The 576,716-nt window shown below is 44.3% G+C and overlaps 3 protein-coding genes and 1 long non-coding RNA gene across 6 annotated transcripts; 2 read left to right on the forward strand and 2 right to left on the reverse strand.

The window, feature by feature from the left end:
- The first annotated feature begins 31,024 nt into the window (after positions 1–31,024).
- nr2e1 (nuclear receptor subfamily 2, group E, member 1) lies at positions 31,025–63,143 on the forward strand. The gene is made up of 9 exons (XM_070884546.1): positions 31,025–31,049; positions 36,494–36,639; positions 38,125–38,212; positions 44,058–44,284; positions 51,094–51,240; positions 52,597–52,693; positions 54,079–54,228; positions 57,200–57,305; positions 62,981–63,143. The coding sequence occupies exons 1-9, from the start codon at positions 31,025–31,027 to the stop codon at positions 63,141–63,143; spliced, it is 1,149 nt and encodes a 382-aa protein (XP_070740647.1).
- A 79,045-nt stretch (positions 63,144–142,188) lies between these two features.
- Positions 142,189–193,784, reverse strand: snx3 (sorting nexin 3). Its single transcript, XM_070885648.1, has 4 exons — positions 193,539–193,784; positions 152,839–152,934; positions 146,789–146,913; positions 142,189–143,182 (listed from the first exon to the last, which is right to left on the reverse strand). Exons 1-4 carry the CDS (start codon positions 193,698–193,700, stop codon positions 143,068–143,070), a joined length of 498 nt encoding a protein of 165 aa, XP_070741749.1. The 5' UTR covers positions 193,701–193,784; the 3' UTR covers positions 142,189–143,067.
- Positions 193,762–400,328, forward strand: afg1lb (AFG1 like ATPase b). Of its 3 annotated transcripts, none has more exons than XM_070885646.1 (13): positions 193,762–194,008; positions 244,109–244,335; positions 258,158–258,209; positions 264,381–264,482; positions 279,827–279,957; positions 302,171–302,270; positions 309,772–309,830; positions 328,066–328,148; positions 365,924–365,994; positions 366,251–366,351; positions 392,446–392,586; positions 396,514–396,627; positions 398,073–400,328. In XM_070885646.1, exons 1-13 carry the CDS (start codon positions 193,945–193,947, stop codon positions 398,199–398,201), a joined length of 1,374 nt encoding a protein of 457 aa, XP_070741747.1. In that variant the 5' UTR covers positions 193,762–193,944; the 3' UTR covers positions 398,202–400,328. The 3 variants fall into 3 exon arrangements, with proteins under 3 accessions (XP_070741747.1, XP_070741748.1, XP_070741746.1); XM_070885647.1 differs by lacking the exon at positions 193,762–194,008 and adding an exon at positions 199,081–199,121; XM_070885645.1 differs by lacking the exon at positions 193,762–194,008 and adding an exon at positions 221,160–221,274.
- On the reverse strand, positions 367,763–446,529 carry LOC139267391 (uncharacterized). The gene is made up of 3 exons (XR_011593892.1): positions 446,441–446,529; positions 377,924–378,054; positions 367,763–368,011 (listed from the first exon to the last, which is right to left on the reverse strand). It is a non-coding gene; the product is annotated as an uncharacterized lncRNA (long non-coding RNA).
- Positions 446,530–576,716: the final 130,187 nt, after the last annotated feature.

Consider the following 576,716-nt stretch of genomic DNA (forward strand, 5'->3'; position numbering starts at 1 on the left):
GAAATGGAGAGATAGCATCCTGAAAATCATGGGTAAAGACTTTGTGCCCCATTCCCACTGTGGCTGTGGCAATTGGTCCCCGGGCCTACTGCTGGGTAATATGCATAGGACCCCAATTGCCATTTTAGGAGGGTGCTGGGTGGAGCTTGCATTTCTGATGCTCTGTCCAATATCAGCTGGCAGTCCAATCGGAGGATCCCACGGGTAAGTCTGTGTTTATTTTTGTAGGGCGGGGTGCAGCAGGACTGCTCCTCCTCCCTTGGCTTCTCCTCACTTTCCCCTATGATCTACCTGAAGCTACCAAATGGACAATGTGCCACTAAATAGCAATTGAATTTTGCCAGGAAACTTTGTTGCAACAAACTCTCATTAAGACATTCAGACGAGCTTAAACTTCCCACCCCTGTAAATAAGAACTACTTTGTGGACCCCACGAATTGTAATAGCAGCGTTTGATCATACTATACCCATGGAGATGACGACCTATTGGTCTTGGCACACGGCGACTTCTACTTCAGATTTACATGTAGATTATTATAATTGACTCATGTAAAATATTCCAGTACAACTAAGTATTTATTATTGAAGTGCTTCTGTCATCCTTGGAGTTAGAAGTGCTTTAAACCACTTACACATCACAAGAAGCCTCGGTTATATTCAGGAGACCAACCGATGCTCTTAAGGCCAAATATGATTGGGAGCTGCTGGAATCAAGAGGAGGTATTAACTTTCTGTGACCAGCAGGAGTCGCCTTTGTTTTACACATAAGGGGCAGAGACATGCCCAGAGACACACAGATAGCTACTACATTCTGACATACTTTTATAAAGACATACAGCAACACACACAACTATACATGCACATTTATATGTACACATACACATGCACACACACAAGACAGACAACTACATAAATACTGATATGTACATAATATAAAGACACACATAACACATACAAATAGGCATATACATATACAAGACACATACAAACACACACACACAAACCACTAATTTAAGATGAACATGTCGATAGAGAATTGTCATAATGATCAATATTTTCATCAATGGCGATGTAAGAAAAAACTATTTTACGCATTGAGTGGTTGGGTTCTGGAATACACTGCCTGAAAGGTTGGTGGAGGCAGACTCAATTTTATTTTCAAAAGGGAGTTGAATAAGTATCTGAAGGGTGGGGGGAAAGCAGGGCTATGGGGAAAGGGCAGGGGAGTGGACTAGCTGAGAGTCGGCACGGGCTGGATGGGCCGAATGGTCTTCTTCCGTGCTGCAACCATTCTATGTATATCCAAAAGGTACAGACCAGAAATAAATTGAAGGCAGATGTGAAAGTACAAGCAATTACCCAGAGAAAATAAGTGACTGCTTCTTAATTGTAAAGCAGATTACTGGGATAGATGCTTCAGATTTATTACTGAGCAGCCTACCAGATTTGATGAGAAATCTGGAGCAGGATAAAGCCTTGAGCTTTAGTAATTTAATAATTTGACGTTATAATAAAAATAACAATACATGTTATTGTGTTCCTAACACAGATGAAACTGCACACAGGGAGGTTAAAGTAACAGTGACCTCAGTCTTTATTAAGACACTCCAGAGTGAGGAATGGGCCTTAGGGGCCGGCTTAAATACAGTGCTTCCAAGGGATGCTGGGATCCCTTGGGACTTCAGGGGATGCACTCCGTGGTGGCGGAACATGGGAGTGCATGCTTTACAGATACACAACATCACTCCCCCCGCCAAGGTCAAAATGAAAACTATTGACAAGGTGAGGCAGTCGGGAGCCTTTCTTTCCCTGGTGGACCGCCTCGTTACAAATGTGTGTTGGCTGTGCCCTCGCTGGGCTGGCGTGTTGTTGGCCCTGCAGGGCTGCTGGGTGAGCCTGGCCTTGCTGGGCTGTTGGGTGTGATTTCCTGGTCTGGGGTGGAGTCGTTGATCCTTTGGGTGTGTGTTGTGGGCTTGAAAAAGGTGGTGTCTGCTGTGGGTTGTTCAGGGCAGTCTGTGAACTGCAGCCTCGTTTGGTCCAGGTGCTTTCTGCAAATTTGTCCATTGTCTAGTTTGACTACAAACACCCTACTCCCTTCTTTAGCTATCACCGTGCCCACGATCCACTTGGGACCATGTCCATAGTTTAGCACATACACAGGGTCATTCAGATCAATTTCCTGCGACACAGTGGTGCGACCATCGTTTACATTTTGTTGCTGCCACATTCTCTCTACCTGATCATGCAGGTTGGGGTGAACCAGCGAGGGTCTGGTTTGAAGTGTCCTTTTCATGAATAGCTCAGCCGGGGACACCCCTGTGAGCAAGTGGGGTCTCGTGAGATAGCTGAGCAGTACTCGGGACAGGCAGGTTTGGAGTCAGCCTTCCGTGACTCGTTTGAGGCTCTGTTTGATTGTTTGTACTGCCCGCTCTGCCTGCCCATTGGAGGCTGGTTTAAACGGGGCCGAGGTGAAATGTTTGATTCCATTGCGGGTCATGAATTCTTTAAGTTCAGCACTGGTGAAACATGGCCCGTTGTCACTGACCAGTATGTCAGGCAGGCCGTGGGTGGCAAACATGGCCCTCAGGCTTTCAATGGTGGCAGTGGCAGTGCTTCCCGACATTATTTCACATTCAATCCATTTTGAAAAAGCATCCACCATCACCAGGAACATTTTACCGAGAAACGGGCCCGCATAGTCGACATGGATCCTTGACCATGGTCTGGAGGGCCAGGACCACAAACTTAGTGGTGCCTCTCTGGGCGCGTTGCTCAACTGAGCACACACGCTACATTGCCGTACACAGGACTCTAAGTCAGAGTTGATACCGGGCCACCACACGTGGGATCTGGCTATCACTGTCATCATTACTATACCCGGGTATGTGCTGTAGAGATCCGAGATGAGCGTCTCCCTGCCCTTTTTGGGCAGCACTACGCGGTTACCCCACAACAGGCAGTCTGCCTGAATGGACAGCTCATCCTTACGCCGCTGGAACGACTTGATTAGCTCTTGCATTTCAACGGGGATGCTGGCCCAGCTCCCATGCAGTACACAGTTTTTTACTAGGGACAGCAGAGGATCTTGGCTGGTCCAAGTCCTAATCTGGTGGGCTGTGACAGGTGATTTATCATTTTCAAATGCTTCCATGACCATCAACAAGTCTGCGGGCTGCACCACCGTCAACAAGTTTGCAGGCTGTGCCGTTTCCACCCCCGTGGTGGGCAATGGTAGCCGACTGAGAGCATCCGCATAGTTCTCGGTGTCTGGCCTGTGGCAGATGGTATAGTGATATGGTGATATCGCGAGTGCCCACCTTTGTATGTGGGCTGAGGCATTAGTATTTATCCCCTTGCTTTCAGCGAACAGGGATATGAGGGGCTTGTAATCGGTTTCCAGCTCAAATTTGAGGCCAAACAGGTACTGATGTATTTTCTTTACCCCGACCACACATGCCTCTTTCTCAATCATGCTGTTGGCCCTCTCGGCCTCAGACAAGCTCCTGGAGGCATAAGCGACAGGTTGCAACTTCCCCGCAACGTTAGCTTGTTGTAATACACAGCCGACTCCGTACGACGATGCATCACATGCTAGCACAAGTCTTTTACACGGGTTATACAATACAAGCAGCTTGTTGGAGTATAAAATGTTTCTGGCTTTCTCAAAAGCAATTGCTTGTTTTTTTCCCCCATTCCCAGTTCTCACCTTTACGCAATAACACATGAAGGGGCTCTACGAGGGTGCTTAACCCCTGTAGGAAGGTATCAAAATAGTTGAGGAGTCCCAGAAACGACCGTAGCTCCGTGACATTCTGTGGCCTGGGCGCATTCCTGATAGCCTCTGTCTTGGTGTCTGTGGACCGAATGCCATCCGCCGCGATCTTTCTCCCCAAAATCTCCACTTCTGTTGCCATGAAGACGCATTTCAACCTCTTCAGCTGCAGCCCTACGCAATCCAGTCACTGGTCAATATGTCGTCCTGAAAAACCACTGTGCGTGGTAATGACTTGAGTAGGCTCTCCATGTTTCTCTGGAGGATCGCTGCAGCCGACCGAATTCCAAACGGGCATCTGTTGTAGAAGAACAGTCCCTTGTGCATGTTGATGCAGGTGAGGCCCTTCGAAGACTCTTCCAGCTCCTGCGTCATGTAGGCCGAAGTCAGGTCGAGCTTGGTGAATGTCTTGCCTCCTGCCAGTGTCGCAAATAGGTCATCTGCCTTAGGGAGCGCGTATTGATCCTGTAGCGAGAAACGATTAATCGTCGCAAATCCTGACCGTGCCATCACTTTTGAGTACTGGAACAATTGGGCTGGCCCACTCACTGAATTCCACTGGGGAGATGATGCCCTTGCGTTGCAACCTGTCCAGCTCGATTTCCACTCTCTCCCTCATCATGTGAGGTACCGCTCGCGCCTTGTGGTGAATGGGTTGTGCCTCTGGGACCAAGTGAATCCACACCTTCGCCCCGGAAAAGTTTCCAATGCCTGGCTTAAAAAGGGAAGGAAATTTGTTAAGAACTTGGGTACATGAGGCCTCATCAACATGTGATAGCGCTCGGATGTCAACCCAGTTCCAGTGGATTTTGCCCAGCCAGCTCCTTCCAAGCAGTGTGGGGCCATCGCCCGGGACAATCCAGAGTGGCAGTTCATGCACCGTGCCCTCATAGGTGACCTTGACCAGGACAGTGATAAGCTCTTTGGTGTTTGTTCTCAGTTTTGTGTGGGTGGGGCTCAGGGCTGGTCTGAGTGCCTTGTTGCACCACAGTCTCTCAAACATCTTTTTACTCATGATGGATTGGCTAGCGCCAGTGTCCAGTTCCATGGCTACAGGTAAGCCATTCAATTTTACATTTAGCATTATAGATGGACATTTTGTCGTAAAAGTGTGCACCCCATGTACTTCAGCATCTGCTTCCTCTCTCTGAGGCTTGAAATTGCTTTGATCCACCATGGAGCGATCTTCCTCTGCCATGTGGTGGTTAGCAGGTTTTGCAGAGCTTGCAGCTTGTTTGCAAGCTCGTTGGTGGTGCCCCATTGTTCCACAGCTCTTGCAAACATCCCCTTTGAAACGGCATGAATAGGCTGAATGGAAGCCTCCACAACGCCAACAAGGTGTGAATTGCCTTGCATTCATCCTTTGTTGAGGACTCTGAGTCTTCTGGGTCACCTAAGGCCTGCTGGCAGTTGCAGACTCGTGGGTTCTGCCCTGTACATTTCTGCTCACAAACACAGTTCCAGTTAATTTATGAACATTGCTAGCACTTGTGTGCTGAGAAATTTGTTTGGTGTTATCATAGGTGGACATAAACGCCTGTGCTATCGCAATGGCCTTACTGAGGGTCGGTGTCTCTACAGTCAAAAGCTTTCATAGGATGGTGTTATGGCCAATGCCCAGTTCAAAAAGGTCTCTGAGCATTTGCTCCAGGTAGCCATCAAACTCGCATTGTCCTGCAAGTCGCCTTAGCTCAGCGACGTAGCTCGCCACTTCCTGACCTTCAGATCGCTGGCACAGGTAGAACCGATACCTCGCCATCAGCATGCTCTCCCTCGGGCTAACATGCTCCCAAACCAGCATACGCAGCTCCTCATATGACGTATGTGTGGGTTTCACCGGAGCCAGAAGATTCTTCATGAGGCTGTAGGTCGGTGCCCCGCAGACTGTGAGAAGGACTGCTCTCCTTTTTGCAGCGCTTCCTTCTCCGTGCAGCTCATTGGTTACAAAGTCTAGCCGTTCGACATAGGCCTCCCAGTCCTCACCCTCCGAGAACTTCTCCAGGATGTCCACAGTTTGCTGCATCTTTGCGTTGGATTCGTATACTCGTCGCCAGTTATTGTGTTCCTAACACAGGTGAGACTACACACAGGGAGGTTAAAGTAACAGTGATCTCAGTCTTTATTAAAACACTCCAGAGTGAGGAACAGGCATTAGGGGCCGGCTTATATACAGTGCTCCCAAGGGATGCTGGGATCCCTTGGGACTTCAGGGAATGCACTCCCTGGTGGCGGAACATGGGAGTGCATGCTTTACAGATACACAACACATGTGAAAGAGTTTAGAAGAGAAAACTTTGGAGTTATGAGAAGAGCTACATTACAACAGTGACTTTCATTGGCTGTAAAGCGCTTTGAGATGTCCGGTGGTCATGAAAGGCACTATATAAATCCAAGTTTTTCTTTTCTTTTAAAGAAGATTAAGTGGAATGTTGCATTGGAGAAAATAACACAGCCATTTTAAGGAATGTAGAAAGTAATACGTATCAAAGAAAGATAGGCAAAACAAAAATCATAAAATCAGGGAATTTGAAACAAAATCCTGTTTGTTGGTCACAGAACAAAATAATTTGTTTCTATTTTAAGTCAGCAAGTGGAGTTGTGGGGCCAGGCAAATCTAATCCCACTGGGATATGGTCAAATCTCTCCCCTTAAAGAGGGGGCACCACTAGATTTCCAGGCAGAATCTGACTCACCCAAACTAATTTTTTTTAAGCAAAACTAACTGAGAGGAACAAAACCAAATTCATTAAAATCAGGGGAGTTTGGAACAAAAAATCCATGAGGTGCCTACTTGTCCCAGAAGACAATAAATGGGTCTTATTTTGTGCTAGTTCTGTTTACATGCAGGGCCAGGCAATCTTAGCTCCACATGGACACAACTAACTGCTTCTCCTTGAAGAAAGAACACCACTAAAGTTTCTAGGGTCCACCTGAACGGATTTTTAAACCAAAGTGAATTGAAATAACAAATTGAATCAAAATATTAGGTCAGGAAAATCCATGCAGTGCCTGATAATCACTGAAGATGATCAATGGGTTATATCTTGAAATAAGCGAGTGGAACTATGGGATTGGACAATGTCCAATGCTATGGGGATGCTTCCGGAGATGGGGTGCTACTAGAATTTCAGGGAGGGTTGGGTCACCCACACTGATTTTTGAACAGATGAAACCAAACCAGTAAACGCAATTAAAAGAATAATATTACATTAAAATGGTAAGATCAAGAAATAAAAACAAAGATAACAGGCAGTGCCCACTGCCCACAGAACATAAGTGGGTATCCATTAGAAAAGGTTACTGCACAAGATAAAAGCTCACGGGGGTTGGGGGTAATATATTAGCATGGATAGAGGATTGGCTAACTAACAGAGTCAGGATAAATGGTTCATTCTCTGGTTGGCAACCAGTAACTAGTGGGGTGCCGCAGGGATCAGTGCTGGTACGCCAACTATTTACAATCTATATTAATGACTTCGAAGAAGGGACCGAGTGTAACGTAGCCAAGTTTGCTGACAATACAAAGATGGGAGGAAAAGCAATGTGTGAGGAGGACACAAAAAATCTGCAAAAGGACATAGACAGGTTATATGGGCCCAAATTTCCCCAGCCGCCGAGAGCGGCGTAGTTAGCCATGGTACGCCGACTTGGTGGGGCAAAAAAGCGCTGAAAATGTACCTTTTAATTTGGCCGCTCCTTCATCAGTCTGGTCCCTTGGCATGGCGCTGCAGAGACTGCGGGGGGCAGAGCTTCGGCCGCGCTTGCTCAGCGCAGCCGGCAGGGGTGCAGGGCTTGGGCCCAGTGTCTCCTCGAGTGCTGGCAGGGGGCGCATGACCTTTTCAGCATGCGCCCATGTGCAATGGAGCAGGAAGCTTGGCAATCGGCCAATTAAAGGGGAGTGTCCTCAGTGCCTCAGCAGCATTGGCAATGAACCATATATAAAGGTACGATGTGAATAGTGATGTTTGGATGGCTGAGGGAGTGGAAAGGAATGCTGTATAGGTGGAAGAAAGGTGAGAATTGTGATTTTTCAAGATAACCTAAGTGTTAGTCCAATACACCAATGACGCAAGAGCGTGCAACAAGAACAAAGAATTTCCTCCATGAGGAAGTGGAGAAACTAGTCACTGTCATTGAGGGAAAATGGTTGGGGCTGGATATCAGTAAGAGTGGTCCCACAAAAGTTCCACCCAAAGAAATGAGAAGAAGATGGAACCTAGTTGCAGAAAAATACTCCACAGGGGTGAATACCGCAAGATCTGAAAGTCAGTGCAAAAAGAAATGGCAGGACATTGGTCAACTAGTGAGTGTAAGTAATATCTTCATCTTTAAATGGAATTGCAATTGTAAAGGTGACCATCTGTATATGTCCCACCCATCAGAAGCGCACCATGTGTGAAAAGTTATATTTTCATCTTTGCAGAAGAAATTGGCCCACAACAAAAGGGAAAGACTTAGAACAAGAGGACGGCCGCCAAATCTGCACGAACTATCAACCCTGGAACAGAGGGTTGCTGCCTTGCTGAGTCGCACCTGCAGAAAAATAATCAGCTTGACACAAGCTGGACCCACACGCGAGGGTGAGGGTGAGTGCATTGTCGACTTCAAATCAACCTGTTGACTGGCCTGCTACGTGTGAGACTACTCATGCCACCCATCCTGCCCCCTCCTGTGCTGCTAACCATTTGACTGTTCTTTTTAATTTTGCAGAAGAAGAAGACACTCCTGCACATCCTGAAGATCCACCAGAAGATCCAGATGCATGCGCTCCAGACCAAGGTGGGTGGGGGGAGGAGGGGTGCATGAATATGTTCACGGGAGAATGCTGATCATGATATGGATCAGTGCATGGTACAGGACATCACACTGCCAGAAACCTCCATGAGCTCCGTGGTGACACTGCATGGTTTCACACCTTCCGAGGTTGCGGGTCCCAGTGGCGGTGGTGAAATGCATATTGGAACACCCAGTGCCCCACCATCCCAGCCTGCACCTCGCACTGGAGGGGTGCCACTAGGCAGACCCACGATGAGGGGAAGAAGAAGCTGAGCAGTCTCTCCTGAGATGCAGCCTCCATCAGATGTTAATCAAGTTATATCATTGGGTGAGGAGACCAATGCCCTTACAAGATCACTCGTGACTGTCAGTGGGGTACGTGATGAGGTAGCGACACCGTCAGGAGAAATATCAGCACTGAGACGGGAACTGAGGGCGGGCATTTCAGAGGGTGTGCAAATGATGACAGATGCCATGAGGGAGCTAGCTGCTGCAATAAGGGCACAAAGGCCGGATACTCAAATGCCACTCCCACTTCAATCCACACACCAACCACTGGTGAGACCCAAGCCAGGTCCCCAACCGCAGCCCACCGCCCCCCCCTCCCCCGCTCCACCACCATCACCGACTCTATGAGGAAGTGCACTTTCCCTGAGATGTGGGTGAGGGATGGGTGCAGCCTTTCTTTGCTGTCGTTGCTGCTGTTGTTGTTGTTGTTGAAGTGCATTGTAAACGTTCCAATAAAAGATATTTTGCATTAAGATTGAATCATGTTGCAATATCACCACACAACATTTAGGAACAACTGTAAAAAAAACATCCCTCACCCCTACAGTCGTGCGTGCCTGCCGCCCCTAGCCCTAGCTGAAAGGCTAGCCGGTGCATTCTGCAGTCGGCAAGGCAGGACTACTCTATTTTCAGTAGCTGATTTATCTTTCCTTTATTTTTGATGATGTTGTGAAGGTGTTGGGCTGAGGATATTGTGATGTTGTGCTGATGCTGTGAAAATGTTTGGTGCTTTACAATCCTCCTAACTCACCTTCCCCGCACCCCCCCCCCCCACCCCCCCACACTCTATCTCTGGCTACCTGCGCTGATTTCTTAAATGTAGGTACGGTTTTTCTGTGCATACAAAAGTTACCACTTATACTGGCCTAAGTTAGTTTGGAGTAACCTTTAGCTGGCCAAATTTGCTTTTATGGCCAAAACTGGCTGGTCATGTCCTCTTTTAGAGAAAAAAAACTAAACTAAAAAAAAAACCTAACTAACTGACTTACACTGGAGCAAGTTAAATGGGGAAATTTGCGATGTTTAAATTACTCAAAAAAAAGCTACTTCCTCCAAAAAAAGCGGGGCAACTCCTGGGGAAATTTGAGCCCAGTGAGTGGCAAAAATTTGGCAGATGGAGTATAATGTTGGAAAGTGTGAGGTCATGCACTTTAGCAGAAAAAAAATCAAAGAGCAAGTTATTATTTAAATGGAGAAAGATTGCAAAGTGCCACAGTACAGCGGGACCTGGGGATACTTGTGCATAAAACACAAAAGGAAAGTACGCAGGTACAGCAAGTGATCAGGAAGGCCAATGGCATCTTGGCCTTTATTTGAAAGGGGATGGAGTATAAAAGCATGGAAGTCTTGCTACGGCTATATAAGGTATTGATGAGGTCACACCTGGAATACTGCGTGCAATTTTGGTTTCCATATTTACGAAAGGATATACTTGATTTGGAGGCAGTTCAAAGAAGGTTCACTAGGTTGATTCTGGGGATGAGGGGGTTGACTTATGAGAAAAGGTTGAGTAGGTTGGGCCTCTACTCATTGGAATTCAGAAGAATGAGAGGTGATCTTATCGAAACATATAAGATTATGAGGGGGCTTGACAAGGTGGATGCAGAGAGGATGTTTTCACTGATGGGGGAGACTAGAACTAGAGGGCATGATCTTAGAATAAGGGGCCGCCCATTTAAAACAGAGATGAGGAGAAATTTCTTCTCTCAGAGGGTTGTAAATCTGTGGAATGCATTGCCTCAGAGAGCTGTGGAAGCTGGGACATTGAATACATTTAAGACAGAAATAGATAGTTTCTTAAATGATAAGGGGATAAGGGGTTGTGGGGAGCGGGTGGGGAAGTGGAGCTGAGTCCATGATCAGATCAGCCATGATTGTATTGAATGGCGGAGCAGGCTCGAGGGGCTCTATGGTCTACTCCTATTCCTATTTCTTATGTTCTTATGTTCTTAAAAGGAAAATAAGAGAGAGCGACTATTAATCCCTCACTGATGGTGTTCAGTGTGAAGCTATTATTAATAAGCCTAATCACACACTGAGTTGCATGTCAAAGAGATTTGACTGTGTTAAAGCAAGTTATTCTAACCTTGCGTAGCTTATTGGTGAGATCACATTTAGAATATTGTGCACAAATTTGGGTACCTGCTTTTCAAAAGGGACACATGTGCTGGGGAGAATTCAGGAACGAGCAAAAACAGTGATTCTGTGATTTATTCTCAGGTTATGAAAAGGATTCCGAGAAAAGGAGATTAAGAGGGAAGGTGATTCAGGTTTCCAAAGTACTCAAAGGACTGGATTACATGGATGCAAACTTAGCTTGGACTACAGGATAAGGCCATAAGAATAACAAATTAACAAACCTCAAGCAAGACTTGAATTAGGATTATTTTTGTCCACCGTGGATGTGTAGAATTGACTCCCAGTAAGAATGGTTAGTGTTGTACGGATTATCATATTTTTCAAAGCATTATAAGCACAGATAAAGATGCTGGAATTCTTTGTGGAATATAAAGAAATAAAAAAAAACTTGCATTTATATAGCACCTTTCACAACCCCAGGGCATCCCAAATGTTTTACAACCAATAAAGTACTTTTGAAGTGTAATCACACTCAATGTAGGAAATGCAGCAGTCAATATGCACACAGCAAAGTTCCAAAAACAGCAATGAGATAATGACCAGATAATTTCTTTTTTTAGTGATATTGATTGAAGGATAAATATTGACCAGGACACTGGGGAGAACTCTCCTGCTTTTCTTCGAAATAGTGCCTCGGGATCTTTTACGTACACCTAAGAGGGTAGACTGTGCCTCAGTATAACATCTCATCCGAAAGTCGGCACCTCCAACAGTGCAGCACTCCCTCAGTATTGCACTGGAGTGTCAGTCTAAATTTGGAGCTCGAATCTCTGGAGTGGGGCTTGAACCCACAGCTTTCTGACTTAGAGTACTACCATTGAGCCAAGGACCTGAGCTCTGGAGTCATGCAAAGGAAAACAGACAGTGAAATATCAATGTAAGGTGTAAGGTCAGATAGACAGTCTGGTATTTTCTAGATTTATATTTGGGGACAGGGAGGAACTTTTCAAAGACTTTCCTCTGGAGAGCAAATGAATTGGGTGTCCTTGACACAGGGGTTTGTGAAAAGAATCAACTCAACAGGCAGTGATAGATAGTTATTAATAACATTGTACACTTTAAATTAATAAAGCCAAACAAAATAAGAAACAAGATTAGGAAGGAGACATTTAAAAATCAAAATGCTGAACGGACTAAAGGGATTGCTTGTGTGCAGAGTTCATTTTGCTGTTGTTTCTAACATGCCTTGAAACCATTTGATGGAATACACGAACTAGGTGCTAAAATAAAACAAAGATACAATCTTATCAGTGCAGGTGATATTCTCAGTCCTATCCTAATCTGTCACTAACTCAGAATTGTGAAACTACTTGGACTTTATATAAATGTACAGTTTACATGTAGTTACTCCGATATTATTTATAGGTAGGCGTTTACTAATGTTGTTGGGAGTCAAGGTACCAGTAACACCGCTTTGCGATTTCATGCCATAAAGCAGCATTACTGCTCAAACTTGAAAGGAACTACAAACTAAATACAAAGTTTAAATAAAACCAGGAGTACTGGAAATCTGAAATGAAGTAAGTTCCAGTATCGGTAACTTGAAGAAGTTCTGCTCTTCTCTCTGACGGGATTTCCGTGGGTCTCTTTTACCTTGTTAAAACTCTGTTACATCAGTAACATTTTCCAGTTCCGATGAAAAGTCATCGACCTGAAACGTTAACTCTGTTTCTCTCTCCACAGATGCTGCCAGTGTTTCCAATATTTTCTGTCCCTATACACAGGTCTTGCAGAGGCACTGGCACTCCCCAAGTAAAGTTACTGGATGCGCTGAGCCCAGTGAAGATTCCTGGCTGCTCGCTGAGCGAATCAATTCGAAGTCAGCGTCCCTAACATCCCACTAAACCCAGTTATTAGAACGCCTATTAATTGTCTTTCAACCTCTAGCGACCTGCTGTATATTTCTTTTAAAAATCTCGTTTTATTTTTTATAAATACATATTCAAACTTAATTTAATATTATCCAAGAATCAAAGATAGACAATTTATATGGACAACTCCACAACCTGAGGCAGCTGGAAACTGTTCAACACAAACTGAACTCTCCAGAGACAAGGCTTGAATCTGCTTTGATTGTTGACGATTGTTTGAAAGTTCTCGGCCAGTTATCAGCCCACCCTGATTTATTACATGAAATCACAAGTGGACTGATACATCATAGTCTGTCTGCACTGATCAAAACTTTTCCAAGATACTTGAGAAATGTAACTTCAAACAACTTTTCTTTTTAATGGATCCATTTCTCGAATAACCGCGATGGGTTCTCTCCTCAATCGTTTCTGTGCTGAAAAAATTAAACTGTTTCAAAATATAATTAACAGAATTAAGGGAAGTGAGCCAAATGGTGTATCTGTGTGATCATTCCCTCAAGTCCAACCACCTGTAAATACCTTTACTGTAGAATGAGAGGAATTCACTGCTGGGCATTGGCAGACCCTACAAGGGCAGAATAAAACACAAAAGACATGTACCTGAGGAGAGGTGACAAATGAAAGTAAGACTCAGGTGAGCGCGCCTTATTCGAGCACACACGCTCGATTTAAAGTTACAGCTTCCTGTACTTCAGCTACGCAAATAAAGCGTTTCTTTTGAACTGATCGTGCATTAATATTCTAATGATACTCTGCTCGAACAGAGAAATGACCTGTTTGAGCTAACCCACCTGAACGTCTTTTTACTGAGGTTGTAACTAATGGACTTGTTGTATTGCGCATGTTAACGTTGCGACAACCGCCGGCCCGCAATGGGCGCTGGCTGTTCGGTTACTCCTGACTTTCGAGGGCAGCATCGATTCTCTACGTGCGATTTGTGTTTTGCTGCGTGCTTGATGGAAGCACCAGTCTAAAACGCATCGTTTATCGCGGGGAAGGGGAAATGCAACAGAACCATTAATTTCTCCCCCTCCCCCCGCCCCCAAAAAAAGAAAAGGCGTTATTGATGTTTTTTTTATAGCACTTGCATTTTATTATAGCTCATAACTTTTTATTGAAGATGCAGTGTGCTGTTAGAAACGACAGCTGCCAAATGATCTAAAGGACGTTGGGTCTCTATGAGATATTACTAACCACCAATATTTATTGCCAGTCTTTCATTTTTTTGTGTATTGATTAAAGTAATCAGGATTTTTTTTAAAAGAAGGAAGCCGAGATAAGAGAATTTCAGCATATCATTAAGGGTAACATGCAGTTAATTTAACATGAATGTAATCGTGGCTGCAATGAAGTGTTAATTTGCATGAGATAGCGAGCCCAGTACAAGAGGACAAAAATCACTAATTAGGATTGCAGAGTGTCTTCTAAGCTTCAAGCACTGTTTCAAGTGCTTGGGTGATGCAGAAACGCTTTTATGCAAATCTGTGGCAGGACATAACAATTTGATTTTTTAAATAAAATAACTGATTATGTTAATACATTTAATATATATAGAAAAATGATCATTCAGATATAAGGGGGGGGTCTCCTTTAATTAAAATAGGGAGCTCACTAAATTCAAATCGATCTCTGGTTTAAATTAAAATGTTAAAAAGAGAAACATGAGGCCGAAGCGCGATTGGGATGGAAAGGTCTTTCAATGATGAGGGTAAATACTCTGCTAAATCCGTTCTCCTATATCAAGATGAGCACCGGGGCGGAGGTGCGTGTGTTAAGGTGCAATGTGACACAGTCAGAATGGGTTTTAGTTACTTATCTGCACTTAAATGCGTCCTTATGAAGCCAACCCCGCGAAAAGAAACTGCGGTAACCTATAAAATATAAATTAATGCATGGAAGTGTTAAGCACTGTAGCAAAAATGGCGGGGGGGGGGTGGGGGGGGTTGGGGGTGGGGGATCATTTAAAAAACTGCGCTTATTGCAGAATTTTAACAAAAAAGATGTTGAATTTGTCAGAAGTCAATAAAACCACTCGACTATCTTGAATTCTGTTGTGTGCAACTAATTTTAACATCAAATGTAACAATCAGAGACTAAAGATTAGACGGTAGAGGAGAAGTATTGGGACACGTTCCGGGATGAGGGAGCGGAGATCTCTTATATTGTTCCTGATATCACAAATCGAGATCAAAAATCATCAATTATATAAGGCTTCGATGATTCATTTTAAAATAGGCAATTATATAACTGTAGCTATTTATAAGGCCGGTGCGAGCCGAGTATAACTCTGAATTGCAAGTTGCCTAGTGTCCGTAAAATTGTACGGTAGAAGGCTGTGTGACTATTCCTAATCCTCCAGACTTAGCTCTGTTTATTATGTACAAAGGCTCCGTATACCGTGTTAATATGAAATAAAGGCGCTCTATATGTAATGGCAATAGTGGATGGGAGATGGGAGATTTGTGCCAAATGTGAGATCTTTTAGTCTAAAATATTACTCTATACGTCGTGTGAGTCTCCCAACCCACCACGACCTCATATTCTTCTCTAGGTGTCTGACTCGAATGACAAAATAGCTTATTTTTCACTACATAGCTGGGAAATGTAGTGACTGATAATAGAGATTTCTCTTTCATTTTTTACGCTTGACTTAGTTATTGTTGCTTTTCTCTTCCCGTGATTCCTTCAGAGGATTAGCTCTGACTTCACCACTATTCGCGGTCAAAGTGCCCCAACTCTAGATGACAATTGACGTGGATCAAGGGATTGCTAAGAACTGATTTGTGCCAGCCAACTCATCAAGTAGGCTGTTTGAGGTGCATAATAAAGGCGTTTTTGGTGAAACGTATTCAGTGAAAAAAAGGATCCGCGCAAATTGCCTCTAACGTTTTAAAAAGTAACGCTCAGTTATCAATAGCTTTTTTTTCTGACGGATTACAATTCTGGGAGTTGGGAACTGGAGCAAAAGTGCCAGTGTTTTCAGTACACAGAGACTACAGTCATATACTTAATCTGCTGGGAAATTCGATAGATAGATAATTGATACATGATATTTAGTGATAGAAATAGTTACAGATGGGGATATTGCTAAACAGAAAGAAAGGAATAAGTAGGTATAAGAGGAATCGACAGTGATATGGTGACTTTCACGGTTCGACGGGCTTTTATTCTGCTAAATATAATGAGTGCAGATTTAAAAAAACAATCATCGATCATTTTTATTGGCAACTTATTTGCGGACACACGTAGGGGCCTCGAGTGAAAAGTTGTTGAGGGATGAAGTTTTTTTTATTACCTAATCAAAGTTAATCTTTCCTAAGTGCGTGCTGTCTGCCCGCTCAGTAAACTGGGTGGTTCTCTGGGGGTTCAGACAGGGGGATAATTAACAAACACGCAGCCGAGAGAAGCGCACAAAGGCGGCTTTGACTTCCTCGCTGCTGGTCGCCTCAAAGATGGTAGCACATCTACGGCTCGCCCAGCTTGTGTCGGTCATTCCCCCCCTTGAAAAAAGACACAGAGGAATGAGTGGGAGACGTCATGTTTCATAACAAGACACGAAACTGACTTATTTCAACTCTGCTAAACTGAGAATCAAACCTTGCTGACAAACTCTGCTAGTCCACAGCAACGCAGCCTTCAGCAGCTTGCGGATCAAACTAATCAAACTTGTCAGCACAGCGCTGAACGTTATTACTGCAGTTCAACCCCCACTCTCTAACCACCCCCCGCCCTTCTCTTGCATACACAAGTCATTCGCAGTTCGTTCTGCAGACTCCCGGAGGTAGCCCTTTCTAATTAGTACTTGCCTAAGCAGCTAGCGCAGTTTGTGAGAGCGCCTTCGAGGTGGCGCATCGGTTTGCACTTTCGTGAAATTGCTCTTTAAATAACTGTTTACCTCCTTGTTAGTGGCCAAGTCTCAACCTTTGAAGAACAACGAGCTCGCATTTTTTTGCGTCAGGGCTCATTCACTCGGGTTCTTTGGTAGGACTTTCTTCTTTTCAATTCTCAGTGTGTTACACCAATTAAAGGACGACGTGCTGTAAATGTAATGGGCTGAGGGGTGATTGTTTTTGACAAGCAACAAAACACATAGATCCACCCATCAGATTAGGCGATTCAAGGGAGGTTCATGCTGGTCAATTGCTTGAATGGTTCATGAACTGTAATTCTGGGACTCGTGTGAAAAGGTCTCTTTGAAAAGGGAACGCGCAGCATCTGCAGGGAATGAGTCGAGCAATGGTCTTGGCTTGTCATTAGGAAAATAGATACCATCCACCTCATTTCATGATACTAAACACACAACTGCTAGAGATGATTTTCTGAAGAAAAAACATGTACCTGGATTTAAGTCACGTTAATCTTCAAATAGTAATCGTTGAGTCGCATTTCAACACAAGCGCCTTTTAAATATCTTAAAGTTGCAGTAATATGACTTTTCCTGAAAACTCACGGCCGAGGTCTGAGACCTTCAACAAAAGACTGGCCTTTAAATATCCGCTTAGCATTTATTAACTTCCCTACCGTTTCCTTCCAGTTGTTTTGAATCATGTATTTGAGTGTATTTTTGTCTTGGAACGGGATGGGGGATATGGCGGCTATAAATTCTGGACTGCTCATATGTGGAGTTGTCACTTAAGGGGTTTCAAGTGCAAGATGTCCGAGAGAGAGAGACTGCATGAGGTTTCAAAGTGAGTTTTATACGCTTGTGTCCCTCATACTTTTAATCACACTACAGTATATTGGACTTTAATCAACCATATCAGTCTCATAGTCAGCCAGCGTAAATCATACCGAAACATATGTATGAGTCATAGAAAGACAACATTACAATTATCCCATTTCCTTTGCTTCATTGTAATTATTCCAGAATCTCTTACGCATATGTTAGAAACATAGTCATACACTGCAAACGATGAATAAATAGAGACAAGTTACTAGCAAGTCAATCAGGTAGACACAGTCATTCACTCGTCGAGAACTGGAATGACATTTTAAACAATGTGTAGTGTGATTCAGCATCACAATATAGTTTAGGAACAATAAAAGGCTGGCGAGCCAAAATGACTTAATATTTGTTTATATGTGCCTACGCTGGTGTATGTATATAACCCTACACACACATGCTTCTGAGTAACATTGACAGATTATTTAATTCGTTTTAAAGGTAATTTGTACCGTTGAAATTGGTGCATTTGATGCATGGTGACGGAATTCATATCTGTTTGCATACTATAGATCTATAGGTGTGATGCTCATCATTCCGTTTATATTCAGTTTTGTCTTTTATGTCTTTCTATGCAACCTGAATACTATCTGTTCCTATATTACTAAAAAAGTAATCTCAAAACTGCTCGTCTCCTTCAATTTTTCCCTCCTGGCACAACGTTCTAAACTTAGCGTGGTCTTCCCAACTCTTGTCACCATAGGTAGCATTCTGCACCATGGGCCTTGTCTTTTCACCACGGATTCTCAATTTGAAAGATATTAATCTAAATTTAAGTTAACTGAATCTTGCTGCTGGTCAGTGTGACATTAATGCCCGTAGATCACATGTCATTTGCTTGAGATGTACAGAATATTTATTCACGTAGGTTGTAAATGAGTGATTATGACGCCTGATAATATTGATGTACAAAATCTGATGTTTACTAGTCCACATCTATTGTTGCATTTGGAGGTACTTTCGATGTAATAATAATTCTTTTAAATGTTTTAATTGAGTGTCGACAGACACTAATGAGAATTCAACAAACGCAGCATAGGTAACAACTGTGTTTGGTGCGATTGCTGAATGTGTCCTATCAAGGGAAGGGGAGGGAAAATGGGCAGAAGACAGTTCACAATGTGCAGAGCATTTCCTCAAAATAAATAAATAACGGAGAGTACGCGCGTGTCAACAATGCGCCAAGGGAGGCAACCTTCCACTTGGAGCAATTAAAAATCAGTTCTTACAATTTCCAATCTGAACCAAGCCTCTTAGAAACGCTTCATGCCCTCTGTTTCTATGATTCAATGGTTGCCACAAGTGTACAAGCTGAAACTGCAGAAGTGGAGAAGCGGGTCACCTCCCCGGTGTGAAATCTGGGAACTACAATATTAATACTTCACTTTATCAATTTGTATATGGAGTAAATGGATATTGCACCAACCTATGAACTGCTGCCTATGAATGCTCCTGTAGTTACTTTAGGTGCAATGCCAGATTCAATGGCCATAACATAAATGTTGGTGTTTGTCATATAATGAGTTTTAATTGGCGTGCGGATGCTTTTATGATTTAACAAATCAGGAAGTGGTATAATACGATGAATTGATATAAATATAAATGTAGCGCCCCATCAGTACGAGAACATAAAATAATCGGTAAGTTAATTAGACACAAGCAATTAAACTATCTCTTTCCGTTGGTTTTCAGTACTGAAAGAATGTTCTCCTGCCTGTTCGCATTAAAAACTATTGAGAAGGAAAGAGTCAAACAGACTGCCTGAGAACTGTAATGTTAACTTTCAATGGTCTGCCAGTTTACCGGGCTGCGTCTCTCCCCACAGGTTTAGTCGATTACATCATGGGCAAAGTATGCTTGGGTGCCATGAGAATCAAAGCCGTGACAATTGTCGGCTATTTAATTCGACTGTATTCCTTGCAACTCATACTCACCGATTTTAAACAGGGGGAAACTCTCCCCTCCTCAGTTTAACTAGACGACATTATTGTTGAGACGGGCTGATCAAACCGTTGACCGCCAACCGCAGGTTTTCTACACTACAATAAAGCCACCTTAACGATTTTCCTAATTAATAGATAACATCTTCCACTAGATGAGAGCTGATGTATTCTGCTCCAGCTTATTCTTTGTTAACCTCCTAATTAACTTTCGTAGGTCACTCGGGTCTCCCCAACCTAAAAGTGAAGGGAGGCTTTGTGCTACGAGTTGTAAACTTACTCTTTTTTTTGGCTCGAACGAGAGATTAAGCACAAAAAGACTCAATTTAGGCCTGATTGTGTCTGCACACAGCATATACATTTCTGCCAGGTTCATAAACCCATTTTATGTTCACTATTCTTCGTGAGTAATTGCGATTTTGGAGAGGAGTGAGTTGCCTTACCACTCTGCATTTTTTTTAAATGACCACAAACACATATAGAACGCTTTATTTTAATAGTAGTAAAGGTCAGGCAATAGATTTGCTAAATGAGCTGGGTAAGTAAGGCTACAAGCCGCCATACTCCGTTACTGGATTCTTGAAATTGTTCTGTGCATAACCCAAAAATTGTACAAGTAACAAGTAACAGAGGATTCTGAATATAAAGAAAGGTACCAGGTCCAGGTTCAAACTGACATTACAGTCAGTAAAATACAAACTGCAGTTTAGGAGCGTCCCTCCTCTAGTGACGAATGAAATCTAGCATTTGGCTGTACAGTACACCGCTTTTCATGTGACTCTCTGCATCGACGCAAATCAGCATTTGCAGCAAATCCTTTGCACTTTCCGTGTGCCAGTGCATTCCTGCACTTGTGTCTGTAAGAAAAGGCGATTTTCTCACACTCATTAGAGACGTACCTAGACGCAAGGGAGAGTCAAGCTCCGAGCCTGTCCGCCACTCCGACAAGTCACCTCATAGAGCAAAAACACGGGGATGATTTTGAAAAGAAATTGACTTTTGTTTCGAGTTTGTGAAAACTCGGAATCAGGCCGGGGACAATGGGACTCCCCGTGGTGCTGAATGACTGGAGCCATCTCGAATCAGTCAGCCAAGGCACCAATTAATCCGCTCTTTGTGAGCTCCGAGCCAGCTCGGCCACAGCCACCACATTGCATTCGGCCATTGTTCAGACCTTCATGTGGCGGGATTTATCCATTTCAACAGGAAAGTTTTGTCTAAAATAGTTCGAGCGGAAGTTTCTCACTGACAATTTGCCCCAAATAGATAGATTTGCCGTGGCCCGACCTGCAGCAGGTTCGGCAACAGTGTTGTGCCACATCGCAGAAGTAAACTTGAGTTTTGTTTTTAATTTATTTTAAATTTACCGTACCGACACCTTTAAGGTGTTAGTGCTGATGGCAATGTATTATTAAAGGGGAGTGGTCCTTGTAGCTGGTTTATCAAACTGAACGGCCCTCTCGGACAGTCACCTGTAACCTTATGGTAACCCTATTATACCGTCTCCATTTAGTTACAATGCCAAAAACATATAAAGCTATAAAAGTCTGCAGGCATAATACTGTAATTAATTTTATTAAATATTATTTATTATTAGCGCCGTTCATTGTTAAACACAAACTAGTAACTTTCACAGAGAGTTGGTATGAAATGTCTCTTCGGGGTCAAGTTGGTTCCAAGATATAACACAACAACTTATATTTATATAGCGCCTTTAACGTAGTAAAACATCCCAAGGCGCTTCACAGGGGTGTTATAAGACAAAAACAAATTGACACCGAGCCACATAAGGAGAAATGAGGGCAGGTAACCAAAAGCTTGGTTAAAGAGGTAGGCCTGCCAATGGGAGAACATTCCAATGCGGGCACGAAAATCCAATGCTTGAGCTAAGCAAAGCCATCCTACTACAGGGCGCCCTCGATTATCGATCCGCTCGACTGGACCTGCCGTTGTGACTGGGATCCTTCGTACTTCGTGCCTTGTTGACACCGCAAATCAATATTCTAACGCAATGGGTGATCCTGGCGAGAAATGTTGCGGTGCTCAATGTCTCTAAAGTGCATGCTTGGAGCTTGTTAAACTCCAGCAGTGCCCTGCCGACACTTGCGGCCCCGAAGGCTTTCCTTTTGCCAATTTGTTCTTGCATTCTTTAGCTTTAAGTAAGTACAACATGGAGAAAATGTTTATTCCATATTGGGCAAACAGAAACTAACTGTGTGGATTCCTCAGTAGTTGGGTTTGGAGATCCTTAAGCATGTTAACTGTTTCAGGTATTTTACAAATATTGTGTAAATGACCCAGGGCCAGTTACTTGACTTTTACATGAAAACTAAAGAAACACTGGCACTATCTCCTTAAGTGTAACCATGAACAATGCCACTGTCACTTTAAGAACTCATTGAATTTGTCTCCTTGCACTAAGTTTAAATTGGTTGTAGGTAAATGTAAATCAATCACGTAATACAACTCGGAGCAAAACCCCCGAGACTGAGCGATATTACTCCCTGTAAAAAGGCTATAAAAGAAATATTTGTATTTACAAAGTGGCTTTCACAATCCAGAAAGTCCCAAAACGATTTACTGCCAATGAAGTACTTTTTAAAGTGGAGTCACGGTTATAATGGCTGAAGAGCTCCTCCCAGAGAATCCGTCCATTACGGGGTACAACGGACATGATCTGCATGGCGTGACAACTGCAAGAGAAATGCAGGGAACCGCACCAACCCTTGTACAGGCCTTCTTTGACCTCACAAAGGCCTTTGACACTGTTAGCCATGAGGGACTATGGAGCATCCTCCTCCCTTTCGGCTGTCCCCAAAAGTTTTTCGCCATCCTCTGCCTGCTCCACGACGACACGCAAGCCATGATCTTGACCAACAGAGCCACCACAAACCCAATGCACGTCGGGACTGGGGCCAAGCCAGGCTGCGTCATTGCACCAACCCTCTTCTCAATGCTCCATCTCACGTTCAACAAGCTCCTCGCTGGAGTGGAACTAAACTATAGAACCAGTGGGAGCCTGTTCAACCTTCATTGCCTCCAGGCTAGATTCAAGGTCGTCCCATCCTCTGTCATCAAACTACAGTACGCGGATGATGCTTGCATCTGCGCACATTCAGAGGCTGAACTCTAAGCCTTCATCAACATCTTCACCGAGGCATACGAAAGCATGGGCCTTACACTAAACATCCATAAGACAAAGGTCCTCCACCAACCTGACCCTGCCACATAGCACTGCCCCCCGATCATCAAAATCCAAGTGCGGCCTTGGACAAAGTGGGCTAGCTACTTTCCATATCTCGGAAGCCTACTATCAGCAAGGACAGACATTGACTACAAAGTCCAACACCGCCGCCAGTGCGCCAGTGCAGCCTTCGGTCCCCTGAGGAAGAGGGTGTTCAAAGACCAGAACCACAAATCTGGCACCAAGCATATGGTCTACAGGGCTGTAGTGATACCCGCCCTCCTTTATGGCTCAGAGATGTAGACCATATACAGTAGACACATCAAATTGCTGGAGAAATACCACCAACGCTGTCTCCGCAAGATCCTGTAAATCCCCTGGGAGGATAGATGCACCAACATCAGTGTTCTCGATCAGGCCAACATAGAAACATAGAAACATAGAAAATAGGTGCAGGAGCAGGCCATTCGGCCCTTCGAGCCTGCACCACCATTCAATATGATCATGGATGATCATGCAACTTCAGTACCCCATTCCTGCCTTCTCTCCATACCCCCTAATCCCTTTAGCCATAAGGGCCACATCTAACTCCATTTTGAATATATCCAATTAACTGGACTCAACAACTTTCTGTGGTAGAGAATTCAATAGGTTCACAATTCTCTGGGTGAAAAAGTTTCTCCTCATCTTGGTCCCAGATGGCTTACCCCTATCCTTAGACTGTGACCCCTGGTTCTGGACTTCCCCAACATCAGGAACATTCTTCCTGCATCTAACCTGTCCAATCCCATCAGAATTTTATATGCTTCTATGAGATTCCCACTCATTCTTCTAAATTCCAGTGAATATAAGCCGAGCCAATCCTATCTTTCTTCATATGTCAGTCCTGCCATCCCGGGAATCAGTCTGGTGAACCTTCGCTGCATTCCCTCAATAGCAAGAATGTCCTTCCTCAGATTAGGAGACCAAAACTACACACAATACTCAAGGTGTGGTCTCACCAAGGCCCTGTACAACTGCAGTAAGACCTCCCTGCTCCTATACTCAAATCCTTTCACTATGAAGGCCAACATGCCATTTGCTTTCTTTACTGCCTGCTGTACCTGCATGCCTACTTTCAATAACTGATGTACCATGACACCCAGGTCTCGTTGCACCTCCCCTTTTACTAATCTGGCACCATTCAGATAATAATCTGCCTTCCTGTTTTTGCCACTAAAGTGGATAACCTCACATTTATCCACATTATAGTGCATCTGCCATGCATTTGCCCACTCACCTAACCTGTCCAAGTCACCCTGCAGCCTCTTAGCATCCTCCTCACAGCTCACACTGCCACCCACCTTAGTGTCATCTGAAAACTTGGAGATATTACATTCAATTCTTTTGTCTAAATCATTAATATATATTATAAATAGCTGGGGTCCCAGCACTGAACCTTGCGGTAACCCACTAGTCACTGCCTGCCATTTTGAAAAGGACCCATTTATTCCCACTCTTTCCTTCCTGTCTGCCAACCAGTTCTCTATCCACGTCAATACATTACCCCCAATACCATGTGCTTTAATTTTGCACACTAATCTCTTGTGTGGGACCTTGTCAAAAGCCTTTTGAAAGTCCAAATACACCACATCCACTGGTTCTCCCTTATCCCCTCTACTAGTTACATCCTCAAAAAATTCTAGAAGATTTGTCAAGCATGATTGCCCTTTCATAAATCCATGCTGACTTGGACCGATCCCATCACTGCTTTCCAAATGCGCTGCTATTATATCTTTAATAATTGATTCCAGCAGTTTCCCACTACCGATGACAGGCTAACCGGTCTATAATTCCCTGTTTTCTCTCTCCTTCCTTTTTTTTAAAGTGGGGTTACATTAGCTGCTCTCCAATCCATAGGAACCAATCCAGAGTCCATGAAATGTTGGAAAATGATCACCAATGCATCCACTATTTCTAGGGCCACTTCCTTAAGTACTCTAGGATGCAGACCATCAGGCCCTGGGGATTTATCGGCCTTCAATCCCATCAATTTCCCGAACATCATTTCCTGACTAATAAGGATTTCCCTCGGTTCCCTCAGTTCGTCCTTCTCGCTAGACCCTCAGTCCCCTAGTATTTTCGGGAGGTTAGTGAAGACAGAACCAAAGTATTTGTTCAATTGGTCTGCCATTTCCTTGTTACCCATTATGAATTCACCTGATTCTGACTGCAAGGGACCAACATTAGTCTTCACTAATCTTTTTCTCTTCACATATCTATAGAAGCTTTTGCAGTCAGTTTTTATGTTCCCTGCAAGCTTACTCTCATACTCTATTTTCCCCCTCTTAATTAAACCTTTAGTTCTCCTCTGCTGAATTCTAAATTTCTCCCAGTCCTCAGGTTTGCTGCTTTTTTTGCCCAATTTATATGCCTCTTCCTTGGATTTAAAACTATCCCTAATTTCCCTTGTTAGCCACGGTTGAGCCACCTTCCCTGTTTTATTCTTATGCCAGACAGGGATGTACAATTGTTGTAGTTCATCTATGTGCTCTTTAAATGTCTGCCATTGCCTATCTACCGTCAACCCTTTAAGTATCATTCACCAGTCCAGCTTAGCCAATTCACGTCTCATACCAGCAAAGTTACCTTTCTTTAAGTTCAGGACCCTAGTCTCTGAATTAACTGTGTCACTCTCCATCTTAATGAAGAATTCTACCATATTATGGTCACTCTTCCCCAAGGGGCCTCGCATGACAAGATTGCTAATTAATCCTCTCTCATTACACAACACCCAGTCTAGGATGGCCTTAGCTCTAGTTGGTTTCTCGACATATTGGTCTAGAAAACTATCCCTTATACACTCCAGGAAATCCTCCTCCACAGTATTGCTACTGGTTTGGTTAGCCCAATCTATATGTAGATTAAAGTCACCCATGATAACGACTGTACCTTTATGGCACGCATCCCTAATTTCCTGTTTGATGCCATCCCCAACCTCACTACTACTGTTTGGTGGTCTGTACACAACTCCCACTAACATTTTCTGCCCTTTGGTGTTTTGCAGCTCCAACCATATAGATTCTACATCATCCAAGCTAATGTCCTTCCTTACTATTGCGTTCATCTCCTCTTTAACCAGTAACTCTACCCAACCTCCTTTTCCTTTCTGTCTATCCTTCCTGAATATTGAGTTCCCCTGGATGTTGAGTTCCTAGCCTTGGTTACCCTGGAGCCATGTCCCCGTAATCCCAATTACATCATATCCGTTAACAGCTATCTGCGCACTTAATTCATCCACCTTATTTTGGAACATTCCCAACATCGAAGCACTGACCACACTCAACCAGCTCCGTTGGGGGCCACCTCGTCTGCATGCCTGATACAAGACTCCCAAAGCAAGCACTCTACTTGGAACTCCTACATGGCAAGCGAGCTCCAGGTGGGCAGAGGAAACGTTTCAAGGACACCCTCAAAGCCTCCTTATAATGTGCAACATTCCCACCGAGACCTGGGAATCCCTGGCCAAAGACCGCCCTAAGTGGAGGAAGAGCATCTGGGGGGGGCGGGTGCTGAGCACCTCGAGTCTCGTTGCCGAGAGCATGCAGAAAACAAGCGCAGGCAGCGAAGGAGCGTTCGGCAAACCAGGCTCCCCACCCACCCTTTCCTTCAACGACTGTCTGTCACACCTGTGACAGTGACATTGGGGCAGAGATCCCGGTCGAGGTCTTCTTGTGGGGCAACCACTGAAAAAAGAAAAAAAAATGCGCCCACTCGAGATCCCGATCCTGAGGCCTTCACTCCCTGCGCGTCGCAGTGTGTGCTCGTAGAGACGTCCGTAAGCTGGAGCTGGAGTCACATGGCTCTGGGCAGCCAATCAAGGTACAGTATTTTCTCATTCACAATGATGGGAACTCTGTAAGTTGGAGTTCCCATTATGATGAATGAGAAACCTCCCAAACACCCAAAACACTAACAAATAGAAAATATACACTACATATTTAAGATCAACTTAAATTAAAGTTATTAATGTCTTATAAAAAATTTTTTATCCGATTTTTAAAAAAGTTTTGAAAATTATGCTTTAAAATAAACTTACCATAGTGGGGAGGGTTTTTAACAATAACATGTGTTTTCATAACTTTATTTTAAAATGTTTTTGTGTATTTTTAAACATTTGTACCTGTAAAAGTAGGCTATATGTCTGCTTTTATTAGGCGCAAGAATTTTGAGGACATTTGCTGGGCAAGATATGTGTAAATCCTGCAATTTTGCCCAAGCAAATGTCCTCGCTCCCGATCTGCGGAGGATCTGTTAAGCTCCAGCTTGACAGATCGGAAAAGCCGGTTTTCAGCGCATGCGCATTGCGCGCAGAAAACCGGCTTTTCTGATGCCTTCCCGGGTCTGTAGAAACTTTGTACGGGCCCGCGATGCCAGAATTTCTACCCCCATAAATCCCGTATTGGACTGTACAGTCACCTGAGAACTCACTTTTAGAGTGGAAGCAAATCTTCCTCGATTTCAAGGGACTGCCTATGATGATGATGGAGGAAATGCGGCAAAGTGCCCACAGCAAGATCACACAAACAGCAATGTGATAATGACCAGATAATCTGTTTTGTTAGTGGTGCTGGTTGGGGGATAAATATTGGCCAGGATACTGGGGACAACTCCCCTGCTCTTCTTCGAAATAGTACCATGGGATATTTTACATCCAACTGAGATAGCAGACAGGGCCTCGGTTTAACGTCTCATCCGAAAGACGGCACCTCCGACAGTGCAGCGCTCTCTCAGTACTGCATTGAAGTGTCAGCCGAGATTTTGTGCTCAATATTGCGGGGGGGGGGGGGGCGGGGGGAAGCTACCGGGGCAAATGTATTAAGGAGGGAGGTGTATGTGTTACAACAATCGATGTAAAATTAATTGATTACAACGTAAAAGGGGATTTTTCTTCGAGATAGATTGAATTGAGATATAATTTGAAAATAAAACTGAAAATGCTTTTCAATCGAACTGGATTGATGTTTAAAGTAGGATAAAAACTTGTCACCAGGACTATACATTTCAGATATGTGATATTTTGAAGATCTAATATATTTTCATTTACAGCAATAAAACCCAGTATTTCTTGCTCTATTTTTTTCAAGACAAACCTTGGATTCGGCTAATTTATTGATATAAATTATTGCGCTTTAGACGCTGTTTACCTGGACGAGGACGTGTAAGATGGGTGTGGGTGGGTACTAGCCTCTGCAAATTGCAGCAGCTTGCTGTCCATGCCAAGATGCTAGGAGTGTCACTGGAAATGCAATAGTTGGAACTGACGCAACGAATACACTGTAGAGAGCATATTTCACATTAAATTCGCATAATTTGCATTACAGGTAGGCCAGTTTTTTTTAAATCAATGAGACACAACAATGAAACCTCTTAGATTTGATCAAGGTACATAGACAGAGAGATAGCTTAACAGATGACCAGTCAAATACATACTGATGTTCTGCAATAACTTTTAAAATAAGCTATAATGTAACATCCCAGCTCTTTCTGTCGATCTAAATCGGCATTCTGCTTTGTCAATTAAGTCCGCGCCAATACTTGCTTAAAATTTCTTTGTGACGAGATTGAGTTTCACTTATTGATTTTACAACAGATTCTATAGGTTCAAGTGTATGATTGATCTTGCATTCAGTATAGTACCGTGCTGTAAGACTTCCAGTTTCTGTTACAGATTTGTTCTAAGAACCTCCAACTATTCGATAGATTTCGTCCCAAAATCAGCGTGTGCATGTTTGTTAAGGGACTGGAGGCACCATTTCAAATTTTCAGTTATATATTAAAAATGTACTTTAAATATCTTCGTCGCCCAATAAGAATTACTTTCTGGTTCCTTCAGCAAATCATCTCAATAGTTTGAAAGTGATGGAAAGTTTGGAGGTTAAAAACTTTTTGTTCTGCACAGTTACAGTTTATGATCAAACGCGTTCACCTGGTGAAGACTACCATTCCCTAACTGCAAACACCAGCACGTTTTGTCGAATTACCTAATTGATCGTTTAATGCGGAATATTCTGGAGAGCAGTGAAAAATTGAAGTGCCCAAGGAAAAATAAGTTCAGAATAAATTATTTAGTGACAATGAAAATTCACAGAATTATTTCAGAAGTGTTGCTTTAAAGATTTAAGATTTCGCAAGGGGTACTTTGCAAAATTAAATAAAAGTCTGCACTTGGTAATGTTTTACATGTGTTTATAATTTTGGTGTCATTTCAGCCTGATTTGTTGCTACTTTAAAGCGCAATGAACAATTGGAGTGATCGCCTAATTTGATGCCCGGGATTACAGAGGAACCTAATGATGCCATAACCTCACTGATCTGCACTCAAGTTTCCAAAATGGCATTAAACTATCTTCATAATGCGGGATTTTCGCGGGTCACGTGACCGGTGATGCTCGTTGGAGGAGCAGTGGGGACTGGCTGCCACTGCATTACTCGAGGGAGATTTATGTCACTAATAGAGCAAGAGAGATAACCGGCATCACCTAGAGGGGATCATAGTCAAACTCCTCGATAGATTTGGACAAGAGGATTTGCGCCAAAGCCAAACACATCAGTCCACCGTGACCGATTTTACAGCACTGTCCACTCCAGCAAAGCCGCGGATCCTGCTCGTTATGTCGTTAGTAACTGTAGCAGATTAAAGGTGATGAAACTTTAGTAAGATTTGCGGCGCCCCGGGCCAAAACATTCCCAAGAACGAGCAAGAACAATGCCCTGAGCCTTTAATCACGAGTAGCCGATCGAGTGATAGCTCCGAAAACGTATCGAACCACACATCACCCATCAGAGAGGTTAGCAACCTCTTGCTTCACAGGTTATCACCACTCGGAGGGGTCGATTTGACTTTAATTTCAACATGAAGAGCTAAGGAAACTCTGGCAGGGGGTCTTGCCTCCACAGCAGTTTCTGCATCATTTGAAATCGGCAGTACATCATTCACAGGGGATTGACGACCTTTTCATATTGCATTAAATTAATGAACAGTTTAGAATAGCTGCATATTGTTATGTTCGTTGCGACCACACTATACAAAAAGTCGATGTTTAGATATTAGTAGCACATTACAAAGTCACAGCACTGGCTCTATGATGCTATGGAGACCATCCAAGACTTGACTTCCTGCATTGCACAGCGTCCGGTAAAATATTCAGAAGTTAGTGCTTCAGTTTTGTTATTGTATTTGTCAGTATTGTATTTGTCAGTCAGTCTCTAGCTGCAGAACCCCCCTCAATAGTACACGTTAAAATCGCGGGAGGGGAGTACTTTCTGCTAAGGTTGCCCACAGGTAACAACAAGTAAATATAATTTTACACATCGATATGCATTTCTACTCACCGGGTTGTGGTCTATAGCCAAGAACTGTCGCTTTAAATGACATTTTATTGAAATGAAATCATTCTACCAGTTTTATTGCCGAGGACGGTGTAGGGAGCAGTGCATGTGCCTGCTCCTGTTCTCACTCCAGTTTTAAGGACATGACCAGTGAGCCTGATGCAAAAGAGAAGCATTTCACTAAGGAGATTCTTTTCTATTTCGAGCAGGTGACAAAGCAGCGGCTTCCCCCCTCCCACTCCCTTCTCCCACCCCCACCACCTTCTTTTGTTTTTGCAACAAAAAAAGTCTTCTTATAACTTTAAAGCCTCGGGAAAGCTCGGAAATGCCATTGGCATCTTACAAGCTGAAGGGCGCTGACGTAACAGTCTAATAGGGGTGAAAGAAAAAGCAATGAGATGCACCATGGAGACTGGGCAAGCAAGTTTGTACCCGCTCAAACCCCGTGTCTGTGTGAAAGCGCTGGAGTTCTAGCCCTGAGCCAGCAGCACAGTCACTGTACATCACCCGAATGCTCGAAAAAAACAAATCATAATCATTTAGTTCACGTTACCGGAAGCTGCTTGCAACTTGTTCCTTTCTGTACCAGTCAAATCGAAAGTTAGGACTCTATTTTTTTTATCCGCTGACAGCTCTGAGGATCGGAACTTCCAAAGGTTTGATGTATGACGGATGGTCCTTGTGAATCAACCGATCAAACCCTTCCTACTTTACAAGAAAGAGAGCGCGAGCTGGCCACTTATGGACGTCACCAGCTGAAGACTGACTGGTGGGAAAGCGCCTGATATTATTAGAAGTTACCGTTCGGCTTGTTGCGAGCAGAGAACCGTCGGTGATCAGCGGAAAGAGAGTTATCGGATTCACTGTTGGACCAGCTATCGCCTCATGATATAGCCTGATTTATATATAGAGAGAGACATAAACGACATCCCAGCCATTCTCAGATCAAGGACCGCAAGAATGAGCAAGCCCGCCGGATCAACAAGTGGGTGATGTGTATAAATATGGATTTGTTTGGTGATTTCAGCCTCTGGCGAAAGAAACATCTCAATAATATATGTTAAAATTTGCGGGTACGGGAAAGGGTGTGTGTGTGCTAGATTTAATGATGGTGCTTTCTGCTAAGGCTATCCATTAGTCACAAGCAAATATAATCATATTTGGTGCTGTATTTTGCGATTGAAGTGCAGATTGAGAATTTTGTTCTCGCTGGGTCTGAAAGCAAAATTATTCACTTCTCGACCAGTTTTAACTGAGACAATTGAGACCGACAACGCAGGGCGCAGTGAGATGAAATACAGGTCGGCTCAATACCTAAAGGTTTTATTTGGCGGTTGGGGGCGATCGGTTTCAAGTTTAAGGATCCCAGTTTTTGGCCGCTAATATTGTATATCTTTTAACAATTCTATTCGCAGCTAGGCCGTTGCTACAAGCCGACCTGTTTTATACACGGGTACGCGATTAACAGATAGAAGTTCTGATTCCAGTTAGCGAGGCCCAGGATCCGGGTAGTGTTATAGAAGTTTTCTCTCTCTCTCTCTCTCTCTCTTTAAGCTCTGATAACACTTTTTAAAGAGAGTGAGCGTGTTTAGAACCTGTTGGATTTCTTACTTCACAACAGCAAAGTTAAGTTGGGAGACTCGCGGTCTAAAATAAGCCTGGGGGTTCTACCAGTCATCGGTTGTTGTCTTCTGTTACATTACAAACACATGCATCGATGTTTACCGTTCGAGCCTTGTCCAGTATGTTTTCACCATTTCAGAATGATTCAATATTCCCACAGTTTAACGTCTAGATTCTCCAGATGTATATCCAGAGCAATCAATACATAGGTATTTATGCGTATATAGAATATGTCGAGATTTATTATTGAAACCGCACATACTTTATTGAGGATAATACATACACACTTCTCCATTCGCTTGTCATGGTAATGAAGCATTGTTTAGTGGAATTTCTCATTTCTTAAACTAGAATGCAGTGACCTGATTAGGAGATTCTACCATTGTACAATACTGATTCCCTTTATTTAATGCATTTTCCCCTAAATTCAGACTTTACAGGCCATATCAGTCTGTTAATATTGTTGAAGGGAATGAGTAACAATTTCACATTTTCCCTAATCCTAAATATGCTCTCAGTCCGGAATGATTGGAAGTGGGGGTAAAATGTAATCCAAAATTCGCGGTCAACAACAAACCGCAGGCAAAGGCCACTATAAGGAAATGTTTATTAAGCTTAACTCCACTTCGATGAGATTAATCAAAATGCCATATAGAGAAACGCTGAAATAATTCGAGGTATTACTGAGGGGTTTACAATGAATCACATCGAGTATCCCATCGAGTAAAGTATTTTATCCTCTGTACATAATGCACAAAAACTCAAAAAGTTAAAGGTTTAAAGAGCAGACCCGTTGTTAATAATGAGAGATGTGACATTGCAAGCAGATTATAAAAGACACATTCATAAATCAACATCAGCACGGAGATTGAGATGGAAATCAACACATTTACAAAAGTCAATGGTAAATAAGCAAACTGTCCCCCTATACGGTGTATATCTGGGTACGGTGGGTTTGAAAACAGTGGTAACCCAAACAGATTCCAATATATTAAATATAGGGAATGTAAATAAAGAAGAAATAGTTATTCGTGATTAGAAGAGAGAGTTAGATAGATGAATGGATCGCCTTGTATTAGAAACCGATGAAAAACTAACAGATAACGAAACTACCTTATTTTCTCCAATTCCCGTATATAATCCCATTGTTGGAACAATTTTATCTTCAAACACAGCTACTGATATATACTAAGAGAAACATACCACAATAAAACGGCGGTCTAATTGAGGCTTCAGAATGGTTTTTATTTCAACAAATGTAAGTTAGTCTAACAAGATGATTAATTTGAAATGTTAACTTTAGAACTGGACAATACAGCAAGAGACCACACTCTGGCCAAACTGAGGTGTATTCGGAAAAGTTATTGTTGCCGTAGAGTCCATTATTGTGTGATGTAATGTAATTTGTTTTTTATGTGTAGGGATTTTCCACTTCTCACTTTCTATGAATTGATAGAATTCTTTCCACTGGTTTTCCCCCCTTAGCTATGATTTCCTAAGTGCTCCTATCCACATTCACTGAGTTTGTTTTTTTTTGTCTGATGGACTGTGGCGACACAGTGAGCTTTTTCTAACTCTGCCGGTTAGTTTATGTGAAGCACAAACAAGGGCGCTGTATGGGTGGCAATAGGAACCGACTCGTCCCTCCAACAATCACTTTCCTCGAATCAAAGATAACTTCTTTCAACGGCTTATAACGTTGATGGTAATTACAGTAATAGAATATGCCATATACTTTTAAGTAATTATTACACACAATAAGTGTCAAATGACCCCCTACTGACAGAAGTTAAAGGCATGTTTCCTAGTGAATAAAATCCTGTTTCTTTTTAGTTTACACATGTCAAGACTAAAGCAGTCGAGCACCTGATTAGACATTTGCTTTGCTAATAATGTTTCTAGGTGAGTCTGCAAATTTCCATTTTCTTTCAAAATCGCTCTCCTTGTCTGGAATTGATTTAAGTAATATTCCTAACGCCTGCGCATGTGATATTATAGAACTGAGAAGTTCAGAAAGGAAAAGGCTATTGCTATGGAGTGCTGGAAATGATGCGTTATGAGTTGGAATGGAATTGAAAAACTATATTGGTTCCACCAGACGCAATATTACATAGTACTGAAAGAAGGAGATTCATAAATAATTTACATTGCTTGAAGTTTTACGTCGAGCTTTTCTGTAGTGAGAATTCTTAAAAGGCTTTTTAATAGTTTAATTTTAGCACAGATGCATGGTTACTTAAAGTTATTGCTATTCGCAAAAGAGAACCTGAATAGTGAGCAATAACTTAAAATGCTTGGAATTGTTTAAATAAAAAATCCAATATCGAATTTCTATCTGATCTTCATAACATTGTTCGCAGGGTTCCACCCAGCTTTGAGCACAAAATAAGCAAATTCTTTTGCAGATTAATGTTTTTCCCCCTAGAAAGCATTTACATATATCTAAAGATAAGAAAGTATATCAACTTGGTGAAGTTACGAACAAACGAGCAATAACGTTGATAAATTATGGCAACGAATGCATCTAGTATCAATCAGATCTTTTATTTTCAACATTCAAAAGTTAATGTGTGGGCTGGGCTTTTCAATGTAAACTGAAATTGACGCCACACGATTGGACCTTTTCCCTATATATCGATTGCTTTTCCCTGGAAGCATGCTGGCATTTCCGAATTCCCATGCTACCGTTTTTGACGGGTCACTGGTAAATTAATGGGCAGGTGGGAATATGTTCACATAATTACACATTTACCAAATTATTTCATTTCCACTAGACACTGACGTTTATACAGATATCCGACAGAATAACTGTTTAAATATGGCTTGATGTTCTATACCTTTCCTGTCCTGGCTCATTGTGCTACTTTTGAATTCCCATCTTTGGAGAAGGTTTTAATCCCCCACACTATAGTCCTGTTTTTCTTCAGCTCTTGTATAAAGCAGCTGTCGGGACTCATTTAAAAAAAGTCATGACAGCTTGTCCTCATTGGGAGCAGTCAACGAGTTCAATGGGACATCATTAACTCAACACTTTCTCCCCAATGTCCCCGTCTCGCAGTTTGGCCATCCCAGACATTGTTGTAGCTTCTGCTCTCTGTACAGATCCAGTCTCCCAAAGTCTCAACCTTTACATTCCCATGGTCTGCGAACGCAACCTGCGAGAGAAAAGTTCACACAGTCGCACCGTGCTGAGCAACAACCCCGAAAGGTGCTATAAGGACCCAATGCAATGATGCACATCACAAAACTGCAGACAGTTCGACTAATGAGGCTTTTCCAGCATTATAGACGATAGACCGCAATCATTTTTAATATTAACTGACTACTTTGGTAAAGGACCAAATTATTGCTAACTTAAAGATTCTCGGTGCAAAATTCAAGTTACAATGCAAATTTGTTTTTAGCGTCAAGATATATGCATTTTATATCCGTTGTTTTTCCCACGTCCTTTATGTCACCTTTTTCCTACCAGAAAATAATCTGTTATTTTTTTAATGTTTTCTCGGTATGTGGCAGAGCCATATATATTGCCCATCCCTATTTTCCCTGAGAAGCTGCTGGCGAACCTTCTCCGTGAAACTCTACTGTCCTTGTGGCGACGGTGCTCCCACCCATGTAGTTCGACCATTAAAGACCCTTCACCTTCAGCCAAAGTCAGTATATTCGCCTCCACTTTCACTTTTTTTGTCTGCATTTCCCAATCAATACACGATACCCCCGAAGTAACATCTTGACACATTGAAGTGACATGGTTGGCGAATTGTGTCAGTTTTTCAAATGAATGAAAACATGCGAGAGTGTTAAAGCAAACCTTCTAAAATAGGCGCATGCTTCCCATCGACCAGTTTAAAATGTGCTTTTCTTTTTATGTTTTCAAGCTTTTTAGGAGTTAAAGCTGGGAGTCGTTTTTTGACTGTTTAAAAGTGACATAATAGTATAACCTTACTTTTCAGCACTAGCTGCAAGCTTATTTTCAACAACTTGTTTTTAAAGGTCACAAGTTGATGGATAGAACACAAGGAACTGCTGTCAAACTCAATATGAATTTCCAGTCACTGAACGGTTGTTGTTTTTGGTCAGAAAGTAAATCGATTCCATTAAAAAAATGAAAATCATTTCATTTTTCTAGAAGATGATTTAACCCTCGGCCCGCTTCAGATGTTGACATTTACACTCGTGTCTGCACACTGCTTCGAGTTATGCTGGTTTACCCCACTTGCAGCCATGTTTATACAATCTCCTCCAAGTACAATGTCTGAAGGAATCTCATTGCCGCAAATCTCCCGGTTTGATACTAATTAATCCTGATTGATTACTAATGTTACATGCAATGTGGCTGAAAGTACCTCTTTGTTGTTACAGGTCCCGACCTATTGCATATAAAATGATTTCGATGGGTTTAAAATGATAAGATGTCAGGAACCAATGCTTCAGCAGACAAAGTAGACCTGGTGTTATTTATCTCATGTCTTTCTTAGTCCGAGAGGCTTGCTTGTGTATTTCACTTCTTTCCTGCGAAAAGACAAGTTTGTGGCTATTGAAATCCGAATATTATACTGCTATTTTATTACGAAACATCACAAAGTGCTTCGATATTCTATTTAGAGGGCCATCGCCCTCTTGATTTGTAAAAGTTTATTTTCAGATTCCGCGGTTTTGATATTTATTTCCAGTTATTCCCAATGGGACCCTGAAACCCGTGCTAAATGGTGTGACTGATTGTAACTTTGTTTAGAGATACTTGCGAGGCCGATCGGCGAGAACGTTATATTAAAAACTTAAACCGATCAATTTGGCTTTTAAAAGGTCGCATTTTGGATATTCCATGCAAGGTGTGTGGGGACCGCAGTTCTGGTAAACATTATGGAGTTTACGCTTGTGACGGCTGCTCGGGATTTTTCAAGCGCAGTATTCGCCGGAACAGAACCTACGTCTGCAAATCGGGCAACCAGGTACCAACCAACCCCTGCGATCAGACTCCGCGTTGCCCTCCGCACCCTGTGCCCGGGGGGCAGCCAAGCACGGGGAATAATCACTATCTATGTTTTTAAGTGTTTTGTTTCTCTTCAAACACACGCGATGGCACGGAGTCACGCCTTCGAAAGGAGATCACATAACGTCGCTTCAAGAAGTAAAGGGACATATATTCCTACCTATTTGTGTGTTTGTTAGGCTTTATTCATGTTCACCAAGCACCTTGTAGAAAGCGCGCCTGAGCCCAGTTATTACCTGGTTCAGGTGACTGTCGGATCCAGAAACTCTGATTTGGAATGAGTATTAATTCGGATTCTAGCAGCGATAAAACAAATTGTCCTAAATTATTTCAATTACTATTTTTGAAAGATTGTTGAGTTGATCTCCTGTTAAAAGAAGACGGGACGGTGGCTCCACTTACTTTTGGGTACCAAGCGGGGTGGTAGACGCCAACTCCCATCGGTGATCTTCCTTGCTCTATTGCCTGGCCTTTATGTAAATCGTGCGTGAGACTGGCGGGGAGTGTGGGTTCGATCTCCGCCTCCCCCTAAGCAGGAGCAGCGCTGCAAAATTCTCAAAGGTTTGAACAAGTTTGATAGGACTCACTTCCCTTTGAGACTATTGCAGCACTTGACTATGGTCAGACCATAAACCGCATTCATAAGTTATGTGTTTATAATGTGTACCTGTGTATATTTTATATGTATATATATAAGAATCATAGACATTTACGGCACAGAAGGAGGCCATTTGGCCCATCGTGTCTGTGCCAACCGAAAAAGAGCTATCCAGCCCAATCCCACTTTCCAGCTCTTGGTCAGTAGCCCTGTAGGTCATATCCAAATAGTTTTAAAATGTGGTGATGGTTTCTGTCTCTGCCACCCTTTTAGGCAGTGAGTTCTAGACCCTCATCACCCTCTGGGTGAAAGGTTCTCTTCAACTCCCCTCTATGGCTTCGGGTGGGGTGGAGTGTAAAATGTTGCGATACATGGAGTATTGCAGTTGTGGGGAGTGGACTGGTTGGGCCGGATGCTCTTTACCTGTCCGCCATTGTTCATTGTTCATAGCTTTACATCTAACCTTCAGGGCTGCTGACCGAGGGTTGTGCGGCTCTTTGTCGGCCTGGGCGGACACGATGGGCCAAAATGGCCCCCTTCTGCGCTGTGAATTGCTATGTTTCTATGTAATCCTATATATATATCTTACATATGTAACTATTCATGTTTCAAGGGAATTACAGGCAGTTTGCTTCTAGTTGGCCTGTCAGTCATAAATATAATATTTACACTTTCATCTTCCTCAAAATTATTATCTGTAATAGTACTTTGAAATTGTAAAATATCTTTGTAACTAGCGAAGTGTTTGCATCGAAACAATGAATATAAACATGTGATTTAAAATGAAATATGGTTGATCTGTGTGAGGTATATGGTTCATTATTTTATTGTTAATATCTTTTAAAGGGCGGTTGTCCTGTAGACAAGACTCACAGAAATCAATGCAGAGCCTGCCGGCTGAAAAAGTGTCTTGAAGTTAATATGAACAAAGACGGTAAGATTTTTGATGTCAAGTTCCAGTCCCGTCACTCGCCCCACCTGCCTGAGTTTTTTTGAAGTGTGTGTGTGTGTGTGAAATGAAACAGATTAAAAGACAGTCATCCTTTTAAATATAGTACTCCTCGCCAGACATATCTCACATCCAGAAAATGCATTTTTTTAATTTTGTACCAAATCGAAAACACGCCCTTTAGAATCTTATTTCGAACAGAAAAGATCAATTTCCCTTTAGTGCATCAGAGGCACGGCGGTGCCACGGAACACCACACGAAATAACGTGATCCCTCCCCAACTCTGCTATCACTGGCTAACTCTGTCTTCATTTTCTTCCTAGGAGCCCTGCATTGCACACTTTCATTTACAATAACGGAAATTCTATCATTGCTCGATTAGTTTTTAAATAATTGCAATTTCCAACTTTTATCTGAAAACAACAGGTATCTCATAGGAACAGAAAAGTCCTCACAAAAACAGCCCTCAGATTAAACAGATTATCCTGACATTTGTTACATTGCTATTTGTGGGAGTTTGCTGAGCGCAAATTAGCTGCTGATTTTCCCTACATTACAACAGTGATTACACTTCATAAGTACTTCACTGGTTGTGAGGCGCTCTGGGGCGTCCTGAGGTCCTGAAAGGGGCTACAGAAATGCAAGTCATTCCTCTCGTACACGCAGACAGACACGCACACGCAACGCAATCTATACAAAAGCAAAATACTGTGGATGCTGGAATCTGAAATAAAAATAGAAAATGCTGGGATCTCAGCAGCCTTCTGATACAGCCCTCGTGTAATCCAGTACTTATGAATTTAGAATTGCGACATGGCACATCAATTAAGTCTCCTTAAGGTCAAGTTTACATTGATTTTAATGGTTTTCTTTCACAAGTAAGCAATCTTGTTGCGATTCAGGTTGAACGTCATTCCTGTGAGTTTCAATCTGTTAGTTCATCTGGACAAGGTGGAAATCATTTTAAAAATCGGCACACATCATTTCTTCTCAGATTGTTTTGTGTGGAACACCGTAATGTGCTGTTGCACTATTTGAAAAAAAAACATCGTGTTGGAATGGATTATAAATATATAAGAAACTATAAAAAATGTTTCGAACTGCTCTGCCCCCAACCCTCTCTCGATACTTCTAAAGTTAAGAGGGAGAAGCTGAAGTACATTCAGATTCTGTGTTAACGTTAAAAAATTGAAAAGTTAATTTCAATAGGTTAAACTTGGCTTGGGACCAAGCTGGAGCTATACTGCGTCCCTTGCCAAGCACGGACACTTTCTGCTTTCGTTTATATCTCGGCTGTCTTCAGCTCTCTTTCTCTCTCTGTCTCTCTCTCTCTCCCCCACACACATGATGAAGGTACCCTCAATTCCTTTGGTTTTGGTGCCCGATGTCAGACCTAATTCCTAAGTTATACTGTGCCGCCGTTCTCTGCTCGCTGTTCACCTGAAGCTGCTTTGCATGACCATTAAGTGGATAGTATACACCGAGGAAGTATACGATAGAGGTGTGGAATATATTTATGTATCTATTCCATCCACCACCTATTTCGTTTGCTACAAGCACTCCAGATGAAGCCGAAGATGAGTCACATCCAGACCCATGCTTATTGGTTTGGGACTGCTCCCTCAGCTGACGAGTCCACGATTCAACCTCTCAGCTACAAGGATTGAAATTGTTAACTGTATATTTACCGGCTGTTTCTCTTCAAAAAAATATTTACGGGATGTGGACATCGTCGGCCAGCATTTACTGTCCATCCCTAATTGCCCTTGAGAAGGTGAGCCGCCTTGTTGAACCATTGCAGTCCATCGTAGCAGTTTTCTCTCCCAATTTTGGCACAGTCCCCAGATGTTAGTGAGGAGGGCTTTGCAGGGTAGACTGGGTTGGGCGTGCTGTTGTCGTATCCAAAGCCTGTGCCAAGGTCGATGGGTTTTATTCTTATTATTGTTTCTTGTAGCGGTTTGTTACAACTGAGTGATTTGCTAGGCCATTTCAGCGTGCAGTTAAGAGTCAACCACATTGCTGTGGGTCTGGGGTTACCTATCGGCCAGCCCAGGTAAGGACGGCAGATTTCCTCCCCTAAAGGACATTAGTGAACCAGATGGGTTTTTGCGACAGTCTGGTAGTTTGATGGTCACCATTACTGATACTAGCTTTTTATTCTAGATTTATTTAATTATCTGAATTTAAATTCCCCGGCTGCCGTGCTGGGATTTGAACTCACTCTCCGGATTATTAGTCCAGGCCTCTGGATTACTAGTTCAGTAACATAACCACTTTGCTACCATACAGTAATTAACACCAAATGAGCAGTTTCCTAAGATTTACTTGGACGAGTACATGGTGACTCTTGCAAACATCTCAAGTTAAAATAAGGATGGGTGTCATTTAATTGACGTTTCGTTTTTATGATTAAGACAACTGGGTATCCCGTTTGATATATGCTGCAGCAAGCGGATGACATTTACTGCTTAGAATATAAGCACAATGGTGTGGGAGACTCGGCTGTTTTGGTGCTGGAGATGTTTCGAAACGTCTCACCGGCTTCTCGTATCAACGAATGTTCATTCAATTCGACCTTAAAAATAATCTGCGCTTTCATTGCACTCGGTTTAACAGTTAATCGTGGCTGCTTCTTGAATGTTTAGTTAGACGATTATTGTCGGAGTAGAGTTTGTCATTGTAGTTTGTTTTCTTCTAACATCTGCTGCATGGCAGAGGAACCACGAAAGCCCACAACTATTGTGCCCAAATTTAAACTGAGCGATATATCTGAATGGTAACTGCAAGGGGCATATGAATATTTAGCCAAGTACAAGGAACCCCCTATATCCATAAATCGCAAATAACGATTGGATTTCACATCTAGTTTTAAACTTGTGCCTGGCTTTAATGCTGCAACAATTAAGTGTCTAGTTCTGGTCCAATGTATTTTTATTACCTAGTGTTGTTTGTCATACAAAATGAGGAGACAACAAGCCACGAGGTCTTAATGTTCAGTGCGGGAAACAAAAATAAATGGTATAGTGAATAGAACTAAGTGGCAGCTCATTCAATAAATCCAGCACAAACCTGATGGGCTGAATAGTCTCCTTCCATGCTGCAAAATCTAGGATTCTGTGGTGAAATATCACGTTGTTTCTGCCATGGTAACATTCCCTTTTAATTTCACCTAATCACTAAGGACGTACAGCCTGCAGATAGCAAAGGTTACATTAAAAAGGGAGAATCACCTCCCTTCAATACTTTCTTTAAAAAAAAAATCAGATTTGATTCGTGCAATTTGTGCCAGACTTGAATTGGGAGTTGAGTTTATGTACACTCATTAACCAAGGATATTTCCTTGACCTTGGCACAGCCCTGAAAACTGGGAGGTTTGCTCTAATGATAAGAGGGTGTCTTCATAAACTCACGTCCATTTTCAACTTTTTTGGTTTATTCCAACTTCATTTTTCACAAAACCACCAAGACCAGGTTTAGACTAAAGAACTTAAGCTTTGATCGTTTTCCTCATAGCTCATTCCCTTTACAGTTGGGATCATTCTTATGGGTGTTTTTTGCATCCTTTCCAAAGCATGTATGCACATTTCAAAGTGCGCTGAGCAAAACTATACACAGTACACCAAAGGTCGTGTGATCAGTGCATTATAGTCCTTATATACGTACAATGCCAACATTGTACATGTTTCTTCACAGTAGCTTAATATTAAAAGTGATGAGTTTACTGTTACTCCCAGACCCATTTAAAAATCTCAGTCTAATAATTCTACTTCCTTCACTGTATACTTTTTCACCGTATTTTACCATTCTCCTTTTTGGTGCCCAAATTAGCAATTGATCTAAGTTTTACTATAAATCATCAACTGCATCCCACATCCCTACAGCCCCCACTATTTTATCAAATTCATAATTAGTTTCTGCATCCAGACATTTATGCAGATAAGAATCAACAAGGCTCAAAGCACTGACCCAATTGACACTCCAATCAGCATCTCTCCCCCAGTCCAAGACTATGGCAGTCACAAGAAGTCCCTGTTTCCTATTTATTATCCAATGTTTCATCTAGTGCCATTTTTCTACTCTGGAATCCCTTGCTTTTAGTTTTATTTGAAGCTTTTCAGCTAGAACTTGGTCAAAGGCATTCTGAAAATCCAAGTGAACATAAGAACATAAGAAATAGGAGCAGAAATAGGCCATTCAACTCCTCGAGCCTGCTCTGTCATTCAATAAGATCATGGCTGAACCTTTACATCAACTCTGCTTTCCCGCCCTATCTTCAAATCTCTTTATTACCTTAGTGCCCAAAAATCTATCGATCTCAGCCTTGAATCATCTGAGCATCCACAGCCCTCTGGGGTAGAAAATTCCAAAGATTCACAACCCTCCGAGTGAAGGAATTTCTCCTTATCTCAGTCTCAAATGGCTGACCCCTTATCTTAAGACTTTGTCCACTAATTCTAGATGCTCCAGCCAGGGAAAACAGCCTCTCACCATCTACTTTCTCAAGCCCTCTAAGAATTTTATACATTTTATGAGTTCACATCTCATTCTTCTAAACTCAAGAGAATATAGGCCCCTTCTACTCAATCTCACCTCATAGGAATGCATATGATATGTTAACCTTTATTGCAAGGGTATAGCGATTTACTTTAAAGAAAGAACTTTCATTTACATAGTGCCTTTCAAAACATTGGTCATCCCAAAGTGCTTTAAAGCCAATTAAGTACTTTTGAAATGTAGTCACTGTTGTAATGTAGGAAACATGGCAGCTAATTTGCAACCTGCAAGGTCCCATAAACAGCAATGTGATAATGACCGGATAATTGTTTTAATTATGTTGGTTGAGGGATAATTATTGGTCAGAACTCAGGGGAGAACTCATCTTCTTGTCATTTATCTCATTGCTGTTTTTGAGAGCTTGCTGTGGGCAAATTGGCTGGTCCACTTCCTACATTACAACAGTGACTGCACTTCAAAAAGTACTTCATTGGCTGTGAAGCACTTTGAGACAAGCTGGGGTCATGAAAGGCAATATAGAAATGGAAGTTCTATCTCTCTGAACTCCCCTGATCTTTACAAATAGTTCTATCAGATATTTTATGTCCAATGGAGAGGGTTTATGGTAGACAAGGCCTCAGTTTAACATTTCATCTGAAAAATAGCACTTCGGACACTGCAATAGGCTCTTAGTACTGCATCAGGCTAGATTTTGTGCCCAAGTCTTTGGAGTGGGACTTGAACCCATAACCTTCTGACTCATAGATGAGAGCACTACCATGGCGTCAAGGCAGACACATTTGTAAAACCCTCAATGAAATGGAAAAGATTTGACTTGTCGCTTCTTAAACCTTTTAAATAGATGGTGACATTCTTTTTATAATTCCTATCTAGCACAAGCATGATGGGCTAACTGGCCTCCTTCAGTGCTTATATTTCTATGATTAGGTATCCTTCTATACTAATCTTTAGAATGCTTTCTATTATCCTACCCTTTACTTATCTTGGGCTAATGGTACTGTAATTGCCTAGACCAGATATGTCCTTATTTTAAATATAGGTATTACCATAGTTTCCTTCTAGTCCTGTGGAACTTCTCCTGTACCTAATGATTCATTCATGATGGCAGCTAGTGCCCCACAAATTTCTCTCCTCTTCTTCAGCAACCTAGGATATACGTTATCTGACCAAGAGGATCTGTTATTCTTAAATTCCCTTAAACTATGTGTAGCAAACTATTCGGAGGGTGAAAAATCAGATCGCTAAATAAAAGTACACCTGATTTACTTTATTTTGCATCCTCCCATGCCTTGTTGTTATGTGTTTTCCTCATAGCTGTGCAACATGAAAGGGGTCCAAGGACATCGACGATAAGGAAGCAGGTAGCCCTGTATTTCCGGGGCCACAAAGAAGTAAATGGAGGTGTCACCCCTTATCCAGCAGCCGCTTTACCTGGACCAGCTTTTTTCACTGCTGTCACCCAATTAGAAACGCACAACATCGATCTGACTGCTGGGTCTGATCGTCAGGCTTTGGTGGGTTTACCACAGCCAACTCCAAAGGTAAATGATCACTTCCACCTTCAGACACCAAATGGCTGCAAAGAAAATCAGTGAACAAGTGAGGGAATTGATGTAATTAGTCATTTCTGCACGTTTGAGTCACTACGACCAGATTCCTGAGACAAGAAGTGTCGGTAGTGCCCATACAGAATAGTTCTCCAGCTATTTGGGCAAAAAATATTGGTGCCAGTCAAAAGGGACTCCAGTTTTAACTTAAATATTAATAGCTGCAGAACTCAAAATATTTGTTCAACCCAAGTTACAGCTTGCATTCTGATCAGATCTTTTCAATGAGATTATGATGTAATTAGCAACACACATGATATCCACACACATATATATATAAATATACAGAGACATACACAATACCCACACACAAATCTAGTACACAGATATGTAAACACACACATGTACGTGCAATGCATACGCACACACAGAAATACGCACGCACATGCTTTACTGTAAGAAAGACTTGGATTTATATAGCACCTTTATGGCCACCAGATTCCTCAAACCACTTTATAGCCAATTAAGTACTTTTGGAGTGTAGTCACTGTTGTAATGTCGGAAACGCGGCAGCCAATTTGCACACAAGCAAGCTCCCACAAATAGCAATGTGATAATGACCAGATAATCTGTTTTTGTTATGTTGATTGAGGGATAAATATTGGTCAGAGCACCAGGGATAACTCCCCTGCTCTTCTTCAAAATAGTCTCAGAGGATCTTTTATGTCCACTTGAGAGAGCAGACAGTACCTCAGTTTAACGTCCCATCCAAAAGGCAGCACTCCCTCAGCATTGCCAGTCTGGATTTTTTTAAATGTGTTCAAGTGGGACCTGAACCCACAACCTTCGGACGCAGAGGCACATGTGCTACCAACTGAGCCACAGCTGACACACACAAACTGAACTGGCCATTCGTTAGACTTGTCCTTGCCCATTTAATTTCCATGAGCTTTTGCACAACAAATTGTGTTAGTGGGAGAGTGATACAGCGTGGTGCCCTGTGCAGAGCTCTTGGGACCTGTGTGAACAGGAAAGCACCTGTGTGTCTCCTTAACCAATCAGATTGAAGAATTTTTAATGCGCTGTGCAGACTCTAAACCAGGAAGTGTCAGTTTGAATATTGAATTCAATGTCAAATCAGATACAATGAGCAAAATAAAGAGAGGGAAAGAAATATTGGATTAAGAGAGAAAATAGAGAAAGTTTTTAAATCTCCAACAATTAAATGCTGAAGGAATGAGACTCCACACTTTTAAAAGTTAATTTTCAATGACAAATGATTATTTAGTAGTAATTAAGACCTACCACACCATTAAAAAGACTGAAATGGACAAGCCCAAACAAATGTTCCCTCTAATTTTATTTCCTGCACGGGCCCTTTAAATTTGCTGCATGGTATCTCTTCTTGCAACAACGCTGGTGAGCAGCCTGCGCAGGACCTTGAAATTGCTGGCCACACGCCTTAGGGGGAACATTACCCATAACTACCTGTGGCCAGTTTAGTTAGTACTGGAAGTTCACGCCATTCAATACATTTGAATGGGCATCATTATAGGCAATCCCTTGAAATTGAGGAAGACTTGCTTCCACTCTAAAAGTGAGTTCTCAGGTGATTGTACAGTCCAATATGGGAATTAAAGTCTCTGTCACAGGTGGGACAGACAGTGGTTGAAGTAAAGGGTGGGTGGGGAGTCTGGTTTGCCACATGCTCCTTCTGCTGTCTGTGCTTGGTTTCTGCATACTCTCGGCAATGAGACTCGAGGTGCTCAGCGCCCTCCCTTTGCTCTTCCTCCACTTAGGGTGGTCTTAGGCCAGGGATTCCGAGGTGCTAGTGGGGATGTTGCACTTAATCAAGGAGGCTTTGAGGGTGTCCTTGAAATGTTTCCTCTGCCCACCTGGGGTTTGCTTGCCGTGTAGTAGTTCCGAGTAGAATGCTTGCTTTGGGAGTCTCGTGTTGGGCATACGGACAATGTGGCCTGCCCAATGGAGCTAGTCGAGTGTGGTCAGTGCTTCAATATTGGCCTGATCAAGAACACTGACGTTGGTGCATCTATCTTCCCAGTGGATTTGCAAGATCTTGCGGAGGCAGCGTTGGTGGTATTTCTCCAGTGCTTTGAGGTGTCTACTGTATATGGTCCATGTCTCTGAGCCATATAGGAGGGCGGGTATCACTACAGCCCTGTAGACCATAAGCTTGGTGCCAGATTTGAGGTCATGGTCTTCAAACACTCTCTTCCTTTTGAATGGGCAGCCAGACAGCAAGATGCCGTTTTCATGCAGTTAGTATCTCGGACAACAACTTCCGGATTTTCACGTTTAACTATGCGTCTGCACTCACCTGAAGTTGCTGTCCAATTTGCGCATCTATAACAGCGAGCGCTGTAATCCTCACTGTTATTTTTACAGTACATTTTGGCCCATAATCGCACACACACATCACAAGCACACATATAGTCGCACACACATATATTGTCACATACATATATATAATCACACACACACACACATATTTATATATATATATATAGTCACACGTAGATATATAGTCACACACCACACACATACAGTCACACACACAGATCATTTGACATAATTATATTTGTGGGCATTTTCTGTAATACAAGAAGGACGATGGCAATAGTTTATACCAGCAAATGTCTATTGTTGCTTGCTATACCCCGAGGGTGAACCCACGCTAACCCCATGTGAAAAGATTATCAGTTGACTAATCCGTCATCGGAATATGGAAGCGCGGCAGTTTTCTTTTCCCTTTGTGGCGTTGTGTTGCAAACCAGCTCCCATTGATTCGAGCACAATATATCTGACTACAGTAAAATGCTGATTGACTCCAGTGCAACACGATCCCATCAGCTGAAAACAATCCCAGTTAGCGGGGCCAAAAACTAGCCACCACCTTTAACTCCAACAATCTAATGAGGACAATGATATCAAAACTCCGTTCTCATTTGTAGTTTAAAAAGAAGGCGAAGCATTTTGCCTTATATAAATATATAATTGTTATCTTATTTTTGAAGAATCAGGTCGCGTTCTGCAAGCACAGGCATGTTGCTTGCTTGCAAAGACCCATTACGGTACTGGTATCAATTTACTTCAAACAGTTTTTAGTACAGCTATTGCACATTGTCTGACGACAAGCCATTAATTTCGCTCTTCTTGCCTGTGTCAAGATTTGGGAGAAATGACCACATGGTCTCAACCCCGATGAGGAGTGGGCTGATACTCTGTTTCCGTTCTGCGAACGCACCTCCCTCAGCAAATTCACCACAACCCTACAAACCAAAATTCCCTTTCAAAGCTCAAAAGCGCTCTGTACGTCAGTGGCTTCCTGCAGCTTCAGGGAATCCACAGATTGCTGAGCAATCCAGCAGCGTTCATCGAGAATAGAATTTGACTAAAGATGGGCATGCGGTGTGTGCTATGAATTGGTTTGGAGAGGGCTCGGTTAACTGCTGTTGCAGTAGTTCTTGTGTGTTTTAGAATTATCTTTTTAAAACTTCGTTCCTGGTTTTGGGCGTCGCAAGGCCAGCATTTATTGCCCATCCATAATTGCCCTTGAGAAGGTGGTGGTGAGTCCGCTGCAGTCTGTGTGGTGAAGGAACTGCCACGGTGCTGTTAGGGAGGGAGTATAGTGTTCCCATGCCCCTGCTGCCCTTGTCCTTCTAGGTGGTAGAGGTTGCGGGTTTGGGAGGTGCTACCAAAGAAGCCTTGGCGAGTTGCTGCAGTGCATCTTATACATGGTACACACTGCAGCCACAGTGCTCCGGTGGTGGAGGGAGTGAATGTTTAAGGTGGTGGATAAGGTGTCAATTAAGCTGGCTGCTTTGTCCTGGATGGTGTTGAGCTTGTTGAGTGATGTTGGAGCTGCACTCATCCAGGCAAATAGATCACACTCCTGACTTGTGCCTTGTAAATGGTGGAAAGGCTTTGGGTAGCCAGGAGATGAGACATTTGTTGCAGAATACCCAGCCTCTGGCCTGCTCTCATTGCCACGTTATTTATGCGGCTGGTCTAGTTAAGTTTTCGGTCAATGGTGACCCCCCAGGATGTTAATGGTGGGGGTCACCATCTATTTCATATCTTGCAAATTGTTACTTGACTAAACATATAAGGCACTTGGGTGAACGTGGTCTTTAGCGGTACTGCAAAACGGACGATAGCGAATCGGTTGGCAGTTTTACACTGGGCTAGATTTTCATTTGATTGAAGTTAATGGGCTATTGCCTGTCTTACGCTGCCAATGAAGACCAAATTCACCCTCTAAATTAGTTTCAAGCTGCCCTCTTGACAATCTTACTCCACTGCAACACCAACTTGCAATAGGACTCATATGACAAATGTAAGGTTCATTATACAGTAGAGAACCAAGCTGAATATAGAAAGTACAGAGGAAAATTAAAAAAGGGGAATAAGAGGGGCAAAGTGAGAGTATTAAAATAGATTAGAAGCTAGCGTAAAAGAGAACCCAAAAGTTTTTTAAAAGCATATAAATAGTAAAAAGGTAGACAAAGGAAGGGTGAGGCTGATTAGGGACACAAATGAGATCTTCTTGTGGAGGCAGAGAGCATGGCTGAGGTACAAAATGAGTACATTGCATCTTAGAATCAGAGAGGAGCCAGTTTCGACATTGGATGGGTTAAAAATAGATAAAGAGGAAGTAGCAAATCAGTTCACAGTCCTCAAAGTAGAAAAGTCACCCGGTCTGGAGTGGATGCATCCTAGGGTGGAAATTGCAGAGGCTCTGGCCACAATCCTCCTTCGATATGGGGGATGGTACCAGAGGACTGGAGGATTCAAAATTTTACACCCATGTTCAAAAAAGGGAAGAGAGATAAACAGGGCAACTACAGGTCAGTCAGCCTAATGTCAGTGGTAGGGAAACTTATAATAATCCAAGACAAAATGAATTGTCATTTGGAAAAGAATGGACTAATAAATGATAGTCAGCACAGATTTGTTAAAGGCAAATCATGTTTCATTAACTTGATCAAGTTCTTTGATGATGTAACAGAGAGGGTTGATGCGGGTAATTCAATTCATGTTGTGTATATGGACTTTCAAAAGTTGTTTGATTAAGTACTACATAATAGACTTGTTAGCAAAATTAAAGGGCACGGGATTAAAGGGACAGTGGCAGCATGGATACATAGGAAATTGGCTAAGGGATACAAAGCAGAGAGTAGTGGCAAACAATTGTTTTTCAGACTGGAGGGAAATATACTGGGGCGTTTCCAGGTGTCAGTGTACTTTTTGCTATATATTACTGACCTGGACTTGGGTATAGAGGGCAGAATTTCAAAGTGTTAAAAGATCCTTGATACGAAACTCAGAATGTAGTGAACAATAAGGAAGATAGTAACAGATTTCAGGAGAACATAGACAGACTGGTAAAATGGGCAGACACATGGCGGGTGACAATTAATGCAGAGAAGTGACACATTTTAGTAGGAAGAATGACTAGAGGCAATATGAACTAAATGGTACAATTTAAAAGGGGGTGCTAGAACAGAGAGGCCTGGGTTGCATGTACACAAATCTTTGAAGGTGGTAGGGCAGGTTGAGAAAGTTGTTTAAAAAAGCATATGGGATCGATCCTTGGCTCGATCGATTAATAGACGTATAGAATACAAAAGCAAGGAAGTTAAGTTAAACCATTATAAAGCATTGGTTAGGCCTCAACTGGAGTATTGTGTCCAATTCTGGGCACCACATTGCAGGGAGACCTTGGAGAGGGGACAGAAGAGATTTACCAGGATGGTACCAGGGATAAGGGACTTAATTTATGTCGAGAGACTGGAGAAGCTGGGGTTATTCTTTCGAGATGCTCAAAATCATGAATGGTTTTGATAGAGTAAATAAGAAGAAATTGTTTCCAGTGGTAGAAGGATCAGTGAGCAGAGGACACAGATTTAAGGTGATTGGCAAAGAACCAGAGGCGACTTGAGGAAAAAAATTTTTACATAGCAAGTTATGATCATCTGGAATGCCTTGTCTGTAGGGGTGATGGGAACAGATTCAATAGTAACATTCAAAAGAAAATTAGATAAATACTTGAAGGGAAAAATAATTACAGGGCTACAGAGCAAGGGACGGGGATTGATTAGATAGCTCGTCTAAAGAGCCAACACAGGCACGATGGGCCGAATGGCTGTATCATTCCATGATCCTATGATTGATATAACACCTTTAACGTAATCAAACGTCCTAAGGTGCTCAGACAAAAATTCCCACTGAGCCAAAAAAAGGAGACATTAGGACATGTGACCAAAAGTTTGGACAATGAGTTGGTTGAGGGTCTTAAAGGAGGAGAGAGAGGTGGAGAGATTCAGGGAGGGAATTCCAGAGTTTAGGGCCTAGACAGCTGAAGGCACACCGCCAATGATGGGGTGAAGGAAGCGGGGGATGCACAAGAGGTCAGAATTGGAGGAACACAAAGTTCTCAGGGGGTTGTAGGGCTGGAGGATATTACGGAGATAGGGAGGGGCGAGGCCATGTAAGGAATTGAACAGGAGAATGAGATTCTTAAAATCGAGGAGCTCTGGACGGGGAACCAATGTAGACCAGCAAGCACAGGAGTGATGGGTGAACGGGACTTTCTGTGAATTAGAATACGGGCAGCTTTAATATAATATCTAATTCATAAATAAAGACTTCAGTAGGTAAGTGGCGCAAAATCAGTTTATATTGGTACAATCCTTTCAATGAATACCTTGCACCAGAAATATGCTGCACTGCTCTGCCAATTCCCTTCTGAACAGTAGATGACACTGTGACCTTTTTCGCAGTACCCTCACGAGGTCAACGGCGCACCCATGTACCTCTACGAAGTGGCGACTGAATCGGTCTGTGAATCTGCCGCGAGGCTTCTCTTCATGAGCATCAAATGGGCCAAGAGTGTGCCCGCGTTTTCCACACTCCCATTCCAGGATCAGGTTAGTGAAGTCAATTATCGTCCAATCACACTTCCCTCTTCCAAACGCAAACATCAGACTAGCTTGAAGAAGCCATAACCGATTACACCGCAGAACTGCTCCACGTGAAGATAGATACATGCAGCTGTGACAATGAACGGTGGAGGGCAGCTGAGCAAGTTACTATTCAAATGAAAATCTAAATGAAGATGCTTTCATATATTCACGAAGCAGGTTACTCTTACGGGAGGAGGACATCTGTGTCTTTTCTTCAGTAAATATACAACTACAAAGGAACCAGTCTGGGAGTCATAGAGTTCAAGTACACTGAATAATAGAAAGGAACTGCAACTTTTAATATCGACATAATTTTCATCGAGGTTGAGATGAGAAGCCTGATATATAGTCCCCTGTCACCAAGGGAAGGGCGAAAATGAACAGTTCATAGAAAAAGATTCCAATTATTTTAATTTCCGGCATTTATTGAAGAAGTACATTCCAATTGAAATAAAATATATTTGTAAACGAACACAGGATTCCTTGTATTGGTTTCCCCTGACTATATATATATATATATAGTTGTGTCTGAGACCGATGCCGATAAGCTACCTGCTCCCAGATCTTTGCGAATGTTGTTCCCTTCGATTTTCCCTGCACCGCTAAGGATGTATCTAGCCCGTGTCCAGTGCTTCCCCCACAGCAGTGGGTTGGGCTCAGTAGATCACAGAGAGGGCTTGTTCCTGTATACCACCACCCCGCCGCCACATTTTACCACACCCACCATGCAATTCCCATGTGGAAACGGGAAGGGATGGACCTGCGAAAGTTAAGTGCTACAAAACCCCCTCAACAATGACTTCTGCACACTAATTTCAGCTTAACGCTGATTATCGGAGAATAGACTTTAAGATAATCATATTTTGCTAACAAGTATTTTAGTAATCCTTTATTTAGGATTAAGACTGCATATTAAGTGGTTTACTTGTTTAAAAAAGAGAGGCGGGAGAAGCCAGCACAGGGGTTCTGGGGCACTAGTGTTGAATTACACGTAGCTCCCCGAGACATGCCGGAGAAAGCAGCAGGAGGCCAGAGCGGATTGGATGTGAACCGGTGAGAGATGATGGAAAGACCGAGAAAAAACGGAGATATCCGGTGAGCCGGCTGGAGAAACAGGCAGCTGTTCACTACACAGGGAACGGAGATTTGGGTGGAGGTGGGAATCAGATACCCGTTTATAAAACAGGATTCACTTCAGAGAGAACCGTTTAAAATCACTTTCCAGTTTGCGCGTTTAACTCAGTATTCCAACAAGCAGCAACATTGAACCGGGAATTACCGAAAATAATCCAGACCTTCATGGTTTTTGTTTCACTCTAGCTAATTCTTTTGGAAGACGCCTGGAGGGAACTCTTTGTTTTGGGTATAGCGCAGTGGGCCATTCCAATCGATTCCAGTACTTTGCTAGCTGTATCTGGTGAGTTGCTGCACGTTTTTTTTAATAAGATAATAATTAAGATTCAGAGATGGCATCTATCTATCATTCTAGTTAAATGGCATTTAAGTTCGTGAAATCGTCCGATATCCCAATACATTTGTTTCAAACTAATTTAAAATTCTACAAGTTAAAAGGAGGTATAGTACATCAAAGGAATCTTCTATTGCACAATTTGACACTCGGTTCGAGTTTGTGTAGACATTCCCCGTGCAGGGAGATTCCTTGGATGCTCATTCGTCCCAGTTTTTAAATCAACTGTTACGGACTTTAGACTTTTTCCAATGAGAACGATATAAGCAACCTGGCTAAATGAATTTCTAGATGGGCGTCCCGATCTATACGCTTTGACCATATAGTTTCTGTGTGACTGTGAAACCCGTCGCACACTGTATAATGGGATGGACTGTCAGCATGATCCCAAACTGTGCTTCAGTTCCTATCAGAAAACAAGTCCCAGCCGCCCGATGACCGATCCGAGCCTTATCTGCTGGGTATAAGTCGCTGTCTCGAATAGTGGGGTGACAGTTCTGAGTTTTAGACAACTCTCCGTCAACAGCGCAAGAAATACATTAATTGCACAGGTGTATATATTTTTTCGCAATGTCTCCACCCTTTCGGTTACATATGGTGTAAAGATGCACCCAGGCACACCGACCTGATGACGGCAGATATCAGCCCCAACCGCTGAAGGGGGAGCCTTTTTCGACCCCGTTAATTCCACTTGTAGAAATTACCTAGTTGTACAATGTGTGCGGGGTAAATAGCTGTCTCGATGAATTACAATATTCACTACAAGCATATATCAGTTGTGCCCACCCGGACAGTGTCAGGTGCCTGATAATCCATCTGGGATTGTTCTCAGATCAGTTACTACCTCCGGTGTGGGCTTGTAAAGGCGAAGCTAATGAGAGAGGTGCAACGCTTTACCCCCGAGAACGATTAGCCTCCTACTTAAATCTCACCAACTGGTTAGTTACATCACCGACATTATGCAAATACATTCGGTGCTGTTTAGTTCTTTCAGGACTTTATCATGGCCACCGAATTTAGAAATAGGATATTGGAGTTATTGTTAAAAATCGCAGGCGACACAAGGGAATGTTTATTTTGAAGCTTTTTTTTACAACCCTGGAGTGGTTGTAGATCGAGGAACTCGAGTTTGAGGCCGTTGATTTGATAACATCAGGCTGGAGATGGCCGTGTGTCGTCGCGGGTTATCTCCAATCTGTGAAATCCGACATTCTACAAACACATCCAGACTTCCCCCTCCCCACTACCTGATTTCAAGAATTCAGAAGGAATACTTGAATAGTAAACTTGCAGATTTAGTGACTTGTTGCATTTCTCTCGTTTTTTTCCCCAAGGGATGAACAGTGACAACACCGACTCCCAGAAGTTGAATAAAATCATTGCGGAAATCCACGCTTTGCAGGAGGTGGTCGCGCGGTTCCGGCAGCTCCGTGTGGACGCCACGGAATTCGCCTGCTTGAAATGCATCGTGACTTTTAAAGCCGGTCAGTCAGCAGCCTGGTTATCCTTCAGGCAGAGGTCGTATTCATAAGATAGCATCGAGGGTGGATTCTCATTTTAAACTTGCGAGCAACATTGTAGCATTGCAGTAGTGGTCCAGTGTGCGGGATCTTTACGATCGGAACCAGTATTGTTCACATTAGGGCTTATTTTGGGACGAGAACTGGTTTTTTTTTGGACTGAGCGTACGCTGGGACTCGATTTCGGGGCTGGTATTGCAACTGGATTCGGATTTGGACCTTTAAAACTGGGACTGCGTTGTGACAATGGAGTCTTTGCACATATAATGGGATACTTGTCACTGGAACTTGTTTTGGAATTGGTGTCTGTGGTACTGGGACTCGGTTTTAGTAAGGGATTGGGGTCTTTGGGTTGAGGTTGGGATCTTAGGGGCAGAAATGGTTTTGAAATTGGGATTTATTCGTGGGACTCACATTGGGATAAAAACACTCCCTGAGCGTCAGATCCACGAGCTGGATGAACAGCGAAAGCACAAACTGTAAAACTGCTGGTGCTCATACTGAGATTAGAATGGTTAAAGTCAGGTGTGGTCCTCAGTAAACGTGTGGGGCTTCAAGGCTTCGGTTAATGGGCCGCTACTGAATTACGAGGCTCATTCGCTCCATTTTTAACCCAGTCCTACTACTTTGTATGGCTGATGTAGATTAGAGGAACAGCTATAATTTTACATTTAGGTGGTTACGGCAGATAATTGTGTCAGGAGTAGCGGAGTGCATCGCTGTGATGCCTCCTTCGTGTTTGTGAATCGGGGATTGAGTCGCTCTATGTTCCATGGTCTGTTCTGGGAGACCACAGTCACACACTAGAGAGTTAATGTACCTGGGATCAAGCTGCCCACGGGCGCGTACGAGTGTGCACGCACCTGTGGGGTCCCCGCAAGTTCCGGGTTTAGGTATGGCGAAGCCCATGCACCTAAACCCGGCACTTGCGAGCTGTTGACAGATCCACCGCATCCGAAAGTAAAGGGCCTCCGTGGGCGGAGAGTTGGGCTATTTGCGCACCTCCTGCCCAGCGAAACTCCTTCAAATTCTTATCAATGAAAAAGCAGGCGTACGGCCTGCTTTTTAAGACTTTTAAAGTACAGAAAAATACATTAAAAAATAATTTCAACTTTTAAAATCCTGTTAAATAAGGTAAGTTTATTCTTAAACTCTTCAAAATATATAAATTTATTTTCAAAAAATTACATTTTTGTTTTAAATAATTAAATTCCGTTTTTATTAATTTGAAATGTGATTTTTAAAAATTATTTTCAGTGTTTCCGTGTTTTGGGGTGTATTCCCATTCATACTCATGGAAGCTTCGTATATACGGAATTTCCATGAGTTTGAATGGGGATCTCCCTACTCTGATAGGTTGGGCCAGCCCACGTGATCCCATTGATGGGCATGAAACCCATATGCTGCTGGGATACGTGTGTGCCTACGAAGGCCTTGGCGTAGAGGGCCAGGACCGCAAGTCTCCGAACCTCCGCGACTACCAGGTAGATTCATAGAAACTTTTCAGGTTGGAAGCCTCCGACTGCAATTTCTGGGCCTTTATTTCCCCATTTGTGCATCAAGTATACGCATCTGCCATGGTTTGTGCCGATGGGATTTAGGGTTGCCCATAAGCTTCGCAGAAAATCAAAGCCAGGGATCTTCCGCGTGGGGTCTTTCACAAGGTGTTGGTTTGTGACTTCTTGTAAAATCCATTCGGCTTTCCCAGCATCATCAGAATTGAAGTCCCATTGTGGGAGGTTAAACGCGTGAATCCAAAAGAGCTTGTGCGACTTCAAGCGGTGCTGGTGAGTCGTTCATTTTCCACGACTGGTTGGACTTACCGGAGGGTTGAGGCATCGCGGCGAATGGATGAGGGAGCGATGTGCGACAGCACGGGCAACCAGGGTGTTTGGGGTGGACTTCACGGTTCCAATGATGAACTGCACTGTAGTGTTCAGTTGGACATCAACAAGTCGAGTGTGGCTACTTCTGGCCTATACTGGTGTACAATACTCGGCTACAGAGTACAAAAGGGCCTTGATGTCCGTGAACCCAGTGCAATACTTAGAGCACAAAAAAGCTCTTATTTACACAGTAAAACACCCTCAAACTGTAAAAGCCAATTACAGAAAATGAATTAACAAGGGCCTTGTGGGGTACATTTATTATCAGGTTCACATATTTGAGCTTAGTATCAAAAGTCTTGGTGCAGCCTTTACACACTGAAAACAGCTTGTCTTGTATCTCTCCAATATTAGCAGGTTCATGGGTTCCATTTGTCATGGTGTAGGTAAACTACACGTTTTTCTCGGTTGAAATCAGTTTTCGCATACTACTGATGCAGAACAGCGCTCTATAACTTCCAAAAATAAAAGATACTGCAAATGCATTGCAAACATTTCGCACATGCACAGCCTTTTAAAATATCAAATCTTGGAAAACCGATTTTTTTTTCCTGGTCGGGTTCAATCCTGAAAACGAGATGTCTCTCCTCCCCGTCAAAACAAAAATAGACTGGTTGAAATTAGATGGGCGGCCAGTCTGGTCAAACTTTGATAACTTCAGCTTAATTTTGCAGTTACAATGTCTGGTTCACGGTTATCACGTTTTACATCTGTTTTTCAATCAGAATAAGCAATGTGGTAGTGTCAGCTTCCGTTTTGTTTTCGAAAGTTTATATTGGTTATTAATGGTTGTAACGAGGTTTACAATTTCTTCACTGAGAAGATTTACATGTGAATTATTTCCAATGTTTCTTTAACGACACATTTTTATCCCGCTATAAGTTCACGAAGCCTTTAGACAGAACACTTCACTGCAGAGATAAGATCGCAGATTACAGTTTTATTGAGATTTATACCAATTCGGTTTTCACATGAAATTTAGAGCACATATGTAAGAGTGTGCCTTAACTTACTCTGACAAAAGATCTGTTTTCCCCCTTTGATCCTAGTTCCTACTCAGAGTGGCTCAGAGCTGAGAAATTTCCGCAATGCTTCAGCAATCGCAGCTCTGCAGGACGAGGCACAGCTCACTCTCAATAGCTACATACACACCAGGTAAAGGAGAGCGGGCTCTCGCACGATTTGCACCCACGCTGGAAGTAAATGTTTAACGCATCTGGGGCAGGATGTTGCAATATGTTCATTAAAAGGTTGATTCACTGCAGATGACCTTCAAATTTGCGTATCCTCACAAGCTAATCATACCATAAAATCCCTAATCTGTGCCAAAATAATTGAAATAACTTTACACTGTGCTCAAAAACCATCGACCCACTACCCTGCTAAGTGTGTTTACATTCGAATACTTGTTTCTGCTAAGTCTCATTACTCTTAAAGGGCTATCCATAAACAATCACGAAGTATATAAATCACTAAAGGGCTATCTATAAAGAATCACTAAGTACAGCAATCTCTAAAGGTGACAGGACAACTTGGTAAAGCTGCAAAAAAAATGTGTACCGGAGCCATGGATTTATAAATAGAGGCATAGAGTACATAAGATTACATAGGATATACTGCACAGAAACAGGCCATTCGACTCAACCAGTCAATGTCGGTCTTTATGCTCCACTCGAGCCTCCTCCCGTCTTTCCTCATCTAAATCTATCCAAATAATCCTCTGTTCCCTTCTCCCTCATAAGCTTGTCTAGCCTCCCCTTAAATGTATCTAGACTATTCACTTCAACCACTCCCTGTGGTAGCGAGTTCCACATTCTCACCACTCTTTGGGTAAATAATTTTCTTCTGAATTACCTATTTGATTTGGTACAAAAGCAATGAAATGGTAAACCTTCGTAAATCACTAATTAGATCTCCAATTCTAGGCACCACATTTTCCAAAGGATACCAAGGCTTTGGAGAGGGTGCAGAGGAGATTTACCAGAATGGTACCAGGGATGAGGGAATTCCGTTATATGGAGAGATGAGAGAAGCTGGGATTGTTCTCGCTAGGACATAGAAAGTGAAGAGGAGTTTTCAAGAGGTGTTCAAAATTATGAAGGGATTTAATAGAGTAAATAGGAGAAACTGTTCCCACTACCAGGAGGGTTGGTAACCAGAGGACACAGATGTAAGATAATTGTCAAAAAAGCCAGGGGCGAGAGTTAGTGAGTTGTTATGATCTGTAATATATTGCCTGAAATGGTGGTGGAAGCAGGTTCAATAGTAACTTTCAAAAAGGAAGTGGATAAATACTTCAACAACTACAACAACTTGCTTTTATGTAGTGCCTTTAAAATAGTAAAATGTCCCAAGGTGCTTCACAGGAGTGTTATCAAAGAAAATTTGACACCAAGCGTATAAGGGGTAATTAGGGAAGATGGCTTAAATAGAAAAAAAATGCAAGTCTACCGGGAAAGAGCAAGAGAGTGAGGCTAATTGGATAATTCTTTCAAAGAACTAGCACTGGCACAATGGGTCAAATGGCTTCCTGCTGTGCTATGATTCCTTGTATGATTCTATATAGTGATGTTGTGCTTGCAGCGATTTCATCACTACCATTTAAATTTCCAGAATGGATACTACCACAGATACACTGCATTGACTGTTAATGTCCATCATAGAATATCTAGCTCTACCCCCTTAAAATATACATTATAACTAATAGTGAGCAGTGACTTCAAACTTTGGCCATAATTTTTCAATCCTCCTTAAATAAATCCTTGGAATGGATATATTGGCTTTGGTGGGGGCGCAGATTCACCAAAATATTGTTGGGGCTTAAAGGGTTAAATTATGAGGACAGGTTGTATAAAGATCTAATTGGGATCTTTAAAATGATAAAGCAATTCAATAGAGTGGATATTATTTTCTCTGATGGGAGATTCGAGAAGAAGGGGTCATAACCTTAAAGTTAGAGCTGGCTATTGTGGAGTAAAACCAGGAATATAAGAACATAAGAAATAGGAGCAGGAGTAGACCACCTGGTCCTTCGAGCCTACTCCACCATTTAATAAGATCATGGCTGATCTGATCACGGACTCAACTCCACTTCCCTGCCCGCTCCCCATAACCCTTTATTCCCTTATCGCTGTCTATCTCCGCTTTAAATATATTCAGTGATCCATCCTCCACAGCTCTCTGGGGCAGAGAATTCCATAGATTTACAACCCTCTGAAAGAAGAAATTCCTCCTCATCTCAGTTTTAAATGGGCGGTCCCTTATTCTGAGACTAGGTCCCCTAGTTTTAGTTTCCCCTATGAGTGGAAATATCCTCTCTGCATCCACCTTGTCAAGCCCCCTCATTATCTTATATGTTTCAATAAGATCACCTCTCATTCTTCTGAACTCCAATGAGTATAGGCCCAACCTACTCAACCTATGTTCATAAGTCAGCCCCCTCATCTCCGGAATCAACCTAGTGAACCTTCTCTGAACAGCCTCCAATGCAAGTATATCCTTCCTTAAATACCGAGACCAAAACTGTATGCAGTACTCCAGGTGTGGCCTCATCAACACCCTGTACAGTTGCAGCAGGACATCTATGTTTTTAAACTCTATCCCCCTTTCAATAAAGGCCAAGATTCCATTTGCCTTCCTGAAGCACTTTTTCACTCAACGAATAGTGAAAATATGGAACTCTCTCTCCCAAAAAGCTATGGATGCTTGATCAATTGAAATTTTCAGGGCTGGGATTGTTAGATATTTGTGAGGTAAGGGTATCAAGCGATATAGAGCAAAGGAAGGTAACTGGTGTTGAGGTACAGCCCAGTGATGTAATTGAATGGGGAAACAGGCTCGAAGGGTTGAATGGCTTATTCCTGTTCCTATGAAATAATTATCCACTTCCATTTTAAAAGCTATTGTGGATTCTACTTCCAGCACTGTTTCTGGTCGCGCATTCCATGTAACAATCCTCTGTGTAAAACATTTTCCTAAAACCTCTCCATTTGTTCTTTTGGTGATGATTTTAAATGTATCCACTTTAGTTACTAACTCATCGAGAAAGTTTTTCACAATTTACCTTATCGAAACCTCTCAGGATCTTGAACATCTCTATCAGATCTTTTCTTGACCTCCTTTGTTCTAATGTAAAAAGCTATAGTTTCTCAAGTCGCGCATCATATCTAACATCTCTCATTCCTGGTATCATTTTAATGAATTTGCATCCTTTCTATATAGCATTGGCATCCTTCCTAAAGTAAGGCACTCAAAGCTGGCAAATATATCTTAACCGCAGCCTAATCAATAATTGCTGTAGACTTAGCATTACCTATTTGCCTTTGATCTCATTGTCCCTATTTATAAATCCTAGGATCCCATATACTTTTTAAAAGCTTTATCAACTTACCATTTTTAGGTATTTCTGTATCTGAAATGCTAAGTCTCTCCAGTCCTTAGATTTTACAGTTTTACAATTTAGTGTATACATCCTCTCCTTATCCATCCACCCAAAATATGTCACATTAAATTTAATCCAATGTTTTTCTGTCAAATCTACTAACCTGCCAGTGTTCTCCTGAAGAACCATACAGTGCTCTTTACCATGCTACCTATTTTTGTGGCATCAGCAAGTTTCAATGTTGTGCTAACTATACTCAAATCAAGATCATTTATATATATTGAGAAGTGCAATAGGTCCAATATTGCCCCTGTGGGGTACACAAACTTACATCCCCCTAGTCTAAAAACATCTGTTAAGCCTACTCTCCACGTTTCTGTCCTCTAGGCTACTTCATGTCCATGCTGCTGCATCTCTTTAATACTAGTGCTGCAATTTTATCAACAGGTCTCCTATGGGACACCTTATCAAATGCCATTTGAAAATCTATATACACATTGTATTTCGTTTATCAATATTTTTTAATTTCCTCAAAGGATTCTTAAATTTGTCAGACATGACTTGCCTCTTACAAATTCATGATGATTGTGATTAATTAACCCATGCCTTTCTATGTGCATATTAATTTTAGCATATTTTATAGCCTCTAGAGATTTAGTTACCTGGTTTATCTAAATACTCCATGATTTCTTTCAACTTTCCTCTTGGCAAGGTCCAGACCACTCAGAGTACATATGCACCCTAGTCTTATGTATGTACATACAGTGTATTTATCAGTATTAAGTTTCATTTGCCACTGGTCATCCCAGGTACAGACCATAGTACAAAAGCAAAATACTGCTGATGCTGGAGATCTGAAATAAAAACATAAAATGCTGGAAATACTCAGCAGGTCAGGCAGCACATGTGGAAAGTGAAGCAGAGTTAACTTTTCAGGTCAATGACCTATCATCAGAACTGGAAAAAGTTAGAGATGTAACAGGTTTTAAGCAAGTACCAAGGCAGTGAAAGGGGGAGTGGATGAAAGAACAAAAAGGAAGGTCTGTGATAAGGTAGAAGGCAGGAGAAATTAAATGACAAAGGCATGATTGTACAAGGCAAAAGTGGATTGTAATGGGACAAGTAAAGAAAGAAAAGATGGGTGTAGACGACGTGTAACTGGGAATAGCAGAATCATTACCAACTGCTGCTGTCTGAAAAAATGGGAGCAGAGGTTATGATCTGACATTGTTGTACTCAATGGTGAGTCGGAAGGCTGTTGAGTTTTCTTTGTAGATTTTGGCTGCCTCTCCTGAGTCTATGGTCCATCATTAGTTAAATGTTATCAATGAGTTAACATTGAGTTGAGACTACAATTCTAAGTACCAACAATAGAAGGAATCCTAACATGGATTGCTGGGCATCCTGCTGAATACATCCCATCTACAACACCCCCACCCCACCCCTCCATTGTGACCTATCTTCCTTTATGACCGCTCTCTGATTCATTCTCTTTAGCAAGTTACCAATCCAGATATATATCTTACTCTTGATATCTACTGACCTTAATTTGTAAACGAGCTTTACTTTACCAAAGGTTTTGGGGAGGTTCAGCTACATTTCATAGTATGGCTGCTCTCATCAACTTCAGCAGCTAAATAATCTGTGTATCCAAGAGCAGATTTAAAGGTTGTGCTATCAGCAAACAGATACAGCATTTAAATAAATTGTTTTTCTTCAATTTATACCTCTGAGTCCGGATTTTAATTCAGACCAGAACAATGGAATGACCATCTTCTTTCTTTATAGGCAGTAAAAAGGTTTTACATGAAATGTTTAGGTTATCTCAATCCAGTTCTTACTGATTTGGCAGTTTCCACCACAAAAGTGCCACAAATCATCATACATTGTCAGTCTCGCTGCAGTAAGGTGGAAAATGGAAATGTCACATTGATGGAGTAGGATTTAAGATTTCCAGTAAGCAGGATTGTTCGGGATAAAGTATAGGAATTTGGCCTTCAATCTAAGCTGCCCAATACAACCTGAGAGTGATTGAGGCTGATAATTGCTGAAAGAGGGGAAAGGAAGTGCTTTATTTCCGAATCTGTATTCTCACCGTGGAGAAAATAATTTGAACATTGCAAGCTCCCTTTTCTCTAGTTTAAAAAAAGTTGTTTTCTGCTAGTTTAGGTCGTTCCAAACCGCCCGTGTCTAGTGTTACTCTGTAACGAGGTATCCAACGGTATACATGAGTTGGCTCCCTACAACTATCTCTGACAAAGCTCCTTCAGCTGGTACCTATTCTGGTTAGTCTCCGTAAGGTTTGCCACTCCCCAAGGCCAGGACACCAAACCTCCTCCACCCTGCCGCACCATCATTCTTGTCACATGCTTCTTTCTACAACACATAATGCGGACAGTATTCACCGCGTTCAAATTGCTAACAGGTCTCTTTCTTCTGTGCATCCCAGATACCCAACACAGCCGTGTCGTTTTGGAAAGTTACTTTTACTTCTGCCAGCTTTGCGCTCGGTGAATCCCTCCACTATTGAAGAAGTGTTCTTCAAGAAAACTATTGGAAATGTTCCTATCACAAGACTATTGTCAGACATGTACAAATCCAGCGATATTTAACTCGAAAACTTTTCAAACAGATAACCAACTTTACCGGTATTATACGTGAAACTTTCTTACGCTTGTGCATTGTACTTGAGCTGGACTAACGGAATTCGTGGCTATTACTGTCAAAAGATGTTTCCTTTACCTATATAAAATGTGGCCAGGGGGTTGTCGATATTTGTGTAGCATTCCATTCGCACCTGAACCTTACCTGTCATTTAAAATGATTTCTATTTGCGGTTCACCCTGATTAGTGAGTTCAGTCATGAATGATTCTTTTATTTTATTTTTTTTAAACTAGAAGGTTGGCGCAGCCGACATTTCTCTGTGAGCACGTAAGGGAGTGAGATTTTCCTACAGCCAGCGGTGCAGGAATTGTTAAAATCGGTATCAGTTCCTCAGGTGATCGGTGACTTGTTTGATCGGCACTGCCCATTTGATCTGCGCTTTGGTCGCAACGGAATCACAAAGGCGGCCGTGGGTACTTTCAATATGGCAAAACCTAACACGTTCCACACGGCGCCTTTCCAAAGCAGTACATGCCAAATCACAAAGTGGCCTTCAGAACAGATGTTGCAGTTCTATAATGGCGAGCTTCCTGCTGTAAGAAAGCAACAGCTTAATCTATACGTGAAAAGATCCCTGCATGGTTGTATGGTCGTGCTATTCCCCAGTGTACTTACTCTTGCAGTTATTAGTAGGTCATTTTAATTTTCCTTTCTTTTTAACATCTCAAAGATGCTTTGCAGAAGTGGGTGTTTGCTCAACACGTGTAAATTAGACAAACCAAATGTGAAGTGTGAAATAAAGGATCCAGCCGGCTGGTTGCTGTTCAGTGGCGTAGTGCTGAAACCAAAGGGGGATGACAGCTCGACTCTCGATGGGCAAACCGCGAGTACAAATGTCGCAGCCAGACCCGGCAACCTTGAGGTCAATCCTTCAGCTCTCAGACAAGATGGAAGACTTTCAATCTGGACAGAGGTCCCATTGGAGGACGATCGGCTAATCACAGACTCCTTTAGAAGTGCCTTTAAAAAAAATTCTTGAGGTATTTGGCTAAACTACCAGAACAGTTGGAACTCGGTAGGGAAGGAGATCCCACCTTTAGCGAGGGACTCTGAGGCGCCGTTTATCGGGCAAGTTCATGCCATCTTTCAGCGAGGAGCCTGCAGCAAATGAATTACTTCTCAAAATAGCACTGAGGAAATCAGCACTTGAACTTTTTTTTGTTAACAGAACGTTTGTTGAGTCGTTCTGCTGTATAAAGATCAAATGTAACCGAGTTGTCAACGCCAGGACTCTTGTAATTCATTTGGAATAGAGTTTAATTATACAATTAAATATCAATGTTCAGAAGTCGTAATGGATGCCGCGGTAAATTACTGAAACTACCAATAACTCGGAGTCAGAAGACTGCTTTCTATTTCACTTTTGTGTAGGGATATTTTTGACATACGTTTAATATGTTTTTTCTGTACACTATGAGAACGTTTTAGCGAAATAATTTGGTGTGAATCCTAAAGTTGCAACAATGAAAACCGTGTACTGAGTGTACAATTGGCCGTCATGAATTAGTGATTCTCTACACAGGTTCTGGTTTCATGTCTGACGACTGATTCGGTACAAATACTGCTCAGAATTACTTCTTCTGCATCACAGCCGGAGCCGGCACTTTCCACGTAAGCCAATGACGTACAATATGAACAAATGTTCTATACCTTTACTATTTGCTCGACTACACTCCAAAAGTACTTCGCTGGCTGTAAAGCGCTTTGAGACGTCCGGTGGTCGTGAAAGGCGCTATAGAAATGCAATTCTTTTATTTCATGGTGTCCTTAACTTAAGGTTCGACTTCTGCAATATTTTCCTCGCGGGCCTCCCGAAATTTTCCCTATAGAGAGTTCTCCGTCTCCAAAACATAACCTTATCCTGCTCGCACTTAGTCTCACTCACTCATCATCCCTGTCCTAATTAATCTTCACTGGCTTCTTGGCCCCATAACACACCAACATCTAAACCCTTGTCCTAATTTGCAAATTCTTCAACAGCCTCACATATCCTGTCTCTGAAACCTCCTCCTGCCCTAAGTTCCAGCCCAGATCCGAAGGACCTTTGACTCTGGCCTTTATACCTCCTTCCGGTGTTCTTTGCTCGGCGGCAGAGTTCTTAGCTATCGACCCATCTTCTGGAACTCACTCCGCAAGCTTCCTTGCTGCTTCTCTATTGAGGTGTCAGGCTTCAGTGGTAGCACTCTCTCTGAATTAAAAGATTGTGGATTCAAATCCCACTCCAGAGACTTGGGCATAAGATCTAGACTGATTTAGTGCAGTATTACATATATTACATAGTATTTTCAGCACCGGTCCATGCTGATGTTTATATCGCACACGAGCCTCCTATCCTTTTTCTAACCATATCAATATATCCTTCCATTCCTTTCTCCCTCCCCTTAAATTCCCTCGTGGTAGCGAGCTCCACATTCTAACCATTCTCTGGGTAAAGAAGTTTCTCCTGAACTCCCTATTGGATTTATTAGTGACTATCTATTCGTGACCCTAGTTCTGGTCTCTCCCGCAAGTGGAAACATCTTTCCACCTACCCCATCTAACCCTTATATAATCTTCAAGACCTCTATCGGGTCACCCCTCAGTCTTTTTTCTAGAGAAAAGAGCCCCAGCCTGTTCAATCTTTCTTGATAGGTATAACCTCTCAGTTCTTGTGTCATTCAAGTAAAACGTTTTTGCATCTTCTCCAGGGCCTCTATGTCCCTTTTATAATATAGATTCAAGAACGGTTCACAGGACTCCAAGTGCACGGTCTAATCAAGGTTCTATATAAGTTTAATATAATTTCACCACATTTCAATTCTATCCCTCTGGAATTGAATCCCAGTGCTTTATTTGCTTGTTTAAATGTCCTTATTAACCATTTGTCACCACTTTTAATGATTTGTGCATCTGTACCCCCAGATCCCTGGGCCCCAATTAGACACTTATTTTCCAAGGAGTATGTGGCCTAATTATTCTTCCTACCAAAATGTACCACCTCCCACTTGTCTATATTGAAGTTAATTTGCCAATTACATGCCTATTCTGAAAATTTATTAATGTCTTCCTGTATTTTATCACAGTCCTCCTCTTTACTAACTATACCCCCCAATTTGATGTTGTCTGCAAATTTTGAAATTGTACTTCTGATTCCCTAGTCCAAATCGTTTATGCACATAGTGAACAGTGGTCCCAGCACTAATCCTTGTGGAACATCACTCCCCAACTTTTGCCAGATTGAGTAACTACCTTTAACCGCTACTCTCTGTTTTGTAGCCAACTTGCTAACTATTTTGCTACTTGTCTCCCGACCCCACATGTTCTGACCTTAGTCATGAGTCTACTGTGCGGTACCTTATGAAAGCCTTTTATCTAAGCACTGAGAGAGCACTGCTTTCATCATCATAGGCAGTCCCTCGAAATCGAGGAAGACTTGCTTCCACTCTAAAAGTGAGTTCTCAGGTGACTGTACAGTCCAATACGGGAATTATAGTCTCTATCACAGGTGGGACAGACAGTATTTACAATGAGATGTTAAACGAGACAAATATCCCATGGCATTATTTCAAAGAAAAGCAGGGGAGTGCTCTCCCGTATCCTGTACCATATTTATCCCTCACCCATCATCGCTAAAAACAGGTTATCTGGTTATCGTTGCATTACTGTTTGTGGAATCTGGCTGTGCACAAATTGGCTGCCGTGTTTCCTACATTACAACAGTGAAAACATTTCAAATGTACTTCATTGGCTGCAAAGTGCTTCCGAATGTCTTGAGGCGTGAAATGCGCTATGTAAATCGCTTGTTTGACACTCACTGAAAACAAGAGGGTCTAGTTGTGACGAGGAATCAGATCATTAAGATACAATACAAACTCCTCTCGATCCAGTAAGATTGAAAACATCTTGAAGAGCGGACGGGAGTTGAAAAGCTGACGCTTTTTTAGTCTTTAAGAACCTCCCTCAAACCGTCTCTTTTTCAGTGTGCCTTGGGCTAACACTCCCAAATCCGCTACCACTCTTAGTCGGTGTCTTTTCTGTGTGAACTGCCTTAAGACGATTTATGATGTTAAAAGAAACCATACGAATGCAAATTGTTGTTAAACATCACGATAAGAAGGCCAGAACATGTTTTGAGTGATCTTTTATTTCTTTTGATCGATATTTAAATTGTAAAAGCAATTATACACTTCACTAATTACCCACATCGTCACCTTGACATATTAAGATAGTTATTTCTATTAGAAACAGAGTCGTCTTTAAAACCAAGAGTTGACCCAATTACTATTTTGCTATCTTAAAGTGATTCGTCATCGCTTGTTGGACACTCACTGAAAACAAGATGGTCTAGTTGTGACGAGGAATCAGATCATTAAGATACAATACAAACTCCTCTCCATCCAATAAGATTGAAAACATCTTGAAGAGCGGACGGGAGTTGAAAAGCTGACGCTGTCACCAAATGCACAATACACAGCAAAGAAAGGTTGGATTCAAGTGTTGTAATTACGTGGAATCCATGTGACTATTGCATGCCATATTTGGAAAATCAGTAGGGCCCGCTATATTGCAAACATTGCACGTGATTAAATGTTTATGATAAATACACAAACTCGTCAAACATGTCTCTCAATTCGGACCATCAGAATCCATTATGTCTTGTAATAACGAGCTTAAAATATACAAAATATACCCAAATCTTTACTTTTTCCCGTACTCCAGAGGCACAAAAATAATTCTTAAAAAATACAATATAAATTATATATACAGCTAGCAGATAACTGTAACAGTCAGATAAGTCAGTCTCTCTCCTCCCCAGGTTCATTCCCATTTTAAGACGTTACCTGCACCGCTTCTTACTGTCTTAATATCATGAAACCCACTTCAAAGACATATAGAACAAGGTGAAGAAAAGTCATCAACATGTTCAAACAAAGATTGAAACCAAATTCTGGATAATAAAATGAAAACCCGTTGTTTGAAAACATAATAATTATGCAGAATCCTCGATACTTTGTTCTTAACAACAATTAATTTGTTATTTCATCCACACAGCAATGTTGGGAAGTAACTTTCTCTATAAATGTTTCAGACAGATTCGTTACGGCCGATTTTTATAAAGTGTATAATCAGAGGCAGCTGTAAGATGAAGGCAAGTACTTCTCAACGCGAAAGGAAGAAGGTAGATGGGAGGATCATCCCACATCGCTCGAACTGTCTAGCACACCTATCAAATTACTCAAGAGCATATGTATCAGTAAAGTGTTTGTTCTTAACCAGCGGGAAGATTGGTGGAAGATGAAAAATGGATTAAATTACTAATTAGTTAACATGTTTATGGTATCTGTCATTTTTTGATCGAATTAACCCCCAAATATAATTTGGAAATGACCTAGAGTTCCTGTCCCTTCAGAAAATCGCGCCTCTAGCATAGAATCATAGAATGGTTACAGCACAGAAAGAGGCCATTCGGCCATCGAGTCCGTGCTGGCTCTCTGCAAGAGCAGTTCAGCTAACCCCATATCCCCGCCCTTTTCCCGTGGCCCTGAATTTCCCCCCCCCCCCCCCCCGCAACAATTTGTGCATATAGCCCTAGGTCTCTCTCTGTTCATGCACCCACTTTAGGATTGTACCCTTTAGTTTATATTGCCTCGTTCTTTTTACCAAAATGCATCACTTCTCACACTTTTCTGCATTGAATTTCATCTGCCACGTTTCTGCCCATTCCACCAGCATGTCTGTGTGCTCTTGAAGTCTATCCCTATCCTCCTCACTGTTCACTATACTTCTAAGTGTTGTGTCATCGGCAAACTTTGAAATTGTGCCCTGTACACCCATATCTGAGTTTTTAATATATAAGAAAAGCAGTCATCCTCGTACCAACCCTGGGGAACACCACTGTATAACTTCCTCCAGTTCGAAAAGCAACTGTTCACCACTACTCTGTTTCCTGTCACTTAGTCAATTGCCACTGTCCCTTTTCTTCCATGGGCAACTTTGCTGGCAAGCCTATTATGTAGCATGAGGTGATGTCCAATGCCACCCATCCCCTATACTCTTCTCATCTTAGGTAGTCCCTTGGAGTCGAGGATGACTTGCTTCCACACTAAAATGAGTTCTCAGGTGACTGATGAGTCCAATGAGGGAGTTACAGACTCTGTCATAGGTGGGGCAGACAGTGGTTGAAGGCACAGGTGGGTAGTGTGCTTGGGTTGTCGTGCGCTCTCGGTGAAGAGACTCAAGGTGTTCAGTACCCTCTCAGATGCTTTTCATCCACTTCGAGTAGTCTTGGTCCAGGGTTTCCCAGGTGTCGGTGGGGATGACGCACTTTTTCAAGGAGGCTTTGAGGATGTCCTTGAAGTGTTTCCTTTGCCTACCTGGGGCTCGCTTGCCATGTTGGATGTCCAAGTAGTGTGCTTGTTTTGGGAATCTCGTATCGGGCATGCGGATGACATGGCTCACCCAATGGAGCTGATGGAGCATGGTCAATGCTTCGATGCTGGGGATGTTGGCCTGAGTGGTGTATCTATCCTGCCAATGGATTTGCAGGATCTTGCAGAGGCAGCATTGGTGAACATAAGAACATAAGAACATAAGAACATAAGAATTAGGAACAGGAGTAGGCCATCTAGCCCCTCGAGCCTGCTCCGCCATTCAATAAGATCATGGCTGATCTGGTCGTGGACTCAGCTCCACTTACCCGCCCGCTCCCCGTAACCCTTAATTCCCTTATTGGTTAAAAATCTATCTATCTGTGACTTGAATACATTCAATGAGCTAGCCTCAACTGCTTCCTTGGGCAGAGAATTCCACAGATTCACAACCCTCTGGGAGAAGAAATTCCTTCTCAACTCGGTTTTAAATTGGCTCCCCCATATTTTGAGGCTGTGCCCCCTAGTTCTAGTCTCCCCGACCAGTGGAAACAACCTCTCCGCTCTATCTTGTCTATCCCTTTCATTATTTTAAATGTTTCTATAAGATCACCCCTCATTCTTCTGAACTCCAACGAGTAAAGACCCAGTCTACTCAATCTGTCATCATAAGGTAACCCCCCCCCCCATCTCTGGAATCAGCCTAGTGAATCATCTCTGTACCCCCTCCAAAGCCAGTATATCCTTCCTTAAGTAAGGTGACCAAAACTGCATGCAGTACTCCAGGTGCGGCCTTACCAATACCCTATACAGTTGCAGCAGGACCTCCCTGCTTTTGTACTCCATCCCTCTCGCAATGAAGGCCAACATTCCATTTGCCTTCCTGATTACCTGCTGCACCTGCAAACTAACTTTTTGGGATTCATGCACAAGGACCCCCAGGTCCCTCTGCACCTCAGCATGTTGTAATTTCTCCCCATTCAAATAATATTCCCTTTTACTGTTTTTTTCCCAAGGTGGATGACCTCACACTTCTGACATTGTATTCCATCCGCCAAACCTTAGCCCATTCACTTAACCTATCTAAATCTCTTTGCAGCCTCTCTGTGTCCTCTACACAACCCGCTTTCCCACTAATCTTTGTGTCATCTGCAAATTTTGTTACACTACACTCTGTCCCCTCTTCCAGGTCATCTATGTATATTATAAACAGTTGTGGTCCCAGCACCGATCCCTGTGGCACACCACTAACCACCGATTTCCAACCCAAAAAGGACCCATTTATCCCGACTCTCTGCTTTCTGTTCGCCAGCCAATTCTCTATCCATGCTAATACATTTCCTCTGACTCCACATACCTCTATCTTCTGCAGTAACCTTTTGTGTGGCAACTTATCGAATGCCTTTTGGAAATCTAAATACACCACATCCATCGGTACACATCTATCCACCATGCTCGTTATATTCTCAAAGAATTCCAGTAAATTAGTTAAACATGATTTCCCCTTCATGAATCCATGCTGCGTCTGCTTGATTGCACTATTCCTATCTAGATATCTCGCTATTTCTTCCTTAATGATAGTTTCAAGCATTTTCCCCACTACAGATGTTAAACTAACCAGCCTATAGTTACCTGCCTTTTGTCTGCCCCCTTTTTTAAACAGAGGCGTTACATTAGCTGCTTTCCAATCCGCTGGTACCTCCCCAGAGTCCAGAGAATTTTGGTAGATTATAACAAATGCATCTGCTATAACTTCTGCCATCTCTTTTAATACCATGGGATGCATTTCATCAGGACCCGGGGACTTGTCTACCATTAGCCTGTCCAGCACTACCCCCCTAGTGATAGTGATTGTCTCAAGGTCCTCCATTCCCACATTCATGTGACCAGCAATTTTTGGCATGGTTTTTGTGACTTCCACTGTGAAGACCGAAGCAAAATAATTGTTTAAGGTCTCAGCCATTTCCACGTTTCCCATTATTAAATCCCCCTTCTCATTTTCTAAGGGACGAACATTTACTTTAGTCACTCTTTTCCGTTTTATATATCTGTAAAAGCTTTTACTATCTGTTTTTATGTTTTGCGCAAGTTTACTTTCGTAATCTATCTTTCCTTTCTTTATTGCTTTATTAGTCATTCTTTGCTGTTGTTTAAAATTTTCCCAATCTTCTAGTTTCCCACTAACCTTGGCCACCTTATACGCATTGGTCTTTGATTTGATACTCTCCTTTATTTCTTTGGTTATCCACGGCTGGTTATCCTTTCTCTTACCACCCTTCTTTTTCACTGGAATATATTTTTGTTGCACACTATAAAAGAGCTCCTTAAAAGTCCTCCACTGTTCCTCAATTGTGCCACCATTTAGTCTGTGTTCCCAGTCTACTTTAGCCAACTCTGCCCTCATCCCACCGTAGTCCCCTTTGTTTAAGCATAGTACGCTCGTTTCTGACACAACTTGCTCACCCTCAATCTGTATTACAAATTCAACCATACTGTGATCACTCATTCCGAGAGGATCTTTTACTAGAAGATCGTTTATTTTTCCTGTCTCATTACACAGGACCAGATCTAAGATAGCTTGCTCCCTTGTAGGTTCTGTAACATACTGTTCTAAGAAACAATCCCGTATGCATTCTATGAATTCCTCCTCAAGGCTACCCCATGCGATTTGAGTTGACCAATCAATATGTAGGTTAAAAGCCCCCATGACTACTGTCGTTCCTTTTTCACATGCCTCCATTATTCCCTTGATTATTGCCCGCCCCACCAGGAAGTTATTATTTGGGGGCCTATAAACTATGCCCACCAGTGACTTTTTCCCCTTACTCTCTCTAATTTCCACCCACAATGATTCAACATTTTGTTCATTAGAGCCAATATCGTCTCTCACAACTGCCCTGATATCATCCTTTATTAACAGAGCTACCCCACCGCCTTTCCCTTCTTGTCTATCTTTCTGAATCGTCAGATACCCCTGTATGTTTAATTCCCAGTCTTGGCCACCCTGCAACTATGTTTCTGTAATGGTCACCAAATCATACCCATTTGTAATGATTTGTGCCGTCAACTCATTTACTTTATTTCGAATGCTGCGTGCGTTTAGGTAGAGTGTTTTAATCCTAGTTTTTATAACCATGATTTTTAGTTTTGCCCCCTCCTGCAGCCTCTTTATATTCTGCCTTGGGTTTCTCTGCCATCCACTTTTACTCATCTCCTTTCTGTCTTTTGCTTTTGTCTCCTTTTTGTTTCCCTCTGTCTCCCTGCATTGGTTCCCATCCCCCTGCCATATTAGTTTAACTCCTCCCCAACAGCACTAGCAAACACTCCCCCTAGGACATTGGTTCCGGTCCTGCCCAGGTGCAGACCATCTGATTTGTACTGGTCCCACCTCCCCCAGAACCTGTTCCAATGCCCCAGGAATTTGAATCCCTCCCTGCTGCACCACTGCTCAAGCCACGTATTCATCTGCACTATCCTGCGATTCCTACTCTGACTAGTACGTGGCACTGGTAGCAATCCCGAGATTACTACTTTTGAGGTCCTACTTTTTAATTTAGCTCCTAGCTCCTTAAATTCGTCTCGTAGGACCTCATCCCTTTTTTTACCTATGTCGTTGGTACCAATGTGCACCATGACAACTGGCTGTTCTCCCTCCCTTTTTAGAATATCCTGCACCCACTCCGAGACATCCTTGACCCTTGCACCAGGGAGGCAACATACCATCCTGGAGTTCGGTTGTGGCCGCAGAAACGCCTATCTATTCCCTTTACAATAGAATCCCCTATCACTATCGCTCTCCCACTATTTTTGCTGCCCTCCTATGCAGCAGAGCCAGCCACGGTGCCATGAACTTGACTGCTGCTGCCCTCCCCTGATGAGTCATCCTCCTCAACAGTACTCAAAGCAGTGTATCTGTTTTGCAGGGGGATGACCGCAGGGGACCCCTGCACTACCTTCCTTGCACTGCTCTTCCTGCTGGTCTTCCATTCCCTAGCTGGGTGTGGACCCTTCACCTGTGGTAAGACCAGCTCGCTACACGTGCTACTCACGTCATTATCAGCATCATGGATGCTCCAGAGTGAATCCACCCTCAGCTCCAATTCCGCAATGTGGACCGTCAGGAGCTGGAGGCGGACACACTTCCCACACACGTAGTCATCAGGGACACCGGAAGTGTCCCTGAGTTCCCACATGCTACAGGAGGAGCATATCACGTGACCGAGCTCTCCTGCCATGACTTAACCCTTAGATACACTTAAATTGGCAACAACAATGTTAACAAGTTATAGAAGAGAAAAAAGAAAAACTACTCACCAATCCAGCCAATCACTTACCCCCTTGGCTGTGACATCACCTTTCTGTTTCTTTCTAGTTCTTTTTTGCCTTCTCCCTGTAGCTGCACAAGCCACGCCTTTATAGGCCTCACCAATGGACCTCCTCGACGCTGCTCCCGACTGCCGCCGACGCTGGGCCCCGGACTCCCTGCTCCGCCTTTATAGGCCTCACCAATGGACCTCCTCGACGCTGCTCCCGACTGCCGCCGACGCTGGGCCCCGGACTCCCTGCTCCGCCTTTATAGGCCTCACCAACGGACCTCCTCGACGCTGCTCCCGATTGGTAGTACTTCTCCAGTGTTTTGAGGTGCTTCCTGTATGTAGTCCATGTCTCTGAGCCATATAGGAGAGCGGGTATCACTACTGCTCTGTAGACCATGAGCTTGGTGCTGAGTTTGAGGTCCTGGTCTTCAAACACTCTCTTCCTCAGGCAACCGAAGGCTGCACTGGCACACTGAAGGTGGTGCTGGACTTCGTGATCGACATCTGCCCTTGTTGACAGTCGGCTCCCCCGATGTATGGCAAATGGTTCACATTGTCCAAGGCCTCATCGTGGATTTTGATAATCGGGGAGCAGTGCCATGTGGCGGAGACAGGTTGGTAGAGGACCTTTGAATTACAGATGTTTAGTGTAAGGCCCAGTGACGGTGTTGATGATGGCTTGGAATTCGGCCTCTGGGCGTCTGTTTACCGTAATTCAATGTCAGAGGATGGGATGACCTTGGATCTGGACTGGAGGCGGCAGAGTTTAAACAGTTTCCCATTTGTTCTGTAGATGAGTTCCACTCCAGCGGGGAGCTTACTGAGGTTGAGATGGAGCACTGCAGCAAGGAAGATTGAGAGGAGCGTTGGTGCAATGACACAGCCTTGCTTGACCCTGCTCCGAATGTGAATTGGGTCTGTGGTGGATCTGTAGGTTAGGATCATGGCTTGCATGTCATCGTGAAGCAGACGAAGGATGGTGACAAATTTTTGAGGGCAGCCGAATTTGAGTAGAACGCTCCATAATCCCTCATGGTTGACAGTGTCGATGGCCTTTGTGAGATCAAAGAAGGCCATGTTCAGGGGCTGGTGCTGTTCCCTGCATTTCTCTTGGATTTGCCACGTGGTGAAGATCCTGTCCATTGCGCCCCTTAGTGGGCGGAATTCGCATTGCGACTCTGGGAGGAGCTCTTCAGCCACAGGGAGAAGGCGATTGAGGAGGATTCTTGCAATGAATTTCCCTATGGCAGACAGCAGGGAAACTCCTCTATAATTACCACAATCAGATTTGTCATCTTTCTTGAAAATGGTCATGATTATCGTGTATCTGAGATTGCCTGGCATGCTCTCCTCCTTCCAAATGAGAGAAATTCGATCATGTTTTCGTGCCAACAGTGCTTCTCCGCCATGTTTTAGTGCTTCAGCGGGGATTCCATCTGCTCCTGAGGTCTTGTTGTTCTTCAGTTGTTGGATGGCCTTTTCTACCCCATGCCGGGCTGGGGTTGGGCTGAGATGGTGGTGGGTAGCATGCTGCGGGTTGGAGTCGAGGACACTCACGTCGAAGACAGAGTCTCGGTTAAGGAGATCTTTGAAGTGCTCCTTCCAGCAGGCACTGACTGCTTCTCTGTCCTTCATGAGTACCTCTCCATTCTTGGCCAGCAGTAGGGTAGGGCCTTGGGTGCTTAGGCCATAGGTGGTCTTGACTGCGCTGATGAATCCATGCACGTCGTGGTTGTTGGCTAGTTGCTGGATCTCCTGCGCTTTGTCTACATACCATCGGTTCTTTTAAATTGTTGGGTTTTTTGTTGGACCTTGGCCTTCAGACGTCTGTAGAGCTGCTTTCTTGCTCTCGAGTTGTGTTGCTGTTTCCAGTTCAAGAATGCCTTGCGCTTGCGGCTTATTAGCTCCTGGATCTCCTGGTCATTCTCATCAAATTGGTCTTGGTACTTCCTGGTCGAGTGACCAAGCGTCTCTTCACGGGTGCTAATTATTGAGGCCTTGAGGGCAGACTAGGCGCTGTGGACATTCTGCATCTCTGGGTCACTGGGAGTCGTCAGGTTGGCAGTGAAGCACTGGCTGAATAGGGCTTTCTTAGCAGGGTCTTGGAGTGCTCCAGCGTTGATTTTCCTGCAGCATTGTTTCTATTGCTTTCACTGTTTTGAGGCTACGTTGAAGGTGATGACAGAGCAAATTGGTTGGTGTTGCATCCAGCAGTCGTTAGCTCCTGTCACGGTGCAGGTGTATGTCCTTGCAGTCCCTCACTCGGATGATGACGTAGTCTAACAGATGCAATGCTTGGAGCAAGGTTGCTGCCATGAACCCTTATACTTGTCTTTCTGACGGAACAGGGTGTTGGTTATGACAAGGCCATGTTCTAAGCATTTCGTCAGCAGGAGGGTACCGTTGGAGTTGGTTTTCCCTACCCCCTCTCTGCTGATCACACCTCCCCAAAGGTGTGTGTCCTTTCCAACTCTGGCATTGAATTCGCCCAGGAGAATCAGCTTGTCGCCCATTGGTACTTGGGACAGGGATTGTTCGAGGCTGGAGTAGAATTCCTCTTTGGTCTTGTCTGTAGCTCCCAGTGTCGAAGTGTACGCACTGAAGAATGTAGTGCACTAATTCAGGGCTAGGGTGAGCCAAAGAGTCATGATGCATTCGTTTATCCCACAAGGGGAGTCTTTGAGATGGCCCACTAGTTCATTTTTTATGGCGAAGCCAACCTTATGGAGGCGGCAATCTGCTTCTGGTTTACCTTTCCAGAAGATGTAACCACCACCTTGTTTCTTGAATTGGCCTTCTGCTGCCTGCTGGGTCTCGCTTAGGGTGGCAATGTCAATGTTGAAACGTCTGAGCTCCCCGGCAACGATAGCAGTACAGCATTCCGGTCTGTTGCTGTTGGGGTTGTCCATGAGGGTCCTGACATTCCAGGACCCGAACTTCATTTTGAAGGGTGGAAGATGCCTGTGTGTGAATTCTTTTAATGTGGTGTGGCCGTTGCACACCACTTACCACACAGGCTTGGCAGAGTAAGGTCTTGGTCCAGTGGCAAAGGGGTCCATGAGGACTGGAGACCAGGCTCCGTGGCATGGGTCTAGTGCAGACACACACCTACTCCTACTATCCTCCTTTCTCCTTCCCGCAGGTCCTCTCTCCCTGGGTTTCATAGGCCTCATGACCTCGTTGTTGGCCTGTGCTGCTCCTTCCCTAGGCCACGACCCCTCTGCTGGTCCATGCTGTGTTGCTACTGGGCCTCAACCTCCGTTCCTTGCTGCTTCCCACCTCCAGGCCTCACCGATCCCACCACCGCTCCTCACCGACCACCAGACCTCCCGCAGTTTGCTGACCCCCCGCTGCTCGCTGTCCTCTGGGGCTCCCGCTGATGGCTGATCTCCAGACCTCCCGCTGGTCACCATCCTCCGGGGCTCCCACTGCTCGCCGACATCTGGACCTCCCGTGGCTCGCCGACCTCCGAATATTGCCGCTGCTCGCCGACCTCTTCTGGGCCCAGACCCCGCTGCTAGGCTCGACCTCGCTCCAAGATATGTCAGCAATCAGCTACCTGGTTCCTGTGGTGTGAGTTTCGTCGCCCACTTTGATTTTGTTGCCCTCTCAGGACAGTTCACACTGCTCCTTGCAGTAGCTAGCTCCTCTTTATGTCCCCACTGATGGTGGTGTTGTTCCCTCACAGGTCAGCATGCTATACTGGCTGGGTAGAACTACGAGTGGAGTTCTGACTTTCTTTGGTGATTTCTGCAACGTAAGAACATAAGAAATAGGAACAGGAGTAGGCCATACGGCCCCTCGAGCCTGCTCCACCATTCAATAAGATCATGGCTGATCAGTGACCTCAACTCCACTTTCCCGCCCAATCTCCACATCCCTTAATTACCCTAGAGTCTAAAAATCTATCTATCTCAGTCTTGAATATATTCAGAGACTCAGAATCCACAGCCCTCTGGGGCAGAGGAATCTAAAGATTCACAACCCTCTGAAAAAAATTCTTGGCGAGTAAAATTAAGGAAAACCCTAAGATGTTCTATCAATACATTAAGAGTAAGAGGGTAACTAAAGAAAAGGTAGGGCTTATTAGAGACCATGAGGGTAATCTTTGTGTGGAGGCGGAAGATGTTGGGAAGGTTCTTAATGAATACTTTGCATCTGCTTTCACAAAGGAAAGGGGCAATGCAGATACTGCAATCGAGGAGGAGTGTGATATTCTGGATGAAATAACTAGAGTGAGAGAGGAAGAATTAAGGGGTTTAGCAGCTTTGAAAGTAGATAAGTCCCCAGGCACAGATGAAATGCATCCCAGACTGTTGAGCGAAGTAAAAGCAGAAATAGCAGAGGCCTTGACCATCATTTTCCAGTCCTCTTTGGATTTGGGCATGGTGCCAGAGGATTGGAGGACTGCTAATGTAGTACCTTTATTTAAGAAGGGAAAAAGGGATAGGCCGAGTAATTACAGGCCTGTCAGCCTAACCTCACTGATGGGAAAATTATTAGAAAAAATCCTGAAAGACAGGATAAATCTACATTTGGAAAGGCAAGGATTAATTAGGGACAGTCAGCAGGGATTTGTTAAGGGAAGATTGTGTTTGACTAACCTGATTGAATTTTTTTAACCAAGAGGGTCGATGAGGGTAGTGCGTACGGTTATGTCTCAAATAAAGCAATGTGACGGAGTACTGCAGACGTAAGTGTGACCTTAGTGTCTTTATTCTAACTCCAGAGTGTCGTTACAGCATGGTGTATACATCCTGCTTATATACAGTGCTCCCAAGGGGTGCTGGGATCCCTTGGGACTCATCAGATACGCCCTCTGGTGGTGGTAGAATGCTGGTTACATAGTGTTGCACACATAACATCACTCCCTCCCAAAGTCAATAGTACACTTGCTTACAGGGTGAGACGATCTGGGGCTTTCTGCTCCCTAGTCAATCGTCTCAGTACAGGTGCAGGTGAGTTGGTTGGGCCTTCGCTGCTGCACTGCTGGCCTTGCTGGGCTGCTGGGGATGATGAGTTCAGCTTCGTGGTCAAACCGTGATGTCGGTTGCCACTCATGTGTGTGTCGGAGGGTCGAAGTTGGTGGTGTCCTCTTCAGGTTGTTTGTGGCAATCTATGAATCGCAGTTTGGTTTGGTCCAAATGCTTTCTGCAAGTTAGTCCATTTATGAGTTTGACCTGAAACACTCTGCTTCCTTCTTTGGCTATGACAGTGCCAGCAAGCCATTTGGGACCATGTCCATAGTTGAGTACAAATACAGGGTCATTGACTTCAATACCGCGTGACAAATTTGCGCAATCATGGTACATGCTTTGTTGATGCCACCTGCCCTCGACATGATCCTGGAGATCTGGGTGGACTAGAGAGAGCGTTGTTTTGAGCGCCCTTTTCATGAGCAGCTCGGCTGGGGGAATCCTGGTGAGCGAGTGGGGTCTGGTGCGGTAGCTGAGCAGGTCTCGGGACAGGCGGGTCTGCAGGGAGCCTTCCGACATGCATTTCAAGCTTTGCTTGATGGTTTGGACTGCCCGTTCAGCCTGGCCGTTGGATCTGGGCTTGAACGGGGCAGATGTGACGTGCTTGATCCCATTGCGGGTCACGAATTCCTTGAATTCAGCGCTGGTGAAACACGGCTGTTGTCGCTGACAAGGACATTAGGCAGGCCGTGTGTGGCAAACATGGCTCATAGGTTTTCGATGGTGGCAGTGGACATGCTTACAGACATTATCACACACTCAATCCATTTTGAATAAGCATCAACAACAACCAAGAACATTTTGCCTAGGAACGGGACAGCGAAGTCAACATGGATTCTAGACCACGGTTTGGAGGGCCATGACCACAAACTTAGCGGTGCCTCCCTGGGTGCATTGCTCAGTTGCGAGCAATTGTTGCATTGGAGCACGCAAAACTCCAAATCTGAGTCGATGCCGGGCCACCACACATGGGATCTGGCCATAGCTTTATTCATTACTATGCCTGGGTGGGTGCTGTGTAAGTTGTGTATGAACATTTCCCTGCCTTTCTTGGGCAATACTACACGATTGCCCCACAAAAGACAGTCTGCCTGCAAGGACAGCTCATCTTTGCGTCTGTGGAACGGCTTAATCGCTTCCTGCATCTCCGCTGGGACGCTGGACCAGCTCCCATGGAGGACACAGTTTTTTACAAGGGACAGTAAAGGATCCTGGCTGGTCCAGGTCCTGATCTGGCGGGCCGTAATAGGTGCCTCCATCACTAAGAGCAAGTCTGCAGGCTGTGCCATTTCCACGCCGGTGGTGGGCAATGGTAGCCGACTGAGGGCATCAGCGCAGTTCTCTGTGCCTGGCCTGTGGCGAATTACATAGTTATATGCAGACAGCGTGAGCGCCCATCTTTGGATGCGAGCAGAGGCATTGGTATCTCTGAGAATGGCGATATGAGCGGCTTGTGGTCAGTTTCTAATTCGAACTTAAGCCCAAATAGATACTGATGCATTTTTTTCCCCCCATATACGCATGCCAGAGCTTCTTTTTCAATCATGCTGTAGAACCTTACGGCCTTGGACAAGCTCCTAGACGCATAAGCGACCGGTTGTAATGTTCCCGATGCATTAGCTTGTTGTAACACACACCCGACCCCATACGAAGACGCATCGCAAGCTAGCACTAAACGTTTATATGGATCATATAAGACAAGTAGTTTGTTGGAACTTAGCAGATTTCGGGCTTTCTAAAAAGCTGTCTCTTGTGATTTCCCCAATACCCAGTCATCTCCCTTGTGTAGCAACATGTGTAGAGGTTCGAGCGAGGTTCTTAATCCGTGTAAGAAATTACCAAAATAATTGAGGAGTCCCAGGAATGACCGCAGCTCCGTCACGTTCTGTGGTCTCGGCGCGTTCTTGATGGCCTCCGTCTTGGTGTCAGTGGGTCTGATGCCGTCTGCCATGATTTTTCTCCCTAAGAACTCAACCTCTGGCGCCAGAAAAACACACTTCGAGCATTTCAACCTGAGTCCCACAAGATCTAGCCGACTTAGAACCTCTTCCAGGTTCTTCAAGTGTTCGATCGTGTTCCAACCTGTGATCAATATGTCATCCTGGAAAACTACGGTGCGCGGAAACGACTTTAGCAGACTCTCCATGTTCCTTTGAAAAATAGCCATGGCCGATTGAATCCCAAATGAGCATTTATTGTAGATGAACAGACCTTTGTGCATGTTGATGCAGGAGAGGCCTTTCGAAGATTCCGCCAGCTCCTGAGTCATGTAGGCCAAGGTCCAATTTGGTGAACGTCTTTCCTCCTGCCAGCGTCGCAAATAGGTCGACTGCCTAGGATAGCGGGTACTGGTCCTGCAGCGAAAAATGGTTAATCGTTACTTTATAGTCCCCACAAATTCTGACCATGCCATGGCCCTTGAGAACCAGAACAATCGGACTGGCCCACTCATTGAACTCCACCGGTGCAATGATGCCCTCTCATTGCAGCTTGTCCAGCTCGATTTCCACTTTCTCTCGCATCATGTATGGCACCGCTCGTGCCTTGTGATGGATGGGTCATGTACCGGGAACCAAGTGGATCTGCACCTTCGCCCCTGAGAAACTTCCGATGCCTGGCTCAAACAACGTCGGAAACTTGCTGAGAACCTGGGCACATGAGGCATCGCCGACGGATGAAAGCCCTCGGATGTCATCCCAGTTCCAGCAGATTCTTCCCAGCAAGCTACTGCTGAACAGTGTGGGGCCATCTCCTGGTACAATCCATAGTGGGAGTTCGTGCACTGCTCCATCATAGGAGACGTTTACTGCTGCGCTGCCAATTACAGGGATTAGCTCTTTAGTGTAAGTTCTCAACTTGGCATGAATAGGGCTCAGCTTGGGCCTGTGTGCCTTTTTGCACCACAGCCTGTCGAAGGCCTTCTTGCTCATGATGGACTGACTCGCACCCGTGTCCAATTCCATGGATACTGGAATTCTGTTCAGTTCGACTTTTAACATGATCAGTGGACATTTCGTGGCGAAGATGTGTATTCCATACACTTCTGTCTCCTCTGTTTGAGTCTCTAGTTCAGTTTGATCCACCATGGATTGGTCTTCCCCTGCAACGTAGTGGTTTGCAGGGTTTGCAGCTCGTCTGCACATTCGCTGGAGGTGTCCCATTGTTCCACAGCCTTTGCACACAGAGTGTTTGAAGCGGCATTGATGGGCTCGATGATCACCTCCACAGCACCAACAAGGTGTTAATTGCCTCACATTAACGCTTGATGGCAGACTCTGGGTCATCTGAGGTTGTGCAGCTGCAGGCGTGTATGTTCTGCCATGTGCATTCCTGCCTGAAAACGATGTTACTTTGTCTACAGTACTTGCCGAAACATCTTTATTCTGCAAAATTTGTTTGGTGTTATCGTTGGTGGACACAAATGCCTGGGCTATCGTTATGGCTTTGCTCATGGTCGGTGCTTCAACAGTCAATAGTTTGTGAAGGATAACCTCATGGCCAATGCCAAGCACAAAGAAGTCTCTTAGCATTTGCTCCAGGAATCCATCGAATTCGCAATGTCCTGCAAGGTGCCTTAGTTCAACGACATAGCTTGCCACTTCCTGGCCTTCAGACTGTTGACATGTGTAAAATCGATACCTAGCCATCAGAACGCTCTCCTTCGGAGTTAGAAGCTCCCAGACCAGCGTACACATTTCTTCATACGAATTGGCTGTTGGTTTCACCGGAGCAAGAAGATTCTTCGTGAGGCCATAGGTTGTTCCCCCACAGACGGTGAGGAGGATCGCCCTTTGTTTGGCAGTGTTCACACTCCCTTCCAGCTTGTTGGCCATGAAGTATTTGTCGAGTCACTCCATGAAGGCCTCCCATTCATCCCTTCTGAGAATTTCTCCAGGATGCCAACAGTTCTCTGCATTTTCGCGTGATGGTTCGTTATCTCATCGCCAGTTGTTATGTCTCAAATAAAGCAACGTAACTGAGTACTGCAGAAATGAGGAAGCGTGACCTTAGTCTCTTTATTCTAACTCCAGAGTGTTGGTACAGCATGGGAAGCCTGCTTATATACAGTGCTCCCAAGGGATGCTGGGATCCCTTGGGACTCCAACAGATGCACCCTCTGCTGGCAGTAGAATGCTGGTTACATAGTGTTGCATACATAACATGTACGATGTAATGTATATGGACTTTAGCAAAGCTTTTGATAATGTCCCACATGATAGACTGGTCACGAACTTGAAAGCCCATAGGATCCAGGGCAAAGTGGCAAGTTGGATCCAAAATTGGCTTGGAGGTAGGAAACAAACAGTAATGGTTGAAGGATGTTTTTGTGACTGGAAGGATGTTTCCAGTGGGGTTCCACAGGGCTCACTACTGGTATATATCAATGATTTAGATTTGAATATAGGGAGTATGATTAAGAAGTTTGCAGACAACACTAAAATTGACAGTGTGGTTGATAATGAAGAGGAAAGTCATGGGCTGCAGGAGGATATCAATCTACTGGTCAGATGGGCAGAGCAGTGACAAATGGAATTTAATTCCGAGAAGTGTGAGGTGATGCACTTTGGGAGGGCTAATAAGGAAAGGGTATACACATTAAGCGGTAGGCCACTTAATAGTGTAGATGAACAAAGGGACCTTGGAGTGCTTGTCCACAGATTCCTGAAAGTTGCAGGCCAGGTGGATAAGGTGGTTAAGAAGGCATACGGAATGCTTGCCTTTATTGGCCGAGGCATAGAATATAAGAGCAGGGAGGTTATGCTTAAATTGTATAATACTTTGGTTAGGCCACAGCTGGAGTACTGCGTGTAGTTCTGATCGACGTATTATAGGAAGGACGTGATTGCACTAGAGAGGGTGCAGAGGAGATTTACTAGGATGCTGCCTGGAATGGAGAATCTTAGTTATGAGGACAGATTGGATAGGCTGGGTTTGTTCTCATTGGAACAAAGGAGGTTGAGAGGAGACCTCATTGAGGTGTACAAAATATTGAAGGGCCTGGACATAGTGGATAGTAAGGGCCTATTTCCATTGGTGATGGGGTCTATTATGAGGGGGCATAGTTTCAAGGTGGTTGGTGGAAGGTTTAGAGGGAATTTGAGGGGGGGGGCTTCTTTATGCAGAGGATTGTGGGGATCTCGAACTCGCTGCCTGGAAGAGTGGTGGATGCAGAAACCCTCACCACTTTTAAGAGATGGTTGGATGGGCACTTAAAGTGTCGTAACCTGCAGGGTTACGGACCTAGAACTGGTAATTGGGATTCGACTGGATAACCTTTTGTTGGCCAGCACAGATACAATGTTAAGTACCGCAGGGAATCGAATACAGCCAGGGTGATCTCCTGAACTAGTTTTGATTGCCTGGATGGGTCGGAGAGGAATGTTGCCAGAGTTTTTTGTTTTGTTTTGTTTTTCTCCCTAAATTGGCCTGGATTTTTATCTGGTGTCCCAGGAGATCGCATGGCTCCAGTTGGGGTGGAGTGTAGAAGGTTTCAGTATAAGGGGTGTTGCAGTTGTGTGAGGAGGACTGGGTTGGGCTGGGTGCTCTTTGCCTTTCCACCATTGTTCATTGTTTGTAGGTTTATATGTAACCTTCAGGGCTGCTGACCGAGAGCCGTGCAGCTTTGCCGGCCGGCGTGGACACAATGGGCCGAAATAGCCTCCTTCTGCGCTGTAAATTTCTATGTTTCTATGAAGAAATTCCTCCTCATCTCTGTCTTAAATGGCCTACACCTTCTCCTGAGACTGTGCCCCCTGGACATTCCAGCCAGGGGAAACAACCTCTCAGCATCGACTCTGTCAATTCCCTTCAGAATTTTGTATGTTTCAATGAGATCACCTCATTCTTCTAAACGCCAGAGAGTATAGGCCCATTCTACACAATCTCTCATCATAAGACGGCCCTCTCATCCCAGAAATCAATCTAGTGAACCTTTGTTACACTGCCTCCAAGGCAAATATATCCTTCCCACATTACAACAGTAACTATACTCCAAAAGTACTTCATTGGCTGTAAAGCCCTTTGAGATGTCGGGTGGTCATGAAAGGCACCATATAAAGTATTTATAAAGAGCATCCAAAGAGGAGTTATACAAAGTTGCCAGAAAAAGTAGCAAGCCTGAGGAATGGGAGCAGTTTAGAATTCAGCAAAAAAGGACCCAGAGATTGATCAAGAGGGCAAAAATTAAGTATGAAAGTAAACTTGCAAGGAACATAAATCCGACTGCAAAAGTTTCTACAAGTACGTAAAAAGAAAAAGATTAGTGAAGACAAATGTAGGTCCTTTACAGACAGAAACGGGAGAATTTGTAATGGGGAACAAGGAAATGGCAGAACAATTAAATCAATACTTCGGTTCTGACTTAACGGAAGAGGACACAAATAACGTCCCAGAAATGCTAGGGAACCAAGGGTCTAGTGAGCAAGAGGAATTAAAGGAAATGATAATTAGTAAGAAAATAGTGCTGGAGAAACTATGGGACTAAAGGCAGATAAATCCCCAGGGCCTGATGATCTGCATCCCGGAGTACTAAAAGAGGTAGCCATGGAAATAGTAGATGCATTGGTTGTCATCTTCCAAAATTCTATAGATTATGGAACAGTTCCTGCAGATTGGAGGGTGGCAAATGTAACCCCACGATTTAAAAAAGGAGGGAGAGCGAAAACAGGGAACTACAGACCGGTTAGCCTGACATCAGTAGTAGGGAAAATGCTGGAGTCTATTATAAAGGATATGATAACGGTACACTTAGATAATATCAACGGGATTAATCAAAGTCAACATGAATTTATGAAAGGAAAATCATGTTTGACAAACCTAGTCAGAGTAGAAATAGCAGGATAGTTAAGATGAATACGTGGCTTAAGGAATGGTGCAAGAGGGAGGGATTCAAATTCCTGGGATATTGCAACCGGTTCTGGGGGAGGTGGGACCAGTACAAACCGGACGGTCTGCACCTGGGCAGGACCGGAACCGCTGTCTTAGGGGGAGTGTTTCCTAGTGCTGTTGGGGAGGGTCTAAACTAATATGGCAGGGGGATGGGAATCTATGCAGGGAGACAGAGGGAAGTAAAATGGGGGCAGAAGCAAAAGGTAGAAAGGAGATAAAGAAAAGTGGAGGGCAGAGAAACCAAAGGCAAAAATCAAAAAAGGCCACATTACAATATAATTCTAAAAGGACAAAGAGTGTTAAAAAAACAAGCCTGAAGGCTCTGTGTCTCAATACGAGGAGCATTCGTAATAAGGTGGATGAATTAACTGTACAGATAGCTGTTAATGGATATGATGTAAATGAGATTAGGAAGATATGGCTCCAGGGTGACCAAGGCTGGGAACTCAACATCCAGGGGTATTCAATATTCAGGAAGGATAGACAGAAAGGAAAAAGAGGTAGTCACTGCCTGCCATTCTGAAAAGGACCCGTTTATCCCGACTCTCTGCTTCCTTTCTGCCAACCAGTTCTCTATCCGCGTCAGTACATTACACACAATACCATGTGCTTTAATTTTGCACATCAATCTCTTTTGTGGGACCTTGTCAAAAGCCTTTTGAAAGTCCAAATACACCACATCCACTGGTTCTCCCTTGTCCATTCTACTAGTTACATCCTCAAAATTCTAGGAGATTTGTCAAGCATGATTTCCCTTTCATAAATCCATGCTGACTTGGACCAATCCCATCACTGCTTTCCAAATGTGCTACTATTTCATCTTTAATAATTGGTTCCAACATTTTCCCCACTAATGATGTCAGGCTAACCGGTCTATAATTACTCGCCTTCTCTCTCCCTCCCTTCTTAAAAAGTGGTGTTACATTAGCTACCCTCCAGTCCATAGGAACCGATCCAGAGTCAATAGACTGTTGGTGAGGCCATACCTTGAATAATGTGTACAGTTTTGGTCTAATTTGAGGAAGGACATTCTTGCCATTGAGGGAGTGCAGCAAAGGTTCACCAGACTGATTCCCGGGATGGCAGGACTGACATATGAAGAAAGATTGGATCGATTAGGCTTATATTCACTGGAATTTAGAAGAATGAGAGAGGATCTCATAGAAACATATAAAATTCTGACGGGATTGGACAGGTTAGATGCAGGAAGAATGTTCCCGATGTTGGGGAAGTCCAGAACCAGGGGTCACAGTCTAAGGATAAGGGGTAAGCTATTTAGGATGATGAGAAACTTCTTCACTCAGAGAATTGTGAAACTGTGGAATTCTCTACCACAGAAAGTTGTTCAGACCAGTTCGTTAGATATATTCAAAAGGGAGTTAGATGTGGCCGTTACAGCTAAAGGGATCAAAGGGTATGGAGAGAAAGCAGGAATGGGGTACTGAAATTGCATGATCAGCCATGATCATATTGAATGGTGGTGCAGGCTCGAAGGGCCGAATGGCCTAGTGCTGCACCTATTTTCTATGTTTCTATGTTTCTACTGGAGTTTTTTGAGGATGTAACTGATAGAATAGATAAGGGAGAACCAGTGGATGTAGTGTATTTGGATTTTAAGAAGGCTTTCGACATGGTCCCACACAAGAGATTAATGTGCAAAGTTAAAGCACATGAGATTGGGGGTCATGTGCTGATGTGGATTGAGAACTGGTTGGCAGACAGGAAGCAAAGAGTAGGAGTAAATGGGTACTTTTCAGAATGGCAGGCAGTGACTAGTGTGGTACCGCAAGGTTCTGTGCTGGGGCCCCAGCTGTTTACATTGTTCATTAATGATTTAGACGAGGGGATTAAATATAGAATCTCCAAATCTGCGGATGACACTAAGTTGGGTGGCAGTGTGAGCTGTGAGGAGGATGCTATGAGGATTCAGAGTGACTTGGATATGTTAGGTGAGTGGGCAAATGCATGGCAGATGAAATATAATGTGGATAAATGTGAGGTTATCCACTTTGGTGGTAAAAACAGAGAGACAGACTATTATCTGAATGGTGACAGATTAGGAAAAGGGGAGGTGCAACGAGACCTAGGTGTCATGGTGCATCAGTCATTGAAGGTTGGCATGCAGGTACAGCAGGCGGTTAAGAAAGCAAATGGCATGTTGGCCTTCAAAGCGAGGGGATTTGAGTACAGGGGCAGGGAGGTGTTACTACAGTTGTACAGGGCCTTGGTGAGACCACACCTGGAGTATTGTGTACAGTTTTGGTCTCCTAACTTGAGGAAGGACGTTCTTGCTATTGAGGGAGTGCAGCGAAGGGTCACCAGACTGATTCCCAGGATGGCAGGACTGACATATCAAGAAAGACTGGGTCAACTGTATTAACTGGAGTTCAGAGGAATGAGAGGGGATCTCATAGAAACATTTAAAATTCTGACGGGTTTAGACAGGTTAGATGCAGGAAGAATGTTCCCAATGTTGGGGAAGTCCAGAACCAGGGGTCACAGTCTAAGGATAAGGAGTAAGCCATTTAGGACCGAGATGAGGAGAAACTTCTTCACCCAGAGAGTGGTGAACCTGTGGAATTCTCTACCACAGAAAGTTGTTGAGGCCAATTCACTAAATATATTCAAAAAGGAGTTAGATGTAGTCCTTACTACTAGGGGGATCGAGGGGTACGGCGAGAAAGCAGGAATGGGGTACTGAAGTTGCATGTTCAGCCATGAACTCATTGAATGGTGGTGCAGGCTTGAAGGGCCGAATGGCCTACTCCTGCATCTATTTTCTATGTTTCTATGTTTCTATGAAAGAGGTTAGTGTGTAATATTAAAGCACATAGGATTGGGGGTAATGTATTGGCATGGATTGAAAATTGGTTAACTGATAAAAAGAGAGAGTAGGAATAAACGCGTCTTTTTCGAGGTGGTGGGCAGTGACTATAGGGATACCACAGGGATCAGTGCTTGGCCCCAGCATTCACAATATAGATAAATGATTTGGATGAGGGAACCAAATGTAATATTTCCAAGTTTGCTGATGATACAAAACTAGGTGGGATTGTGAGTTGTGAAGAGGATGTAAAGACACTGCAAGGCGATTTAGATAGGTTGAGTGAGTGGGAAAACACATGGCAGATGCATTATAAAGTAGATAAATGTGAAGTTATCCACTTTGGTCGGAAAAACATAAGGACAAAGTATTATTTAAATGGCGATGGCTTGGGAAGTGTCAATGTACAGAGGGACCTGGGTGTCCTTGTACACCAGTCATTGAAAGCAAACATGCAGGTGCAGCAAGCAGTTAGGAAGGCAAATGGTATGTTGGCCTTCATTGCAAGAGGATTTGAGTACAGCAGCAAGGATGTCTTTCTCCAGTTATATAGGGCCTTGGTGAGAATTGTGTGCCGTTTTGGTCTCCGTACCTAAGAAAGGATATACTTGCCATAGAGAGAGTGCAGCGAAGGTTCACCAGACTGATTCCTGGGATGGCGGGACTGTCGTATGAGGAGAAATTGGGTCGACTAGGCCTGTATTCACTAGAGTTTAGAAGAATGAGAGGATCTCATTGAAACGTTTAAAATTCTGACTGGATTGGATAGACTGGATGTGGGGAGGATGTTTCCCCTGGCTGGGAAGTCTAGAACAAGGGGTCACAGTCTCAGGATACTGAATAGGAAATTTAGGACTGAGATGAGTCAAAATGTTTTCACTCAGAAGGTGGTGAACCTGTGGAATTCTCGACACAGAAGGCTGCGGAGGGCAAGTCACTGAATATATTTAAGAGCGAGATAGATAGATTTCTAGAAACAAAAGGCATCAAGGGGTATGGGGAGCAAGCGGGAATATGGTGTTGAGATGGAGGATCAGCCATGATCATATTGAATAGCGGTGCAGACTCGAAGGGCCGAATGGCCTACTACTGCTCCTATTTTCTATGTTTCTATGTTTCTATATTTCTTTCTTTCTTTTTTCCTTCAATAATGAGACCAAAACTGTAAACAGTACTCCAGGTGTGATCTCATCAATGCCCTAAACAACTGTAGCAAGACTTCCTTACTCTTATACTCCAACCCCCTTGCCATAAAGGACAACATGCCATTTGTTTTCCGTATTGCTTGCTGTACCTGCATGCTAGCTTTTTGTGATTCTTGCATGAGGACACCCAAATCTCTCAGCACACCAGCATTTAAAATTTTCTCACCATTTAAAAAATATTCTGTTTTTCTATTCTTCCTACCAATGTGAATAACCTCACATTTCCCCACATTATACTCCATCTGCCACCTTACTGCCCACTCACTTAGTCTATCTATATCTCTTTGCAGACTTTTTGTGTTCTCCTCACAGCTTACTGCCCCACCTAGCTTTGTATCATCAGCATAATTGGATACATTACCCTCGGTCCCTTCTTCTAGGTCATTAATATAGATTGTAAATAGCTGAGGTCCCAGCACTGATCCTTGCAGCACCCGACTAGTTACAGCTTGCCAATATGAAAAAGACCTGTTTAACCCTGTTCTCTGTTTTCTGTCCATTAACCAATCCTCTATCCATGCTAATACATTACCTCCAATCTCATGAGCCCTTATCGCACAAATATACACTGTCATAATCAATTCTCAGTTATGCATTTACCTTAAGTCTTCTTTGGTAAATGAACAAGTATTATTTGTTATGTCTACACAATATGAAAATTCATCGTGCACAGAAAAACAATATTTTCTTTCAATAGAAGAAATGTGAGGAGGTGAATAAATCTGCAGCAGGAGTAGGCCATACGGCCCCTTGAGCCTGCTCCGCCATTCAACACAATCATGGCTGATCCGATTATGGACTCAGGTCCACTTCCCTGCCTGCTCCCCATAACCCCTTAATCCCTTATCGGTTAAGAAACTGTCTATCTCTGTCTTAAATTTATTCAATGTCCCAGCTTCCACAGCTCTCTGAGGCAGTGAATTCCACAGATTTACAACCCTCTGAGAGAAGAAATTCCTCCTCATCTCAGTTTTAAATGGGCGGCCCCTTATTCTAAGATCATGCCCTCTAGTTCTAGTCTCCCCTAACAGTGGAAACATCCTCTCTGCATCCACCCTGTCAAGTCCCCTCATAATCTTATAAATTTCGATAAGATTCACCTCATTCTTCTGAATTCCAATGAGTTGAGGCCCAACCTACTCAGCCTTTCCTCATAAGTCAACCACCTCATCTCCAGAATCAACCTAGTGAACCTTCTCTGAACTGCCTCCAAAGCAAATATATCCTTTCGTAAATATAGAAACCAAAACTGTACGCAGTATTCCAGGTGTGGCCTCACCGATACCCTGTATAACCGTAGCAAGACATTCCTGCTTTTATCCTCCATCCCGTTTGCAATAAAGGCTAAGGTTCCATTGGCCTTCCTGATCACTTGCTGTACCTGCATATTAATCTTTTGTGTTTCATGCACAAGTACCCCCAGGTCCCGCTGTACTGCAGCACTTTGCAATTTTTCTCCATTTAAATAATAACTTGCACTTTGATTTTTTTCTGCCAAAGTGCATGACCTCATACTTTCCAACATTATACTCCATCTGCCAAATTTTTGCCCACTCACTTAGCCTGTCTATGTCCTTTTGCAGATTTTTTGTGACCTCCTCACACATTGCTTTTCCTCCCATCTTTGTATCGTCTGCAAACTTGGCTACATTATACTCAGTCCCTTCTTCTGAGTCGTTAATATAGATTGTAAATAGTTGGGGTGCCAGTACTGATCCATGCTGCACCCCACTAGTTACTGATTGCCAACCCGAGAATGAACCATTTATCCCAACTGTTTTCTGTTAGTTAGCCAATTCTCTATCCATGCTAATATAGTACCCCCAACCCCGTGAACTTTTATCTTGTGCAGTAACCTTTTATCTGGCACCGTGGTCATATGCCTTCTGGAAGTCCAAATACACCACATCCACTGGTTCTCCTTTATCCACCCTGTTTATTACATCCTCAAAGAATTCCAGCAAATTTGTCAAACATGACTTCTCCTAGATAAATCCAGGCTGACTCTGCCTGACCGTATTATGCTTTTCCAAAGGTCCTGCTACTGCTTCTTTAATAATGGACTCCAACATTTTCCCAACCATAGATGATAGGCTAACTGGTCTACAGTTTCCTGCTTCTTGTCTGCCTCCTTTTTAAATAGGGATGTTACATTTGCAGTTTTCCAATCTGCTGGGAACGCCCCAGAATCCAGGGAATTTTGGTAAATTACAACCAATGCATCCATTATCCCTGCCGCTACTTCTCTTAAGACTCTAGGATGCAAGCTATCAGGTCCCGGGGATTTATCCGCCTTTAGTCCCATTATCTTACTGAGTACCACCTCCTTAGTGATTGTGATTGTGTTAAGTTCCTCCCTGCCATAGTCCCTTGACTATCCACTATTGGAATATTGTTTGTGTCCTCTACCGTAAAGACTGATACAAAATATTTGAGAAAAATGATTTCATACAATCCTCGCTGAACAAGCTACAGTGGATCTACTATCAATGCGTGAAGTTCATTGCTCCTGTGTACTGACATGAGGGCCAGTAACCTTATGGTTTGTATTCAAAAAGATAAAGATCTGAAGAACCAAAGGGTTCAAAATATATTTGTCAGTTTGCTGAGATCCAAACTGAAGACGCACATTGGCATAATCTGAGGAACAAGTGTACATTCTGAGCATCTTTTAAAAGCAAACGTGGATATAAAGAGCAGCGGAGGCTTGAAAGCAGGGAGAGAGGGCAAAAAAAACAACAAAAAATCAAGGAGGGACGTAACAGGACAGCAGGTAGGTGATTGGTTGGTGAGTGTCACTGTTGTCTATTCTTCTCTCGAAGTTAGGGCAGAGGGGTTTACTAAAAACTTTAGTTAATAATCTAATAAATAGTACGGTAGCTCAGTCCCGTGGAATGCACATCCTGTGCCATGTGGGAAGTCCTGGATGCTTCTCATGTCCTGGACAACCACGTGTGGGGCAGTATCAAAAGCTGAAGCAGTTTGAGCTCCGGGTTTCGGATCTTGAGCAGCAGCTGGTGTCACTGCAGTGCATCTACGAGACTGACAACTTTGTGGACAACATGTTTCAGGAGGTGGTCACTGTTGTGTATTTGTAAAGTATGCACTCCCATGTTCCGCCACCAGGGAGCGCATCCCCTGAAGTCCCAAGGGATCCCAGCATCCCTTGGGAGCACTGTATATAAGCCGGCCGCTAAGGCCTGTTACTCACTCTGGAGTGTCTTTATAAAGACTGAGGTCACTGTTACTTTAACCTCCCTGTGTGCCGTCTCATCTGTGTTAGGAACACAATAACTGGCGACGAGTATACGAATCCAATGCAAAGATGCAGCAAACTGTGGGCATCCTGGAGAAGTTCTCGGAGGGTGAGGACTGTGAAGCCTATGCCGAAATGCTAGACCAGTACTTTGTAGCCAACAAGCTGGATGGAGAAGGAAGCGCTGCAAAAAGGAGAGCGGTCCTCCTCACAGTCTGCAGGGCACCGACCTACAGCCTCATGAAGAATCTTCTGGCTCTGGTGAAACGCACAGATAAGTCATATGAGGAGCTGTGTACACAGGTTCGGGAGCATCTTAACCCGAGGGAGAGCGTGTTGATGGCGAGGTATCGGTTCTACACGTGCCAGCGATCTGAAGGTCAGGAAGTGGCGAGCTATGTCGCCAAGCTAAGGTGACTTGCAGGACAATGTGAGTTTGATGGCTACCTGGAGCAGATGCTCAGAGACTTTTTTGTACTGGGCATTGGCCACGAGACCATCCTACGAAAACGTTTGACTGTGGAGACACCGACCCTCAGTAAGGCCATTGTGATAGCACAGGCGTTTAGGTCCACCAGTGATAGCACCAAACAAATCTCTCAGCACACAAGTGCTAGCAATGTTCATAAATTAACTGGAACTGTGTTTGCGAACAGAAATGTTCAGGGTAGAACCCACGAGTCTGCAACTGCCAGCAGGCCTCAGGTGATCCAGATGACTCAGAGTCCGCAACAAAGGATGAATGCAAGGCAATTCACACCTTGTTGGCGTTGTGGAGGCTTCCATTCAGCCTATTCATGCCGCTTCAAAGGGTATGTTTGCAAGAGCTGTGGAACAATGGGGCACCTCCAACGAGCTGCAAGCTCTGCAAAACCTGCTAACCACCACGTGGCAGAGGAAGGTCGGTCCATGGTGGATCAAAGCAATTTCAAGCCTCAGAGAGAGGAGACAGATGCTGAAGTACATGGGTTGCACACATTTTCGACGAAATGTGCACCTATAATGCTAAATGTAAAATTGAATGGCTTACCTGCAGCCATGGAACTGGACACTGGCGCTAGCCAATCCATCATGAGTAAAAAGATGTTTGAGAGACTGTGTGCAACAAGGCACTCAGACCAGCCCTGAGCCCCATCCACATGAAACTGAGAACGTACACCAAAGAGCTCATCACTGTCCTGGGCAGCGCCATGGTCAAGGTCACCTACGAGGGCACGGTGCATGAACTGCCACTCTGGATTGTCTCGGGCGATGGCCCCACATTGCTTGGAAGGAGCTGGCAGGGCAAAATCCGCTGGAACTGGGATGACATCCGAGCGCTATCACATGTCGATGAGGCCTCATGTACCCAGCTTCTTAACAAATTTCCTTCTCTTTTTGAGCCAGGCATTGGAAACTTTTCCGGGGTGAAGGTGCGGATCCACTTGGTCCCAGAGGCACGACCCATTCACCACAAGGCGCGAGCGGTACCTCACATGATGAGGGAGAGAGTGGAAATCGAGCTGGACAGGCTGCAATGCGAGGGCATCATCTCCCCAGTGGAATTCAGCGAGTGGGACAGCCCGATTGTTCCAGTACTCAAAAGTGATGGCACGGTCAGGATTTGCGGTGATTATAAAGTAGCTATTAATCATTTCTCGCTACAGGACCAATAGCCGCTACCTAAGGCAGACGATTTGCGACGCTGGCAGGAGGCAAGACGTTCACAAAGCTCGACCTGACCTCGGCCTACATAACGCAGGAGCTGGAGCAGTTTTCGAAGGGCCTCACCTGCATCAATGCGCAAAGGGACTGTTCATCTACAACAGCTGCCCGTTTGGAATTTGGTCGACTGCAGCGATCTTCCAGAGAAACATGGAGAGCCTACTCAAGTCGGAACCACGCACGGTGGTTTTTCAGGATGACATATTGGTCACGGGTTGGGACACCGTCGGTCACCTACAAAACCTGGAGGAGGTCCTCCAGCAACTGGATCGCGTAGGGCTGCGGCTGATGAGGTCGAAATGCGTCTTCATGGCAACAGAAGTGGAGTTTTTGGGGAGAAAGATCGCAGAGGGCGGCATTCGGCCCACAGACGCCAAGACAGAGGCTATCATGAATGCGCCCAGGCCACAGAACGTCACGGAGCTGCGGTCATTCCTGGGGCTCCTCAACTATTTTGGTAACTTCCTACCGGGGTTAAACACCCTCTTAGAGCCCCTACATGTGTTATTGCATAAAGGTGAGAACTGGGTATGAGGGAAAAAAACAAGTAATTGCTTTTGAGAAAGCCAGAAACATTTTATGCTCCAACAAGCTGCTTGTATTGTATAACCCGTGTAAAAGACTTGTGCTAGTATGTGATGCGTCGTCGTACGGTGTTGGGTGTGTATTACAACAAGCTAACGTTGCGGGGAAGTTGCAACCTGTCGCCTATGCCTCCAGGAGCTTGCCTAAGGCCGAGAGAGCCGACAGCATGATTGAGAAAGAGGCATTAGTGTGTGTGTTTGGGGTAAAGAAAATGCATCAGTACCTGTTTGGCCTCAAATTTGAGCTGGAAACCGATCACAAGCCCCTCATATCCCTTGCAAGAGCTAATCAAACTGTTCCAGTGGCGAAAGGACGAGCTGTCCATTCAGTCAGACTGCCTGTTGTGGGGTAACCGTGTAGTGCTACCCAAAAAGGGCAGGGACACATTCACCTCGGATCTCCACAGCACACACCCGGGTATAGTAATGATGAAAGCGATAGCCAGATCCCACGTGTGGTAGCCCGGTATCGAATCTGACTTAAGTCCTGTGTACGGCAATGCCGCATGTGTGCTCAGTTGAGCAACGCACCCAGAGAGGCACCACTAAATTTGTGGTCCTGGCCCTCCAGGCCATGTTCGAGTATCCATGTCGACTATGCGGGCCCGTTTCTCGGTAAAATGTTCCTGGTGGTGGTGGATGCTTTTTCAAAATGGATTGAATGTGAAATAATGTCAGGAAGCACCGCCACCATTGAAAGCCTGAGGGCCATGTTTGCCACCCACGGCCTGCCTGACATACTGGTCAGTGACAACGGGCCATGTTTCACCAGTGCCGAATTTAAAGAAGTCATGACCCGCAATGGGATCAAACATGTCACCTCGGCCCCGTTTAAACCAGCCTCCAATGGGCAGGCAGAGCTTGCAGTACAAACAATCAAATAGAGCCTTAAACGAGTCACAGAAGGCTCACTTCAAACCCACCTGTCCCGAGTACTGCTCAGCTACCGCACGAGACCCCACTCACTCACAGGGGTGCCCCCAGCTGAGCTACTCATGAAAAGGACGCTTAAAACCAGACTCTCACTGGTTCACCCCAACCTGCATGATCAGGTAGAGAGCAGGAGGCAGCAACAAAATGTAAACGATGGTCGTGCCACTATGTCACGGGAAATTGATCTGAATGACCCTGTGTATGTGCTAAACTATGGACATGGTCCCAAGTGGATCGCAGACATGGTGATAGCTAAAGAAGGGAATAGGGTGTTTGTAGTCAAACTAGACAATGGACAAATTTGCAGAAAGCACCTGGACCAAACGAGGCTGCGGTTCACAGACTGCCCTGAACAACCCACAGCAGACACCTCCTTTTTCGAGCCCACAACACACACCCAAAGGATCAACGACACCACGCCGGACCAGGAAATCGAACCCATCACGCTCAACAGCCCAGCAAGGCCAGACTCACCCAGCAGCCCTGCAGGGCCAACAACACGCCAGCCCAGCGAGGGCACAGCCAACACACCAGAACAGACATTTGTACCGAGGCGGTCCACCAGGGAAAGAAAGGCTCCCGACCGCCTCACCTTGTAAATAGTTTTCACTTTGACTTTGGCAGGGGGAGTGATGTTGTGTATCTGTAAAGCATGCACTCCCATGTTCCGCCACCAGGGAGCGCATCCCCTGAAGTCCCAAGGGATCTCAGCATCCCTTGGGAGCACTGTATATAAGCCGGCCCCTAAGGCCTGTTTCTCACTCTGGAGTGTCTTAATAAAGACTGAGGTCACTGTTACTTTAACCTCCCTGTGTGCAGTCTCACCTGTGTTAGGAACGCAATAATCACCCCGCAGCTTCAGAGTGTGCAGGTAGAGAGGGAGTGAGTGACTGCCAGACAGACAAGGAGGACCAGGCAGGTAGTGCAGGAGTCCCCTGAGTTCATCTTGCTCACTAACCAGTTTTCAGTTGTGGATACAAGTGAGGGTGATAGTTCCTCTGGAAAAGACAGCCAGAGCCATGGGTGGCTCAGCTGCACAGGGGTGGTTAGCAGGGGGGGGGGGGCGGGGTGGTGGGGGGATGCGGGGGAGGAAGTACAGCAATAATGGCAGGGGATTCGGTAGTTAAGGGAATGGACAGCTATTTCTTCGGCCGCAGACATGACTCCAGGATGATATGTTGCCTCCCTGGTGCAAGGGTCAAGGATGTCAGTGAATGGCTGCAGGACATTCTGAGGGGGGAGGGTGAACAGCCAGTGGTCGTGGTCCATAATGGCACCAATGACATGAGTAGATAAAGGGATGAGTCCTGCAGGCAGATTTTAGGGAGCAAGGAAAGAGATAAATAAGCAGGACCCAAAAGGTAGTAAGCTCCGGATTACTCCCAGTGCCATGTGCTAGTGAGTATCGAAATAGGAGGATAGAGCAGATGAATACGCAGGAGGGAGGGCTTCAGATTCCTAAGGAATTGGGACCGTTTCTGGGGGAGGTGGAACTGTACAAACCGGATAGGTTGCATCTCAACGGGGCTGGGACCAATATCCTTGCGGAGGACGGGGGTGGGGTAGGGTGTTTGCTAGTGCTGTTCAAGAGGGTTTAAACTAGAGTAGATTCAGATGGGAGAGAAGGAAAGCTGGAAATTAAAGGCAGAAAATTAGCAAGCAAGTTTAGAAGGCAGAGGAAACAAAAGCTAGAAAATAGACAACAAGGCAGTCTGGCAGTGCTAAATGCTATTTACTTCAATGAAATGAGTCTAGGGAATAAGGCAGATGAGCTGGGAGCACTGATAGACATGTGAGAGTATGATATTATAGCTGTTACTGAGACATGGCTGAAAGAGCAGGAATGGCAGCTCAACATTCCTGGTTAAAGGGTTTTCAGATGAGATAGAGAGGGGAATATAAAATTAGAGACCATAAAGGTAAGGAGGGTCGCAATATTGATCAAAGAAACAATTATAGCTGTGAGGAGGGATGATATGTTAAAAGGATCATCAAATGAGGTATTATATGGGTTGAACTGAACAATAAAAATGGGGCAATAATACAGCTGGGAGTGTACTATAGACCCCAAACAGTCAGAGGGAAATAGAAGAGCAAAAACAATAGGGCAGTAAAGTAGGGGATTTCAACTACCCTATTAACTATTAACTACAACTATTAACTGGGATAGAATTAGTGTGAAAGGTATAGAGGAACAGAATTCTTACAATGCATTCAGGAGAACTTGTTAGCCAGTATGTAGCAAAGCCAACAAGAGAGGGGATGGTCCTGGACTTAATTTTAGGGAATGAAGCTGGGCAGGTGGAAGGGGTATTAGAGAGAGAGCATTTTGGTGGCAGTGGTCATAATTCAGTCAGATTTAGGGTAGTTATGGAAAAGGACAAAGGTAGACCAGGAATAAAAGTTCTCAAATGGGGAAAAGCAAAGTTTACTAAGCTAGATGTAATTTAGGCGAACTGCACTGTGTAGTGTATGGAGAAAGAGTCAGGCTGAACACTGTGAGCTCAAAGTAAAGTGTGATCATAGTATTTTATTGCAGGTCTCCTGAGTGCCTCGCCAACCTGTGAAGCCTCCTTAAATACCTGTGCTCCAACGGGATTATGGGATCCCTTGGGACTCCAGGGGAAGAACCCTCTGATGGCTGTACAGAGTAAATACAAGTTTACATATATAACAACACTCCCCCCCCCCCCAAAGTCAATAGTGTAACTATTTACAATGTGAGTCGATCTGGGGACCTTCTTGCCCTGGTTGATATTCTCGGTGTGAAAACTGATGTTGTTGAATCATTTGTTGGGCCCTCGCTAGGCTGCTGTGCAGCTGGCCTTGCTGGGCTTCCTGGTGTGTTGGGCCCTGCTGGGCTGCTGTGGATGATGGGTTCTGCTTCATAGTCAACCGTGATGCCGGTTGCCACTGGTGTGTTTGTTGGGGGATCAAAAAAGGTAGGGTCCAAGGTGGGTTGCTCAGAATAGTCCGTGAATCTGAGTTTGATTGGTCCAAGTGTTTCCGGTGAATGGGTCCATTTGAAAGTTTGACCTGAAACACCCTGCTCCCCTCTTTGGCCACGACAGTGCCGGGAAGCCATTTGCGACCTTGTCCATAATTTAATACAAATACAGGATCATTGACTTCAATCTCGTGTGACACAGTTGCACTATCATAGTATGCACTTTGTTGAAGCCGCCTGCTCTCTATCTGTTCATGTAGATCAGGGTGGACTAACGAGAGCCTTGTCTTAAGTGTTCTTTTCATGAGCAGTTCAGCAGGTGGGATCCCAGTGAGTTAGTGGGGTCTCGTGCGGTAGCTAAGCAGGACTCGGGATAGGCAAGTCTGCAGTGAGCCTTCAGTTACCCTCTTCAAGCCTTGCTTGATGGTTTGCACTGCTCTCTCTGCCTGACCAATAGACGCTGGTTTAAACGGGACAGATGTGACATGTTTGATCCCGTTACGGATCATGAATTCTTTGAACTCAGCACTGGTAAAACATGGCCCGTTGTCGTTCACCAGGACATCGGGTAGGCCGTATGTGGCAAACATGTCCTGCAGGCTTTCAGTAATGGCAGCGGACGTGCTAGCCGACATTATCTCACATTCAATCCGCTTGGAGTACGCGTCCACAACCACAAGGAACATTTTACTCAAGAACAGGCCTGCATAATCAACGTGTACCCTAGATCACGGTTTGGAGGGCCAAGACCATAAACTTAGCGTAGCCTCCCTGGGTACATTGCTTAACTGCAAGCATGTATTACATCTGTAAACGCAGGACTCTAAGTCCGCATGGATACCGGGCCACCACACGTGGGATCTAGCTATCGCTTTCATCATTACGATGCCTGGGTGGGTACTGTGGAGGTCATTGATGAAGGTGCCTCTGCCCTTCTTGGGGACTTGATTGCCCCACAGAAGGCAGTCTGCCTGTTTAGACATTTCATCTTTGCGCCGCTGGAACGGCTTTATCTCTTCCTGCATTTCCACTGGGACAGTGGACCAGCTCCCGTGAAGCACACAGCTTTTGACTAGAGATAATAAGGGGTCCTGGCTTGTGCAGGTTTTGATCTGCCGGGCAGTGATGGGTGATTGCTCACTCTCAAATGCTTCCATAACCATGGCTAGATCTGTGGGCTGCGCCATTTCCACCCCCATGGTGGGCAATGGCAGCCTACTGAGAGCATCGGCGCAGTTTTCTGTGCCTGGCCTGTGGCGGATGGCGTAGTTGTATGTGGACAACGTGAGCGCCCATCACTGGATGCTGGCCGATGCATTGGTATTTATCCCTTTACTCTCGGAGAACAGGGATATAAGTTGCTTATGGTCAGTTTCTAATTCAAATTTTAGCTCAAACAAGTATTGTTGCATTTTCTTTACCCCATAGATACACGCTAACGCTTCTTTTTCAATCATGCTGTAGGCTCTCTCAGCCTTAGACAGGCTCCTGGATGCATAAGCAACCGGTTGCAGTTTCCCGAAATCATTAGCTTGTTGCAATACACACCCGACGCCATATGACGATGCATCACATGCTAGTTACATGGATCATACAACACAGGCAATTTGTTTGAGCATAACAATTTTCTCGCTTTTACGAAGGCATTTTCTTGGCTTTTGCCCCAAACCCATTCATCCCCTTTTCATAGTAAGACATGTAGTGGTTCTAACAGGGTGCTGAGACCAGGTAAGAAGTTACCAAAGTAATTCAGGAGTCCCAGAAACGACCACAGCTCCATCACGTTCTGTGGCCTCGGTGCGTTCTCGATTGCCTCGATGCCGTCCACCGCAATCCTCCTTCCCAGGAACTCCACTTCAGGCGCCAGGAAAACGCACTTCGAGCGTTTTGACCTGAGCCCCACGCGGTTAAGTCGACTAAGAACCTCCTCCAGGTCCTGCAGATGCTTGACTGTGTTCCGACCTGTGACCAAGATGTCATCCTGGAAGACTACGGTGTGCAGGACCGACTTCAGTAAGCTTTCCATGTTTCTCTGGAATATTGCCGACGCTGATCGGATTCCAAACGGGCACCTGTTATAAACAAAAAACCCTCTGTGCGTGTTGATGCAGGTGAGGGCCTTCGATGATTCCTGCAGTTCCTGCGTCATGTAGGCTGAAGTCAGATCCAGCTTTGTGAACGTTTTTCCTCCCGCCAGCGTTACAAAGAGGTCATCAGCTTTTGGTAGTGGGTATTGGTCCTGCAGAGAGAAATGATTGATAGTTACTTTGTAATCGCCACAGATTCTGACGGTGCCGTCTCCCTTGAGGACTGGGTCAATAGGACTGGTCCACTCGTTGAACTCGATTGGGAAAATGATGCCCTCTCTTTGCAGCCGGTCTAGCTCGATCTCTACCCTTTCTCTCATCATGTATGGTACTGCTCTCACCTTGTGATGGATGGGTCGCGCCCACGGAGTTAGGTGGATCTGCACTTTTGCTTCTTGAAATTTCCCAATGCCTGGTTCGAACAGCGAAGGAAATTTGTTTAAGACCTGGGCACACGAAGCGTTGTCAGCGGGCGATAGCACTCGGACATCGTCCCAGTTCCAGTGTATTTTTCCCAGCCAGTTCCTGCCGAGCAGCGTGGGACCATCGCCCAGTACCACCCAGAGTGGTATCTTGCGCACCGTTCCATCGTAGGAGACCTTTATGGTAGCACTGCCGATTACAGGAATCAGTTCTTTGGTGTAAGTTCTTAGTTTCGTGCGAACTGAAGTTAAGACCGGCTTTCAGGCCTTGTTGCACCACAACTTTCGAAAGTCTTTTTGCCCATGATGGACCGGCTCGTGCCCGTGTCCAGCTCCATTGACACCGGGAGTCCATTTAGTTCAACATTCAGCATTATCGGGGGGACAATTCGTGGTGAATGTCTGCACCCCATGTACCTCTGCCTCCTCGATCTGAGTCTCTGGTTCGTCGTGATCCTCCGTGGATGTGTCCTCCTCTGCAACATGGTGGTTTGCAGGTTTAACAGGCTTTGCAGCTCGCCTGCACACTCGTCGGAGGTGTCCCATTGTTCCACAGCCCTTGCAAATGTACTCTTTGAATCGGCATGAATGGAAACGATGATCACCCCCGCAGTGCCAACAAGGTGTTAATGGCCTTGCATTCATCACCCTTGATGGTGGACTCTGAGACATCTGTGGACATGTAGTTGCAGGTATGTGTGACCTGTCCTGTACGTTACGATTCGAAAACATCACTTTGTTCACAGTACTTGTAGCCGCACTTGTGTGCTGAGAGATTTGCTTCGTATTGTCACTGGTGGCAATGAATGCCTGGGCTATCACTATGGCCTTACTCAAGGTTGGGGTCTCTACAGTCAAAAAGTTTGCGAAGTTTGGTTTCGTGGCCAATGCCAAATATGAAAAAGTCTCTGAGCATGTGCTCCAAATGTCCTTCAAATTCGCAATGTCCTGCAGCAGGGAGAAAAGGCAAAAATGAAGTAGAAAGAAATCGAAAGGTGACGTCACAGCCAAGGGGGTAAGTGATTGGCTGGTGATTGGTAAGTAGTTTTTCCTTTTCTTTTCTTTACTAGTAAGTAACCTTTATCATTGTTGTTACCCAGTTAGGTTAATCTAAGGGTTAAGTCATGGCAGGACAGCTCGGACATGTGTTATGCTCCTCATGTTCTATGTGGGAAGTCAGGGACGCTTCCGGTGTCCTTGACGACTATATGTGCGGGAAGTGTATCCACCTCCAGCTCCTGACGCACCGCATTGTGGCACTGGAGCTGTGGATGGATTCACTCTGGAGCATCCACGATACTGAGAATGACGTGAATAGCTTGTTTAGCGAGTTGGTCTTACGGCAGGTAAAGGGTACACAGCCAGATAGGGAATGGAAGACCAACAGGAAGAGCAGTGCAAGGAAGGTAGTGCAGAGGTCCCCTGCGGTCATCCCCCTGCAAAACAGATACACCGCTTTGGGTACTATTGAACATAAGAACATAAGAATTAGGAACAGAGGAAGGCCATCTAGCCCCTCGAGCCTGCTCCGCCATTCAACAAGATCATGGCTGATCTGGCCGTGGACTCAGCTCCACTTACCTGCCCGCTCCCCGCAACCCTTAATTCCCTTATTGGTTAAAAATCTGTCTATCTGTGATTTCAATACATTCAATGAGCTAGCCTCAACTGCTTCCTTGGGCAGAGAATTCCACAGATTCGCAACTCTCTGGGAGAAGAAATTCCTTCTCAACTCGGTTTTAAATTGGCTCCCCCGTATTTTAAGGCTGTGCCCCTTAGTTCTAGTCTCCCCGACCAGTGGAAACAACCTCTCTGCCTCTATCTTGTCTATCCCTTTCATTATTTTAAATGTTTCGATAAGATCACCCCTCATCCTTCTGAACCCCAACGAGTAAAGACCCAGTCTACTCAATCTATCATCATAAGGTAACCCCCCCATCTCCGGAATCAGCCTAGTGAATCGTCTCTGTACCCCCTCCAAAGCTAGTATATCCTTCCTTAGGAAAGGTGACCAAACTGCACGCAGTACTCCAGGTGCGGCCTCACCAATACCCTATAAAGTTGCAGCAGGACCTCCCTGCTTTTGTACTCCATCCCTCTCGCAATGAAGGCCAACATTCCATTCGCCTTCCTGATTACCTGCTGCACCTGCAAACTAACTTTTGGGATTCATGCACAAGGACCCCCAGGTCCCTCTGCACCGCAGCATGTTGTAATTTCTCTCCATTCAAATAATATTCCCTTTTACTGTTTCTTTTCCAAGGTGGATGACCTCACATTTTCCGACAGGGGGCTGACTCTTCAGGGGAAAGCAGTAGCAGCCAATTTCATGGCACCGTGGCTGGCTCTGCTGCACAGGAGGGCAGGAAAAAGAGTGGGAGAGCGATAGTGATAGAGGATTCAATTGTAAGGGGAATAGATAGGCGATTCTGCAGCCGCAACTGAGACTCCAGGATGATATGTTGCCTCCCTGGTGCAAGGGTCAAGGATGTCTTGGAGTGGGTGCAGGACATTCTGAAAAAGGAGGGTGAACAGCCAGTTGTCATGGTGCATATAGGTACCAACGATATAGGTAAAAAATGGGTTGAGGCCCTACGAGACGAATTTAGGGAGCTAGGAGTTAAATTAAAAAGTAGGACCTCAAAAGTAGTAATCTCGGGATTGCTACCAGTGCCACGTGCAAGTCAGAGTAGGAATCGCAGGATAGCTCAGATGAATACGTGGCTTGAGCAGTGGTGCAGCAGGGAGGGATTCAAATTCCTGGGGCATTGGAACCGGTTCTGGGGGAGGTGGGACCAGTACAAACCGGGCGGTCTGCACCTAGGCAGGACAGGAACCAATGTCCTAGGGAGAGTGTTTGCTAGTGCTGTTGGGGAGGAGTTAAACTAAAATGGCAGGGGAATGGGAACCAATGCAGGGAGACAGAGGGAAATAAAATGGAGTCAGAAGCAAAAGATAGAAAGGAGAATAGTAAAAGTGGAGGGCAGAGAAACCCAAGGCAAAAAACAAAAAGGGCCACATTACAGCAAAGTTCTAAAGGGGCAAAGTGTGTTAAAAAGACAAGCCTGAAGGCTCTGTGCCTCAATGCGAGGAGTATTCGGAATAAGGTGGACGAATTAACTGCGCAGATAGCAGTTAATGGATGTGATGTGATTGGCATCACGGAGACATGGCTCCAGGGTGACCAAGGCTGGGAACTCAACATCCAGAGGTATTCAGCATTTAGGAAGGATAGACAGAAAGTAAAAGGAGGCGGTGTGGCGTTGCTGGTTAAAGAGGAAATTAATGCAATTGTAAGGAAGGACATTAGCTGGGATGATGTGGAATCAGTATGGGTGGAGCTACGGAATACCAAAGGGCAGAAGATGCTAGTGGGAGTTCTGTACAGGCTACCAAATAGTAGTAGTGAGGTTGGGGACAGCATCAAACAAGAAATAAGGGATGTGTGCAATAAAGGTACAGCAGTTATCATGGGCGACTTTAATCTACATATTGATTGGGCTAACCAAACTGATAGCAATGCGGTGGAGGAGGATTTCCTGGAGTGTATTAGGGATAGTTTTCTAGACCAATATGTCGAGGAACCAACCAAAGAGCTGGCCATCCTAGACTGGGTGATGTGTAATGAGAAGGGACTAATTAGCAATCTTATTGTGCGAGGCCCCTTGGGGAAGAGTGACCATAACATGGTAGAATTCTTTATTAGAATGGAGAGTGACAAAGTTAATTCAGAAACTAGGGTCCAGAACCTAAGGAAAGGTAACTTGGACGGTATGAGGTGTGAATTGGCTAGAATAGACTGGCAATGGATACTTAAAGGGTTGATGGTGGATAAGCAATGGCAAACCTTTAAAGATCATATGGATGAACTTCAACAATTGTACATCCCTGTCTGGAGTAAAAATAAAACAGGGAAGGTGGCTCAACCGTGGCTAACAAGGGAAAATAAGGATCATGTTAAATCCAAGGAAGAGGCATATAAAGTAACCAGAAAAAGCAGCAAACCTGATGACTGGCAGAAATTTAGAATTCAGCAGAGGAAGACAAAGGGTTTAATTAAGAGGGGGGAAATAGAGTACAAGAGGAAGCTTGCCGGGAACATAAAAACTGACTGCAAAAGCTTCTATAGATATTTGAAGAGAAAAAGATTAGTGAAGACAAATTCAGTCAGATTCAGGTGAATTTATAATGGGGAACAAAGAAATGGCACACCAATTGAACAAATACTTTGGTTCTGTCTTCACGAAGGAAGACACAAATAACTTTCTAGATATACTAGGGGACCGAGGGTCTCGTGAGAAGGAGGAACTGAAGGAAATCCTTATTAGGTGGGAAATTGTGTTCGGGAAATTGATGGGATTGAAGGCTGATAAATCCCCGGGGCCTGATAGTCTACATCTCAGAGTACTTAAAGAAGTGGCCCTAGAAATAGTGGATGCATTGGTGATCATTTTCCAACAGTCTATCGATTTTGGATCAGTTCCTATGGACTGGAGGGTAGCTAATGTAATACCACTTTTTAAAAAAGGAGGGAGAGAGAAAATGAGTAATTATAGACCGGTTAGCCTGACATCAGCAGTGGGGAAAATGTTGGAATCAATTATTAAGGATGAAATAGCAGAGCAAGTATGTTCCCTTAAAGAAAAAGGGTGGGCCTAACAAATCTAGAGTCCCTGGATGTCAAGGGGCATACAGGGTAGAATAAAGAAAAAAACGGAAGTTTATGACAGATACCAAGGGCTCAATACTGCAGAAATCATAGAGGAGTATAGAAAGTGCAGGGGTGAAATTAAAAAGATAATTAGGAAAGCAAAGGGAGAGCATGAAAACATGTTGACAAGTAAAATCAAGGAAAACCCAAAGATGTTTTATTAATACATTAAAAGCAAGAGGATAACTAAAGAAAGTGTAGGGCCTATTAGAGACCATACATGGGCTAGATTTTACACTTTTGTGCAGATCGTGGGTGGTAAAAATTGGGTTTTCAAATAGCCGGCTTGTCGCCTATTCTCAAAGCTCATTTTTGAAATTGGGCGTTACTGCGAGTGATATGAAATGGGCGATAGCATTAAATCTCTCTGACCTTCCACCGTAAAGTGTCGGCGTCCTTAGCAACGGCATGACAATGCTCGTTTCCCACGATTCAGGAGATCAAGGGTCATCAGAACATGCGCATAAGAGGAGACAGTGAGAAAGGGAGTTGAGAGGGAGTGAAGGCGTGTGTGGGTGTGGTATGGGAGGAAGGAGGGAGAGTTTAGAGCTTTAGAGAAAATTGTGAAAAAAAAATGAGCTGTTACCAGCTAGATATTTGCCCGAATTTGGTGCCTATAATGGAGAGAGAGGAGGCGGTGACACAGCACACTGTGGAGACTGAAGCTGGCGAGAGCAGTGAACTGGGAGAGGAACACATTGGAGGATGCAAAAGAGCGAGGAGGTTCTCGGACGAGGCAAATGCCTTCCTCCTGCAGCGATGATTTGACCCAGGCAGGGCATGGAAAGCCCACCCCAAAGGTCTACCAGAAGATATGGATCGAGATAGCAGAGGTGGTCTCATCGGCGACCAACAAGGAGTGTGAGGGAAACCAATGCTGCAAACGATGGAACGACCTTGTCGGATCTGCAAGAGTAAGTATTACATTTATTTACATGTACTTATATATTTATATAGTTTTATTTGTAAGAGTCATGAGTGACTATCATCCGATGTGAGGTCTTTCACTTTTACCGGGAATGTTGTACTCAAAGCCTGTGGTCATGGTGTACGTCTTTTAGGTAAAGAATTATAATTATCATAATAATCATGATTACATCTGCCACTTATGTGTTGTATCAGTCTCTGTGACAGTACCTAGCAATGATATTATGCAATGATCTCATGCTATGTCGTCCTGTTGCCTTTTACAGAAGAAGCTATCGACGATGAGGTCCGTGCAGAGGCGAACGGGTGGGGGGCCAGCAGTCACCAGCGACATTACTGACATGGAGGAGCGGGTGCTCGCACTCGTGGGGAGGCATCCCCGGACAGCCATGCAAGCAGCTGCAGACCCTGAAGTGATGCCATGTGAATAAAGTATACACCATTGCGTGAGGTAAAGTCCATAGATGACACACCCACTCATATCCGACCAATAATATATGATAGATGATTTCTAACATTGTCCTATAAATAATGCTGACCCAATGAGAATCATTGCAATGCGGTATGTGTTAATGGTCATGAAATGTGATGTCTGTGATGATTTTGATAGCGGTGGTGCTTGTGTCGTGCATATGCGGTGTGTAGCGCTGGACTCACCTTGTCACCCTAGCAACCCCTTCTCATCTAACAACCTCATTTGTGTTTTGCAGCTCAGCCAGCAGCACGTCCCAAGGCAAGACCACAGAGGCCAGAAGGTGGGGGCGCGGGGCAGGACTCGCTGGACGATCCTATATCTGGTGCTGAGGAGCTCTGATTCTCGCCCGTCAATCCGCTGGGTCTGTACTCTACAGATGAGAGCACGGACTTTGAGGAACCTGCATCACCAGGCTCCAGGAGGCATTCTACCCCAAGGTCATCTAGTGCTCCTCCGGCCATTCCTGCCTCCACTCTGGAGGTGCCAGGCCCAAGCACCTCGCCACAGGGCACCCCATTTGTCCCCAGGATGGCGTCGACCCCGCGGAGGTTTCATGGACGCGGCAGGTCTGGTTCACGTGAGAGCGGAGAGATGGTACAGTTGTCCAGAAGAACTGTAGGCATTGGTGACCAGACCCTTGATGCATTGGGAAGCATATCCTGACAGTGGCCATCATCTCCGGCACCATGACTGAGTACATTCCGTGGATGGCGGAAGCCCTGGAGCGATAGCCAGGAACACTACTGGCACAGGCCTCCCAGTGGTCCCGGAGCGCGGCACTCCATCCCTAGGTTCCGCACCACCAGAGCCAACGACAGATGAGAGGCAGGACCAAGATCCTGCTTCTGCATCCGAGAATGTTCCCACCTCGACACCCCTTGCTCCCGTACCCGTGCAACCACCGCATCTGCCTTCATCCCCCCCAATGAGGCACCGCCTGAGGAGCTCTTCGGCTAGCCGGCATGGAGCGAGGAGAGGATGGGGTAGAGGTGGGGAGAAGGGGAGGCAGGAAGGAAAGTGAGGTGCATGTCCGCAGGTGATGGCTGTGCTATATCTCCATCTGGGTCTATGCAATTTGTTGTAATGTATGGGGGGAGGGGACCACCCTCCTGCTTTGCCTTTGTATTCTGTGTTGCTGAACATGTTGAACATTTGATTGATGTCAATGGTCGAAAAAGTGGGGTGGGGGTGGGATGTTTTCACCCGTGATACTTATGATTTCAGACCAATGATCGTATAAAATGTTTTTTATTCAACATAACCTTGTTGCGGATTGTCTCAGATAGCTGGACCGTTACATACTGGTGATTCCTTAAAATGAAAGGGTTAAATAAAACTTTACTTGAATCAACTTAAACTTCAACTGGCACCAAGGTGATGCCCACCATTGATGTCTGAGCTGCACGCACACAGCAGGGTGTCAGCTTTGCCAGTCACAGCAACATTCTTTCAGGCAAATCGCTTATTTATGAGCTCCTGACATAAGAGTCTTACAGCTATGTAGCCACCACGGGCCCTTTCTTGCGGTCTAGAGGGAGCGTGGGCATAGTCAGCCTGATTGTTTGGCCCTAGCTCAGCATCCAGTCCCTCGTCCTCCTCTTCCTCTCTCTCCTGAAGTGGACCATCAGTCCCTTCTGGCAATTCTTGTCCCCTCCTGATAGCCAGGTTGTGCAGCATGAAGCACATGACATCAAATTGAGCTACCTGATCAGGGTTGTATTGTAGCTCCCCTCCTGAGTGGTCCAGGCATCTAAAGCGCTGCTTAAGCACAATTATTGTTTTCTGGACCACATTGCGTGTGTCTCTGTGGCTCTGGTTGTATCGCTTCTTGGTCTCGGTATGGGTATCACGCAGGGGGGTCATCAGCCAGGTGGCTAGGCCATATCGGTTGTCACCAAGCATCCAGCATTGTCCTTGTGGCTGACTCTTAAACATGTCAGAGACAGTGCTGTCACACAGGACGTGAGCCTCATCGAAGCTGCCCAGACATTTGACATTCACTGCCATTATTATCTGGTTGTGGTCGACAACTGCTACGAAAAAGCTCTGGTCCTGAGAAGGTGCCTGCATGGCGATGTGAGTGCACTGTACTGCTCCCTGCACCTGGGGAACATAGCAATGCGGTAGAATGCTCCAGCCCTGTCAGTCTGAGCCTCTGTGGTCATAAGGAAGCTGATAATGAAGCAGCCTTTTCAATGAAGCGACCTGCGATTTGAAAAATGGCGCCCACACCGCTGTCTAATGCAACGATGTGTGGCATGGTGCGACCGAGGGGAAAACTCGACCGATGAGGCCCAAAAGGAACCGGACGCATTGAAAGACAGTGCTGCAGTGACCTTGACCTCGACCGACACTGATGTCCTGATGGCAGGCTGCATATCTGGCCTGATGAGCTCACATATTTCAGTGATCACCACCTTGTGGAGGCGCAGTCTGCGAAGGCAGGTGTGCTCGGACACGTCGAGGTAAGACCTCTTCCCCCTGTAAGTGCAGGGTGTGTATGGTCTGGACCTCCTCCTCATTCTAGCATGCCTTAGATTGGGCACATAATAATGTGCATTAGACGTTGTGCCATTTGCACTCTGCAGCATCTGTGTATTAATCGATGCAGGCTGAGAGATGGCTGGCCCCATTGCAATGAAAGTGTAATAGTGATTGATCAGAAGCAATAACTTCCACACTAAAAGACAGATCTACAGTCAAACCCAATTGTCCAGAGTCTGAAAAGATGTCTGTTGAGATAATCACTTCACCTGAGAAGAACTCCAGAGTCAATCCAAACTCCCCCGAAGTTGAAGCAGCCTTTTCAATGAAGCGGCCTGCGATTTGAAAAATGGCGTCCACACCGCTGTGATTCGTTCAGAACAGTTCCACTTTTTCAGAGCGGTGTTTTGGGCGAGCGATATTGTGGGCAAGATGTGTGCGAGGTGCTGAAAGTGACGCTGGGCAATATACTGGGCGCTAGTTTCGGCAAATTTGATTTTTACGACAAAAAAAAGTGGACGGTCGGTATTATTGAATCTCGGCATTAATTACGTTCGGAAAGTAACGCTGGGCGATATTATGGGCGTTGGTTTCGCCCATTCTGAAGATTCCACCCAAAAAAAGTGGGCGGGCGGTATTATTTTTTCCTGGCGTTACGTACATGGCAAAAGTAACGCTCGGTGATAAGTGTCCGAAAAATGGGCGTCAATTCCCATTTTATGTTACACCTCATTTCAGCGATAAAATGGACATTAAGTGGGCATTATGCATGCAAAAATAATGAAAATCTAGCCCCATAAAAGTAACCTGGAGGCTCAAGACATGGGTAAGATTCTAAATGAATACTTTGCAACTGTTTTCACAAAAGAGAGGGATGATGCAGACACTGCAATCATCGCAGAGGAGTGTGAAATATTAGATGAAATAAATATAATGGGGGAGGAAGTATTAAAGGATTTAGCATCTTTGAAAGTAGATAAATCCCCAGGCCCAGATGAAATGTATCCCAGGCTGTTAAGAGAAGCAAATGAGGAAATAGCAGAGGCTGTGACCATTATTTTCCAATCTTCTCTGGCTACAGGTGTAGTGCCGGAGGACTGGAGGACTGCTAATGTTGTATCGTTGTTTAAAAAGGGAGAAAGGGATAGACAGAGTAATTACAGGCCAGTCAGCCTAACCTCGGTGGTGGGAAAATTATTGGAAAAAATTCTGAGGAACAGAATAAATCTTCATTTAGAAAGACATGGATTAATCAAGGACAGTCAACATGGATTTGTTTAGGGAAGGTCATGTCTGACTAACTTGATTGAATTTTTTGAGGAGGTAACAAGGAGGGTTGATAAGGGTAGTACATTTGATGTAGTCTATTTTTTGATAAGGTCCCACATGGCAGACTGGTCATGAAAGTAAAAGCCCATGGGAACCAATGCAAAGTGGCAAGTTGGATTCAAAATTGGCTCAGAGGGAGGAAGCGAAGGCTAATGGTCGATGGGTGTTTTTGTGATTGGAAGGCTGTTTCCAGTGGGGTTCCGCAGGACTCAGTACTGGGTCTCTTGCTTTTTGTGGTATATATCGCTTATTTGGATTTGAATGTATGGGTTATGACGAAGAAGTTTGCAGCTGATACAAAAATTGGCCGTGTAGTTGATAATGAAGAAAGCTGTAGACTGCAGGAAGATATCAATGGACTGGTCAGGTGGGTAGAACAGTGGCAAATGAATGTCAATCTGGAGAAGTGTGAGGGAATGCATTTGGGGAGGGTTAAAAAGGCAAGGGAACAGACAATAAATGGTAGGACACTGAGAAATGTAGAGGAACAGAGGGACCTTGTAGTGCATGTCCACAGATCCCTAAAGGTAGTAGGACAGGTGGTTAAGAAGGCATACAGAATACTTGCCTTTATTAGTCAAAGCATAGAATATAAGAAGGTTATGCTTGAACTGTATAAAATGCTTGTTAGGCCACAGCTAGAGTACTGCATGCAGTTCTGGTCACCACATTACAAGAAAGATGTGATTTCACCAGAGAGGGTACAGAGGAGATTTATGAGGATGTTGCCTGAACTGGAGAATTTTAGCTATGAAGAAAGATTGGATAGGCTGGGTTTGTTTTCTTTGGAACAGAGGAGGCTAAGGGGAGACTTAATTGAGGTGTATAAAATTATGAGGGGCCTAGATAGAGTGGATAGGAAGGACCTATTCCCCTTAGCAGAGGAATCAATAACCGGGGGGGCATAGATTTAAAGTAAGTGGTAAGAGGTTGAGAGAGGATTTGAGGATAAATTCTTTCACCCAGAGGATAGTGGGGGTCTGGAACTCACTGCCTGAAAGGGTGGTAGAGGCAGAAACCCTCAATGCATTTTAAAAGTACTTGGATGTGCACTTAAAGTGCCATAACCTACAAGGCTACTGACCAAGAGCTGGAAAGTGGGATTAGGCTGGATAGCCCTTTGTCAGCTGGCACGGACATGATGGGTCAATGGCCGCCTCCTATGCTGTAAATTTCTATGGTTCTATGATGCTATGAAGATGTTTCTCCATGGTGACACTTACCACCGGTGTTTAAGGATTGCAATATCTGAAACTTAGAGGAAGTGGGAGTTAGGCACTGCACGTTGGCATTTGTTAATATGAAAGGATTGCTGCTGCATCAAAACGTAGAGGACGCATGAGATTCTCCAGACACTAATGCATAGATCACTTCCATTTGACGCTGTAAACTTTGTGCATGAAACCTTCCTGGTGGCCAACAGGAATGTTATGACTAATTATCGAATCCCAGCTGCTCCAAGGCGGCCCTCTCTGAGAGACTGGCGATCAAGTGAAAGCCCTGTAAGTCGCTGTGTCAGATTTTATCATTCACTTGCAGTGTAATTCCCTTTTTTTTTTAAATGCAGTTCAACCCATATGGCCTCATTTGATGATCTAACATATTATCCCTCCTCACAGCTGTAATTGTTTCTTTTAATCAACATTGCACCCCCGCCCTCCTTTTTTATCCCCTTCGCCTGGAAACCCTGTAACCAGGAATGTTGAGCTGCTATCTATGCCCTTCTTTCAGCCGTCTCAGTTATAGCTATGATATCATACTTCCACATATCTATCTGTGCGCTCAGCTCATCTGGTTACAGGGTTTTCAGGCAAGAGAGAGAGGGGGTTAAAAAAGGAGGGAGGGGTCGCACTATTGATTAAAGAAACAATTACAGCTGTGAGGAGGAATGATATGTTAGAAGGATCATCAAATGAGGCTATATGGGTTGAACTAAAGTGCAATAGAGCTCCCTTCGTGGATTACTGCTCCACCTAGTGAACTACTGGGGTAGTGCAACTACTGATGTAAATAATAAAAAGTTTACGTGGCAAAGTCACATGATGACAGGTTTTCTGTATTGGAGCTATCTTGTAGAGTATGCTTGATGCGTTCACAATAAAGGATGAAACTGAGTACTGTGTACAATGAGCAAGTGTGACCTTAGCTCCTTTAATAAGATCCCAGAGTGCAAGTACCTCATGGGTGGCCTGCTTATATACCATGCTCCCAAGGGATGCTGGGATCCTTTGGGACTCCAACAGGTAGGCCCTCTGGTGGTAATGTAATACAGATTGCAAGGGGTTAAATACATAACATCACTCCCCCGTAAGGTCAATAGTTCACTTATTTACAAAGTGAGACGATCTGGGGCTTTTCGCTCTCTTGTCGATCGTCTCGACACAAATGTGGGCAATTCAAAGGTTGTGGGTGAGTTGGTTAGTTCTTCACTGGGCTGCTGGGCAGCCGGCCTTGTCGGGCTGCTGGGGATGATGAGTTCGGTTTCGTGGTCAACCATGATGTCAGTTGCCACTTGTGTGTGTGTTAGAGGGTCAAAGTTGGTGGTGTCCTCTTCGGGTTATTCGTAGCTGTTGGTGAACCGCAATTTGATTTGGACCAAATGATTTCTGCACGTTAGTCCATTGGCCAATTTGACCTGAAACACCCTACTCGCCTCTTTGGCTATGACTGTGCCAGCGAGCCATTTGGGACCATATCCATAGTTGAGTACAAACACAGGGTCCTTGACCTCAATATCGTGTGACAAATTTGCGCGGTCATGGTACACACTTTGTTGATGCCGCCTGCCCTCCACGTGATCATGGAGATCAGGGTGAACAAGAGAGAGCCTTGTTTTGAGCACCCTTTTCATGAGCAGCTCGGCTGGGGAACTGGTGCGGAGGAGTGGGGTCTGTTGCGGTAGCTGAGCAGCACACGGGATAGTCGAGTCTGCAGGGAGCCTTCCGACAGGCGTTTCAGGCTTTGCTTGACGGTCTGAATTGCCTGTTCTGCCTGGCCGTTGGATGAGAGCTTGAACGGGGAAGATGTGACGTGCTTGACCCCATTGCGGGTCATGAATTCCTTGAATTTAGCACTGGTGAAACACGGCCCGTTGTCGCTGACTAGGACATCAGGCAGGCCGCGCATGGCAAACATGGTTCGTAGGCTTTCAATAGTGGCTGTGGACGTGCTTACAGACATTATTGTACATTCAATCCATTTCGAGTAAGCGTCCACGACAACCAAAAACATTTTGCCTAGAACTGGGCCCGCATAGTCTACGTGGATCCTTGATGACAGTTTGGAGGGCCACGACCACAAACTTAGCAGTGCCTCTCTGGGTGCATTGCCCAGCTGAGAGCAAGTGTTGCACTGGTGCATGCATGACTCTAAATCTGAGTCGATGCCGGGCCATCACACATGGGATCTGGCTATGGCTATCATCATTACAATGCCTGGGTGGGCGCTATGTAGTTCACAAATGAATGTATCTCTGTCTTTCTTGGGCAAGACCATGTGATTGCCCAACAGACAGTCTGCCTGCAGGGACATTTCGTCATTGCGCCTGTGGAATGGCTTAATTGCCTCCTGCATCGCTGCTGGGACGCTGGACCAGCTCCCATAGAGGACACAGTTTTTTTTACCAAGGATATTAAAGGATCCCGTCTGGTCCAGGTCCTGATCTGGCAGGCCGTAACGGGGTCTTTTTGTTTTTGAATGCATCCATTACCATGAGCAAGTCCGCTGGTTGTGCCATTTCCACCCCGGTGGTGGGCAATGGCAGCTGACTGAGAGCATCTGCGCAGTTCTCTGTGCCCGGATTACATAGTTGTATGTCGACAGCGTGAGTGCCCATCTTTGGATGCGGGCAGAGGCATCGGTGTTAATCCCTTTGCTCTCAGAGAACAGCGATATGAACGGCTTGTGGTCAGTTTCAAGTTCAAACTGGAGACCAAATAAATACTGGTGCATTTTCTTTACCCTGTAAACGCACGCCAGAGCCTCTTTTTCAATCATGCTGTAGGCCCTTTTGGCCTTGAACAAACTCCTGGATGCATAAGTGACTGGTTGCAAAATGCCCGATTCGTTAGCCTGTTGTAACACACACCCAATCCCATATGACGATGCATCGCAAGCTAGCACTAATCGTTTACACGGGTTATACAAGCTAAGCAGTTTGTTTAAGAAAGCCAGGAATCTGTTGTGTTCAAAGGCAGTTTCTTGTGAATTTCCCCCATACCCAGTCGTCTCCTTTGTGAAGCAGCGCATGTAGGGGTTAACCCAGGTAGGAAATTACCGAATAGTTGAGGAGTCCCAGGAACGGTTGCAGCTCCGTCATGTTCTGTGGTCTTGGTGTGTTCTTGATGGCCTCCGTCTTGGTGTTGGTGGGTCTGATGCCGTCTGCCGCAATTCTTCTTCCCAAGAACTCGACCACCTGCACCAGGAAAACACATTTCAAGTGCTTCAACCTGAGTCCCACACGATCCAACCGACTAAGAACCTCTTCCAGATTCTTCAAGTGCTCAATGGTGTCCCAACCTGTAACTAGTCCGTCGTCCTGGAAAACCACGGTATGAAGATCCGACTTTTGCAGGCTCTCCATGTCCGTTGGAAGATTGCCACGGCCGATCAAATCCCGAACAGGTATCTGTTATAGATGAACAGACCTTTGTGCGTGTTGATGCAGGTGAGGCCTTTCGAAGACTCCTCCAGCTCCTGCGTCATGTAGGCCGAGGTCAGGTCCAGCTTGGTGAACGTCTTTCCTCCAGCCAGGGTCGCAAATAGGTCGTCTGCCTTGGTAGCGTGTACTGGTCCTGCAGCGAAAAACGGTTAATCGTTACTTTATAGTCCCCACAAATTCTGACCGTGCCGTCTCTTTAAATACCGGGACAACCGGACTGGCCCACTCGTTGAATTCGATGATGTCTTCTCACTGCAGCTTGTCCAGCTCAATTTCCACTTTCTCACGCACCATATACGGTACCTCCAGTGCCTTATGGTGGATGGGTCACATACCGGGAACCAAGTGGATCTGGACTTTCGCCCCCAAGAAGCTTCCAATGCCTGGCTCGAACAATGATGGAAACCTGCTCAGAACCTGGGCACATGATGATGTCGATGAACGAAAGCACTCGGATGTCGTCCTAGTTCCAGCGGATTTTTCCCAGCCAGCTTCTGCCTAATAATGTGGGGCCATCCCCTGGCACAATCCACAGCGGGAGGTCGTGTACTGCTCCATCATAGAAGACTTTGACTTCTGCACTGCCAATTACATGGGATTAGTTCCTTGGTGTGAGTCCTTAGTTTGGTGTGAATAGGTCTGAGCTTGGGCCTGTGTGCCTTGTTGCCCCACAGCCTGTCGAAGGCCTTTTTTACTCATTATGGACTGACTCACACCCATGTCCAGTTCCATAGATACTGGAATTCCGTTCAGTCCAACTTTCAACATTATTGGTGGACATTTCGTGGTGTACCCCATACACTTCTGCCTCCTCGGTACGAGACTCCATTTCAGCCTGACCCACAATGGATCGATCTTCCTCTGCAACGTGGTGGTTTGCAGGGTTTGCAGCTCGCCTGCACACTCACTGGAGGTGTCCCATTGTTCTGCAACCATTGCACGCATAGTGCTTGAAGCGACATTGATAGGGCCGATGATCACCTCCACAGCACCAAGATGTTAACTGCCTCGCATTAACGATTGATGGCAGACTCTGGGTTATCTGAGGTCGTGCAGCAGCAGCCGGCGTGTACGTTTTGCCATGTATATTCCTGCTCGAAAACAACGTTACTTTATGCACAGTACTGGCCGAAACTTCTTTACTTTGCGAAATCTGTTTGGTGTTGTCGCTGGTGGACATAAATGCCTGGGCTATCGTAATGGCTTTACTTAGATTCAGAGTTTCAACAGTCAACAGTTTGCGAAGGATTACCTCATGGCCAATGCCCAGTACAAAAAAGTCTCTAAGCATTTGTTCTAGGAATCCCTCAAATTCACAATGTTCTGCGCCTTAGTTCGGCGACATAGCTCTCCGACCGTTGACACGTGTAGAACCAATATCTCGCCATCAAAACGCTTTCCTTAGGATTTAGGTGCTCCTGGACCAGCGTACACAATTCTTCATAGGACATCACTGTTGGTTTTGCCGGAGCTAGGAGATTCTTCATGAAGCCATAGGTTGCTGCCCCACAGACTGTTAGGAGGATCGCCCTTCATTTGGCAGCGTTCTCATCTCCTTCCAGCTCGTTGGCCACAAAGTATTGGTCGAGTCTCGGCACAAAGGCCACCCAATCATTCCTTTTTGAGAACTTCTCCAGGATACCAACTGTTCTTTGCATTTTTGCGCGGTTGTGCCTTACCTTGTCGCCAATTGATGCTTTCACAATAAAGGATGAAACTGAGTACTGTGTACAATGAGTAAGTGTGACCTTGGCTCCTTTAATAAGATTCCAGAGTGCAGGTACGTGGTGGGTGGCCAGCTTATATACCATGCTCCCAAGGGATGCTGGGATGCCTTGGGACTCCAACAGGTAGGCTCTCTGGTGGTAGTGCAATACAGGTTGCAAGGGGTTAAATATATAACAATGTTTGTGATATCGTAAGGAAATATAGCACATTGGCACTAAGGATAGGATTTCTGGAATCCCTAGCTGAAATTTTTATTGGTGGATGTTCCAACCAACCACCAGAGAAACTGACAGGTTCTTTGCCTTGCATAACAGCTAAAAATCCAAGGTAAATTTCAAGCACACTTGACTGAACTGTTGACATTGCCAGAGTCCAGATGGCCACACCTATAGGAATAATAAGGTGCTTTGGCAAGTCCCATGATAACAATGAGTATTTGAGCATATGTGGCGTAGCTAGAAATGTTTTTTTTTAAACCGCGAATAGTATTGTCAAAGTCACTGATGATGGAAACCATAACCGGGTGAATTTAGAAAGGAAACTGACTTTTTTTTGACTGAAGCAGGCCCCGAGGTGTATGAAAATCAAAGGACATGCCCCTGCTGCTGATTCTAACCAAGTTGGAACAGCACTACAGTCCAGAGCTCCTGGAAATTGCTGAAAGTTATTGTTTTGGAATATGAAATTAGTTAATTGATGAGGGTATCTGCGTTCACTGTTTTAAAAATGCTATCTATTCACTGTCATTTCAGCAATTTTCAGAACCAAGCATTGCATGACTGCTTTGTTTGTGGGATGAAAAATAAAGAAATCAGAAGAAAGTTATTGACCGCCCCTGACTAATAGCAATTTGCAAAGTAGCATCATCAAAGTAGATGTTGGAGGACTGGTGCTTCTGAGAGTGTAGGACCAGAATCTCTATCACGACAAGTTATGTGATTTTCCACTGGAGAAATCGAAGATACAGCTGTGAGGCTACTCAGGAGAGCAAAGCCCTATTGTAGGATGTATCACCATAGTGATGAAATACAAGGATCAGTTTCAGAGCTTGCCTCTGTGTGGCAGGAGACAATCCAGCCTGGATAGGTAGAAATTGATTGGGATCCCTGAAATTGGATTGGAATGAGATTTTTCATGTGTAAATCTAAAGCCCTCCATCCTGCACCATCTCCCTAACCACACATTCATCTGCTCTATCCTCCTCTTTCTGTACTCACTAGCACGTGGCACCAGGTATAATCCAGTGATTACTGCCTTTGAGGTCTGTTCTTTCCTAGCTCCATAAAATCTGCCTGCAAGACCTCATCCCTCTTTTGACATGTCATTGGTATGGATATGAACCATGATCTCTGGATGTTCACCCTCCCCACTCAATGCTGTCTGGAAAAAATAAACTATTGCATTTAGTGCATTTTTGTAATTTAAACAACTATTATATTTTCAATCTAACAAAATTGGAAAGGGGATAATTTATCTGTATTTAACTGAAACTTCAGTTCCAACACTCATCACTCGCCCCTCCCCCTTGAGGTCCTTTCTCCCTGCAATGCTTCTTCCATTCCTTCAGAATGCAAAGGCATTCTGCCCTTGATCACCGCACTATCCATCCAACAGCTGGTCTTACATGGCCAAAGGAACAGACACTGTGCTGCAGGCAGGTATTCCTGATTTATCAGGTAGTCCACTGCCAACATGAGGCAGCAGCATCTGGCAAAAGCTGCAACCAGACGGAGAAAATCAGTGAGCAAAGAAGCAAAGATTTCCATCCACAGCCCTTGCAGCTGCCATTTGCAGGGCATAAAAAGTGCAGAGTTTCCTACAGAATCTATCTAAGCCTTGCTTTTGAAATTAAAAGCATTGTGTTTCTTTTTAAGAATAGGGGTGGCATCTTATGCAGATTGACAGCTGTAGTGAAATATGACAAAAAGGTGTGTGTCTATGTTGAATTTTTAAAAAACTTATATGCTCCATTGCTAGAAACAACCTACAAAGGGTTTAAGAACACAGGATCAAAAAGAACAGAAAAAAGCCAATAGTACACTTATAATGCAGTCACAAGCTGTAAAGCTGAGTGGTTTAACAGCACGTCAGCCTGACAAGCAAAATCAGGCTGGTCTGCGGTTACTAAGTTGACAGTGAGATTAGAGAAAGTGAGCTGTGTCTGTTATTTTACATAGACAAATGTAAATATATCTCACTGTGTACTATCCATATCTTGTGTAAATAAGCACTGTTGGTTCAAAGTCTTTGTCGCAACTCTGTCAAATGCTCAACCAGGTCATCGTATCTACGGAGTGAAAAATTCACATGGAGATATATTCCAGTAACTGGTCTTCAAATTAAGGGCTTTCTACTACAATCATACTATCTATCTATACATTGAATAGAAAAAGGTACACTCCATATTGCAGGGGATATGAGGCCTGCTTTCAAGAATGATGTTGAACTTGAGAAAATATCTAACATTAAAAACTCAAATGCTAATTCCAGCAGCATAGACACCAAGGAAGTTTAAAGAAGAAGCAGACCCTCAAAAGTAAGAGGGGCAGAAATGGAGTTAGCTACATGGGGGTTACCAAAATATATTGTCTGCAACGTTGAACAAATTTTGTTTTGAGTTTGGCAGAAAGTATTCTTTAAAGCTATAATTAGAACTAGAGCTTGTAGACAGCATGGGATACAATCCAGTAACAAAATTGCATTGATACAGCACCTGATCACTTCCTCAGAACATCCTAAAATGCTCAACAGATTGATTCTCAAGTGCAGTCACTGATATGAATTGAGGTCTGCCAATGTACATCTTCTTGAGTTGAGTGGCATCAGCTGCTTGTTAAATGGTTTGACCGTGTTCATTTTATGGAGCCAACTCATGCTGCCCGAAATCTACTTGTATGGCCACAAGACCCAGAGACTAACAGTAGAATCCCTTTATGATCTAGACCATATATCAGTGTATTGTGCACTTGCATTTCTTCAATCTCCTGAAAACATGACAGAGGTTTAACTAAATGAGGCGAAGCTTGGTTTGAATCATTAAGATATTTTATTCCACAGCAAGAGGAAACATCCAGACCAATAATTATCAGTCACATTTAAAATTGGTATAACATATTGATTGAAGAATACAAAAAGACGACGTGATGCAACCCCGGTGGGTCATTACATATAGAATATCCCTCCCTGCAGTCTCCTGGCTGTTTAAACTTTCCTGCAGCAGTTTGCTGACTGTGCGGTATCCTTCTTCCAAAATTCAGACTGATTTTAGTGTCTGGTTCTTAAAAGCCCAACTCCATTGTAAACTTTTAGGTAAACTGACCAACCCCCTCTGCCCCTCTCACCAGCCAATGTAACTTGGCAATAATCGCTGTTTGCTGAGCACAATTTTATGCCCTCAGTATTCACAAAAGTAAATCAGTAATTCATTATTTATTGTGCCAAAAATTGCTGGGATGTCATGATTAGAATGAGACATTAACGGTGCTCACCATTATTAATTTGTAAAAAAAAATTCCAAGAATTTGCAGAGATACACCATGAGGCATCAAATTAGATAGATTTTTCAGAAAAAAACATTGTACAGTATGATAAATTGGAGACGTGGCATGTAGTAACTGCAGCTTAAAGGGAAAAAGGTGACTCAAAGCTCTCTACCATTGGCGATTTCCTCATATCTGGGTCTGTTGTAGAATATTTGATAGAAATTGATTAGTCAATAACTCCATTATCATTGCATCTAGCGACTACCAGGATGGTGGAAGACAAACTAGGTGGCCCTTGGTGTTTTTTGCCCCCCATTTAATAATTCTTATGTTCCTATAAAAACAGTCCAATGACATACCCACTGGGTGATTCACTGTTCCCGATGGACAGGGCCACATGGGTTAAGAGGGTTTATACATATCACATTTAGCTGCCGTTCACTCATTAACTTATCAAGGATCAATACAATAATTCACAAACAACTAGATTACAAGATCATTTGCTTCTACATTTTATTTTCCTTATTTTTCCTCTATCGCTTTTCGCTCAATCCATCCCCTCTTTTCCTCTCTTCACTCCTGTCTTTAATTTGACTCTTATTCACCCCATTTCCTTTCCCGTTATTTTTTTTGGTGAAGGAAATAAGTCATTGGGAATGACGTTCACGATTGCCAGACCTATCGCCATTTCAACAGTTTGCGGTGCATCAAGTGTCAAATTAACGTCATATACCGTTGCACCAATTTTTGGCCCAAATACAGCGACTTGGAAGATCCCGGATTCATAGATCACACACAGCAGTGAAACACAAAAATCACGAAACTTCAAAAAGGACACTACCGCTTAAAATAATTGTAAGGTAAAAGTTTATTTAAGAAGGTACTATTTCACTCGCGAAAGTCCTCCCGTGGCTCCAGATGGTGAAGGTGCCGTTACTTCAGCTCCTGATTCGCGGTGGTGTATTCGAATTCGAAAACCAGCAAAGATTGGAGCAAGTTTACGACGGCGCATTAGACAGCGAGATTTACGGTGCACATCGCCACTCACCGTTGCCGGAGCGGGGGCGGCGAGAAATAATCGGGGCCAATGCGAAAAAAAAAAAGGCAGAAAGAAAGACGAATAAATTATTCAAAGCTACACCAACTGACAAACAATCAAAATTAACTCCCAAGGGGTGAGCAACTAGGCTTTAAATACTTGGCCACCCTCCTGTCAATATCTAAACAATAGAGTTTTGTTTGGTAACGCTGCTTTTAAAATGTACAACTTTGTGGTAGGCAGCACCTTGTCGCTCAGCCAACAACATAATGCCAGGTCTGAAAACCACCAGATCTTGTGAATACCAAGCACAGAATATCAATTACTCATTCAGCACCTTGTTAGCTACTAAAAAGGACTCGAGGATAAAAATGATTAATGCTGGAGAAAAAGAAACAGCATCATGAATTTCATTTCACATCGCAAGAAATCTGTAAATATCTCAACTATGCACTGCAGTATATTTAGATAAAAGGTAATATATTTACACAGCCCTGTTGTTCATTTAACTATATCCTTTTCCTGCATAAAGGTTTGCCTCAGGCCAATAAAAGGTTAATATTCAGCTAGTAACCCTCAACTATTTCAGTAGCTGCAGCTTCCATTGATTGCATACATAAACCTCCAATCCCATAGTGCGTGATTTTGAAGGCAGAAGCAAAAAATACACTTGACTAATGTTAAAACATTGAAAAGTTTATAAAATATCCAGCAGGTGCAATGAATCACTTCACTGTGCCAGAATTATACTCCATCATCATCATCATCGGCAGTCCCTCGAAACAAGGATGACTTGCTTCCACACGAAAAAAAAGCTTGCGTTTACAAGTGTTACAATGAAGTACCTAATATTCCAGGTCCTGAACTACATCCTGAAGGGTGGAAGATGCCTGTGCGTGGATTTTTTTAAACGTGGGGTGGCCGTTGCACACCAGCCAGAGGCTAGGTCTTGGTCCAGTGGCAAGGGCTATCCAAGACGACTAGAGACCTGCTCTTTTACACAGACCTAGTGCGCACACATATCGCAGTGGGCTAGCCCATGCTACCCCTGGGCCCTTGCCTCTTCTGGCCCCAAACGCACGCCTCTCAATGCATTTATCCTGCGAAGCACAATGATCCATCCCAATATTTTGCATACTTCACAACATAGCCAGAGAGGCCTGCATTTGGAGGAAGCAGAGCAACAGCAGCAGACCTCATCAGATGAGGAAGACCAAGGAGAAGGTGAGCAGTGTCTGGTGCTTGGGATGGATGGAGCACATGACAGTGCATCAAGAAGATTGCCCTCCTGACAAGGTGTATTCTTCAGGAAGCTCTTGCTGCTGAGAGGACCCAATCCGCCCTTCCTTGCGCGCAAGTTCTTCGACTCCACGGTCCCATGCTTGGCTGAAGCGTGCGAGATCCAGGTTAAAGTTGAAGTCCGTTGGGTTGGAGAAGCGAGGCTTCGCTCTGTCCTTATCCTCGATGGGTGGGCAAATGTGCCTTCACCTAGGATGCAATAGAACGAAGATCGAGCTTCCAAAATGCTCGACAGTTATGCTCCTGTTAATCCACAATTCTGGTTGGGTTTGGATGGGAGTGGGACAATGGGAATAGCAACTAGCAGACAGGTTGGCTACATTCCATGGGAGGTGCGAGTATCAGGGATTGATCAGAACAATGGAAGCTCCCAAGCAGTGTCACATTAACTGTCTGGGATTACAAAAGCAAAATACTGTGGATTCTGGAATCTGAAATAAAAACAAAAACTGTTGGAAATACACAACCGGTCAGGCAGCATCTGTGGAGAGAAACAGAATTAACCTCTCAGGTCGATGACCCTTCATCAGGCTGATGGCCGGCCTGAATCGTATTGGTGTCGAATCTATGTTGGAACATGACGGAGTCATGTGGAAGCAAGTGATGTGGCTTTTAACCAAATTAAATGACCAAAGCGGGGACCTAATCCATGAACAACCCAAGAGATAGTGGCAGCCATGCAGCCTATCTCGGATAAGGTCAATGCGATTATTGGGGAAAACAACCAGGAGGACTCGCAGCAGAACCTCTCCAAAGCAGTCACCTGCAGTATATATGGAAACTTTGTGCTTACCTTACTCCAAAAAAGGATTGTCAAACCTCAAAACGAATTGTATTGCTGCCTTAGTCAAGAATCACCACTTAGCCACCTGGCAAGGGACCAATAAGAACATAAGAATTAGAAGCAGGAGGAGGCCATTTGGCCCCTTGAGCCTGCTCCGCCATTCAATAAGATCATGGCCTCAACTCCACTTCTCTGCCCCGCTCCCCATAACCTTTGCCTCCTTTATCATTCAAAAATCTATCTATCCCCACCTTAAATATATTCAAAGACCCAGCCTTCGCAGCTCTCTGGGGTAGAGAATTCCAAAGATTCATGACCCTCAGAAGAAATTCCTCCTCATTTGTTTTAAATGGGTGACCCCTTATTCTAAAACTATGCCTTCGAGTTCTCGATTCCCCCATGAGGGGAAATATCTCCTCTGCATCTATCTTGTCAAGCCCCCTCAGTATCTTACATGTTTCAATAAAATCACAACTCATTCTTCTAAACTCCAGTGAGTATAGGCCCAACCAGCTCAACCTTTCTTCATATGACAATCCCTTCATCTCAGAAATCAACCTCGTGAACCTTCTCCGATGCAAGTATATCCTTCCTTAAATAAGGAGACCAAGACTGTATGCAGTACTCCAGGTGTGGTCTTACCAATGCCCTGTACAATTGAAGCAAAACTTCCCTACTTAGACTCCATCCCCCTTGAAATAAAGACCAACATTCCATTTGCCTTCCTGATTACTTGCTGTACCTGCATATTAACCTTTGAATACTCCAGACAATGTGAAACTACCCCTAGTGTGCGAGAGTCAGATCATTAATCTGTAGCAAGTTATATTGACACTTTGCATTGATATGCATCCAACATAAAAAAAATAGGTGCAGGAGTAGGCCTTTCAGTCCTTTGAGCCTGCACCACCATTCAATAAGATCATGGCTGATCATTTCCTCAGTACCCCTTTCCTGCTTTCTCTCCATACCCCTTGATCCCCTTAGCCAAAAGGGTTATATCTAACTCCCTCTTGAATATATCCAATGAACTGGCAGGGAATTGCACAGGTTAACAACTCTGAGTGAAGAAGTTTCTCCTCATCTCAGTCCTAAATGGCCTACCCCTTATCCTAAGACTGTCCCCCCTGGTTCTGGACTTCCAACATCGGGAACATTCTTCCCGCATCTAAACTGTCCAGTCCCATCAGAATCTTATACGTTTCTATGAGATCCCCTCTCATTCTTCTAAACTCCAGTGAATAAAAGCCCAGCTGATCCAGTCTCTCCTCCTATGGACAGTCCAACCATCCCTGGAATCAGTTTGGTGAACCTTCACTGCACTCCCTCAATAGCAAGAACGTCTGTCCTCAGATTAGACGACCAAAACTGAACACAATATTCCAGGTGAGGCCTCACTAAGGCCGTGTACAACTGCAGTAAGACCTCCCTGCTCCTATACTCAAATCCCCTAGCTATGAAGGCCAACATACCATTTGCCTTCTTCACCGCCTGCTGTACCTGCATGCCCACTTTCAATGACTGATGAACCATGACACCCAGGTCTCGTTGCACCTCCCCTTTTCCTAATCTGCCACCATCCAGATAATATTCTGCCTTCGTGTTTTTGCCCCCAAAATGGATAACCTCACATTTATCCACATTATACTGCATCTGCCATGCATTTGCCCACTCACCTAACGTGTCCAAGTCACCCTGCAGCCTCTTAGCATCCTCCTCACAGCTCAAACCACCACCCAGTTTGGTGTCATCCGCAACTTGGAGATATTACACTCAAGTCCTTCATCTAAATCATTGATGTATATTGTAAAGAGCTGGGGTCCCAGCACTGAGCCCTGCGGCACTCCACTAGTCACTGCCTGCCATTCTGAAAAGGCCCCGTTTATCCCAACTGTCTGCTTCCTTTCTGCCAACCAGTTCTCCATCCACGTCAGTACATTACCCCCAATACCATGTGCTTTAATTTTGCACACCAATCTCTTGTGCGGGACCTTATCAAAAGCCTTTTGAAAGTCCAAATACACCACATCCACTGGTTCTCCCTTGTCCACTCTGCTAGTTACATCCTCAAAAAATTCCAGAAGATTCATCAAGCATGATTTCCCTTTCATAAATCCATGCTGACTTGGTCCGATCCTCTCACTGCTTTCCAAATGCGCTGTATTTCATCCTTAATAATTGATTCCAACATTTTCCCCACTACTGATGTCAGGCTAACCAGTCTATAATTACCTGCTTTCTCTTCCTCCTTTTTTAAAAAGTGGTGTTACATTAGCTACCCTCCAGTCCATAGGAACTGATCCAGTCAATAGACGGTTGGAAAAATGATCACCAATGCATCCACTATTTCTAGGGCTACTTCCTTAAGTACTCTGGGATGCAGGCTATCAGGCCCCGGGGATTTAGCGGCCTTCAATCCCATCAATTTCCTGCCTAATAAGGATATCCTTCAGTACCTCCTTCTCACTAGACCTACTGTCCCCTAGTACAATCGGAAGGTTATTTGTGTCTTCCTTTGTGAAGACAGAACCAAAGTATTTATTTAATTGGTCTGCCATTTCTTTGTTTCCCATTATAAATTCACCTGAATCTGACTGCAAGGGACCTACGTTTGTCTTCACTAATCTTTTTCTCTTCATATATTTATAGAAGCTTTTGCAGTCAGTTTTTATGTTCCCTGCAAGCTTCCTCTCAGACTCTATTTTCCCCCTCTTAATTAAACCCTTAGTCTTCCTCTGTTGAATTCTAAATTTCTCCCAGTCCTCGGGTTTGTTGCTTTTTCTAGCCAAATTATATGCCTCTTCCTTGGCTTTAACACTATCTTTAATTTCCCTTGTTAGCCATGGTTGAGCCACCTTCCCCATTTTATTTTTACTCGAGACAGGGATGTATAATTGCTGAAGTTCATCCATGTGATCTTTAAATGTTTGCCATTGCTTATCCACCTTCAACCCTTTAAAGTATCCTTTGCCATTCTATTTTAGCCAATTCACACCTCATACCGTCGAAGTTACCTTTCCTTAAGTTCAGGACCCTAGTTTCAGAATTAACACTGTCACGCTCCATCTTAATAAAGAATTCTACCATATTATGGTCACTCTTCCCCAAGGGGGCTCGCACAACAAGATTGCTAATTAGTCCCTTTTCATTACACATCACCCAGTCTAGGATGGCCAGCTCCCTGGTTGGTTCCTCGACATATTGGTCTAGAAAACCATCCCTAATACACTCCAGAAATCCTCCTCCACCACATTGCTACCAGTTTGGTTCGCCCAATCAATATGTAGATTAAAGTCACCCATGATAATTGCTGTCCCTTTATTGCACACAACATGCTTTGCATAGATGTGAATATGCATTGTTAAAATATGAACCTAGTGATTGAAAAGACACTAGCTGTGATGGAGAGGTTTATTCTGTTGCTGGCTGATTCTGATCCAGCAGTTCCATGTGCATTCAAAAAAGTGCTACATTTCTTCACACCAACATCCCTCACTTGGGTGAGCAAAACAAGGCAGTTAGTGCAGCCTGTTAAGCAAATATCTGAGCATGGAATCAAAGTTTAAGATAAAAGTAGTCTCCTTTTTGCAGACTACAAAAGTAATTTGGCAAGTAGGCACTGGAGAGCACAGGAAAGGGAAGGATAGACATTGATGGCAAGGGAATAAAGAGTTATAGAACAGGAATCTAAAAAGATGGCGGAACATAAAGTGAGGAAATCTTATTAAAATGAGTTAGTGTTTGCACAGCAATGCAGCATTGGCAATAAATCAGGGGAGCTGATGACAATCATGCGTTGGGAGGAACCAGACATGGGATTACAGAGACATGGCTACAGAAAAATCAGGACTGGACTTTAAACATTGCAGGATACAACATATTTAGAAAAAATGAGGGAAAAAGGAGAGATGGAGTAGCTGTACCTATTAGGGCTAACAATGGCAGTAGAAAAATGACACAGCTACCAGCAAGACAAAAATAGAGTCCATGTGGATAGAGATAAAATATAATAAAGGATCAATCACATGAATAGGCATAGTCTACAGACCACCCAATAGTGGAATAGAGGTGGAGGAAGAAATATGCAGACAAATTAGGGAAATTAGTAAAAATACATAGAATAATCATGGGAGATTTCAACTACCCCGATATTAATTGGACAGAAGTGGTAGGTAAAGGGGATAAGGGAATGGAGATTGACAGTAGGTACAAGACTCCTTTCTAACCCAATATGTAAAAAGCACAAGGGAGGATTTGCTATTGGATCTAGTAATAGCAAATGAACCAGAGCAGATGAGAAGTAAGTAGGGGAACAAACTCCATTCCCTAGCCACTGACTCCATCTCTCCACAACTTCTGTCTGAGGCTGAACCAGGCTGTTCACAACCTTGGTGTCATATTTGACCCTGAAATTAGCTTTAGATCACATATCTGCAGCATAACTAAGACAGCCTATTTCCACCTCTAACTGTACCCATCTCTGCCCTTGCCTCAGCTCCTCTGCCGCTGAAGCCCTCATCCATGCCTTTGTTACCTCCAGACTGGACTATTCCAATGAACTGCTGGCATGCCTCCCACATTCTACTCTAACTAAAACTAGAGGTGATCCAAAACTCGGCTGCCTGTGTCCTAACTCGCAGCAAGTCCCATTCACCTGTCATCCGTGCTTGCTCCCGGTTAAGCAACACCTCAATTTCAAAATTCTCGTCCGAGTTTTCAAATCCCTCCATGGCTTCGTCCCTCCCCATCTCTAATCTTTCCCAGCCCCACAACCTCCCGCCGGAGATGTCCGCGCTCCTCTAATTCTGCCCTCGAGCATCCGATTATAAATCACTCAACCATTGATGGCCATGCATTGTTGCCTGGGCCCCAAAATCTGGAATTCCCTGCCCAAACCTCTCTACCTCTTTCCTCCTTCAAGACGCTCCTTAAAACCTACCTCATCCAAACTTTTGGTCACCTGCCCCAATTTCTCTGTATGTGGCTAGGTTTCAAATTGTGTGTCTCATAATACTCCTGTGAAGCATCTTGGGACGTTTCACTATGTTAAAGGCATTATACAAGTACAAGTTGTCAAACATCTGGGCAATATTGACCTAATATAATTTGCTTCATGATAATTGAGAAGGGCATAAGTATGACAAAAAAAACCCAGGTTAATAGATTGGAGAAAAGTTGATTGAGGGTCTGCAAATAGAACTTGGGAAAATAAAATAGGCAACAATATTGGCAAAAAATGTACAACAGCAATGGGAAACATTTAAAACTGTTCAGAGTGCAGGAACAATATATTGCACTAAAAGGAAAGAACAAACTAAACACTAATGAGACTCCATGGATGAATAAAGCCATAAGGGAACAATTGAGGGTAAGGAAGGAGGCATACATCAACATAGACAGCAGGGGAGTGCATGATCAGGGAGAATATGAAAAGGATAGGAGAGAAGTAAAAAAAAAAAAGGCAAAGAGGAACTATGAAATTAAATGATCAAGGAACAGTTAAATATTTTACAGGCACATCAATAAAAAAAGGTTGGGATGGGAATAGGGCCATTAAGGGATAGACAGGATAATACCACAGGTAAAAGATAGAGAGAGATGGAAGAAATATTCATTATTTTGCTTCAGTATTTACCAGGGAGATAGAATAGGTGGACAGGACATTGGATATTGTGATTAATATTCAGGGGAGTACATTTCAAATAAAAAGATGAATATATATATTTTTTTATATAGTACCTTTAACGTAGTAAAACGTCCCAAGGCGCTGCACAACAATTTTACAACACATTAGATATTGACCAGAGGGAGAGAGAGAAGAAGCACGAGAAGGAAGTGTAAAAAAGAGATTAAAGGCTCGGGTCCGAAGCAGCAGCCAAAATGCGCACGCAGATACACAGGCGAGAAAAAAAAAACTTTAAAAAAATCAAATTACCTTGTAAATAATACAATAAGGAGTATACAAATAAACAAATCAAACTCAGGATAAAACTCCTGGTCCGGATGGAATGCATCCACACATTTTAAGAGAATCTGGGGAAAAAAAAAAAAGATAGCCGGGGCATTACTACACATATCTAATTGTTAGAAAAAGGTATAGCGCCAGAGGATTGGCAGACAGCTAATGTAATACCTATATTTAAAAAAGGGGATAGAACATGTCCAGGGAATTATAGACCAGTCAGCTTAACATTGGTGGTAGGAAAAACAGAAACATAGAAATCTACAGCGCTTAAGAGGTTATTCAGTCTAATCCCACTTACCAGCTCTAGGTCCGTAACCCTGCAGGTTATGGCACAAGTGCCCATCCAAGCACCTTTTAAATGTGGTGAGCGTTTCTGCCTCTACCATCTTTCCAGGCAGTGAGTTCCTCACCCCCACAACCCTTTGCGTGAAGAAACATCCCCTCAAAAACTTCCACCAGCCACCTTGAAACTATGTCCCCTCGTAATTGAGCCTTCCACCAAGGGAAATAGGCCCTTGCTATCCACTATATCCAGGCCACTCAATTTTATATATCTCAATGAGGTCTCCTCTCAGCCTCCTCTGTTCCAATGAGAACAAAACCAGCCTATCCAATCTGTCCTCAGAGCCAAGATTCTTCATTCCAAGCAGCATTCTAGTAAATCTCCTCTGCACCCGCTCTAGCGCAATCATGTCCTCCCTATAATACGGTGACCAGAACTGCACACAGTATTCCAGCTGTGACCTAACCAGAGTATTCTACAATTTAAGTATAACCTCCCTGCTCTTATATTGTATGCCTCAGCCAATAAAGGCAAGCATTCTGTATGCCTTCTTAACCACCTGGCCAGCTACTTTCAGGGATCTATGGTCAAGCACTCCAAGGTTCATTTGTTCATCTACACTTCAGTGTATACCCTTTTCTTATTAGCCCTCCACAAGTGTATTACCTCATACTTCTCAGAATTAAATTCCGTTTGCCACTGTTCTGCCTATCTGACCAGTAGATTGATATCCTCCTGCAGTCCATGACTTTCCTCATCAACCACACAGCCAATTTTAGCATCATCTGCAAACTTCTTAATCATACCCCCTATATTTTAAATCTAGATCATTGATGTAGACCACAAGCAGCAAGGTACCAAGTACTGAGCCCTGCGGAACCACACTGGAAACATCCATCCAGTCACAAAAACATCCATTACCCTTTGCTTCCTAATTCTAAGCCAATTTTGGACCCAACTTGCCACTTTGCCCCGGATCCCATGGGCTTTAATCTTCGTGACCAGTCTATCATGTGGGACCTTATCAAAAGATTTGCTAAAGTCCATATACACTACATAGCACACATTACCCTCACCGACCCTCCTGGTTACCGCCTCAAAAAATTTCAATCAGGTTAGTTAAAACACGATTTTCCCTTAAATCCGTGCTGTCGTTAATTAATCCTTGCCTTTCTAAAAATGTAGATTTATGCTGTTTTTCAGGATTTTTTCCAATAATTTTCCCACCACTGAGGTTAGGATGACAGGCCTGCAATTACTTGGCCTATCCCTTTCTCCCTTCTAAACAAGGGTATCATATTAGCAGTCCTCCAGCACCATATCCAAATCCAAAGAGAACTGGAAAATGGTCAAGGCCTCTGCTATTTCCTCTTTTACTTCACTCAACAGCCTGGGATGCATTTCATCCAGGCCTGGGGACTTGCCCTCTTTCAAAGCTGTTAAACCCCTTAATACTACCTCTTTTTTTATTTCATCCAGAATATCACATTCCTCCTTGATAGCAGTATCTGCATTGCCCCTTTCCTTTGAGAACAGATGCAAAGTATTCATTAAGAACCATACCAACATCTTCTGCCTGCATCTTATGATTACCCTCAATCTCTAGGCCCTACCCTTTGTTATCCTCGTGCTCTTAATTTATAGAGCATCTTTGGGTTTTCCTTTATTTTACTTAGCAAGAATTTCTCGTGCTCTTAGCATTATCACTTTTCAATTTTACTTATTAACTTTCTATATTCCTCCAAAGATTCTACAGTACTTAGCTGTCGATTTATGACTTAAGCTTCCTTTTTTTTCTTTATCCTCCCCTGCAAGTCCCGAGACATCCAGGGGGCTCTAGAATTGTTATTCCCATCCTTTAAGGGCACATGTTTGGCCTGAGCTCTCGATCTCCTTGAATGCCTCCCACTGTTCAGACACTGATTTATCTACAAGTAGCTGTTTCCAGTCCACTGTGGCCAAATCACTTCAACTTATCAAAGTTGGTTTTTCCCCCAATTTAGAACTTTTATTCTATCCATAACTACCTTGAATCTGACTGAATTATGGTCACTGGCACTCAAGTGCTCTCCCACCAGCCCAGTTTCTAAACTAAATCCAAAACCACCCCCTCACATCTTGGCCTGGTTACATACTGACTAAAAAAGTTCTCAAATGCATTTTAAGAATTCTGCACCTTCTATACCCTTCACACTATATTTGTCCTAATCAATTAGAATAGTTTAAAATCCCCGACTATTACTGTCCTGTTTTTTTGGACCACAGAAATTTGCCTACATATTTGCTCTTCTAGCTCCCTCCCACTGTTTGGGGGTTTATAAATACACACCCAGCAGTGTGATCACCCCTTTTTTATTCTTCAATTTGACCCATAGGGCCGCATTTGATGATCCCTCTAACATATCGTCCCTCCTCACAGCTGTAATGGTTTCTTTAACCAATACTGTGACCCCCCCACCCCCCTGTCTCTTGTATATAAATCCTGTAACCAGAATATTGAGCTGCCAAACCTGCCTCTCTTTCAGCCATGTTCTGTAATAACTATAATGTCATACTCCCAAGTATCTACTTTGCTATATTCCTTGCATTAACGTATATACCATTTAGCACAGGAAGACTTCCTTAATTACTACTTATTAACCTTGGTATCTTCTGTCGGATTCACTTTTTACATTCTTGCTATCCAATTTCAGCTTTACATCCTTCCCTATTGAATGTGTTCTCTGGTTCTCAACCCCCTGCCAAGCTAGTTTAAACTCTCCCAACAGCACTAGCAAAACTCCCCACAAGGATATTGGTCTCAGCGCTGTTTAGGTGCAACCCATCCGGTTTGTACAGGTCCCATCTCCCGAGAAGCGGTCCCAATGACTCAGGAATTTAAAGCCCTCCCTCCTACACCAACTCTCCAGCCACGCGTTCTTCCCCTCTCCTACTCATTAGCATGTGGCACCAGTAGTAACCTGGAGATTACTACCTTTCAGGTCCTACCCTTTAATTTTCCTCAGAGCTCCATAAATTCTGCCTGCAGGACCTCATCCCTCTTTCTACCTAGGTCATTGGTCCAGATATGTACCACGATCTCTAGCTGTTTACCCTCTCCCCAGAATGCCTTGCATCTGCTCGGTGAGATCTTGGACCCTGGCACCAGGGAGGCACCATACCGTCCTGAAGTCACGTCTGCAGAAACGCCTCTCTTCCCCTAACTATTGAAACCCCTACCACTACAGCTCTTATTCTTTGTCCCTCCCCGTGCAGCTGAGCCACCCGTGGTGACAAGAATATTGGTTGGAAAGGGAGATGGACTCCCGGGGGGGGGGGGGGGGGGGGGGGGAAGGAGGAGAGAAGGAAGACAGGGGACTCTTGCACTACCTGCCTAGCTTTCTTCATCCGTCTGGTGGTCACCCACACTCCACAGGACTGAGCACCACTGCCATCCCTCTATTTAGACTTCTGATGAGACAGTCAGACTTACCAAACAGCTAATCACTTATCTGTCCAGCCAAGGAATGAGCTCCTGGCGGGCCCCCAGACCCGCCTAACTCCCAACCTGGAATCCGTAATAAGGAGAAAATAGAACGAATAGAAACAAAAAAATATAAGTCAGCATGGATTTCAAAAGGGAAAGTCTTACTTGACCATCTTCATTGAAATTTTAAAAGCGGTAACAAGAGTAGAGAATGGTAATGTAATAGACATAATTTATCTAGATTTTTGAAAGACCTTTGATAAGATAGCTCAATAGACTGATGAACAATGTCAGAGAATGCAGAATCAGGGGACAGGTAGCAGAATGGAAAGTTAAATGGTTTCAAGACAGAAAGCAGAGAGTAGGGGTAAAAAGGTGGCTATTCACTGTGGCAGTTGTAATGTTCCACAAGGAAGTACTGGAACCACTTGTTCAGAATTTAGATTAATAATTTAGTCTTTGGAATCAAACAATTTCTAAATTTGCAGACACCACCAAATTGGGGGCGATATTCAATACTGAGGAAGACTTCCACAAAATACAGGACATTAATAAACTTGAATAGACATTTAATTGGCAAATGAAGTTCAACATAGATAAATGGGATTACATTTTGGTAGGAAGAATAGAGGTGTCACAAGTCTAGGTGGGGTGGAGGAACAAAGGGATCTCCGAGTAAATACACAAATCACTAAAAGTTGTGACACAGGTTAGCAAGGCCAGAAAAAAGCAAACCAAGCTCTGGGGTTTATTTGTGTAGATACAGAATTGAAAAATAGAGGGAAGTTATGCTAAACCTGGTTAGACCACACATACTGCATACAGTCCTGGTTTCCATATTATAAAGAAGAGAGGGCATTGAAGAGGGTGCAGAGAAGATTTACAAGGATACCAGAAATATACAGATCAGGAAAGGATGAACAAGCTGTCTCTCCTCTAGAAAAAAAAAGGCTGCGGCATCACCTAATAGAAAAGTCTTTAAAATTAAGAGTGGATACAGAACGTTTCCACTTGTGGGGAAGAGCATAACTAGAGGCCAGCAATATAAGAGTCACCAAGAAAGCCAATAGGGAATTGAGAAGAAACTTCTTTACCCAAAGAGTGGTGAGAATGTGGAACTCACTTACCTGGCCAAAGACTGCCCTAAGTGGAGGAAGTGCATCCGGGAGGACGCTGAGCACCTAGAGTCACATCACCGAAAACATGCAGAAATCAAGCGCAGGCAGCAGAAAGAGCGTGCGGCAAACCAGTCCCACCCACCCCTTCCCTCAACGCCTACCTGTCCCACCTATGACAGACTGTGGTTCTCATATTGGGCTGTACAGCCACTCAAGAACTCACCAAGAGTGGAAGCAAGCCTTCCTCGATTCTGAGTGACTGCCTGTGACGACAACGAAACATAGAAAATAGGTGCAGGAGTAGGCCATTCGGTCCTTTGAGCCTGCACCACCATTCGATAAGATAATGGCTGATCATTCCCTCAGTATCCCTTTCCTGCTTTCTCTCCATGATCCCTTTAGCTATAAGGGCCATATCTAACTCCCTCTTGAATATATCCAATGAACTGGCATCAACAACTCTCTGCGGCAGGGAATTCCACAGGTTAACAACTCTGAGTGAAGAAGTTTCTCCTCATACCAGTCCTAAATGGCCTACCCCTTATCCTATGTCCCCTGGTTCTGGACTTCAACATTGGGAACAATCTACCCACATCTAACCTGTCCTGTCAGAATCTTATGTTTCTATGTAATCCCCTCTCATCCTTCTAAACTATAATGTATAAATGCCCAGTTGATCCAATCTCATCAGTCCAGTCATCCCAGGAATCAGTCTGGTGAACCTTTGCTGCACTCCCTCAATAGCAAGAATGTCCCTCAAGTTAGGAGACCAAAACAGAACACAATCCATATGAGGCCTCACCAAGGCTCTGTACAACAGCAGAAAGACCTCCCTGCTCATTTATTCAAATTCCCTAGCTTTGAAGGCCAACATAATATTTGCCTTCTTTACTGCCTGCTGTACCTGTATGTCAACTTTCAATGACTGATGAACCATGACACCCAGGTCTCGTTGCACCTCCCCTTTACCTAATTTATCCACATTATACTGCATCTGCCATGCATTTGCCCACTCCCCCTGCAGCTTCCTAGCATCCCCCTCAACTCACTGCCACCCAGTTTGTCATCTGCAAACTTGGAGATATTACACTCAATTCCTTCATCCAAATCATTGATGTATATTGTAAAGAGCTGGGGTCCCAGCACTGAGCCCTGCGGCACTCCACTAGTCACTGTCTGCCATTCTGAAAAGGACCAGTTTATCCCAACTCTCTGCTTCCTTTCTACCAACCAGTTCTCTATCGACGTCGGTATATTACCCCCAATACCATGGGCTTTGATCTTACACACTAATCTCGTGTGGGACCTTGTCAAAAGCCTTTTGAAAGTCCAAATACACCACATCCACTGGTGGGGAAGTCCAGAACCAGGGGTCACAGTCTAAGGATAAGGGGTAAGCCATTTAGGACCGAGATGCGGAGGAACTTCTTCACCCAGAGAGTGGTGAACCTGTGGAATTCTCTACCACAGAAAGTTGTTGAGGCCAATTCACTAAATATATTCAAAAAGGAGTTAGATGAGGTCCTTACTGCTAGGGGGATCAAGGGGTATGGCGAGAAAGCAGGAATGGGGTACTGAAGTTGAATGTTCAGCCATGAACTCATTGAATGGCGGTGCAGGCTAGAAGGGCCGAATGGCCTACTCCTGCACCTATTTTCTATGTTTCTATGTTTCTATGTTTCTCCCTTGTCCACTCTACTAGTTACATCCTCAAAAAATTCCAGAGAATTTGTCAAGCATGATTTTCCCTTCATAAATCCATGCTGACTTGGAACAATCCTATCACTACTTTGCAAATGCGCTATTTCATCTTTAATAATTGATTCCAACATTTTCCCCCACCACTGATGTCAGGCTAACCGGTCTACAATTACCCACTTTCTTTCTCCCTCCCTTTTTAAAGAGTGGTGTTACATTAGCTACCCTCCAGTCCAAAAGGAACTGATCCTGAGTCAATAAACTGTTGGAAAATGATCACCAATGAATCCACTATTTCTAGGGCCACTTCCTTAAATACTCTGGGATGCAGACCATCAGGCCCCAGGGATTTATCGGCCTTCAAATTTCCCACCTAATATCTTTCAGTTCCTCCTTCTCACTAGACCCTCAGTCCCCTAGTACTTCCAGGTTATTTGTGTCTTCCTTCGTGAAGACAGAACCGAAGTATTTGTTCAATTGGTCTGCCATTTTTTTGTTCCCCATTATAAATTCACCTGAATCTGACTGCAAGGGACATACGTTTGTCTTCACTAATCTCTCTTCACATATCTATAGAAGCTTTTGCAGTCAGTTTTTGTGTTCCCGGCAAGCTTCTTCTCGTACTCTATTTTTCCCCCCTCTTAATTAAACCCTTTGTCCTCCTCTGCTGAATTCTAAATTTCCGAGTCCAGGTTTGCTGCTTTTTCTGGCCAATTTATATGCCTCTTCCTTGGATTTAACACTATCCTTAATTTCCCTTGTTAGACACGGTTGAGCCACCTTCCCAGTTTTATTTTGACTCCAGACAGGGATGTACAATTGAAGTTCATCCATGTGATCTTTAAATGTTTGCCATTGCCTATCCACCATCAACCCTTTAAGTATCATTTGCCAGTCTATTCGAGCCAATTCACACCTCAAACCATCAAAGTTACCTTTCCTTAAGTTCAGGACTCTAGTTTCTGAATTAATTGTCACTCTCCATACTAAAAGAATTCTACCATGTTATGGTCACTCTTCCAAGGGGTCTCAAGATTGCTAATTAGTCCTTTCTCATTACACATCACTAGGATGGCCAGCTGCCTGGTTGGTTCCCTCAACATATTGGTCTAGAAAACCATCCCTAATACACTCCAGGAAATCCTCCTCCACTGCATTGCTAGCAGTTAGGTTAGCCCAATCAATATGTAGATACAAGTCACCCATGATAACTGCTGTACCTTTATTGCATACATCCCTAATTTCTTGTTTGATGCCATCTCCAACCTCACTACTACTGTTTGGTGGTCTGTACATAATTCCCACTAGCACTTTCTTACCCTTGGTATTCTGCAGCTCCATCCATACCGATTCCACATCATCTAAGCTAATGTCCTTTCTTGCTATTGCATTAATTTCCTCTTTAACCAGCAATGCCACCCCACTTCCTTTTCCTTTGTCTATCCTTCCTAAATGTTGAATACCCCTGGACAACAAGAGTGGTTGAAGCTAATCATATAGGCTCCACAACATGGCACTCTAAAAACCAATTGAGGATTAGTAATTGCAACAATCCAGGTTCATCAGGCAGCATTGCTTTTCAGTTAGAGAATTTGGCTTTGGTTAAAGCACTAGTTGTTGGGGCAGCATACACAACAGGAAGAGGACAAGTTATAGGTTACTGGATATTTAGTGATCAGGATTCTATTAAAAACTTTGATGCAGTGATTAATTTCAGCCACCTTAAAAAAAAAAGAGTCCGATGGGACCAAGGAAAAGATTATAGGGCTGATTCCCTGAATCAGCACTGGCATCAACTCACCAGAAGTACTCGTCAAGAAGCTAAACCCACAGCTCTCAATTTTTCATCCATTAATATTGGAGAATGGCACTAATCTCACAACAAGCTATAGTGCAGCTGTGGTTAGGTGGATTATGACAATACATTGACTATATCCATTGCAAATTAACAAAATTAGATCATGTTTCACACAAATGTCAAAATTAGGAGTTCCAAGCTAGAGCTTTTTTGGCGCTGTATATCTATGTTGAGCTATGAACACTGGCGTTCACTCATATCGGCATCCAAGTTCCCATTTGGAAGATTTTATCGAAAGGCAAACCAAGCTTTTAAGTCAAGATTACTTACTCAGCGTTCCAAATGTAGTTGCACATTTACAGACCAAGTTTCAAGTGGGGTGAAGAGGAAAGAGAAGGGAATATGGAGAACTTTGATCTTGACCCACATGACATGCTTGCAAATCAAAGTAATACTGATGTGATGTGGAGTCATATGGTCTCATTTGCTTAGAGTACACGTCTACTTAAAATAAAACTAAAAGTTCACCTTTAGCTAAAGGCACATTATTTACAATGCAGATCTGTGCTGCAGTTTTTAAAAACTGTGCCTGGAACTGATGAGCCAAGACTACCAGTGCATACATGAAAGTTTCTACCTACTAGGCATCAGTTAATGTGCAGAGCAGGCCAGTAGCTTTGCTGTGTGTCTGCTAGGCATTATACATACCACTTCTGTTCTGAACGACACTAGATCTGTTATAAAAGGAAGTTCATTTTGATTGTTTAAGAAAAAAGGTAGGGTAGATCCATAGGTTTATAGTAAAAGGAAGCCATTTGCCAATCATGCTAGTGTTGGCTCTTTGCTGGAGTAATTCAAAATAAACCTCACTGCCTTGCTCTGTTTACAAGTCATCATCATCGACAGTCCCTCCAAAATCGAGGAAGACTTGCTTCCACTCAAGGTGAGTCTTTGTGGCTGAACACTCCAATAAGAGAGCCACAGACCCCTTCACAGATGGGACAGACATTTGTCGGGGAAGGGTGGGACTGATTTGCGCACGCTCGTTTCGCTGCAATGCCTGACCTCTTCACACTCACGCCGTTGAGATTTGAAGAGCTCAACTCTCTCCCGGATGCACCTTCACCTAGGGTGGTATTCAGCCAGGGATTCGCAGGTGTCAGTGGTGATGTCGCACTTTACCAGGGAGGCTTTGTGGGTGTCCTTGTAAAGTTTTCACTGCCCACCTTTACCGTGAAGGAGCTTCGCATAGAGCAATTGCTTTGGGAGCCTCGTGTCTGGCATGCGAACTATGTAGCCTGCCCAGCAAAGCTGAAGTGCGGTCAGTGCTTCAATACTGGGGATGTTAGCCTGGGCGAGGACACTGATGGTGCGCCTATCTTCCCAGGATCTTTGAGACATCGTTGGTGATATATCTCCAGCGACTAGGTGTCTTCTATACCCCTGGTCCACCAACGAGGGCGGGTATTACTACAGCCCTGTAGACCGTGAGCTTGGTGATAGATTTGAGGACCTGGTCAGCGAACACTTTTCCGCAGGTGGCCAAAGGCTGCACTGCCAGCGATGTTGAATCTCCGCATCAATGTCTGCCTTTGATAAAAGGCTCCCGAGGTATGGGAAGTGGTCCACGTTGTCGAGGGCCGCGTCATGAATCTTGATGGCTGGGTGTTGTGCGGTGAGGATAGGCTCTTTGCTCGAGTAATTCAAAATAAATCTCACTGCCTTGCTCTCTGTTTATAACTATGATTAATGTGAATGTATGACAAGCTGTGTAAATGGACACCAAATCTATATTCATTAAGTAGCAAAAAAATTGAGACTTTTTGCTTGAAATCCCATATACACTGGCAGCAACTAGATGTTTTAAAGATTCAAGAGTAGAACAAATATGGAATGAGAACATACACAAGAGGAATATGACTAAAGTAAAATGGACTAAGGCAGCACAACAGAGTCCAAGTTTGCATCAGTATTGTAAAGTTTCACTTTTTGCACCCAAAAACCAATTCCTGAATCCAATTCTCAATTGCTAGAATGGCCAATTATAGCATCTTTTATCGTGCTTCAGCTGGATCAAGGATGGTGTTTGGCAAGGATAGTTTCCCTTCCATATTAATATCCCGATAGCCCCATTGCTCCTTAATTGGGAATGTGTGTCAATACATACAGGATATTCCTTTCCAAGCCAATGTACTATATGGTTCATGCTATGCACAAAATAAGTCAGTATGACACTAATCACCAGTGATCAGATATAATACAGGATTAACAGATTGATCCCATTATTAGTATAGTCAATACCAGGTTCAAAATAAAAATATCACATTACATCAAAAAGTTTCATTGTTATGGTTCCAAGTTTTTAAAAGCCCTCCCAACAAAAACCATCAATATCACCCATAATGCAAGACAACTTGATAGGCCTACTTTATAAACTAAATCCATTTAATTTTAGGGTACAAGTTACAAAATGGTACTTCTGGGCTTCAAAACATTACATCAAGCCACAGCTTCTTCACAGTTTGCTGCTGATAAACTGGTTGGAATACAGCACTGAAATCAAATAGAAAACCATGTGTACTCATCAGATTCAAGAATCCAAAATAAGCAATTTCAATGCTACTACACTCCAGGAGCAGTTGAATGGTTGACTAATTCAACATCTTCAAATAGGACACAAGTACTGTACAAATACTGAAGTCTGGTTATAAATACAAGTGCTTTAAAAATTGCCATTTACATTCTAAGGCCACCCTAAAGTACTTCTGAAATGCAGTTACTTGTGTTGACACAAACAGCAGCCAATTTGAACAGAATTTTGGTGGTGTTGGTTGAGAAACAATATTGGCCAGAGCACAAGAACTCCCCAGCTGCACTTCCATTAATTGTGATCTTCTGTCCACCTGAACAGGTGGCGAGAAGGCCTACATTTAACATCTGATCCCACAGAAGACACCACGGACAATGCAGTAATCATAGCACTGCACTAAAGTGCTAATCTAAATTATGCTTTAAAAAAAGTTTTCATTTTAGCTGCTTGACCACTAATCCACAATGCAAAAAAGGACCTTGGCAACTATTGTCAAAGTATTCTTAGTTTAGCTGACAAAGGGCTAGATTGAAAGCCAAGGCAATGTTTTGAAAAAAAAAAAAATCAGGATTTCTTCTTTGAACTGAACAGCAGAGCAAAAGGATTGTTAATACTGAAGATATTACAAAGCATTAGTAACATATCCACAAAGTTTGCACAAATCATCAACAATTTCTTATATGGACTTTATTTGAAAACATTCCAACTTCACAGGAAGATCAGTCTTAGTGTTTGATAAACTGAAAGTGTTTGATACTGAAAATGTATTGAGACTTGGCTGCTGGGAAGAGTTTAGTACAAAAACTTGTATTAAGGGAACAAATTTGAAGGAACTTCCTTAAACAGGCCCTACTTCTCAATTACTACAACAGCCATAGGTACAGATGCAATATATAATGTTGGTGGGCTTTATTAGTTTGGAGGGAGGAAAACACAAAATGGAAACTATACTGCAATGACTCAACTGAACTTTAACTCAGTCTGAAGGAATATTCCAGAAACTTACATAAAGGAAAATATGTTCAGTTTGGCCACTGATGGCCTCAATTGAGGTGTTGAGTCTTTCACCATCTCTATACCATGCACTTTTCAAAAACAAAAACATCTTGCCAGATAGTCAATCTTCAGCTAGATTTTCTTAATTTACAAAGCACATGCATTATAAAAATATTCTTTCACAACTGATGAAGCATCAGATAAAATTGTTAGAAATGCTGTACTCATACCACAGGTTCATCTGGCACTAATTTCTGCCAAGTGTAACACCTGAGCACAAAGAACAAAGATGATTACATCAGCATATTTCTTTACTCAAAATGTAAGGCTTCAGAATGAATGTTAAGCAAAAGTGTTATACAAAGCCAAATTACAGTAGCCAGCTCGAATCCCGAATGCAGATCTTTCTTGCTTGTGATCTGCACCTGAGATGAAGTTCTGTTTTCAGAAACATCAGTAAGCAGAAAGAGATGTACTGAGGATTAGCCAAAACCAGCAAATTCAATTGGTAATGGAAGGATTTCTTGGACAGATCAGTATTTTAGTCCATTCACACTGTCTGTGCATGTTTCACTTTTGCTGGTGTGTAGTTTTTATCTACGATTTCCTCTTGCAGGAACATATGAAGACAGCGTTCATTCTGTGCCAAAGGATGCCCAGCAACTCTGAAATATAAAAAAAAAATAAATAAATAAGTGACCCAACAGAACAAGCAATAGGACACCTTGTCCCTAGAGTCTACTCCGCCAGTTATCATGGCTGATCTGATGGACTCCGCTCCACTTCCCATAACCCTTTATTCCCTTATTGCTCAAAAATCTGTCCATCTCCACCTTAAATATATTCAATGACCCAGCCTCCACAGCTCTCTGGGGCAGAAAATTCCATAGATTTACAACCCTAAGAAATTCCAGTTTTAAATGGGCAGCCCCTTATTTGGAGACTATGTCTCCTAGTTTTAGTTTCCCCTACAAGTGGAAATATCCTCTGCATCCACCGTGAGCCCTCATTATCTTATGTTTTGATATCACACCTCATTCTTCTAAACTCGTGTATAGGCCCAACCTTTCATGTCAACCCCCTCATCTACAGAATCAACCTAGTGAACCTTTTGTTTTATCACTAATTTTCAACAATTCAAACATTTAGTGCTAGAAATGACACTAAATTTAAAAAATGCTCCTAGTGTGCCAAAACTGCAAGTAAATGTAGGTAGAAATTAAGGTTTCTCAACTCACAATAGAGTTTCGCACACACAAGAAAGCTTGAGTGAAGCCCAATGCCTAGGTTCCAAATGTAACCACAATTGTGGGACGATAGACATTTGTATTTTACTGGTTCCTTCCAACAGATGGCATGAACCACATGTGATGAGTATAACTTTTTTGAGCGATCCAGAGTGCACATCAATTTACTCAAAGCACATTAAAGTTGACACCCTGCAGATCCTTTGGTCTGCAAGAATGCTGGGTTATGTTATACCGATATGCATGTCAAGGAATTAGACCCCTCTAACGCTTCACTAAGGACTCGCCTGGGGTTTACTGCTCAGCTTATGCCTGGGGTGGGTGATGCCCCAATTTGGCTTGCCGAACAGCCTTGCATTCAATTCAAAAAAGAGATGCAAGTTTACCTCATCACCCTCAAGATATGCACAAGCTACTTAATGAATTCTTTCTTGCCAAATCAAATTCAAAAGTCAGACATCAAATTGTTTATGGACTTCAAAATCAATACTTAATCAAGTGTACAAATACAAGATAAAATAGTTGCAGATGGACATCTAGCAATTTGAACAGAAGTTAGAAGTGCAGTTCTGTGCATCATTGTAATTCAGCATTAGCTGGATTGCTGATTCTCAAATTACAGAGAGATCAATGTCTGAAGCTACTACCAACTGTCAAGATTAAATTAGGAACAACATTAGCTAGCCAGTCTATCTGTGGGTAGTTAGTGAATTTATATGGCCATATCCAGATTGTCAAGTGGTTGAGTTGACTGCTTGTATTTCCTTAGACAATGATGTTGGCTTTCAGGACATTGAGACATGAGATTGTTGGCAGAGGAGTTAACTGTTCTTGATTCCCTGTTGACTGTTTGGGCTAGCTGTCAAATCTCACCTGCCTGATCTCAGCAAACATACATTTAAGTTGCATCATTGCCTGCAGCTGGCTGGCATAGCTGTAAAATCTGACTTCTATACCCTTCTCTTGCCAGAGACATGCTTTGGCACTTGTAAAAATACCTACCCACATGCTTGGTAAGGATTACTACAGAACAAAAAAAGTTAGAAATAAAAACAGGAAACGCTGGAAATACTCAGGTCAGGCAGCATCTGGAGAGAAACAGTTGAACATTTCAGGTTGATGACCTTTTGGCAGAACTTGAAAAAGTTAGAGATGTAACAGATTTTAAGCAAGTCTATTACAGGTCTAACTTTTTCCAGTTCGGACAGAAGGTCATTGACCTGAAACATCAACTCTCTCTCTCTCCACAGATGCTACTTGACCATTTCCTGTTTTTATTAGATTCTCAGCGTTGGCAGTATTTTGCAAGGAAGCCTAACTATACCTGCCCGAGAAATTTTCTAAACACCCTCTTTTATACCTTAACAAAACAGAGATGCACCCTTCTGGACATGTCATTCAATCACTTCCAACAGCCATGCAAGTGCCCATGAATAAGTCCAAGTTCATGAGGCATGGATACCTCAGCAAGTACAACTACTTCTATTTCCCCAACTTCTCAACCTTTCTCCAACAAGTTCATGGTCAGGTCCAGATAGGACATGACAGACATTACACCAACAAGTTATCTCTGGGTATATGCTCTTGCAGCTGGTTCCATCACCAGTAAAGGAATTTGTTTAAATATACACATTTTCATGGTTTATATTTATTTTCAGTACCCAAGATGCCTCAACATTCATTTCAACAGATTCCATTTTCATGACCACAAGGACATCTTTCAGCCAATTTAAAACTGAACAAGGCATTTTCCCTACAGGTCTGCCAGTCCCCTGGAATGTGAAAGTGACATTTTCAGTCTGCTGTGTCAAGAGCCCTCAACTGGCCTAATTTCTCCCTCCTACTCAGGATGCATTTGCTTATCACCTTATAAAGTGCTCACATATCCCTCAATTTATAAAAAATAATTTAACCTTTATTTTAGAATGCTCATTCAGTTGTTTAATTCTAGTGTTTCACTAGCATTTTCCTTAACATTAATTGGAGGCCAAGCAGTGAAAATAAAAACAGTCAAGGCTCGAGACCCAAGAATGCTTCACATGCAATGGTTGGTACTCTCTCTTCAGCCAATACGGTTCAGGCACCAGAATTCTTGAAACATATGACTGCCCTCTCCCAACTAGTAGTGTGCATCTTTGAGGCGCAAAAGCATTTTGCTTTTTATCATTAAAGTGATTAAAGTAACTAAATTAATGCTGAAGTGTTAAGGAGCACTGAGCATCAACTTCCAGGAAGGTTTCAATTAAAATGGTTGTGAAAATCTGGTCTAAAATTTTAGGCCAATGTTTTGACATTTTGCCTGATGAACATAGCATGGAGATTCAATATGCATATTAGGAGGGACCCTATGTAAAACAGAAGTTAGAAAATCAGACCTACCCATTCCCAAAATTCTGCTTGTTCCCAATTTAGTAGTATGGCTTCTTAAAATTGTATTTTCTGTTACATACTCAAACATGGGAATTAATAAGCTTTCACTGTTCTCAATTTGCCTAGTTTTTATTATTCAGAACGATAGCCATGACACATTTACACATGAAACAGATGGCGACAACAGCAATCACAAATAATTGCAGGTATAACTTTTTATTGTTCACTTTAAACGAAGACCACCTTAGACCAAAAATAAGTACGTGAGTGGGAAAAAAAGCATAAGACTGATTTTTTTAAAAAAAGGAACACAATTTTAATGGCAATTTACATAAATTATGCATGGAAAACACAACAAAATTAAAACTCAGCTAGACCCCTTTGTGCCCTCAGCCTCGTACTGGAATCATTCTGAAAGTAATCATCATTAAAAATAAATTATCCTGCATGAGTAAAACGCTGCATGTCAGTTATTTTCCATTCTTAACTTGTACAACTTGTTTTTGGACTGCTGCTTTCCATTATTTTTGGATCTATTAAGACAAACTTATAAACCACAGTAGATTAAATTTGAAAAAGTAACAACTTTAAAACATTTGCCTTTGATGTTTTACTACTATATGAAATGCAAAGACAATGAGTAGCTTTACTCACTTATTAATAAACTGTTCAAGTCCTTGTCTTCTTTCTTCTATAAAACTGTCATCGAAGATTCCATCATCCCCTCGAAAAGGCAGTTGACGAAATAGTGCTTTGCCAGGCAACGGCGGCACCACAACCTAAGGGGAAAAGCACAAAGTACACACAAGTGCATTGCACAAACCATTCCCAGCCAAGGTAATTAATGAATGGAGATCCAAGTTTATTGTGTCATGAGAGTACCAACAGATTATGTAGCATTGCCTTCCCTAAAAACAGTTTAGTTGCTTTACTTTTGCTTCAGCCACAGGCAATTTTGTACAGCACATCTTTGCAACAAGCAAGTTTGATAAGAAATGGGAAATCAGATTTGAAAGCCATTTAGTTGCATTCCACATCATTGCAAAGTCCAGTCAGAACAGGGTGACAGATAGTCAAAGTATTGGGATTACGCTGCACAAGTCCAAATGATGGTAACGCTTAGTCACACTTAGCAAAGATAAAGCAGTTTCACTGTTCTCATTCTGGTTATCATAAAAAGTACCTAGAAGGGATATAGTTATGCCAGCATTTAGAAAAAGTTTGAACTGACTGATCATAGTGGTACCTGTAGTGAAATTTCACTGGATATTAATTCTTCCAAATTGTGATAATGGAAAATTTTGGGAATACATTGGTGATCTAGACTGGAATAGAAGTGACTAAAGTACTGATACCAGACAGCACAAAGCTCATGGAGAAAGTGTATTGCACCACAGCTGATCTACATACATGCTAACTAACTGAGGCAGTGTTGCACTTACCCAGAGTGGCACCCTGTAGCTGCATTGACAAATGCTGTTAAGCAAAATTTAAACTTGAATAGAAAGTTAAATATGAATCAAGGAATTAAATGAAGCAGAAGTCCAGTTCCACTGGAAACTAATTTGCAATAAGTTCACCCAAGAAGAGTTATTTGGCACAACTACCCACCTATGTAGAACTCTACACTATCCTTCCCATCACATCCAGTCTCTTGAAGGACTGTCTCCAATACCAAATCTGAATGGTCATTCCAGGTATTGGACATTAAAAATACCATCCTGAAAATGATCCAATTTAAATATTGAATATGTAGAAATCTATAGACATGGGTTTATAAGACCAGACTTATTGCCCCCTTTCATGTCTGTTGATGCCCCAAGTCTGAACTCAGCTTTCCTGTTATCCAATTCTCAGTTTATAAAAAAAAGCATTTCTTACCCCCAGTCTTAATTCTTCATTATATAGTTATCAATCTCATGAAATTTGCACCAATATGGATATTAAAAATGGACTAATCATTTTATCCAATATAACTTTGGATGTTAGCCAAATGATTAGCATCACCTGTGAAAAGATGCTAATCTAGATAGAGCAAAGCATGGCTGAACATATTTGGAAGTGCAAAATTTGACTAAGTATCTAATGGAGAAAAGAAAAGTTACAAGCTTGATGGCTCAAGAAGTTTATCCAGTGATCAGTCACACAGGCCAGAAGGTCCCAGGTTTGATCAGTCTGTTATGTTAGTTGATCAAAGGGCAGTGGTAAAATAGGTAGAAGTACACCAGGAGGGATTCCTACTCCAGCAACCTCTGGTCAGAAACCTGCATGTTGCACAAGGACAGGACCAGACTTACTGATGCAATTAACAGTTGATTACACTTTCAAAGTTCACATAAATGACCAGATACACCTGTAGAATGGTATCCCAGCAAGGAATCAGTAGCTGAGTGGGTAGAAGATAGAGAAAAGGTGCAGCTGAGTACAGCACTGAAGTTTATTGCATATGCTAATCTTAAATATCAATCCAAAACTAGCACTGTTTTTGGACTAAATCTGAACTGGAAAAAATGTTACATGCATTGAAATTGAATTCTAGGAACCAAGTCAAATTCAAAGCAAATTGTAAATTAACTTCTATTTGCAAGTTTAAAGACAGTAGTTTCATAGAAATAGAAAAAAGGTGGAGTAGGCCCTTCGGCCCTTCGAGCCTGCACCTCCATTCAATATCATGGCTGATTATTCCTTCAGTAGCCCTTTTGCTCCATACCCCTTGATCCCCTTAACCGTAAGGGCCATATCTAACTCCCTCTTGAATATATCCAGTGAACTGGCATCAACTCTTTGCGGCAGGGAATTCCACAGGTTAACAACTCTGAAGAAGTTACTCCCAATCAGTCCTAAATGGCCTACCCCTTATCCCAAGACTATGTCCCCTGGTTCCAGACCAACATCAGGAACATTCTTCCCACATCTAACCTGTCCAGTTCCATCAGAATCTTATACGTTTTTATGAGATCCCCTCTCATCCTTCTAAACTCCAGTGAATAAAGGCCCAGTTGATCCAGAGTCTCCTCACGACAGTCCAGCCATCCCTGGAATCAGTCTGGTGAACCTTCGCTGCACTCCCTCAATCGCAAGAACGTCCTTCCTCAGACTAGGAAACCAAAACTGAATATTCCAGGTGAGGCCTCACTAAGGCCCTGTACAACTGCATTAAAACCTCCCTACTTCTATATTCAAATCCCGTAGCTATGAAGGACAACATACCATTTGCCTTCTTTACCACCTGCTGTACCTGCATGCCCACTGTGACTGATGAACCACAACACCCAGATCTCATTGCACCTCTCCTTTTCCTAGTCTGCCGCCATTCAGATAATATTCTGCCTTTGTGTTTTTGCCCCCAAATGGATAACCTCACATTTATCCACATTATACTGCATCTGCCATGTATTTGCTCACTCACCTAACCTGTCCAAGTCACCCTGCAGCCTCTTAGCGTCTTCATAGCTTACACCGCCACCCAGTTTAGTGTCATCCGCAAACTTGGATATATTACACTATTCCTTCATATAAATCGTTAATGTATATTGTAAAGAGCTGGGGTCCCAGCACTGAGCCCTGTGGCACTCCACTAGTCATTGCCTGCCATTCTGAAAAGGACCCATTTATCCCTACTCTGCTTCCTGTCTGCCAACCAGTTCCCTATCCACGTCTGTATATTACCCCCAATACCACGTGCTTTGATTTTGCACACCAATCTCTTGTGCAGGACCTTGTCAAAAGCCTTTTGAAAGTCCAAATACACTACATCCACTGATTCTCCCTTGTCTACTCTACTAGTTACATCCTCAAAAAATTCCAGAAGATTCATCAAGCATGATTTCCCTTTCATAAATCCATGCTGACTTGGTCCAATCCTGTCACTGCTTTTCAAATGCGCTGCTATTTCATCCTTAATAATGGATTCCACCATTTTCCCCATTACTGATGTCAGGCTAACCGGTCTATAATTTCCTGTTTTCTCTCCCTCTTTTTTTAAAAAAAGTGTTGCATTAGCTACCCTTCAGTTCATAGGAACTGATCCAGAGTCAATAAACTGTTGGAAAATGATCAGCAATGCATCCACTATTTCTAGGGCCACTTCCTTGAGTACTCTGGGATGCAGACTCAGGCCCCAGGGATTTATCAGACTTCAATCCCATCAATTTCCCACCTAATAAGGATAGCCTTCAGTTCCTCCTCACTAGACCCACTGTCCTAGTACCTTCAGAAGGTTATTTGTATCTTCCTTCGTGAAGACAGAACCAAAGTATTGATTCAATTGGTCTGCCATCTTTGTTCCCCATTATAAATTCACCCGAATCCAACTGCAAGGGACCTACATTTGTCTTTAATCTTTTTCTCTTCACATTTATAGAAGCTTTTGCAGTCAGTTTTTATATTCCCTGCAAGCTTCCTCATACTCTATTTCCCCCCCGCCTAGTTAAACCCTTAGTCCTCCTCTGTTGAATTCCAAATTTCTCCCAGTCCTCAGGTTTGTTGCCTCTTCCTTGGCTTGAACACTATCCTTAATTTCCTTTGTTAGCCATGGTTGAGCCACCTTCCCAGTTTTATTTTTACTCCAGACAGGGATGAAAAATTGCTGAAGTTCATCCATGTGATATTTAAATGTTTGCCACTGCTTATCCACCGTCAACTTTTGGAATATCCTTTGCCAGTCTATTCTAGCCAATTCACACCTCATATCAAAAAGTTACTTTTCCTTAAGTTCAGGACCCTAGTTTCCAAATTAACTGTCACTCCATCTTAATAAGGAATTCTACCATATTATCGTCACTTTCTCCCCCCCCTCTCCCCCAAGGGCCTCGCACAAGATTCCTCAGCTTAAAAACAAATTGTTGAAAGTTGCTGCTCAGTATAATAGAGAAGCAGCTAACCACATTACTGGCCAGTATTCTGCCAGAAACAAATAAAACTAGTCAAAGCTCAGGCTTCTGAGACAGGCGGAGACTCAAGTAAAAACTTTAAATGAAGGTGCTAAAGAGTAAATTTAATCACGTGAAATGTAATTGAATTTTTCATTGCAAACCTGATTCAGTTCAAGGTGAAGTGAAGGGGAAAAAAAAGTGTAACATTGAAAAGTAGACATTCAACTGGTTCATGCAAACCATAACAATGAAAGTTGAATTTAGTGGGAATACTTGACAAAATGTAACAAAAAAAAAGTTTTTTTTTTTTTAAAGACAGGGAAATGTATAGATCACATACACAAACTTACAGGACATATTGCTAGATAAAACCATCTCCTACCACATTACTGTGACAATTATAAATTCAGTTTGCTATTACTGTACCAACACAAGGAGCATGTTCAATGCATGCAAACAAGAAGCAACTGCACTCATTAGAGTACATGGTTCAGTTTAAAGTGATGGTTCAACTTAATTTAGTTCTTCTCCCAATTTTGGAAGGGTCCAGTTAAGAACCTCCAGGAGGAATTAGTCTCACCACTTAGTTGTGAAAGAAAGACTTGCATTTATATAGCATCTTCCACAACCACAATATCCCAAAGCACTTTACAGCCATACAAGTACTTTGAGTGTAGTCAGTATTGTAATGTGGGAAACAAATCAGCCAAATTGCACATAGCAAGCTCCCACAAACAGCAATGTGATAATGACCAGATAATCTGTGAGATGTTCATTGAGGGATGAATATTGGCCAGGACACCTGGGATAACTTGTGTTCTTCAACTGCCATGGGATGTTTTATGCCCACCAGAGAGCAAACAGGGCAGAGCCTCAGTTTAACATCTCATCAAAAAGATGGCACCTCAGTGCAGCACTCCCTCAGCACTGGAGTAGTGACTGATTTTAATAGAGTTTTCAGATGTGGTGTGTGATCTGTTGGAATAAAATAAATAGTGCATGCACTCCAACCCCTTCCCACAAATATTTACCATGAGTAGAGTTGGGTATGCATATACATCTGTTGAATTTAAAAAATCCCAATTATAACCAGGCAGTATAAGAAAAATGAGCAGCTATAGTATATCTGCACCTTAATACTTATGAGCTGTGAAAATTAAGCACAACCCAAATACACAAACACTTCTCCCTTTCCTTAGTCACCACCTTGAAAATATGCACATGTCCAGCTAAACTTGTGGTTTTGCACTTCAAAACAGCACTTGTATTGGCACAGCAAACATCCACCCCAGTGGGTTTTCTTTAAAGCTGACAATAGTTACTAGATTCATTGGTTAAGTAGCAATTCTGTTACTGTTATAAGAGGAACAAAGGGAGACAGTTGGGTTTTAACCAAATATCAGCATTAAAATTAGGTTTAATTTAGCTAATAATTCAGAAATTTCCCCACAGCCCTTCATGGTTTTCTGCCAGGAATTCTCAATTAGGTTTGGAAGTTTTATTGTTGAATTAGACAAGCCCAAATCCAAAAAAACAACAAGTGGCAAATCCTGAATGGCCATTTGACAAAATGTACTCAATCTCAACAGTGGCAAATCAAAATAAAACCCAACACAGTACAAAGCAAATGTTACTCATATACTGGGGCTTTCAATTCTATTATCTGGGCACAAATGTACATTCCTCCTGAGGTAGGTGGCAGGGTTGCAAAACCAGGTCTGGCTGGAGAGCAATTGCATCTCAATACCTGCTAATTCAACTATCCACCCAAACAGCATAAAGTTTCTCTATCAAAAACTGTGGATATAACAAAAACTGGCCTTGCCTTACCTTACTTTCCCTTTCAAGTTCATTTCTCAGCCACTCAAAGTCACTATATCTTCTTCTGACAGAAGATTCCTTCAACTTGAATATTGGGAGATTAGTCTGAAAAATAAAGATTCAAAATTATTCTAAGTGCAATGAAAATGCCTTATTTTCTGTTACAGAAGCTTAAATGGTGTGGCCATTGCAAGACTGAAGGATCTCATTCAACAGCATTTCATAAGGCAGCTAACCATGTACATCTGAAAATAGTCAGTGCATTTTGGAAGATGCACATGCTGTTAAACAATTGCATGGACATAAAAGGTTTTCTAGTTTCAACAAAATTTAACACTTTCCCCTTCTCCCCATTCCATCCAAGATTTAGATGCAAGAACATATCCTTATCAAATATAAATATCCCTCAAGTGTTAGACAAGGCTTCCCAATTGGGAAAAATCTTGCTGGGGCAGGGCACCTTGCAGCATTCCCCTTTAGACATTTTCCTGCACCTTCAGCTTGAATATAATTCAGTCTAACTTGCTGGAAGTGCAGGCAGATAACAGCATGGCAAGGGAACTGGGACATCTGGAACTTTAGTGAATGGGGTCCAACAGACTATCTCCTTAAGGATTGAGAAAAGCAGGAATGATGGAAGAGGGTGAATTAAATCATGTACAGAAAAGGATTGAGTACTATATGCAGGAATGAGACTCATGTTTAAACTGTTCATTGTGTTGGAGATTGATGTGATAATTGTTAATACAATGCCAATTAAAAGGATACTTCCACTATTGGAGCCCCAACTTTTTGTGGTGGGTTTAATGGGCAATTAATCCACCTAGTTCTTCAAAATAAATGGTGAGGTCAAGGGAGAGATGCGGTTTGTGCGAGGCAAATGGCATAAATTGACCAGCAAGTTCTGGAGCTTCACATCTCAAAGCATATCGGTTCTTTGCCTAAACTATTATATTCCAGCTCCTTGCTGGCAGACTGCAAGAAGACAGGGACTGGACAATTCCAACTGCAAAAAACCCCATAGGAGGTGTAGAATGTTCAGATGGGCTACTCCAAATAACCTTGGACTGCTATGTAAAACTAGTCCTACAATGCAATCATACCTACCCATAGCTATTCAACCATCTTACTTCACCTAGATCAAGATGAGTAATTAAACAATGACAACTTTCCAGCACAACAACACTTTTGCCAAGTTGTCCACTTTAGCACCAATCCAGTTGACTGTATAAATATTGGAGCTTATTGCCTAAAGTCAGCCATTTAAGATTGTAAATATGTTCCCATCCCAATTTAAAACAAGGGTTTAAAACTGTAGACATACTATTGTGTGGGTATATGGTGGGCTGCCCCAACACCACAGGTTGGGGCTATAAAGAGCTGGAGCGCTAGGCCCTGGAACATCATGGCGGAGGTGCGGTGAATTAAAAGTACAGGGCCCAGTGGTAGCAGGGACCTGCCCACACTGCGATGTGTATGCACTAGGTCCGTGCAGTAGAGCAGGTCTCCAGTCGTCCTGGTTAATCCTTGCTACTGGATAAAGGCCTAGCTCTATCAAGCCTGTGTGGTGACTGATGCGCAACAGTCACCACACAAAAAAAATCCACACAGGCATCTTCCACCTCCTCAATTGGAGTTCAGGACTGGAACATCAGGTCCTTCATTGAAGGATCTGTGAACTCTCGTGGAAGCAAGTCATCCTCGTTCGAGGGACTGCCTATGAATGAAGTAGTTACAAAAGCGCAAAAATCCTGTAACAAAGTGCACACCTGACAACTAAAATCTTTCAGCTTAGAGTCATTGTTCCAAATTCTCTTAACTGAAACATATGACATTGATTATCTTTGACATGAGCAGTGTTACATAAACATGACTAGTTGGACAGAATGGCCTGTTTCCATGTTGCAATCTCTGAAAAAAATCATGTGCTTGGCCTTATACAAAATGTTTACTATTTGCAATACTGGAGATTTTGGGCCCAAGTTTCCACATGATTTGCGCCTGATTTTTTAGGAGCAACTGATGGAGAATGGACTATCTTAGAAATCGCAATTCTTCACTTTTTTTTCTGCAGTTCTAGTCAGGTAGAACAGTTCTACTTTGGAACAGAATTTTTTCTTCAAAAAGGGGGCATGTCCAGCCATTGACACCTGATTTGAAAGTTTCCAGTGAAAACGTACTCCAAACTAAAGTAAAATGGAGCAAGTGAAGGTTTTTGTAGAACTGAAAAAACCTGTTCTACACATTAAAAAAAAAATCAGGCACAGGTTACAAATTAGGCATCCAGAATGAGGTGGGGGGGGAAAAAAGAAAAGTCATTAAATTCTATAATAAATCCTTATTTATACTTATAAATGTTTATTCAGGTTGGATTTATGTATAAGCAAAGAAAAGATTAAATAAACCATCTTCCTACCTGTGAGAAAGTGCTTCAGGCAGGCCTTTCGGGACCGAAGGCTGAACGGGCCGGCCCGAGACTTCGGGCAGGGCCCGTCCCCAGCACCAGATTTACAGGTAGGTTGGGAAGGGTCGGGTGAGAGCGCGAGAGCAAGAAAAAAAAAAAGAGAGGAGAGAGAGAAGGAATCCAGTCCGGGAGCGGGGGTTGGGTCCAGTCGGGGGGCGGAGCGGGAACAGGAGCACGGGTCGGTCCAGTCCGAGGGGGGGGGGGAGGAGCGGGTGTCGGGTCTGGTCCAGAGGCCCGGGGAGGGGGGGGGGGGTGTGGAGGAGCAGGAGCTGGCCGTGGGAGGAGCCTTATTCATGCAGCACCAGTGAGGCCGTTCGGCCAGGGCTAGGGGCTGCATGCTTCAGGCCCCTCCCACAGTTCGGTGCCTGGAGCTACTGCACTTGCGTGCCTACTGTAGTGCGCATGTGCAGAGGTCCCGGCACTGTTTTCAGTGCCGGGACCTGGCTCCGCCCCCCTACAGCTCGTGCTGCCTGCGCCGAGAGCCAGAGGACCTGCAGGGAGGGAGAATACGGAGGATTTTTTTTAGGCGCACTTTGTGGCGCGAAAAACGGGCGTCCAGGTCGGGACTGCACCGTTCTAGACGCGTGTGGAAACTTGGGCCCTTTATGTCAAGAATTTAAAACCACACTTGTCATCCAGTTCTCTTCCCTAAAACCATACTTGAACCCACTAGAGTTAAGGCAGTGGGAGGGAAGGAGGAGAAAAGGAGGCAACACATCAATATGCCTATTTTGCAAAGGCTACAATTTCATGTGCAAAAAAAATTATAGAAGTTACATTAAAACAGGCCTTTTGACCTAACCAGCCCATGCTGTTGATTTTTAAAATGGCATCAAACCAGAGGTGCTGTCTTTCACATCCTACGTACCAGTAACCTCAAATTGCTCTGCGAGAATCAAGCCTACTTCATGTATAATTATTGCAGTTTTGAAAACATTACCTCCCATTTACTGAACTGAATTCCAACCACCACTTTAGTCCATTTCTCCATCTCAATATCCCATTGCAGCTTATTTTAGTATTCTTTTGGCATCCTCCGCAAATTTCAATACTCCTCCTAGGCCTATATCCAAATCATTGATAGTGAAAGTGTCCAGATATCAACCATCCGAGACACCACTCCCCACTTTCAACTGTCTTTAATGCATACTGCTCTCCCTTCTAATCATTTTTTTTTAAACCCCAATTCCAGGTCTCAATCTTCTCCAGTAAGCTCTCATGTAGCACCTAGTTAAAGGCTTTCCTGAAGTCCATGTGCATGGCATTTTCCAAATTTACCATATTTGTTGCCTCAAATATGATGCTTGCCAAGCATGATTGTTCCTTTTGAATCCCATGCTGGTTACTTATGATTTACTCTATAGATATATTCAAATATTCCCTACCAGAGTTTGGTTAACTGGCTTGTAATTACCTGCTTTCACTTTTGAAAAATGGGTACTTCATTAGTCACAGTCCTCTAGCACACATCCATACTGAATAGAGCCTTGTAATATAATTTCTAGGGTCTAGGCAATTTCCTCCCTCATCTCAGGATCCTAGGATGTTTCCCATTACACTTGGTCTTGCCTTAACCCAATAAGCTTATCTGAAATTCTTGTGGTGGATGAGTTTATTCAAAAAAGTCAATATCCAGGTATTCAACAATCTCAAATAAACAGGAATGGCCCAATAGGAAAGTCAACTTCCACACAGGAGCTGGTCCATAATTCTTAGGACTATTGGAGCCATCTACTTAACCCCATTGTTCATGTAATTTCTTCTTGACAGTCATGATTGTTTCAATAACCTAATGAATTCTGTATTCTATAAAACCCTTGGATGGAAATAAACTCCCTTTTATAGTTCTAGAATTAATCCCAAAATCAATTCAACTAGTGGAAATACTCAAGTCCCTTCAAAAGCAATACTACTGTTCCTTAAAATCAGATCAACTCCAGGTGAATAGTTTTTGCAAGTACTTGTACATCATATGCCCACTCCTTCCACCAAATCTATGCTGCATCTTTCCACAGCTCCAATATCCTTTTTGTAATTAGATACATAAAACTAAGATCTTGTAAACAGCAAAAAGTTATCCATTTTGTTAGGATTATTGTCCAAAACACATGGGTGGATGTCCTCCCAACAGGCATTAGTTTTAACATTTCATTCAAAGATAGGCAACATTCCCTCATTTTCCCCATAATTTTCTAAACTCCTTTTGAACTTCAAAGTAATGCTTTAACTTTTCTGAATGCTAATTCGGAAAGCAGGCCCATAGTACTTGGGTAAACAATGATAGATAATATCCCAAGCTGTAAAGACAAATCACTTATTAGCATTGACTGATTTATGGCATCAATATCTGATTTGTGAAATTCAAATCTCCTCAAGCTACAACACACAGAAAAGGTCTTGCAGATTATGCCAGACTTTGATTTAACTATAGCAAACTTTTCAAACAATGTTGTTAAGAATGTAAATCGGATTGTTAAATTACTGTACTAGTTTTAATGGTTGCTATAATTAATTGTCAGCGAGTTTGATTTGAAGGCTTCAACATAGCTTTCAGCATTAATTTTCTCCTGAAACTCAGAAGGAAGCTGTCCCAGATACCAACACAACAGTGAGCAAATTGAACACAGCTATTTTAACACATTTAACCAATTTACTGCCAATTGTCTGAAAGTCAGCTCTGACCAGAAGGGTCTGACGACATTCACTGCTTTCTTCATACAGTAATGAAACTCTCCCACTTAAGACAGCAAGCAGTTAATTTGCACCAATTGGACTCTGGATTAGAGCTATCCAATTTCAGCCACTAGCTTTTTACCTGAACTTGCCCTTCCTCACCTTATAAACACCATTGCGTCTTTGTGAATCTTAAATACATTGAACAAAACCTTTACAACACTGATTATGTAAAAATGAGACTGCAGTTTAAATACCCCCTCTCAAATTACAAAGAGATTAGCTTCTATTTTATTTGGTGTAAAGATCAACCTAGCAAAAAAGCCTACCGAGAGACTTTACTTGTGGGCACGGAAGTCTATAAAAGTTAATCCCTGGAACAGATCATGGTTACAGGTAATGTTTGACTGGAGAGGATAATCCATATTAATTTGCCTTTAAAATTTCCTTTTTGAACTTCTGACACCTCTCACTCATTCTTTGTTCACCCACCGACAGGGGAAAAAAAAGGCTGAAGATATGTAGACTATTGTAGAAGTGCAATAGCTTCACCTGTGCTCTAACTTTATGGCACTAATCTTTAGCTGACCAAGCTTTTAAAAAGTGCTGTTTAGAAATCTAACATTCAGGGCCCCTGATGGTTGAGCAACCAGCCAGTGAGCAACAAAGCACACATGTCTCAGGTTCAATCCCTAATATATGCTGAGCTGAACTAAAAATGATAATAGCCAACATGGTAATTATGGATGCTACAAGTGGTCTCAATGCCCCTTTGGTTAGAAAGAAAAACAATCCATTCCTACTACACCCAGAAAAATCTTGCTAGAAAAGGTGCATAGTGGAGGACAACCAGCTGTATTGTCTAGTTGACTAGCCCAATAATCACATGGGAGAGACAACCATGGAAACATATCAAGCATGGAGTTGAAGGATTTGCAAAAAAAATCTAATGTAATGGTTAGTATCCCCATACTACACTGCCCAATTAAAATTGAGATTTACTATTTAACATTTGCTATATGGGTTTACTTTTGTAGAAAATTGTTCAGGATTTGATGTTCCTTCCTTTTCCATTTGCTGGAATTTCATTTTCAACATATCCAAAATATAGAATTGAGAATTGATGAACATGGTCTTTACAACTGGCAAATGAAAGCATTTTGGACAAAGTGAAAGAGGAATATCAGCGTGGAGATAAAGTTTAAAACAGTGATCGGAAGACAAATAAATGCAAGACTTGGTGGCTTGACTGAGTGAACACCTACCATTTCAAAAAAACGGCGAGATTTTTTTTTAAAAGTTATTGGCCAACCAATTTTTAGTTCCGATACATTTTACTGAACATATGGCTATGCAACTTATCAAGAGTATAAAAGTTCTGATGTGGAGTTCCTGTTCTCCATACAATTCAGGTTAATAACTTCCACATACACATCTTTAAACCTCCCATAAACTGAACTGATGGGTTACAAATTTGTGATGCAAATGAAGAGCGTACACCATAGATTAAGTTAATATTTTGTACTGGTGGTGTATACTGCTCATCACTTTCCCGTGTCCATTTGAAATTGGAAACATTTTATGCTGAGCTCATTAGCCAAGAGCTTCCCCTTTGAGTGCAAATTATGCTCAAAATGAGCTAGGTTTGCAAAGGGCATTTTTTTTTTTTTAAACTCAAGTAGCCACTCGCTCATTTGCGCAGAATGCAAAATCTTCCACGAACCAGTAGAATTGGGTTCCACAAAAAAGCATTTTAACAAGTGCTGAGTGACCAGATTTTAGATAACTGACAATGACTACAGAACCATTTACAAGTTTATATTGATGTACAATAATCAGTGTTTGCAAATAAAGTATCTAAAATCTTAGAAATGTGCCCATTAGTGTCCCTCTGCCTGAAAAAAAGCTTAATTTTAAGAGCCTCTTCGAAGGCCTGCAAAAGAGCACAATTAGGAGCAACTTGCCATGGTGATGACTGATTTGGGGGTATGGCCTGTTTTCTGGCCACAGTTGGCTTCCAGTGCAATTTTTTCTCAAAACTAGCGCAAAAAGATCATGGGAACTCCATTTGCGCTGGAAGTAATGTGTGACTGAAACTCCTTGATCTTGTGCACTGCAGATTTTGGGCAAATTGCCTGGAAATGCCAGGCTATTGTGTTCCAGTTTAAGCAACTTAGACAAAAGTAGAAACACAAGAAACTAACACAATATTTAACTTAATACATAAAACTGAAATCAAGTGATGCATTTTTAAAAGCCCAGTTGAGTGTTAACTGTCAGATGAAACATTACACAAATAATTGATACTGCAGAGCCACTTTGATCACCAACATGGAGACAAACAGGGATGTGTCACGAAAGGAAGAGCTTTAAGCCCCAAAGAGATTGCCACCAAGACCAGCGTTTCATCTCTCCTCAATAATTAGACAGACAATCAAGATATTAAATTGTACTGCTCAAGTAGATCACAACCACCACTATTAATTTATTTCAGATACCTGGTCAAATAGATCACATTTTAAATGCAACAAGTGCCTGCAAATTTGTATAAATTTCAAAAACATGGACTAATCAAACAAATTTAACCAGATTAGCTCTAGACCATACTCCCAACACAATAGCTAGCTGTCTCTCCACAAAAATAGCCATCTTTACACAGCAGTGTCATATTTCCCAGTCTGAGGAAGCAACAACCAACCATTTTAACCAAGACAACATTTGAAATTGTGATCTTTATTCCAAGTCACTCAAAAACCATTAAACACAAATTCTGCTGAGGCATGACAAGAGCTCAGTCTCTCCATTATGTCAAAAACATTAAAACTTCGATTAACTTAGAGCACTTCAAGCATTTGCATTATCTTTCTAACCATATACCTAGCTTACTATGTTTAGATGAGGTCCAGATAAGTAGAAACAAGATCAGTCACTAGCATAGGAATTCTCTAGGTTGAAAGTACATTTAAAAAACCCAAGGTAAAATACTGGATACTGAGGAATTTTCAGTTAGCTCTTGAGGCATGTGCAGAGAAAAGCTGCCTCTATTCATGCTAAACCTTAAAACAGCACCTACTGCTAAAATGAAACTCAAGCAAGGTCCAAACCCAGGAACCAGAGCAATCCAACCCAATAGTGTTAACTCATAATTAAGAGAATGTGCTACAAATGCAAACCAGAACAAAAAAAAGACACAGGTTAGTATTTCATGTCAGCCCCCTCAGCAATATCCTTCAGGGTAGTTACCTCTTGACAAGAGCTCCCTAATGTCAAAGTCCAAATTTCTCCTTCCAAGAAAAATGGAGGGGGATTATTAAGAGGCACTTTATATATGGTGTCCCAGCAGCTAAAGTATTCTGGATAATTAGTCACCAAAATAGCCAGCACATAAACCCTCCCCACCACCAGTGGGATAGACTAGCAACATGTCCTGTTTCATACAAGCTACTGTATATAAGCACCAGGTGGAGGTGATCACTGGGAGTCATAGCCTCAAACCTGCACGTAGGTAGCCTGTGGGCAAGCAGTTGTTTGACTGTATCCAAGGCAGCAGAGGAACCCAGCAGCACCCCAGGCAACTGAGCAGCCCTCTTTAGTACAGCACTGCTCACCCTTTATAAGGGAGGTGAGAATGGATACAGAAGGATGGAAATAGGGACTCATGGGAAAATAGCTAAAGAAATGTCAAGATGCAGACAACTGCAGAATCGACAGAAAAAAAAGGGGTTAATAAGAGTTGAGGTGGAGGTTAAACATGGGTCATGAGAAAGACGCAAGGCAAAGAAAGAAAGCAATCCTAGATAGGAGAAAAGTAATGGCTTTTACTGATGAGGAAGGGAAACTAATTGGGTTCTTTACTGATAAGGGAAGAGAGTGTAGCGAAGCTATAACTAACCTGACCATGACACCAGCCCTAATTGGGAGACTTTCTTGTCTGCCATTGGATGTACTCGGAGAGGCAGAAAGGGATTGGATAGACCAAGTGCTAATCAAATGTGTTCTGTTTTGAAAATGTATAACTACTGTGCTTTTCGCACTGTAAAGGGGCTTGTCCAGGGGGAAGGTAAACAGGCTCTGTTTGAGTGTCCCTTTGTCTTGACAAGTCCCAGCCGGAGAATCTTCAATAAAGGTCCTTTACAGAAAAGGCAAGGTGTTCGTGTCAGTGTATTCGCTGAAACAGATTGAGGGAAAAATAATCCGTAACAGAGGGGCCAAGAAAAGGTGGCCCAAACATTGCCTGCCCTTCCATTAACTGGCCAGTATACCACAGCTGGCAGTTCAACCCATTCTGCGGTCGAAAATATAACAGTCGAAAACTACTTCTGACAATGGAACGTTCGCACACTCAGACAGAGCTGACACTACAAGACCAGAAAGAAGGACTGCCCTTATTGCAAGAGCTGCAGCGTTATAACATCGATATAGCGACTCAGACAAGACTTGCAGAGGAGGGCTGCGTGAGTGAACTAGGTAGCAGCTATACCTTCTATTGGAAAAGCAAGGCAGAGAATGAGAATAGGATCCATGGAGTTGGCAGAGCAGTGAAGACTTCTGTTATGCAACAGTTTCCGAATCTGCCTGAAGGGATTAACGAAGGACTGATGAAACTGTTTCCCCCTGAATGCCAAGTGCCATATCACCATTATAAGTGCTTATGCACCCAACCTTCCAAGCACCGATGAGATGAAAAAGAGAGGTCCTATGAAGATCTAGACAGACTGGTCAGGTCCACACCTGCTGGGAACAAGTTGATCAGCCTGGGTGATTTCAACACACGAGTTGGAAAGGACAGCAAGCACAAGAAAGGAGTCATTGGACAGCACGGCACAGGAAAATTAAACAGTAATGGCCTCCTCTTGAGGATGTGCACGGAGAACGACTCGACTATCACAAATACTCTATTCAGGCAGGCTGACAAGTACAAAACAACTTGGATGCACCACAGGTCTAAGCAATGGCACATGATAGACCGTGTCATTGTAAGGCGGCAAAACATCAAGGATGTAAAAATCACAAGCCATGCGGGGAGCAGAATGCTGGACAGATCACTGCCTAGTCAGATCCACCCTCCAGCTGTACATTGCTCTACTTCAGCACAAACATCCAAAATCGAGCAGAAGTGCTTTTAACATAGCTAGGCTGAAACATCAGTGCTACCATGAGCAGTTCCAGGATGACCGATAACAGGCTGATGTCTCAGACCGCTCATCAACAACACAAACACAAGTGGACAAAACTCAAACAAATGGTGACAGACTCAAAGACAACTCTTGGACTTAAAAAGAAGGTACACCAAGACTGGTTCGATGAAAATGTTGAGATCTGCAAGATGCTGGATGAAAAGAAAAAAAGCATACCTAGAATGGCAAAATGACCCTTCCTCAATTTCCAAGAGGGACCGCTACAGACACATGCAGAGCAAAGCACAGAGACCGTTGCTAGATGCAAGATAAATGGTGGCAGACAAAAGCAGAGGAAGTGGAACATTATGCTGAAACTCAATACCAAGATGTTCTTCAGCGCCATCAAGTCAGTCTATGGACCATTAAAACCCAGCACTACTCCACTCCTTTCAGCAGATGACAGCACTTTGATCAAAGACAGGACTAGCATAAATGAGGTGGAGAGAACACTTCAGTAATCATCTTAATTGACCTTCAACAGTGAACGAAGAAGCATTTGTCTACATACCCCAGCAACCAAAGAAGATCTTGATCTTCCTCCCAGCATGAACAAAGTAAAGGTGGCCATCAACCAGATGAGTACTGGAAAGGCTCCAGGAAAGGATGGAATCCCTGCCAAAATCTACATGGCAGTAGGCCCAGCAACTCGAGGCCTTTCATGACATAATAACTAGCATCTGGGAAGAAGACGACATGCCTCAGGACTTGTGATGCTAGGATTGTTACCCTTGTTCTTAGAGGGAAACTAAGCAGACTGTGGCAACATCGCTTCTGTCCATTGCTGGGGAAGATCGCCTGCATAGTATTGAACCGACTCATAGCTAGTGTCTCAGAAGTAAATCTTCCAGAAACACAATGTGACTTTCGACCTGGTCGGAGCACAGCAGACATGATCTTTGCACTCAGACAAGTGCAGGAGAACTGCATGGAGCAGAACATGGACCTGTACGCTGTATTTATTGACCTCACCAAGGCCTTTGATACTGTCAACAGAGCAGTGCTGTGGTCAATCTGGACAAAACTTGGGTGCCCAAGGAAGTTTGTCCACATCATTGAGCTGTTTCATGACAGGAAGTACTCAGACAGCACAAACACAGCCTCATTTGTCATCTTAAATGGAGTGAAACGAGGTTGCGTACTCACTCCAGTTCTGTTCAACCTATTCTTTACCAGAGTCTTGAACTATACCATAAAAGACTTGGAGTTTGAGGTCTACCTGAAATATCATTTAGATGACTCACCGTTTGGTCTTTGCAACAAGGTGGCAGAGGTCAAAGTACAGAAAACTCATCCTAGAGGCACTCTCTGCTGACGACTGCGCCCTTATAGCACACGAGAGTGACCTACAATTCATACTCAGCAAATTTGCTGAGGCAACAGAATTGTTTGGCTTAACTATCAGCCTTCGCAAAACAGAGGTTCTCTATCAGCCTGCCCCTGGCACCACAGAACCTGCTCCCACAATCTCCATCAGCAGTATACAACTAAAGTCAGTGGACAGCTTCAAGTACCTTAGCAGCACCATATCAAGTGATGGGTCCTTGGACAAGGAGATTGATGCAAGGATCTGTAAAGCCAGCCAGGCACATGGTCGCTTGCACACTAAGGTGTTGAGTCACAACCACATCCGACGGTCAACTAAACTGTCGGTGTATAGAGCAATCATTCTCTCATCTCTCCTTTATGGATGTGAGACCTGGACACCCTACAGGCATCACATCAAAAAGTTGGAAGTTTTTCATATGCGCAGTCTCAGATCTATACTTCATACACACTGGCAAGACTGTCAAACTTTGAGGTCCTGGAGAAAGCACAATCAACTAGCAGAGGTGATCATGTGAGCCCAGTTCCGGTGGGCTGGACATGTTATCCGCATGGATGAGTCAAGGATCCCTTGTCAGCTTCTTCACGCCAAGTTCTGTGAAGGTCAAAGACACCAGGGGCGCCCCCACAAGCACTACAAAGATTGCATCAAGGCCAACCTCCAGTACTGTGGCATCCGACCAAAGGACCTCAAGAATACAGCAGCTAATAAAATCCAGTGGCAAACCCTCAAGGACTGCCTGCCAGACCTTCGAAGAAAGTCGATGTCAACGCCTGCGGGACACTAGTGATAGATGACATCAGGTGGCAGTACTGTCAGCATCAGGCACATCGAACTTCTCTTGTCCGACATGCAAGAGACTATGTGCATCCAGAATTGGCCTATACAGCCACTTGAAGACATATGCCATTGATGAATAACACATCTTTGTTGGATATGACAGATTTATAAGGAATCTAGCTTTCTAGTATTGTAACAATTTGTGGTCTTGTGCTAGCAAACTATTTTATGTGGGCTTTGAAGGCAGGGATAGTGTTCAATACACAAGCAGTCAAACATATACAATAGGTACAGGAGGCAGCCATTTGAGCCTCCACCACCATTCAAGATCATGGCTGATTCTTCACCTCAGTACCCTTTTCCTGTTTTCTCTCCATACCCCTTTAGCCATATCCAATGAACTGGCATCAACAACCTTCTGCGGTAGGGAATTCCACAGGTTAACTGAGTGAAGAAGTTTCTCCTCCTCAGTCCTAAATGACTTACCCCTTATCCTTAAACTGTGTCCCCTGGTTCTGGATTTTCCCAACATCAGAAACATTCTTCCTGCATCCAACCTGTCCAGTCCCATCAGAATTATATGTTTCTATGAGATCCCCTCTCATCCTTCTAAATTCCAGTAAATACAGGCCCAGTTGATCCAGTCGCTCCTCATGTCAGTCCAGCCATCCAGGGAATCAGTCTGGTGAGCCTTCACTACACTCCCTCAATAGCAAGAACATCTTTCCTCAGATTAGAAGACCAAAACAGAACACAATATTCCAGGTGAGGCCTCACCAAGGCCTTGTGCAACTACAGCAAGACCTCCCATACTCAAATCCCCTAGCTATGAAGGCCAACATACCATTTGCCTTCACCACCTGCTGTACCTGTATGCCAACTTTCAATGACATGTACCATGACACCCAGGTCTCATTGCACCTCCCTTTTTCCTAATCTGCTGCCATTCAGATAACATTCTGCCTTTGTGTTTTTTGCCCCCAAAGTGGATAACCTCACATTTATCCACATTATACTGCATCTGCCCACTCACCTCGCAGCCTTTTAGCACCCTCCTCACAGCTCACACGGTCACCCAGTTTTGTGTAATCTGCAAACTTGGATATATTACTCAATTCCTCCATCTAAATTAATGTATATTGTAAATAAACATCTCCCAAATGAAAAGAAATCTAGTTACTTGCAAGCAGTCCTTGAAGAGGAAATGGTTTATTAGAAAAGGCATCTGCTTAAGCTAATGAGACACTGGGTTGTCCCAGTGTCAAACAGAAACCAAACAAGTGCCCCTTAAGGAGGGGCACAACTAACTAAAGGTTTAGGATGAAACTGATCATAATTCCCAAATAGTAGATTCTAAACCCACCCAAGTGGCTATACATCAACAGACTGACTGTTCATTGCCTGGCTGCAGATAAGTCAGCTGAGTGCGTGAGCCCGGACCTTTTGGGGGGGGGTGGGAAGAGAAGGGAAAAGAAAGGAGAAAGAGGAAAGAGTCGTGTCAATGACAAAGTACTCATTAAAAGCAAGAAACATGCCATAATACATAAATGCAGTCTCTATCATCGATAGAAAAAAAAAGAGTTCCTTGTATTTAAATATTTGTCCATGGTACCCCAGTGGTTGAAAAAAAAAATTATGGCAGTGTTGTCTTTACATCACAGAACCACATAGTAGCCTTCAAATGAGTGGAGTTCTAAAGGTACGGCAAGAGTGAAATAAAAATCTGGGACAGTCCTTGCTCAACAGTTCCTTTTTGTTTCAAGGTCTAATGGAGGTGACCAAGAATAGTGAAAAGCATCTCATGCAAAGCTCATCAAGGATGCATGGTCCAAATTATAAACGTTACAGCAGCTGGTAAAGTTTTAGTACAGCTTTTAAGTACTGAACAACTGCAGTCACTTACTTTGTGTCAAGAGTAAAATGCATTGGGAGTGTACCAATTGTGACAACTCTAGCCCCTATAAGTATTGTACTCTTAAAGGCAGCCCAATAGTAAACATTCAATTGCAACTCAAAATCCCATACCATGTAAGGATATGCAGACCTGGGCTGTTCAAACAGCAGAAACTATACAATGCTAGATTGACAGTCTTAAGTCCTTGGATAGTTTGTTCATCTACTGTTACTAAAAGCCAATATTCTTAACTGTACAAGTCAATGTAACTTTTTTTTTTTTTAAAAACGGTAACTTTTCAGCCAAGATTTGAGACACCTGGCCAACATATCCATGCCATCTGTGCTTCAAATTTTGAAATGCTTTATAAGCTGCTTTAAAACAGGCTAGTATCTACTGGCAATGGTACTGTGTGAAAATATTCAATGTAAAAAAACTGTACCCAAAATTTGCATGTGGAATAATCACTAGTTTTAAAAACTATACCACTGTATACTCAGAATAGCTTGACATCAAGCTCCACCATGCAATGCACTAGATGAGCAAATGCACAAGTGCTTCTTCCCTTTTATCCCAAACTTTCAAATGGAAGTGAATGCTATTATTTCTGCATTTTGTACAGCAGCTTGGTTTGACCTGCTTCAAAATATTCCACATCTGCACTTAAGTTTCAATTTTCAATAGACACTCCAAGTGCTACTTTCGTATTCCAAGACCGCACTATAAAACAAGTCTACAATCATCAAGTGGAACTCTTGCATCACAGTAGCACAAGTACACGCGCTCGTGTCACAGCAATACATTTTGTCCATTAAATTCAGTGCACACAAACAGCTTCATCTTACTGAATCAGATTGTTCATTACTTGGGTATGCAGGATCCCTAGGAAAAGGCATCGTTTGACTGCCAAAACAGCCATGTTATAAAAAAGGCATTGAGAACTAGGTTTGTGCCCCTGATCATAGTAATGGCATTTGCATATTCTACTGAAACAAAATAAAACCAAACATTACAAAATATATGTTTCCAATAAAACCTTTGCATTAAAAAAAGCCATTTTAAGGGCAATTATAATGTTGCTGAATCAGACGCACTGTTCAGCAACTAGGTAATTACTTGGCTGGGAGGTGCATTTCTGAAGAAATTATACTAGTGCAAATGTTTAATGCCAGTGAATGGAAATAATTTCAAATGTAATCATACAAGAGTTCTGCATTCAAAATATTTCATGTATAGTAACTCAATATCAAGTTAAAGGAAAATACTTGCATTTATATAGCACTGTTCACAATCTCCCAAAATGCTTTACTGCCAATTATGTACTTTTGAAATGTTTTAGTAATCTTGGAAACAGCAGCCAATCTGCACACAGCAAGGTCCAACAAGCAGCAATGTAATAACCAAAATCTGTTTGATATTGGTTGAATGATGAATATTAGCTAGTACAGCAGGACAAACACTCCTGCTCTTCAAAATAATAACACGGGATCTATGTCCACCCAAGGGGGCAGCCATGGCCTCAGTTTAATATCTCAGCAGAAGGACGGCACATCCAACACTTTGTACTGCACCACTACACAACTTGGGGGTGGAATCAAATTTAATAAGTTACTTAGTTACGAGTTGACCAGGACAACCAAATTGAGTAAAGCAGCAACAATTTTCAAATAGAGTACTCTTTCTTCTCTTTCCCTCCCCCTCCCCTCCCCCCCGCCCGAGTCAGGGCATTTTGCCACATTTTCAGCAGCTGTTCTTAATTGACTTGGCATGGTCAGTAGATTCATCACTAGGTCACATCTGTCCAGAGAGCAGTTCCACCAGTTTCTGCAAGTTCCCAATGTCCAAGTGGAATGGATCCTTCATGAACTGAAAGCTCAGACAAACTGTTGAAGATCTCCCCAAAGTTTTCCATCAAATCATGGACAGCTGCATTTTGGGAGGAGAGTTTTGCTCTAGTTCCTGAAAAAAACGACTAGTCAGCACATTAGATCAATTAAAACAGACTCAACAGTATCTATTCAACAGACCTTTCAACAAATCATCTGCCGCCATCTGAGTGCAAGGGTCTCTAAATAGAGACCAACAATGGCTGTGCACTTCCGATCAAGTATTTTTCCAGCATTGTAAGGAAGCCAGAGTTTCAACTAAACATGGCAGATGCACCAGTTGTGCTGAGGCTTAGCTCAAACTGATGACCAGTTTGTCAGCAGCCAAAATGACAATCACATGTTCCTGCTAGTGCCAACAGTGGAGTTCAATGTCCAGGATTCATTCAGTGAATTCTTGCAGCAATCTGTCCAATGACCCAACTGCAGCTCAAATTTTCCAAAAAGAGATGGTTTCAGAACAGTTTTCTGAGCTGATTAGTTGAGATTGCCTGCATTGTTTTCTGCTAACCAATTGGAAATTGTCAAATTCAGAATGACAATTATTAATTAATTTAATGTAAAAAAGCAAAATGGCTCATCACTTTCCACTAGGGCAAAATTAATTTCATATTTATTGTGAAATTTTTGTCCAATCTCATCCCTTTTTGACTAGAGCTTCAGTCAACTCAATGATCCAAAGAAATGCCATTGTTCCCAGCTTTCTTGTGGCAAATATGTCAATTATCTATTTTACTTCTATCAAACACCAGATCCACCCCTACTCCATTGAAAAAGCTGCTTGCCCTTTGCCAATAAATTTCCTGCTGGAACAGCTTGTTGGCTGTGATTACTTTCATCTGCCTGGAGCAGTTGTTCTGACTGGTCAAGCCAACCACCGACATGGGCCCTCTCCATATGCTGATGTTTCCACAGTACTAAGTGTAGCATTTCCACCAGTGTTGCACATTTTAGTGGACAACTAATACGCAGTAAACCAAGGAAGTAAACCATTCAGAGCACACTCTGGTTTTTGTCTTACCAACCAAACACAAAAAGTAAAGTTACATGAATACACTACAATGGATCAATCACATGCTTGGTGACTCAATTTTTATTGATCAGAAATGCAATTTTCCACATCTGGATTCCCAACTATTTATTGGGCAACACTTCCCTAGAAGTCTACAAAAGTGCAGACCATTACTGATTCAATTGATGCCTCATTATTAGTATGGCTAACTGGGATCTAATTTGTACACTTTTTGCCCACCCACCCCTTCCCTCGACATGTCTGTCCCACTTATGACGGGGTCTGTGGCTCTCGTATTGGACTGTTCAGCTACCAAAGAACTCACTTTAGGAGTGAAAGCAAGTCTTCCTCGATTCTGAGGGGCTGCCAATGATTTACACTACTGAAGCTAGGAGAAAATGGCACCAAATATATGTAACCCATTGCTGCATGTTAGCTGGTCAGGAACCAGCTGAGAAGTAGTTAGTCCATCTTTGAAACCCCATTACGCAGTGGCTTTGTAATATTTTAAAGTTACTTCCACTCCACTTTTATACACAGTATTAAATATACCAAATAAATGCATAAACAAAATTGCAGCCACTCTACATAGTCCTATTCCATTTTCTTTGTTCAAGTGGTATTGTAAATTGCAGAGTTGTTTAAAACAAATGCTTGTTTGCTCAACATCCCCCTCTCTAACAAATGTAAATATAATAGAGTACAAGTGTACAGTGGACAAAGACCACAAATTATTTACATTTGTCCAATTTCCAAAAGAGAGTCTTTTCCATTTGGGAAGGAATAGTTATCAGCACTACAAGCTTATTTTATAATCCTCTATCGATACAATTACATAATGTAACATTATGAAATCCTCCATTTTGCCAAATACTATCTTTTCAGCATAGGTTACAATTAGTGAATCAGTGGGTCACAGGCTTCAAATATATATATATATTACATACATGAGGCATGCATTTAATTTTTAAAAAACTCAGCCGCAGTACACATTACTCATGTAGATGACAATGATTGAGGTTTAAAAACAGTAATTCCTTAAGAGTTTAGTGTTCAAACTGCACAATCTGGTCACTCATAAAAACGGCTCAATATTTTGAAAAATTGTAAGCGACTACTGTCCTCTTCCCCTTGCCAAACATTTTAAATATTTTACATTAATTTTCACATCTTAGAATGCCTTACAGTTTTCAATTGAAGTCCTCAGTCAAAAACCTAGGGTTGGACTTGACTCTTTGCCCAGAACTGAGAGATTGAGTAGAGTTTAGATCATATAATTTGGTCATAAGCAATGTACTTAATTTCCCAGGATACACTTGTTAATTTTCAGCAAGGCCTTCAAAATAATTTAGAACATGCTGGACAAATTTCAAAAGTTCCCCAGAAACCTTAAGTAAAAAGGCTACATACAAAACAACTTCTGATTACACATCTGAACTTTTGTTCTATAACCCAAGGTGTATTAAGTTGGGATGAGGGAAAGAGGCAGAGGAAATTGTCTAAACAAAAAGCTGAATTTTTAAACCAACTAATTACTGTTAGCTATTTTCGTGACAAGGTAATCCTGATTTAAGGCCCTCTTGCTTTTTTTTTTAAATAAAACAAAAAAGGCAACAAAGCCTGAAGGGAACAGATAGGAAGGTAGAAAAAAAATAGTAAACTGGTTGAAGATAAGGTGGCCTCAACACATTAAGGAAAATTAAAAGGAAAAATAAGTGGGAAGAGGAGTATGGAAGGTTAAGGTGGGGTGATAAGACAGTGGAGCAAGGGGAATGAGGTCACTGATAGGAGCAAGAGTAAAGATAGAAAGGGGAATGGGAAGTGGGAAGGTGGAGTTATTGGTTTGCATGTGCTTGAATTGGCTGAAATGTCTCCATGAGAATAGAAAATATTGTATCATCTCAGGCTTCACTGCCAAGTAGACAGTATGGTCAGCTTGTAACTAACTAGTACCAATACATACATGCACATCTGACAAACAAGATGCAAATCCAGAAGATTTAGAATCTTAAGGTTGCAAAGTCAAGTATTCAGAGGTAGCAACAAGCCATTTTATACTAAGCAGTTTATATCAGCACTACCAGACCCACAGGTCTCCTCATGCAGTTGCTGCAACAAAGATCAATAAAGACCAGTTACCAGGAATGGCCTGCTTAAGTAATTTCCAGACTGTCAGCCTTACCAAATCCCAGCAGATTTATCACTGACTGCACATTGGGTACAGTAATTCAGGACTCAAATGGAAAACAGCTTTTGTTGACAATGATGCAGAGTAGAGAAGCTGGTTTTTCAGAAGGTATATTTAATATAATTCTGCATAAGACTTGCAGAATTGGCAAGTTTATCAGCAGCAAAATAGAATAGAAAGCAGGTGGTGATAAATCAAAAAAATGACAGCAGCTGCAACTAATGAATGTCAATTTTGGCACTGTTTTGAAAATCAACAGTGCACTTCCAAAAAATGTAGTTTGATGCAGATGTGACCAAGCTAAGGGACCAGATGCCAGTACAGAAAAATTGCATTCCAAGGGAGATAGACAATTCATGTCAGATGGACAATTGTGGATTAATGCAAAAAAATATTGAAATACAAGCACAATGTGCTCAGTCAGCCCTAGTTCAGTGGGTAGCACTCTCCCCTCAGTCAGAAGGTCCCACTCCAGAGACACAAGCACAAAAATCTAGGCTGACACTCCACTGCACTGTCAGAAGTACCATCTTTTGGATGAGATGTTAAACTGAGGCCTCGACTGCCCTCAGGAAAGATCCCATCGATTTTGAAGTAGAGTCATAGCCAATATTTATCCCTCAATCAACATCACAGAGGATTCTGGTCATTATGACATTGCTGTGTAGCAAATTGGCTGCCACATTTCCTACATTAACAGTGACTACACTTCAAAAAGTAGTTCAAAGGCTGTTAAGCGCTTTGGGATGTCTGGTGGTCATAAAAGTCACTTTATAAATGCAACACTTTCATTAGTATAGCTACAAAATTCAACGAAGCGGATGGCAAAAAATAAGTTACAAAATTTGTGTAGGAATTGTGGAACATTCTGGATGTAATTTCATACATCAACCTTCAAAAAAGGACAGCCCCACAAAAAAAGTCAAGGGGAAAAATATCAGGATTTGAAACCTAGAATTAAGGCAAAGCAGAACATTGAACATTTTTAAAGACTTAATCTATATCTTCAAAAATGTTTATACAATCAATGCAAAGAACACACCAAGACCAACGTCAATTCAATTACTAAGATCTGGAAGCAAGTTTAAGGGAAAAAACCTCTGGCTTCTCTCTTATCCAACAAGAGATTACAGAGCAGAGTTCCAGAAAAAAAAGTTAATTATGCACTAGTTTCTTTGAAGAGTAAATAATTTAAAATTAGAATTAAATATATTTGAGATTTATCATTGCTATCTTGTCACCATCTACAATGCTACTGCTGCTGGAATCTTGTAAGTGCAATCTGAAAAACAGACAGGTTGAAGGAATAATGTTAAGCTTGGATGTGCAATACAGGCACAGTGAGATGCAAACCCAAGCATTCCAGTTACAATTAAACTGCAGAACCTTACACAGTAGTGTGTTTAATAAAATTGGAATCCAACATTTAGTGCTTTTATTGTAGGAAAACATTCCACATGCTTCAGGAAGCATAACCAAATAAAAATGGATACCAAGCCAGGGAAGTACAAGAGTGGACAAAAATTTTGATCAAAGGTGGGTTTAAAAAGGAGTGTCGAAAGAAGTACAAGGAGGTAGAGGCAGAGGGGTTTAAGGGCAGGAATTCCAGAGTGGAGGGTCAAGGTGGCTGAAGGCATGACAAAGAGATAGAGGAAATGCACAACGCTAGAATCAGAGGAAAATTTCTTAAAGCGATGCAGTGCCACAATCTCCTCCAGTTAAACATTGGAAAGACCAAAGCCAGTCTTCAGCTCATGCCACCAACTCTACACACCATCAATTCCAGCCCCTTCCAGTCACTGTCTCAGGCTACACCTGACAGTTCACAAATATGGCAACCAATTTGACTTTGTTTGAGTTTCCAACACCATATCCTCCAGCAGAGGTGGCCTATTACAACCTCCATCACTTAAAACAAAATAAACACATTTGATTAGGTCGTGGCACCCCACCATGTAATAGTTCCTTTGGCTTGATCTCCATTTCCCCCAATATACAAATACAAGTGGTTTATATTCAAAACAAATCTTCATCCAATGTTTTTCAAGAAGCCATATACACTACATCACCTGGTGTTCAGTACCTCAACATCTGGTCAGTCACCAATATTTGGGCATGGCAGTGTTTAAGGTCACAATGTGAAGAGTCAAAATCATCTCACTAGAACCATAACATGGCTTAAAGTGTTAAATTATGTGGATTAAAAAGCTAGCATCAGTAATGATGAACATGAAACTATTAGATTGTTGTACAAACCCATCTGGTTCATTAATGTCCTTTTAGGGAAGGAAAACTGCCTTACCCAATCTGGCCTATGTGACTCCAGCCCCACAGCAATGTGGTTGACTCTTAACTACCCTCTGAAATGGCCTCAAGCTGCTCAGTTGTACTAAATTGCTACCAAAGTCAGCGCTGTGAGAGTAGCTTCACCACATGATCTGCAGGTCAAGCAGTTGGCTCACCACCACTGTCAAGGGCAATGCCAGCTGTGCCCATATGCCATGAATAACTTAGGTCAATGATTTTTGTTGTCCTTTTGTATGTGATGAGAGAATGCGCTAGATGTTTATTCTATAGGTTTCATGGTTGTTCAGGATACCCATGGCATGCAAGACCAACATCTGCATGTCAAAGTTAAACAACTTTGATACACCAGTCGACATTACAAAATGAGTCAACATTAAGCTTCTCGCTCAGACTTGCAAAACAAATTACTCCTAGTGGGTAGTGATAAAAACAGGAGTGGGCAACATTGGTCATCACCCAACATAGATACTACAATGCTTTACTAATGTATGATACACCGGCGAGACACATTTATGTTGCAGGAGAACCACATTTAAACTTTAGCCTAATTGTAGAAATACTTTCTAGGGGAAACGAGCCAAGCAAATAAGCTTCTTGTGCAATATTTTAATACTTGACATTGTTCCCACTTCTACCACCAGTGACAACTACTATGTTGGAGTTCAAAGTACTCTCTGGATACAACCCACATTTGCAAAGACAAATCTAATGTAGCTAGTGCTTAGTGTTTTAAAAACAGTTCAGTCAATAGTATAAAAGCTTCATGTCAACCAACAGTTTATGGAAGTATGTGACATCACAAGGGATAACCAAGTACTTCTCAATACCACTATGAACACAGGTTTAATTTGTTCATTCAACATAAAAAGGTAGTGGGAAACAAAATCCCCTCATGGCACTAACCATAGCTGCTTCAGCATCATGTCAAACTTTTTAAATGGGATCTGAAGCCATTTCCTGTAACTTAAACATTTGTGAAGGAGTTAGATTTTGTGACTTCTGTGCTACTCCCCTCCTTGAAGGCAAAAAATTAATTTAAGTTGAAAATTCAGAAACAATGATGGAGGCAGTCCAAAATACCACCAACCCAAAGTGCTGAGTTTGCTTTGAACTGGAGAAAAAGGAAATTTGGAAATGTATGGAAATAAAAAAATTAAATTTTTACCAAAGTTGAAGATTGAATAGATTAGCTATTATAATTTTCAACCCGTCGTCAGACAGTGCAAGTTTATAACTATAATCTTAATGGTCCCTTTAAAAACAGCAATACTGGTATAAGTTTTAGCATCATTTAGGTTGATTTAATGCTAACAGCATCAGGAAATTGAGCCCATTAACAAGGGAACACAAGTGGTTTCCCCCAATGGCAGTGACAAGTTTACTTGCCACATATTAGGATCACAGGTCAAATAGCAGAATGTTAGCCACCACAAAAATCAATACTCCATAGATATTAAAAATGTATCCAAGAAGGACTGCTTAAAAAAGTAGACTGAACAACCACCTTCAGCCATAATTACCAAGTGAATCATCTGTGAGCCTCCTTCTGAGGTTACCAACTAGATGCCAGTCTTCAGCCAATTAGATTTGTTCCACGAGTGCACTGGACATAGCAAAGACCACAGGTCCCGACAATATCACACCTTAAACAAACATTCTTCACCACGGCACACCTTGGCTGCAATGTGTACCATCGACAAGATGCACTGCAGCAGCTCGCCAAGGCTTCTTAGACAGCATCACCCAAACCTGCAACCTCGACCGCCAAGGGCAGCAGGTTCATGAAAACACAATCACCTGCAAGTTCTCCAAGTCACATGCCATCCTTACTTGGAAATAGATCGCCATTCCTTCATCGTTGCAGGGTCAAAATCCTGGGAAGTCCCAACAGCACAGTACAGGTTGAGCATCCCGAATCCGGCAACCTTGGGACCAAGGCCAAGCCAGTTTGTGTTTTCCCGGACTTCGGAATGTATTTTATGTCCGAAATTCAGAAAGTGGGGGGTGGAGGGGACGATGAAAGGGTGGCCAGTGCTCGCCGAGGAGCTGTTCAGGTCACCGGCCCCAATGAGGTAGTCAGGCACGGCCCCACCACCGAAGTGTTGGGCTGGGCCCCACTGAGGAGCTGATCAGGCAGAGCGACAAAGAGGCCCAGAGTCAAGGGCAGCAGCAGCAAGAGACCCGAGGTCAGGCAGCGGCGAGGCGAAGGGCAGTGAGGTGAGGCCAGAGGTAAGGCAGTGGCTTAGAGGAGCGGTGAGGCGAGGCCAGAGGTCAGGCAGTGGTGAGGTGAGGCCCAAGATTGGACAGCAGCAGGGCGAGGGGCTATGATGTGAGGCCCGAGGTTGGGTGGCAGCAAGGCCCAAGGTTGGGCAGTGGTGGGATCTAGAGGTCAGCAAGATCCAGATTCCAGAACATTACACGGATTCCAGACAACCCTGCCACCAATCAGTCTGGAGTTTGGACACTCAACCTGTACCTTCACCACAGACTACAGCAGTTCAAGGCAGCAGCTCATGACCACTTTCTCAATGACAATAAATGTCCAGTGAAAATGTGCACAACAGCTCTCGCTACTAGCCAAGCTTCTCTAGTACAGCTACAGCACTGGTATAGAAACATAGAAAATAGGTGCAGGAGTAGGCCATTCAGCCCTTCAAGCCTGCACTGCCATTCAATGAGTTCATGGCTGAACAAAAGTGTGGAAGATTGGCTAGGTATGACCCTGGCCACAAAAAGCAGGAAAAATCCAAATTGGCCAATTAACACCAACTCTCAATCATAGGAGTAGTCAGCAGTACTGTCAAGCAGCATTCATTCAACAATAATCTGCTTACTGATGCAGAGTTTGAGTTCTGCCAGGACCACTTGGCTTCAAACATCATTACAGTCTCTGTCCAAACATGGACACAGAAGCTGAAATCCAGGAGGCGGCAAAAGTGACTTCCCTCGACATTAAGACAGCAATCAATAGAGTGTGGTACCTAGTCAAACTTGAAGTAAATGGGGATTAGGGAGAAACCTCTCCAGTAGCTGGAGGCATACCTGACACAAAAGGAAGATAGTTAAGATTTTGGTGGCCAAATATCTCAGCCCCAGGGCATCCCTGCAGGAGTTCCAAGCAATGTGCAGCTCCAATCACAATTACTCATTGAAGCAATCCATGCCCTCATGCATCAAGATTTGGATAATGTGCCAGCTTGGGATGATAAGTGGTAACTAACATTTGTGCCATACAACTGTCATGCAATGAGTATCTCCAAGAGAGCCTGACCACTGACATTCAATGGTATTACCATCACTACTAGTGTATGGTCATGGCTGCATTGTGTACTATCTGCAACAACTAAGGCTTTTTCTGCAGCACATTCCATGCCAGTGACCTCCACCACTTAGAAGGATAAAGGCAGAAGATACATGGGAGCACCAGTGCCTCCAACTTACCCTTCAAGTCATACTCACCATTCCTTCCATAGTTGCCTAGTCAAAACACTGGAATCCCCACCAAAAAAAGTATCGTGGGAGTATCTTAACCACAGTGCAGCAATTCATTAAGTCTTGCCAGCAAATCCCACACAATGAACATGAAAAACAATTCAATCAAGTGACACATATTGCTGCTCAAGACTATTGGGAGAGTTGCTTACAGTTGGTGGGAATATTTTGTGTGTTGGTTTATTTTGGACCTGCAGTGACTTATGTAGACAAAAGAGCAGCCATTGCACACCAGTAGTTTCTCAAAACAGCCAAGAGTGCCAATCTCTGAAAATAAAAACCCATCTGAACAGACAAGACCTGGTTTATCATACCACTTCAAGGACAGTCCCCATCAAGGTTTCATTCCTTCTGTAACACTGGCATGTCAGTCCAAATTACACAAACCCCAATTTAGGCTGAAATTTCACTCAAATTAACCAATAGCAGAAGTGCATATTGGGCACATGGGAATGGAAAACTGTGATTGTCAGTACACCCAATTTGCACCAGCCCCAGGAAGCTTGTGCTGTTTCATGGTGCAAGTCTCAATTAAGCAATCATTTTGGGCATATCCTCATTTCCACCAAGTATTCTGCAAAGTTGTGCCTTTAGCACAAGACCAGCACCATGCACCCTTTAAAAATAGGGGTGCAGCAGACTCTTACCACCTGGAAATTTTAAGATTATGCAAACTGACATTGAGATTAGCCCAGGATTTGATAATGTTGACATTGTACCATTGTTTGTTTCTCTGGATTGGATAGAATATTTATTGGTTCCTTTTGTTTGATTCCAGCTTTACTGCTGGAACTCACTATTCAAAGCAAAACACTTTGTCCAGAGGCTGACCTGCCTGCTTCTAGACATACAAATATGCTACTGAGCAGAGTGCCCAATTTCAAGCTTCGCTACCAACAGGCAGGATAGATGCTACACTACAGATTCCTATAGGGAAGCAGGGTTAAGATACTGATGACAGGAGGAAAAATTGACAGGTCAGAGGCTATAATGCAAGACATTGACTCTTACATAAAAAACAGAAAATAGGTGGAGTAGGGCCAAATGGTGGTGCAGGCTCAAAGGGCCATTCAATAAGATCATGGTTGATCATTCCCACAGTACCCCTTTCCTGCTTTCTCTCCATACCCCTTTAGCCGTAAGGGCTATATCTAACTCCTTGAATATATCAAACGAACCAACAACTCTGCAGTAGGGAATTCCACAGGTTAACAACTCTGAAGTTTCTCCTCATCTCAGTCCAAAATGGCTTACCCCTTAGCCTTAGACTATGTCCTCTGGTTCTGGACTTCCCCCAACATCAGGAACATTTTTCCTGCATCTAACCTGTCCAGTCCCATCAATTTTATGTTTCTATGAGATCCACTCATCCTTCTAAACTCCAGTGAATACAGGCCCAGTCGATCCAGTCTCTCATGTCAGTCCTGCCATCCCGGAATCAGTCTGGTGAACCTTTGCTGCACTCCCTCAATAGCAAGAACATCCTTCCTCAAATTCGACCAAAACTGAATATTCCAGGTGAGGCCTCACCAAGGGCCTGTACAACTGCAGTAAGACCTCCCTGCTCCTATATTCAAATCTCCTAGCTATGAAGGCCAACATACCATTTGCCACCTTCAACTGCTGTACCTGCATGCCCACTTTCAATGACTGATGTACCATGACACCCAGGTCACATTGCACCTCCCCTTTTCCTAATCTGCTGCCATTCAGATAATATGCTGCCTTCATGTTTTTGCCAACAAAGTGGATAACCTCACATTTATCCACATTATTCTGCACCTGCCATGAGTTTGCCCACTCACCTAACCTGTCCAAATCACCCTGCAGCCTCTTAGTGTCCTCCTCAGCTTACACTGCCACTCAGCTTAGTGTCATCTGCAAACTTGGAGATATTACACAATTCCTTCATCTAAAATCAATATATATTGTAAATAGCTGGGGTCCCAGCACTGAGCCCTGCAGCACTCCACTAGTCACTGCCTGCCATTCTGAAAAGGACCTGTTTATCCTGACTCTGCTTCCTGTCTGCCAACCAGTTCTCTATCCACGTCAGTACATTACTCCCAATACCATGTGCTTTAATTTTGCACACCAATCACATGGGACCTGGTCAAAAGCCTTTTGAAAGTCAAAATACACTACATCCACTACCAGTTACATCCTCAAAAAAGTTCTAGAAGATTTGTCAAGAATGACAAATTTCCCCTTCATAAATCCATGTTGACTTGGACCAATCCTGTCGCTGCTTTCCAAATGCACTGCTATTGCATCTTTATTGATTCCAACATTTTCCCCACTACGGATGTCAGGCTAACCGGTCTATAATTACCTGCTTTCTCTCCCTCCTTTTTTAAAAAAGGAGGTACATTAGCTACCCTGCAGTCCATAGGAACTGATCCAGAATCGATCGACTGTTGGAAAATGATCACCAATGCATCCATTATTTCTGGGGTTACTTCCTTAAGTACTCTGGGATGCAGACTATCAGGTCCTGGGGAACGATTAGCCTTCAATACCATTAATTTCCCCAACACAATTTCACACCCAAAAAGGATTTCCTTCAGTTCCTCCTTCTCACTAGACCTCAGTCCCCTAGTATTTCCAGAAGGTTATTTGTGTCTTCCTTCGTGAAGACAGAACCAAAGTATTTGTTCAACTGGTCTGCCATTTCTTTGTTCCCCATTATAAATTCACCTGAATCTGACTGCAAGGGACCTACATTTGTTTTAACTAATCTTTTTCTCTTCACATATCTATAGAAGCTTTTGCAGTCAGTTTATGTTCCCAGCAAGCTTCCTCATACTCCATTTTTTCCCCTCCTAATTAAACCCTTTGTCTTTCTTGACTGAGAATTTTATAATTCAGCACTCAGGTTTGCTGCTTTTTCTGGCCAATTCATATACCTTCTCCTTGGATTTAATACCATCCCTAATTTCCCTTGTTAGCCACAGTTGAGCCATCTTCCCAGTTTAATTTTTTACTCCAGACAGGGATGTACAATTGTTGAAGTTCATCCATGTGATCTTTAAATGATAGCCTATCCACCATGGCTCCAGGATGATCAGGGCTGGGAACTCAACATCCAGGGGTATTCAACATTCAGGAAGGATAGAATAAAAGGAAAAGGAGGTGGGGTAGCATTGCTGGTTAAAGAGGAGATTAATGCAATAGTTAGGAAAGACATTAGCTTGGATGATGTGGAATCTATGGGTAGAGCTGCAGAACACTCAAGGGCAAAAATCATTAGTGGGAGTTGTGTACAGACCTCCAAACAGTAGTAGTGATGTTGGGGAGGGCATCAAACAGGAAATTAGGAGTGCATGCAATAAAGGTGCAGCAGTTATAATGGGTGACTTTAATATGCACATAGATTGGGCTAGCCAAACTGGAAGCAATACAGTAGGAGGATGATTTCCTGGAATGCATAAGGGATGGTTTTCTAGACCAATATGTCAAGGAACCAACTAGGGGGGAGGCCATCTTAGACTGGGTGTTGTGTAATGAGAGGGGATTAATTAGCAATCTCATTGTGCAAGGCCCCTTGGGGAAGAGTGACCATAATATGGTGGAATTCTGCATTAGGATAGAGAATGAAACAGTTAATTCAGAGACCATGGTCCAGAACTTAAAGAAGGGTAACTTTGAAGGTATGAGGCATGAATTGGCTAAGATAGATTGGCTAATGATACTTAAGGGGTTGACTGTGGATGGGCAATGGCAGACATTGAGACCGCATGGATGAATTACAACAATTGTACATTCCTGTCTGGCGTAAAAATAAAAAAGGGAAGGTGGCTCAACCGTGGCTATCTAGGGAAATCAGGGATAGTATTAAAGCCAAGGAAATGGCATACAAATTGGCCAGAAATAGCAGCGAACCTGGGGACTGGGAGAAATTTAGAACTCAGCAGAGGAGGACAAAGGGTTTGATTAGGGCAGGGAAAATAGAGTACGAGAAGAAGCTTGCAGGGAACATTAAGGCGGATTGCAAAAGTTTCTATAGGTATGTAAAGAGAAAAAGGTTAGTAAAGACAAACGTAGGTCCCCTGCAGTCAGAATCAGGGGAAGTCATAGCGGGGAACAAAGAAATGGCAGACCAATTGAACAAGTACTTTGGTTCAGTATTCACTAAGGAGGACACAAACAACCTTCCAGATATAAGTGGTCAGAGGGTCTATTAAGGAGGAGGAACTGAGGGAAATCTTTTAGTCGGGAAATTGTGTTGGGGAAATTGGTGGGATTGAAGGCCGATAAATCCCCAGATCCTGATGGACTGCATCCCAGAGTACTTAAGGAGGTGGCCTTGGAAATAGCAGATGCATCGACAGTCATTTTCCAACATTCCATTGACTCTGGATCAGTTCCTATCGAGTGGAGGGTAGCCAATGTAACCCCACTTTTTAAAAAAGGAGGAAGAGAGAAAGCAGGGAATTATAGACCGGTCAGCCTGACCTCAGTAGTGGGTAAAATGATGGAATCAATTATTAAGGATGTCATAGCAGCGCATTTGGAAAATGGTGACATGATAGGTCCAAGTCAGCATGGATTTGTGAAAGGGAGATCATGCTTGACAAATCTTCTGGAATTTTTTGAGGATGTTTCCAATAAAGTGGACAAAGGAGTACCAGTTGATGTGGTATATTTGGACTTTCAGAAGGCTTTCGACAAGGTCCCACACAGGAGATTAATGTGAAAAGTTAAAGCACATGGGATTGGGGGTAGTGTGCTGACGTGGATTGAGAACTGGTTGTCAGACAGGAAGCAAAGAGTAGGAGTAAATGGGTACTTTTCAGAATGGCAGGCAGTGACTAGTGGGGTACCCGCAGGGTTCTGTGCTGGGGCCCCAGCTGTTTACATTGTACATTAATGATTTAGACGAGGGGATTAAATGTATCTCCAAATTTGCAGATGACACTAAGTTGGGTGGCAGTGTGAGCTGCGAGGAGGATGCTATGAGGCTACAGAGTGACTTGGATAGGTTAGGTGAGTGGGCAAATGCATGGCAGATGAAGTATAATGTGGATAAATGTGAGGTTATCCACTTTGGTGGTAAAAACAGAGAGACAGACTATTATCTGAATGGTGACAGATTAGGAAAAGGGAAGGTGCAACAAGACTTGGGTGTCATGGTACATCAGTCATTGAAGGTTGGCATGCAGGTACAGCAGGCGGTTAAGAAAGCAAATGGCATGTTGGCCTTCATAGCGAGGGGATTTGAGTACAGGGGCAGGGAGGTGTTGCTACAGTTGTACAGGGCCTTGGTGAGGCCACACCTGGAGTATTGTGTACAGTTTTGGTCTCCTAACTTGAGGAAGGACATTCTTGCTATTGAGGGAGTGCAGCGAAGATTCACCAGACTGATTCCCGGGATGGTGGGACTGACCTATCAAGAAAGACTGGATCAACTGGGCTTGTATTCACTGGAGTTCAGAAGAGTGAGAGGGGACCTCATAGAAACGTTTAAAATTCTGACGGGTTTGGACAGGTTGGATGCAGGAAGAATGTTCCCAATGTTGGGGAAGTCCAGAACCAGGGGTCACAGTCTAAGGATAAGGGGTAAGCCATTTAGGACCGAGATAAGGAGAAACTTCTTCACCCAGAGTGGTGAACCTGTGGAATTCTCTACCACAGGAAGTAGTTGAGGCCAATTCACTAAATATATTCAAAAGGGAGTTAGATGAAGTCCTTACTACTCGGGGGATCAAGGGCTATGGCGTGAAAGCAGGAAGTGGGTACTGAAGTTTCATGTTCAGCCATGAACTCATTGAATGGCGGTGCAGGCTAGAAGGGCTGAATGGCCTGCTCCTGCACCTATTTTCTATGTTTCTATGTTTCTATCAACCCTTTGAGTATCATTTGCCAGTCTATTCTAGCCAATTCACAACTCATACCATCAAAGTTACCTTTCCTTAAGTTCAGGACCCTAGTCACTGAATTAACTATCACTCTCCATCTTAATAAAGAACTCTACCATATTATGGTCACTCTTCCAAGGGGCCTCACAACAAGATTTCCTTCAGTTCCTCCTTCTCACTAGATTAGGCCTTTATCATTACACATCACCCAGTCTAGGATGGCCTGCCCTCTAATTGGTTCCTCGACATATTGGTCAAGAAAACCATCCCAATACATTCCAGGACATCCTCCTCCACCATATTGCTACCAGTTTGGTTAGCCCAATCAATATGTAGATTAAAGTTGCCCATGATAACATAATAAGAACATAAGAATTAGGAATAGGAGTAGGCCATCGAGCCCGCTCCGCCATTCAAGATCATGGCTGATCTGGCCATGGACTCAGCTCCACTTACCCGCCCGCTCCCCGTAACCCTTAATTCCCTTATTGGTTAAAAAACTATCTGTGACTTGAATACATTCAATGAGCTAGCCTCAACTGCTTCCTTGGGCAGAGAATTCCACAGATTCACAACCCTCTGGGAGAAGAAATTCCTTCTCAACTCGGTTTTAAATTGGCTCCCCCGTATTTTGAGGCTGTGCTCCCTAGTTCGTCTCCCCGACCAGTGGGAGCAACCTCTCTGCTTCTATTTTGTCTATCCCTTTCATGATTTTAAATGTTTCTATAAGATCACCCCTCATCCTTCTGAACTCCAACGAGTAAAGACCCAGTCTACTCAATCTATTAGGTAACCCCCTCATCTCCAGAATCAGCCTAGTGAATCATCTCTGTACCCCCTCCAAAGCCAGTATATCCTTCCTTAAGTAAGGTGACCAAAACTGCACGCAGTACTTCAGGTGCGGCATTACCAATACCCTATATAGTTGCAGAAGGACCTTCCTGCTTTTGTACTCCATTCCTCTCGCAATGAAGGCCAACATTCCATTCGCCTTCCTGATTACCTGCTGCACCTGCAAACTAACTTTTTGGGGTCATGCACAAGGACACCCAGGTCCCTCTGCACTGCGGCATGTTGTGATTTCTCCCCATTCCAATCTCAAGGTGGATGACCTCACACTTTCCAACATTGCATTCCATCTGCCAAACCTTAGCCCATTCACTTAACCTATCCAAATCTCTGCAGCCTTTGTGTCCTCTACACAACCCGCTTTCCCACTAATCTTTGTGTCATCTGCAAATTTTGTTACACTACACTGTCCCCTCTTCCAGGTCATCTATGTATATTGTAAACAGTTGTGGTCCCAGCACCGATCCCTGTGGCACACCACTAACCACTGATTTCCAACCCGAAAAGGACCCATTTATCCCGACTCTCTGCTTTCTGTTCGCCAGCCAATTCTCTATCCATGCTAATACATTTCCTCTGACTCCACGTACCTCTATCTTCTGCAGTAACCTTTTGTGTGGCACCTTATCGAATGCCTTTTGGAAATCTAAATACACCACATCCATCAGTACACCTCTATCCACCATGCTCGTTATACCCTCAAACAATTCCAGTAAATTAGTTAAACATGATTTCCCCTTCATGAATCCATGCTGCATCTGCTTGATTGCACTATTCCTATCTAGATGTCCCGCTATTTCTTCCTTAATGATAGCTTCAAGCATTTTCCCCACTACAGATGTTAAACTAACCGGCCTATAGTTACCTGCCTTTTGCCTGCCCTCTTTTTTTAAAAAACAGAGGCGTTACATTAGCTGCTTTCCAATCCGCTGGTACCTCCCCAGAGTCCAGAGAATTTTGGTAGATTATAACAAATGCATCTGCTATAACTTCTGCCATCTCTTAATACCTTGGGATGCATTTCATCAGGACCAGGGGACTGGTCTACCTTGAGTCCCATTAGCCTGTCCAGCACTAACCCCCTAGTGATAGTCTCAAGGTCCTCCATTCCCACATTCCTGTGACCAGCAATTTCTGGCATGGTTTCTGTGTCTTCCACTGTGAAGACCAAAGCAAAATAATTGTTTAAGGTCTCAGCCATTTCCACATCTCCCATTATTAAATCCCCCTTATCTTCTAAGGGACCAACATTTACTTTAGTCACTTTCATTTTTATATATCTGTAAAAGCTTTTACTATCTGTTTTTATGTTTTGTGCAAGTTTACCTTCGTAATCTATCTTTCCTTTATTGCTTTTTTAGTCTGTACCTTTATTGTACACATCCCTAATTTTGTTTGATGCTGTCCCCAACCTCACTACTACTATTTGGTGGTCTGTACACACTCCCACTAGCATTTTCTGTCCTTGGGTATTCTGTAGCTCCACTCATACCAATTTCACATCATCCAAGCTAATGTCCTTCCTTACTATGGAAAAAGAATTTGAAGAGGGAGAGATGTACAAACACTAAAGAACGAACACTTAAGCATTTTGTTCAATAACAAGCATGATTCCTTAATGTGGCCAAGTCACATTGAACAGTATTGAGGAAGTCAGCTGACCTGAATACACATTGTTGTGACTCCTAAATATAAAAATGATTGCAATTTGTCCATTACAAAAGGAAGCAGGTTTCATTAAATTTAGTTTACTGCACAATGATCAATGCAATTTTCTACACTAGCCAATGACTTCATTTGGCAGCCAGATGACCCAGAAGCCTGAAATGTAGATAACTAATTACACTCTAAACAGCGGTTTAAGCCTTCATCTTTCTGATGGGACCTATTATACAAATTCAAATACTGATGAACTGTTGTGGAGCAACCCAAAAACATAAATTTATCTAATTTTACAGAAAGCTTAAGTCTCTAGGATCAAAACAAAATGGATTTCTCAAAGCCACAGAAAATAAAAGGAACATGTGTTTACGTTGCACCTTTCACATCTTCAGGATAATTCCAAAACACTTGACAGCTAAATTATTTTAGTAGGTGAATGCAACAGCCAATTTGCAACGTCCCATAAACAAGGTGATAAACTGTTAAATCTGTTTTCTGATTGCATTGAATGAGAATAGAAAATAGAAAGGACTCAGGTGCAATGGTAAACTGGTCACTTTCAATGTAGAGTAAAATGTGAAGAATGTTGGGAATATATAACTGAAAATCAATCTACAGCAGTCAAGCAGAGGTTTTATAATTTGTTGGATCAGGCTATATTTGCAGTGTGTTGTGTAATTTTGACCACCACCCTTCAAATTGGAACAAGAATCATCCAAAGTGTAAAGTGGGATGAACTGCAGGGAAAGATTAACCTCCACAATTAAGAGTGAGGGTTAAGGCAGACCATAATATATATACAAATCGATAGGGTAAACCTCACAGAAGTGAACATATCAGCTTGACAAGACAGAGGATATAGATTTAAAATACGAGTTAAAAGTAAAGGTTTGCTTAGAGTAATATTTAAAATAATCTGCCATTGTAAGCAGTAGTCAAAGATGGAATGTGTTTAAAATGTAGTTAAATGTTTAATTGGGCGAATTGGAGTAATGCAGGACAAGCTTTGATGAGCTCTTATCCTGGATTATGTTCTTAAACCCAGTTTGTAGTGGGTATACATTCACAGCATGAAACATGCCACTTTACAAATTGCCAATCTTATCACACAGAAGATAGGACCTCAGAGCACTGTGGCAAAAGTAGAAGTGTCTCTCTTTTGGCATATAGATAAAATTTAACAGTATATTTGTTTGCACAAGACATTTAAGATCCTCGCCTCTTATTCCATCTGCACCCACTCTGGCTAGAAGTAGGTCTGACTGCACTTCAACTTTTCAATATTTGCTCTTAATTTCAGCTTGCAGGGTGGGAGGAACAAGTACATGCAGTTAAGTAACAATTTCTTCATTAGGGAAATATGGTAAGTTTGTAGGGCAAGGCAGCTTCAGGAAATCTTGCTCACTATACTTTATTCAAATCGCATTGCCAGAAGGCCAAGAGCATGCAGTTTTTGTCATATGCTCCCCCAAAAAAAAAAAATCACACATCCAAGAGTCCTATCCTCAACAATCAAAAAAATGATCACTGCTAGAATTGTGTTGTATTAGCATACAGCAACAGAACATAGGCCCATGAAATACTGAAAAAAAATCTGGTGACTGAGGATCAGTTTGGAAATCAATGCTGTTAAAAAGAACTCAAAGAAATTGGTGAACATCAGTGGCAGTAGAAAGTTTGTAATATCTAACTTTCCATAGCTGAAAAAAAATCATGTTAGTAATCAACTTTGCAGCTCACTTCAATTAAAATATTGTGGCTTCAAACCTCTACTATACAAGCACAATAAAAGGTGACTTCTGCATAATACCTGTACTAGGTGCTGCATGGTCAGAAGTAGTTTTTTTTGTATGTGATGTTAAACCTAAAGTCTGCTGGCTCAGGTAGACAAAACAGGAAATTCTCCAAGCACTCTGGACAATATTATGGTCATGCCCATTTGCAACAGATTTCTGATTTGTCCTCCAATGTCCAATAGACCAGACACCAGTTTGTCTGGAATGTGCAATTTGATCCAGTCTTGCCAAACTATAGAATGTGGAAGTCCAGTTAGTTTCATGAAGATCTGCTGTTAATAGTGTTCTGCAATTGCAATTATAATTGTCCGTGGCTGGTAAAATAAAAATTAGTTAATTTGTTGGACTGTTTTTTTTTCCCCCTTTTGGAAGTGATACAAATTCTGAATGAACAGATTGTGTGCAGGCTGTGTGTGGTGTTCAGGTGTTTTGCTCATAAGTGCTGTTCCTGAGGTTTCCCCAGTTTGCAGCTCTGGATTGATGCAAATTGAACGGCAGGTTCAGGCCGGAACCTTGTGGGGGAGCAGAGTGTGGCACAGCCAGAGGGCTGAGTGGGTGCACTTAAACACATGGCTGGTAATGCCATCCTGGCTGCCAGGCCAGAGACCACCCCCCCCCCCCCCCCCCAGGACAATACCAAACCTGGGATCCTCACTCACCAAGGCCACAAGATGGGCAAGCTCGATCAGGTGAGCTTAAAAATCCAGGCCTGGGCCAGGTTTCCACCCTCGGCTGATTCTCGCTGGCTTTGGATTTAAATAAGTTTTCGTTAATCTCCTGAAACTGCCACCTGTTGCTGCAGAACCAACCACTTCCAGTTTCCCCCAACCAACTGACCATCCATCTCCTGACCTCCCAAACATGTGCAACACAGCAAGCTGAAACTTCAACCCAGCATCTTGCAGCCCCAGCCTGGTGGCTACAGAGCTAGAGCCTGGTCCACAAGACCAGACTCCGACCCTCCCCAGGCCACAGAATACTGCTCAGGCCTGCACCGGTCCCACCAGCCTGCCTCAGATCGCTAGCAATGGACTGACAAGGGCCCTCCAGTTCTGGTGGAGGAGGGATGTTGTTTAGACCCACCCCCATTCAGACACATGCACAAAAGGAGATATACCACCAACGATGTCTCCGCAAGACCGTGCAAATAATCACAATACAATATTATTCCCTTATTCAACATTATTGCAAAGGGGATGATAGAAGGCACCTCAAGTCGCTGGAGATATACCACCAACGATGTCTCCGCAAGATCCTGCAAATCCCCTGGGAGGACAGGTGTACCAACATCAGTGCCCTCGCCCAGGCTAACATACCCAGTATTGAAGCACTGACCACACTCGATCAGCTTCGCTGGGCATGCCAGATAAGAGACTCCCTAAGCAAATGCTTTATGCAAGGCTCCTTCATGGTAAACAAGCCCGAGGAGGACAGCGGAAACATTATAAAGGACACCCTCAAAGCAACATCATTACTGACACCTGGGAGACCCTGGCCGAAGACCGCCCGAGGTGGAGAAAGTACATCCGGGAGGGCATTGAGCTCTGAGTTTCAATGCAAAGAGCAAGAGGCCAAGCGCAGGCAGCAAAAGGAGCGCGCAGCAAACAAGCCCCACCGACCCCTTCCCTTGACGAAGGTCTGTCCCGCCTAACAGGGTCTGTGGCTCTCATATCGGACTGTTCAGCCATCAAAGAACTCACTTTGGGAGTGGAAGCAAGTTCCCCTCGATTCCAAAGGACTGCCTATGATGGAGAGTATAAAAGCAGAAGTCCTGCTACAACGGTGCAGGGTATTGGTGAGGCCACACCGAGTACTGCATAGAGTTTTGGTCTCCATATTTAAAAGGAAAGATATACTTGCATTGGGGGCTGTTCAGAGAAGGTTCACGAGGTGGATTCTGGAGATGAGGGGGCTTGACTTATGAAGATAGGTGGGGCCTGTACTCATTGGAGTTCAGAAGAATGAGGGGAGATCTTATTGAAACATAAGATAATGAGGGGGCTCAACAAGGTGATGCAGAAAGGATATTTCCACTCATAGGGGAAAGTAAAACTAGGACAGTCTCAGAATAAGGGGCCGCCCATTTAAAACTGCGATGGAGAAATTTCTTCTGAGGGTTATAAATCTATGGAATTCTCATTGAATATATTTAAGGTGGAGATACAGATTTTTAAGCGATAAGGGAGTAAAGGGTTATGGGGAGCAGGCAGGGAAGTGGAGCAGAGTCCATAATCAGATCAGCCATGATCTTATTGAATGGCAGAGCAGGCTCGAGGACAAATCCTGCTCTTATGTTCAAATTAAAAAAACTAGTCATTCATCTTACCTTATAATCATCATAGGCTGTCCTTCAAAATGACGATGACTTGCTTCCACGCCGAAAAGGATGAGTTCACAGGTGTTTCAATGAAGGACCCGAACTACATCCTCAAGAGTGGAAGATGCCTGTGCGTGGATTGTTAACATGTGGTGGTCGTTGCAGGCGCATGGCTGTGCAGTTGGCTGAAGCACCCAAGGATATAAGGCGCTATATTTATGCATTCCCACACCACCAATAACCTACTCCCCTCCCAAAGAATAACCATCATGTAGGTCAAGTGACAGACCACTTTAGGTCAATTATCTACACATGCCATCAAGTCTACAGCACAAAAACATGCCATTTGGCACAACTGGTCTATGCTGGCATTTAGGGTCCACACAAGCCTCCTCCCACCCCTCTAGCACATCCTTCTATTCCTTTCTCCTCATGTGCTTATCTAGCTTCCTCTTAATACATTTATGCTATTTGCCTCAACTACTCCTTGTAGTAGCATGTTGCACATTACTATTCTTTGGTTAAAGTAGTATCACCCAAGTTCCCTATTGGATTTATTAGCAACTATCTAATATTTATGACTGCTGGTTTTGGACTTGAGCTCCCCCACAAGTGGAAACATTTTCTCTGTCTATCTTAAACCCTTTCATTATTTTAAAGGCCTCCATTAAGTTACAGCTCAGTCTTCTCTTTTCTAGAAGAGAGCCTCAACCTGTTCAGCCTTTCCAGATAAGTAAATATATTCTCAGTTCTGATATCATCTGATGTGAATCTTTTTTGCACCTTCGCCAATGCTTCTCTATCCTTTTTATTATATGGATACCAGAACTGATCGCAGTACTCCAAGTGTGGCCCAACCAAGGTTCGATATAGTATAATGCAACTTCTCTGCTCATCAATTCTATCCCTATAGAAATAAACCCCAGTGCTTGGTTTGCTTTTCTATGGCCTTATTAACTTGTGTTGCTACTTTGGGATTTGTGCATCTGTACCCCTAGATCCCTTTGTCCTCTACCCCATTCAGATTATTGAAGCAGTATGTGGCCTTATTCTTGCTACCAAAATCCACCACCTCAGTTTGCCAATTACGTAACTATTTTGCAAGTTTATTAATGTCTTCCTGCATTATATAGATACATTTTCCAAATGCAGCAACTATTTCTAAGCATACTGCTACTATGAATCCACTGTCACATTGAGAAATGATTTCAAGAGTAGCTGTACACTGCTCAATAGATAACTAGTAAGCAAGCAGGAGCAAGGTAAAGGACATTAGAATAGAAATCCATGATTAAAAATATATATATCTGAAAGGCAACTTCAAATAAAAATATAATACTCTGGTCATACAGCATCTGTAACAGCATACAAGTTCATGTTTCACGTACAAATGGACCGATACCTGAACCTGTAACTGGTCCATTCTGTTCACAGATAGTGCCTGACCTAATATGCATTTCCAGCATTTTGTTTTTGCAGAAGACTTCATCTGCAATATATGTTGCTTTTTGAGCAGTTAAAAGTACAAAGGGTCACATTCAAATGTTAATCCATCATTTTGCTTTCAGATGCTGATCTACCTGTAGTGAATTCCAATATTGCTTTCCTTTTGTCTCTTCAAGCAACTGCACCACACATGCATTAATACTGTAATTGAGCTATATTTATATAAATCCTCATTTGAAAGTGTTTCACTGAATTATGAAATAGTGCAATTGCTCTTTAGGCAAACAACCAATCCACACACAGCAAGATCCCAGAGCACTACAATGAACAAGATGGTATGCTCAAGTAAAGGACACCAAGATAATGCTGATCTTCAAATAGTGATGTGGGGCCTTGACCTGCAAGAACATGGCTCAACCAAAGGGCAGCATCTTGGAAAATGCAACACTTACCCAGTACTGAACATAACCATCCACGTGTTCAACTCCTGGAGAAATGTAATTTAATAAATACAACAATGAAGCAGATCTTGTTACATGTAATGATGCAGATTTACAAGCAAGGATCCATAAAACTGGTCTCACCTCCATGCAGTCTTGGTCTCAAGTTTTAGAAAAGGTTTTCAACTAAGTTTTGTTAAAAATGCTTTGGATTAGAGTGTATCTCAACAGGATATGTAAATTTATACATGCAAGGTTTAACAAAAAAAGCACTGCAGCCAACCCAATGTGGAGTGGGTGGTTCAGAAAAGCCACAATTTAGTTTGATTTCTGAGCATCAAGAGTTCCTGTTTGAAGACAGGAAGTCAATCACTACCATCGATACAATTGACACGTTATAAAACTCCATGCTGTTCGGTGACCTGGTTCCCTCAAAAGTACCTTAGCATACCTAGTCGATGGCAGCAAAGCCACTTCTTGACTATATGCCAAGATAGCCCAACAGAGAGTTTGTAGGGCCTGAACAAAATGAAGCAATATTGGTTTTGATTGGGTGAGGTCTATTAATTCCGAAGTGCACATTTTATAACAAGTTCCAACAGACTGCCAATTCCTGACATCTCAAGCTCCAGGGTTTATTTAAAAAAAGCAAACCCAACGTGCACCGCATTTCAGTTCTGCCACGGGTTAACACGTTCCAGTGAAAGTTATTGCTTCCTCTTTTTTTGAAAAAGTTTTAGTACGGGTGGGCAGCAACAGGTCTAACCACGAGTTAACGGCGCTTTAGCTTAACTCAGGACATTGACGTTAGCACAAACTGCGGCCCTTCAACACGCTGCACTCGGGGAGGGGTTACCGGGGCTCGGGGGAGGAGGGAGAGAGAGAGAGAGAGAGAGACAGCGCGCGCGAGCGAGAGCCGCCCTGCTCCAGAAGCTTTGCCACAAGCCTACTCCTCTTCTCCCTCCCTCCCCGCAAATAGAAACCCAGGCTCTCAGTGCCACGGACATCCGCACAGGGAGGACCAGGCAGCAGACAGTGTGAAGGGAAAGCACAGCCATTTCCCCCTCGCACCGGAGCCCATCGCCACCACCACACCCACCCTCGTCCTCCTCGCACCAGGCGGCCTGTCGCTCCTCCTCACCTTGATCCGGACCTCGTACGTGGTGTAGCGCTGCCTGCCCACCCCCATCGTCTGCGGGGTGCCCACGTCGATCTCCAGGAAGTTGCTGGGGGGCCCGTAGGCGTCGTTAAGGTTCTGGGGCTTGGCCAACAGCCGCCGAGTGTCGGGCACAGCTTCAGCCATCTTGTTTTTTTGTCCTCCTCGCTGGGGCTCGCTGTCGGCGCCGCTGACGTTCCTTGTTATCCTCGATCAGCTGCTCGTCAACTGACAGCGAGGCGGGGTCTCCGCCGTCGCGGTGGGGCCTGGGACTTGTAGTTCCAGCCCGGAGGCGCTCTCAGGCTACGAGGTGCGCCGGAACAGATGGGCGGACTACAGTTCCCAGGGGGTCGCCCGGTCAGAGCAACGTCTGCGCTTCGCAAACCAGGTGATGGACATTAACGCCCCAGATCAACTTGTCGAGGAGCCAACGAGGCAGTTATTGTATTTTATATGTATGTATGGAGTTTGTGTTTAAGGTTTATTTGGATTAACTAAAACGCACATTTGCAATAGCATAATCAAGGCAAAATGAAAACTGACCTCAACTGACACCTTTAATCATAGTTCTGAAGAACATATAATAGATGTGATAAATGTCATTGATTACGAAATTGGTTTGCAAGCTATGTAACCTTTGCTGATCGTAAATGGCACTCCGATCCCTTCCCTATGTTGACAGCTCTGTAATACATGTAATATTCCTAAAACATAACAGTAGATTATATCACTAATTGACACCAAACACATATTCATGCAAATCCATGTGATTACCCGATCTGGAAACTTCTACCGACAAGGGAAGGAAAACGATAATAGAAAAACTTATTAAATGTTGCTAACACTTTGGGTCCAAGCAGTAAACCCTATAGTTGTTAGAGTCAGAGGAATTGCAGCACGAAAAGAAGGCCACTGGCCCATTGCTAGCTCTTCGACTGTGACGATGCACTGACATAGAAACATAGAAAATAGGTGCAGGAGTAGGCCATTCGGCCCTTCGAGCCTGCACCACCATTCAATAAGATCAAGACTGATCATTCACCTCAGTACCCCTTTCCTGCTTTCTCTCCATACTCCTTGATCCCTTTAGCCGTCAGGACAATATCTAACTCCCTTTTGAATATATCTAATGAACTGGCATCAACAACTCTCTGCGGTAGAGAATTCCAGAGGTTAACAACTCTGAGTGAAGACGTTTCTCCTCATCTCGGTCCTAAATGGCTTACCCCTTGTCCTTAGACTGTGAACCCCCGGTTCTGGACTTCCCCAACATTCTTCCTGCATCTAAATTGTCCAGTCCCCTCAGAATTTTATATGTTTCTATGGGATTCCCTCTCATTCTTCTAAACTCCAGTGAATAAAGGCCCAGTCGATCCAGTCTCTCCTCATTTGTCAGTCCTGCCATCCCGGGAATCAGTCTGGTGAACCTTCGCTGCACTCCCTCAATAGCAAGAACGTCCTTCCTCAGATTAGGAAACCAAAACTGAACACAATATTCCAGGTGAGGCCTCACCAAGGCCCTGTACAACTGTATTAAGACCTCCTTGCTCCTATACTCAAATCCCCTAGCTACGAAGGCCAACACTTTGGTGGTAAAAACAGAGAGACAGACTATTATCTGAATGGTGACAGATTAGGAAAAAGGGAGGTGCAACGAGACCTGGGTGTCATGGTACATCAGTCATTGAAGCTTGGCATGCAGGTACAGCAGGTGGTTAAGAAAGCAAATGGCATGTTGGCCTTCATAGCGAGGGGATTTGAGTACAGGGGCTGGGAGGTGTTACTACAGTTGTACAGGGCCTTGGTGAGGCCACACCTGGAGTATTGTGTACAGTTTTGGTCTCCTAACTTGAGGAAGGACATTCTTGCTATTGAGAGAGTGCAGCGAAGGTTCACCAGGCTGATTCCCGGGATGGCGGGACTGACATATCAAGAAAGACTGGATCAACTGGGCTTGTATTCACTGGAGTTCAGAAGAATGAGAGGGGATCTCATAGAAACGTTTAAAATTCTGACGGGTTTAGACAGGTTAGATGCAGGAAGAATGTTCCCAATGTTGGGGAAGTCCAGAACCAGGGGTCACAGTCTAAGGATAAGGGGTAAGCCATTTAGGACCGAGATGAGGAGAAACTTCTTCACCCAGAGAGTGGTGAACCTGTGGAATTCTTTACCACAGGAAGTTGTTGAGGCCAATTCACTAAATATATTCAAAAAGGAGTTAGATGTAGTCCTTACTACTAGGGGGATCAAGGGGTATGGCGAGAAAGCAGGAATGGGGTACTGAAGTTGCATGTTCAGCCATGAACTCATTGAATGGCGGTGCAGGCTCGAAAGACCGAATGGCCTACTCCTGCATCTATTTTCTATGTTTCTATGTTTGTGTCATTTGCCTTCTTCACCACCTGCTATACCTGCATGCCAACTTTCAATGACTGATATACCATGACACCCAGGTCTCATTGCACCTCTCCTTTTCCTAATCTGCCACCATTCAGATAATATTCTGCCTTCATTTTTTCCCCCAAAGTGGATAACCTCACATTTATTCACATTATACTGCATCTGCCATGCATTTGCCTAACCTGTCCAAGTCACCCTGCAGCCTCTTAGCATTCTCCTCACAGCTCACACCACCACCCAGCTTAGTGTCGTCTGCAAACTTGGAGCTATTACACTCAATTCCTTCATCTAAATCATTGATATATATTGTAAATAGCTGGGGTCCCAACACTGAGCCCTACGGCACCCCACTAGTCACTACCTGCCATTCTGAGAACGACCCGTTTATCCCTACTCTCTGCTTCCTGTCTGCCAACCAGTTCTCTGTCCACGTCAATATATTACCCCCAATACCATGTGCTTTAATTTTGTACACTAATCTCTTGTGTGGGACCTTGTCAAAAGCCTTTTGAAAGTGCAAATACACCACATCCACTGGTTCTCCCTTTTCCACTCTACCAGTTACATCCTCAAGACATTCTAGAAGATTTGTCAAGCATGATTTCCCTTTCATAAATCCATGCTGATTTGGACCGATCCTGTCACTGCTTTCTAAATGCGCTGCTATTTCATCTTTAATAATTGATTCCAACATTTTCCCCACCACTGATAACCAGTCTATAATTACCCGTTTTCTCTCTCCCTCCTTTTTTAAAAAGTGGTGTTACATTAGCTACCCTCCAGTCCATAGGAACTGATCCAGAGTCGATAGACTGTTGGAAAATTATCACCAATGCATCCACTATTTCGAGGGCCACTTCCTTAAGTACTCTGCGATGCAGGCTATCAGGCCCTGGGGATTTATCGGCTTTCAATCCCATCAATTTCCCGAACACAATTTCCTGACTAATAAGGATTTCCTTCCCAACACCGTTCTTCCTTCTCTCTAGACTCTCGGTCCCCTAGTATTTCCAGAAGGTATTTGTGTCTTCATGAAGACAGAACCAAAGTATTTATTCAATTGGTCTGCCATTTCTCTGTTCCCCATTATAAATTCACCTGATTCTGACTGCAAGGGACCTACTGTTGTGTATGAATAAAGAGTCTGACGAGATACTGTGACCTCTTTCCCAGCCAGCTTCTGCCGAGCAGCGTGGGACCATCGCCCGGTACCACCCAGAGTGGTAGCTTGTGCACCATTCCATCGTAGGAGACCTTTACGGTCGCACTGCCGATTACAGGAATCAGTTCTTTCGTGTAAGTTCTTAGTTTCGTCCGAACTGGAATTAAGACTGGCTTTGAGGCCTTGTTTCACCACAACCTTTTGAAAGTCTTTTTGCCCATGATGGACTGGCTCGCACCCGTATCCAGCTCCATTGACACCGGGAGTCCATTTAGTTCAACATTCAGCATTATCGGGGGACAATTCGTGGTGAATGTGTGCACCCCATGTACCTCTGCCTCCTCGATCTGAGGCTCTGGTCTGTTGTGATCTTCCGTAGATCTGTTCTCCTCTGCAATATGGTGGTTTTCAGGTTTAACAGACTTTGCAGCTTGCCTGCACGCTCGTGGAGGTGTCCCATTGTTCCACACCCCTTGCAAACGTACTCTTTGAATCGGCATGAATGGAAACAATGATCACCCCCGCAGCGCCAACAAGGTGTTAATGGCCTTGCATTCATCACCCTTGATGGTGGACTCTGAGACATCTGCGGACGTGTAGTTGCAGGCATGTGTGACCTGCCCTGTACGTTACGCTTCGAAAACAACATCACTTTGTTCACAGTACTTGTAGCAGCACTTGTGTGCTGAGAGATTGCTTTGTATTGTCACTGGTGGCAATGAACGTCTGGGCTATCGCTATGGCCTTACTCAAAGTTGGGCTCTCTGCAGTCAAAAGTTTGCGAAGGAGAGTTTCGTGGCCAATGCCAAGTGTGAAAAAGTCTCCGAGCATGTGCTCCAAATGTCCTTCAAATTCATAATGTCCTGCAAGGCGTCTTAGCTCGGCGACATAACTCGCCACTTCCTGGCCTTCAGACCTTTTGTAGGTGTAGAACCGATACCTCGCCATCAGAATGCTTTCCTTCAGGTTCAAATGCTTTCAGGCCAATGTGCACAAATCGTCGTATGATTTCTCCGTGGATTTCGCTGGAGTGAGCAGATTCTTCATGAGGCCATACGTTGGAGCCCCACAGACGGTGAAGAGGATCGCCCTTCATTTGGCAGTGCTCTCTTCCCCATCTAGCTCGTTGGCCATGAAGTATTGGTCGAGTTGCTCCACAAAAGTTTCCCAATCATCTCCCTCCGAGAATTTCTCCAGGATGCCCACTGTTCTCTGCATCTTTGGGTTCGCTATCTATCTCGTCGCCAGTTGTAGAGTATGGAGAAAGAATCTGACGAGATACTGCGAGCTCAAAATAAATTGTGACAGTCTTTTATTGCAGGTCTCCAGAGTGCCTCTCCAACCTGCGGAGCCTCCTTAAATACCTGTGCTCCCAAGGGATTATGGATCCCTTGCGACTCCAGGGGATGAGCCCTCTGGTGGCTGTACAGAGTAAATACAAGTTTACATATATAACACTCTCGCCCTGAGTTCCGTCTCATATTCTCTACTCCTTCAATTGTGGTTTGCTGAGCATCCCCTGCTATCGGCAGCATAGCCTTCAGTCACCTTCCACTCACTGCAATTCATTGCTTAAATCCCTCCTCCTTGCTACATCCTTTGCCACCTTCAAAAGCTCCCTTAAAATCTACTTCAAACACACACTTGACCATCTTTCTGAATGTCATCTGACTTGGGCCACACTCCCAACTGTCAAGTAACTTGAGTTGTTTTGCTATTTTAAAGGTGTTATATAAATGTAAATTGTTGTTATTCTTGTTCTCCACAGCAGAATAGTTGGCCAGCATTTACTGTCATGCTCACACACAATAATGGGCATTTGGGCAAGGTACAACTGATATGCATGGAAGCATGTCCCAGTGAGAAATTCAACACATTCAAGAGAATGGGAGAAATTGAGGGGTGAGAGGATCAGGTCAGAAAATGATGCAAAAAAATGAAGAAAAAAGACTGGAGGAAGAGGACATTATGCAATGTGAAAATCGTGATTGTACAGTGACTGGGAGGTGCAGTATGTTGGAATCTAATCTAAACTGATAAATGGAAGTCTCATTTGTCTGTTGTCTGTAAGAGTCCTACATTAAAGGAGCCTCATACACAACAACAACTTACATTTCTATAGCATCTTTAACACATTTTAATCGCATAATATTCCTGTGAAGCGCCTTGTGACGTTTCACTATGTTAAAGGTGCAATGTAAATACAAGTTGTTGTTGTTATAGTCGAAAACATCCTAAAGCTCTTCGTGGAGATAAGAGGAGAAATGGATGATGAGCCAAAGAATAGATTAGGAGGGATGACCAAAGGCTTGGTCAAAGGTAGGTTGAAAGGAGAGTCTTAAAGAAAGTGAGGGAGTTGGAATGGTCTAGGAAGGATTTCCAGGGAGTGCACCCTAGATAGCTGAAAGCACAGCCACAAACAGTGGGCAAAGGTAAGGCTGGGATTCACAAGAGGCTGGAGTCAGATGTACAGAGTGTTTGGGGAGTGTTCTTGGAATACAGAAGGTTGTTGAAATAGGGTGGAGTACGGCCATTTTAAAAATGGATGAGAATTTTTAATTTGAGGTGTTGAGGATCAGGTGCCAATATAGGTCAGTCAAGAAGGGAGTGATGGACGAGTCTGGAAGTTATAAAGATAGGTGTGACTGCTTCATCAGCAGATTTGTTGTGGCAAGGGTGGAGGCAGGCTGAGGAAGTGTCTGGGGAGTTGGAAGGAGCCACTTGCGGGGTACAGAGTTTCTGGTGGGAGCTAAAGACATTGGCATTGGTCTTCCCAATGTTTAGCTTGAGGAAGTTGTAGGTCATTCAGAACTGGATGTTGGACCAGTAATTTGACAGCACAGAGGCTGGGAAGTTTCAAGCTATGTAATGGAGAGGGAAAGATTTGAATGGTTTTATTTGCCAACTCCCCTGCTATCCTAACGGCATTTACTCATGCCAGGATATATTTCTACCGGTGACAGCAGCACCCCAGTACCAACGTGGGCCACTTCCTTTATCTCGGAAACCTCCTGTCAACAAGAGCAGGCATTGATGACGAGATCCAACACCGCCTCCATGTGCCAGTGCAGCCTTCTGCCGCCTGGGGAAAAGAGTGTTTGAAGACCAGGCCCTCAAAACTATCACCAAGCTCATGGTCTACAGGGCTTTAGTAATACCTGCCCTCCTGTATGGATCAGAAACATGGATCATGTACAACAGACACCTCAAGTCACTGGAGAAATACCACCAACAATGTCTCCGCAAGATTCTACATATCCCCTGGGAGGACAGACGTACCAACATTAGCGTCCTCGTCCAGGCCAACATCCTCAGCATTGAAGCACTGACCACACTTGATCTGCTCCGCTGGGCAGGCCACATCGTTTGCATGCCAGACACGAGACTCCCAAAGCAAGCGCTCTACTCGGAATTCCTTCACGGCAAACGAGCCAAAGGTGGGCAGCGGAAACATTACAAGGACACCCTCAAAGCCTCCCTGATAAAGTGTGACATCCCTACTGACACCTGGGAGTCTCTGGCCAAAGACCGCCCTAAGTGGAGGAAGTGCATCTGGGAGGGCACTGAGCTCCTCGAGTCTCGTCGCTGAGAGCATGCAGAAATCAAGTGCAGGCAGTGGAAAGAGCGTGCGGCAAACCAGTCCCACCCACCCCTTCCTTCAACGACTATTTTTCCCACCTGTGGCAGAGACTGTGGTTCTTGTATTGGACTGTACAGCCACATAAGAACTCATGTTAAGAGTGGAAGCAAGTCTTCCTCGATTCCGAGGGACTGACTATGATGATGAGTACCATATCCATACAAGTGGCCATTTTTCATGTGTAAACTCTGATAGTGAGTAATTAACATTGAGGAGGCATTATACGTGCCAATTCTGTTCCACTATCCACACACTTTCTAGCAGGGGTCATGGGAAGCTGGAACCCTGCATAGATTTTCATATCCTTTGTCCAGGACTCTGGTCAGTTGTAGCATTCCTCCTGCTGCCTGAGCTGAGATAAATTCAGTCGGCAGCAGGAACCGAACCAAGGATCTTCCTCGTCTGCGTGGCTCAATACTACATTTGGCAGTGTATTTACAAACTGAGTCACTGGGGGAGCTTCTGCATGTCATATTTTACACACATAGAATATACAGCACAAAAACAGGCTATTCAGCCCAACCAGTCCATGCCGGCGTTTAAGCTCCACTCGCGCCTCCTCCCATCCTTCCTCATCTAACTTTATCAGCATAACCATCTATTCCCTTCTCCTTCATATGCTTATCTAGCCGTACCTTAAATACATCTATACCATTCACTTCAAACAATCCCTGTGGTAGTGAGTTCCACATTCTCACTATTCTCTGGGTAAAGAAGTTTCTTCTGAATTCCCTATTTGATTTCTTGGTGACTATCCTATATTGATTGGCTCTAGTTATGCTCTTCCCCACAAATGGAAACATTCTCTCTGTGTCTATTGTATCAAACCCTTTCATAATTTTAAAGACCTCTATTAGGTCAACCCTCAGCCTTCTCTTTTCAAGAGAAAAGACACCCAGTCTGTTCATTCTTTCCTGATAGGTATCACCTCACATTTCTGGTATCATCGTTGTAAATCCTTTTTCCACCCTCTCCAGTGCCTCCATATTCTTTTTATAATATAGTGATCAGAATTGTATGCAGTACTTCCAAATTTTTATCAGAATTCAGAGTGTGTAACTTGTATTAGGCTCCCCGTCCCCCATATCATACATTGACTGAGAAGGTGATAAGAATGGACCCGTGGCTCTTCTTGTGGCACTTCTTGTGTGTACTGACCGTGTGGTAACCAGGTTCAAATACATGAGCTATCTCTCTTATTACAATTGCCTTCAGCTATACTTGTTATTGATATGAGACTCAATGCATAAAAAGACGATTAATTTATCCTCTAAACTTTTTCAGGAGTTGACATTTAGCGGCTGTCTTAGGGAAGGAAGGACTTGCACTCATAGTGCTTCATTACATCTCTCAGAAATATCCCAACGTGCTTGACATGAATTTCTTGAGCATAGTCACTGTTGTTTTGTGCACAGCGAGATCCTACAAATTGCAATTGAATAAATGACCAGTTAATCCGTTTCTTCTTAATTGTAAAAGGAATGTTGACTAGAACTCCCTACTCTTTTTACAAAAAGGGCCATGGGATCTTTAAAAGAGACAAATTTGGGTTTCGATTTAATATCTTATACAAACTACTTCAATTTTAACCGTGCAGCACTTGCCAACCAATGCTGTGACTTCTAATCTAAAATGCAACTAAGTGAGCTAAGGACGTAAATAACATGCTTTACCTATTGTCCAATTTCTGTTTTGCGGACCTACGCAATGTCTCATCCAAGGGACAGCACTTCCAACAATGCAGCGTTTCCTCAGTACTGAACTCACTGTATTATCAGTCCAGATCATGTGCTGAAGTGGGGCTTCAACCCATAACCTTCCAGTTCAGAGGCGAGAGTGTGACCAACTGAGCTAAAATAACACTACACCATTCAGAGGATGAAAATTGAGTCTTATACTCAATTAGTCTACCATAATGATGATTGATTTTTTTCTAGGACGGAAGCTAACTCTAATCCTATTGAATAAACTGGAACTATGTAAGGTCAGTACAGGAAATACTGTGACTAATTGCTTTAATGTTTAAGTAAAGAAAGGCTGTTTTCCGATCCGTAAGACTATGTGTATCACAACTGCGCCGTCAGGTTTTATTGGTCTGGTACAAAAGCAGTAACTGTGTGAATATTACTGGTCACATCTTACATCATTGAAATGTACAGTTCATATTGTTACTTCAGATAAGTACCAGCACAATCCCAGCAGCTTCATTCTACTTCTCCTTTCAGCTTGTTTCATGGATCTCTCTTTCATTGTTGTGATCCTTGGTCTTGTGTCCATGCGGCACTACTTGAACGGAAAATGACTGAGTAAGAATCTTACAGATAAATCTGCACCTTTTTATAAATCTGGCTTCTTGAGCATCCCTGATTTCAATCACTCCACCATTGGTGGCCATGCCTTCAGCTGCCAAGGCACTAAGCTCTGGAATTCCCTCCCTAAACCTCTCCACCTCTCTTTCCTCCTTTAAGACGCTCCTTAAAACCGACCTCTTTGACCTTTTGGTCATCAGCCCTAATATCTTCTTATGTTGCTCAGTGTCAAACTTTGTTTTATAACACTACTGTGAAGCGCCTTGGGACATTTTACTACATTAAAGGCACTATATAAATACAAGTTGTTGTTGGTGTCGATTCTCTGCATCTTTTCTAGCAGGAGATACAGAAGTTAATGTTCCAGAAACAAACTCAAGATCCTAAAGATAACTCACACAGTAAGACAAAACATGGGAAACATATGAGATAGAAAGTATCAAGTCTGCACAGCAGGGAACTTCTGTGTGGGGAATTAAAAAAATAACAAACATTGATCCAGTTGGTAATATTGACAAATCTATGGATAAAACATGTAAAAGGAGTATCTGAGATTCAGGTATTTGACCAACAATGTAGTAGGGATTTCTGGAATACAGTTTTTTTTTCTATTATCGGAAGGTACTGATCATCCTAGGAAACGGTTCCACGGTCACGGCAGTCCTCCAGTTCCCAAGTGGCCTTGTGCTCGTATTCACAGTGAATATCAACAGGATATATGACTAAGGGGCCATTAAAACTCAACTGGATCCTGTCCTGACCAGCAACAATACATACATACCTGACAGCAAAGGTCACCAGATAGTAATCAAGAGTGGGAACCCTGTTTAATTTTTCCCCACCCCTGCCTGGGTTATGTTGAGGCGAGCTATAATCCTCACTGCTGCTGCAGTTGAGATTCCAGCTCTGTAAGATCTCAGTGATTTTGGCTTGGAGTGGATAGACTTGGAGACTTTGAAGCAGGGGGTAAAGGAAAGCTCTGTAATCCAACACATAATAAAAACATTACATTTGTGGAAACAAGCCAGGCAGTGTGTGGTGCCTATTGAAATCAAGAGGCTCATGGATTACTCAGGCGATAGAAGACAGCTTTTGAAAGTACAGAATTAATAATGAATACTCTATAGAAACGAATGTCAGGAGCCCATAAACTGTTGCTAATGCTTGTTTTAATGCTGAGCTTTGAAAATGAACACCAATTTCACTACCTATCTGAATGAGGAAACAATATTTTTCAGAGGAATTTACATCCTTCAAATCTCCTTCAAACTGATAATGGATGTGAATCCAAAATGTCAGTAGTAACCTTACATTCCTCATTGAAAATATGTATAAAATGAACATGTGGGAAAAACTACTGCTGGACCTGAATAAGAAAGATGCTTTATGTTTAACGAGGGGCAGCACTAACTCCTCAGACAGTAATCCTCCTTCATTCTGAGCAATGACCACATACTGACCCTTTCTGTGTGAAATAACCTTCAACTATACTTTGAATAATCTAGCTGCATTGATTCTGTAAATTGTAAAGGCAGTAAAGCATTGTTTATTGGTTTCACTGTATATGGACATAGAAAATGTAAATCTGCCCTTTATTTCAACATAATGAAGAAAATTCCTTCATCGGGTCCCAACTTTCCTTTCCTGTGCATAAGCACAAAAAGAGGTGCAAAATTGGAAAGGGTTGAAAAAGCACTCCAACCTGTGTCTATCCAGACAAACATTATATAAAACAAAAATGCAAAAATGAAATGTAGACGCATTTAGAAGTTTGTAGAATTGTAGAACGTACAGCACTGAAAGCAGCCATTCAGCCCATCATGTCGGTGTCAGTGCTATCTCTTCAACTGGAGCTATCTACTCTATTCTCATTTCTCTGCCCTTTCTCTATATCGTTTTATATGATTGCTGTGGATAAAGGAGAACCAGAATGTGGTGTATTTGGACTTCCAGAAGGCATTTGACAAGGTGCCACATTAAAGGTTACTGTACAAGATAAAAGTTCACAGGGTTGGGAGTAATATATTAGCATGGATAGAGGATTGGCTAACTCACAGAGAACAGAGAGTCGGTATAAATGGTTCATTCTCTGGTTGGCAACCAGTAACCAGTGGGGTGCCTCAGGAATCAGTGCTGGGACCCCAACTATTTACAATTTATATTAATGACTTGGAAGAAGGGACTGAGTGTAACGTAGCCAAGTTTGCTGACGATACAAAGATGGGAGGAAAAGCAATGTGTGACGAGGACACAAAAAATCTGCAAAAGGACATAGACAGGCGAAGTGAGTGGGCAAAAATTTGGCAGATGGAGTATAATGTTGGAAAGTGTAAGGTCATGCAGTTTGGCAGAAAAAAAAAAGCAAGTTATTATTTAAATGGAGAAAGATTGCAAAGTGCCACAGTACAGTGGGACCTGGGGTACTTTTGCATGAAACACAAAAGGATAGTATGCAGGTACAGCAAGTGATCAGGTAGGCCAATGGTATCTTGGCCTTTATTGCAAAGGGGATGGAGTATAAAAGCAGGGAAGTTTTGCTACAATTATACAAGGTTTTGGTGAGGCCACACCTAGAGTACTGCATGCAGTTTTGGTTTCCATATTTATGAAAGGATATACTTGCTTTGGAGGCAGTTCAGAGAAGGTTCACTAGGTTGATTCCGGAGATGAGGGGGTTGACTTATGAGGAAAGGTTGAGTAGGTAGGGCCTCTACTCATTGGAGTTCAGAAGAATGAGAGGTGATCTTATCGAAACATATAAGATTATGAGGGGGCTTGACAAGGTGGATGCAGAGAGGATGTTTTCACTGATGGGGGAGACTAGAACTAGAGGTCATGATCTTAGAATAAGGGGCCGCCCATTTAAAACAGAGATGAGGAGAAATTTCTTCTCTCAGAGGGTTGTAAATCTGTGGAATTCGCTGCCTCAGAGAGCTGTGGAAGCTGGGACATTGAATAAATTAAGACAGAAATAGACAGTTTCTTAAACGACAAGGGGATAAGGGGAGAGGGCGGGGAAGTGGAGCTGAGTCCATGATCAGATCAGCCATGATCTTATTGAATGGCAGAGCAGGCTCGAGGGGCCGTATGGCCGCCTTCTGTTCCTATTTCTTATGTTCTTTTCAAATACTTATCCAATTCCCTTTCTAATCACGTGAGAGCTTGTGCCTTAACAGCCACTAATGTTCGAATAACAGTGTGAAATTATTCTAACATTGAAACATAGAAAATAGGTGCAGGAGCAGGCCATTAGGCCCTTCGAGCCTGCACCACCATTCAATATGATCATGGCTGATCATGCAACTTCAGTACCCCACTCCTGCCTTCGCTTCATATCCCCCGATCCCTTTAGCCGTAAGGGCCACAACTAACTCCCTTTTGAATGAACTGGACTCAACAACTTTCTGTGGTAGAGAATTCCGTAGGTTCACAATTCTCTGAGTGAAAAAGTTTCTCCTCATCTCGGTCCTGGATGGCTTACCACTTATCCTTAGACTGTGACCCCTGGTTCTGGACTTCCCCAACATCGGGAACATTTTTCCTGCATCTAACCTGTCCAATCCCGTCAGAATTTTATATGTTTCTATAAGATCCCCTCTCATGAATATAAGCCTAGTCGATCCAGTCTTTCTTCATATGTCAGTCCTGCCATCCCAGGAATCAGTCTGGTGAACCTTCGCTGCACTCCCTCAATAGCAAGAATGTCCTTCCTCAGATTAGGAGACCAAAACTGCACACAATATTCAAGGTGTGGTCTCACCTAGGCCCTGTACAACTGCAGGAAGACCTCCCTGCTCCTATACTCAAATCCTCTCGCTATGAAGGCTAACATGCCATTTACTTTCTTTATTGCCTGCTGTACCTGCATGCCTACTTTCAATGACTAATGTACCATGACACCCAGGTCTCGTTGCACCTCCACTTTTACTAATCTGTCACCATTCAGATAATAATCTGTGTTATATCTTTAGATGCTCTGATAATGACTCCACGAGGCAATGTGTTGTACTTGAACTGTAGTGACCTTGGTCCTTTATTGATAACTCCAGAGTGAGGATCACACGTGGTGGGCTGCCTTTTATACTAGGCCAGGCACACCTGTACAGGTAACCTGCAAGTCTCACACTGCGGTGCCCTCTGGTGGCACACCTTGTAATAGTACAAGCAGTAACCATGTAGGATACATGACATCACTCTCCCCCAAGCCTTTCGTGCAAATCGCCTCTGCATTGACTGTGCTCTGGGCTTAGCTCTATCTGGTTGACCCTTGGCGGGTCGTTTCTATCTTGGGTGAGTGGTTGGTGTTTTGTTGGCAGTAGAGTGCTGGTGGTTTCTGTTTGTGTGTCCATGACCACTCCATTCTCTTCCCCCCCCAACCCCTGCACATATAGATTATGCCGGAGGCTCATTACATTCATATACATTCAAGTCCAGAAAAAAAAGTTTGCACTAACAGCATTACATTTGTGGTTCAGTTGTGAGGCAAGTACATTTGACTAGTGAGATACATTCTTGATACGTAATGGGGATCGGTAACCAGTGTGTAAGGACAAGCTAGTTCCAGAACTGCTGGATGGTGTCCAGGTAGTCTGGTGGCGGCGCGGTGCCCACTGCTGGCAGTGGGAACCCGGTTGCCTCAAGTTGCTTGCTCTCGGGGCTTTTGCCGTTGCTCCTCGCGTCAGGCAGGATCACAGATGCTTGTGACCTCCCTGTCCTTTCTTTGCACCCTGGGTCACTGCTGCTCCCTGAGGAGCTGTCATCTAACAGTGCACAGGGAACTGCTGACTCACTAGCCTGGGCATTGTTTGGCTTGGGATCCTGGCTGGTCCCGGTCCCCTTTGGGAGAACTGTTGTGGGTGATCCTTCGTTCCCGGGTATGGCCTTGGTGGTGGTGGGGTCTGGGGGCTGCGCCTTAGCACAGTTTGCTCTTTCAGGCTCATGGCGGTTGGTGCCATCGGGTGCCTGAAAGGTAGAGCTAATCAGGGGCAGGGTATCGTTACCGGTTCCGTTGCCTTCCGAGATCGCTTGCTCTGCAGCTCGTATTTATTGGCTGCTTATGGCCACATTCCATGGTGCATAACACTGGTCGCAGGGATGTAGGCTACTACATTGGGTAGCTCGCTGGACCTGCGTGCTCCTGATGGGTGTCTGCCCGCTGCATTGACTGAGTGCAGTTGAAATCCTACATCGCACAACGTTTCGTTACTCATTGTAAATAACCTGTAGCTACGATCACGATCGCGAGCCTTTTCTTTGCTTATTGCATGTACACAACGCTGATCATCAATTTCACTTCTTACATCTAACTCACAGTTGCGCTTACATTGAGACTCGTCTTTGCTTATTGCATGTACACAATTCTGATCATCAGTTGCACATTTTACATCTAACTCACATTGCTCTTACGTTGTTTGAAAATATGGAACTGTCCCTTTAAGTGTGGTGGGTTGCAGGCCTCCTTTAACAGAGCCTTGACATCTTTACCCCAGTCTTCTTCTCCATTTGGTGCCATGTGTTGCTCAATCAGCGCTGCACCTCGTGATCTGGCCGCCGCCATCTTTTTCTTCAGCGTATCACCTCGTGATTTGGCCGACATCTTTCCTCCATCCACGATGTCGACTGGGGTGATCCTCTTCTCCCTCGGTTCTGCCACCGAAGCTGGGAAGTCGCCTTTGAATCCAATTTTCTTCCTCCGGAGTCCTGCCACTGGAGCCTGGAAGGTGCGTTCGGGTCGTCTCAGTTGGATCATCTCTACGCAGTCGTGCTGGGCGGTCTGTGCCTTGGGTGCTGTGCTGGTCTGCTCTCTGGTGCCGGGTCCACCCTCAGGTGAGGGCTTGCTTTGCATCCTAGTGCGGAAGACGTCAATCGCTGGAGGAGTGAAATCTTCCTAATTCCAATGGATCTTCTACATCCATCTTCTTCCGAGGAGCGTTGGTCCACCACCTGCAACAATCCACAGTGGTAACTTGTGCACCGCGCCATCATGGAGTACCTTTACATCCACACTACCAACGACTGGGATAAGTTCATCGGTGTAGGTGCGCAGCTTTGCCTGAACCGGGACCAACTTGGGTCCTTCAGCTTGACTGTCCCATAGCCTCTCAAAGGCTTCTTCATTCATTATTAACTGGCTCGCCCCCGTGTCCACTTCCATTTATCTCGACTTTCATCCTCAAAGGGGAACACTCGGTGGTGCAGGTAAACATGCTATATACCTCATCTTGGGGCTGAGCTGCCTCTCTGCCTATTGTTTCACAATTCGTGCTGGATTCATGGCCATCTGCAGACACTTCATCAACAGAGTGAGTCATATTTCTTTAAACATTTGCTGGAGGTGGCTCTTTGTGCTGCAGCCTTTACACACATAGTCTTTAAAACGGCACTGGTGAGCCCTGTGATTCCCTCCGCAATGCCAGCATGGAGCTACTCAATTCGCCCTCCTCGACGGACTCTGAGTTAAGGGACTCGGGGGACCTGTTCTCTCTTCCGTGAGAAGGTTTGCGTTCCACAGTCCAGCCTCTAAAAGGCGCCACTCTGTGCACAGTACTTGCCGGGTTTGAGTCCTGAGGATGAGTCATCTGACTAGAGCCACAGGTCGAGGTCACAGAAACATAGAAACATAGACATAGAAAATAGGTGCAGGAGTAGGCCATTCAGCCCTTCTAGCCTGCACCGCCATTCAATGAGTTCATGGCTGAACATGCAACTTCAGTACCCACTTCCTGCTTTCTCGCCATACCCCTTGATCCCCCTAGTAGTAAGGACTTCATCTAACTCCCTTTTGAATATATTTAGTGAATTGGCCTCAACTACTTTCTGTGGTAGAGAATTCCACAGGTTCACCACTCTCTGGGTGAAGAAGTTTCTCCTCATCTCGGTCCTAAATGGCTTACCCCTTATCCTTAGACTGTGACCCCTGGTTCTGGACTTCCCCAACATTGGGAACATTCTTCCTGCATCTAACCTGACTAAACGCGTCAGAATTTTAAACGTTTCTATGAGGTCCCCTCTCATTCTTCTGAACTCCAGTGAATACAAGCCCAGTTGATCCAGTCTTTCTTGATAGGTCAGTCCCACCATCCCGGGAATCAGTCTGGTGAATCTTCGCTGCACTCCCTCAATAGCAAGAATGTCCTTCCTCAAGTTAGGAGACCAAAACTGTACACAATACTCCAGGTGTGGCCTCACCAAGGCCCTGTACAACTGTAGCAACACCTCCCTGCCCCTGTACTCAAATCCCCTCGCTATGAAGGCCAACATGCCATTTGCTTTCTTAACCGCCTGCTGTACCTGCATGCCAGCCTTCAATGACTGATGTACCATGACACCCAGGTCTCGTTGCACCTCCCCTTTTCCTAATCTGTCACCATTCAGATAATAGTCTGTCTCTCTGTTTTTACCACCAAAGTGGATAACCTCACATTCATCCACATTATACTTCATCTGCCATGCATTTGCCCACTCACCTAACCTATCCAAGTCACTCTGCAGCCTCATAGCATCCTCCTCGCAGCTCACACTGCCACCCAACTTAGTGTCATCCGCAAATTTGGAGATACTACATTTAATCCCCTCGTCTAAATCATTAATGTACAGTGTAAACAGCTGGGGCCCCAGCACAGAACCTTGCGGTACCCCACTAGTCACTGCCTGCCATTCTGAAAAGTACCCATTTACTCCTACTCTTTGCTTCCTGTCTGCCAACCAGTTCGCAATCCACGTCAGCACACTACCCCCAATCCCATGTGCTTTAACTTTGCACATTAATCTCTTGTGTGGGACCTTGTCGAAAGCCTTCTGAAAGTCCAAATATACCACATCAACTGGTTCTCCCTTGTCCACTTTACTGGAAACATCCTCAAAAAATTCCAGAAAATTTGTCAAGCATGATTTCCCTTTCACAAATCCATGCTGACTTGGACCTATCATGTCACCTCTTTCCAAATGCGCTGCAATGACATCCTTAATAATTGATTCCATCATTTTACCCACTACTGATGTCAGGCTGACCGGTCTATAATTCCCTGTTTTCTCTCCCTCCTTTTTTAAAAAGTGGGGTTACATTGGCTACCCTCCACTCGATAGGAACTGATCCAGAATCAATGGAATGTTGGAAAATGACTGTCAATGCAGCCGCTATTTCCTAGGCCACCTCCTTAAGTACTCTGGGATGCAGTCCATCAGGCTCAGGGGATTTATCGGCCTTCAATCCCATCAATTTCCCCAACACAATTTCCCGACTAATAAAGATTTCCCTCAGTTCCTCCTCCTTACTAGACCCTCTGACCCCTTTTATATCCGGAAGGTTGTTTGTGTCCTCCTTAGTGAATACCGAACCAAAGTACTTGTTCAATTGGTCTGCCATTTCTTTGTTTCCCGTTATGACTTCCCCTGATTCTGACTGCAGGGGACCTACGTTTGTCTTTACTAACTTTTTTCTCTTTACATATCTATAGAAACTTTTGCAATCCGCCTTAATGTTCCCTGCAAGCTTCTTCTCGTACTCCATTTTCCCTGCCCTAATCAAACCCTTTGTCCTCCTCTGCTGAGTTCTAAATTTCTCCCAGTCCCCGGGTTCGCTGCTATTTCTGGCCAATTTGTATGCCACTTCCTTGGCTTTAATACTATCCCTGATTTCTCTTGATAGCCACGGTTGAGCCACCTTCCCTTTTTTATTTTTACGCCAGACAGGAATGTACAATTGTTGTAGTTCATCCATGCGGTCTCTAAATGTCTGCCATTGCCCATCCACAGTCAACCCCTTAAGTATACTTCGCCAATCTATCCTAGCCAATTCACGCCTCATACCTTCAAAGTAACCCTTCTTTAAGTTCTGGACCATGGTCTCTGAATTAACTGTTTCATTCTCCATCCTAATGCAGAATTCCACCATATTATGATCACTCTTCCCCAAGGGGCCTCGCACAACGAGATTGCTAATTAATCCTCTCTCATTACACAACACCCAGTCTAAGATGGCCTCCCCCCTAGTTGGTTCCTCGACATATTGGTCTAGAAAACCATCCCTTATGCATTCCAGGAAATCCTCCTCCACCGTATTGCTTCCAGTTTGGTTAGCCCAATCTATGTGCATATTAAAGTCACCCATTATAACTGCTGCACCTTTATTGCATGCACCCCTAATTTCCTGTTTGATGCCCTCCCCAACATCACTACTACTGTTTGGAGGTCTGTACACAACTCCCACTAACGTTTTTTGCCCTTTGGTGTTCTGCAGCTCTACCCATATAGATTCCACATCATCCAAGCTAATGTCTTTCCTAACTATTGCATTAATCTCCTCTTTAACCAGCAATGCTACCCCACCTCCTTTTCCTTTTATTCTATCCTTCCTGAATGTTGAATACCCCTGGATGTCGAGTTCCCAGTCCTGATCATCCTGGAGCCACGTCTCCGTAATCCCAATCACATCATATTTGTTAACATCTATTTGCACAGTTAATTCATCCATCTTATTGCATGAATGCCTGGCTCTCAGAAATGGCCTTCTGCAGTGTGACTGTGGAATCTGCAGATAGTAGCTTACGAAGAAGGCCCTCATGGCCGATTCCAATGACAAAAATGTTCCACAGCGCTTCGGTCAGGTGGTTGTCGAAATCACATGGTGCCGCCAGCCTCCTGAGATCTGCAGCATATTTCACGATTTCCTCGCCTTCCGGCCATTGGTGCGTGTAAAACCGGTGTCTGGCTGTGAGGATGCTCTCTTTGGGCTTGAGTTGCTCTTGGATCAGCGTTACAAGCTCCTCGAACGTCTTGTTTTTTTTTTATCGTAGCCAATCTTTCCAATTCTTTGTCAGATCACAAACGCCAGAGGTCACCTTGCACACATCAAGGATCACCCTGCGCTAATGCTCTTAGCCAAAAGGCCTAGAGCCCAAGCACCGTTCCTGGAAGTACTGCAATACCAGGTTCGTGCCATGGAGGTGGATGGGTCAGCAACCCCACACACCTCCGTAGAGGTGGATGGGTCAAGCCACCCCACCCACCTCCTATTTTTTGGTTGTTGTCTTCGCTGGTGCCAGCAAGTCTCTGACGAGGCCATAGACAGTGGGCCTGCAACTAGTTAGCAGGATAGCTCTGCGCTTATAGGCCAGTGTGGCCGGATTGTCGCCTGCCAGGTCGTTTGCTGTGAAGAAATGGTCGAGCCTCTCCACAAAGGTGTCCCGATCATCACCATCGGCGAACTGCTGCAATGTACCAGGGGTAGCCATTTTTGCGTGAAGGTCCATAATCTCGTCGCTAATTGTTATGTCTTCAGATGCTCTGATAATGACTCCACGAGGCAATGTGTTGTACTTGAACTGTAGTGACCTTAGTCCTTTATTGATAATTCCAGAGTGAGGATCACACATGGTGGCCTGCCTTTTATACTAGGCCAGGCAAACCTCTACAGGTAACCTGCAAGTTTCCCACTGCGGTGCCCTCTGGTGGCACACCTTGTAATAGTATAAGCAGTAACCATGTAGGATACATGACAATCTGCCTTCCTGTTTTTGCCACCGAAGTGGATAACCTCACACTTAGCCACATTATACTGCATCTGCATGCATTTGCCCACTCACTAACCTGTCCAAGTCACCCTGCAGCCTCTTAGCATCCTCCTCACAGCTCACACTGCCAACCAGCTTAGTGTCTTCTGCAAACTTGGAGATATAACATTCTATTCCTTTGTCTAAATCATTAATATCTATTGTAAATAGTTGGGGTCCCAGCACTGAACCTTGCGGTACCCCACTACTCACTGCCTGCCATTCTAAAAAGGACCCGTTTATTCCCACTCTTTGCTTCCTGTCTGCCAACCACTTCTCTATCCACGTCAATACATAACCACCCTCTATGTTTTTCTAGTGACAATCCTCAGACTATGTTCCTGTTTTACTTACTTGTCAATCAATAGAAATAATATTTCACCATTCACCCTGTAAAATGTTTTTATTATTTTGATGTCAGCCATGGCTCAGATGCTGGCACCCTCTGAGTCACAAGGTTGTGGGTTCACGTCCCACTCCAGAGACTTGAGCACAAAAATCTAGGGAGTACTGCACTGTCTTTTGGATGAGACGTTAAACCAAGACTCCGTCTGCTCTCTCAGGTGGACTTAAAAGATCCCATGGCAGTATTGTGAAGAAGAACAGAGGAGTTATTTCTGGTACAAAAGCAAAATACTGCGGATGCTGGAATCTGGAATAAAAAGAGTTATTTCTGGTGTCCTGGCCAATATTTATTTCTGCATCAACATCACTAAACCAGATTACCTGCTCATTTGCTGCTTGTGGGAGCTTGCTGTGCGCAAATTGGTTGCCGCGTTTCCTACATTACAACGGTGACTACACTCCAAAAGTACTTAATTGGTTGTAAAGCACTTTGGGATGTCTGGTGCTCGTGAAAGCTGCTATATAAATTCAAGTCTTTCATTCTAAGCCTTTATTAAGTCTCTCTTCACTGTTTCTGTTCTAATTAAAAAGGCCACAATTTTTGAGTCTTTTTAACTATAACCTCTCATTCCAGGTATAGGCCTGGTGAATATTTACTTTCCTGTACTTTCCATGATTGTAATATCTTGCTATAATGAGCTGCCAGCTCTGCATGCATCATCATTATCATCATAGGCAGTCCCTCGGAATCGAGGAAGACTTGCTTCCATTCCTGAAGTGAGTTCTTTGGTGGCTGAATAGTCCAATACGAGAGCCACAGACTCTGTCACAGGTGGGACAGATCGTCATTGAGGGAAGGGGTGGGTGGGACTGGATTACCGCACGCTCTTTCCGCTGCCTGCGCTTGATTTCTGTATGCTCTTGGCGATGAGACTTGAGGTGCTCAGCGCCCTCCCGGATGCACTTCCTCCACTTTGGCCAGGGACTCCCAGGTGTCAGTCGGGATGACGCACTTTATCAGGGAGGCTTTGAGGATGTCCCTGTAACGTTTCCACTGCCCACCTTTGGCTTGTTTGCCATGAAGGAGCTCCGAGTAAAGCATTTGTTTAGGGAGTCTCATGTCTGGCATGCGAACTACGTGGCTTGCCCAGCGGAGCTATTCAAGTGTGGTCAGTGCTTCAATGCTGGGGATGTTGGCATGGATGAGGACACTGATGTTGGTGTGCATGTCCTCCCAGGGGATTTGTAGGATCTTAAGGAGACATCGTTGGTATGCAATACTCTAACTAACCAATGTCAAGTTCAACATATGGCAATTTTTATGGTCATTTTGTCTGGTTATCTGATATAGTGAATTCAACTTGCCATGCTGGAATTTGAACTCACAATCTCTGGATTGGTAGTCGAATACAGTAACCACTAGGTAATGCTTTATAATGACTTATCAGATTGCGCTAATTTTGTCATTAAAAGAATGTTCTTATCTTGGGCGTGGAAATTGTTCTTTAAAATTTGCAATCTGGGCTGTGTGCTCAGATTTCATCTGCTTGCGTAATTTCCCAATTCTTGTGAAGAAAAGTCTTTAAAGGGGCCATAATATGACACTTAGCACTTGAAATGTTGCCATTGTTATTTGCTTTGTAATGTGATTTGACTGGTTGAATTGTTTGACTGGTTATTTGACTGGTTGAAAACATAGAGCAGAAAAAGGATTAACTTCGAGGTGGGAGCTCCTGGAAGGATTTATTATTAATGTATGGAGGTGCAGTTCTGCAATAAACGTTTGAATTTAGACACCGAATCTCTTTGACAGCCTACAGCCCCAATTTTAACTTGGGGTTAGGAGCAAATGTGAGTAGTCCCACTCAGTTGGACAATGGAGGAGAACCATTGGAGGAGATTGATGTGGTCAGCTGTGTTAAAGGCTGCAGACAGGTCGAGAAGGATGAGGAAGGATAGTGCACTATGGTCCCAGTCACAGAGGATGCAATTTGGGACTTTGAATAGGGCCGGTTCATTGTTGTGGTAGGGGCAGAAACCTGATTGGAGAGGTTCAAACATGGAGTTGCGGGAAAGATGAGCACAGGTTTGTGAGGCAGCAACATGTTCAAGGACATTGGAAAGCAAAGGGAGGTTAAAGATGAAGTGATAGTTTGCAAGGACAAAGAGCTCAAGGTTTTTTTTTGAGGAGTGAGTGATGATGGCAAATTTGAAAGGGAATGGGGCAGTATCTGAGGAGTGGGAGCCATTTACAATATCAGCCGGCATGGGGGCCAGGAGTGAAAGTTGGGTGGTCAGTTGTTTAGGGATAATAGGGTGGGGGGAGCAGGAGATGGGTCTCATGAACAAGATGAGCTTAGAGAGGGAATGAGAAGACATGGGAGAGAATGCAGCAAAAGGTATGAGCTCTGGGCTAGGGCAGAGGGACTCCTTGGGGAAGTTTGGCTTAGTGGGAAAAGCGAAGGGAGGGAGTTCAGAGACAGCTGATCAGATTATCTCAATCTTAGTGATAAATAAGTCTGTGAGCGCTTAGTGCTGGAGGTGAGGATGGAGGAAGCAGGGCAGAAGGGTTTAAGGAGATGGTTGCTGGTGCAGAAGACGCTGGTAATTATCTTTCCATTCCAGGATGATCTTGGAGTAGTGATCAGTTTTGGCAGAGGAAATCAAGGCCCTATTGTGCTTAATGTGGTCAAGCCAGAACTGGCAATGAATGGCTAAACCAGTTATGCATTATGCATGTCAAGTCCTCTTGTACTTAAGGGAGTGAAGATAGGGTCTGTACAGGGGGAACAACCTGGGTGTGAGAGAGTTAAGGGTTTTACTGGGGACAAGGGCATCAAAGGTGGAGATGAGAGCGTGATTGAACAGATCGATAGCTGCAGACAGACTGCTGCAGAGCTCTTTAGTGAAGAAGAAAAGATTCAAGTTAGTTTAATCTTTTATTAAATTTGTGATTTTTGGTCCTGAACATAAAGACCAACCCTCACCCAGTGGAACAGTCTGCTTATTTGACAACTGTTGTGTTGGCCTGGTCTCCATTTAATCACTTTTGTGGCAAATAAAAGTTACATTATGTAGAATTACATGGAATCTACAGCTCAGGCAACACAAAAATATTCATAATTTTAAAGTCTGGTCTCCTCTTCAATGTTGTTTTAATCACACTTGGTTAATTTTCATGCCTAATTGAGAGGGAGAGGCGCTGGTAAACCCAAAATAAAGATCATAAAACAACTGCAGAAACACAACAGAGAATATCCATGTGAAAAGTTGTTATGTAAGTAATAACTCGATAAACTGAATACTGTAAACTCACTCAGGTGAAAACCTGGCTCAACTTTATTCGGGCCCAAAGTGCCCACATTACATGGTGGCTTGCTTTATACACCTTGCCCGCACACACGTGCGTACAGCCCAATGACCTCCGACATGGGCGCCCCCTGCATACATACATGACAACATCCCCCTTTAAGATTTTAGTAACAGTCTTTTTACAAGTTAAGTCAGTCCGGGGCTTTCTGCTCACGAATTGATCATTTCAGTTCAACTCCAGTTCTGGGCGAGCATTTTGAGTCAGTTATGACTGGAGGCTGAGTAGCCAATCTGATGGGACTGGCAATGACCATGTCAGAGATTGAAAGTCCAGATTCATCGATGATGGCGGAGTCCTCTGATGAATGAATATAGTTTGGTTGGTCACTGATCGTATCTTCCTCAACTTGTTCCAGTTCATCTGTGTGCCGCAGCTTTATCTGATCAACATGTTTCCTGCATGTTTGCCCATTTTTGAGCATGACAATAAACACTCTGTTACCCTCCTTGACCATAACAATACCGGCGACCCACTTGGGACCTTGATCATAATTTAGCACGTACACAGAATCGTTAACAGAGGTGTCGCGTGACACAGCAGCATGATCATGATACCACTGCTGATTTTGACGTCTGTTTCCAACACGATCGTTCAAGTCAGGATGGACGAGAAAGAGCTTGATCTTGAGACCTCTCTTCATCAATTCAGCAGGGGGGACCCCGGTAAGCGTGTGGGGTCTTGTCTTGTAACTAAGCAATATGCATGCCAAGCGAGTCTGCAGTTACAGATTTCATACTCTGCTTGATTGTTTGGACAGCACGCTCTGCTTGACCATTAGAAGCAGGTTTGAATGGTGCTGACCTCACATGTTTAATACCATTGAGTTTCATGAGCTCTTGAAACTCCAGACTTGTGAAGCAAGATCCATTGTCGCTCACAACGATGTCAGGCAGACCATGAGTAGCAAACATGACATGAAGGCTCTCAATGGTAGCTGTGGATGTACTGGATGTACTCTATCCACTTGGAATATGCATCTATCACAACAAAAAACATCTTACTTAGGAAAGGACCCGCAAAGTCGATGTGGATCCTCGACTATGTTTTGGATGGCCATGACCACAGACTCAGCGGAGATTCCGCTGGTACTTTACTTAGCTGCATGCAAGTATTGCACTGATGCACACATGATTCCACATCAGAGTCAATTCCAGGCTACCATACGTGAGACCTGGCGATAGCTTTCATCATGACAATACTGGGATGAGTGCTGTGTAGATCACGTACAAACAGAGAGGGAAACTTGCTCAGCACTTGAGCACACGAAGTGTCATCCACCGATGACAATGCTATGATATCGTTCCAATTCCATTTGATTTTTTTCGAGCCAATTCCTGCCAAACAGCGTTGGACCATTTCCTGGAATGATTCATAAAGGTAGATCATGAACCACACCCTCATACGTCACCTTTATTACTGCACTGCTAAATCACAGGTATGAGTTCTTTGGTGTAAGTACGCAACTTGGCATTGACTTCACAGCCTTAGTGTCCCACAGCTTGTCGAATGTCCTTTGGCTCATTATAGACTGACTCGCACCCGTGTCCAATTCCATCGATACTGGCTCGCCATTTAGTTTCACATTAACCATTACCGGTTGGCTCTTTGTCAGGGATGAATACAGTCCATACACTTGCTTCTCGGGTTGCATATCCAGGTCCGCGCTGGACTGGTCATCATCCTCCACGTGGTGTGTCGAGGCACGCTTGCTCAGTTGTGGACTCATTCTCTGAAGATGCCCCACTTTCGAACAGCCTTTACAGATGTACTGTTTAAAACGACACTGATGATGCCGATGATTGCCCCCACAATGCCAACAGGGTGAAATCGAGTTGGCGGACTTTGAGCAGCTACAGATTTTACATACGCAGTCGAGTAGGCCCTGCCACAAGCAGCTCTGCCATACGACGACACAATCTTATTTACAGTACTTGCCGTGGAGCTCCGGCTCTTCGATGATATCTGCCTTAAATGATCATCCGTCGTCATGCATGCCTGGGCAATCGCCATGGCCTTGCTCAAATCCAGCATCTCCGCAGCCAATAACTTCCGGAGGATCACCTCGTGGTTGATTCCTATTGTGAAGAAATCTCGCAGAATGTCTCACAACGCGTCTTCGAACTTACATGGCCCAGCAAAACGTCTTAGGTCGGCGACGAATTCCGTCACATCCTGGTCCTCAGAATGAAGATGCGTGTAGAATTGATAGCGTGAGATGATGATGCCTTCTTTTAGTTTGAGATGTTCACGTACCAGAGCACACAATTCCTCATAGTCCTTGTGTGTTGGACGTGCAGGCGAGAGCAGATTCTTTATGAGGCCATAGATTTTCGGACTGCAAACAGTGAGGAAAACCATCCTGTGCCGAACTGCATCAGTAGCTTCCTCCATTTTGTTGGCCATGAAGTATTGGTCCAGGCGATCGATAAAATCCGACCAGTCCCCTCCCTCCATGAATCTCTCCAGAATTCCAATGGTGCTCATTTTGCATGCAAAAGTTTTTGAGTTACCTCGTCACCAAATGTTATATATGTAATAACTCGATTGACTGAATACTGTAAACTCACTCAGGTGCAAACCTGGCTCAACTTTATTCGGGCCGAAAGTGCCCACATTACATCATTACTTTATATACATGGCCTGCACACACGTGCGTACAGCCCAATGACCTCCGACAGTGGCGCTCCCTGGTGGCTAGTAACCCCAAGCATACATACGTGACAAAAGGGCCTTCTTCCTATTTTGAGTGTAAGCTCGGTGGGACTGCACTTGCCTGATTCCATTCTTATCTATCTAATCGTAGCCAGAAAATCTCTGCAACGGATTCTCTTCTCACTCCTGCATCGTTACCTCTGGTGTCCCCCAATGATCTATCCTTGGCCCCCTCCTATTTCTCATTTATATGCTGCCCCTTGGCGACATCATCCGAAAAAACGGCGTCAGTTTCCACATGTACGCTGACGCTATCCAGCTCTACCTCACCACCACTTCTCTCGACCCCTCCACGGTCTCTAACATGTCAGAATGCTTGTCCGGCCCCAAGCTCTGGAACTCCCTCCCTCAACCTCTCTGCCTCTCTACCCTCTCTTTCATCCTTTAAGATGCTCCTTAAAACCTACCTTTTTGACCAAGCTTTTGGACATCTGTCATAATTTCTTCTTATGAGGCTGGTGTCAAATTTAATTGTTTTGTCCTAAAACACTCCTGTGAAGCGCCTTGGGACGTTTTACTATGTTAAAGGCGCTATATAAATACAAGTTTTTGTTTGTGATCTCTTTTAAACGTCTTGACGCATGTGGTGCAATATGTGTTTATGGACAAAGTCAGTGTCCTAAAATCTTGCTCACTTTGCATAAGGAAATTTTCCCTGTATGCATAAACTGCAGCTGGTTGGAACAAACAGAAAGTATTGGTAGCAGGACAGTCAGCATCTGCCCTGACAACAATCAATGTCAATGAGAAAACAGGTAGCATATTTTATTAAAAATTGTAATTTTGTTCTCTTTTTTTTTGGACCCCGACCAGCACTCTTTAGCCATTCACCGAGAACTTAGGCTCTCAGATTTTTGCCATTAGCAGGTCGGGTCTAAAGAAAACGAGGATAAAATTACAATTTTTAATGAAATGTGCTGCCTGTTTTCTCATTGACATTGATTCTATAACTATATTCCATAAGTACAAGGTGCACAACTGGTTTAGCCATTTATCGAGAAGTTAGACACTTAGATTGTTGCCACTAGCTGTCTGTCAAGGGCAACAGACAACCTTTGAGTCAGAGCTTTCCATTCCAGCAGCAATAAAGTTACTTCTTGTTGACGGGTTAAAAGATGGCGGCCTCCAGGGCGCCCTTGGTTACAATCGGCCGCTTGACGAGCGTTTTAAATGGTGAAAACCGGCGGTTAAAACACAAGCTGTGGCTTACAACCCGGGGTTGTTTTAAAGGTAAGGCAGATCGCAGCAAACTGCAGAAAGGCGAATGGCGTTTATTAATCGGGCCGGGGGACAGGGCGCCCGGTTGAATGTCCCCACTCAGTTGGACCCGGACCCGGAGCCGGTGCAACAACACAGGGACAGACCATAATCCGCGGCTGTAATCCCTGGAGACCGAGACTGCTCCTGTTATAAAGAGTAAACTTTGTGTGGTGTCACCGGGCTGAGATTCACCGACCTACGGGGAGAGGTGTTGCATTATTCGGAGTGACTCATTCACCTTAACATAGAAACAAGGTGCAGGAGTAGGCCATTCGGCCCTTCGAGCCTGTACCACCATTCAATAAGATCATGGCTGATCATTCACCTCAGTACCCCTTTCCTGCTTTCTCTCCGTACCCCTTGATCCCTTTAGCCGTAAGGGCCATATCTAACTCCCTCTTGAATATATCCAATGAACTGACATCAACAACTTTCTGTGGTAGGGAATTCCATAGGTTAACAACGCTCTGAGTGAAGAAGTTTCTCCTCATCTCAGTCCTAAATGGCTTACCCCTTATCCTTCGACTGTGTCCCCTGGTTCGGGATTCCCCCAACATTGGGAACATTCTTCCTGCATCTAACCTGTCCAGTCCTGTCAGAATTATATGTTTCTATGAGATCCCCTCTCATTCTTCTAAACTCCAGTGAATACAGGCCCAGTCGATCAAGTCTCTCCTCACATGTTAGTCCTGCCATGAAGAACAATGTATTTTGATGAATGACATTCTCACGATTAAACAACTTCTTGTGCTTCAGTGGGTTTGCAATATGTGTCACAGTTGAGTGACAGACCACCATTCTGATTTTTGGGGTAGCTGTCTGGTAATTTTGGTATTTGAATAGTGGACAGTAAAGGTACAGATGTTGATCCAATTTCTTTAAAAAAAAACACTCAGAAAGTGGACTTATTCCTGTGTGTATTAATACTTTTACAAAGGAACCCGTTAAGAAAGGAGATTAACAGCTTAAGTTTAATAATCTCACTCTTGTGTTTAAATCCCTCCATGGCTTTGCCCCTCCCGATCGCTGTAATCTCCTCCAGCCCTATAACTCTCCGATCACTCGGTGTTCCTCCAATTCTGGCCTCTTGTGTATCCCCTATTTTCATTCGCCCACCATTGACACCTATGCCTTCAGCTGCGGAGGCCCCAGTACTGGAATTCCCTCCTTAAACCTCTTTGCCTCTCCTTCCTCCTTTTAAGACGTTCCTTCAAACTTGTCTCTTTGGCCAAGCTTTTGGTCACCTGTGCTAATATCTCCTTATGTGGCTTGGTGTCAAATTTTGTCTGATAAAATTTCTGTGAAGTGTCTTGGGACATTTTACTACTTTAAAGGTGCTACATAAATGCAAATTGTAGCAGAGATATTTACTGGACCTGTTTGATTCACAAAGGGGTTAGAAAGTATACAGGGATGACAGAGGGGCAGTCGAACTTGGAGGGCAGATGTGTCCAATATTGAGATTTGTGCAAGGAACTTGGGAGGAGTAGGCTTGATGGGCTGAATAATATTGTCTTCCTACATTACAACAATGACTACATTTCAACATTACTTCATTGGCTGTAAAGCAATTGGGGATGTCCTGAGGTTGTGAAAGGTACTATAAAAATGCAAGATCTTTTCTTTCTTGTTGTCATGTGTTAAATATAATTTCTATATGTAGATAAGTACATGAGGGAGAAAAAACTAGAATGGTATGCTGATAGGCGTTCAATGAATTAGGGTGGGCGGAGGCTTGTGTGGAGCATAAACATGCGCATAGATCAGTTGGGCCGATTGGCCTGTTTCTGTGCTGTAAATTCTATGTACTTTTATATATTAAAAATAAAGCTGTGAATGTGTCAGATCTGTGCAGCTATAAATCAGAAGAAAATGCATGTTTCTCTTTAGTCACCACTGATGTCTGCTTCATGTGCAGGTCTTTGAGATCAGGGATTGCAAGATTACTGTGTGCAATTTACCCATGTCAACGAGCCAATTTTGAGTTTGAGATCCAAGTCAATGTGGACAGTTGTTCCCACAGACTCAAGTGCCTGACTCTGTCAAAAGCCTTGGTTAATTCATTGCAGACCATGCAGCAATCTTTATAGTGGCTTCACACATTTCTCCAAAATCTACAAAACAATGAAAATCACATCATTCGTGCTTTGATTTGTTCTGAAACCACATGGTCCCGCTGGGAAGACTGAGTCAATGGCATTTCAGGAAAGCGATTGATCAATACTTTTTTCTGAGTATATTCCCAGGTATTGAATAGAAGCAATATTCCACAGTAATTGCTATCGTTGTTTTTCTGTAAATGGCAACAACGTCACATTCTTTAGATCTTGTGAAACGCTGTCATTTCCATAGCTGGTTTTGGAGTCTTGCTGGTCAGCTAGAGCCTTGCAGCTTCACTTGTAAGTCACTGCAGATATCCCATCTCGTTTGAAAGCTTTACCAATCTTAATGGATTCACTAACTTTGGGAATTCTGGGGTTCCCACCAATATTGTGGCTGCAGTGCGACTCTCTTGACCACTTACTGTAATGATAGACAGTCTAGTCAGTGGTTCATCAAAATGTTTGTGCCATCACTATGTGATCTTCAGCCTTGCCACTGACCATTTAAATATTTTAGAGGTATCATCGTCATAGGTGGTCCCTCGAACGAGGATGACTTGCTTCCACATGAGTTCACAGATATTTCAATGAAGGACCCGATGTTCCAGTCCTGAACTCCAATTAAAGGGGTGGAAGATGCCTGTGTTTGGATTTTTTTAATGTGTGGTGACTGTTGCACATCAGCCACCACATGGGGTTGACAGAGCGAGGCCTTTATCCAGTGGCAAGGGTTAACCAGGATGACTGGAGACCTACTCGGCTGCACGGACCTAGTGTACGCACATATCACAGCATGGGCTGGCCTGTATTGCCCTCGGCCCCATACCCTCATTTGCTGCACCTCTGCCATGATCTCTCGCCCATTTGCTGCTCCTCCGCCACGACCTCCCGCCGCTCCTCCGCCACGACCTTCCGCCGCTCCTCCGCCACGACCTTCCTCCGTCACGACATTTAAATCTATCAGCATAACCCTATATTCCCTTCTCCCTCATATGCTTGTCTAGCCTCCCCTTAAATAGATCTAGACTATTCGCTTCGACTGCTCCCTGTGGTAGCAAGTTCCGCATTCTCACCACTCTTTGGATAAAGAAGTTTCTTCTGAATTTCCTATTGGATTTCTTGGTGACTTATGTTAATGGCCTCTAGTCCTGCTCTTCCCCACAAGTGGAATCGTTCTCTCTCTACCCACTCTATCAAAACCTTTCATAATTTTAAAGACCTCTATTAGGTCACCCCTCAGATTTCTTTTTGATAAAAGAGATCCAGCTTGTTCATTCTTTCCTGATATACATTTCTGGTATCGTCCTTGTAAATCTTCTCTGCACCCTCTCCAGTGCCTCGATATCCTTTTTATAGTATGGCGACCAGAACTGTACGCCGTGTGGTCTAACCAAGGTTCGATACAGGTTTAGCATAACCCCTACTTTTCAATTCTATACCTCTTGTTTTGCTTTTTTTGTATGGCCTTGCTAACCTGTGTCGCAACTTTTAGTGATTTGTATATTTGTACTCTGGGATCCTTTTGTTCCTCTACTCCACCTAGCATCGCACCCTCCAAGTCATAAGTGACCACCCTATTCTTCCTACCAAATGTAATACCTCACATTTATCTGTATTGAACTTCATTTGCCAATTATATGCCCATTCTGCAAATTTATTAATGTCCTCCTGTAAGTTGTTGCAGTCTTCCTCAGTATTGATTATCACAACCCAATTTGGTGTCATCCGCAAATTTAGAAATTGTGTTTTTGATTCCAGAGTCTAAATCGTTAATGTAAATTATGAACAACCGTGGTCCCAGCACTGATTCTTGTGGAACACAATTACCCACCTTTACCCCTACTCTCTGCTTTCTGTCTTGAAGCCAGCTAGCTATCCATTCTGCGACTTGTCCTCTGACTCTGCATTCTCTGACCTTGTTCATCAGTCTATTATGGGGTACCTTATCGAAAGCTTTTTGAAAATATAGATAAATTACATCTATTGCATTACCATTGTCTACTCTCTATTACCTCTTCAAAAGTTCAATGACATTGATCAAGCAACACTTTCCCTTTTGAAATCCATGCTGACTATTCGTTATTATTTCTTGGTTTCTAGATGTTCTTCTATTTTTTCCTTTTAGTAGGGATTCCATTATTTTTCCTACCATTGATGTTAAGCTGACTGGTCGACAATTCCCTGGACATGTTCTATCCCCCTTCTTAAATAGAGGAATTACATTAGCTATCTGCCAGTCGTCTGGCACTACACCTTTTTCTAACAAATTATTAAATATGTGTAGTAATGCCTCTGCTGTCTCTTTCCTAGATTCTTTTAAAATGCATGAATACAATCCATCCAGACCAAGGGTTTCATCCTCTTTGAGTTTGATTAGTTTATTTAATATATCCCTTTTTTTATTTCAAATGCACTTATCTCATTACTAACCTCATCATCCAATGTCATGCCCACCTGTTCTATCTCCTTCGTAAATAATTATTTAACATTTCTCCCATCTTTCTATCGTTGCATGTGGTATTATCCTGTCTATCCTTTACCTTCCTTTTTTATTGATGTGCCTGTAAAATATTTTACTATTTTGTTTTATGTTCTTTGTAAATTTAATTTCATAGTTCCTCTATGCCTTTGTTAGATCTCTTAATTTCCAATGAAATACGAACTCTGGTTGTAGTTTTAATGTAACTTTATTTTGGCAGCAGCAACAAGCTTCTGGCTTTAAGCCAGGCCTTTGTCCTTCTGAGACCACATGGTCAAAATGGCTGTACTTCTACCTGGTGCAATTTACAGAAAAGAACTCGCCGCCTTTGACTTTATTGGCTCATTTGATAGTCTTTTAACCTTTAATTGGCTCGCTACCCAAAGGTCCTAAAATGTCAAGTTGATTGATGTGCTTAGTCGCACGTAGACCTGGGAGTCTGTGTTTTCTCAACCTGTCCAAATGCAGCCTGTTTGAATTCTCTATCAATCCCCCCTTTGATTCTTTCACAAACTGAATCATAAAACATCAGGTATCACTGGTTAAACATTCTACAAAATAATTTCATACATGTTAATAGAGTTTCCTTCTAAAATTTGTTGATGTGTTTCGCCACATGTCCGGACTAGTAGCTTCCACACAAATTTACACCAACCCGAGTTCCATCGTGGCCACAATGGAAGTCTGGTTTTAGTAGGTTAATTAACCTTATTCCAATTTAATTCAAATCAATATCTTAATTCAACCAGTAAACAACCTTCCCTTAAGCATAACATACTCCTGTGCCACGTACAGACGGTCTGCTGGGACCTGCAAGGTGTCTCACCTGCGGGACAGCAGCTACAGCCGCCTGGTTGCAACAACATTTAATCAACATAAACAAACAATATAAAAGTAAAATAATTACAACGAATAGAATTAAACCTTCCACCAATGAAGTTCCTATTGAACCAAGCCATTCAGTGGCTCCGCTGTGAATGATGGGGGTTGCTTAAGTTTTTCTACCTCCTTTTCGATATGCTCCGCTAAGTGGGTAATTTCTTCGGAGCTATCTGGAATATATGTGCAACACTCAGTTCCGAGTAGGGCGCAAGCACCTCCCTTTTCAGCCAGGATGTAATCAAGGGCCAGTCTATTCTGTAGGGCTACTGTGCGGATTGCTACCATTTCTGCATTGATTTTAACTAGGGCCTCTGAGGTATCATTGGCTACCCGTTCCACAACGGATGCCATGTTAATGGATTCCCTTGCCAGTCTGGCGGTCGCATACCTGGGGATCAGAATGGCAAAGAACCTCTCTGTTTCTGTGATAGCTCTCTTAGGATGGTGTAAATGTTCCGACAGTGACTTTATATGATACATACAAGGCACAATGTAGGCTAAATAACAGGATCCCGTCCAATTCTGGGGCAGCCAAGGGTAGGCCTTGTGGCCACACACCTAATAGGTGCCATTATAGGCAATGAAGGTTAGCTGTTTCTTTGTCAGCAACACTCCGGGGCTTGTCCCGGCTTTTCCATCGGTTTTATTCAGAATCCCCGTTACGTTAAGAATTCCCACATCGGCCCAGTTTGGACGGTTCCGTGCTTGATTATATTATAATTCCGGGAGCAGTTACTATACCCCATACTTTGGCCTCCTTTGATGGTTCTAATCAGACAGACCGATTCCCCCGGTCTTCCTATTCCCGTTGTATTAGTGATAACAAAAAATGGGGGCCATTTGGAATTATTGTAGCATGGTTAGTATCCCCCTTCAAAGGTAGTCAGATTGTAACCTGCTGACTTCCATTTACGTGCCCAGTTTTCTGTATCCTGAAACGCATTGCCTGTTTTGTTTTGATTAATTATCCACTCAGCCATTTCCGAGATATTCAAGGGAACTGGCCTCAAGGGAATCCCTCCCTTTGAGTGAATTGGAATATGCGCACATACCCAACAACCAGAAATGTTACCTTGTTTGGCATAAATGTATGACATAGAAAAAAGGTATTTACATGTAATTCCCTTGGTACTCTACTATTTCCCTTTGGTGCAGAGGGTCGGCTAGTAAGAAGTAGGCCTATGCCTAGAATACCTACAGTCAGTAATACAGTAAATTTATATATTTTGGCAAAAAGTAATTGTCCTTATTAGATTTCAGCTTCAGTTACGGGTGCTCGTTTAATGTGTGAAGCGTGGATCCAGGCTTTCTTTCCTTGGACTTTAACAGCTGTCTGGGTGGCCAATAACACTTGATAAGGTCCCTTCCACTTGGCACCCAAAGGTTCTTTATGCAACTTTTTCACATACACCCAGACTCCTGGGATGATGTCGTGTCCTCCTTCGGGTGGATTACCTCAAGCTGCCGATGCCTGTCGGGAAACAGAACTAATAGCATTGGTTAGGTTCTGACAGTATGATAACAAAGTGTCACTCATTAAATGAACATCAGCTTTCCTTAAATCAATAGTTCCTGGCAGCGACATGGGTCTTCCTGTTATAATTTCAAATGGGCTGAGACCTGTAGTTCTGTTCGGGGTTGCCCTAATGCTACATAGCATTGGTAGTGCCTGGGGCCATGGTGTTCCTTCTTGGTGATATTTGGCAAGCCGTTGTTTCAGAGCTTGATTCATTCGTTCTACTTGTCCTGATGATTGTGGATGATAAGGACAGTGTAAATCCCACGTAATGTTCAGTAACCTACAGACTTCTTGGCAGACAGCACCTGTGAAATGTGTTCCCTGATCTGAGTCAATGCTACTCGGGACTCCCCATTGGGGAATGTAATCCTTACACAAGTCCTTTGCAGTGTGATTGGCTGTGGCTCTTTTAGTTGGGACAGCTTCTACCCATCTAGAGAATCTGTCAACCATGACAAGAATGTTAGTGCATCATTGGCATGAAGAAAGAGATATATAATCAACCTGCATATGCTGGAATGGTCCGACAGGGGCAGGGGACCTCAGTTGGGGCATTACCGTGATGGGTCCAGAATTATTTTTCTGGCAGACCACACACAACGGTCTACTACCAGCTGGGCATGTTTTTTAAATCCCCGACCCCACCAGCTTTTCTGGAACCGTGCCGTCATCTGTTGTGAGGCCAAGTGTCCCCACGAGTGGATCTGTTGGGCTAAAAAAGGCATAAGCGCTTGTGGCACGATTGGCTTGTCGGTAACTCTTTGTCTCCAGACACCATCTTCACATAGCTTAATTCCTGCCTCAATCCATGTACATTTTTCCTCTCAGGAGCACTCGCCTTGCATTGTTTGAAGGTCTCGTGTCAGAGTTCTGAATGCTTTCAATCTGCACATCTGTGTTGGTTCTTCTGGGGGAGCGCCCTGTGAGGCGGCATCTTTAGCTGCCTGGTCGGCTAGGGTATTTCCCTGTGCTTCTGTGGTATTTTCCTTGGTATGGGCCTTACACTTCAGGATGGACACTTCTTGAGGTAATTGTATGGCCTCTAGTAAGTCTCGGACTTCTTTTCCATTTCGGATAGGTGTACCAGCAGCAGTGAGGAATCCTCTTTTCCGCCATAACAGATCAAAGTCGCGAGCGACTCCAAAAGCATAACGCGAATCTGTGTAGACATTAGCTGTCTGTCCTTCTGCTATTCGACATGCTCCTGACAGGGCCCATAACTCGGCCTGTTGTGCTGACGTTCCTGAGGGTAAACATCCTTTTGCCACTACCTCATATAAGGTTGTAACTGCCCATCCTGCTTTTCTGGTACCATTGTCAACAAAGGAGGAACCATCTGTAAACAGGATGAGGTCTGGGTTGTGCAGAGGCTCCTCTGCTGCTAAGGCTGCTTCTTCTGTTTCTTTTAAAATCTCCACGCAGTCATGCTCTTCACATTCTCCACCCCTCTTGCTCCCTCGATTCTGACATTGGGAGCATAGTTGCGGGATTAACTGGGCTGGCCCAGATGATATGGAGATTAGGAGCTTCCAAAACTGCTGTCCAGCGGGTCCATCTAGCTGCCGTCACCTGAGACATTCTATTCATAGACAGCAAAGCATGTACGGTGTGGGGACACTTGACAATCAGCTTTTGGTCGAGGACTAGACCCGCAGTGATCACTACCGCTCGACATGCAGCTTCCATGGCTCTTAGGCAACTTCCCCATCTGAGGGCTACCGCATCCAGTTTTGCCGAATAATAGCCAATAGGTCTTTGCCGATCCCCATGTTCTTGTGTCAGTATAGCTGTCATATATCCTTCTTTCTCATGGACAAACAGGGTAAATGGCTTACCACTGTCGGGGATTCCCAGAGCCGGTGCCAAACACAAAGCCTTTTTCAAACTCAGGAAGGCCTCTTGCTGTTCCTTAATGAGGGTGGTGGCTTCTTTAGAGGCACGTTTCCCCTTTAAAATATTATTCAATGGCTGAGCAAGCTGTGTGAAGGAGTCAATCCAATTTCTGTTAAAGTTACACAATCCCAAAAAAGACCTTAGTTCCTGAATAGTGGTGGGTTTTTTAGTAGCCTGAATGGCTGCAGTTCTATCCTGGGTAAGTTCTCTCTTTCCTTGTGAAATCTTTTGTCCCAGGTATACAACCTCTTCTTGGGATATTTGTGCTTTGTTGATGCTGGCTTTATGTCCTTTCAGGCAAAGGTGGTCCAGCAAAGCTCGTAAATCTTGTTCATGCTGTTCTTCCGTGTTTGAAGCTAGCAGGATATCGTCTACATATTGGATGACTGTGGATGACAGGGGAGGTAATTCTCGCAAATGGCTTTGTAAAGCCATGTGAAATACCGTAGGGCTGTTGTGGAAACCCTGCGGTAACCGGGTCCAAGTATACTGTTGTCCTTGGACAGTGAAAGCAAACCACTGTCGAACCTCCGGTGCCAGAGGCACCGACAAAAATCCGTTGGCCATATCTATAACCGAGAAATATTTATGTTCCGGTTTGAGGGCATTAAAAATGGTGGAGGGATCTGCGACCAAAGGAGCTTTTTGATCAATACACTGGTTAGCTTTCCTATAATCGACAGTCAAACACCAAGTCTCATTAGATTTCTGTATTGGCCACACTGGGCTATTGGAGGAGCTATGCGTTTTAATAAGCACCCCTTGTTTCTCCAATTGCTGAATAACCGGTAAGATTCCCGCGATGGCAGTTGGACTGATGGGATACTGTTTAGTGCATGGAGGCTTGGTCCCGGTAAATGACGCAGGCTCCATCTGGAGTAGGCCACAATCGTTCTTATCTTTAGCCCATATCGGGTGTTCCTTCAATTCTTCTTTCTTCAAAGTTCTAATTGACCATGTCACCCGACCATCCTCGAAATGCAACGATGAATCTACTTGGATTAGAACGTCCATTCCCAAAAGGGGTTGATCTACTGGGCCTATCCAGACCGGCGTGGTTCGTTCATGTGGACCCAGCCCTATAAGTACCGGTGTTGTCCTTTTAATTTCCATTTTATGGCCCCCAACTCCATAGGCTGTACGTGCCCTACCATCCAACGGCAAAAAGTCTCCATATTGTAGGGGTGAGCATATTAATTCTGCCCCTGTGTCTAAAAGACAGTCCACATCCTTATCGCCCACCCTCACAGTTATATATAGCCCATCTCCCCTTTGTTGTATTAGTGCGAGGAGGGGGGCCAGGATGGGCTCTAATAATTTTTTGCTATCCCAAGTAACTCCTTCTGTTGTTGTATTGTCAGTCGCTTAAATGCTTCTATGAGGTCGTTATCTTGTGACAAGCCTGGTTTGTTAGCTGAATTGTATCCCTGGCTGCGTCCTCTTCCCCGGCCGCGACCTTACTGTTTTGCCCTGCACGTCTTGGCCCAGTGACCTTCTTTCCCACAATAATGACATTTTCCGGGTAATTTTCCTAATAACTGTTAATTGGAATCCTGGGATTTCCATCCCACAGCCTGCACAGCTTGGACTTTAGCTCCCATATCCCGATCTAATTGGTTACATCAATCCACCAATGCTGCAAAGGTAGTTCCTCTACCTTCCCAGTCCGGTAACACTACCTTCAGCATTTTGGAAGTTCTGGCTTTGGATCTGCCACGAAAGCTGCTTTCAGGGGACCAAACACTTGTTCATCCATTTCCTCATCCGTATTATTCATACCCGAATGTTCTAGCCACGTGCATCTAAACCGCTTGTCATACTCCAGGATCTCCTCTGTTCCTTTCTGTTGGCAGGCTGCAATTTTTCCCCAGTCTGTCTTAGCTGGACTGAAGGCTTGCAGCCTGTGTTTAATCGCCTCCCACCCTGCGTTTAATTCTTGCTCATCCTGCCCCAAAGCTTCTTCTACCTTGTCGTGCAATTTTCTTCCCTGTGATTTTGGCACCATTATGGTCAAAATTTGCACTCCGTCCCAGGGATGAAGTTGATATATATTTCTTAAGCGGTCCAATTGGTCCCACATTTTTACTCCCCCTTTCTTTGGATTGGGCAACTCCTTGGACTATTTATCAATTTTCTCTGGGTCTGCCAGATCATGAAATAAGTATTTTTCATACAGCCTTTTCTTCGTTTTTTTGGTTCCGCCCTCATCCGCAGTCTCTTCTGATTTGACTACAACTCGTCTTTTTTTAAACGGGGCAAAGCGCACCCCTAATTCTTCATCCTCCTACCCTGCATCGTCAGAGGATTCAGAATCCGTATCTATTCCTCAGTCGTGTCTTCGGGTTTGCGCTTTTAATTTATCCAAACATGGGTACCCTGGGAATTGACTGATACATTTTCCTTTTCCTAGTACTGTCTCTTGACCTAATGATTTTTTCCATTCTTTAATTTCACCTTTAAGATCTTTAACTTCCGCTTCCGACTTTTCAAGTTCAAGTTTTTTCTGTCAGAGCTGTTCACAAACAGCTTGCAATTGGTCCTTTGTACTGGTCAGTTCTCGATCATGTTGGGAACGCATTATAATTTCATTCCGCTTTCGGATCTTTCCCATAATGGCTAGGGACCATCTAATTCGCTCTTTATTTTTCATACGGGTCGTTTTTCCCCAGATCCTTTTAATCTCATCCAAGGACCATTGTCCTTTGGAGGTTCCGTACTTTTGTTCGATCTTAATACAGGTTTTAGATAAGTTGAATTGTTGCTCTATGTATTCTTTCAACTGTTCGAGGATTTTATCTATCGAAACCTCAGGTGGTGCCTGCCCACCTTTAACAGTTGTAGGCAATTCTTTGCTCTTATCTCCTGCTGCCATAATACTGATTTCTTTACTGGGGTCTCGAGTCGTAGGCTTTCTAGCCGATCAGTAGGTCGGTGATTAATTAACTAACACACCGCCGAAGTTAGACGTCTATGGGACCTCGAGCCGACTACCAACTGGAGGGTTCGCAAACCGGAGGCTTTCGGAATCGCGTAGAAGGAGAGGCGAATTTAGACTTTTGACCGAGGACTTTTATAAAGAGGAGTCCTTACCTCAGTTTGTAGGTCCGATGTCCAAAATTCAGTTTCATCCCTCAGCGATCCTGTTCGTGACGCCAAAATTGTTAGATCTCTTAATTTTCAATGAAATACGAACTCCGGTTGTAGTTTTAATGTAACTTTATTTTGGCAGCAGCAACAAGCTTCTGGCTTTAAGCCTTTGTCCTTCTGAGACCACATGGTCAAAATGGCTGTACTGCTACCTGGTGCAATTTACAGAAAAGAACTCACCTTCTTTGACCTTATTGGCTCATTTGATAGTCTTTTAACCTTTAATTGGCTCGCTACGCAAAGGTCCTAAAATGTCAAGTTGATTGATGACTTAATGCAATGTGCTCAGTCGTACGTAGACCTGGGAGTCTGTGTTTTCTCAACCTGTCTAAATGCAGCCTGTTTGAATTCTCTATCAGCTTTCCTAATTGTTTTTATGACTTCTCTCCTAATCTTTTCATATTCTGCTTTATCATGCACTCCCCTGCTGTCAATGTGCTTAATGTATGCCTCTTTCATTAACCTTAATTGTTCCCTTGCGGCTTTATTAATCCATGAAGTTTCATTGGTGTTTAGCTTGTTCTTTCCATTTAGCGGAATATATTGTTCTTGCACTCTGTTGAACACTGATTTAAATGTTTTATTCAAATTCTTATTGCATAATACTCCTGTGAAGCGCCTTGGGACGTTTCACTATGTTAAAGGTGCTATATAAATACAAATTCTTGTTGTTTCCCATTGCGGTTCTACATCGTTGTTTGCCAATATTGTTGCCCATTTTATTTTCCCAAGTTCTATTCTCAGCCCCTCAAAATCAGCTTTTCTCCAATCTATTAACCTGGTTTTCGCCATACTTGTGTCCTTCTCAATTATCATCTTAAAGCGTTTTATGTTATGGTCACTATTGTCTAGATGTTCCCCTACTTTTACTTCTCTTATAAGAACATAAGAACATAAGAACATAAGAAATAGGAGCAGGAGTCGGCCATACGGCCCCTCGAGCCTGCTCTGCCATTTAATAAGATAATGGCTGGTCTGATCATGGACTCAGCTCCACTTCCCTGCCCGCTCCCCATTACCCCTTATCATTTAAGAAACTGTCTATTTCTGTGTTAAATTTATTCAATGTCCCAGCTTCTATAGTTCTCTGAGGCAGCGAATTCCACAGATATACAACCCTCTTAGAGAAGAAATTCCTCCTTATCTCTGTTTTAAATGGGCGGCCCCTTATTCTAAGATCATGCCCTCTAGTTCTAGTCTCCCCAATCAGTGGAAACATCCTCTCTGCATCCACCTTGTCAAATCCCCTCATAATCTTATACGTTTTGATAAGATCACCTCTCATTCTTCTGAATTCTAATGAGTAGAGGCCCAATCTACTCAACCTTTCCTCATAAGTCAACCCCCTCATCCCCGGAATCAACCTAGTGAACCTTCTCTGAACTGCCTCCAAAGCAAGTATATCCATTCATAAATACGGAAGCCAAAACTGCACGCAGTATTCCAGGCGTGGCCTCACCAATACCCTGTATAGCTGTAGCAAGACTTCCCTGCTTTTATACTCCATCCCCTTTGCAATAAAGGCCAAGATACCACTGGCCTTCCTGATCACTTGCTGTACCTGCATACTATCCTTTTGTGTGTCATGCACAAGTACCCCCAGGTCCCGCTGTACTGCAGCACTTTGCAATCTTTCTCCATTTAAATAATAACTTGCTCTTTGATTTATCTGCTCTGGTTCATTCTCCTTTACTCGATCCAATAGCAAATCCTCCCTTGTTGGGCTTTTTACATATTGGGTTAGAAAGGAGTCCTGTACACACTGTAGGAACTCCATTCCCTTATCCCCTTTACTTATCTTTTCTGTCCAATTAATATCGGAGTAGTTGAAATTCCCCCATGATTATTCTGGGTTTAAAAAAAAACTAATTTCCCTAATTTGTCTGTACATTTCTTCCTCCACCTCCCTTCCACTATTAGGTGGTCTATAGACTATGCCTATTAGTGTGATTGATTTATTATCTTTTATCTCTATCCATATGGATTCTATTTTTGTCTTGCTGATAGATGCGCCACTTTTTTCCACTGCCATTATGTTATCCCTGATATGTACAGCTAGTCCATCTCCCCTTCCCCCCCCTAAATCTTTTCTAAATATGTTATACCCTGCAATATTTAATTCCCAGTCCTGATTTTTCTGTAGCCACATCTCAGTAATCTCTACCATGTCTGGTTCCTCGTGGCAGCTCTGCAAAACTATAATTAGTCTTCCAGCAGGTTTGGAGCCTCTCTCATAATGGTCAGTCCAGAATTATACCATTGTAATTGAGCAACAAGAGGTGAGATTTAGTTGGCCTATAAATCTGGTATTTATTGGTTATCCATTATTTTATGTTGTGTATCCATTTGTTCAAATTGCCTTTTCCATTTTTGTTTGTAAGAGATGTATGAGAGCTAGCTTGAGCGAGTTGGGCCCACACTCATCCCTCAGTCAGAAGGCCTTGGGTTCAAGCTTCGCGACGGACTTGAGCACATAATCAAGGTTGACACTTCAGTGATGTATTGAAGGACGCGTTGTCCGAGAGGCCATCTTTCAGTTGAGATGTTAAACCAAGCTTGCTGTCTTTCTGCCGAGGTGAACGTACAAGAGTCAGTGGTACTATTTGTTCTTAGTGTGCCCTGGCTAATTTCCTCCCTCAATCAACATCATCAAAAACAGAAAGATCTGATTATTCATTTAATTATTCATTCATTTGCCATTTTGCAGGATTATGCTGTGAGCAAATTGGCTGCATTTCAAAAGTAATTAACTGCTTCTAAAGCACTTTGAGATGTCCTGAGGCTCTGATAAGGCCCTATATAAATTTAAGTTCTTTCTTTTTTTGTACTTCCTCATTGTATTTTTTTAGTAACCTATGTCTCAAGACAGTCAATTAAAAATCCTCCCAAAGCAATTGGTACAGACCTTTCGATACAATGGAAGCTTTACAGCTAGAAACCTCTGGAACTTTCTAATTCATTTTCAGAGAACCTGCAGTCTATTTGAGGAGTGTCTTAGTGTTATGATAGTTCAGTCATTGACCTGGTTGGAATTTTGCAAAGAATGTCATTTTCCTTTTCTTAGAGACTACATGTTTGTGCACATACACTTTTACAATTAACTACTGGAGTGCACTGTGCCTGAAACAAGTAATGGGATGTGCTGCTGCACAAAGGTATTTAAAAAAAGAATTCATGTTTGAATCTAAACTGCATTTAAAGCTGCATTCCCCACAACTACATTATGCTTTCTTCCCCTCCTCTCTTTGAAGCTTAATCAATCATGCACCCCATCCTGAACTCAGTTAGCACCTTCCTAGGTTCTGGAATTGCTGCTCTTGGGCTGATTGTTACGCAGTGTGAGAGAACTGATCTTTATTTTTATTTTCCCTTCCATCTTTTTGGGGAAGTGTATCTGTCCCCCCGCTCTTGTATGGCAGCCTTTTTATTTGTGCAAACAGGCAACATTTGGATTGATGCAACGGCATTTTCTATAGATCAACTTCAGTGTGGTGCTTTTTAAAATTGCTAAGTTGTAATTGAACACAGTTAAAATGTTACGACCGCTTTGTTTATTTGATTTTTTTTTTCAGCTAACTACAATTTTCTTTATTAGTCAGTCATTATCTGGAACTCTGCTCTTTGTATGTGGAGTTTCAAATGCAGGGTTTAACCATTGCTTGCTGAATTAGAACTGCTGACGCATGCAGTGAGTTATGAAAAAACTGTGACTGCCCATTGGCATCCCAGTACAGTTGTTTTAAGATTTTCACTGCTCCCACCAAGAAGTAGAAAAGAGGGCTAGAATTTCCATTGGCAATAGGGAAAACATAAGGACAAAGTATTATTTAAATGGTGATGGCTTGGAAATGTCGATGTATAGAGGGACCTTGGTGTACAAGGACACCCATCATTGAAAGCAAACATACAGGTGCAGCAAGTAGTTAGGAAGGCAAATGGTATGTTGGCCTTCATTGCAAGAGGATTTGAGTACAGGAGCAAGGATGTCTTACTACAGTTATACAGGGCCTTGGTGAGACCGCACCTGGAGTATTGTGTGCAGTTTTGGTCTCCTTACCTAAGAAAGGATATACTTGCCATAGAAGGAGTGCAGGACTGTTGTATGAGGAGAGATTGGGTCGACTAGGCCTGTATTCACTAGAGTTTAGAAGAATGAGAGGGGATCTCATTGAAACGTATAAAATTCTGACTGGGTTGGATAGACTGGATGTGGGGAGGATGTTTCCCTGGCTGGGAAGTCTAGAACAAGGGGTCACAGTCTCAGGATACGGAGTAGGAAATTTAGAACCGAGATGAGGAGAAATTTTTTCACTCAGGGTGGTGAACCTGTGGAATTCTCTACCACAGAAGGCTATGGAGGTCAAGTCACTGAATATATTTAAAAGGGAGATCGATAGATTTCTAAAAACAAAAGGCATCAAGGGGTATGGGGAAAAAGCAGGAATATGGTGTTGAGACAGAGGATCAGCCATGATCATATTGACTGGTGGTGCAGAATCGAAGGGCCGAATGGCCTACTACTGCTATTTTCTATGTTTCTACAAGGAAAAATATTTTGGTAGCCGGTATACGGGAAAGGGTTCACTATTATGATGCCTGTGTCACTATCATTTAACTAGGATTGAGCAAAACAGGTGCGCTTCAGATCGTAGGGGTGATGAAATTTGCTTACAGGTGTGACCCTGACCTGAAAGGATATCTATCGCAAAATTGTGACAGGCCCAGAAAAGCCATTGATAGCATAGAGTACGTTTTCAGTTGGTGAAATTTTTGGGCCCACTTTTACATGGTGGGTTCTTGATCCATGTGAAGTAATATCAGTAGAATGGCAATGCATTCCTTTGGATATATCTATCCGTTCCACAGTATTCAGAGGCTCATGGTCTCTTGCCATTAATATTTATACTGACGCTGAAAAAAGCTTGTTGCAGATAGATTGAGGGAGGGCATATGTGGACAATCATTTGTAAACAATGGTGCTGTGTGCAGATCATTTACAAGTTGGCTTCCCTCCTTCGCTCCTGTAGGTAGTGTACAGTTCCACAGGTATTTTTTTATCAAGTAGCCATTCTCCAAACTTGATCCTGTCCTCGTCTGTTATGCACACAGGCTTGCTTTCAAGCAGGGGTAACAGGATAGCCATTTAGAGAGACAATCCTAGCTGATTTCCGCCTCCCTCCCCTCTTCAACCCAACAATACCGAGGACAATTACTACAGCCCCAATATGATCCTGGCCTGAGGTCCACATGTCCTAGGATCAAATCTGAGGCCTTGTACTCTGTAAATACCAAAGCACACATTTACCTGCCATGGGGCAAGCTTTCAAGTGGCACTCTTTAACAGCTTCTAGTATTATTTCACCCAGCGATATAGATAGTTTCTTTCAAATTTGGATGTCAATTTTTACAAGAAAGGAATGTGGTTGATGCTTTTCTTCATCACTTTCATTCTTGAGCAGGATCATATGTATTAAGGTAATAGTGGCTCTTGAGCATAATTACCTCTTGAAGAGAGAACTCTTGAAATGCCAGCAGTGTGTTTTTACAGAACAAAATGGATATTAATAGTTGCAAGCTCTTGTCTCCTCCAAGAGATATCATCTTATGAATCCTGAATTTGTTAGTTTTACCACTATGCTTTTTGAAATGAATGGGCAACCTAATGGCTGAGCTCTGCCTCTCTATCTCTTTGTCCTGGCTTTTAGGACTTTTACCATTTGTTTAAAAAGGCCAAGTGATGAACTAGTACGTTCTGCAAAATTTCTCTTCACTTCATTGGCTGTAAAGCGTTTGAGACGTCTGGTGGTTGTGAAAGGCGCTATATAAATTAAAGTCTTTCTTTTCATCTTCCGGTTATTTCCTGTCTGCCGGTCTCTGTCTGCCTGTCTCTGTCTGCCTGTCTATCTGTATCGCTCTTGCAGATAGCTCACACATGAAAACTTGTGGCTAGTTCAACAAGTTACGATGGTGAAACGATAATCACAAGTTCTTGACAGCCTCTTCTCAATTTAATTCTGATCTTAAAGTTGGGCATGGTACAATTTGATTCAAAATAGCAGACAAGTTTGTAACAAATGCTCTGGGTGGTGGAAGAAGGGTGCTGAGCGGTGTGATTCTTTCTTTACCAAGTATTGGGAGTCTATATAGTTCTGACATTTGTTTTGTAGGCCCATCCAGATAAGGCAGTCCATCCAGATAAGGCAGTCCTTCACACCACTCCTTGTTACTTACAAAGGGGCCCTTGAAAGGAGCCTCTTTGAATATTTCCTTGAAGGAATTGGCAGTGGAAGGCATGTTATATTCGGAGACTTCTAAAAACAAATGAGGAGAAACAAGAAAAAAATATGCAAAAAGTAAATATGAAGCTAGGCAGATGTACTTTAAGCGAATAAGATAAAGAAATGGCGCTGTAGAAATGTTTCAAAATAGGTGAGAAGGGATTAAAGGATTAACTCAAAAGGTCAAGGCTATTCAGATGCTAATCTATTCATGGGGCTATAGGCTCGAAATAATTTTTTGACTTGATTAATGGTACTGCTGCAGCTACTTGAAAATTGATTAGCAGTTAATGGATTTTGATTAACAATTTTTTCCAGACTATAGTAGTTTCAGACAAATTGTGCAGTACATATTGTAAGTAGTTCAGACTTAAAATTGCATCAGAGTTCAACAATTTGGACAGCAAATTGCTATACTGCCAGATAAGATCAGAAAATGCCATTCAGCCCATTGTAGCTCATCCTTCCAGTACTCCAACTCACCCAGCCTAGCATAGAACTGCTTTTTCAATTCCCGCCAAAGTATTTAACACCAGCAGTTTACCTGCTGGATTGTTCTAAGTACTTATCTGATATAAACTCTACTCAAGAGTCATTTTCAACGCTAAAAAAAAATTAAAATTATCCAATGATTTGGATTAAACATTACAGACAACACAGCAATGTGGGAATTGTGTTTGGAAAAATTCAAATGATGAGATAATTTGAGTTAAGATTAGACTGTTTTTTTTATGTTTACTTCTGGTTAATTTAAATTTTATGTCCTCTGGTCCCACTGGCATGACCGGGCTTGAAGTAATGGGGGGAAAATTGCAGTTGGACACTTCCTGCGGGTGAACGCCTCCAACTGAAATTTTTTTTAACGCAAGTACCTGGTGGTCCCGGAGGTGAATCACGTGGACCTGGACCACCAATCACAATGTAATATTCTCATTCATAGTAAGTAATGGGAGCTCCGAGCAATGAGAACACTCCTAAAATCAAATAGAACACAAACATAAATTAAAAAAAAACACTTCACCTTTTAATTCATAGAAATTGCATTAAATTAAATGTTTTAGAGAAAAATGTATTTTTTTGAAATTAATTTTTTTTTTAATAGTGTTAAAAATAAACTTGCCTTCATAGACAGGGGTTTTAATATACAAATAAGTAATAACATTTAATTTAAAACTCTTATGCTGATAAAAGTAGGTTATATGCTTGCTCTTACCAGGCATAAGAGTGTGAAAGATTTTCGCTGGGTAAGAGTTGGACAAATAGCCCAAATCTCCACCCGCAAATGTCCTTCCTGCGTGCAAAAAACATTTTGACAGATCGTAAAAGCCGGTTCTCGGGGGTAGATGCGCATGCACCGAGAACCGGCTTTTACGATCTGTCAAGATTTCTTCGGACAGAACCTATGCATCCCTGGGAGAAGGACATCCGCGCTGCAGAGATTGGGCTATTCGCCCAACTCATGCCCAGCTAATGTCCTTCAAACTTTTACGCATGATAAAAGCAGGCATATAGGCTACTTTTACCAGCATAACACTTTTAAAACATATAAAAATGTAATAATTCATTTTTATATTAAAGACCCTGTTCATTAAGGTAAGTTTATTTTTAACCCTGTTAACCCTGTTTAACCCCAGAAATTGATGGGACTGAGGGTCGATAAATCCCCAGGGCCTGATGGTCTGCATCCCAGAGTACTTAAGGAGGTGGCCTTGGAAATAGCGGATGCATTGACAGTCATTTTCCAACATTCCATAGACTCTGGATCAGTTCCTATGGAGTGGAGGGTAGCCAATGTAACCCCACTTTTTAAAAAAGGAGGGAGCGAGAAAACAGGGAATTATAGACCGGTCAGCATGACATCAGTATTGGGTAAAATGATGGAACCAATTATTAAGGATGTCATAGCAGCGCATTTCGAAAGAGGTGACATGATAGGTCCGATTCAGCATGGATTTGTGAAAGGGAAATCATGCTTGACAAATCTTCTGGAATTTTTTGAGGATGTTTCCAGTAGAGTGGACAAGAGAGAACCAGTTGATGTGGTGTATTTGGACTTTCAGAATGCTTTCGACAAGGTCCCACACAAGAGATTAATGTGCAAAGTTAAAGCACATGGGATTGGGGATAGTGTGCTGACGTGGATTGAGAACTGGTTGTCAGACAGGAAGCAAAGAGTAGGAGTTAATGGGTACTTTTCAGAATGGCAGGCAGTGACTAGTGGGGTACGGCAAGGTTCTGTGCTGGGGCCCCAGCTGTTCACATTGTACATTAATGATTTAGACAAGTGGATTAAATGTAGTATCTCCAAATTTGCACGTGACACTAAGTTGGATGGCAGTGTGAGCTGCAAGGAGGATGCTATGAGGCTGCAGAGTGACTTGGATAGGTTAGGTGAGTGGGTAAACGCATGGCAGATGAAGTATAATGTGGATAAATGTGAGGTTATCCACTTTGGTGGTAAAAACAGAGAGACATACTATTATCTGAATGGTGATAGATTAGGAAAAGGGGAGGTGCAACGAGACCTGGGTGTCATAGTACATCAGTCATTGAAGGTTGACATGCAGGTACAGCAGGTGGTTAAGAAAGCAAATGGCATGTTGGCCTTCATAGCGAGGGGATTTGAGTACAGGGGCAGTGAGGTGTTGCTACAGTTGTACAGGGCCTTGGTGAGTATTGTGTACAGTTTTGGTCTCCTAACTTGAGGAAAGACATTCTTGCTATTGAGGGAGTGCAGCGAAGGTTCACCAGACTGATTCCCGGGATGACGGGACTGACACATGAAGAAAGACTGGATCAACTGGGCTTGTATTCTCTGGAGTTCAGATGAATGAGAGGGGATCTCATAGAAACCTTTAAAATTCTGACGGGTTTAGACATGGTAGATGCAGGAAGAATGTTCCCAATGTTGGGGAAGTCCAGAACCAGGGGTCACAGCCTAAGGATAAAGGGTAAGCCATTTAGGACTGAGAGGAGAAGAAACTTCTTCACCCAGAGAGTGGTGAACCTGTGGAATTCTCTACCACAGAAAGTTGTTGAGGGTAATTCACTCTATATATTCAAGAAGGAGTTAGATGTAGTCCTTACTATTAGGAGGATCAAGGGGTATGGCGAGATAGCAGGAATGGGGTACTGAAGTTGCATGTTCAGCCATGATCTCATTTGAATGGCGGTGCAGGTTCGAAGGGCCGAATGGCCTACTCCACCTATTTTCTATGTTTCTATGTAACACACACAAATGTTTACCAAAAAATATATATTTTTCTAAAACATTTAATTTAAATTCATTTTCAATATGTGAGTTTCTTTTATTTATTATGCGGTGTTTCTTGTTTTAGGAGGGTTTTCTCATTGATAGTAATGGGAACTCGTAAAAGGCGAAGTTCCCATTTTTATCAATGAGAATACTACCTTGTGATTGGTGGTCCAGGCCACTTGACTCCAGCATTTCCGGACATACGGGGAAGTCATCTTCCCGTATACTGCTCAGCGAATGGAGTCCCCCGATCGGAATTCTACGTTCCTCCGGGACCACTGCGTATTTTCGTAAAATCATTTCGGGTCGGAGGCATTCATCTGTAGGTTAGATGCTGTCTGGACTCAAATTTGCAATCCAGCCCAGAGAAATTCGTTTGGGCACTCTCAATCCAGTTGTTCATGGGTATGGGGCCACAGGAACAATCTTCCTCCAGTTTACCATAACTTGGCAATCTTACTGGAAAAGTAATGTGCTGATGCATTACGGGGTATTTTGGATTTGGATATTAATGGAATCAAGGGATATGGGGATAGTGCAGGAAAGTGGAGTTGAATTAGAAGATCAGCCGTGATCTTACTGAATGGCGGAGCAGGCCCGAAGGGATGAATGGCCTTATCCGGCTCTTGTTTCTTATGTTCTTATTTTTCAGAGGATGGGGTTGAGATGCATTGTTGGGGAGGGTCAGCCATGGCTCAGCTCTGATTCAAAGGTTGTGGATTCAAAACCCCTACAGAGACTTGGGCACAAATTCGAGGCTGTCATTCCAATGCAATGCTGAAGGAGTGCTGCACTCTCAGAGGTGCTGTCTTTCAGATGAAACGTTAGACCGAGGACCTGTCTGCCCCCCCCCCGGGTTGACGTATTCACAATGTAATCCAAACTTGGATGGCGGCGGTGGGTGACTTAAGACAGCATTTGAGCTGTATAATGCACGTGAAAGTGTGTCAACGTGACCATTTCAATAATGATGGTGAATTCTCTCGTACTGTTTTAGGCCAGAATTGCTCTTTGAAAGTTTTAAAAGAAGCAAAATACAGAGGATGGTTAAACAGCAGCAGGAGTTGTAATGAGATAGTATTAATGGACAATTACTTATATTGTACTGGATATTGTGAATAGCAGGCTGGTTTGAAGAACTTGACTTATGGTCATCTTGAGACTAACTGGACTATCCAAAGTATAGAATAGTCAGCCAATTGTTCACAGCAGATTCAAGTACTCAGTTTGATTTGTGCATTCTTTTAGGTTACGCTCTTCCAGCATCAAACAGCGCTGCATCTGAGGCAAGACTTCCGATGAAAGGCTCTGCCTTTGCACCAAATGTTGAAGGGCCTTTGGAGCACTACGAATTATTGGTCAGACGAGGAGACATAAAACACGATGACCACCAGAGAAGGGTTGTGCAGTGTTTACAGAAGCTTCATGAAGTACTTAAAGGATACAATCCTGGTCAGCAAAATATCTTTTCAAAGGTGAGGTCAGAAGTTGAGATATCAGAAGTCCAGGGGTCAGAAGGTGAGCAGGTCAGACAGCTTTAAGAAGCTGCAAAGAAGCATTGCAGTACGACATTTGATTGTGGTATGTAATATGCTTAGTTGCCTACTTGACCCTTTGGTTTCCCTTTATTTATTTTCAGACCTTGGAGAGATCTGTAAGAATTCACAAATAGATTTCTTCTATCCTAACTTGTATCTGTAATTTAGTAATGAGTTACATTGTTGAAATTTGGTGGTGGTAACTACATCAATAATAAAATGATTAGAGTTTCACAGTGATCTTTGCCGCTATCGGCCATCTGGACTCTACCCTCTGGACATCCCTCCCTATACCTCTTTGCCTTGTTGCTCTCCCCACTTTTAAAAGCCTCCTCAAAACATCTTTTTTTGACCATGCATTCAATCACCCCATCTAATTAATTTACGACTGCTGGTCTGTTTTCTCTTACAAGAGTCATAGAACATTTTTTACTATGTTAAGGGCACTATGCAAATGCACATGTTAGTTGATGAGCACTGCACTGTCGGAGGTGCCGTCTTTTGGATGAGACGTTAAACCAAGGCCCCGTCTGCTCTCTCAGGTGGACGTAAATGATTCCATGGCACTATTTCGAAGAGGAGCAGAGGGTTTATCCCCAGTGTACTAGCCAATATTTATCTCTCAATCAACATAACAAAAAAACGATTATCTGGTCATTATCACGTTGCTGTTTGTGGGAGCATGCTTGTGCGTAGATTGGCTACCGCGTTTCCTACATTACAACAGTGCCGACACTCCAAAAGTACTTTATTGGCTGTAAAGCGCTTTGAGACGTCTGGTGGTCATGAAAGGCGCTATATAAATCCAAGTCTTTTTATCCCGAGCAATGCAATTGACCTCGGTACCATTGAGTTGGAGAGAGGAAACCAATCAGCCAGAGTGTCACTCCTGATCACAGACAAGATGACCCATCCTTGCTGTCCTATGTTGGTTTCAGGTTCCCCTCGCGCTTCAGATTTACATTTTTCATCCTCATGTTTAAATCCCTTCATGGCTTCTTCTCTCTGTATATCTAACCCTCTCCAGCCTGGCAACCACACCCAAACTCTCTTCTTTTAACTCTGGCCTTTTATGCATATCGCATGCTTTGGAATTTCCTCTCTAAACCCCTCAATGTTTCTCTGCCTCCAAGATGGCATTGTCCAATAGAAATTGCTGACTAGCCGCAGATGTGGCTATGGCGACAGTGTTAGTTACATCCATTTATATTAGTAGAAAATGCCTTCAATACACTCATAATTCAGATAAATGTACATCTCGTGAGTATATTTACTGAATAAATATCTACTATCATTCAATAACCAAGGAAGTAAAGCACCCACAACTATTAATGCAGACTCCCACACTCTGCATTTAATAGGAACTTAAGTAAATAAGAACATAAGAATTAGGAGAAGGAGTAGGCCATACGGCCTCTTGAGCCTGCTCCGCCATTCAACAAGATCATGGCTGATCTTCGAACTGAACTCAACATTCTTGCCCAATCCCCATATCCCTTGATTCTCCTAGAGTCCAAAGATCTATCTATCTCAGCTCTCAGTGACTCAGAATCCACAACCCTTTGGGGTAGAGAATTCCAAAGATTCACAACCCTCTGAGTGAATAAATTCCTTCTCTTAAATGACTGACTCTTTACCCTGAGACTATGCCCCCTAGTCCTAGACGGAGGCTAACCCCGCCTATGAACACGGCGACTATCAGAGTGGACGCCATTGCATCCCACTTGATATAAACATCAAAGACTCCGGTGGACAAAGAAGTCCACACACACCATGCGATTTGCCCAATTTAGTAATTGGAAATGCAATTAGCCACATCTGGATTCCCACTTAGCCACATATCCAATACATTAGCCACTAGCCAAAACACTGTCCTAAGACCCTCCTTGAACCCACCTCTTTGACGAAGTTTTTGGTCACCACTCCTAATATCTAATATTTTGCTACGTCATCTTTTTTTTTGCCATACATCTCTGAGAAGTGCTTTAAGATATTTTTGTATGTTAAAGGTGCTATGTTACTATAATGCCCCTTTGCATTATACTCCGCTTCCCAAATTTAACAACCTTTACGCTTCCCAAATTTAACAACATTGATATTGTGACTTTATATTATATCTACTTTCTAGGTTTAGATGTCAAAAATGGCCACTTGGCGAGGTAATAAAATGCTCCTGGTGCACAGGGATTATGCATGCCCCAGCATAAGTTGCCACCATTAGGAGAGGGGTGTGGGGAAAGGAAAATTAAAACAGTTGCTGCCAGGGAATTGATTATCTAGAGTGTAAACAGCCCTTGTAAATTCAAGTTGGTGGCCTTTAGGAGCTTATTAGCTCAACTGCAATATCAGCGAAACATTTATTAGGCTATTTTCACCTTAACGACAAGAAAACAACCATGACAATTAAGTCGACGGCTTTTATAATCTGGAAATAGAAAATAGTTGTTTATTATGACAACATTGGCTTAATAGAAAAATACTGTATCAACTGACGAAACAAGCTCATTGGTACAACTGTTTCAAATCTGCAGTGCGGTTTTATCCCATTTCCAGAAATGTTTGTACTGATTTGCTGCTACTTTTGTGGATGAAAGAACTCCGCTAGAATTTTGCCAGGACCAAATGTTCAAAAGTTGTACTGGGACTAAAATGTTCTGAAATATCAGTTGCTGTAAGCTTGGTGCTAAACTTTAATTTGCATAACAATTTAACAGTAACATGATGCCAGATTCATAAGTACAAAATCTCCCTCACTTATAAAATAAATTCTGTTGTGTATCAGTTTAGCTGATATATTAACACTCTTGCCTCTGAGCTAGCAGCTCACGTGCTCAAGTCCTGCAGTGGGACTTGAATACTTGAAACTAGTTTGACTCCACTGCAGTAGTGAAGGATTGCTGGGTTGTCAGAGGTGATTCCCTTCAGGTGAGCTGTTCAACCAAGGTCCACTCTGCCAATGAATAGATGCTTAAATATCCCATAGCGCTATTCAAAGAAGAGCAAGGAATTCACCGGGTATCCTGGCTGATATTCCTCCCATTAAAAACATATTAACAACAGTAACAACTTGCATTTATATAGCTCCTTTTAACGTCCTAAAGCGCTTCACAGGAGTTTATCAGACAAAATTTGACACCGAGCCACAAAGAGCTATTGGAACAAGTGACCAAAAGCTTAGTCAAAATGGTAGCTTTTAACGAGCTACTTAAAGGAGGCGAGTAGGATAGAGAGGCGGTGAGGTTTAGGGAATGCTATTTATCCAATTGTTTATGAGATCTAGCTGTTCATTTTGGCAGCTGAATAAGAACAATCACTCCCTTTCAAGTACTTAATTGTGGCTGATGCTCTTTAGTATATTTTTAATGGTGGCAACTTATATTGGGGCATGCATTACCTCGCCAAAATGGCCATTCTTGACCTCTGGCAAGGCACAATACAGATGGAAATCCAGGCTTCCATACCCACAATATGCATTGCCTGTGCTCAAATTTGTTTTTTCTTTCAAACGTATTAGATAATTGCCTGAATGGTATTTTGTGATGGCACTGAAGCTTTGAACATTAGGCTATTTTAGTTTATAAGATATTTTTGCACCAGTTTGTACTTTCTCTGAGCTGAGAATGCTCATCGCAGACCTTCTCTATCAAGGTATGTTTCAGGATTTTTTTTCCTGAGTGTTGCTCACTTTCAATTAATTCCATTCTAACATTATGAACTTATTTTATTAAATAGATTAGGGTTGACTGAGCAAGTTGGACTTGAAACTACTACAGCAACAGTATAGTGCACCAACCCAATACAGAAGGAAATCATTATTTCCATTACTTTGTCTCCTGCAGACTAAGCATGATTGAACATCTGGATATTAGTTTGTTTGAGGTGTGAACTGTGGATAGTGCCTAAACAATTCCCTTTCTCACCCCATCAAATATAAACGTAGCAGTGCGTCTAACATATAGTGGGGTGCCGCAGGGATCGGTGCTGGGGCTTCAACTATTTATAATCTATATTAATGACTTGGATGAAGGGACCGAGAATAATGTAGCCAAGTTTGCTGATGATACAAAGATGGGTGGGAAAGCAAATTGTGAGGAGGACACAAAAAGTCTGCAAAGGGATATAGACAGGCTAAGTGAGTGAGCAAAAAATTGGCAGATGGACTATAATGTGGGAAAATGTGAGGTTATCTACTTTGGCAGAAAAAAAAGAAAAGCAAATTATAATTTAAATGGAGAAAAAGTGCTGCAGTGCAAAGAGACCTGTGGGTCCTTGTGCATGAAACACAAAAAGTTAGTATGCAGGTACAGCAAGTAATCAGGAAGGCAAATGGAATGTTGGCCTTTATTGCAAGGGGAATAGAGTATAAAAGCAGAGAAGTCCTACTACAACTGTACAGGGGATTGTTGAAGCCACACCTAGAGTACTGTGTACAGTTTTGGTCTCCGTATTTAAAGAAGGATATAATTGCATTGGAGGCTGTTCAGAGAAGGTTCACTAGGTTGAATCTGGAGATGAGAGGGTTGACTTATGAAGATAGATTGAGTAGGTTAGGTCTATACTCATTGGAGTTCAGAAGAATGAGAGGTGATCTTATTGAAACATATAAGATAATGAGGGGGCTCGACAAGGTGGATGCAGAGAGAATATTTCCACTCATAGGGGAAACTAAAACTAGGGGACATAGTCTCAGAATAAGGGGCCGCCCATTTAAAACTGAGATGAGGAGAAATTTCTTCTCTGAGGATTGTAAATCTGTGGAATTCTCTGCCCCAAAGAGCTGTGGAGGCTGGATCATTGAATATATTTAAGGCAGAGATAGACATATTTTTGAACGATAAGGGAGTAAAGGGTTTTGGGGAGCGGACAGGGAAGTGGAGCTGAGTCCATGATCAGATCAGCCATGATCTTATTAAATGGCAGAGCAGGCTCGAGGGGCCAAATGGCCGACTCCTGCTCCTATTTCTTGTACATCCTGTAAGAATATAAGAATTAGGAGCAAGAGTAGGCCATTCGGCCCCTCGAGCCTACTCCGCCATTTAAAAAGATCATGGCTGATCTATTTCAATTTCACTTTCTTGCACTGACCCCATATCCCTTGATTCCCTCAATATTCAAGAATCTATTAATCTCTGTCTTGAATATATTCAAAGACTGAGCCTCCACAGCCCTCTGGGGTAGAGAATTCCAAAGATTCACCCTCTGAGTGAAGAAATTTCTCCTCATCTCAGTCCTAAATGGCCGACCCCTTATTCGGAGACTGTGACCCCTGGTTCTCGACTCCCCAGCCAGAGGAAACATCCACCCTGCATCTATTCTGTCCAGCCCTGTAAGATTGTTGTATGTTTCAATGAGATCACCTCATTCTTCTAAACTATAAAGAATATAGGCCTAGTCTGCTCAATCGTTCCTCCATAGGATAATTCTCCCATCCCAGGAATCAGTCTGCACCTATAGCATGCATATCCTTCCTTAGGTAAGGAGACCAAAACTGTACACAATACTCCAGGTGCAGTCTCACCAGGGCCCTATATAATTGCAATAAGATGTATTTTGTACTCAAATCCTCTTGTAATAAAGGCCAACATACCATTTGATTTCTTAATTGCTTGCTGTACCTGCATGTTAACTTTGAGTGATTCGTGTACAAGGACACCTAGGTTCCTCTGAACACCAACATTTCCCAATCTCTCACTATTTAAAACATACTCTGTTTTTCTATTTTTCCTACCAAAGTGGATAACTTCACATTTCTTCACATTATATTCCATTTGCCATGTTCTTGCCCACTCACTTAGCCTGTCTATATCCCCTTGAAACCTCTTTGCATCCTCCTCACAACTTACATTCCCACCTAGCTTTATATGCTCAGCAAACTTGGATATATTACATTTGGTCCCCTCATCCAAATCATTGGTATGGATTGTGAATCTACTGTAAGTCCTACATTAGGCGGTCGTATTCTGTTATCATGACCACATTACTTGACATGTTACGTAAACACTGGCTCACCCCATGAACTTATGCAACAGTTAGTTTTTATCACACCTACAGTGGCTAAGGAAAACACAATGGACCGGAATTTGTGGTCGGGGGCATACCTCCAGATGATGCCTCCAACACAATTTAAAAAAAAAATCCGCCCCTATCTGCTGGCTCTCGGGCTTCGAAGACTTCGGGTCCTGGGCCTGCAGGTGTATGCCTGTGTAAAGGGCCATGGATCCCAGGGATGCAGGTGGTTCGGAAGCATCTTTATGATCACTTGGTCCTTCTCTCAGAAACGGGGAGTTCTCATATGGAATGGAATAAGAACATAAGAACATAAGAATTAGGAACAGGAGTAGGCCATCTAGCCCCTCGAGCCTGCTCCGCCATTCAATAAGATCATGGCTGATCTGGTCGTGGACTCAGCTCCACTTACCCGCCCTCTCCCCGTAACCCTTAATTCCCTTATTGCTTAAAAATCTATCTATCTTTGACTTGAAAACATTCAATGAGCCAGCCTCAACTGCTTCCTTGGGCAGAGAATTCCACAGATTCACAACCCTCTGGGAGAAGAAATTCTTTCTCAACTCGGTTTTAAATTGGCTCCTCCGTATTTTGAGGCTGTGCCCCCTAGTTCTAGTCTCCCCCACCAATGGAAACAACCTCTCTGCCTCTATCTTGTCTATCCCTTTCATGATTTTAAATGTTTCTATAAGATCACCCCTCATCCTTCTGAACTCCAAGGAGTAAAGACCCAGTCTACTCAATCTATCATCATAAGGTAACCCCCTCATTTCTGGAATCAGCCTAGTGAATCGTCTCTGTACCCCTTCCAAAGCCAGTATATCCTTCCTTAAGTAAGGTGACCAAAACTGCACGCAGTACTCCAGTTGCGGCCTTACCAATACCTTATACAGTTGCAGCAACACCTCCCTGCTTTTGTACTCCATCCCTTTCGCAATGAAGGCCAACATTCCATTTGCCTTCCTGATTACCTGCTGCACCTGCAAACTAACCTTTTGGGATTCATGCACAAGGACCCCCAGGTCCCTCTGCACCACAGCATGCTGTAATTTCTCCCCATTCAAATAATATTCCCTTTTACTGTTTTTTTTCCCAATGTGGATGACCTCACACTTTCCGACATTGTATTCCATCTGCCAAACCTTAGCCCATTCGCTTAACCTATCCAAATCTCCTTGCAGCCTCTCTGAGTCCTCTACACAACCCGCTTTCCCACTAATCTTAGTGTCATCTGCAAATTTTGTTGCACTACACTCTGTCCCCTCTTCTAGATCATCTATGTATATTGTAAACAGTTGTGGTCCCAGTATTGATCCCTGTGGCACACCACTAACCACTGATTTCCAAGCGGAAAAGGACCCATTTATCCCGACTCTCTGCTTTCTGTTCGCCAGCCAATTCTCTATCCATGCTGATACATTTCCTCTGACTCCGCGTACCTTTATCTTCTGCAGTAACCTTTTGTGTGGCACCTTAGCGAATGCCTTTTGGAAATCTTAATACACCACATCCATCGGTACACCTCTATCCACCATGCTCGTTATATCCTCAAAGAATTCCAGTAAGTTAGTTAAACATGATTTCCCTTTCATGAATCCATGCTGCGTCTGCTTGATTGCACTATTCCTATCCAGATGTCCCGCTATTTCTTCCTTAATGATAGTTTCAAGCATTTTCCCCACTACAGATGTTAAACTAACCGGCCTATAGTTACCTGCCTTTTGCCTGCCCCCTTTTTTAAACAGAGGTGTTACATTAGCTGCTCTCCAATCCGCTGGTACCTCCCCAGAGTCCAGAGAATTTTCGTAGATTATAACAAATGCATCTGCTATAACTTCCGCCATCTCTTTTAATACCCTGGGATGCATTTCATCAGGACCAGGGGACTTGTCTACCTTCAGTCCCATTAGTCTGTCCAGCACTACCTCCCTAGTGATAGTGATCATCTCAAGGTCCTCCCTTCCCACATTCCTATGACCAGCAATTTTTGGCATGGTTTTTGTGTCTTCCACTGTAAGAATATGAATCCCCGTAAGAATATGAGGAATCCCCAAAGAATTAAATAATTTACATAACTGGAATAAAAATATATGTTCCCATTTTCAAATTTAATTGAAAGTCCCTTTAATGAAGCATTTACAATAAAAATAAAAAATTTTGAAAAATAATTTTAAACATTTCAATCGAGGCCAATATTTACGTAAATTAATTTAAAAAATTTGTGTATGTTTTTATTTTTTAATTGAACATTTATATTAACCTTTACGCTGGTGAAAGTAGGCCCTACGCTTGCTATTACCAGGTGTAAGCGTTTCATGGGCATTTTCTGGGCAGTAGTTGGGCAAATAACCCAACCCTGTGGCAGCAAAAATGATTTTTGGGTCGGAGCAGTAGATCGCAAGCTCTGGGTTTTTGCGCAGCACGTGCGGAAACCCGGAACTTGCGGTGGCCTTTTACAAAGCTTACAGTGGTATATGCTGTGTGCACGCCGCCATGGGGAATGGAAAATCCGGGCCTTTATATTTAATTTTTAGGAGCCGATTAGAGCAAAACATTTACTTCATTGTCTCTGAGCAGAACTCTTACAAACTTCCTTCCAAATCCTTTTGATACAGATTTGTACCCTTCCCTCGTATTCGCTCAGTTGTAAAGTGCAAACTCTGAATTACAAGGATAAGTACCATAAGTGATTTACTAATATCTTTTAGTTCTAATGCCCTGCAGTCTGTGTTTTCTGATTTTTATCAATTGGACAATACAAATATCAACTGTTAAAATTGGAACATTTTTGCTCTGTGCTAAGTAATTGTATAATCAAATATTACTTATGTAGGGCTCAAGTTTCGGACCCCTGCTAGAACGGCGCACATCGGAGAGGCCCGCCTAATTTGTAGAACAAAAATTGCACCGAGTACTTACCTTGCGATTCTCCGATATCTGTAGGCCCGTTTGCAGCTCGGCGCGGCGCAGCAGGAGCTGCTGAGGGCGGAGCTACAGCCCTGCGCCAAAAACAGTGCCGGCAGCTGCACGCGTGCGCAGTAGCTCCCGGCCCTCCCAGCACGTCCTGTCTCCGGGCGACGACCCATTCACTGGCCGAGTAGCCTGACACTGCTTACCTTGTCGGTGGCGGGCCCGCCCGCCCGGCATCTCGCCTGGGGCGGGCCCTGCCCGAAGAGGCGGCGGCAGCGGCTGCGTGCGGGCCGTGCCCGAACTCCTTGGCGGAGGCCCGGCTTCTTTTTCGTCGGTGGCGGCAGCCCGGCATCGGCTGCGGCGGGCCCCGCCCGAAGTCCTCGGCTCCTTCGTCGTCTTCTCTTCCCTCTCCCCTGCCCGCCCCCCCCCCCCCCCCCCCCCGGTTCATTTTCTCCCCCCGCCCATCTCCCCGTTCATCATCTCTCCCCACCCCACCCCCCCCCCCGTTCATCTTCTCCAACCCCCCCCCCCCGTGTTCGTCTTCTCCCACCCCCCCCTCCGTCCCCCGTTCATCTTCTCTACCCCCCCCCCCGCGTTCGTCTTCTCCCCCCCTCCCCCGTTCATCTTCTCTCCCACCCCCCCGCGTTCGTCTTCTCTAACCCCCCCCCCACGTTCGTCTTCTCCCCCCCTCCCCCGTTCATCATCTCTCCCCACCCCACCCCCCCGTTCATCTTCTCTAACCCCCCCCCCGTGTTCGTCTTCTCCCACCCCCCCCTCCGTCCCCCGTTCATCTTCTCTACCCCCCCCCCCGCGTTCGTCTTCTCCCCCCCTCCCCCGTTCATCTTCTCTCCCACCCCCCCGCGTTCGTCTTCTCTAACCCCCCCCCCCCACGTTCGTCTTCTCCCCCCCTCCCCCGTTCATCATCTCTCCCCACCCCACCCCCCCGTTCATCTTCTCTAACCCCCCCCCGCGTTCTTCTTCTCCCACCCCCCCCTCCATCCCCCGTTCATCTTCTCTACCCCCCCCCCCGCGTTCGTCTTCTCCCCCCCTCCCCCGTTCATCTTCTCTACCCCCCCCCCCGTGTTCGTCTTCTCCCACCCCCCCTCCATCCCCCGTTCATCTTCTCTACCCCCCCCCGCGTTCGTCTTCTCCCCCCCTCCCCCGTTCATCTTCTCCCCCCCCCCGTTCATCTTCTCTAACCCCCATCTCCCGTTCATCTTCTCTACCCCCCCCCCCCGCGTTCGTCTTCTCCCACCCCCCCTCCGTCCCCCGTTCATCTTCTCTACCCCCCCCCCCCCGCGTTCGTCTTCTCCCCCCCTCCCCCGTTCATCTTCTCTCCCCCCCCCATCCCCGTTCATCTTCTCCCCCCCCCCTTCATCTTCTCTCTCTCCCCCCCACCCCCCGTTCATCTTCTCTCTCTCCCCCCCCCCGTTCATCTTCTCTCTCCCCCCCCGTTCATCTTCTCTTTCCCCCCCCCCCCACCGTAAAAATAATTTTTTATTTATTGAGTGATTTTTTTCATGTTTCATTTTTTTATTTATTTTGATTGATTTATTGATTTATTTATTATTTATAAAAGCGAAGTGTTTAATGTTTGTAAACCTTCCCCCGCCCCCCCCATCTCTCGATCCCTATGCCTGATTTCTAAGTGTAGGCAAGGTTTTTCTGAGTGTACAAAAATCTACACTTACTCCATTCTAAGTTAGTTTGGAGTAAGTTTTCGCTGCCTAAACTTGCAAAACAGGCGTAAGTGGCTGGACAAGCCCCCTTTTGGGGAAAAAAAAACTGTTCTAAAATGGAACTATTCTAACTCACTAGAATTGGAGCAAACTAAATGCCGAGAATTGCAATTTCTAAGATGCTCCATTCTAGAGACCGCATGGATGAACTACAACAATTGTACATCCCTGTCTGGCGTAAAAATAAAAAAGGGAAGGTGGCTCAACCGTGGCTATCAAGGGAAATCAGGGATAGCATTAAAGCCAAGGAAGTGGCATACAAATTGGCCTTAAATAGCAGCGAACCCGGGGACTGGGAGAAATTTAGAACTCAGCAGTGGAGGACAAAGGATTTGATTAGAGCAGGGAAAATAGAGTACGAGAGGAAGCTTGCAGGGAACATTAAGACGGACTGCAAAAGCTTCTGTAGATATGTAAAGAGAAAAAGGTTAGTAAAGACAAACGTAGGTCCCCTGCAGTCAGAATCAGGGGAAGTCATAACTGGGAACAAAGACATGGCAGACCAATTGAACAAGTACTTTGGTTCGGTATTCACTAAGGAGGACACAAACAACCTTCCGGATATAAAAGGGGTCAGAGGGTCTAGTAAGAAGGAGGAACTGAGGGAAATCCTTATTAGTCGGGAAATTGTGTTGGGGAAATTGATGGGATTGAAGGTTGATAAATCCCCAGGGCCTGATGGACTGCATCCCAGAGTACTTAAGGTCGTGGCCTTGGAAATAGCGGATGCATTGACAGTCATTTTCCAACATTCCATAGACTCTGGATCAGTTCCTATGGAGTGGAGGGTAGCCAATGTAACCATACTTTTTAAGGAAGAAGGGAGAGAGAAAACAGGTAATTATAGACCGGTCAGCCTGACATCGGCAGTGGGTAAAATGATGGAATCAATCATTAAGGATGTCATAGCAGCGCATTTGGAAAGAGGTGACATGATAGGTCCAAGTCAGCATGGGTTTGTGAAAGGGAAATCATGCTTGACAAATCTTCTGGAATTTTTTGAGGATGTTTCCAGTAGAGTGGACAAGGGAGAACCAGTTGATGTGGTGTATTTGGACTTTCAGAAGGCTTTCGACAAGGTCCCACACAAGAGATTAATGTGCAAAGTTAAAGCACATGGGATTGGGGGTAGTGGATTGAGAACAGGTTGGCAGACAGGAAGCAAAGAGTAGGAGTAAATGGGTACTTTTCAGAATGGCAGGCAGTGACTAGTGGGGTACCGCAAGGTTCTGTGCTGGGGCCCCAGCTGTTTTTATTGTACATTAATGATTTAGACGAGGGGATTAAATGTAGTATCTCCAAATTTGCGGATGGCACTAAGTTGGGTGACAGTGTGAGCTGCAAGGAGGATGCTCTGAGGCTGCAGAGTGACTTGGATAGGTTAGGTGAGTGGGAAAATGCATGGCAGATGAAGTATAATGTGGATAAATGTGAGGTTATCCACTTTGGTGGTAAAAACAGAGAGACAGACTATTATCTGAATGGTGACAGATTAGGAAAAGGGGAGGTGCAACGAGACCTGGGTGTCATGGTACATCAGTCATTGAAGGTTGGCATGCAGGTACAGCAGGCGGTTAAGAAAGCAAATGGCATGTTGGCATTCATAGCGAGCGGATTTGAGTACAGGGGCAGGAAAGTATTACTACAGTTGTACAGGGCCTTGGTGAGGCCACCACCTGGAGTATTGTGTACAGTTTTGGTCTCCTAACTTGAGGAAAGACATTCTTGCTATTGAGGGAGTGCAGCGAAGGTTCACCAGACTGATTCCCGGGATGGCGGGACTGACATATCAAGAAAGACTGGATCAACTGGTCTTGTATTCACTGGAGTTCAGAAGAATGAGAGGGGATCTCATAGAAACGTTTAAAATTCTGACAGGTTTAGACAGGTTAGATGCAGGAAGAATGTTCCCAATGTTGGGGAAGTCCAGAATCAGGGGTCACAGTCTAAGGATAAGGGGTAAGCCATTTAGGACCGAGATGAGGAGCTTCTTCACCCAGAGAGTGGTGAACCTGTGGAATTCTCTACCACAGAAAGTTGTTGAGGCCAATTCACTAAGTATATTCAAAAAGGAGTTAGATGTAGTCCTTACTACTCGGGGGATCAAGGGGTATGGCGAGAAAGCAGGAATGGGGTACTGAAGTTGCATGTTCAGCCATGAACTCATTGAATGGTGGTGCAGGCTCGAAGGGCCGAATGGCTTACTCCTGCACCTATTTTCTATGTTTCTATGTTTTTAAACTAGTTGCTCAAAAAAAATAGGAGCAACTCAGGCCGAAACTTGAGCCTGTACGGTTTACAGCGCCGTTTATACTGCCGTAACACATGCATGTAGAATTAATCAGCAGGATCATGCTTCACTCATCAAAACTAAAATCCACCTGAAATTCAAATTGATTCGTTTGAATTCTATCAGTCTCTCTTGTACTTGTCTCCTGGTCATAGAGATTGCTATCATCAGAGTATGTTACAATATAAAAAGTAACCTTTTATAATTTGTGAATTCCATGAATACTATGGCATTCGGAGCAGACAACTGCAGATTCCACTAGTCGTCATTACCCCAGCCAGGCATATTCTGTCTATAGTCTTCTGTTTTCTGTTGCTTTAGCATGGGAGATTCAAGACATGGCCCACAAGGTTCTTTGGAGCACACGTGCACAAAGTCTATTTCAACTTCAGCTCTTTAATGTTTCCAAGTTGGGAGGATTGGTGCATTTTCACCTGTTCAAGATTCAGCCTTTATTCTTCAGTTTCTCACTCTCGCTCTGTCTCTGTGTCTGAGGGGGCGTCTTCCTTTTCTTGTGTATGTGGATCTCACATTTGAAGTCTTGCTTTTTGTGTGTAAGTATGGGTGGCCTTGCAGTTTGGTATGTGTGGGCTTGCCTTTTTTGTATATGGGCACTTCATTTCTGTGTAATCATATGTGCCCCTCTTGAGTGTGTTTGGATATCCCTGGCATAGCAAATGCCACAGTCAAACAATCAACTGAAAATTCTAGCAGAGCAGCAGAACATTTAAAAAAAAAAAGGAAAAACGTTCAAAATATGTACAATGCATTTCATTTGCTGAATTACTTCTGAAACCTTGTGTTTTGTTTGCAGATTTTTGAAAGATCTAAACCTCCAAAAGGCCTTTATGTGTATGGAGATGTTGGTAAGTCTCGATCATAATTATTCTGCACCCTGGCATGTTAAGCTGCTGTTTCATATTTTGGCTGCTGTTGATTTGACTAATGTATGGTTTTCTCATTCATTTCCAATGTAATTATAATGCATCAGCTAATCTCCCATAGTGCTGCATGACCAGGTGAAGTGGGATCACAGGTTGGGATAGTTGGACCCCGGTGCGCAGGTGTAGTTCACTTCCCAATTAAAAATCATACATTCTGTCCTTATTTTTATATAAATAGCTTGATTTTATATCAATAGATATAATTATATATCAAAACTCATAGCAAGTTGGAAAGCAGAGCTTGGAATTTCACTGCAGTATAGGCTGAGGAAGTCAGAGATGGAAAATGGAGGCATCACCGATGGGAGGGTGTAATTACAGTGGTCCAAGTTTACATGGACATAATCGAGAAAACGTGACGGGAAGTGTGCGCAGATGTGAGATTTTTAATATATTATTGATAAGTCTTTGCCGAACTCTCTCTTTGGAGTGAGGAAAAGGTGTTCCTAATGCTATGGAAGTGATTTACACTGTGGGTGTAGTTTTCTTTACTCGTTCCTGAGATGTGGGTTTTGCTGGCAAGGCCAGCATTTACTGCCCATCCGTAATTGCCCTTGAGAAAGTGGTGGAGAGCCGCCTTCTTGAACCACTGTTGTTAATGTGGTGCAGCATGGGCACTAGAAATATAGAAATAAAGCAGCACTAATTGAAAAACACTTGGAAAAATACAGTATTCTGTTTCTTTAATACTAGTTTATAATGGTAAATTTCATTGTGGGGGGTATGGGGAGGCTGCAGGTTGATGACAGTACAGCAGTCTGTTGCTCATCATCATAGACAGTCCCTCAGAATCGAGGAAGACTTGCTTCCACTCTTAAAATGAGTTCTTAGGTGGCTGAACAGTCCAATATGAGAACCACAGTCCCTGTCGCAGGTGGGACAGATAGTCGTTGAGGGTAAGGGAGGGTGGGACAGATTCGGCGTATGCTCTTTCCGCTGCCTGCGCTTGATTTCTGCATGCTCTCGGCGATGAGACTCGAGTTGCTCAGCGACCCCCCGGATGCACTTCCTCCACTTAGGGCGGTCTTTGGCCAGGGACTCCCAGGTGTCGGTGGGGATGTTGCACTTTATCAGGGAGGCTTTGAGGGTATCCTTGTAACATTTCCTCTGCCCACCTTTGGCTCATTTGCCGTGAAGGAGTTCCAAGTAGAGCGCTTGCTTTGGGAGTCTCGTGTCTGGCATGCGGACTATGTGGCCTGCCCAGCGGAGCTGATCAAGTGTGGTCAGCACTTCAATGCTGGGAATGTTGGCTTGGTCGAGGACGCTAATGTTGGTGAGTCTGGCCTCCCAGGGGATTTGCAGGATCTTGCGGAGACATCGTTGGTGGTATTTCTCCAGTATCTTGAGGTGTCTACTGTACATGGTCCACGTCTCTGAGCCATACTGGAGGGCGGGTATTATTACAGCCCTGTAGACCATGAGCTTGGTGGCTGATTTGAGGGCCCGATCTTTGAACACTCTTTTCCTCAGGCGGCCAAAGGCTGCACTGGCGCACTGGAGGCGGTGTTGAATCTCGTCATCAATGTTTGTTCTTGTTGATAAGAGGCTCCCGAGGCATGGGAAATGGTGCACGTTGTCCAGGGCCGCGTCGTGGATCTTGATGCCCGGGGGGGGCAGTGCTATGCGGCGAGGACCAGCTGGTGGAGGACCTTTGTCTTATAGATGTTTAGTGTAAGGCCCATGCTTTCGTACGCCTCAGTAAATATGTCCTGGAGTTCAGCCTCTATGTGCGCAGATGCAGTCGTCGTCCGTGTACTGCAGCTCAACGACAGAGGTGGGGTGGTCTTGGACCTAGCCTGGAGATGGCGAAGTTTGAACAGGTTCCCACTGGTTCTGTCGTTTAGTTCCACTCCAGCGGGGAGCTTGTTGACTGAGGTGGAGCATGGCAGCGAGGAAGATTGAGAAGAGGGTTGGGGCGATGACGCAGCCCTGTTTGACCCTGGTCCGGACATGAATTGGGTCTGTAATGGATCTGTTGGTAAGGAGCCGGTGTGCAGCGGCCACCCCACGTTAAAAGAACTCGCACACAGGCATCATTCACTCCGTTAACATGAAGTTCGGCACCTGGAACGTCAGGACCCTCATGGACAGCGACAGGCCGGAACGCCGCACCGCCATAGTTGCCAGGAACTTAGACGCTTTGATATCGACATTGCCGCCCTAAGCAAGACTCAACGGGCAGGGGAAGGCCAGCTCAAGGAACAAGGTGGAGGTTACACCTTCTTCTGGAAAGGGAAACCAGAGGAGTCGGCTTCGCCATCAAAAACGAGCTGGTCGATCGCCTCAAAGACTTCCCCTGCGGGGTTAACAAACGCCTCAATGCTCTTTGACTCACCCTATCCCAGAATCAATGTGCCACAGTCATCAGTGCGTACGCCCTAACATTCAATGCAACAGATGAGACCAAAGAGGGTTTTTACTCCAACCTCAAAATTCCTGTCCTGCGTCCCCGCGGATGACAAACTTCAACGCCAGGGTCGGCAAAGACACAGCCCTCTGGGGAGGCGTGAGTGGCAGAGAGGGGGTAGGGAAAGCCAACTCCAGCGGTACCCTACTCCTGACAAAATGTATAGAATATGAACTTTTCATCACCAACACCTTGTTCCACCAGAGGGACAAATGCAAGGCATTGTGGCAACACCCTCGCTCCAAACACTGGCATCTGCTCGACTATGTCATCGTCGGAGCCAGGGATCGCAAGGATGTGCGCATCACCCGCGCCATGACAGGAGCTGACGACTGCTGGACGGACCACCATCTAATCCAATCCATCATTGACATGAACATAGCCCCAAAGCGGAAGGGGCAGCAGAAGTAGTGCCACAAAAAAAGTCATTGCTGGAGCACTTAAAGACCCAGCTAAGAGAACCCTATACAGTCAGCGCCAATCGGCCAACCTCGGGAGCAGCAAAGCAGCATTACAGACAGTTCAAGGTTGAGGTCCAACAAAAAACCCAGGACCTAAAGAACAGGTGGTGGATGGAGAAAGAACAGGAGATACAGCAACTGTCCGTCAGCCATGATGTGCGAGGATTCTTTATCGCAGTCAAGGCCACCTACGGTCCAAACTTCCAAGGCCCCACCCCACTGCTGGCCAAGAACAGGGAAACACTCCTCAAGGACACCGAGGCAGTCGGGGCCTGCTGGAAGGAACACTTCGAAGATCTCCTCAATCGAGACGCTGCCTTTGATTCGAGTGTTCTCGACGCCATCCCGCAGCATGCTACCCGCCACCACCTCAGTCAAACTCCAACACTGCACGTGGTAGAAAAAGCCATAAGACAACTTAAAAACAACAAGGCTACGGGAGCGGATGGAATCCCTGCTGAGGCACTGAAGTATGGCGGAGAGGCACTGTTGGCGCAAATACATGACCTCATCTCTCTCATCTGGAGGGAGGAGAGCATGCAGGGAGATCTCAGAGATGCAGTGATCGTGACCATCTTTAAAAAAGGGTACAAGTCCCAATGTGTCAACTACAGAGGAATCTCCCTGCTATCAGCCACTGGGAAAGTTGTCGCTAGAGTCCTCCTCAACCGTCTTCTCCCTGTGGCCGAGGAGCTCTTCCCGGAATCACAGTGCGGATTTTGTCCCCTACGGGGCATAGTGGACATGATGTTTGCAGCGCGAAGCTGCAGGAAAAATGCAGGGAACAGTGCCCTTGTACATGGCCTGCTTCGACCTTACAAAGGCCTTTGACACCATCAACCACGAGGGTCTATGGAGCATCCTCCTCCGTTTCGGATGCCCCCAAAAGTTCGTCAGTCTGTTGCTAATGGCACATTAATGTTTCTGATGAAAGGTCATCAACCTGAAACATTAACGCTGTTTCTCTCTCCACAGATGTTGCCTGACCTGGAATAGTAGGAATTTAGGCCCAGCAGGCTGACAGCCCCTGGCCTGCGAGCACCACGGGCGCAGGCCGGGAAGCGGAAGGAGCGGCGTGGCAGCCTGGCCCAGCAGGCTGAGCGGCCCCTGGCCTGCGAACACCATTGGAGCAGGTTGGGGAGCGGAAGGTTCAGTGTGGCAGCCTGGCCCAGCAGTCTGCGCGACCCCCGGCCTGCGAGCACCATCGGAGCAGGCCGGGAAGCAGAAGGAGCAGCGTGGCAGTGTACCACTCCAGGGAGCAACACGTGCTGGAGCAGGAGAGCAACGGCAGTGAAAAGGGACGTCACCAAGGTCCAGGTCGGTGATTGGAGCGTGGGCAGGTACAGCAGGAGCGGCGAGGTTGGGGCAAAGGAGCGGCGAGAGATTGTAGAGGGACGTGATCGGGGCCCAGGAGAGGCGCGAGTTTGGGGCCCAGGAAAGGCGAGGGCCCAGGGGCACCATGGGCCAATCCACTCTGCAATATGTGTGCGCTCTAGGTCTGTGCAGCAGAGCTGGTTCCAGTCGTCTTGGTTAATCCTTGCTACTGGACCAAGACCTAGCTCTGTCAAGCCCTGGTGGTGACTCGTGTGCAATGGCCACCACATGTTTAAAAAAATCCACGCATAGGCACCTTCCACCCTTCAAGATTTAGTTTGGGATTTGGAATTTTAGGTCCGTCATTGAAACACCTGTGAACTTCTTGACGTGGAAGAAAGTCATCCTCGATTCGAGGGACTGCCAATGATGATGATTGGCACATCCAATAGCACAACTAGATAAATCCTATATTATCCTGACGATGTGCCTTGTCCTCTTGCTATGTTGTGCCCACTTAACAACCTGCCTTTTTCAGCATGTAATTTACTTTTTCCCTTTTTTCCTTCTTTGCAACCTCAAAACAAAGAATAACTCCTTCAGTCAGTTCTGTTGAGTAGTGTCTACTGAGATCTATCATGGACCTGATTGACAGGAATAAATAAACTTCTTTATATTGATGAGTAAAAATGAGCAAAGTATTGAAGTTAGCAGTTCTCATTAACCTACAGCCTCTCCGCCCCAGCCCCCGGCACCCCCAACCAAGCAATTAAATTGACCATGATAAAGTAGTCTTAAAGAAACAGAATACTGTATTCTTCATGTAAATTTCACAAGTGATTTTTGAATAGTGCTGGTTTATTTCTATATTACTACAATTCAAATATTTTGGGGTTAACATGCTTTTTGTTCTTGCTCCCCTGATGAAGATCCAAAGTTTCCTTCACTTTATTCCACATTATTATTCGAACAAGTGTAAAGTTCAAATGCTCAATGGACTGAATATATTGACATTGGACACCTTGGGACAACGTGTAAAAACAATTAAAAAATGCTTGCAGATCTCCTGTGGCATACTTAACAATGAGTTAGAATATATGCCAATTTATTATTATTAGTTCCACTAATGAATGGTGACTGAATAGGTCAAAATCTGTTCCTCTTACATGGGATTTTTACTAGTATTCTGGTGATAGAGGGGCCCTCTATGTTTGATAGAACTGGGAGGGTCCCCTGGAATTTGACACCACTGGAGGGTCGGGTGATCTTGGGATTTGTCAGTATTGTTGGAGGGGGACGGGATGGGAGGGTGCGGGTGGGGTGTGCAAAGAGGCTCTAATGTTGAGCAGAATTTGGGAAAGGGGCCCAGGCATCTGGCAGCACCAAGGGAGGGGGATCGTTGGGTCTGGCAAGACTTGGTGTCCTTGTGTTTGGCGGCATGAGGTGGAGGTTGTAACAGGGTAATGAGATCAGGCAACCCCTGATGGAAGTAGAAGGAGGTACTGCTTGCAATTGGAGTAAAGGAAGGGCTGCTGAGGCACCATTGCATGTAGCCACAGCCATAGCTATGATAGTGAAAGGGACTAGAATAGTACCATTAGTAAAGGAAACACATGAGGAAAAACATCCAGTAAGATTAAAAAGTAATTTCTCACTTGTTTCTGGTTTGGTAACTGGGTATTTGCAAATTAAAATTGTTACTGTCTTTATGGATTTTTTTCTGCATAGATATGCAATGTTGGTTAACATATTCATCTGTTATAAAATCTCCACATGCATAGGTCAATTGGAAAAAAATATTGATACATTATGCAGTTTACTTTTATGTAAAAAAAAATCCAATAAATTGATGAAGGAAATTTTGTTGCATGTTATTTCTTTGTGCCACAAAATCTCTCTTGTGCTTCACAGGGACAGGGAAGACGATGTTGATGGACCTGCTTTATTCTCATGCAGCAGTTAAAAGGAAGAGTCGAGTACATTTTCATGGTTTCATGCTAGATGTCCATAAAAGTAAGATAATCTAAACCGAGGACCAGCAATGCAGAATTGTCAGCATAAATACAACACAAGGTTAAATAGCACTATAAAGCCAAGTTGCATTGTAGCTCCAATTGTCTACAGCGTAGAGTGGCCATGTGTGGGTTCATATCCATCGTTCCGTGTGCAAAAGCTTCTCAATTTCAACTGTGCTACCTACCAGGAGGTAACCAAGCATTGCCCTAAAGGCAAGAAGGAAAAATAACAGAAAGTAATCCTGAGCTGCTGCTACTCATATCTTCCTATAAACTGTTTTTTAGAACAGTATTTGTGGAGGTCGAGAAAGAGTGGAGATTCAGAAAGAGGCTTTGTCCTTTTGGTCAGGAAACAAATGTGGTGCAGGGTGATGACAGGAGGGATATTGTGCAGAAAAAGTATGAACTTTTCAAAGAAAATATATCCAAGGCTTGCATGGTGCTGTGGGTCCTTTCACCTCAATATCTGGGTTTATATTCAGCCCAGGCTGAAGATGTGAATGTGTCCTCTTGTAAAATGAGTTTGGACAGTTTCAGCCCAGTTATTACTGGATGCAAAACAGCCCTGAATTTGGTATAAGTTGCACTCAGGCTATAGGGTATGCTACTGCAGAAGGTGGAAATGTTGCCCTGTTGCAGTCGTGAGTAATCTTCTGAGAAGGTAAAGCACACTGTAGCAGAATAGAGGGAGCATTGGACTGTTCAGCACCTAAGAACTCATTTTAAGAGTGGAAGCAAGTCTTCCTTGATTCTGAGGGACTGCCTATGATGATGATGACCTAATCTTGATGTTGACGCTGAGTTCGTGAAATGGCTGTGTATATTTTAAACATTGTAAAATCCCTCACCTTGATGAATACAAAATTCACTAAAAGAGCAAAAGTTTTAATTAAGTTGGACTTCATGTATTCAAAGCTGTGATTTTTTTCCCTCACAGCAGGAGTTCCTCATCTTGGTTGTGATGATAGGATGAAGAGATGACCAAAAGTCATGTGCTTCGCAATATGATGAAAGGGAATTAATGATGACTGATTCACCTACAGACTCTGCTTGTGCACCAGTTGACCATCTTAAGAGCAACAGCAATATGGATACCTGTGAATTGCATAGAAAGACATAGAAGTTACCACATAGAAACAGGCCGTTTGACCCAACCAGTTCCTGTCCGTGTTTACTTGCCACGTACGAAACTAGTCCTAAGTACATTTAAGCACCCAAATCCCTTTATCCCCTTTTCCTTCATCCAGCTATCCAATCTAATCTTGAATATTGACATTATTTCTGCCTCAACTACTAACCCTGGAAGTGAATTCCACAGCCTCACAACAGTGTAGCAAAGCATTACATTGACTCCAAGATGGTGGTAGCACCATCATGTGGTGGAAGCTTGTGTGCTGTTCTCTCTGTGAATGTAACATGCGCCTCTTGTGTCCAGTACTCACTTCCTGTTTTTAATACTCAATTCCAGAATCGGTCACATCTCTTCATAAATTATTTTAGTGAATGTTTATTTCCATATCCATCCTTCTGATTTATCAATTTTCCCATGTGACAAAATCCCACCAGCTCTTTTCTCTATTGGGGAAAAAAAAGCCTTAAAAAAAAAAAAGATCTAACCTTTTACTTATTTTTATACACTTTCATTTAATTCCCACTCGGGCCACTCTTACTTAATTACTCCAAACCTGTCTCATAACACAATTCGCATCCTTAAATTTTTTAATTTTCTCTCTTTACATTTTTCATTTTGACCCCATGATATTTAATAAACTGATACACAACAAACCTGTTAACATTGCTACGGTGCATCACCTGTATTTATTTAACTCATTGCCCCTCAGCATTATCCCTCTCTGCTCTTCCCCTGTTTTACCTGCCAGCCCATCCAAGTCCAATTTTAGTTAATTAATTAATTTGCGTAATGATTGTTCTCTCGGGCAGAAGGTACAATTTTGTGTTATTAGTTATTAATTATTTCTGCAAAAACTTGTTATCTATGCTTTTTTTTTTTATGTTGCTGACCTGTCAAATGCTGATTTTATTTACTTAATTTCCCCCAAAGTCTGGCCTCTGAGACCATAGACATTTTTTATTTATTTTCGAGAAACCCACAGTTTGTTTTGCCTGTTGGGCTTTTATTTAATTCATTAATTTTGGTGAAAACCCTTTTCTGCTTCTCTGTAGTTCACTGGCTCCACTGCTCTCTCTGGTGCTCCACAAACATTCCTGCATTTAAATCTACTCTCCATTTATAGTTGTTTCACAGTCCAGCCTTGACCTTTGTTGTTAACCTGTGGAATTCTCTACCGTAGAGAGTTGTTGATGCCAGTTCATTAGATATATTCAAGAGGGAGTTAGATATGGCCCTTACGGCTAAAGGGATCAAGAGGTATGGAGAGAAAGCAGGAAAGGGGTACTGAGATGAATGATCAGCCATGATCTTATTGAATGGTGGTGTGGCTCGAAGGGCCGAACGGCCTACTCCTGCACCTATTTTCTATATTTCATCCTGCACTCTACCTCCACCATCTTCCCCTTCTCAAATACTCGCTATTCCACTGCAGGTACCCATTGTTTCCCAGTACCCATTCCCCATCTCCAAATTATTTTATTCCTCGAACTACCTACTCACATGCAATACCCACTACCTACTATCCAAACTTCTCACTTGCCCTCCCCCCTCCCCATCCAGCTACTCTCTTCCAACATTTGCTATTCATTTAAACACTCCATATGCCAAGCACTTTTCCCTCGCATACTAACGACTGCTTCTGCAATTACTCACTTCTTCAATATGAATTCTTAGTACCTCATGCCCCTCAACTTCAGCGCTCACTACCACAAACACCATAGAAGCACACAGCACAGAAAGAGGCAATTCAGCCCTTGTGTCTGTGCCAACCTTTTGAATGAGCTATCCAATTAGTCCTACTCCGCTACTCATTCTCCTTGCTCTGCAAATTTCTCCTTTTGGAATATATATTCAATTCCTTTTTCAAAACTATCTAATCTGCTTCCACCACCCTTTCAGGCAGTGCATTCCAGATCATCATAACTCGCTGTGTAAATGTTTTTTTCCCCTCAATTGCACCCCCCCCCCCCCCCCCGGTTTTGTTGTCAATTTTCTTAAATCGGTGTCCTCTGGTTACCAACCCTCCTGCCACTGGAAACAGTTTCTCCCTGTTTACTCTACTCTATATTTAAAACAAACTCAATTTTGAACACCTCTATTAAATCTCCCCTTAATCTTCTCTGCTCTGTGGAGAAGAATCCTAGCTTCTCTCATGTCTCCACATAACTGAAGTCCCTCATCCCTGGTACCATTCTGGGAAATCTCTCGACCATCTACCATCATCCATCCAAAAATGTGATGCCCAGAATTGGACACAATACTCGAGTTGAAGAATACCAGTGATTTATAAAGGTTTGTTTATGTGTACCCCGAGGTCTCGCTATTCTTGCACCCCTTTAAAATTGTACTATTTAGTTTATTCCACATTTTTCCTTCCAAAATGCATCACTTCACACTTCTATGCATTAAATTTCACCTGCCATGTGTCTTCCCATTTCACCAGTCTGTGTATGTCCTCCTGAAGTCTGCTGCTATCCTCCTCACTGTTTACGACACTTCCAAGCTTTGTGTCATCTGCAAACTTTGAAATTATGCCCTGTGTACCCAAATCCAAATAATTGATGCATATCAAAAAGAGCAGCGGTCCGAATACAGTCCCTTGGGGACACCATTGTATACTTTCTATTGTGTTCCTAAAACACATGAGACTGCACACAGAGAAGTTAAAGTAACAGTGACCTCAGTCTTTATTAAGACACTCCAGAGTGAGGAACAGGCGTTAGAGGCCGGCTTATATACAGTGCTCCCAAGGGATGCTGGGATCCCCTGGGACTTCAGGGGATGCGCTCCCTGGTGGCGGAACATGGGAGTGCATGCTTTACAGATACACAACATCACTACCTCCTCCCCCAAAGTCAAAGTGAATTACAAGGTGAGGCGGTCGGGAGCCTTTCTTTCCCTGGTGGACCGCCTCGGTACAAATGTCTGTTCTGTGTGTTGGCTGTGCCCTCGCTGGGCTGGCGTGTTGTTGGCCCTGCAGGGCTGCTAGGTGAGCCTGGCCTTGTTGGGCTGTTGGGCGTGATGGGTTCGACTTCCTGGTCCGGTGTGGTGTCGTTGATCCTTTGGGTGTGTGTTGTGGGCTCGAAAAAGGTGGTGTCTGCTGTGGATTTTTCAGGGCAGTCTGTGAACGCAGCCTCGTTTGGTCCAGGTGCTTTCTGCAAATTTGTCCATTTGACTACAAACACCCTATTCCCTTCTTTAGCTATCACCGTGCCCGCGATCCACTTGGGACCATGTCCATAGTTTAGCACATACACAGGGTCATTCAGATTAATTTCCCGTGACACAGTGGCGCGACCATCATTTACATTTTGTTGCTGCCACCTGCTCTCTACCTGATCATGCAGGTTGGGGTGAATCAGCGAGAGTCTGGTTTTAAGTGTCCTTTTCATGAGTAGCTCAGCCGGGGGCACCCCTGTGAGCGAGTGGGGTCTCGTGCGGTAGCTGAGCAGTACTCGGGACAGGCGGGTTTGGAGTGAGCCTTTTGTGACTCGTTTAAGGCTCTGTTTGATTGTTTGTACTGCCCACTCTGCCTGCCCATTGGAGGCTGGTTTAAATGAGGCCGAGGTGACATGTTTGATCCCATTGCGGGTCATGAACTCTTTAAATTCGGCACTGGTGAAACAATGCCCGTTGTCACTACAACAATGGATGAACTACAACAATTGTACATTCCTGTCTGGCGTAAAAATAAAAAAGGGAAGGTGGCTCAACCGTGGCTATCAAGGGAAATCAGGGATGGTATTAAAGCCAAGGAAGTGGCATACAAATTGGCCAGAAATAGCAGCGAACCCGGGGACTGGGAGAAATTTAGAACTCAGCAGAGGAGGACAAAGGGTTTGATTAGGTCAGGGAAAATGGAGTACGAGAAGAAGCTTGCAGGGAACATTAAGACGGATTGCAAAAGTTTCTATAGATATGTAAAAAGAAAAAGGTTAGTAAAGACAAAAGTAGGTCCCCTGCAGTCAGAATCAGGGGAAGTCATAACGGGAAACAAAGAAATGGCAGACCAATTGAACAAGTACTTTGGTTTGGTATTCATTAAGGAGGACACAAACAACCTTCCGCAAATAAAAAGGGTCAGAGGGTCTAGTCAGGAGGAGGAACTGAGGGAAATCCTTATTAGTCGGGAAATTGTGTTGGGGAAATTGATGGGATTGAAGGCCGATAAATCCCCAGGGCCTGATGGACTGCATCCCAGAGTACTTAAGGAGGTGGCCTTGGAAATAGCGGATGCATTGACAGTCATTTTCCAACATTCCATTGACTCTGGATCAGTTCCTATCGAATGGAGGGTAGCCAATGTAACCCCACTTTTTAAAAAAGGAGGGAGAGAGAAAACTGGGAATTATAGACCTGTCAGCCTGACCTCAGTAGTGAGTAAAATGATGGAATCAATTATTAAGGATGTCATAGCAGCGCATTTGGAAAGAGGTGACATGATAGGTCCAAGTCAGCATGGATTTGTGAAAGGGAAATCATGCTTGACAAATCTTCTGGAATTTTTTGAGGATGTTTCCAGTAGAGTGGACAAGGGAGAACCAGTTGATGTGGTATATTTGGACTTTCAGAAGGCTTTCGACAAGGTCCCACACAAGAGATTAATGTGCAAAGTTAAAGCACATGGGATTGGGGGTAGTGTGCTGACATGGATTGAGAACTGGTTGTCAGACAGGAAGCAAAGAGTAGGAGTAAATGGGTACTTTTCAGAATGGCACGCAGTGACTAGTGGGGTACCGCAAGGTTCTGTGCTGAGGCCCCAGCTGTTTACACTGTACATTAATGATTTAGACGAGGGGATTAAATGTAGTATCTCCAAATTTGCGGATGACACTAAGTTGAGTGGCAGTGTGAGCTGCGAGGAGGATTCTATGAGGCTGTAGACTGACTTGGATAGGTTAGGTGAGTGGGCAAATGCATGGCAGATGAGGTATAATGTGGATAAATGTGAGGTTATCCACTTTGATGGTAAAAACAGAGAGACAGACTATTATCTGAATGGTGACAGATTAGGAAAAGGGGAGGTGCAACGAGACCTGGGTGTCATGGTACATCAGTCATTGAAGGTTGGCATGCAGGCACAGCAGGCGGTTAAGAAAGAAAATGGCATGTTGGCCTTCATAGCGAGGGGATTTGAGTACAGGGGCAGGGAGGTGTTGCTACAGTTGTACAGGGCCTTGGTGAGGCCACACCTGGAGTATTGTGTACAGTTTTGGTCTCCTAACTTGAGGAAAGACATTCTTGCTATTGAGGGAGTGCAGCGAAGGTTCACCAGACTGATTCCCGGGATGGCGGGACTGACCTATCAAGAAAGACTGGATCAGCTGGGCTTGTATTCACTGGAGTTCAGAAGATTGAGAGGGGACCTCATAGAAACGTTTAAAATTCTGATGGGTTCAGACAGGTTAGATACAGGAAGAATGTTCCCAATGTTGGGGAAGTCCAGAACCAGGGGACACAGTCTAAGGATAAGGGGTAAGCCATTTAGGATCGAGATGAGGAGAAACTTCTTCACCCAGAGAGTGGTGAACCTGTGGAATTCTCTACCACAGAAAGTTGTTGGGGTCAATTCACTAAATATATTGAAGAAGGAGAGATGAAGTCCTTACTACTAGGGGGAATCAAGGGGTATGGCGAGAAAGCAGGAAGTGGGTACTGAAGTTGCATGTTCAGCCATGAACTCATTGAATGGCGGTGCAGGCTAGAAGGGCCGAATGGCCTACTCCTGCACCTATTTTCTATGTATCTATGTCACTGACCAGTATGTCAGGCAGGCCGTGGGTGGCAAACATGGCCCTCAGGCTTTCAATGGTGGCGGTGGCGGTGCTTCCCGACATCATTTCACATTCAATCCATTTTGAAAAAGCATCCACCACCACCCGCATAGTCGACATGGATCCTCGACCATGGTCTGGAGCGCCAGGACCACAAACTTAGTGGTGCCTCTCTGGGCGCGTTGCTCAACTGAGAACACATGCTGCATTTCCGTACACAGGACTCTTAAGTCAGAGTCAATACCGGGCCATCACACGTGGGATCTAGCTATCACTTTTATCATTACTATACCCGGGTGTGTGCTGTGAAGATCCAAGATAAACGTCTCCCTGCCCTTATTGGTAGCACTACGCGGTTACCCCACAACAGGCAGTCTGCCTGAATGGACAGCTCGTCCTTTCGCCGCTGGAACGGCTTGATTAGCTCTTGTATTTCAACGGGGATGCTGGCCCAGCTCCAATGCAGTACACAGTTTTTTTTACTAGGGACAACAGAGGATCTTGGCTGGTCCAAGTCCTAATCTGGCAGGCCGTGACAGGTGATTTATCATTTTCAAACACTTCCATGACCATCAACAAGTCTGCGGGCTGCGCCACCATCAACAAGTCTGCGGGCTGCGCAATTTCCACCCCCGTGGTGGGCAATGGTAGCCGACTGAGAGCATCCGCACAGTTCTCGGTGCCTGGCCTGTGGCAGATGGTATAGTTATACGCTGATATCGCGAGTTCCCACCTTTGTATGCGGGCTGAGGCATTAGTATTTATCCCCTTGTTTTCAGCGAACAGGGATATGAGAGGCTTGTGATCGGTTTCCAGCTCAAATTTGAGGCCAAACAGGTACTGATGCATTTTCTTTACACACGCTAATGCCACTTTCTCAATCATGCTGTACACCCTCTCGGCCTTAGACAAGCTCCGGGAGGCATAGGCGACAGGTTGCAATTTCCCTGCAACGTTAGCTTGTTGTAATACACACCCGACTCCGTACGACGACGCATCACATGCTAACACAAGTCTTTTCCACGGGTTATACAATACAAGCAGCTTGTTGAAGCATAAAATGTTTCTGGCTTTCTCAAAAGCAATGACTTGATTTTTTTCCTCATACCCAGTTCTCACCTTTACGCAATAACACATGTAGGGGCTCTAAAAGGGTGCTTAACCCCAGTAGGAAGTTACCAAAATAGTTGAGGAGTCCCAGGACCGATTGCAGCTCCGTGATGTTCTGTGGCCTAGGCCGTTCCTGATAGCCTCTTTCTTGGCGTCTGTGGGCCGAATGCCGTCCGCCGCAATCTTTCTCCCCAAAAACTCCATGAAGACACATTTCGACCTCTTCAGCCGCAGCCCTACGCGATCCAGTCGCTGGAGGACATACTCCAGGTTTTGTAGGTGCTCGACGGTGTCCCGACCCGTGACCAATATGTCGTATTGAAAAACCACTGTGCGTGGTACTGTCTTGAGAAGGCTCTCCATGTTTCTCTGGAAGATTGCTGTAGCTGACCGAATTCCAAACGGGCATCTGTTGTTGATGAACAGTTCCTTGTGCGTGTTGATGCAGGTGAGGCCCTTCGAAGACTCCTCCAGCTCCTACGTCATGTAGGCCGAAGTCAGGTCCAGCTTGGTGAATGTTTAGCCTCCTGCCAGCGTCGCAAATAGGTTGTCTGCCTTAGGTAGCGGGTATTGGTCCTGTAGCGAGAAATAGTTACTTTATAATCGCAGCAAATCCTGACCGTGCCATCACTTTTGAGTACTGGACCAATTGGGCTGGCCCACTCGCTGAATTCCACTGGGGAGATGATGCCCTTACGTTGCAGCCTGTCCAGCTCGATTTCCACTCTATCCCTCATCATGTGAGGTACCGCTCGCGCCTTGTGGTGAATGGGTCATGCCTCTGGGACCAAGTGGATCCGCACCTTCGCCCCGGAAAAGTTTCCAATGCCTGGCTCAAAAAGGGAAGGAAATTTGTTCAGAACCTGGGTACATGAGACCTCATCGACATGTGATAGCGCTCGGATGTCATCCCAGTTCCAGCGGATTTTGCCCAGTCAGCTCCTTCCAAGCAGTGTGGGGCCATCGCCCGGGACAATCCAGAGTGACAGTTTGTGCACCGTGCCCTCGTAGGTGACCTTGACCATGGCACTGCCTAGGACAGTGATGAGCTCTTTGGTGTATGTTCTCAGTTTTATGTGGATGGGGCTCAGGGCTGATCTGAATGCCTTGTTGCATCACAGTGTCTCAAACATCTTTTTACTCATGATGGATTGGCTAGTGCCAGTGTCCAGTTCCATGGCTACGGGTAAGCCATTCATTTAGCATTATAGGTGGACATTTCGTCGCAAATGTGTGCACCCCGTGTACTTCAGCGTTTGCCTCCTCTCTCTGAGGCTCGAAATTGCTTTGATCCACCATGGACCGATCTTCCTCTGCCACGTGGTGGCTAGCAGGTTTTGCTCGTCTGCAAGCTCGTTGGAGGTGCCCCATTGTTCCACAGCTCTTGCAAACATACCCTTTGAAGTGGCATGAATAGGCTGAATGGAAGCCTCCACAACGGCAACAAGGTGTGAACTGCCTTGTATTCATCCTTTGTTGCGGACTCTAAGTCATCTGGGTCACCTGAGGCCTGCTGGCAATTGCAGACTCGTGGTTCCTGCCCTGTACATTTCTGCTCGCAAACACAGTTCCAGTTAATTTATGAACATTGCTAGCACTTGTGTGCTGAGAGATTTGTTTGGTGTTATCACTGGTGGACATGGCCTTACTGAAGGTCGGTGTCTCTACAGTCAAAAGTTTTCGTAGGATGGTTTCGTGGCCAATGCCTAGTACAAAAAAGTCTCTTAGCATCTGCTCCAGGTAGCCATCAAACTCACATTGTCCTGCAAGTTGCCTTAGCTCGGCGACGTAGCTCGCCACTTCCTGACCTTCAGATGGCTGGCACGTATCGAACCGATACCTCGCCATCAGCATGCTCTCCCTCGGGTTAAGATGCTCCCGAACCAGTGTATACAGCTCCTCATACGACTTATCTGTGGGTTTCACTGGAGCCAGAAGATTCTTCATGAGGCTGTAGGTCGGTGCCCCGCAGACCGTGAGGAGGACCGCTCTCCTTTTTGCAGCGCTTCCTTCTCCGTCCAGCTCGTTGGCTACAAAGTACTGGTCTAGCCGTTCGACATAGGCTTCGCAGTCCTCACCCTCCGAGAACTTCTCCAGGATGCCCACAGTTTGCTGCATCTTTGCGTTGGATTCGTATACTCGTCGCCAGTTATTGTGTTCCTAACACAGATGAGACTGCACACAGGGAGGTTAAAGTAACAGTGACCTCAGTCTTTATTAAGACACACCAGAGTGAGGAACAGGCCTTGGGGGCCGGCTTCTATACAGTGCTCCCAAGGGATGCTGGGATCCCTTGGGACTTCAGGGGATGCGCTCCCTGGTGGCGGAACATGGGAGTGCATGCTTTACAGGTACACACCACTTTCCTCCAGTCTAAAAAGACAACTGTTCATCAGTACTATCTTTTTTGTCTCTCAGCCAATTTCATATTCACGCTGTCATTACTCCTTTAATCCTATGAGGTTTAATTTTGCTAACAAATCTATTATGTGGCACTTCATCAAATGCCTTCTGAAAGTCCATATAAACAACATCAACTGCACTACCCTCACCAACCCTCTGCATTATTTCATTGAAGAATTTAATCAAGTTTGTCAGATGTGGTTTGCCTTTAACACACCTATGTTGGAAGTCATTTATTAACCCATTATCCACAATACTCCCTACCACATCAACTACCCTTGCCCCTAAATCCTCAATACATTCTTCTACCAGCTACTCACCAGTCTCACTACCCTGCAGTACTCCCCTCTTCCCACTCCGCAAAGTACTTCTCCACTACCTCCCAAGTTGTCAGTTCATTATAAAACACTGTAGGCTCCAATTTCCTTTCAGCAATGCAATAGGAGATACAGTAGTTATCAAAGTTTATTATTTTTGAGCATTTGGGGTACTACAAGTTTCCTCCTCACTCCTTTCGTCGAGGCACACTGATCAAATCTTGTATTTCCACAAGTAGAGATGCACACCATTAAATTGTATTGGAACTAGGTAATACATAACATCAGCTCTGAAGCAGCAGAGCAACGTTTTGTACCATGTATTACAAAGAACAGAAACAAGCATTCGGCCTAACTGGTCTATGCTGTTGTTTATGCTCCACACAAGCTTCCTGCCACTCTACTTCATCTCGAGCTGTCACCATAATTCTTCTATTCCTTTCTCACCTAATGTACTTATCTAGTTTCCTCTTAAATGCTATTCGCCTCAACCACTTCATATGGTAGCGAGTTACACATTCTCACCAATCTCTGAGTATTGAAGTTTCTGCTGAATTCCATATTCTATGCACGACCTCGATTATCCAACAAACATGTGGAACATAAGCACAGGCATAGACCAGTTGAGCCAATGACCTGTTTTTATGCTGTAAACATTCTATGTAATTTAACAAAGACCTGGAGATTTGGGGCTTAATGAAAGAAACATTTATATTTTTTCAGATGTGGTAAAGTGTGTGTTCAGTAAATAGCGCCTGACTGAAAATAGCGCAAACTGCAAGCACAATAAAGAAAGACTTGCATTTCTATAGTGCCTTTCATGACCACCAGATGTCCCAAAGTGCTTTACAGCCAATCAAGTACTTTTGAAGTGTAGTCACTATTGTAATGTAGGTAATCTAAATCCACCAATTTCCATTATTTTCCTTGGTGAGTGGTGTCAATAGCGCCTGGACCAATATCCTCACGACGACTTTTGCTAATGCTGTTGGGGAGAGTTTAAACTAGCTTGGCAGGGGGATGCGAACCTGAGAACGAATTCAAAAGGGAAGGAAGTAAAGCTGAAATTGGATAGCAAGAATCTAGAAAGTGAATCTGTAAGACAGAGGAAGCAGGGCTTAGTATCTAGTAAGCAAGGAGATCTTCCTGTGCTGAATGGTATATACTTTAATGCAAGGAGTATAGCAAATAAGGCGGATGAGCTAAGAGCACAGGTAAACACTTGGGAGTATGATATTATAACTGTTACAGAAACATGGTTGAAAGAGGGGCAGGTTTGGCAGATCAATATTCCTCGCTACAGGATTTTTAGACAAGATCGAGAGGGAGGTAAAAGGGTGGGGGTCGCGGTACTGATTAAAGAAACTATTAAAGCGGTGAGGAGGGATGATATGTGAGAGGGATGATCAAATGAGGCCATATGGATTGAATTGAAAAATAAAAAAGGCGATCACACTGCTGGGCGTGTATTATTGACCCCCAAACAGTGGGAGGGAGCTAGAGGAGCAAATATGTAAGCAAATTGTTGTGAAGTCCAAAAACAATAGGGTAGTAATAGGGGATTTTAACTATCCAAATATTGATTGGGACAAATTTAGTGTGAAGGGTATAGAGGGTGCAGTATTCTTGAAATGCATTCAAGAGAACTTTTTTTAGTCAGTATGTAGCAAGCCCAACATGAGAGGGTGCGGTCTTGGATTTAGTTTTGGGGACTGAAGCTCGGCAGGTTGAAGGGGTATTAGTGGGAGAGCACTTGGGTGCCAGTGATCATAATTCAGTCAGATTCAAGTTGGTTATGGATAAGGACAAGAATAGACCTGGAATAAAAGTTCCGAATTGGGAAAAAGCTAATTTTACTAAGTTAAGGAGCGATTTGGCCATGGTGGACTGGAAACAGCTACTTGTGGGTAAATCAGTGTTGGAACAGTGGGAGGCATTTAAGGAGGAGATCCGGAAGGCTCAGGCCAAACATGTGCCCTTAAAGAAAAAGGCTGGGAAAAATAATTCTAGAGCCCTTTGGATGTCTAGGGACTTACAGGGGAGGATTAAGAAAAAAAGGGACGCTTATGTCATATATCAATGGCATATTCTAAATACTATAGAATCTTTAGAGGAATGTGGAAAGTTAAGAGGCAAAATTAAAAAGAATATTAGGAATGCTAAGAGAGAGCATGAGAAATTCTTGGCCAGTAAAATTAAGGAAAACCCTACAATGTTCTTTAAATATATTAAGAGTAAGAGGGTAACTAAAGAAAGGGTAGGGCCTATTAGAGACCATGAAGGTAATCTTTGTGTGGAGGCGGAAGATGTTGGGAGGGTTCTTAATGAATAGTTTGCATCTGTTTTCACAAAGGAAAGGGGTAATGCAGATACTGCTATCGAGGAAGAGTGTGATATTCTGGATGAAATAAATATAGTGAGCGAGGAAGTTTTTAGGGGTTTAGCAGTTTTGAAAGTAGATAAGTCCCCAGATCTGGGTGAAATGCACCCCAGACTGTTGAGCGAAGTAAAAGAGAAAATAGCAGAGGCCTTGACCATCATTTTCCAGTCCTCTTTGGATCTGGGCACGGTGCCGGAGGATTGGAGGACTGCTAATGTAGTACACTTGTTTAAGAAGGGAGAAAAGGATAGGCCGAATAATTACAGGTCTATCAGCCTAACCTCAGTGGTGGGAAAATTATTGGAAAAAATCCTGAAAGACAGGATAAATCTGCATTTGGAAAAGCAAGGATTAATTAGGGACAGTCAGCACGGATTTGTTAAAGGAAGATCGTGTTTGACTAACCTGACTGAATTTTTTGAGGAGGTAACCAAGGGGCCCGATGAGGGTAGTCAGTGCGATGTATATATGAACTTTAGCAAGGCTTTTGATAAGGTCCCACATGGTAGACTGGTCATGAAGGTTAAAGCCCATGGGATCCAGGGCAAAGTGGCAAGTTGGATCCAAAATTGGCTTGGAGCAAAGGGTAATGATTGATGGATGTTTTTGTGACTGGAAGGATATTTCCAGTGGGGTTCCACAGGGCTCATTAATGGGTCCCTTGCTTTTTGTGGTATATATCAACGATTTAGATTTGAATATAGGAAGTATGATTAAGAAGTTTGCAGACAACACTAAAATTGGCTGTGTGGTTGATAATGAGGAGGAAAGTCATGGACTGCAGGAGGATATCAATCTACTGGTCAGGTGGGCAGAGCGGTGGCAAATGGAATTTAATTCAGAGAAGTGTGAAGTGATGCACTTTGGGAGGGCTAATAAGGAAAGGTTATACACATTAGGCGGTAGGCCACTTAATGAACAAAGGGATCTTGGAGTGCTTGTCCGCAGATCCCTGAAAGTAGCAGGCCAGGTGGATAAGGTGGTTAAGAAGGCATACGGAATGCTTGCCTTTATTGGACGAGGCATAGAATATAAGAGCAGGGAGGTTATGCTTAAATTGTATAATACTTTGATTAGGCCACAGCTGGAGTACTGTATGCAGTTCTGGTCGTCGTATTATAGGAAGGACGTGATTGTACTTGAGAAGGTGAAGAGGAGATTTACTAGGATGCTGCCTGGAATGAAGAATCTTAGTTTTGAGGACAGATTGGATAGGCTGGGTTTGTTCTCATTGGAACAGAGAAAGTTGAGAGGAGACCTCATTAAGGTGTACAAAATATTGAGAGGCCTGGACATCGTGGATAGTAAGGGCCTATTTCCATTGGTGGAGGGGTCTATTACGAGGGGGCATAGTTTTAAGGTGGTTGCTGGAAGGTTTAGAGGGGATTTGAGGGGGGATTCTTTACGCAGAGGGTTGTGGAGATCTCGAACTTGCAGCCTGGAAGAGTGGTGGATGCAGAAACCCTCACCACTTTTAAGAGATGGTTGGATGGACACTTAAAGTGCAATAACCTGCAGGGTTATGGACCTAGAGCTGGTAATTGGGATTAGACTGGATGACCTTTTGTTGGACGGCGCAGATATAATGATAAGTACTGCAGGGAATCGAGTACGCCCAGGGTGATCTCCTGGACTAGTTTCGATCGCCTGGATGCGTTGGAGAGGAATTTTCCCAGATTTTTTCTCCCTAAATTGGCCTGGGTTTTCATTTGGTTTTTGCCTCTCCCAGGAGATCACATGGCTCCGGTTGGGGTGGAGTGTCGAATGTTTCACTATAAGGAGTGTCGCAGTTGTGTGATGTGGACTGGTTGGGCTGGGTGCTCTTTGCCTTTCCGTCATTGTTCATAGGTTTTTATGTAGCCTTTAGGGCTGCTGACCAAGGGCCGTGCGGCTCTTTATTGGCCAGCGCGGACACGATGGGTCGAAATGGCCTCCTCCTGCGCTGTGAATTTCTAAGTTTCTATGTTTCTATCCATTATTGCTGAGAATCGAGCTTACTCTGTCCTTTTCTTGTTCTGATGCTTCACATTAAGGGAGAAAATGTCTATGAACATGCACTGAATCCTTTAACTATCATTATAGTAAAATAGCTGAAGTGCTTAAAAATGAAATGCACCACCAAGTGCTCCATAACTGTTGTTTGCATCTGGTTCTAGACACTTTTTGTATAGTTGTTAACAGTTTCTATAAATAACAATAACCAGTTTTTCAACTCTGCTGCAACAGGAATTCATCGGTTAAAGCAGACTTTACCAAAAAGGAAACGTGGCTTAATGGCCAAGGCCTATGATCCAATAGCACCTATAGCTGCAGAAATCAGCGATGAGACCTGTCTATTGTGTTTTGATGAATTTCAGGTAAATGGTATGTTTTTTGCAAGATCTATTGAGTGTGTATTGTTAAGTTAATGTACATGCTCAATGCGTTTAAGAGGGTGACATTTCTGTGTGTTCAGGCTAATGCACACTTTGATAGCATTAACCAAGCCCACACTATAAAAATACCTCATGAGACTGAACAGCTTTAGTGAATAGACTTGGCTTTATTGGTTTTCGGCCTATTAAAGGCTTGTTAAAAGCAAACATGAAAACTTGCTCATACTCGCCTTCCAACCCACACTGCATTCATGCCATCAATTATTAAAGGTGTAGCAAGGCAGGGGAGCAGAGCATAAGATACACAATGATGCACCTCTGCTGTTTCAGTCCACACAACCACATGGGCTGGTCACAGTAAGTCTGATTATACCAAAGAGGGTGAAGAGCAGTATCAGAGGAAGTTAGGAGGGTCTAGCTCTATAGAACGAGGGTCACCAAAGTCACCAGTAACCAAGTCAGTACACCCAACACTGTTATCAGGCTACCTCAGTCTCATTCTACACCGAGAAGCAATGTGTGAGGAGGTTATGTCTCACTAAGGAAGCCTTTGATGAATTATGTCAGCTGCTGGAATCAGGTCTGTAGGAAGGACCATCAGCCCATGCTGCCAGGACTGTTTCTTGCACTTTTTAAAATTAAATTTTCTGCTTCAGTCTATTTACAAGTGAAAGACTTTTTTCCTGCAATGAACAGCATCTACTTTTAACTTGGCAGGCTCAAGTATTATTTCACTCCATTGAGTTGAGTCCTAAGAGAGAAGCATTTCATCATTTGGCTAGCTTAATGCCACCAATGCATTCGGGAAAGCTGCAGGCTGCACCTGTTTAGACTAAAGGATCTACATCAGCTAAGTCACTGCTCTATGCAATAATATCACGTCCAAGCTCAGCCTGAGGTCTTCAAATACAATCTATGGAACGATATTAAAAGGCAATTCAATTATTGTGAAATACTATGTTTTATTTAGTTTAAAATGTTGAAAGCTTTTTGGGGGCATTAAACATTTCAGTTAGTGAGGAAGAAAATAGCAGGCAAATATTTTTCAGAAGAATTTTGAGTGGTTTGATTGGTTCATTTACAAACTGTGATGGCAACATATTTACATGTTGAGATATTGTTTTGTCATTAGAAATATTTACAAATATTTTTTCCATGATAAATATTGGCATAAGTGGTTTCAATGTTGACAAAAGCATGCCTGAAAATTGTGACACACATTTAAGATTATGGACAGGAAGTGCATGCCATCTATATCATTTCAATAATATATAGAATTGATAGAATCATAGAAATTTACAGCACAGAAGGAGGCCATTTCGGCCCATCGTCTCCGCGCTGGCCGACCAAGAGCTATCCAGCCTAATCCCACTTTCCAGCCTAATCCCACTTTCTAGCTCTTGGTCCGTAGCCCTGTAGTTTATAGCACTTTAAGTGCACATCCAAGTATCTTTTAAATGTGGTGAGGGTTTCTGCCTCTTAACACCCTTTCAGGCAGCGAATTCCAGACCCTCATCACCCTCTGGGTGAAGAATTTCCCCTCGTATCTCCTCTAAACCTCCCCCTAATTACTTTAAATCTCTGTCCCCTGGTTGAGGACTCCTCTGCCAAGGGAAACAAGTCCTTCCTATCCACTCTATCCATGCCGCTCATAATTTTATACACCTCGATCAGGTCTCCTCTTGGCCTCCTCTGTTGCAAAGAAAACAGACCCAGCATCTCCAGTCTTTCCTCATAACCAAAATTCTCCAGTTCAGGCAACATTCTTGTAAATCTCCTCTGCATCTTTTCCAGCGCAATACCATCTTTCCTGTAATGTGGTGACCAGAACTGCACACCATACTCCAGCTGCTGCCTAACCTGTGTTTTATACAGTTGAAGCATAACCTCCTTGCTCTTGTATTCCATGCCTCGACTAATAAAAGCAAGTATTCCATATGCCTTCTTAACCACCTTATCTACCTGGCCTGCTACCTTCAGGGATCTGTAGACCTGCACTCTAAGGTCCCTTTGTTCCTCTACACTTTTCAGCGTCATACCATTTAATGTGTATTCCCTTGCCTTGTTAGACCTCCCCAAATGCAATAACTCACACTTATCTGGCTTGAATTCAAACCAAAGGTACTAAGCTCTTTCAAAACTTTCAAATCTCAGCTTTTTTATCTGGTACATTGATTTCCAAAGTCTCCAATAAAACCAAGCTTTCACTTTCATGCTGATACTAATTCATGAAAACACATGTTCGTGTTTAGCATGTATTACAAAGAGATCCACCAATCTAGGATGACTGAGTCTGAAGCACTTACTTATGTAAATGTTGTATTGGTTTTTTTTCCGCCTCTTTCACTTAAGTGAGTCATAATGGAAAACAACTGTAGGTCACAAAAATCTTTTCTCTTAAATGCTAATGAAATGTCTTTCTTCCTATTAGCTGACTACAATTAACAGTAATTTGTATCCTTCCTTTTCTGCTTGTTTGTAATGAATACTGTGCTGCGGTTGAGAAAATGCTTCTGCTATTGTCTTCTGCTTGCTTAGACTGTACAATTACTTCTCTCTTCTCAAGCTATATAAGTTATGGTACAAGATCAAAGGATCCACACACTGGCACCATGATATACAGTGTGACTCCTGCCACAGCAATTGCATGTTATTCTAAAACTGTTCAGTTAATGTCAACTATCCGAACCCGCAGTCCTAAATGCTGCCAAAATAGATCAGTTGTACTAAATTTAAAATGTAATCTTCTATCACAAGATGACAAGATTATTACAGATGAGGAAGAGCATTCACCCCATCGTAACTCGCCCATCCAGAAAAATATTACTGTTTCAGCCTTAACCCCTGCCATTGCTGCATCAAATAGTATCTTAAATGATTCCAGGGTTTCCCACAACTCTATCTGACAGACTGTTCCAAGTGTTTATCACTCCCATGTTAAGAACTTCCTGATAATCGGTCCTACATTGATCATTTACGAGTTTGAATCTGTCATCTCCCTTATCCTACTCTCGCAATTTATTTTATAGTCGTGTTCTGGATTAACCCTTGCTATTCTTTTAATAATTTTATGTAGCTCTAAGATTGCTTCTCAGATGCCTCCGTTCCAGGCTCAGATGCCTAAGTGTCTCCAGTCCTTCGTCATAACACAGACCCCTGACAGCAGGGCTCGTCCTTGTGGCTCTTCTGTGCACTGTCTCCAATGGGTGAATGTCTTCTTTGTTTATCAGTGATCAGAACTAGACATAGTACTCGAGATGTGGTCTGACCAGAGCACTGTACAGTTTGGATACAACTTCCTCTGACTTCCCTGGATGACAAAACAGATAGAGAATATGATGAAACAGAAAAAGAGCGCGTATGACATTTGTCAGGTTGCAGATACATCTGAGAATCAGGTTATATAGAGAAAGGTCAGAGGAGAAGTGTAAAAGATGATAAGAGGGACAAAGAGAGGACATGAGAATCGAATGGCAGCCAAAAAGCTAATCCAAAAGTCTTCTATAGGTATATAAATAGTAAAAGGGTATTAGGAGGAGGGGTGGAACCGATTAGGCACCAAAAAGGAGACCTATGCATGGAGGCAGAGCGTATGGGTGAGGTGCTAAATGAGTACTTCGCATCTGTCTTCACCAAGGAAGAGAATGTTGCCATAGACATAGTAAAGGAGGAGGTAGTGGAGACACTTGATAGGATAAAAATTGATGAAGAAGAGGTATGAGAAAGGCTGGCTGTACTTAAAGTAGATAAATCACCAGGAGCGGATGGGATGCATCCTAGGATGCTGAGGGAATTGAGGGTGGAAATCAAAATATTCCAATCCTCTATAGATTGGAATATTAATAATGAGAAACAGGGAAATAGCGGAGACTTGAACAAATATTTTGTATCGGTCTTCACAGTTGAAGACACTAAAAACATACCAAGAATTAATAATCAAGGAGCTATTGGGGTGGGGGGGAGGGGAAACTTAGAACAAAGTATGAGGCAAACTAATGGGGCTAAAAGTGGACAAGTCCCCTGATGGCCTGCATCCTCGGGTCTTAAAATAAGTGGCTGAAGAGATAGTGGATGCATTGGATGTAATTTACCAAAATTAAGAACATAAGAACATAAGAAATAGGAGCAGGAGTAGGCCATTAGGCCCCTTGAGCCTGCTCTGCCATTTACTAAGATCATGGCTGATCTGATCATGGACTCAGCTCCACTTCTCTACCCGCTTTCCATAACCCTTTATTTCCTTATCTCTCAAAAATCTGTCTGTCTACACCTTAAATATATGCAATGACCCAGCCTACACAGCTCTCTGGGGTGGAGAATTCCATAGATTTACAACCCTCTGAGAGAAGAAATTGCTCCTCATCTCAGTTTTAAATGGGTGGCCTCTTATTTTGAGACTATGACTCCTAGTTTTAGTTTCCCCAATGAGTGGAAATAGCCTCTCTGCAGCCACCTTGTCTAGCCCCCTCATTATCTTATATGTTTCAATAAGATCACCTCTCATTCTTCTGAATTCCAATGAGTATAGGCTCAACCTATCTTCATAAGTCAACCCCCTCATCTCCGGAATCAACCAAGTGAATCTTCTCTGCCTCCAATGCAAGTCTATCCTTCATTGAATACGGAGACCAAAATTGTACGCAGTACTCGAGGTGTGGCCTCACCAATACCCTGTACAGTGTAGCAGGACTTCTCTGCTTTTATACTCTATCCCCCTTGCAATAAAGGCCAACATTCCATTTGCTTTCCTGATTACTTGCTGTACCTGCATATTAACTTTTTGTGTTTCATGTACAAGGACCCCCAGGTCCCTCTGTACTGCTGCACTTTGCAATGTTTCTCCATTTAAATTATAATTTGCTTTTCAATTATTTTTGCTAAAGTAGATAACCTCACATTTACCCACATTATACTCCATCTGCCAACTTTTTGCCTACTCACTTAGCCTGCCTATATCCCTTTGCAGACTTTTTGTGTCTTCCTCACAATTTTCTTTCTCGCTAATCTTTGTATCATCAGCAAACTTGGCTACATTTCACTCGGTCCCTTCATTCAAGTCATTAATATAGATTGTGCGGGCAGGGGAAGGCAGCTCAAGGAACAAGGTGGAGGTTACACTACCTTCTGGAAAGGCATACCAGATTGAATAATGCCATCTCCACCGAGTTGGTTTCGCTATCGGGAACGAGCTGGTCGACACCGCCTCAGAGACTCCCGTTGAGGGATTAATGAACGTCTCCTGACTCTCCGACTCACCCTATCCCGGAACCAATGCGCCACGATCATCAATGCGTTCGCCCCAACACTTGATGAAACAGATGAGACCAAAGAGGGTTTTTATTCCAGCCTCTCAAAATCTCTGTCCCGCGTCTCTACGGACGACAACCTCGGCGACTTCAACGCCAGGGTCGGCAAAGTCACAGCCCTCTAGAGAGGCGTGATCGGCAGAGAGGGGGTAAGGAAAACCAATTCCAGCGGTACCCTGCTCCTGACAAAATGCCTAGAATATGACCTTGTCATCACGAATACCTTGTTCTGCCAGAGGGACAAGTACAAGACATCGTGGTCACACCCTCGCTCCAAACACTGGTATCTGCTCGACTATGTCATCGTCCAAGCCAGGGATCGCAAGGATGTGCGCATCACCCATGCCATGACAGGAGCTGACGACTGCTGGACAGACCATCGCCTAATCCGTTCCATTATTAATATCAACATAGCCCCAAAGCGGCGACGGCAGCAGAAACAGTGCCGCAAAAAAGTCAATGCGGGGCTAAGAGAGTCCTATACAGCCAGTGCCTTACTGCTAACCTGGTGTCCCTTGATGACCCCAAGACGCAGAATGCCCACAGCGCTTGGTCTGCCCTCCAGGCCTCCATAACCAATGCCTGCGAGGAGACGCTCGGTCACTCAACCAGGAAACACCAGGACTGGTTTGATGAGAATGACCAGGAGATCCAAGAGCTAATAAGTCGCAAGCGCAGGGCATTTCTCAGCTTAAAACAACAACCCAACTCGGGAGCAGCAAAACAGCATTACAGACGGCTTAAGGCCAAGATCCAAAAAAAACCCGCGACCTAAAGAATAGATGGTGGGTGGAGAAAGCACAGGAGATATAGCAGCTGGCCGACAGCCATGATGTGCGAGGATTCTTCACCTCAGTCATGGCCACCTACGGCCCAAACACCCAAGGCCCCACCCCACTGCTGGCCAAGAACGGGGAGACACTCATCAAGGACACCGAAACAGTCGGGTCTCGCTGGAAGGAGCACTTCGAAGATCTCCTTAACCGAGACTCTGCCTTTGACTCGAGTGTCCTCGACTCCATCCTGCAGCATGTTACCCACCACCATCTTGGCAAAACCCCAGCCCTGTATGAGGTAGAAAAGGTCATCCGCCAGCTTAATAACAATAAGGCAACATGAGTGGATGGAATCCCTGCTGAGGCACTCAAGTATGCGGAGAGGCACTATTGGCACAAATGCATGAACTCATCTGTCTCATCTGGAAGGAGGGGAGCATGCCGGGAGATCTCTCAGTTGCAGAAATTGTGACCATCTTTAAAAAGGGGGACAAGTTCGACTGTAGAATCTACAGAGGAATCTCCCGGTTATCAGTGACTGGGAAAGTCGTCGCTAGAATCCTCCTCTACCGTCTTCTCCCTGTGGCTGAGGAGCTCCTCCCAGAGTCAAAGTGCGGATTTCGTCCTCAACGGGGTACAACGGACATTATTTTTACAGCGCAACAGCTGCAAGAAAAATGCACCAACCCTTGTACATGGCCTTCTTTGACCTTACAAAAGGCCTTTGACACTGTCAACCGCGAGGGACTATGGAGTGTTCTCCGTTTCGGCTGCCCCCAAAGGTTTGTCACCATCCTCTGCCTGCTCCATGACGACATGCAAGCCGTAATCCTGACCAACGGATCAATTACAGACCCAATCCACGTCCAGACAGGGGTCAAGCAGGGCTGTGCCATCGCGCCAATCCTCTTCTCAATCTTCCTCGCTGCAATGCTCCACCTCACACTCAACAAGCTCCCCGTTAGAGTGGATCTAAACTACAGAACCAGTGGGAATCTGTTCAACTTTCGTCACCTCCAGGCCAGATCCAATACCATCCCGACCTCTGTCGTCGAACTACAGTACGCGGATGACGCATGCGTCTGCACACATTCAGAGTCTGAACTCCAAGTCACAGTCAATATCTTCACTGAGGCATTTGAAAGCATGGGCCTTACAGTAAACATCAGAAAGACAAAGGTCCTCCATCAGCCTGATCCCGCCACACAGCACGACTCTCCAGTCTTCCAGATCCACGGCTCCATACCTTGGGAGCCTATTATCAACAAGGGCAGACATCGACAACGAGATTCAACACCGCCTCCAGTGCGCCAGCGCAGCCTTTGGCCGCCTGAGGAAAAGAGTGCTCGAAGATCAGGCCCTCAAATCTGCCACCAACCTCATGGTCTACAGGGCTGTAGTGATACCCGCCCTCCTGTATAGCTCAGAGACGTGGACCATATACTGTAGACACCTGAAATCGCTGAAGAAACATAGAAACATAGAAAAATAGGTGCAGGAGTAGGCCATTCGGTCTTTCAAGCCTGCACCACCATTCAATAAGATCATGGCTGATTATTCACCTCAGTACCCCTTTTCTGTTTTCTCTCCATACCCCTTGATCCCTTTAGCTGTGAGGGCCATATCTAACTCCCTCTTGAATATATCCAACGAACTGGCATCAACAACTCTCTGCGGTAGGGAATTCCACAGGTTAACAACTCTCTGAGTGAAGAAGTTTCTCCTCATCTCAGTCATAAATGGCTTACCCCTTATCCTTAGATTGTGTCCCCTGGTTCTGGACTTCCCCAACATGGGGAACATTCTTCCTGCATCTAACCTGTCCAGTCCCGTCAGAATTTTATATGTTTCTATGAGATCCCCTCTCATCCTTCTAAACTCCAGTGAATAAAGGCCCAGTTGATCCAGTCTCTCCTCATATGTCAGTCCAGCCATCCCGGGAATCAATCTGGAGAACCTTCGCTGCACTCCCTCAATAACAGGAACGTCCTTCCTTAGATTAGGAGACCAAAACTGAACACAATATTCCAGATGAGGCCTCAACAAGGCCCTGTGCAACTGCAGTAAGACCTCCCTGCTCCTATACTCAAAACCCCTAGCTATGAAGGCCAACATACCATTTGCCTTCTTCACTGCCTGCTGTATCTGCATGGCAACTTTCAATGACTGATGCACCATGACACCCAGGTCTCGTTGCACCTACCCTTTTCCTAATCTGCCGCCATTCAGATAATATTCTGCCTTCGTGTTTTTGCCACCAAAGTGGATAACCTCACATTTATCCATATTATACTGCATCTGCCATGCGTTTGCCCACTCACCTAACCTGTCCAAATCACCCTGCAGCCTCTTAGCATTCTCCTCACAGCTCACACCGCCACCCAGTTTAGTGTCATCTGCAAACTTGGAGATATTACACTCAATTCCTTCATCCAAATCATTTAATGCGGCACCCTACTAATCACTGCCTGCCATTTTGAACAGGACCCGTTTATCCCGACTCTCTGCTTCCTGTCTGCCAACCAGTTCTCTTCCATGTCAGTACATTACCCCTAATACCTTGTGCTTTAATTTTGCACACCAATCTCTTGTGTGGAACCTTGTCAAAAGCCTTTTGAAAGTCCAAATACACCACATCCACTGGTTCTCTCTCGTCCACTCTACTAGTTACATTCTCGCAAAATTCCAGAAAATTTGTCAAGCATGATTTCCCTTTCATAAATCCATGTTGACTTGCACTGATCCTGTCACTGCTTTCCAAATGCGCTGTTATTTCATCTTTAATAATTGATTTCAACATTTTCCCCACTACTGATGTCAGGCTAACCATTCTATAATTACCCGTTTTCTCTCTCCCTCCTTTTTAAAAAAAAAAAAGTGGTGTTACATTAGCTACCCTCCAGTCCATAGGAACTGATCCAGAGTTGATAGACTGTTGGAAAATAATCACCAATGCATCCACTATTTCGAGGGCCACTGCCTTAAGTACTCTGGGTTGCAGACTATCAGGCCCTGGGGATTTATCGGCCTTCAATCCCATTGTTAATTCCTGGATTCTTTTACCTCAATCTGGTTCAGTAAAATTACTGAGTCGAATACCTCTTGTGCTTTGAACAAAGCAATCTTTATTACCGGCCAGTAAGACCTATCAGACAGAAGATATACTCTCTGGATAGAGCGTACACACTCTCTACGGATCGGTGAAGTTACATCGTAAAGCGTCAACAGTTATACAGTTTTGAAATCAGATAACAAAATACAAATGGATTGACAGTCTAACTCAGCCACTCATTAGTCAATCTATATGAGATGTTCTTCTTGAAAGCTCAAGCATTGCCTCTAAATGTTTCAATCTAATGGTGTAACTACTAACTGAGACCTTGCAATTCTGCAGATTTATTTCATGTTACAATTAGATGTTATTGGTAGGATTTAGTGACTTGAAACCTTGAGAAAGACTGTTAGCTATGCTGATGTTGCACTATTTGCAATCTGACATTCTCCCAGCTATTCTTCCATGGCTTATACATTTTCATATATCCCGTTTACTTTACTGTCCTTAATTCCATATATTCCGTTCAGATATCCACACCATCAATTTCCCTAACACAATTTCCTGCTTAATAAGGATATCCTTCAGTCCCTCCTTCTCACTAGACCCTCGGTCCCCTAGTACTTCCGGAAGGTTATTTGTGTCTTCCTTGGTGAAAACAGAACCAAAGTATTTGTTCAACTGATCTGCCGTTTCTTTGTTCTTTATTATAAATTCACCTGAATCTGACTGCAAGGGACCTACGTTTGTCTTCACTAATCTTTTTCTCTTCACATATCTATAGAAGCTTTTGCTTCTATAGGAGGAGGAAAGAGAGGTTTAGGGAGGGAATTCCAGAGTTTAAGGCCCAAACAGTTGAAGGCACGGCCACTGATAGTTGAGCAGTTATAATGAGGGATGTTCAAGAGGCCAGAATTTGAGGAGCGCAGACATCTTGTGGGCTTTGAGGCTGAAAAAGATTAGAGAGATAGGGAGGGGCAAAGTCATGGAGTGATTTGTAAACAAGGATGAGAATTTTGAAATCGAGGCGTTGTTTAACCGGGAGCCAATGTCGGTCAGAATGCACAGAGGTGATGGGTGATCGTGACTTGGTGCGAGTTAGTACATGGGCTGCTGTGTTTTGGATGACCTCAAGTTTACTTAGTGTAGAAAGTGGGAGGCCAGCCAGGAGTGAGTTGGATTATTCAAGTCTAGCGGTAACAAAGGCATGAATGAAAGTTTCAGTAGCAGAAGAGCTGAGGCAGGTGCGGAAGCGGACAATGGTACGGAGGTGGAAAAAGGCAGTTTTAGTTAAGCTGCAGGTATGTGGCTGGAAACTCATTTCAGGGTCAAATATGACACCTAGGTTGCGAACAGTCTTGTTCACCCCTAGATTGATGCTAGCGAGAGGGATGGAGTCATTGGTTAGAGAATGCGTTTGTGGCGGGGGCCAAAGATAATGACTTCAGTCTTCTCAATATTTAATTGGAGAAAATTTCAGCTCATCCAATATGGATGTCGGACAACTGGATGTTGGCCTTTATTGCAAGGGGGATGGAGTATAAAAGCAGGATAGTCCTGCTCCAACTGTACAAGGCGTTGCTAAGACCACACCTGGAGTACTGTGTACAGTTTTGATCTCCTTATTAAAGGAAGGATATACTTGCATTGGAGGCAGTTCAGAGAAGGTTCACAAGGTTGATTCCTGAGCTGAAGGGGTTGTCATATGAAGAACAGTTGAGCAGGTTGGGCCTATGCTCATTGGAGTTTAGAAGAATGTGAGATAATATTGAAACATATAAGATTCTGAGGAGGCTGGACAAGGTAGATGCCGAGAGGATGTTTCCCCTCATGGGGGAATCTGGAACTCGGGGGCATAGTTTCAAAATTAGGGGTCGCCCATTTAAGACAGAAATGAGGAGGAATTTCTTCTCTCAGAAGGTCGTGAATCTTTAGAATTCTCTACCTCAGGGAGCTGTGGAGGCTGAGTCATTGAATATATTTAAGGTGGAGATAGACAGATTTTTGAATGATAAGGGAGTCAAAGGTTATGGGGAGCGGATGGGGAAGTGGAGTTGGGGCTAGGATCAGATCAGCTATGATACTGAATGGCGGAGCAAGCTCGAGGGGCCAAATTGCCTACTGCTATTCCTAATTCTTATGTTATTATATGGGGGTAATGTCAGAGGACTGGAGAATTGCAAATGTTACATCATTGTTCAAAAAAGGGTGTAAACATAAATCCAGCAACTACAGTGCAGTCATTTTAACCTCGGTAGTGGGGAAGCTTTTAGAAACCGTAATCAGGAACAAAATTAACAGTTACTTGGAAAGGAGGGATTAATTAAGGAAAGCTAGCATGGATTTTTTAAAGGCAAATTGTGTTTAACCAACTTGATCGATGAGGTAACAGAGAGGGTTGATGAGGGTAATGTAGTTAATGTAGTGTACATGGATTTCCAAAAGGTGTTCGACAAATGCCACATAATAGGCTTGCCAGCAAAATTGAAGCCCATGGAATAGAAGGGGCAGCCTGGGTACGAAATTGGCCAAGTGATAGCAAACAGAGAGTAGTGGTGAACGGTTGTTTTTCAGACTGAAGGAAGGTATACAGTGGTGTTCCACAGTGGTGGGTTCTGGGACCACTGCTTTTCTTGATATATATAAATGACTTGGATGTGGGTGTACGGGGCACAATTTCAAAATTTGCTGATGGGACAAAACTTGGAAGTATAGTGAACAATGAGGAGGAGAGTGATAGACTTCAGGAAGACATAGACAGGCTAGTGAAATGGTCGGACACAGGGCAGATAGAATTTAACGCAGAAAAGTGTGAAGCGATGCATTTTGGTAAAAAGAATTAGCAGGGGACATATAAGCTAAATGGTACAATCCTAAAGAGGGTGCACGAACAGAGAGACCTGGGGGTATGTGTGCATAAAATCATTGAAGGTGGCAGGGAAGGTTGAGAAAGGAGTTAAAAAGGCTTAGGGGATCCTGGGCTTCATAAATAGAGGTATAAAGTACAAAAAATTGGAAATTATGATGAACCTGTATAAAACACTGGTTCAGCCCCAACTGGGGTATTGTGTCCAATTCTGGGCACTACACTTTAGGAAGGATGTGAAGGCCTTAGAGGGTGCAGAAAAGATTTACGAGAATGATTCCAGGAATGAGGGGCTTCAGTTATGTTGATGGACTGGAGAAGTTGGGGTTGTTCTCCTTGGAGCAGAGAAAATTGAGAGATTTGATAGAGGTGTTCAAAATCCTGAGGGTTCTGCACACTAGATGGAGAGAAACTGTTCCCATTGGTAGAAGGGTCGAGAACCAAAAGACACAGATTTAATTTGTTAGTGAAAATAAATTCACATAGACTCTAGTAAAGTAAGAGAAACAACTTTATTGCAAACAGAGCTCTGGGAGAAGAGTTGAGATCCCGCGATCTGCGAACACCTTCTCCCCGAGTGCCTTGTGCCGCGGGGTTATAAGCAGTTTACAGGGGGCGAAATACAATCATTTAAATTCATTTACATACAACCAATCAATCCATATGGCAACGCAATTCATTTACATAAACCAATCAATCCATATGGCAACGCAATTCATTTACATACAACCAATCAATCCATATGGCAATGCAATTCATTTACATACAACTTTTTAGTCCTAGTGAAACCTGATAGCATGGTGTGAGTTTGGGGGCCCTTCCTCTGTATCTTCTTTTGTGGTTAGTTATTCTGTTGCAAAGCTTTCTATGAAACAGTGGCCTGCACCTGGCCAGGAGTCACTTGTTGCTGCAGAGTTCATATCAGGGACAGCAGATAGGCTTCTTGGTACAAAGTTCATTTAGTGGTGGCTTACCCCATCCTGCTTTGCTATGTCCGAAAATCCATTCCAACAAAGGTGATTGATAAAAGAACCAAAGGCAACGAAAGAAAAAACTTTTTTACGCAGTGAGTGGTTAAGATCTGGAATGCACTGCCTGAAAGGGTGGTGGAGGCAAACTCAATTTTATCTTTCAAAAGGGAGTTGGATAAGTATCTGAAGGAAAAACAATTGCAGGACTACGGTGAAAGTGCAGGTGAGTGGGACTAGCTGAGAATCAGCATGGGTTGAATGGCCGCCTTCTGTGCTTGTAACCATTCTATGATTCTATGAGTTGTAATCTACTGCTTCAGCTATGTAGTTCAACGGTCTATTGCTGCTCTACATTTGGTTGGACCTCTTTAGCATCGAGTCTCCTAAGATTCCTAAGTCTCTTGTAGAACATAAGAAGTAGGAGCAGGACTAGGCCCCTCGAGCCTGCTCTGCCATTCAGTAAGATCATGTTTGATCTTCTACCTCAACTCCACTTTCCTGCCCTACCTCCATATCCTTTGATTCCCTTTCGCCATCATCCTCAGAATTTCAGCACTGTTTTTTCCTTCCTAACTGCAGTACTATCAATTGGAACATAATCTAGCCCATTTATTATTTTATATACCTCTATGAAATCACCCCAAAGTCTACACATCTCTAAAGTGAGTAGCCTCAGCTTTTTAAGGTCATCTGAATAACTATGGTTGTTTAAGCTTGGATGGTGACCTCTTCTGAATCTTTTCCATAGCCTATATATCACTCACCACATGAGAGAATTAAACTGGACGCAGTATTCCAAATGTCTTATAACGAAGGGCTGTACATGAAAAAAATAGTGTGCGCTGTTTTATATTCAATAGTCCTGATAATAAAACCCAATATCCTATTTGCTTTGGTTACGGCATCTTGACATTGGTCAAGAGCCATTGGAGAATCATGAACTATAACGCCAAGATCCTTTTCTTTCTAAACCAATTTCAGTTCTGTTCCATTCCATGTAAAGTGTATGTATACTTGGTGTTTGTCTTGCATACATGCATAATACTGCACTTAGCTAGGTTAAATACCATTTGCACAGTCTGAACACATGCACAGAGTTTTGTACCATCTGCAAACTTATGATATTACCCCAACACTTTTATATTTGAATAATTTCTGAAGATAGTAAAAAAACAACAACCCTAATACCAATCCGTGTGGAACACTTCAGGTCACCAGCCCCCAAGCAGATCCACAGCTGTGAATAACAAGGTTCTGCCGACAGGTATGCAGTTAATTATTAACCCATTATAGCAACGTTCCACTAATTCCACAAGATTCTGTGTTGTAGAATAGGGTATTGTGAGGTACTATATCGAAGCCTTTCTGAAAGTAGACAATCTCTACTAGGATACCCTCATCCACCAACCTATTAACTTGTTCCAAAAAAATTCTAACATTAATAAGATACAAACTTCTTTTCCAGATGCAGTATTGAGTGGCTCCTTTATCCAGGTGATCATAAAATGCCACTCTTATGATCCCTTCAAGAAAACTGCCTCGAACTGATGTCAGAACAATGGGCCTATGATTCCCAGGATCTGACTTGTCACCCTTTTTTTGAAAATTACATCAGCATCCTTTCAATCCAGAGAACAACCCCAGACTCTTAGTGAGCTGTTAAAGATGTGGGCAAGGGGTTTGCAAAGCACATGTCCCATCTCTTTAATCTGGACCACCAGCCCAATCTATCTAAGGTTCGTTATTCAGTCTGTTATGACATCCTCAGCTAATGTAATATTAATTTTCTTATAGAAAAGTGCAATCCATAGCTGGTACTTGAGCATTGTCCACAGAGGCCTATTATTCTGACATCAGTTATAGGCATTTTTCTTGAAGGGATCATAAGAGTCGCATTTTATGATCACCTGGATAAAGGAGCCACTCAACACGGCATCTGGAAAAAAAGGTTGTATCTTCCTAAATAATCATTTAACTCCACTGTTTAATAATGGTTTCAAAGACTACCCATTTATCCTCAGATTTAATTTCCTAATAGGGTGCCCAATCAACTTTTTTTCCAAATCTTCAGCTATTTTTTGTAAAAGTAGCCCCCTTCAAATCAGAAACAAGTGTTAGATTGATGGTAGCCATTGCTTGGGTAATGAGATTAAATCTAATAATATTCTACACTGTTGCCCAGATATTCCCCCACATGGAGGTCTGATGCAACATGAGGGTCACTGCAAAAAACCAGATCAAGCATTTGATCAACTCTAGTCTCAGCACTAGCATGCTGTGTTGGGAAACAACTGTTAATGTTAGTTATTACCATATGACTGCATAGACATGTTTGTAACAGGTTCCTTTGTCTGCTATTTTAACTTGGCCGTTAATCTATTTCTTTTAATCCATTAATGTGCTGATATTGCACTGCACAAATTCACACTATTGGAGATTTAGAAATGACTTCAGTTTCGCTTATTGGTGGTTATTGGCTTGTACAAAGACGTTTGGGGAAACAAAAGAGAAACAGGAAATCCAAAATAAAACAACAACAATGCTGGAAATTCAGTCACCTCGGAAAGAGGCCGATAAAATGACATTCCAGGTTCTACCCAAAAGACCAATGTTACGTATGCCAGGTAGGCCTTGGGTGTGTTAGCAAATAACTTTTTTTTTAAACTAACTAAACTAAATAGTTTAGTGGATGACAAAATATACTTTTGAAAAAATCCCAAAGGAAGCAAACGTATCGCAACATATTGGGCCCAAGTTTCCACACGATAAAAAACGGGCGCCCCTCCGAGCTGGGCGCCCGTTTTTCACGCCTAAAACGGCGCCTAAAATAAAACTCGCAATTCTGGAGTGTTCTGCAGCTCCTTGTCTGCCTGGCGCGGCGCTCAGGGGGGCGGAGCCTACACTCGCGCCGATTTTGTAAGTGGGAGGGGGCGGGTACTATTTAAATTAGTTTTTTTTCCTGCCGGCAACGCTGCGCGTGCGCGTTGGAGCGTTCGCACATGCTCAGTGTGAAAAAAACATTGGCACTCGGCCATTTTTGTAGTTCTTTGTAGCTGTTTAATTTTTGAACATTTTTTAATAAAAGCACATTGCCATCAGCACATCAGCACTTGCAGCCTTCTCACTGTCTCCTTCTCCCCCCCCCCCCCGCGGGAACGAAACTGCTGTTCAATTCCCCCCCTCCCCTCCGCGGGAACGAAACGGCTGTTTCCTTCTCCCCCCCCCCCGCGGGAACGAACGCCTGCAGCATTCTCCGTGCCTGAAGCACTTTCACACAGGTAGAAAGATGGTTTATTTAATCTTTTCTTTGCTTATAAATGTTTATTCAGGTTGGATTTATTTGTATAATATTTGTAGAAGTATAAATAAGGATTTATTGTATAATTTAATGAGTTCCCTTCCCCCCCTCCCCCCCCCCCCCCCCACCTTGTTCTGGACGCCTAATTTGTAACCTGCGCCTGATTTTTTAATGTGTAGAACAGGTTTTTTCAGTTCTACAAAAATCTTCATTTGCTCCATTCTAACTTAGTTTGGAGTACGTTTTCACTGTGGAAACTTTGAAATCAGGCGTCAGTGGCCGGACACGCCCCCTTTGAAGAAAAAATTCTGTTCCAAAGTAGAACTGTTCTACCTGACTAGAACTGCAGAAAAAAAAATGTGGAGAATTGCGATTTCTAAGATAGTCCGTTCTCCACCAGTTGCTCCTAAAAAAATAAGGCGCAAATCATGTGGAAACTTGGGCCCTTAGAAACTTCCTCCAAGGAAAAATTATCTTGTTTGCTCCAACACTTTCTCAACTCAATTCTAATTTCCAAATTAAAAACATCAATTCCATTAATCAGAATGTAAATCTAATTGATAGCTCTGATCAGTTTCACCTAGCCGGGCTGACCCCCCTTTCCTATTATAATTGAATTGGTTCTAATTGATGCCAATACTGCAGGGCAGATTCGACAACTGTGAGCCGCAAGATTTAGATATGGATAGGTAGTTCAAAAATTGTTTTTGGGGCTTTGACAATCTGATGAACTCCTTCCCTGAAGACAGGCCAGTGATGGTGAAAGTGTATGATTGCCTTGCATACAACGACTGAAAAGTCCATCCGCTCACAGTTGGAGCCAAGAAAAGTGTCGCTGGCAGGAGCTATTTAGCTTTTTGCCGATGGCACTTCACCCCGCTCCCATGGAAAGATTGCCTTGGGCGGCTTTTGCTTCCTCTTGCGGCACTTGTACCAGGTCCTTTATGCTACAAGGTGGCCATTGAGGAAAACTTTGTACTGTAATATAAAGAAAAACAGGGGGTATGTGCGAATTGACTGTAAATGTACCACTCCAGCATAAGCTGAATTTCCTCTGAGTTAATACTAAAATTATTGTAAAAATAACACCTTCACTCCTCTTTTCTCCATCATCCCCAGTAAGTAAAGCTGCAATTTTGTGCTACTTTTGATTGCAGTTCCCTCAGAGTAGACACTTTAATCACTTATCTCTGACTTAGGGTGGCAAGATAATTATGATAAAGTGCATGTATGCATACATATCTAGGATTTGAACATTTGAAAAAAATCATAACATATAAAATGAATGGGACTGTTGAGAAGAAACTTTTATGGTGGTGGTGGTGGGTGGAATGATAGTATGTTGAATCAGGCAAAACTGTCATTTATGCGTGGAATAGCTCTATCATATGAACCAGGATAGTCCCAGGATTGATCCCCAGTCTGTACTGAGTTATCTGATCTCCGATGGGTTGATGTATGGGCATTGGAAGCATTTTTGTCAATGATTAATTAATTATTGGATTCTTTCTTGTATATGCAGGGTTAATTTTAGGTACTGAGAACTGATTTTTCAAACTGTAGAGAATATATGTTGCAGTCTGGCTGATATTTATGACTGGAAACAAAGCAGAGATGTGCATAGTTAAGACAGATCTTGGTACAGGATGTTTTCTTGTTGCCATTGTATTTTGATAGGGTCCTGTAAAGTCATCCAAATTGTTCGGACAGATCAGTGGGTCACGCAAATTCCATTCAAATCAAAACATCCTAGATGATTGCCATCCTGGGGATGTTATTGAATTAATAGATTTGATTGACACCTATATCTGTGTTGAAAACTGTGTCAGATTCATGAGATGGGAGGACCATGATTTTCTTGTAGCCCTTTGACAGACAGCTCTGTAGTCAGGAGCTGCAGGTTGTAGCTTAATATTTGGATGTCTGCATTTGGCTCACTCGTCAGTCTGAAGCCATCAGTGGTATGTGCTTGGTCAGAAGACCGGTTGTAAGTAAGCAAGAATCAATATTTTGAGGGTTAGCATGGGAGATGCATCTTTTTTTGACACTTCAAAAGGATTAGTATAAATTTGTATTACTGTAAATAAATTTCTTGCATCAGTTTTGTGTTCAATAATTTTGTCTAGTGGTTTATAACATGAGCACTGGTCTGATAGTATTCTTCCATCTATTGAGGTTCAAGAGATCCAGTGGCAGCATGTGATTGATCCAATCAGCTGAAGTGGAATAATTAGAGTTCTTTGCTTGAGCCATGAGTTTATTTCGATATTGGACAGGGAGAATGCATACTGTGGTGCATGACGAGTGAGTTTTCTTACAGTAGTGGCCAGAGACACTGAACCCAAGCAGAATATCTAAAGTAAACACTCGGATGTAACAGGTGCTACAAATAACGTCAATGGTTCTGAATTAGGAAGTTGGAAATTAGCCAGGATTGAGCTTGGCTATGATGTCCTCTGCTATTGAATTGTCAATATTTGTTGTTGAGGCTTAAACATGAATAATGGACACTTAAATAAACATGAATAATGACGAGATACCAGAGTATTACTGACATCTGCGGAACTGTACCCCATAAAGGAGTCAATGGGATAGAAGGGTAGTGGAACGAATTGTGGAGAATTTAAATTACCTTAAGCACAACATATTTTCTGATGAAGAGGATGAATATAATTATTTTCCTGCCTCTCTGAATGTTGTTCTTGAGCTAGCAGCGATGTGGGGCATGAGAAGATAATGTGTCAACTCCATTTTTATATCTCATTAAGTATTTTTAATGACTTATCCCCATCCTTTCTCATTTTACCCATGAAACGCACCTCCTTGCATAATTTGCAGGTGAAATTAGGAGTTTACCTGATGGGTACCAAAGGTAAATTGCATCCTACCACCATGTGGTATACCAAAATCTATAATGCAGAACACTGCCGAGGGTGTAAAGAATAAAAGAAGATTGGATAAATTAGGAAGTTGTGATTAGATTATGCCAAGTTTGAGTTTTAATAGTTTGAAGGTTATATAGCAAAACAAAGATTGAGGGATCAGAAGCGCTCCAGAGCTTTTGATGTGATGGGAAAGAATAATTATGGGACAGTGTGTGTCTTAATTTCAACACAGCGAGAATACAAAGAGGAGGAAGAATACTGTTGGCTCTAGAGGAATCAAAGCAGAAAGTTCAGATGAACATTGACAAGAGCAATAAAATAAAGCAACCAGAAAGGATTCAATGGAGAGAGGGAAAGGTAATAGGTCTGAGAGGGAGCTAATTTAAATGAGCTTTATCCTGTTCTGTTAAGGAGTGTGAGAGCTTTTCCCAAATATGGGAGCAGTATTCAAGACTTGGATGGACTTTGCAACACCAACTTCTCCTTAAACCCAGAGGGGAAGAATTGTGTCTCGAGGGGTAGGGGAGTGGGGTAGGAAAGGAAACAGAGCTTCTTAAAAGTAGCTGCAGCAATGGTGGAGATATGGGAGTTCCACTGAAATCAAAGAAGATAGTGGTATCAATGACGTCAATAGATGAAGGACTGAAGAAGTGGCAGTTGGTTGAATTTGATAAAGGTGCAAAAGGCTGTTGCAAAGGAGTACTGGGTACTGAACACAAGAATAAAAGAATTGGGAGCAGGAATAGGCCATACAACCCCTCGAACCTGCTCCACCATTCAATAAGATCATGGTTAATTTTTGACCATCATTCTACTTTCCCGCCCAATCCCCATATCACTTGATTCCCCTAGAGTCCAACAATCTATCTATCTCAGCCTTGAATATACTCAACGACGCAGTCAGCATTCACAGCCCTTTGAGGTAGAGAATTCCAAAGATTCACAACCCTCTGAGTGAAGAAATTCCTCCTCATCTCAGTCTTAAATGACCGACCCCTTATCCTGAGACTATGCCCCCAATTCTCTCCAGACAAGGGAAACAACCTCTCCGCATCTATCCTGTCAGTCCCCCTCAGAATATTTCAATGAGATCACCTCTCATTCTTCTAAACTCCAGAGAGTATAGGCTCAATCTTCTCAATCTCTCCTCTTAGGACAACCCACTCATCCCAGGGATTAATCAAGTGAATCTTCATTGCACCACCTCTAAGGCAAGTATGTCCTTTCTTGGATAAGGAGACCAAAACTGCACCGTACTCCAGGTGTGGTCTCGGCAAAGCCCTGTACAATTGTAGCAAAACTTCCTTACTCTTGAACTCCAACCCCCTTGCAATAAAAGCCAACATGACATTTGCTTTTCTGATTGCTTGCTGTGCCTGCATCCTAACTTTGAGTTTTCTCTACGAGGGCACCTAAATCTCTCTGAACACTCATCACTCTGAAGTGTTAAGAAAACCTCAGCTGCCACTTTCCGATGAACATTCTAACAAGTGATTAACAGAATTTACAAGCCGAGATAATTTGGCTCAGGATGTGTCAGACTGATCAAGAGCAACAGGTTTTTTTTAATGAGACAGCAAAACAGAAGGCATGATTGAACCAAGAAGCAATCCAGGTTTGATGGAAATTGAGATAGGAAGCCTTCCATGCAAACCAAAATAACATCATTTATTTCCCTACATAGAATCAAGGAACAGAAGAGTGAAAAGGCAGTATTTGAGGCAAACATAGTTTTAGTACTAAACAAATAGAACTGGTATGCACAGTATGATTTGTTGCAGGGTATTCTGCAAGAGGTAAATCTAGGACAAGGTCAGAAGAGGCCAGTGTTGAGAAGAGAGACAGTGTAAGAATTAGAATTGGCGAAAAGGATAAGATCTACGAAATTAGCTGAATTACATGGCTGATGAGGGATAAGAGAAGGCTGATTGAATTTGAGATAATTAAGAATAGCCAAAGGTCTGGCATGAATGCAAATTTGATCAGTTGGAACGGGAGATACAGAGTCAGTGCTGATGGTGAGTACTCAAGTCATCAAGAATGATGGTTTCAGCAGCGCGAAAGTTTAGAGTTGATTATACTTATCTTTTGTATGAGGAACGGTTAACATGAATTCAGTGAAACAAGGAATAAATATATTTTTGCAGCAGGAGTTCAAAGTCAGGTTATATGTAGGAGCTATGGCAAGCAGCAAGGACTTAAGAAGCAACATATTCACATGTACCTCCTTTGGATTAGAGGTTGCAGGGGAACGGGGTGGGGGTGCTGGTGGGAAAGTCAAAGAGTAGAAATTTGGGATTCGTTGTGAAATAATAAATGAAGGTGGAATGTCCAGAAATGAAAATGAATCCAATTGATGTCTGAGACGATGTGATCAATGTTATAGAGCATAGGCTAATGTGAGAGGAAGAAGTAGCGGATGCAGCGTGCGGTTCTCGAAGTTTCGGAAGCTGCAGTGGGTGCATGCTGGTACGCCAATGCATAGTGACACAACAAAATGTATCATTTTATGTTATCAATTGTTGTCCGTCACACATTTATATATGAACATAATACATTTAAAAATTAAGTCTCCAGATAGAAACTGATTGCAAATGTTTCTAATATGCAAAAATGATAGACAGCACAGCAGAAAAATCGGATTTCCAACATACATCCTATTAATTTCCAACTCATAATTTAAAATAAAAATTCCAAAGAGCTATTTGTCCTACCAATAATCACATTATCTCAGTGTGTCACTCTGTGGTCTCTACTGTGCATTGGAAAATCTGTCTTAATAATGGGTCAAATTAGGTACATTTAATTAAAAAAAAAATCATTTTTAATCTCCCAATTGTAGATAGCACAGGGCCATTTGAGCAACCTGTATGAAATAACTAATTCAATAATAAAAGGTTTCTGGATTTTAAAGACTGTTACATTTATCCTGTTTATTCATTATTCTTTCCATTTGATGATAAGGATGCTTCATATCCAGTCATCTATGTGCAAGTGAACCTAGATCAAGCAACATTACTGTTTTATTTCTATTTTGTAAGGTCACAGATATTGCTGATGCCATGATACTAAAGCAGCTTTTCGAAAATCTATTTCAAAATGGTGTTGTTGTTGTCGCCACATCCAACAGACCACCTGAAGGTAAGACCAATAAGAATTTGTTAAAATACGAAAATTGTAATCTTCGGCAATATGGCAGCACAGTGTTTGGGGCAGTAACGTATAGGACTACATTACGCATAGATTTGATTCCACCATGCTGCTGTGTTGCAATCTACTGTGATTATTTGAGCGTAGGGTTCACTGAGCAGAGACCAGATGACTTGTCCTTGGTGAGTTGGGAAGGGGGCGACTGGAGGGAAATTCAGGAGAGTTGTACTTGGGCCAACCTTAAATGTGTTTCAGCAGCTGACTATAAAGCTGCATTTGTGGAGGCTAGGAGAAAATTTCCCACTTGCTTCCTGGCGACGGTAGTGTGCAGACCAAAGCGGGTTAGGAGTAAATTGAGCAATTTGTACTATTTGCAGCTGAAAGGAAATTAACTGGGGTCTTTATTTTATTTCTCCCTCCATCTCCTCCCGAACATTGTCACATGACAATGAGCTTAACTTGTTGCCTTAGTGGCATTTACATTTGCTACCTTTTCTACCTATTTGCTTTTTCAAATTAGCATTTGGATCACTCTTTTTGTATATTCAACCAACTTAAAATAAATAGCAGAATTTTCTCACCTCTGTATTGAGAGAAATTTGATATATACAATGAATTCAGCTGCATAACTATATGACGGAGGGAAAAAAAATCCTAAATCAGATTAAGTTCTCATCAAGCTTTATTGTACTCAACAATTTTCTCTTCCCTTGATCAGCAACCTTTTTTGCTTCTGTTCAGAGTACCCCTGGCAGACTTGCGTGATGAATAGCATTCAAGAGCTGTCGAGACTTCCTCCCACACCTTATCCAATTTTACTGAACAAGTTTAATAAAATTTTGGCAACATGCCTCAATTAATGGATATAAAGATAAGAGTAAGTTAACTCTGTAGGAGGCGCAATTCTGGGAATACTTGTCTGCCTTAATTAATGTATCAATCATTGTTTGTATCTGGGATAGAATTGCATGTCCTACCTGGAGGCAATTTTACTGTTAAACTGGACGTTGCTTTACTTTGCCTGGGTACCTTGTGACTGGTAAATCTCACCTGCAACTGATCTATGGTAAGCATGCCCGATTGGTTTCTGCTATCTATCTGGTTACAAGGGACTGATCCCAATATTCCAAATTTGATTATGGTTTGTTCTTGTACTATATTCTACCTGCTCCCACTCTGCAGCCATCCCGTGCCTGGCATAATTCTGTTGTGCAGTCTCCACCAACTTCTGGTCTACAGCACAATACATGGGCCCCTCCCACTCTGCAGATTCTCCCAGCTAGCGATTTCGTTAACCCTCCTCTTTTTTTGAATCTGGTGACTTCATTGTTAAGATACAGTTGTGCAAGTGTTGACAGTCCTTCAGCACCTTGCCCCACGTACCCATTAATTGCATGAGGCAGACAGTGAATTTTGGCAGGCCATTAAGGTGAACCTGTTGTCATGACAGTACACAACCACACAACCAGGCCAACCTCCCCAGCATTGAAGCACTGACCACACTTGATCAGCTCCGCTGGGCAGGCCACATTGACCGCATGCCAGACACGAGCCTCCCAAAGCAAGCTCTCTACTCGGAACTCCTTTACGACAAACGAGCCAAAGGTGGGCAGAGGAAACGTTAGAAGGACACCCTCAAAGCCTCCCTGATAAAGTGCAGCATTCCCACCGACACCTGGGAGTCCCTGGCCAAAGACTGCCCTTAGTGAAGGAAGTGCATGATCATCATCATAGGCAGTCCCTCAGAATCGAGGAGGACTTGCTTCCACTCCCAAAGTGAGTTCTTTGATTGCTGAACAGTCCAATACGAAAGCCACAGACCTTGTTACAGGTGGGACAGACATTCGTCGGGGGAAGGAGTCGGTAGGGTTGGTTTGCCACGAGCTCCTTCCGCTGCCTGCGCTTGGCCTCTTCATGCTCCTTTCGTCGAGACTCGAAAAGTTCAATGCCCTCCCAGATGGACTTTCTCCACCTCGAGCGGTCTGCGGCCAGGGTCTCCCAGGTGTCAGTGGTGATGTTGCACTTTACCAGGGAGGCTTTGAGGGTGTCCTTATAACGTTTCCGTTGTCCTTCCTTGGCTCGTTTACCATGAAGGAGCTCCGCATAAAGCATTTGCTTAGGGAGTCTCGTATCTGGCATGCATACGATGTGGCCTGCCCAGCAAAGCTGATTGAGTGTAGTCAGTGATTCAATACTGGGGATGTTAGCCTGGTCGAGGACACTGATGTTGGTGCGCCTGTCCTTCCAGGAGATTTGCAGGATCTTGCGGAGACATCGTTGGTGATATATCTCCAGCGGCCTGAGGTGCCTTCTGTACATCGTCCATGCTTCACCCATACCGGAGGGTGGGTATTACTACAGCCCTGTAGACCATGAGTTTGATGGTAGATTTGAGGGCCTGGTCTTCAAACATTCTTTTCCGCAGGTGGCTGAAGGCTGCGCTGGCGCACTGGAGGCGATGCTGAATCTCCGCATCAATGACTGTCTTTGTTGATAAGAGGCTCCTGAGATATGGGAAATGGTCCACGTTGTCCAGGGTCGCGCCATGGATCTTGATGATTGGAGGGCAGTGTGTGCGGCGGTGACAGGCTGGTGAAGGACCTTTGTCTTACGGATGTTAAGCGTAAGGCCTATGCTTTCATATCCTCAGTGAATACATTGACTACATCCTGGAGTTCAGCCTCTGAAAGTGCACAGACGCAGGCATTGTCCGCATACTGCAGCTCAATGACAGAGGTTGGAGTGATCTTGGACCTGGCCTGGAGGCGGCGTAGGTTAAACAGCTTCCCACTGGTTCTATAGTTTCATTCCACTCCAGCGGGGAGCTTGTTTGTGAGGTGGTGCATGGCAGCGAGGAAGATTGAGAAGAGGGTTGGGGCGATGACGCAGCCCTGTTTGACCCCGGTCCGGACGTGAATTGGGTCTGTAATAGATCCGTTGGTAAGGATCACAGCCTGCATGTCATCATGAAACAGGCGAAGGATGTTGACAAACGTTTGGGGGCATCTGAAACGGAGGAGGACGCTCCATAGACCCTCACGATTGACAGTGTCAAAGGCCTTCGAAAAAAATCGAAAAAGGCCATGTATAAGGGCTGGCACTGCTCCCTGCATTTTTCCTGCAACTGGCAAAATTCAAGAGGGAGTTAGATATGGCCCTTCCAGTTAAGGGGATCAAGGGGTATGGAGAGAAAGCAGGAAATGGGTACTGAGGGAATGATCAGCCATGATCTTATTGAATGGCGGTGCAGGCTCGAGGGGCTGAATGGCCTACTCCTGCACCTAGTTTCTATGTTTCTATCATGTCTGTTGTGCCTCGTAGGGGACGAAATCCACATTGTGATTCCAGGAGGAGCTCCTCGGCCACAGGAAGATGACGATTGAGGAGAACTTGGAACGACAACTGTCCCAGTGGCTGAAAGCAGGGAGATTCCCCTGTAGTTGCCACAGTCGGACTTGTCCCCCTTTTAAAAATGGTCACAATCACTGCATCTCTGAGATCTCCCGGCATGCTCTCCTCCTTCCAAATGAGAGAGATGAGGTCACGCATCCGCGCCAACAGCGCCTCTCCGCCATAGCAGGGATTCTATCGCACCCGTAGCCTTGTTACTCTTAAGTTGTTTTATGGCTTTGCCAACCTCATGCAACTTTGGAGTTTCACTGAGTTGGTGGCAGGTGGCATGCTGCGGGATGGAATCGAGAACACTCCAGTCAAAGGCAGAGTCTTGATTGAGGAGATCTTCAAAGTGCTCCTTCCATCGGGCCCTGACAGCCTCAGTGTCTTTGATGAGTGTTTCCCCGTTCTTGGCCAGGAGTGGGGTGGAGCTTTGGGAATTTGGACCGTGGGTGGCCTTGACTGCAGTGAAGAATCCTCGCATATCATGTGTTTTCTCCATCCACCACCTGTTCTTTAGGTCCCGAGTTTTTTGTTGGACCTGAGCCTTGAGCCGTCTGTAATGTTTTGCAGCTCCCGAGTTGGGCTGTTGCTTGAAGCTCAGAAATGCTTTGCGCTTGCGATCGATTAGTTCTTCGATCTCCTGATCATTTTCATCAAACCAGTCCTGATGTTTTCTGGTTGAGTGACCAAGTGTCTCTTCATAGGCACTGGTTATAGAGGCCTGGAGGGCAGACCAAGCGCTATGGGGATTCAGCATCTTAGGGTCATCAAGGCATGCCACATTGGCTGTGAGGCACTGGCTGTATAGGGCTCGCTTAGCTGGGTCTCTAAGTGCCCCGGCATTAACTTTTTTGTGGAACTGCTTCTGCTGTCCCCTCTGCTTTGGGGCAATGTTAATGTTGATGATGGATCGGATTAGGCGGTGGTCTGTCCAGCAGTCATCAGCTCCTGTTATAGCGCGGGTGATGCGCACATCCTTGCGATCCCTGGTTCGAACGATGACATAGTCAAGCAGGTGCCAGTGTTTGGAGCGAGGGTGTTGCCACGATACCTTGTATTTGTCCCTCTGGCGAAACAGCGTGTTGGTAATGAGGAGTTTATGTTCTAGACATTTTGTCAGGAGTAGGGTACCGCTGAAATTGGCTTTCCCTACCCCCTCTCTACCAATCACGCCTCCCCAGAGGGCTGTGTCTTTGCCAACCCTGGCATTAAAATCACCCAGGAGGATCAATTTGTCGCCCATGCGGACACGGGACAAAGGTGTCTCAAGGTTGGAATAAAAACTCTCTTTAGCCTCATCCGTTGCATCGAGTGTGGGGGGCGTACGCACTGATGACTGTGGCACATTGGTTCCGAGATAGAGTGATACAGAGAGTCATGAGGCGTTCATTGACCCCGCCGGGGGCGACTTTGAGGCAGTCGACCAGTTCATTCTTGATGGCAAAGCCGACTCCATGAAGGCGGTGTTCTGCCTCTGGTTTCCCTTTCCAGAAGAAGGTGTAACCTCCACCATGTTCCTTCAACTGGCCTTCCCCTGCCTGCCGGGTCTCGCTTAGGGCGGCGATGTCAATGTCAAAACGTCTGAGTTCCCAGGCAACTATGGCGGTGCAGTGTTTGGGCCTGTTGCTGTTGGGATTGTCCATGAGGGTCCTGACGTTCTAGGTCCCGAACTTCATACTGATGGAGTGGAAGATGCCTTTGCGTGAGTTCTTTTAAATGCGGGGTGGCCGCTGCATACCGGCAACCACACGGGCTTAGCTGAGCAAGGTCTTGGTCCAGTGGCAAGGGGATCCAAGACAACTGGGGACCAGGCTCAGCTCGATAAGCCTAATTGCCTACGGCAAAGTGTTGGCCGCAAGCTCGGTGCCCAGTAGCGCCATTGGTGGTAGATGGCCCGAGGCTTGGTGGGGGGGGCAGACATTAGGAAGGTGACTTCTAAAGTTATTTTAAAAGATTAAAAGTTGATAAAGGTTCCCAATTTAATTCAAAAGTTTCTAAGATATGTTAAAATGTTTTAAGAAGGTTCTAAGAATTGTGAAAAATCTAAGATGCAAGTCAATAATAGATTATAAAAGTTTCCCCAATTTAAAGTTTCTAAAAGTTGTTAAAAGTCAAAGATGTAAGTTAATAATAGATGTTTAAAAGTATTTCGGCTGAGAGTCTAAAATGTAAGTTTAAAAAGTTCTCCTAAATTGTTTAATAAGTTTAAAAGTTTAGAAATTAATTAAAAGTTGGTTGGGAGTATGAGACGACGACACGCCTCGGTCCCTTCAGCCGGTTCGGCGCCAGCCTCGGAGTCCCTTTGGCAGATTGGAGTCCCTTCGGCCGGCCCAACGTCCTCCGAATCCGGTGCTCCTCCTGGGCCGGGTGGCGTGGACCGAGCGCTTCTCCCGGGCCGGGTGGCTGGCTGGAAGATGCTGCGCTGCATTGAGCTGGAGCCGCTCTTTGTGATGTGAAGACGATGCAGAGTTCCTTCGGCCGGGGACAGACGCGGCCGGTGCAGAGTGCAAGCTGGGCGCGACTGGTGTCCCTGGAGCTCCGCTGGGCTGGAGCCCCTGCTCCCTCGACGCACAAACCCTCAGCTCGGACTCGGTGCGGTAGACGCCCGGCCCAGCGCCTGCGCAGTAAGTGCATCTGGGAGGGCGCTGAGCACCTCGAGTCTCATCGCTGAGAGCATGCAGAAATCAAGCACAGGCAGCGGAAAGAGCGTGCAGCAAATCTGTCCCACCCTCCCTTACCCGCAACAACTATCTGTCCCACCTGTGACAGGGACTGTGGCTCTCGTATTGGACTGTTCAGCCACCTAAGGACTCATTTTAAGAGTGGAAGCAAGTCTTCCTTGATTCCGAGAGACTTCCTATGATGATGACACTTCTAGCAGGATATGCTGGATAGGAACCTGTTCTTTTTTGTAATATTACTTGTCATGAATTTTAAAGCATTGTAAAAATATAATGTATCATCCAGTTTTAGTGAAGCAACTGGAAAATGATGATATCCATGAAAATGTAATAACTAGAATTTTTTTCCGCCAATTTTCTCTCTCTTCATAAGAATGGTGATTCCTTGCTGGCATACGCTCCTGCAAATGCTGGTTGCCCTCTGTATCGCACAAAAATGGCCATTATTCATATGTGAGTGCGACATGCATTTCGATCACAGGTACCACAGCTGAGACCAATCCTGTCCCCACCAGACATTCATACACATGCACTTTCCAGCATGGGTTGATGGATATTAAAGTGGGAATCTTGGCAAATTTTCCTGCCATTCTCTTTCCCGCTCCCTCCCTCAAACATGATGGTAGTCGGGCCAATCATTCTCCAGAATGAAATGAGCTAACTCAGCATGTACTGGACATTACACTTGAGACCAGGGACTGAGCATGGCTCAGCTCTGGTTCACATCCATAACCAGGTGATTTTTTTTGCGGTGGGGGCGGGGGGGGTTTTTAGCATTCAATTGGCATAAATGGCCACAGTTCTGAGCTGCATTGCTTTTTATGTCAGAGTTACCACACTTCAGTCAAATAAGAGGTTGCTCGTGATCTTTGTAGTTGAAAGCCGGGTTCTTGCCATTAAGCTGTGTTTTTTAAATCCAGCGCTCACAAGAACTGAAGAGGCAGGTGTTCAAACAACCATTCACGGATGCCTCTATTTAAACATTTATTAACCGTGAAAGTTGTCCCATTAATATAACTTGAACCTTTTTTTAAATTGATTTTTAAAGGTACTTTGCTGGACTATTCAACTGTGACTGAATAGTGGCAGCACCAGCTGTTTATGGTCTTTTTAATAAAAATAAAATAAAAATTATCTCTCCATTTCAGGGATGACTCATGTCTTGCAAGCTCAAGTATAGATCTTTTTGCTTCAGAAAGTCAATGGACTTTCTACTGTTATTCATGCTCTGGTTCACATCATAAATATCACTGATCAGTATAAAGAACTCCATATATTGCTCGAGCAGGAATCAATTTTGTGCCTTTGGTCTAGCTATTATCTGCTATTGTTGGGGGGGGTGTATTTGCCAAAGTGAAAAAAGAGATGCTATTATCAAGCTAAGTAGCAAAGCTAATACCAATTTTCTCTTTCAGACCTCTATAAAAATGGGCTTCAGAGGGCTAACTTTGTGCCGTTCATTGCTGTCCTGAAGGTAAAGAAAGTCATGTTTTGATGTTTTCTCTTTCTGACTGTAATATTGATAATCAGGGTTTACATAGATTCCTTTGATCTTGCCTTCAAGGAGAATGCTACTAATAATTACTCCACGAACGCTGCTAATGGAATTGCTGTTGGAAAAGGAGAATCTAACAATGACAGGTCCTTAGATTTTCGAGTGGGCAGGCAGCAACTCGATAGCTTGTTTTTTCTTAACTCTCTGACTGCCAAAGGCAATTTATTTTTAAAAAGCATAACGGGCGAATGCGTTTTGTCGAGGAATATTGCAGATGTGATGTCGAGGAGAGAAGGAATTATCTATGTAATATCCCTGGTCTAAATGGAGTTTTGTTTTTGTGTGTCCTTCATGCCACTGTCTAAGTGCATTCATTCAGTTCTTCCGAACGGTGTTGCAGATTTCTAAGTGGAGATCGACTGGTGGGTTTGGCGTGATTATTAGAGAAATGGGTTAACCCTCTCTCTAGCTTATTGGATTTGTGTAATTGTTCCTGTTACAGCGTTATGTTCACAAGGATCTTAAATTTATGAATTGTGAAGAGAAACTGATTTTTGTTGATGTTTATTTTTTTTGTTGAAAGGACGTGACGGGCATAATTTAAGTTTTGAAAATCATAAAAGAAATTAATGCGTGGCTGTGAAAATGTGTCTTCCTGGCTAGCACTTTATATAATTACTTAACATTGTAAATGTCCCAAAGCGATGAAAAAGGGTAGGAACATGGGAGAATGACACAGCAGGAGCAATAAGGGAAGAATTGGGTAAGGTGGCCAATGGTAATCTTAAATGAAGCTTGTTAATTTATGGAACAGACTGCCACCAGTACAGTAAATTCTATTGCAATGTTCAAAAAAATATGGACATATATGAAAAAATATGGATTCAGCAGGTAGCGTTGGTGTAAGCAAAGACACAAGGGAGATGAAAATGGCAGACATTGTATATCGCTCTAAGCAATACAACAGATGTGATGGGTTGAATGGGGCTTTCCCTTCCTTATCTTATCTTATTGCCATCTTTTTTGATATATTTAACATTTTGTTGTTGTTGTTGAAATAACATTTGTATCCGCTGAACTGTTTGATTATGCTTCATTGTGCATACAGATTTCTGCATGTTATTGATTGTGCACATTGAAGGATATTGAAGCACTGGAGAAAGTGCAGAAAAGATTTATACGGATATCACTAGAATTGAAAGGATTCAACTATTGGGAAAGATTGAGCAATCTAGAGCTCTTTTCTATGAAAAGAGGAGACCTGATAGAGGTCTTTAAAATTTTGAAGTGGTTCAATAGGGTGGACGTGGAGGAAATGTTTCTGCTTGTGGGTGAGTCCAGAACCAGGGAGCATAAATCCAAGATAGTCACTAGCTGATATAATAAAGAATTTAGGAGGATTTTTATTTGAGTTGTGAAAATATGGAATTCGCTGCCACATGGGGTTGAAGCAAATAGATGTATTTAAGGGGAGGCTTGGTGCACACATGAGGGAGAAGGGAATGGTGGAGTATGGGGACAGGGTGGGAAGAGATCATTTTAGTGAGTGGAGAGTTGTGTGGTGTATAAACACTGGTGCAGACAAATTGGGCCAATGGTCTGTTTCTGTGCTGTAGATTCTGTGTAATAACACTGCCAGGCTGTGAAGTCTATTTCAGAGTATCCAAAAATAGAAGAAAACTAGATGGACAGGATTGGTACACATTGACTTCTGCCTCCAATTAACAGAACAGATTGCTGAATTTCTGTAGATGTAATGGGGATGAACGGAATAAACATATTCTCTTTTACAGTGTTGTTGTTTCAAAATCATCATCATCATGGATTTTAACCTTAAGTTTGACTACTTCTTTGGATGAGTTTTGTCTTTTTCTTAACCATCCAACTGAGTGAAAGATGTGCAGGAATAGAATGCTACAAACTGGATTAATTTGTCTCCACTCTTGTGGATAAATGTGAGGTTATCCACTTTGGTGGCAAAAACACGAAGGCAGAATATTATCTGAATGGCGGCAGATTAGGAAAAGGGGAGTTGCAACGAGACCTGGGTATCATGGTTCATCAGTCATTGAAAGTTGGCATGCAGGTACAGCAGGCGGTGAAGAAAGCAACAGGCATGTTGGCCTTCATAGCTAGGGGATTTGAGTATAGGAGCAGGGAGGTCTTACTGCAATTGTACAGGGCCTTGGTGAGGCCTCACCTGGAATATTGTGTTCAGTTTTGGTCTCCTTATCTGAGGAAGGATGTTCTTGCTATGAAGGGAGTGCAGCGAAGGTTCACCAGACTGATTCCAGGGATGGCTAGACTGACATATGAGGAGAGACTGGATCAACTGGGCCTTTATACATTGGAGTTTAGAAGGATGAGAGGGGATCGCATAGAAACGTATAAGATTCTGACAGGACGGGACAGGTTAGATGCGGGAAGAATGTTCCCGATGTTGGGGAAGTCCAGAACCAGGGGACACAGTCTTAGGATAAGGGGTAAGCCATTTATGACTGAGATGAGGAGAAACTTCTTCACTCAGAGTTGTTAACCTGTGGAATTCCCTGCCGCAGAGAGTTGTTGATGCCAGTTCTTTGGATATATTCAAGAGTGAGATAGATATGGCCCTTACGGCTAAAGGGATCAAGGGGCATGGAGAGAAAACAGGAAAGGGGTACTGAGGTGAATGATCAGCCATGATCTTATTGAATGGTGGTGCAGGCTCGAAGGGCCGAAAGGCCTACTCCTGCACTTATTTTCTGTGTTTCTATGTTTCACTCTGGGAGTTTACAAGACAGCCCAATTGGTCTGTACCAGTGTTTATACTCCACACAAGTCTCCCCCCACTAAAATTACCTCTTTACACCCTTTCCCCAATCCCACCATTCACTACTCCCTCGTGTGCATGAAGATAGAGGAGTTTACTCCTGGCAACCCATTGCAAAGATATTCACAGGCTGTATCTCACAACTTGTTTGGTGATTTGCATCAGGTCACCTCCAAAGAGGTGGGAGGTGTGGAATAGTGGTGTGCGAAAGACTTGCCCTTCATAGCCCAACATTCTGTGGTTCTGTGTTGCTCCAGTGTGCAGTGCCACCATGGTGTTGCACAGTTCCTTATAGTTTCATCTGTTTCTTTACCAGTTTTTCTTCTTGGAAACCAGCAACTCTAAATTGAATTGCTTTCTCTTTCCAGTTAACTTGATACTTTTAATTCCAGACTTTTTTTTTTAAAAAGAGGTGTGCAAGACTTGCAAAAATTTTGATTCACTCAAATTGGGTTCAAACATAGATGAAAGGGCACTGTTTTGCACTGCGCCACTCAACTCTAGGGACTAAGGTTTTAAAATGAGACAAGAGGAGCTAACCCCGCAACAGAATAAAATCAAGAACAGTAAATTTTTCTGTCTTTCAGTTGGACCTTTTCATTACTAAGTAAAAGCAAAATGCTCAAATAAAACTAAATATTAATGTTTCTCCTTTTTACTTCAGATTGGTAACATTCTCTATTGGCAAAACAATCAACTATATCGAAAGTACAACTTATCTTTAGAAGCCACGTGTAGCGGTCTTATTGTGGATAGTTAAAACTGAGAGTTTTGGGACACGACAGCTGTGATGCCTTTAACATCACGAACAAACAGCAGTTGTTTTGTATAGCTGAACAGTGACCTCTGTTGTCACTGTTGAGCTTTTAAAACCTTTAATTTTGTAAAAGGTCATTTCCAATAGACACAGAGGCGTTCTGATCACATAGTACATAGCTAATAGATACTGAGCTGTTTAACGCATTTTTTTGTAATCTTCCTTTTTATTTTATTGTCCCGCATTCGGTAGATTGATGCTTCTTGGTATTTTTTGACTTGGGACATCTCATCCATTAACAAGCATCTTTCCAATAGTGAATAGTATAGCATGAGCAAATAACAATTCTCTTGGAGTCATCTGCCAGGAAGCTTAAATTGAGTTGTCAGATTGCAGCCTTATAAGACTTTGACACTACAACAGACTTTTATAAGCTACAATGACCCAAAGACCAACCTGTGAGGTCAGTACTGTGACCTCTGTGTGGCTGTCACCTGAGCTGACTACTGGGGTTAATCTGCTGCCGACGTATTTGCTTATCAATTGACTTTGCGGTGCAGGGTCTGCCCACTGACGTCAATTTAATTCTTAGCTGTTCATCATTTGATTATAAACTCTGAATCTTTGCCACCTATTTTTGTCTCAGTTTTTTTAAGAACATGCCTTTTCTCTTCACTTCAAAAGTATGTGAGGTTTATTTGGCATCACACAATTCGGCCCGTGTCAATTGTCCATTGTTTAAGTTTCTAATGAAGGTCTAACTATAGCCGTGCCTTGCTCCACTATCTCCCACTCTAGTTGAAAGGATCAGGGCCCATAATGAAACGAATAAATTTCTTCTGTTTTTAGTGTACTGATGTAATGCCGAATCAAGTTTTCTGTTTTTAATCCCAGGGCAATTAGTATAGTCATTGGGATTTTTAAGTTTTTTGTTACAGGCCACCTTGGAGGTCTGCAGAGAAGAACCCTAATCCAATAAACGTCTCATTTAGATCATGAAAAGAAAGCATGAGGAGAAGCCCCACAGGAGAGGTCGTTTCTACTGCCTCTGAGCAGCAATACTGTGGGGAACTGTCAAATTAACCAGGAGGTCCCCATATTTAACATGCATTTTCTGTCGAAACTAATAATAGAATAATTATTTAATGCAGGTAGAACCTTTATAACAGGCCATAAAAGAAATAATAATTGTTCTCCAAAGAACTTGCCATTATGTTAGCTGTCTTGCAAAAGGCATGGGGGAGGGTGTGAGAAATGCAAGTAATAAATAGCTCTGGCTGAAGTTGGTCACAGAAAAAGGAATTGATAATTAGATGTAATTAGGGTGTATGAATCGTTGTCTTCTGTTTTGGGAATGAATAAATTTGGAAGAAAAAACCCTTGTGGTGAAAATGCTTTGATGTAAGAAGAGTAGTTGTGGCTTGGCAGCATAAAGGCAGTGTTTTATACTTTTTGCATAATAGCTGTAACACAGAAATGGTGAATGGACTACAGCCCCCTATTTGCTTTAGACCAAGTGCTTTGAGGTTCGTTGATTCTTTTCAAACAAAAAGCATCAAAAGTTTTCAGCTGTTGGTAATGAGGAGTAGACCTCAACACGGCTGAAGGAGTTAGTTATCTCTAGTTTCTCCCTCTGGATCGAACAATAACAGATCAAAAAATTGAACTCTCGTCTTAAAAGTGATTCAGGTGCAAGGTAGAGTCTGTTGATGGGAAAAGTGTTTTAACCTGACTTTTTACAAGCTGTGCCTTGCATGTAGCAATGTGGCATATAAATTTGACTTAAAAAAAATAAGAGTACACCCAAGTGTAAACCTGTTCCTTTTTTTGTCGGTGGGGTGGGGATTCTCACTGGAAATGGTAATTTTTTTTTAAACTGAGTTTATTTGCACATGCTGCTATTTTGGCTTCTTCCTGTGTGATCACTGTGTATAAAGGGAAACTGAGTGTGGAAGGTTGTTCCAGCACTGATTAGAATTAGTTCCTTGTGCAAACATAGCAACTGAAAACTATTAATTCTTCCCCTGGTTTTACTAATTTGCTGCTGTTTCTGTTCATGTTTTGCCTTGCAAGTACAGAAGAATAAAGGTTTGTTACAGAGCTTGAGAAGGTTTGTGTTTCAAATGTACACCCTGATGTTAAAATTTATAAAGGTTCAGGGATGACATACCTGAACATTAGTCTTGTTGATTTTGAAAAAGTTTCTTCAGTGTTGGTCCACCACAGTCTGTTATTTTGATTTTACTATTGAATCCTCCAAACTATAATCAATACATTGCAGATATCCACATAAATACTTATAGGTGGAGGCTAAAAAGGATCTGGGGAAAAGACATTAAATTAAGCCAGAGTAAAATAACAAGTTCGGTACTGGACCAATCTGATTGTGTTAGCTCCGTGCATGTAGGTTGTGATGTTGGTTTATGATTTCACTACACCTAGCATACAGAGGAAATCTTTTCCTAATGGAGTTTAATTTCCTCTGATAACACACTGGTTAACACATTTGCATAAAATTCTTTGGTGCACTATTTCAACAGTTACCGGTTGCATAGACTAGGCTTGTATTCCCTTGAATATAGAAGATTAAGGGGTGATCTAATTGAGGTGTTTAAGTGTTGGTACTTCCTCTGGTGGGGGAGTCCAGAACAAGGGGACATAACCTTAAAATTAGAGCTCGACTTTTCAGTAGTATTATCAAGAAGCATTTCTTCACACAAAGCGTAGTGGAAATCTGGAACTGTGGCAGGGCATCTAATGCCATCTGCTGTTAGTTAGACTTGCCCTTGCAATTCAAAGTTTTTTTTTTTGCGTGGCATGTTGCTGAAAGTGTAAGCTGATAATGTCGCAGCGAGAGAAACTGGGCATCTGGGACCTCAGTGAACAGGACAAGCATCAGGGTATCTCCTCAATCAGATTGAAGGACTGTGAAATTAACAGCAAAAGGACTGAAAAGGAAGTGTAAATTAGGGTGGGTGAATTCAATGTCAAATCAGATACAGAAAAATAAATAAAGCGAGGGAAAGAAATATTGGATTAAGAGAGACAAAAGAAAAAGTAAAAAATAATTTGATTTTAAAATTAAAAACATTTCCAACAATAACTACAATCTGAAGAAATGCGACTCCACTCTTTTTATAGTTAATTTTTAGTGTCAGATAGGTTGTTTGGCTGTAATTAACACTTATCATGCCATTAAAAGGGTATTTAGACTAGAATGGACAAGTCTTAAGTTTAATTCGTATCTATCATGCAAATGTAGCAATTTCTCACCATTCAATGCAATTCATTGGTAACGCAAACAGCGAGATGCCGACTTCGCAAAGCTAACGGCAGAGCGCCACAACCCGTACAGCAACTTTTGGATATCCGTGTTTAACCACACATCTGCCCCTCACCTGAAATTGCCCCATTAGCCTCACCGTTATTTTGACAACAAAATCTGGGACAATATCTATGTGCTACATCTTGGTGACATCATCCAGAGTCAGCCTCTACACAAGTGCCGACACCCAGTTGAACCTGTTCCCTACCATCATCGAAATCCAAGGCTGTCGCTGGCATTTTTGTTCAACATCAAATCCTGCATGGTTCTTAAGTTCATTCAGCTCTTCATTGGCAAAATACAAGTGATGCCTTTGCCTTTGGCCCCACTTGCATCAGTGTCCCTAGCTTCTTTTTAATTCATTCATTGGATGTGGGCACCGCTGGAAAGGCCGGCATTTATTGCCCATCCCTAATTGCCCTTGACGATGGTGGTGTGCCACCTTCTTGAACCACTCAAGTCCGTGTGGTGAAGGTACTCCCACAGTGCTGTTCGAGAGGAAGTTCCAGGATATCGACCCAGCGACAAAGAAGGAACGGCAATATGTTTCCAAGTCAGGTTGGTGTGTAACTTGGAGGGGAACTTGGAGGCAATGGTGTTCCCATGCGCCTGCTTCCTTTGTCGAGGTTGTGGGTTTAGGAGGTGCTGTCAAAGAAGCCTTGGTGAGTTGCTGCAGTGCATCTTATAGATGGCACACACTGTAGCCATGGTGTGCTGGTGGTGGAGGGAGTAAATGTTTAAGCTGCCCCCTCAGGTGATGCACAACCAACTTGATCTTGAGCTGAACCATCTATTTAACATCTAATGTCACCAGGGACGCATTCTTGTACCTGTGGAACATTCCCGTCCTATGACCTTTCTTTCCTCTACCAATGCTAAATCCAATTCCATGCATACATTGCTTTCAGGATTGACTTCTCCAAGGATGTCTGCTATTGGTCCCTCTCCTCCCCTCCCCCCATCTCCCCCTGCCATCCCTGAGATATCTGCGCTCCTCTAACTCTGGCCTCTTGAGCATCCCTGATTTTTATTGCAAAACTATTGGTGGCCATGCCCTCAGCTGCCAAAGCTTTGGAATTCCCTCTCTTAACCTCTCTGTCTCTCTTTCCTCCTTTTAAAACGCTCCTTAAAACGTACTTCTTTGACCAAGGTCATCTGCCCTAATTTCTTCTTATGTGGCTCGGTATCGCATTTTGTTTTATATCGCTCCTATGAAGCGCCTTGGGATATTTTACTATGTTAAAGGTGCTATAGAAAGATCAGTTGATTTTCTACCTGGCATCTCTTTCTTGATTCTTCACAAATTTCAACTAATACAGAACTTTCCCACACAAGTCCTACAAACCCCTCACCAGAATTCTTGATAAGTTGCACTGGTTCCCTGTGCTGCAGCAAAATAATTTCTACTTCCTTGTCCTCATCTTCAAATCCCTTTATAAGCTTCAGCCACCCATATTTGACCAGTTTTTAGCCTCTGCTCCTCTGACTCTGGATTGTAACATGTTTCCTGCTTGTAATGCACCATCATCAGAGACTGATGCTTAAGCCACCATCTCCCTGAATTTTGCAATTTGTCTGAGAAAAACATTTTGCCTCACTACCTCCCTCCCCAATATTTATCCCTCAATCAACATAACAAAAACAGATTATCTGGTCATTATTACATTGCTGTTTGTGGGAGCTTGCTTGTGCACAAATTGGCTGCCGCGTTTCCTACACTACAACAGTGACTACACTCCCAAAGTACTTCATTGGCTGTAAAGTGCTTTGCAACATCCAGTGATTGTGAAAGGCGCTATATAAATCCAAGTCTTTCTTTACATCAAAAAGCTTCCAGAAAATTAGTTCTCTTTGCCACCTCTAAGGCTGCTCCATTCCCATCTTTTTGACCTTGATTTTTCATGTGAGGAGTGTTATATAAATGCAAGTTGTTGGCCTTCATTATTCGATGAGCGAGGCCTTGCATTTTAGGGGAATTAAAATTAACATTCCAATTGAATCTTGCCTGTTGTGACTGACTAGGAATTCACAGTGGTGAATAGTCTCGGAAATATGCGGGGAGAATTAGGAGGAAAATGCATACAGTAACTTTCCATTTTACAAAGTGTAAAGTCGCTAAATATTGAAGTGACTAGATCATGAATCTTCTTTCGCTACTGTACGCCAGTGTTAAAACAAAGTGAGCAATAATTTAAAATCAACCCTTTTTAGCAGACTAATTATTTCCTTTATTTTGATCACTACTAAAAATCTAATAGAGAGGAGAACTGATGAGAGATGTTCAGAATTTCAGAGTTTCGATGATGTGAATAGGGAAAAATTGGTCAGTGAATTGGTTACTAGAAGGCATAAATTTAAGATCATTATTGGAAGGAGAGGTTTGGAGATTTTTGTTTTAACCAAGAGAATTGTTAGGATGTGGAATACCTCACTGGAAAACATGCTGGAAACAGAATTTTTAATAGCTTTTTCAATGAAAATGGATAAATATTCAAAAAATGTTAATTAAAAAAGTTTAGAAGAGGAAATAGCGGGAGAATGGGACTAAATAGATAGCCGTTTCGGAGAACTAGTACAGGCATGATGGGCCAAATGGCTTTGCTCTGCTGTAAAATTTCACGATTTTGAGAAACCTTAATAGAATATTGTGGTATATCTTAAAAAGAACTAAACTGCACAGCCTACTTATTAAAGTGAAACCACCTCAAACTCATCATATTATGGCTTTCTGGAACTTGTAACTTGTCTGTGGGAGGGATTTTGTATTCCAAAACAAAGAGATCGCGGGGGTACTGACAAAGCATTGCAGTGCCTCACTTAAATGGGATTATATGTATTCATGTCTCATGCAGGGTTCCAGTAGTTGACTTGGCAATCTTCATTTATTCTGCAGCATTTTGAGCACTTCACCATGCAATTATGAATGATTCAAAGAATCAGTTCTAACAACCAAAATGTTAACGGCTGATTAGGATAAGGGTTGATGGTATCGTAGGGTGGAACTTGTTGCAGCATTACCTCTGGTATCATTATTAATCATTGCTGGTCATAAACGTTCCTGTGTATTGCGGACTATCATCAGCTACGATTGTTAACCCTTAGGCTGCCAGTCATCGCAATTTGGTACACTTAAGCTTCAAATACCCAACTGGTATACAAATACAGCTCGAAATTGGCAGTTAGGCTAACCTTTTCTCATTAGGCAGACTGCTAATGTAGATAGCTGGAGAATGGTTGGTTGAAACTGACACTGCCTGTTTTAAATGGATTCCCTTCCAGCGACCCCGAATAGCAAACTGGAAAATATTTTCCTGTGAGAATGCTGAATTTCTTTCCTGCATAGTTTTCGCACCCTTGCAATTGAATAACTGGAGCTTCTTTACAGTCACTTCAGGTGCTAGTCACTGATGCATGATTTCCACCAGTTTGGTCTCTTCCCTACGCTAGAAAGGAGCAGTCTGTTGGAAACCTGGACATGACGCAGAAATCATGGCGGTCCACAAGAAGTTAAGTGAAGCCTGAGATGGGTCTGATTTCTGTTGATGACTGTTACAATTGGACCAACAACAAAAAACATCGCTCAAAAATGTTCATAGTTATGAAGGCGCCTGATGAGAATTCTATCTAATACACTAACATGGAAAGCTGTAAGTGGTCAGCAAGGTGCAAAGGTTTTGCTATACATGCCAGAAGTTTTCAGAATTTGTTTTATATTGCTCATAAAATCACCAGAAAGTTCCTCATTCATGTCATGCAAACTGCAGCTTAATTCTCTTTATTGCCTTTGCACGTATGCCTAACCTTTTGTCCTATTGCAGCACAGCAACTTCCATGATTTTGAGTCTCAATGGGTTGCAAAGATACATCAGAGATGAAAGATTACATCATTGAAAATCACTATAATGCCTGTCAAGAACCCTGACAGGGTGAATAAAAGTAATTCAGGACAATTATTTCCAATTATAGAGAGAGAGAGAGAGGGAGAGTAAATGAAAGACGGGAATCAAACCACAGTATCTTTTAAAAGCCATAATACTGCAGTTACAGCAGATCAAGTTAAGCGATATATATATATATATATATTTTATATATAATTTCGTCTTAATCCCTGTGTACCACAGAACTTGAATTTTTGCTCTATGAACATCTGACTGTCATCTATTCTTGTCATGTGTATAACTTAGAAAATCCTTTTTATAAACTTCTAAAATAAAGTTCATAAATAACTTCCTGTCATCAGACACTGGATTCCTTTTGCAAGTGGCTGTGCTGGGAGTTGGTTGTAAAGGTGTACATAGCTACATCAATGGACAGTGATGTACCACTTTGTTAATTTGATAAACAGTTTATTGGATTTCAATCAAACTTTCACAGAAAACCTCTTGGAGAACTAATTCATGCAAATTACCCCCTTTCTCTCCCTCCCCGCACTCCCACCCTACTTCACCAGAAAAAAGATTGATAAGTCGTTAAGAATACCTCTTCCTGGAGGAAATTTATTCCGTTTGTGTCAGTAAAAATGCAGCCATCGGGAGACCCATTATGTCATGTGGCTGGTAAAGGCCCAGTATGACGACGTATCTGGTAGATACACTCTTATTTGGTTATCATTATGTTGAGCAGGAATCAGCATTCTTCAACATGCTGCATTGAATGCAGCTGAACACCTTAATGCTGGCAGTAGCATTCTGCAAGCATGCTGATCCTTGCTTAGCTCAATGGTGCTATAATAGGGAATGTATTTTCTTTCCTGACAATGACAGATAATGATCAAGGTGCTTCCATGCACTCAAATATTGTTCCCATTGACGATGCCCCATATGAAGAATTTATTGTTCACATTTGGTGATGACTACTTGACACCACTTAACAACAATCAGACCAAGTTCTGTTTTTCCCCCAAAACATTTCTGTGGGACTAAATTTCTGATCATAGTTCCACTATAAGTCTCTTAATGGCGCTGGAGTCCAAATGACATCCCTATCCCCAAACCAGCTAACAAATTTTGCTAGAAATTTTTGAAAGTCACCAGTGGTTTCCACACTCCAAAGGAAGTACTTTTCAGTTTCCGTCAAGCAGCCCTATCCATCCTGGATCAACTTGTTACTGTGGGTAAAAACAAGTTCTCAAACGCTTCATGAAGCTTTTCTTGCCAAATTGAAATTGGACTTAACACGAATCAGTTTTATTTATAAAAGGAAAGAACATGCATTTATATAGAGCTTTTCACGACCTCGGGACATCCCAATGCACTTTACAGCCAATTAAGTAATTTTAAAGTGTAGTTACTGTTGTAATGTAAAGAAGCACGGCAGCCAATTTGCACACAGCAAGGTCCTACAAACAGCCATGAGATCCATGTTCAAATAATCTGTTTGTGATGTTGGTTGAGGGATAAATATTGACCAGGAGACTCCCATGGTCGTCTTCAAATCGTGCCATGGGAACTTTTATGTCTATCCGAGAGAGCAGAAGGGGCCTCGGTTTAACGCCTCATCCGAAAGGCAGCACCTCTGACATACAGCGTTCCATCAGTACTGCAATGAAGTGTCAGCCTGGTTTATGTGTTCCCCTGGAGTGTTATTTGAGCCCACAGTCTTCTAACTCCGAGGTGAGAGAGCTACAACTGAACCTAGGCTGAGACCTAAGATTTAGCTTGCACAAGCAAAATGTTGTTTTTGGAAAATGATAATATATCATTAAAATCAGTTGCTTATTTCATTGGCAATCTAATGTAGACTTGAGTCAAGGGCATTTTTTTTCTTTGTGGAAAACATTAGGGTTTTAATTATGGGGTGTGGAGCATGGCAGGGAAGGACATGTGGGGAATTTTGTAAGGAATTTTCATTGTTCAAGTTTTCTATTTTTTTCCTACTTGATGCTTAATGAAGAGGTTCACATGGGGAATCCAGTGTTATAATTTTGGGATTTATTTTCTCTTTTTACTTAGTTATTTTTGGCTCCCGTGCTTCAGACTATTCTCGTAAGTAAACCCTAGCTCCCAATGTCCCAGAGAAAATACTTTCACTTGTCCAGATATCTAGGTGAATTAATGGTGTGCCCAGGGATCGAATAGGTCAGTTTTATCGCTTACCCTCTGTAATCTGATCACGTCTTCGGAAATAGGCAAAATAACACTATATTTTTGATTTGTGCTTTAACTGCTAAACAAGTATATTAAGCCGCGAAAGAACAAGTGAATAGTAGCAGTGATGCAACATATATTTTTGCTTAGATCGTTGAGCTAGCTAGTCCCTCGTCTAGCAGAAAATAATATATAATTTGCAATTGCTGTGCTAAATTGTATTCTAACTAATATTCTTGCAGCAATTCTTTTGCATTTCTCAGTGTCTATGGAAGCTATCTGGCATACTATGTCTCTTTGAAGGCTCAGGCAGACTTTCATCTTTGAATGTAAAAGGTTGATAAATCACTTTTAAAAAGTGACCGAAATCCAGCAGATTTAAATAACTGCCTGTTCATTTTTTTTAAGTTGTCAATCAAACACATATTTGAACAAATCCCTTGAGTTGTTTATATTTATATTTAATGTAAATTGGCTTTTCCTTCAGGCATCAGCCACATACAAACTAACTCAAATCTGTAACAATTGGATAAAATTATGATATGACTTCAGAGTGAAGCAAGTTTTTCATCCTTATCTACCGTGACAGAATTTATGGCCCCAAGTTTCCACATGATTTGCTCCTGATTTTTAGGAGCAACTGGTGTAGAACGGAGTATCTTAGAAATCAGAATTCTCCACATTTAGTTTTCTGCAGTTCCAGTCAGGTAGAACAGTTTCACTTTGGAACTGAATTTTTTTTTCAAAAGCGGCCACTGACGCCTGATTTGAAAGTTTCCACAGTGAAAACGTACTCCAAACTAACTTAGAATGGAGCAAGTGAAGATTTTTGTACGCTTGAAAAAACCTTGTCTACACTTTAAAAAATCAGGCGCAGGTTACAAATTAGGCATAGGGAACGAGGTGGGGGGGGGGGGGGCTGGGAGGGGAGGTGGGGAAGGGAAGTCATTAAATTCTACAATCAATCCTTAGTTATACTTATACAAATATTATACAATTAAATCCAACCTGAATAAAAATTTATAAGCAAAGAAAAGATTAAATAAACCATGTTCCTACCTGTGTGAAAGTGCTTCAGGCAGGCTTTCAGACAGCGGTGTGGCGTCAATGTCTCTCGACGGCAGGGGCAGGCAGCAAACAGCCTTCGAGCTGAGCTGCGGTGCTTGAGGCAGGCCTTCATTCCCCGCGAAGATGCAGCACCCGGACGGACTTGAGGCCATTCGGCCATGGGATTGCAGCGGCGTCAGTGGCTGGTCGGGAGCAGCAGCAGCCTTCGAGCTGTGAGGGGGACTGACTGAGGCCATGTGGACAGGGAGAGGCAGCCACATCGACATCTTTATATTTAAATTTGCAGAATGGGTGCACCACATATTATGCAATGGTTTGCTTCCTCATGCAAGAACGGCTTTGTTCTTGGTGGAAGTTGATCCATTGCAAAGTTGAATTGGCACTTTTATTTCTCCAAACACACTGTCCTTAATTTGCAGGCACTGGTTCTGCAAGTTTAGCAATGAAAAGCTGAACTCACTGATTTCAGCAGGTGATTTATTCAGCAGTGCTGCTAAAAGCACTCCTTCACACACAGAAATATCAAGAAAATTAAAATACAAGCCTTTGCAGTGGTCCAAGAAACAAATCTTCACTTTTTCTGCAGCACTTTTAAAACTGGCCGAGTGCCAATGTTTACTTCACACTGCGCGTGCGCGAACGCTCCAACGCGCACACGCAGGGTTGCCGGCACCAAGAAGCCTCATTTAAATTGTACCCGCCCCCTCCTACTTACAAAATCGGCGCGAGTGGTAGGCTCCGCCCCCTGTGCGCTGCGCCAAGCAGACATTGAGCTCTCCGGTGCGCCTTTTTTGCCGCGTATGGAAACTTGGGGCCAAAGAAACAAGTACCATGTTAAATCTTTTTTTTAAAAGCAGCATCACTTTTCTTACAACCAGTTCTAGAATGTTGAACTTTTATTCAGAAGGCTTTCAAGCTACAACTTTGACTTGACATCATTTGAACTTGATGATTAATTTTTAGCTGGGCAGTAGTGGTACTTCCTGTTGGATGATGAATGAACTTTATTTACAGAACTTGGAGAGTTCTAAAGCTCTGTCCATCCTTTTAAGCCATGGTTAAATTGTAGCATCAATGAGGCATTACAACAGAAATAAAAATTGAGATGGATAGAGGAAAGCAGCCAAGTATAGCATGTGTTGTCACAAATGATGGAAGGATGAATCAAATTTATTGGAATGAGTTGGTCATTTGCAGCAGATCATGGTATCTCCAGTCCTGATGCAGTTCAAATTAGTCAGCATTTTCATTGTATTAACTGCTATTTTCTTTTTTCCCCTGTACAAAAATACAAATATATGTTTTGGTACTTGCTTCCACAGAGATGGGTGATACTTGAACCAGTCTGATCAGCTGAAGCTTGTGCCATTTCCAATTTTACCTGTGGCCTTAAAATCATAGACGTTTACAGCACGGAAGAAGGCCTTTTTGGGCCATCATGTCCGTGCCGGTCATCAAGAGGCTATCCAGCCTAATCCCACTTAACAGGTCTAGGTCTGTAACCCTGCAGGTTACGGCACTTAATAAGAACATAAGAACTAGGAACAGTTGTAGGCCATACAGCCCCCCGAGCCTGCTCCGCCATTCAATAAGATTGTGGCTGATCTGATCATGGACTCAGCTCCACTTCCCCGCCCGATCCCCATAACCCCTTATTCCGTTATTGTTTAAGAAACTGTCTATTTCTGTCTTAAATTTATTCAATGTCCCAGCTTCCGCAGCTCTCTAAGGCAGTGAATTCCACAGATTAACAACCCTCTGAGAGAAGAAATTCCTCCTCATCTCTGTTTTAAATGGGCGGCCCCTTATTCTAAGATCATGCCCTCTAATTCTAGTCTCCCCCATCAGTGGAAATATACTCTGCATCCAACTTGTCCAGCCCTCTCATTACCTTATATGTTTTGATAAGATCACCTCTCATTCTTCAGAACTCCAATGAGTATAGACCCAACCTACTCAACCTATCTTCATAAGTCAAACACTCATCTCCGGAATCAACCTAGTGAACCTTCTCTGAACAGCCTCCAATGCAAGTATATCTTTTCTTAAATACGGAGACCAAAACTGCATGCAGTACTCCAGGTGTGGCATCACCAATACCCTGTACAGTTGTAGAAGGACTTCTCTGCTTTTATGCTCTATCCCCCTTGCAATAAAGGCCAACATTCCATTTGCCTTCCTGATTACTTGCTGTACCTGCATGCTAACTTTTTGTGTTTCATGCACAAGGACCCCCAGGTCCCTCTGTACTGAAGCACTTTGAAAATTTTCTCCATTTAAATTATAATCTGCTTTTCTATATTTTTTCTGCCAAAGTGAATAGCCTCACATTTTCCTACATTATACTCCATCTGCCAAATTTTTGCCCACTCACTCAGCCTGTCTATATTCCTTTGCAGATTTTTTGTGGTCCTCCTCACAATTTTCTTTCCCGCCCATCTTTGTATCATCAGCAAACTTGGCTACATTACACTCAGTCCCTTCATCCCAGTCATTAATATAGATTGCAAATAGTTGAGGCCCCAGCACTGATCCTTGCGGCACCCCACTAATTACTGTTTGCCAACTGGAAAATGACCTGTTCATCCCAACTCTGTTTTCTGTTTGTTAGCTAATATATTACCCCCAACCCCGTGAACTTTTATCTTATGCAGTAACCTTTTATGTGGCACCGTATCAAATGCCTTCTGGAAATCCAAATACACCATATCCACTGGTTCCCCTTTATCCACACTGCTTGTTACATCAAAGAACTCCAGCAAATTTGTCAAACCTGCTTTCCCTTTCATAAAATCATGTTGACTCTGCTTGATTGAATTATGCTTTTCCAAATGTTCTGCTACTACTTCCTTAATAATGGACTCCAGCATTTTCCCAACAACAGATGTTAGGCTAACCAGTCTATAGTTTACTGTTTTCTGTCTGCCTCCTTTATTAAATAGGAGCGTTACATTTGCAATTTTCCAATCCGCTGGGACCTCCCCAGAATCCAGGGAATTTTGGTAGATTACAACAAATGCATCCATTATCTCTGCAGCCACTTCTTTTTAGGACCCTAGGATGCAAGCCATCAGGTCCAGGGGACTTGGCTGCTTTTGGTCCCATTATTTTACTGAGTACTTTTTCTTTAGTGATAGTGATTGTTTTAAGTTCCTCCCTCCTTATAGCCCCTAGGGATGTTTTTAGTGTCTTCTTCCATGAAGACCAATACAAAATACTTGTTCAAAGTCTCTGCCATTTCCCTGTTCCTCATTATTAATTCCACTGTCTCATCCTCTAGGGGACCAACATTTACTTTAGCCACTCTTTTTTCCTTTTTATGTACCTGTAGAAACTCTTACTATCTGTTTTTATATTCCGTGCTAATTTACTTTCATAATCTATTTTCCCCCTCTCTCATTTTTTTTAGTCGTTCTTTGCTGGCTTTTAAAAGTTTCCCAATTCTCTGGCCTCCCACTAGTCTTGGCCACATTGTATGCCCTTGTTTTCAATTTGATAACATCCCTTATTTCCTTAGTTAGCCACGGATGGTTATCCCTTCTCTTACAGCCTTTCCTTCTCATTGAGATATATTTTTGTTGCGAGTTATGAAATATCTCCTTAAATGTCTGCCACTGCTCATCAACCGTCCCACTCTTTAATCTATTTTCCCAGTTCGCTTTAGCCAACTCTGCCTTCATACCTTTGTAGTCTCCTTTATTTAAGCTTAGGACATTGGTTAGAGATGCAACTTTCTCGCCCTCTAACTGAATTTGAAATTCAACCATGTTATGGTCACACATTCCCAGAGGGTCCTTTACTAGGAGATCATTTATTAATTGCCTCGACCACCCCTTCAGGTAGTGAGTTCCAGACCCCCACAATCCTCTGCGTGAAGACATTTCCCCTCAAATCCCCTCTAAACCATCTAACAATTACTTTAAATTTATGCCCCCTGACCATATGAGATGCCTTAGCAAAATGGCAACAGGACTACCCTGATAATTTAAATGGTGTTTTTACACATACTACAGAGCCCATTTTATACAATTAATGTTGTATTATGATAGTTAGAAAAGGTTGATACTACATCTGAAACTTCTATCACATCTTTTTCCTTGGCTGGCAGAAGTTCAACTCCAGCACCGCTATTATTTAGTTGAGTTGGTTTTTCTTTTTTTTTGCAGAAATATTGCCATGCCATCCAACTGAATTCTGGAATTGACTACAGGAAAAGAGCCCTTTCTGGAGCAGCAAAGCATTACTATCTGTAAGCTTAAAAAAAAGTTACGGTATTCTATTGTATGAAAAAGTGGTAAGAGTGGATGGTAATTATGCACCAGAATGCCAAAGACCCTCCCACCTTCTTCTTGGCGTTGATAATGAAAGTTGGCAAATAATTAAGTCTTCAACTTCTGGTACTGTAAATATGGTACAGCAATATCTTAGAACACAAATGGAGACAATCACAATATAGCTAACAAAGGTAACGTCATTTTATTTGCCCCAAAATATGAGGTGAAATACATTAAAAAGAAGCATCATGGAGTATCGAAATGTGGTACAAGGCTTAGTCCCATGACGCATTCAGGTGGGTAATCAGGAAAGGGTTTAATTGAACGTGGGGTTCCTCTGGATGCTCTTATTTTTCTGTCCAACACTGAAGCACATGATTCCCGCTTGTCCAATAAGCCTAGCTGGAGTGACCAAATAATAACTTTATGAATCTGTAATCATTTTATAAGCTTGAGTGCTTGCAGAACTGTTTCATTCTCCACAGATTCACAGCACTTTCGACAAGTGGACTTGTCCTCTACCATTCATAAGCTATACTTTTTCTGTAATCTTCCCATCACTGAATTGCATGACTGAACATGCAAAATGATCCTAGTTGCCATCAGCTTGAACGTCACTGCCCAACAAATGCAGAATTGGCATCTGGAATGATGCCAGTCCTTGTACTTAATGTTCCTGGGTGTCCTGAAGGCCTTTGTCACAGCAGAAAAGGACTGAGCAAATTTACCATTCCTATACGATTAATGTAATATGGCAAATCCATGATAGCTTGACAAATGCAGTAATTGCTGATAAGTCCAAAGGAAACTGTATTAAAAAGATTAATGGGACTAAAAGTAGAATGGTCACCAGCACGGATGATATTCATATGAAAGAGGATAGAATGAGTTGATGGAGGCACTAACCATAATGTTTCAAAAATCTTTGGCAATGATAATGTAAAGGACTGGGAGGGTGGCAAATTTTAAATCCCTGTTCAATGAAGAGTAAAATTATAAGTATGGGAATTTTAAGTCTGTTGTGGGTAAATTGCTTGTGCCTATTTGGGATGGGATGAAACTAGCGAACATTTATAAACATAAGAACATAAGAATTAGGAACAGGAGTAGGCCATCTAGCCCCTCGAGCCTGCTCCGCCATTCAACAAGATCATGGCTTATCTGGCCGTGGACTCAGTTCCACTTACCCGCCTGCTCCCCGTAACCCTTAATTCCATTAGTGGTTAAAAATCTTATCTATCTGTGATTTGAATACATTCAATGAGCTAGCCTCAACTGCTTCCTTGGGCAGAGAATTCCACAGATTTACAACCCTCTGGGAGAAGAAATTCCTTCTCAACTCCGTTTTAAATTGGCTCCCCCGTATTTTGAGGCTGTGCCCCCTAGTTCTAGTCTCCCTGACCAGTGGAAACAACCTCTCTGCCTCTATTTTGTCTATCCCTTTCATTATTTAAATGTTTCTATAAGATCACCCCTCATCCTTCTGAACTGCAATGAGTAAAGACCCAGTCTACTCAATCTATCATCATAAGGTAATCCCCTCATCTCCGGAATCAGCCTAGTGAATCGTCTCTGGACCCCCTCCAAAGCTAGTATATCCTTCCTTAAGAAATGTAAATGAATATGGGGAAAGAGCAAGAAAATGTAATTCATGTAGGTAGCTCCAGTTGAAGAACGAGTTGCCCCAGGAGTACCAGGAACTGAAAAAGGTAAATGCGGAATACAGTCACCTATATCATTGTATATAGAAATCACCTTAAGCAAAAGAGAACCTTTGAGTGAATGGTGCATTTGTGCTCATTATTCCTTTAAGTAGCTGTGAGCCCTGCATTCTTTATTATTGATATATGAAGCAGCTGGAAAGACTACACCAAAGGCATATGTGATAGTTTAAGAAAATTCAGTGCACAATAGAGTGACGAGTACCAAACTGCTGCAACACAACCTACATGGAGAGCATCAAAATCATTGGGCCAAAAATTGTGGTCGAAGGCTTCCAGCCAAAATTTTCTTTTATGAAAGTACCTGTTGATCACTTGCGCCCCGAGGCCTAGATGTGTAGGCCAGCGCAGAGGCCCATGTATTCCAGGAGCATATGTGCATCCTGGGATCACGTGGGCCTGGACCACCAATCACAATGTAGTATTCTCATTCATAGTAATAGGAGCTCCGAGCTACTATTACTATCAATGAAAATACCCCTAAAATCAAATAAAACACAATCATAAATTTAAAAAAAACTTCACTTTTTAAAAATTACTAGAAATTGCATTAAATTAAATGTTTTAGAAATTTTTGTTATTTAAAAAAATATTTTAATAGTGTTAAAAATAAACTTATTTTCATAGACAGGGATTTTAATATAAAAATAAGTAATAACATTTATTTTTTCTATCTATTAAAACTCTTATGCTGGTAAAAGCAGGCCTTACGCCTGTTTTTACCAGGAGTAAGAGTTTGAAGGATATTCGCTGGGCAAATAGCCCAATCTCCGCTCGTGAAGGGGCTTCTCACGGTGAGGCACGCAATCTGTCATTTTGACAGATCGCAAGTGCCGGGTTCAGATGCATGCGCTTCGCGCGCGCCTAAACACGAAACTTGCGGGGCCTCTTCGCACATCATACACATCCGGAGAGGCCGCAATTTCAGGGCCAATGTTCTACAGGCATAGCTGTCGTGGGCCAGAAATGTTGTCTGTACAAGCACTTCCCAAAGTTTTATTCTAATTGCAAGATGACCAACAAAAATAACAGTCGGTGGTCAGTGGAATAACCTTAACTGAAGATTTACAGAAACTGAAAAATTTAGCCACTTAACATTGGATAGCATAGAAATCTGTGAAGTCTAGCACCACGTACTTCAGAACTAGAAGTGCCAACAGTAGAAATAAAACAGTGGCAGAAAATTGAACCAGTTGACAAGTGGACAATAGATGTTTGACACATGTGAATCGTACATTGAGCTGTGGAGCCACTCCTGTAAACACTGCTGACTCTGACTCCTTCCTACACTTGCATGTTCTGACCATGTTTCAGAGTAACTTTTTTTGTAACCTATTTACTGACTTTTACTTAGTTTTTTTGTGTTATGCTGTCAAATGATTTCGGAATGACTGGTATGAAACATGGATCCAATTTTAGTGGCTGAAACATCTAATATATTTATTTGCTGCTGAAAGTGAAACATGAAGCCGAAAGATTTGCTGAATATGGTTTGATTGAAATATAAAAATACATATATCGAGAAATGTTCATAATTGGTCCGTTACCCTTTGTAAGCACTTTTTCTGTAGGAACATTTTGAAATTGTCTTTGTCATTTTGAAAAATAGTTTTTTGGTTACTTGTAAAATGAATTCAGTAGTTAAATAGATATCAAAAGTAGTAAGAGAAGACAAAGACTAATACATGGTCAGCGATTTGAAACTGAGCTTTCTATTTGCTAAAGCAACAGAAATCATCAGAAGTGAGGCAAATTCATCCTTTAATCCTTTAATTTATTTTTTAAAAACAGATTTGAAGAGTAATTTAATGAAGTTGTATTTTGAATATGCAATGAACAAGTGTTGCATAATAAAATATGAATAATGTCTATTACTCATGTGAAGCTCAACACAATTCTAACAATCCAGTTGGTAGGAAAATAACATGTTTTAACTGAATATTCAAACACCGTGAACAATTTCCTATCCATCACTCAGTTGTTGAAATGAGCCACTTCAAACATGGGTTCAGGAGTCATCGTCTGCTTCTTTAATTACAAAGAAAATAATAAAGCAATTTAAAATTCATGACCGTTTGCAAAAAAAAGTCTGTAATTTTGACATCTGTTTCAAAGAAAAATCGTATATAAGCTACTTCACTTAAATGCAAGCACCATGAAGGAAACAGTTTGCTGGATGTACAAATGTTGTCTCATAATTTTCATTGGAACTAAATGCTAAACAGAAAGGAGCCATTTCTCTTAAAACCAAGTTTCCTTTGGTCAATTCTAATGCACATATGACAATATAGCTAGTATCACTTAAGTGAAATTCTCCCATCCATCTATTAAATAAATGTTGCTGTAACTTTTTTAAAACTTTACTATGTTTATCTGTTCATTGATGCTCGAGAAATATTCTGTACACCTCACTTATTCGCCTCCCTTCCTTCTGTGACTATGCAAGTATTGTTATAAAGCCTTTCATGAACTCAGAACATCCCAATGTATTTCATTGCTTATAATGTAGGAAACTACATTATATGAGCTAAAAACTAACTGTCCTAAGAATCCGGGAATTCCTGGGATTGCCAGCAGTCGAAAGATTAAAGTGTGCTTTCTTTTCCCCCCTCCTTAGAAGGGCTTTGTCTTTATTCTGTGAAACACTTCAAAATATCGTAAAAACTCTAAACTAATAAATAAAAAAATTAGTTGCAATTTTGCATTTTAATATTAAAAAACATATGTTTTTCCTGGTTGCACCTGTTGAGTAGATTTTAAGGTGTTTACTTTGTGTGTAAAGATGAAGAATAATTCAAACACTACCAGATGTATTCTTTACGCCACCAACTAGTGAGACAAATATAGTTGTGATTGTGTGAAATTTCTTCGAACATCAAAACATAAGAAATAGGAGCAGGAGTAGGCCATACGGCCCCTTGAGCCTGCTCTGCCATTTAATACGATCTTGGCTGATCCGATCATGGACTCAGGTCCACTTCCCTGCCCGCTCCCCATAACCCTTTATTCCCTTATCGTTTAAGAAACTGTCTATCTCTGTCTTAAATTTATTCAATGTCCCAGCTTCCACAGCTCTCTGAAGTAGCGAATTCCACAGATTAATAACCCTCTGAGAAAATAAATTTTTCCTCATCTCAGTTTTAAATGGGCGACCCCTTATTCTAAAATTATGCCCCCTAGTTCTAGTCTCCCATCAGTGGAAACATTGGCCCCAAGTTTCAACTGGTCATTACAACGGCACACCTCCGAGCCTTGCGCCTATTGTTTAAAATTAAAAGTGTGCCTAAAAAGTACCTCGCTATTCTGAAGTGTCTGCAGGCCTCCATTCCAGTCGGCACAGCGCAGCTTGAGCTGCGGGGGGGGCGGAACTATCTACGTGCTGTGTCTACACAGCCGGCATGGAGGCGGGGCTAGGGCCCAGTGTGTCTGAGTGCCGGCAGCATTGCACATGTGCGTTGGAGCATGCGCAATGGCACAGAAACATTGGCAATCGGCTATCTTTAAAGGGAAAGGCTGCAAATTGATTTTTGGGTGCGTGGAGTACTGGAAAGCCTTCTGATTCATTTTTTGTGCCTAAAGGAGTGCTGTTAGCAGTACTGTGGAGGAACTCAGCTGCTGGAATCAGTGAGTGCTCTGTGTTGCTGTTAAACTTCCAGAAGGAGTGCTGCTTGGTGCATGCAAAGTAAGGACTGTGTGTTTTGAAAAATCACTGAGTGTCAATTCAAAACAGCAATGCAACAACGTGCACCGAGAACGAAGAATTTCTTGCATGATGAAGTGGAGATACTGGTTAATGTCATTGAGAAGAGATGGCAGGAGCTGGACACCAACAACAGAGGTCGCACAAATGTGGCACCCAAAGAAATGAAGAAACGCTGGAACCAAGTTGTAGAAGATTACTGCGCATTGGTGCATACCACGAGATCAGGAAGGCAGTGTAAAAAGAAATGGCACAACCTGGGTCAAGTAGTTAGTGTAAGTAATATTTTCATTTTTCAATGCAATTGTAAATGTGACCATCTGTATATGTCCTACCCTGCAGAAAGACACCCTCTCTAAAAAGTTGCATTTTCATCTTTGCAGAAGAAACTGTCCCACAACAAAAGGGAAAGAACTCGAACAGGCGGAGGGTCGCCAAATCTGCACCCGCTGACATCCTTGGAAGAGAGGGTCGCTGCTTTGATGAGTCGTACCTGGAGAAAAACAATCAGTACAAGCTGGGCCCACATGCGAGGGAGAGGGTAAGTCCTGAAAATGCATCGTGGCCCTTCAACTCAACCTACTGCCTGGCCTGCCATGTGTGGGGCTACTCATGCCACCCATCCTGCCCCCTCCTGTGGTGCTAACCATTTGATTGTTCTGTTATATTTTGCAGAATATCCTGAATATCTTGAAGATGCAGAGGAAGATTCCGATGCGGACGATCCAGACCAAGACTCGGCTGCTGGGCTCATTGGAATGTGTTCAGAGGAGAATGTTGATCGTAATATGGATCAGTCCATATTACAGGACCTCAGTCTGCCAAACGCTTGCATTGGTTCTGGTCCGACATTCCGTGGTTCCGGCAGCTCCTCATCCTTCCATAGTGCTTTAAGTTCTGATGTGACATTCCTTGGTTTCACACCTTCTGAGGCTGCGGGTCCCAGTGGTGGTGGTGGTGGTGGAATGCAGCTTGAAATACCCAGGGCCCCACCGTCCCAGCCTGCACCTTCCACCATAGGGGTGCCGCTTGAAACACCCAAGGCCCCACCGTCTCAGCCTGTGCCTCCCACTGTAGGGGTAGCGGGAGGCAGACCCATGCCGAGGGGAAGGAGAATCCCACCACGCTCTCCTGAGACGCAGCGTTCAACAGATGTGGTGAGACCAATGACCTTACCAGATCACTTGTGCAGACCGTCAGTGCAGTGGGTGATGAGGTAACGGGTCTGTCGGGAGAATTAGCAATAATGACACGGGAATTGAAGGCGGGAATGTCAGAGGAGTGCAAGTGACGGCACAGGCCGTCAGGGAGGGCATGCAAGTGACTGCACAAGCCCTCATGGAGGTAGCTGCTGCAATAAGGGTATACAGCCCGGCCAATCAAATGCCACCCCCATAAAGAAGTGCACATTCACAGAGATGTGGATGAGAGATGGGTGCAGCCTTTCTTTGCTGCCAATGTTTCTGTTGTTACTGTTTTCAAATTGAAATTGTTTTGTAAGTTTTGTAACTTTACAACTTTAAGTGATCTTAGGGTTTTTAAGTTATCTTATAATGTAAATGTTCTCACATTTTGAACGTTATTTAAATTTACAAATAAAAAGTGATCTTAAAGTTTAAGTGATCTTAGAGTGTAAGCTTTTTCCACATTGAAATTGTTTTGTAAGTTTTGTTACTTTACAAGTTTATAAGTGATCTTAAAGAGTCCTATTAAAGTAAAGTTTGATACAAGAATTATTTTATTACACTGAAGTGAAGTACATTGTGAACTTTTCAATATAATATATTTTACATTAAAACTGAATCATGTTCCGTTAACACAAATCAACATTTAGGAACAACTGCAAAAAATAAACATGTCCATGCGGAACAGTTGTCGCTGAGCCCTCAGGCATCAGTAAAGCGTTCATGGATGAGATGCTGGCGCAAGGCTTGAACAATCGTTAAAGGAGCACAATGGGCCACCCTCCTCCGACGTCGTGCTCCGGCCTCAGGCACTTGCATGGTTTCTTGATCATCGTCATCATCCAAATCGGTATCATCAGGCACTCTCACCGCAGCTGGCTTTTCTTGTTCCACTATCAGCTGCTGCTTCCTCATGATGGCTAAGTTATGCAGCATGCAGCACACAACAGTGAACTGACCGACAATCTCTGGGGAATATTGCAAGTGGCCTCGGAATGGTCTAGGCATGGGATGCCAATGGTCCTCTCTATGATGCTGCGTGTCATAATGTGCGACATGTTGTTTTGATGGTCAGCTTCTGCCCGGATTATGCATAGGTGCGTCATGATCCATGTGGCAAGGCCGTAACCTTTGTCTCCCAGTAGCCAGCTCTGCCCTTCTGGCTGATGCTCAAACATGTCAGATATAACGCTGTCGTGTCGGATGAAAACATCATGGGTGCTGCCAGGGTATTCTGCATCGACTGACATGATGCGCTGCATGTTGTCACACACGAGCTGCACATTAATGGAGTGAAAGCCTTTTCTATTCCGGAACTGCTCGGGATCCTCCACAGGTGCTCGCAAGGCGATGTGGCTGCAATCAATGCAGCTCTGTACCTTTGGGAAGCCCGCAATCCTTGAGAACCCCACAGCCCTTTCATGCATTGCTTAGGTAATCATTGGGAACTTGGTGAAGTCATTCCTCTGCGCATAGCCGTAACCTGGTGAATGCAGACATGTATTGCACGTTGAGAGATGGCACACACATCTCCAGTTGTAGTTTGAAACGATCCCGAGGCATAAAAGGAAAGTGCAGCTGTAACCTTTACTTCAACAGACAAAGCAGTCCACCTTTTGATTCTCGCCTGTAAATCTGGTCTCAGCAACTCAGATTTCAACGACAACTTCTCTGCGGAAACGTAGCCTTTTGACACAATCAGCGTCACTCAGATCTAGGTACGAACGCCTGTCTCGAAATTGCTGAGGTGGTTAAGGCCTCCTGCCCAGCAGCCTACAGGCTATGACGTTCCTGATGTGATGAGCTCTAATCAATTCTCTCCTACATAGCACATTGATGCAGAACCATTGCAAAATCTGTGGTGTTGATAATGCAGCACCTGTACTTCAAGTACAACTTAAACTTTCAAAGTTCAATGGTTCAAAATGGCAGGACACCACTTCTCCTTCTCCCTCTACACAAGGTACATGGACCACACCCAAAGGTCTTTTGTTCTCGCCCCCTCCCCCCTTCAGTGAAGTCACTTCTCTCTCCCCCTGGCCGAATGGCCCGAAGATATGCTGCTGCGTGCTTTAGTGAACTTTGCTGCTGGGTGATTTATTTCCCGCCCCTAAACCCTGGCCAAACGGCCAAAGATATGCTGCTGCGTGATTTTCTTTGCTGCTGGGTGAACGATTTCCAGCTCCTGGCTGAACGGATAGGCACTGTGTGCTGCAGTAGGTGAGGTAGGGACTTTAATTTTTTTAATTGATTTTTAAATTTAAAAATTATTTTTTTTTTTGATTTATTGATTGATTTATCATTTATTATTGTTGATGCTTCTTTGTTTTTCAAAGTGAAGGTGTTTAGTGCTCTCTCTTTCCCCCCCCCCCCCCCCACCCCACCAATCTCTGGCTAGCTGCGCTGATTTCTTAACTCTATACAAGGTTTTTCCTGGCGTACAAAAGCGGACACTTACTCTGTTCTAATTTAGTTTGGAGTAAGTTTTCGCCGTTCAAACTTGCAAAATGGGCGTAAGTGGCTGGACACGTCCCCTTTTGGGGAAAAAAAAACTGAACTAAAACAAAACTAAATTAACTCACTAGAACTGGAGCAAACTAAATGTGGAGAATTGCAATTTCTCGGATACTCCAAAAAAAACTAGTTCCTCCAAAAAAATAGGAGCAAATCCAGTTGAAACTTGGGCCCATTCCCTCTGCATCCACCTTGTCAAGCCCCCTCATAATCTTAAATTTGTGTCCTCTGGTTCTTGACCCTTCTGCCAATGGGAACAGTTTCTCTCTATTTACTCTGTCTAGACCCATCAAGATTTTGAACACCTCTATTAAATCTCCTCTCAACCTTCTCTGCTCCAAGAAGAACAACCCCAGCTTCTCCAGTCGATCCACATAACTGAAGTCCTTCGTCCCTGGAACCATTCTTGTAAATCTTTTCTGTACCCTCTCTAAGGCCTTCACATCCTTTCTAAAGTGTGGTGCCCAGAATTGGACACACTACTCCAGTTGAGGTCAGACCAATGTTTTATAAAGGTTCATCATAACTTCTTCGCTCTCGTACTCTATGCCTCTATTTATGAAGCCAAGGATCTTGTATGCTTTTTTAACCGCTTTTTCAACCTGCCCTGCCCCAGGTCTCTGTTCATGCACACACTTTAGAATTGTACCATTGAGTTTATATTCCCTCTCGTTCTTCCTAACAAAATGTATCACTTTGCACTTTTCTGTGTTATATTTCATCTGCCACGTGTCCGCCCATTCCACCAGCCTGCTAAGTCCTCTTGAGATCTATCACTATCCTCCTCACTGTTCACTATACTTACAAGTTTTGTCATCTGCAAATTTTGAAATTGTGCCGTGTACACCAAAGTCATTAAAATATATCAAGCAAAGTTGTGGTCCTCGTATCGACCCCTGGAGAACACCACTGTGTACCATCCTCCAGTCCGAAAAACAACTGTTCATCATTAGTTTCCTGTCATTTAGCCAATTTTGTATCAATGCTGCCACTGGCACGCCTATTATGTGGCACTTTATCAAATGCCTTTTGCAAGTCTATGTAGACCACGTCAAACGTATTGCCTTCATCAGCCCTCTCTGTTACCTCATCAAAAAACTCAATCAAATTAGTTAAATACGATTTGCCTTTAACAAATTCGTGCTGGCTTTCCTTAATTAATCCACATTTGTCCAAGTGACAGTTTTGTGCCGGATTATCGTTTCTACAACAGAGCTTCTCCACAACAGAGGTTAAACTGATTGGCCTGTAGATGCTGGGTTTAACTTTACACCCTTTTTTGAACAAGGGTGTAACATTTGCAATTCTCCAGTCCTCTGGCACCACCCCCGTATCTAAGGAGGATTAAAAGATTATGACCAGTACCTCTGCAATTTTCACCTTTACTTCCCTCGGCATACTAGGATGCATCCCTTTCAGTCCTGGTGACTTTATCTACATTAATTACAGCCAGCCTTTCCTGTACCTCCACTTTATCAATTTTTATCCCATCCAGTATCTCAACTATCTCCTCTTTCACTATGACTTTGGCAGCATCTTCTTCTTTGGTAAAGACAGATGCAAAGTACCCATTTAGTACCTTAGCTATGCCCTCTGCCTCCATGCATAGGTCTCCTTTTTGCTTCCTAAATTGGCCCCACCGTTCCTCTTACAACTCATTTACTATTTATATGCTTTTGGAGACTTTTGGATAACCTTTTATGTTGGCTGTGAATCTATTCTCGTACTCTCTCTTTGACCCTCTTATTTCCTTTTTCACTTCCCCTCTTAAATTTCTATATTCAGCCTGGTTCTCACTTGTATTCTCAACCTGACATTAGTCATACACCCCCTTTTTCTGCTTCATCTTATTCTCTATCTCTTTCGTCATTCAGGCAGCTCTGACTTTGGTTGCCCTACCTTTCCCCCTCTTGGGAATGTACCTCAACTCTACCCAAACCATCTCCTCTTTAAAGGCAGCCCATTTGTTCAATTACAATTTATCCTGCCAATCTTTGATTCTAATTTACCCGGGCCAGATCCATTATAAGAAATAGGAGCAGGAGTAGACCATACGGTCCCTCGAGCCTGCTCCGCCATTTAATACGATCATGGCTGATCCGATCATGGACTCAGGTAAACTTCCCTGCCCGCTCCCCATAACCCCTTAATCCCTTATCAGTTAAGAAGCTGTCTATCTAGATCTTAAGTTTATTCAATGTCCCAGCTTCCACAGCTCTCTGAGGCAGCGAGTTCCACAGATTTACAACCCTCAGAAGAAATTCCTCCTCATCTCAGTTTTAAATGGGCGGCCCCTTATTCTAAGATTATGTCCCCTAGTTCTAGTCTCTCCCATCAGTGGAAAAATCCTCTCTGCATCCACCTTGTCAAGCCCCCTCATAATCTTATACATTTCGATAAGATCCCCTCTCATTCTTCTGAATTCCAATGAGTAGAGGCCCAACCTCTTCAACCTTTCCTCATAGGTCAGCCCCCTCATCTCCAGAATCAACCTAGTGAACCTTCTCTGAACTGCATCCAAAGCAAGTATATCCTTTCGTAAATATGGAAACTAAAACTGTACGCAGTATTCCAGGTGTGGCCTCACCAATATCCTGTATAACTGTAGCAAGACTTCCCTGCATTTATACTCCATCTCCTTTGCAGTAAAGGCCAAGATTCCATTGGTCTTCCTGATCACTTGCTGTACCTGCATACTATCCTTTTGTGTTTCATGCACAAGTACCCCCAGGTCCTGCTGTACTGCAACACTTTGAAATTTTTCTCCATTTAAATAATAACTTGCTCTTTGATTTTTTTTCTGCCAAAGTGCATGACCTCACACTTTCCAACATTATACTCCATCTGCCAAATTTTTGCCCACTCACTTAGCCTGTCTATGTCCTTTTGCAGATTTTTTGTGTCCTCCTCACACATTGCTTTTCCTCCCACCTTTGTATCATCAGCAAACTTGGCTACGTTATTAGGCAAAAAACCAAAGGTGGCAACATGAGGGAAAAACCTTTTTATGCAGCGAGGGGTTAGCATTCTGGAATGCACTGCCTGAGAGGGTGGTGGAGGCAGATTCAATCGTGGCTTTCAAAGGGAATTGGATAATCACCTGAAGGAACAAAATTTGCAGGGCTATGGGGAGGGGGATTGGGACCAGCTTGATGTGCTCTTGCAGAGAGCCGGCACTGACTTGACGAGCCGAATGGTGGCCTCCTGTACTTTAACCATTCTATAATTATTTTACTAAATAGTCATTATAGACCAATAACTATTTAATACAATACATTTTCTTTAATTTTACACACAGAAAAAATGGATTTATAAAAAGTTACTGAACAGGAATTTGATTTGGATAAAGTTGGAGCGCAGTGAATACTTGGAGGACCCCTGGGATGTAAATAAAGCCTTGAAATCACTCCCAACTTAAGGGGCTAGAAATTCGCCAGGTTTGCGCCTGTTTTAACACCATTTTTGAGCGTTAAGTGTTTTTTGGCACTCAAAAAATATATCACCATTTTGCAAGTTTCGCCAGTGGTTTAGCGTCCGCTGTAAAAATTATCGCCCGCTTTTTTTGTCGTTTTTATGATGTCAATCGTCGTGTAACGCTCTGCTAGCGCTGTTTTTGCAAAATTCTCCGATATCGTCATTTTTAGCGGCGGCAATAAAACCCTCCTGAAAACATCAAGTCTTACCTGGTCGGACCCCCGGCGCTAGCGGTGCCATCTTGAAAAACGGAGCAAGAGTTCAGTGCAGAAAAGGATTTGAGGGAAGGCTGTGTTTTACAGATTGAGCTTTTTGTGAGTTTATACTCCGTTTTTAAGGACATTTAAAAGAATGGGGCCCATGTTATGTCTACCATTATGGCTGGCTGCTTTTTCTATGCAGCATAGACCTGGAAGAAGGCTTATTCAACAGCATTTTGAGCGTAATCAAAGAACTCGCATACGTATGGGGAGGAGGCCTTACCCCCAACGATTTTACAGGGAACAACGCTCATAGCTGCACCTGAATGAGGCACAGTGCATTAGAAGGCTGCGCTTTCGAAAAGAGGTGCTCACAGAGATATGCCAGCTGATAAAGGCAGATGTACAGCCTACAAGCGGGAAGAGGACTGCACTGCCTGTCAAGGTGAAGGTGACTGCGTCACTTGCCTTCTATGCCTCCGGCTCCTTTCAGGCATCAGCAGGGGATATGTGCTGCATCTCCCAGCACGCTACACATCGCTGCATTCGCCAGGTGATTACTGCACTGTATGCACGCAAGATGGACTTCATAAACTTCCCAATGACCAGGGAGGCGCAGAATAAGAGGACTATTGGTTTTGCATGAATTGCTGGCTTCCCCAATGTACAGGCTGCCATTGATTGTACGCACATCGCCCTGCGAGCACCTTTAGAGGATCCAGAGGTTTACTGAAACCGAAAGGGATTCCACTCGCTGAACGTACAGGTGGTGTGTGACCATACTCAGCGCATAACAACATAACGTAAGAAATAGGAGCAGGAGTAGGCCATTTGGCCACTTGAGCCTGCTCTGCCATTTAATAAGATCATGGCTGATCTGATCATGGACTCAGCTCCACTTCCCTGTCCGCTCCCCCTAACACTTTACTCCCTTATCGCTTAAAAATCTGTCGATATCCGCCTTAAATATATTCAATGACCCAGCCTCCACAGCTTTCTGGGGCAGAGAATTCCACAGATTTACAACCCTCCTTAAATTTCTCCTCATTTCAATTTTAAATGGGTGGCCCCTTATTCGGAATCTATGCCCCCTAGTCTTAGTTTCCTCTATGAGTGGAAATATCTTCTCTGCATCCACCTTGTCGAGCCCCCTCATTATCTTATATGTTTTGATAAGATCGCCTCTCATTCTTCTGAACGCCAATGGGTATAGGCCCAACCTACTCAACATATCTTCATAAGTCAACCCCCTCATCTCTGGAATCAACCTAGTGAACCTTCTCTGAATAGCCTCCAATGCAAGTATATCTTCCCTTAAATATGGAGACCAAAACTGTACGCAGTATTCTAGGTGTGGCCTCACCAATACCCTGTACTGTGTAGCAGGACTTCTCTGCTTTTATACTCCATCTGCCTTGCAATAAAGGCCAACATTCCATTTGCCTTCCTGATTACTTGCTGTACCTGCATACTAACTTTTTGTGTTTCATGCACAAGGACCCCCAGGTCCCTCTGTATTGCAGCATTTTGCAATTTTTCTCCATTTAAATTATAATTTGCTTTTCTATTTTTTCTGCCAAAGTGGATAGCCTCACATGTTCCCACATTATACACCATCTGCCAATTTTTTGCCCACTTACATAGCCTGTCTATATCCCTTTATAGATTTTTTGTGTCCTCACAATTTGCTTTCCCACCCATCTTTGTATCAGCAGCAAATTTGGCTACATTACACTCGGTCCCTTCATCCAAGTCATTAATATAGATTGTAAATAGTTGAGGTCCCAGCACTGATCCCCACGGCACCCCACTAGTTACTGTTTGCCAACCGGAAAATAATCCATTTATTCCCGACTCTGTTTTCTGTCAGTTAGCCAATCCTCTATCCATGCTAATATATTACCCCCAACCCCGTGAGCTCTTATCTTGTGCAGTAACCTTTTATGTGGCACCTTATCAAATGCTTTCTGGAAATCTAAATACATCACATCCACTGATTCCTCCTTATCCATATTGCTCATTACATCCTCAAAGAACTCCAGAAAATTTGTCAAACATGATTTCCCTTTCATAACACCATGCCGACTCTGCTTGATTGAATTATGCTTTTCCAAATGTCCTGCTGCTGCTTCTTTAATAACAGACTCCAGCATTTTCCCAACTGCATCACGGCAGTAAATGCACAATTTCCAGCGAGCATCCATGATGCTTTCATCTTACATGAGAGCAGTGTCTCACACCTACATAAGAACATAAGAAATAGGAGCAGGAGTAGGCCATTTGGCCCCTCGAGCCTGCTCTGCCATTCAATAAGATCATGGCTGATCTCATTTTGGCCTCAACTCCACTTTCCTGCCCACTCCCGATAACCCTTGACTCCCTATCGTTCAAAAATCTGTCTATCTCTACCTTAAATGTATTCAATGATCTAGCCTCCACAGCTCTCTGGGGTAGAGACCCTCAGGGAAGAAATTCCTCCTCAACTCAGTTTTAAATGTGCGTCCTTTGTTCTGAAACTGTGCCCCTTAGTTCTAGATTCCCCCACAAAGGGAAACCATCATCATCATCATAGGCAGTTCCTTGAGATCGAGGAAGACTTGTTTCCACTCAAAGTGAGTTCTCAAGTGGCTGTACAGTCCAATGTGGAAATTATAGTCTCTGTCACAGGTGGAGCAGACAGTGGTTGAAGGAAAGGGTGGGTGAGGAGTCTCGTTTGCCGCACGCTCCTTCTGCTGTCTGTGCTGTTTGAGCGTCAGCCACAAGGCCAGAGCTGGATGTTGGGTGACAAAGGTTACGGCCTTGCCATCTGGCTCATGACTGCCCCCACCCCTCTACCCCCGCCCACCCCACCGATTCAACCCTCAGACAGAAGCCGAGCATCACTACAATAATAGCCATATAGCTACATGCAATATCATCGAAAAGACAATTGGAGTGCTCAAGCAGCGCTTCTGATACCTGGACCACTCTGGAAGCTCCCTGCAGTACTCCCCTCTCTGAGTTCATTGTGGTGTGCTGCATGCTGCACAACTTAGCCATCATGTGGGGACAGGATTTGCCACTGGGGATTGCAGAACCACCTCAGGAGAGAAGAGGAGGAGGAGGAGGACAACAGGTTGTCGTCGTCAAGGCTCAACGGCACGTTTGATAGTTGACTGCCAACTGTATCCCGTGTTCACTATTTCTCCCTGTTATCCTGCAAATGAGGCACTGCACAAGATTGGTTAAGGTGAAAAAAAATTTTACATTTATTAAAATTTTTGCATTAATGAAACTTTTTAAACTTTAATTTAGTAACTTCAATAAAATTTTTCAATGCTAAAACATTTGTCAACTTTATTTAAATAACAGCAGCAAAACAACAACCCCTGCACCAAACATCCTTCAGCTGCGGCCAACTTTACCCCCCCCCCCGCCCCCCCCACCGATTGTTGCCCTTGCACCTACTCCTACCCACGTTAGGCACAAGATGTTTTTTAGCAACGCGCCCAGGGCGCCGGTGTTGTTGGAGAGAAGTAGGAGATGCCATTGGACCCCCTGAAGAAGCTGGGGTTGTGGAAGGTGTTCTGTATTAATGCTTGGGGGTCACCAGATGCAGCGGTCGGAGGTCATCGGGCTGTACGCAAGTGGCATCTGTGCTTGGTCACCTGTACATAAGCGGGGTGTCTTTGTCACGCTGGCACTCTTGGACTGGAATAAAGATGGATCAGGTTGCACCTGAGTGAGTTTACAGTAACCAGACTCTTGAGTCATTACAGAAGGCCTGACTTCTGAGTGGCGATCCTGTTGCTCAGCCTCGCCACTCACTGGTGTTGCTAGTCTGGGTGGCATGACATTGGGGACTGGAGTGCCACGAGTCGAGACCGTCAATTGCTGCTGGGCATTGACAGCCTCGGTGTTCTCCCTTGTTGCAACTACAAGCTGTGAAAAACCATCCCTTATGTCCACAGATAGTGCTGCAAAGTTTGCGGAGATCTCACCCAGGACCTCGAGGAGCTGTCAGCTGAGCTGGATGCTTTCCCCAGACAGTCCCACCAAATCCAAGTGCGCGTCTGCCTGCCTTTCACCAGACCGGCATTGCTGAATCAGCCTCCGCAGAGACGGCATACGGGATTCAACCCTGGGGGTTTGTTGCTGCAACACACTTGGACCCGGGGCCTCGGATGCTGGATAACCACAGAATGTGGTGTCCTCATCCGACGAACTGGTGGCTGCAGCTGAAGTCTTTAGTGCCTGCATGGGTTCCCCCACACCCACCCCACCCCAACCCCCCGCTTTGGTCCTCCTTCCGTGGAGGTTCCTTAGCTTGGCCTCTCTCGCCCTCTCTTCCCCTCTCTCTTTCTCTCTCCCCCTCCCTCTCTCTCTTTCTCTCTCCCCCTCCCTCTCTCTCTTTCTCTCTCCCCCTCTCTCTCTCTCTTTCTCTCTCCTTCTCTCTCTCTCTCTCTCCCCTTTCTCTCTCTCTCTCTCTCTCCCCTTTCTCTCTCTCTCTCTCTCCCCTCTCTCTCTCTCTCTCTCCCCTCTCTCTCTTTCTCTCTCCCCTCTCTCTCTTTCTCTCTCTCTCTCCCCTCTTTCTCTTTCTCTCTCCCCCTCTCTCTCTCTCTCTCTCTCTCTCTCCCCTCTCTCTCTTTCTCTCTCCCCCTCTCTCTCTTTCTCTCAACCCCTCTCTCTCTTTCTCTCTCTCTTTCTCTCAACTCCTCTCTCTTTCTCTTTCTCTCTCCCCTCTCTCTCTTTCTCTCTCTCTCGCCCCCCTCTCTCTCTTTCTCTCTCTCCCCCTCTCTCTTTTCCTCTCTCCCCCTCTCACCCTCTTTCTTTTCCCCTCTCCCCACCTCTCTCTCTTCCCCCTCACTCTCTTCCCCTCTCCCCCTCTCTCTTCCCCTCGCTCACTCGTTCGCTCGCGTTCCTCTCCTCGCTCGCCCCTGCTCGCTCCCTCCCCTCCTTGTGCGTGCCCTCTCGCTCGCACCCTCCCCCACTTCCGTGCCCCCTTGCTCGCTCCCTCACCCTCCTTCGTGCCCCCTCGCTCGCTCACCCTCCCCCCCCCCCCCCGTGCCCCCTCGCTCGCTCACCCCTCCCCCGTGCTCTCTTGCTTGCCCACCCTCCTGTCTCTCGCCCCCCCCCCCAGCTCTCTCTCTCTCGCCCCCCCCTTCGATCCTGCTGTTTTAAAAAATGGCTGATTCAACCCTGGGTGTACTGGGCATGCGTGGCGCACCTGATACGTGTCCAGGATCACGGGGGAAAATTGACAAATAAAAAATTGCGCATGCGCAGAAGGACCGTTTTTATTTCGGGAGCTTCGATTTGGGTGCACAAATGTTCTTGTGCAATGCGTTTTTTTCTGTTAGCACCATTTACTGTTTGGCGAATTTTGTGAGCTTATTTTATAGTGGTATTTGGCCGACTTTTAAAGAAAGACGGTAACTGCGATTACCGCAAAAAAATTTGTGCTAGTGCTAATTGGTGAATTTCGAGCCCAAGATATCTGTACTTTTTAAATTGGGTGGTTTTATTCATTTTTGGGTGAGTATATTTTTTGTTCTGTATTAATGGTGGCAGTTGCCATACGTCATTGCACTCTGGTGAGCTCTGACTGCAAGAAGCATTCCGCAAGTCATAGTTGTTTACCGTGGGTGATTATGGTTTATTATGGTGGCAATAATTGAGACCTGACACAGACAAGCATATGATTTGGAAATTAATATTCCTGGCTACAAGGTATTCAGGGAAGTTAGGGAAGGAAAATGAATGGGGGGTGTTAGTATTGATCAAATAAACTATTATAGCACTGCAAAAGGTTGTTGTAATTGAGGGGTCAAAGACGGAATCTATTTGGCTAGAATTAAGGAACAATAGAGGAACTATTACGCCAATAGGTGTATACAGTAGGCCATCAAATAGTGACAAGGAGATAGAGGAGCAAATTTGCAGGCAAATTTTAATTAGAGTACTGATGATGGGGAACTTCAATTATTCTAATATAGATTGGGACAGTAATTGTGTAAAGGGCAAGGTGGGTGGGGACGGGAGGAATTCCTGATATGTGTACAAGAGAACTTTCTTGATCAGTGTGTTGCCAGCCCAATGAGGAAGGAAACACTGCTGGATCTAGTTCTGGGGAATGAAGTATAGTGGGATTTCAACTCATCTCTGGATTCTTATTCCAGGCCGACTGGATTCCTAATCCAGTAACATTGCCACTATGCTACTGTACCCGCAAGTCTAGTATTTTACCAAACACCTTTTTGAAAGTCCATTTACACAGCAATCCTCATCAACTATCTCCATTACTTCATTAAAGAACTCAATCAAGTTAGTCAAACATGATTTGGTTTAACAAATCCATACTGACTCTCATTTATTAGCCCATACTTTTCCATATTTCAATTAATTTTGCCTGAATTATTGCCTCTAAAAGTTTCCTCAGCACTGATGAGACTGACTGACCAATAATTGCTAAAATTATCACCCTCCCTTTTCAAACAGGGGTGTAACATTTTCAATCTTCCAATCCTCTGCTGCCTCACCCATATCTAAGGAGGATTGGAAGATTGTGACCAGAGCCACCGCAATTTCCATCTACTTAACCATGTCCTCACTAATCTACCTGTAGTCACAGGTGCATCTGTACATCACTGTATTGGTAGGAGTGGCCAATGCCATTCCTCTAGCCAAACTGTTTCAGTACAGCTGTAACCGGCCAATTACCGCCCAATCATCTTTAAATCATCTTACTACTAGGGGGATCAAGGGGTATGGCGAGAAAGCAGGAATGGGGTACTGAAGTTGAATGTTCAGCCATGAACTCATTGAATGGCGGTGCAGGCTAGAAGGGCCGAATGGCCTACTCCTGCACCTATTTTCTATGTTTCTATGTAAATGGGATAGATTCAGAACTGATCCAGCAGCTCAAAACTGGGCATCCATGAAGCGGTGTGGACCATCAATAGCAGCAATGTGGCTGCAGTGTGCACCATTTACAAGATGGACTGCAGCAACTCGGTAAGGCTTCTTCCTTCCAAACCCATAAACTCTACCACCTAGAAGGATAAGGGCAGCAGGCGAATGGGAACACCATCACCTGCAAGTTCCCCTCTAAGTCACATACCATACTGACTTGGAAATATGTCGCCGTTCATTCACTGTCGCCGGGTCAAAATCCTGGAACTGTCGACCTAACCACCCTGTGCGAGTACCTTCACTAATGTTTCCTTTAAGCTGCACCGTTGCGTAGCGCTCCAGGGAACCCATGCAGCCGGCTTGCCGGTCTTTCAATGCAAAAGCCGCGCATGCGCAGTACTTTGGCCCATGCAGCTCCTTAAAGGGACTGCATGGCGTCAAAAATAATTAGCGGGATCTTTGCAGCGGTTCAAGAAGGCAGCTCACCAACAACTTATCAAGGGCAATTAGAATTGGCAATAAATGCTGGCCTTGCCAGCATCAGCCACATCTTGCGAATGAATTTAAAAAAAAAATAGTGCTGAACGATTTTTTTCAGACTGGAGGGAAGTACACAATGGTGTTCCCCAGGAGTCGGTAATAAGACCACTACTCTTTTTGAACTATATTAATAACCTGGATTTGGGTGTACAGGGCACAATTTTTAAGTTTTCAGATGATATTAAAATTGGAAATGTAGTAAACAATGAGGAGAATAGTAAAGGACATAGACAGACTGGTAAAATGGGCAGGCACATGGCAGATGAAAATTAATGCATAGAAGTGTGCACTGATGCATTTTGCTAGGAAGAATGAGGAGAGGCAATGTAAACAAAATGGTACAATTTTAAACGGGGTGCTGAAATAGAGACCTGAGGGTGTATGTACACACATCTTTGTAGGTGGCAGGACAAGTTGAGAAGGCTATTCAAAAAGCATGTGAGATCTTTGGCCTTATCAGAAGAGGCAGAGTACAAAAGCAAGCAAAACCTTTATAAAACACTGGTTCGGTCTCAGCTGGAGTATTGTGTTCAATTCTGGGCACGACAATTTAGGAAGGATGTCAAGGCCTTGGAGAGGGTGCAGAAGAGAATTACTAGAATAGTAGTTGAGATGAGAGACTTCAGTTATGTGGAGAGACTAGAGAAGCTGGGATTGTTCTCCTTGCAGCAGAGAAGATTAAGGGCAGATTTTATAGAGGTGTTCAATATCATAAAGGGTTTTGATAGAATAAATAAGGAGAAACTGTTTCCAGTGGCAGTAGGATGGATAACCAGAGAGAGGTCGCAGATAACCGATAAAGAGTTATGGGGAGCGGGCAGGGAAGTGGACCTGAGTCCATGATCGGATCAGCCATGATCGTATTAAATGGCGGAGTAGGCTTGAGGGGCCGTATGGCCTACTCCTGCTCCTATTTCTTATGTTATTATTTTTAAGATAATTGGCAAAAAAAACAAAGATGACATGAGGAAACCTTTTTACACAGCAAGTTGTTGTGATCTGAAAAGCCTTGGCTGGAAGGGTTGTGAAAACAAATTAAACAGTAACTTTCAAAAGGAAATTGGATAAATACTTGAAGGGAAAACATTTACAGGGCTATGGGGAAATAGCAGGGGAATGGGACAAATTATGAGGAGAGAGTACACAAACTGGGGTGGTATTCCCTGGAATTTAGAAGATTATGGGGTGATATGATTGAAGTTTCCAAGATATTAAGGGGAACTGATTGGGTAGATAAGAGAGAAAATATTTCCACTGGTTGGGGAGTCCAGGTCTAGGAGGCACAGTCTAAAAATTAGAGCCAGATCTTTCAGGAGTGAAATTAGGAAACCCATCTATACGCAAAGGGTGGTAGAAGTTTGGAACTCTCTTCCAAACGCCAGTTGATGCTAGGTCAGGTGTTAATTTTAAATCTGAGATTGATAGATTTTTGTTAGCCAAAGATATTAAGGGATATGGGGCAAAGGCAGGTATATGGAGTTGGAGCACAGATCGACCATAATCTCATTGAATGGTGGAACAGGCTCAAGATGCTAAATGGACTATTCCTGTTGCTATGTTTCTAAATGGATAGCTCTTTCAATGAGCCTGCACAGGACAAATGGCTTCCAATAATTCTATGAAGTGAATCAGAAGAGTAGTTGCATGGGGTGAACAGTGTATTGTATGGAAAGAAGCTACCAGTGCAAACTAGCTCAACTACAACAATAACTTGTATTTATATTGTGCCCTTAACGTAGTAAATGGCAGAAGACGCTAAAATCATCCCAATATTTGATAATCAAAGGACTATTGGGAGGAGGGAACTTAAAACAATCGCTATCACTAATGAAAAATATGGAACTAAAGGTGGACGTCCCCCGGACCTGATGGCCTGCATCCTAGGATCTTAAAAGAAGTGGCTGGAGAGATGGTGGATGTATTGGTTGTAATCTACCAAAACTCCCTGGATTCTGGTATAACGCCCCTATTTAAGAAAGGAGGCAGACAGAAAGCAGGAAACTATAGACCAGTTAGCCTAACATCTGTCATTGGGAAAATGCTGGTGTCCATTATTAAGGAAGTAGTAGCAGGACATTTAGAAAATCATTATACATTCAAGGAGAGTCAGAATGGTTTTATGAAAGGGAAATCATGTTTGACAAATTTGTTGGAGTTCTTTGAGGATGTAACGAGCAGGATGGATAAAAAGAAACCAGTAGATGTCGTGTATTTGGAGTATTGCGTACAGTTTTGGTCTCCTTATTTAAGGGGGGATATACTTGCATTAGAGGCAGTTCAGAGAAGGTTTATGAGGTTGATTCCTGAGATGAAGGGTTTGTCTTATGATGAAATGTTGAGCAGGTTGGGCCTATACTCATTGGAGATTAGAAGAATGAGAGGTGATCTTATTGAAATGTATAAGATTCTGAGGGGGCTTGACAGGGTAGATGCACAGAGGATGTTTCCCCTCGTGTTTCCTGTACGAAGACACCTAAATCTCTCCAAAGACCAACATTTGATAGTTTCTTGCCATTTAAAAATTATTCTGTTTTTCTATCCTTCCTACCAAAGTGTATAACGTCACATTTCCCCACATTGTACTCCAACTGCCACCTTATTACCCACTTACACAACTTTCAGGTTGGCAAACAGTAACTAGTGGGGGGGCCGTAGGGATCGGTGCTGGGACCTCAACTATTTACAATCTATATTAATGACTTGGATGAAGGGGCCGAGTGCAATGTAGCCAAATTTGCTGATGATGCAAAGGTAGTGGGAAAGCAAGTTGTGGGGAGGACACAAAGAATCTACAAAGGGATATAGATAGACTAAATGAGTGGGCACAAATTTGGCAGATGGAGTATAATGTGGAAAAATGTGAGGTTATACACTTTGGTAGGAAAAATAAAAAAGCAAATTATTATTTAAATGGCGAGAGATTACAAAATGCTGCGGTACAGAGGAATCTAGGGACCTTTGTACATGAAACACAAAAAGTTAGCATGCAGGTACAGTAAGTAATTAGAAAGGCAAATGGAATGTCGGCCGCCTTTGCAAGGGGGATGGAGTATAAAAGTAGGGAAGTCCTGCTACAACTGTACAGGATGTTGATGAGACCACACCTGAAGTACTGTGTACAGTTTTGGTCTCCTTATTTAAGGATGGATATACTTACTTTGGAGACAGTTCAGAGAAGGTTCGCGACATTGATTCCTGAGATGTAGGGGTTGTCTTATGACGAAAGGTTGGGCCTATACTCATTGGAGTTTAGAAGAATGAGAGGTGATCTTATTGAAACGTAAAAGATTCTGAGGGGGCTTGACAGGGTAGGTGCAGTGGGGATGTTTCCCCTCGTGGGGGAATCTAGAACTAGGGGGTATAGTTTCAGATTAAGGGGTTGCCCATTTAAAACTGAAACGAGGAGGAATTTCTTTCCTGAGGGTCATGAATCGTTGGAATTCACTGCCCCAGAGAGCTGTGGAGGCTGGCTCTTTGAATATATTTAAGGCGGAGATAGATAGATTTTTGAGCGATAGGGTTATGGGGAGTGGGCAGGGAAGTGTAGTTGCGGCCAAGATCAGATTCGCCATGATCTTATTAAATGGTGGAGCAGGCTCAAGGGGCCAAATGGTCTATTCCTGCTCCTATACCATATGTTCTTATCTTCTAAAGCGTCCCAAGGCCCTTCATAGGGGTATTATAAGTCAAAAAAATTTGATACTGAGCCACATAAGGAGAAATTAGGGCAGATCAAAGAGGCAGCTTGGTCAAAGAGTAGGTTTTAAGGAGCGTCTTAAAGGAGGAAAGCGAGGTTGAGAGGCAGAGAGGTTTAGGCAGGGAATTCTAGAGTACTAGAAGAAGATTACCATCGTAAAGGTCCTGGATTAGTGGCATGAGGTCGCTGCTCTGAAGATCATTATCCGGGCGATCAGAGCATGACTAGAGATTTGTGCCTAATTTTGTAAACTGCAATTATTGTCCTCTCTTCCCAGGTTTTCTTTATTTTGATGGCATACTTAGCCAAAGTGGGGCTAAGTATTTGACTGCTGTTGTCAAAAGTGCTATTGTCAAGGTGTCCGCCTTAGCTCAGTGGTAGCACTCTCATCTCGTGAGTTACAAGATTGTGGGTTCAAGCCCCACTCCAGAGACTTGAGCGCATAATCCAGGCTGACGCCTCACAACGTTAAACTGTCCTCTCAGGAAGACGTAAAGGATCCCATGACACTATTCAAAGAAGAGCAGATGATTTAACCCGGTGCCCTAGCCAATATTTATCCCTCAAGCAGCATAACTAAATAAGATTATCTGATCACTTATTTAATTGCTGTTTGTGGAACCTAGCTGTTTGCATTGGTTGCAGCATTACCCTACATTACAACAGTGACTACACTTCAAAATTACTTAATTGGCTGTAAAGCACTTTTAGGATGTCCTGAGGTTGTGAAAGGCACTATAGAAATGCAAGACCTTTATTTTCCTTTATTGGGATTTGAGAGGCTTATGTGGGGATGTCTATTAGAGTACATACCCAATGGGTTTGCATGGTTTCTTGGTACAATATGTGACAAAATAATGATAATGCTAATGCATTTATTGTGTCTTGCAGTGCAGTCATTCTGCCATTCTTCTTTTTTATTCGTTCACGGGATGTGGGCATCACTGGCAAGGCCAGCATTTATTGTTCATCCCTACTTGTCCTTGAGGAGGTGGTGGTGGTGAGCCACCTTCTTGAACAGCTGCAGTGAGGTGAGAATGACTGCTCTTGACATCAAGGCAGCATTTGATCGAGTGTGGCATCAAGGAGCACTAATAAAATTGAAGTCAATGGGAATCGGGGAAAGCTCTACAATGGCTGGAGTCATACCTAGCACAAAGGAAGATAGTTGTGGTGGTTGGAGATCAATTATCTCAGCCCCAGGCCATTGCCGCAGGAGTTCCTCAGCGCAGGGTCGTAGGCCCAACCATCTTCAGCTGCTTCATCAATGACCTTCCCTCCATCATAAGGTCTGAAGTGGGGATGTTTGCTGATGTTCGCAGTGTGTTCAGTTCCATTCGTAACTCCTCAGATAATGAAGCCGTCCATGCCTGCATGTAGCAAGACCTGGACAACATTCAAGCTTGAGCTGATGCCATGTACAGCAGACACCTCAAGTCGCTGGAGAAATACCACCAACAATGTCTCCGCAAGATCCTACGAATCCCCTGGGAGGACAGAAGCACCAACTTTAGCGTCCTCGACCAGGCCAACATCCCCAGCATTGAAGCACTGACCACAATTGGTCAGCTCCACTGGGCAAGCCACATTGTTCACATGCCAGACACGAAACTCCCAAAGCAAGCACTCTACTTGGAACTCATTCACGGCAAACAAGCCAAAGGTGGGCAGTGGAAACGTTACAAGGACACCTTCAAAGCCTCCCTGATAAAGTGCAACATCCTCACTGACACTTGGGAATCCCTGGCCAAAGACCGCCCTAACTGGAGGAAGTGCATCTGGGAGGGCACTGAGCTCCTCGAGTCTCGTCGCCGAGAGCATGCAGAAATCAAGCGGAAGGAGCATGTGGCAAACCAGTCCCACCCACCCCTTCCCTCAATGACTATTTGTCCCACCTGTGACAGAGACTGTGGTTCTCGTATTGGACTGTACAGCCACCTAAGAACTCATGTTAAGAGTGGAAGCAAGTTTTCCTCAATTCCGAGGGACTGCCAAGGATGATGATAAAAAATGACAAGTAACATTTGTACCACACACATGCCAGGCAATTAGTACATCCAACAAGAGAGTGTCTAATCACCACCCCTTGACATTCAACAGCATTACCATCTCCAAATCCCCCACCATCAACATGAAAACTGCTGCCATCTCTGCATGAGCGAATGTATTCGCTGGAAAATTGTAATTTTGTTGAGGCCCTGGCAGTGTCATTATTAGAGGAACTTCATGAATAGAATAGTGGTCTGATGCTGGAGTCACAGCTGCTGAATTGGCTATAAAAGCCGCACTCTGCCAATTTAGCATTTCATGGGAAGGGTTAACAAAGTGCAGAATTCTACAGGCATGAAATCTGAAACCGTCTGCACATACCCCAGGATTCATATGATCGATTGTATAAATAGTAAGAATTCATTTGTAGTCGGAAAACTGAACTGGGGCAGTCTGTTAGCCAGGCACACTGTGGGAAGAAGAGGAGAAGGATCAGGGTTTTACACCCAGGTTAATTTGATTAAAAAGTAACTATTTTCCCGACCTTGCAGAGTGGAATTAGAATACTGGCAGGAAATTGACAAACTCAGAATTCAGCAGTTTCTGACCCAAACACACCCAAGCTCTTCAAGAAATGGGATTGAATTTATCTGACATTATAAGCCACTATGTCTTGACAAACTGGCAATAAGTCTTGACTGTACTGTTTTTTTTTGTCTTAGGATATGGGCATTGCTGGCAAGACCAGCATTTATTGCCCATCCCCAGTTGACCTTGAGATGGTGGTGGTGAGCCTTCTTGAACCACTGCAATTTATGTGGTCAGTGTATCCCCATAGTGATGTTGGGGAGTGAGTTCCAGGATTTTGACTCCGTGATGGTGAAGGAACAGCGATGTGTGTCCAAGTTGGGATGGTGTGTGACTTGGTGGGGAACTTGGGGGTGAGGGTGTTCCCATGTACCTGCTGCCCTTGTCTTTCTAGGTGACGAAAGTCACAGGTTTGAGAGGTGCAGCCGAAGAAGCCTTGGTAAGTTGTTGCAGTGCCTCCTGTAGATAGTACACACTGCATTCAAGGTACACTGGTGATGGAGCGAGTGGATGTTTAAGATGGTGGATGGGCTGCTGATCAAGCGGACTGCTTTGTTCTGGATGGTGTTGAGCTTCTTGACTGTTGCAGCTGCACCCATCCAGGCCAATAGTATTCCATCACACTATTGACTTGTACCTTGTAGATGGTGGAGAGGCTTTGGGAGTCAGGAAGTGTGCCACTCGTAGCTAAGTATAGCTCGTAGCTTAGATTTGTGACTAAAGCCCATAAGTAACAGTTGCCATGTTAACAGATGCAAATTGAATGCATGAGTGTGATATTACTAAGTGTGTTATTTTAACACCGACAATAGGTTTACACACCATTAAAATAATGGACAGAGGAAGGACATACAAATCTGTTGAAGGTTAATTTCCCAATATTGGCAACAGAAATGTCTAAACTTAAATAGGGTTGTTTTTAAAAGTGCGCTGTTTTAGATGTCAATCTCAGTGCAAAATTTTGAAAGAAATTTCCTCTCCTGGTCACATTGGCTGTGCAACGAGTACAATGAGGAGCTCATGACAGGGGATCTCGACTACAGATCTCTTTCCCATCACTCTGGGATGTCAAGTGTTGATGCTCTGATGTAATGCACCATCGCACTGCTCTAACGAACTGCATTTTTCACAAACTTCCTTTAAGATATTTGATCATTTCTGGACTATCTCATCAATAATGATTTGATCGGCACGCTGTAAGATGTTAAATAAATTTGAAAACTTTATTTTCCATATCATAGCTCTAAATCAATGTTCCCTCATTCCACTTGCATTTAAAAAAGTGCTTTATTGCATTAAAATGGCATCGATGGTTCACAAACAATTAATTACTTTGAAATGCATTGACTGGCGTTACATAGGCAGACATTTTGTGCTTGTAACATCTCACAAACATCAGTGAGATGAGTGACTAATTAAGTTGTTTCCTTTGGTGTTAATGGTTGAGGCAGGAATGTTGACCAGACATTGGGAAAACTCCTCCTTTGGATAGTGCCATAGGATCTTTGCACCAAGATCTCATTTAACTGCTCCAGTGGTTGGGGTGACGTTAATGTTTGACCTGAAGGATGAAGGATGGCACCTTTGACAATGCAGCAGTCTCTCTACTGCACTGTACGAGACAGTTTGACTAGATAATAGCTGGAATTTTGCCTACCTGTACGGATCTGGTGCGGGAGGTGTCCGTGGTGGGTCGCGACCTCGCTGCTGGCTCCCCATCCCGCTGTTGCAAAATGAACTTGCCTTAATAGGGTCTATTAAGCCCGCCCAGCACGTTGCCCGGCTCAATGAGATGGAGCAGCTGAAGGTCTGGTGACATCATTCTGCATGCATTTTCAGCTGGGATCTTTAAAGGACACATTAGATTTGAAGTTTAGTCTAACATAGTGCTGTCAGTGCACTACAGCATTAGAGTGCTGCAAACACTGACAATGACTGCACAGAGGCAGGGGGCTGCATCCAGGTTCTTCTATGACTCCCTCCATATGCTTATGGAGGCAGTCAGAGCATGCAAGGAGGTCCTCTTCCCTTCCGATGGACGGAACAGACCTCTCCAGGAGACCAGGACAATTTGGTTGCAGATTACAGAGGAGGTCAGAAGCAGGGATGTGGTCAGGCGGCCTGGCTGCAGTGCCGCAAACGTTTTAATTTTCTCATTAGGTCAGAAAGTGTTAGTACAAAGCCACACTCAACTGCATCCTGCTGTGCCTCTCATCACATCCCTATCACTGCCTTCCCTGCCCTACTCATGCACACCATTATTCACACCAACATACCATGCACCTCCACCCATCCCTCCCTCTCTACATTATCATAACCCATCTCACTAGCCACCTCTCTGTCACCCTCATCCTAGTGCAATCATACCAACTAACAACACACAAGGACAGCCACTTGGGTATTTTATCCAATGTTTTGTAAGGTTTCTGTTAATGTGGTGTCAAACATAACAATCTTTATTTTCAATACTTTCCGGTCTTGGACAGATTTGTGTGCACCTTTGGAAATGGCTTAGTGAGTTGCAGTGACTGGTGAGACATAACTCGCAATGGTGATGAGTGTGAAAGGAATGGCTTGATCATTTTCGGGATGCTTTAGGTGTAGGTTGGTGCCAATTTGGCGCATCATGTGGCAACCATATGGGTGTAAGGCGTAAAGTTAACTAAATCTAGCCATGATGAGGCCATCCCTGGCCTCCCGGGCAGCAATGTGCTTGGATGCTAATGCCCTCTGACCTGTGAAGCATTAGGTGATTGCGGAGAAGGTTGGTGGTGGTGTTGCTGGTGTGCCTGGTGCTGCTGGTGTTGGAGCTCATCGTGGTCCAATTCTGAGGACCAAGGTGGGATAGTATAAATGGCACCCGTGTTGATGGAATAGATAGCAGGTGAAGTATAGATGACAGAAGCATTCAGTCAATGGTGAGAGAATTCTTCCAATGAGGTGAGACGGGATGGTGACTTTGCTGGAAACATTTGCAGCCTGAAGAATCTGTGCTGGAAATGGACTGAGTAACAGCTTTTGCCTGAGGAAAGTGATCATCTGTCAGGTGGGAGCTTTTACTATACACTTGATGCTGTCAAGTCATTAGCTGGAGCAATGGCTACGGAACTCCCGCCTCAGGTTGACAGAGGTGGTTCCCGAGTAGCATGAATCCCGTGGCCATCCAGGCAAATTTAAAAAGTAAGTGAAAAAAGGCTCTTAAGTACTTATAAAATAAAGTATCTGATAATGATTTCAATTGAGTTGCCAACTGCTGCTGGTCGGGTTGGCTGCACGATGACGGACGGGCCTGGGGGAAAGGCACGTGGGGGTGGGATAACAGCTGGTTCCTGACCCACTGTTTAAAAATAACAACTTTCCCACCCAACACGCCACCAATTGCGCCCACCACCGCCCCGAAAAATTCTGTCCAACGTGTTCAAAGTCTGGTATGATGCTGAAACCCGCAACCAACTAATGATTTAGACGAGGGGATTAAATGTAGTATCTCCAAATTTGCGGATGACACTAAGTTGGGTGGCAGTGTGAGCTGCGAGGAGGATGCTATGAGGCTGCAGAATGACTTGGATAGGTTAGGTTAGTGGGCAAATGCATGGCAGATGAAGTATAATGTGGATAAATGTGAGGTTATCCACTTTGGTGGTAAAAACAGAGAGACAGACTATTATCTGAATGGTGACAGACTAGGAAAAGGGGAGGTGCAACGAGACCTGGGTGTCATGGTACATCAGTCATTGAAGGTTGGCATGCAGGTACAGCAGGCGGTTAAGAAAGCAAATGGCATGTTGGCCTTCATAGCGAGGGGATTTGAGTACAGGGGCAGGGAGGTGTTGCTACAGTTGTACAGGGCCTTGGTGATGCCACACCTGGAGTATTGTGTACAGTTTTGGTCTCCTAACTTGAGGAAGGACATTCTTGCTATTGAGGGAGTGCAGCGAAGATTCACCAGACTGATTCCCGGGATGGTGGGACTGACCTATCAAGAAAGACTGGATCAACTGGGCTTATATTCACTGGAGTTCAGAAGAATGAGAGGGGACCTCATAGAAACGTTAAAAATTCTGATGGGTTTAGACAGGTTAGATGCAGGAAGAATGTTCCCAATGTTGGGGAAGTCCAGAACCAGGGGTCACAGTCTAAGGATAAGGGGTAAGCCATTTAGGACCGAGATAAGGAGAAACTTCTTCACCCAGAGAGTGGTGAACCTGTGGGATTCTCTACCACAGAAAGTAGTTGAGGCCAATTCACTAAATATATTCAAAAGGGAGTTAGATGAAGTCCTTACTACTCGGGGGATCAAGGGGTATGGCGAGAAAGCAGGAATGTGGTACTGAAGTTGCATGTTCAGCCATGGCGGTGCAGGCTAGAAGGGCCGAATGGCCTACTCCTGCACCTATTTTCTATGTTTCTATGTAACCTCTGACCCAGAGTTTCTACTGCTTGAACCATGCCAACATGTTCAATCCACATTTTTTTCTTGCATTTGTAACTTTAGATTTTTAACAAAATGAGGGATGATACCTCTGCTAAAATAACGGTTTTTGGAAGAAAAACTTTTTTTTTTTAAATAGCATGATGGTAAACTGAAACAAATATTTATATCAAGAAGCCAAATAAAAGTTGAAGAAATGGAAAGATTATAGGGCTGGATTTTCGGCTCATTTGTGCCTCGGTTAGTGCCCCAGCAGGGCATTAAATGCTGCTTTTAGACATAATGCCGGGCATCCAGGATTTATTGCCCGGGCGGAAGATTCGGCTATTGGTTTGCGCCAGCGCAAAAACTTAGTGCCCTGGATGGAACATTCAGCCTTAACGCCTCATTTGACGCCCGCCCCAGGAAACGCCTGAAAAAAAAACAAGCGGTTCCATGGTGCGGCAGGCAGTATTGACAGCATTTTTAAATGGAGGGATGAGGATCCTACATCGCAGGTCATATTGACTACAACGGTTGCGCGCACAATGCTGCGTGAAGCTCCAACTTGCAAACTCCACTATTATCTGCCATTACAGTGCCCTTGCAACTTCAGTAAGAGAATTTAATGGGGGCATTACTAGTTCACCAGTGTGTCATGCTCCATGCTATTGCCAGATGGTGCCAAGCTAGAGTAAGGACTCTTGGCCATGTTGGCCCATGGATGATGAGAGGCAGAAGACGTCAGGGGAGGATGTCTTACCCCCCCATGGGTTTACAGGCACCAACGCTCAGAGCTCCAGCCCTCTGAGAAGCAGTGTGTGAGAAGGCTGCGCTTCTGAAAGGAAGTGCTGACAAAGATATGCCATCTCCAACAGGCAGACCCATGCTCTGGAAGCAACCTTCAATACTCCCCTGAACAGGTTTCCGAATTCATTGTGGTGTGCTGCATGTTGCACAGCTTGGCCATCATGAGGGGCAGGCATTGCCAGTGGGGATTGCAGGCCCACCTTAGGAGGAGGAGAACGACAAAGAGGAGCCTGGCGAGGCCCCCATTGGATAGCCACTCCATTCACGGGGGAGGCAGCATGGAGATGCTGAAGGATCAACACTTGCATGTCTCCAGCTCGTAATGGCTCTTCTAAATGGAAGAAACCGAGGGATGGAGCTAATACTCGACACACTGTGTCCCCATAAAGGCACATCTCCAATGAACGTCGGAATGATGCACAAGATACCAATGGCAAATGATGAGTCATATATTTCACTGCAACAAAGTCACAAAAACATCCCAACCAAAATAAAGCCATAAACGTTATGCTGCAGGGCACTAAACAACAATGAAACTCCTTCACCGCCACAAGTTTCAGCTCAGGCGCACAAGTCAGGTGTTACACAGTTGACTTTAACGCCAACGCTCCTCCAACTTACATTTTCGCCAAAACTTGCAGTGGGAAGTGCAAACTATTTTCAGGCGCTAACTTTAACGCCCCCCCGCGATGAACGCCCCGAAATCCAAAAAGCTCCAAATCCAGCCCTATATTTCTGCCTTCAGTTAAAGCTGTTTTGAAAAGTTGAAAATTCAGTTGTACTCTGCATAAGTAATCTTTATAGCATTGTTATTTTACATGGTTTTGTTAAAACCTGAGATCTGTCAAATAAATATATTTTCCAGAGCACAGTATCTTGCATACAGGTTCTCTGCTCTTCATCATATAATCTAATGATTGACAATGGGGGAAAAAATTAATTGAGATTGCGCCACGAGCAGAACAGTTACAAAGTTTCTTTCAAAGTTGTGTGCAAAAAGCATTTTTTGTCCTGTTCAGGTTACTCATGCTTGTAGTAACTTCTAATTCTATTGCTTAAATAATATTCTCATGGAAAATGCTTCATCAATTGATTTTCATGTCTTGTTTTTTTAATTTTGGGCCACAACCAGTGGAAATGTTTTCCTGTGAGTTACAGTTAGTCATGGTGCGACAGAACTCCCTGCATGATCAGAATTGTTAATGATGAGTTGGAATTTGTGGTATTGTGTCTTTCTTTAAGAATACACAGCAGGAGACCCGTAGATGGTCACAATACTTAAAAAGTAGAAAATGTGAATGATTTTCAAATACAGTAACTGATGTTAAGAGGTTTGTTTATGTGTTGCTGATTTCTTAAGTTCTCTGTGCTGTAAACCCACTGTCTAGTGACCAACCCTAAATGGGAAGGGTTGGAAAGGTTAAAGCACAATGCAGCAAAGCACAACACAGAGCAGAGCAGCACAGCAGAATATGAGCAACACAAATGTCTTTCAACATATTCCTGAAAATGCACATCACAAAAGTTGTATATAGCAAACTTACAAAGCAAGTATTTTGATCTATAAACAAAACCATGAACTAAAAAAAAAATTCTCCAATCCACCCATTTCAAAATGATGCAAAAATATCCTTTGGAGCAAAGTGCAAAATGGTAATAGTAAGTGCAAACTAAATTGTTCTTTTGCAATATGTATGATAAAGATGCTAATTGGATGTATTTTATATTGGACTGAAGTGTGCAGCTAGTGTGTGTTTATTTGAAACCCAAGAATGAAAATGACTTTTCAAAATTTACTCCTAAATTTATATTTTTTGTTTTCAAACATTAAAATCAGTGTCTGCTTTGCAGGGCAATCTGACAGCATATTTTTCTTACAAAGTACTTTCAAAGAAAACAGCCGTGAGGTATGCTTTCTGGGCATAAGCATATACCAACAGCATAAAATAAATTAATAATATACTTTTGGAGTTAAGTGGTATAGGTTAGTTAAAATAAAACTACGCACACTGCTTTGAACTCAGGATTTAATATAATTTTTCTGGCAAGGCTTGGTAATAATGGTGCTATAAAAAGATAACGCAGTATAGCCGAACGTTTGTGTGTTTTTTTTCGTCTGAGGCTATTAAGTGACATTGGGGTTAATTTTACATTGTCAGCAGACATGAATTAAATGAATAAAGCCTCGTCAAAACAGAGGAATACATCAGCATCATTTTTTGGATGCAAATTACATCTATCACTAGTTACAGTTATTTGAACAGTGTATTCTCAGTTATGTTGAACTGAGCCGATTATAATTCAGCCGATTTCAATAATCATAAAAAATATATTTTGGTACTATGAGGAAATTTCAGTGTCATAGACGAGTACAATAATTTGTACTAATACATTGAAAGTGCAGTTAAAGGTTGATGCTCAAAGCTCATGAATCAGCTTGGGAAGACAGAATTGTGTCTATGATATCCTACCTCTGCGTTCCCGTTGGGTGAGACACGTGCAGTGTTTCCCCACAAGGTTATCCATGCCCAAAGGTAGACTGGGGTGAAAGTAATGTAAGTGGCAAAAAATGAGAAGATCTACAATGTGTCCAGGATCAGTACAGTTGTCTCCAAAAAGGAAGGTTTCACTGCCAGATCTAGTTCTAGGAAATTAAACGGGGCAAGTAGGCAATGCAAGGGTAGCGGAACATCGAGGAAATAACAATCATAATATAATTAGGCTCAATAAGGAAACTGAAAGGAAAAGGGAACTGAAAACGTTAAAGGGGTAGAAATTGCCCCCCGCCCGAAACGGGGTGCTCCCACCCCATTTCGATGGTTTTTACCGCAGCCGCCGTTCAGGTTGACACTTATGCGAAATTCTGCTCTGTTTTTTTTTGTTTTGATCTGGAAGTCGGTGTAAATGGGGGCGGTGACTACATCTGAAGTGCAAAGATGCAGTGATGATAGCAACTGAGGGGCGGAGGTTGGGACCGGTGTGGAGTCACCGCCACGATGATGTAATCACAGCGCCGCATCACCACGGCTCTCCCCTTCACCTAAAGGGGAGAGCCATCATGATTTTTAAACTTCAGCCCACGGTGCCACCAGGGAGGGTTTCGGCCGGGCCAGCGGCCTGGCACCCAAGAGGCGGTGCCAGGCTGCCTATTAGCGGCCCGGCCGAACCTGGGAGCATAATTGTCGGGCCAACATGGCAACCGACCGACAAAAAAAAACATGGTGGCAGCGGCAGTGAGCCCTCCTCTTTTAAGGGAAGCCACACCACCGCTACAGAAGGCCACAGCCTCACTGGACAACCGGGACAAAAAATGTTGGCACCGCCAGGCGGACTGACGATTTTCCGAGGGGCGTGTCGGGGTGTTAGATGAGTGGTGCGCAGGGTGATGATGTGCTTCACGCTGATCAGCAACGGAGCGGTAAGGGAGAGGGATCGGGGCACTGCCGGGAAAAGTCAGCAGCGGCCATTCCGATAAAAGTCGGCGGCCACTCCACTCCGCAGCGTGGCCGCTGATTTGCGGTGGGAACAGACCTTAAGGAAAGGGGCAATTTTGGCTCCAAAGATTCTTGTCTGGAAAAAAGCCAATTTAATTAAATGCAAAAGAAACTAGCCAAATACATTGGAAAGAAAAATATCAAACAAGGCAATGGACAAACCATGGGAAACTTTCAGAGAAGAACTGTTAAGGCACAGACTAGACATATTCCCACAAGAAGTAATGAGGGTGCAGCAAAAACAGGAGTTCTTTAGATGAATAGAGAAAAAAAGATAGACTCGCATTTATATAGCACCTTTCATAACCACCGGATGTCCTTCAGAACCAAATAAGAACTTTTTGAAGTGTAGTCACTGTTGTGATGTAGGAAATTAAAATGAGACTTTAAAAAGAGGCCAATGATAAATTTGTGCTGATAATACAAGAGAAAATCAAGTTGACCACAGCTAAAGAAGGGAAGCAAAGAAATCTAGAAAGGCCAAGAGGGAGACCGGCATCGAAAATAAAGCAAGATTGTGAAGGATTTTATGAACATGAGGCTGGATTTTTGGTCTTCTGTTGCTCCTGTTCATGCCCGGGAGGGGTGGCAATGGCAGCGGTAAGTACTTCCGGGCAGGTGGGCAGTTTCCAGCACCCCGCCGAGACATTCGGTGCCGGTTTCAAGGGGGCGCGGAGGATTACCACCATGAAGTGGCGAGTCGGTGTCGCCCAACCCGTAGCGCTCCGTAGAGCGCCCTGGTGGAAACGCCTGTGGAAGCTGGTGTTTCAAGCTGTAGCAGCTGCAGTGAGGTAGGTATGTAATTGATTTTTTTTTGACGATTTATGTTGTGATGGCGTAAGTTGTTTATTGGGAATGTTTTTGGTGGGGTTTTTTTTCATTCCCCCCAACCCCCCGCGCCCCCAGAGCCCCTCTCAGCTCGCTCCGAGGCCAGCTGTTTAGCTCAGGATTTTCACTTGCTCAGCCAGCCTAGCGTCCTAAAAGAGGTGTGCAACGCCTCCCTTAGCGCTCCGCTCCAAACTCAGGGCCCAGCGATGAATTTTGCGGCGGAAGTCACAAACTAATTGCCGCAAAATTTACCACTCTGCCTGGATTCATGCCCCAACAGAGGCACGACTGAATTTCCACTCCCTGGTGTGTGACATGAGAGGACCTCAAAGATGGAGGAAAAATGGCATAAAATTAAAATGTATTTGCTGTAGTGTGACCATCAATGGCATCTAATAGTATCCAATAGACCCAAATAGACTCAAACTGTGTCATTCAAATTGCGTGCTTTATTTTTGTCATGTCTCACCTGCACTCAAACCAATGCATTGAGGCAGTCACCATCTGTTTTGTCCTCTGGTCAGTTTCTATTCATTGGCCCACTTTGCCAGATTCTACTTGTTACTTAATCATATATATTTCTTTTGTTTAAAAAGTTCCAATATGTCTCTTGCATAACGTAGAATGGTATGTGCTTCAAGATTGTAATGTACAAAGAACATAGATTACTGCAACAAAGTTTGAGCAGTTTATGAACTAATTTGACACCCTCTTCTATGTTATTATTTTGTAACCCATCTGAGTATTTTTTGACCCAGTTAAAGCTGGAAATATACTAAGAAAGATTAAGGTGGAACAAAATGATCCTGAAATTGTTTAACTATTTCATCTGGCAACCTATTTCTATCATTTAATAGCATTGTCCTGTCTTAACTGAAGTCAATGTGCAAGAACAACTTCCATTTATGGAGCACCTTTAATGTAGAAAAACACGCAAGGCATATTACTAAGTACTCCTAGTCATCTTTTTTCAAATGGTTTGATTTTTTGGTTAAAAAATCAGTCTGAAACCACTTTTCAATTACCAATTCCTCCTTTTATGTATTATTCTAATAGGATTTCCATGAACCAAGACCCAGATCAATTCCATTTATCATTTCCTTTGGTTACCACCGAACCCTTGAAAGTCATTTTGTTCTGCACTGTTTTGTAAATAATAATGCAGCTCCGAAGAACTCTAGTAGTTACTTGATTTCTTATTTGAAATCTGTATGCATCCACTCATAATATTTTATAAGCTAAGCAGTCACATGCTCTCTCAACACACTGCTTTAATTTGACTTTTATAACAAGCTACTTAGCCATATTTAGTCTGAATGATGTACCATCTCAGTATATTTTCAAAAGCTGTTTCTTCAGAAGAATGACTGATCTGTTCTCTTGCTCTTGTTTTGCATGCAAGAGAAACCCATAGTCCTTTCTTCTCATTGTATACACATAGCATTAATGGATTTGGTTTGCCTGTATTGCCTCATTACTGGCTTAGGTTTCAATCACACAAGTCTTTCAGTGTATGCAAATAAGATAGAATCATCTACCTGAGAGTTAATATTCCAAGCTTTAAAGTGTATTATAAATCTAATGTTTGTATTTAGAGCATAACATCCTGTTCTTTTTTGATGGGCAAAAAGCTAAGCGAGCCTGGGCAGCTGTTTGATGTTGGCTTCAAGTGTTATTAATTTCATATTCCATTATTCTTTTCACTGTAGCACAAGTGAAGCTGATGTGGAGGCTGTCATGGATAAGCTATTTGATGAGCTGGCACAGAAACAAAATGATAGTACGTAAGTTAATTTCTCTTGAAAGAGAATACATTTAGAACACAATGCCCAATCTCCACTGACCAATTAGTAAGTTCCATTGCTGTATACGGGTTGATGCCACACTCAAGTGGTTGTCATTGTATCAGTATTTTGTCTAATTTCTGTGTTGAATCATGTGCTATTATTCATCAAACCATGCATTTCCAAGGTATAAGAGATGAATTTTATAGTAATTATCCAGACAAGGCTGATTCTTTGTTCATGTTTCCATAGTAACAAGACCAAGGATTTTGAAAGTGCAAGGCAGAGAGCTGAGACTGAGCAAAGCTTGTGGAACCATGGCAGACTGCACATTTGAAGAGCTGTGTGATAAAGTGAGTACAGTCAAATCTTCAGCCAAGGAGAAGTGCTGTCTTTCAGCTTTGCTTTACGATACACGCACAATATGTTTCCTGAGCCAGGAGAGGTTTCATCCACAACATAAAACACTGTTGGCATCTCGAGGACAAACTGCTTTGTCATAACTTCTTCATTTTTTTATTTTACTGTGGGGAAGGTGAAAGAGATATCTCTTTCGTTGCAGATGAAAGGAAATAAAGTACACTGTAGGATAGGTGGACTGAACTACAGTTAGAGAATTCAATTTAGCTATAATGGAAAACATAACCAGATATATCCTTCTACAGTTCCACACATCAAACGGTTCTAATGGGGGAGTAGTTTGTGGCCTTTCCTTCATTCCTATCTTCCACTTCCCACCCGTTCCACATTGAAGAAACTTAAAAATTTCTGGTGACAACTTTTTCAACTGAATAAGAAACTTCAAGTGACACAAACACTGGGCCTTGAATGTGCACTGCTTTAGTTGAGAGCAGAAGATGTCAACACTGTTAGGCCATTGTTTGTTTACTTTGCTGCTCTTTGAACTTGTTTGTATAATCATAAAGCTGCAGATCTAAAAATGGGAATATTAGACTAAGGATTAGTATTACATTTGCTACAAGCTATTGGGGAAAAATAAATCTCTAAACTCTTAATTTGACTTCGGTGAATCTATCTTACGAGTACTCTACATGGTTTCTAATTGGGTTTTACTGATTTCAATGTAACAAAACTCGTTCTGTTTTACTGCTGTTAACAGCTTGCTCTTATATAGTGCCTTTAATGTCGGAAAACATGCAAAGATACTTTACTAGTAGTTGTAAGGAGAATGGATGGGGGTGATCAGGAGGGTGACCAAAGTTTGGGAAGGTTTTTAAAGGTTGAGAAACAGAGAAATTTAGGTAGGAAATTCCAACTCTATTAATTTAATCTTCTGAGGAATAGGTTTATAAAGTTTCTCCACCATGTTCAACACAACTTTCAGCCACCTTTTTAATCCTTAAATCCTTTCCAACTAGGTATTTCTCCAGTTCTTTTTAAAAACGTTTTAATCATCATAACATTAACTGCTCAAAAAGGAGTCTGTTCTATATATCCTACAGGGAGGCAGAGAGTTATGGGGGGTGTAATGTATTTGTTTCATGGGCTCTTTGCTTAAGAATTCATAGCAACACATTGCTATTAAGAATTAGTTAGTTTATTAGAAAAGGTTTAACGATCACACTACATATTACCAGTTCATCTACCAGGTTCACAACCACATGCCTCATAATGGGTCCCCTAAACCCAACTGGCTGGGGTTTTATTGAGTCATGTGAACATCACGTGACTGGCTAAGCCACTCACAATTCAACAGCTCTGCAAACCTGTGAGCATACTCACAGGTGCATACATTACAGGGGATGGGATGAATCTCTTCCCTGAAGCTTATTGGCCTGGGTTTTGCGGTCAGTGGCAAAGGAACAGCACTCACCGTTCACTATGCTGACGGCTTCCCACAGACTTTTCATGGGCTTTTGAGTGGCAACTTCCTATCATCGGCTGCCTGATCCAGCGTGATGCCCTCTACAGCGGTCTGTGGCATGTGTGAGCAATGAAAGCGTGACTCTTCAACCAATCAGATTGAACAATCCTCACTGAGACACGCAGAGTCTAAACCAGGAAGAATAAATTAAAATATTTAATTCATTATAAAATCATGTACAGAAAGCAAAAGAAAGTGATGGAAAGAAAGATTGGATTAAACGTGAAAAGAGACAAAGAAAAGGCTAAAAAAAAGTTAATTTTTAAAAAATCTCCAACAATAATTACATTAGATGCCACACTTGTAACATTAAATTTTCAGGGCTAGAGAGGTTGTTTGGCAGTAAATATGACTTAGCACGCCATTAAAAATTCTCTTACATCTGAATGCACCAGCCCTAACTTTTTCTGCCGTGTTTAGTGGGTAACTAGTTGGTAAGTACCACAACTTCACACCCTTTCATTGATTTCAATAACGAGTTTCTCGGTGAGGTACAGGTGGAGCGAAGCTTGTGGAGGAGCAGGACAAATCGGACAGCAATTTCCGCATTTAACTGCGCATGTGTGGACTCCGGAACTTGCTGTCCGATTTACTCTGCGGAGAGCTTCACTGTTCTTAATGCAAAATTACCCTGTCGTAGACCTCCAAGCAGCTCCAAGCTCCAAACATTCAAGGATCCCCTGACTGTTGATCTACTAATTTGGGTGACTAGACCACCATCCACAAGGGAGCCTTGGGCTACATTTCCAGCCTTTGAACTTATGGCATCTTTGCCTTTATATTTGCTTCTCTTGGCATTTCCTGTGCTTCTTGAATACCTCGATCTTTAGTTCCACATGGCCACCCCCTCAAACTCCTGGTCCCATAGGGTCTGAAGACTTCCAAGGTCTCCATCTTTGATAGAGCTTTCTCTGACCACTTTTTCCCTTCTCAATTATATCTCCATGACAGGCCTCCACTTCCATTTTCCATCATTATAATTACGAGTGGCCTCTCAAAACTCTTTCTCTGTTCCTCCACTTGTGACGGTTTTGATACCTTTGTTCATTACTGTCTCCTGTAAGAAATTCATCCCAACTAAATCTTTGTCTCTTACCTCCATTGGTACAACAGATACCTTTCTGGCTTCAAAATCTTTTCCTTACCTTTAAATGCCTTCACAACATCACCCCACTCTCCCTTAGCAAATGCCGTAAGCCCTATGTCCTTGCATCCTGCGCTCCTTCATTCCTATCCTTGTATGTAAATGTAAGTTCTGTTTTCTCTGTGCTGCTCCATTGCTGGCCAATCTTTTAAATCTAACCTTTGGAACTTCCTCATAATCCTTACTTTCTCTCTTTCTACTTTCACAAAATCTCAAGATATTTAGCAGTGAGGAAGGTCGTTCAACGCAATTTGGTTCACCCATCCAAAAATTCCTTCAAGTCCTTCCTTTGCTGCATCCAATTGCCTCTTAATTGAATTCAAGGTTTTTACTATCTGGGGGTCCATATATACGTTCTCTTTTTTGTGCTAGGAAGCTGTCAGTCTTAAATTTGCTTTTTACTAATGTGAAGCTGCGGCTCCTTAGTTATGTAAGAACATAAGAACATAAGAAATAGGAGCAGGAGTAGACAATATGGCCCCCTGAGCCTCCTCTGCCATTTAATACAATCATGGGTGATCTAATCATGGACTCAGGTCCACTTCCCTGCCCGCTCCCCATAACCCCTTAATCCCTTGTCGGTTAAGAAACTGTCTATCTCTATGTCTTAAATTTATTCAATGTCCCGGCTTCCACAGCTCTCTGAGACAGCGAATTCCACAGATTTACAATCCTCAGAAGAAATTCCTCCTCATCTCAGTTTTAAATGGGCAGCCCCTTATTCTAAGACTATGCCCCCTATTTCAAGTCTCCCCTATCAGTGGAAACATCCTCTCTGCATCCACCTTGTCAAGCCCCCTCATAATCTTATACGTTTCGATAAGATCCCCTCTCATTCTTCTGAATTCTGAGTAGAGGCCCAACCTTCTCAACCTTTTCTCATTAGTCAACCCCCTCATCTCCGGAATCAACCTAGTGAATCTTCTCTGAACTGCCTCCGAAGCATATCCCTTTGTAAAGATGGAAACCAAAACTGCACGCAGTATTCCAGGTGTGGCCTCACTAATACCCTGCATAACTGTAGCACGACTTCCCTGCTTTTATACTCCATCCCCTTTCCAATAAAGGCCAAGATTCCATTGGATTTCCTGATCACTTGCTGTACCTGCATACTAACCTTTTGTGTTTCATGCACAAGTACCCCCAGGGTCCCCCCTGTACTGCAGCACTTTGCAATTTTTCTTCATTTAAATAATAACTTGCTGTTTGATTTTTTTTTTCTGGCAAAGTGCATGACCTCACACTTTCCAACATTATACTCCATCTGCCAAATTTTTGCCCACTCACTTAGCCTGTCTATGTCTTTTTGCAGATTTTTTTTGTGTCCTCCTCACACATTGCTTTTCCTCCCATCTTTGTATCGTCAGCAAACTTGGCTACGTTACACTCGGTCCTTTCTTCCAAGTTATTAATATAGATTGTAAATAGTTGGGATCCCAGCACTGATCCCTGCGGCACCCCACTAGTTACTGATTGCCAACCTGAGAATGAACCATTTATTCCGACTCTCTGTTTTCTGTTAGTTAGCCAATCCTCTATCCATGCTAATATATTACCCCCAACCCCGTGAACTTTTATCTTGTGCAGTAACCTTTTATGTGGCAAATGCCTTTTGGAAGTCCACATACACCACATGCACTGGTTTCCTTTTATCCACCCTGTTCGTTGCATCCTCAAAGAATTCCAGCAAATTTGTCAAACATGACTTCCCCTTCACAAATCCATGCTGACTCTGCCTGACCGAATTATGCTTTTCCAAATGTCCTGCTACTGCTTCTTTAATAATGGACTCCAACATTTTCCCAACCGCAGATGTTAGGCTAACAGGTCTATATTTTCCTGCTTTTTGTCTGCCTCCTTTTTTAAATAGGGGCATTACATTTGCAGTTTTCTGATCTGCTGCGACCTCCCCAGAATCCATGGAATTTTGGTAAATTACAACCAATGCATCCACTATCCCTGCTGCTACTTCTTTTAAGACCCTAGGATGCAGGCCATCAGGTTCAGGGGATTTATCCGCCTTTAGTCCCATTATCTTACTGAGTACCACCTCCTTAGTGATTGTGTTAAATTCCTCCCCCCCTATAGCCCCTTGACTATCTATTGTTGAGATATTGTTAGTGTCCTCTACTGTAAAGACTGACACAAAATATTTGTTCAGAGTTTCTGCCATCTCCATGTTCCCCCATTACTAATTCCCTGGTCTCGTCCTCTAAGGAACCAACATGTACTTTAGCCATTCTTTTCTTTTTTATATACCTATAGAAACTCTTACTATCTGTTTTTATATTTCGTGCTAGTTTACTTTCATAGTCTATCTTCCCTTTCTTAATCATTTTTGTGTCATTCTTTGCTGGCTTTTTAAAGTTTCCCAATCTTCTGTCCTCCCACTAGTTTTGGCCACTTTGTATGCCCTTATTTTTAATTGGATACCGTCCTTTATTTCTTTAGTTAGCCACGGATGGCTATCTTTTATTTACACCCCTTTCTCCTCACTGGAATATATTTTTCTTGAGAGTTGTGAAATATCACTTAAATGTACGCTACTGTTCATCAACCGTCCTACACTTTCATCTATTTTCCTCGTCCACTTTAGCCAACTCTGCCCTCATACCTTCATAGTCTCCTTTATTTAAGCTTAGTACGTTGGTTTGAGATCCAACTTTCTCACCCTCATCTGAATTTGAAATTCAACCATGCTGTGATCACTCATTCCGAGGGGATCCTTTACTAGGAGAATGTTTATTAATCCTGTTTCATTACACAGGACCAGATCCAAGATAGTCTGCCCCCTGATTGGTTCTGTTACATACTGCTCAAGGAACCCATCCCTTATGCACTCTATGAACTCTTCCTCAAGACTACCCTGACCATTTTGATTTGTCCAATCAATATGGAGGTTAAAATCACCCATAATTATTGCTGTTCCTCTTTTTACAAGCCCCCACTATTTCTTGGTTTATACTCCGACCAACAGAGTTGCTACTGTTAGGGGGCCTATAGACTACGCCCACCAGTGACTTTTTCCCCTTATTATTCCTTATCTCCACCCAAACTGTTTCAACATCCTGATCATTTGAGCCAATATCATTTCTCACATCATTTCGCAGATGCCTCCTTTCAAGGCTTTAAGCCCAAGCTTTTCCCATCCTTCCTCATAAATGCAATCTTAGAGACCGCAATCAGCCTCACGCTCTTCGCTGCAGTGTCTCCAATGTCACAAGTCTCAAAATCTTTCTTATGCTTTTTAGCCCATCCCTTGATTTTATCAATGTGTTCTTCCCTCCCACTTGGTTTACTTTTGGATTCTTTTCCACACAGTGAATTGTTCTAACATTTTTTACTGATGAAAAGAATATAGTAAAATGCAATTTGTTGTAAATAGATCCACTTGCAACAAGCTTATCAATGTCTCTCAGCATAATTTTCTTCAGTTTCCCCCATTAAAACAGTGACTACACTCCAAAAGTACTTAATTGGCTGTAAAACACTTTGAGACGTCCAGTGGTTGTGAAAGATGCGATATAAATCCAAGGCTTTTAAAAAAATTTTAGTTCTACAAAGGTCTCTGCACTCCTCCAATTCTGGCATCTTGTGCATCTCTCTCGCTCCATCGTTGGTGACTGTGCCTTTAGCTGCCGAGGCCCTAAAAGCTGGAATTCCCTCCCGAAACCTCGCTGCCACTCTACTTCTCCCTCCACCTTTAAAATGCTCCTTGAAACCTATCTCTTTAACCAAGCTTTTGGTCATCCATCCTACTATTTCCTAAAGTGGCTTGGTGTCAAACTTTGTTTGCGAACACCCCTGTAAAACGCCTTGGGACATTTTACTATGTTAAAGGTGCGATTTAAATGCAAGTTGTTAAAATCACATGCCTCTTTCTTCTGCCTTTTTCCAATGAAAACAAACTCCATTAAGTGATTTCCTTTTTGTAACTTTAGAGCCCCAAGTTCCAGATTTAGCCACCTGTAAATTTTCTTTAACATGTTCTGTTTGAAGGTTGTGTGGCCAAAATCCATGCAGTATTCAAAATTATAGAATTTAAATTTTAGCAGAGAACAAGGTAATTCAGCCAAGCCATGTGCCAGTGCTAGCTCCGTATAAGAACGATCTACTCATTGCATGTCCTTGTCCTTTCCCCTCCAAAGCTTTATCCAATTCATTCTTACAGTATAAATGTAGTGTTCATGCAAAATAATAGCCAGCAACGCATAAAACCCCAGAATGAATAAATAATTAAATAATTTAAAAGTTTAGCTTGAACCAGAAATAATCAGCCTGGATGGGAACCTAGATTTAATGTAGATAAGAAGGCCCAAATCGCCTGCTCCTTTGCTAAAATTACTATGATCTTCACAGGAAATCTTATTATAAACACTTGCATTATTGCTCACAGGCAAACGGAAAAAAAATTGTGTCCATTTCTGTGAATGTTTGGAGGTCATTTTAAATGTGTCTCCTAAATAAGGCTGCTGTGAATTCCGACTCCTCATGCTTTTGGAGAAAAGGGAATGTGGGAACAAGTGGGCAAGTATGACAATTTCATGCAATTGACTTCTACATTACAACAGTGACTACACTCCAAAGTACTTCATTGGCTTTAAAGCGTTTTGAGACATCCGGTAGTCATGAAAGGCACCATATAAATCCAAGTGTCTTCACAGTAGAAGACCCAAAAACCATGCCAAAGATTGCTGGTCACGGGAATTTGGGAAGGGAGGACCTTGAGATAATTACTATCACTAGCGGGGTAGTGCTGGACAGGCTAATGGGACTCAAGGTAGACAAGTCCCCTGGTCCTGATGAAATGCATCCCAGGGTATTAAAAGAGATGGCGGAAGTTATAGCAGATGCATTCGTTATAATCTACCAAAATTCTCTGGACTCTGGGGAGGTACCAGCGGATTGGAAAGCAGCTAATGTAACACCTCTGTTTAAAAAAGGGGGCAGACAAAAGGCAGGTAACTATAGGCCGGTTAGTTTAACATCTGTAGTGGGGAAAATACTTGAAGCTATCATGAAGGAAGAAATAGCGGGACATCTAGATAGGAATAGTGCAATCAAGCAGACACAACATGATTCATGAAGAGGAAATCATGTTTAACTAATTTACTGGAATTCGTTGAGGATATAACGAGCATGGTGGATAGAGGTGTACCGATTGATGTGGTGTATTAAGATTTCCAAAAGGCATTCGATAAGGTGCCACACAAAAGGTTACTGCAGAAGATAAAGGTACGCGGAGTCAGAGGAAATGTATTAGCATGGATCGAGAATTGGCTGGCTAACAGAAAGCAGAGAGCCGGGATAAATGGGTCCTTTTCGGGTTGGAAATCGGTGGTTAGTGGTGTGCCACAGGGATCGGTGCTGGGACCACAACTGTTTACAATATACATAGATGACCTGGAAGAGGGGACAGAGTGTAGTGTAACAAAATTTGCAGATGATACAAAGATTAGTGGGAAAGCGGGTTGTGTAGAGGACACAGAGAGGCTGCAAAGAGATTTAGATAGGTTAAACGAATGGGCTAAGGTTTGGCAGATGGAATACAATGTCGGAAAATGTGAGGTCATCCACTTTGGGGGAAAAAAAACAGTAAAAGGGAATATTATTTGAATGGGGAGAAATTACAACATGCTGCGGTGCAGAGGGACCTGGGGGTCCTTGTGCATGAATCCCAAAAAGTTAGTTTGCAGGTGCAGCAGGTAATCAGCAAGGCGAATGGAATGTTGGCCTTCATTGCGAGAGGGATGGAGTACAAAAGCAGGGAGGTCCTGCTGCAACTGTACAGGGTATTGGTGAGGCCGCACCTGGAGTACTGCGTGCAGTTTTGGTCACCTTACTTAAGGAAGGATATACTAGCTTTGGAGGGGGTACAGAGACGATTCACGAGGCTGATTCTGGAGATGAGGGGGTTACCTTATGATAGATTGAGTAGACTGGGTCTTTACTCGTTGGAGTTTAGAAGGGTGAGGGGTGATCTTATAGAAACATTTAAAATCATGAAAGGGACAGACAAGATAGAGGCAGAGAGCTTGTTTCCACTGGTCGGGGAGACTAGAACTAGGGGGCACAGCCTCAAAATACGGGGGAGCCAATTTAAAACCGAGTTGAGAAGGAATTTCTTCTCCCAGAGGGTTGTGAATCTGGAATTCTCTGCCCAAGGAAGCAGTTGAGGCAAGCTCATTGAATGTATTCAAATCACAGATAGATAGATTTTTAACCAATAAGGGAATTAAGGGTTATGGGGAGCGGGCGGGTAAGTGGAGCTGAGTCCACGGCCAGATCAGCCATGATCTTGTTGAATGGCGGAGCAGGCTCGAGGGGCTAGATGGCCTACTCCTGTTCCTAATTCTTATGTTCTTATAAGTCTGTCTTTCAATGCTGAGTCTTATCAGCGAGGACTGTTATAGTGCACCTCTGGAGGAGCAGGGTAATTCTGGCAGCAATTCCGGATTTCCACGTTTAATTGCGCATATGTGGATGCCAGAAGTTGCTGTCCAATTTACTCCATCATAACGGTGAGTGCTGTTAGCCTCACCATTATTATCAACACACAATCCAGGCCAGTGGTTTTTATCCACAAAACAACCATGATTCCCTGATTATGCAGCAATCCATGGCGCCGATAATTTTTGAATGAGAAAAAAGACTGGGTGACAGGGCACCAGAGCAAATCTTTGCATCCACAGCCATTGATTTCACTGAACTTAATGATGCTGAAGCCAACCGTAATACCTCTACTGCTGTACCAGCTTAGATCCGCTAACTCAGCAGAGAGTGCTAATCGCACCCTGGACTTTCTTGGTCTGCAAGGCTTAACAAAGCACTAACTGGCTGAGCCTTCATGATTGCCATTAGGCTGTTCTGGAAGGAGAAAACCATCAATATGGTGCCCAATATTGTGACTGATCTAAAAACACCTACAGAGTCACGGCACTTTGTGTATTACAGTCCTGAAAAACCCACAGCATCTCTCTGCCTAGAATAACTACTGCAGCCAGACAAAAAACTCAACTTCCCACTGAACAGTGCAAAATCTGTTCGGGTTAAAAAATAATCATTCTGGAGTAGAGATGATGCTGACGGAGCATACATTAAATCATTCCATTTTGGTGCATTACTGGTTTTTTAAAAAAAAGCAGCTATGGGAGAATAAAAGGACTGACGTGAACAACTCTGACAGGATAACTGAAGTGGGCTGCTGATGAAAAGCTGGAGCTATTGCATTGCCTGTTTCTACTTTGGCACATTGGCCTCCTAAAGAAAATAAGCTTTTAGTCACAATAAGAACTGCACTTAAAGCTTTGTATGGTTTTGTTCGCCTCTCTCTCTATGGTGAAAACTATATTGGTACTTTTCTTGCAATGAATAATTTAGATTCAGAAGGCTTATGTCCACCTGATAAGTAAAAATCAATCTTTGTCTTCTACAATATCACTCAACAAAGTCATGCATCTCATGGCTGTTGTTTTGGGTTTGTATGGTGGACTTCAATAGCTCATTGTTTAATAGATACTATCTGAGGAGATGCATATAAAGAAAGAAAGACTTGCATTTTTAAAGCACCTTTCACATCCAGGATGTGCCAAAGTGCTTTATAGCCAATGACGTACTTTTGAAACGTATTCACTGTTGTAATGTAGAAAACGCAGCAGCCTATTTAGCAAGGTCCTACAAACAACAATATGATTCTGACCAGATAATCTGTTTCAGTGATGTTGGTTGAGGGATAAATATTGGCCAGGATACTGGGGATAACTCTCCTGCTCTTCTTCAAAATAATGCCATGGGATCTTTTACATTTACCTGGGAGGGCAGACAGGGCCTCTGTTTAATGTCTCATCTGAAAAGACAGCACCTCCGACAGTGCAGCGCTCCCTCAGTAATGCACTCGAGTGTCAGCCTAGATACTAATAGTTTTGGTAAGGTGACACAAAGTGGCACCAGCTATGCAAATGAGCTATGTCGATTTATGTGAGTTCTCAAATTATTGGTCTTTGGCATGTATTCCTTTTATACAACGCACACGAATTTATTACTGATATATATATACTGATATATGAAGTGATATATACAAAGCAATAAGTATGCCACACGTCAACATATTTGGTATGTTTGCCATCAATATGTGTTATCAGGTGATCGCTAATGAGCTGCAAAGTTCTAATGTTACTTGTGCGAAGTAAGAATTATTGGCATAGTTTAGACCTGAATGGCTATTAGGCAGACTCAAATGGAAATGTGCTGTTTGCACCCAGTTTTCCTAGGTCAGCTCATTAGGTGAAAATTAGGATGAATGTAGGAAGCACACTGGTGGGGGCGGAAAATTGCATGCAAGGCAAATTTAAAGATTTAAAGGGGGACGAAAAATCTAACATTCTACTGAGACAGGTTAAAATGAAGGGAAAGGAGGCCTAAGGTGCAGGAGTGAGCCTGAAGGCAAGTGAAGGAGCAGCCCAGCACCCATCCACCCTGTTTGATAGCAAGGAGGTGCTGTAGGAACTGGTTACAAAGGTGGTGGCACCACTATGCTGCATGTTAGCTGCAAGTCTCTTTGCAGCAGAAGACATAATTTTGCATCTGACTGTCTCCTGACTATGCCTGCAAGACAGTTCCTCGTGGTCACTGGCAGGTAGGGGCTGAAGAAATGGTGGGTGGTATCTTGCTGGGTGCAACACTGACCATTGACGATTCTGGTATGCCTTCTTTTATGCAGTACCACTGAAAGCATAACATACTATGATTTAGGGAGCTTCCAAGGAAGCACTCAAAAGTACTGTTATTTGGACCTTCACATATCTCAGTGGTACCATCAGGTATACTGTCTCTGACTCCTTTAGGAATAGGACCCTCTTCCTGCACAAATTATCTGCCAAAGTGAAATATATTGCACCTTTTTCTGCAGATGCATGTGTACAGGTTTCAGCAGTAAGGTCATAGATCCTCTTGTGTATCCCTTTGTTGGATCTCTTCTTCCAAATATCTCCGTGGGAGTCCGATTGCAAAATCCATTGCTGCCAATAACTGTGTTGGGGGAACAAACAAAAATAGAACAATTGGCACAAAGGCTTAAACGACGCATAGAAATAAAAGTAAATAGTCAAGATCTGATGTTGCCCAGAATGATGAGAAATGGTGTGCAGGGTGGACACATTCCAAGCCATTTTTTAGATTAAACAGATGCCTGTTTGAGGTGTGTATTTTCACCACTGAAGGCCTCATCCCCTGGAAACTATGTCAGGGCGAAGTGGTCAACTCTGTCAAGACCAATCCCCTATCCATTTTCGGCAACTGACCACTGATTCAGTCTGCAACAACTCGCAGATGGCAGTGGAAAATCCAACCAATTGAGTCCAAACCACAAGTATTGTGTAGATTGCTGCAACAAAAATGCTTTACTACAGTTTGCACTTTCCTTTTCTCTAAATCACACACCATATGCTGGCAGTATAGGTGGAGAGGCAACATGCTCTCTGGCCTCTTCCTAGCCTCCAATACACCGTAAAAAGATGTTGGGAGGCACGCAAGAACAGGGTTAGATATCCTCTGGATTTTTCTCCTTCTGCCTTTTGCGTGGGGAACCGTTTGACACCATATTGTGACAGCATAGCTGAGACTGGAAACCTGTCCTATAAGGAGAACCTTGCATCCAAATGAGTATGCTTGCATTCTATGGCAAACCACACTCTGACATCGCACTAACCAGTTATACTTGAGTATAACTAACATTGTATTTTTTTTTGCTTAGGTAACTTTGATATTCTGTCTATTTGAGCAATAAATGCAATAGGAAATATTTCTGCAGATGATCTACAAAGCTGGACATGAAAGTTACTGCTGGCCTTGAAACAGGAGGAAATGCAGTAAAGAAATACATGTGTGATTAACATTTCAAATGGTCATAAAGTGCTGAAAAAGAAACTTGATTGTTGTATAACTAAGCATAACTAAGACTGTCTATTTCCACCTCTATATCATTCCCCGTCTCTGCCCTTGCCTCAGTTCATCTGCTGCTGAAGCCCTCATCCATGCCTTTATTCCCTCTAGACTTGACTATTCCATCTTCATAGGCAATCCCTTGAAATCGAGGAAGACTTGCTTCCACTCTTGAAGTGAGTTCTCAGGTGATTGTACAGTCCAAAATGGGAATTACAGTCTCTCTCACAGGTGGGACAGACAGTCATTGAAGGAAAGGGTGGGTGGGGAATCTGATTTGCTGCACGCTCCTTCCGCTGCCTGCGCTTGCTTTCTGCATGCTCGCGGCGACGAGACTCAAGGTGCTCAGCGCCCTCCCAGATGCTCTTCCTCCACTTAGGACGGTCTTTGGCCAGGGATTCCCAAGTATCGGTGGGATGTTGCATTTTATCATGGAGGCTTTGAGGGTGTCCTTGAAATGTTTCCTCTGCCCACCTGGGGCTCGCTTGCAGTGTAGGAGTTCCGATTAGAGTGCTTGCTTTAGGAGTCTTGTGTCAGGCATGCGAACAGTGTGGCCCGCCCAACGGAGATGGTCGAGTGTGGTCAGTGCTTCAATGCTGGGGATGTTGGCCTGATCAAGGACACTAACTGATAGTACTCAGTTTCATCCTTTATTATGAACCTATGTACAATGAGCAAGTGTGACCTTAGCTCCTTTAATAAGACTCCAGAGGTATCTCGTGGGTGGCCTGCTTATATACCGTGCTCCCAAGGGATGCTGGGATCCCTTGAGACTCCAACAGGTAGGCTCTCTGGTGGTGGTGTAATACAAGGGGTTAAATACATAACATCACTCCCCCGTGAAGTCAATAGTACACTTATTTACAAGGTGAGATAATCTGGGGTTTTTCGCTCCCTTGTCGATTGTCTCGGTACAAATGTGGATGTGGGTGATTTGGTTAGTTCTTCACTGGGCTGCTGGGGATGGTGAGTTTGGCTTCGTGGTCAACCATGATGTCAGTTGCCACTTTTGTGTATGTTGGAGGGTCAAAGTTGGTGGTGTCTTCTTTGGGTTGTTCATAGCTGTTGGTGAACCGCAATTTGATTTGGTCCAAATGTTTTCTGCACGTTAGTCCATTAGCCAGTTTGACCTGAAACACCCTACTCATTTCTTTGGCTATGACCATGCCAGTGAGCCATTTGGGACCATGTCCATAATTGAGTACAAACACATGATCATTGACCTCAATATCGCGTGATAAATTTGCGCGGTCATTGTACACACTTTCTTGATGCCGCCTGTCCTCCATGTGATCATGGAGATCAGGGTGGACAAGGGAGAGCCTTGTTTTGAGCGTCCTTTTCATGAGCAGCTCGGCTGGGGGAACTCCGGTGAGTGAGTGGGGTCTGGTGCGGTAGCTGAGCAGCACATGGGATAGTCGGGTCTGCAGGTACCTTCCGACACACGTTTCAGGCTTTGCTTGCTTGCTGGACACATTCTGCCTGGCCGTTGGATGCAGGCTTGAACGGGGCAGATGTGACTTGCTTGATCCCATTGCGGGTCATGAATTCCTTGAATTCAGCACTGGTGAAACACGGTCCATTGTCGCTGACTAGGACATCAGGCAAGCCGTGCGTGGCAAACATGGTTCGTAGGCTTTCACTAGTGGCCGTGGACGTGCTTACAGACATTATTGCACATTCAATCCATTTTGATTAAGCGTACACGAAAACCAAAAACATTTTGCTTAGAACTGGGCCTGCATAGTCCACGTGGATCCTCGACCACAGTTTGGAGGGCCTCGACCACAGTTTGGAGGGCCACGACACAAACTTAGTGGTGCGTCTCTGGATGCATTGCTCAGCTGAGAACAAGTGTTACACTGGCGCACGCATGACTCTAAATCTGAGTCGATGCCGGGCCACCACACATGGGATCTGGCTATGGCTTTCATCATTACGATGCCTGGGTGGGTGCTGTGCAGTTCACAAATGAACATATCTCTCTCTTTCTTGGGCAAGACCACACGATTGCCCCACAACAGATAGTCCGCCTGCAAGGACATTTCGTCTTTGCGCCTGTGGAACGGCTTAATTGCCTCCTGCATCTCCGCTGGGACGCTGGACTAGCTCCCATGGAGGATGTTTTTTTTTACCAAGGATAGTAAAGGATCCTGGCTGGTCCAGGTCCTGATCTGGCGGGCCATAACGGGGGACTTTTCATTTTTGAATGCATCCATTACCATGAGCAAATCCGCTGGCTGTGCCATTTCCACCCCGGTGGTGGGCAATGGCAGCTGACTGAGCGCATCTGGGCAGTTCTCTGTGCCCAGTCTGTGGCGGATTGCATAGTTGTATGCCGACAACGTGAGCGCCCATCTTTGGATGCGGGCAGAGGCATTGGTGTTAATCCCATTGCTCTGAGAACAGCGATATGAGCGGCTTGTGGTCAGTTTCAAGCTCAATCTTGAGGCCAAATAAGTACTGGTGCATTTTCTTTACCTCGTAAACGCACGCCAAAGCCTCTTTTTCAATCATGCTGTTGGCCCTTTCGGCCTTGGACAAACTCCTGGACGCATAAGCAACCGATTGCAAAATCCCCCATTCATTAGCCTGTTGTAACACACACCCGACCCCGTATGACGACGCATCGCAAGCTAGCACTGATTGTTTACAAGGGTCATACAGGACAAGTAGTTTGTTTGAACACAACAGATTTCTGGCTTTCTGAAAGGCAGCCTCTTGTGAATTCTCCCATACCCAGTCGTCTCCCTTGCGCAGTAGCACATGTAGGGGTTCTAGCAGGGTGCTTAACTCAGGTAGGAAATTACCGAAATAGTTAAGGAGTCCCAGGAACCACCGCAGTGCCGTCACATTCTGTGGTCGCGGCACGTTCTTGATGGTGTCGGTGGGTCTGATGCCGTCTGCCGCGATTCTTCTTCCCAAGAACTCGACCTCCTGCGCCAGGAAAACACACTTCGAGCGTTCAACCTGAGCCCCACGCGATCCAACCGACTAAGAACCTCTTCCAGATTCTTCAAGTGCTCAATAGTGTCCCAATCTGAAACCAGTATGTCGTCCTGGAAAACCACGGTGCAAGGAACCGACTTTAGCAGGCTCCACTGGAAGATTGCCACGGCCGACCGAATCCCGAACGGGCATCTGTTATAGATGAACAGACTTTTGTGCGTGTTGATGCAGGTGAGGCCTTTCGAAGACTCCTCCAGCTCCTGCGTCATGTAGGCCGAGGACAGGTCCAGCTAGGGTCGTAAATAGGTCGTCTGTCTTGGGTAGCGAAAAACGGTTAATCGTTACTTTATAGACCCCGCAAATTATGACCGTTCTCTTTGAGTACCGTGACAATCGGACTAGCCCACCGGTTGAATTCCACCGGCGCGATGATGCCTTCTCGCTGCAGCCTTTCTAGCTCAATTTCTACTTTCTCATGCATCATATATGGGACCGCCCGTGCCTTGTGGTGGATGGATCGCGTACCGGGATACAAATGGATCTGCACTTTCGCCCCTGAGAAGCTTCCAATGCCTGGCTCGGACAATGATGGAAACCTGCTCAGAACCTGGGCACATGATGCATCATCGGACGAAAGCGCTCTGATGTCGTCCCAGTTCCAGCAGATTTTTCCCAGCCAGCTTCTGCCAAACAGTGTGGGGCCATCCCCTGGCACAATCCACAGCGGGAGTTCATGTACTGCTCCATCATAGGAGACTTTGACTTCTGCACTGCCAATTACAGGGATTAATTCCTTGGTGTAAGTCCTTAGTTTGGTGTGAATGGGGCTGATCTTGGGCCTGTGTGCCTTTTTACCCCACGACCTGTCGAAGGCCTTTTTACTCATTATGGACTGACTCGCACCCGTGTCCAGTTCCATAGATGCTGGAATTCCGTTCAGTTCAACTTTCAACATTATTGGTGGACATTTCGTGGTGAAAGTGTGTACCCCGTACACTTCTGCTTCCTTGGTACGAGTCTCCAATTCAGCCTGATCCACAGTGGATCGATCTTCTTCTGCAACGTGGTGGTTTGCAGGGTTTGCAGCTCACCTGCACAATCGCTGGAGGTGTCCCATTGTTCTGCAACCGTTGCACGCATAGTGCTTGAAGCGGCATTGATGGGGCCGATGATCACCTCCACAGCGCCAACAAGGTGTTAACTGCCTCGCATTAACGATTGATGGCAGACTCTGGGTCATCTGAAGTCGTGCAGCAGCAGCCGGCGTGTACGTTCTGCCATGTATATTCCTGCTCAAAAACGACGTTACTTTGTGCACAGTACTGGCCGAAACTTCTTTACTCTGCAAAATGTGTTTGGTGTTGTCGCTCGTGGACATAAATGCCTGGGCTATCGTTATGGCTTTACTTAGATTCAGAATTTCAACAGTCAACAATTTGCAAAGGATTACCGCATGGCCAATGCCCAGTACAAAAAAGTCTAAGCATTTGTTCTAGGAATCCCTCAAATTCGCAATGTCCTGCGAGGTGCCTTAGTTCGGCGACATAGCTCGCCACTTCCTGGACCTCCGACCGTTGACACGTGTAGAACCAATATCTTGCCATCAAAACACTTTTCTTAGGATTTAGGTGCTCCCGGACCAGCGTACACAATTCTTCATAGGATTTAGTTGTTGGTTTTGCTGGAGCTAGGAGATTCTTCATGAGGCCATAGGTTGTTGCCCCACAGACAGTTAAGAGGATCGCCCTTCGTTTGGCAGCATTCCCGTCCCCTTCCAGCTCGTTGGCCACAAAGTATTGGTCGAGTCTCTCCACGAAGGCCTCCCAATCGTCCCCTTCTGAGAACTGCTCCAGGATACCAACTGTTCTTTGCATTTTCGCGCGGTTGTTCGTTACCTTGTCGCCATTTGATACGTTCATAATAAAGGATGAAACCGAGTACGATATACAACGAGCAAGTGTGACCTTAGCTCCTTTAATAAGACTTCAGAGTGCAGGTAGCTCGTGGGTGGCCTGCTTATATACCGTGCTTCCAAGGGATGCTGGGATCCCTTGGACTCCAACAGGTAGGCCCTCTGGTGGTAGTGTAATACGGGTTACAGGGGGTTAAATACATAACACTAACATTGATATGTCTGTCCTCCCACGGGATTTGCAGGATCTTGTGGAGACATCGTTGGTGGTATTTCTCTAGCAATTTTAGGTGTCGACTGTATATGGTCCACGTCTCTGAGCCATACAGGAGGATGGGTATAACTACAGCCCTATAGACCATAATCTTGGTGCCAGATTTGAGGGCCTGATCTTCGAACACTCTCTTCCTCAGGCGGCCGAAGGCTGCGCTGGCGCAGTGGGGGTGGTGTTGAACCTCGTCGTCGATGTCTGCCCTTGCTGATAATAGGCTCCTGAGGTATGGAAAGTGGTCCATGTTATCCAGGGCCACGTCATGAATCTTGATAACTGGGGGACAGATTGCTGTGTGGTGGGGTCCTATTGGTGGAGGACCTTTGTCTTACGTTTAGTGTAAGGCCCATGCTTTCGTACGCCTCAGTGAAGATGTTGACTACGACTTGGAGTTCAGCCTTTGAATGTGTGCAGACGCAAGCGTTGTCCGCGTACTGTAGCTCAACGAGAGGATGGGACGGTCTTGGATCTGGCCTGGAGGCAATGAAGGTTGAACAGGTTCCCACTGGTTCTGTAGTTTAGTTCCACTCCAGCGGGGAGCTTGTTGAGTGTGAAGTGGAGCATTGCAGTGAGGAAGATTGAGAAGAGGGTTGGCGCGATGACGCAGCCCTGCTTGACCCCGGTCCGGATGTGGATTGGGTATGTGGTGGATCCGTTGGTCAGAATCACAGCTTGCATGTCGTCGTGGAGCAGGCAAAGGATGGCGACAAACTTTTGGGGGCAGCTGAAAAGGAGGAGGATGCTCCATAGTCCCTCGCGGTTAACAGTGTCAAAGACTTTTGTAAGGTCAAAGAAGGCCATGTACAAGGGTTGGTGCTGTTCCCTGCATTTCTCTTGCTGCGCCGTAAAGATCATGTCCTTGTACTACGGAGTGGACGGAATCCACATTGTGACTCTGGGAGGAGCTCCACAGCCACTATTCCAACGCACTCCTGGCTGACCTCCCACATTCTACCCTGTGTAAATTACAGATGATCCAAAATTCGGCTGCCCGTGTCCTAACTCGCACCAAGTCCTGCTCGCCCATCATCCCTGTGCTCACTGACCTACATTGGCTCCCGGTTGAGCACTGCCTCGATTTCAAAATTCTCATCCTTACTTTCAAATCCCTCCATGGCCTTGCCCCTCCCTATCTCTGTAATCTCCTCCAGCCCCACAACCCCCCGAGATGTCTGCGCTCCTCTAATTCTGCCCTCTTGAACATCTCTGATTACAATCAATCATTGGTGGCCGTGCCTTCTGTTGCCTTGGCACTAAGCTCTGAAACGTCCTTCCTAAACCTCTCCGCCTCTCTATCTCTCTTTCCTCCTTCAAGACACTCCTTAAAACCTACCTCTTTGACCAAGCTTTTGGTCACCTGTCCTAATTTCTCCTCATGTAGCTCAGTGTCAAATTTTTTGTCTCATTATACTCCTGTGAAGCACCTTGGCACGTTTCGCTACGTTAAAGGCGCTATATAAAATACAAGTTTTTGTTGTTCTCTACTAATGCAAAGGGCATCTAGAATAAATTATTGGAATTAGAAGTGTATGATCCTTGCTAAGTATTATGAGATATCAGAAACCTGGCTGAGGGGAGAAGATGGAAAAGAAATCTCCTAAGAGGATATAGAAGGTTTCATAAAGACCCATTAAGCTAAGTGGGGAGTGGCATTGCATTGAGAAGGTAGATGTTGTAGCAGTAGGGAATAAAGTAGAAACAGTACGGGTAGAAATCGTAATAAAGATAGCAAAGTAATATTTATATCTGCTCTGCTGTCGACTGCCAGTTCAAAGTGAAAGTAGATAGTAATATAGGGCCCAAGTTTCGGGCCGCGCCGACCTGGACACCTATTTGTCGTGCCAGAAAGTGCGCCTAAAAAAAACTTACCTATTCTCCGGCTTCCTGCAGGGCCTCTGGAGCCGGGCGCGGCGCAGCACGAGCTGTTGGGGGCGGAGCCAGGTCCCTGCACTGAAAACAGTGCCGGGACCTCTGCACATGTGTGCTACAGTGGGCGCGCATGTGCAATAGCTCCAGGTGCCCAAAACTGTGGGAGGGGCCTGAAGCACACAGCCCCTAGCCCTGGCCGAATGGCCTCATTGGGGCTGCGTGAATAAGGCCCCTCCCACCCGAACCTGACCCCCGCGCTCTCTTCCCCCCCCCCCCCCCCACCCCCCGGACCTCCGCAACTCCCCCCCAGACCTCCGTGACTCACTCTCTGCGACCCCCCCCGAGACCCGACGCCTCCTACCTGTAAATCCAGCCCGAGGTCTTGGGCCCAGCCGTTCAGCCTCCTTCTCTCCCTTCCCCCCCCTCTCTCCTTCCCTCCCTCCTCTCTCCTTCCCTCCCTCCTCTCTCCTTCCCTCCCTCCCTCCTCTCTCCTTCCCTTCCTCCCTCCTCTCTCCTTCCCTCTCTCCTTCCCTCCCTCCTCTCTCCTTCCCTCCCTCCTCTCCTTCCTTCCCTCCCTCACTCCTCTCCTTCCCTCCCTCCCTCCTCTCCTTCCCTCCCTCCCTCCTCTCTCCTTCCCTCCCTCCCTCCTCTCTCTTTCCCTCCCTCCCTCCTTTCTCCTTCCCTCCCTCCCTCCCTCTTCTCTCCTTCCCTCCGTCCCTCCTCTCTCCCCTCCCCCCTTCTTCCCCTCTTCTCCCCCTTCTCTTCACCCCTCCTCTCCTCCTCCCACCCCCAACCCCCCTCCCACCCCTCCTCCTCCCCCCTCGCCCCTCCCCTCCTCTCCTCCTCCCACCCCCAACCCCCCTCCCCTCCTCTCCTCCTCCCACCCCCAACCCCCTTCTCCCACCCCTCCTCCTCCCCCCCCACCCCCCTTCTCCCCCTCCCCCCCACCCCACTTCTCCCCCTACCCTCGCTGTCAGAAACACAGACAGGGAGTGAGAGACACACACAGACAGACAGATAGAGACACTGACAGAGACACACTGGGGGGGGCCATCTCAGCACGTTGTTGGAGGACTCCCGGTGCTGCAGTCGGTAAGTAGAAAATGTTTTATTTATTGATATTTTAAATTTTTATTTTTTATTAATTTTTTTTGATTGATTTATTTGTTGATTTATTGGTGTATTTATCATTTATTGATGATGGCTCTTTATTTGTAAAACTGAAGTGTTTAATGTTTGTAAACTTCCCTTTAAATCCCCCCACCCCCCCCCCCCCCCATTTCCTACACCAAATTTGTAACCTACGCCTGATTTTCTAAAGTGTAGACAAGGTTTTTTCGAACATACAAAAATCTTCACTTACTCCATTCTAAGTTAGTTTGGAGTAAGTTTTCACTGCCTAAACTTTGAAAACAGGCGTAAATGGCCGGACACACCCCCTTTTGAAAAAAAAATTCTGTTCCAATGTGAAACTGTTCTAACTGACTAGAACTGGAGCAAATTAAATGCCGAGAATTCAAATTTCTAAGATACTTCATTCTAAACCAGTTGCTCCAAAAAAACAGGAGCAACTCAGGCCGAAACTTGGCCCCAATGATAGGCAAATAGAAAGAAAGACTGACCGACCCACTGACTGACAGTTAGTTAGTTACTGACTGATTTAGTTAGTTAGTGACTGACTGACTGACTGAACTTTGTTAGTTACTGAGTTAGTTACTGACGGACTGAGTTAGTTAGTTACTTCCATTTATATAGCGCTTTTCATGACCACCGGACGTCTCAAAGCGCTTTACAACCAATGAAGTACTTTTGGACTGTGGTCACTGTTGTAATGTGGGAAATAAAAGAAACTGCAGGGAGTCATGATACAATAATCAAGTAAGTTTAAGTACAACAATTTTTTTACAGGTTATAAATGATAATTTCTTCTAACTGTCAGCTGTGGCTCAGTGGATAGCACTCTTGCCTCTGAGTCAGAAGGTTGTAGGTTCAAGTCCCACTCCAGAGATTTGAGCACAAAATCTCGGTTGACACTCCAGTGCAGTGCTGAGGGAGTACTGCACTGTCACAGGTGCCATCTTTCGGATGAGACTTTAAACTGCTCTCTCAGCTGGACGTAACAGATCCCATGGCACTATTTCAAAGAAGAGCAGGAGAGTTATCCCCGATATCCTAGCCAATATTTATCCCTCAATCAACACAACAGATTAACTGGTCACTATCGCATTGCTATTTGTGGGAGCTTGCTGTGCGCAATTGGCTGCCGCGTTTCCTACATAACACTTCAAAAGTACTTCATTGGCTGTAAAGCGCTTTGGGATATCCTGAGGTCATGAAAGCCACTATATAAATGTAAGTCTTTTTCCTTCTTTTTCTAACATGTGCAGCAGGGGATTTGGTATTTAGCAGTTCACCAGATTTGATTGGGAATTTAGAATGAGTTCAAAGTCAAGGATGAGAAAATGCTATTACGCTCAGTGAATGTCATCAATTTTAATACCCTAGATCTCCCGTTTTAGTATCCGAATGCATTTTTTGAGTGCCCCAATGCTTTTGCCTCTGCCATCCTTCCTGATACATTGCACCTTTTTGAGGAAACGTTCTCTAAAATAAACTGTTTTAAACTTAACTTTCACTAATTTAAATCTATCTCCTCTGATTCTGCTTTCCCACTTACTTCCAAGTAATATTTTGGATTTGCCATATCTATTATTATCTGTAATATATTCAAAGTTTTGCATATCATGTCAGCTTTTCTGTCCATTTCAGACTATTCTAGTCATGATTTTGTATTATGCCTACATTCAACGTGCCTGGATGTCACAGCTCTTTGTCACTTTACAAAAAGTTTGTTTTTTATGCTTTTATTAGTTTCTTCATAGCTTTTTTTCATATGCTCAATCTTAATTCACCTATTCTGCCCATGTGACCAAGGCCTCCATTTGTCTTTGAATCATAGAATTTTGCAGTGCAGATGGAGTTTATTGTACCTTTATTAGCTCTCTGAAAAAGCTCTCCACTTAGTCCCTTGCCTTTCCCCATATCCTTTCTTTCCAGTTCCCTTTTAAAAACTATTGTGAATTATTTTTCCACTATTGTTTCTGGTTGAGTATTCCATGTTCTACCAACCCTCTGTGTTAAGAGAATTTCTCCTAACCTCTCCTTTTGTTCTTTTGGTGACAATCTTAAATTTATGACCTCTAATTACTGAGTCACCAACTAGTGGAAATAGTATTTTCCTGATTTACCCTGGTAATTATGAACACTTCTATCAGACCTCATTTTTACCTTCTTTGTTCTAATGAAAAGAGCTCTGGTTTCTCCAGTCTCTCATAACTAAAACATCTCATCCCTTGAATCTCTTAAGCACCCTATCCCTGGCCTTCACATCCTTCCTAAAGCAAGATGCCCTTTATTCTAACTCCATCTCACAGCTCCATCCTCCACCAGCGTTCCTGCCACCAACGAAGCCATTTTGTAATTCTTCATAAATTGAAACTTTCAGCTTCTGTTTCCAACATTCATTTATCTAATTAACTCATTAGTTTAACTTTTAATTTTTATTTTACTTCTGGTTTCTTCTGATTGGGCCTCCATTTATTTAATTAATTAATTCAACGCATGCCCTCTTCCAATCCCACAGAAGGTTGTTTTTATTTAATTAATTTGGGTAAAACCTATTCCCTGAGTCCGAAGACCGATTTTATTTAACTCCTTTACTCGGGAGATGCCTATCGGCTTAATGTGGCAGGGACCTGGTGTTTTAAAATGCCTCTAGCCCACTGAGGACTGATTAAATTAATTTGGAAGAGCTGTGCTGTCCCCCCATGCCCCCAGACTAATTTACTTTAATTGTGGGGAAAGCCTGTTCTCCCTCAGCGATTTTTAAAATTATTTTGCAGAAAGCCCGTTCTGCCAAGTTAATGGCTGATTTATTTAATTCATTTTAACTTCCATCAGCCTGTATTTTTAACTTGCCACCCTGCCAAAGGCTCATTATCTTTAATTAATTTTGGTAAAGCCTGCTATGAGTTTTTGGTTGTAAATTGCTGACCACTTCCTCTCCGGTACCTCCAAATCACAGGACCACCTCCCTCCCTGCTTTCAAGACCACCCTCCCCACCCACAGTTCCAAGCCCTCGCGCCCTGCCCCATTAATTCCACACCCTCTCAACCCCTACCCAATGCTCCATGAGCCCAGCATTCTGTCTACTGCTTGCAAGCCCTATCATCCATCTTTCACTTCTCCTAGGCTGCTGACATGCCTTCTCATGTGCTCCCAGACCCCCAGAGCATTCACCTACTACAGTCACATCCTGCCATTCATCTCGCTGCTTCCAGACCACTCAGCCATTCTTCCAATGCTACCAAATGACATGACCCAACCCGTTTCCCCAGTATTGCCATCTTTGACTTACTGTCATCAATGCCAAGGGAAACTCCCCATGTAGTCTTGCATCCAGTACTGGGACATCCCACCCACTGCAGAGATCACACTTGAAAATGTCACACTTTATCACAGATGCAAAATAGTCTTGTTTAACAAAACACAACTATTTCATGCCAGGTTCTCCTGCCCTAGAGTCAACCCTTTATAATTGACCTCTGACTGACCTCTCGAGTATACAGCTTATCGACTACAGTACTGGACTAGCAACCTAGAGGTTGTCTTCAAATCCAATGCAAATTGTGCAATTGAATTCAATAAATTCAGTAACTTGTGAGCTAGCACCAGAAAATGATAATGAAAGCTGCTGGATAATCATAAGAACCCAAATGACTCCGGGACAGGAACCTGCCACCCCTACCCAGTCCAGCGCATATGAGACTATTAATCAGGGCAAGTAGGGATGTACAATAAATACCACCTTTCCAGTGATGCCACACCCCAAGAACTTTTTTTTTTTTAAGTTAGTTCCCTAGATTTGTCTAGTCAGACCATTTCCTCACGGGGATCATTTGAGCAGTGGCCTTAAAGGTATAGGCCGATTAAGTACAGTTCCATTTCAGCAGCTAAAGATCACAATAATGCTTCAGAATACCAGTAGCACACCATGGAAGATTTGATTGTACTACCCTGTATTAAATATTTTATATATTTTGGTATTATTGATCTGTGTGGAATTTAACAATTTTGTGGTATGTTGTGAGCTTTCTGAAATTCGAACACTCTTTTTTGTCATCTTAAGTAAACTATATTAAATTGTCAGCAATTTATTTTTTGCTTTGTGCCCCCATGCCAATTTAAGATGATTGTCAGACAGCATCAGCCAATTCAGTTGTGTTATTAACCATTATGATGCAGAGCATCTTGAGTTGACTTGCCATCCCCAACGCCCCCTCCACCCCCACTCTACCGAGGAAGTTTAACTAACCACACATTCTGAGTCTCGTATACGTATTTCATTTCTCTTGTCCTGCCTCCTTTTGTCTTGCGCTGTCACTTCTGTCGGTCATCTCCTGTTATCCACCTGATCACTTTACAGCTCATTCTTTTGTTATTTCCCCTCGCCCTGATCCTTCTTATAAGCTGTTCATCTGTAATATCTTTTAGTTCTGATGGAAGGTTTTGCCAGAAACTTGTCACTTCTCTCCACATTTGTGCTGGCCTTGCTGAGTGTTTCCAACACTTTATGTTGTAGTTTCAGATTTCCAACATCTGCAGTATTTTACTTCTTGTCCTCCTGAGGAAGTTTCTTGTCTCTGCTGAGATGCAGAATTCAGAAGTGGAAGGGGCGCTGTCCCTTCAACCCTGGCACGTGGTTTTGAGTCCAGCTCAGACTGTTGGGGACCAAAATCTATTTTTTTTAATCTGCTGGCTATAACGGCCCCAATTGAAATAAGTTTGGGCAGTTTCAATCTCGTTCCCAATCAGTTTGACTCTGATTGGACGTATTACTGGAGAGATCATCACATGAGCTCCTACCTCCAACCACCCCACCCAGTCAAACAGCCTTTTTTTGCCAATATGTACAATGTTTTTATAACTAATACGTGAAAATGAAGAAAAAACATTTTGTACCTCTATTATTTTCTCCAGGGTTGCTCGCAGCAGTGCCCAGGATATCAATAAGAACATTAAACTTTAATTACTAGAGACTCCAGGACAATGCTGGAGGGTTGGTAACTGGGTCCAAAGCAAAAAATTTTGACAAATCAGCACAAATTATTCTTCAGTTGAAAATCTCACTCGGTGAGGCACAAGGGGATGGCTGCTGTGGGGAAATAGAAAAATATATACTGGTGCAATGACATTGAGGTTAATGCAGAATAGAAGCATCAAGACACGCCCAGATCCGGTATAGTACCGGGGCAGATGGTGGGAACCATAGTGTTCCATTTCTCACCTTTATTGGCATAATCAATAAAAAAAAGAAAGAACTGTTCATGTAGTGGGGATAAAGCTTAAAATAAAAGCACTATATTATAGCCGTGACAAACAAGCATATCATAACATGGCTCTGTTTTTAAATTGCAGCCCCTTGGAGCAAGTGACTACCTGGAAATGGCTAAATATTTTGACACTGTATTTATCCGGAACATACCAATGCTGACTTTGGCAAAGAAGACACAAGCACGACGCTTCATCACTCTTATCGATGCCTTTTACGATCACAAGGTTGGATTTAATTAGATCACACTGGAAACTCCTTCGGTGAAACATCAAAATTAACTAGATCTTTTCTCCTAAAGCTATGCTCAAGATTTAGTTTTAAAGTTACGTTTCTTAGTTACTTTTAACATTTCATAGAATCATAGAGTAGTACAGCACAGAAGGTGGCCATGCGGCCCACTCTTTCCCCATGTCCCTGCAACTTTTTCTCCTTCAAGTATTTATCCGATTCCCTTTTGAAAGCCACTATTCAATCTGCCTCCACCACCCCATCTGGCAGTGCATTCCAAACACTTGTTGCGTGAAAAAAAGTTTTTCTTCATGTCGTCTCTGGATCTTTTACCAATCGCCTTAAATCTGTGCCCTCTGGTTATTAACCCTTCAGCCATTGGAAACAGATTCTCGTTATTTACTTCATCTCGACCCTTCATGATTTTAAATACCTCTTTCAAATCTCGTCTTGGCCTTCTCTGCTCTAAGGAAAACAACCCCAGCTTTTCCAGTCTATCCACATAACCCTTCATCCCTGGAACCATTCTCGTAAATCTCTACTGTACCCTCTCCAAAGCCTTCAAGTCCTTCTTGAAGTGCAGCGCCCAGAATTGGACACAAAGCTGGGGCTGAACTAATGTTTTATATAGATTTAGCATAACTTCCTTGCTTTTGTACTTTCTGCCTTTATTTATAAAGTCCTGGATCCCACATGCCTTATTAATTGCTTTGTTAACCTGTCCTGCCATCTTCAAAGATAACGCCCTGGGTCTCTCTATTCTTGTTTTAATTTATCTTATCTTTTATGTTTCTCCTAATTCTGTATATTATTCCTGAACGTTCTCCAAATTTTCTTTTGATATCATTGTTAATTGATCAGTGGGAAATATGAGCAGGTTGAGGACAGTTGCTCAGATAAGTGTTCTCAACACACAAACCTGTAGCAATGGAAATAAAACTAGTGCATTAGAAGCACAAATTCAGCTTACAGGGTCTGATCTAATAGCCAGAGATCTTGCTACAACTTGAGCATGATTGGGTGCTAAATATTTCTGTCTATAGGATCTTTAGGAAGAACAGGGAAATTGGGAATGGAAGGGAAGTAGCAATATTGATAAAAGACACAATTACTGCAAAGTAGTTCAGTGAGGGTGATCGGGTAATGGAAACAGTATGGGCAGAGTTAAGGAACAGCAAAGGATGCAAGACTCTGGTAGGAGTTGTACTTCACCTATTTTTCATGTAAGAATCAAGATAGCGAGTGTTTATGGGCTATTTAACAATGGGGGACATCATTTTGTAGCCCGATCTTAACTTCATGCATCATCCATACTCGTGTAGTTTCGGGCAGAGTTCATTGGATAGCAGTTTATCCATGTATAAGTTATATGCCCCTGGTTGAGAGCCTCTAACTCAGCACTGAGAAAGATTAACGGGATTTAATGTGGTACCTTCCTGGCCTGTGTATTTACCCACTGAGCCTTTTTGACTATGATTATGTTATTTTAATACACTAAATTACAGTTAGTTGAAGTTAATAACAATATAAAACAATGTAAATGTTGCAATATCTTTTATTACAATTAAATTGACCACACTGCCTCACACAGGTGCCAGGCCTGACCTCTGGCAGTGGGTGTGTTCAGCATTTCTGGGTTAGGGAGAGGAATTTCCAGCCCTTGTTCCTGCTTTTAATCACAACCCAACTGATTCTTCTGAAGAGTATCTGTGTGTGGGAGCTGAGTGAGGACAGGATTCGGTCTGGTCAGTTACAATCCTTAACACTCGGAAATGCAAAGAGCTAACTCCGACGGTAAAATGTGAGCAGGACAGCTCGCTAACAGCCTGTCTGTACAGCTCGAAATGTATGCAAGGATGTGCTACACCTTCCAAGTGTCATATTTTATCATTCAAGTATTGTTCTTGCACTTTATGACTTTTATTTAAACCCCTTGAGTGCTGTCCAGCCTTCTAACACATTTTCAGGTGGCTATTATATAATATAACTGATCGCAAAAATTGAAACTATTGTTACTTGTTCCACCTGAAAAAGCATTACTCCATCATTCATCATCATCGTAGGCAGTCCCTCGGAATCGAGGAAGACTTGCTTCCACTCCTAAAGTAAGTCCTTTGGTGGCTGAACAGTCCAATACGAGAACCACAGACCCTGTCACAGGTGGGACAGATATTCGTCGGGGGAAGGGCGGAGGGGGTGGGACTGATTTGCTGCACGCTCCTTCCGCTGCCTGAGCCTGACCTCTTCACGCTCGCGGCGTTGAGATTCGATGCATTTTCTCTTCCTAGGGCGGTCCTTGGCCAGGGACTCCCAGGTGTCAGTGGTGATGTCGCACTTTACCAGGGAGGCTTTGAGGGTGTCCTTGTAACATTTCCGCTGCCCACCTTTGGCTCGTTTGCTGCGAAGGAGATCCGCATAGAGCAATTGCTTAAGGAGCCTCGTGTCTGGCATGCGAACTGTGTGGCCTGCCCAGCGAAGCTGATCGAGTGTGGTCAGTGCTTCAATACTGGGGATGTTAGCCTGGTCGAGGACACTGATATATCTCCAGCGACTTGAGGTGTCTTCTGTACATCGTCCATGCCTCTGATCCATACTGGAGGGCAGGTATTACTACAGTCTTGTAGACCATGAGCTTGGTGGTAGATTTGAGGGCCTGGTCTTCCTCAGGCGACCAAAGGCTGCACTGGCACACTGGAGGTGATGTTGAATCTCCACATCTATAATCTGCCTTTGTTGATAAAAGGCTCCTGAGGTATGGGAAGTGGTCCACGTTGTTGAGGGCCGCGCCATGAATCTTGATGACTGGGGGGCAGTGCTGTGTGGCAAGGACAGGCTGGTGGAGGACCTTTGTCTTACGGATGTTAAGAGCAAGGCCCATGGTTTCATATGCCTCGGTGAATACATCGACTATATCCTGGAGCTCAGCCTCAGAATGTGCGCAGATGCAGGCGTCGTCCGTGTACTGCAGCTCAACGACAGAGGTTGGGGTGATCTTGGACCTGGCCTGGAGGCGGCATAAGTTAAACAGCTTCCCACTGGTTCTGTAGTTTAGTTCCACTCCAGCGGGGAGCTTGTTGACTGAGGTGGAGCATGGCAGCCATCATTACTCCCTTGGTCAAATAGTCTGCTGACATTGACAGTCCTGCTTCACGCACAAAGAATGGCTACGTAGGGCCGCAGGTGCACGTGAAACCACATTTATATCTTACATATATTCCAATATGAGTCACTACTTTTGGAAGCCAAGACATAAGAGAACAAAATAAATGACAGACATACATAGGATATACGGCACAGAAACAGGCCATTCGGCCCAACCAGTCCATTCCGACGTTTATGCTCTACTCGAGCCTCCTCCCGTCTTTCCTTATCTAAATCTTTCAGCATAACCCTCTATTCCCTTCTCCCTCATGCTTATCTAACTGCCCTTTAAATGCATCTATAATATTCGCTTCAACCACTCCCTGTGGTAGTGAGTTCCACATTCTCACCACTCACTGGGTAAAGAAGTTTCTTTCTGAATTCCCTGTTTGATTTCTTGGTGACTATCTTATATTGATGGCCTCTAATTCTACTCTCCCCACAAGTGGAAACACACTCTCTCTATCTACTCTGTCAACACCTTTCACAATTTTAAAAACCTCTATTAGGTCAAGAGACCAAGCCTGTTCACCCTTTCCTGATAGGTATACACTCGCATTTCTAAATTCAAAAATTTACAACAGCAAACATCTTACTAATGTTTCATTATGAATTCCTGATGAAAAAAAGACTTGCTTATGGAGAACAGATCATTTACATGTCATTATCAATCGGACCATTCACCATTTACATTTTTTTAATAAAGCCTGTTTTAAAATCTAATGAAAACTTTCTAGTTTTATTGAGTTATAAAACATGCTTTTTTTCCCTACATCTTAAAGGTCAGGGTTATTTGCTTGGCTGCGATGTCGTTGGAGAACATGTTTGTTCAGAAGGATCACGACAGTGAGGAGGACGATGCCAGAGTCTTCATAGATGACCTAGGATTGAATCATGTGAGTACTGTGGTTTTTATTTTTCCCTCTCTAGGATCTCTATGCACCACCGCTAAGGTGAACAGGCACACTTGTGTCACTGAGGAGGCCGGAATCACACCCTGGTACTCTGTAAACACCGTGTCCCTGCTCCAGAGTCTTGTAGAGTAGTAAAATCCACTTATGAATCATAACTGAATTACTTAGTAAATAGAGAATGCTGGCTGTCATGTCACACAATAGACTTTGAATATTGATTCATTCTATTTATTTTAAAAATAGTTATTTCAGTATTTTCAATCATGGTTCAATATCCAACTAAACATGCACCAGGGTAATTGCCAAAACATTACAACTACTTGCTGCATACCTTAGATTACTTATTTATGGTATATACAGTAGTTTTGTTTTAACTCATCTTTCGATCATGCACATAAAAAAAATGATTTCTGCACTCACTTTCAGTCCATCATAACTTTAGCCGACAGACGTTGTCTGACAAGTTTCTATAATGCACTTGAATGGTGTTGTTTGAACTGGTGTTGGTTAGAATGGCCTGTCGTCTTCCAGGCGCCCGCCTAAAACTGACGCCGGTCCCATTGCTTCTACAAATTGAGGGCATAACGACTGTTCCAGACCCCTTTGTAAAATTTGTTTTCAACTGACTGTAGCATATGCCATGCATGTGGTGTCAGTGGGCATCAAAGGAAAACCCTCCAGTTTCTGGAGTCAGACCTGCTACAAAAACAAGATGGTCATGGTTGTCATAGCCCCAGAAATTCATCAGGGAATCATGCTTGGCCCAACATCCTCAGCTGCTTCATCAATGACGTCATAAGGTAAGGACTATTTGTTGACAAATTTGGTGTCAAATTTTTTGTCATCTAATACTCCTGTGAAGCGCCTTTGGATATTTTACTACATTAAAGGCGCTATATAAATACAAGTTTTTGGTGTTTTATTGGTAGTGTTCAGCTCCACTCACAATTCCTCCAGTGAAGCAGCCCATGTAACCTATATCAGAACTAGTGTCTGTCCAGTCTTCTAGATGGAACTGTCACACTTTCTAGACTGTTCAATTGGATTGGGGGTCCTGATGACATTTTCAGTGCTCACGTCTGGTGCCAGTTGTGAAAGTGCTATTATATCCCCAAGCAAATGTTACAAATGTATCCATTCAGTAAATGTGCATCCATAATGAAGAGATATTAAATTGAGGTCCCATGTGCCTGTTCAGGTGAATGTTAAAGATTTGAAGACATTGAAAGAGGAGTGGAGAGTTCTCCCAACATTTTCTTAATTGCTACTGTTAATTCATTAGCATGTTATCAACTAGTTAAATGGGAAATGGGAATCAGTTTTGCAATTGCCTAACTGCATTTTATGCTTAGGTGGACCTTATCTCCTTGGCATGAAAATTGCTGTCTGTTAAATTTTGACTGCCTTTTGTTTTTGTTTTTCCACAGACTAAGGTGGAACACCTTTCAATTTTTTCTGGAGCCGAAGAAATATTTGCATTTCAGCGCACGATCTCGCGGCTCACGGAAATGCAAACTGAACAGTACTGGAATGAAGGAGACAGGAGAAAGAAGTGACTGTGCTGAGTGAATAGCAAATTTAATTGTAAATCTATAAAACAGATTGTACAACTGATCAAATTTTAGTTTAATATAAGAACTGGGGTGAACATGACATATAATACTCAGACTTCATTTGTCAGCACTATGTTTGTAGGACCATTGACGTTCTCCCATTCAACGGTTTCAAAGATTTGCTGGGCCAAAACTGATGTGCAGTTGTCTTCAATTTAATAGCCGGTTTCTGATGGTATTGGCATTATGGTAACCTATTGTTAACCCAAGCTTGGTATCATCTAACTACTACTACTTGATGCATAGGATTACATAGGACATACAGCACAGAAACAGACCATTCGGCCCAACTAGTCCATGCGGCGTTTATGCTTCACTCGAGTCTCCTCCCAGCTTTCCTTATCTAACACCATCAGCATAACCCTCTATTCCCTTCTCCCTCGTGCTTATCTAGCCTCCCCTTAAATGCATCTATACTACGCACTTCAATCACTCCCTGTGGTACCAAGTTCCACATTCTCAGTGCTCTCTGGGTAAAGAAGTTTCTTCTGAATTTCCTATTGATTTCTTGGTGACTATCTTATATTGATGGCCTCTAGTTATGCTCTTCCCCACAAGTGGAAACACTCTGTGTCTACTCTATTAAAATCTTTCAAAATTTTAAAGAGCTCTATTAGGTCACCTTTCAGCCTTCTCTTTTCAAGAGAAAAGAGACCCAGCCTGTTCATCCTTTCCTGATAGGTATTACCTCGCATTTCTGGTATCATCCTCATAAATATTTTTTGCATTCTCTCCAGTGCCTCTATCTTTTTTATAATATGACGACCAGAATTATACATAGTATTCCAAGTGTGGTCCAACCAAGGCTCGATACAAGTTTAGTATAACTTCTCTATTTTTCAATTTTATCCCTCTAGAAATAAAGCCTAGTGTTTGTTTAGCTTTTTTATGGCCTTATTAACCTGCATCGGTACTTTTAATGATGTGTGTATTTGTACTCCCTTTGCTCTTCTACCCCATTTTCCAAGTAATATATGACCTCCTTATTTTTCTTCAAAATGTAATACCTAACATTTATCGGTGTTGAAATTCATTTGCCAATTATAGGCCCATTCTGCAATTTTATTAATGTCTTCTTGTAATTTGTTGCTATCCTTCCCAATTTGGTGCCATCTGCAAATTTAGAAAAAAATGTTTTTTGATTCCAACGTCTAAATCGTTAATATAAATTGTGAACAACATTGATCCCAGCACTGATCCTTGTGTAATCACACTTTCTGCCTTCTGACACTCTGAATTGCTACCCTTTACCCCTACTCTCTTCTTTCTGTCTTGAAGCCAGCTAGCTATCCATTCTGCGACTTGTCCTCTGATTCCACATACTCTGACATTATATTATGTGGTACCTTATCGAAGGCCTTTTGGAAATCTAGATAAATTACATCCACTGCATTACCCTTGTCTACTCTCTCTGTTACATGTTCAAAGAATTCAATGAGGTTGGTCAAGCAAGACTTTTCCTTTTGAAATCCATGCTGATTATTCTTAGAATCAGAGAATGGTTATAGCACAGTAGGAGGCCATTCGTCCCGTCGAGCTCGTGCCGGCTCTCTGCAGGAGCACACCTGCTAGTCCCAATCCTCTGTCCTTTTTCCGTAGCTCTGCAATTTTTTTTCCTTTAGGTACTTATCGAATTCCCTTTTGAAAGCCACGATTGAGTCTTCAGGCAGTGCATTCCAGATCCTCACCACTCGCTGTGTAAGTTTTTCTTATGTAGCCTTTGGATCTTCTGCCAATCACTTTAAATCTTTGTCCTCTGATTTTCGACCCTTCCGCCAATGGGAACAGTTTAGAAACATAGAAACATAGAAAATAGGTGCAGGAGTAGGCCATTCAGCCCTTCTAGCCTGCACCGCCATTCAATGAGTTCATGGCTGAACATGCAACTTCAGTACCCCATTCCTGCTTTCTCGCCATACCCCTTGATCCCCCGAGTAGTGAGGACTTCATCTAACTCCTTTTTGAATATATTTAGTGAATTGGCCTCAAATACTTTCTGTGGTAGAGAATTCCACAGGTTCACCACTCTCTGGGTGAAGAAGTTTCTCCTCATCTCGGTCCTAAATGGCTTACCCCTTATCCTTAGACTGTGACCCCTGGTTCTGGACTTCCCCAACATTGGGAACATTCTTCCTGCATCTAACCTGTCTAAACCCGTCATAATTTTAAACGTTTCTATGAGGTCCCCTCTCATTCTTCTGAACTCCAGTGAATACAAGCCCAGTTGATCCAGTCTTTCTTGATAGGTCAGTCCCACCATCCCGGGAATCAGTCTGGTGAATCTTCGCTGCACTCCCTCAATAGCAAGAATGTCCTTCCTCAAGTTAGGAGACCAAAACTGTACACAATACTCCAGGTGTGGCCTCACCAAGGCCCTGTACAACTGTAGCAACACCTCCCTGCCCCTGTACTCAAATCCCCTCGCTATGAAGGCCAACATGCCATTTGCTTTCTTAACCGCCTGCTGTACCTGCATGCCTTCAATGACTGATGTGCCATGACACCCAGGTCTCGTTGCACCTCCCCTTTTCCTAATCTGTCACCATTCAGATAATAGTCTGTCTCTCTGTTTTTACCACCAAAGTGGATAACCTCACATTTATCCACATTATATTTCATCTGCCTTGCATTTGCCCACGCACCTACCCTCTCCAAGTCACTCTGCAGCCTCATAGCATCCTCCTCGCAGCTCACACTGCCACCCAACTTAGTGTCATCCGCAAATTTGGAGATACTACATTTAATCCCCCTCTCTCTATTTACTCTGTCTAGACTCTTCCAAATTTTGAACGCCTCTATCAAATCTGCCCTCAATCTTCTCTGCACTAAGGAGAACAACCCCAGCCTCTCCAGATTATCCATGTAACTGAAGTCCCTCATCCCTGGAACCATTCTGGCAAATCTTTTCTGCACCCTCTCTAAAGCCTTCACATCCTTCCTAAAGTGCGGTGCACAGAATTGGACACCATACTCCAGTTGAGGCCGGACCAGTGTTTTGTAAAGATTCATCATAACTTCCTTGCTTTTGTATTCTATGCCTCTATTTATAAAGCCCAGGATACGGTGTGCTTTTTTAACAGCTTTCTCAACCTGTTCTGCCACATTCAATGATTTGTGGACATATATACCCCCAGGTCTCTCTGTTCCCGTACCCCCTTTAGCTTATATTGCTTCTCCTCGTTCTTCCTATCAAAATGTATCATTTTGCACTTTTCTGCGTTAAACCTTATCTGCCATGTGTCCGGCCATTCCACAGGCCTGTCTGTGTCCTCTTGAAGTCTATCACTATTCTCGTCGCTGTTCACTATACTTCCAAGTTCTGTGCCATCTGCAAATTTTGAAATTTGCCCTGTACACCCAAGTTCAAATCATCAAGAAAAGCAGTGATTCCAGTGCCAACCCCTAGGGAACACCATTGTATATCTTCCTCCAGTCCGAAAAACAACCATTCAACATTGTTGTCTGTTTCCTGTCACTTGGCCAATTTCGGCATCATATTCAGTCCCTCAAAATTGAGGAAGACTTGCATCCACTCTAAAAGTGAGTTCTTAGTTGACTGAATAGTCAAATACAGGAATTACAGTCTCTGTTACAGGTGGGACAGGGTGGGTGGTCAGACTGGTTTGCCGCATGCTCCTTCCGCTTCCTGCGCTTGCTTTCTGCATGCTCTCGGCGACGAGACTCGAGGTGCTCAGCGCCCTCCCGGATGCACTTCCTCCAATTAGGGCGGTCTTTGGCCAGGGATTCCCAGGTGTCAGTGGGGATGTTGCATTTTATCCAGGCGGCTTTGAGGGTGTCCTTGAAACTTTTCCTCTGCCCACCTGGGGCTCGCTTGCCGTGTAGGAGTTCCGAGTAGAACGCTTGCTTTGGGAGTCTTATGTCAGGCATGTGAACAGTGTGGCCCGCCCAATGGAGCTGGTCGAGTGTGGTCAGTGCTTCGACGCTGGGGATGTTGGCCTGATCGAGGGCGCTAACGTTGGTGCGTCTGTCCTCCAAGGGGATTTGCAGGATCTTGCGGAGACATCGTTGGTGGTATTTCTCCAGTGATTTGAGGTGTCTACTGTATGTGGTCCACATCTCTGAGCCATACAGGAGGGCCAATTTTGTATCCATGCTGTTACTGTCCCTTTTATTCCATGGACTTCAGCTTTGCTGGCAAGCCTATTATGTTGCACTTTATCAAACGCCTTTTGGAAGTCCACATCAACTGCATTGCTCTCATGAACCTTCTGTTATCTCATCAAAAAATTTAATCAAGTTAGTACTTTATTATATTTTTGGTTTCTAGATGTTCTATTTCCTCCTTTAGTAAGGATTCCATTATTTTTCCTACCCCTGATGTTAAGCTGACTGTTCCCTGGACATGTTCTATCTCCCTTCTTAAATATAGGTATTACGTCAGCTATCAGCCAGTCCTCTGGCACGACACCTTTTTATAACGAATGATTAAATATGTATAATAATGCCTCTGCTATCTCTTCCCTAGATTCTTTTAAAATACACTGATGGGAACCCATCCGGACCAGAGGTTTCATCCTCTTTGAGTTTGATTAGTTTATTTAATATTTATTTTCTTTATATTTTAAATGTGGTTATCTCAGTTCTAATCTCATCTTCATTTCTAATCTTGTCTTCTGTCCTGCATTTCTTAATCTCGGTGTTGTTTCCATGTCACTTCAATCTGATTTTCGCCCCTGCCACAGTACCGAAACGGCACTCATCAGCGTCACAGATGACATCCATTGTGAGTGTGACAAAGTTAAACTATCCCTCCTCGTCCTTCTGGACCTGTCTGCAGCCTTTGACACAGTTGACCACTCCATCCTCCTCCAACGACTCTCCACCATCGTCCAGCTGGGTGGGACTGCCACAATCTGCGTTCCCTAACCACTGACTCCATCCCTCTCCCTAGCATCAATCTGAGGGTGAACAAGACTGTTCGCAACCTAGGTGTCATATTTGCCACATATCCGCGGCATAACTAAAACCGCCTTTTTCCACCTTCGTAACATTGCCCGCCGCCGCCACTGCCTCAGCTCTTCTGATGCTGAAACCCTCATTCATGCCTTTGGTACATCTGGACTTAACTACTCCAACTCACTCCTGGCCGGCCTCCCACATTCTACGTAAACTTGAGATTATCCAAAACTCAGCAGCCCCTGTACTAACTCGCACCAAGTTAAGATCACCCTTCACCCCTGTGCTTTCTGACCTACCTTGGCTCCCGGTTAATCAACGCCTTGATTTCAAAATTCTCTTCCTTGGTAACAAATCACTGCATGGCCTCGCCCCTCCCTATCTCTGTAATCTTTTTGAGCCTCATAATCCCACAAGATATCTGCGCTCCTCAAATTCTGGCCTCTTGAACATTCCTCATTATAACTGCTCAACCATCGGTGGCCGTGTCTTCAGCTGTTTGGACCCTAAGCTCTGGAACTCCCTCGCTAAACCTCTCTGCCTCTCTGCCTCTCTACCTCTCTTTCCTCCATTAAGACGCTCCTTAAAACCTAGTTCTTTAAACAAGCTTTTGGTCATCTGCCTTAATTTCTTCTTTTGTGGCTCGGTGTCAAATTTATTTGTTTTGCCTTGTAACACTGTTGTGAAGCGCCTTGGGACGTTTTACTACGTTAAAGGCGCTATATAAATAATAAGTTATTATTATTATTAATAAGATTGACCCTTCACCTTGACTGCTCAAAAAAAAACAGTAAGAAATCATCGAACGAGAAAAAGCCACTCCTTCGACAGACTAAGTGGAATCTCCCATTGTGGGCTTTACAATGTCCTCAGGGAAAGTTCTACATAAATATTTTGTATTTAAACTCCATGAATAAAATGTATTTAATGCTGATCTTCAAGGAACATTTATTTTGTTTCCTTTTTGCTGAGGTTCAAGATAAATTAATAGTTCAACCTCGACATTCAAAGAGCTTGAATTACGGACATGCCCATTTTTGGGTGCGCAGAGGGGCACAGGAAACAATCCCTGTGGCTAAATGGTGTGGCCCGAGGTGCATCCGATATTGGGCCTTGGGTCTCATCACCATTGAACCGGTGAGCTACGGACAGTAATAGACAGGTCACCGGCGAAGCAGAATTGAAAATTGGTCCTATGGACACCAGCAGCGTCCCTAAGGTAAGTGATGAAAGGGGTGCCTGGGAAGAGAGGCAATCAGGTCAGAAAGGAAGTAGTGGCCGGGAAGAGGTTTGGGGGAGGGGTGGGGGTGGTTGTGTGGGAGAGGTAGCTGCAGCAATTGTGGTGAGAGGCAGCCAGCACCAGTCCGCATTCTTTGAATGTAGCAAGGAGGACAACTCCTGCTCCTTCAGGCTCCACATTCAGATAAGTATATTTTAAAATCTTGCCTTCTTGGTTGTGGCCGCAAGTTATGACCTGTAAGGCCACATGTAGACTTGCTATTCTTGAGTGCTTCCTCAGAGCAGTGAGGGCCATAAATGGCATTGGGCCCCTTTATTTGCACATGCAAAGTGCTTGGTACCTGTTTCAGGCTTGGGCAATACACGCCGATTTTTATTTTTTGGCCTTTACCAATATTGTGGGCCGCGTACTTTCATTGTTAATAAGTGTGCACTCCCTGCCTGCCATATTGGAGGCTTAGGAGGCTGTATAGCATCTAAAATACGGGTGCTGAACGGCTGAATTTCTAGACCAAACTCCTCCTTTGACAAACATCACCAATTCCGAGACGGAGTGTTGTATGTCAAGTGAGTGCTTTATCTTGGTGTAAAGGAGAAAGGAGAAAACCAAACTGACCAGTAGGATCAATTCTTCTCAGAGTTCCACTCCCCTATTGACCAATTGAAGAGTGTCACTGAGACATGCCATGAAAAATCTTTAGCGGTGGATTTTCTCTTCTCACTGAAGGAATTAAACATGGGGAGAAGTTATAAATGAAAGGAATAATGGGAGGAAAAAAACTTAATTGGCTTAAGGAATTCATATGTAAATTACTAGGTATTTATTTTTCAGAACAGAGTCCTATTATGCAATCTTCATTTTAAAAGTTAAAGATAACTAGATTCACAAATCATTAAACCAGGGGTTTTATCCTCTCTCAGTTTGACTAGTTTATCAACTATGTCCCCCCCTTTCTGTCGACCCTGTCAGTCTCCCTGGTAAATACTGAGGCAGAGCAATTATTCAACATCTCTGCAATTTCACTCATTACCCGTGAGTTTATCGTGCATGCCTTCGTGGCTCTATCTTTATCCTGATTTTTTTTTTTTGTTATTTATTCCTCTGTCGAATACTTTACTATTTCTTTTAATATTTATTGATAATTTAATTTTGTAATTCCTCTTCGCTTTCCTTACTGTTTGTTTGATTTCTTTCCTAATCACTTTGTATTTCTTTTTGTCATCCTCGTCTTTACTATTAATGTAATTAGTGTATGCCTTGTTCTTTCATTTCAATTTAGCCATATCTCTTTATTCATCCATGGTGTTTCATTATTGGCTAGTTTATTCTTGTTGTTTAACAAAATACATTTCTCCTGAACTCTATTGCTTACCTTTTTAAATATTTCTCACTGCTGTTCTAGCTCTTTGTCAATATTTTTTTCCATTTTATCTTCCCTGGTTCCATTCTCATGCCCTCAAAATTAGCTTTTTCACAATCTATTACTTTGGTCTTTGTGTTACTTGTGTCTTTCTCCAACATTATCTTAAACCGTATTATGCTGCGATCGTTATTGCCTAGATGTTCTCCTACGCTTACTTCTCTTATCTCCTATGGTTAATTTTCTATTATTTGATCTAGCAGTGATTCCTCTCTTGGGTCTCCTTGTGTACTGGATAAGAAAAGAATCTTGTACATACTGTAAAAACCCCATTCCCCTTCCCCTACCTCTTAGCAGTTTATTTGGCGATAGCTAAAATCTCCCATTATTATTATTTGATGTCTATTAGTCATTTTAGAAATTTGCTGACATAGAATCATAGAAATTTACGGCACTGAAGGAGGCCATTCAGTCCATCGTGTCTATGCCGGCCAAAAGAGAACTATCCAGCATAATTCCATTTTCCAGCTCTTGTTCTGTAGACTTGCAAGTTACGACACTTCAGGTGCACATCAGAGCACTTTTTAAATGCAATGAGGGTTTCTGCCTCGACCACCCATTCAGGCAATCAGTTCCAGACCTCCACCACCCTCTGGGTGAAAGTTTTTCTCGACTCCCCTCTAACCCTTCTACAAATTAGCCCTTCCCAAATGCATCACCTCGCACTTCTCCAGATTGAATTCCATTTGCCACTCTTCTGTCAACCTGACCAGTCCATTGATAGCTTCCTTCACTCTAAGCTTGCTTCCTCACTATCAACCACATGGCTAATTTTTGTATAATCTGCAAACTTCTTAATCATGCCCCCTACATTGAAGTCAAAATCACTAATATATACCACAAAAAGCAAGGGACCGAGTACTGAGCCCTGCGGAACCCCACTGGAAACATCCGTTCATCACAAAAATATCCATCGACCATTCCCTTTTGCTTCCTGGCACGGAGCCAATTTTGGATCCAACTTGCCACATTTCCTTAGATCCCATGGGCTTAGACTGGTCATAAAAGTAAGTCATGTGGGACCTTATCAAAAGCCTTGGTAAAACCCATGTAAGGCACTACCCTCATAAACCCCACCTCCTCAAAAAATTCAATCAAGTTAGTCAGACATGACCTTCCCTGAACAAAATCCATGCTTACCTAATTAATACTGCCGCTCAGAATTTTTTCCAATAATTTGCCCACCACCGAGGTTAGGCTGACTGGCCTGTAATTACTTGGTCTATCCCTTTCTACCTTTTTAAACAACGGTCCTCTAGTCCTCTAGCACCATACCTTTAGCCAGAGAGGATTGGAAAATGATGGTCAAAGCTTTCGCTATTTCCTCACTTGCCTCTCAACAGCCTGGGATAGAAACATAGAAACATAGAAAATAGGTGCAGGAGTAGGCCATTCGGCCCTTCGAGCCTGCACCGCCATTCAATGAGTTCATGGCTGAACATGCAACTTCAGTACCCCATTCCTGCTTTCTCACCATACCCCTTGATCCCCCGAGTAGTAAGGACTACATCAAACTCCTTTTTGAATATATTTAGTGAATTGGCCTCAACAACTTTCTGTGGGAGAGAATTCCACAGGTTCACCACTCTCTGGGTGAAGAAGTTTCTCCTCATCTCGGTCCTAAATGGCTTACCCCTTATCCTTAGACTGTGACCTCTGGTTCTGGACTTCCCCAACATTGGGAACATTCTTCCTGCATCGAACCTGTCTGAACCCATCAGAATTTTAAACGTTTCTATGAGATCCCCTCTCATTCTTCTGAACTCCAGTGAATACAAGCCCAGTTGATCCAGTCTTTCTTGATATGTCAGTCCCGCCATCCTGGGAATCAGTCTGGTGAACCTTCGCTGCACTCCCTCAATAGCAAGAATGTCCTTCCTCAAGTTAGGAGACCAAAATTGTACACAATACTCCAGGTGTGGCCTCACCAAGGCCCTGTACAAGTGTAGCAACACCTCCCTGCCCCTGTACTCAAATCCCCTCGCTATGAAGGCCAACATGCCATTTGCCTTCTTAACCGCCTGCTGTACCTGCATGCCAACCTTCAATGACTGATGTACCATGACACCCAGGACTCGTTGCACCTCCCCTTTTCCTAATCTGTCACCATTCAGATAATAGTCTGTCTCTCTGTTTTTACCACCAAAGTGGATAACCTCACATTTATCCACATTATACTTCATGTGCCTTGCATTTGCCCACTCACATAACCTATCCAAGTCATTCTGCAGCCTCATAGCATCCTCCTCGCAGCTCACACTGCCACCCAACTTAGTGTCATCGGCAAATTTGGAGATACTACATTTAATCACCTCGTCTAAATCATTAATGTACAATGTAAACAGCTGGGGCCCCAGTTCTCAATCCACGTCAGCACACTACCCCAATCCCATGTGCTTTAACTTTGCACATGAATCTCTTGTGTGGGACCTTGTCGAAAGCCTTCTGAAAGTCCAAATACAACACATCAACTGGTTCTCCCTTGTCCACTCTACTGGAATCATCCTCAAAAAATTCCAGAAGATTTGTCAAGCATGATTTCCCTTTCACAAATCCATGCTGACTTGGACCTATCATGTCACCATTTTCCAAATGCGCTGCTATGACATCCTTAATAATTGATTCCATCATTTTACCCACTACTGAGGTCAGGCTGACCGGTCAATAATTCCCTGTTTTCTCTCTCCCTCCTTTTTTGAAAAGTGGGGTTACATTAGCTACCCTCCACTCGATAGGAACTGATCCAGAGTCAATGGAATGTTGGAAAATGACTGTCAATGCATCCGCTATTTCCAAGGCCACCTCCTTAAGTACTCTGGGATGCAGTCCATCAGGCCTTGGGGATTTATCGGCCTTCAATCCCATCAATTTCCCCAACACAATTTCCCGCCGATTAAAGATTTCCCTCAGTTCCTCCTCCTTACTAGACCCTCTGACCCCTTTTATATCCGGAAGGTTGTTTGTGTCCTCCTTAGTGAATACCGAACCAAAGTACTTGTTCAATTGGTCCGCCGTTTCTTTGTTCACCGTTATGACTTCCCCTGATCCTGACTGCAGGGGACCTACGTTTGTCTTTACTAACCTTTTTCTCTTTACATATCTATAGAAACTTTTGCAGTCCGTCTTAATGTTCCCTGCAAGCTTCCTCCTGTACTCTATTTTCCCTGCCCTAATCAAATCCTTTGTCCTCCTCTGCTGAGTTCAAAATTTCTCCCAGTCCCCAGGTTCACTGCAATTTCTGGCCAATTTGTATGCCACTTCCTTGGCTTTAATACAATCCCTGATTTCCCTTGATAGCCACGGTTGAGCCACCTTCCCTTTTTTATTTTTACACCAGACAGGGATGTACAATTGTTATAGTTCATCCATGCGGTCTCTAAATGTCTGCCATTGCCCATCCACAGTCAACCCCTTAAGTATCATTCGCCAATCTATCCTAGCCAATTCACGCCTCATACCTTCAAAGTTACCCTTCTTTAAGTTCTGGACCATGGTCTCTGAATTAACTGTTTCATTCTCCATCCTAATGCAGAATTCCACCATATTATGGTCACTCTTCCCCAAGGGGTCTCGCACAATGAGATTGCTAATTAATCCTCTCTCATTACACAACACCCCGTCTAAGATGGCCTCCTCCCTAGTTGGTTCCTCGACATATTGGTCTAGAAAACCATCCCTTATGCACTCCAGGAAATCCTCCTCCACCGTATTGCTTCCAGTTTGGCTAGCCCAATCTATGTGCATATTAAAGTCACCCATTATAACTGCTGAACCTTTATTGCATGCACCCCTAATTTCCTGTTTGATGCCCTCCCCAACATCACTACTACTGTTTGGAGGTCTGTACACAACTCCCACTAACGTTTTTTGCCCTTTGGTGTTCTGCAGCTCTACCCATATAGATTCCACATCATCCAAGCTAATGTCTTTCCTAACTATTGCATTAATCTGCTCTTTAACCAGCAATGCTACCCTACCTCCTTTTCCTTTTATTCTATCCTTCCTGAATGTTGAATACCCCTGGATGTTGAATTCCCAGCCCTGATCATCCTGGAGCCACGTCTCTGTAATCCCAATCACATCACATCTGTTAACATCTATTTGCATAGTTAATTCATCCACCTTATTGCGGATACTCCTTGCATTAAGACACAAAGCCTTCAGACTTGTTTTTTTAACACCCTTTGTCCTTTTAGAATTTTGCTGTACAGTGGCCCGTTTTGTTCTTTGCCTTGGGTTTCTCCGCCCTCCACTTTTCCTCATCTCCTTTCTGTCTTTTGCTTTTGCCTCCTTTTTGTCTCCCTCTGTCTCCCTGCATAGGTTCCTATCCCCCTGCCATATTAGTTTAACTCCGCCCCAACAGCACTAGCAAACACTCCCCCTAGGACATTGGTTCCGGTCCTGCCCAGGTGCAGACCGTCCGGTTTGTACTGGTCCCACCTCCCCCAGAACCGGTTCCAATGCCCCAGGAATTTGAATCCCTCCCTGCTGCACCACTGCTCAAGCCACGTATTCATCTACGCTATCCTGCTATTCCTACTCTGACTAGCACGCGGCACTGGTAGCAATCCCGAGATTACTACTTTTGAGGTCCTACTTTTTAATTTAGCTCCTAGCTCCTTTAAATTCGTTTCGTAGGACCTCATCCCTTTTTTTACCTATGTCGTTGGTACCAATGTTTATCTCATCTAATATTTCACTCTCCTCCTCCTTAATGACAATGTCTGTATCATCTGTCCTGTGAAGACTAATCCAAAGTATTCATTAAGAACATACCAACTTCTTCTGCCTTCACACACAGGTTGCCTTTTTTGGTCTCTAATAGGTCCTACTCTCTCTTTAGTTATCCTCTTGCTCTTTATGTAGTTACAAAACATCTTTGGGTTTTCCTTGATTTTATTTGCCAATATTTTTTCATGCACTCTCTTTGCTTTCATCATTTCCTTTTTTAATTTCATCCTGCGCTTTCTATACTCCCCTCGGCTTTCTGCAATATTGAGCCCTCGGTTTTTGACGTAAATTTCCTTTTTTGCCTTGTCCTACCCTGCATGCCCCTTGACATCCAGTGCTATAGATTTGTTAGTACCACCCTTTTTCCTTGTGAGAACATATTTGCTCTGAACCTTCACTCACTCCTCCTTGAATGACTCTCACTTCTCTGACAATGATTTACCTTCAAGTAGCTATTTCCAGTCAATTTTTGTTAAATCACTATTGGGGTAAAAAGAAGAAGACTTTTCCTCAAGGTGGACTCCTTGATATAAGGAATCGAAACCCACGCGCCCGTATAGCAACCACGGAATCACTCAAATGAAACCTCAGTGTAACTGGTTTTTATTCAAGCATGCTAGCCATGATCTTATTGAAAGACACCCAGTCTAAGATGGCCTCCCCCCTAGTTGGTTCCTCAACATATTGGTCTAGAAAACCATCCCTTATGCACTCCAGGAAATCCTCCTCCACCGTATTGCTTCCAGTTTGGCTAGCACAATCTATGTGCATATTAAAGTCACCCATTATAACTGCTACACCTTTATTGCATGCACCCCTAATTTCCTGTTTGATGCCCTTCCCAACATCCCTATTACTGTTTGGACACAACTCCTACTAACGTGGGAAGGATTTAAACTAATATGGCAGGGGGATGGGAACCAATGCAGGGAGACAGAGGGAAACAAAAAGGAGGCAAAAGCAAAAGACAGAAAGGAGATGAGGAAAAGTGGAGGGCGGAGAAATCCAAGGCAAAGAACAAAAAGGGCCACTGTACAGCAAAATTCTAAAAGGACAAAGGGTGTTAAAAAAAACAAGCCTGAAGGCTTTGTGTCTTATTGCAAGGAGTATCCGCAATAAGGTGGATGAATTAATTGTGCAAATAGATGTTAATAAATATGATGTGATTGGGATTACGGAGACGTGGCTCCAGGATGATCAGGGCTGGGAACTCAACATCCCAGGGGTATTCAACATTCAGGAAGGATAGAATAAAAGGAAAAGGAGGTGGGGTAGCATTGTTGGTTAAAGAGGAGATTAATGCAATAGTTAGGAAAGACATTAGCTTGGATGATGTGGAATCTATATGGGTAGAGCTGCAGAACACCAAAGGGCAAAAAATGTTAGTAGGAGTTGTGTACAGACCTCCAAACAGTAATAGGGATGTTGGGGAGGGCATCAAACAGGAAATTAGGGGTGCATGCAATAAAGGTGTAGCAGTTATAATGGGTGACTTTAATATGCACATAGATTGGGCTAGCCAAACTGGAAGCAATACGGTGGAGGAGGATTTCCTGGAGTGCATAAGGGATGGTTTTCTAGACCAATATGTTGAGGAACCAACTAGGGGGGAGGCCATCTTAGACTGGGTGTTGTGTAATGAGAGAGGATTAATTAGCAACCTCATTGTGCGAGGCCCCTTGGGGAAGAGTGACCATAATATGGTGGAAGTCTGCATTAGGATGGAGAATGAAACAGTAAATTCAGAGACCATGGTCCAGAACTTAAAGAAGGGTAACTTTGAAGGTATGAGGCGTGAATTGGCTAGGATAGATTGGCGAATGATACTTAGGGGGTTGACTGTGGATGGGCAATGGCAGACATTTAGAGACCGCATGGATGAATTACAACAATTGTACATTCCTGTCTGGCGTAAAAATAAAAAAGGGAAGGTGGCTCAACCGTGGCTATCTAGGGAAATCAGGGATAGTATTAAAGCCAAGGAAGTGGCATACAAATTGGCCAGAAATAGCAGCGAACCTGGGGACTGGGAGAAATTTAGAACTCAGCAGAGGAGGACAAAGGGTTTGATTAGGGCAGGGAAAATGGAGTACGAGAAGAAGCTTGCAGGGAACATTAAGGTGGATTGCAAAAGTTTCTATAGATATGTAAAGAGAAAAAGGTTAGTAAAGACAAACGTAGGTCCCCTGCAGTCAGAATCAGGGGAAGTCATAACGGGGAACAAAGAAATGGCAGACCAATTGAACAAGTACTTTGGTTTGGTATTCACTAAGGAGGATACAAACAACCTTCCGGATATAAAAGGGGTCAGAGGGTCTAGTAAGGAGGGGGAACTGAGGGAAATCTTTATTAGTCGGGAAATTGTGTTGGGGAAATTGATGGGATTGAAGGCCGATAAATCCCCAGGGCCTAATGGACTGCATCCCAGAGTACTTAAGGAGGTGGCCTTGGAAATAGCGGATGCATTGACAGTCATTTTCCAACATTCAATTGACTCTGGATCAGTTCCTATGGAGTGGAGGGTAGCCAATGTAACCCCACTTTTTAAAAAAGGAGGGAGGGAGAGAGAAAACAGGGAATTATAGACCGGTCAGCCTGACCTCAGTAGTGGGTAAAATGATGGAATCAATTATTAAGGATGTCATAGCAGTGCATCTGGAAAATGGTGACATGATAGGTCCAAGTCAGCATGGATTTGTGAAAGGGAAATCATGCTTGACAAATCTTCTGGAATTTTTTGAGGATGTTTCCAGTAAAGTGGACAAAGGAGAACCAGTTGATGTGGTATATTTGGACTTTCAGAAGGCTTTCGACAAGGTCCCACACAAGAGATTAATGTGCAAAGTTAAAGCACATGGGATTGGGGGTAATGAGCTGACGTGGATTGAGAACTGGTTGTCAGACAGGAAGCAAAGAGTAGGAGTAAACGGGTACTTTTCAGAATGGCAGGCAGTGACTAGTGGGGTGCCGCAAGGTTCTGTGCTGGGGCCCCAGCTGTTTACATTGTACATTAATGATTTAGACGAGGGGATTAAATGCAGTATCTCCAAATTTGCGGATGACACTAAGTTGGGTGGCAGTGTGAGCTGCGAGGAGGATGCTATTAGGCTGCAGAGTGACTTGGATAGGTTAGGTGAGTGGGCAAATGCATGGCAGATGAAGTATAATGTGGATAAATGTGAGGTTATCCACTTTGGTGGTAAAAACAGAGAGACAGACTATTATCTGAATGGTGACAGATTAGGAAAAGGGAAGGTGCAACGAGACCTGGGTGTCATGGTACATCAGTCATTGAAGGTTAGCATGCAGGTACAGCATGCGGTTAAGAACGCAAATGGTATGTTGGCCTTCATAGCGAGGGGATTTGAATACAGGGGCAGGGAGGTGTTGCTACAGTTGTACAGGGCCTTGGTGAGGCCACACCTGGAGTATTGTGTACAGGTTTGGTCTCCTAACTTGAGGAAGGACATTCTTGCTATTGAGGGAGTGCAGCGAAGATTCACCAGACTGATTCCCGGGATGGCGGGACTGACCTATCAAGAAAGACTGGATCAACTGGGCTTGTATTCACTGGAGTTCAGAAGAATGAGAGGGGACCTCATAGAAACGTTTAAAATTCTGACGGATTTAGACAGGTTAGATGCAGGAAGAATGTTCCCAATGTTGGGGAAGTCCAGAACCAGGGGTCACAGTCTGAGGATAAGGGGTAAGCCATTTAGGACCGAGATGAGGAGAAACTTCTTCACCCAGAGAGTGGTGAACCTGTGGAATTCTCTACCACAGAAAGTAGTTGAGGCCAATTCACTAAATATATTCAAAAGGGAGTTAGATGAAGTCCTTACTACTCGGGGGATCAAGGGTTATGGCGAGAAAGCAGGAAGGGGGTACTGAAGTTTCATGTTCAGCCATGAACTCATTGAATGGCGGTGCAGGCTAGAAGGGCTGAATGGCCTGCTCCTGCACCTAATTTATATGGTTCTATGGAAGGGTTCCGACGAACACTTCCTCGAACAACGGTTTTACAATTACAGTTGTACATTTTTCGAGGTGTGCGACTCTCCGACAAAACCACCGATTGGCCTATTGCTATCAGCAAAGTTACATTGATTTGTTGACCCTTTTCAGACTGGCTCTGAGTGGTTCTTCCCCATCTGTTCACTTCCCATCACATGTCACCCTTCTGGAATATGTTATTCAGTGGTGTCAACTTTGCCTCAGTTCCTCATGATGTGTGAATTGACCTTGCTTCCCAGGGTTTGCTATCTTTCTAAACTGTTGACTCTCCACTGCCCTTGGTGGATGTGTTATTCAATCCTGAATGTATGTTTTCATCTATCAATCTGTGCTAAGGGTCAATGCATTGATGGCTACTTATGATGGTTCATTAACCCATCAAGCTTTGCTGCGTAGCAAGCTTTGCTGTTGACCCCTTTTAAAACCCATTCAAGCAAGTGTATAAGCATGCTTGGAAACATAGAAAATAGGTGCAGGAGCAGGCCATTCAGCCCTTCTAGCCTGCACCGCCATTCAATGAGTTCATGGCTGAACATGAAACTTTAGTACCCCCTTCCTGCTTTCTCGCCATACCCCTTGATCCCCCGAGTAGTAAGGACTTCATCTAACTCCCTTTTGAATATATTTAGTGAATTGGCCTCTATCTGTGGTAGCGAATTCCACAGGTTCACCACTCTCTGGGTGAAGAAGTTTCTCCTCATCTCGGTCCTAAATGGCTTACCCCTTATCCTTAGACTGTGACCCCTGGTTCTGGACTTCCCCAACATTGGGAACATTCTTCCTGCATCCAACCTGTCCAAACCCGTCAGAATTTTAAACGTTTCTATGAGGTCCCCTCTCACTCTTCTGAACTCCAGTGAATACAAGCCCAGTTGATCCAGTCTTTCTTGATAGGTCAGTCCCACCATCCCGGGAATCAGTCTGGTGAATCTTCGCTGCACTCCCTCAATAGCAAGAATGTCCTTCCTCAAGTTAGGAGACCAAAACTGTACACAATACTCCAGGTGTGGCCTCACCAAGGCCCTGTACAACTGTAGCAACACTTCCCTGCCCCTGTACTCAAATCCCCTCGCTATGAAGGCCAACATGCCATTTGCTTTCTTAACCGCCTACTGTACCTGCATGCCAACCTTCAATGACTGATGTACCATGACACCCAGGTCTTGTTGCACCCTCCCTTTTCCTAGTCTGTCACCATTCAGATAATAGTCTGTCTCTCTGTTTTTACCACCAAAGTGGATAACCTCACATTTATCCACATTATACTTCATGTGCCTTGCATTTGCCCACTCACCTAACCTATCCAAGTCACTCTGCAGCCTCATAGCATTCTCCTCGCAGCTCACACTGCCACCCAACTTAGTGTCATCCGCAAATTTGGAGATACTACATTTAATCCCCTCGTCTAAATCATTAATGTGCAATGTAAACAACTGGGGCCCCAGCACAGAACCTTGCGGTACCCCACTAGTCACTGCCTGCCATTCTGAAAAGTACCCATTTACTCCTACTCTTTGCTTCCTGTCTGACAACCAGTTCTCAATCCACGTCAGCACACTACCCCCAATCCCATTTGCTTTAACTTTGCACATTAATCTCTTGTGTGGGACCTTGTTGAAAGCCTTCTGAAAGTCCAAATATACCACATCAACTGGTTCTCCTTTGTCCACTTTACTGGAAACATCCTCAAAAAATTCCAGAAGATTTGTCAAGCATGATTTCCCTTTCACAAATCCATGCTGACTTGGACCTATCATGTCACCATTTTCCAAATGCGCTGCTATGACATCCTTAATAATTGATTCCATCATTTTACCCACTACTGAGATCAGGCTGACCGGTCTATAATTCCCTGTTTTCTCTCTCCCTCCCTCCTTTTTTAAAAAGTGGGGTTACATTGGCTACCCTCCACTCGATAGGAACTGATCCATAGTCAATGGAATGTTGGAAAATGACTGTCAGTGCATCCGCTATTTCCAAGGCCACCTCCTTAAGTACTCTAGGATGCAGTCCATCAGGCCCTGGGGATTTATCGGCCTTCAATCCCATCAATTTCCCCAACACAATTTCCCGACTAATAAAGATTTCCCTCAGTTCCTCCTCCTTACTAGACCCTCTGACCCCTTTTATATCCGGAAGGTTGTTTGTGTCCTCCTTAGTGAATACCGAACCAAAGTACTTGTTCAATTGGTCTGCCATTTCTTTGTTCCCCGTTATGACTTCCCCTGATTCTGACTGCAGGGGACCTACGTTTGTCTTTACTAACCTTTTTCTCTTTACATATCTATAGAAACGTTTGCAGTCCGTCTTAATGTTCCCTGCAAGCTTCCTCCTGTACTCTATTTTCCCTGCCCTAATCAAACCCTTTGTCCTCCTCTGCTGAGTTCTAAATTTCTCCAGGTCCCCGGGTTCACTGCTATTTCTGGCCAATTTGTATGCCACTTCATTGGCTTTAATACAATCCCTGATTTCCCTTGATAGCCACGGTTGAGCCACCTTCCCTTATTTATTTTTACGCCAGACAGGGATGTACAATTGTTATAGTTCATCCATGCGGTTTCTAAATGTCTACCATTGCCCATCCACAGTCAACCCCTTAAGTATCATTCGCCAATCTATCCTGGCGAATTCACGCCTCATACCTTCAAAGTTACCCTTCTTTAAGTTCTGGACCATGGTCTCTGAATTAACTGTTTCATTCTCCATCCTAATGTAGAATTCCATCATATTATCGTCACTCTTTCCCAAGTGGCCTCGCACAACGAGATTGCTAATTAATCCTCTCTCATTACACAACACCCAGTCTAAGATGGCCTCCCCCTAGTTGGTTCCTCAACATATTGGTTTAGAAAACCATCTCTTATGCACTCCAGGAAATCCTCCTCCACCGTATTGGTTCCAGTTTGGTTAGCCCAATCAATATGCATATTAAAGTCACCCATGATAACTGCTGCACCTTTATTGCATGCACCCCTAATTTCCTGTTTGATGCCCTCCCCAACATCACTACTACTGTTTGGAGGTCGGTACACAACTCCCACTGACGTTTTTTGCCCTTTGGTGTTCTGCAGCTCTACCCATAGAGATTCCACATCATCCAAGCAAATGTCCTTCCTAACTGTTGCATTAATCTCCTCTTTAACCAGCAATGCTACCCCACCTCCTTTTCCTTTTATTCTATCCTTCCTGAATGTTGACTACCCATGGATGTTGAGTTCCCAGCCCTGATCAACCTGGAGCCACGTTTGGGCCTGGCGATTTATCTACTTTCAAAGATGCTAAACCCCTTAATATTTCCTCTCTCGCTACATAGAAACATAGAAAATAGGTGCAGGAGCAGGCCATTCGGCCCTTTTAGCCTGCACCGCCATTCAATGAGTTCATAGCTGAACATGAAACTTCAGTACCCCCTTCCTGCTTTCTCGCCATAACCCTTGATCCCCCGAGTAGTAAGGACTTCATCTAACTCCCTTTTGAATATATTTAGTGAATTGGCCTCAACTACTTTCTGTGGTAGAGAATTCCACAGGTTCACCACTCTCTGGGTGAAGAAGTTTCTCCTCATCTCGGTCCTAAATGGCTTACCCCTTATCCTCAGACTGTGACCCCTGGTTCTGGACTTCCCCAACATTGGGAACATTCTTCCTGCATCCAACCTGTCCAAACCCGTCAGAATTTTAAACGTTTCTATGAGGTCCCCTCTCACTCTTCTGAACTCCAGTGAATACAAGCCCAGTTGATCCAGTCTTTCTTGATAGGTCAGTCCCACCATCCCGGGAATCAGTCTAGTGAATCTTCGCTGCACTCCCTCAATAGCAAGAATGTCCTTCCCCAAGTTAGGAGACCAAAACTGTACACAATACTCCAGATGTGGCCTCACCAAGGCCCTGTACAACTGTAGCAACACCTCCCTGCCCCTGTACTCACATCCCCTCGCTATGAAGGCCAACATGCCATTTGCTTTCTTAACCGCCTGCTGTACCTGCATGCCAACCTTCAATGACTGATGTGCCATGACACCCAGGTCTCGTTGCACCTTCCCTTTTCCTAATCTGTCACCATTCAGATAATAGTCTGTCTCTCTGTTTTTACCACCAAAGTGGATAACCTCACATTTATCCACATTATACTTCATCTGCCATGCATTTGCCCACTCACCTAACCTATCCAAGTCACTCTGCAGCCTCATAGCATCCTCCTCGCAGCTCACACTGCCACCCAACTTAGTATCATCCGCAAATTTGGAGATACTACATTTAATCCCCTCGTCTAAATCATTAATGTACAATGTAAACAACTGGGGCCCCAGCACAGAACCTTGTGGTACCCCACTAGTCACTGCCTGCCATTCTGAAAAGTACCCATTTACTCCTACTCTTTGCTTCCTGTCTGACAACCAGTTCTCAATCCACGTCAGCACACTACCCCCAATCCCATGTGCTTTAACTTTGCACATTAATCTCTTGTGTGGGACCTTGTTGAAAGCCTTCTGAAAGTCCAAATATACCACATCAACTGGTTCTCCTTTGTCCACTTTACTGGAAACATCCTCAAAAAATTCCAGAAGATTTGTCAAGCATGATTTCCCTTTCACAAATCCATGCTGACTTGGACCTATCATGTCACCATTTTCCAAATGCGCTGCTATGACATCCTTAATAATTGATTCCATCATTTTACCCACTACTGAGGTCAGGCTGATCGGTCTATAATTCCCTGCTTTCTCTCTCCCTCCTTTTTTTAAAAAGTGGGGTTACATTGGCTACCCTCCACTCGATAGGAACTGATCCAGAGTCAATGGAATGTTGGAAAATGACTGTCAATGCATCCGCTATTTCCAAGGCCACCTCCTTAAGAACTCTAGGATGCAGTCCATCAGGCCCTGGGGATTTATCGGCCTTCAATCCCATCAATTTCCCCAACACAATTTCCCGACTAATAAAGATTTCCCTCAGTTCCTCCTCCTTACTAGACTCTCTGACCCCTTTTATATCCGGAAGGTTGTTTATGTCCTCCTTAGTGAATACTGAACCAAAGTACTTGTTCAATTGGTCTGCCATTTCTTTGTTCCCCGTTATGACTTCCCCTGATTCTGACTGCAGGGGACCTACGTTTGTCTTTACTAACCTTTTTCTCTTTACATACCTATAGAAACATTTGCAATCCGCCTTAATGTTCCCTGCAAGCTTCTTCTCGTACTCCATTTTCCCTGCCATAATCAAACCCTTTGTCCTCCTCTGCTGAGTTCTAAATTTCTCCCAGTCCCCAGGTTCGCTGCTATTTCTGGCCAATTTGTATGCCACTTCCTTGGCTTTAATACTATCCCTGATTTCCCTTGATAGCCACGGTTGAGCCACCTTCCCTTTTTTATTTTTACGCCAGACAGGAATGTACAAATGTTGTAGTTCATCCATGCGGTCTCTAAATGTCTGCCATTGCCCATCCACAGTCAATCCCTTAAGTATCATTCGCCAATCTATCCTAGCCAATTCACGCCTCATACCTTCAAAGTTACCCTTCTTTAAGTTCTGGACCATGGTCTCTGAATTAACTGTTTCATTCTCCATCCTAATGCAGAATTCCACCATATTATGGTCACTCTTCCCCAAGGGGCCTCGCACAATGAGATTGCTAATTAATCCTCTCTCATTACGCAACACCCAGTCTAAGATGGCCTCCCCCCTAGTTGGTTCCTCGACATATTGGTCTCGAAAACCATCCCTTATGCACTCCAGGAAATCCTCCTCCACCGTATTGCTTCCAGTTTGGTTAGCCCAATCTATGTGCATATTAAAGTCACCCATTATAACTGCTGCACCTTTATTGCATGCACCCCTAATTTACTGTTTGATGCCCTCCCCAACATCACTACTGCTGTTTGGAGGTCTGCACACAACTCCCACTAACGTTTTTTGCCCTTTGGTGTTCTGCAGCTCTACCCATATAGATTCCACATCATCCAAGCTAATGTCTTTCCTAACTATTGCATTAATCTCCTCTTTAACCAGCAATGCTACCCCACCTCCTTTTCCTTTTATTCTATCCTTCCTGAATGTTGAATACCCCTGGGATGTTGAGTTCCTAGCCCTGATCATCCTGGAGCCACGTCTCCGTAATCCCAATCACATCATATATGTTAACATCTATTTGCACAGTTAATTCATCCACCTTATTGCGGATACTCCTTGCATTAAGACACAAAGCCTTCAGGCTTGTTTTTTTAACACCCTTTGTCCTTTTAGAATTTTGCTGTACAGTGGCCCTTTTTGTTCTTTGCCTTGGGTTTCTCTGCCCTCCACTTTTCCTCATCTCCTTTCTGTCTTTTGCTTTTGCCTCCTTTTTGTCTCCCTGTGTCTCCCTGCATTGGTTCCCATGCTTTACATACATAAGCGAGTTTTACATACAATCGATCAATTACAATGCCTACGGTAAAGTAGAAGAACTCCCAATTCCTCAGAATGTTCTAATACTGATAAGCTGTACAATCTGGACCATGTGTCAGATCAAGTCACTACCATCAGTATCCACTTTAGTGACCATCTTTTATCCCCTTACAATCACATCTCAGCTTGGTTAAATTAACCCTTCCTCAATTGAGAACTTTTACTCCTCGTCAATCTTTGTCCTTTTCCATAACTACGCTAAATCTAACTGAATTATGATCACAACCACCAAAATGCTCTGCCACTGATGCCCTTTCCATCTGGCCAGCTTCATTCATAGAATCATAGAATGCTACAGCACGGAAGAAGGCCCATCGAGCCCATTCCGGCTCTCTGCAATGGCACTCCAGCTAGCCCCACTCCCCCGCCCTTTCCCCGTTGCCCTGCAATTTTTTTTCTTTCAGGTACTTCTCCAAATCCCTTTTGAAAGCCATGATTGAGCCTGCCTCCACCACCCTTTCAGGCAATGCATTCCTGATCCTAACCACACACTATGTTTTAAAAGAACGTTTTTTCTTATGTTGCCTTTGGTTCTTTTACCAATCACCTTAAATCTGTGTCCTCTGGTTCTTGACCCTTCTTCTAATGGGAACAGTTTCTATCAACTTTCTCGAGACCCCCATGATTTTGAACACCTCTATCAAATCTCCTCTCAATCTTCTCTGTTCTAAGATGAACAACCTCAGCTTCTCCAGTCTATCCAAGTAACTGAAGTCCCTCATCCCTGGAATCATTCTGGTAAATCTTTTCTGCACCCTCTCTAAGGCCTTCACATCCTTCCTAAAGTATGGTGTCCAGAATTGGACACACTACTTCAGTTGAGACCGAACCAGTGTTTTATAAAGATTCATCATAACTTTCTTGCTTTTGTATTCTATGCCTCTATTTGTAAAGCGCAGGATACTGTATGCTTGTTTAACAGCTTTCTCAACTTGTCCTTCCACATTCAACGATTTGTACCCTTTGCCTCTCCTTGTTCTTCCTACCAAAATGTATCACTTTGCATTTTTCTGCGTTAAATTTCATCCGCCATGTGTTCATCCATTCTGCCAGCCTGCCTAAGTCCTCTTCAAGTCTATCACTATCCTCCTCATTGTTCACTTCTCTTTCAAGTTTTATGTCAGCAGCAAACTTTGAAATTATGCCCTGTACACCCACATTCAAGTCATTAATATATATCAAGAAAAACTGGTCTTCGTACCGACCGCTGGGAAACACCATTGTATACCTTCCTCCAGTCCAAAAAACAATAATTCACTACTACTCTCTGTTTCCTAGCCAATTTTGTATCCATTCTGTCACTATCCCTTTTATTTCATGGACTTCAACTTTGCTGGCAAGCCTATTATGTGGCACTTTGTCAAACGCCTTTTGAAATCCATGTACACCACATCAACCATATTTCCTTCATCAACCCTCTCTGTTATCTCATCAAAAAAACTCGATCAACTTGGTTAAATACGATTTGCCTTCAACAAATCCATGCTGGCTTTCCTTAATTAATCCACACTTGTCCAAGTGACTGTTAACTTTGTCCCTGATTATTGTTTCTAAAAGCTTCCCCACTACCGAGGTTAAACTGACCGGCCTACAATTGTTGGGTTTACCTTTACACCCTATTTTCAACAATGGTGTAACATTTGCAATTCTCCAGTCCTCTGGCACCACCCCTGTTTCTAAGGAGAATTGGAAGATTATGGCCGGTACCTCTGCGATTTCTTCTTTCACTTCTCTCAGCGTCCTAGGATGCATCCCATCCAGTCCTGGTGACTTTAAGTACAGCCAGTCTTTCTAGCACCTTGTCTTTATCAATTCTTAGCCCATCCACTATCTCTTCTATTTCCTCCTGTACTATGTTTATGGCAGCATCTTCTTCCTTGGTGAAGACAGATGCAAAGTATTCATTTATTACCTCTGCCTCCAAGCGTAGGTCTCCTTTTCGGTTCCTAAACGGCCCAGCCCATCCTCTTACTAGCATTACTTTTTATGTTTGCTGCTATTCTGTTCTCATACCCTCTCTTTGCCTCTTTTCTTTTTAACTTCTCTTCTGAACTTTCTATATTTAGCCTGATTCTCAGATGCATTCTCGACTTGACATCTGTCATACAAACTCTTTTTCTGCTTCATGTTACTCTCTATCTCTTTCATCATACAGGGAGCTCTGACTTTAGTTGCCCTACCTTTTCCCCTATTGGGAATGCACCTTGACTGTACCCGAACTATTTCCTTTTTAAAGGCAGTCCATTATTTCACTACAGTTTTGTTGTTAATCTTTGATTCCAAGTTACCCGGGCCAGATCCGTCCTCATCCCACTGAAATTTGCCGCCTTCCAATTAAGTATTTTTACTCCAGATTGCTCCCTGCCATTTTCCATAGCTAATCTAAATCTTATGATACTATGATCATTTTTCCCTACATGTCCACCTACTGATACCTGCTCCAAGTGTCACCTGTGGCCCAGTGGGTAGCACTCTCCCCTTATGACTCAGAAGATTATGGGTTCAAGTCCCACTTCAAGGAATTGAGTGCAAAAATCTCGGCTGATACTCCAGTGCAGTAATGAGGGAGTGTTGCACTGTCAGAGGTGCCGTCTTTCAGATAAAGCCCCGCCTGTTCTCTTAGGTGGGACGTAAAAGATCCCATGGCACTATTTTGAAGAAGAGCAGGGGAGTTATCCCAGTGTCCTGGCCAATATTTATCCTTTAATCAACATAACAAAAACAGATTGTCTGGTCATTATCACATTGCTGTTTGTGGGAGCTTGCTGTGTGCAAACTGGCTGCCACGTTTCCCACATGACAACAGTGACTACACTCCAAAAGTACTTCATTGGCTGTAAAGTGCTTTGAGAGGTGCGATATAAATCTTTCCTCCTTTTTTTCTTTTCCTCATTTCCCAGAACCAGATCCAGCAATGTCTCCTTCCTCGTTAGGCCGGAAAAATACTGATCAAGAAAGTACTTCTGAACACACTTCAGAAATTCTTCTCCTTCTCTGCTCTTTACACTATTACTATCCTAGTCTATATTAGAATAGTTGAAGTCCTCCATTATTACTACCCTATAGCTCTTGTATCTCTGTAATTTCTCTGCAAACTTGCTCCTCTATATTTTTCTCACTAGTTGGTGGCCTATAGAATACACCTATTAGTGTAATGGCACCTTTATTATTTCTGAACTCTAGACATAGAGATTCTGTCCTTGACCTTTCCAGGACATCCTCTCCAACGCTGTAACATTCTCCTTACCCAATACTGCCACACCATCTCCTATCGTTCCTGAACACCCGATATCCAGGAATATTTAATACCCAATCCCGCCCTTTTTTGAGCCAGGTCTCTGTTACTGCCATGACATGATATTCCCATGTAGCTATTTGCGCCTGCAGCTCACCAACCTTGTGTACTATGCTTTGTGTGTTCAGATACATACAGTGCAAACCTATCTTGGACCATCCTGTGTTCTCTCTTAGTCTGACCCCACCTGATACCTTACTATTTCTTGCTTTAGTACTATCTGTTTCCCCCAATCCTTTGTGTCCTTGTTTCTCCTTTCTAATGCTACACCCTGGCACCCGTCCCCCTGTGAAATTAGTTTAAACACTCCCCAACAGTACTAGCAAACCTCCCCGTGAGGGTATTGGTACCGACTCTGTTGAGGTACAACCTGTCCGGCCTGTACAGGTCCCACCTCCCCCAGAACTGGCCCCAATGCCCCAGGAATCTGAAGCCTTCCCTCCTGCACTATCTCTCTAGCCATGCATTCATCTGCTCTATCCACCATTTTCTATACTCACTCATGCTTGTCACCGGAAGTTATCCAGAGATTACTAACCTTTTGAGGTCCTGCTGTTTAATCTCTTTCGTAGCTCCCTGAAATCTGGATGCAGGACTTCATCCCTCTTTCTACCTATGACGTTGGAACCAATATGGACCACAACCTCTAACTGTTCACCCTCCCCCTTCAGAGTGTTCTGCAGCTGCTAGTGACATCCTTAACCCTGGTATCAGGGAGGTAACATACCATCCTGGAGTCATATCTGCGGCCGCAGAAACGTCTGTCTACTCCCCTAATTATCAAATCCCCAATGGCTATTGCTTTCCCTATCTTCCTTCTCCTGCCCCCCCCCCCCCCCCAAACAGCTGAGACACTCGTGGTGCCATGGACTTGGCTCGGGCTGTATTCCCCAGAGGAACCATCGCCCTCACCAGTACTCAGAACAAAATACTGGTTGGAGAGCGGCATGCACTCAGGGGACTCCTGCACTACCTGCCTGGTCCTCATCTTCTGTCTGGCAGTCACCCATTCCCTCTTTGCCTGTGCACTCCTTAGCTGTGGGGTGACCACCTCCTGAAATGTGCCATCCACGTCACTCGCAGATGCACCGAGTGTCGCCAGTGGCTGCTCGAGCACCAAAACCTAGAGCTCAAACTCCTCCAGCTGATGACACCTCCTGCGCACGAGGTTGTCCAGGACACGGGAAGCGCCCTGGAGTTCCCACATGGCACAGGATGTGCATTCCACTGGACCAAGCTGCCCTGCCATTCCTTTAATTATTCGACTATTAAGTTACTTTTTTTTTTAAGTTAGTTAACAGAAATAAACTTTCGACTTAAAAAAAAAAGCAATCACCAACTTCTCACCAATCAGCTCTTTCCCTTGCACTGATGTCACTTACCTCGCTCCCTGACACTCGCGCTCTGTCCGGGCTCTTGGCCCTACCTTTATTTACAGCCACTCCTCTCACTGTCCTGCAGGTCTGCTCTTGTGTCTATTTACTCAGAGACCTTGGGTTCTATGGTTCCACTCCTCCTTGTCAGTCAGACGTCTTCACCACCTTCCTCCTCTCCACCGAATTCCTGCGCTCACAAAATTCCTCTGCTTGTGAATCACTGTTTGCGAATCTCCCACCTCTGAAATCAAGCTCTCTAAAATTAAGTTCAGAACCAACCCCTCTTGGGCTTGTTACATACTGGCTAAAAAAATTCTTCTCAATGCTTTTTGAGAATTCTGCGCCCTCTATCTTTCACACAGACTCTATCCCAGTTAATATTAGGGCAGTTGAATACCGTACTATTACTGCCCTGATGTTAAGACCATAAGCATTAGGAGCAGAAGTAGGCCAAATGGCCCTTCGACCTTGCTCCGCCATTCAATAAGATCATGGCTGATCTTTAACCTCGACTCCACTTTGCCGCCCAATCTCCACATCCCTTCATTCCGCATGTATCAAAAATCTATCCATTCACTCAACGACTCAGCTTCCATAACCCTCTGAATGAAGAAATTCCTCCTCACCTCAGTCTTAAATGGCCAACCTCTTATCCTGAGACTATGTCCCCTAGTTCTCGACACTCCAGCCAGGGGAAACAACCTTCAGCCTCTACCCTGTCACTCCCCCTCAGAATATTATAGGTTTCAATGAGATCACCTCTCATTCTTATAAACCCCAGAGAGTATAGGCTCAATTTTTTCTCATAGGACAACCCTCTCACCCCAGGAATTAATCTAGTGAACCTTCACTGCACCACCTTATTACCCACTTACTTACACAACTTTTAGGTTGGCAAACTATAACTAGTGGGGTGCCACAGGGGATCAGTGCTGGGGCCTCAACTGTTTACAATCTATATTAATGACTTGGATGAAGGGCCAGAGTGTAATGTAGCCAAATTTGCTGATGATACAAAGATGGGTGGGAAAGCAAGTTATGAGGAGGATGCAAAAATTCTGCAAAGGGATAGGTTAAGTGAGTGGGCAAAAATTTGGCAGATAGAGAATAATGTGGAAAAATGTAAGGTTATCCACTTTGGTAGGAAAAATAAAAAAGCAAATTATTATTTAAATGGGGAGAGAGGAATCTGGGGACCCTTGTACATGAAACACACAAAATGAGCATGCAGGTACAGCAAGTAATTAGGAAGGCAAATGGAATGTTAGCCTTCATTGCAAGGGGGTTGGAGTATAAAAGTAGGGAAGTCCTGCTTCAACTGTACAGGTGTTCATCAGACCACACCTGGAGTACTGCGTACAGCTTTAGTCTCCTTATTTAAGGAGAGATATAGTTGCATTGGAGGCAGTTCAGAGAAGGTTCACAAGGTTGATTCCGAAGATGAAGGGGTTGTCTTATGAAGAAAGGTTGAGCCTATACCCATTGGAGTTTAGAAGAATGAGAGAGGTGATCGTCTTGAAATGTATAATATTCTGAGGGGGCTTGACAGGTTAGATAGAGAGAGGATGTTTCTCATCGGGGAATCTAGAACTAGGGGGCATAGTTTCAGAATAAGGGGAGGCCCATTTAAAATGGAAATGAGGAGGAATGTCATCTCTCAGGGTCGTGAATTCTCTGCCCCAGAGAGCTGTGGAGGCTGGGTCATTGAATATATTTAAGGTGGATATACACAGATGTTTGAACAATAAGGGAGTCAAAGGTTATGGGGAGCAGGCAGGAATGTGGATGTGTGACCAATATCGGATCAGCCATGAGCCATGGCTTGTGGAGCCAAATGGCCTCCTCCTGCTCCTATTTCTTATGTTACTTAACTTGTCTATATACCTTTCTTCATCATCATCATCATCATAGGCAGTCCCTCGGAATCGAGGAAGTCTTGCTTCCACTTCTGAAGTGAGTTCTTTGGTGGCTGAACAGTCCAATACGAGAGCCACAGACTCTGTCACAGTCGTTGAGGGAAGGGGTGGGTGGGACTGGTTTGCCGCACGCTCCTTCTGCTGCCTGCGCTTGACCTCTGCATGCTCTTGCCGTTGAGACTCGAAGTGCTCAACGTCATTCTGGATGCATTTTTCCACTTAGGGCGGTCTTTGGCCAGGGACTCCCAGGTGTCAGTGGTGATGTCGCACTTTATCAGGGAGGCTCTGAGGGAGTCCTTGTAATGTTTCCACTGCCCATCCTTTGGCTCGTTTGCCGTGAAGGAGCTCTGCATAGAGCACTTGTTTTGGGAGTCTCGTGTCTGGTATGTGAACTATGGTGGCCTGACCAGGGAAGCTGATTGAGTGTGGTCAGCGCATCAATGTTGGGGATGTTAGCCTGGACGAGGACATTGATGTTGGTGCGCCTGTCCTCAAAGGGAATTTGCAGGATCTTGCGGAGACATCGTTGGTGATATGTCTTCAGCGACTTGAGATGTCTTCTGTACATCGTCCAAGCCTCTGAGCCATACAAGAAGGTGGGTATTACTACAGCCCTGTAGACCATGAGCTTGTTGGTAGATTTGAGGGCCTGATCTTCGAACACTCTTTTCCTCAGGCGGCCGAAGGCTGCATTGGCGCACTGAAGGGTGTGTTGAATCTCCGCAACAATGTCTGCTTTAGTTGACAAGAGGCTCCCGAGGTATGGGAAATGGTTCACGTTGTCGAGTTGATGACTGGGGGGGCAGTGCTGTGTGGCGAGGACAGGCTGGTGGAGGACCTTTGTCTTACGGATGTTTAGCGTAAGGCCCATGCTTTCATATGCCTCAGTAAATACATCGACTATATCCTGTAGTTCAGCCTCAGAATGTGCGCAGACGCAGGCATCGTCCGCGTACTGTAGCTCAACGACAGAGTTTGGGGTGATCTTGGACCTGGCCTGGAGGCGGCGTAGGTTAAACAGCTTCCCACTGGTTCTGTAGTTTAGTTCCACTCCAGTGGGAAGCTTGTTGACTGTGAGGTGGAGTATGAGAAAAGGGTTGAAGTGATGAAGCAGCCCTGTTTGACCCCGGTCCAGACGTGGATTGGATCTGTAATGGATCCGTTGGTAAGGATCCCGGTCTGCATGTCATCGTGGAGCAGGCAATGGATGTTGACAAATGGAGGATGGCGCTCCATAGACACTCGCAGTTTACGGTATCAAAGGCCTTTGTAAGGTCGAAGAAGGCCATGTATAAGGATTGGTGCTGCTCCCTGCATTTTTCCTGCAGCTGTCGCGCTGCAAAGATCATGTCCATTGTGCCCCGTAGGGGACAAAATCCGCATTGTGATTCCGGGAGGAGCTTCTCAGCCACAGGAAGAAGACGGTTGAGGAGAAATCTAGCGACAACCTTCCCAGTGGCTGATAGCAGGGAGATTCCCCTGTAGTTGCCGCAGTCGAACTTGTCCCCTTTTTTAAAGTTGATCACGATCACTGCATCTCTGAGATCTCCCGGCATGCTCTCCTCCCTCCAGATGAGATCATGTATCCGCACCAACAGCGTCTCTCCACCATACTTTAGCACCTCAGCAGGGCTTCCATCCACTCCCGTAGCCTTGTTGTTCTTGAGCTGTTTTATGGCTTTTCCTATTTCGGGCAACGTTGGGTTTCACTGAGGTGGTGGCGGGTCGCATGCTGCGGGATGGAGTCGAGAACACTCGAGTCAAAGGCAGAGTCTCGATTGAGGAGATCTTCGAAGTGCTCCTTCCAACAGGCCCTGACAGCCTCTATGTCCTTGATGAGTGTTTCCCCATTCTTGGCCAGCAGTGGATTGGGGCCTTGGAAGTTTGGACCATAGGTGGCCTTAACTGTGACGAAGAATCCTCGCATATCGTGACTGTTGGCCAGTTGTTGTATCCCCTGTGCTTTCTCCATCCACCACCTGTTCTTTAGGTCCTGGGTTTTCAGCCTTGAGCCGTCTGTAATGCTGCTTTGCTGCTCCCGAATTGGGTTGTTGCTTGAGATTCAGAAATGCTCTGTGCTTGCGATCTATTAGTTCTTTGATCTCCTGATCATTTTCATCAAACCAGTCCTGGTGTTTTCTGGTTGAGTGACCAAGTGTCTCTTCACAGGCAATGGTTATGGAGGCCTGGAGGGCAGACCAAGCGCTGTGGGCATTCAGCATCTCAGGGTCAGCAAGGCTGTATAGGGTTCTCTTAGCTGGATCTTTAAGTGTCCCGGCATTGACTTTTTTGCGGCACTGCTTCTGCTGTCCCCTCTGCTTTGGAGCTTTGTTAATATCGTTGATGGATCGGATTAGGCGGTGGTCCGTCCAACAGTCGTCGGCTCCTGTCATGGCGCGGGTGATGAGCACATCCTTGCAATCCCTGGCTCGGACGATGACATAGTCGAGCAGGTGTCAGTGTTTGTAGCGAGGGTGTTGCCACGACGCCTTGTATTTGTCCTTCTGGCGGAACAGGGTGTTGGTGATGAGAAGTTCATGTTCTAGGCATTTTGTCAGGAGTAGGGTACCGCTGGAGTTGGCTGTCGCCATCCCCTCTCTGCCAATCACGTCTCCCCAGAGGGCTGTGTCTTTGCCGACCCTGGTGTTGAAGTCACCTAGGAGGATCAATTTGTCGCCCACGGGGACGCGGGACAGGGATGTTTCGAGGTTGGACTAAAAACCCTCTTTGGTCTCATCCATTGCATCGAGTGTTGGGGCATACGCACTGATGATTGTGGCGCATTGGTTCCAGGATAGGGTGAGTTGCAGAGTCATGAGGCGTTCGTTAACCTCGCAGGGGGAGTCTTTGAGGAAGTCAACCAGCTCATTTTTGATGGCAATGCCGACTCCGTGAAGGCGGCGTTCTTCCTCTGGTTTTCCTTCCCAGGAAAAGGTGTAACCTCCACCCTGTTCCTTGAGCTGGCCTTCCCCTGCCCGCCGGATCTCGCTTCGGGCGGCGATGTCGATGTCAAAGTGTCTGAGTTCCTGGGCGACTGTGGCGGTGCGGCGTTCCGGCTGTTGCTGTTGGAGTTGTCCATGAGGGTCTTGATGTTCCAGATCCCGAACTTCATGGTAATGAAGTGGAAGATGCCTGTGTGTGAGTTCTTTTAACATGGGGTGGCCGCTGCACACCGGCAACCACAGGGGCTTGACAGACCTAGGTCTTGGTCCAGTGGCAAGGCGGTCCAAGACGACTGGAGACCTGGCACTGCTATATGAGCCTAATTGCCTATGGCGAGATGTTGGCCGCAAGCTTGGCGCCGAGTTGTGCCATTGATGGTAGGTGGCCCAAGGCTTGGTTGGGGGCAGGCATTAGGAAGGTGAGTTGTCCGCTGGAGTTCCGAGGAATGTTTTAAAAGTTTCTTCCAAAGTTTTCCAAAGTTATTTAAAAATTTCTCCAAAGGTTTCAAAAGAAAAATTCTCCAAGTTGTTTAAAAGTTTAAAAATTTCCCAAATTGTTTAAAAAGTTTCTCAAGTTGATTAAACGTTTAAAAGTAGGTTAAAAGTTGATTCAAAGTCTAAGATGTAAGTCAGTAGTCTACAGCCCAGTCAGTGTTCACCTCTAACGACCTAGGGCAGGTACAGCCCGTCGTTGGGCCGGGCCGGCTGGCTGGCTGAAGAGACCTGGAGTGCGAGGCTAGGCCGGGCCCTCTGGCCGAAGGGACCTAGAGTGCATCATTGAGTCAGGCCCTCTGGCCGAAGGGACCTAGAGTGCGTCGTTGGGTCAGGCCCTCTGGCCGAAGGGACCTGGAGTGCGAGGCTGGGTCAGGCCAGCTGGCTGAAGGGACCCAGAGTGCATCGTTGGGTCAGGCCCTCTGGCCGAAGGGACCTGGAGTGTTGTTGGGCCTGGCCCTCCGGCCGAAGGGACCTAGAGTGCGTCATTGGATCAAGCCCTCTGGCCGAAGGGACCCGGAGTGCGTCGTTGGGTCAGGCCCTCTGGCCGAAGGGACCTGGAGTGCGAGGCTGGGTCAGGCCAGCTGGCTGAAGGGACCCAGAGTGCATCGTTGGGTCAGGCCCTCTGGCCAAAGGAACCTGGAGTGTTGTTGGGCCTGGCCCTCCGGCCGAAGGGACCCGGAGTGCGTCATTGGATCAAGCCCTCCGGCCGAAGGGACCTAGAGTGCGTCATTGGATCAAGCCCTCCGGCCGAAGGGACCCGGAGTGCGTCGTTGGGTCAGGCCCTCTGGCCGAAGGGACCTGGTGTGCGAGGCTGGGTCAGGCCAGCTGGCTGAAGGGACCCAGAGTGCATCGTTGGGTCAGGCCCTCTGGCCAAAGGAACCTGGAGTGTTGTTGGGCCTGGCCCTCCGGCCGAAGGGACCCAGAGTGCTTCGTTGGGCTGGGCCGGCTGGCCGACGAGCTCTTCTTGGCTTATTGTGTCCTCATTGCCTACTTCCCCCCCACCCCACCCCCCCCAGCTTTGTGTAGTCAGCAAACTTGGATACGTTGCACTCAGTCCCTTTATCCAAGTCATTAATATAGATTGTAAATAGCTGAGGCCCAAGCACTGATCCTTGTGGCACCCCACTAGTTACAGTCAGCCAACCGGAAAATGACACATTTATCCCTTGTCTTTGTTTTCTGTCCGTTAACGAATCCTCTATCCATGCTAATATATTACCCCCAACACTATGAGCCATTATCTTGCATAGCAACCTTTTATGTGGTACCTTATTGAATGTCATTGTGACACCTTATGGAAGTTTTAGCAGATGCATTCGTTATAATCTACCAAAATTCTCTGGACTCTGGGGAGGTACCAGCGGATTGGAAAGCAGCTAATGTAACGCCTCTGTTTAAAAAAGGGGGCAGACAAAAGGCAGGTAACTATAGGCCGGTTAGTTTAACATCTGTAGTGGGGAAAATGCTTAAAACTATCATTAAGGAAGAAATAGCGGAACATCTAGATAGGAATAGTGCAATCAAGCAGACGCAGCATGGATTCATGAAGGGGAAATCATGTTTAACTAATTTACTGGAATTCTTTGAGGATATAACGAGCATGGTGGATAGAGGTGTACCGATGGATGTGGTGTATTTAGATTTTCAAAAGGCATTCAATAAGGTGCCAGACAAAAGGTTACTGCAGAAGATACAGGTACGTGGAGTCAGTGGAAATGTATTAGCCAGCCAATTCTCTATCCATGTTAACAGAAAGCAGAGAGTCGGGATAAATGGGTCCTTTTCGGGTTGGAAATCGGTGGTTAGTGGTGTGCCACAGGGATCGGTGCTGGGACCACAACTGTTTACAATATACATAGATGACCTGGAAGAGGGGACAGAGTGTAGTTTAACAAAATTTGCAGATGACACAAAGATTAGTGGGAAAGCGGGTTGTGTAGAGGACACAGAGAGGCTGCAAAGAGATTTAGATAGGTTAAGCGATTGGGCGAAGGTTTGGCAGATGGAATACAATGTCGGAAAGTGTGAGGTCATCCACCTTGGGGGAAAAAAACAGTAAAAGGGAATATTATTTGAATGGGGAGAAATTACAACATGCTGCGGTGCAGAGGGACCTGGGGGTCCTTGTGCATGAATCCCAAAAAGTTAGTTTGCAGGTGCAGCAGGTAATCAGGAAGGCGAATGGAATGTTGGCCTTCATTGCGAGAGGGATGGAGTACAAAAGCAGGGAGGTCCTTCTGCAACTGTACAGGGTATTGGTGAGACCGCACCTGGAGTACTGCGTGTAGTTTTGGTCACCTTACTTAAGGAAGGATATACTAGCTTTGGAGGGGGTACAGAGACGATTCACGAGGCTGATTCCTGAGATGAGGAGGTTACCTTATGATGATAGATTGAGTAGACTGGGTCTTTACTCGTTGGAGTTCAGAAGGATGAGAGGTGATCTTATAGAAACATTTAAAATAATGAAAGGGATAGACAAGATAGAGGCAGAGAGCTTGTTTCCACTGGTCGGGGAGACTAGAACTAGGGGGCACAGCCTCAAAATATGGGGGAGCCAATTTAAAACCGAGTTGAGAAGGAATTTCTTCTCCCAGAGGGTTGTGAATCTGTGGAATTCTCTGCCCAAGGAAGCAGTTGAGGCTAGCTCATTGAATGTATTCAAGTCACAGATAGATAGATTTTTAACCAATAAGGGAATTAAGGGTTATGGGGAGCGGGTGGGTAAGTGGAGCTGAGCCCACGGCCAGATCAGCCATGATCTTGTTGAATGGCGGAGCAGGCGCGAGGGGCTAGATGGCCTACTCCTGTTCCTAATTCTTATGTTCTTATGTCTTTTGGAAACCCAATTATACTACATCCACTGGTTCTCCTTTATCTACCCTGCTGTTAAATTTGTTAAACATGATTTCCTTTTCATTAAAACCATGTTGACCATGCCTAATATAAACATAGGATCAGGTGTAGGCCATTGAGCCCCTCGAGCCTGCTCCACCATTCAATGAGGTCATGGCTGATCTGTGACCTAACTCCATATCCCTTTGGCTCATAACCCTTAATACCTTTGGTTCACAGAAAGCCATTAATCTCCGATTTAAATTTAACAATTGATCTAGCATCAATTCCCATTTGCGGAAGAGAGTTCCAAACTTCTACCACCCTTTGTGCGTAGAAGTGTTTCCTAATTTCACTCCTAAAAGATCTGGCTTTAATCTTTAGACAATGCCCCCTCGTCCTAGAATCCCTAACCAGCGGAAATAGTTTCTCTCTATCTACCTGTCTTATCTGTTCCCCTTAATATCTTGAAAACTTCAATCAGCTCACCCCTTAACATTCTACATTCCAGGGAATACAACCCTAATTTGTGTAATCTCTCCTCATACCCTGACTTCAAGGTTTAAGTTATCATTCTGGGAAACCTACATTGCACTCCCTCCAAGGCCAATATATCGTTCCTAAGATGTGGTGCCCAGAACTGCTCACGGTACTCCAGGTCTGGTCTAACCAGAGTTTTGTATAGCTGTGGCATAACTTCTACCCCCTTGTATTCTAGTCCTCTAGATATAAAGTCCAGCGTTCCATTAGCCTTTTTGATTACTTTCTGTACCTGTTCATGACATTTTAATGATCTTATGTACCTGGACCTCCCAAGTCTCTTTGGACCGCTACTGTTTTTAGCCTTTCATCATTTAGAAAGTACTCTGTTCTATTCGTTTTAAGTCCAAAGTGGATGACCTCATATTTGCCTACATTGAAATCCATTTGCCATAGTTTTGTCCATTGACTTAATCTGTCGATATCCCTTTGTAATTTTATGCTTCCACCTATCTTTGTATCATCGTCAAATTTGGATATATGACTTTCTGTGCCATCATCTAAGTTGTTAATAAATACTGTAAATAATTGAGGCCCCTACACAGATCCCTGCAGGACACCATTAGTCATCTCCTGCCAATTTGAGTTCCTACCCATTATCCCTACTGCCCGTCTCCTGCCACTCAGCCAATTTCCTAACCAGGTCAATAATTTGGCTTCAATTCCATGAGCTTCTACCTTAGTTAACAATCTCTTATGTGGGACTTTATCAATTGCCTTCTGCAAATCCATATAAATAACATCCATAGACTATCCCCTGTACACTACTTTAGTCATCTCTTTAAAAAATTCAATCAGTTTTGTCAGGCCTGACCTACCTTTCACAAATCCATGCTGGCTCTCTGTGATCAACTGAAAATTTTTCAGGTGTTCAGTCACCCTATTCTTAATTATAGAATCTAGCAATTTCCCAGCAACAGATGTTCGGCCAACTGGTCTATAATTCCCTGGTTTTCCTCTCTCACCATTTTTAAATAACAGAGTGACATGCGCGATTGTCCAATCTAAAGGATCGAGGGAACTTTGGAAGATAATCGTTAGGGCATCTGCAATGTTCTCAGCTACTTCTTTTAAAACCCTGGGGTGGAAACCATCTGGCCCTGGGGATTTGTCACTCTTTAGTGCCATTATTACCTTCTTTAATGTTATTTTACTTACATTTATTTGATTGGGTCCCTGTCCCTGATTTAATTTCCTTGAGATTTCTGGCATGCTATCATCTTCCTCTACTGTAAGTACTAATCATGTTATGATTTTCCAAGTGTCCTGTTACCACTTCCTTAATAATGGATTCTAGCATTTTCCCAATGACTGATGTCAGGCTAACTGGCCTATAGTTTCTTGTTTTTTTCTCTCATCCCCTTTCTTAAATAGCGGAGTTACATTCACTACCTTCCAATCTGCTGGGATTGTTCCTGAATCTAGGGAATTTTAGAAGGTCACAATCAATCCATCCACTATCTCTGCAGCCACCTCTTTTAAAACCCTAGGATGTAGGCCATCGGGTCCAGGGGATTTGTCGGCTTTTAGTCTCGTTAGTTTCTCAAATACTTCTTTCGCTACCGATATTAATGACTTTAAGTTCCTCACTCTAATTAGCCCCATAGTTCCCAACTTCCCCAGAAGTTTTTTTGCACTTCTCAGAAATTTGCCTACATATTTGAACTTCTGTCTCCCTCTGACTGTTTGGGATCTATAGTACACTCCCAGCAGTATGATTGCCCCTTTTATGTTGTTCAGTTCAACCCATATGCCCTCATTTGATGATCCTTCTAACATAACATCCCTCCTCACATTCTTTAATCAATACTGCGACCCCTGTCCCCCCCTCCTTTTTTTATCCCCCTCTCTATCTCATCTGAAAACCCTGGAACCAGGAATGTTGAGCTGTCATTCCTGCCCTTCTTTAAAGCCATGTCTCATTAATAGCTATGATATCATACTTCCATGCGTCTATCTGTGCCCTCAGCTCATCTGCCTTATTCACTAGACTCCTTGCATTGAAGTATATACCATTTTGCACTGCCAAACCCCTTGTCTATTTTCTAGCCTTTTTTTTCTCTGCCTTCCAAACTCCCTTACTAATTTACTGCCTTCCATTTCCCGCTTTGCTTCTCTCCCTTCTGAATCCACGCTCCGGTTCCCATTCCCCTGCCAAGCTAGTTTAAACCCTCCCCAACAGCACTAGCAAAATCCCCCCACCATGAGGATACTGGTCCCGGCCCTGTTGAAGTGTGACCCGTCCGGCTTGTACAGGTCCCACCTCCCCCAGAACTGGTACCAATGGCTCAGGAATCTAAGGCCCACGCTTCTGCACCATCTCTCCAGTTGTGCTTTCATCTGCTCTAACCTCCTATTTCTGTACTACCTCGCATGTGGCACCAGGAATAACACGGAGGTACTGCTTATTAATCTCTTTCCTAGCTCCCTAAAATCTGCCTGCAGGACCTCTCTACCTATGTCATTGGTACTGTTATGGACTATGACCTTTGGCTGTTCAGTCTCCCTCCTCTGAATGTCCTACAGTTTAGTGACATCTTTGTCCCTGACACCAGGAAGGCAACATACCATCCTGGAGTCACGTCTATTGCCACAGAAACACCTATTTATTCCGCTAACTATTGCTTTCCTGACCTTCCTCCTTGCCCACATCCCAACCCCCACACAGCTGAGCTATGAAAGGTGCCATGGACTTGGCCCTGACTGTACACCTCAGAGGAACCATCACCCTGACCAGTTAGCAAGCGAGATGCACTCAGGGGACTCATGCAATACCTGCCTGATCCTCCTTGTCTGTCTGGCGATCACCCTTGCTCTCTCTGCCTGCATACTCTTAAGCTGCAGGGTGACCACCTCCTGAAATGTGCTATCCATGTAGCTCTCAGCCTCCGTAGATGCACCTGGAGCTCAAGCTTCTCTAGCTGATGGCACTTCTTGCACATGTGGTTGTCCAGGACATGAGAAGCATCCTAGACTTCCCACATGGCATAGGATGTGCGTTCGACAGGACTGAGGTGCCCTGCCATGCCTCTATTTATTAGATTACTAACTAAACTTCTTAGTTTAACCCACTGCCCTAACTTAGAGAGAAAAAAGGCAAAATGATTTACTCAAATTCAACAAGAACCACTGAGATACTCAACATAAATAACCTAAATATTACATACCTAGATACTTAACTTAGAATCCTTGGGTTCTGATCCTCTGCTTCTTTTGAGTAGCTGTGAAAAAACACTTTCCTTCTCTCCACTGAATTTCAGCTAACACCAAATTCTTACAATCTGTTTGCGATCCACTCAATTTTGATTCAACCAGCTCTGTCTCTAAGCTCTGTGCTCAAGCTCATCCCTACGACATCTGATTCCTCGCTACAAATGATTGCCTCTAGTTGCCACATTCGGATGCTGTGCACATTGCTGTACAGGCAATTTAATTCATTTTTATTAATTGTTCCCTTCAATATTTTTAACAGTCATTGTATAATTATGTTCTATAACTGTATCTGTTCCCTAATCATTTATGTTGCCCTTATTCCTTACCTTGTTCTGGCCTTTACTCTCACCTTCTATTTCTTTTACCTTTCGGTTTATGTTATTTCCACCAGTTCCCTCCCTCCATCTTTCTAGTTTAAAGTCTTATCCACAGCCTTATTTATCCTTTCTGTTATGTCTTGAACAAAGAGTCAGACTCGATACTGCAAGCTCAAAGTAAGTGTGACCGTAGTCCTTTATTACAGATCTCAGCGTGCCTCTCCAGCCTGTGAGGCCTCCGTATATACAGGTGCTCCCAAGGGATTGTAGGATCTCTTGGAATTCCAGAGGATAAGCCCTCTGGTGGTTTGACATGGTAATTACAGGTTTACATACATAACAACACTCCCCCCACCGCGCGCCCCCCCCCCCCCCATCCACCAAAGTCAATAGTGTAACTATTTACAATGTGAGTCGACCTGGGGCCTTCCTTTCCCTGGTTGATCGTCTCGGTGCAAATGCTGGTGTTAGTGAGTCGTTTGTTGGGCCTTCGCTGGGCTGCTGCGCAGCTGGTCTTGCTGGACTGCTGGTGGTGATGGCGTCTCTCATTCATGGTCAACCACTGGGTCGGTTGCCATTTATATGTGTGTTGGAGGGTCGAAAAAGGTAGAGTCTATTGTGAGTTGTTCTGGATAATCCGTAAATCTGAGTTTGGTTTGGTTCAAGTGTTTTCTGCAGCTGAGTCCTTTTGCGAGTTTGACCACAAACACCCTACTCCCCTCTTTGGCCAAAACAGTACCAGCAATCTACTTGGGACCTTGTCCATAGTTCAACACAAATACAGGATCATTTACTTCAATTTCTCGTGACACATTTACGCTATCATGATATGTATTCTGTTGAAGCCGCCAGCTCTCTACCTGTTCGTGTAAATCGGAGTGGACGAACGAGAACCTTGTCTTAGGTGCACTTTTCATGAGCAGTTTGGCGGAAGGAACCCTGATGAGCGAGTGGGATTTTGTGCGGTAACTAAGCAGGATTCGGGATAAGCAAGTCTGCAGTGAGCCTTCAGTTACACTTTTCAAGTTCTGCTTGATTGTTTGAACTGCTCGTTCTGCCTGACTGTTGAACGCTGGCTTAAACGGGGCAGACGTAACATGTTTGACCCCATTGCGGGTCATGAACTCCTTGAATTCGGCGCTGGTAAAGCACGGCCCATTGTCACTTCCAAGGACAAGGACATCAGGCAGGCCGTGCGTGGCAAACATGACCCGTATGCTTTCAATGGTGGCAGCGGACGTGCTTGCCGACATTATCACACATTCATCCACTTGGAGTACGCATCCACAACCACTAAAAACATTTTTCCCAAGAAAGGGTCTGCATAGTCGACATGAACCCTAGACCACAGTTTGGAGGGCCAAGACCATAAACTTAGTGGCGCCTCCCTGGGTGCATTACTTAACTGGGAACATGTATTACATTTGTGCACACAGGACTCTTATAAGTCTGCATCGATACTGGGCCACCACACGTGGGATCTGGCTATCGCTTTCATCATTACAATGCCTAGGTGGGTACTGTGGAGATCACTAATGAAAGTGTCCCTGCCCTTTTTTGGCACAACTACCCGATTACACCATAGGAGGCAGTCTACCTGTAAAGACATTTCATCTTTGCTTCGCTGGTACGGCTTTATTTCTTCCTGCATCTCTAACGGGACACTAGACCAACTCCCGTGGAGCACGCAGTTTTTTTACTAAGGACAGTAAGGGGTCCTGGTTCGTCCAGGTTCTAATCTGTCGGGCGGTAACAGGTGATTGCTCACTCTCGAATGCTTCCATTACCATAACTAGATCTGCAGGCTGTGCCATCTCCACCCTGGTGGTGGGCAATGATAGCCTACAGAGAGCATCGGCACAGTTTTCTGTGCCTGGCCTGTGGCGGATGGCGTAATTGTATGCGGACAACGTGAGCGCCCATCTCTGGATGCGGGCCGATTCATTCATATTTATCCCCTTATTGTCAGAAAAGAGGGATATAAGCGGCTTATGGTCGGTTTCCAATTCAAATTTGAGCCCGAACAGACATTGATGCATTTTCTTTACCCCGTAAACACATGCTAATGCTTCTTTTTCGATCATACTGTAGGCCATCTTGGCTTTAGACAGAATTCTGGATGCATAAGCAACTGGTTGCAATTTCCCAAATTCATTAGCTTATTGCAATACACACCCAACCCCGTATGATGACGCTACATGGATTGTACAACACAAGCAATTTGTTTGAACATAACAGCTTCCTAGCTTTCTTAAAGGCATTTTCTTGGCTTTTACCCCATACCCATTCATCTCCTTTACGCAGTAAAGAGTGCAGGGGTTCTAACAATGTGCTAAGACCCGGTAAGAAGTTACCAAAGTAATTCAGGAGTCCGAGAAACAACCGCAGCTCCATCACGTTCTGTGGTCTTGGTGCGTTTATGATTGCCTCCGTCTTCAAATCGGTGGGTCTGATGCCATCCACCGTGATTCTTCTCCCCAGAAACTCCACTTCAGGTGCCAGGAAAATGCACTTCGAGCATTTTAGCCTGAGGCCCACACGATTAAGCCGACTAAGAACCTCCTCCAGGTTCTGCAGGTGCTCGACGGTGTCCCGACCTGTAACCAAGAAAGTCATCCTGGAAGACCATGGTGCGCAGGACCGGCTTCAGCAAACTTTCCATGTTCCTCTGGAATATCGCTGCGGCCGATCGAATCCCAAACGGGCATCTCTTGTAAACGAAAAGACCTTTGTGCGTGTTGATGCAGGTGAAGCTTTTCGAAGATTGCTCCAGCTCCTGCGTCATGTAGGCTGAGGTCAAATCCAGCTTCGTGAACATTTTCGCTCCCGCCAGCATCGCAGCAGAGGACAAAGGGTTTGATTAGGGCAGGGAAAATGGAGTACGAGAAGAAGCTTGCAGGGAACATTAAGACAGATTGCAAAAGTTTCTATAGATATGTAAAAAGAAAAAGGTTAGTAAAGACAAACGTAGGTCCCCTGCAGTCAGAATCAGGGGAAGTCATAACGGGGAACAAAGAAATGGCGGACCAATTGAACAAGTACTTTGGTTCAGTATTCACTAAGGAGGACACAAACAACCTTCCGGATATAAAAGGGGTCAGAGGGTCTAGTAAGGAGGAGGAACTGAGGGAAATCCTTATTAGTCGGGAAATTGTGTTGGGGAAATTGATGGGATTGAAGGCCGATAAATCCCCAGGGCCTGATGGACTGCATCCCAGAGTACTTAAGGAGGTGGCCTTGGAAATAGTGGATGCATTGACAGTCATTTTCCAACATTCCATTGACTCTGGATCAGTTCCTATGGAGTGGAGGGTAGCCAATGTAACCCCACTTTTTTAAAAAGGAGGGAGAGAGATAACAGGGAATTATAGACCGGTCAGCCTGACATCGGTAGTGGGTAAAATGATGGAATCAATTATTAAGGATGTCATAGCAGTGCATTTGGAAAGAGGTGATATGATAGGTCCAAGTCAGCATGGATTTGTGAAAGGGAAATCATGCTTGACAAATCTTCTGGAATTTTTGAGGATGTTTCCAGTAAAGTGGACAAAGGAGAACCAGTTGATGTGGTATATTTGGACTTTCAGAAGGCTTTCGACAAGGTCCCACACAAGAGATTAATGTGCAAAGTTAAAGCACATGGGGTTGGGGGTAGTGTGCTGACATGGATTGAGAACTGGTTGTCAGACAGGAAGCAAAGAGTAGGAGTAAATGGGTACTTTTCAGAATGGCAGGCAGTGACTAGTGGGGTACCGCAAGGTTCTGTGCTGGGGCCCCAGCTGTTTACACTGTACATTAATGATTTAGACGAGGGGATTAAATGTAGTATCTCCAAATTTGCGGATGACACTAAGTTGGGTGGCAGTGTGAGCTGCGAGGGGGATGCTATGAGGCTGCAGAGCGACTTGGATAGGTTAGGTGAGTGGGCAAATGCATGGCAGATGAAGTATAATATGGATAAATGTGAGTTTATCCACTTGGGTGGTAAAAACAGAGAAACAGACTATTATCTGAATGGTGACAGATTAGGAAAAGGGGAGGTGCAAAGAGACCTGGGTGTCATGGTACATCAGTCATTGAAGGTTGGCATGCAGGTACAGCAGGCGGTTAAGAAAGCAAATGGCATGTTGGCCTTCATAGCGAGGGGATTTGAGTACAGGGGCGGGGAGGTGTTGCTACAGTTGTACAGGGCCTTGGTGAGGCCACACCTGGAGTATTGTGTACAGTTTTGGTCTCCTAACCTGAGGAAGGACATTCTTGCTATTGAGGGAGTGCAGCGAAGGTTCACCAGACTGATTCCTGGGATGGCGGGACTGACCTATCAAGAAAGACTGGATCAACTGGGCTTATATTCACTGGAGTTCAGAAGAGTGAGAGGGGACCTCATAGAAACATTTAAAATTCTGACAGGGTTAGACAGGTTAGATGCAGGAAGAATGTTCCCAATGTTGGTGAAGTCCAGAACCAGGGGACACAGTCTAAGGATAAGGGGTAAGCCATTTAGGACCGAGATGAGGAGGAATTTCTTCACCCAGAGAGTGGGGAACCTGTGGAATTCTCGACCACAGAAAGTTGTTGAGGCCAATTCACTAAATATATTCAAAAAGGAGTTAGATGAAGTCCTTACTACTAGGGGGATCAAGGGGTATGGCGAGAAAGCAGGAATGGGGTACTGAAGTTGCATGTTCAGCCATGAACGCATTGAATGGCGATGCAGGTTAGAAGGGCCGAATGGCCTACTCCTGCACCTATTTTCTATGTTTCTATGTTTCTATCTGTCTTTGGTAGCGGGTATTGATCCTGCAGTGAGAAATGATTGATAGTTACTTTGTAATCACCACAGATTCTGATGGTGCTATCTCCCTTGAGGACTGGAACAATTGGACTGGCCTACTCATTGAATTCGATCGGTGAAATTATGCCCTCTCATTGCAGCCTGTCCAGCTCGATCTCCACCCTCTCTCTCATCATGTAAGGTACCGCTCTCGCCTTGTGATGGATGGGTCGCACCCCTGGAATCAAATGGATCTGCACTTTTGCTCCTTGGAGCTTCCCGATGCCTGGTTCAAACAGCGCGGGAACTTGCTTAAGACCTGGGCACATGAGGTGTAGTCGACGGACGAAAGTGCTCAGACGTCGTCCCAGTTCCAGCCCATCTTTCCCAGCCAGCTCCTGCCGAACAGCGTGGGGCCATCACCCGGTACCACCCAGAGTGGTAAATCGTGCACCGCTCCATCGTAGGAGACCTTTACGGTAGCACTGCCAATTACAGGAATCGGTTCCTTTGTGTACGTTCTAAGTTTGATATGCATGGGAGTCAGGACTGGCCTTGAAGCCTTGTTGCACCACAACTTATCAAAAGTCTTTTTACTCATTATGGACTGGCTTGTGCCCATGTCCAGCTCCATGGACACCGGGAATCCATTTAATTCAACCTTCAGCATTATCAGGGGACACTTTGTGGTAAATGTGTGCACCCCATATACCTCTGCCTCCTCGGTCTGAGGCTCTGGTTCGTCATGATCCACCATGGATCTGTCCTCCTCTGCAACATGGTGGTTTGCAGGATTAGCAGAGTTTGCAGCTCGCCTGCACATATGTTGGAGGTGTCCCACTGTTCCACAGCCCTTGCAAACGTATCCTTTAAAGTGGCATGAATGGAATCGATGATCACCCCCACAGTGCCAACAAGGTGTTAATTGCCTTGTATTCACCACCCTTGATGGTGGACTCCAAGTCATCTGCGGACGTGCAGCTGCAGGCATGTAAGTCCTGCCCTGTACATTTCGATTTGAAAACAGCGTTACTTTGTTCACAGTACTTGCAGCAGCACTCGTGTGCTGAGAGACTTGTTTGGTATTGTCACTGGTGGCGATAAAAGCCTGAGCTATCGCTATGGCTTTACTCAAGATTGGGGTCTCTACTGCAAAAGTTTGCGAAGTATTACTTCATGGCCAATGCCAAATACAAAGAAATCCCTGAGCATATGCTCCAAGTGTCTTTCAAATTCACAATGTCCTGCAAGGCACCTTAGCTCGGCGATGTAGCTCGCCACTTCCTGGCCTTCAAACCTCTTGTACGTGTAGAACAGACACCTCCCCATCAGAACGTTTTCCTTCGGGTTTAGATGCTCTGGGATCAGTGTGCACAACTCATCATACAACTTATCTGTGAGTTTTGCTGGAGTGAGCAGGTTTTACATGAGGCCATATGTTGGCGCCCCACAAACGGTGAGGAGGATCGCCCTTCATTTGGCAGCGTTTCCTTCTCCTTCCAACTTATTGGCCACAAAGTATTGATCAAGTAGCTCCACGAAGGTTTCCCAATCATCTCCCTCCAAAAATTTCTCCAGGATGCCCACAGTTCTCTGCATTGTTGCGTTGGGGTTCATCATCTGTATCTCGTCGCCAGTTGTTATGTCTTGAACAAAGAGTCAGACTAGACTGCAAGCTCAAAGTAAGTGTGACCGTAGTCCTTTATTACAGATCTCAGAGTGCCTCTCCAACCTGTGAGGCCTCCTTAAATACAGGTGCTCCCAAGGGATTGTGGGATCCCTTGGGACTCCAGGGGATAAGCCCTCTGGAGGTTAGACATGGTAATTACAGGTAATAACACTTTCCACTGGGATTCTGGCTCCCTTCAGGTGGACCCCGTCCCAGAGTTACATTTCCTTCCTGTCCCAGTATTAGTGCCAGTGTCCTATGAAATGGAACCTCTCCTTCCACACCACTATTTCACGCATTCACCTTTCTAATCTGCTTATCCCTATGCCAATTAGCATCTGCCCACCCGTGGGGTCCTGCTTTTTAATTTTATTCTTAGCTTCTTAATTTTTTCCAGAGTACAGTCACACTCGGAGGAAAGTGCAGGAAGGGGAATGTATGACTGTCGGTCAGCAGGGTAGGGGGAACCAAGGGGTGGTAGAGAAGGATGTTCCACAGACTCCCTTAGCAGGATCTCCTCCTTGTTCTTCCCAATGTCATTGGTCCTGACTTGGAGCAGGACAGCTAGATCTTCCCCCTCCCTTTCAAAACTCTTCTCCAGTTGCTCTGAGATACCCTTTATCCTTGCACCAGGTAAGCAACACATCCTCCTGGACTCTCAACCGTGACTGCGCATGGTACTATCTATCCATCACAGTTAGCATTCTGGCCATCCTCCCTTCAGCCTTCATCCTTATCTTCACAGGTATCAAGTATCTCATACCTGTTGGATAGGACCAATGTCTGCCCTACCTCTACCCTATCTCCCCTTGGTTCCCCCTACCCTACTGACTTGATAGTCACACACAACCCTTTCTGCATCTGTGCTTTCTTCTGAGGTGTGACTGTACTCTGGAGAAAACTATTCAGATATTCCTCCCCCTTATTTGTTGTAGTGTCTCTAATTCGCACTCCAGCTCAATGACTCGAAGCTGGCATGTCTCAAGGCAGAAACATTTACTGCAGATGTGGCAGTTTGGCTGGCCCCAAACTTCCACATACTGCAGCCCTGACACACCACCATCTCTAATCTTTATTTATTGTCAGCAATAATTCATCTCTAGAACTAATAAAATCACTTGCGGTCTAGTACTAATTAATTAATAGATTAGTTTGATATCAAATTAATTACTCTGATTATTTATTATTTATTTATGTATACCAGATACATTAATGCATATTGGATCCCTTTTAATGTTGGTATCCTCGCCTTGGTTTATTTTATCCACTTTGAGCTAATTAATTACTCTGATTATTTATTACTATATTTACTTATTTAACTATTTAGATTTGATTATAATTGGAAGGTGTATAATAAATTAAGCACTTAGTTTAATTTACTCCGGCTCCACTCCTCCCTCTGCGTTGACTATGATGTCACTTTTTCATATTTTTCCCTGGTTTTGTTCTCGCCTCTGTTGCTGCCGGTTCCCACGTTTGTTGTAAAGCCCCTCTTCTCCGATCCCAAAGTAGAATCATATAAAATATATTGTGTGTCACAAAATGTTTGTTATAATCAAATGTTGCTTTTTTTGACAAATGGCTATTTGCCTTGTATTTCATGTGCATTAAATTTAAAGAAGACACGTGTGGATCAGTTTGATTCAGCACATGTTTGGGTAACCAACTAAGAAATGCACTGTTTTGAAGTTTTGTGTTGCGTCAATTCATTGAGGTACTTTGTATAGCCTTTGCACTTAAAGCAATTGCAATTCGACAAGTGACTCAAAGTTTTCATACAAGTGAAATATCGATATCATAGATCATTGCTAAACGCTTTCTAATTTGCGTGCTTGTAAATCTCCAAGTAAAGATGAACCACAAACATTTGTTTACTTTTTATTGAATGAATTGTAACATTTATGACAAGTAAATCAAAGCTAGAAAGATAGGACATTAATGTTGTGTGTTTTGGTCAGTTGATGTGAAGCGTGCATAGAAATAATGGCTCTGAAATTCCGTTTTGGCCTTCCCGCGGGCATTTTAGAGAAAAAATACGCACCTACCTTAAGCTGCTGCTGATGTTCGACTTTCCGATGCTGTGGCCTGAGCTGAATGCACGTCGCAGCACGTGCAATCCGGGACGTGTACAGGCCTGGAGCTGGAGTCACATGGCTCTGGGCAGCCAATCAGGTAAAGTATCATAGTAATAGGAGTTCCGAAAGGGTCCTAAACTCCCATTACATTGATTGAGAAACAGCCCCAAACATTCCAAAACACAGCCCCAAACAACCAAAACACTAAAATAATAGAAATTACACTACATTCATTTAAATTAAAGTTATTAATGTCTGAAAAAAATATATATTTTCCCAATAAACTTACTGTTGTGGGGAAGGTTTTTAATGATAAAATATGTTTTCATAACTTTATTTTTATATGTTTTTGTGTTTTTTAAAACACTTGCGCCTGTAAAAGTAGGCTATGCGCCTGCTAGTTCAGGCGCAAGATTTTTGAGGACATTTGTATGTGTAAATATCGGAAATTTTCACTTACAAATGTCCTCGCTCCCGATCTGCGGAGAATCTGGCAAGCCAGAAACTTGACAGATCGGAAAAGCCGGTTTTCAGCGCATGTTCATTGCCTTTTCTGATGCCTTCCTGGGTCCGTACACACTTCATACAGACCCGGGGAGGCCGGAATTTCAGGGCCAAGTGTTTCAATCAAACAATGTGCTCAGTATGTGTTAATAAATATAGTCAGGCTGGTTACTGAATGGGAAATGTAAATTAATTGGCAGCTGCAGCTTGCCTCATATTACAGAAAGGTTCACCCATTCCAATATTTTCCTAAAACGGACAATATCAGTATTCCCTTCACTCGCAGATAATTTTAAAAGTCGTTACGACCCTACTTGCGTGAATATATAAAACTACAATTTGTGCATTTTATGGGAGAAGATTTCATGTATCTCATGTATGTTTTTTTTAACTCAGTAATGTCTGTTTTTTAATAAGAACATAGGGACAGGAGTAGGTCATTGAGCCCCTCAAGCCTGTTCCACCATTAAATGAGATCATGGCTGATCTGCGACCTAACTCCAAATACCCGCCTTTGGCCCATATCCCTTAATACCTTTGGTTAATAAAAAGCTATCAATCTTTGATTTAAAATTAACAGTTGATCTAACATCAATTGCCGTTTGCGGAAGAGAGTTCCAAACTTCTACCACCCTTTGTGTGTAGAAGTTTTTCCTAACTTCACTCTTGAAAGGTCTGGCTCTAATCTTTAGACTATGCCCCCTAGTCTGAGAATCCCCACCATCAAAATAGTTTCTCTCTACCCTATCTGTTCCTCTTAATATCCTGAAAACTTCCATCAGATCACCCCTTAACTTTCTACCTTAACTTTCTAAATTCTAGGGAATACAACCCTAATTTGTGTAATCGCTCCTCATAACTTAACCCTTGAAGTCCGCCTATCATTCTGGAAAACCCACGCTGCACTTCCTCCAAGACCAATATATCGTTCCTAAGGTGTGGAGCCCAGAACTGCTCACAGTACTCCAGGTGTGGTCCAACCAGAGTTTGTATAGCTGCAGCATAACTTCTACCCCCTCTAGATATAAAGGCCAGCATTCCATTAGCCTTTTTGATTATTTTCTGTACCATTCATGACATTTTAATAATCTATGTACGTGGATCCCCAAGTCTCTTTGGACCTCCACTGTTTTTAGCTTTTCACTATTTAGAAAGTACCCTGTTCTATCTTTTTTAGGTCCAAAGTGGATGACCTCACATTTCCCTACATTGAAATCCATTTGCCACAGTTTTGCCCATTCATTTAATCTGTCGATATCTCTTTGTAACTTTATACTTTCATCTACACTGCCTATAATGTTGCCTCTCTCTTAGGCAATCCCTCGAAGTCGAGGATAACATGCTTCCACACTAAAAAATGAGTTCTCAGGTGACAGATGAGTCCGATATGGGTCCTACAGTCTCTGTCGCAGGTGGGGCAGACTGGTTGAAGGGACGGGTGGGTGGGGTGCATGAGATGTCATGCGCACCTTCCGCTGTTTGTACTTGGTCTCCGTTTGCTCCTGACGAAGAGACTCTAGGTGTTCGGCGCCTTCCTGGATTCTTCTCTTCCACTTTGAGCGGTCTTGGGCCTGGTATTCCCAGGTGTCCGTGGGGATGTTGCATTTTTTCAAGGAGGCCTTGAGTGTGTGCTTGAAGCGTTTCCTATGCCCACCTGGGGCTCATTTGTCGTATCGGAGCTCCGAGTAGAGCGCTTGTTTTTGGAGTCTCATATCAGGCATGTGGACGATGTGGCTGTCCATCAGAGCTAATCGAGCGTTGTCAATGCTTCGATGCTGAGGATGTCAGTCTGAGCTAGAACACTGTGCGCCTATCCTGCCAATGGATTTGCAGGATCTTGCGAAGGCAGCTTCCATGGTATTTCTCCAGTGCCTTTGATGTGCCTGCTGTATATAGTCCATGTCTCTGAAGCATATAGGAGGGGGGGGGGTATCACTACTGCTTACTGCGAGTGAGATGGAGCATTGCAGCAAGGAAGATCGAGAAGAGCATTGGTGCAATGACGCAGCCTTGCTTGACCCTGGTCCGTACATGAATTGGGTCTGTGGTGGATCTGTTGGTCAGGATCACAGCTTGCATGTCATCATGAATGCAGTCCAGAATCGGGCGATATTGCAACATAAGAGAGCGATCTTCTTATCTGCAGCTGGACCTGAATTGTATGAAACCCTGGCAAATCTGCTTGTGCCTGACGAGCCAAAGGACACAACGCTTAAAGAGATTTTAACGAAGCTGGAGCAGCACTATAACCCCAATCCATTAGAAATTGCTGAAAGCTATCGTTTTGGAATACAAAATCAAAAGACTGATGAAAGTATCAGTGATTACATTGTAGCATTAAAACGCTAACTGTTTACTGTCATTTCGGAAACTTTCAAAACCGAGCATTGCGGGATCGTTTTGTTTGTGGGGTGAAAAATGATGCGATCAGAAGAAAGTTATTGATGATGGATGACTTGACTTTTGAGATTGCTTGTCAGACAGCGAGGTTGATGGGCATGGTCGATCAATATTACCGAGAATTTCATAATAATTACAGTCATCAGTCAACCGAGGTAAATTGCCTGCAGATTCAAAGTAAAAGGCGGTGGGGGCCCAAAGTCTCAGAAACTGAAAGTTCTAACAGAGCGTCGAAGTCATGCTATAGGTGCCTGGGACAACACATTGCTCAAAGTTGTCCATATGTGAAGGCAGAGTGTTTCTTCTGCAGAAAGACTGGGCATCTTGCGAAGGCATGCTGACTGAAGGGTAAAGCTATGTGTAGAAATTCCCAGAGATTACATAGCATGGAAGAACAACAACAGGACGTGGAGATGTTAGAGTTACACGTCATCATGATTACGAGGTTAACGGACAGCGATTCGAAAAGTATCAAAATCCACATAGATGTTGCGGGATTCAAGATACCAATGGAACTCGACATGGGTGAATCCGTGAGTGTAGTATCGGAGTCGCTATACCTCGATAAATTGCGTGGTTTACCACTGGAGAAAGCCAAGATAGAGCTGCGAGGCTACTCGGGAGAGAAAATTCCTGTGGTAGGACGTATCACCGTATCGGTGAAATATAAGGGTCAATTTCAGAACTTGCCTCTAATAGTAGTGAAAGGAGACAAGCCTGCCTTACTAAGAAGAAATTGGTTGAGATTACTGAAGCTGGATTGGAGTGAGATTTTCCGTGTGGAAGCGAGATTTGCATCAATGGATGATATCAAGAAGTATCCGAAGGTGTTCTGCGAAACAGGCAGTCCGATCCAAGGCTTCAAGGCGAGTGTCAGGATACAGAAGGACGCTAGATCGGTTTACTACAAGCCACGTTCCATACCATATGCACTCAAGGAGAAAGTTGAGCAAGAACTCAAAAGACTAGAGACTGAGAACATTATTTTTAAGATAGATCGATGTAATTGGGCTACACCCATTGTTGTTGTACCTAAGTCCGATGGTAAGGTAGGATTGTGTGATGATTATAAGGTAACCATAAACCAGGTTCTAGAGGGAAATGTCCCCAATACATTGCCGAATATAGAAGATTTGTTCACAACACTGACAGGTGGTCAGATTTTCTCAAAAACTGGATCTTACGAATGCTACTTACAGCTTGAACTAGATGAGGAGTCCAAGTCATGCTTGACTATAAATACTCATCTAGGCCTATATCAATTTAATAGGCTACCGTTTGGAGTGTCTTCCGCCCATGCCATATTCTAAGGGGTGATGAACCAGATTTTGCAAGATATTGAAGGGGTAGTATTTTATTTGGATGACATGCTAATTTCAGCACCAAATAGGCAAATTCATAATAACATATTGAATGAAGTCCTCAAACAGCTAGAGAAGCACAGAGTACGAGTGTCTGCTTGTGAGTGTGAGTTATTTCAAAATTCAGTCGCGTACTTAGGGTACAGAGTAGGGCAACGATGGTTAACATCCAACCATGGGAAAGCCCGATGCAATCAATGCACCCACTCCCAGGAATGTCACTGAACTTCGTTCATTCTTGGGTCTTTTGAACTATTATGGGAAGTTCCTACCAAATTTGGCTACAGTATTACATCCACTGAATGAACTATTGAAAAAATAGGTCCATTGGAAGTGGTCAAAAGAATGTGATACAGCATTCAAGGAGTGTAAAAGCAAATTGGTAGAGAGCACCATGTTAGTTCACTATGACATATCTAAGAAGATTAAGCTAGCATGTGATGCCTCTCCGTATGGAGTTGGGGCAGTAATCTCTCGTATCACGTAGTGGGAAGGAGAGACCAATTGCTTTTGCTTCACGCACTCTCGGTGCCCGTGAGAGTAATTATGCGCAAATTGAAAGGGAAGCTTTGGCATTAATTTTTGGCGTCAAGAAGTTTCACAAATACTTGTATGGTCATAAGTTTGCCATCATTACGGACCATAAGCCCCTGACAGCAATCCTCCATCCAAAGTCCCCAGTTCCAACATTAGCTGCAGCCCGAATGCAGAGATGGGCTTTGATTTTGTCAGCATATACATATGATATTGAATACAGACGATCAACTGTTCACAGTAATGCTGATGCAATGTCTAGATTGCCTTCCCCATCACAAGTTACACCCAATAGGGAAGAAGTGTTTTATTTTTCATACATTGATGAATTGCCAGTTACAGCGGAAGAGATTGGTAGAGCAACCAAACATGACCCAGTGATGTCAAAGGTATATGATTATATTGCAAATGGATGGCCAAACCAGGGTTAACAGACAAAGATATTCATCCATTCTTCATTCGAAGGAATGAATTAACAGTTGATAAAGATTGTATCATGTGGGGTGCAAGAGTGGTTATACCAAATAAATTCAAGTCCAAATTATTAGGAGACCTCCATGACCAGCAGCTGGGAATGTGCTTGACCAAGAGTTTTGCATGCAATTATTTATGGTGGCCAGGTCTTGATAAAGATATAGAGTACATCGTGAGTCAGTGTACGACATGTCAATTGGTAAGCAAGCAACCACCATCGGTACCATTACAGCCATGGAAATGGCCTCCCAGGGTGTGGCAAAGGCTACATTTCGATTTTGCTGAGTTCGAAGGACAACAATTGTTCATTGTGATTGATAGCTATTCGAAGTGGGTTGAGGTGTTTCCAATGTGGAAAATAACAACAAGTAAAACATTGGACATTTTGCGAAGTTTATTTTCTTCATTTGGCCTCCCAGAAGAAATTGTTTCGGATAATGGACCACAATTTTGTTCAGAAGAATTTGCACAGTTCACGAGCAAAAATGGTGTGAAAGATACCAAAGTTCCACCTTGCCATCCTGTTTCGAATGGTGCAGCAGAGCACACTGTACAAGTGGTAAAACGTGCCCTCATCAAACAGATGTTGGATCCAAATCCAAGGAAACGACAGTTGTCATTGGATCACAAATTGGCTAAATTTTTATTTACATATCGTAATACTCCTCATACAACTACTAGTAGAACACCAGCAGAGTTGTTTCTCAAACGACAGCCACGAACCAGATTCTCGTTGTTAAAACAAATTTGGTACAGGCTGTAGAAGAGAAACAATTAAGACAGAAAGAGAATCATGATAGAGGTAGAGTAAAAGAGGGAAGTGTGAAATGAAACCAGAAGGTGAGAGTGAAGAACCATCATAAATGGGTAAAGTGGTGACCAGGAAGAGTGATGAAGATATGTGGTCATCGCACATATTTGGTAAAGATGTTTGATAATGGACAGGTTAGGTTTGTTCATATTGATATTTTACCGACAGACATGGAAGGAGTGGAAGGTGGGAATGATTCAATTATTTCTGACTCATCAGATAGTTTTGATATACCAGTAGCATATCCTACATCTAGTGTACTGGAAACAAATCCAAGAGAAAATCAGAATGTAAGTCCGGGTCTGAGTCAGGAAATCAAACAGCCTGAAGTTAGTGAGTTCAAATGAAAATCAAGGAAATTCCGTGGAGGAAAACATTCCTCAGAATGAGCCTCGAAGGAGTTTAGATTCGACACTATGTTTGGAAGGTTCTGTTCGAGAGCGAAGGTATCCTCTTCGAAACAGAAAACAAGTGGTTAAGTTAAATTTGTAAATATGGAAAAAATAAGTCTATATCCTGTGTTATTTATAAACATGCAAGTTATGTATGATATAAGAAGGGAGAAGTGTAATGTCTGTAAGCTTCTAATGTTTGTAGCTCCACGCTGTGGATGTGGACGTATTGTGTACTGTAACTACAAAGTTAATAATTAAACAGAACCAGGGAGTCCCGGAGACTTCCGAGAGCTGCCTGCCATGTTAGAAAGCTGTGTGTGTGCTTGTGCTCTGTGAATATATCACAGGGTCATTTTCTGGTTGGCAAACAGTGACTAATGGATTGTGGATTGGTTAACTGATAGAAAACAGAGTAGGAATAAATGGGTAATTTTCAGGTTCCCAGGCTTTAACTAGTGGGGTGCCGCAGGGATTGGTGCTGGGTCCTCAACTATTTACGATCTTTATTAATGACTTGGATGAAGGGACTGAGTGTAATGTAGCCAAGCTTGCTGATGATACAAAGATGGGTGGGAAAGCAAATTGTGAGGACACAAACAATCTGCAAAGGGATATAGACAGGCTAAGTGAGTGGGCAAACATTTGGCAGATGGAGTATAATGTGAGGTTATCCACTTTCGCAGAAATAATAGAAAAGCAAATTATAATAATTTAAATGAAAAAAAATTGCAACATGCTGCAGTACAGAAAGACCTGGGAGTCCTTGTGCATGAAACACAAAAAGTTAGTATGCAGGTACAGCAAGTAATTAGGAAGGCAAATGGAATGTTGGCCTTTATTGCAAAGGGGATAGAGTATCAAAGCAGAGATGTCCTGCTACAACTGTACAGGGTATTGGTGAGGCCACACCTGGAGCACTGCGTACAGTTTTGGTCTCCATATTTGAGGAAGGATATTCTTGCATTGGAGGATGTTCAGAGAAGGTTCACTAGGGTGATTCTGGAGATGAGGGGCTTGACTTATGAAGATAGGTTGAGTAGGTTGGGCCTATACTCATTGGAGTTCAGAAGAATGAGAGGTGATTTTATTGAGACATAGAAGATAATGAGAGGGCTCGACAAAGTGGATGCAGAGAGGATATTTCCACTCATAGGGGAAACTAAAATTGGGGGACATAGTCTTAAAATAAGGCGCCGTCCATTTAAAACTGAGATGAGGAGAAATTTCTTTTCTCAGGGTTGTAAATCTATTGAATTCTCTGCCCTAGAGAGCTGCGGAGGCTGGGTTATTGAATATATTTAAGGCGGAGATAAACAGATTTTTGAGCGATAGGGGAGTAAAGGGTTATGGGGAGCGGACAGGTAAGTGGAGCCGAGTCCATGATCGGATCAGCCATGATCTTATTGAATGGTGGAGCAGGCTTGACTGGCCAAATGACCGACTCTTTCTCCTATTTCTTATGTTCTTATATGAAAGTTAACATTCCCCATTAAAACCACTCTGCCTTTACTACATGCTTGTCTAATCTCTGCATTTATACAATCTAGCACTTCACAGCTGCTACTAGGGGGCCTATACACAACTCCTACTCCAGTCTTAAATCCTTTCCTATTTCTTAATTGTACCTATAAAGTCTTCACGCCTGCATACCTCTCATTTATATCCTCATCATTGAAGTGATTTCATCTTTAATTATTAAGGCTGCTCCTCCCCCTCTGCCATTTTCCCTATAAGAGCGTAAGAACATAAGAATTTGGAGCAGGAGTAGGCCATTCGGCCCCTTGAGCCAGCTCTGCCCTTCAATAAGGTCATGGCTGATCTTCTACCTCAACACCACTTTCCTACACTTTCCCCACATCTCTTGATTCCCCAAATATCCAAACATTTTATTAATCTCTGATTTGAATATATTCAAAGACTGAGCCTCCACAGCCCTCTGGAGTTGATAATTTCAAAGATCCACCACCCTCTGAGTGAAGAAGTTTCTCCTCATTTCAGTCCTAAATGGCCGACCCCTTATTCTGAGCCACTGACCCCTGGTTCTAGACTCCCCAGCCAGAGGAAACATCCACCCTGCATCTACCTTGCCAAACACTAAGAATGTTGTATGTTTCAATGAGATCACCTCTCATTCTTCTAAACTCTAGAGAATATAGGCCTAGTCTATTCAATGTCTCCTCATAGGACAATCCCCCCATCCCAGGAATCAGTCTAGTGAACCTTCGTTGTACTCCCTCTATGGTAAGGAGACCAAAACTGTAAACAATACTCCAGGTGCAGTCTCACCTGGGCCCTATATAATTGCAATAAGATATCTTTACTCTTATACTCAAATCCTCTTGTAATACAGGCCAACATACCATTTGCTTTCTTAATTGCTTACTATACCTGCATGTTAACTTTCAGTGATTTATGTACAAGGACACCCAAGTCCCTCTGAACACCAACATTTCCCAATCTCTCACCATTTAAAAAATACTCTGCTTTTCTATTTTTCCTTCTAAAGTGGATAACTTCACATTTCGCCACATTATATTCCATTTGGCATGTTTTTGTCCATTCACTTAGGCTGTCTATATCCTCTTTAAGCCTCTTTGCATCCTCCTGACAACTTGCATTCCCACCTAGCTTTGTATCATCAGCAAAATTGGATATATTACATTTGGGCCTTTCATCCAAATCATTGATTGTGAATAGCTGGGGCCCAGGCACCGATCCTTGCAGTACCCCACTAGTTACAGCCTGGGAACCCGAAAATTACCCATTTATTCCTACTCTGGTTTCTGTCAGTTAACCAATCCTCAATCCATGCTAGTATATTACCCCCAACCCCATGAGCCCTAATTTTGTTTAATAACCTCTTGTGTGGCACCTAATCAAATGTCTTCTGAAAATCCAAATACACCACATCCAATGGTTCCCCCTTATCTATTCTACAAGTTACAATCTCAAAACACTCTAACAGATTTGTCAAACATAGTTTCCTTTTCATAAATCCGTGTTGACTCTGGCCAATCCTATTATTATTTTTTAAGTGCCTTGCTACCACGTCCTTAATAATAGATTCTAGCATTTTTCTTACGACTGGTTCCTGACTAACTGGTCTGTAGTTCCCCATTTTCTCTCTCCCCCCTTTCTTAAATAGTAGGGTTGCATTAGCTGCCTTCCAATCTGCGGTAACTGTTCTAGAATCTATGGGATTTTGGAAGATGACATGCAATGCATCCACTATCTCTACAACCACCTCTTTCAAAACACTTGGATATCGGCTGTTGGGTCCAGGGGATTTATTGGCTTTCAGTGAAATTAATTTCTCCAGTACTATTTTTTTATTAATACTAATTTTTTTCAGTTCCTCATTCTTGCTAGACCCTTGGTGCTCCACTATTTCCGGGAGATTTTTTGTATCTTCTTCTGTGAAGATGGACACAAAATATTTGTTTGATTTCTCTGCCATTTCCTTTTTCCCCATTATAATTTCTCCTGTCTCAGCCTGTAAGGGACCCACATTTGCTCTCATTAATCGTTCCCTTTTTACATACCTATAGAAGTTTTTACAATCTGTTGTTATGTCTAGTGCTAGTTTACTCTCATTCTATTTTCCCTTTATTTATCAATTTCTTGGTCCTCCTTTGCTGAATTCTAAAATCCTCCCAATCCTCAGGCTTGCTGCTCTTTTTGGCAACATTATAAGCCTCTTCCTTTGATTTAATACTATCTTTAACTTCTCTTGTTAGTCACGGTTGGACCACTGTTCCTGTGGAGTTTTTGTGCCTTAAAGCAATGTAACTGGGCATCGGACATGAGACAATCCTTCGCAAACTGTTGACTGTAGGAACTCCGAATCTGAGTAAAGCCATATCGACAGCCCATACATTTATGTCCACCAGCGACAACATCAAGCAGATTTCGCAGAACAAAGAAGTTTCGGCCAGTACTGTGCATAAAGTAATGTTGGTTTTGAGCAGAAATGTACACGCCAGAACATACACACCGGCTGCTGTGGCCCGATCTCAATTGACCCAGAGTCCGCCATCATCTGTTAATACGAGGCAGTTAACACCTTGTTGGTGCTGCGGAGGTGATCATCGGCCCCATCAATGCCGCTTTAAGCACTATGCGTGCAATGGTTGCAGAACAATGGGACACCTCCAATGAATGTGCAGGTGAGCTGCAAAACCTGCAAACCCTGCAAACCACCACATTGCAGAGGAAGATCGATCCACAGTGGATCAGACTGAGTTGGAAACTCGGTACGGAGGAGGCAGAAGTGTATGGGGTACAAACATTCACGATGAAATGCCCACCAATAATGTTGAAAGTTGAACTGAACGGCATTCCAGTATCTATGGAGCTGGACACTGGGACAAGTCAGTCCATAATGATTAAAAAGACCTTCGACAGGTTGTGGGGAAGGAAGGCACACAGACCCAAGCTCAGCCCCATTCACACTAAACTAAGGACTTGCACCAAGGAACTAGTCCCTGTAATTGGCAGTGCAGAAATCAAAGTCTCCTATGATGGAGCAGTACACAACCTCCCACTGTTGATTGTGCCAGGGGATGGCCCCACGTGTTTGGCAGAAGCTGGCTGGGGAAAATCTGCTGGAACTAGGACGAAATTCGAGCGCTTTCGTCCGTCAACAACGCCTTATGTATCCAGATTCTGAGCAAGTTCCCATTGTTATTCGAGCCAGGCATTGGAAACTTCTCGGGGGTGAAAGTACAGATCCATTTGGTTCCCAGTACACGACCCATCCACCACAAGGCTCGGGCGGTACCGTACATGATGCGTGAAAAAGTGGAAATGAGCTGGACAGGCTGCAACGTGAAAGCATCATCGCGCTGGTGGAATTCAATGACTGGGTCAGTCCGATTGTCCAGGTACTCAAGGAGGAAGGTACGGTTAGAATTTGCGGGGACTATAAAGTAACGATTACCCGTTCGCTGCAGGACTAGTACCTGCTACCCAAGGCAGATGACCTATTTGCGACCCTGGCTGGAGGGAAGACGTTCACCAAGCTGGACCTGACCTCGGCCTACATGACGCAGGAGCTGAAGGAGTCTTCAAAAGGCCTCACCTGCATCAGCCGTAAAAGATCTGTTTATCTATAACCGGTGCCCGTTCGGGATTCGGTCGGCCGTGGCGATCTTCCAGCGGAACATTGAGAGCCTGCTAAAGTCGGTTCCTTGCACGTGGTCTTCCCGGACGACATATTGGTTACTGATCGGGACACCGGTGAGCACTTGAAGAATCTGGAGGTGGTTCTTAGTCGGTTGGATCGCGTGGGGCTCAGGTTGAAATGCTCAAAGTGTGTTTTCCTGGCACAGAACGTCGAATTCTTAGGAAGGAGAATCGCAGCAGACAGCATCAGACCCACCAATGCCAAGACTGAGGCCATCAAGAACGCGCCGCGACCACAGAATGTGATGGAGCTGCTTAACTATTTCAGTAATTTCCTACCTGGGTTAAGCACCCTGCTAGAACCCCTACATGCGCTACTGCGCAAGAGAGACGACTGGGTTTGGAGAAATCACAAGAGGCTGCCTTTAAGAAAGCCAGAAATTTATTGTGTTCTAACAAACTGCTTGTCCTGTATAATCCATATAAACGATTAGTGCTGGCTTGCAATGCATCGTCATATGGGGTCGGGTGTATGTTACAACAGGCTAATGATTTGGGGATTTTGCAACCGGTTGCATATGTGTTCAGGAGTTTGTCCAAGGGCGAAAGGGCCTACAGCATGGTTGAAAAAGAAGCTCTGGCGTGCGTTTACAGGGTTAAAAAAAAATGCACCAGTACTTATTTGGCCTCAAGTTTGAGCTTGAAACTGACCACAAGCCACTCATATCGCTGTTCTCTGAGAGGAAAGGAATTAATACCGATGCCTCTGCCCGCATCCAAAGATGGGAGCTCATGCTGTCGGCATACAACTATGTAATCCGCCACAGACCGGGCACAGATTGCCCACCACCGGGGTGGAAATGGCACAGCCAGCGGACTTGCTCATGGTCATGGAGGCATTTGAGAACGAGAAGTGTCCCGTTACGGCCCGCCAGATCAGGACCTGGACCAGCCAGGATCTTTTACTGTCCTTGGTAAAAAACTGTGTCCTTCATGGGAGCTGGTCCAGTGTCCCAGTGGAGATGCAGGAAGTGATTAAGCTGTTCCACAGATGCAAAGATGAGTTGTCCCTGCAGGTGGGTCAATCGCGTGGTCTTGCCCAAGAAAGGCAGAGACACATTTATTTGCGAACAGTAAAACACCCACCCAGGCATCGTAATGATGAAAGCCATAGCCAGATCACACGTGTAGTGGCCTGGCATCGACTCAGATTTAGAGTCATGTGTGCGCCAGTGCAACACTTGCTCTCAGTTGAGCAATGCACCCAGACAGGCACCACTAAGTTTGTGGTCATGGCCATCCAAACCGTAGTCGAGGATCCATGTAGACTATGCGGGCCATTCCTAGGCAAAATGTTTTTGGTAGTCGTGGACGCTTACTCAAAATGGATTGAATGTGCAATAATGTCTGTAAGCACATCTACGGCCACCATTGAAAGCCTACGAGCAATGTTTGCCACGCACGGCTTGCCTGATGTCCTAGTCAGCGACAATGGGCCGTGCTTCACCAGTGCTGAATTCAAGGGATTCATGACCCGCAATGGGATCAAACACGTCACATCTGCCCCGTTCAAGCCCGCATCCAATGGCCAGGCAGAACGGGCAGTTCAGATCATCAAGCAAAGCTTGAAACATGTGTCGGAAGGCTCCCAGCAGACCTGGTTGTCACGAGTGCTGCTCGGCTACTGCACCAGACCCCACTCACTCACCGGGATTCCCCCAGCTGCGCTGCTCATGAACAGGGCGCTTAAAACAAGGCTCTCCATGATCACATGGAGGGCAAGCGGCATCAACAAATTATGTACCATGACTGCGCAAATTTGTCACGCGATACTGAGATCAATGATCCTGTGTTTGGTGCTCAATTATGGACATGGTCCCAAATGGCTAGCTGGCACTGTCACAGCCAAAGAGGGGAGTAGGGTGTTTCAGGTCAAACTGACCAATGGACAACGCACAGGAAACATTTGGACCAAATCAAATTGCGGTTCGCCAACAGCTACGAACAACTCGAAGAGGACACCACCAACTTTGACCTTCCAACACACACACAAGTGGCAACTGACATCATAGTTGACCATGAAATTGAGCTCATCATCCCCAGCAGCCTGGCAAGGCTGACTGCCCAACAGCCCAGTGAAGAACTGACCAACCCACCCACACCAGCATTTGTACTGAGACGATCGACAAGGGAGCGCAAAGTCCCAGATCGTCTCACCTTTTAAATAAGTGTATTGTTGACTTCACGGAGGAGTGATGTTATGTATTTTAACCCTTTGTAACTTGCATTACACCTGACCACCAGAAGGCCCAACTGTTGGAGTCCCAAGGGATGCTGGGATCCCTTGGGAGCACAGTATATAAGCAGGCCACCCACGAGGTACCTGCATTCTGGAACCTTAATAAAAGACCCAAGGTCACACTTGCTCATTACACACAGTACTCAGTCTCACCATTTATTGTGAGTATATTAACCATTACTGTTTGGAGGCCTATAAACAACTTCCACCAGTGTTTTCTGCTTCTTGCTGTTTCTTAGCTCCACCCAAACTGATTCTATTTCATGATTTTCCGAGTTAAGATCCTTTCTCTTTACTGTCTTTATCCCATCCTTTATTATCCTCCTTTTCCATTTTGCCTATCTCTTCTAAAAGTTAAGTGTCCTGGAATATTTAGTTTACAACGTTGGTTACTTTGCAACCACTTCTCTGTAATGGCTATTCGATCAAACCTGGTGACAAATTTTTGAGGACAGCCGAATTTGAAGAGTACGCTCCATAATCCCTCACAATATGATGACATGCAAGCCGTGATCCTGACCAACGGATCCACCACAGACCCAATTCATGTATGAGCTGGGGTGAAGCAGGGCTGTGTCACTGCATCAATGCTCTTCTCGATCTTCCTTTCTGCAATGCTAGATCTCACCATCAGTAAGCTTCCCGCTGGAGTGGAGATAATCTATAGAACAAACAGGAAACTGTTCAACCTCCGTCACCTTCAGACCAGATCCAAGGCCGTGCCATCCTCTGTCATCGAATTACAATATGTAGATGACACTTGCATCTGTGCTCACTCGGAGGACGAACTCCAAACGTTGTCAACACGTTCAATGTAGCATACAAGAGCTTAGGCCTTACATTAAAAATCCGTAAAACAAAGGTGCTCTATCAACCTGCCCCTGCCACACAGCACTGCCCCCCGATTATCAAAATCCATGATGAGGTCTTGGACAACGTGGACCACTTGCCATACCTACTGTCAACCAGGGCAGACATCGATGACGAGATCCAACACCGCCTTCAGTGTGCCAGCGCAGCATTTGGTCACCTAAGAAAGAGTGAAGACCAGAACCATAAAATCGGCACAAAGCTCATGGGCTGCAGAGCAGTAGTGATACCTGCCCTCATATATGCTTCTGAGACATGGACTATATACAGCAGGCACATCAAAGCACTAGAGAAGTACCACCAATGCTGTCTCCGCAAAATCCTGCAAATCCATTGGCCGTGTAGGTGCACCAACATCAGTGTTCTCGCCCAGGCCAACATCCTCAGCATCGAAGCATTGACAACGCTCGATCAGCTCCGATGGTTGGGCCACATCGTTCGTATGCCCGATACGAGACTTCCAAAGCAAGCGCCCTACTCGGAGCTCCGACATGGCAAACGAGCCTCAACTGGGCAGAGGAAACTCTTCAAGGACACCCTCTAGGCCTCCTTGAAGAAGTTCAACATCCCCACCGACAGCTGGGAATCCCTGGTCCAAGATTGCTCACAGTGGAAGAGAATAATCCGGGAAGGCGCCGAACACCTCGAGTCTCTTCGCCAGGAGCAAGCGGAGATCAGGCGCAAACGGCGGAAGGAGCAGTTGACAACCCCGGCACTTCAACCAACGTCCTTTCAACCACCGTCAGTCCAACCTGCGACTGTAGTTCCCGCATCGGACTTATCAATCATCTGAGAACTCATTTTTAATATGGAAGCAAGTCATTCTCGACTCTGAGGGACTGCCTATGATGATAATATCAACCTTATTCATTCCTAGCTGCGCTATTGGGGGAAAATTGCGGTCGCGGGCTTCCTTTGTACGAATGCCTCCGACCCGAAGAAAATCTACGAAATACCTGGTGGTCCTGGAGGAACGTAGGATTCCGGTCAGAGGTTGAGATTCACTGTGCAGCTCATGGGAAGATGTCTTTCAGGTACGTACGTACGTACATGCTGGCATCACTTGGGCCTGGACCACCAATCACGATGCAATATTCTCATTGATAAAAATGGGAACTCTGTTTGTATGAGTTCCCATTACTATCAATGAGAATAACCCTCAAACACTGAAACACAGCATAATCAATAAACAAAACAACTCCTATTTAAAATTAATTGTAATTAAATGTTTTAGAAAAAAAAATGTTTTTGAATTTCTTTTGTGTTTTAATGGGGTTAAAAATAAACTCACCTTAATGGACAGTTTTATTTTTCATTTTTATATGTTTAAAGGTGTTATGCTGGTAAAAATAAGCTATGCGCCTGCTTTTACTAGGCTTAAAAGTTTGAAGGACATTCGCTGGGCGTGAGTTGGGCAAATAGCCCAATCTCGCCCGCGCGGGTGTCCTTATCCGGGGGATGCAGAGGATCTGTCAAGAGAAATGTGCACACTTCGTACGGACCCGGCGAGGCCAGAATTTTCAGCCCATTAATTCATCTATTTTGTTGCGAATACTTCGCGCATTCAGATACAGTGCTTTTAGCTTTGACTCTTTTCTATTTTTCCCTGATGTCCCCTAAGTCAGTGATGCCTAAGTAACCTTTGTTACTCTCTCTGTCCCTTCCTGGTCCACTGTTTATTTTTACCCAAAACTCTGCTCTAGAGCCTTGACATTTCTCTTGCTGCTTTTAAATTTATTCTTTCCTGACTCCTCCGCCCCCCCCCCGCCTCCCCGGCTTCATTAGTTTAAAGCCCTGACTACTGCTCTTGATAATCGATTTGCCAGGACACTGGTTCCGAGCCTGGTTCAAGTGGAGCCCATCCCAATGGAACAGCTCCCTCTTTCCCCAGTACTGGTGCCAATGCCCCATGAAGCGAAACCCCTCCCTCCCACACCACTCTTTGAGCCATGCATTTAACTTTCTAGAGTTTTGGATCACCTCAGGTTTACATAAGGGCGAATGTGGAAGGCTAGCCAGGAGTGCGTTGGAGTAGTCAAGTCTAGAAGTAACAAAGGCATGGATGAGGGTTTCAGCAGCAGAAGAGCTGAGGCAAGGGCGCAGATGGGTGATGTTACGGAGGTGGAAATAGGTGGTTTTAGTTATGCTGCGTATATGTCAATACGATCACCTCTAAGTCTTCTAAACTCCAATGAGTATAGGCCAAACCTGCTCAACCTTTCTTCATATGACAACCCCTTCATCTCAGGAATCAACCTCGTGAACCATCTCTGAACTGCCTCCAGTGCAAGTATATCGCTCCTTAAATAAGGAGACAAAAACTTTACACAGTACTCTAGGTGTGACCTGCCCAACGCCCTGTACAGTTGTAGCAGGATTTCCCTACTTTTATACGCCATCCCCCTTGCAATAAAGGCCAACATTCCATTTGCCTCCTGATTACTTGCTGTATCTGCATACTAACTTTTTGTGTTTCATGTACAAGGACCCCCAGATCCCTCTCTACCACCACATGTGCCATGGGCTTTTACTTTTGCAACCAGTCTGCCATGTGGGACCTTATCAAAAGCCTTGCTAAAATCCATATACACTACATCAAATGCACTACCCTCATCGACCCTCCTTGTTACCTCCTCAAAAAATTCAATCTAGTTAGTCAGACATGACCTTCCCTTAAAAAATCCATGCTGACTGTCCTTGATTAATCCATGTCTTTCGAACTGAAGATTTATCCTGTCCCTCAGAATTTTCTCAATAATTTTCTCACCACCAAGGTTAGGCTCTTTGTTGGCCGGCACGGACATGATGGGCCAAATGGCCACCTTCTGTGCTGTAAATTTCTATGATTCTAAATTAAGCATTCAAAAATGTATTAAACAATGAGCTTCGGAGATTTCTGTTTCCTGAGTGGCGCACAGCCCCACAAGATCCCAGGTACGCTTATGCGCTGCAGGGATCCACAGGCCACTACGCTGCGCACAACTCTGCAATGAAAAATCGCAAGTTTTACATAAGAACATAAGAACATAAGAAATAGGAGCAGGAGTAAGCCATACGGCCCCTCGAGCCTGCTCTGCCATTTTATACGATCTTGGCTGATCCAATCATGGACTCAGGTCCACTTCCCCGCCCACTCCCCATAACCCCTTATTCCCTTATTGGTTAAGAACTGTCTATATCTCCCTCAAATTTATTCAATGTCCCAGCTTCCACAGCTCTCTTAGGCAGCGAATTCCACTGATTTACAACCCTCTGAGAGAAGAATTTTCTCCTCATCTCTCTTTTAAATGGGCGGCCCCTTATTCTAAGATTATGCCCCCTAGTTCTTGTCTCCCCCATCAGTGGAAACATGCTCTCTGCATCCACCTTGTCAAGCCCCCTCATAATCTTATACGTTTCAATAAGATCAGCTTTCAATCTTCTGAATTCCGATGAGTAGAGACCCAACCTACTCAACCTTTCCTCAAAGGTCAACCCCCTCATCTCCGGAATCAACCTAGTGAACCTTCTCTGAACTGCCTCCAAAGCCAGTATAACTTTCGTAAATATGGAAACCAAAATTGCACACAATATTCCAGGTGTGGCCTCACCAATACCCTGTAGCAAGACTGCCCTGCTTTTATACTCCATTGGCCTTCCTGATCACTTGCTGTACCTGCATACTAACCTTTTGTTTTTCATGCACAAGAACCCCCAGGCCCCGCTGTACTGCAGCACTTTGCAATCTTTCTCCATTTAAATAATAATTTGCTCTTTGATTTTTTTCTGCCAAAGTGCATGACCTCACACTTTCCAACATGTTTCTAAGGAGGCCTCGCACCAGGTAAGTGTGGATTTCTTTTGGAGGTGCAAGGTGTACTCCTTAGCTACGCCGCTGCTGATAGTTTCGGGGCCAATAACAGTTTCAGGCAGGAAACAACCTTCAGTCTATCTAGCCCACCTATCTATGGTATTCTCTGAGTGTATTCCAACACACTCCTAGCCGGCCTCCCATGTTCCACACTCCGTAAACTTGAGATCATCTTGAACTCTGCTGCCCATATCCTAACTCGCACCAAGTCGCATTCACCCATCACCCTTGTGCTCATTGATCTACATTGGATCCCGGTGAAGCAACATCTCTATTTTAAAATTCCCATCCTTGCTTTCAAATCCCTCTAAGGCTTTGTCCCTCCCTATCTCTGCAATCTCCTCCAACCCCACAACCTCCCAGCCCTCCCGATATATCTGTGCTCCTCCAATATATCTGTGCTCCTCCAATTCTGGCCTCTTGCTCATCCTCGATTTTAATCACTCCACCATTGGCTGCCATGCCTTCAGCTGCCTAGACCCTAAGCTCTGAAATTCGCTAGCTAAATCTTGCCGCTTCTCTCTCCTCCTTTAAGACGCTCCTGAAAACCTACCACTTTGATCAAGCTTTTGGTCACCTACCCTAATATCTCTTTATGTGGCTCAGTGTCAAATTTTATTTGATAATGTTCCTGTGAAGTGCCTTGGGATGTTTTACTATGTTAAAGGTGCTATATGAATACAAATTGTTGTTGTATTTCTAATAATCTGATTTCAACAGTTCCTTTCTTCTCCCTGTGAGGTTGCATCTGTTTTCTTCTCATCATCTCCTCACAGCAGTATGACTCAGATTTTGGAGTTCAGTGGAGTTGGGTCAAACCAGCTTTCCACCACAGCATGGCATTGCATTGCTGGGCCACCTTGTGAAGGAATTCTACCTTATAACTTCTTTAAAAATAAGACACTACCTTATAACTTCTAAAAAATTCTATCTTATAACTTCTTTCAAAATAAGACAAGCTGAATTTGGAAATCCTAGCTATGAAAGAATTCTAGCCATCAAGGGCTGAGCCTGGATAAGTAACTTTATTAACTTCTTAAAACAGGACAATTGTTGAAATAAGCAGTCAATTTACTAACCCAATCTGTCCATCATAAACAAATGGCATCTGCCCTGTTGACCATAGATTGTAAATCAAACAATGGACACACTAGTTAATCCAGTTGAATGAGCTAAATGTCAAGTACCTATCACATAAACAAGATCAAATTCTTGGGACTATGGATAAATTATTTTATAACTTTGAAAAATGACACAGCATGTAACAAGTGCCCATCGCACAAACAAATGACGTTTGCCCTTTGAACAAACTCACAATAGCCAGGTATTGATACAGCAGTTAGAAGACTCTCTCTTCCCCCGCCTCTCCCCAGACTCTCCACTCCCCCACCCCCAGGCGCTCTCTTCCCCCCCGAATCTGTCCCCCCCGACTCTCGCTTACCACCCCCCGACTCTCACCCCCCCCGACTCTTGGTCCCCCCCCGCCTCTCGCTTCGCTCACCCCCCGAATCTCACTTCCCCCCCCCCCCGAATCTCACTTCCCCCCCCCCAAAACTTCCTCTTTTCCCCCTGACTCTCTCTCCCCCCGCGACTCTTGCTTCCCCCCCCCGACTCTCGCTTCACCCCCCGACACACTCCATCCCGCCCCCCAGACTCGCGCACCCCCACCCCACCTCCCCCGACTCTCGCTCCTCCCCCGACTCTCGCTTCATCCGCCCAGACTCAATCTTTCCCCCCCAGACTCAATCTTTCCCCCCCCAGACTCACTCTTGCCCCCCCGACTCTTGCTTCCCCCCCGACTCTCGCTTCCCCCCCAACTCTCGCTTCCCCCCCGACTCTCGCTTCCCCCCAGAGTCTCTGTTCCCCCTCCCCCCCACCAGACTCTCTCTTCCCCCCCTCGCCAGACTCTCTCTCTGCCCCCCCCAGGCTCTCTCTTACCCCCCGCCAGACTCTCTCTCTGCACCCCCAGGCTCTCTCTTTCCCCCCGACTCTCTCTTCCCGCCCCAGATTCTTTCCCCACCCGCCCCCCCCAGGCTCCCTCTTCGCCCCCCCCGCCCCAGACTCTCTCTTCCCCCCCAGACTCTCAGTCCCCTCCCCGACTCTCTCAGTTCCCCTCCAACTCTTGTTTCCCCCTCATCCAAATCTATCTCCCCCCCCCCCCCCACAACACTCTCCCTGCCTCCCCCACCCCCATCTGGACTCTCGCTTTCACCCCCGGACTCTCGCTTTCCCCCACCCCCACTCCGTCACACTTCCCCCACCCCGACTCTCTCTTCCCCCCCCAGACTCTCTCTTCCCCCCCAGACTCTCTCTTCCCCCCCCCAGACTCTCTCTTCCCCCCCAGACTCTCTCTTCCCCCCCCGACTCTCTCTTCCCCCCCCGCAGACTCTCTCTTCCCCCTCCCCCAGACTCTCTCTTCCCCCCCCCCAGACTCTCTCTCCACCCCCATACTATCTCTCCCCCCCAGACTCTCTCTTCCCCCCCCAGACTCTCTCTTTCCCCTCCCCCCAGACTCTCTCTTCCCCTTCCCCCCAGACTCTCTTTTCCCGCTCCCCCCAGACTCTCTCTTCCCCCTCCCCCCAGACTCTCTCTTCCCCCCCCAGACTCTCTCTTTCCCCTCCCCCCAGACTCTCTCTTCCCCTTCCCCCCAGACTCTCTCTTCCCCCTCCCCCCAGACTCTCTCTTCCCCCCCCAGACTCTCTCTTTCCCCTCCCCCCAGACTCTCTCTTCCCCTCCCCCCAGACTCTCTCTTCCCCCTCCCCCCAGACTCTCTCTTCCCGCTCCCCCCAGACTCTCTCTTCCCCCTCCCCCCAGACTCTCTCTTCCCCCTCCCCCCAGACTCTCCCCCCCCCCAGACTCTCTCTACCCCTCCCCAGACTCTCTCTTCCCCCTTCCCCCAGACTCTCTCTTCCCCCTCCCCCCAGACTCTCTCTTTCCCCTCCCCCCAGACTCTCTCTTCCCCCTCCCCCCAGACTCTCTCTTTCCCCTCCCCCCAGACTCTCTCTTCCCCCTCCCCCCAGACTCTCTCTTCCCGCTCCCCCCAGACTCTCTCTTCCCCCTCCCGACTCTCTCTTTCCCCCCCCCGACTCTCTCTTTCCCCCCCCCAGACTCTCTCTTTCCCCCCCCAGACTCTCTCTTTCCCCCCCCCAGACTCTCTCTCCCCCCCCCAGACTCTCTCTTCCCCCCCAGACTCTCTCTTCCCCCCCCCAGACTCTCTCTTCCCCCCCACAGACTCTCTCCTCCCCCCAAGACTCTCTCCTCCCCCCCAGACTCTCTCTTCTCCCCCCCCCCAGACTCTCTCTCTCCCCCCCAGACTCTCTTTTCTCCCCCCCCAGACTCTCTCTCTCCCCCCCAGACTCTCTCTTCTCCCCCCCAGACTCTCTCTCTCCCCCCCAGACTCTCTCTCCACCCCCCAGACTCTCTCTTCTCCCCCCCCAGACTCTCTCTCTCTCTCCCCCCCAGACTCTCTCTTCTCCCCCCCCAGACTCTCTCTCTCCCCCCCAGACTCTCTCTTCTCCCCCCCCAGACTCTCTCCTCCCCCCCAGACTCTCTCTTCCCCCTCCCGACTCTCTCTTTCCCCCCCCCGACTCTCTCTTTTCCCCCCCCCAGACTCTCTCTTTCCCCCCCCAGACTCTCTCTTTCCCCCCCCCCCAGACTCTCTCTCCCCCCCCCCAGACTCTCTCTTCCCCCCCAGACTCTCTCTTCCCCCCCCCAGACTCTCTCTTCCCCCCCACAGACTCTCTCCTCCCCCAAAGACTCTCTCCTCCCCCCCAGACTCTCTCTTCTCCCCCCCCAGACTCTCTCTCTCCCCCCCAGACTCTCTTTTCTCCCCCCCCAGACTCTCTCTCTCCCCCCCAGACTCTCTCTTCTCCCCCCCAGACTCTCTCTCTCCCCCCCAGACTCTCTCTCCACCCCCCAGACTCTCTCTTCTCCCCCCCCAGACTCTCTCTCTCCCCCCCAGACTCTCTCTTCTCCCCCCCCAGACTCTCTCTCTCCCCCCCAGACTCTCTTTTCTCCCCCCCCAGACTCTCTCTCTCCCCCCCAGACTCTCTCTTCTCCCCCCCAGACTCTCTCTCTCCCCCCCAGACTCTCTCTCCACCCCCCAGACTCTCTCTTCTCCCCCCCCAGACTCTCTCTCTCTCTCCCCCCCAGACTCTCTCTTCTCCCCCCCCAGACTCTCTCTCTCCCCCCCAGACTCTCTCTTCTCCCCCCCCAGACTCTCTCCTCCCCCCCAGACTCTCTCTTCCCCCTCCCGACTCTCTCTTTCCCCCCCCCGACTCTCTCTTTTCCCCCCCCAGACTCTCTCTTTCCCCCCCCAGACTCTCTCTTTCCCCCCCCCCCAGACTCTCTCTCCCCCCCCCCAGACTCTCTCTTCCCCCCCAGACTCTCTCTTCCCCCCCCCAGACTCTCTCTTCCCCCCCACAGACTCTCTCCTCCCCCAAAGACTCTCTCCTCCCCCCCAGACTCTCTCTTCTCGCCCCCCAGACTCTCTCTCTCCCCCCCAGACTCTCTTTTCTCCCCCCCCAGACTCTCTCTCTCCCCCCCAGACTCTCTCTTCTCCCCCCCAGACTCTCTCTCTCCCCCCCAGACTCTCTCTCCACCCCCCAGACTCTCTCTTCTCCCCCCCCAGACTCTCTCTCTCCCCCCCAGACTTTCTCTTCTCCCCCCCCAGACTCTCTCTCTCCCCCCCAGACTCTCTCTTCTCCCCCCCCAGACTCTCTCCTCCCCCCCAGACTCTCTCTTCTCCCCCCCCAGACTCTCTCTCTCCCCCCCAGACTCTCTCTCCACCCCCCAGACTCTCTCTTCTCCCCCCCCCAGACTCTCTCTCTCCCCCCCAGACTCTCTCTTCCCCCCCGCCAGACTCTCTCCTCCCCCCCAAGACTCTCTCCTCCCCCCCCAGACTCTCTCTTCTCCCCCCCCAGACTCTCTCTCTCCCCCCCAGACTCTCTCTTCTCCCCCCCCAGACTCTCTCTCTCCCCCCCAGACTCTCTCCTCCCGCCCAAGACTCTCTCCTCCCCCCCCAGACTCTCTCTTCTCCCCCCCCAGATTCTCTCTCTCCCCCCCAGACTCTCTCTCTCCCCCCCAGACTCTCTCTCTCCCCCCCAGACTCTCTCTCCCCCCCCAGACTCTCTCTTCCCCCTCCAGACTTTCTCTTCCCCCCCCCCCAGACTCTCGCTTCCCGCCCCAGACTCTCTCTTCGCCCCCCCAGACTCTCTCTTCCCCCCCCAGACTCTCTCTTCCCCCCCCAGACTCTCTCTTCCCCCCCAGACTCTCCCTTTCCCCCCCCAGACTCTCTCTCTCCCCCCCAGACTCTCTCTCTCCCCCCCAGACTCTCTCTCTCCCCCCCCAGACTCTCTCTCTTCCCCCCCCTCCAGACTCTCTCTTCCCCCCCAGACTCTCTCTTCCCCCCCAGACTCTCTCTTCCCCCCCCAGACTCTCTCTCCCCCCCCCAGACGCTCTCTCCCCCCCCAGACTCTCTCCCCCCCCCCCCAGACTCTCTTCCCCCCCCAGACTCTCTCTTCCCCCCCCAGACTCTCTCTTCCCCCCCCCCCCAGACCCTCTCTTCCCCCCCCCAGACCCTCTCTTCCCCGCCCCCCCAGACTCTCTCTCCCCCCCCCAGACTCTCTCTTCCCCCCCCCCCCCCAGACTCTCTCCCTAGACTCTCGCTTCACTCTTGACTCTCGCTCCCCCCCCTCCCTGACATCTCCCTCTAATCCCCCAGGCTCTCTCTCTCTTCCCCTCCCCCCCAGTCTCCCTCTAACCGCCCCAGGCTCTCTCTCCCCCCCGCCACCCCCACCCCGCCGAATCTCCCTCTAACCCCTCCAGGCTCTCTCTCCTCTTCCCCCCCCCCCCGAGTCTCCTAACCCCTCAGGCACTCTCTCTCTCTCTCCCCTCCCCCCACCCAGCCCCCAAGTCTCCCTCTAACCCCTCAATGCTCTCTCTCTCCCCTACGCCGCCAGCCGGGTCGCGGCCGCTCGGCGCTCGGGGCAGGTTTAGCCGATGCTGCAGGTGAGCGACTATAGAGACAGATTAATATGTCTGCTAAATGTATTCTTCGGCTACCTGCAGCATCACTTCACAATCAGATGGGTTCCAATACTTTGATTGGGTAATTGTATCTGTAAAACATGAAACAAAACAGGATTTGAAATTTCACATGGGCCACTCGGATCGGGGGTTCAGCGGGCAATGTGGTTGGAATGACACTTCTGATTCGGGCGGGGGGCATTGGGAGCGGAGACTCCACACATCCTCCACAGTAAAAATAGTCACTTTGGAAAAATAACTAGTGATAATTAACTTGATCACAAGAGACCTTGTAAAAACAAAACAACCGAATAGGTATAAATGTTGAAATCTCGAATGAGAGAGTTAGATTCGCTTACAATGGGCATAAGCGTCAGAGCTCGGCAGAAGGCATGGCCTGCCTGTGGTCTTCCACTTCTCGGGGATTGAAGATAACTGCTACCTTGATAATTGATGGATATCCTGCTTAAACAATTTTAAGAACTGTAATACTGTAACGAAGTTTAGATTTAAAAGTAAGATTCTCTACAAGAAATTAGACTATTTTTCACGTTTTTAGAACATTTAACGACTGACTCACCAACTGTAAATTACAGATCGGTTCTTTAAATAAATTCTATATATTTTAGAATTGTCTCTCATAGTCTTCTGTTTCAGTAACTCACGAACCACGTCTCCGTACACTCTTTTGGTGAAGAGGTAGATTACTGAGGGAAAGACCCTCTGACCCTTGCAATCTGGCTAAAACTTATTAATACCCACCCTCCTGTATGGCTCAGAGGCATGGACAATGTACAGAAGACACCTCAAGTCGCTGGAGATATATCACCAATGATGTCTCTGCAAGATCCTGCAAATCTCCTGGGAGTACAGGTGCACCAACATCAGTGTCCTCGTGCAGGCTAACATCCCCAGCATTGAAGCGCTGACCACACTCGATCAGCTTCGCTGGGCAGGCCACATAATTCGCATGCCAGACACGAGACTCCCAAAGCAAGTGCTCTATGTGGAGCTCCTTCACGGCTAATGAGCCAAAGGTGGGCAGCGGAAACGTTACAAGGACACCCCCAAAGCCTCCCTGATAAAGTGCGACATCATCACTGATACTTGGGAGTCCCTGGCCAAAGACCACCCTAAGTGGAGAAAGTGCATCAGGGAGGGCATTGAGCACTTCGAGTCTCAATGCCGAGAGCATGCAGAGGTCAAGCGCAGGCAGCGGAAGGAGCGTGCGGCAAACCGGTCCCACCCACCCCTTCCCTCAATGACTGTCTGTCCCACCTGTGACAGAGTCTGTGGCTCTCGTATTGGACTGTTCAGCCACCAAAGAACTCACTTCAGGAGTGAAAGCAAGTCTTCCTCGATTCTGAGGGACTGCCTATGATGATGACTAAAAAGTGCTATCTGGAGGACGGTAACATTCTCGGGTTGTTCCTTTCCTTTGGGGAGAGATAGACCGGACCTTTAGACCCATTCAGTGTCTGTAGGATTCAGCAACCTCAATCTTAAGTTGAGAGTGAACACTTGAGGATGTACGCAGGATCCGGCATAACCCCGAAGGGGCTAGGGTTGTAATTTTGCTCACAACCTACATGACATTTTCTTTCAGTTCACTTGACATTCCAACAAAATTGACATCTGGTCATCAAAGAGATAGAGAAAAGTGCTGAAAATCGAAAATAAATGAAAAAATGCTGGAAGTACATAACGGCTCTGTCAGAATCTAAAACGGGGAAAGACAAATTAATGTTTCAAATTTAAATTCCTTCATAATTTTCTCTTTCCAAAAGTTGTGTGTTTCCAGCATTTAATATTTTTTACATTGCAATAAAACCATGTAAATCGGTTGTTGATTTTTTTTAACAATTGTTTAAAAAGGTATTGTACAAATGATTGTATTGTAAATATTAAAGAGCAGGAAAGAAATGTAATCTGAGCACAGGATTCTATCAGTATATTGGTTGGCATTCCTTTTGTATTAATTCGGTAAATTAAATCATGTTTTAACTCCGCTAGCAAACTTACTTTGAAATGGGGAAAAAAGTTACAATATTTGGTAAAATATATTAAAGTTTAGAATCACCTCCAACAATTCAAACTAAACCCTGCTTTACCAAATGAAAGTGGAACATTCTTAAAGTTTCTAATCTTTATTTCCAATCTCCATTTATTTTATTTGGACTGTTCACAAGTTAATTTACAAAAGGTGGAAAGCACTGCCTGAAAGTATGATGGAAGCAGATTCAGTAGTAACTTTCAAAAGGGAATTGCATATATACTTGAAAAGGAAAAATTTGCAGAACATTGGGGAAAGAGCAGGGGAGTGGGACAAATTGGACAGCTCTTTCAAAGAGCTGGCACAGACACAATGGGCTGAATGGCCGCCTTCTGTGCTATGTGATTCTATCAAACTATTCAAGAAACGAGCAGAAAGATTTTGTCTATGTGCAATGTGTGAATTGAAGGCATACACCTGTTCTCTTTTCTCCCCCCCCCCCCCCCCACCTCCAATTTTTCACTCAAAGATTTGGATTTGCCTCTGCATCCATTTGCAGATATTCAGTTTTGGGTCAACAGCTAGGTTGTAATATCTTGTGGCTACGTTATAACTTTTTGCACATTTTATATTCTCCATTTTATATTGGCTAACAAGGGAAATTAAGGATAGTGTTAAATCCAAGGAAGAGGCATACAAATTTGCCAGAAAAAGTAGCAAGCCAGAGGACTGGGAGAAATTTAGAATACAGCAGAGGAGGACAAAGGGTTGAATTAAGAGGGGGAAAGTAGAGTACGAGAGGAAGCTTGCCGAAAACATAAAAAATGACTGCAAAAGCTGCTATAGGTATGTGAAGAGAAAAAGATTAGTGAAGACAAGCGTTGGTCCCTTGCAGTCGGATTCGGGGAACAAAGAAATGGCAGACCAATTGAACAAGTACTTTGGTTCTATCTTCACAAAGGAAGACACAAATAACCTTCTTGATGTACTAGGGGTCCGAAGAACTAGTGAGAAGGAGGAACTGAAGGATATCCTTATTCGGCGAGAAATTGTGTTAGGGAAATTATGGGGTTGAAGGCCGATAGTCTACATCCCAGAGTACTTAAGGAAGTGGCCCTAGAAATAGTGGATGCATTGGTGATAATTTTCCAACAGTCTATTGACTCTGGATCAGCTCCTATGGACTGGAGGGTTGCTAATGTAACACCACTTTTTAAAAAAGGAGGGAGAGAGAAAATGGGTAATTATAGACCAGTTAGCCTGACATCGGTGGTGGGGAAAATGTTGGAATCGATTAAGGTGAAATAGCAGCACATTTGGAGAGCAGTGATAGGATTGGTCCAAGTCAGCATGGATTTATGAAAGGGAAATCACGCTTGACAAATCTTCTGGAATTTTTTGAGGATGTAACTAGTAGAGTGGACGAGGGAGAACCAGTGGATGTGGTGTATTTGGACTTTCAAAAGGCTTTTGACAAGGTCTCACACAAGAGATTGGTGTGCAAAATCAAAGCACATGGTATTGGGGGTAACGTACTGACGTGGATAGAGAACTGATTGGCAGACAGGAAGCAGAGAGTCGGGATTAACAGGTCCTTTTCAGAATGGCAGGCAGTGACTAGTGGAGTGCCGCAAAGCTCAGTGCTGGGACCCCAGCTTTTTACAATATATATTAATGATTTAGATGAAGGAATTGAGTGTAATATCTCCAAGTTTACAGATGACACTAAACTTGGTGGCGGTGTGAGCTGTGAGTAGGACACTAAGAGGCTGCAGGGTGACTTGGACAGGTTAGGCGAGTGGGCAAAAACATGGCAGATACAGTATAATGTGGATAAATGTGAGGTTATCCACTTTGGGGGCAAAAACACGAAGGCAGAATATTATCTGAATGGCGGAAGATTAGGAAAATGGGGAGGTGCAGCGAGACCTGGGTGTCAAGGTTCATCAGTCATTGAAAGTTGGCATGCACATACAGCAGGCGGTGAAGAAGGCAAATGGTATGTTGGCCTTCATAGCAAGGGGATTTGAGTATGGAGCAGGGAAGATTTGCTGCAGTTGAACAGGGCCTTGGTGAGGCCTCGCCTGGAATATTGTGTTCAGTTTTGGTCTCCAAATCTGAGGAAGGACGTTCTTGCTATTGAGGGAGTGCAGCGAAGGTTCACCAGACTGATTCTAGGGATGGCTGGAATGACATATGAGAAGAGACTGGATCAAATGGGCCTTTATTCACTGGAGTTTAGAAGGAAGAAAGGGGATCTCATAGAAACATATAAGATTCTGACTGGACTAGACAGGCTAGATGCGGGAAGAATGTTCCCGATGTTGGGAAAGTCCAGAACCAGGGGACACAGTCTTAGGATAAGGGGCAGGCCGTTTAGGACTGAGATGAGGAGAAACTTCTTCACTCAGAGAGTTGTTAACCTGTGGAATTCCCTGCCGCAGAGAGTTGTTGATGCCAGTTCATTGGATATATTCAAGAGGGAGTTAGATATGGCCCTTACGGTTAAGGGGATCAAGGGGTATGGAGAGAAAGCAGGAAAGGGGTACTGAAGGAATGATCGGCCATGATCTTATCGAATGGCGGTGCAGGCTCAAAGTGCCGAATGGCCTACTCCTGCACCTATTTTCTATTCTATGTTTCTATGTTTCTATGTTTCTAACATCTTAATTAAGTATGTAACAGAATCAACCAGGGGGCAGGCTATTTTAGATCTGGTCCTGTGTAATGAGACAGGATTAATAAACAATTTGCTCGTAAAGAATTCCCTTGGAACAAGTGGTTGAATTTCAAATTCAGATGGAGGGTGAAAAAGTTAGATCTCAAATCAGCGTATTAATAAGCTTAAATAAAGGAGACTATGAAGGTATGAGGGCAGAGTTGGCTAAAGTGGACTGGGAAAATAGATTAAAGTGTAGGACGGTTGATGAATGTTGGCATACATTTAAGGAGATATTTCACAACTCTCAAGAAAAATATATTCCAGTGAGGAGGAAAGGGTGTAAGAGAAAAGATAGCCATCCGTGGCTAACTAAAGAAATAAAGGACGGTATCCAATTAAAAACAAGGGCATACAAAGTGGCCAAAACTAGTGGGAGGACAGAAGATTGTGAAGCTTTTAAAAACCAGCAAAGAATGTTTAAAAAAATGATTAAGAAAGGGAAGACTATGAAAGTAAACTAGCATGAAATATAAAAACAGATTGCAAGAGTTTCTACAGGTATATAAAAAGGAAAAAAGTGTCTAAAGTAAATGTTGGTCCCTTAGAGGACGAGACCGGGAAATTAGTAATGGGGAACATGGAGATGGCAGAAACTCTGAACAAATATTTTGTATCAGTCTTTACGGTAGAGGACATTAACAATATTCCAACCGTGGATCATCATGGGGCTATAGGGGGGGAGGAACTTACACAATCACAATCACTAAGGAGCTGGTACTCAGTAAGATAATGGGACTAAAGGCGAATAAATCCCCTGGACCTGATGGCTTGCATCCTAGGATCTTAAGTAGCGGCAGAGATAGCGGATACATTGGTTGTAATTCCCTGGATTCTGGAGAGGTCCCAGCAGATTGGAAAACTGCAAATGTAACGCCCTTATTTAAAAAAGGAGGCAGACAAAAAGCAAGAAACTATAGACCAGTTAGCCTAACATCTGTGGTTGGGAAAATGTTGGAATCCATTATTAAAGAAGCAGGACATAGAAACATAGAAAATAAGTGCAGGAATAGGCCATTTGGCCCTTCGAGCCTGCACCACCATTCAATATGATCATGGCTGATCATGCATTTCAGTACCCCATTCCTGTTTTTTCTCCATACCCCTTGATCCCTTTAGCCGTGAGGGCCACATCTAACTCCCTTTTGAATATTTCTAACGAACTGGCCCCAACAACTTTCTGTGGTAGAGAATTCCACATGCCCACATTTGGAAAAACATAATTCAGTCAGGTAGAGTCAGCATGGATTTATGAAAGGGAAGTCATGTTTGACAAATTTGCTGGAATTCTTTGAGGATGTAAAGAACAGGTTGGATAATGGGGAACCAGTGGATGTGGTGTATTTGGACTTCCAGAAACCATTTGACATAAAAGGTTACTGCACAAGATAAAAGTTCACGGGGTTGGGGGTAATATATTAGCATGGACAGAGGATTGGCTAACTGACTGAAAACAGAAAGTTGGGATAAATTGTTCATTCTCGAGTTGGCAATCAGTAACTAGTGGGGTGCTGCAGGGATCAGTGCTGGGACCCCAACTATTTACAATCTATATTAATGACTTCGAAGAAGGGACCGAGTGTAACGTAGCCAAGTTTGCTGACGATACAAAGATGGGAGGAAAAGCAGTGTGTGAGGAGGACACAACAAATCTGCAAAAGGACATAGACAGGCTAAGTGAATAGGCAAAAATTTGGAGTATAATGTTGGAAAGTGTGAGGTTATGCACTTTGGCAGAAAAAAATCAAAGAGCAAGTTATTATTTAAATGAAGAAAAATTGCAAAGTGCTGTAGCACAGCAGGACTTGGGGGTACTTGTGCATGAAACACAAAAGGTTAGTATGCAGGTACAACAAGTGATCAGGAAGGCCAATGGAATCTTGGCCTTTATTGCAAAGGGGATGGAGTATAAAAGCAGGCAAGTCTTGCTACAGTTATACGGGGTATTGGTGAGGCCACACCTGGAATACTGCATCCAGTTTTGGTATCCAAATTTAAGAAATGACAAAATTGCTTTGGAGGCAGTTCAGAGAAGGTTCGCTAGATTGATTCAGATGAGGGGGTTGACTTATGAGGAAAGGTTGAGTAGGTTAGGCCTCTACTCATTGGAATTCAGAAGAATGAGAGGTGATCTCATCGAAATGTAAAAGACTATGAGGGGGCTTGACAAGGTGGATGCAGAGAGGATGTTTCCACTGATGGGGGAGACTAGAACTAGGGGGCATAATCTTAGAATAAGGGACCATCCATTTAAAACTGAGATGAGGAGGAATTTCTTCTCTGAGGGTTGTAAATCTGTGGAATTCGCTGCCTCAGAGAGCTGCGGAAGCTGGGTCATTGAATAAATTTAAGACAGAGATAGATAGTTTCTTAACTGATAAGGGAATAAGTGGTTTGGGGAGCGAGCAGGGAAGTGGACCTGAATCCATGGTCGGATCAGACATGATCGTATTAAATGCTGGAGCAGGCTCAAGGGGCTGCATGGCCTACTCCTGCTCCTATTTCTTATGTTCTTATGTTCTTATAAACCTGTCACCGAGGTCAGTTTTGGTACTTGGACTAATTAGACAAAATTTGTTTCTAATTTGCTAGTGTTTTTTTAAAACTTCTACATCATTTTTCTCGTAATTATGGTAAATGTTTGATACCAATATGAAAGTTTTGTGAATATTTAAAAGAAAAAAAATCAGCTGCAACTCAGCACCAAAAGCATTTCTCAAAAATGAAATGAAATGTAACCAGAAAGTACAAAACCTACCATCCGATCAGTTGTTTGTTTTTAATGCAATTTATGCATACTATTTAAGAGCCCTGCAGGTCTTCTCACTATCAATAGCATACGATAATCCTTAAACAATGACCGCAATTAAATGTATGAAAAAGAAACTCCCCCTACAAGTGTCAGACGGTGATCCCTGAACTGACAAGAAAATAACTACTTACATGAGAATGTTGTGTTAAAAAGATGACAATAGGCTTGATTTGATGACAAATAGGGTGCATTATCAGTTGCAGATAAATAGAGTTCTATTGAAAATAGGACTTTCAGCAGATTTGCTTTTAGCAGTTTTGACACAGTCGACTAGACCAACAAAAGAAATGCCATCTCAGGTTTTTTACATATTTTTACGCAAGGATTTCTAAAATGCATTTCATTTGAATTGTAGTTTATTTAATTCATGGTTGTGGTTATTTCAAGTCTTTGGTAAGTTGATTTTCTGTTAATATTGGAGTCAATAATGTCACCTGATTATCTTCCAGTTTATATAACCAATGATGCTTCTCTGTGTTGTTTAGTGAAATAAATCCCACTATTGCTCCGTGTCAAATAGTATTTTGCTCTGTGTCAAATAGTGTTTGGAAAAACTAGGAATTATTAATATAGTCAAGGCAATCTCTTTTTTTCACTGATTGAATTAGGCCAATCCAGGACATATGAGAGGTACAGGAATGTGCAGGGCCAGAAAAAAACAATTGCAGATCATCTGGCTCGGCCCATTGTATCATATTCCACAATACCTGTCATACCCCTCTATCAAATTTCTTCATTTAAAGGAACATAGTAATAGGAGTAGGCCATTTAGCGCTCAAGCCTGTTACGCCATTCATTGAGATCATGGCTGATCTGCGATTTAACTCTATGTTCCTGCCTTTGGCCCATATCTGTTAATACCTTTAGTTAACAAAAAGCTATCAATCCCCGATTTAAAATTAACAATTGATCTAGCATCAATTGCATTTGCAGAAGAGAGTTCCAAACTTCTACCACCCTTTCTGTGTAGAAGTGTTTCCTAATTTCACACCTGAAAGGTCTGGCTCTAATCTTTAGACTATGTCCCCTAGTCCTAGAATCTCCAACCAGCGGAATAGTTTCTCTCTATCTACCCAATCTGTTCTCCTTAATATCTTGTAAATTTTGATCAGATCACTCTTAACCTTCTAAATTCTAGGGAATGCAACCCTAATTTGTGCAATCTCTTCTTGTAATTTAAACCTTGAAGTTCGGGTATCATTCTGGTAAACTCTCTCTAAGGCCAATATATCATTCCGAAAGTATAGTGCCCACAACTACTCAAAGTACTCCAGGTGTGGTCAAACCAGGGCTTTGTATAGCTGCAGCATAACTTCTACCCCATATAAGAACATAAGAACATAAGAATTAGGAACAGGAGTAGGCCATCTAGCCCCTCGAGCCTGATCCGCCATTCAATAAGATCATGGCTGATCTGGCCGTGGACTCAGCTCCACTTACCCGCCCGCTCCCCATAACCCTTAATTCCCTTATTAGTTAAAAATCTATCTGTGACTTGAATACATTCAATGAGCTAGCCTCAACTGCTTCCCTGGGCAGAGAATTCCACAGATTCACAACCCTCTGAAAGAAGAAATTCCTTTTCAACTCGGTTTTAAATTGGCTCCCCCGTATTTTGAGGCTGTGCCCCCTAGTTCTAGTCTCCCCAACCAGTGGAAACAACCTCTCCGCCTCTATCTTGTCTAACCCTTTCATTATTTTAAATGTTTCTATAAGATCACCCCTCATCCTTCTGAACTCCAACGAGTAAAGACCCAGTCTACTCAATCTATCATCATAAGGTAACCCTCTCATCTCCGGAATTAGCCTAGTGAATCGTCTCTGTACCCCCTCCAAAGCCAGTATATCCTTCCTTAAGTAAGGTGACCAAAACTGCACGCAGTACTCCAGGTGCGGCCTTACCAATACCCTATGCAGTTGCAGCAGGACCTCCCTGCTTTTGTATTCCATCCCTCTCACAATGAAGGCCAACATTCCATTCGCCTTCCTGATTCCTGCTGCACCTGCAAACTAACTTTTTGGGATTCATGCACAAGGAACGGCCAAGGATGCCATCAGCCGGTCCAGGCAGCGGGCGGTCGAGGGGGTCGTTCAACCTGACTGCCTGCCTCTCTTCCGCTCTTACATCCGGTCCAGGGTGTCCTTGGAGATGGAGCACGCGGTGTCCACCGGTACGCTCGCGGCCTTCCGCGAGAGGTGGGCACCGGAGGGACTGGAGTGCATCATCACGCCCGGCAACCAAATTTTAATTTGATTTTACGTTTTAAAGTTTAATTTGTTTTAATTGCCGGTGCTTTTAGTGTCCCCCTCCCCTTTTATAGGGGGCACTTGGAGAAAAATTCAATTCTGTGCCCAAAAAAAAAGCATTGTAAATGTTGGTGTTTCCCCCAGATCGGGGGGCACGGTTTAATGTTTTTCCGTTAACTCCCTAAAAGAGTTTCATGCACAAGGACCCCCAGGTCCCTCTGCACCTCAGCATGTTGTAATTTCTCCCCATTCAAATAATATTCCCTTTTACTGTTTTTTTTCCCCAAGGTGGATGACCTCACACTTTCCGACATTGTATTCCATCTGCCAAACCTTAGCCCATTCGCTTAACCTATCCAAATCTCCTTGCAGCCTCTCTGAGTCCTTTACACAACCCGCTTTCCCATTAATCTTACTGTCATCTGCAAATTTTGTTACACTACACTCTGTCCCCTCTTCCAGGTCATCTATGTATATTGTAAACAGTTGTGGTCCCAGCACCGATCCCTGTGGCACACCACTAACCACCGATTTCCAACCCGAAAAGGACCCATTTATCCCGACTCTCTGCTTTCTGTTTGCCAGCCAATTCTCTATCCATGCTAATACATTTCCACTGACCCCGCGTACCTTTATCTTCTGCAGTAACCTTTTGTGTGGCACCTTATCGAATGCCTTTTGAAAATCTAAATACACCACATCCATCGGTACACCTCTATCCATCATTCTCGTTATATCCTCAAAGAATTCCAGTAAATTAGTTAAACATGATTTCCCCTTCATGAATCCATGCTGCGTCTGCTTGATTGCACTATTCCTATCTAGATGTTTCGCTATTTCTTCCTTAATAGTTTCAAGCATTTTCCCCACTACAGATGTTAAACTAACCAGCCTATAGTTACTTGCCTTTTATCTGCCCCCTTTTTTAAACAGAGGCGTTACTATAGCTGCTTTCCAATCCGCTGGTACCTCCCCAGAGTCCAGAGAATTTTGGTAGATTATAACGAATGCATCTGCTATAACTTCCGCCATCTCTTTTAATACCCTGGGATGCATTTCATCAGGACCAGGAGACTTGTCTACCTTGAGTCCCATTAGCCTGTCCAGCACTACCCCCCTAGTGATAGTGATTGTCTCAAGGTCCTCCCTTCCCACATTCCTGTGACCAGCAATTTTTAGCATGGTTTTTGTGTCTTCCACTGTGAAGACCGAAGCAAAATAATTGTTTAAAGTCTCAGCCATTTCCACATTTCCCATTATTAAATCCCCCTTCTCATCTTCTAAGGGACCCACATTTACTTTAGTCACTCTTTTCTGTTTTATATATCTGTGAAAGCTTTTACTATCTGTTTTTATGTTTTACGCAAGTTTACCTTCGTAATCTATCTTTCCTTTCTTTATTGCTTTTTTAGTCATTCTTTGCTGTTGTTTAAAATTTTCCCAACCTTCTAGTTTCCCACTAACCTTGGCCACCTTATACGCATTGGTCTTTGATTTGATACTCTCCTTTATTTCCTTGGTTATCCACGGCTGGTTATCCCTTCTCTTACCACCCTTCTTTTTCACTGGATTATATTTTTGTTGCGCACTATGAAAGAGCTCCTTAAAAGTCCTCCACTGTTCCTCAATTGTGCCACCGTTTAGTCTGTGTTTCCAGTCTACTTTAGCCAACTCTGCCCTCATCCCACTGTAGTCCCCTTTGTTTAAGCATAGTACACTCGTTTCTGACACAACTTCCTCACCCTCAATCTGTATTACAAATTCAACCATACTGTGATCACTCATTCCGAGAGGATCTTTTACTAGGAGATCGTTTATTTTTCCTGTCTCATTACATAGGACCAGATCTAAGATAGCTTGCTCCCTTGTAGGTTCTGTAACATACTGTTCTAAGAAACAATCCCGTATGCATTCTATGAATTCCTCCTCAAGGCTACCCCGTGCGATTTGAGTTGACCAATCGATATGTAGGTTAAAATCCCCCATGACTACTGCCGTTCCTTTTTCACATGCCTCCATTATTCCCTTGATTATTGCCCGCCCCACCGTGAAGTTATTTTTTGGGGGCCTATAAACTACGCCCACCAGTGACTTTTTCCCCTTACTATCTCTAATCTCCACCCACAATGATTCAACATTTTGTTCATTAGAGCCAATATCGTCTCTCACAACTGCCCTGATATCATCCTTTATTAACAGAGCTACCCCACCTCCTTTCCCTTCTTGTCTATCTTTCCGAATCGTCAGATACCCCTGTATGTTTAATTTCCAGTCTTGGCCATCCTGCAACCATGTTTCTGTAATGGCCACCAAATCATACCCATTTGTAATGATTTGTGCCGTCAACTCATTTACTTTATTTCGAATGCTGCGTGCGTTTAGGTAGAGTGTTTTAATCCTAGTTTTTAAACCATGATTTCTAGTTTTGACCCCTCCTGCAGCCCCTTTATATTCAGTGGCCCTTTTTGTTTTTTGCCTTGGGTTTCTCTGCCCTCCACTTTTACTCATCTCCTTTCTGTCTTTTGCTTTTGTTTCCTTTTTGTTTCCCTCTGTCTCCCTGCATTGGTTCCCATCCCCCTGCCATATTAGTTTAACTCCTCCCCAACAGCACTAGCAAACACTCCCCCTAGGACATTGGTTCCGGTCCTGCCCAGGTGCAGACCGTCCGGTTTGTACTGGTCCCACCTCCCCCAGAACCGGTTCCAATCCCCCAGGAATTTGAATCCCTCCCTGCTGCACCACTGCTCAAGCCACGTATTCATCTGCGCTATCCTGCGATTCCTACTCTTGACTAGCACGTGGCACTGGTCGCAATCCTGAGATTACTAATTTTGAGGTCCTACTTTTTAATTTAGCTCCTAGCTCCTTAAATTCGTCTCGTAGGACCTTATCCCTTTTTCTACCTATGTCGTTGGTACCAATGTGCACCACGACAACTGGCTGTTCTCCCTCACTTTTTAGAATGTCCTGCACCCGCTCCGAGACATCCTTGACCCTTGCATCAGGGAGGCAACATACCATCCTGGAGTCTCGGTTGCGGCCGCAGAAACGCCTAATAATTCCCCTTACAATCGAATTCCCTATCACTATCGCTCTCCCACTCTTTTTCCTGCCCTCCTGTGCAGCAGAGCCAGCCACGGTGCCATGAACTTGGCTGCTGCTGCCCTCCCCTGATGAGTCATCCCCCTCAACAGTACTGAAAACGGTGTATCTGTTTTGTAGAGGGATGACCGCAGGGTACCCCTGCACTACCTTCCTTGCTCTGCTCTTCCTGCTGGTCTTCCATTCCCTAGCTGGCTGTGGACCCTTCACCTGTGGTAAGACCAGCTCGCTACATGTGCTACTCACGTCATTCTCAGCATCGTGGATGCTCCAGAGTGAATCCACCCTCAGCTCCAATTCCGCAACGCAGACCGTCAGGAGCTGGAGGCGGACACACTTCCCGCACACGTAGTTGTCAGGGACACCGGAAGTGTCCCTGAGTTCCCACATGGTACAGGAGGAGCATATCACGTGACCGAGCTCTCCTGCCATGACTTAACCCTTAGATACACTTAAATTGGCAACAACAATGCTAAAGTTTACTCACTGTTATAGGAAAAAGAAAAACTACACCAATCCAGCCAATCTCTTACCCCCTTGGCTGTAATGTCACATTTCTGTTTCTTTCTACTTCTTTTTTGCCTTCTCCCTGTAGCTGCACAAGTACGCCTCTCCAACGAACTCCCGACGCTGCTCCCGACTGCCTCCGACGCTGGGCCCCGGATTCCCTGCTGTGCCTTTTAGGTACTTATATGGCTAGTTTTGAACCTATGTCCCTGTTGTGAAAGGGACAGTAGGCTAAATCACCGTATCTCTGTTTCCCCAATTTAAATTTTAAAAAAATGACCACACACAGGGCTAGAAATTTGCTAGATTTGCACCCATTTTACCACTGTGGTGGGGTGGAAAAAGTGAATTTTTGGGCGGTAAACATTGCGTCCAAAATTTAGCGCCCGGGCAGAAACTTCGTCAGCGGTTTTGTGCCAGCGGTAAAAAATACCATCTGGCTGTTTATTTCACCGTTTTTATGACGTCAATCGATGTGCAATACTCCGCTATCACCACAGATGGGAAGTGCGCTGCTATCGCCATTTTTACCACCTGCCCAAAAACAAGCCGGAAAAAATCAATTCTTACCTGCTTGGACCCACGACGCACCCGGCACTAATGACACCATCTTGAAAAACGGAGCAGAGTTCAGTGCATAAAAGGATTTGGAGGGAAGGCTGCGTTTTACACATTTAGATTTTGTGAGTTTATAGTTCCTTTTTAAAGCTGTTTAAGGACATTTAAAAGAATGGGAACTATAATACCTCTGCCATTGTTGCTGGCTGCTTTGTCTTTGCAGCATTGAACTGCAAGAAGGCTTATTCAAGAGCATTTTGAGCGTAATCAAAGAGCTCGCAGATGTTTGGGGAGGAGGTATTACCCCCCACGAGTTTACAGGGAACAGCGCTCATACCTGCAGCTGTCTGAGGCACAGTGTGTTCTAAGGCTGCGCTTCCGAAAAGAAGTGGTTGCAGAGGTATGCCAGCTGATAAAGACAGACCTACCAGCAGCATCAGGACTGTATTGCCAGTCGAGGTGAAGGTGACTGCGGCACTTGCTTTCTATGCCTCCGGCTCCTTTCGGCATCAGCAGGGGACATATGCTACATCTTGCAGTTTGCTACACATAGCTGCATTCACCAGGGACTACTGCACTGTCCGCATGCAGGATGGACTTTATAAAGTTCACTGACCAAGGAGGCACAGAATAAAAGGGCTGTGGGTTTTGCACAAATTGCTGGCTTTCCTAAGGTTCAGAATGCCCTTGGCTGTACGCACATCACCCTGTGAGCACCTATACAGAATTCAGAGGTTTACCAAAACTAAAAGGGATTCCACTTCGTGAACGTATAGATCGTTTGTGACCATACTTTGCGTCATGGCCGTAAATGCCCAATTTCCAAGGAGCATCCATGATGCTTTCATCTTGCATGAGAGCAGTGTCTCATACCTGTTTGAGTGTCAGCCACAAAAGCAGAGCTGGATGCTGGGGGACAATGGTTACGGCCTCGCCACCTGGCTCATGACTCCCCTCCAGAACCCTCAGACACAACCGAGCATTGCTATAATGACAGCCATATAGCCACACGCAACATCGTCGAACAGACAATTGGAGTGCTCAAGCAGCACTTCCAATGCCTGGACCTCTCTGGAGGCTGCCTGCAATACTCCCCTCAGCAGGTCGCTGAGTTCATTGTGGTGTGCTGCATGCCATCATGAGGGGACAGGATTTGCCATTGGGGACTGCAGGAACACCTCAGGAGAGGGAGGAGGAGGACAAGGAACCTGGTGATAAACCTATGCCACCACCACCACAGGGGAGGCCTTGTGGAGCTTTCACCATTGCAAACATCTTATATCACCAGCTCATAAATCAACGCTTTGCTTGAACAGTGAAAGACACATTTCACCGTTGCTGTCCACTCTATCTCACCATGTTGACCATTCCCCATCTTATTCTACAAATGAGACACTGCACAAGAATGGTTATGGTGAACAAAAGAATTCATAAAATATTTGTACAATTATGAAACATTTGTATATTCTTGAACCTTTGTAAACTTTAATTTTGAAACTTAAATAAATTTTGAACTTGAACACAATTTGTAAAACTTTAAAAACTTTTATAAAATAATGAAAACAGGAAAACTGCAGCAAAGCAGCAACAAAACTGACCAAGCTCCACGCAGGCCCTGGATGGGTGGACTCTCAGATTCACAGCCTCATTTTATTTCTTCCTCTGAGTCCCTCAACTTCATCTGGCAGTGTAATGTTGGCGAGTGGTGATTGATTGTCCTGGGAACCAACAGGAAGAGAGCTCAGAGGCCGGAGGGCCCAGGGAGCAGCGTGTTCTGCAAACAATCATGGTGCTTGAAGGGTGGATCCTGAGTCGGCCTGTCAGTAAGATATTAAAGTTGCTGACACTGGACTCTCGAACCTGCTAATTAATAAGACAAGACAGAAGCAGGAGTTCGGGCAGTCATGCAGCCTATAAAGGCCCGAGAATCAGAGAAGGCGGCCACAGGAACGGGAGTTCGGGCAGTCGAGCGGCCTGTAAAGGCCCGAGAGTCGGAGGAGGAGGTAGCCACAGGAGCGGGTGTTCGGGCAGTCGAGCGGCCTGTGTAAAGGCCCAAGAGTCGGGGGAGCTAGCTGGTGCAGGGGCAGGGGCAGAAGGTAAACAAAGAAATAAGAAGAAATCGTTGTCACAGCCAAGCGGGTAAGTGATTGGCTGGTTGGTGAGTATTTGATCTTTTATTTTTCTTAGCAGTAAGAAACCTTTGGCATTGTTACAAATTAAGTTAATCTAAGGGTTAAGTCATGGCAGGAGAGCCCAGACCTGTGTCATGCTCCTCCTGTGCTATTTGGGAAATCAGGGACACTACCAGTGTCCCTGACTACTACGGGTGCAGGAAGTGTGTCCAGTTGCAGCTCCTGACAGACCGCATTGCGGCACTGGAGCTGCAGATGGATTCACTCTGGAGCATCCACGATGCTGAGGATATCGTGAATAGCACATTTAGTGAGTTGGTCACACCGCAGGTAAAGGTTGCACAGCCAGATAGGGAATGGATGACCATTAGGAAGAGCAAGGGAAGGCAGGTAGTGCAGGGGTCCCCTGCGATCACCTCCCTCCAAAACAGATACACCATTTTGGGTACTGTTAAGGGAGGTGGCTCATCAGGGGAAGGCAGCAGCAGCCAAGTCTATGGCACTAGGGGTGGCTCTGCTGCACAGGAGGGCAGGAAAAAGAGTGGGAGAGCTACAGTGATAGGGGATTCTATTGTAAGGGCAATAGATAGGCATTTCTGCGGCCGCAAACGAGACTCCAGGATGGTATGTTGCCTCCTTGGTGCAAGGGTCAAGGATGTCTCGGAGCGGCTGCAGCGCATTCTGGAGGGGGAGGGTGAATAGCTGCCATGGTGCATATAGGTACCGACGATATAAGTAAAAAAACGGGATGAGTTCCTACAAGCTGAATTTAGGGAGCTAGGAGTTAAATTAAAAAGTAGGACCTCAACGGTAGTAATCTCAGAATTGTCACATGCTAGTCAAAGCAGGAATCACAGGATAGCTCAGATGAATACGTGGCTTGAGGAATGGTGCAAGAGGGAGGGATTCAAATTCCTGGGACATTGGAACCGGTACTGGGGGAGGTGGGACCAGTACAAACCGGACAGTCTGCACCTGGGCAGGACCGGAATCGATGTCCTAGGCGGAGTGTTTTCTTGTGTTGTTGGGGAGGGTTTAAATTAAAATGGCAGGGGGTTGGGAATCAATGCAGGGAGGTAGAGGGAAGTAAAAAGGGGGCAGAAGTAAAAGGTAGGAAGGAGAAAAACAAGAGCGGAGAGCAGAGAAATCAGGGCAAAAATCAAAAAGGGCCACATTACAACATAATTCTAAAAGGACAAAGAATGTTTAAAAAAAACAACCCTGAAGGCTTTGAATCTCAATGCGAAGAGCATTAGTAATAAGGTGGATGAATTAACTGCGCAGATAGCTGTTAACGGATATGATGTAATTGGGATTACGGAGACATGGCTCCAGGGTAACCAAGGCTGGGAACTCAACATCCAGGGATATTCAATATTCAGGAAGGATAGACAGGAAAGAAAAGGAGGTGGGTAGTGCTCTGGTTAAAGAGGAGATTAACGCAATAGTAAGGAAGGACATCAGCGTGGATGATGTGGAATCTATATGGGTAGAGCTGCGAAACACCAAAGGGCAGAAAATGTTAGTGGGAGTTGTGTACAGACCACCAAACAGTAGTAGTGAGGTTGGGGATGGCATCAAACAGGAAATTAGGGATGCATGCAATAAGGGTAAAGCAGTTATCATGGGTGACTTTAATCTACATATTGATTGGGCTAACCAAACTGGTAGCAATACTGTGGAGGAGGAGTTCCTGGAGTGTATGAGGGATAGTTTTCTAGACCAATATGTCGAGGAACCAACTAGGGAGCTGGCATCCTAGACTGGGTGATGTGTAAAGAGAAATGACTAATTAGCAATCTTGTTGTGCGAGGTCCCTTGGGGAAGAGTGACCATAATATGGTAGAATTCTTTATTAAGATGGAGAGTGACAAAGTTAATTCAGAAAGTAGGGTCCTGAACTTAAAGAAAGGAAACTTCGATGGTATGAGATGTGATTTGGCTAGAATAGACTGGCGAATGATACTTAAAGGGTTGACTGAGGATAGGCAATGGCAGACATTTAAATATCACATGGATGAACTATAACAATTGTACATCCCTGTGTGATGTAAAAATAAAAAAAGGAAGGTGGCTCAACCGTGGCTAACAAGGGAAATTAGGGAAAGTGTTAAATCCAAGAAAGAGGCATATAAATTGGCCAGAAAAAGCAGCAAATCTGAGGACTGGGAGAAATTTAGATTTGATTAGAGGAGGACTAAGGGTTCAATTAGAAGGAGGAAATAGAGTATGAGAGTCAGCTTGCAGGGAACATAAAAACTGACTGCAAAAGCTTCTATAGATATGTGAAGAGAAAAAGATTAGTGAAGACTAATGTAGGTCCCTTGCAGTCAGAATCAGGTGCATTCATCATGGGGAACAAGGAAATGGCAGACCAATTGAACAAATACTTTGGTTCTGTCTTCACTAAGGAAGACACGAATAACGTCCAGAAAATACTAGGGGACCGAGGATCTAGCGAGAAGGGGGAACTGAGGGAAATCCTTATTAGTCAGGAAATGGTGTTAGGGAAATTGAAGGGACTGAAGGCCGATAAATTCCCAGGTTCTGATAGTCTGCATCCCACTTAAGGAAGTGGCCATAGAAAACTAGATGCTTTGGTGGTCATTTTCCAACATTCCATGGACTCTGGATCAGTTCCTATGGATTGGAGGGTAGCTAATGTAACCCCACTTTTTAAAAAAAGAAGGGAGAGAGAAAACAGAGAAAACTCAGCAAGGACGCATGGGACCAGGAATCGGACTGGGAAAGACTCGGTAATGATATGTACCACACCATCACGGGGACACGGGGTGGAGTAAAAGTGTGTTGTGTCAAATGGTGGGAATCCGAACAAGGAATTTATGTTTGCATGTGGGGATCAGAGAGTATTTGTCCCGCAGGCATATCGATCGCCTTCGCCAGGCAATGGCAAGATGAAGGGGAAGGGATGGGGTGGGATTCTAACCTACACAGATGCGCGGTCCCACACTCCCCACTCCCAATTAACGCCACCTAACTAAGAGCACACATTAAGAAACCCCTGCCCACAACCCCGCCAATACGTACAGTAATAGAAAGGTGTCCTACCACCACCAAGGGACCTGGGAACGGATTAGTATTGGTAACGACCAAAAATATGTTATATCAGGGGGTACATTTTGCAGTAGCTTCAGTAATATTAAACCTTACCGAGGTACATCTGCCTGCATGGTGTCCGAAGGAAACAGAGCTGCTAAACCAGGCCCTACTTAGAGACATGTTCAAGAAATTTTATGAGTTAGACTTTGGAAATGTAGAGAAAGCAGACCTATACACCCTAAACGCTAGGGACACCTTGGGCTCAGGGACACCTAGAAGGGGAATCATAATCAACGTTTTCACTACCTACAATACAGCATCCTCTGTAATAAATAGCCTAGATGACATAGAGCTGCAAACACAGATAAACAGTTTAAAGACCCAATTGAGAAAAATCCTGAAACAGGAGAATACCGTAGTAGGTTCAGAACTACACGAGAACCAGGCTATGACTGTCCATTTAAAAGAAATAGTGGCTGAGCTGGAAAAACATGCACAGACAATGAATGCACTTATACAGGAGGATAGAAACGCTTCTGACCAGGCTGCACAGAACGAGGTGTGCGTATTGTATGGGGCATGGTTGTTGGGCGAGGGCCGCAACAACCTGGAGGATTTAAAACAAGGTGTAGTCCCCTCTTGGATCAGGAACAAGCACCTCGCAGCCCTCTACGTGTACAGCAATTCACTAAGCCCATGCCAGCTCCGCCTAGCCTCTGAAGCCTACCCTGTCCCAGTAGATTGTGGGAAATCTAACCACACTATTATGGGGATAGTACTAAGGATGCTGGTCATGGGTGGGACAGCCCAACCCGTACCAGTATACCGGGTGGAGAACATTGGAGTTATTCAGGGAGGTGCACACATTCGTTTCGCAGCGGTCCCACCCTATGTCATAAAGTGGGAGCACGCTGTAACGGGTACTGACCTCTCCGGGTGCCGGAGCCGGGGTGCATGTGTAATACTGTGTCCCCAGTACTTGAGTGTCCATTCAAAGTCACAGTGTGGGTTTAAAGCTGCTGGCGCACAGCCTATTAACTGTACCATGGAGGTAATGGCATAAGACCATGTCCCTCCACACGTAGCATACATAGGGGGTGGGACATATTGTGTCACCACCAGTGCACCCCACTACCAACATGGACACTTCTGGTGTCCGGTAAGTGACAGCAGTTTTTGCTTCAAACCTGAGGCATCAGTTCAAGTGGCCCAGGAACGGATTGTCCTCATTCCTGAACCCTCCACTGTCCACCTTACTGTGAAGGAAAACATTACAAACCTGCAGGATTATGCTGAACATTTTGGCTATGCAATTCCCCCTCTACCCGAACATCTTACCGCTCTGCTAAAAGCTGTAATTATCTCACAAAAACACTTCTATACGCTAGAATAGAAAACCATTGAGCTAGGGAAAAAGATTCTTGAGATCACCATTCCGCATTTGTGGGACCTTTTCAGAAATATAGAAGTCCCAGTCTGGATCTGAATCGCTTCCCACACTTTAGTTATTTGTCAACTCGCGATTATACTTTACTTATGGTGTCTCACTTGCCGAGTGAAATGCAGAGGCCGTCAGGTCAGGCACCAAAGGGTGCTATACTCTCCTTGGCCGAACTTGGGAATCGCACAGGGAGGGGTGACACCATACTACCATGTTTAATTTGTGTTTGATTTTACCTGCTATAAACCGCAACATCGCGAGTGTTTTAAGAATGTTACTTAAATGTTTTGACTGTGTACCTTTATTTTACTGAACTTAAAACGTGTTTGACTATGGACCTTTATGCTATTTGAGAATGTGTTACTATGTGTTTTCATTTTACTTTACTTAAAGTTGTGTATGACTGTATACCGTCATTTTACTGTGAAAACCGAGTAAAAGAGGGACATCATACTCCCTCTATGCTATAACCGAATTGTAATGATTGTATTCGCCTGTATATTGCATTGCATTTCAACGGGGGATGCAGGGTAATGTTTAGCTAGTATAAATGCAGGGAAGGTTGACTCTCGGGAACAGGAATTTTGCTCACCTTGATTGACACTCAAGGAATGTAGAGTGTCAACAGGAGGAAATGCAGAGAGCAAAATTCACCAGAACCCCCCCTGTGTTTGGGCTCATTCAAAAGAAAATTTAACTTGGGACTATCTACCAAAAAGTTTGGAACTCTAAAGTGCTTATGGAAGAAACTACGAACTTTAATAGAATTATGAACTTTTACAAGACAAATTCAAGCCTGTGGGCGGACCTAGGGAACAAAAAGAAACCCACTTGATTATTGGAACTGTCTGGGTGTGAGGACTGAGTTAACCTGTCTGGAAGAATGAGTATTTGGAAATCTTCCTCCACAAGAGACATTACCATCACAGTATCACCCAGAGATAGCTCCCCATCAACATGGGTCTGGACAAACCATTTCAGCATATACATCACAAAGAGGCCCAATCCAGCTTGTATGCGAAAGACTAAGCACAAAAGGACATTGCAATTACCAAACTAATATTTCCATCAGAAAACAGTTTTCGAACATCAACCCACCCATTAAAATGTAGGACCTCAAAGGTAGTAATCTCTGGATTGCTACCAGTGCCACGTGCTAATCAGAGTAGAGGGAGCAGGATAGTTAGAATAAATACATGGCTTGAGCAGTGGTGCAAGAGGGAGGGATTCAAATTCTTGGGACATTGGAACCAGTTCTGGGGGAAGTGGGACCTGTACAAAAGGGACGGTCTGCACTTGGGCAGGACTGGAACTGATGTCCTAGGGGTAACATTTGCTAATGCAGTTCAGGAGTGTTTATACTAATGTGGCAGGGGGATGGGAACCTATGCAGCGAGATAGGGTGAAGTAATATGGAGTCAGAAACAGATGGTAGAAAGGTAAAAAGCAATAGTGGATGGCCGAGTAAACAAAGGCAAGAAACAAAAAGGGCCACACTACATCATAATTCTAAAAGTCAAAGGGTGTAAAAAAAACAAGCCTGAAGGCTTTGTGTCTTAATGCAAGGAGTATCCGTAATAAGGTGGATGATTTAACTGTGCAAATAGATGTTAACGGATATGATGTGATTGGGATTACGGAGACATGGCTCCAGGATGATCAGGGCTGGGAACTCAACATCCACGGCTATTCAACATTCAGGAAGGATAGAATAAAAGGAAAAGGAGGTGGGGTAGCATTGCTGGGTAAAGAGGAGATTAATGCAATAGTTAGGAAGGACATTAGCTTGGATGATGTGGAATCTATATGGGTAGAGCTGCAGAACACCAATGGGCAAAAAACGTTAGTGGGAGTTGTGTACAGACCTCCAAACAATAGTAGTGATGTTGGGGAGGGCATCAAACAGGAAATTAGGGGTGCATGCAATAAAGGTGCAGCAGTTATCATGGGTGACTTTAATATGCATATAGATTGGGCTAATCAAACTGGAAGCAATACGGTGGAGGAGGATTTCCTGGAGTGCATAAGGGATGGTTTTCTAGACCAATATGTTGAGGAACCAACTAGGGGGGAGGCCATCTTAGACTGGGAGTTGTGTAATGAGAGAGGATTAATTAGCAATCTCATTGTGCGAGACCCCTTGGGGAAGAGTGACCATAATATGGTGGAATTCTGCATTAGGATGGAGAATGAAACAGTTAATTCAGAGACCATGGTCCAGAACTTAAAGAAGGGTAACTTTGAAGGTATAAGGCGTCATTTGGCTAGGATAGATTGGCGAATGATACTTAAGGGGTTGACTGTGGATGGGCAATGACAGACATTTAGAGACCGCATGGATGAACTACAACAATTGTACATCCCTATCTGGTGTAAAAATAAAAAAGGGACGGTGGCTCAACCGTGGCTATCAAGGGAAATCAAGGATAGTATTAAGGCCAATGAAGTGGCATACAAATTGGCCAGAAATAGCAGTGAACCTGGGGACTGGGAGAAATTTAGAACTCAGCAGAGGAGGACAAATGGTTTGATTAGGGCAGGGAAAATAGAGTACGAGAGGAAGCTTGCAGGGAACATGAAGACGGACTGCAAAAGTTTCTATAGATATGTAAAGAGAAAAAGGTTAGTAAAGACAAATGTATGTCCCCTGCAGTCAGAATCAGCAGAAGTCATAATGGGGAACAAAGAAATGGCAGACCAATTGAACAAGTACTTTGGTTTGGTATTCACTAAGGAGGACACAAACAACCTTCTGGATATAAAAGGGGTCAGAGGGTCTAGTAAGAAGGAGGAGGAACTGAGGGAAATCCTTATTAGTCGGGAAATTGTGTTGGGGAAATGATGGGATTGAAGGCCGATAAATCCCCAGGGCCTGATGGACTGCATCCCAGAATACTTAAGGAGGTGGCCTTGGAAATAGCGGATGCATTGACAGTCATTTTCCAACATTCCATTGACTCTGGATCAGTTCCTATGGAGTGGAGGGTAGCCAATGTAACCCCACTTTTTAGGAAAGGAGGGAGAGAGAAAACAGGGAATTATAGACTGGTCAGCCTGACATCAGAAGTGGGTAAAATGATGGAATCAATTATTAAGGATGTCATAGCAGCGCATTTGGAAAGAGGTGACATGATAAGTCCAAGTCAGCATGGATTTGTGAAAGGGAAATCATGCTTGACAAATCTTCTGGAATTTTTTGGGGATGTTTCCAGTAGAGTGGACAAGGGAGAACCAGTTGATGTGGTATATTTGGACTTTCAGAAGGCTTTCGACAAGGTCCCACACAAGAGATTAATGTACAAAGTTAAAGCACATGGGATTGGGGGTAGTGTGCTGACATGGATTGAGAACTGGTTGTCAGACAGGAAGAAAAGAGTAGGAGTAAATGGGTACTTTTCAGAATGGCAGGCAGTAACTAGTGGGGTACCGCAAGGTTCTGTGCTGGGGCTCCAGCTGTTTACATTGTACATTAATGATTTGGACGAGAGGATTAAATGTAGTATCTCCAAATTTGCGGATGACACTAAGTTGGGTGGCAGTGTGAGCTGTGAGGAGGATGCTATGGGGCTGCAGAGTGACTTGGATAGGTTAGGTGAGTGGGCAAATGCATGGCAGATGAAGTATAATGTGGATAAATATGAGGTGATCCACTTTGGTGGTTAAAAACAGAGAGACAGACTATTATCTGAATGGTGACAGATTAGGAAAAGGGGAGGTGCAACGAGACCTGGGTGTCATGGTACATCAGTCATTGAAGGTTGGCATGCAGGTACAGCAGGTGGTTAAGAAAGCAAATGGCATGTTGGCCTTCATAGCGAGGGGATTTGAGTACAGGGGCAGGGAGATGTTGCTACAGTTGTACAGGGCCATGGTGAGGCCACACCTGGAGTATTGTGTACAGTTTTGGTCTCCTAACTTGAGGAAGGACATTCTTGCTATTGAGGGAGTGCAGCGAAGGTTCACCAGACTGATTCCCGGGATGGCGGGACTGACATATCAAGAAAGACTGGATCAACTGGGCTTGTATTCACTGGAGTTCAGAAGAATGAGAGGGGATCTCATAGAAACGTTTAAAATTCTGATGGGTTTAGACAGGTTAGATGCAGGAAGAATGTTCCCAATGTTGAGGAAGTCCAGAACCAGGGGGTCACAGTCTAAGGATACGGGCTAAGCCATTTAGGACCGAGATGAGAAGAAACCTCTTCACCCAGAGAGTGGTGAACCTGTGGAATTCTCTACCACAGAAAATTGTTCAGGCCAATTCACTAAATATATTCAAAAAGAAGTTAGATGTAGTCCTTACTACTAGGGGGATCAAGGGATATGGCGAGAAAGCAGGAATGGGGTACTGAGGTTACATGTTCAGCCATGAACTCATTTAATGGCGGTGCAGGCTCGAAGGGCCGAATGGCCTACTCCTGCACCTATTTTCCATGTTTCTATGTTTCTAAGACATATCAACTTTAACGAGCCCGACAAAATATTACAAAGAAGAACCAAGCCCGCCAAAATTATACAAAGGATTGTGAACAGATTGGGCAGCAAGATTAGAACACTGAAATCGTATAACTGGCCACTGTTTTCAACAGAGGTTAGAGAGAGGAGAGAGGAGAGGGAGAGAGTGAGAGAGAGGAGAGAGAAGAGAGAGACTCTCCAGCCTCGAAGTCTTGAAGTCCTGAAGGAAGGAAGAACATCAACATCTACCATTAACTATCAAAAGGATTGGTAAGCATAAGTCCCTGCCTGCCCTGGAGTCTAACCTAGCTAGAATTAGATATTGGGAGGTAGGAGGTATAATTTTACTGCAACCCCCTTTGAACGTGTATTGTACTTTATTGGAGTGATTATAAGTTTGACCTTGTACCTTTCCTTGTATTGTTCTTTATTAGAGTGATTGTAAGTTTGGCCGTGTATTTTCTTACTAGAGTAATAATCCTGTATTACCCTGACTGTAATAAAAACAAAGTTCTTTGTATCAAACCAGTGTCCTCTGCACTTTTGTCACACCCTCCAAATAAATCCAGAGTACAGAACCCAAGGGAGGGGGAGTGATTCGAAACCGCTCAAGTTGGTCAGAAGGGAACCTGACCCCCTCATAGAGACCACACACCACCACCCCCCCTTTACAGGTGGCACACACACACAGCCATCAAAGCACTTATACCATACTGCGTTCATTTAATACAGCCGTCTGTTTAATGGCCCTGGTAGTTGCATGTGGTTCATGAGGAAGACATCGATGTGCTGAAAATTATTTTCAAATGTCAAAAAGCAGTCTTAATAATGTGTAACGATCATTCATGGTAAAAAGGTGCAACATTAACAGCAACAAGTGTCAGATTTACAATTTAAGTAATCAAGGAGTGCATCAATAAAAATATTACTTACTCTCACGACCCTGCAATGGTTATTCCACCTTTTCCTGCATTGATGATGGTCCCTATAAATGTCATCAACTGAGGAGACCTCCTCAGCAACACAGGTCCAAAATCTCCTTACTATGGCTGGGGGGTGTTTACTTCGACCCCTCCTATTGAACTCCTCCCATCTACTTCCAATTTCTGTTATCAGTGCCTCATTGGCATCGGAACTAAATTTCCTGGCCCTTTGCCTGCTATGATCATCCTGCTGCATCTTCTCTTGTCTGTGAAAAATGGCAGATTGAGACTTGGGTGTACTGCGCATGTGCAAGCACACCCTGATTCCTGACCAGAATCGCGGGAGGAAAAAAAAATTGGAATAAAAAAATTTGTGAAAATTTGATCATGAGCAGAAGGTCTGTTTTTTTTTCCCAGATTGCTGAATTCGGCTTTGCCGCACAAAAGCAGTCGTGCAAGGCCAGATTTTACCGCTACCGCTATCGTTTGCCTAATTTTGCAGCCTCCAGCCATAGCGGTATTCCGATGTTTAAAAAAATCAAAATCCGCGATTATTGCCCAAAAACTGGTCATAACGCTAATTATGGAATTTCTAGCCCACAAAGTTTTATCTTTTGTTCAAATTCTGCAGGCCTATGATAACATTTGGTATGCAACAGGAAAGTTACCTTTCAAGGGTGTCTAAAACTGTGGCTTAAATATTCCTACCTGATTCCTCATTAGTGTGCATACTTCTTTTTAAAGTGTGAATCATCTTGATTACAAAGGTCCCATTATAAGAGATAGGTCATCATAATTGGCAACACATCTGCTTCTTTGTTCTTATCTGTTAAAAAGTTGTAACCATATTCTGCTTGAAATGCAAATTTTTATCAAACAGTAAAATGTCAATGGAACATAATTCTTGTGGTAGGGGGAGAAAAGGAGGGGGTGGTTGAAGTGGATGCTGCCATGTGTTAGTTATTAGGTTTTCACCTCCTGGGATCTGCCTTCATGTCCATCCCAGACTGATGGGTTGAAAGTCTCCCTCTGCTGGCTGCATGTAGCCATGCTTATACATTCTTACATTGGCTGTAAAGCACTTTGGGACATTCTGAGGTTGTGAAAGATGCTATATAAATGCAAGTTCTTTCTTTCATTGACCTGGAAACTTGTAATCAGGCTATACCAGTGGCCCCTCAGAAGCTGCCAGTGGATTAACAACCCCCTCTGCATATGCTTCCAAAACATCTGTACTCCCTAGTGCTACCACTGACATAGAAACATAGAAACATAGAAAATAGGTGCAGGAGTAGGCCATTCGGCCCTTCTAGCCTGCACCGCCATTCAATGAGTTCATGGCTGAACATGCAACTTCAGTACCCCATTCCTGCTTTCTTGCCATACCCCTTGATCCCCTTAGTAGTAAGGACTATAGATCCCCTTAGTAGTAAGGACATGCTGCAGATTAGATCCTTGATAATTTAGATATATTTTACTTATCGGTGTAGCTTTTCTATTTAACTTATTTAGGCATTATGATGATGGCACAGCAGATCTCTATACTAATGGGAGTGCCCAAGCTTTTTGTTTCCCTGGGCCATTTGGGTGCATACAATGGAGCCTTATGTGTCATGTAACGGGCTGGATTTTCAGCTAATTTGTGCCCCGTTTAACGCTTGGGTGGGGCGCAAAAACAATTTTATTTGGGTGTGAAACAAGGTGCATGAGATTTTGCGCCCAGGTGGAACTCTCGGCAATAGTTTTGCGGCAGCGCCTGCCCACTGTTTTCACCGATTGGATGATGTAAATCGTTGTGCAACGCTGTGCTAGCGCCCCGGGCAGAACTTTCAAGCATATCGCCCGATTTAACGCCGCCCGGGAACCCGGCAGCAAAAAACAATCGCACCCAGGATGCACCAGGCGCTAACGGCGGCATCTTGGAAGTGGAGGAGAAAGTAGGAATTCTGAGTGATTAAAAGCATTGAGAGAAGAACACTGCGTTACTGCATACTTTTCATTGTGAAGTTTATGTGAGTTTATAGTTTGTTTTAAAAGACATTTAAGGATATTTTAAAAGATGGAGGCCATGCTATGTCAGCCATTAATCCTGGCTGCTATATTCATACGGCGTCGAGCTAGAAGAAGGCGCGAGTCCGGGGTCGGCGAGAGGCCTACAAAGGCCAGCGGGAGTCAGGCAGTTCGAACATTCAGTCGAGGAGGTGGGAGCTCGGAGCAGCGCGAGTCTGGGGTCGGCGAGAGGCCTATAAAGGCCAGCGGGAGTAAGGCAGTTCGAGCAGTCAGTCGAGGAGGCGGGAGCTCGGAGCAGCGCGAGTCCGGGGTCGGCGAGAGGCCTATAAAGGCCAGCGGGAGTCAGGCAGTTCGAGCAGTCAGTCGAGGAGGTGGGAGCTTGGAGCAGCGCGAGTCCGGGGTTGGCGAGAGGCCTATAAAGGCCAGCGGGAGTCAGGCAGTTCGAGCAGTCAGTCGAGGAGGTGGGAGCTCGGAGCAGTGAGAGTCTGGGGTCGGCGAGAGGCCTATAAAGGCCAGCGGGAGTCAGGCAGTTCGAGCAGTCAGTCGAGGAGGTGGGAGCTCGGAGCAGTGAGAGTCTGGGGTCGGCGAGAGGCCTATAAAGGCCAGCGGGAGTCGAGCAGTTCGAGCAGTCAGTCGAGGAGGTGGGAGCTTGGAGCAGTGAGAGTCTGGGGTCGGCGAGAGGCCTATAAAGGCCAGCGGGAGTCGAGCAGTTCGAGCAGTCAGTCGAGGAGGTGGGAGCTTGGAGCAGTGAGAGTCTGGGGTCGGCGAGAGGCCTATAAAGGCCAGCGGGAGTCGAGCAGTTCGAGCAGTCAGTCGAGGAGGTGGGAGCTTGGAGCAGTGAGAGTCTGGGGTCGGCGAGAGGCCTATAAAGGCCAGCGGGAGTCGAGCAGTTCGAGCAGTCAGTCGAGGAGGTGGGAGCTTGGAGCAGTGAGAGTCTGGGGTCGGCGAGAGGCCTATAAAGGCCAGCGGGAGTCGAGCAGTTCGAGCAGTCAGTCGAGGAGGCGGGAGCTCGGAGCAGCGCGAGTCTGGGGTCGGCGAGAGGCGTACCGGTGCAGCTACAGGGAGAAGGCAAAAAAGAAGTAGAAAGAAACAGAAAGGTGACGTCACAGCCAAGGGGGTAAGTGATTGGCTGGTGATTGGTGAGTAGTTTTTCTTTTTTCTCTTCTATAACAGTGAGTAACTTTTAACATTGTTGTTGCCAATTTAAGTGTATCTAAGGGTTAAGTCATGGCAGGGGAGCTCGGTCACGTGATATGCTCCTCCTGTACCATGTGGGAACTCAGGGACACTTCCGGTGTCTCTGACGACTACATCTGCGGGAAATGTATCCGCCTTCAGCTCCTGACAGACCGCGTTGCAGAATTGGAGCTGAGGGTGAATTCACTCTGGAGCATCCATGATGCTGAGAACGACGTGAGTAGCACATGTAGTGAGTTGGTCTTACCGCTGGAGAAAGGTCCACAGCCAACTAGGGAATGGAAGACCAGCAGGAAGAGTAGTGCAAGGAAGGTAGTGCAGGGGTCCCCTGTGGTCATCCCCCTGCAAAACAGATACACTGCTTTGAGTACTGTTGAGGGGGATGACTCATCAGGGGAGGGCAGCAGCAGCCAAGTTCATGGCACCGTGGCTGGCTCTTTTGCACAGGAGGGCAGGAAAAAGAGTGGGAAAGCGATAGTGATAGGGGATTCAATTGTGAGGGGAATAGATAGACGTTTCAGCGGCCGCAACCGAGACTCGAAGATGGTATGTTGCCTCCCTGGTGCAAGGGTCAAGGATGTCTCGGAGCAGGTGCAGGACATTCTAAAAAGGGAGGGAGAACAGCCAGTTGTCGTGGTGCACATTGGTACCAACGACATAGGTAAAAAAAGGGATGAGGTCCTACGAGACGAATTTAAGGAGTTAGGAGCTAAATTAAAAAGTAGGACCACAAAAGTAGTAATCTCGGGATTGCTACCAGTGCCACGTGCTAGTCAGAGTAGGAATCGCAGGATAGCGCAGATGAATACGTGGCTTGAGCAGTGGTGCAGCAGGGAGGGATTCAAATTCCTGGGGCATTGGAACCGGTTCTGGGGGAGGTGGGACCAGTACAAACCGGACGGTCTGCACCTGGGCAGGACCGGAACCAATGTCCTAGGGGGAGTGTTTGCTAGTGCTGTTGGGGAGGAGTTAAACTAATATGGCAGGGGAATGGGAACCAATGCAGGAAGACAGAGGGAAACAAAAAGGAGCCAAAAGCAAAAGACAGAAAGGAGATGAGTAAAAGTGGAGGGCAGAGAGACACAAGGCAAAGAACAAAAAGGGCCACTGTACAGCAAAATTCTAAAAGGACAAAGGGTGTTAAAAAAACAAGCCTGAAGGCTTTGTGTCTTAATGCAAGGAGTATCCGTAATAAGGTGGATGAATTAACTGTGCAAATAGATGTTAACAAATATGATGTGATTGGGATTACAGAGACGTGGCTCCAGGATGATCAGGGCTGGGAACTCAACATCCAGGGGTATTCAACATTCAGGAAGGATAGAACAAAAGGAAAAGGAGGTGGGGTAGCATTGCTGGTTAAAGAGGAGATTAATGCAATAGTTAGGAAGGACATTAGCTTGAATGATGTGGAATCTATATGGGTAAAGCTGCAGTACACCAAAGGGTAAAAAACGATAGTGGGAGTTGTGTACAGACCTCCAAACAGTAGTAGTGATGTTGGGGAGGGCATCAAACAGGAAATTAGGGGTGCATGCAATAAAGGTGCAGCAGTTATAATGGGTGACTTTAATATGCACATAGATTGGGCTAACCAAACTGGAAGCAATACGGTGGAGGAGGATTTCCTGGAGTGCATAAGGGATGGTTTTCTAGACCAATATGTCGAGGAACCAACTAGGGGGGAGGCCATCTTAGACTGGGTGTTGTGTAATGAGAAAGGATTAATTAGCAATCTCATTGTGCGAGGCCCCTTGGGGAAGAGTGACCATAATATGGTGGAATTCTACATTAGGATGGAGAATGAAACAGTAAATTCAGAGACCATGGTCCAGAACTTAAAGAAGGGTAACTTTGAAGGTATGAGGCATGAATTGGCTAGGATAGATTGGTGACTGATACTTGACTGTGGATGGGCAATGGCAGACATTTCGAGACCGCATGGATGAACCACAACAATTGTACATTCCTGTCTGGCGTAAAAATAAAAAAGGGAAGGTGGCTCAACCGTGGCTATCAAGGGAAATCAGGGATAGTATTAAAGCCAAGGAAGTGGCATACAAATTGGCCAGAAATAGCAGCAAACCCGGGGACTGGGAGAAACATAGAACTCAGCAGAGGAGGACAAATGGTTTGATTAGGGCAGGGAAAATGGAGTACGAGAAGAAGTTTGCAGGGAACATTAAGACGGATTGCAAAAGTTTCGATAGATATGTAAAGAGAAAAAGGTTAGTAAAGACAAACGTAGATCCCTTGCAATCAGAATCAGGGGAAGTCATAACGGGGAACAAAGAAATGGCAGACCAATTGAACAAGTACTTTGGTTCAGTATTCACTAAGGAGAACACAAACAACCTTTCGGATATATAAGGGGTCAGAGGGTCTAGTAAGGAGGAGGAACTGAGGGAACTCCTTATTAGTCAGGAAATTGTGTTGGGGAAATTGATGGGATTGAAGGCCGATAAATCCCCAGGGCCTGATGGACTGCATCCCAGAGTACTTAAGGAGGTGGCCTTGGAAATAGCGGATGCATTGACAGTCATTTTCCAACATTCCATAGACTCTGGATCAGTTCCTATCGAGTGGAGGGTAGCCAATGTAACCCCACTTTTAAAAAAAGGAGGGAGAGAGAAAACGGAATTATAGACCAGTCAGCCTGACCTCAGTCGTGGGTAAAATGATGGAATCAATTATTAAGGATGTCATCGCAGCGCATTTGGAAAGAGGTGACATGATAGGTCCGAGTCAGCATGGATTTGTGAAAGGGAAATCATCTTGACAAATCTTCTGGAATTTTTTGAGGATGTTTCCAGTAGAGTGGACAAGGGAGAACCAGTTGATGTGGTATATTTGGACTTTCAGAAGGCTTTCGACAAGGTCCCACACAAGAGATTAATGTGCAAAGTTAAAGCACATGGGATTGGGGGTAGTGTGCTGACATGAATTGAGAACTGGTTGTCAGACAGGAAGCAAAGAGTAGGAGTAAATGGGTACTTTTCAGAATGGCAGGCAGTGACTAGTGGGGTACCGCAAGGTTCTGTGCTGGGGCCCCAGCTGTTTACACTGTACATTAATGATTTAGACGAGGGGATTAAATGTAGTATCTCCAAATTTGCGGATGACACTAAGTTGGGTGGCAGTGTGAGCCGCAAGGAGGATGCTATGAGGCTGCAGAGTGACTTGGATAGGTTAGGTGAGTGGGCAAATGCATGGCAGATGAAGTATAATGTGGATAAATGTGAGGTTATCCACTTTGGTGGTAAAAACAGAGAGACAGACTATTATCTGAATGGTGACAGATTAGGAAAAGGGGAGGTGCAACGAGACCTGGGTACATCAGTCATTGAAGGTTGGCATGCAGGTACAGAAGGCGGTTAAGAAAGCAAATAGCATGTTGGCCTTCATAGCGAGGGGATTTGAGTACAGGGGCAGGGAGGTATTGCTGCAGTTGTACAGGGCCTTGGTGAGGCCACACCTGGAGTATTGTGTACAGTTTTGGTCTCCTAACTTGAGGAAGGACATTCTTGCTACTGAGGGAGTGCAGCGAAGGTTCACCAGACTGATTCCTGGGATGGTGGGACTGACCTATCAAGAAAGATTGGATCAACTGGGCTTGTATTCACTGGAGTTCAGAAGAATGAGAGGGGACCTGATAGAAACATTTAAAATTCTGACGGGTTTAGACAGGTTAGATGCAGGAAGAATGTTCCCAATGTTGGGGAAGTCCAGAACCAGGGGTCACAGTCTAAGGATAAGGGATAAGCCATTTAGGACCGAGATGAGGAGAAACTTCTTCACCCAGAGAGTGGTGAACCTGTGGAATTCTCTACCACAGAAAGTTGTTGAGGCCAATTCACTCAAAAGGGAGTTAGATGAAGTCCTTACTACTAGCGGGATCAAGGGGTATGGCGAGAAAGCAGGAATGGGGTACTGAAGTTGCATGTTCAGCCATGAACTCATTGAATGGCGGTGCAGGCTCGAAGGGCCGAATGGCCTACTCCTGCACCTATTTTCTATGTTTCTATGTTTCTATTGATGATCATTTTCAACACGAGTTTATAGGAAACAGCACTCATACCTGTAGCTATCTGAGGCACAGTGCGTTAGAAAGCTCCGCTTCCAAAAAGAAGTGCTGACAGAGATATGCCTGCTCATACAGGCAGACCTACAGCCTACCAACGGCAACAGAACTGCATTGCTCGTCAAGGTGAAGGTGACTGTGGCACTTGCCTGAAAGGAGCCGGAGGCATAGAAGGTATCAGCGGGGTACATATGCTGCATCTCACAGCATGCTACATTCACCAGGTGACTACTGCTCTGTATGAACGCAGGATGGGCTTCATAAATTTCCCAATGACCAAGAAGACCCAAAATGAGAGGGCTGTAGGTTTTGGATGATTTGCTGGCTTTCCCAAGGTTCAGGGTTCCCTTGATTGTATGCATCTCGCCCGGCGAGCACCTTTACAGAATCCAGAGGTTTACTAAAACCAAAAGGGATTCCACTCCATGAATGTACAGATCGGCTGAGACCATACTCAGTGCATCATGGCAGTCAATGCCCAATATCCAGGGAGCATCCATGATGCTTTCATCTTGCATGAGAGCAGTGTCTCAGGCCTGTTGCAGCGTCAACCACAAGACCAGAGCTGGCTGCTCGGGGACAAAGGTTACAGCCTCACCACCTGGCTCATGAACCCCTCCACAACCCTTGGACAGAAGCTGAGCATTCTATAATGAGAGCCATGCAGCCAAATGCAACATCGTCGAATGGACAATTGGAGTGCTCAAGCAGCACTTCCGATGCCTGGACCACTCTGTAGGCTGCCTGCAATACTCCCCTCAGCAGATCTCCAAGTTCATTGTGGTGTGCTGCATGCTACACAACTTAGCCATCATGAAGGGACAGGATTTGCCAATGGGGATTGCAGGACCATCTCAGGAGAGGGGGGGAGGAAGACAAGGAAGATGAACCTGGTGAGGAACCGATGCCATCACCCCCACCACCACCGCAGGGGAGGCAACATGGGAGTTTCGCCGCTGCAAAAGCCTTGCATCAGCAGCTCTTAATTCAATGCTTTGCTTGTAGAGTGAAAGGCACGTTTGACCATTGCCTGGCCACTCTATCCCACCACGTTGTTTACTCCCCCTCTTATTCTGCACAGACACTACACAGGAATGGTTAAGGTGAAGAAACACATTTTTCAATCATTTGTAAACTTATGAAACATTTGCACATTTGTGAAACTTTGTAAACTTTAATTTTGAAAGGACCAGTGCTTGTGGTACCATACCCAAGAAAGAAGTTGACACTTTCAGAAGAGGACAAAATAGATTTTTTTTTAAATTCCCTTAAATCTGACCCACCACAGTTAAGTATCTTTCTGTTACCCAGGGTGGCTGAGGTAAGTTGCAACATCCATAGTGATGCCGTGGCTGAGATAATCACAAATGAGCAATTGAGCCTGTGGCCTTCCTGATTTATACAGATCAGCTACTGACCTGATGAACTTCCTCAATATTTGGGGGGAGTACCAGATTTATACTTCCTGTCAGATATTACACCTGAGTGTTAAACAAGAGTTGGTCAATTGCAATTGGTCTTCTATCTGTTCATGTCCTGAGTTGTATTCAATTTAGATCCTTCAATGTTACAATGTGATGTGGTATTATAGAATCATAGGGCTGGACTTTCCACTTAGATCGCTAGGGCGCAGAAAATGGGCGATGTTCCAGCCTGAGCGATGTTTCAGCCTTCAGGATCGCTGGAAGATCGCCCATTTTTGGGATCGCTACTTTTGGCTTTTTGGGGGTCGGGGGGTGATAGCCCAGTGATGTGAAATCGGCCTTAGCAATGTGAGATGGTCTTCAGTGATTTGGAAGGCAAGGCTTCCCTAGCAACGGCCTTCTGCACATGCGTTTTGTTTTGTAAGCAAGTTTTCCCGCAATTCGGCAGGTCAGGGGTCATCCATGCATGCACAAAAGGCAAAAGGAGGGGTAGAGAGAGCGAGAGAGAGAGGGAGGATCGATCAAAGCAAGAGAGATAAGCAATAGAGAATATAAGCAATAGAGAATTAAACATATCAGATGATTCAAAGCACAGTGTGCAAGATGTGGAGGGGGGGAGGAGGAGGGCAAAGCCAATTGAACAAATACTTTGGTTCTGTCTTCACTAAGGAAGACACAAATAACCTTCCGGAAGTACTAGGGGTCCGAGGGTCTAGTGAGAAGGAGGAACTGAAGGATATCCTTATTAAGCGGGAAATTGTGTTAGGGAAATTGATGGGATTGAAATCCGATAAATCTCTGGGGCCTGATAGTCTGCATCCCAGAGTACTTAAGGAAGTGGCCATAGAAATAGTGGATGCATTGGTGATCATTTTCCAACAGTCTATCGACTCGGGATCAGTTCCTATGGACTGGAGGGTAGCTAATGTAACACCACTTTTTAAAAAGGGAGGGAGAGAGAAAGCGGCTAATTATAGATCGGTTAGCCTGACATCAGTGGTGGGGAAAATGTTGGAATCAACTATTAAGGATGAAATAGCAGCGCATTTGGAAAGCAGTGACAGGATCGGTCCAAGTCAGCATGGATTTATGAAGGGGAAATCATGTTTGACAAATCTTCTGGAATTTTTTGAGGATGTAACTAGTAGAGTGGACAAGGGAGAACCAGTGGATATGGTGTATTTGGACTTTCAAAAGGCTTTTGACAAGGTCCTACACCAAGAGATTGGTGTGCAAAATCAAAGTACATGGTATTGGGGCTAAGATACTGACATGGATAGAGAACTGGTTGGCAGACAGGAAGCAGAGAGTCGGGATAAATGGGTCCTTTTCAGAATGGCAGGCAGTGACTAGTGGAGTGCTGCAGGGCTCAGTGCTGGGACCTCAGCTCTTTACAACATACATCAATGATTTGGATGGGAATTGAGTGTAATATCTCCAAGTTTGCAGATGACACTAAACTGGTTGGCGGTGTGAGCTGTGAGGAGGACGCTAAGAGGCTGCAGGGTGACTTGCACAGGTTAGGTGAGTGGGTAAATGCATGGCAGATGCAGTATAATGTGGATAAATGTGAGGTTATCCACTTTGGGGGCAAAAACGCAAAGACAGAATATTATCTGAATGGTGGCAGTTTAGGAAAAAGGGAGGTGCAACGAGACCTGGTCATGGTTCATCAGTCATTGAAACTTGGCATACAGGTACAGCAGGCGGTGAAGAAGGCAAATGGTATGTTGGCCTTTATAGCTAGGGGATTTGAGTATAGGAGCAGGGAGGTCTTACTGCAGTTGTACAGGGCCTTGGTGTGGCCTCACCTGGAATATTGTGTTCAGTTTTGGTCTCCTAATCTGAGGAAGGACGTCCTTGCTATTGAGGGAGTGCAGCGAAGATTCACCAGACTGATTCCCGGGATGGCTGGACTGACATATGAGGAGAGACTGGATCAACTAGGCCTTTATACATTGGAGTTTAGAAGGACGAGAGGGGATCTCATAGAAACATACAAGTTTCTGACGGAACGGGACAGGTTAGATGCGGGAAGATTGTTCCCGATGTTGGGGAAGTCCAGAACCAGGGGACACAGTTTTAGGATAAGGGGTAGGCCATTTAGGACCGAGATGAGGAGAAACTTCTTCACTCAGAGAGTTGTTAACCTGTGGAATTCCCTGCCGCAGAGAGTTGTTGATGCCAGTTCATTGGATATATTCAAGAGGGAGTTAGATATGGCCCTTACGGCTGAGGGGATCAAGGGGTATGGAGAGAAAGCGGGAAAGGGGTACTGAGGGAATGATCAGCCATGATCTTATCGAATGGCGGTGCAGGCTCGAAGGGCCGAATGGCCTAATCCTGCACCTATTTTCTATGTTTCTATGTTTCTCAGAAGAAGCTAACGAGGCCCTCGTGCAAGAGGTGCACTCCCGATGGGCCCAATTAACATGGGGTGGGTATGGGAAACCTCCGCCCCGGGCGTATCGTAAAATCTGGGGCAAGATCGTCGGCATCCCACGAGGCGAGGGGGTCCAACCAGTGCCGGAAGCACTGGAACAGCCTGGTTGCTTCGGCAGGAATATGTATAGATTTTAAATTGTAATGACGCACATAATATAAATCTCCCGGATTGAAATTAAGCTTGTTAGTCTTGCATATATGCCCTATTAAGATCTGGACAGGGCTCGGAACCTGCGCCCTTTTTAAGTCTCACTGTTTCAGTCTCTCCGGCTGCTGTCACTTACACAGTGACCCAGTCTGGACTGGGGGAGAGCTGCCCTGGCTCACTGTCTGCCCTGGGACACTTTGGGACATTAGCTCCCGTCATTGCCGAGTTCACCAGCTATCCTGATTCCCACCACCCCTGGAGGCCCGTCAATGGAGATTGTAGTCGAGAGAGATGTTTGTGTCAAGCATTAGATCCTAAATATGATCTTTGTTATAACCATGCATCAATTGTGTATACAAACCCTATTAGCATATAACATTGAAAACTGTTGTCTTTCCATGATAGTACCTAGTCAATTAGCTTATGCCATGTTCTTTTCTCGTTTGCAGAAGAAGATATCTAACACCATTCCGAGCAGAGGCGCACCGGAGGAGGCCCTGCTCAGCAGCAGCACTTGTGGGGACCCACAGTCGCTCGGCCACCACCCGTGGTGTTGCAGAACCCTCTCATGCGTCGGGTGAGTAATGTGTCAAGCAGTGTTAAAGTAATGTAACATCATTTAATTATAATATATGAATGATGTCATGTTATGCATGCAGCCTCTGTGCTACTCTCAGGTTAACAACATAAGGACATAAGAAATAGGAGCAGGAGCTGGCCATCTGGCCATCTGTCCCCTTTCCTGTCCACTCCCCATAAACCTTCGCTCCCTTATCATTCTGTATATCTCTGACTTATCTAGCCTCCACAGCTCTCTGGGTCACTGAATTCCACATAGATGTACTACCATATATACTACCGCATGATGTATTATTATGTACCGTCTCTTGCTCTCATTTATTGTAGTAGTGCTGCTCCTCCTTTGTATGCCAGCGCAGTGCAAGAATCATGTGTACCCTTCCGTTCTAATAAGCTCACTTGTGCTTTGCAGGTCCCACAACACCAATATCGCGCAGTGAGGCAACACCTGAACCTACACCTGCACCGTTGCAGGTGGTCATCACCACGCGTGGGGAGGAGGAGGATGATGAGACAACTGAGCCTGAGGAGGAGGTGGAAACGGAGGAGGATGCCCCTAGCATCCCTCTGCCTCTTCCTGTTGTACCTATGGTACCTGTGGCCAGTCTGTTGTCTTTGACAGCAGAAATAGCGGGACCAAGCGGCTTGCAGCCGGCGACGCCAAGGCATATCTTAGTGCTTGCGTCAACCCCATGGAGGTCGAGTCAGCGAGGTCAGCACACGCCTCCACTGGCTGATCGCATTGAGGGTTTACCAGACTGTGCATGGAGAGTGCCGCGATAAGTCGCGACCTCCTCCAGGCGTTCGGGGTTTACACGGGGAACATGTCCCGGATGTCGGCTCGCGTATCGGAGGATATGCAACAGATGATCCGGGAGATGCGTGCGCAGACCACCTCCGTCGATGCCTTGCAGCATGCGATGATGTCCCACAAACCACCAGCACCAGTACAGATGCGAGTCAGCAGGAAAAACTTCCTTCTGGTTCAGAAGGTGCTTCCACAGGAACGTCTTCCCTCCCACCACCCCAACAGCCAATCGAGCCACCATCACCTCCCCCACCCCCCACAGCATGAAGTCTCGCTGTCGCCTGTTGCACGCCCAATTCGTCCCGCTACCTGGAGACCAAAATGGGGGGGTTAAGATTCGGGGGAGGGGGGGGCAGGTAAAGGACCTGGAGAGAAACTTGGCCACAAGTAGGGAGGGGGATTGTTCTATTGCTATATGTTATTGTTATTGTTCTTGTTATTCTTTTTTATTGTTGGGTGATTGTGTGGCGGGTGGGGGGGATGTTACATTTCTAAAATAATTTTTTACAATATTGGCAGATCAATACCCCTGGCTACAGGAATTTTAGACTAGAGAGGAGGGTAAAAAGGGGGGGGGGTGGTCACGGTACAGATTAAAGGGGTCAAGTTTCGGCCTCTGTTGCCCCCTATTGTTTTGGAGCAACTAGTTTAGAATGGAGTATCGTAGAAATTGCAATTCTCAGCATTTCGTTTGCTCCAGTTCAAGAGAGTTAGAACAGTTTCATTTTAGAACAGATTTTTTATTCAAAAGGGGGCGTGTCCGGCCACTTATGCCTGTTTTGCAAGTTTAGGCAGTGAAAACTTACTCCAAACTAACTTAGAATGGAGTAAGTGTAGATTTTTGTATGCTCAGCAAAACTTTGCCTACACTTAGAAATCTGCGTAGGGAATGAGAGATGGTGGGGGGGGGGGGCGGGGGGGGGGAAGTAATTGAATTTTACAAGCATTCAATAGTCTCACTTCTACAAATAAGGAGCCATCCTGAATAAAAAATTATAAATAAAGCAATTTTCCTCCCTGTGTGAAGCAGCAGCAGCAGCCTTCGAGCTGCGGAGCTTCAGGCCTTTCATCCAGGAGACAGGGGCGGCGTCAGTCCACCAACGGCAGCCCAACGACAGCAGCAAGCAGCCTTCGAGCTGCGGAGCATCACGCCATTCGGCCAGGAGATAGGGGCGGCGTCAGTAGGATGACGGACGGCAGCAAGCAGCCTTCGAGCTGCTGAGCATCAGGCCATTCGGCCAAGAGACAGGGGAGGCATACAAAGCAGCGGGAGGGAGAGCTAGTCAGCCAGCCAGCCAGCCAGCAAGTTTAAAAGTTTAATTTGTACTTCAAGTATGGGTGCTGCATTATCAACACCACGGATTATGCAATGGTTCGCCAGCAATTCACTGCATAGGAGAGAATTGATTCGAGCTCACCGCACCAGTAGACGTCATAGCCCGTAGGCTGATGGGCAGGAGACCTTACCCACGTCGGCAATATCGAGCCAGGCGTTCGTACCTGGACATGAGCAAGGTTGATTGTGTGAAAAGGCTGCATTTCCGCAGAGAAGTTGTCGTTGAGATCTGTGATATGCTGAGAGCAGATTTGCAGCCCAGAAGCAGAATGCCGACTGCCTTGTCTGTCGAAGTGAAGGTAACAGCTGCACTTGCCGTCTATGCCTCGGGATCGTTTCAGGCTACAACTAGAGATGTGTGCACCATCTTTCAACATGCAATACATGCCTGCGTTTACCAGGTCACGGCTGCACTGTATGTGCGGGGGAATGATTTCATCAAGTTCCCAATGACTGGCCAAGCAATGCATGACAGGGCTGTGAGCTTCTCCAGGATTGCTGGCTTCCCAAAGGTACAGGGCTGCATTGATTGTACCCACATAGCCTTGCGAGCACCTGTGGAGGATTCCGAGCAGAAAATGTTTCCACTCCATCAATGTGCAGCTCGTGTGTGACGACAAGCAGCGCATCATGTCAGTCGATGCGAGATACCCTGGCAGCACCCATGATGCGTTCATCCTACGCGACAGCATTATATCTGACATGTTTGAGCAGCAGCCAGAAGGGCAGAGCTGGCTACTGGGAGACAAAGGGTACGGCCTCGCCACCTGGCTCATGACGTCCCTACGCATAACACGGACGGAAGCTGACCGTCAATACAACATGTCACACATTGCGACACGCAGCATCATAGAGAGGACCATTGGAATCTTGAAACAGCGTTTCCAATGCCTGGACCATTCCGGAGGCCACTTGCAATACTCTCCTCAGATTGTTGTGTGCCGCATGCTGCATAACTTAGCCATCATGAGGCAGCAGGAGCTAGTAGTGGAACCAGAAGACCCACATGAGGGCGAGTGCCTGATGATAGTAATTTGGAAGAGCAGTATGAGGATGATGACGATGACCAGGAAAGCATGCAAGTGCCTGATGCCGGAGCACGAGGTCGGAGGAGGGCCGTCCATCGTGCTCCTTTAATGATTGCTCGAGCCCTGCGCCAGCAGTTCATCCATAAACGCTTCAATTACTGATGCCTGAGGGCTCTGCGACAACTGTTGCACATGGACATGTTTATTTTTTGGAGTTGTTCCTATGTTGTGTTGTGTTAATGGAACATGATTCAGTCTGAATGAAAAACTATTTTATTGAAAAGTTAACATTAGTGTAATAAAATATTTGTTGTATCAAACTTTACTTTTTATTATGACTCTTTAAGATCACTTAAAAACTTTAAGATCACTTCTAAACTTGTAAAGTTACAAAACTTACAAAACAATTTCAATGTGAAAAATCTTACACTCTTAAGGTCACTTAAACTTCAAGATCACTTTTTAGGTGCAAAATTAAATAAGATGCAAAATGTGAGAGCATTTACACTATAAGATCACTTAAAAACCCTAAAATCACTTATAAATTGTAAAGTTACAAAACTTGCAAAACAATTTCAATGTGAAAAACGTTACTACATTACATCAAGAAAAAGAACAAAAGCAGCAAAGAAAGGCTGCAACCATCTCTCATCCACATCTCAGTGAATGTTCACTTCCTCATGGTGGTGTCATTTGATTGGCTGGGCTGTGCGCCCTTATTATTGCAGCAGCTACCTCACCCATGCCCTCCCTGACGGCCTGTGCCATTACTTGCATGCCTTCCTTGATGGCATGTGCTGTCGATTGCACTCCCTCAGACATTCCTTCCCTCATTTCCCATGTCATTACTGCTATTTCTCCCGTCATGACTGTCACCTCTTCACCCACTGCACTGATGCTGCCGATGAGTGATCGGGTAAGCTCATTGGTCTCCATACCCAATGCCACAACCTGAGCCGCATCTGTTGCACGCTGCATCTCAGGAGAGCGTGTCTCCAATCTCCTTCTCCTCTGCCTGGGTCTGCCTCGTGGCACCACTACACTGGGAGGTGCGGGCTGGGACGGTGGGACGCTCAGTGTTTCAGACAGCAACACTAGAGTGGGAGGCGCGAGCTGGGATGGTGGGGCGCTCGGTGTTCCAGACGGCAGCACTAGAGTGGGAAGCGCGGGCTGGGATGGTGCGGCCCTGGGTCTTGCATCCGGCACCACTCGAGTGCGAGCCGTGGGCTGGTGTTAGATCTCTTAATTTCCAATGAAATACGAACTCCGATTGTAGTTTTTATGTAACTTTATTCTGGCAGCAGCAACAAGCTTCTGGCTTTAAGCAAGGCCTTTGTCCTTCTGAGACCACATGGCCAAAATGGCTGTACTTATACCTGGTTCAATTTACAGAAAAGAACTTACCTTCTTTGACCTTATTGGCTCAATTGATAGTCTGTTAACCTTTTAATTAGCTCGCTGCCCAAGGTCCTAAAATGTCAAGTTGATTGATGACTTAATGCAATGTGGTCTGTGTTTTCTCAAAAACTGCAGCCAGGCTGCAGAGCTTGAATTCTCTCTCAATCCCCCCTTTGATTCTTTCACAAACTGAATCATAAAACATCAGGTATCACTGGTTAAACATTCTACAAAATAATTTCATACATGTTAATAGAGTTTCCTTCTAAAATTTTGATGATGTGTTTCGCCACATGTCCGGACTAGTAGCTTCCACACAAATTTACACCAACCCGAGTTCCATCGTGGCCACAATGGAAGTCTGGTTTTAGTAGGTTAATTAACCTTATTCTAATTTAATCCAAATCAATATCTTAATTCAACCAGTAAACAACCTTCCCTTAAGCATAACATACCCCTGTGCCACGTACAGACGGTCTGTTGGGATCTGCAAGGTGTCTCACATGCGGGACAGCAGCTACAGCCACCTGGTTGCAACAACATTTAATCAACATAAACAAACAATATAAAAGTAAAATAATTACAATGAATAGAATTAAACCTTCCACCAATGAAGTTCCTATTGAACCTAGCCATTCAGTGGCTCCGCTCCACAAAGTGAATGATGGGGGTTGCTTAAGTTTTTCTACCTCCTTTTGGATATGCTCCGCTAAGTGGGTAATTTCTTCAGAGCTATCTGGGATATATGTGCAACACTCAGTTCCGAGTAGGGCGCAAGTACCTCCCTTTTCAGAATTCCGGGAGCAGTTACTATAATTCCCTTGCTACCCTACTATTTCCCTTTGGTGCAGAGGGTCGGCTAGTAAGAAGAAGGCAAATGCCTAGAATACCTACAATCAGTAATACAGTCAATTTATACATTTTGGCAAAAAGTAATTGTCCTTCTTAGATTTCAGCTTCAGTTACGGGTGCTCGTTTAACGTGTGAAGCGTGGATCCAGGCTTTCTTTCCTTGGACTTTAACACCTGCTTGGGTGGTCAATAACACTTGATAAGGTCCCTCCCACTTGGCACCCAAAGGTTCTTTATGCAACTTTTTCACATACACCCGGGATGATGTCGTGTCCTCCTTCGGGTGGATTACCTCAAGCTGCCGATGCCTGTCGGGAAACAGAGCGAATAGCATTGGTTAGGTTCTGACAGTATGATAACAAAGTGTCACTCATTAAGTGAACATCAGCTTTCCTTAAATCAATAGTTCCTGGCAGCGACATGGGTCTTCCTGTTATAATTTCAAATGGGCTTAGACCTGTAGTTCTGTTCGGGGTTGCCCTAATGCTACATAGCACTATTGGTAGTGCCTGGGGCCAGGGTGTTCCTTCTTGGTGATATTTGGCAAACTGTTGTTTCAGAATTGGATTCATTCGCTCTACTTGTCCTGATGATTGCGGATGATAAGGACAGTGTAAATCCCACGTAATGTTCAGTAACCTACAGACTTCTTGGCAGACAGCACCTGTGAAGTGTGTTCCCTGATCTGAGTCAATGCTACTCGGGACTCCCCATCGGGGAATGTAATCCTTACACAAGACCTTTGCAGTGTGATTGGCTGTGGCTCTTTTAGTTGGGACAGCTTCTACCCATCTAGAGAATCTGTCGACCATGACAAGAATGTCAGTGTATCCTTGGCATGAAGGAAGAGATATATAATCAACCTGCATATGCTGGAATGGTCCGATAGGGGCAGGGGACCTCAGTTGGGGCATTACCGTGATGGGTCCAGAATTATTTTTCTGGCAGACCACACAGCGGTCTGCTACCAGCTGGGCATGTTTTTTAAATCCTCGACCCCATCAGCTTTTCTGGTACCGTGTTGTGAGGCCAAGTGTCCCCACGAGTGGATCTGTTGGGCTAAAAAAGGCATAAGCGCTTGTGGCGCGACTGGCTTGTCGGTAACTCTTTGTCTCCAGAGACCATCTTCACATAGCTTAATTCCTGCCTCAATCCATGTCCATTTTTCCTCTCAGGAGCACTCGCCTTGCATTGTTTGAAGGTCTCGTGTCAGAGTCCTGAGTGCTTTCAATCTGCACATCTGTGTTGGTTCTTCTGGGGGAACGCCCTGTGAGGCGGCATCTTTAGCTGCCTGGTCGGCTAGGGTATTTCCCTGTGCTTCTGTGGTATTTTCTTTAGTATGGGCCTTACACTTCAGGATGGACATTTCCTGAGGTAATTGTATGGCCTCGAGTGAGTCTTGGACTTCTTTTCCATTTTGGATAGGTGTACCAGCAGCAGTGAGGAATCCTCTTTTCCGCCATAACAGACCAAAGTAGTGAGCGACTCCAAAAGCATAACGCGAATCTGTGTAGACATTAGCTGTCTGTCCTTCTGCTATTCGACATGCTTCTGAAAGGGCCTGTAACTTGGCCTGTTGTGCTGACATTCCTGAGGGTAAACATCCTTTTGCCACTACCTCATATAAGGTTGTAACTGCCCATCCTGCTTTTCTGGTACCATTATCAACAAAGGAGGAACCATCTGTAAACAGGATGAGGTCTGGGTTGTGCAGAGGCTCCTCTGCTGCTAAGGCTGCTTCTTCTGTTTCTTTTAAAATCTCCACGCAGTCATGCTCTTCACATTCTCCCCCCTCTTGCTCCCTCGATTCTGACATTGGAAGCATAGTTGCGGGATTAACTGGGCTGGCCCGGACGATATGGAGATTAGGAGCTTCCAAAACTGCTGTCCAGCGGGTCCATCTAGCTGCCGTCACCTGAGACATTCTATTCATAGACAGCAAAGCATGTACGGTGTGGGGACACTTGACAATCAGCTTTTGGTCGAGGACTAGACCCGCAGTGATCACTACCGCTCGACATGCAGCTTCCATGGCTCTTAGGCAACTTCCCCATCCGAGGGCTACCGCATCCAGTTTTGCCGAATAATAGCCAATAGGTCTTTGCCGATCCCCATGTTCTTGTGTCAGTATAGCTGTCATATATCCTTCTTTCTCATGGACAAACAGGATAAATGGCTTACCACTGTCGGGGATTCCCAGAGCCGGTGCCGAACACAAAGCCTTTTTCAAACTCAGGAAGGCCTCTTGCTGTTCCTTAGTGAGGGTGATGGCTTCTTTAGAGGCACGATTCCCCTTTAAGATATCATTCAATGGCTGAGCAAGCTGTGTGAAGGAGTCAATCCAATTTCTGTTAAAGTTACACAATCCCATAAAAGACCTTAGTCCCTGAATAGTGGTGGGTTTTTTAGCAGTCCGAATGGCTGCAGTTCTATCCTGGGTAAGTTCTCTCTTTCCTTGTGAAATCTTTTGTCCCAGGTATACAACCTCTTCTTGGGATATTTGTGCTTTGTCGATGCTGGCTTTATGTCCTTTCAGGCAAAGGTGGTCCAGCAAAGCTCGTAAATTTTGTTCATTTTGTTCGTCTGTGTTTGAAGCTAGCAGGATATTGTCTACATATTGGATGACTGTGGATGACAGGGGAGGTAATTCTCGCAAATGGCTTTGTAAAGCCATGTGGAATACCGTAGGGCTGTTGTGGAAACCCTGCGGTAACCGGGTCCAAGTATACTGTTGTCCTTGGTCTGTGAAAGCACACCACTGTCGAACCTCTGGTGCCAGAGGCACCGACCAAAATCCGTTGGCCATATCTATAACCGAGAAATATTTATGTTCCGGTTTGAGGGCATTAAAAATGGTGGAGGGATCTGCGACCAAAGGAGCTTTTTGATCAATACACTGGTTAGCTTTCTTATAATCGACAGTCAAACGCCAAGTCTCATTAGATTTCTGTACCGGCCACACGGGGCTATTGGAGGAGCTATGCGTTTTAATAAGCACCCCTTGTTTCTCCAATTGCTGAATAACCGGTAAGATTCCCGCGATGGCAGTTGGACTGATGGGATACTGTTTAGTGCATGGAGGCTTGGTCCCGGTAAATGACGCAGGCTCCATCTGGAGTAGGCCACAATCATTCTTATCTGTAGCCCATATTGGGTGTTCCTTCAATTTTTCTTTCTTCAAAGTTCTAATTGACCATGTCACCCGACCATCCTCAAAATGCAACAATGAATCTACTTGGATTAGAACGTCCACTCCCAAAAGGGGTTGATCTACTGGGCCTATCCAGACCGGCGTGGTTAGTTCATGTGGACCCAGCCCTATAAGTACTGGTGTTGTCCTTTTAATTTCCATTTTATGGCCCCCAACTCCATAGGCTGTACGTGCCCTACCATCCAACGGCAAAAAGTCTCCATATTGTAGGGGTAAGCATGTTAATTCCGCCCCTGTGTCTAAAAGACAGTCCACATCCTTATCGCCCACCCTCACAGTTATATGTAGCCCATCTCCCCTTTGTTGTATTAGTGCGAGGAGGGGGGCCAGGGTGGGCTCTCATTGTTTTTTGCTATCCCAAGTAACTCCTTCTGTTGTTGTATTGTCAGTCGCTTAAATGCTTTTATGAGGTCATTATCTTGTGACAAGCCTGGTTTGTTAGCTGAATTGTATCCCTGGCTGCGTCCTCTTCCCCGGCCGCGACCTTACTGTTTTGCCCTGCATGTCTTGGCCCAGTGACCTTCTTTCCCACAATAATGACATTTTCTGGGTAATTTTCCTAATAACTGTTTGTCGGAATCCTGGGATTTCCATCCCATAGCCTGTACAGCTCGGACTTTAGCTCCCATATCCTGATCTAATTGGTTACATCGATCCACCAATGCTGCAAAGGTAGTTCCTCTACCTTCCCAGTCCGGTAACACTACCTTCAGCATTATGGACAGTTCTGGCTTTAAACCTGCCATGAAAGCTGCTTTCAGGGGTCCAAACACTTGTTCATCCATTTCCTCATCCGTATTATTCATACCCGAATGTTCTAGCCACGTGCATCTAAACCGCTCGTCATACTCCAGGATCTCCTCTGTTCCTTTCTGTTGGCAGGCTGCAATTTTTCCCCAGTCTGTCTTAGCTGGACTGAAGGTTTGTAGCCAGTGTTTAATCGCCTCCCATCCTGCGTTTAATTCTTGCTCATCCTGCCCCAAAGCTTCTTCTACCTTGTCATGCAATTTTCTTCCCTGTGTTTTTGGCACCATTATGGTCAAAATGTGCACTCCGTCCCAGGGATGAAGTTGATATATATTTCTTAAGCGGTCCAATTGGTCCCACGTTTTCACTCCCCCTTTCTTTGGATTGGGCAATTCCTTGGACCATTTATCAATTTTCTCTGGGTCTGCCGGATCATGAACTAAGTATTCTGCATACACCCTTTTCCTCGTTTTTTTGGTTCCGCCCTCATCTGCAGTCTCTTCTGATTTGACTACAACTCGTCTTTTTTTAAACGGGACAAAGCGCACCCCTAATTCTTCATCCTCCGACCATTTATCGTCAGAGGATTCAGAATCCGTATCTATTCCTCGGTCGTGTCTTCGGGTTTGCGCTTTTAATTTATCCAAACATGGGTACCCTGGGAATTGACCGATACATTTTCCTTTTCCTATTACTGTCTCTTGACCTAATGATTTTTTCCATTCTTTAATTTCACCTTTAAGATCTTTAACTTCCGCTTCCAATTTTTCAAGTTCAAATCTTGTCTGTCGCAGCTGTGCACAAACAGCTTGCAATTGGTCCTTTGTACTGGTTAGTTCTCGATCATGTTGGAACACATTATAATTTAATTTCGCTTTCGGATCTGTCCCATAACGGCTAGGGACCATCTAGTTCGCTCTTTATTTTTCATACGGGTCGCTTTTCCCCAGACCCTTTTAAGCTCGTCCAAGGACCATTGTCCTTTGGAGGTTCCGAACTTTTGTTCGATCTTAATACAGGTTTTAGATAAGTTGAATTGTTGCTCTATGTATTCTTTCAACTGTTGGAGGATTTCATCTAGCGAAACCTCAGGTGGTGCCTGCCCACCTTTAACAGTTGTAGGCAATTCTTTACTCTTATCTCCTGCTGCCATAATACTGATTTCTTTACTGGGGTCTCGAGTCGTAGGCTTTCCAGCCGATCAGTAGGTCGGTGATTAATTAACTAACACACCGCCGAAGTTCGACGTCTATGGGACCTCGAGCCGACTACCAACCGGAGGGTTCGCAAACCGGAGGCTTTCGGAATCGTGTAGAAGGAGAGGCGAATTTAGACTTTTGACCGAGGACTTTTATAAAGAGGAGTCCTTACCTCAGTATGTAGGTCCGATGTTCAAAATTCAGTTTCTTCCCTCAGCGATCCTGTTTGTGACGCCAAAATTGTTAGATCTCTTAATTTCCAATGAAATACGAACTCCGATTGTAGTTTTAATATAACTTTATTCTGGCAGCAGCAACAAGCTTCTGGCTTTAAGCCAGGCCTTTGTCCTTCTGAGACCACATGGCCAAAATGGCTGTACTTATACCTGGTTCAATTTACAGAAAAGAGCTCGCCTTCTTTGACCTTATTGGCTCAATTGATAGTCTTTTAACCTTTTAATTGGCTCGCTACCCAAGGTCCTAAAATGTCAAGTTGATCAAGTTAATGCAATGTGGTCTGTGTTTTCTCAAAAACTGCAGCCAGCCTGCAGAGCTTGAATTCTCTATCAGCTGGGATGGTGGGTGAATGGGTGTAAACTGCTCCATTATATCACCAGCACCACTGGGACCCACAACGTCAGAATCAAAACCATGGAAGGTGGAACCAGAACCTATGCAAGAGGTTGAAACTCTGATGCCCCTTAATGTGGGCTCATAAATATTAATTTGGAAGGTCTCCCCTGTAGACATTTCAGTCATCACCGCTTGCAGCCAGTCTGGATCGCCCGCATCTGGTTGTACTGGTTCTTGTTCTGGATCTTCAGGATCTTCAGGGTTGGCATCATCATCATCAACAGCTTCTGCAAAATATATCAGAAAAGTCAAATGTTTAACAGCAAAGGAGGGGGCAGGATGGGTGGCATGAGTACTCTCACACATAGCAGGCCAGGTAGCAGGTTGATTTGAAGGGCCACAATGCATTTTCAGGACTTACCTTCTTCCTCGCGTGCAGGCCCAGCTTGTGCTGTGCTGGTTGCTTTTCTCCATTTATGACTCATCATAGCAGCTACCCTCTGTTCCAAGGGTGTCAGTGAATGCAGATTGGGCACGCTTCCTCCTGTTCGAGTTGCTTCCCTTTTGTTGTGGGCCAATTTCTTCTGCAAAGAGTAAAATATAACTTTTTACAGAGTGCGTCTTTCTGCAGGGTGGGACATACAGATAGTCACATTACAATTACGGTTACATTAAAAAATGAAAATATTACTTACACTAATTACTTGACCAAGGTCATGCCATTTCTTTTTACACTGGCTTCCAGATCTCATGGTAGGCACCACTGTGCAGTAATCTTCTGCAACTTGGTTCCAGCGTTTCTTCATTTCTTTCGGTGGCACTTTTATGCGACCTCTGTTGCTGGTATCCAGCTCCTGCCATCTCTGCACAATGACGTTAACTAATATCTCCACTTCCTCATGCAAGAAATTATTTGTTCTTGGTGGACGTTGTTCCATCGCTGTATTGAATTGACATTCTTATTTTTCAAAACACACAGTCCTATGCAGCACTTGTTCTGGAAGTTTAGCAGCAAAAAGCAGCACTCACTGATTTCAGCAGGTGATTTATTCTACAGTGCTGCTAAAAGCACTCCTTCAGGCACAAAAAATCACCAAGATTCAATCCCAAGCCTTTCCACAGCTCCATAAAACAAATCAGCACTTTTCCTCATTTACTTTTAAAAATGGGCAAGTGCCAATGTTTGTGTCTCACTGCGCATGCGTGCACGCTCCAGCACGCGTGCACAGGGCTGCCGGCACGACGTCGTCTTCTCGGATGTAACCCCACCCCCATACAGCCTCAGAATCGGCGCCCCGCTTTGGCTCCCTCGCAGATCTCGCCACGCCGCGCCGAGCTGGACAGGAGCAGCAGGGAACCGGAGAATAGCACCGTAAGTTTTTGACGCGCTTTTGAGCGTGGAAATCAGGCGTGGCTCGCGGGGCTGCGCCATTCTAGGCGCGCCCCGAAACCTGACCCCAAAGATACAATTACAGCGGTGAGGAGGGAAGAAATGTTAGAGGGATCATCAAATGAGGCTATATGGGTCGAATTGAAAAATAAAAAGGGGCGATCACACTGCTGGGCATGTATTATAGACCCCCAAACAGTGGGAGGGAGATAGAGGAGCAAATATGTAGGCAAATTGCTGAGACCAAAAACCATAGGATAGTAATAGTAGGGGATTTTAACTATCCAAATATTGATTGGGACAAATATAGTGTGAAGTGTATAGAGGGTGCGGAATTCTTGAAATGCATTCAAGAGAACTTTTTTAGTCATTATGTAGCAAGCCCAACACGAGAGGGGGCGGTCTTGGATTTAGTTTTGTGGAATGAAACTGGGCAGGTTGAAAGGATATTAGTGGGAGAGCACTTGGATGCCAGTGATCATAATTCAGTCAGATTCAAGTTGGTTATGGATAAGGACAAGGATAGGCCTGGAATAAAAGTTCCGAATTGAGGAAAAGCTAATTTTGCCAGGTTAAGGAGTGATTTGGCCATAGTGGACTGGAAACAACTACTTGTGGGTAAATCATTGTCGGAACTGTGGGAGGCATTTAAGGAGGAGATCCGGAAGGCTTAGGCCATACTTGCGTCCTTAAAGAAAAAGGCTGGGAAATATAATTCTAGAGCCCCCTGGATGTCTAGGGACGTATAGGGGAGGATTAAGAAAAAAGGGACGTTTATGTCATATACCAACGGCTAAATACTATGGAATCAATAGAGGAATATAGAAAGTTAAGAGGCAAAATTAAAAAGGATATTAGGAATGCTAAGAGAGAGCATGAGAAATTCTTGGCCAGTAAAATTAAGGAAAGCCCGAAGATTCTATAAATATATTAAGAATAAGAGGGTATCTAAAGAAAGGGTAGGCCTATTGGAGACCATGAGGGTAATCTTTGTGTGGAGGCAGAAGATGTTGGTAAGATTCTTAACAAATACTTTGTTTGCATCTTTCACAAAGGAAAGGGGCAATGCAGATACTGCTATCGAGGAGGAATGTGTTAGAGAGGAAGTATTAAGGGGTTTAGCAGCTTTGAAAGTAGATAAGTCCCCAGGTCCGGATGAAATGCACCCAGGCTGTTGAGCGAAGTAAAAGAGGAAATAGCAGAGGCCTTGATCATCATTTTCCAGTCCTCCTTGGATCTGGGCATGGAGTATGATTAAGAAGTTTGCAGACGACACTAAAATTGGCTGTGTGGTTGATAAGGAAGAGGAAAGTCATGGGCTGCAGGGGGATATCAATTTACTGGTCAGGTGGGCAGAGCAGTGGCAAATGGAATTTAATTGAGAGAAGTGTGAGGTGATGCACTTTGGGAAGGCTAATAAAGAAAGAGTATACACATTAAGCGGTAGGCCACTTAATAGTGTAGATGAACAAAGGGACCTTGGAGTGCTTGTCCACAGATCCCTGAAAATAGCAGGCCAGGTGGATCAGGTGGTTAAGAAGGCATATGGAATGCTTGCTGAGGCATAGAATATAAGAACAGGGAGGTTATGCTTAAATTGTATAATACTTTGGTTAGACCACAGCTGGAGTATTGTGTGCCGTATTATAGGAAGGACGTGACACTAGAGAGGGTGCAGAGGAGATTTACTTGGATGCTGCCTGGAATGGAGAATCTTAGTTATGAAGACAGATTGGATAGGCTGGGTTTGTTCTCATTGGAACAGAGGAGTTTGAGAGGAGGTGTACAAAATATTGAGGGGCCTTGACATAGTGGCTAGTAAGGGCCCATTTCCAATGGTGGAAGAGTCTATTATGAGGGGGCATAGTTTTAAGTTGGTTGGTGGAAGGTTTAGAGGGGATTTGAGGGGGGGCTTCTATAAGCAGAGGGTTGTGGGGATCTGGAACTCGCTGCCTGGAAGAGAGGTGGATGCAGAAACCCTTACCACTTTTAAGAGATGGTTGGATGGGCACTTAAAGTGCCATAACCTGCAGGGTTATGGACCCAGAGCTGGTAATTGGGATTAGACTGGATGACCTTTTGTTGGACGGCGCAGATATAATGGTAAGTACTGCAAGGGAATCGAATACGGCCAGCGTGATTTCCTGGACTAGTTTCGATTGACTAGATGGGTCGGAGAGGAATTTTCCCAGATTTTTTCTCCCAAAATTGGCCTGGGTTTTATCTGTTTTTTGCCTCTCCCAGGAGATCACATGGCTCCGGTTGGGGTGGAGTGTAGAATGTTTCAGTATAAGGGGTGTCGCAGTTGTGTGAGGTGGACTGGTTTGGCTTTGCCTTTCCGTCATTGTTCATAGGTTTATATGTAGCCTTTAGAGCTGCTGACCAAGGGCTGTGCGGCTCTTTGTCGGCCGGCGTGGACACGATGGGCCGAAATGGCCTCCTTCTGTGCTGTAAATGTCTATGTTTTTGTTTCTATCGTTATTAAATTAATAAAACATTTTATTGAATTTTACAATTGTTGTGCAGTGTCTTCTAATAACGTAAGGTAAGGTAAAACGAATACAATTGTTGGAAAACAATGGCCAGGCCAGGCAAGGATGAAATGTTATGCAAATGCAACTGTTGTCTTTCCGTAACTGGAACTGGAACTGTTACCAATGTAAGTTCATGCAAAGCATTCATTTATGAGCTGCTGACGCAAGAGTTTTGCAGCCACGTAACTTCCACGGGGTTTCCCCAGTCTTGCAGGGTGGCGTGGCAGCATGGGTTCATTGCCAGGTTGATTGTCCTCCCCAAGGTCCTCATCAACCTCCTCCTCCTCGTCTGCCTCTTCCACCTCCACCTTTTCCTCAGGTGGACCGGCAGCCCCATCTGGCAATTGTTGTCCTCCTTATAGCTAGGTTATGTAACATGCAGCACACCACAATAAACTCAGCAACCTGGTCAGGGTGGTATTGCAGGCTGCCTCCACAGTGATCCAGGCATCTGAAGCGCTGCTTCAGCACTCCAATTGTCTTTTCGACAATATTGCGTGTAGCTATATGGCTTTCATTGTAACGCTTCTCGGCTTCCATCTGGGGATTACGCAGGGGGGGTCATGAGCCAGCTGACAAGACCATGGGCTAGATTTTCCATTATTTTTGCAATGCATACCACATATTTAACGTCCATTTTAACACTGAAATGAGGTGTAATGCCCATATATTGCCCATTTAGACACAAAATGGAAAGTAACGCCCATTTCTCGGTCACTTATCGTCGAGCGTTACTTTCGGCATGTACATAACGCCGTTAAAAAATAATACCACCTGCCCACTTTTTTGGGGTGGAAAGATCAGAATGGGCGACATCAATGCCCATAATATCGCCCAGCATTACTTTCGACATTTAATTAACGCCGAGATTTAATAATACTGCCCGGCCACTGTTTTTTGTCGTAAAGATCATATTTGCCGAAACTAACGCCCAAAAACTGGCCCATCCTTATTTCAGCACCTCGCACATATCTCGCCGACAATATCGCTCGCCGAAAAAACCGCTGTGAAAAAGTTGAACTGCTCACGGTGGTATGGACGCCATATTCTCTGGCCGCATCATTTAAAAGGCTGCTCAGCTTCAACTTTGGGGGAGTTTGGATGGACTCTGGAGGTGTTTTGAGGTGATGTGAACATCTGAACAAACATCATATCATACTGTGGACGATTGAAATTTACTTTAGGTGTCTTAGTGAGGACATTCATTGTTTGTGAACAATTGGTGTAATTCAGATAGCTATTGGAATGGGGCCTGTCATTTCTCAGCCTCTCTTGCTGACCACGCACATGCTACAGACTCAAGATGGCAGACGGTACATTCAACAGCATTATGTGCCCAATGTAAGACGTGCCAGACTGATGAGGAGGCCAGACATTACACCCCCTGCACTTACAGGGAGAAGCAGTCTTACCTCAACTTGTGCGACACCACCTGTCTTCGGAGACTGTGCTTCCACAAAGAGGTTATCAGTGAGATATGCCAGCTCATCAGGGGAGATCTGCAGCCTGCCAGCACCATCAGGACTACACTGTCCGCCGAGGTCAAGGTCACCGCGGCACTTTTTGTGCTTCGCATCGGGTTCCTTTCAGGTCGCAGCTGGCGACATTTGCGCTATATCTCAGCATGCCACACATTGCTGTATTAGACAGGTCACTGAAGCGTTGTACGAATGCAGGATGGACTTTATCAGTTTCCCTATGACCAGGGAGGCTCAGACTGAGAGGGCTTTAGGATTCTACCGAATTGCTACCTTCCCCAAGGTGCAGGGAGCAATAGACTATATGCACATCACGTTGCAGGCACCTTTTCAGAACCGCAAGGGATTCCACTCCCTGAATGTGCAACTCGTTGTTGACCACCAGCAAATTATTATGGTAGTGAATGCAAAATTTCCGGGCAGCATCCATGATGCTCACATCCTGCGAGAGAGCACTGTATCTGACATGTTTACCAATCAACCACAAGCTCAATGCTGGATGCTTGGTGACAAGGGATATGGTCTCACCACTTGGCTGATGACCCCCCTGCGTGACACCCACACCGAAGTCGAGAAGTGATATGAGAGCCACAGATCCACTCGCAATATTGTTGAGAAAACCATTGGAGTGCTGAAGCAGCGCTTTTGATGCCTGGACCACTCAAGAGTAGAGCTCCAATACCACCCTGAGCAGGTAGCTCAATTCATGGTGGTGTGCTGCATGCTGCACAACTTGGCTATCAGGAGGGGACAAGAATTGCCAGAAGGCTCTGACGGTCCAACTCAGGAGAGAGAGGATGAGGAGGACGAGGGGTTGGATGCTGACCTCGGGCCAGACAATCAGGCTGATGCTGAAACCATGTCCCCGCCCCCCTCTAGACCACAGGAAAGGGCCCCTGGTGGCTACATAGCTGCAAGACTCTTACGTCAGCAACTCATAAATGAACGCTTTGCTTGAAAGAACGTTGTTGTTATTTACAAAGCTGCAACATTGCTGGGTGTGACGGTCATACATCAATAGTGTGCATCACCTTGGTGACAGTTAAAGTTTAAGTTGATTCAAGTTAAGTGTAATTATACCCTTTCATGTTAAGGAATCACCAGTGTGTAACGGTGCAGCTATCTGGGACAATGCGCAACAAGGTTATGTTAAATAAAAAACATTTAATCTGACCATTTGTCTGAAATTATAAGTATATCTGTAAAAAAACACCCCGCCCCACCCCACCACAAATTTATCACATTTACATCATTACAATGGTCCCCATTTCCCGCAAAACAGAACACAAATGCAAACCAACCAGGAAGCCCCCTCGCTCCTTGCTCCGACCCTCCCACCAAAATAGCAGCAGCAACCTAAAAATATGCCCCAGACAACACCTGCGGCCATGCACCTCACTTTCCTATCCCCCCCGCTTCTCCTTCCCACCTCTACCCCTTCCCCTTCCCCGCCTAACTCCAAGCTGCCTGGCCGAGGAGCTCCTCAGGCGATGCTTCATTGGGGGGGATGACGGCAGAACCGCTGCTTGAACAGATACGGGAGAGGTCGGTCCCAAGGTGGGAACGTGCTCCGAGCCAGAAGCAAGATCTTCCTCCTAGCTCTCATGTGTCATTGGCAATGGGGGTGCGGCACCTTGGGAGCCCTCTGCCACCAGTGTTCCTGGCTAACAGCTCCAGGGCCTCCTCCATCCCTTCCATGTTATATCTTATTTGTTGGACAAAAACTCGGTGCCAACTACGTTCTTGGTGCTTAGTAGGTTTTTTGCCGCTGGTGAATCTCCCTCGTACCTCCCACAACAGCCAAACAAGCACACACCACACCCACTCACGCTTTCAATCCCTCTCTGCTCCCTCTATCTCTGTCTCCTCTTCTGCGCCTGTAATGATGACCCCTGACCTCCTGAATCGCGGGAAACTAGCGTTGCCATGCCATTGCTAAGGATGGCGACACTTTACGGCAGAAGGTCAGAAAGATTTAATGCTCATGCCGATTTCAGATTGCTCGCGGTAATGCCCATTTTTAAAAATGGAAATTAGGGGGTTTGAGAACGGGTGATAATCCGGCAATCTGAAAACCCATATTTATTGCCCACACCGGAAATAACGCCCACTTTTGGGCGATCTGCACAAAAATGGAAAATCTAGCTCCATATCCTTTATCCCCCAGCATCTAACCTTGACATTGTGGCTGACTGTTAAACAGGTCAGAATCAGCGCTCTCACGTAAGATGTGCCCATCATGGATGCTGCCTGGAAAATTAGCATTTGCTGCCATGATTATTTGGTTGTGGTCGACAACGAGCTGCACATTCAGGGAGTGGAATCCCTTTTGGTTATGAAACACCTCCGCATCCTGTAAAGGGGCTCTCAGGGTTATGTGCGTACAGTCTATTGCTCCCTGCACCTTGGGAAAGTTTGCTATTCTCGAGAAACCCAAAGCCCTCCCGGTCTGCGCCTCCCTGGTCATAGGGAAGCTTATAAAGTCTATCTTGCATGCGTAAAGGGCTTGCGTTACCTGTCGAATGGAGCAATGTGTGGCATGCTGAGAGCTACCACAGTCACCAGCAGATGCCTGAAAGGAGTCCGATGCATAGAAGGATAGTGCCGCAGTAACCTTTACCTCAACAGGCAGTGCGGTCCTGATGGTGCTGGTAGGCTGCAGATCTCCCTTGATGAGCTGGTATATCTCAGCGATGACCTCCTTTCGGAAGTGCAGCCTCCTAAGGCACGTGTTGTCAGACAAGTTCAGGTATGATTGCTTTTCCCTGTAAGTTCGTCGGGTGTACGGTCTCCTCCTCTGCATCAGTCTGCCACCCTTTGATTGGGCTCTTCACTACACCCAACTTCAGACTCCAGCATGTGAGCATTTACAAATAATAGTTACAGATCCCATTCAATATTGCTATAAATGCCCTTTGTACTAAAATAAATATAAATATAAATGTGAGTAGATCAGTCAGTAAATATGAGTAGATCAGCCCTTAAATATCTCACGAATTATAAGCACTTTTAAGCAGCCTCTCACTTCCTCCGACATTCAAAATGGCGTCCGTAGTGCCGAGTTCTGTGAAGAGTGCCAGGCAAAAGCAGTTTTTCTCCAGCGATGTCCAGCGCTCTTCTCGGTGAGCGATCAGCCCGGCGATGAGTGGGCGATGTGGCGAAGGTTGCAGTGGCCAATCACCTCGGCGATGTGAAATTCTTGTATGACGAAAGTTAGGCCAGCGATCTTTGGGTGATGTCCCTGCCCAACCTTCCACTTTTTAGGTAAAATGGGCGATAGCCTGGCTATTTGGGCGATAAATGGGCAAAAGCCCAGTGATCTCAAGTGGAATGTCTAGCCCATTATAGAATGATTACCGCACAGAAGCAGGCCATTTGGCCCGGCGTGCCTGTGCCGGCTCTCAGCTAGTCCCATTCCCCTGCCCTTTCCCTGTAGCCCTGCATTTTTTTCACTTCAGATACTTATCCTGTTATGTATGCAAACCTCACCAATATGTAAGACTTGCCACCAGAGGGCACACCTGTGGGAGACCCAAGGGTCACCTGTGCACTCTAGGCCAGCAAGTATAAAAAACAATCCACCATGCTGCTTATGCACTTTGGAGTTACATTAAAGAGACCAAGGTCACAATGGTTTGAGCTTACAACATAGTCTTGTAGAGTTATTCTGAACACAATAATTGGCGACGAGTTACAGATCACGAACTTTCATGCGGTAATGGCTGCCATTGGTATTCTTGAGAAATTGGTTGAGGGTGATGATTGGGACACCTTCGTTGAGCATCTCGACCAGTACTTCGTGGCCAACGAGTTGGACACGGCTGAGACGACGGTCAAGCGTAGGACGATTCTCCTCACTGTATGTGGGTCTTCGATATATGGCCTCATCAAAAATCTGCTGGCACCGGTCAAACCAACGGACAAGACTTACACAGAGCTGTGCACGCTGGTTTGGGAATACCTCAAGCCGAAGGAGAGCATCCTAATGGCCAGGTATCACTTTACCATCGCTCCGAGGGCCAGAACGTGGCGAGCTTTGTCGCCGACTGAAGACGCCTTGCAGGACAGTGCGAATTTGCCGGATCTTTGGGGGAAATGTTGTGGGACTTTCTCATGCTTGGAATCAGCCACGAGGTCATTCTTCGCAAACTGCTGTCTGCCGAATCCCTAGATCTGATCAAGGCCATCACGATAGCCCAGGCTATCATATCCATGAGCGACAACACGAAACAGATATCTTCACAGCATCGAAGCTCACCGGCAAGTACTGTGCATAAAATAATGTCTTCAGCAGGCAGAACTGAACATGGCAGAGCCTACACGACCGCAGAGGCCAGGCCTAGGGTGACTCAGAGGCCGTGTGGAATGTGAATTGCATATCCATTAACACCATGTTGGCGCTGCGGGGGCAGTCATAGAGCCCATCAATGTTGATTCAAGCATTATGTGTGCAAGGCTGTGGAACAATGGGGCACCTCCAGCGAATGTGCAAACGACCTCTGACTCACCACGTGGCAGAGTCAGCAGAGGAAGACCGATCCAGCGTGGATCACGCTGAACGAGCAGGAGAGGCAACTCAACCTGAGGATGAAGAGGAAGTGTATGGGGTACACACCTTCACCACCAAAAGCCCTTCTATAATGTTCTAAGTTAAACTTAATGGCATTCCAGTCTCCATGGAATTGGACACGGGGGCGAATCAATCAATCATGAGCCAGAAGGCTTTTGAAAAACTGTGGGGCAACAAGGCACAGAGGCCAAAACTGAGCCCGATTCACACAACGCTGCGCACTTACACCAAAGAACTCATACCTGTTATCGGCAGTGTGGCAGTGAAAGTATCATACGACAGAATGGTGCATGATTTATAAGGCGATGGCCCAACGTTGTTCGGCAGAAGCTGGCTAGGAAAGATCCGATGGAACTGGGACAACATCAAAGCTCTGTCTTTGGTGAATGACACCTTGTGCGCCCAGGTGCTAAACAAATTCCCGGCGTTATTTGAGCCAGGCCATTGGCAAATTCACAGGCACCAAGGTGCAGATCCATCTTGTTCCTGGGGCACGGCCCGTTCATCACAAGGCCCAAGCAGTCCCATATATGATGCGCGAGAAAGTCGAGATCGAGCTGGACAGACTTCAACGAGAGGAAATCATATCGCCAGTCGAGTTCAACAAGTGGGCCAGTCCAATCGTGCTGGTGTTGAAGAGTGATGGGACAGTCAGAATCTGTGGGGACTACAAGGTAACGATCAACCGAGTCTCGTTACAGGACCAGTACCCACTACCTAAAGCGGGGGACCTATTCGCAACACTAGCAGGGGGAAAGTCGTTCACCAAGCTAGATCTAACCTCTGCTTACATGACACAGGAGCTGACTGAACCGTCAAAGAAATTGACGTGCATCAACATGCACAAAGGATTGTTCATGTACTACAGATGCCCCTTTGGGATTCGCTCGGCTACGGCCATCTTTCAGAGGAACATGGAGAGTCTGCTGAAATCGGCTCCATGCACCATGGTGTTCCAAGACAACATCTTGATCACTGGTCATAACACCACCGAACATTTGCACAACCTGGAAGAGGTTCTAAAGTGACTGGACAGAGTGGGACTCAGGCTGAAACGTTCCAAGTGTGTTTTCCTGGCGCCAGAGGTCGAATTTCTGGGGGGAAAGATTGCAGCAGACGACATCAGACCCATGGACTCCAAGACGGAGGCCATCAAGAATGTACCCAGACCACAGAATGTGACGGAGCTGCGTTCGTTCCTGGGACTCCTCAACTATTTTGGTAACTTTCTACTGGGGTTGAGCACTTTGCTGGAACCCTTGCATTTATTGCTATGCAAGGGTGACGGCTGGGTTTGGGGTAAATCTCAAGAGACAGCCTTCAATAAGACCAGAAACCTGCTATGCTCTAACAAGTTACTTGTATCGTATGACCCATGTAAACGTTTAGTATTAGCTTGTGATGCGTCGTCGTACGGGGTCGGTTGTGTGTTACAGCAAGCAAACGTGTCAGGCAAACTGCAACCGGTTGCATATGCTTCCAGAAGTTTATCCAAGGCTGAAAGAGCCTACAGTATGGTTGAGAAAGAAGCATTAGCATGTGTATACGGGGTTAAGAAAATGCACCAATGCCTATTTGGTCTCCGGTTCGAGCTCGAAACCGACCACAAACCACTTACGTCATTGCTCTCAGAAAGCAAAGGTATCAACACCAATGCTTTGTCCTGCATCCAAAGATGGGCACTAACATTGTCTGCATATGACTATGTGATCCGCCATAGACCGGGCACTGAGAACTGCGTTGACGCCCTCAGTCGGATACTATTTCCCACCACCGGGGTGGAAATGGTGCGACCTGCAGACTTGTTTCTGGTAATGGATGCTTTTGAGAGCAAGGGGGTCATAGAAATATAGAAACATAGAAAATAGGCCATTCAGCCCTTCGAGCCTGCACCACCATTCAATATGATCATGGCTGATCATGCACTTCATTACCCCATTCCTGCTTTCTCTCCATACTCCTTGATCCCTTTAGCCGTAAGGGCCACATCTAACTCCCTTTTGAATATATCTAATGAACTGGCCTCAACAACTTTCTGTGGTAGAGAATTCTGCATGCTCACAACTCTCTGGTCACCCGTCACGTCTCGCCAGATCAGGACCTAGACTAGCCAAGATCCTGTGCTATCACTAGTAAAAAGCTCATCCTTAATGAGAGCTGGTCGGCGATTCCCGGGAAATACAAGATGAAATGAAGCCGTTCCACCGCGTAAGGATGAATTGTCTATCCAATCGGATTGTCTCCTTTGTGGGAATCGCGTGATTTTGCCAAAAAAAGGCAGGGAAACGTTTATACACGACCTACACAGTACCCACCCAGGCATAGTCATGATGAAGGCTGCCGCCAGGTTGCACGTTTGGTGGCCTGACATTGACTCCAAATTGGAGTCATGCGTACACCAATGCAACACTTGCTCACAGTTGAGCAATGCACCCAGGGCCTGTGGTCATGGCCCGCCAAACTGTGGTCCAGGGTCCACGTAGATTTTGCTGGCCCTTTTCTAGGAAAGATGTTTCTAGTAGCAGTGGATGCTTACTGTAAATGGATTGAATGTATAATAATGTCATCATGTAGGTCCACTGCCACCACTGAAAGCCTCAGGGTCATGTTCGCCACCATGGTTTGCCCGACGTCCTTGTTAGTGAAAATGGATCGTGTTTCACCAGCTCGGAATTCAACGAGTTCATGTCCCGCAATGGCATTAAGCATGTCAGGTCTGCGCCATTTAAGCCCACATCCAATGGTCAAGCGGAACGGGCAGTCCAAACCATCAAGCAGAGCTTGAAACGCGTAATGGATGGCTCGTTGCAGACCCGGTTATCTCGGGTCCTGCTCAGCTACTGGATGCGCTCCCACTCGGTCACCGGGGTTCCTCCTGCAGAATTGTTAATGAAGAGAGCACTCAAAACTTGCTCTCCTTAGTCCACCCGGATCTCAATGATCACGTAGAAACCCGACGGCACCAGCATAACGTGTACCACGATCGTGCGGCGGTATCGCGTGACGTTGAGGTTAATGATCCTGTGTTTGTTCTCAATTACGGTCATGGTCCCAAATGGATTACTGCCACTGTTTTAGCTAAGAAAGGGAATAGAGTGTTTGTTGTTAAACTGTTGAATGGGCAAACATGCAGAAAGCACTTGGATCAGACCAAACTGCGATTCACTGACAACCAAGAACAGTTTGAAGAAGACTTTACCATCTATGATCCACCAACACACACCCAACCAGCAATTGACCTCGCTGTCAACCACGAGGAGGAACCCACCTTGCCCAACAGTCCGATCAGACCAGCCGCGCGGCCATGCAGCAATGATCCGACCAAATCACCCATGCCAGGACTTCAACTCAGGCGATTGACCCGGGAACGCAGAGCGCCAGATTGCTTCAACCTGTAAATAACTTGTACATAAGACTTTGGGGGGGGTGGGGGGGAAGAGTGATGTTATGTATGTAAACCTCACCAATGTGTAAAACTTGCCACCAGGGAGCACACCTGTGGGAGACCCAAGGGTCACCTGTGCACCATGGGCAAGCAGGTATAAAAGTAATCCACCATGCTGCTTATGCACTTTGGAGTTACATTAAAGAGACCAAGGTCACAATGGTTTGAGCTTATAACACAGTCTTGTGGAATTATTCTGAACACAATATATCCAACTCCCTTTTGAAAGCTATGATTGAGTCTGCCTCCACCACCCTTTCGGGCTGTGCATTCCAGAACCCAACTACTCAATGCGTAAAAAAAATTTTCATACGTCGCCTTTGGTTGTTTTGCTAATCACCTTAAATCTGTGTCCTCTGGTTCGCGACCCTTCTGCCAATGGGAACAATTTCTCTATATCTACTCTATCCAGATCCCTCATGATTTTGAACACCTCTATTAAATCTCCTCTCAATCTTTTCTGCTCCAAGGAGAACCTCAGCTTCTCCAGTCTCTCAACGTAACGAAGTCCCTCATTCCTGGAATCATTCTCTCAAATCTTTTCTGCACTTTCTCTAAGGACCTTCACATTCTTCCCAAAGTGTGGTGCCCAGAATTGAACACCGTAATCCATGTTGGGGCTGAACCAGTGTTTTATACAGGTTCATCATAATTGCCACACTGTTGTACTCTATACCACTATTTATGAAGCCTAGTTTCCTTCTGTGATTCCCACAAAATAAGTACCAGAGCCTGGTTTGGCTGTGTGGGGAATCCTTAAGTGAAGGCACTGTCGATTCCGGTAGAATTGATTGTTTACAAGGTGTTTTTTTTGCATTTTGAAATTTCAAAAAATGTGGTTTATAGTTGGAAACAGGATCAAAATCACTTTTTTTTAAAGTTATTACATTTTTGTATATGTAGAAACTCATGCACACTTTCCCTGTTGATTTGTCTTTTGTTTGTTTGTATAAGCAAAATATAACTAATGCTGAGGAATGATTTAATATTGAAGTCCAAGGATAGTCCTGGAAATATTATATGTGAGGATTTCTACAAGTATCATAGACAGTTTGCTTATCCTATGGCTTCTTGAATGTAATATCTCCAAGTTTGCAGATGACACTAAGATATGGGCCCAAGTTTCCACAAGAAAAAAAACGGGCGCCCCTCCGAGCTGGGCGCCCGTTTTTCACGCCTAAAACGGCGCCTAAAAAAATCCTCGGTATTCTCCACCGACTTACAGGTCCTGTGGCACTCGGCGCAGCCGGCACGAGCTGTGGGGGGGGCGGAGCCAGGTCCCTGCGCTGAAAACAGTGCCGGGACCTCTGCACATGCGCGCTACAGTCGGCACGCAAGTGCAGTAGCTCCAGGCGCCGAACTGTGTGGGAGGGGCCCGAAGCACGCAGCCCCTAGTCCTGGCCCAATGGCCTCACTGGGGCTGCGTGAATGAGGATCCTCCCACGGCCAGCTCCTGCTCCCCGCCCGACCAGACCCGACACTTGCTCCCCCCGCCCCGACCCGACCCGACTCGACACCCGCTCCCCCCCCAGCCGACACCCGAGACCCGCTCCCGACCGACACCCGACACCCGACACCCGACACCCGAGACCCGCTCCCCCCCGCCCCGACCGAGACCCGTTCTCCCCCCCCCCCGCCCCGAGACCCGCTCCCCGCCCCGACCCGAGGCCCGCTCCCCCCCCCCGACCCGACACCCGCTCCCCCCCCCGCCCCGACCTGACACCCGCTCCCCCCCGACCCGACACCCGCTCCCCCCCGACCCGACACCCGCTCCCCCCCGACCCGACCCGACACCCGCTCCCCCCCTGCTCCTGTTCCCCTTCCCCCTCCCCTCTCTTCCCTCCCTCTCCCTCCCTCTCTCCCTCTCCCTCCCCTCTCTCCCTCCCTCTCTCCCTCTCCCTCCCCTCTCTCCCTCCCTCTCTTGCTCAGCGGCACGGTAGGAAGATGGTTTATTTAATCTTTTCTTGGCTTATAAATGTTTATTCAGGTTGGATTTATTTGTATAATATTTGTAGAAGTATAAATAAGGATTTATTGTCGAATTTAATGAGTTCCCTCCCCCCCCACCTCGTTCTGGGCGCCTAATTTGTAACCTGCGCCTGATTTTTTAATGTGTAGAACAGGTTTTTTCAGTTCTACAAAAATCTTCACTGGCGCCATTCTACTTTAGTTTGGAGTACATTTTCACTGTGGAAACTTTCAAATCAGGCGTCAGTGGCCGGACACGCCCCCTTTTGAAGAAAAAATTCTGTTCTAAACTAGAACTGTTCTACCTAACTAGAACTGCAGAAAAAAAAATGTGGAGAATTGCGATTTCTAAAATAGTCCGTTCTCCACCAGTTGCTCCTAAAAATCAGGCGCGAATCATGTGGAAACTTGGGCCCTAAGATGGGTGGCAGTGTGAGCTGTGAGGAGAATGCTAAGAGGCTGCAGGGTGACTTGGACAGGTTAGGTGAGTGGGCAAATGCATGGCAGATGCAGTATAATGTAGATAAATGTGAGGTTATCCACTTTGGTGGCAAAAACAGGAAGGCAGAATATTATCTGAATGGTGAAAGATTAGGAAAAGGGGAGGTGCATCGAGACCTGGGTGTCATGGTACATCAGTCATTGAAAGCTGACATGCAGGTACAGCAGCCAGTGAAGAAGCCAAATGGCATGTTGGCCTTCATAGCGAGAGGATTTGAGTATAGGAGCAGGGAGGTCTTACTGCAGTTGTACAGGGCCTTGGTGATGCCAGACCTTGAATATTGTGTACAGTTTTGGTCTTCTAATCTGAGGAAGGACATTCTTGCTATTGAGGATGTTATGTTCAGAATAAATCCACAGGACTATATCGCAAGCTCAAACTGTTGTGACCTTGGTCTCTTTATTCAGACTCCAGAGTGAGGAAGCAGCATGGTGAGTCAACTTTTATACCTGCTTGCCGCAGGGTGCACAGGTAACCCTTAGGTCTCCCATAGGTGTGCCCCTAGTGGCAAGTCTTGCATTTGATAAGGTTTACATACATACATAACATCACGCCCCGGCAAAGTCTTATGTGCAAGTTATCTGGCACCCCGTGTCCCTGGGTCGATCGCCTGGGTTGAAGTCCTGACATGGTGGGTTCATCCTCATGGTCAACGGCGAGGTTGACCGTGTTAGTGGGTTGCTGGTAGCCAGGTCCTTTCACAGTGGTTCCTGGTTATCTGTAGTTCGCAGTTTGGTCTTGTCCAAATGCTTTACTCGTTAGCCCGGTACATGGTTTCACAATCAAATGCTCCGTTTTCATCACATACACTCCATTCTCCCCCTTGGCTAATGTGGTGCTACCGGCCCAACTGGGGCCCTGAACATGGTCTACATCACTTATTCTGATGTCACGTGGAGGGGCTGTGCAATTATGGTGCATTCTCTGTTGATGGCATACCGAAGGCTCGGTTCTGAGTGATTCCGTCTGGTGACTGCATAGTACCCAGGATAGCCGGGTCTGTAGGGAGTCTACTATGACACTTGTGATGCTAAGTTTAGTGATTTGGGCTGCCTGTTCCGGGCTATTGTCGCTGACCCTGAGGTCTAGCAAGCCCAAGATGGCCGCAATGGCCTTGAGACTTTCGGTAGTGGCGGGAGGCCGTGGACCTTGGGCTGTAGTATGGCGGCCCCGGATCACCGACTGTGTGTATCTGCCCTGCCTTACTTTGCAACGTTGGGATGAGTCTTTCGTCTCTGCGACAGATAGGTTGCCACATCCTGTCTAGCAGTTCACCATTGGCAGGCGGTAACGTGGGATCCTGGCTGGTCCAGGTCCTAAGCTGGCGGGCCGTTGCGGTTGACGCTTCACTTTCTAGCACTTCCACGATCGTGAGTGAGTCTGCAGGCTGTGCCGTTTCTACCCCGGTGGTGGCAACGGTACCCAACTGAGGGCATTGGTGCTGTTCTCAGTGCCTGGCCCATGGCAGATCATGTTACAGTGCACAGACAGTGTTAGGCATTCTCGAAACAACGCATTGATAATGGTGCCTCTGCTCTCCCCAGCTTGTGGGGTGAGCAGCTTGTCTGACTCGAGCACCTTTTGGGACACTCTTTGTTACGCCTCTTTAGTCCTGTGAATACAGGCCGCTGCTTTGTTTAACTTATTGGATACATGTTCAATCATTTGGGGCTCGCCCGCTACTTTTGCTTGCTGCACAACACTCCCGACCCCGTGTGGTAACATCTCACTTGCTACAAATACTTTGTTAGATACATATACAACCGGTTGGTGTTCGCCCGCTACTTTGACTTGTTGTAAGGTACCCCCAACCCCATATAATGGTACATCATTGGCCGCGAAGGACTGCTCACAAGGGTTACATAGTGCACACAATTTATTGGAGCATAGTGCGGCCCCTTTACCTTTGCCCCAAACCCAGTCACCTTCTTGCTGTGCGACACATCCCTCTGTTCCGTTGCGGCGTCCTCCCGTGGTCTGGACGCATCTTTGTCCCGTTGTCTGGACGCACTCTCATCCCGTGGTCTGGATGCCCTCTCATCCATATCCGTGATGCCGACTGCCATGAACTTCCTCCCCAGGTATTTTGCCTCTGGCGTCGGGAAGACGCATTCGGATCGTTTTGGCCGGAGTCCCACTCCACATGGTCAACCTGGAGCCTCTTACATTGTCGCTAAGAGGTCGTTGGCTTCGGGTGGTGGGTGTCGCGCCTGTACAGCTGCTCGGTTGATCTTCACCTCCTCGTGGTCGTGATGAGCAGCCTGTGCCTCAGGGACCTGCAAATGGATCTGCACTTCGAAGCCTGGTTCAGCTGAAACATAGAAACATAGAAAATAGCAGGAGCAGGCCATTCAGCCCTTCGAGCCTGCACCGCCATTCAATATGATCATAGCTGATCATTCAACCTCAATACCCCACCACAGCCTTCTCTCCATACCCCCTGATCCCTTTAGCCGTAAGGGTCACATCTAACTCCCTTTTGAATATGTCCAATGAACTGGACTCAACAACTTTCTGTGGTAGAGAATTCAACAGATTCACAACTCTGTGAGTGAAAAAGTTTCTCCTCATCTCAATCCTATATGGCTTACCCCTTATCTTTAGACTTTGTCCTCTGGTTTTGGACTTCCCCAACATCGTGAACATTCTTCCTGCATCTAACCTGTCCAGTCCCGTCAGAATTTTATACGTTTCTATGAAATCCCCTCTCATTCTTCTAAATTCCAGTGAATATAAGCCTAGCCGATCCAGTCTTTCTTCATATGTCAGTCCTGCCATCCCGGGAATCAGTCTGGTGAACCTTCGCTGCACTCCCTCAATAGCAAGCACGTCCTTCCTCAGATTAGGAGACCAAAACTGTACACAATATTCAAGGTGTGGTCTCACCAAGGTCCTGTACAACAGCAGCAAGACCTCCCTGCTCCTATATGCAAATTCCCTTGCTCTGAAGGCCAGCATGCCATTTGCTTTCTTTACTGCCTGATGTACCTGCATGCCTACCTTCAATGACTGATGTACCATGACACCCAGGTCTCGTTGCACCTCCCTTTTCCTAATCTGTCACCATTCACATAATAATCTGCCTTCCTGGTTTTGCCACCAAAGTGGATAACCTCACATTTATCCACATTATACTGCATCTGCCTTGCATTTACCCATTCACCTAACCTGTTCAAGTCCCCCTGCAGCCTCTTAGTATCCTCCTCACAGCTCACACTGCCACCCAGCTTAGTGTCATCTGCAAACTTGGAGATATTACATTCAATTCCTTTGTCTAAATCATGAATGTATATTGTAAATAGCTGGGGCCCCAGCACTGAACCCTGCAGCACCCCACTAGTCACTGCCTGCTGTTCTGAAAAGGACCCATTTATTCCCACTCTTTGCTTCCTGTCTGCCAACCATTTCTCTATACGCGTCAATACATTAACCCAAATACCATGTGCCTTAATTTTGCCCACTAATCTCTTGTGTGGGACCTTGTCAAAAGCTTTTTGAAAGTCCAAATACACCACATCCACTGGTTCTCCCTTAACCACTCTGCTAGTTACATCCTCAAAAAAACTCCACAAGATTTGTCAAGCATGATTCCCTTTCATAAATCCATGCTGACTTGGACCGATCCTGTCACTGCTTTCCAAATGCGCTGCTATTACATCTTTAATAATTGACTCCAGCATTTTCCCCACCACCAATGTCAGGCTAACCGGTCTATAATTCCCTGTTTTCTCTCTCCCTCCTTTTTAAAAAAGTAGGGTTACATTAGCTACCCTCCAATCCATAGGAACTGATCCAGAGTCCATGGAATGTTGGAAAATGACCACCAATGCATCTACTTCCTTAAGTACTTCCTTAAGTACTCTGGGATGCAGACTATCAGGCCCTGGGGATTTATTGGCCTTCAGTCCCTTCAATTTCCCTAACACCATTTCCTGACTAATAAGGATTTCCCTCAGTTCCTCCTTCTCGCTAGACCTTCGGTCCCCTAGTATTATCAGGAGGTTATTCGTGTCTTCCTTAGTGAAGACAGAACCAAAATATTTGTTCAATTGGTCTGCCATTTCCTTGTTCCCCATTATGAATTCACCTGATTCTAACTGCAAGGGACCTACATTAGTCTTCACTAATTTTTTTCTCTTCACATATCTATAGAAGCTTTTGCAGTGAGTTTTTAGGTTCCCTGCAAGCTTACTCTCATACTCTATTTTCCCCCACCTAATTAAACCCTTTGTACTCCTCTGCTGAATTCTAAATTTCTCCCTGTCCTCAGGTTTGCTGCTTTTTCTGGCCAATTTATATGCCTCTTCCTTGGATTTAACACTTTCCCTAATTTCCCTTGTTAGCCATGGTTGAGCCACCTTCCCTTTTTTATTCTTACGCCACACAGCGATGTACAATTGTTGTAGTTCATCCATGTGATCTTTAAATGTCTGCCACTGCCTATCCACAGTCAACCCTTTAAGTATCATTCGCCACGTCTCATACCGTCGAACTTTCTTTTCTTTACGTTCAGGACCCTAGTCTCTGAATTAACTGTGTCACTCTCCATCTTAATGAAGAATTCTACCATATTATTGTGACTCTTCCCCAAGGAGCCTCGCACGACTAGATTGCTGGTTAATCCTCTCTCGTTACACAAGACCCAGTCTAGAATAGCCTGCTCTCTAGTTGGTTCCTTGACATATTGGTCTAGAAAACCATTCTTTATACACTCCAGGAAATCCTCCTCCACAGTATTGCTATCAGTTTGGTTAGCCCAATCAATATGTAGATTAAAGTCACCCATTATAACTGCTGTACCTTTATTGCACGCATCCCTAATTTCTTGTTTGATGCTGTCCCCAATCTCACTACTACTGTTTGGTGGTCTGTACACAACTCCCACTAGCGTTTTCTGCCCTTTGGTGTTTCACAGCTCTACCCATATAGATTCCATATCATCCAAGCTAATGTCCTTCCTTACTATTGCATTAATCTCCTCTTTAATCAGTAATGCTATCCCACCTCCTTTTCCTTCCTGTCTATCCTTCCTGAATATTGAATATCCCTGGATGTTGAGTTCCCAGCCTTGGTTACCCTGGAGCCATGTCTCCGTAATCCCAATTACATCATATCCGTTAACAGCTATCTGCGCAGTTAATTCAACCACCTTATTACGACTGCTCCTTGCATTGAGACTCAGGCTTGTTTTTTTAACACTCTTTGTCCTTTTAGAAGGTGGGGGCTTGCTCAGCCTTTGAGTAAGGGAGGCATCGTTCGCCGGAGAAGGTACGCAGAGGTCTTCCCAGTTCCATCGAAACTTCCCCATCCACCTCCTGCCCATCACCTGAAACAATACACAGTGGTAAATTGTGCACTGCTCCCTCATGGAATACTCGTATGTCCACACTACCAATAACTGGTATCATTCCGTGGTGTAGGTGCGCAGCTTTGCCTGAATCGGGATCAGCTTGGGTCGCTGTGCTTCGTCGCTCCACAGCCTCTCAAATGCCTTCTGGCTCATAACTGATTGACTCGCCCCCGTATCTAGTTCCATGGAGACTGGAGTGTTGTTAAGTTCAACTTTTAACATTATTGGAGGGCTTTTGGTGGTGAAGGTGAAAATCCCATATACTTCCTCTTCATCCTCAGTTTCAGTTGCCTCTCCTCACTGGATCGGTCGTCCTCTCCTGACTCTGCCATGTGGTGAGTCAGAGATCGTTTGCTGGAGGTGCCCCATTGTTCCACAGCCCTTGCACACATAGGGCTTGAATCGACATTGATGAGCTCTATAGCTGCCCCCACAGCCCCAACATGGCGTTAATAGATACGCATTCACGCCCCACGGCAGACTCTGAGTCACTCTAGGCCTAGGTCTGGCCTCTGCAACTGTGTGGGCCCTGCCCTGTGCCGTTCTGCCTGCTGAAAACATTATATTGTGCACGGTGCTTGCCGGTGAGCTTCGATTCTGTGAAGATATTTGTTTCGCGTTATCGCTCGTGGATATGAAGGCTTGGGCTATCGTGATGGCCTTGCTCAGATCGAGAGATTCGGCAGACAGCAGTTTGTGACGAATGACCTCGTGGCCAATTCCAAGCATGAAAAAGTCCTGTAACATTTCCCCCAAGGATCCTGCAAATTCGCACTGCCCCGCAAGGCATCTTAGGTCGGTGACAAAACTCGCCACGTTCTGGCCCCCGGTGCGACGGTGCGTGTAAAAACGGTGCCTGGCCGTCAGGATACTCTCCTTTTGCTTGAGGTGTTCCCTAGCCAGCATACACAGCTCTACGCAAGATTTGTCCATTAGTTTGACCGGTGCCAGCAAATTTTTAAGGAGACCATATACCGATGACCCAGATATTGTGAGGAGAATCGCCCTGCGCTTGGTTGCCGTCTCAGCCTTGTCCAATTCATTGGCCACAAAGTACTGGTCGAGATGCTCAACGAAGGCTTCCCAATCATCACCCTCAACAAATCTCTCAAGAATCCCAACGGCAGCCATTACCGCGTGAAAGTTCATGAACTGTTACTCGTCGCCAATTTATTATGTTCAGAATAAATCCACAGGACTATATCGCAAGCTCAAACTGTTGTGACCTTGGTCTCTTTATTCAGACTCCAGAGTGAGGAAGCAGCACCTTTTATACCTGCTTGTCCCAGGGTGCACAGGTGACCCTTAGGTCTCCCACTGGTGTGCCCGCTAGTGGCAAGTATTACATTTTGGTAAGGTTTACGTGCATACATAACAGAGGGAGTGTAGTGAAGGTTCACCAGACTGATTCCCGGGATGGCAGAACTGACATATGAAGAAAGACTGGATCGAATGGCTTATATTCACTGGAATTTAGAAGAATGAGAAACACAGAAAATTCTTACGGGATTGGACAGGTTAGATGCAGGAAGAATGTTACCAATGTTGGGGAAGTCCAGAACCAGGGGTCACAGTCTAGGATAAGGCGTAAGCCATTTAGGACCAAGATGAGGAGAGGCTTCTTCACGCAGAGAGTTGTGAACCTGTGGAATTCTCTACCACAGAAAGTTGTTGAGGCCAGTTCGTTAGATATATTCAAAAGGGAGTTAGATGTGGCCCTTACATTAAAGGGATCAAGGGGTCTCGAGAGAAAGCAGGAATGGGGTACTGAAGTTGTATGATCAGCCATGATCATATTGAATGGTGGTGTAGGCTCGAAGGGCCAGATGGCGTACTCCTGCACCTACTTTCTATGTTTCTATGTTTCTTTCTACCTCCGTTATCAGTTTAGTCAGGTCTGCTGGAAGGCCTGTTGTTCTTGTCCTGATCTCATAACAAACTTAGCTCTCTGTCTGCTGAGCTGACATAAGTACTCCGCCTGGAGTCTCTTCTACATTGTTTCGGATCTTCTCCTTCAGTGTGCTCAATTGATTACTTTTTTTTTTAGTGCTGGTTAGTCATAGACATGATTACACAATTGGCTTATGCAGCAAAGTCGTGCTACATGGGGTACATATATCAGCACACTTTTAGATTTGTATTATTTCACACGCTCTGTTAGTTCTCCAACTTGTAATGATAGCGTATTTGATATAGGTACCCCATGGCATCTGGTGCCCTCACAACTGAGCAAGGGCAGAATTTTGTTTTCTCTGTTTCAAGAAAGGGAGCTGAAAATCCATGGTCCTTCTGAAAGACTTATGGTGCAAGTGAGACAGAAACCATACCCCAAGTTCGGCCTTCCTTGCCAGTTTCCACACCCCCCGTGGAGGTGACTTCCAAGGCTGGTAATCTGCCAGTAGATTTGTAGATTTACTAAATGCATACTGGGTTACTTGCAGGCACAAATGTGAGCCAAATGAGCACAATTGAATCTTTCAAAGGGTAGGTTCTGTCACCTGTCACCCCACCCAAAAGCAGGTACTCCACACCTGGATTCCCAGCCCCATTTCTCTAACACACACTCAAGATGTATCCCTGGTGGTGCGGATGCCATTGAAATTATAATAGGGTGACTCTTCTCCACCACTCACCACCCCCCCTCCCCCCCTCCTCCCCCCATGATCTCACATACTCCACTGGGGTCAGTATCAAAGGTCACTAACGCAATTCATAGAGTCATAGAAATTTACAGCACAAAAGGAGGCCATTCAGCCCATCGTGTCTGCGCTGGTCGAAAAGAGCTTTCCAGCCTAATCCCACTTTCCAGCTCTTGGTCCAAAGCCTTGCAGGTTACGGCACTTCAAGTGCATATTCAAGTACTTTTTAAATGTGATAAGGGTTTCTGCCTCTACCACCCTTTCAGGCAATGAGTTCCAGACCCCCACCGCCCTCGGGCTGAAAAAATGTCTCCTCAACTCCCCTCTAATCCTTCTACCAATTACTTTAAATCTATGCCCCCTAGTTATTGACCTCCCTACTAAGAAATAGATGCTTCCTATCTACTTTATCTAGGCCCCTCATAATTTTATACACCTCAATTAAGTCTCTCCTGTATCCTCTGTTTTAAAGAAAACAACTCCAGCCTATCCAATCTTTCCTCATAGCTAAAATTCTCCAGTCCAGGCAACATCCTTGTAAATCTCCTCTGCACCCTCTCTAGTGCAATCACATCTTTCCTGTAATGTGGTGCCCAGAACTGTAAGCAGTACTCTAGCTGTGGCCTAACTAATGTTTTATACTGTTCTAGCATAACCTCTCTGCTCTTATTTTCTATGCCTCAGGAAGTATCCCGTATGCCTTCTAAATTCCAGCAGTTAGACTGGGATTGAAGGTCTGCAGAATTTCAGAGCTAATGTCTCTTTACCCAAACCTTAGATGAGCAGCACTACAGCATGATGATGAATTTATCTGTACTCACAGCAGCCATCCTTATCTGCATGAGATTATCAATTTTGTGCCAAATTCTGGGAAATTTGTGGTTACAAGTCCATGCACATTATCAATTGGGTTGAGACTGCTCAAGCCTTATTTTTACTTGGAACCTTTGCAGATGGTTCAGGAAGGAGACTTTTATTTCATTAGTCTGGGCCGGATTTAAATCTAGGACCCAGAGTTGATAAACAGTTGTTAAACCTATTGCATTCTCCAGTCGCAATGCTGCCAGATGCCAATTTGTCAACTTTATACCCTAATATCAAAAAGATTTATTAAAACATTTTGTAATGAAACAATTGGAAAGATCCTGTCACAGTGTATTTCAGTCTCGATTTTCATGAAATGCTTAGATTGTTATACCTTTGTATTAGCACTTGCATTCATCTCTACTGCTGCAGGCCCAGTTTCTTCCAGGACATGGAATAACTAATGAAGGTTGCTATGTTGAATGAAAGGACAATGGCATCCCCTAGAGGCAATTAAACAAAAGACAGCTAAAATACCCAGTGAACACACAGTCGGAATACACATTTTGAATGGAGAAGCTAGTTGATAGAAACAGTCAGTAGCATGAATACTAATACAAGGCTTCTCCTCAATGGCAATGTTTTAAACTCTCCATGATAGGTTATAATTATGTTCCTCCATGCATTTAGGGTTGTCTCAATGTAGAAAATATAATGATTCTGGTCAGTTTGTTTGATTGTCTCTTGTATGTCTCAATTTCATCCTATTCACATCATGAGGAGACAGAAGCTATTTAGTAAGCAGAAAGATTTACCATGATTCCTCTAAGTGAGCCTTTGTGTAAAGGCAAAAAAATCATGTAGCTTCAAGGGCCAAAAATAAAAGTGAATATATATAAGGAGAAATAAGTCAAGGAGTCTCAGTACTCCTCAGTATTTTGTACAGCAGAATCTTAAAAATGTGGGCATCCTAGAACTGGAGCATATTCATAAACTGACAGATTCAGTTTTAGAACTTGCTTTGTACATGCTGTAATCCAACAGGATTGAGCACATAATTTTCAAAGATAACAACTGGGAATGCATGAAGTAATATGCATAAAACCATATGCTATTATTGTACTTGATCTGTTCTGTCAAAGGGCTGCTTTAAAGTTTTAAAGTTCAATTGTTTGTCAAAGTTGATAAACCTTTTCCCCCGCCCCATTACTCGTCAATATTAGAGTAATGGGGTGGGGAATGGCTTGTCAACTATAGCAAGCTTGAAGGAAAAAATATATAAAGAGATTAAAGCTCCGCACAGTAGAAATATGTTGTATTCTATTAAAGCTGTCTTTAGCTTCAATGCTGCTGTGCTTGGGTGTCTGTAGGCCACCCTTGTACATAGCTCAGACCCTAAACTTGACCCTCCTCTGGGAAAAAGAAAGTATCACCCCTCACATAGACTGCATCTCTGACTTAAACTGACTTTTCTGTTATTTAATAAAGTACAATCTATATGCACGGTAGTAAGTTACTGTATGTTAAGAAAAAATAACATTGGTGGTCAGTTTTTTCAGAATAATAGAGACTTTAACCTGACTTTTATGTATGTTATATATCTTCACAAAAATAACCCTGGATATTAGAATAAATAAACATATTTGTTTATTGCTACAGTTTCCTGTCAGTAATGTAAGGGCAGTGAGCATTGGATGAACATATCCAATCTCTTCCCTACCTGTGACCAGTCAAGTCTCTTTTTTTTTGGTTGGAAAATCGAACATATTTTGATTTGGTACTCTGCGAAAATAAACACATGTTTACAATCATGCTCCTTCTTTTTGGTCATGTGTATATTTCCCTGATGTGGACAGAGATTGCAGCGATACTTTAATCTGGCAAAATTTGAAGCTTTAAACTAAGATTTAATTTTTTAATGTCCTGTGGATTGGTCCAGGCTGGGCAGCAGTTAGTGGAGTTTGTGAAATTTTGCTTACTTTGTTTTATTTTTTTCCTGCCAACCTTTGTCCCAATTAAAGAAAAAAATATGTATAAGCTTGTCCATAAAGGCCATTTGAAAAGAAATTAATTCCAACTCTGAACCAAAATAGTGATGATGTGAAAATGATTTTTCTGGATCTAACTCTTTTCATAGTTTTATAATTTACCAAGGATTATGTGTTACTCAGATCTTGGAAGTTGCTTCCATCCATGTGAAATTCTTCCTGGCTTAGCTTCAGTGGTTCCCACACTGGCTGCTGTGCTTCCTGGCTCAGCTTTAGACTTTGCTTGCCACCTTCATGGGCGCAATAAAAGAGTCCCTTGCAGTCTGTGAGAAACATACCACGAAAATAAAGCAGCACAGGAATAAAAGAGTATGGAATGAGAAAAAGGTCACTTAGCCCATTGAGCCCAATGCTTCCAACAGACCACTTACATTTTACATTAATTACTTTTTGTGATTCCACGTGTTTACTACTCTTTGGAGGAAATAAATGTTCCCATCTCAAGTCTTACTGGGGGCTTACCCATTTTGTACTTGTCCTCCGGTGCTTTGATCATAGTTCAATGTATAATCTTCGATTCATCCTAGCACGGCGCTGATGATGCTGCCTCCCTCCAAAAATTGATTCATAAAAAGCCAATTTCTTTTTAATTTATCATCAATGATCATCAATGATGTACTTGTGTAGCATTCTGCAACTGCACTAACAAATTGAAAAATGAGTATTTTACTTTTGGTTAGATCTGTAGTCAGTAAAGAGAATGATTCTCAAGTATCACCATGTAAGTAGAACAGTGAACTGGTATTTTCTGCTGAAGAGCACAGCATTAGCAAACATTGGCTAGCAAACCATGGTAGGAGGTGCACAACTCACAGAAATAACTACCCAGGCAGCGGGTATACCCATCATCATAGGCAGTCCCTTGGAGTCGAGAAAGACTTGCTTCCATTCCTGTGGTGAGTTCTTTGGTGGCTGAACAGTCCAATACGAGAGTCACAGACTCTGAGACAGGTGGGACAGATAGTCATTGAGGGAAGGGGTGGGTGGGACTGGTTTGCCGCACGCTCTTTCCGCTGTCTGCGCTTGATTTCTGCATGCTCTCGGCGTTGAGACTCGAGGTGCTCAGCGCCCTCTCGGATGCACTTCTTCCACTTAGGGTGGTCTTGGGCCAGGGACTCCCAGGTGTCAGTGGAGATGTAGCACTTTATCAGGGAGGCTTTGAGGGTGTCCTTGTAGCGTTTCCGCTGCCCACCTTTGGCTCATTTGCCGTGGAGGAACTCCGAGTAGAGCACTTGCTTTGGGAGTCTCGTGTCTGGCATGCGGATTATGTGGCCTGCCCAGCGGAGCTGATCGAGTGTGGTCAGTGCTTCAATGCTGGGGATGTTAGCCTGAGTGAGGATGCTGATGTTGGTGCGCCTGTCCTCCCAGGGGATTTGTAGGATCTTGCGGAGACATCGTTGGTGATATTTCTCCAGCAACTTGAGGTGTCTACTGTACATGGTCCATGTCTCTGAGCTATACAGGAGGACAGGTATTACTATAGCCCTGTAGACCTGTAAAACAAAGGTCCTCCACCAGCCTGTCCTCACCACACAGCACTGCCCCCCAGTCATCAAGATCCTTGGCGCGGCCCTGGACACCATGGACCACTTCCCATATCTCGGGAGCCTCCTATCAACAAGAGCAGGCATCGACGACGAGATCCAATACCGTCTCCAGTGCGCCAGTGCAGCCTTCGGTCGCCTGAGGAAAAGAGTGTTTGAAGACCAGGCCCTCCAAACTGCCACCAAGCTCATGGGTGTACCACAGCAGAGTCAGATAACTGGGCATGGTGGAGGAGTAGTGAATGAAGATGCTCAAACTCAGCAGGAAACCTATGGCTGAGGCATAACAACTAGTCTATGCAGACCTGGACAGTCAAAAATATGCATTCCCGTTTCATCTATGTTTCATAACTCAGATAAAAAATAGGAATTTCTCCCATTTATTTTTGCAAAAAAAGGAAAATCTAATCCTCATCAACTTCAACACTTGAGATTCTGTGGGACATTCAAGTAAATCCGTAGAACATCAAACGTAAGATCCTCCAAGCTAGAAAGAGCCCAGTAGATAGGTTGAGAGGAGGAGGCATGTACGATAAAAGCCAAAACTGGGCAACTTCTTAAACAGACACACAGCATCAGAGCGAAGGGGCTAGATACTGGAACCTCAAATCATTCATCCCACATCCAAAGGCTGAAAACGTGATAAATACAGTCACTCTATATCTATGTTATACAAACTATGCAATTACATCCGTGTTTAGCATATACTGTACCAAGATTGGGTACAGTTAGCAAAGCTAGTTAACCATGTTGTCAATCTACTGATTAAGCTGGTACACTATCAGTCAGGAGTATAGGGAAATCACCTATCAGGGAACAGCCAGATGGATGGGATTAATGGGCAACCTCATAAGTGTCAGTTTGCTCTGAGACCAACATAGCATTGAGTGTCCTGCCACAAACTTAGATTAAAAATATAGTTGAATGACAGCAATTCTATTACAAGAATATGATTTGACAACTAAGCTATGTAGATTTGTCATTTCAATGCTAAGGTGCTAAAAAAAATAAAGTTGTAAAATGAACCATTGATTTTTTTAAAACATTTCTGGTTTCAGTTTACTTTTTGCTGAATGGGCTGTGAATGACCATTTTAGGGAAACCTGCTGCTCAGAGTCGCACAGAGAATGAGTTTCACCCTCTGTGTTCAGTAGTTTCAGGGGTCAAAATTGCCCCTTCCCTTAAGGCCTGTTACCACCGGAAATTGTCGGCCACGCTGCGGAGTGCAATGGCCGCTGATTTTTCGTGGAATGGCCGCCATTTTGAAAATTTTGTTCATGCAGTATCCCGGCGGTGACCCGCGCTCTCCATTACCGCTCTGTTGCTGCCAATCCATCCTAAGTGCGTCAACAGAGCGCGCACCGCCGATGTTTCTCTCCGATGGCGAAATTCCGCCGAAAAAATCTTGCTGCCGCCGCTCGGTACCACCAACAGCTTTTTCTGCTGGTGAGCTTGGAGTGTGCTCAAAAGGCGGTGCGGCTGCCATTAAAGGGGAGGACCTACTGCAGCGACCGCCATCTTTTTTTTTGTCAGCTGACTGCCAGGTCGGGCCGACAATTATGCCCCCGGGTTCGGCCGGGCTACCAACAGGTAGCCTGGCACCCCATCTTGGGTACCAGGCCGCTGGCCCAGCCGAAACTCTCCCTGGTGGCCTAGTGGACCGAACTTAAATAATCGCACCCATCTCCCCTTTAAGTGAAGGGAAGAGATGTGGTGACGCAGCACCGTGATGACGTCATCAACGCCAACTTCCACCCCTCTAGTTTGTGAACTTCCGATCACCACCGCACATCCACCCCCATTATGACCGACTCCAGATCTGCTGAAATAAAAATGCCAAAGAGCGGAATTTCGCTCAAGAGGCCACCTCATCAACCGCACTGGTACAAACAGACGCAACACAGAAGGGGCGCTCCAGTGATGGGCAATTTCGGCCCCCTCAGTGCTTTCAGTGCTTTGAGTGTTTTACCATATGCAATGCTCTTTTATGATTTCCTTAATAACTCCATGTGGAAGTATCTTGCCATGTTCTAGTTAAATTAAGGCACAATGTTGCACAGTATGAAATGTTCAATTATTAATATTTTAATACTTCATATATATTTAATATAAACCAAATTATTACAGTTAAAAAATCAGCGATTACTCGCAGTACGTTCATTTGCCTTGGACAGGTTTTGAATAGCCAGAATTTTCACAATGGAGAACGTGTGGGTTTGGGTGCGGGTTGGCAGTTAAAAGCGCAGAAATTGACAACGCGTTGGGAACCCGCAGTCATCCCGTTGGCTTCCCACAGATGAAGGGTGTCAGCGACTGCACATATGTGACCATTAAGGTACCCCCAACATCACCCAGGAGTGTTTGTGAATCGCAAGGGCTTCCATTCCCTCAATGTGCAGCTTGTCTGCAACCATAAAAAGATAACCATGCATGTGTGTGCCAGATTCCCTGGCAGCTGTCATGACTCTTTCATGTTGCACCAGTTCACCCTCCCTCAGCTCTTCCTACCTCCAAACAGACTTACCGGCTAGCTGCTTGGAGACAAGGGCTATCCTTTGAAGACCTGGTTGACGACACCATTGAGGAGGCCAAGCAGCATTATAATGACAGCCACATGTCCACCAGATGTGTCATAGAGCAAGCAATCAATATGCTGAAGATGTGCTTCAGATGCCGTGACAGATCGGGAGGAGCCCTTCAGTATGCTCCAGCCAGGCTCTCCAATTATCGTTGTATGCTGCGCATTGCACAACAGAGCGCAGCTGTGAGATTTGGAAAAGTAAGTTGCAGAGCGCACAGCCTCTTCGGAGGAAGAAGAGGAGGAGGAACCTGAAGTGGAGATGGCACCAGCAGCGGCGCACATTGCTGCCTGGGAGGCCCAGGATGACCTCATAATGGCCCGATTTACTTAGCTTACACCAGAGCACCCATATGGCTCCCAGATACTGTACCAACTTCCTCCCCCTCCACCAACAACACCACAAAGCAGTCCTACGATGACCAAGCCACTCCTGTCACCCAAATCCCCATTGCTCGAGGTTAAATAATGCCTCGCCATTCACACCAAGTGACAAAGCTACTTCCTAGGTAGCAGGCAAAAATGGACAAGATGGGAAAGTGGTGCAAAGAAATAAATTTATTTGCAACAGAAATATAACTGAAACTGAAACTTAACATTAACATTTTGTCAAACACCCTTGTGCATCTACGATTGTGTCTTTCTTCGTTTCCACATGCTTCTATGAGGTGTGGCTTCAGCAGAGGTAGAGGGAACCTGCTTACTTCCCTGCTGCAACTGCTTTGACACTTTGGCGGACGTCCTCTGAAGCCTGTGAGGGCCCCGCCAAAGACTGTCCCTCTTGCAACTGTGCAGAGGCATGTGGAGCATTGACTGAGGGAGAGGCAACAGGGGAGAAGTGGAAGTACTTTCATAAGAGTCCTCACTTCCATGTCCCCTCTCACCATCATCCCTCTCATGGGCCACCTGCATTTCTCTACTAGCAAGGAGCTGGAGAGTCTATGTTGCTATTGTCATGTATTCAACCAGCATTGTAACCCATGTATAAACTGACCTAAGTTGTACACCGTGAGAACACTGACCACTAGGTGGGAGACACTCCTAACCTGGACCTTCAGGTATAAAAGGGGAAGCTCCACCCACCTTCATCACTTGAGTGCTAAGGAATAAAGGACAGGTCATAGACTGACCTTCTCTCAAGCATGGGCCTCGTGTGCATTTATACTGTGTAGTAAGGACGTATCAATGGCGACAAGAAACTGGGATTTAAACCACGCGAGCATGGCCACTAGCAGAACAGATGAGAGGTACTGTGTTAAGGAATGGTTGGGACAGAGATTCAACATTGTTAAAGCAGCACACAGTTCTCCAGGCAGACAAGGGCAGTCAGGCATGCCCCAACATGTAGTCGAACCCAGAGGGGGAGTTCGACAGAGACAATGGCAAGCTGAACAGCGATTCATGCCATTGCAAGGGACAATGCGGCCAGTAATGGGGCCATCAACACCTGTTAATGGTGCACTCAAGGACAATAACAGGGGCAGTCATGGACGATCGACTGGCAAGGGACCTTTTGTTTCAAACCGCAACTCATGCTGGAGGCGTGGAGGCATACATTCAGCCGGAGTTTGCAGAGATGAGCAAAATACCTGCAGAAATTGCAGAAATGGACACTGGGGGAAATCGCTGGAAGCTGAAGTTCAGCGAGTTCATGTGGAGCACGTATACAGTTCATACACCAGGACGCCACCGATAATGATGAAAGTGCTCCTCAATGGCATCCCAGTATCAATGGAGTTAGACACGGGTGCCAGCCAGTCCTTGATGGGTATCAAACAGTTCGAAAAGTTGTGGGCATCCAAGGCCAGGAGGCCAAAATTATCGCCGATTGACGCACAGCTACGGACTTACACAAAGCTGATCATTCTGGTGCTAGGCAGCGCCATGGTAGTCGTGACCCACAAAGATTCGGAGAACAGGTTGCCACTCTGGATTGTCCCAGGGGACGGTCCCGCACTACTGGGGACGAGCTGGCTTGCTGTCATGAACTGGAAATGGGGCGATGTCAATGCAATTTCCTCTGTGGAGCGAGTATCATGCTCACAGGTCCTGGACAAATTTGACTCATTATTTCAACCCGGCATTGGCACTTTCATGGGGGCCAAGGTAGTGATTCACATAAACCCGGACGCGAGACCAGTACACCACAAGGCCAGAGCGGTGCCGTACGTGATGCGGGAAAAGATAGAAGGCGCATTGGACTGCCTGTTGAGGGAAGGCATCATCTCGCCAGTCGAATTCAGTGACTGGGCGAGCCCGATTGTGCCGGTGCTCAAGGCGGATGGGTCGGTCAGGATATGTGGCGATTACAAGGCCACCATCAATCGGGTGTCACTCCAAGACCAGTACCTGCTACCGAGAGCGGAGGACCTCTTTGCGACGCTATCTGGTGGCAAACTTTTTTCAAAATTGGACCTGACCTCAGCTTACATGACCCAGGAGCTGGCGAGTGAGTCGAAGAAGCTGACCACCATCACGACACACAAGGGGCTGTTTAAGTAGAACAGATGTCCGTTCGGGATTCGCTCGGCCACCGCGATCTTCCAACGAAATATGGAAAGCCTCCTCAAGTCGATTCCAGGGACGGTGGTTTTTCAAGACGACATCCTCATTACGGGTTACGATACTGAAGAATACCTCCACAACCTGGAGGAGGTGCTACGCAGACTGGACCGGGTAGGGCTGCGACTGAAAAAGGCGAAGTGCGTCTTCCTAGCTCCAGAGGTAGAATTCCTGGGGATGAGGGTAGCAGCAGACGGGATCAGCCCTACTGCATCCAAGACGGAAGCGATCCAGAGAGCACCCAGACCCCGTAACACGACGGAGCTGCGTTCGTTCCTGGGGCTCCTGAACTATTTTGGTAACTTTCTTCCCAAATTGAGCACGCTGCTAGAGCCGCTACACATGCTCCTACGCAAAGGTTGCGAATGGGTCTGGGGGGGACAGCCAGGAAAAGGCTTTTAATAGAGCACGCAATTTGTTATGTTCCAACAATCTGTTAACGCTATATGACCCATGTAAGAAACTTGTGTTAACGTGCGATGCGTCGTCCTATGGTGTCGGGTGTGTGTTGCAGCATGTCAGTGTCAAGGGTCAGTTACAGCCGGTAGCTTATGCCTCCAGGAGTCTGTCCCAGGCAGAAAGGAGCTACGGGATGGTAGAAAAGGAGGCGCTCGCATGTGTATATGCGGTAAAGAAAATGCACCAGTACCTGTTTGGCAGGAAATTTGAGCTGGAGACAGATCACAAACCCCTAACGTCCCTTTTGGCCGACAACAAGGCCATAAATGCAAACGCATCGGCCCGCATACAGAGGTGGGCACTCACGTTAGCTGCCTATGACTACACAATTCGGCACAGACCGGGCACCGAAAACTGCGCCGATGCACTCAGCAGGCTCCCACTAGCCACCACTGAGGGGGCTACCGAGCATGGTGCTGAGATGGTCATGGCTGTTGAAGCTTTCAGAAGCGAAGTCTCACCCGTGACAGCCCGTCAGATTAAAGTCTGGACAAATAGAGACCCGCTATTGTCTCTAGTCAAGAAATGTGTCCTGAATGGGGACTGGGCAGCCACGTACAGGGCATGCCCTGAGAAATTTAAACCATTTCACAGGCGCAAGGATGAACTCTCGATTCAGGCCGATTGCCTACTGTGGGGAAACCGCGTAGTCATGCCCCAGATGGGCAGAGAGGTGTTCATCAGAGAACTCCACAATGGGCATCCGGGCATTGTCACGATGAAGGCAATTGCCAGGTCACACGTTTGGTGGCCAGGGATAGACGCAGATCTGGAACTTTGTGTTCGCAGGTGCAACACGTGTGCCCAGCTGGGCCATGCGCCCAGGGAAGCCCCCCTTAGCCCCTGGCCATGGCCCGCCAAGCCTGGGTCACGCATCCATGTGGACTACACAGGTCCTTTCATGGGGAAAATGTTTTTGGTTGTAGTAGACGCCTACTCCAAATGGATTGAGTGTGACATTTTAAATTCAAGCACATCCTCTGCCACGGTAGAAAGTCTACGGGCAATGTTCGACGCCCACGGTCTACCGGACATCTTGGTCAGCGACAATGGCCTGTGCTTCACAAGCACTGAATTCCAGGACTTCATGGCAGGCAATGGAATTAACCATGTTAGAACGGCACCGTTCAAGCCGGCCTCAAACGGCCAGGCAGAACGAGCAGTGCAGATAATCAAACAGGGGATGCTCAGATTCCAAGGGGGTTCCCTACAAACCCGCTTATCACGCCTCCTGTTGGCCTATAGATCCCGACCACACTCGCTCACAGGGGTTCCACCCGCAGAGCTACTAATGAAAAGGACGCTCAAAACCCGATTATCCCTCATACACCCCACCATGAAAGAAATTGTCGAGAGCAGGCGCCAGTCACAATATGACTACCATGACAGGAATGCAAGGGCGCGATGTATTGATGTAAATGATCCTGTTTTTGTCCTCAACTACGCTGCAGGGCCCAAATGGCTCGCAGGCACTGTGGTTGCCAAAGAGGGAAATAGGATTCTGGTAGTTAAACTTACCAATGGACAAATCTGCCGCAAACATGTGGATCAAACAAAAAGGAGATTCAGCAACCCCATAGAAGAAGCAGAGGAAGAACACAATATAGAGTTCACTCCACCACAGGTGACCAAACACCGGAATCAAAGGGAGGAGAGCCCAGTCACTGTGGGCAGTCCGGACAGGCCTGAGGCACTGCAAACAGCAGACATTCAGGCCAGCGCCCAACAACTGGAGCCCCAACTCAGGCGCTCTACAAGGGAGCGTAAACCACCAGAGAGACTCAACCTGTGATCCCAATAAGACTTTGGGGGGGGGGGGGGAGGTGATGTCATGTATTCAACCAGCATTGTAACCCATGTATAAACTGACCTAAGTTGTACACCGTGAGAACACTGACCACTAGGTGGGAGACACTCCAACCTGGACCTTCAGGTATAAAAGGGAAAGCTCCACCCACCTTCATCACTTGAGTGCTAAGGAATAAAGGACAGGTCACAGACTGACCTCTCAAGCATGGGCCTCATGTGCATTTATACTGTGTAGTAAGGACGTATCAGCTATCCCGCCTTGAGATGAAATCAATGAGTGTCTGCAATCTGTTGTTCACAACAAGCATGTTCTCGTTTGACTGGTACATTTGCTGCTCCTTGCAGGTGGCCATCCTTTCCATGGAACAGTACATCATTGCCATTGCCTGCGAGATGGTGGTACTCATGTTGGAGATGGATTACCCATTCTCTGTACAGTCGCACAGATAGCGGCTGCAAAAGCTGCCAGAGCCTTGCGCATTTTTTGCTGTTCTTCCAAGACCACCCTTTTTCTCAATGACCCCCAAGTTTCAGCATCTGCATGCAGCTCAGCAGAGCTGGGAGCATTCTGCGCCCTCCGGTGAGTACTCTCCATTGAAGTCCCTGTCTCCACCATCTACTCTTGCTCACTTATGATCTGTGAAACACCAGGTGTATGTCTTGCTGTACCCACTGAGGTACGCGTATCTGTGCTGATGCTAGCTGCGCATGGATCTGGTGACGGTTCACCCTCAGAGAATGAAGCTTCCTCTGAGGAGTCATCTTCCTCCTCCAGCTGGATGGTGGGGAGGGGGGGAGTGGGGGTGGGCGGGGGAACTTGATGGACCTGTGGGAGAGTAAACAGATGTATTAGAAATCTTATGATAAGAATGTGTAATGTTACCATTTCACTGGCTGCTGACACCAAGTCACCATGAGTGACTGTTGTATGCCATGCAACTGTTTGAGATTTAATTCTTGGTTACTGGGAGGTCCCCCTCTCTCCATCTCCCACCACCAGCAGCTCTGCAACTCCAGAGTTTTCAAGCGCCTCCTCCTCTGCTTTAGTCAAATTATTGTATATTGGAGGGCCATCTCAAGTTCGCTGCCTCTCCCTGTTGTTCTGGGCCCTCTTCTCCTGCAACGAGGGAAAGAAGTGAACTTTGAGTGAGAGTGAAAGAATGAGTGTAATGAAGGTATGGGCTACATCTGTAGAGAGTGACTATGAGGGAGTGGCATAACATTGCCAAATGGCCTCCTTCTATGGTGCTACTTCCAATGATTGCATTAAATGAGGGTGAGTGTCAGTGGTGGTTAGTCAGTTGGGGATGTGAGTAAATGCAGATTAGGGTGCAAGGTAGGTTGGTGTGAGAAGTGACATGCAGGAGTAGGCTTGGGAAGTCAGAGTGATGGGTTGGTGACACACATATCAGGATGTAGTTGAATGTGGCATTCCTGACCTCATGGGTGTCTTTGTGACTGGAAATCTGATTCCAGTGGGGTTCCGCAGGGCTCAGTACTAGGTCCTTTGCTTTTTGTGGTATATATCAATGATTTAGACTTGAATGTAGGGGGTATAATTAAGAAGTTTGCAGATAATACTAAAATTGGCTATGTGGTTGATAATGAAAAAGAAGCTGTAGACAGCAGGAAGATATCAATGTACTGGTCAGGAATTCAATCTGGGAAGGGTTAACAAGGCAAGAGAATACACATTAAATGGTAGGACACTGAGAAGTGTAGAGGACCAAAGGGACCTTGGAGTGCATGTCTACAGATCCCTGAAAGTAGCAGGCCAAGTTGATAAGGTGGTTAAGAAGGCATACAGAATACTTGTCTTTATTAGCCCAGGCATAGAATACAAGAGTAAGGAGGTTATGCTTGAACTCTAGAAAACACTAGTTAGGCCACAGCTAGAGTACTGCATACAATTCTGGTCACCACTTTACAGGAAATATGTGATTGCACTAGTGAGGCTACAGAGGAGATTTACAAGGATGTTGCCTGGACTGGAGAATTTTAGCTATGAGGAAAGATTGGATAGGTAGGGTTTTTTTATCTTTGGAACAGATGAGACCGAAGGGAGACCTTATTGACGTGTATAAAATTATGAGGGGCCTAGATAGAGTGGATAAGAAGGACCTACTTCCCTTCGCAGAGGGGTCAACAACCAGGGGGTATAGATTTGAATTAATTGGTCGGAGGTTTAGAGGGGATTTGAGGGGAAATATTTTCACCCAGAAGGTGGTGGGGGTATGGAATTCATTGCCTGAAAGGTTGCTAGAGGCAGAAACCCTTACCACTTTTTAAAAAAAGTACTTGGATGTGCACTTAAAGTGCCGTAGCCTGCAAGGCTACAGACCAAGAGTTGGAAAGTCGGATTAGGCTGGATAGCTCTTTGTCGGCCAGCATGGACACGATGGGCTGAAATGGTCAACTTCCGTGCTGTAAATTTCTATAATATTATGATTCTATGACATCATAAAATCTTTTTGCCACAGGATCCAGGACTGCCTTATGACATCCCTGCTGCTGACCTGCTCCGTGATCTCCAGCAATGACCTCTTGGTGCCTTCTGTCTGTGTGACTCCATGACTCACACAAATCTCATAATATGCACCAATTTCGACCTCTCCCGAACACCTTTACCTCTCCTACAACAACCTTCAACGAGGATGTGTGCAAGGCTATTTTAAATATCTGAGCTGAAATTGAGTCATTGTGATGTCAGCAGACCCGCTCCATTTAATTGGGCTGGAAAACCCACATGACTTTTAATTGATGTAATTGAGTTAAATGCGCAGTGCAGGACAGTGCAGTGCAGAAGTTCGGGATGGCAACCTGCATGCACCTGCCCCGATGCTCAGATAAAGATTCCAGCCAAAGGATCTGTGACCTTAAACAAAAGGAGTATCTTTGAGCAAGTATCAATGTAAGATACTAAGCTCTGCTTCCAGTTTGAATTAGCACATGCTTAATGTCACTGAAAAAGCATGACAATACCAGTCTTTTTTTTGAATGAGATCCACTGTATAATAATTGGCTTCAATTGGTGATTTAATCAGATATGACCTATTCCATTGGAGTTGTGTTTTATATTAGTTGCATGATGTGGGGTAGCACTGATTCCTAGTAACAACACACCACAAAGGTAGTAAATGTGCAGAAACATTTACCACGAACAATTGATCATAAGATCTTTTAAATTGATAAAAAAATTCTGCTTCCCATTTGAGAATAACCCAGATCTCCATAATCCATAAACAAGATTATAAAATGGGGTATGAACACAATAAAGAATGCTATACAAGTTTCTCGTATGAATCTAGCCCATGGAAGGAAAGAGAATCAAAGAAAGACTAGAATTTATGTCATATCATCATAGGCAGTCTCTCGGAATCGAGGAAGACTTGCTTTCACTCCTGAAGTGAGTTCTTTGGTGGCTGAACAGTCCAATATGAGAGCCACAGACTCTGACACAGGTGGGACAGATAGTCGTTGAGGGAAGGGGTGGGTGGGACTGGTTTGCCGCACGCTCTTTCAACTGCCCGCGCTTGATTTCTGCATGCTCTCGGCGTTGAGACTCGAGGTGCTCAGCGCCCTCTCAGATGCACTTCCTCCACTTAGGGCGAAGTTGATATGCTGTGTTTTGGCATTTATGATCTTATCTCATCACATAGCGATATTTCATCTCAGCTCATTTACCCTCATTATTTACCTTCAAACAGGAGATTGTCACATTCAAACTTTAATAAGGATCTGGTGCCATTTGTAGATTTCAAGAAATTATTCACTGCTGCCATACTGAACAGTTATGGGAAAATGAGCAATATTTTCACTGATTGTCAAGACGAGAGGACTAGCACTCCACTCAGGCTCCCAAATCTGCCACCAAGCTCATGGTCTACAGGGCTGTAGTAATACCCGCCCTCCTGTATGGCTCAGGGACATGGACCATGTACAGCAGACACCTCAAGTCACTGGAGAAATATCACCAACGATGTCTCCACAAGATCCTACAAATCTCCTGGGAGGACAGGCGCACCAACATCAGCGTCCTCGTCCAGGCTAACATCCCCAGCATTGAAGCACTGACCACACTTGATCAGCTCCACTGGGAAGGCCACATAGTTCGCATGCCAGATACGAGACTCCCAAAGCAAGTGCTCTACTCGGAGCTCCTTCATGGCAAATGAACCAGAGGTGGACAGCAGAAATGATACAAGGACACCGTCAAAGCCTCCCTGATAAAGTGCGACATCACCACTGATACCTGGGAGTCCCTGGCCCAAGACCACTCTAAGTGGAGCATTTATGTAACGCTTTCATGATGTCCCAAAGCGTTTTACAGCCAATTGATACACTCATAATAAAGGATGAAACTGCGTACAATGAGCAAGTGTGACCTTATCTCCTTTAATAAGACTCCAGAGTGCAGGTACCTCATGGTGGCCTGCTTTTATAGTGTGCTCCCAAGGGATGCTGGGATCCCTTGGGACTCCAACAGGTGGGCTCTCTGGTGGTCAGGTGTCATGCAAGTTACACAGGGTTAAATACATTACATCACTCCCCGTGAAGTCAACAGTACACTTATTTACAAGGTGAGACAATCTGGGGCTTTACGCTCCCTTGTCGATCGTCTCGGTACAAATGCGGGTGTGGTTGGGTTGGTCAGTTCTTCACTGGGCTGTTGGGCAGCTAGCCTTGCCGGGTTGCTGGGGATGATGAGTTCGGTATCATGGCCAACCATGATGTCAGTTGCCACTTGTGTATGTGTTGGAGGGTCAAAGTTGGTGGTGTCCTTTTCGGGTTGTTTGTAGTTGTTGGTGAACTGCAATTTGATTTGTACCAAATGTTTTCTGTGCGTTTGTCCATTGGCCAATTTGACCTGAAACACCCTATTCCCCTCTTTGGCTGTGACTGCCAGTGAGCCATTTGGGACCATTCCATAATTGAGTTCTCTGTGCCTGGTCTGTGGCGGATTACATAGTTGTATGTCGACAGAGTGAGCGCACATCTTTGGATGCAGGCAGAGTCATTGGTATTAATCTCTTTGCTCTCAGAGAATAGCGATATGAGCGGCTTGTGGTCAGTTTCAAGCTCAAACTTGAGGCCAAATAAGTGCTGGTTCATTTTTTTCACCCCGTAGACGCACGCTAGAGCCTCTTTTTCAATCATGCTATACGCCCTTTCGGCCTTTGATAAATTCCTGGACGCATAAGCGACCGGTTGCAAAATCCCCGATTCATTCGCCTCTTGTAACACACACCCGACTCCGTATTAAAACGCATCGCAAGCTAGCACTAATCTTTTACAAGGGTCATACAGGACAAGCAGTTTGTTTGAACACAACAGATTTCTGGCTTTCTGAAAGGCAGCCTCTTGCGAATTCCCCCATACCCAGTCGTCTCCCTTGCGCAATAACGCATGTAGGGGTTCAAGCAAGGGGCCTAACCCAGGTAGGAAATTACTGAAATAGTTAAGGAGTCCCAGGAACCATCGCAGTTCCGTCACGTTCTGTGGTTGCGGTGGGTCTGATGCCATCCACTGCGATTCTACTTCCCAGGAACTCGACGTCCTGTGCCAGGAAAACACACTTCGAGCGTTTCAACCTGAGTCCCACGCGATCCAACTGACTAAGAACCTCTTCCAGATTCTTCAAGTGCTCCATGGTGTCCCGACCTGTAACCAATATGTCATCCTGGAAAAACACTGCGCAAGGAACCAACTTTAGCAGGCTCTCCATGTTCCGCTGGAAGATTGCTGCGGCCGACCGAATCCTGAACGGGTACTGGTTGTAGATAAACAGCCCTTTGTGCATGCTGATGCAGGTGAGGCCTTTCGAAGACTCCTCCAGCTCCTGCGTCATGTAGGCCGAGGTCAGGTCCAGCTTGGTGAACGTTTTCCCTCCAGCCAGGGTCGCAAATAGGTCGTCTGCCTTGGATAGCAGGTATTGGTCCTGCAGCGAAAAACGTTTAATCGTTACTTTATAGTCCCGGCAAATTCTAACCGTGCCGTCCTCCTTAAGTACCGGGAAAATCGGACTGGCCCAGTCATTGAATTCCACCGGCGCGATGATGCCTTCAGCTTGTCCAGTTCAATTTCCACTTTTTCACGCATCATGTACGGAACTGCCCGTGCCTTGTGGTGGATGGGGTGCGTACCGGGAACCAAATGGATCTGCACTTTCGTCCCTGAGAAGCTTCCCATGCCTGGCTCGACCAACGATGGGAACTTACTCAGAAGCTGGGTACATGAGGCGTCATCGATGGACAAAAGCGCTCAGATGTCATCCCAGTTCCAGCGGATTTTTCCCAGCCAGCTTCTGCCAAACAATGTGGTGCCATCCCCTGGCACAATCCACGGGAGTTCATGTACTGCTCCATCATAGGAGAATTTGACTTCAGCACTGCCAATTACAGGAGTTAGTTCCTTGGTGTAAGCCCTTAGTTTGGTGTGAATGGGGCTGAGCTTGGGCCCATGTGCCTTTTTGCCCCACAGCCAGTCGAAGGCCTTTTTACTCATTATGGACTGACTTGCCCCCGTGTCCAGTTCCATAGATACTGGAATACCATTCAGGTCAACTTTCAACATTATTGGTGGACATTTCGTAGTGAATGTGTGTACCCCGTACACTTCTGCCTCCTCTGTACGAGTCTCCAATTCAGCCTGATCCACAGTGGATCGATCTTCCTCTGCAACGTGGTGGTTTGCAGGGTTTGCAGCTCGCCTGCACATTCATTGGAGGTGTCCCATTGTTCTGCAACCATTGCACGCATAGTGCTTAAAGCGGCACTGATGGGGCCGATGATCGCCTCCGCAGCGCAGGTGTTAACTGCCTCACATTAACGATTGGTGGTGGACTCTGGGTCAATTGAGGTCGGGCCACAGCAGCTGGCATGTCCATTCTGCCACGTACATTTCTGCTCGAGATCGATGTTACTTTATGCACAATACTGGCCGAAACTTCTTTACTCTGCGAAATCTGTTTGGTGTTGTCGTTGGTGGACATAAATGCCTGGGCTATCGTTATGGCTTTACTTAGATTTAGAGTTTCTCCAGTCAACAGTTTGCGAAGGATTGTCTCATGGCCAATGACCAGTACAAAAAAGTCTCCGAGCATTTGTTCAAGGAATCCCTCAAACTCACAATGTGCCAACATAGCTCGCCACTTCCTGGCCCTCCGATCGTTGACACGTGTAGAACCGATACCTTGCCATCAAAACATTCTCCTTAGGATTTAGGTGCTCCCGGACCAGCATACACAATTCTTCATAGGATTTCTCTGTCTGTTTTGCCGGGGCCAGGAGATTCTTCATGAGGTCACAGGTTGTTGCCCCACAGACAGTTAGGAAGATCGCCCTTTGTTTGGCAGCGTTCTCACCCCCTTCCAGCTCATTGGCCATGAAATATTGGTCGAATCTCTCCACGAAGGCCTCCCCAATTGTCCCCTTCTGAGAACTTCTCCAGGATACTGATTGTTCTTTGCATTTTCGCGCGGTTGTTCGTTACCTCATCGCCAATTGGTACACTCACAACAAAGGATGAAACTGAGTACTGTGTACAATGAGCAAGTGTGATCTTAACTCCTTTAATAAGACTCCAGAGTGCAAGTACCTCATGGGTGGCCTGCTTATATACTGTGCTCCGAAGGGATGCTGGGATCCCTTGAGACACCAACAGGTGGGCCCTCTGATGGTCAGGTGTTATGTAGGTTACACAGGGTTAAATACATTACACCAATGAAGTACTTTTGAAATGTAGTCACTGTTGTATTGCATGAAACGTGGCAGCCAATTGGCGCACAGCAAGCTCCCACAAAAAGCAATATGGCCAGGATCAGATAATCTGTCTTTGTGATGTTGATTGAGAGATAAATATTGGCCAGGACACCAGTGATAACTTCCTTTCTCTTCTTCTAAATAGTGCCATGGCATCTTTTATGTCCACCTGAGAGAGCAGACTCGGTTTCGAGTCTCGTCCAAAAGATGGCCTTGCAACAGCGCAATAGTCCTTCAGTACTGCACTGGATTGTTAGCCTACATTTTTGCACTCAAGTTTCTGGAGTGGGACTTGACCCCACAACCTTTTGACTCAGAGGCAAGAACACTACCAACTGAGCCACGACTGACATGGTTTGTGGAACTGTTGAGCAGTGCAGTCGTGCACTGACATGCTGTGTTTTGGCATTTATGATCTTATCTCATCACGTAGCGAGACTTCATCTCAGCTTATTTACCTTCATTATTTACCTTCAAATAAGAGATTGTCACATTCAAGCTTTAATAAGGATCTGGTGCCATTTGTAGATTCCAGCTTTAATAAGGATCTGGTGCCATTTGTAGATTTCAAGAAATTATTCACTGCTGCCATTCTGAACAGTTATGGGAAAATGAGCAATATTTTCACTGATTGTCAGTACGAGAGGACGAAGACAATTTACATAGGGTGAGCCACAGAAGGTGAGCACAGAACTGCTTGAAGTTTGTTTTATACTATTGTTAAAAATTAAATGCTGGAATTACAGGGATATTCTTCCATTACTAATTTAGATGCCATGGATATCTCTAAAATTTGTTTGGATAATAATGATGGATCTGAATTGGAGTTGAATGGCTAAAATAAATTCCACAAAGATAGGTTGGGTTGCACACCAGAAGGTGACGCTTTATTTGTGAAGTATGGCAAAACTATAATAGAGGAAAGATATTGGTCAGCAGGAAGGAAATGACACCATCTGAATGCAGCTTAGAGCATTGTGTGTAGGTCCAAAGCTGATTCTTGGCATGTTCTAGACCTCTGGGACAATAAATAAAACAAGATAGGGAATTTTGTGAACAAAAGAGAGAAGTAGCAAAGCAGTACTTTACCTGTTCTTGGGATGCGGGCATAGCTTGAAAAGGTGGTATCAGGCCTTGTCTTTTAACTGCAGTCCTTGTGGTGATGGTGGTCCCACAATGATGTCAGGTAGAGAATAACAGGATTCTGACCAAGTGATAAAGATATATGTCCAAGTCAGGATGGAGTCTGTGACTTGGAGTGGAACTTGGAGGTGATGGTGTTCCCACGACATTGCTGCTCTTGTCATTCCTGGTACTGGTACTGGAGAGAGGTTTTCATGAGTTGCTGCAGTGCACCTGTAGATCGAACACACTGCAATCACAGTGCTCCGGTGGTGATGGGGTGGATATTGAATCCACCGGCAACCCACCATTCAAGTGAACCTTTGGATTTTTCACATCCTTTTTGTATGTTCGTGTGTCCCAACATGCCTTTTCTTTTAGCTCTTTGAAATTGTGAACAAACAGAAACATAGAAAATAGGTGCAGGAGTAGGCCATTCGACCCTTTGAGCCTGCACCACCATTCAATATGATCATGGCTGGTCATGCAACTTCAGTACCCCATTCCTGCTTTCGCTCCAAACCCCTTGATCCCTTTAGCCGTAAAGGCCAAATTTAACTCCCTTTTGAATATATCTAATGAACTGGCCTCAAAAACTTTCTGTGGTAGAGAATTTCACAGGTTCACAATTCTCTGAGTGAAGAAGTTTCTCCTCATCTCGGTCCTAAATGGCTTACCTCTTATCCTTAGACTGTGACCCCTGGTTCTGGACTTCCCCAACATCGGGAACATTCTTCCTGCATCTAACCTGTCCAATCCGGTCAGAATTTTATATGTTTCTATGAGATTCCCTCTCATTCTTCTAAATTCCAGTGAATATAAGCCTAATCGATCCAGTTTTTTTTCATATGTCAGTCCTGCCATCCCGGGAATCAATCTGGTAAACCTTCGCTGCACTCGCTCAATAGCAAGAATGTCCTTCCAAAACTGTACACAATAGTCAAGGTGTGACCTCACCAAGGCCCTGTATAACTGCTCATATACTCAAATCCTCTCGCTATGAAGGCCAACATGCCATTTGCCTTCTTCACCGCCTGCTGAACCTGCATGCCAACTTTCAATTACTGATGTACCATGACACTCAGGTCTTGTTGCAACTCCCCTTTTCCTAATCTGTCACCATTCAGATAATATTCTGTCTTCCTGTTTTTGCCACCAAAGTGGATAACCTCACATTTATCCACATTATACTGCATCTGCCACCCAGCTTAGTGTCATTTCCAAACATGGAGATATTACATTCAATTCCTTCGTCTAAATCATTAATGTATATTGTAAATAGCTGGGGTCCCAGCACTGAACCTTGCGGTACCCCACTAGTCACTGCCTGCCATTCTGAAAAGGACCCGTTTATTCCTACTCTTTGCTTTCTGTCTGCCAACCAGTTTTCTATCCACATCAATACATTACCACCAATACCATGTGCTTTAATTTTGCACACTAATCTCTTGTGTGGGACCTTGTCAAAAGCCTTTTGAAATTCCAAATACACCACATCCACTGGTTCTCCCTTGTCCACTCTACTAGTTACATCCTCAAAATATTCTAAAAGATTTGTCAAGCATGATTTCCATTTCATAAATCCATGCTGACTTGGACCGATCCTGTCACTGCTTTCCAAATACTCTGCTATTTCATCTTTAATAATTGATTCCAACATTTTCCCCACTACCGATGTCAGGCTAACCAGTCTATAATTCCCTGTTTTCTTTCACCCTCCTTTTTTAAAAAGTGGGGTTACATTAGCTACCTTCCAATCCATAGGAACTGATCCAGGGTCTATAAAATGTTGGAAAACGACCACCAATGCATCCACTATTTCAAGGGCCACTTCCTTAAGTACTCTGGGATGCAGACTATCAGACCTTGGGGATTTATCGGCCTTCAATCCCATTAATTTCCCTAATACAATTTCCTGACTAATATGGATTTTCTGCAGTTCCTCCTTCTCGCTAGACCCTCGGTCCCCTAATATTTCCGGAAAGTTATTTGTGTCTTCCTCAGTGAAGACAGAACCAAATTATTTGTTAATTGATCTGCCATTTCTTTTGTTCCCCATTATAAATTCACCTGATTCTGACTGCAAGGGACCTACCTTTGTCTTCACTAATCTTTTTCTCTTTACATATCTATAGAAGCTTTTGCAGTGAGTTTTTATGTTCCCTGCAAGCTTACTCTCATACTCTATTTTCCCCCTCCTAATTAAACCCTTTGTCCTCCTTTGCTGAATTCTACATTTCTCCCAGTCCTCAGGTTTGCTGCTTTTCCTGGCCAATCTATATGCCTCTTCCTTGGACTTAACACTATCCCTAATTTTCCTTGTTAGCCACGGTTGAGCCACCTTCCCCGTTTTATTTTTACGCCAGACAGGGATGTACAATTGTTGAAGTTCATCCATCTGATCTTTAAATGTCTGCCATTGCCTATCCACCGTCAACCCTTTGAGTATCATTCACCAGTCTATCCTAGCCATCGAAGTTACCTTTCTTTAAGTTCAGGAAACTAGTCTCTGAATTAACAATGTCACTCTCCATTTTAATGAAGAATGCTACCATATTATGGTCATTCTTCCCCAAGGGGCCTCGCACAACAAGATTGCCAATTAATCCTTTCTCATTACACAACACCCAGTCTAGGATGGCCAGCACTCTTGTTGGTTCCTTGACGTATTGGTCTAGAAAATCATCCCTTATACACTCCAAGGAATCCTCCTCCACCGCGTTGCTACCAGTTTGGTTAGCCCAATCTATATGTAGATTAAAGTCACCCATGTACCTTTATTGCACGCATCCCTAATTTCATGTTTAATGCCATCCCCAACCACACTACTACTGTTTGGTTGTCTGTACACAACTCCCACTAGCGTTTTCTGCCCTTTGGTGTTCCGCAGCTCTACCCATACAGATTCCAAGCTAATGTCCTTCCTTACTATTGCGTTAATCTCCTCTTTAACCAGTAACGCTACCCCACTTCCTTTTCCTTTCTGTCTATCCTTCCTGAATATTGAATACCCCTGGATGTTGAGTTCCCAGCCTTTGTCACCCTGCAGCCATGTCTCCGTAATCCCAATTACATCATCTCCGTTAACAGCTATCTGTGCAGTTAATTCATCCACCTTATTACGAATGCTCGTCGCATTGAGAAACAGAGCCTTCAGACTTGTTTTTTAAGCACTCTTTGTTCTTTTAGAATTATGTTGTAATGTGGCCCTTTTTGATCTTTGCCCTTGATTTCTCTGCCCTCCACTTTTCTTTATCTCCTTTCTACCTTTTGCTTCTGCCCCCCTCTGTCTCCCTGCATAGATTCCCATCCCCCTTCCCTATTAGTTAAAACTCTCCCCAACAGCACGAGCAAACACTCCCCCGAGTAAATCGGTTCAGGTCCTACCCAGGTGCAGACCGTCCGGTTTGTATTGGTTCCAGCTCCCCCAAAACCGGTTCCAATGTCCCAGGAATTTGAATCCCTCCCTCTTGCACCATTCCTCAAGCCACGTATTCATCTTAACTATCCTACTATTCCTACTCTGACTAGCACGTGGCACTGGTTGCAATCCTGAGATTACTAACTTTGAGGTCCTACTTTTTAATTTAACTCCTAGCTCCCTAAATTCAGCTTGTAGACCACTTTTATTTACAATCCTATATAAGGGGCCGAAATTCATCACTCACTGCCCGCTGCCACCCACTGCCGCCGACATTCCTCCTGAAGATCCGCCCAGTGCCACTTTCAGGGTGGCCTGGAGCGGGCGGGAGGGGAGAGCCGCCGGGAACCGCCCGCTGACATCAGCGGACGGCCGAGTGGCGCAACTGAGTTCCCGCCCGCCAAGCTCCCAGATTCCTGTGGGCGGGAGTGGCGGGACTCGGCGGCAGAACAGGGGTGGACCGCTGTGTGGAGGCTGGTCTGTCCCCGCCGGTAAGTATGAAGAACCTGAAAAAAAGTTAAGTGAACATTTTAATATTTTTTTTCAACAGCGACTTACCTGTATGGGGTCCCCTGAAGGTCGTCCGATCGTTTTTTTATTTTTTACCGTTGTTTTATTTTTCAGGTCTTCCACCCTCCGTGGGCCCGACTCCATCTTCGGCGGCACTTGGGCGACAAGTGCCTCTGCCACTGAGAATGAGACCTCCTGCCCGCTGCCGCCCAGATTGGCAGCGTAAGGCAACCATTTGCCACTCGCCGACCTTTGAGGGACCTCGGCCATGAATATCCCGCCCAAAGTACCATCCGGTACCTCCGGTACCTTGTTGAAAATCGGCCCCTATGATTCTATTTCATTTCCATTTTGAAATGGAAATATACCAAGCTTTTCCTTGTCTAAAACAATAATCACAGATCTGAATGAACAATAAGCATGTGTTGGTGCAGCCTGCAGATAGCTCAGATACTAAGTAGAAAAACAAAACGTTTTTTTCCTATCATTGCAGAAACATAGAAACATAGAAAATAGGTGCAGGAGTAGGCCATTCGGCCCTTCGAGCCTGCACCGCCATTCAATGAGTTCATGGCTGAACATGCAACTTCAGTACCCCATTCCTGCTTTCTCGCCATACCCCTTGATCCCCCTAGTAGTAAGGACTACATCTAACTCCTTTTTGAATATATTTAGTGAATTAGCCTCAACAACTTTCTGTGGTAGAGAGTTCCACAGGTTCACCACTCCCTGGGTGAAGAAGTTTCTCCTCATCTTGGTCCTAAATGGCTTACCCCTTATCCTTAGGCTGTGACCCCTGGTTCTGGACCTCCCCAACATTGGGAACATTCTTCCTGCATCTACCCTGTCTAAACCCGTCAGAATTTTAAACGTTTCTATGAGATCCCCTCTCATTCTTCTGAACTCCAGTGAATACAAGCCCAATTGATCCAGTCTTTCTTGATATGTCAATCCCGCCATCCCGGGAATCAGTCTGGTGAACCTTCGCTGCACTCCCTCAATAGCAAGAACGTCCTTCCTCAAGTTAGGAGACCAAAACTGTACACAATACTCCAGGTGAGGCCTCACCAAGGTCCTGTACAACTGTAGTAACACCTCCCTGCCCCTGTACTCAAATCCCCTCACTATGAAGGCCAACATGCCATTTGCTTTCTTAACCGCCTGCTGTACCTGCATGCCAACCTTCAATGACTGATGTACCATGACACCCAGGTCTCGTTGCACCTCCCCTTTTCCTAATCTCTCACCATTCAGATAATAGTCTGTCTCTCTGTTTTTACCACCAAAGTGGATAACCTCACATTTATCCACATTATACTTCATCTGCCATGCATTTGCCCACTCACCTAACCTACCCAAGTCACTCTGAAGCCTCATAGCATCCTCCTCGCAGCTCACACTGCCACCCAACTTAGTGTCATCTGCAAATTTGGAGATACTACATTTAATCCCGTCGTCTAAATCATTAATGTACAATGTAAACAGCTGGGGCCCCAGCACAGAACCTTGCGGTACCCCACTAGTCACTGCCTGCCATTCTGAAAAGTACCCATTTACTCCTACTCTTTGCTTCCTGTCTGCCAACCAGTTCTCAATCCACATCAGCACACTATCCCCAATCCCATGTGCTTTAACTTTGCACATTAATTCTTGTGTGGGACCTTGTTGAAAGCTTTCTGAAAGTCCAAATACACCACATCAACTGGTTCTTCCTTGTCCACTCTACTGGAAACATCCTCAAAAAATTCCAGAAAATTTGTCAAGCATGATTTCCCTTTCACAAATCCATGCTGACTTGGACCTATCATGTCACCTCTTTCCAAATGCGCTGCTATGACATCCTTAATAATTGATTACATCATTTTACCCTCTACAGATGTCAGGCTGACCGGTCTATAATTCCCTGTTTTCTCTCTCCCTCCTTTTTAAAAAAGTGGGGTTACATTGGCTACCCTCCACTCGATAGGAACTGATCCAGAGTCTATGGAATGTTGGAAAATGACTGTCAATGCATCCGCTATTTCCAAGGCCACCTCCTTAAGTACTCTGGGATGCAGACCATCAGGCCCTGGTGATTTATCGGCCTTCAATCCCATCAATTTCCCCAACACAATTTCCCGACTAATAAGGATTTCCCTCAGTTCCTCCTTCTCACTTGATCCTCTGACCCCTTTTATATCCGGAAGATTGTTTGTGTCCTCCTTAGTGAATACCGAACCAAAGTACTTGTTCAATTGGTCTGCCATTTCTTTGTTCCCAGTTATGACTTCCCCTGATTCTGACTGCAGGGGACCTATGTTTGTCTTTACTATCCTTTTTCTCTTTACATATCTATAGAAGCTTTTGCAGTCCATTTTAATGTTCCCTGCAAGCTTCCTCTCGCACTCTATTTTCCCTGCCCTAATGAAACCCATTGTCCTCCTCTGCTGGGTTCTAAATTTCTCCCAGTCCCCGGGTTCGCTGCTATTTCTGGCCAATTTGTATGCCACTTCCTTGGCTTTAATTCTATCCCTGATTTCCCTTGATAGCCACGGTTGAGCCACCTTCCCTTTTTTATTTTTACGCCAGACAGGGATGTACAATTGTTGTAGTTCATCCATGCGGTCTCTAAATGTCTGCCATTGCCCATCCACTGTCAACCCCTTAAGCATCATTCGCCAATCTATGGTCTGCTCTCAATATTTTGAATGTGCCTCAAGTTAAAATCAGCGCTAATATATTTGCATAAACTCTTCGTGCAGTTTCAATTAAAATCGGGTTGAATCAAGGTTAATTTTGTTGATTGTATTTTAAAAGCAGGGAGACGTTTTATTTTTGTCAGTTTGTTTAACTGATAGTTTTCCAATGAATCATGTTCCTGAACAAAATAAAAGTAACAAGATGCCAATTAATCATGCATATATGCTAGTGTAGTCAAACAACAATTTTCAGTATTGCTTAAATTGAAATTATGTAGAGATTTCAATGGTTATAAAATAAACCATCGTGTATAAAAGCTCAAAACAGAAAATGTTGGAAATCGACCTGAAATGTTAACTCAGATGCTACCTGATCCGCTGAGATTTCCAGCATTTTCTGTTTTTATTTCAGATTCCAGCATTTGCAGTATTTTGCTTTTGTATTAGTGTATAAAAGCTCATTAGTTTTTTTGGAATTTGTGTATTTAAGTGTTTGGTGCAATTTGCTTGTATGCAATTATAAGTTGAACATAAAAAGTCCTTTACCAAATTAATATTGCATTTATCTTTCAGTTAACTTGTGTGTGTGTGTGTGTGTGTGTGTATGTGTGTGTGTGTGAAGGTCCCTGTGGACTCAGGGAGAGGAAATCTCACATTTGTCATGAGGCATTTGGCAAATGTCTTACTATCCATTACAGGCAAGCTGCCTGGCAAATGCTCACTGCAAAAGCAAGTGTGTTGGAAAGAAAGTATGTTCAGCAAATGGGACAAATAGGATGTAAGCAACTCCCAATTGTGTACAAACAGGGACATCATCAAACCTGCATTGCTCATGAAAAGTGTTGAGAAAGCATATCTGCCTACAGTAATTAAGATTACATAGGTGACTCTCTTGCTGTTGGTGTTGCAACTACTTTGTTAATTTGAGTGGCACCTGTATATCACCTCAATCGCAGCAGGAGCAAAGCACCGTTCAGACTTTCTGCAGCTGATTAAAAGTTCAACTTAACCCCCTGTCAACACATAGCACCTCACTGATTTATTGAACCTCAGAAACAGTGCAGCTACTCTGGCCTCTGGGGAGGCAAAGCTTATTCAGCTCCCATCTCAGTCCTGTCTAAACACTAAAGATAGCTCAACCTTCCAAATCCCATTTTGGTAGATATATTCCTAATATATTATGAGCTTTTGTTGCTAGGAGGGTAGTTATTTTACATTTTCTCTCTGTATTTTGTCAGGTGTCCCAGTGTCAGAGAGGCGGGAGTCGAGAGAGGCAGCGGCCTATAAAAGGCTCAGCAGTCCGGGGAGCGTCGAGAGAGGCGGGAGTCGAGAGAGGCAGCGGCCTATAAAAGGCTCAGCAGTCCGGGGAGCGTCGAGAGAGGCGGGAGTCGAGAGAGGCAGCGGCCTATAAAAGGCTCAGCAGTCCGGGGAGCGTCGAGAGAGGCGGGAGTCGAGAGAGGCAGCGGCCTATAAAAGGCTCAGCAGTCCGGGGAGCGTCGAGAGAGGCGGGAGTTGTGCAGCTCCAGCTGGGAGAGAAGGCAAAAAAGAAGTAGAAAGAAATCAAAAGGTGACGTCACAGCCAACGTGGTAAGTGATTGGCTGCTGATTGGTGAGTAGTTTTTCTTTTTCTTTATTAGTCAGTAACTTTTAACATTGTTGTTGGCAATTTAAGTGTATCTAAGGGTTAAGTCATGGCAGGACAGCTCGGTCACGTGATATGCTCCTCCTGTACCATGTGGGAACACAGGGACAACACCAGTGTCCCTGACGACTACATGTGCGGGAAGTGTGTCCACCTCCGGCTACTGACGGTCCGCGTTGCGGAGTTGGAGCTGAAGGTGGATTCACTCTGGAGCATCCACGATGCTGAGAATGACGTGAGTATCACGTGTAGCGAGTTGGTCTTACTGCAGGAGAAGGGTCCACAGCCAGCGAGGGAATGGAAGACCAGCAGGAAGAGTAGTGCAAGGAAGGTAGTGCAGGGGTCCCCTGTGGTCATTCCCCTGCAAAACAGATACACCGCTTTGAGTACTGTTGAGGGGGATGACTCATCAGGGGAGGGCAGCAGCAGCCAAGTTCATGGCACCGTGGCTGGCTCTGTTGCACAGGAGGGCAGGAAAAAGAGTGGAAGAGCGATAGTGATAGGGGATTCAATTGTAAGGGGAATAGATAGGCGTTTCTGCGGCCGCAACCGAGACTCCAGGATGGTATGTTGCCTCCCTGGTGCAAGGGTCAAGGATGTCTCGGAGCGGGTGCAGGACATTCTAAAAAGGGAGGGAGAACAGCCAGTTGTCGTGGTGCACGTTGGTACCAATGACATAGGTAAAAAAAGGGATGAGTTCCTACGAAATGAATTTAAGGAGCTAGGAGCTAAATTAAAAAGTAGGACCTCAAAAGTAGTAATCTCGGGATTGCTACCAGTGCCACGTGCTAGTCAGAGTAGGAATCGCAGGATAGCTCAGATGAATACGTGGCTTGAGCAATGGTGCAGCAGGGAGGGATTCAAATTCCTGGGGCATTGGAACCGGTTCTGGGGGAGGTGGGACCAGTACAATCCGGACGGTCTGCACCTGGGCAGAATCGGAACCAATGTCCTCGGGGGAGTGTTTGCTAGTGCTGTTGGGGAGGAGTTCAACTAATATGGCAGGGGGATGGGAACCAATGCAGGGAGATAGAGGGAAACAAAAAGGAGGCAAAAACAAAAGACAGAAAGGAGATGAGGAAAAGTGGAGGGCAGAGAAACCCAAGGCAAAGAACAAAAAGGGCCATTGTACAGCAAAATTCTAAAAGGACAGAGGGTGTTAAAAAAACAAGCCTAAAGGCTTTGTGTCTGAATGCAAGGAGTATCCGCAATAAGGTGGATGAATTAACTGTGCAAATAGATGTTAACAAATATGATGTGATTGGGATTACGGAGACGTGGCTCCAGGATGAGCAGGGCTGGGAACTCAACATCCAGGGGTATTCAACATTCAGGAAGGATAGAATAAAAGGAAAAGGAGGTGGGGTAGCATTGCTGGTTAAGGAGGAGATTAAGGCAATAGTTAGGAAGGACATTAGCTTGGATGATGTGGAATCTATATGGGTAGAGCTGCAGAACACCAAAGGGCAAAAAACGTTAGTGGGAGTTGTGTACAGACCTCCAAACAGTAGTAGTGATGTTGGGGAGGGCATCAAACAGGAAATTAGGGGTGCGTGCAATAAAGGTGCAGCAGTTATAATGGGTGACTTTAATATGCACATAGATTGGGCTAACCAAACTGGAAGCAATACGGTGGAGGAGGATTTTCTGGAGTGCATAAGGGATGGTTTTTTAGACCAATATGTCGAGGAACCAACTAGGGGGGAGGCCATCTTAGACTGGGTGTTATGTAATGAGAAAGGATTAATTAGCAATCTCGTTGTGCGAGGCCCCTTGGGGAAGAGTGACCATAATATGGTGGAATTCTGCATTAGGATGGAGAATGAAACAGTTAATTCAGAGACCATGGTCCAGAACTTAAAGAAGGCTAACTTTGAAGGTATGAGGCGTGAATTGGCTGAGATGGATTGGCGAATGATACTTAAGGGGTTGACTGTGGATGGGCAATGGCAGACATTTAGAGACCGCATGGATGAACTACAACAATTGTACATTCCTGTCTGGCATAGAAATAAAAAAGGGAAGGTGGCTCAACCGTGGCTATCAAGGGAAATCAGGGATAGTATTAAAGCCAAGGAAGTGGCATACAAATTGGCCAGAAATAGCAGCGAACCTGGGGACTGGGAGAAATTTAGAACTCAGCAGAGGAGGACAAAGGGTTTGATTAGGGCAGGGAAAATGGAGTATGAGAAGAAGCTTGCAGGGAACATTAAGACGGATTGCAAAAGTTTCTATAGATATGTAAAGAGAAAAAGGTTAGTAAAGACAAATGTAGGTCCCCTGCAGTCAGAATCAGGGGAAGTCATAACGGGGAACAAAGAAATGGCGGACCAATTGAACAAGTACTTTGGTTCGGTATTCACGAAGGAGGACACGAACAACCTTCCGGTTATAAAAGGGGTCGGGGGGTCTAGTAAGGAGGAGGAACTGAGGGAAATCCTTATTAGCCGGGAAATTGTGTTGGGGAAATTGATGGGATTGAAGGCCGATAAATCCCCAGGGCCTGATGGACTGCATCCCAGAGTACTTAAGGAGGTGGCCTTGGAAATAGTGGATGCGTTGACAGTCATTTTCCAACATTCCATTGACTCTGGATCAGTTCCTATGGAGTGGAGGGTAGCCAATGTAACCCCACTTTTTAAAAAAGGAGGGAGAGAGAAAACAGGGAATTATAGACCGGTCAGCCTGACATCGGTAGTGGGTAAAATGATGGAATCAATTATTAAGGATGTCATAGCAGTGCATTTGGAAAGAGGTGACATGATAGGTCCAAGTCAGCATGGATTTGTGAAAGGGAAATCATGCTTGACAAATCTTCTGGAATTTTTTGAGGATGTTTCCAGTAGAGTGGATAAGGGAGAACCAGTTGATGTGGTATATTTGGACTTTCAGAAGGCGTTCGACAAGGTCCCACACAAGAGATTGATGTGCAAAGTTAGAGCACATGGGATTGGGGGTAGTGTACTGACATGGATTGAGAACTGGTTGTCAGACAGGAAGCAAAGAGTAGGAGTAAATGGGTACTTTTCAGAATGGCAGGCAGTGACTAGTGGGGTACCGCAAGGTTCTGTGCTGGGGCCCCAGCTGTTTACACTGTACATTAATGATTTAGATGAGGGGATTAAATGTAGTATCTCCAAATTTGCGGATGACACTAAGTTGGGTGGCAGTGTGAGCTGCGAGGAGGATGCTGTGAGGCTGCAGAGCGACTTGGATAGGTTAGGTGAGTGGGCAAATGCATGGCAGATGAAGTATAATGTGGATAAATGTGAGGTTATCCACTTTGGTGGTAAAAACAGAGAGACAGACTATTATCTGAATGGTGACAGATTAGGAAAAGGGGAGGTGCAAAGAGACCTGGGTGTCATGGTACATCAGTCATTGAAGGTTGGCATGCAGGTGCAGCAGGCGGTTAAGAAAGCAAATGGCATGTTGGCCTTCATAGCAAGGGGATTTGAGTACAGGGGCAGGGAGGTGTTGCTACAGTTGTACAGGGCATTGGTGAGGCCACACCTGGAGTATTGTGTACAGTTTTGGTCTCCTAACCTGAGGAAGGACATTCTTGCTATTGAGGGAGTGCAGCGAAGGTTCACCAGACTGATTCCCGGGATGGCGGGACTGACCTATCAAGAAAGACTGGATCAACTGGGCTTGTATTCACTGGAGTTCAGAAGAATGAGAGGGGACCTCATAGAAACATATAAAATTCTGACGGGGTTAGACAGGTTAGATGCAGGAAGAATGTTCCCAATGTTGGGGAAGTCCAGAACCAGGGGTCACAGTCTAAGGATAAGGGGTAA

Source organism: Pristiophorus japonicus, chromosome 7, assembly GCF_044704955.1.
Source record: "Pristiophorus japonicus isolate sPriJap1 chromosome 7, sPriJap1.hap1, whole genome shotgun sequence".
Lineage (NCBI taxonomy): Eukaryota > Metazoa > Chordata > Chondrichthyes > Pristiophoridae > Pristiophorus > Pristiophorus japonicus.

Bases quoted from the DNA above. Each gene is read 5' to 3' on its own strand.
- nr2e1 (XM_070884546.1), top strand. From the start codon at position 31,025: ATGAGCAAGCCCGCCGGATCAACAA. The intron at 36,640-38,124 runs GTACCAACCAAC...TATCTTTTAAAG, and splicing joins TCTGCAAATCGGGCAACCAG to GGCGGTTGTCCTGTAGACAA. The intron at 51,241-52,596 runs GTTAGTGAAGTC...GTTTCACTCTAG, and splicing joins CACTCCCATTCCAGGATCAG to CTAATTCTTTTGGAAGACGC.
- snx3 (XM_070885648.1), bottom strand. From the start codon at position 193,700: ATGGCTGAAGCTGTGCCCGACACTCGGCGGCTGTTGGCCAAGCCCCAG. The intron at 152,935-193,538 runs GTGAGGAGGAGC...TTTATTTTTCAG, and splicing joins CGTACGAGGTCCGGATCAAG to ACTAATCTCCCAATATTCAA. The intron at 146,914-152,838 runs GTAAGGCAAGGC...TTTTCCCCTTAG, and splicing joins AACTTGAAAGGGAAAGTAAG to GTTGTGGTGCCGCCGTTGCC.
- afg1lb (XM_070885645.1), top strand. From the start codon at position 221,160: ATGGCGGCCTCCAGGGCGCCCTTGGTTACAATCGGCCGCTTGACGAGC. The intron at 279,958-302,170 runs GTAAATGGTATG...CTATTTTGTAAG, and splicing joins TGTGTTTTGATGAATTTCAG to GTCACAGATATTGCTGATGC. The intron at 328,149-365,923 runs GTAAGCTTAAAA...TTTTCACTGTAG, and splicing joins GCAGCAAAGCATTACTATCT to CACAAGTGAAGCTGATGTGG.